Source organism: Podarcis gaigeae (genome assembly GCF_964106915.1).
Source record: "Podarcis gaigeae genome assembly, chromosome: 3".
In the NCBI taxonomy this organism is placed as follows: domain Eukaryota; kingdom Metazoa; phylum Chordata; class Lepidosauria; order Squamata; family Lacertidae; genus Podarcis; species Podarcis gaigeae.
The window spans coordinates 432,268-858,882 of NC_139680.1; the positions used below are offsets into that span (position 1 = coordinate 432,268).

Here is a 426,615-nt window from a genome sequence, read left to right on the forward strand (position 1 = left end):
ACAGATCGTGAAGCTGAGGCTCCAGTACTTTGGCCACCTCATGAGAAGAGAAGACTCCCTGGAGAAGACCCTGATGTTGGGAAAGATGGAGGGCACAAGGAGAAGGGGGCGACAGAGGACGAGATGGTCGGATAGTGTTTTCGAGGTTACCAGCATGAGTTTGACCAAACTGCGGGAGGCAGTGGAGGACAGAGGTGCCTGGCGTTCTCTGGTCCATGGGGTCACGAAGAGTCGGACACGACTAAACGACTAAACAACAACAACAACAACATAAAAAAGACAAAACCATTTAAGGCACCTGGACCAGATGGGTTTACTGGCTACTTTTATAAAACCTTTTCTGAACTTGTTGCTCCATTCTTGCTGAAATTGTTCACAGAAATCATGGCCTGATACCTGGAACTTGGAAAAACACACACATTGTAGTGCTACCAAAACCAGATAAAGACTTGGAGTCAGTTGAGTCCTATAGGTCTATCTCATTAATAAATGTTGATTTAAAATTACTTACAAGTATTATTACACACAGGTTAGCAACAATTGTACCGAATTATATACATTTGGATCAGACAGGTTTTATTAGGCAAAGGTCAATAACTACCCCAATTAGGAGGATCCTCAGTGCAATATACTGGGGATCAAACCAACTGGCACCGACAGCCATTCTTACATTGGATGCAATGGAATTTTCTTTTTGAATTTCTTTTTGAATCTTTTTGAATTTTCTTTTTGAAACCTTGCAAGGTTTTGGCATGGGATCCCCATTCATTGCACTGCTGACTACCTTATATCAGGATTGCACCACAAATATTTTGATAAATGGTATACACTTGGAGCCTATATCGATGGGCCGGGGCGTGAAGCAGAGCTGCCCATTGTCGCCCCTGCTTTTTTGCCCTGGCTCTAGCACTTAGGGGAGACCCTGAGGTGTCTGGAATACAAATTAATGGGCAGAGTCATCTGGTGAACATGTTTGCAGATGACGTAGCCTTAATGCTGTCTTGCCCTGGAACAAGTCTCCCGGAAGTAATGAAAATTCTTGGTGCTTACAGAAAGGTCTCTGGTTTTTGTGTTAACTATAGCAAATTAGACCTGCTATGCATTCATATGCCAACTTCAGCGCTCCACTGGAACAAAACTTTGTCAGAAATATTTTAAATATTTAGGAGTTATTATCCCTAGGAACCTTCTAAATTTGGAAAAGCTTAATTTTGGTCCAATGATCCGAGAGATTAGACAAAAATTGAAAACCCTGGAGCAAGGGTTCGCTGTCATGGTTGGGCCAAATCACCACTATAAAACTGATGGTGCTGCTGTGCTTATCTCTTTAGAGTCTTACCAATAGCCATAGAAGACAAAAAAATACAAAATTGGCAAAACATGCTTCTAAAATTTATACACCAGAATAACAAGCCATGGTTATAAAGCGTTATATCAACCAGCCAAAGGAGGTGGCATGGCAGTACCTAATCCCATGTGATACTATGCAGCAGGCCCATCTACATTGCATTTTTCTGGTAATAGAGACAGAACATTCCCCTTTGAAAAATGGGGAAATGTGGGCCTGTTTTGGCTTAAAGACTTTTACAAAGAAAACATCCCTTTGTCTGGATTAATACTACAGTGGTACCTCGGGTTACATACGCTTCAGGTTACAGACTCCACTAACTCAGAAATAGTGCTCCAGGTTAAGAACTTTGCTTCAGGATGAGAACAGAAATCGTGCTCTGGTGGCATGGCAGCAGCGGAGGCCCCATTAGCTAAAGTGGTGCTTCAGGTTAAGAACAGTTTCAGGTTAAGAACGGACCTCCGGAATGAATTAAATACTTAACCCGAGGTACCACTGTACAAGAAATGGTTCAAAACTTTTCCCACAATTGGATGGTAATCCATCAAGTCATCTACTTCATAAGTAACACAGAAATCCGCAAACAAGGGACAATGTCACTAACTGCATTTGAAAATATTTTATATACCGCAGACCCCAGAGGTAAAGGTCTAATTGCTTTAATCTATAAAGCGATTGTACAACCTCAAAACCCTCTATGGTTTTTGGGAATGGGAAAGAGATTTGGGAGAAGGGATTGATGATGGTTTGTGGGAGAGAATGTGGCAAAAAAACACCTTTCGAGCTATTTCTGCCCCCTAAAGCTAACCCACAGGTGGTACCTGCATCCCACATTGCTAAGCAAAATAGACAAAAATATTTCTCCGCAATGTTGGAGAAATTGTGGTAATGAAGGAACATTTATACACATGAGGTGGAAATGCCCACTGATTAAAAATTTCTGGTTAAAAATATTTCAGGAAATGGAACAAATTACATCTCAATCAATCAATTTAGATCCCAGAATAGCATTGCTTTCTATATTTGCAGATGAAGCACAAAATCTTAGAGACAAAGACTTAATTGTGCATCTTATAACTGCAGCACATCTTGCTGTTGCTAGACACTGGAGGTCATTAAACGTGAACCTATATGAAGTTTAGGTATATGAAGACGAGCAGCAAAGTCAGTCCTCAGGGAATGTGCAGGCGACCTTGGAACGGACAGCTCACGGAAGAACCCCGACCAGACCTAAGAGGAGGCGTGTAGTGGTGATAGGGGATTCCCTACTGAGGGGAACAGAAGCAGTGATCTGTGGGCCTGACAAGATGTCTCGGGAAGTGTCTGTCTCCCTGGGGCTAAAATCCAAGATGTAACTGAACAACTGCAAGGAATCATAAAACCCACTGACAAATACCCCTTCCTCTTGGTTCATGTGGGAACCAATGACACTGCAAGCAATAACCTCCAGAAGATCAAAAGAGACTACGAGGCTCTGGGCAGGAAATTGAAGCAATTAAATGCACAAATTGTCATCTCATCTGTCCTCCCAGTTGAACGACGTGGCCCAGGGAGAGAGGGAAAAATAGTGGAAATGAACAACTGGCTTCGCAAATGGTGTAAAGAGGAACGGTTTGGATTCTTAGATCACGGACTGCAGTTTCTTGAAGATGGACTTCTGGCAAGCGATGGACTGCACCTCACAACGGTTGGGAGGAATGTTTTTGCAAAAAATCACAGAAACCTCATCAGGAGGGCTTTAAACTGACTAATGTGGGGGAGGGAGACAGTGCTCCTGAAGGTAGGAGTCTATCAATTAATGAAGATGATGATCCAAATGTCATAGACCAAATGGAGCAAACAGCACGCAGACCTAGTGGTGGGAGGAAAAAATCCTTAAATAAGAGACACGGGGGAATGATTAATGGACTTCAATGTCTGTACACTAATGTGCAAAGCATGGGAAATAAACAAGATGAGCTTGAGCTCTTGGTACAGCAAACTAAATATGACATAATAGGCATCACTGAAACCTGGTGAGATAAGTCCCACGATTGGAATGTAATAATGGAGGGATACAATCTATTTCAGAGAAACAGACCAGACAAGAAAGGAGGAGGAGTGGCGTTATATGTCAGGGATGTGTATACCTGTGAAGAGATCCAAGATTTAGAACCTCAAACCCAAAGTGAGAACATTTGGGTCAAAATTAAGGGAGAGAAGAATAACAGTGACCTCATTGTGGGAGTTTACTATAGATCCCCAAGCCAAACGGAGGACATAGATGATGCCTTCCTGGAACAGATGGCCAAGCATGCAAAAGGAAGGGAGATAGTAGTAATGGGGGACTTCAATTACCCGGATATTTGTTGGATGTCAAACTCAGCCAAGAGCATAAGGTCAAACAGATTCCTCACTGGCCTTGCAGACAACTTCATTGTCCAGAAAGTGGGAGAAGCAACAAGAGGAACAGCCATTTTAGATCTGGTCCTAACCAATGTTGATGACCTGGTTAGTGGGGTAGAAGTGGAAGGATCATTAGGCGTGAGTGATCATGCTCTTCTGAAGTTTACTATACAGCGGAAAGGAGCAGCCAAGCATACTAGGACTCAATTTCTTGACTTTAAGAAAGAAGACTTCATAAAACTTAGGGAAGTGCTGGGTGAGATCCCATGGACAGTAATACTAAAAGGAAAGGGAGTTCATGATGGCTGGGAGTTTGTTAAGAGGGAGATAGTAAAAGCACAATTTCAGGCAATACCAATGAGACGGAAACATGGAAGGTGCCTAAAGAAGCCAGGGTGGCTATCTAAAGAACTTTTAACCGAGTTAAGATTAAAAAAGGATGTGTACAAAAAAATGAAAAAGGGGGGAAACCACCAAAGAGGAATTCAAACAAATAGCCAGCACGTGTAGACACAAAGTCAGAAAAGCTAAAGCACAGAATGAACTCAGGCTTGCTAGAGAGGTTAAAAGCAACAAAAAAGGCTTTATGGGTATGTTCGTAGCAAAAGGAAGAACAAAGAAACCGTGGGGTCACTCAGAGGAGAAGATGGGGAAATGCAAACAGGGGACACAGAAAGGGCTGAACTCCTCAATGCCTTCTTTGCCTCAGTCTTCTCCGATAAAGAAAACAATGCCCGACCTGAAGAATTTGGAGCAAACGATTCAGCAGAGGAAACACAGCCCAGAATAACTAAGGAGATAGTACAAGAATACTTGGCTAGTCTAGATGTATTCAAGTCTCCAGGGCCAGATGAACTGCATCCAAGAGTATTTATTAAAAGAACTGGCAGATGTGATCTCAGAACCACTGGCAGTCATCTTTGAGAATTCCTGGAGAACAGGCAAAGTCCCGGCAGACTGGAGGAGGGCAAATGTTGTCCCTATTTTCAAAAAGGGGAAAAGAGAGGACCCAAATAATTACCGCCCAGTCAGTCTGACATCAATACCAGGGAAGATTCTGGAGCAGATCATTAAGCAAACAGTCTGTGAGCACCTAGAAAGGACTGCTGTGATCACCAATAGTCAGCATGGATTTCTGAAAAATAAGTCATGTCAGACTAACCTGATCTCGTTTTTTGACAGAATTACAAGCCTGGTAGATGAAGGGAACGCAGTGGATGTAGCCTACCTTGATTTCAGCAAGGCATTTGACAAGGTGCCCCATGGTATTCTTGTAAAGAAGCTGGTAAAATGTGGTCTTGACTATGCTACCACTCAGTGGATTTGTAACTGGCTGACTGACTGAACCCAAAGGGTGCTCATCAATGGTTCCTCTTCATCCTGGAGAAGAGTGAATAGTGGGGTGCCACAGGGTTCTGTCTTGGGCCCGGTCTTATTCAACATCTTTATCAACGACTTGGATGATGGACTCAAGGGCATCCTGATCAAATTTGCAGATGACACCAAACTGGGAGGGGTGGCTAACACCCCAGAGGACAGGATCACACTTCAAAACGACCTTGACAGATTAGAGAACTGGGCCAAAACAAACAAGATGAATTTTAACAGGGAGAAATGTAAAGTATTGCACTTGGGCAAAAAAAAATGAGAGGCACAAATACAAGATGGGTGACACCTGGCTTGAGAGCAGTACATGTGAAAAGGATCTAGGAGTCTTGGTTGACCACAAACTTGACATGAGCCAACAGTGTGACGCGGCAGCTAAAAAAGCCAATGCAATTCTGGGCTGCATCAATAGGAGTATAGCAAGGGAAGAATCTTTTTGCCCCTCAAACCCAGGTCTTTGAGATGGAAAGTCTCCTGCTCTGCAGACTGAGCTGTCCCAGTGATTTTCAGCGTCTGGGCATGCGCAGAAGCAATTTCCAGAGCTGCAGACCCGCACAGATGTGATTTCTGTGGGAGTGATCTGGCCCATGGCCTTGCCAACCCCTGGGTTAGAGTTAGGATTTTGTTAGGGGTGGGGTTCCCTTCTTGCCAGGGAACTCTGGGAACATGGGGCTCAAAGGATGGCCCTGATATTAAGAGTCTTGTGCTCTGCCCAATGAGCTATATGGATTGATCTAAATAACAAACACTATTTTTTATTATTTAATAATTTACAGTGATGTAAAATAAAGGGCAATATAAATAAATAAATAAATAAATAATCCCTCAACTGCCAAAACAAATGGTCTTGTAGCACTGTAAAAACTAACAGATTTTGGGGAAACTTTTTTAAGAGGGGGCCTTGGTGAGTGCTAAGAGGGTGCCATGGAGTCCACGTGCCACCCTGGGAACCTCAGTCTGGACCCTAATGATGAAGCGAATCACCAGTCCCTACATAATGGGAACACCATATGTAACATTAACCCCACCAGAGAGGTTGGTCTTTGTTCTCGCCTGGGAGCGGAGTGATTGAGAGAGTGAGGAGGTGCAGGCGCCCAGAGTGAGGAGGTGAGAGATGCTCCCAGGTTGTTCTTGTTGCAGTTCAAAGGCCTGGGACGTGCCTCCTTTGCATCCAGCTCCCCAAGGCCACTTTGCACGAAACCCACCTCCCAAAGAAGAGAATTACAGAGTCTCATGTGCCTTCCATTTCGGGAGAAACTTCTCAAAGGAATATTTGCTCCCTTACGGGTGACCTCTCCCTTCTGTTTTAGCTGATTCTGGAAAAACAAAACACCATGGGTAAAATTTTCTGTGCTGGATTGTTGATATTCTCCTGTGTTTTGGCAGGTGAGTTCATCAGAGTGTTAAATAAATTTATCCCAGCAACACAAATGAGGGATGTGGTTATTTAGCAAATGAAGGGGAGTTTTCCTATTTGTTCCTATTTTCTATTTGTTCTTTGTACATTAAATTGTGCAAAGATGTGATTTCTCCAGGCCAATGAGACATGGCCTGGAGAAAGTGGATAGAGGAAAGTTTTTCTCTCTCTCATAACGGTAGAACTCACAGAGCTGGACGCTGGAAGATTCAGGACACATCAAAGAAAGGAAGTACTTCTTTACAAAGCGCACATTATGGAACTTCCTGCCACAAGAGGCAGTGGGGGCCACCAACTTGCAACTTCCGCTCAGGATTTTCCCCAGAGTAAGCCCCTTTTCAGCCAGCATACTCTGCACCTTCCTCAAATGCTTTGGCCTGGATGGGAGGTTTCCTGGTGTTAACGGAAAAATTTGAGGGCTCCCTTGGACAAAAACAAAGACACCAACCAGGATAACTTGGAGCAAAACATCAGCCTGTAGGTTTGGCCTTTATTGATCTGTTGCAACAGGGTGCTCCCCTCACTTGCAGGAGAGAGGAAGGACCCAGAAAAATGGTGTGCAAGACCTTATAAAGACTTTTGAAATTGCCACCCTGTAGATCAAGACCACCCCCAGAAACATACATCACAGAAAGGAGGGGTTGAGGGAGGAGTTGTGGTGGTAACCTGAGTGTCCTGTCTCCTGGCTGGTTCCCCCTTTCCCCCCATGAGTACTTTCCAGGTAACAGAGGGGAGTTTGCAGTTTCCTGCCCCCAGAGGGAAGAGCTGATTATTGTCCTTTGGGAGAGTCCATGCCGAAGTCCACCCCCATATGCAAGTTCTTTGGGATCTTGATGGTCTTCTGTCTAGGACCATTAGGGTTGGCATAGCAACTGGGCAAGGCTCCTGTGTATGTGCTGGTATGCTGAAGGGATGATGGCTGCCCTGTATCAAACCTTCCCCATTTTGTAGTCCTTCCTTCATGGAGTAAAATAAAAGTGGAACAGTGCAAATCCGATGTATGGTTGATTTTCTATGAATTTATAACAGAAGTGTAACGTATGTAGTGTGTGAGTATGAGTGTGTGTGAAGTTTGTACAAACTGAATGATTGGGGGGGGGGTTTCCTGCGACACTGGTAACCCCCTCCCTTCTGGTGATGCCAATGTTCCCCTGGCCTTGAATGCCCCCTTGACCGCTCACCGCAACCCCGTTCATCTCCACTGTCACCACAGTCCTCGGTGTGGGCAGGGGCCACGCAGCCGCTTGGCAGGCACGGCTCGCCTGGGGCGCAGCTCTGGGGACCTGGAAATGTTGGGACGATTAATGGGTTGCCTCCAAGCAATCTATCTGGTTGGCCAGGTTTTGGGGAGGCGGAAAATAAAGCTTTACTTTGGGGGCGACAGTTCCTGAACTACACATTGTCCAGTGCCACACTCATCACCGAGAAGGTCACCTGCGCTCTTGACATGCTCCAGATAAGGAGCGGCCAGGGAGGGTGAGGAGCCCAAGACCCACCTGGAAAGCACTGCGGATTATTCCGGTGTAGGCTAGAAGGGGGCGCCGGGCGCCTGAGGGTGACGCAGGGCTTCGCCACAGGGGACAATCTGGCTTCCATGGCTCAGCTCCACTGGGAAGCTCCCGTTGAGTCCTGCAGGGGAAGGGCGGAGAGGTGAGGAACCAGGGGTCATCTAGCCTGACCCTTGCAGATGGGAACCATAGATATATAAACTGAGGAGATGGGACTCTGCAAGAATTGCAGAATGACATCTAGTCTCAACCGCTCTCATTTTTATCGGTCAGCTGCCAGGAATCTCAAAGGGGGATGGGAAGCAGGGCATCAGTAAATTTCATTATGCCGGTCAGTAGTCTGGAAATCAATAAATAATAATTATATGATATCACCACGATATGTCCTACAGCTTAGAAATGTAATATGTGATATCAATATGGAATTACAACAACTGTGCCTGGTGGCATTTCCTCCACACAGGGAAAAAGGCCAAGTACATGGCTCTGCGCCTGTTGGATTTCTGACCACCAGTGCCCCAAGCTTACCTTTCTCAGCCATACTGTACCAGGTGCGGAGTTCACAGACTGTGGCCGCATCACTCATGGTCAGGGAGCGGAGTCAGGTGGCTTGGTTCGCTGCTCCGAGGTGCTCATGTACCAGCCTGATTGGGGGGCACCAGGTCAAAGAATGCTCTAACTGCTTAGCAATGCTTCTCTGCCTTTCAAATGAAGCAAGTTTACCCTGGTCAGTGCCCAGCCTCCGCCCCACCCTGGACGACATGCTGGACGGCATGCTGACGTCCTCCCAGCTGCAGGTGGTGCCTTCAAAGTCGCAGGCCAAGGCGACACTCGGCAGTGCCAGCCCATTGGTTCCCAGAGTTCAGGGCACCAAGTGCTGTTCCTCCCATGAGCTACAGTTCCCAGAGTTCCCTAGGAAGAGAAATGGGCTTGGGACGGCAAGGAGTTGTATACTGTGGAATGCAAGGACAGATTGTTTACTGTTCAGATGCTACAACCCTCAACACCCCAGAGCAAGCAATAGTTCCCAGGGTGCTTTGGGGGGACATCGTGGGAACTGTAGTTTGTTCCGTTTCCCAAAGAGACCCTCCCAGAGTTCCCTTGGGAAAGGTTGCGCAGAATATTCTCTCCCCCCATAGGAAACTACAGTTCCTATGCTTTGAGAGATGCCGTGATGGGTTAAATACTATCTGCGAGGGGAATTGAAGCACATCTCCCTGATTCCTTTGGTGACGCCAAAACTGGTGTCAATGGATCTTCTCATAGCAATCCCAGCAGTCTTTGGTGACGCCAAAACTTACCACAATGGATCCCGTCAGAGCAATGCCAGCAGGCGAAGTTGCAGGTGCCAGCACTTGGGTTCCCAGAGGTGGTCCAGCTAAGAAATGGGAGGCCCAGCTAGGAAAAAAACGGGGGAAGTGTCATTAAAAGGAGAGGAAGAGAGACAGGGAGCATGGGAGACATGAAAGGGGCATCAAGTCCAACCCACTGCAAGGAAGCTCATATGTATTTTAGGGCACTGTTTTGTGAAGTATTCTCTGCTTTCCCCCCGTGCTTTTTGAAGCTCTTTGTCTAGTGTGATCTCTAATTGCCTCTGTTAATCTAGCCAGTTCAATATACTCTAACAGTTTGTCTTGCCATTCCATTTTTGTTGGCACAGTTTCTTTTTTCCAGTTTTTAGCAATTAGGATCCTTGCCACTCCTGGACGTACTTCCGGAGGCGGCGCGAAACAGCAATGGCGGTCCTCTTCGCGCTGTGAAGAGGGGCTCCGCGAAAAAGGGTCGTCCGCTGCGGCAAAGCGGAGACCCATTAAGAAAAACCGCAGGCAGAGCGAGCCTGCGGCCGTGGGACTCGGCGGGCGCCTGGAGCCCCCCCAGAAGCGGGGAAGGAGCCTCGTAAGAGGCTCCGGAACGTGAAAGGGGGAGCGGCGCTGTGAGTTCATCGCTCTTTTCGTGGAAGCAAAGCCGCGCTGCTGCTGATGAGCGCTGACCTTTCTTCTTGAAATTATCGGAATTGGAGCAACATACCCGTGAGTAAGGGACCTAAATTTTTTAACTTAAATTGAAGAAATTCGGCTGAAAACGGGAGGCGAGTAACAGGAAGTCCGCCTCCAGACTCTGCTAATTAGATCAAAGCAAGGGCTCGGAAACGAGCTGAAGTATCTAAAAAGGGATTGTAAAAGTGGAAGAAAGGGTGCATTGATAGACTCTGTACTTTGAAGATAAAAAGGAAAGAACTGTGTGATTTATAGACTTTTATTCTTTGGAACTATCCTCCTATTTCTGGGCTAAACGGGGTTGAAAGAGATAACCCCGTCATCGGGCTGCCAGTGCATAGAAAAAGAACTGTCAAACTGCTGTCAAACTGACGACATTGTTGCAGAGATTGAAATTGTTGCATAGACTGAGATATTAACATTAAACATTGTCGCATGGACCTATATTGATACCTTGTGGCTGGATTTTAAGAGATCAGAAGTTCTGGAAACCTTCCTTTTGTGTTTGGGAATTACAAAACTCAACATGGGGAATTGAGGAACTTCAATGGCGGAAAATAGTTCCTTTCTTCTTTGAAACTTTGAAATACTCCCCCTATAGGACTGTGGAAATATAGTGGCATGGGAATTGAGCCTTATTGAAACTTTTTGTGGTTTTATTTGTTTATATTTGGGACTTGTTTTTCCCATGGGACAAAAGACCATCTGACCTTGAACAGAGGCAGGTGTGGAATGAGCGGCACAGGGAGAACAAGAGCAGCTAAAGCCAAAGATAAAGAAAAAGAGAAAAAATCTGGGCAACTTTTGCAAACAACTTTAACTCATCACCGCAGATCATCTGTCCCAACTGTGCTGACAGCACAGGAGGTGGAACTAGTGCAGCCTGCTGCAGAAGATATGGCAACTGGAGGATCTGAAACAGTTTTAAAACAAATTTTGGAACAATTGGCAGTTTTAAACCAAAAAGTGGACAATCAAACATCAAAGATTGACCAAGCTACATCCTCTATTGGCAAATTAACTGAACAGGTTTCGCAGCACATTCAGGCAATTGAGAAATTGCAAGGAGCTACGGCAGAAAACTACAAATTAGCTGTGGAAGCCAACCAAAAAGCAGAACAGGCGAATTTAAAGGTTGATGAAATTAAAGGAGAGGTAAGACCTCTGAGAAGGCAGGTAGGGGAACAACAAGCCTACCTGGCATTGGTCGAATTGAAAAGTAAAGATAGTAATCTCAGGATAAGGGCTATCCCGGAACTGGAGCAAAATAATTTGGAGGGATTTTTGACACTTTTGTTCTCCAAATTCTGGGGAATTGAGGAAGAAAAGGACTTTAAAATTGTGACAGCCTTTAGACTGGGAAAATCAGTAAAGAAAGACAAGCCCAGAGACTGTTTGGTTGCTCTGAGATCAAGAGAAGAAAGGGATAAGATATTAGGCCTACATTTTAAGAAATCTTTGGAGATAGAAGGCAAAAGGGCCGAAATTTACAGAGATATACCCAAATATCTCTTGGAACTTAGGACTACCTATATAGATCTGACCAAATTGTTGAGACACAATGGAATTCCTTATAGGTGGGAGTTTCCACAAGGACTTTCATTTACTTACAAAGGAAGGAAAATAAAGATTAAATCACCTGAAGACCAGCAGAAGTTCCTACACGACCACGAGGAGGACCTGCAAAAAGGAGCTGCAGCTTCTTGGCCTCCACCACCACCGGGACCACCTCCAAGAGTTATACCACCTGGATCAGGACCAGCATTACCTCCCCCGGGATCGGGCGGAAGCTTAGATACCCCATTGTAGAACCCGTCAATTGATTCAGGATGTCTCTGCAGCTTCTTAGTTGGAACATAAATGGCGGAAACTCCCCGGAAAAAAGAAGAAAAGTCTTTCACATCTTGAAAAAGGAACAACTGGACGTTATCTGCCTACAGGAAACACATGTGACAAGGCTCCATAGAAAAGTGTTAATTAACAAAAGACTAGGCCAAGAATTTATTTCTTCGGACAAAGTTAAGAAGAGAGGAGTGGTGATTTACGCAAAGGAGAGCCTGTCACCGAAACTTTTATTCAAAGATGAATATGGCCGAATTTTGGCGATTGAAATACAGACACAAGGAGAAAAATTTTTGATATTAGGAATATATGCTCCAAATGAGGGAAAGTCGGAATTTTTCAGGAAGCTGCATGAGACTATGCTGGATTATTTGGACTATAGTAACATCATTATACTGGGTGATATGAATGGGGTTGTGTCTGTAAATATGGATAAGTCACAAAATGCCAACATATCGAAAGACGGCAGACTACCTAAAACTTTTTTTGAAATGACAGACAATATGGACTTAGTTGACATTTGGAGGGTTAAGAACCCTCTAGGGAAAGAAGGGACTTTCTTTTCTGAAGCTCATCTGACATGGACACGAATCGACCAAATCTGGACAACTAGAGGACTGGCACCTAAGACTAGAAAAGTGGAAATCTGCCCAAAAACCTGCTCCGACCATAGTGCTTTGAAAGTGGAATTGAGACTTAATACAACCGGTTCCTTTAGATGGAAAATGAATGACACTTTATTAAGAGATCAGGAGATTGTGAAGAAGGCCCAAAAAACTTTAAAGGACTATTTTGAGATAAATTTGAATACTACCGTGGAAAAAAGAACAATCTGGGACGCAAGTAAGGCAGTCATGAGAGGGTTTCTAATACAACAAAACACGATTAAGAAAAGGCTCTGGAATGAAAAGAAGGAGAAGATATTGGAGAAAATAAGAGAAGGAGAGAAAAAATTAAGATCTAGGCCTAAGTCGAAGGATGTGTTAAGAGAAGTGAAATTTTTCCAGGCGCAATATTCAAAATTGATAAATCAAGAGGTGGAATGGAAAATTAAACAAATGAAACAAAGATCCTTCGAATCGGCGAATAAGTGTGGGAAACTGCTAGCCTGGCAGTTGAAAAAGAGACAAAAGCTTAATACGGTTACAAATCTAGAGATTGAAGGGAGAATGGTTCAGAAACCCGAGGAAATCAGAAAGTGCTTCCAGAGGTACTTCAAAGAACTTTATTCACAAGGGCCGCAAAAAGCCTCAGAGGTGGATCAATTTCTTAAAACTAATGGATTACAAAAAATACCCCTGGAAATGAGAACAAACCTGAACTGTAACATTACACAGCAAGAAATTGAAAGTGCCATTCAAAATCTTCAACTTGGCAAGTCCCCAGGCCCGGACGGCCTAACCTCCAAATACTATAAAGTTTTAAAGGACTATTTGATACAACCTTTGATGGAGGTTTGCAACCAGATAATGGAGGGAAGGAGGGCACCGGAAACGTGGAAAGAAGCTTTCATCACATTGATACCTAAATTAGAGACTGAAAAGACCCAACTTAAGAATTACCGCCCCATTTCACTCCTAAATGTGGATTATAAAATTTTTGCTGATATTTTGGCAAATAGACTTAAAAAAGTACTAAATGAAGTGATTCACAAGGACCAGGCCGGCTTTCTCCCTGGTAGGCATTTGTTTGATAACACAAGAAACATTATTGACATTTTGGAACTTTTACAAACAAATCTGAACACCAGAGCGGTTTTGATTTTTGTTGATGCAGAGAAGGCCTTTGATAATATTTCTTGGATGTTTATGAAGAAAAATTTGGAAGGGATGGGAGTGGGGCGGGGGTTCGAAAATGGTATAGAAGCAATCTATACAGAACAAAAAGCTAAATTGATAGTAAACAATGTGGTGACAGAGGAGTTTAAAATTGAAAAAGGGACACGTCAGGGGTGCCCTCTATCCCCCCTATTGTTCATCTCAGTTCTGGAGGTGTTGCTAAATATGATTAGAAAGGACCGGTTGGTTCAGGGAATCGAGGTCGGAGTGAAACAATACAAATTGAAAGCATTTGCAGATGACTTGGTATTAACACTTCAGGAACCAGTCTCCAGCACTAAAAGAGTGTTAGAATTAATTTCTGATTTTGGTCGGGTGGCGGGGTTTAAGTTAAATAAGCAAAAAACCAAGGTTTTAGCAAAAAATTTGACAGTTACAGAAACAGATGAGTTCTCCAAAGAAACGGAGCTGAATGTGGTTAAAAAAGTAAAATACCTAGGGGTGTACTTGACCTCCAAAAATTTGAATTTGTTTAAAGATAACTATGAGAAATGCTGGTCAGAAATCAAAAGAGACTTGGAAATATGGTCAAGATTGAAACTTTCCTTGTTAGGTCGAATAGCTGCTGTAAAGATGAATGTATTGCCGAAAATGTTATTTCTGTTTCAGGCCCTACAGATCGTGGACAAGGTGGAATGTTTTGGAAAGTGGCAGAAGGATATTTCTAAGTTTGTTTGGCAGGGCAAAAAGCCCCGAATAAAGTTTAAAATATTAACTGATGCGAAAGAAAGAGGGGGATTTGCCCTGCCAGACTTGAGGCTATATTATGAATCTGCAGCCTTCTGCTGGCTGAAAGATTGGATTTTATTGGAGAACACTGACGTCCTAGATCTGGAAGGGTTTGACAATGCGTTTGGGTGGCATGCATATTTGTGGTATGACAAGGTTAAAGTGCACAAATTGTTTAAAAACCATATTGTCAGAAGAGCAATTTGGAGGGTCTGGATAAAATACAAAGACTTATTGGAGAGTAAGACTCCGAGGTGGCTCTCACCGGTGGAGGCCAAGGCACGTAAGAGACTCAACATGGAGGCCCATTGGCCTAAATATTGGGAAATAATTGAAAAAATTGGAGACAATTGGAGGTTGTTAAGTTTGGAGAAATTGAAAACTAAGGTACGAGACTGGCTGCACTATGCGCAAATTCAAGAGGTATTTAAAATAGATAAAAAAGTTGGATTCCAGGTGGAAAAATCGAAACTAGAGACTGAATTGTTAGAGCCAAAAAGTAAACTACTTTCGAGAATGTATAATTTGCTGCTTAAGTGGAATACACAGGATGAGACAGTCAAATCCGCCATGATAAAATGGGCGCAGGATGTGGGGCACAACATTATGTTTGTAGACTGGGAAAGGTTATGGAACACCGGTTTGAAATTTACGGCATGTACTGCCCTGAAGGAAAATATTATGAAAATGGTATACCGGTGGTACATGACCCCAGTCAAGCTAGCTAAGATATACCATCTGTCTGACAACAAATGTTGGAAATGTGGAGAGGCGGAAGGGACATTCTTTCATCTCTGGTGGACCTGCCCGAAAGTGAAGGCCTTCTGGGAAATGATCCATAATGAACTAAAAAAGGTACTGAGATTTACCTTACCTAAGAAACCAGAGGCCTTCCTTCTGGGCATGGTGGACCAGAGAGTGCTTAAGAAGGACAGAACCTTTTTCATGTATGCTACCACAGCAGCAAGGATCCTGATTGCAAAATATTGGAAGACACAAGACTTACCCACGCTGGAGGAATGGCAATCGCAGTTGATGGACTATATGGAATTGGCTGAAATGACTGGCAGAATCCGAGACGCGGGAGAAGAAACAATTGAGGAGGACTGGGAAAAGTTTAAGGACTATTTGAAAAAACACTATAAGCTGTATGAATGTTAAAAAATGCACCTTTCAGGAAATTCTAGCTTCAGCAAATGTAAGTTAATGAAATGAAAATTAAGACACAAGAATTCAGAGGTAAAATAATGAAACAACTTTATTGTGTTTAATATAAAACATATAAGAATTGAGTTACAGTAAAATTGAAAATAGGGAACATGATAAAATGGAAGTTACAATAAGTTTTGAAATAAGTTAACAAATTGCTGATGCTTTATAAGACAGAGAACGCAGGGTTCGGAGGATGTGGGGAAGTCCTATAGATTAGATGGAAAAAGAATATGGAAATTTGTTATTTTTCTACTTTACTTTCTTATAACCACTCTTTATTCTTTTTTCTGTATTTCTGTATTTCTAAAAAGCAATAAAAAATATTTTAAAAAAAAAAGGATCCTTGCCACTCCTGTGGCATAGAGGAATATTTTCTGATCTTCTCTTGCTATACCTGTGTCCATTATCCCTAGTAGAAAAGCTTCTGTATTTTTCATAAAGTTATACTAAAACATTGCTCCAAAAACGTGCTCCAAAAAAGTTTAATGTTTAACTTTTTTGGAGCAGGAATTCAGCGGAGCCCATAAAGACCTGAGAAATATCAGTAGGACAGAAAAACTGAAAGAGGGGGTCCATGTAAAAACAGGCATAGGATATATCAAGCTCAAATTGCAGTGCAAGGAGTAATAAAGTACCGTATTTTTTGCCCTATAGGACGCAACTTTTCCCCTCCAAAAATGAAGGGGAAATGTGTGTGCGTCCTATGGGGCAAATGCAAGCTTCAGGCAGCTCTCCGCAAGCCTTGGGAGACCGGCGCGACTTCCCACCCTAGGCTTGCGGATAGCAGTCTGCATCCCGAAGCCGGGGGAGCGCTGAGCAGTGGGAGACTGGCGTGACTTCCTGCCGGGCTCCCAAGGCTTGCGGACAGCAGCCTGCAGCCCGAAACCCGGGAAGCGCAGCCTGGGGGAAAAAATAATTTCCCCCCTTTATTCCCCCCCCCCAAAAAAAACTAGGTGCGCCCTATGGGGCAAAAAATATGGTAGTTTACAGGGAAGTGAGACTACTGTGCCATCATATGACTAACTTAAATGAATGCTATTTCTGTTAATTATTTCTGAAGCACTTTCCAAAGAATCCTGTGATGGTCATCAAGTCCAGCTCGCTGCAACCCAGGAATATGCAGGTGTCACAACCTTCTGTTCAAAGGTGATTGAATTTAATTGCTAGATGTTGCACTTTTAAATGACACTTTCATTTAGGTATAGGACACTTTCATTTAGGTATAGGAACTGCAAGTATAGTAACTGCAAGTTATGCCATGAAGGACACCTTGCAATCAGTTTACTGACTGGAAGAAGAGTTTACTGACTGACTTACAGCCTCCCCAGGAGCATTTCAACAGTCAGGAGCAGGCCTGAGGCCTTCAGGGTGATTGCACATTGCTAACAACATTTATACCTCCAGCAAAAGAGGGGGGGGGGGGGGAATGAGGCTCATGAATGTAGAAAGTGCTTTTCTTTAGAGCACCTCTTAACATTGCAAAGTGCTGCAAGTTTCCAAAACTGGTCTGAAGTTGCTGTTTTGTAAATATTATTTCTGCTTTTGAAAATCCTAACAACACAAATGGCTTTTGGGGCTGGCCACTATAGCAGGGGCTGACCCCATTTATTCTTGTGGCATTCAATTCAAGGTATGTGTTTTGACTTTACTTGGCTAGTGTGGATAAATCTGGAGGAATTACCTGGTTCCAAAACCACTGATGGAAGCAATGGTTCATCTGAGCAAATTAAATTTTCAGCACATTGCTTGATTAGGCTCACAAAAGCTGTCTAAGGGTTAAATGTTACAGATAGGTAGCCGTGTTGGTCTGAAGAAGTGTGCATGCACACGAAAGCTCATACCAAGAACTAACTTAGTTGGTCTTTAAGGTGCTACTGGAAGGAATTTTTTTATTTTGTTTTGACTAAGGATTAAATGCAATAGAGATCTCAAGGCAATTACTTGGGAGTTGCTGAGAAATGGGGAAAGGAGACAGGGCCAGGGGGTGTTTCTCCCCCAAATAGAATAAATTAAAAAAACCTCTACTGTTAAGGGTTAGGGGGGACGAGACCAAGCCCCAAATGTTCTTTTTAGGCATTTTTAAAGGGCTAATTAATATTCTACAGCCTTTAAACGCTTCTGGGAGGGAAAGATTATTGGTGTTTTTAAAAACTATTTGCAGATATTTCTACCCCGTCTTTTAATCCTGTGAACCGCCAGATAAATCCACTATATTAAATAACAATAAAAGACAACACCCTGCGTCGCCGTTAATTCGATTCTGCACCCCCCCCCCAGCCCTTAAAATGAATTTTGACCAAGGGTTCCCCGACCGCGCATGAAGGCCACACATTTCCCCCTCTCAACGAAGCAGGCAAAGGGGCAAAGAGGACTCGCCCTCCGGGGCCAGCGGCTACCCGTGGACCGCGAGCTCCGGCTGGTGGCAAACACGCGGCTCCGTCTTCCTCGGAGAGGAAAGGTTAGCTAATCCGCCCAGCGATTTGCCCAGATCCGTGAGAAGTTCCGCCTATTGCCGTCGACGTCCCTCTCCCCCCATCTTTCAAAATGGAGGCGCTTCCGGCATCTATTTCCCTGACACAAAATGGCGCCGCTGGCAACAACCGCCATAAATGGAGGCTCTTCCGGATATTAATTCTCTCATCCAAAATAGCTACGGTAACATTATCCGCCGTTTTCCACTTCCGGGCAGCCATTTCCCTCTTCAAAAATGGCACCCGCAGCCTCTCCACATGCAGTCCCCCCATCCTGGCTATTCTGCTTCCGCCCTTTTTTGCCATTTTCCTTCCATTCTTCTTCCATCCTCCGTGCCTCTCCTAAAATGGCTGCAGAGGGCGCCTCCTGAACTCCGGCTGCTGACTTTTTCTCCACCTCCTCTTCTCCCTCCCTCCTTCTCCTTCACCTTTTCGGAGCAGGAATTCAGCAGTGCCCATACAAACCTGAGAAATATCAGTGGGACCGATTCCCCCCCCCCCACAAGAACAGAAAGAGGAGTCCCGTGTAAAAACAGGCACAGCATATGTCAAGCTCAAATTGTCATGCAAGAAATAATAAAGTTTCAGAGGGGCCACCTCGCCATGTGAGCTAACTTAAAAGAATGCCCCCCACCGTTTATTGTTTCTGAAGCACTTTCCAAAGAATCGTATAATATAGCCGAAAGGGACCCCAAGGGTCATCCAGTCCAACCCGCTGAAAGGCAGAAATATGCAGGGGTCCCTTACACAGAAAAACGTCACAACCTTGTGCTCAAAGGTGATTGAATTTAATTGCTTGATGTTGCACTCTTAAATGGCACTTTAAGGGATATTTAGGTATCCAGTTATGCCACGAAGGACACCTTGCAATCCCCTTTAACTGACTGGGATCAGAGGAAGTGCTGCTTGCTTCCCAGCCACTCGCTCTTAAGCACAGCTACTTACTCTAACCACTGGACAAAGCTTCCCATTAAGTCACTCTAACAATTAGGCAAAGCTTCCCAGTCCCTCGCTGTAACCACTAGGTAATGCTTCCCAGCCACACGCTCTAACCACTAGACATTGTTGCCCAGCCACTTGCTCTAAACACTGGTAAACCTCACCCTAAACCCAAACCCAACCCCAACTCTAACCCTAGCCCTAAACCGAGCCCTAACTCCTAACCCTAGACCCTGAGCCTAACCCTAACCTAACCCTAACCCGCAACCCCTACCCCTTAACCCTAGCCCTAACCGAAATCCAAACATTAAATCCTAACCCTACACCCTTATCCTAGACTCTGACCCCTAACTCTAAACTCTAAATCCTAACCCTAACCGCAAACATTAAACCCTTATACCCTAGGGGTTGGCAACGTGCGGCCCATGGGCCAGATGCGGTTTTACCGACCCACGAGCTGCCTGCAAACCAAGCCACCCGCTCGGCAAGTCCCCCGTGCACTGTGCTAAAGCAGCACACCACAGCGCAGGGACTTACCAAGTGGCACTGGAAATGGTGTCTGCGTACGCGCAGATACCAGAAATCAGGCCTGTGCATGTCCAGACACTATTTTCGGTGTTTGGGCATGCGCAGAAGCGATTTCCAGCGCTGTGGACATGCGCAGACACCATTTCCAACATAGTGCTGCACCAGTCCAGCCCACAGATGATCTCTGTGGGAGTGATCCGACCCATGGCAGGTGAAGCTTGCCAACCCCTGCCCTAACCTAACCCCAACCCTAAACCAAACCCTAACCCCAAACCCTAAATTGTAAACCCTGATCTAAACCCCTAGACCCTGACCCTAACCCTAGACCCTAACCCTAAACCAGGGGGTTAGCAAACTTTTTCAGCATTGGGCCGGTCCACTGTCCCTTAGACCTTGTGGGGGGCCAGCTATATTGTGAAGGAAAAAAATGAACGAATTCCACAACACATTCTACTCATGTAAAAACTGCTGATTCTTGGACCATCTGTGGGCCGGATTTAGAAGACAATTGGGTCAGATCTGGCCCCCAGGCCTTAGTTTGCCTACCAATGCCCGAACCCTAACCCCAACCCCAACCCTAAATCGTAAACCCTAACTCTTACTGTTTGGGATTAGAGGTGAGACTCAGAGTCTAGGGTAGGGATTTAGGATTAGGGTTTAGGATTTAGGGGCTGGGGCTAGGACGAGGGTTAAGGGGTTAGGGGTTGGGTAAGGGTTGGGGTCATTTTTAAATGGGGTCAATTTAGGGGCCCTAGCTCCTAAATCCTAACCCTAAATCCCTACCCTAGACTCTGACCCCTCACCCCAAACACCTAAGGAGACGCCTAAGGAGGATAAAAAAATGCTCCTGCGTGATTTTAATGCAAGAGTTGTGATGCATTTCGATCTGTGACCTGGGAAAATTGGGAAAGAAGGAATTGGCAACAGCAACCAATTCGGAATCTTACTTTTGACTAGATGTGCAGCGCACAACCTTATTATTACCTATAACAAGCACCCTCGGTCGAACCACTGGCACCTCTTTGACTATGTACCGGTAATTGTCTGAGCTGAAGATTGCCGTGGTGTGCTCATCTATGACGAGTGCTGACAACTGCAGGACAGATCACCGATTAATACATTTCATGATGGCTATCAAGATTATACCTCAACAAAGTCTTCAGGGAAGGAAACCAAGGTGCAAAATGAACACTCAAGCTCTTCAAGATCCTATTAAACGGGATTGCTTCCAAATGACTCTTAAGGACCATCTGCTTTTGGAATTCCTTAATAACATCGAGGAACAATGCCTGTTGGGTACCAAATCAAGGACTGGTTTCATAAGAATGACAGTGAGATTGAAAGGAAGGCCTTTCAGATCTAGCAAAAAGATAGAAACTGTGCAACTAAGGAGAGAAAAAAAAACTTCCCCTACATTGACCTGACTAAGGCCTTCGACACTGTACATCGTAATGCCTTGTAGGTTGTCCTTCTGAAAATTGGCTGCCCATATAAATTTGTGAACATCCTTTGGCTCCTCCGTGATAATATGACAGCAACAATCACAGATAACAATGGCTCTCAAAGCAAACCATTCACAGTGGCCTCAGGTGTTAACAAGGGTTGTGTTCTATTATTTTCATTGCCATGAAAATTGCCACTTCTATTATTTTCATTGCCATGAAAACTCCCCTACGGAGTAGAAATAACATATCAAAAGATGGAAAGCTCTTTGAGTAAGTTGAAAGCAAAGGGTAAGGTTACCATAACTTCCGTCATAGAGCTTTAGTATGCTGATGACAACATAGTGTGTGCATACTCAGAGGATGACCTCCAAACCATCCTCATTACCTTTGCAGAAGTTTATGAATAGCTTGGCCTATTGCTCAACATCCGCAAAACCAAAGTGCTTGCACCAAAAAGCACAAAACAACCCTTCTGCAGCACCACAAATGTTGGAAAGTGTGTATCACTTTTCCTACCTGGGCAGTTATCTTTCCACATTGATACCAAAATCCAGCATCACCTGAGCTCTGCGAGTGCAGCTTTCTCCCAACTGAAGTGCAGAGGATCGGGACATTTGCAGGGAAATCAAAATGCTTGTTTACAAAGCTATTGTATGCTTGTGAAACATGGATATGGTGTCTCCGAAAAATGTTACACATCACTTGGGAAGACAAGTGTACTGGAAGCAGTAGTGTTAAAGCAATGATTCTTCAACATCAAATTTGGTGGAATGGTCATGTTGTTCAGATGCCTCATTAGTCTTCCAAAGTAACTATTGTATTCCAAACTTAAAAATGGAAAGTGTAATGCACTTTCAACAAAAGAGGTTTAAAGGCAAATATAAAAAGATGTATTATAAACACTGACAACTGGGAAACACTGGCCTGTGAGCACTCCAATTAGAGAACAGCCTTTACCAAAGGTGTTATTGGACTCTGAAGATGCTCAAACTTAGGAAGAAAGGGAGAAACGTGCTAAGAGGAAGTCATGTTTGGCAAAACCTCACTGTGACCAACTCCCGCCCGGAAACCTATGTCCCACTGTGGACAGGACGTGTGGATCCAGAATTACCAACTCACTGTTAAGACCATTGTCAGGGGCTCAGGAGCAGAGGCACAGGAGGGGGAGGAAATGGAGAGCGAGGGGGAGGAATCCGAGGGAAGCGTAGGAGATGACAGTGGCCCGAGGGATTCCATGAGCCTCTCCAGCGAAATCGGAAGATTCACAGAAGGGGGCGCCAGTGGCCAGGGGTAGGGGGTTCCCAAGGGGAACGCCCCAGGAGCAAGGGGGCAGCAGGGACTCCCAGAGCAGTAGTTGGAAATCAGGACCAGCTTCCCCACCAGAGCAGAGTGGGGGGGAAGAGTCCCAAGTATCGGGGCCAGTGCATTCCCCACCAGGGAGAGAAGACGAGGCAGAGCTGACCACACCTCCATCGGAGAGTCGGACAACGGAGGGAAGGTCAGATCCGGCCAGTATCCCGGAAGAGGGAAGCAGTGACAGAAGCAGTGTAACGGTTAGGAGAAAGGTCACTGGGTTGGCGCAAGAGGCAAGTTCAAATGTACAGGAGCGCGGGACAGCAGAAAATGAGGATTGGGAACCGGGTCCTAAAGCCCGCCGGAGGCAGGGGGAGGAGCTAAGCGACTCAGCGTCGGAAGAGTCCAGAAAGGGCAATGCCCCAGCGGGCAGGAGGACCCAGAGGAGGAGAGAGCAGCGGAAAAGGTGGAGCAGGGCTAGGATCTTAAACTGGTGTCAGAGGGGAGGAGACTCAGACGGGACTTCGCCAATCTAGGGTTTAAGACGTAGGGCTGCACGCTGCGGCTTTAAAATGGAAACTGAACTTCAATAAAGACTTTTGTACATTACGACAGCCTAGCGTTGGTCCTCTGTGAGCTGGGACGTAGAGGCAGCTCTGACAACCATGTTCATGGAAGACAATCTTACTTGGCTATGAGTGATTGCCAAAGATGAAGCAGCAGCAGCTCATGAGGCCCTGTAACTCATTTAAAGTAGCTAAAGTAGCCTTATCTTCCTTGCATCATCTGTTGTTATCATCAGTTTCCTTTTGGGTGAAGACAGAGGCAACGCAGGTATTGAGCAGTTTCACCGTCTGTCACCCATTAGCATTTCTACATCTTCTCCATGTAGAGGACCTACTACTTGCTTGCTACTACAAGCTTGATGTAGAAATGCAGAAAGAAAATAGCCATGTTTCTAAGATTATATAATGTTATATAATGTGTTATTAATAACTGAGATGGGGACAGAGTGTTGGAGGAGGTGTAAAATTAAGGGATCCTTCCTGCAACAAATTTGCCATATTTTTAGATTCTATCTTTACAGAGATCCACAAAATTACTAGTCAATGCCTACAAAAGGCTCTGTTGAATTTGTTTCTAGATTAAAACTTGAATGTTCACTTTAAACCATTAATTGGATATTTTCTGGTAGTGGCCTGAATGCAGATTAACAGATTTTAGATGGGACTAGAAAGGGCAACTCTTATCACATGGTACCAAAAAGTGGCAGATAAGATAAAAATGTCATGGGGGCAGACAAATTCATGGTGGAATTGTATTGTTTTATTACACATATCAACAAGATGGACATCAGAGGACTTCCTACAGCATGTAAAATATTTTGACTGCTTTGATTCCTAATGGTGTGATATGTTTTCTTTTATTGTATTGGATAATCTGGGCTCAACTTTCTTTGGGTTTGTTCTGTTCTGCATCATAGTTACAGAGGGAGAGAAGAGTTACTTCTGTAAAAAGAAAAGCTATAAAAATAAATTTTAACAAACTATAAAGAATAATTTTATTCTCTACAAATCTCTACAAAGAACAGGTCCTCAAAGAATTTATTCCTTTAATAAATAACATATTTTATTGCATGTTTCTATTAACAAGAGCAGCCAAGGTCAGTAAAGATTAAATACTATTTTAGTTCCATGTATTCTCATCCCTAGCAGCATCACTGATTTACTCCTATATACAGAGTGCACATTGGAAGACAAAGCCAGGTAAGCTAAGTGTTTGTCACAATGGCAAGAAATAATTTAACATATCGATAACTAGAAACAATTACGTATCAAAAAAGAAAACACTGCTTATAACTTTTAGAAATCAAAACCAGGCAAGGTGTACAAAGTACACACTGCAAAGTTTTAGCAGACTTTTGGTTCCACATTGTAAACTAGGAACATAAATAGTTGCATAAGCTTTTTGTGAAATGTATACTATAGTATATTCAAGCTCCCTTGTTTTAGATGTTGTCTGGCTAAATTCATTATTGTGGCAATAACATTTTGGTTTCAGCAATTCAGTGTTCCTCATCAGCTTTATAATCAACCATCTTGCTCAGGCAGAAAGGTGGGGTGTTTAGATATGACTAAAAGAAATCTTTTTTGATACTTCAATCATTTTACTAGCAGAAGCATTATAATATTCCCCTTCCCATGCCCTCAGAGGAAGACTAAATGGGTGGAGATTACATTCAGATATCTCTTATTATACAATCCTCAATCCCAATGCTCAGCATGGAAGCAGTTTGCATTCCATTTAATTGAGCAATAAGACACTGGATGCTTTGTCTACCTCAGTAAACATGTAATACATTGTTTCTGATAACACAGTACAGAAAATTCTCAAGAAAAAAACTTCTTATGACTCAGACAAGAGTTGAAATCATTATAATTTTTTTAAGAGTCTCTTTAAACAAACAGAGGTTAGAAGTAACAAGAGAGTGAAAAATAACTCATAGTGCAAGCTTTTGGGGTGACATACATAAAAGAGTGGGATGCGGGTGGCACTGTGGTCTAAACCAATGAGCCTCTTGGGCCTGCTGATCGGAAGGTCGGCGGTTCAAATCCCCGCGATGGGGTGAGCTCCCATTGCTCTGTCCCAGCTTCTGCCAACCTAGCAATTCGAAAGCATGTCAAAGTGTATGTACCACTCTGGAGGGAAGGTAAACGGCGTTTCTGTGCACTGCTCTGGTTTCGCCACATGACCCGGTTTTCCACATGACCCGGAAAAACTGTCTGTGAACAAACGCTGGCTGCCTTGGCCAGTAAAACGAGATGCGCACCGCAACACCAGAGTCGTTCGTGACTGGACTTAATGGTCAGAGGTCCTTTACCTTTTTATATAAAAGAGCAGCTATGACACTGTTGGTTTTCACTACGTATACTTGTGAGAATTTCTAGAATAACTTGTTTTTGCCCTCTCCCCAAATTCTTTTAATGAAATTTTTTGTTCCTATAAGAGGTCTTTTAAAATGAAGTGTTCTGAACTTATTCAGTTGGTCCAAAAACAACAAATACACTTCCATTATTAGCATGTTGATCTGGTTTTGGTTACAAGAAATTCAACTAATATCATGATTAGCTGATAAATGAAAGCATACAAACAGAAGACCTTAAGTACTCCTGAAGTAGTTAAAAAACTAAACAGACACAATTATACAATTATGTCACAAGGTAAAGAATATCTTAGTATAGTATAGTTTAATTGTATTATGTTCCATTACATATTTTAAAACCATTATAAATATTCTGATAAGAAGCCTAAACTTTAAAGTTAGTTTTGGCTTAAATTTTTCAGTTCCTATCCTGGACTTTGCCTGCTAACTAAACAGAGGAGCCAATGGCTAAGATGCAACCAGGCGGCAGCAGGATTCTTGATATGATCATTAAGGCTGATGACAACACTCAGCTCTGAGATAAAAGATATTGCCAGCCATTATACACCAGCATTACAAATCCAGTTTCATTTTTAACTGAGGTAGTGCTGTAGAGGTTTGAAAGGGTGCCAGTAAAAAACCAGATTTTTACAGCTGTAGCAGTTGCAAACACAACCTCCTAACATGCTGAAAAACAAATACAGTCAACTGTGCTGGGGGGAAAAATGGCACTCACTCAGTCAGCCTACTGAAGACGTCCAAAGTTCTAAAGCATAGTTTATGCAAACAGTGTTGCAAACTCGGTGAATGAGATGGGATAATTCCCCTCCATGAGAACCATGGAACTGAAAAAAGCATACTGTATTAGGATTTTAAATTTTTTAAAATTTCATCAAGCAGTTTTCATGGCGGTAATACTGGTTTCTTCATTCTGAAAAGAAAGAGAAAGTAAAGGCATCACTAAACTCTAGCCAAATAAAGATGCAGGTGCAGTCAGAGCTCCTTCACTACTCAGTTACAAGTTCAGAATGACCCAGTTCTCTGAGGGCACAGACTACCAACATGTAGAAGATGTCCTTGGTGCATTACTTTTGCCTGTTACTCTCTTGGTGTGTAAAGGTAAAGGGACCCCTGACCATTAGGTCCAGTCGCAGATGACTCTGGGGTTGTGGCGCTCATCTCGCTTTACTGGCGTACAGCTTCTGGGTCATGTGGCCAGCATGCCTAAGCCGCCAAAATTCTGTACAATGTTCCTCAAGCATGAGGACCACATTGCTTCATGGGCTCATCAACTACAGCTCCTAGAACTAGGTAATTAAGTTATTAAAATCTTAATTAAGTTATTAAAATCTTAAAGCACATAAACGCATTTTTAACTTGCCAAATGTGTGGCTTTTTCCTATGCTGGAAGAAGAGGGAAGCTTTGGAACTGACAAGAGCATATTTTAAAGAGTCTATGTTTCCATGCCACTTTGGCATATTTTGTGATTTTAACTGCTGGAGTTCTCTCACCAGAGTACTTGCCACAAACTTGGATCTTGCAGCAGCATGTAATACTCTGTAATCCCACATCCTTCTGTTACAGGGGCCACTTCACCTCATTGCTTTAACCCCTTTTAAGTCACCTCATTGGTTTGACCTTTTATCAAAACTTGGCTTTTAGAGGTCAACTCTTCTTAAGTTAGACCTGCAACAAAATACTGCAGCCTAGAACAGAAGCCCTCATAGAGTCGGTTCAGTCCTCTTGGGAAAGCAGGATTTCAGGAGAAACCCCCCCCCACACACACACAAAAGGACTTTCCTACAAACATAGCAGTCTGTGAGGGATGTCTGAGAAGCTGCTTTGTAGTTCTTTCCTCCTAGGACAGCCCAGTACAGGGGAGCTATTAGGGACACTCATATTCCTATTTGGTTAGAAGTCCCCCTACTCCCAGGTCAGTGGGCACAGAAATCCTGCCTAAAGGTGTAGCAATAAAGATTGAACTGGAAGAACTCTCATTACAGATAAAAAAAACCTCTGTGAAATGAGACACCAAAGTTTGATCACGTTCAGCAGCTCTGGGCACAATGGTGTTTCAATCCATTATCCACACAAAAAAGAAAAGAAGAAAAAGAAAAAGGTTAAAGTAAGGAAGCTTACCTTTCACTGAAGAGACTTCTTTCAAATTGTGGGTCAAGAAGTCTATACTGGTGTAAGTACCATTGATACTTTCATTACAGGGGTGTCTGCCTTTGTGCTTGCCTTGGCCACCACTTGCCAAATAGTCTCCTTCCAAGACATCAACAGCAATGTGGTTGAGGCCATTCTGGAAGCCAGCTGAGGTCTCCCGGCACATGGGGCTGCTGGTCTGCTCTTCTAACAAGCCATTTTTCCTGAGGGACACATTTTCCACAGAGGCAGAATTGTGTCGCTTTGGACTGTGTGCAAAGGAAGGAGAAACAGGTGTCACTGTAGTAGTAGAGGGGAAAGTCTCTGAGCTGTGCCTCCGTCGTCCCTGAGGATCAGCACGGATTACTTTGGCTCCATGATTAGGATCAGGAGGAGGACTGGCAAAGATGAAGGCCTGCACCCCAGAAAGTGTAAGTTGCTTCAATTCAGTAACAGGGCTGCTTACATCAACATTTTCTGGCTTCTGTAAAATGGGCTGGGTTGGGGTGGCTGTTGTAAAAGTTGTCTCCATTTCAACCTTTAGGTAATGTTTCTTAGGTTGCCCAGGGCTGGGGCAGGATCCTGGGATCAACACATCTTCCAAGGATTCCGCAGCTGCTGATTGTGACCCATCAAAGTTGAGGTTCATATAGCTGGGGATGAGGGAATCATTGTGCTCATTCAACCCAGAGCCAAGTGAGGAAGCTGAGCTGCCACAGGCTAGTGAATATCCAATGTGGACATACTCTCCACAGGGACTTTGTGATTCATTTGTAGGGGGTTGCTCATTCATGTAGGGAGTAAGAGAGCTCTCAGTTTGGCTGTAGTAAATGGTTGAAGGCATCATTGTGTGGTTGCAGATAGCTAGGAAGGACTCCCCTTTGGGTGTGAGAGTTAATCTCTCTACAGGTGAGTTCATAAACACATACTGGTCACTGTTCTTTTTCTCACCCAGAGAGTTTGGCTGGCTTTGGCAGGCATGAGATAGTGGGTTATAGAAGTTGCTGGTCTGGCCCCTCAGCCCTTGGCCTGCAAAGCCATCAGGAGAGGGCACAGGTGAGGCAGATCCATAGACAGGAGGCAACAGCAAAGGGGACATGTCAATGTAGTCACCACTGGTCATTCTCCCATCAGGACTCTCCCTAGATAACTTAGTACCCAACATGTGCATGTAGTCACTGTCATCTAGGGAGTTATCACTGCTGATCTTGTGGGAGTGAGGATGCAAAATCTGCTGTGGGGCTGACACACTGGTGGGGCTCATAGACATATAACCACCAGGACCACCTTGCAATGGCAAAACAGCTGCTCCCCCAGAGCTCATGGGCATGTAGCCCTCCTCCCCACTACCACTGCGACCTAGATGTGAGCTGCTACTGCTGCTGGTGGTTCCGCCAGAGCCAATGTCCACATCACAGTAGTCCTCAGGGTAAGGAGTATAGGTTCCCCTTGAAGGGGCCCCTGCTGTTGGTAAGGTAGCCCGCATGAGTGTGTACTCATCCAGCGAGGCAGAGGAGAGAGGAGTTGGCATGGGGTGCCGATATGCTGGTGTTGTCAGGGAGTAAGTGCGCTTCCTGGGAACCTTGTCTCCTCCAGCGCTCTCCCATATGTAGGGCCAATAACAAAGGTGTCCCCGCTCCATGGCAATGTAGCCATCCAGCTGCAGGTCAGGAGGAGTCTCAGGTGTGTTGCTGTGGTTACTAGCTGTTGAAGGGTCCATGACTGGACCCAACTCCTCAAAGGCCAGGAAGCTAGCAGGATCGCTAGGGGAGCCGGAGGTGCTGCTGCTGTAAGGGTGCTGGGAGAACATGCCTGACTCCGTAGCCAGCTTTGTAACCAAGGAGGGGGAGCGCAACAAGGCCAGGGAGCGACCGGGTGGCGCAGCTGTCTGGCTCCCGAGCCTGCAGCTGGCTGCCCCAGGCATGTGCGAGCGGCCGAGCGGGGGCTCTCCCGCATCGGACCCCGAGGGGCTGCCAGCTAGTGAACCAGCTCTGCCCCCGTCACCCTCACTCGCAGTCCGGCTCCGGTTCCCACTGCTTCTGCCCGCCACCAGAGTGTCTGTACGCGACCGGCGGAGAAGCCCGGCCTGGCTGGGGGGCAGCGCCGTCAGAGAGGGCGGGTGGTGATGGCGGCGGCCGGGAACCGAAATGGGTCGACTGCACATAGCCGACAATGCTCCGCTGGCGCCGGACGATGACGAACTGGATGAAGATGACGACGACTGGCTCTTGCTGCGCGGGCGGAACTCGGCGAGCTCCCGCAGCGCCTTCATGGCCTCCAGGATGGTCTCATGGATGTTCTGTGCCACCACCGAGTCATCCGCCTGCATCCACAGCTCGCCGGGCCCAGTCGAAGCCGAGCGACCAAGCTCCATGAAGAAGAAGCTATCCGAGTGGCCGCAGCGGCGGATGTTCATGAGCTGCAGCGTCACGCAGGGCCGCTGGCAGTTGAGGCGCACCAGCCCCACCGTGCGCGCCGCTAGGCACAGCCGGTGCACGCCGGCGAGGTTGCGGCTCTGCCCGAGGCCCCGGGGCTTCAGCGTCACCTGCCACACCTCGCGGTAAGGCGAGGCCCCGGGCAGCGGCGGCGGCTCCTCGCGGGAGGCCGACGGCGGCTGGCGCCGAGGGGAGTCGTGCCCGGCGGGCTGGCTCTCGCCGAGCAGCTCCGTCAGCGCCACGTACCAGGCCTCCTGCTCCGGCTCGCTCTCGGCTGCCAGCGCGAAGTACTCGTCGCGCGTGTACAGAGCCACCAGGTGCTTGTGCTTGGCGTCGGCCCGCTTGTGGATGTTGAGGCAAGAGTCGAGCGCGATGGAGCGCTTGGGCGCCGCCGACTTGCTCCGCCACTTCTTCTCGCTCTCGTAGTACTCCAGCCGGGCGGGCTGAGGCGGCGCTCCGTCGCTGGCGGCGCGGAGCACGAAGAAGCGCCTGTGGCCGTGCTTGTGCTTGCGCAGGTAGCCGCACTTGCGCACGCCCGGCGGCGGCGGCGGCTGCTCGGGCGGCGGCGGCGGCGGCTGCTGCTGGTGGTTGTTGTTGTTGTTGTTGCCGTTGAGGCCGCCTTGCGGGCGGTCGGGAAGCTCCGCCGCGGGGGGACTCGCCATCCCCTCTCCCGCTCCGGGGCGGCGATTCCGAGCAGCGCTTGTGCGAGGCCCGCAGCTCGCGCGTCCCCCACCCCGGCGCCCCCGGCCGCTTCGGGTCTCCGCTGTGGCCCGCGCTTGCTCGCTCGCTCTGGCCAGCCGCTCAGTCCGTTCGGTGCTGCGCGCGCTCCTCGCCGGAGGACCAGAGATGCAGCAGCGGCGGCAGCAGCAGCAGCAGCAGGAGGGAACTTCTCGCGCTCCGCTCTCCTCTGCCAACAGCAAAACAACACGTGACGCGCCCGCGTTACCCAGAAGCTCACGTAGGAGAAGGGGCGTTGCGGAGAGAAGCCGCCCAGGTCCTTTCATCAGCCCGCATCCCGCGTAAAAGACAGCGCGCTCCACCAATGGATTGCAGTTTTTCTAGTTTTCTATTCAAACAAGGGGGGGGGGCAAGGAGGCAGGGCCGGATTTAGATGAAGAGAGGCCCTAGGCTACTCCACTTGTGAGGCCCCTCCCCATCCCTCACCCTCACAACTAGAAGAAAATGGAAGAGTAAGAACCTGGAACATGGGTTACAAGCTCTTTGAAGATCTTCCCTCCCTACCCAGAATACATATCCAGAACCATCATTGATATATCACTGATACATCATCATCATCATGTCACAAGGAGGGAGGGGAGTTGTGAGGTTACCCAAGTTCATCAACTTGCCCCAGTTATCAGATCAAGTTCCTACCACCTATCAGATCAAGTTCCTAACACCTAAGGGACACGGGTGGTGCTGTGGATTAAACCACAGAGCCTAGTACTTGCCGATCAGAAGGTTGGCGGTTCGAATCCCCGCGACAGGGTGAGCTCCCATTGCTTGGTCCCTGCTCCTGCCAACCCAGCAGTTCGAAAGCACGTCAAAGTGCAAGTCGATAAATAGGTACCACTCCGACGGGAAGGTAAACGGTGTTTCTGTGTGCTGCTCTGGTTCGCCAGAAGCGGCTTAGTCATACTGGCCATATGACCCAGAAGCTGTACGCCGGCTCCCTCGGCCAATAAAGCGAGATGAACGGCGCAACCCCAGAGTCAGCCACGACTGGACCTAATGGTCAAGAGCCATTTACCTTCATGCATATCTTTGCCTTCTGGCCTTCCCAAGGATGGGCTGTGGGAACACCTGCCCTCAGGAAACCCATCAACAGATGTTCATTGTTCCTCTCAAGGGAGGGGCGCTCTGTACTTGACTGTATATCCCAAGGATTATGGAGGAGGGTGGTATCCAAGTTGAACACATGACCTCTCGCTTAGAGTATTATGGAGGAAGGCAATGTCCAAGTCTGCCTTTCCTTTTGAAGCAAAATGCCATTGAAATGGGAGAATTGGTTATGGCATTGATTTTATGTAATTTCCAAAGGTTAGTAGTCCAGCACGGTCAAGTACAAGGGGGTACAATTTTGACACTTGCAACAATGCAACAAGTTTTGCCAATAGAAACCAGCTTTCTCGATTAACAGTGCAAAGGCTCGTCCCGGGGTTTTGCGGGAGGAGAGGTGTTGAGAGGTGACAAAAATGATTTCCAATAAGTGCCCCCCTTTATTTCCGTAACAAGTCCTTGAGTCTGTACTCTGTACTCAGCCCAACCCCTGCAACCCCTCATCAGGGCTGGCCTTAAGGCAATTGGAGCAGCTGGGCCAAATTGGGCCTTGCAGATGGCTCCTAAGGTGGCCCCTGCACCAGGGCAATCTAGATGAATTGTATTTATACCTCTAAAATTCCAACTTGGACCCCAGAGCTTCAAATTGGGCCCCACTGGCTAGCCCTAAGTCTCATAGTTGCTAGGCCTGAGTTGCCCTGCCCTTGCATGAAGTCTTGGGTTTGCAATTTTGGAGAGTGTTGACTTCCCGCTGGGAAGCGGGCTGTCTGGCGAGGCCCCCTAGATTTAGAGGCCCTAGGCTTCAGCCTACTTAGCCTATTCACAAATCCGGCCCAGCCAGGAGGGCAGCTACCCCGCTAAATCAAGTAAATCAATAAAAATATTTAACTAACTGAGGTTATGCCCCCCACTAATATAAAGCCTGACCCTTAACAAAAATCCTGGCTATGCCCATGTTCTGGTTAGCAATAATAATAATAATAATAATAATAATAATAATAATAATAATAATAATCTGGCTAGGTTTCCCTAGCAACTCTGGGTGGCTTACAATGCATATAAAAACACACAAATTTTTTGTGTGAAAACATTAATGAGATGAGGAAATATTTGTTTGGTAAAATATATAAAATTCATGGGTTTTTATTTTATTTTAACCTATGTGGAATTATATTCTTACAGAAATTTTGAAATTACTTTCAAAGCAGCACCCCCATCAAAGTTTGAGAGGCATTTTTCAAGCTTTGGGTGTCAGAAAAGCACTCACTGCATATGCTGTTATCAATGAGCCTTCATTTTCAGGTAATGGCCAGGCCATCAATTTATTTTTGCATGTCAGTCAAGAACAGCAGTCTATCAAAGTGTATCTGTGTTGAAGTAACTGGGATCTACTGCAGAAAAAAAAGATATTGCTGGGTATTGTCTAAAATAGCTTGATGTCCAAGGCAGGCCTAAATATGAGGAACGTGTATTAGGTGATGCTGGATGCTGGAATTGAAGGTATGTTCATCAAATTTGCAGATGACACCAAACCGGGAAGGTATCTAATGCAGAATTTGAATTCAAAATGACCTTCACAGATTGGAGAACTGGGCACAAGGTAACTAAATGAATTTCAATAGGGATAAATGTATGTTTTTGTCCTTAGGCAGGAAGAACCAGCTGCACGTGTGAAAAGTACACATGACATGAGTCAACAGTATGATGCAGCAACGAAAAAGCTAATACTATTCTAGGCTGCATCAATAGAAGTATAGTGTCCAGATCAGGGGAAGTAATAGTACCGCTCTATTCTGCTTTGGTCAGATCACACCGAGAATACTGTGTCCAGTTTTGGGCATCACAAGGATGTTGACAAGTTGGAACAAGTGCAGAGTTGGGCAACCAAGATGATCAAGGGCCTTATGAGGAACAGTTGAGGGAATGCTCCAACTACTGCACAATTGCGCTCATTTCACAAGCAAGGTGATGCTTAAATTTCTACAAGGCAGGCTTAAGCAGTATGTGGACTGAGAACTCCCAGAAGTGTAAGCTGGATTTCAAAGGGGCAGAGGAACCAGAGACCAAATTGCAAACATGATTATGGAGAAAGCTAGAGAGTTCCAGAAAAACATCTACTTCTGCTTCATTGACTACGCAAAAGCATTTGACTGTGTCAACCACAGCAAACTATAGCAAGTTGTTAAAGAAATGGGAGTGCCTTATCTGTCTCCTGAGAAATCTCTATGTGGGACAAGAAGCTACAGTTAGAATGGAACAACTGATGGGTTCAAAATTGGGAAAGGAGTACGACAAGGCTGTATATTGTCCCCGCCCCGCCCCCCCCCGCTTATTTAACTTATATGCAGAATTCATCATGCAAAAGGCTGGACTGGATGAATCCCAAGCCGGAATTAAGATTGCCAGAAGAGATTTGGAAATAAGAGTAAAAAAAAATAATCCCAGAACCTTTTCAGATCATAACTCCTTGATCACGGAACTACAAAAAGATGGTTTTACGGCCAGTAAAGCCAGATGAGCGCCACAACCCCAGTTGGTCACGATTTTGTTACAATTTTGTAATATGCAGAGAATAACATTTATAGAGAAACCAGAGATTGGAACTGAGGGAAGTCAGGGTGGGGTGGGGAGGGTGGGTTGTTTTATGGGAGGGAGGGGGAGGGGGAAATGGGGGGGGGAATTAAGGATGATATGTTTTAAAATAATATGTTTTGTATAAATTCCTAATAAAATAAAATAAAAAGATTGCCAGAAGAAATATCAACAACCTCAGATATGCAGATGACTTTCATGGCAGAAAGTGATGAGGAATTAATGAGGGTGAAAGGGGAGAGCGAAAAATATGGTCTGAAGCTCAACATAAAAAAACCTAAGATCATGGCCACTGGTCCCATCCTGGCAAATAGAAGGGGAATAAATGGAGGCAGTGAGAGATTTTACTTTCTTGGGCTCCATGATCACTGCAGATGGTGACAGCAGTCACAAAATTAATAGACACCTGCTTCTTGGGAGAAAAGCAATGAGAAACCTAGACATCATCTTAAAAAGCAGAGACATCATCTTGCCGACTATATAGTTAAAACTATGGTTTAGTGATGTATGGAAGTGAGAGCTGGACCATAAAGAAGGCTGATCACCGAAGAATTGATGCTTTGGAATTATGGTGCTGGAGGAGACTCTTGAGAGTCCCATGGACTGCAAGAAGATCAAACCTTAAGGAAATCAGCCCTGAGTGCTCACTTGGAAGGACAGATCCTGAAACTGAGGCTTCAAGACTTTGGCCACCTCATGAGACGACTCCCTGGAAAGACCCTGATGTTGGGAAAGATGGAGGGCACAAGGAGGAGGGGATGACGGAGGATAAGAGGACAGTGTTCTTGAAGCTACTAATATGAGTTTGACCAAACTGTAGGAGGCAGTGGAAGACAGGAGTGCCTGGTGTGCTCTGGTCTATGGGGTCACAAAGAGTAGGATACGACCAGTGGCGGAGCTTCATGCTACGGCACGGGGGGGGGGGGGAGAGAAGGCGGGGGCAGGGCTGGCGCATGTCCCAGAGGGGGGGAGCAGCCACGATGGCACCCCACCGGGATCGCGCTGCCAGGGGCAGTGCTCTCCCCCCGCACTCCTCTTCTGCCAGTGGACACGACTAAACAACTAAACAACAACAACAACAAGCTTGGGAGAGAAGAGGCTGAGAGGAGATATGATAGCCAACTTCAAATATCTGAAGGGCTGTCACATGGAAGAGGGAGCAAGCTTGTTTTCTCCTGTTCTGAAGTGTAGGGCTCAAACCAATGGATTTAAGTTATAAGAAATGAGATTCCAACTAAACATCAGGAAGAACCTTTGACAGTAGGAGCTGTCTGATAGTGGAATGGGCTCCCTCAGGAGGTTGCAGACTGTCCTTCCTTGGAGGTTTTTAATCAGAGGTTGGATGGCCCTCTTGTCATGGATGCTTTGCCCGGGGTTGGACTAGATGACCCTTGGGAGCTCTTCCAATTCCGCAATTTTTCAGTTCTATCATTCTGTGACTTAAAACATCCCTAAGAGAAGTGCATACAAGTGTGCTGGCAATCAGAGACACAAACACTGTCCTGTGTTCAAGGGTGCCAGCTTGAATAAAATATGGGGTGCGGAGCCAACTAGTCTCTTTTGCAACATTGGTCAGTGTATGCTAGTATTTATAAGATTGTGTACTTCATTCAATTTTAGATCTACATAGATTCTCATTTACCCATTTGTAAAAAAAACACACAGGCACCACAGGCACACACCATGCAGTTGGTTTTTTCCATTCTCTTTAGTTCAGATTGTACCTTGTGAAGTGATGGAATCAGAATTCTCTGTGCTGAATGTACACTATATGATTCTGCATTATCCCTCAAAACAATATCAACAGTGTCCCATTGGATTTGGATTTGATATCCCGCTTTATCACTACCCTAAGGCGTCTCAAAGCGGCTACAATTCTCCTTTCCCTTCCTCCCCCACAACAAACACTCTGTGAGGTGAGTGGGGCTGAGAGACTTCAGAGAAGTGTGACTGGCCCAAGGTCACCCAGCAGCTGCAGGTGGAGGAGCGGAGACGTGAACCCGGTTCCCCAGATTACGAGTCTATTGCTCTTAACCACTACACCACACTGGCTCTCTCATTCTTTTCCCAATACATCCTCAATATGAACTATATTCCCTACAAGGTTCATCATGGCAGATATACTGTGGCTGAGGTTATCTGTTTTTGACCCTCTAATCACATGAAATCACAATGAAATGGAAGGTTTTTTTAAAAAAAAATATTGCATGTTTCTGCAGAGAATTCTTCCACAGAGGTCAAGGTACCTCCAGGTTTCAACACAGAGGTTGGCTCAAGGCAAATATATATTCTGATTTTACAGTACTGTCACATCAGCACCTGAATCAGTTTTTAAATCTTTGGGCTTGTCGCCAATGTTTAATTCTAATCTCCATATTGGCTCAGTATCATCACAAACAACAAATCCCAGAAAAGGTGGATTAGAACTGTCATTTGTCACTTTTTTGTACTATCTTAGTGTTCAAGTTTTTTTTAAAACTTGTGGCATTGGACTCTTCTGGTTGGGCATCTCTCCCCACCCCTGGGCTGTGTTTTTAGTGAACTGAGAAAGAGCTGAACTTGCTTAATCCAACCTGCTTTGGAAAGTTTATTATTAAGCGCTTTTTGTAGATGGGTATTTTTTCCTGCTAGGATTCTGTGTACTGGAGACCTCCAGGTTGCTTTCTGGCAATTTCTGCTTGCTGTTCTGAGGTTTAACAAGAGAGGAACCATGGATCCCAGGACATTCCTGGATCAGAAGCTGGTGTGGCTTCTTTAAATTTGTGGTGTCCCAGTAAAAGTGGGACAGTTAAGCAGTTATGATCTTGGACTCCCCTCTTTGAGTACTTCTGACCTTGGGGGTCTCGCCCAGTAGCTCCTTAAGCATTTGAATTCAGTCTTAAGGTCCAGAGTGTGTGTCCAACTGCACTCAGCTTTCCTTTGCCTCTGTATCATGAAACCCAGGAGGATGTGATCACTTCCTCCTAAGTTTCCCAGAACTTCTACTTCATTGAATCAACAGGTAAGCAACTTTTCTTTGGTACCTGTTCTTTCCTATACCTGAAATATCTGAAATAAAAAAAGACCTGAGTTTGTATGTATTAAAACCAAGAGAGCACTGCTTTTTTAAAAACAAATAGCTTTATTACAAATTATATTTTTATGAAGTACACAGTCAAGTAAGTTTCCTATAAGGCCTTTAAAAATTATTTTGGCTTGATTATAATGATGCAATCTATTTTAGACATAAATGTCTAAAATATCAGCATATTTTATAGAAACCCAATAAATAAATACATCAGACCATTTTGCATTCCACAGGAAAACAACAAAAATGCAGTATAGAACATGAGGGCATGTTCATTTCATTGATCAGCAAGAATTATGTTTCTTCTTGCATGCAGGCTCCTTAATGCCATACACAATTCAGCCAAGAAAAAATGTTTGTATGTCAGTACCCTCTGTTATGTCTATAAGGAATATTGGTGTTCTCTTTCCCCAGAACTCTTTTTTACATTAGTATTAATTTGTACAACAACCTTAAGTATATAATAAAGAGCCTGAGAATTCAAGATAGAATGAAGTAATCCTATATATCTAATGCACAGAAATTGAAAAGGGGCATTTACACACCTGAGGCAGAGCTGTACTCTTAGCACCTTTGGTTTTTTGGGGTGGGGGAAGATTTAGAGTATCAGTGCATCACATTCATTTATAAGATAATGTTTATTCAAAAGTGACATTTGAAGTGTATCATCTTCATCTTCAGCAAGTAAAGAGCCAAGAAGTAGAGTTTAGTTAGGCAGGTTCCTGTAAGGCACTTGACAGTTTTCATGCTGGGTGACAATGAGGTACATAGGATATATGCCTAAGCTTCACACTGTTAACACAATAGCACCATATTGTGATATTAGGTACAACTGGAATCTCATGTTCTTCTCATACATACTTGGCAACGGCTAACATTTGAGTGTAGATCTCCTGCTTTTAGTGTGGAAGGAGTAGGTTTCCTGAAAATTAAAAACAAAAAAGCTAAAAGTGACCAGTGAAGAAAATTGTTTTGAAGGAATAGTGTGTCCAACTCAGCTCACATACTGAAACTGTCAGATCATAACTTTCTACAATGAACAGAAATTAATGAGCTTAACCTCTGCCTCCTTCTTAAAGCCAGTTCTTAAACTGTAGGAATTCCTACTCCTATAGGATTGATTCCCACACTATTCCTTGATACTGTCCTTGAAAGTAAATCACAATGTTGATCCCTCTGACATAGCTTCCTGTGTTCAAAGTACAATACAGTGGTACCTCGGGTTAAGTACTTAATTCATTCTGGAGGTCCGTACTTAACCTGAAACTGTTTTTAATCTGAAGCACTACTTTAGCTAATGGGGCCTCCTGCTGCTGCTGTGCCGCCGCTGCACAATTTCTGTTCTCATCCTGAAGCAAAGTTCTTAACCTGAGGTAATATTTCTGGGTTAGTGGAGTCTGTAACCTGAAGTGTATGTAACCTGAAGCGTATGTAACCCGAGGTACCACTGTATTTAAGTTACCACATGGAAGCAGAACATGAAAGAACTACAGTGGTACCTCAGGTTACAGGTGCTTCAGGTTACAGACACTTCAGATTTTCTGCTAACCCAGAAATAGTACCTCGGGTTAAGAACTTTGCTTCAGGATGAGAATAGAAATTGCATGGCAGCAGCGGGAGGCCCCCCAGCACCGGGCACATTTTTTTGAGGGGGTGTGACTATGGGCCCCCGCAATACGCTCCCTCATTAGGCATGTGAGGGAGCTGCAGAGACAGCTTCCCTGCATGACAGCTCAATGCTGCTAGCTCAGCTGGGCTGTTAGCTCCTCAACTGGGCTGCGGTGTGCAAGTGAACTCCACATGCTGCTTTGTGAGGCGAGCCACAGCGAGCTCCCTTGGCTTCCATCCTCTTTGGGGGTGTGCCCCAGGCACCTGCCCGGGCAGTGGAGCATATACTCCTCTGCTGTTATCTGAGCACACTTCTGTTCCTGACCCATAACTGGCTATAATGCACTTCTTCTCTAGGCTGAATCTGTATCAGGTCCAAAGTAATAGTTTGACCAAAATATGCATTAAAGCATGCAGACAACTTGTATCTGAACTGTGAATTGGGATCTCAATTGCAGTGGGAATCTGATTGATAGAATCTGGTCAGGTAGAAGCACAACAGAAACAAACCAAAAAAAGGGACCAAAAAGGCAAAGTAAGTTCACTCTGTCACATCTAGTCACATTAATTTGACTATTTAAAAAGCTGCTTTCAAAATGCATTTTTTTATATCCTTGGGCAGGTATTGTTAGTGCAGAAGATGTTCCCAACTTACTTGAACATTTCATTTCTCTCAATAGTGGCAAGCCAGAAGCTGTAAGCATTTGCATAATAATTGCAGGTGCCCTTGCCGTGGCATTCTATGAAGGGAGCACTGCGGAACTCTTCCAGACAGGAACCTGGAGATGCCAGAGCTTGCCCTGAGCCTTCTGCACCAGCACTGGTGTGCTGCCAAAAATACAGGTCATGCATCAGTTGATAATAATAGATTATTGTTTTTAGTTACATATAATTCAACAGTACATTTAGTATTTAATAACAATTCAGTGGGGTAAATAACTGTTATTTGTATCCTAAAGATGGGACTAGAATTTGAAAAATAGTTAGTAAAGGTAAAGGTAAAGGGACCCCTGACCATTAGGTCCAGTCACAGACAACTCTGGGGTTGCAGCGCTCATCTCGCTATATTGGCCGAGGGAGCCGGTGTACAGCTTCCAGGTCATGTGGCCAGCATGACTAAACCGCTTCTGGCAAACCAGAGCAACCACGGAAACGCCGTTTACCTTCCCGCCGGAGCGGTACCTATTTATCTACTTGCACTTTGACATACTTTCAAACTGCTAGGTTGGCAGGAGCAATGGGAGCTCACCCCGTCACAGGGATTCGAACCGCTGACCTTCTGATCAGCAAGCCCTAGGCTCAGTGGTTTAAAATGGTTTACTAATTTAGATGTTACATTTAAATTATGGACACAAGAAATGCAAAAATAGTTTGTGTATCTGATGCATCAGGTGAAGTGGACTCTAGTCTCTGAAAAATTATATTATAATAAAATTTGTTCATCTTTAAGATGCCACAAAGCTTATTGCTGACTCTGAACAATGACTTACAGTACATCCTATACCTGGGGGCTGGATGCAGCCCAATCGCCTTCTCAATCCGGCCTGTGGACGGTTAGGGAACCAGTATGTTTTTATATGAGTAGAATGTGGCCTTTTATTTAAAATGCATCTCTGGGTTATTTGTGGGGCATAGGAATTCATTCATTTATTTATTTTTTCAAAATATAGTCTGGCCCACCACATGGTTTGAGGGACGGTGGATCGGCTCACAGCTGACCCTTGTCCTATACAGATACCACAATGGTTGATGTCACAATCTTTTCTGATATGAACCTACTAGCCGAGCCCTCCATGTGCCACCTCTGAGGGACATTTTGAAAAAGCTGACAAGGGATTTATGAAACCCTTCCCCAGTGAGGCCTGCCAATGTCACCAGGTGAAAATCTCCCTCTGTTCCAAAGCATGCAATGGCATGTGATGGGCTGCTGTTGTTTTTCTTACTGATCATAAATGCTTTGATTTGTTTTTTAGTTGTTCATGCTGCCAGTTTTTATTTTGCTTATAGGGTGTGTACTTTTAGTATTCTATGGATTCATGCTGATTTCTCCTTGGTTTTATATCTTGATAAGTTGGGCCATTTTTGAGAAGGAGACTCCAAAATTTAATAAATAACAATAAAATACAATAAATTTTACCTAGAAAAAAGTACCACTATGTTCAAATTAGGCTTACCCTGTATTAAATGTGCAACCACAAAAGCACATGGTCTCATAGCCCAGGTTTTACCATCCACCCCACTGGCTATCAAATAGTCCTTCATTAAAGGTACATTTTAAGATAATTCTGTGGCTGCTTTAAGCAAACCCATCCAGCACAAGCTACTCTCCCGGAGACCACCCACCACGGAAACCAGGATCAGGATACCAATGACACTTTGACTCAAAATGTCTAATGACTCCATCCAGTGGTGAACAGCACTGAGGACAAGATCTATGGCATCCTAAGACTGAAACAATCTCCCAATACTGTTCTCTGGACACAGCTGTGCAAGCAGGAGTGGAAAAACTGTGAAAGAGTGCTCTTAATAACCCACAGAGCCAGTCCAGGAGTCATGACCAGGATATCGGGGTCAATGCTATCAAAAGTTGCTGAGAGATCCAGAACCAGAGTCCCACTCTTCCCATTCCAGTCTCAGTACAAGGGTGACCAAGGCTTACCAAGGTATAGTCCTCAAATTGTGCATGCACCCAGACTGGAATTGATCCATATCCGCTTAGTTATTTGTTCTGTCCTACATTTCATGCATTTCAAGGGCTCTATATATTTGCATTTTTTAAATATTGTCATAAAGTTAATGTGTGTGTGTGGGAGGGTGTTGTTGGATCAACTCTATTGATTTGTCTGCTGTTTGCAGGGGTAGGGGTGGTTAGGACATTGTCTTGTTGTGGCACATGTGTGATAAAGGCTACACCAGGGTGAAGGCGTCCTCCTTTGTTTGTCCCTGTGCAAGTTTGAGTTTGTTGGTTAGCTGCTTTACTCTTTGTGTTGTCACAATCAATGCAGTGGCATCCGCAACAATACAGCACTTAATGGGGATAGGCACAATTGTTGTTGCCTTCTAAGGTAAATTCTGAAACCCAGTTTAGTTTCACTACACATCTTGCCCCAGATCTTAAATTCCAAGCATTGTTGTGGCAGGGTAACCAGGCAGAAGTGTGGAGAAACTCATAAAATCAGAGTCCATTCAATTTATTCCCTAAGAAATGGCAACTAGCATGGTCACCAGGGTCACCCTGAAGAAATCTGGACAGCTAGACAAGCAAAAATAGAACTTTAAAAGGTAACTTGCTCATATGTCTTAAAAAGAATGGGTTCTTTTTAGATTGTGTGAAAATGAATTGAACATGGACTAGTAGAAATAGAATTAAATGCATTCAGGTAGAACTTGGAGCACTTACCATCACAAAGGAGTAGCCTATCCACAGTGATCTCCATCCTTCTGGACATGGTGGAATTTGAATTGTTTGACTGTGAACTGCCATCACCATTGCAGAAGCTTCACATACAGCACACCTGAGAAAAGTATAATGCAAAGTTGAAAAAATACATATAGATTGAATACCCTCCAGTCCTCCCTTTTACTGCATTATTCATCACAACAGCTCCCTGCCTGGGAGTACAAGGCTTTAACTGACGCCAGCTACAAAGGCTGAGGCAGCAGAACAAACTATTGAGTTGGTGTATTGTTTAGGGCAGGATGGTCCAGCATGTGGCCCATGGGTGATGACCCTCCCTCCTGCTAATTCCCCCTCCCCTCCAGCTCCCAAGTGCCAGTCAGATCAAAGATGGTGAAACTTCTGTTCACCAATGACTCTAGCATGGGCAAGACCTGCTTGCACTTCCGCTTCAGTGAGGATGTCTTCAACACCACCTTCATCTCCACCACTGGTGGGGCGAGGCTCAGGGTGGTGGCCTTGACCTCCTCCTGAGGGATGCTTCTTCAGGCAGATGCCTCTGATGGAGAGGCAGAGGGTGGCATTCCTCACCCCCTCTTGAGCACATCTAGCTGGGATGAGGGGGCCATGAGGGGGCAAGTCGAGTTTAAATTTCCCTATTTCTTGCCCTACTATCTTGTCCTTCGGATCAGTTTTTGGTTTTGGATTTTAAAGGGGGAGGGGTGTTGTTCATGTGACATTCTTTCTTTCCTCTGACTTCACCTCTTTCTTCTGACTTTACCTCCACCCCCATCATGTTGTGTTTGGGGAGAAATGGGCAGGGTGGAGTTACATTTGGGAGGGGCCACCAAGGCATTTACCCAGAGCAGGGGGCATGAGAGGAGGGGGTTCTGCACAAGTCTTTAGCCCATGATGTGGGTCTCTTCTCTTCCTCTCCTCTCCTGCTTTCCTTCATGGCTTTGGTGCACTCACACATCTACCCCCCACCACCACCCAATTCGTTCATTAGGCACATATGTTGCCTCCCTCAAATGTCATCTTGGTCCCTAACTGGGGTGAGGGAGGGTGGATATGCACTTACAAGCAGGACATGAAGGCAACACAGTGTTTGCTGTGAGAGAGAGAGCAAATTTCTATCCACTTTCTCTTGACAATCTTGTATTAGCTGATACACCTCTACTGTATCTTCTCTTAATTTGCCTTTTTTATAAACTAAAAAGTTTCATATATTGCAACCTTCCGTTTTCTTTCCTATTTTCCAGCTCCATTGGTGGTGGTGTATGCATTGGTGTGCATACATCTGTTTGTGTACTGAATTTGTTTAATAAATAAATGTATTAAATCTATGAACAGTGCATTTAATTATATATATTATTGTGTATATTAAATAATATTAACTATATTGCCAACACTTTATGATATGGACTCCCTGGTCCTGAATGGGGTAACTGTCCATGGAGGCGCAGGTCAATTCTGTATCCAGGGCAGCTGTCTACCAGCTCCATCTGGTACGCAGGCCCTACCTGCCTGCAGACTATCTCGCTAGAGTGCTGCATGCTCTGCGTGGGGCTCTACGTGGGGCTACCATTGAAGGTGACCCAGAAACTACAACAAATTCAGAATGCGGCAGCTAGACTGGTGACTAGGGGTGGCCGCCGAGACCACCGGTCCTGAAATACTTACATTGGCTCCCAGTACATTTCTGAGCACAATTCAAAGTGTTGAAAGCCCTTGAAAGCCCTAAACGGCCTCAGACCAGTAAACCTGAAGGAGTGTCTCCACCTCCATCGTTCAGCCTGGACACTGAGGTCCAGCTCCCAGGGCTTTCTGGCAGCTCCCTCACTGTGAGAAGTTACAGGTAACCAGGCAGAGGGCCTTCTCAATAATGGCACCCACCCTGTGGAACTCCCTCCCATCAGATGTCAAGGAAATAAACAACTATCTGACTTTTAGAAGACCTGAAGGCATCCCTGTTAAGGGAAGTTTTTAATGTTTGATGTTTTATTGTATTTTTAATATTTTGTTGAAAGCCGCTGAGAGTGGTTGGGGAAACCCAGCCAGATGGGTGGGTTATAAATAACAACAACAACAACAACAAGTCCAGACTCAGAGGCAGAAGCAGAAGCAGAGGCTGGAGAGGAAGGGGGGGCAAGAAACAGGGATGGCAGGCATGCTGCAAGGGGGTCTCCCCCTCCTGCTGTGACCAGCTCATCTCCCAGGACCAGAAGAGGTATGAAGAGGGCAGAGCAGAAACAGGAGTGTCAACGAAGTCTCAGATTGCTTGGGAAGGACTCAGGGGAAGAGGAGACTTAGGCAACTGTGGGAAGATGGGGACCTTCAGTCCTCACAACTGCCTCACGGAGGTGTCTCTTTGAATAAAGAGTTAACTTCACTGACACCATGAAGAGGTGCCTCTGATACCCGAGTTAGCCAGAAGCTCACATAGGATGGGGGAGGGGTTGCGGAGAGAAGCTGCCCGTGTCCTTTCATCCTACTGCGCTGAGCATACTGGGGAAAATATAGTGTGCTCCACCAGTGGACTGGAGGAAGAAAGTTCCCCCTCAGGGTTGCAAGGCTATGATAGGATTCCTGGCTGGCAACTCTACTCTGCTCCACCTGTCTTGCCCTGATTTTTCTATCCCTCTTTGAGCAACAATCCACCTGCCATCCACATATCCTCAGCCTGAACATCTTGATAGCGAGAGAGCTCCTTTCAACTGTTCTAGAATACATTTCTCAAATTGTGTTGCAATGTCTGGAGAAATGCAAAATCTTCATACAGGAATTTGTAAATATAAAATTTCTCAATGCTTACCGACTGATGAAAGGCCTGATGTTGTCTCCTGTAATAGGAGCCATACTCATTGGCATTGGCTCAGGGGTAGATAACCAGTAAGAATAATCATTCCTTGAGGCAAAATTGCATACACTGTTAATGTTGCAGAACAGGAAAGGCATTGTGCTGAATTTACGTAGACAGCTCCCAGCTGTGCCTAAAATAGGAAAAATAAACGACTGATTTTTCTACAAAAAATGGTTTTCTATGACACCAAAGCAATTTATACAAGGCTAGAGAACTATGGTCAGGATTCAGCTAATGAGCCCTATAAGGACTGCGCAAGGATTTCTGCATAGACATGGATCTTCCTCTCCATGTCACTCTGAAATTGCAGGGAGAACCCGCAGAACAGCACACAGGTGGAGAAGAGGGAAGGTTGGGGATTGTGGGCTAAAATGCCATTCCTAAAAACTGATGAAAAAATGCTTGGGCTTTTGAAGCATCAAACAACTGGGCACAGCTGCTCTGCTTGTGAGGTCTGGGCTTAAGGTGGCTGTTCACAGGTGGACCCTGCCTGTTCACTCCAGCAAGTGGCAAAATGCCCTTCAGAGCCACATGAAAATGTCTTCAGCTGTCCAATAGATTTACAATTATTATGAAGTTTTAATTTTGGTTAAAGAAACGAAAATAATTTTAGGTGTCGACATTTTCCAAGTTATTCTTTAAAATAATGAATTAAAATGTTACAATCTGTGAATCTACGCAGTGCAGTGGGGGATGAACAAGTACAGGAAGTACAGGAAGAATGCAGGTTCAAGTGACAGGTTAAGACTTCCCCAAACAGCCCAGGATCCCATTTATCAAGACTGGCTTTTTGAGGCAGAAAGGAGCTTAATGGCACCTTTTAGATGCTGCAGCAGTTGACAAAACTAAATTGTCCACTACAATTTTACTTGATTTAGGGAAGGCAATTGCGACAAAGGTGTCTTTCTCTAATGTAATATGCTCAATTGACTCAATCTGTTTTGTGCTCTCTTACCCAAGTCCTGACCATGGGCCCGTTCGTTTCCTTGTACATAAAGCAAAGAATACCCGTGGAACATCAATCTTGTTCCAGATGGGCATGTTGGCTCCTCTGTGCTTTGGCTGTGCCTGGTCACAAGGAAACCGTGAGCTACAGAGGGACTCCCTGGTGGACCCATCGACCCTGGCATGCCTTCAGGACCAGGTGGGCCAGGAAAGCCTCTAGGACCTGCAAGATAAAAATTGTATATCTAAGATAGTTCACTGACAGTGAATTCGTTTGCACCTCACACAGAGCCAAGCCATGGCTGAGCATGGAAACAATGGGACACATTTAAAAGTAAACATACATGGATTGGCATTGTTTGTGTTACACAGCAGTAAATCTAAACACACTTACCTGGGAATAAGTACCACTGGGACTCACTTCTGAATAATGTGCCTTTAAATAATAAATCAAGAATTGCTCTTGACTTACTGAAGCCTCTATTAAACTCCTTAGGACTTGGCACTGGACTACATACAGAACATAGCAACCCAGAAAGATGGGTGGGGTATAAATAACAAAATTATTATTAATTATTATTATTATTAGCAATGGAAGAAGATTGGACTTGCCTGGAGGACCAGCAGGACCAGTTTCTCCTTTCTGACCTGGCATTCCATCAAATCCCGGAGTGCCTGGGAGACCAGTCACACCCACAGGTCCCGTTACACCTGTTGAAATAAGGATGTGTCATTACAGTGGATTTATGGAGTCACTATCATTTGAAATTCCCAGTAGTGATGTATGGAAGTGAGAGCTGGGCCATAAAGAAGGCTGATCGCCGAAGAATTGATGCTTTGGAATTATGGTGCTGGAGGAGACTCTGGAGAGTCCCATGGACTGCAAGAAGATCAAACCTTAAGGAAATCAGCCCTGAGTGCTCACTGGAAGGACAGATCCTGAAGCTGAGGCTCCAATACTTTGGCCACCTCATGAGAAGAGAAGACTCCCTGGAAAAGACCCTGATGTTGGGAAAGATGGAGGGCACAAGGAGAAGGGGACGACAGAGGATGAGATGGTTGGACAGTGTTCTTGAAGCTACCAGCATGAGTCTGACCAAACTGCGGGAGGCAGTGGAAGACAGGAGTGCCTGGCGTGCTCTGGTCCATGGGGTCACGAAGAGTCGGACACGACTAAATGACTAAACAACAACAAATCATTTGAAATAAGATGTACAATGGGCAAATCAGTATTCTAAACACCTGGGGAGCAGCTTCCAAGGGTGTGCAGGGAATCACTACATCAGTAGTGGGATCTGGATCCAGCCAGTGGAGTGGATACTTATCTCCCCTACCCACCATGGGCCTGTTTTCACCCACATCCTATTTTCACTTCTTTATATACTTTTTGGTACTAAAAAGGTAAAGGACCCCTGGATGGTCAAAGGTGTGGGGTGCAGCACTCATCTTGCTTCGGCCAAGGGAGCCAGCGTTTGTCCACAGACAGCTTTCTGGGTTGTGGCCAGAAGGACTAAACCGCTTCAAGTGCTGTTTACCTGCCCCGATGCAGCGGTACCTATTTATCTACTTGCACTGGTGTGCTTTCGAACTGCTAGGTCCCCGTTGTGTGGATTTGAACTGCTGACATACCAATCAGCAGGTACAAGAGGCTCAGTGGTTTAGACCACAGTGCCATTCACCATTGTGGGGCTGGCTAGAGTGGGCATGTGGTGTGAGATGGAAGGAGGCAACACTGAACTGGGATGTGGGAAAAGGGAAATGGAAGCAGGGACATGGCAACTGTACAAAGACCCCTAAATGGAACCCCTTCTCCGCCCAGTAAATGCCTATTTTTCCCTGGCCCAGCCCTATTTCAGGTTGTAGAGCGTGGGATAAGAAAGCTGTAGAATCCCCACTCCCTCCAACTTTCATCTGCTGCAGCTACCAAACTTCCACCATCACTTCCTGGGGCCCCACCACTGGCAACTATTGAGCAAATGAGCTTCTCTCTCTTTCTCTCTTTTTGCAATCATCTTTACTGATTTCTTTAAAAAACAAACATTCATGAAATCACTTTGTAACTTCTTTGTAAATTTTCCTGTAACTAAACATGTGATTCTAAAACGTAAGAAAATAAAATGTGTACTTCATCTGATTCATTTGTACTCCATTTACACCCTTCTTACTTGAGTCCTTTATTTTACTTAGTTGAATGCCACTCATAACGCATCTATATATTTGGTAATCTAATTTTTCCACTGTATTTTAGTATTTTTCCTTACAGGAGTTATTCTAAACCAGTCAAAAAAAAAAATCTCTCCATACTGTTTAAATATATTCCAATCATTTTTGAATTTTTGCTTCAGGTTAAGAACTTTGCTTCAGGATAAGAACAGAAATCGGGTTCCAGTGGCACGGCAGCAGCAGGAGGCCCCATTAGCTAAAGTTCAGGTTAAGAACAGTTTCAGGTTAAGAATGGAGCTCTGGAATGAATTAAGTACTTAATCCGAGGTACCACTGTATTTCCAAATTTCTTTTTATCTCTTTCCAGATTGGTATGTAATTATCTTTGTACAAATTTATATTTTAACTGTTATCCATATGCCTAAATGCGTGATTTTCTTGGTGATCATAAGGCCTATAAACTGTTGTAATTCTCTTTTAGTTAAAAATGTTTTTAACTAACATTTTGGTTTTATCTTTATTTAATTTTAAGCCTGTGACTGACCCAAATTTGTTTCTCTTCTCTAAACTGTTGGCACACTTTCTCTTGGGTTTTCTGTTGTTATCATCATCATCATCATAGACTTTTATTGTGCTAGCCATAGGCCATGGCATCATTCAGAAAAATAACAACAAAAGCAAAAACAGCAATAACCATAAAAATAATCAGGCACCACACATACGATATAAACCATGGTCACAACTACTAAGATTATTTGTTGCATAAAATAGAATAGTTGAATTCTCTAGTAAAATATGCCAAATTAAATATCCAAATCCCCTTTGCAGATGACCGTTATTTTATCTAGTTCTTTCCTCCTGATCTTCTTAGCTGCCAACGCATAGAGTGCTACTTTATAAGTTACAAAGTCATCAGCATCGCTCAGCAGCCATTTCACCCTTTCCCCCCTATTCAAATGTGTTCCATTCGGAAACAAGGGTTTTATGAATCGGTCTCTTGGGTATATATATAAAACGGGCACTGCAATAAATAGTGGCACAGGTCCTCCACACAGGGTTGCCTACAGAGACAAAGTCTCTCTTCATAATGTACTTTGCCGTAGCGTCCATCCAACACCGCCGAGGGCATCAATTGGAATCGTAATTCTGTGAAAGCGATTCTAAGCACGGCAAGTGGGAGCTTTGACAGGTAACAGGCCTGGGTATGCTCCGTTTTAATAAGTGGGAACCATGGTGAGCTCTTGGTAGAAGCCATCATGGTTAGATCCCTTTCTGCATAGGACCTAAAGAGACAATCTCTTAAGTGCCTCTTAAGTCACCTGAAAATCTTGTAATTGATTGGGACAAGAGGCGTTGGATACCATCCTTCCAACATTGGTTCTGTTTCTGTTCTGTGTGTGACATAGAGGGGAATCTCTCCTCCAAAAGAAATTGAAGTCTTTTCACATAATTTAAGCACAGGTAATCAATTCTAGACTGTATTGTTGTCACGTCAGCTTCAATGCTGACGTGAAGAAGAGCAGCTGGAGTCCCGTTGGGGAGCAAGAGCACTTTCCTGAGGAATTTGTTCTGCCATACAAAAGAATTTCATTAATGCCCCACAAGCTTTCTGCACTTTGAGTTTCATAGCCTCGATGTGCCCCTTTCCATGATAGTGTCTCAGTGAAAAGAATTCCCAGATATCTGATATAATTCTTCCGTGTCCATGTCAGTCTACTCACTAAAATGTCTGCTAAGATTTTATAATCATTGTTAAGTAATGAGATGTGTCTGTAATTTTTAACAGCTGATGGCCCTGTTCCCTTTGGAATCAGGGTAGGCTTCCTCCCATGATTCTGGCAGCTTTCCTGTATTTAAGATGTTATTTACATCTTAAAGATGTTATCTTTAAATGGTAATGACAATAATTCTTCTACTTTTTTATAATATTTGGCTGGCAATCTTTCTGGACCTGGACCTACTTTCATCTTTTTCATTGCCTGCTGGATTTCTATCATGCTGATTGGAGCCGCTTCCTCTTTTGAAATCTTCCAGAGTTTATTTTGGTTTAAGAACTTGTCAATTTTTTCTTGATTTTCTTTGTAGAGTTCCCTGAAATATGCCAGGAAGCCGTTACTTATCTTTTTTGGTTCCTCAATTATTTCTCCATTCACAATCAATTTATTAATCATTTTTTCACATTGTTTCTTCTTTAATTGCCATGCCAGCAGCCTACCAGGGAGCAACTGAGCTTCTCTGCTGCAAATGAAATCTCAGCATCTGTCCCTAGAATAGTTCCATTCTGGTACAAGTGCAGAAAGCCATAGAAATACCCTAGAAAGTGATAAAGACTGTCCTTCCTCTGTAGAAAGTGGGGCAATAGGTTAACCAGAAATATGTATCTTATTGAAAAAGGCTTGTGCCTTTCTCCAGCCACATTGCAGCCCTCATGGAACTGGACAAAATGCATGTCTCACTGGAAGAATGCATCTGAGCCCGGGCACCATGTGTCTCACTGTTCTGGACAGCCTAAACTGATTTCCAACATGGTGGTGACAGCTTTGCTGTGATTCACCTGATTTGGCCTCGCAAACCTATGAATTCTAGAAGAACTAAAAAGCCTCTCACCTTGTTGGCCTTTTGGGCCTGGAGGACCAGGAAATCCCTTAGGGCCTACTGGGCCTACAGGGCCAGGTTCACCTGGTTCACCTTTCAAGAGCAGGAAGGGGCCTGGAGGACCTGGTGGGCCTGGAAAACCTGTCAAAGATAAAGAGTAAATAATGTCCACTCAGCAAATTACATTATGTCAATATTATATGTTGAGGGGATTACAAACAAAGGTGCTAATTGGAGAGGCCCCTTAGGATCATGTTATATATTTGAGATTCTGCTGATTTCATTTTTTTAAAAAAAAATCTGCTCCTTGACGTCAAAATAATCAAACGTGCTGAGCATACCCAGTCCTAATGAAGACACACCTTTGGAAGTTTAGCTCTATGTTGACAAAGCACTCCATTATGTCAGCTCCCAAAGTACAAGGGATATAAGCACCACTCCTGCTAATTAGCTAGCTAGGCTGCAACATGGACAGTTGGAGCAACAGCGCAACCACACCCTTTCCAGGTTACTTAAACACTCTCATCTGACACAGGTTATGCAAGCAACTAGCAATTTATCCTGTGCAGTAGCTCCAGATGCTCATGTCGTTCTTGGACATAGTGGAGGAAGGTACAAGGAAAACTCTAATGGACAATTCTCTGGGACTGCGCCTCCCTGCAACTCTTCCTCCATCTCCGAGTGCCTAGACACTCCCCCCTGCTTCATGGGTGGCACACAACCCCACAAATCACTGGCCTGGATCATTCTCATGCCCCCCACCTCTTCTGCCCACCCCTCAGACACCAGCCTGTCCTTGACATCAAACCTGAAGATAAAATGGACAAAGCTATGACATACCTTTAGCTCCAGGAAACCCTTGGTCACCTTGTTCTCCTTTGAGTCCAGGAACGCCTGAAGAACCTTTTGGACCTGGATAGAAATTAAACTTCAGTATAGGCAACTCTTCTGCTTATTTATCTACTAATTCTAAACCACACTTCCTACATACCAAATACTTGAACTATTTTATACTTTCTACTTGAGTACAATCATGGAATCATAGAACTGTAGAGTTGGAAGGGACCTCAAGGTTCATCTAGTCCAACTGCCTGCAATGCAGGAATCTCAACTACATTGCATCCATGACAGATGGCCATCCAACCTCTTCTTAGAAACTGTCAGGGAAGGAGAGTCCACCACCTTCCAAGGGAGTTAGAATGAAAATCTATTTCCTCTTTATTGTCACTCTAAATCAGAAGACCATGTAGTTACTGATGGCCATTATATTGTCCTTCATACCTTGAGGGCCTGGAATTCCAGAAGGCCCCATGTCACCTTTTGGGCCAGCAGCTCCTGGAAAGCCAGCATTGCCCTGCAGAAGAGAAAACAGCCCTCAGATATGCCTTTGGAGACAAGTGACACACAGATGTGTGGACAATTTCTAAAACTGCAAGCAGTCAACACGTATCTCCTGAAATTGAATAGACAAGTAAGTTATGCATAAAAAAGGATCTGCTACATGGCACAAGACTCCAAGTTCTGCATATGAAATAAGTGGGTAACACAATTTGCTATATGTTGTAGAACGAGGTGGGAATTGTGGGAAATAGCAGTCAAACATAACTACGTAAGCAGTTTGAGAGTGATGTGAAGCTCCTGTTCCTGTTCCTAACTCTATCCTTGTCCAGAGAGTACTCCCAAGCTATTCATGGTTAAAAATATTTGTGAACAGGAGCAAAAAACTCTACAGGAAAAGATGGATTGTGAAAAAAGCAAAGTATTTGGGAATTGAAATAACAATGAAAAATATTAACCTTTTTGACAACAAATGCAAAAAAACTGGAGAGAAATTAAAAAAGATTTTAAGATTTGGAATAGATTAAAATTGTCGTTTTGGGGAAGAATTTCAATAATCAAAATGAACGTTCTCCCCAAAATGCTCTATCTCTTCAATATGATCCCGATTATGAGTAATATGTTTTGATGAATGGAGAAAAGATCAATACAAATTGTTAATGGATAAAAGAGAAAGATTTAAAATTATATTATGAGATTTAAAATTATATTATGTATTGTTAAAAATAAATAAATAAATTGCAATGTAAAATTTATGAGTTATTACTAGAGTGGGACTTGAAAGATGAAGTAGTAAAGGAGGTAGTGGTCAAATGGGCACAGGACATCGGCCATACAATTTACCTAGAACAGTGGGAGAGGCTTTGGCAAGTAGATACCAGATTTGCCGCCTGCTATAGCATTAAAGAGAACTTTATGAAAGTGTTCTTTAGGTGGTATCTGACACCATCAAAACTTGCAAAGATTTATAAATTAAAGTCCAATCTGTATTGGAAATGTGATAAAGTCGAAGGGACAATGGTTCATGTTCAGTGGAGATGTGAAAAGATTAAGAATTTTTGGGGTATTATACATGAAGAGTTGAAAAAGATGCTCCAAATCACCATAGAAAACAAAGCAGAGGCGTATTTATTAGGTCTACTGTATTAGGGAAGGACATCCAACAGGAAATGAAAACAATTTTTCTATACGCTATGGCAGCCGCCAGAATAGTTCTTGCTAGTAAATGGAAAGGTGAGACAATACCCACAAAAGAAGATTGGATATGTAAATTAAATGGATTTATAGAACTGGCCAAGCTAAAAGCAGCCATAAGGCTCTAGACAAATAAAAAATGGCAGAATGGCAATGTTTCGAGGACTATATGGAAAAACATTGCTCTAAAAAGAATATATTGATATGCATGGATTAAGTATAAGGGAGAATAAAAACTAGAAATGGTTACAAGATGTATTATCCAAAGAATGCAATAATATTCAAATTCGAACCAAAGGAAGTCAAGTCTTGGTAGAGGAAAGTGTGTTTGTAGGGTTTATGTTTGTAGTGTAGGGTGTATATGTATTTTCTTTTGGTCGATTTTGTATCAGTATTTGTTTATTTCATTTTCATTTTCTGTATCATTTATTAATAAATAAAAAATAATTAAAAGAAGAGGTTTTTGTTGCTAGACTCTTCTCCATGAGAGAGGATGTGAAGCTGCTTCTCTTCCTGTTCCTAACTCTATCCTTGTCCAGATAGGGGCACAGCTGGGCCATGAGCTGAAGCTGATGGCAGGCACTCGGCACCACTGTGGCCACCTGCGCCTCAAGTGACAGCAGAGGATCCAGGAATACTCCCAAGCTATGTACCTGCTCCTTCAGAAGGAGTGTAACCCCCTCAAGAGCAGGTCACCTCCCAGCCTTCTGGTCCCACCAACAGTGCCTCAGTCTGATCTGGATGGAGTGAAGTTTGTTGGCTCTCATCCAGTCCATTACCGAGGCAAGATATCAGCCCAGCACTTCCACTGCTTCACCTGCAGTGGATTAACTTGGTATCAACTTTTAAATCGCTTGAGATGTCATAATACGAAAGTAAAATATTGTAGTAAGAAGTTTAACCATTCAGACAATATAGTTCTTATCTCTTTTTTACAGCAGAAGAATGCACAGAGCATTGTGCTTTCAGACAATGGAGTGCTGGCCTGGTTTTGAGTGATGGTGTTTTCTAGCTGAAGTGGGTGAAATTGTCTATATTTCCCATGTTACATTCATTTCTTTTAGGTCCTGTTTCCAATCCTCTTCCTTCCATGCAATGTTCAAATTAAGGAGAGTCAGGATGTTCACCCTGTCACTTTTAGATGTCGCCTTACGCTGTATTTTGTCCACCTCCACTATTAAAGTGAAGTATGTCTCATGTATACTTAATACTAACATCACAAATGAGATCAGTAGCAGGCTTATAGGCCTTCTGGCATCTTAATGTTTCCATGCTTGAGGTCTTGGAGAAACAATTCATATTCTACCTGCCCTTTAGCGCACAATGTGAGATTCTCTTTAACAGCAAAGTTGTTGAAAACAATAATCATGTAAAAAAAGAAGCAGCAATATCATGTCATTGGGAGGAGGGTTCTTTTGGGCAGCGGCCTAGATTCCTGTGGGCCAAGCTTATTAATTTCCACCTCTGGTGTTAACTTAGCTCACCATTTTAGAAAAACATCAATTAGTCCTTTTTGCTCCCCGCTCTCGTTCAATTAGACTGTGAACCCAAATATTATTTTGGTGTCCAGAGTTTTCCTGATACCCAAGTTTGCTAATAAAGCTCCTTGATGGTTAGTTAAATCCTTAATTCCATCTGGATTGTGAGATCAATTCGGCCCAACCATGACTGCGAACCCCTGCTCCAAGTTTTCAATTTTTGTCTAATCTCTCGGATCATTGGACCAAAATTAAGCTTTTCCAAATTTTGAAGGTTCCTGGGGATAATAACTCCTAAACATTAAAAACATTTCTGACAAAGTTTTATTCCAGTGGAGTGCTGAAGTTGTAGTTGTACTTCAGGTGGCATATGAATGCATAGCAGTTCTGATTAGCCTTAAAGGTAAAGGTAAAGGTACCCCTGCCCATATGGGCCAGCCTTGACAGACTCTAGGGTTGTGCGCTCATCTCACTCTATAGGCCGGGAGCCAGCGCTGTCCACAGACACTTCCGGGTCACGTGGCAAGCGTGACGAAGCTGCTCTGGCGAGCCAGCACCAGCGCAGCACACGGAAACGCCGTTTACCTTCCCGCTATAAAGCGGTACCTATTTATCAACTTGCACTTAGGGGTGCTTTCGAACTGCTAGGTGGGCAGGAGCTGGGACCGAAAGAGGGAGCTCACCCCGCCGCGGGGATTCGAACCGCCGACCATGCGATTTGCAAGTCCTAGGCGCTGAGGTTTTACCCACAGCGCCACCCGCATCCCCTTGATTAGCTATAGTTAACATAAAAACCAGAGACCTTTCCGTAAGCACCAAGAATTTTCATTACTGCAGGGAGATTTGTTCTAGGGTGAGACAGCATCAAGGCTACGTCATCTGCGAACATGTTCACCAGAGGACTCTGCCCATTAATTTGTATTCCAGACACCTCAGGGTCTCCCCTAAGTGCTAGAGCCAGGGCAAAAAAGCAGGGGCGACAATGGGCAGCCCTGCTTTGCACCCCGGCCCATCGATATAGGCTCTGAATGTATACCATTTATCAAAATATTTGCGGTACAATCCTGATACAAGGTAGTCAGCAGTGCAGTGAATGAGGCTCCCATGCCAAAACCGTGCAAGGTTTCAAAAAGAAAATTCCGTTCAAGACGGTCAAATGCCTTCATTGCATCCAATGTAAGGATGGCTGTTGGTGCCAGTTGGTTTGATCCCCAGTATATTGCATTGAGGATCCTCTTAATTGGGGTAGTTATTGACCTTTGCCTAATAGAATCTGTCTGATCTGAATGTACAGTGGTACCTCGGGATGTGAACGGGATCCGTTCCGGAGCCCTGTTCGCATCCTGAACAGAACATAAGACACAACTGCGCGTCTGAACGGGTAGCGCTTTGCTGCTTCCGTGCATGCGCGTGATGTTATTTTGACCGTCTGCACATGCACGAGCAGCAAAACCGGGAAGTAACGCGCTCCATTATTTCCGGGTCGCCACGGAGTGTAACCCGAAAATACTTATCCTGAAGCGTATTTATCCCGAGGTATGACTGTATATATTTATCCCGAGGTATGACTGTATATGGGACGCGGGTGGCGCTGTGGGTTAAAGCCTCAGCGCCTAGGGCTTGCCGATCGAAAGGTCGGTGGTTCCAATCCCCGCGGCGGTGTGCGCTCCCGTTGCTTGGTCCCAGCACTTGCCAACCTAGCAGTTCGAAAGCACCCCCAGGTGCAAGTAGATAAATAGGGACCGCTTACTGGCGGGAAGGTAAACGGCATTTCCGTGTGCTGCGCTGGCTCACCAGATGCAGCTTTGTCACGCTGGCCACGTGACCCGGAAGTGTCTCCGGACAGCGCTGGCCCCTGGCCTCTTAAGTGAGATGGGCGCACAACCCCAGAGTCTGTCAAGACTGGCCCGTACGGGCAGGGGTACCTTTACCTTTACCTTTATGACTGTATATAATTCGGTACAATCATCGCTAACCTGTGTTTGTAAGTAATTTTAAATCAACATTTATTAATGAGAAAGGCCTATAGGATTCGACTGACTCCAAGTCTTTATTTGGTTTTGGTAGCACTACGATGTGTGTGTTTCTCCAAGTTCCAGGTATCAAGCCATGATCCTTTATATCTGTAAATAATTTCAGCAAGAATGGGGCCACAAGTTCAGAAAAGGTTTTATAAAAATAGCCAGTACACCCGTCTGGTCCAGGTGCCTTAAATGGTTTTGTCTTTTTTATACTAGCTAATATTTCCTTCAAGTGAAAAGGGTTAATTTAAGTAAGTTGCATGCTCTTCTGTTAATTTTGGAATGTTAACTGTGGCCAAAAATTCCTGAATGGTGTTTAGTGATGGTGTTTCAGAAGTGTATAAGTTCTTATAGAATGCATGAAAGGCTTAGTTAATTTAAAGTTTATCATGTGTTATTTCACCTTTGCCTGCTTTTATTGAGTGGAATGTTCTGTTTAACTTACATTTCTTTAGTTGGTTTGCCAAGATTGTTGAGTTTTTTATTATTAAATTCATAGTACTGTAGATTTAAATATTGAAGGGATGTTATTATTTTTGGTATTTCTAACATGCCTAATTCTTTCATTTTTTGAATTAATTTGCGATACACTCTGTTACCACATGTTATTTTATGTTTTTCTTCTAATTCTTTTATTTCTTTTTCTAATTGGATATGAATATTTGATTTTCTTTTTTCTTTTTTTGATTCTACTCTTCTCACTGATTAATGTTCCTTTAATTACTGCTTTGAAGGTATCCCAAATTAAAGCTGGGTTATATAATCCTGCATCATTGATCTTAAAAAATTCTGGTATCTCTTTTTGCAACTGTTTGAGAATCAATTGATCTTGTAGTAGCCATGGGTCAAGTCTCCATAGCATGGTCAGAGACTTCTCCTGCTTTGATTTCTGAGAAGTGGATCCGATGGATCCATCCCTCTGTCAATAAATAATCAATTCTAGAGTACCGTATGTTCCGGCGTAAAAACAGCTTTTTATCCCTGGAAAATCACCCCAAAAGTCCGGGGTCATCTTATACCCCGGGTATACACATTGGGAAGGAGGAGAGGGAGCCGGTGAGCAGAGGCGCCCCTTCTGCTGTCGCTCCTCCTCCTTCCCCACAGAAGGGGATGCGGAAAGTCCTTCCAAGCGCGGTCCTCACCTGCCTGCCTGCCAAACGCCTCGCCTCGGGCTGCTGCTGCGACGGCAGAGGCAGCGGAGGGGTGCACGCTCTGCCCCTGGCGGCACTCAAACTCTATAACTCTAAAACACTAAAATTGAACAGCAAAAGTTGGGTGTTGTCTTATATGCCCAGTTGCCTAATACGCTGGAATCTACGGTAGTTTGTATGGCAATTACTACAGTGAGTATAGTCCCTTAAATTAGAGTTTGCCATTCGCTGGATATCATATAAATTGATTTTTTAAAGAATTCTATACAGAAGGGTTTTTGTTGATGGGGAACCTCTATTGACCTTTTTTTCCTGACCTGAACAATTTCTGTCAAAATATGCATTTAGGACTAAATTGAAATCTCCCCCCAGGATTGTTTGACCTTTTTAAAAAAATTCTAGTTCCGTCAATGTTTTTTCCAAAAATTCTTCCTGTTGGTTGTTTGGTGCATAAAGATTACCCATAATCAGCCATTGGTCTTGAAATGTAACATCCATCAGGATCACTAGGAGGGGTTTGTTCAGGTTTAAATTCTGATTTATCCGCAACCCATGTTATTACCCCACGAGCCTTAGATGTTTCGTGCGAGGCAAACCACTGTCCCCCAGAGGAGGGGAGGGGAGACGTACTCATTGTAGCCCCCCTCCTCCTCTGGTGAGTCTCCTGGATCAGAATCAAGTCCGGTCTCCCTTTTCCTTCCAAACCTGTCTCCTTTGTATGGGTGACCCTAGTCCATTAACATTCCATGTGATTATTTTTAAATGATCCATACTTGCTCCAGGATGATTAGTACATTATAGGAGCGCATGGAAAACATTATATCTAACAAACCCCAAACTTCACCTCCCCCCCTTCCCCTCCCACCTACAACAAGAAAACTCCGTCCTACTGTTGGAACCATTGTGGTATCCACAGAGTAGTAAATTCTACTCTTTCAGTAGTATTAACAATAGGGGATGACCAAAATCACTGCTTCCCCCCCTCCCAGGAACATTCTATGATAGTAAAGTTACAAAGCAAGTCATAAAAACCAAGACAAAATGATCTCACGCAGAGCAGAAGCCATCTTGTGGGATTCTCTGTCATGTTCTATTTTTTCCAGTTTTCTGAAACGTTGCATTAAACCATTTCCCACCAAGAATGTGTTAAAGCGGACAATCACATCTCGGGGGGGGGGGGTCCCGTTTTTAGGTTTAGCTCTCAGGGCTCTGTGTATACGTTCTATATTTTCTGCACTGATTTTGCAGTCAGGAAATAATTCTTGAATCCATGTGAGGAAGGCTGCTTTTAGATCTGAGTCTCCAAAATTTTCAGGTAGGCCCCTGGGAAAGTTTCCTTTCCCCCGATCTTGACAGTCTTCCAGTTGGATTCTAAGGTCTGTCTGCGAGCGTTTCAGAGTCCTAATAGATGTTTTATTTTTCAAGCTTAATTCCATTGATGTGTTTGCTGTAGTTTTAACATCATTCACAGTCTCAGTTAATTTAGCAATGTCTTCCCTCAGTGAGAGGAGTGCTTTTGCCCAGTCTTGGGCTAATTCCTTCCTGATTAGGGCTACTAGGCCTTGTGCATTTTCAAGGCCAGGGACGCGAGTGGCACTGTGGGTTAAACCACAGAAGGTTGGTGGTTCAAATCCCTGCAACGGGCTGAGGTCCCGTTGCTCGGTCCCTGCTCCTGCCAACCTAGCAGTTCAAAAGCACGTCAAAGTGCAAGTAGATAAATAGGTACCGCTCTGGCGGAAAGGTAAACAGCGTTTCCGTGCGCTGCTCTGGTTCGCCAGAAGCGGCTTAGTCATGCTGGCCACATAACCCAGAAGCTGTACGCCGGCTCCCTTGGCCAGTAAAGCGAGATGAGCTCTGCAACCCCAGAGTTGGCCACGACTGGACCAAATGGTCAGACGTCTCTTTACCTATTTTCAAGGCCTATCAGTTTCCCTGCTTCTGCTTTTTCATTTTTGGAAGCTTTGGCAGCCATTTTGGGGTCTGCCATTGCTTGGCCTGTGCCTGAGGGAGATTCTTTCAAAGGTAGTGAAATCCATGGATCTAGGTCCCTTTTAGCAATCCAGACTTGCTAAAGCTGTCCTAACAGGGGGGATTATTTTTAAAATGTTTACTTGTAATTGTCTCGGTTTGTGCTGGTTATTGTTCTCAGGAAGGAGCTCAGCGGCGATTCAAGGCATCATCTTGGTTGATGATGTCACCATCCCCCCCGCCATTCTTGATAAGGTCAGCATGCAGGTTGGCAATCTTTGAAGGACCATTTTGTCATTTCCTCCTTTTTCCACCTTAGCTACCATGTTTAGAGATTGATTTGGGGCCATGCCTTTTTCAAAATGCATGAGAGAGAATAAGAGAAATAGGTAAGGTCATAATCCTTGCTCCTGGTCCCAGATGTGCTAGGCAGTCTTGCTTACTGGTACTTGTAACAAATTTGAAGGTTCAATGGGGGGTGGGAAGTGCAGGAAGTTGAGCACTGGACTCAACCTGTTGCTCCAGCATGTGCCCCCTTCAGCAACTATTTAGTACAGGGGAGTACATTTTTAAAACACATATATACTGGTTTGAAAATTAATTCAGAACCAATTAATCTAGTAAATGAAATGAACAAATTAGCAAACACTATTTCATTATGTAATAACAGATAAATCCATTAATACAGTACTCCTGAAAGTGACTTACAGGGATTCCTTGCTGCCCCTGGTCACCTTTGAGTCCAGGTCTTCCTGGTGTTCCTGGCCATCCTGGGCTTCCTTTTTCTCCTTTGACTCCTTGTAATCCTGGAGCACCTGGAGAGCCTTGTGGCCCAGGAAGTCCTAAAACAGGAATGGAAAAGTTACTTATGGGCAATGTTGTTGTTAGAAGAAAACAAATGAGCCTGGCCAAATAATGGCTGACTATGCCCAAGGTAAAACCAAAGAAGTGCCCGGGAGCCATAAAACACTTCAAAATCCAAAACGAATGCGACTTTCACAATTCCATTTCAATAATCTTGTGGAACCTGGAAACAACAGCATTTGAGATGTACATCTATCTATTTAAAAAGATTCATTGATACATTTTGCTTTCCAAATAACAATAAAGAAACTATTAAGCCATTTGACATTCTGTAATTAAAATAATAGAATCAGAGAACCAGAGAATTGTAGAGTTGGACATCTAGTCTAACTGCCTGCAATGCATGAATTACAGCTAAATCATTCATGCCAAATGGCCAGCCAACCTCTGCTTAAAAACCTCCAAGGTAGGAGAGTACACCACCTTCCCAAGGGAGTCCTTTCTGAGCATCAGAAGGTTCTTCTTGATGTTTAGTCAGAATCTCCTTTCTGAAAACTTGAAGCCATTGATTCGAGTCCTACCATCCAGACCAGGAGAAAACAAGCTTGCTCCATCTTCCATGTAGCAGCCCTTCAGATATTTAAAGATGGCTATCATGCTCCCAGCCTCCTCTTTTCCAAGCTAAACAGACCCAACCCTCTCAATTGTTCCTTATAAGGCTTGGCTTCCAGACCCTTGGTGATTTTCGTTGCCCTCCTCTGCATACATTCCAGCTTGTCAACAACCTTCTTAAATTGTGATGCCCAGAACTGGACACAGGACTCCAGGTGTGGTTTCACCAAGGCAGAATAGAGTGTGACTATTACTTCCCTTGATCGGAACACTATACTTTTGTTGATACAGCCTAGAATAGCATTAGCTTTTTTGTTGCTGTACCATACTGTTGTACTTTTCACATGTACTACTAGTAAGCCAGGGATCCCCCATCTTATATTTGGGCACCTGGTTCTTCCTGCCTAAGTACAGAACCTTCCATCTGTCCCTATTGAAATTCATTTTGTTAACTTGGACCCAGTCCTCCCATTGTTAAGGTCATTCTGAATTCTGATTCTGTCTTCTGCAGCATTAGCTACTCCTCCCAGTTTGGTGTCATCTGCAAATTTGATGAGCATCCCCTCAATTCCAACGATGCATAACATCAACATTTCCATTTTGGGTATAGACCAGCATGAAATTCTTTCACTCATTTTTTTTTGTTCTTGAATAAGTACTGTTGGACGATCATTGTACATTAATTGTTCATTAAGTTTGTAAAAACACATACAGGTACAGTTGTACCTTGGAAGTTGAACAGAACGTTTGGAAGCCAAAATGTCTGGGAACTAAGCTGTTTGACGTACAAGGTTGTCTATAAATACTCTTACCTTGAAGCCCAGGTCGGCCTTGAGGTCCCCGGTCACCCTTAGGTCCCTCTCCAATTTTGCCTGGCAATCCAGGAACACCTGGTTGGCCTGAAGGACCCTGAGGGCCAGGAAATCCTGCTTCTCCCTTTGTACCAGGAATCCCTGGGCTTCCTGGGGAGCCAGGGGAGCCCACATCTCCTTTTGCACCTAAGATTTAAAATGACAATCATTTAGGAAACTCGTTATCTTAGACATATGAAGTGTGGAGACTAGTAAATGAAACTGAGTTTTGGTCAGGACCAAGAAAAAAATATGAAAGGCTTAATAGATGACACTGGTCAACAACAAATTTGTTGTCTGCGTTTTTTCAGTTGATTTAGGACGAATCTGATGTGCTGAATCCAAAAAACACATTGGTTTTGCTCAATCAGGTCAAGTTTTTGAGCTATGGTCACATGTCTTTTTTTACATTTTTGTTCACATGTACGCTTGTGTGGAGCATTTTAGAAGAAGTTGGTGGGGGTAAAATGCCATGTCGAATAATTGTTTTGATTGGAAATGATTATTTTAATGACAAGAAGTATTTAGGTCCAATAGTTCTGGGTGATTATGTCGAAAAGGGATCAGTTTGAAGTCATAAAACCTCCGTTTTTTCTTGGAAGAGAAGGACTTGGTGTACTGTGCAGATATTGCGCAGCTTCTGCTCAAGCTTGGAGTGCCACAGTATGAACCCAAAGATTGGAGACTGTTCATTGACAGCAGCAAGCGATCACTGAAATGTGTTCTGCTACACAATGGCAACCAGTTTGCCTCTATACCCCTGGCTCACTCAAGTACACTGAAGGAGAACTATGAAGCGGTGAAGTATGTGCTGGAGAAAATTGGTTAGGATCAGCATAAGTGGTTTATTTGTGTTGACCTGAAGATGGTGAACTTTTTGTTGGGACAACAGTCTGGCTTCATGAAGTACCCATGTTTTCTGTGCATGTGGGATAGTAGGGACCGTGCTCAGCATTACACAAAGAAGGACTAGCCTGTGCGGGAGGAATTGGTGCCTTGCAAAAAAAGGAACGTCATCAACGAGCCTCTGGTGGACAGAGACAGCATACTCTTCCCACCGCTGCACATCAAGCTCAGCTTAATCAAGCAGTTCACCAAGGCTTTGGACAAGGATGGTGACTGCTTCACTTACTTGTGCCAGGCTTTTCCAGGATTGACCATGGAGAAGTTGAAAGCTGGCATCTTTGACGGTCCTCAGATCCATCAGCTCATCAGAGATCCAGAGTTCGGAAAGTCAATGAACGAAGTGGAACTGGAAGCGTGGAAGGCATTTGTTCTGGCAGTGAATAATTTTCTGGGCAACAATAAGGCCAGAAACTACACAGAACTTGTCAACAACATGCTGACTGCTTTCAGAAACCTGGGCTGCAACTTGAGTGTCAAGATGCACTACCTATTTTCACATATGGACCGGTTTCCTGAGAACCTGGGTTCAATGAGTGACGAGCAAGGGGAGAGATTCCATCAGGACATGAAAGAGATGGAGACCAGGTATCAGGGTCGCTGGGACGCAGTCACAATGGCTGATTACTGTTGGACTCTGAAGAGAGACCTCCCTGCCGCTGAGCATTCCAGGAGTTCCAAGAAACGGATGTTGAAGCCCTGAAGTTTGAAAAATGGTGAAGCGACATGCAATTTACGCATACTTACCTTTATCAATGCCCACCATTCAGTTTACAGTAAACCTGACCTGATGGAGAGAAACGGATGCCATTTCCTGATTCAGCAGTGCAAAAATACCCTAAATCAGTTGTAGAAATCTAGACAACATTCAAAAAGTAAAAAATTGTTGCCCAGTGTGACATTTAACTGGAAACTTGTTTTGGGGATGGGGAAACAGTTTAACTTAGCAGGGTGTGTGTGTGTGTGTGTGTGTGTGTGCATGTAACTGTGCTCTGATAACCATGGATGCTTTCAATGCCTTAGCCATTCTGTGTTATCGCTCTACAGAGAAAGCTGCCTGTTCTGTTGTTTGTAGCTCTGGAACAGACCTCTTCAACTTTATCAAAGTTTGTATAGATGTCACCTGAGGAGTCCCTCACACCCTGTGATTCTTGGTTGAGAAGTTGTTGACTATTATTATTATTATTATTATTATTATATTATTATTATTATATCTTTTCTTGATTTACAAAAGTATGTGCAACGTCTCTCTCTCTTTTCTTCCAAATAACATTTTTTACAGATCAGTTTCATTTGTTGAGACATTAGGAAGAAGAGGGGGGAAAGAGGTGGGGGGGGAAAGGTGAGTGGGGTTGGCGTTGGGTGGCGATGTTTTTATTATACTTAATATATGTGGGGTTTTGTGTCAGCGTGCTTGTGCAGGTTCTCTGCTATTCACTTGTGTTCCTTTGGTGGTGAGAAAAGTTGGGGTTGACCTAGGGTGTGGTTGTTTGTTTGTGGTTGGCTGTGGTGATCTTTGTTTTCATGTATGAGTGGGGTGGGTGGGTGTTTTGGATCAGGTTAGCCATACTGATTTGTATGCTGTTGGTGGATTTTTGTCATTGTCTTGTTGGGATGTGTATGTGATAAAGGGGAGCAATACTGGGGTAAAGGTGTCTTTGTCCTCATGTCAGTTTCAGTTTATTGGTTAATTTTTCTAGTAAGGCTATTTCCCAGGTTGAGAAGTTTGTTGAGGAGAGGGTGAACAGAACAAGCAGAACCACTAGAGATTGTCTTACTTTTGTTTGCTATTATGACATTTGTGTTTTTATGTTGTAAACCACCCTGCTCCTGAGGGCAGGGTGCCTCCTGCCTGAGGCCCCTGCTCCTACCTCTATCTACCTGGCCCTGACAGGTTTTATAAGGACTGCTGCTTTTATATCCTTTTAAATTCTTTTTTGTGTGTTTTAACTGTTTTTAACTGGGTTGTAAGGATATGTACTTGGTGGGATGTGCTTGGGAAGGGAGGAGCATGGGGAGGCCCAATTTCAGTTTGTGAATTCTTTTTATTAATTTTTGCTTAAGTGATCAAAAAGAAAAACAATGACAGCACGAAAAAACAAAAACACGAAAAGAAAAACGGTTACAGCCATTACATCAAAATAAAATAAAACAGATTTCTAAACATAATGACTATTTCCTTTTACACTTCTTTGCTTGTTCAATTGTCTCTTTATATCTCTAGATACTTTAATCCTTCCTTTGTACACCTATTGACTTCCATCCCTACTGGTTTCAGGCTTTTTACATTAAATAATTTATTTCTCTTGCAGTTACTAATTATAATAGACTTATACATCATTTTTATGTTCTTATAGTTCTCTTCAATGTAGGTCATGAATTTTTTCCAGTCATTCGTAAACTTTGTATTTTTTTGGTTTCTAATTTTTTGTGTCATTTTTGCAAGTTGTACAAATTCAAATAACTTTGTTTGCCAATCTCTAATTTCTGGGATACTTTGGCTTTTCCAATTTTGGGCAATTAATAATCTAGCAGCAGCTGTGGCATATTGAAATAATGTTTTATCTTCTTTTTTAATTTCGTCCCCAATTATACCCAATAGGAAGGCCTCCGGCTTTTTAATAAAGGTATATTTAAATATTTTTTTTAGTTCATTATAAATGCCTTCCCAATATTTCTTCATTACTTCGCATGTCCACCACATGTGGAAAAAATTACCTTCTCTAGTTTTACATTTCCAACAAGACTTACTAGCTGTTTTGTACATCTTCCCCAGTTTTGCCGGGGTGATGTACCACTTGTACATCATCTTTTCTAAGTTTTCCCTTAGTGTTACACATGCTGTGAATTTCATTCCGTTAGTCCATAAATTCCGCCACTTATCATAGTCTATGTTATATCCCAGATCCATTGCCCATCTAGTCATAACTTCCTTTATTTCTTCGTCTTTCGTATCCCACTCCAATAATAAGTCGTACATTTTAGATAGTAACTTACAATTACCCTCAATTATTTCTGTCTGGAATTTGGATTTCTTCTCGTTCATCCCTACTTTTTTGTGATCTGTCCATATTGCGTTTATTTCGTGGAATTGTAGCCAACTTGTTAAATTACCTTTCAGCTCTTCATATGTTCTCATCTTCCATCTGTTTTCTGATCTTATTAATAAATCTTCATAGGTAAGTCTTTTTCCTTCCATATTTACTTTTTTAATCGTTGAAATGTCAACTGGCGAAAGCCACCAGGGTGTTTTTTCCTCTAGGAGCTTTTTGTTTTTCTCCCAGACTTCATAGAGAGAGCCCCTAACGATGTGACTTGTGAATCCTTTATGTGATTTTCCTTTATTTTGCCATAAATAGAAATGCCAGCTAAACCTATTGTCAAACCCCTCAAGATCCAACAAGTCGGAGTTTTCCAAATTAATCCAATCCCTAATCCAACAAAGACAGGCTGCCTCAAAATATAATTTCAAGTTGGGTACCGAAAATCCCCCCCTCTCTTTCCGATCTGTTAAAAGTTTGAACCTAATTCTTTGCCTTTTTCCTTGCCATATAAATTTTGAGATAGTTCTTTGCCATTCTGTGAAAAGTTTGGATCCTCTAATCACTGGTATGTTTTGAAAGAGATACAGCATTCTTGGAAGTAAGTTCATTTTTATTGCGGCCATCCTTCCCGTCCATGAAAGTTTCACTCTACTCCAGGTATCCAGGTCTTTCTTTATTTGTTTCCATGTCATAAGATAATTATCTTGTATCAGATTTATATTTTTATTAGTTAGCCAGATTCCTAAGTATTTTTTTTTTTTTGCCACTTTAATTCCATATTGTGATTCTAATTTTTCATTTTCCTCTTTGCCCAAATTCTTCGTCAGCATTTTAGTCTTCCCTTTATTTAATTTAAAGCCAGATACCTTGCCAAATTCTTCTAGCATCTCCAAGGCCTTACCCACACTTTCTTGTGGACTTTCCAGTGACAGCATCAGGTCGTCCGCGTACGCTTTTAGCTTATACTCTTTTGTTCCTAGTTTAATCCCTTGGATCTCTGATGTAGCTCTTATTTTATTTGTAATTGCCTCTAGCGCCATAATAAATAAGAGCGGGGATAGAGGGCATCCTTGTCTAGTTCCTTTTTCTATTTTAAATGAGTTTGTTAGGTTGTTATTTATTATTAGTTTCGCCGATTGTTTCGAATATATCGCTTTTATTCCGTTCATGAACTCGCCCTCTAGCCCCGCTTTTTCCATGCTTTTCTGTAGGAACTGCCAAGAGACATTATCAAATGCCTTTTCAGCATCAACAAAGATCAGCGCTGCGGGTATCTCACTCTTTCGTTCCAAGTACTCAATTATATTTATGGCATGCCTTACGTTATCTCTAAGTTGCCTATTTGGAAGAAATCCTACCTGATCTTTATGTATTAATTTCACTAGGCATTTCTTGAGCCTGTTTGCCAATACCTCCGCAAATATTTTATAATCATTATTTAATAATGAAATGGGTCTGTAATTCTTAAGGTTCAGTTTGTCCATATCTAGTTTGGGGATCATCGTTATATAGGCCTCTCTCCAAGACTCTGGTATTTTCCCTTCTTTTAATATCTTATTCATGATGTCACAAAGGACTGGGGTTAATTGGTTCTCTAATGCTTTATAATATTTAACTGATAATCCATCCGGTCCCGGCGCTTTCCCTGGTTTCATCTTCTTTATTGCTTCCTGAATCTCTTCTATTTTTACAGGGTTATTTAATTGAATTTTTTCTTCCTCCGTTATGGTCTTCCCGCTATAATCTTCTAGATATTTTTCTATTTGAGTTATTTCCTCATCTTCTTTTTTATACAACTTCTCATATTTCAGAAAGTTCTCCTTTATCTCTTTTGGGTCTTCAATTAGATGTTCTTCAACTTTTATCTTGTTTATTACTCTTTGCTCTTGCCTCCTTCTCAGCTGCCATGCTAGTAATTTACCCGTTTTGTTAGCTGACTCAAAATATTTTTGCTTCATTGCTTTAATTTTCCATTCTATTTCCTGGTTTGTTAACATTGAGTATTATTGGTTAATTTTTCTAGTAAGGCTATTTCCCAGGTTGAGAAGTTTGTTGAGGAGAGGGTGAACAGAACAAGCAGAACCACTAGAGATTGTCTTACTTTTGTTTGCTATTATGACATTTGTGTTTTTATGTTGTAAACCACCCTGCTCCTGAGGGCAGGGTGCCTCCTGCCTGAGGCCCCTGCTCCTGCCTCTATCTACCTGGCCCTGACAGGTTTTATAAGGACTGCTGCTTTTATATCCTTTTAAATTCTTTTTTGTGTGTTTTAACTGTTTTTAACTGGGTTGTAAGGATATGTACTTGGTGGGATGTGCTTGGGAAGGGAGGAGCATGGGGAGGCCCAATTTCAGTGGTTCTGGGTAGGGGGAGGTATGGCTTGGGAGGAGGGACAGAGAGTTAGTGACTGTGCTAGTCCCTCCTCCAACTCGGGGAATTGTGGTTGTCATATCAGCCAGCCCTCGGGTCTGTGACTGCTGCTGTTGAATGTCAGGTCAGCCCAGAATAAAATCTCCCTCATCCATAATCTGATTATGATGAGGAGGCTGATCTGGCATGTATCACTGAAACCTGGGTGGGTGAACAGGGCGGAGTGGGTCTCACCCAGCTGTGCCCAATTGGGTACTCAGTGCAGCATCAGGCCAGACTCAAGCGTTGGGGATGGGGAGTTGCTGTGGTCTATAGAGATTCTCTCTCTATCTCCAGGCTCTCTGTCCAGTGGCCGGGGGGGGGGGGTTCTAGTGTGTGTGTTCTAGGTTTGGGAAATGGGGACAGACTAGGATTCTGCTGGTTTACCGTCCACCTCGCTGCCCAGCTGTTTCCCTGCTTGAGTTGACAGAGCTAGTCTCGGAGGCGGTATTGAGGACTCCGAGACTGCTGGTTCTGGGCGACTTCAACATTCATGCCAAGGCAGCTGGCTCTGGGGTGGCTCAGGACCTCATGGCCATGATGACAACCATAGGGCTGTCCCCACATGTCACCGACCCAACACACATGGCAGGCCACACTCTGGACCTTGTTTTCTCGACTAGGCAGGAAGAGGGTGATTTGAAGGTGGGGGACATTGACATCAGTCCCTTGTCAATCACTTCCTGTTGAGATTTAGGATATCAGTACCTTTTCCCCTCCGCAGGGGCAGGGGACCTGTTAGGAAGGTCTGCCCTCGGAGGCTGATGGATCCAGTGGATTTCACAGTGGAATCCAGTGGAAGACACAATCGCCCCTGTGTGCCCCCTCTACCACTTCACAGAGCCCGATTGGCCCCCTGGTGTACTCCAGAGCTTTAGGCAAGGAAGCAAGCTGGGAGACAGTTGAATGCAGGTGGAGGAAAGATCTGAATGAATGAAACTGAACACTGGTAAGGGCTCATTATCGAGCCTACCTAGTGGCAGTGAAGTCAGTAAAGAAGGCATACTTTGCTGCCTCCATTGCATCTTCATTATGTCTTCCGGTTGTACCGGCCTTTTACAGGCTGGCCCAAAGAAGGTGATAGCTTGCTGTGATAGCTTGCTGTGTCTTGTTTGCAAAGCATTTTGAGGATAAAATCGCTTGCATTCACCAATATCTTGACTGCTGTTATAGCAGATGAATCTCATGGGGTGGCCAGAGCACAGTCTAGTCCTGTTGTGTTGGAGGAATTTCAATTGGTAAGTCTCGAGAATGTAGACAAGGTGCTTGGATCAGTCAGGGCAACCATTTGTGCCCAGACCCTCTTGCCCCTCTTGGCTGATAAAAACTAGCAGGGAGGGAACAGCTGGCTGGGTCAGGGAGGTCAATGCCTCTTTACGAGGGGATAGGTCCCTGTCTGAAGGAGGCAGTTGTAAAACTGCTTCTTAAAAATCTTCCCTGGTTTCAGAAAACATAACTACCGGCCAGTTGCTAATCTCCCTTTCCTGGGCAGGGTTCTGGAGTGAGTGGTTGTGGACCAGATCCAGGTGCTTTGGGAAGAAACTGATTTTCGGGATCCATTTCAATCGGGGTTCAGGTATGGTTTTGGCACAGAAACTGCTCACCCTGTATGACCTCTGTTGAGAGAGAGACAAGGAAACAAGTCCCTGTTAATTCTTCTCGACCTCTCAGCGGCTTTTGATACGATTGACCATGGTATCCTTCTGGAGCGACTCTCTGAACTAGGGATGGGTGGCACCACTTTGCGGTGGTTCCAGTCCTACTTGGATGGTCATTCCCAGAGGGTTGCAGCCCTGTGGAACCTTCAATGTGGGTTCCGCAGGGCTCAATCCTATCCCCCACGTGGCAAGGTAGCTCACTGGAGCAAGATGGTCTGAGCATATTACACCGATCCTGGTCCACTGGCTACCAATTAGTTTCTGAGCCCAATTCAATGTGCTGGCTTTGACCTATAAAGCCTTAAACAACTTAGGACCGCAATACCTCAAGGAACGCCTCTTTCCATATGAACTTACCTGGACCCTGAGATCATATTCTGAGGCCCTCCTTCATGTGCCTCCTTCTCAAGAAGTCCGGAGGGTGGCAAAATGAAAATGGGCCCCATCTGTGGAATGCTCTCCCCAGGGAAGTTCGCCTCGTGCTTTCATTATATTTAGGTGCCAGGCAAAAATGTGCCTTTTTAACCAGGCCTTTGGTCGATCTGTTTGAGATCCTATACCCTTTTAAAATGTGACTCTTTTCTGGTTTTTGTGTGTTATTGGGTTGTTGTTTTTATTTTGATTATATATATGTACTGTAGATTTTATGTTGATCTTTTCTGTGAACTGCCCTGAGACCTCCGGGTATAGGGCGGTATATAAATTCAATAAATAATAATACTCATAAACCACCCTGTGATCTTTGGATGAAAGGCAGTGCAATAATGATGATGATGATGATGCCGCCACTGGTTAATGACCCTTGTTTGTTTAAGGAGCTGTCTGTCAATGACAAGGCAATTCTGGAAGGAGAGAATGGTTTTGGTAATGCAGCTCAGCTTTCCTTCCTCACTTGGTTGGAGGGTGAATATGAAAGAATAATAACCAGACTCATCTTGGAGGTGGAGATGGAAAGACACAGAAGCCTGATCTTGCTTGATGTGAAGATCCAGTGCTATGGTATTGGGGAGCACTCCTCGAAATAAATCACAGCCCTCCATATATCACACAGTCCCCAGTTACAGTCACTCTAAGGAAATCAAGCCCAAGGTATGTGCTGGTACCCCTTAAATTTCTCATCAGTTGAGGATTGCAGTTTGTGTAAAAATGAACAAGGGGCGGAGTACTCAGGTGTGATTGGTGTGTTTCTTTCTTTTCTTTTCTTTTGCTTTTTTATATCCCACTTTTCCTTCAAAGAAGGTGGCGTACATGGCTCCTCCCATCCTCCATGTACTGTAGTTTAGGCTGAGAGTTGCCTAGGGTCACCCAGGGAACTTCATGGTTGAATGGAGATTTGGACCCTGGTCTCCCAGGTCCTAATCTAACACCCTATACCACAACTAACCCTATACCACAGCAACTCAACAACTACTGCTTTGGCAACATGTTCTATTTACAAAGCTGATCCTGCCAAGAGTCTCACAGAACCTATTCATGTCCCAGCTTTCCAGACAGCAATCTACCTTTTAAAATCAGTCAGTCATTATCTTCAAGTGTGTCAACGCATGCACACTCTATGAAGCTATTCCCTATCTTATGATGACACATCAGCCTAATAAATATATCATATTTTAGTTTTGCATGTAACTGGTTCTTTATTTGGCTGTATGCTTTACATGAGATGTTATTTATATTACCTCGTTCTCCCTTTGCACCTGGAAGTCCAGGAAGTCCTCTACCAGGAATACCTGTAAGATGAAGATAGTAGCACCGAGGTAAGGCAATTTAAATGTTCTCCATAAATTAAATCTCACTGTTGTATCAAAGCCCCTGATGCTGGTTCACACATTAGAAATGAACTACTATATTTTTTGCTTTATAAGACGCACCAGACCATAAGACGCACTTAGTTTTTGGAGGAGGAAAACAAGAAAAAAATATATTATGAATCCCAGAAGCCAGAACAGCAAGAGGGATTGCTGTGCAGTGATCCCTCTCATTGTTCTGGCTTCTGGGATAGCCGTGTGAAGCCTCTTCAGGGCAGGGAGAGCCTTCATCCCGCTGCCCTGAAGAGGCTGTGTGTGGCTAAGCCAGAAGCTAGAACAGCAAGAGGGAGACAAGATTTAGGAACTGCAGCCTCACATGCAAAAGCTGTTTTATGTGACTGAGAGCAAGGTATAAGGATCTATCACCCACCCACCCCAATCCTGCTGGGTTCTTAAACTGAGCAAACTGTAGTATTTAGGGTGAGAAGAAGTTGGGAATTCTATTTATCCAGCTTATATTACTGTGTCTCTGGCCCTTTCTTCACTTTTTGTAGGCCAGACGTCTTGCCTGGACACAGCATGGAGGAGAATGGGGGAGCATTACGGAACTCATATTTCTCTACCCACATCTCTGGGGACTGTCAGAGAGAGGAAGGCAAGCAACCAGGCAACCAGGGGGAGAATACAGCGAAATACTGGGATACAGGGAAATAGATCTGAGTGAAAAGTGAGGCCATAGAAGGTGTGTACTCTGCAGCTTCAGGCAGAGGTGATTTTACAGCAGCACAACCGATTCAACCACACTAGGTGCCATGCTGCAGGGGGCACCACAACAAAGCTGTAGAACAGAGTGCCAGAGGTGGTGGGGCGAGCAGTCTCTTAGTGTCACACAGGGTGCTGCTGAAATTTGAGAACCCAAAGTCTGCCACTGCTGCAGAGGAAACATCCAGAGTTGAGGGGAATGAAGATAGGAGCAAAGCTAATGGATACATTAGAGCTCCTTTCACTTGCTGGCTCAACCAAAGCAGGGGACAGACAAGAGAAAGAAAACCCCCCTTCAGTTGGGTTGGAGTTCATAAAAGGTACCAAGAAGACTTGGGGTAGTGCCAGTGGTGGAGCCTCATGCTCTGGCACCGGGGGGTGGAGAGCAGGCGGGGGTGTGGCACACTGCTTGCAGGGGTGTGGCGCTCAGCACAAGTGGGGGGCAGCCGCGATGGCACCCCACCGGGATCGCGCTGCTGGGGGCAATGCGCTCCCCCGCACTCCTCTTCCTTTGCCAGTGGGTAGTACATTAATTTAGGTGACCATTCCCAACCGCCACAAAGGAATATGTCAGCTGCCCTGGAAACTCTATTATAAGTAGAAATAATAGCATGAACAGTGAAAAAACAACCCATACTTCAACCTACCAAAGATAATCTTTCTAGATAAGGACGTGTGTATACAAGTTTCTGTGGCAGTTTTATTTAATTTCATTTTTGCAAATTTTGCCAAGGACAAAACTATTTCAATAATCATTTTGCCACATGAATCACTGCTGTGGAGTTTATCATATTCCTATATAGTCAAGCTCTAGCTGTCCATCCCTAAAAATTGAAGAGGTATTTTGTGGCCATGTACACGGGTCCCTGTGTAAAGCGTACTTTCATTTGAACAGTTAAAAATAGTTGCATTTGCTGTGTACATACTGAGCAGCATCTAGAGGAAGTTAATTGTGTTTAAATTTTCTAGATTGTCCCCAGAATCTGAACAATTCACTGGGTATCCTGCCATCCCTCAGGATACTGGCAGGGCTAAAACATCAATCTTCACTTGCTTAAAAATATATATTAAGATTTGTTTAAAGTATATGATCAGGCATCTACTGTGGTAAAAATATTACATACTAGAAGAAAAAGAAGAGAAATATCTCACCTGGGTCACCCTTTGCACCAGGTGAGCCTGGGATTCCATCGTGTCCTGGCTGGCCCCTTTCTCCAGGAGCTCCTGGGGGACCTTCAGGCCCAAGGTCACCTGCAAAAGATAAACAGACAAATTTTGAGGAACAAAATGGCGGAATCGTGGAAACAGCTGGTGCAGAATTCAATGGGCAGGCTGCTCACCTATCCTGGCCAGATTAAAAATGCTGGTTTTGACTTATGAAGGCTTAAATGGCTCAGGACTGCAACACTTCAAGGACCATCTCTCCCCATATGAACCGACCTGGGGCTTTTCTGCCATGGCTCCCCACTGGTGGGATGCTCTCCGCAGCGAAGCTTGCCTGTCATCTCCATTTCATATCTTCAGGCACCATAGAATCATAGAATCATAGAGTTGGAAGAGACCACAAGGGCCATCGAGTCCAACCCCCTGCCAAGCAGGAAACACCATCAGAGCACTCCTGACATATGGTTGTCAAGCCTCTGCTTAAAGACCTCCAAAGAAGGAGACTCCACCACACTCCTTGGCAGCAAATTCCACTGTCAAACAGCTCTTACTGTCAGGAAGTTCTTCCTAATGTTTAGGTGGAATCTTCTTTCTTGTAGTTTGGATCCATTGCTCCGTGTCTGCTTCTCTGGAGCAGCAGAAAACAACCTTTCTCCCTCCTCTATGTGACATCCTTTTATATATTTGAACATGGCTATCATATCACCCCTTAACCTCCTCTTCTCCAGGCTAAACATGCCCAGCTCCCTTAGCCGTTCCTCATAAGGCATCGTTTCCAGGCCTTTGACCATTTTGGTTGCCCTCCTCTGGACACGTTCCAGTTTGTCAGTGTCCTTCTTGAACTGTGGTGCCCAGTGGACCAAGTGGAAACATTATTTGCCCAGGGCTTTGGCTGATTAAAAAATCTACGGTCTTTTAAATGTGTCAGGGTGTCTGAGTTATTGATTTTTAAAATTATTATTATGTTATGTGTTTTTATAGTGTAAACCGCCCGGTGATCTTCAGATAAAGGATGGTGTATAAACAACAACAAGAAGAAATGGTGTCTGTTCATCAAGAAAGTGTTCTGAATCTTAAAATGTAGGTTGCCAATTTTTCTGTTGCCTAACTATTGCTATCTTGAAAAATTGAACATATTCATTTTTCAGAAAAGACAGACTATTTGTTATTACAAAAATTGTGACTTACACAATTTTCAAAAATCTCTGCACATGTACAAAGTTGGCTTTCCTGCAAAACCCTTTTTCTGGCTCACATGAGCTTATTAACGTGGCAAATCATGAATGATATTTTGATAAGAAGATTATAAAACAGGACACTGCAGTCAAAATAAATTTTCTTACTTTCAATCAATACATTTTGCTACATCTACAAATTTGATCTGCAACACTGTTGAGCTCTGAAGCTGAAGTTGAGTTCACAGATCTTACACATGTACTAACTGCAATGTAACATTTACAGTTTGTGGCACATGTCATTTTGCTGTTTTTACACTTGCACCAAGGAGTTCCACATCCCTTCTGGCATCCAGAAAGATTAATATTTTTGAAGGAGTCAGGGGTGGCATCACTTGTTAGCAGCACAGGTTGCAATTCTCTGCTTTCAAATGTCCAACGCAAGTCTTCAAGGCTTGATTTCTTGAAATGACAAGCTTCATTCCACAATGCTTTCATAATGAGTTGTTTTTGCACCATTTTGGTGCCATTCCCTGGTTAATATAATTTATTAATTTTGCAGAAACATACGTAAATATGGTCAAGCGCAAGTGGAATGTGCATGTCATGTGTTTATGTGCCTGTAACTCTCTGGCCAGCGGATGCCATGTTGCTGTCCTCTGACTCAAGAATGCTCCAGCACAAGAGCCCTAGTGGAAGCACAGTCTATCCTCTTCCCCAGTCAACAGGCAGGGGTCCTTTAAACAAGAGGCTCCTGTCACTGAAGCTAGCAACTGAGCCTGAGGATGAAAGCAGTATTTATATTATTTTATTATTCATCCAAGAAGGCTCCTAGAGTGGGTTACAACAAGACAGTCTACCTCTCATGGACCTGCAGCCCATGGGCCATACAAAGCCCTCCAATACTTTTGAAGCACCCTGTGGGGCACCCCAACATTTCTGTGGAATATCTGTGTGTGATTTTTAAAAACCCCAATTTCAAGCTGTTCCTAACCTCCCTGAGGTTTCACCTAGCACCCTCAGATTACTTTCAGGAGTTTCCTGTGCACTGAGGCTTCAAAGTGCTCTCCAAAATGTTCTGTTCACTCTGTTGATGCTTCTGGGTGCAGTTTTGGGAACTGATGGTGATGTCTTCTGAAGTTGAAGACTAATGATTACTGGTGATAGTTGCCAAAGGTACCAACCACAGTGGGAAACAGACAGAAGAACAATGGCCAAGCAATTAGCAAAAGCAGTCAGCTGGGGATTAACTAGCACTACTTTGCTGTGCTCTATTCAAATATACAGCACTTTAGAAAAGTCTCAAAATGCTGATTTCTCTTTAACTATTTACAGTGAACTTGCGACTTATGCAATTTTAGTATTACTGTATGTGGTTAATAGCCAGTTGGCTGAAATCACACAAATGAAATGCATGGAAAGTGGAGAGCTTAAAAGCTCTTTTTGTGCAGGATTTTCCTGCTGTGGAAAGAGTTTTTATGCAAGGTGCAGAGCCTGCCTACCAGCTCTGGGAAGCTCTCATGAGATCTCACTCACACATACACACCCTGGAACATAACCCCTGTATACGTTGTGAGTCTACTGTACATGAAAAGTACTGTCCTCTGCTAAAGATTGCCAATTCTCCCTTTCCACACACCTCAGCAACACAGGTTTACATCTTTTGTCTAGCAGAAAGCTCTACTGAATATAATTATTTCTGAATAGATATGATTTGAATTGCTCTTATGGACCCGTCTCTCTCTGTGTGTAGAGAGGAGTGAAAACTGCCTGTCTTACCCAGTGTGTGCATCCCCGTCCCCCCCCAGTGTGTATGTCTGCTGGCATGCAGCCCAGAGAGGTGTGGTAAATCCTCAATGTGGCCCTCAAGCAGAAAAGGGTTAACTATCCAAGTCTTGTGGAGTCTCCACCCTGAGCTCTGCATGGAGCTGCCCAGAGTGCTACTGCCTTTCCTTGCAATTATGAGAATGTGCCAGTCATCTATTGAAGCATCTGATTATCATCTTATCCACTTTTTAAGGCTCTTAGGCATTATTAAACCTGTTCCCAATATGGGCTAATATGGTCCAGAATTATGTTATATAAAGCCAGAACTGCAACACAGAAGAGTTCCATAAGCTTGGCTTGCAAAGCTTTGCTTTCTTTTGTTAGCAAAGTCACTTAAATAAGGCAGCTGAAATCCATAGAGAAAAGAAATTCTGATAACATTTTACTGAGGGAATTGAACAAAAATATTGTATAATTTTAAGAGAAAGAAACAGGAAAGCATAAAGTAGGAAAGACAGAACCTCCCTAATTTACCCCATTAGCTGGTTTATTGAAAACAGAATTCACTCTTAAATTATACACTGAATTATCTCTGTTGTTGAACGTCTAACATACTTGTCAAATTATATTTTTGCCTTCTAATTTTAAAAATCCACATGCCCTTAACATCCATTTTTTAAAAATGCTGTGTAAATCACAAAGAGTAACCATTACGTTGCTGTTTTTAGAGTGAAATAGCAATTTTGACTTCAAAAATATTATTTATTTACCTTTTTCTCCTTTTAAGCCAGGAAAACCATCTAAGCCTGGTAATCCCTTTCCACCTTTTTCACCTGGGATTCCTGGAATACCTTTATAATAAAGAAATATAAGGTTTTAGTGTTGTCAGCTGAGTACTTACTAGGCTTAGCTTTATCATAAAATACTGAAAGAAGCTTTGGATCACTTACCTGGAGAACCCTGAAGACCTGGTAGCCCTTTGGCACCTGGGGAGCCAGGGATGCCTGGAATTCCTGGAACACCTCTTTCACCTTTCTCTCCAGGCACGCCAGGAATACCTGTCTTTCCTGGGTCTCCCTGTAGGGTAGAAAAATGAACAGTAAATTTTGCAAACATTTAACAATTACAATATGCATTCTAAAATCATTATATTATTCATATCTAATGTCTGAACTCACTGTAGTTACACTAAGGTAAAAACTATGTTTTACAGCCCAACTGTAAGTACAGTTAGCATGCCAGCTGCCTCTCCACTACAAACCAACCCTGAAGAAGGACTAGGGGGGATGCTCATCAAATTTGCAGATGACACTAAACTGGGAGTTTTCAAAATGACCTTAAAAGAATGGAGAACTGGGCCAAAACTAACAAAATGTACTTCACTTGGGAAATTGGATGGGTGACACATGTGAAAAGGATTGAGGGGGTCTTAGCAGACCACAACCTTAACATGAGTAAACAATGTGATGCAGCAGCAAAAAAGCTAATGCTATTCTAGGCTGCATCAACATAAATATAGTGTCCAGATCAAGGGAAGTAGTAGTACTGCTCTGCTCTGCCTTGGTCAGACTATATTGGGTCCTGGGTCCAATTCTGGGCAACACAGTCAGAGGCGGGGGCAAGGAAGTGAACCTAAGCAGCTGGATCTTGCTCAGCCCCTGGTGGAAGCAATCTTCCCTTGCTGTTGCTTCCCTTCTTCATGTTATTGTATTGTACAATAAGTGACGATCAGAAGTAAACATTTTGAACTGTCTTCTATAGTGTTTAACAAATAGAACGTCAGGGGGACTTCCGGAGGCAGCATGGCGGCTGCAGCAGCAGAAAAGAGCTCCTGAAGCCAGCCAGAGTGAAAGGCTCTGTCTGGCCGATTCCTGGGCTCCCAGGTCTGCTGCTGCCAACACTGCCAACGGAGAGGAACAGGGGGTGCCCGGGGCGTCTTTCAAGGGAGCCAAAACACCCCCCAACGACCTTGATTGAGCCGGAAAGGCACCCGACCCCCCCCCAACAGCCGAGAGGAGCTCCAAATCCAGGAAGACAGTGGAGCTAACGCAGAGAGGGAGAAAAAGAGAAGGGGGAAGGAAGAAGGGAAAGAAAGAAAGAAAGAAAGAAAGAAAGAAAGAAAGAAAGAAAGAAAGAAAGAGAGAGGAGCCCTAGCTTTGCCGACAAGGAAGAGGGGAGGTAGGTGAACACGGGAAGGCAAAGGACGCTGCGAAAAAACACGTGGCTGAGCCGACCGGAGCCTACCCCTCCATGCAAAGCCGCATGACAAAGGAGATCACAGAAAGGAAGAAACTACCCCCTTCTTTTCTCCTTTTTTCTATAAAAAACAACAACCAACAAACAAAACCCTTTTTTAACCCCTTCCTACCCCTCTCCCCCTTTTTTAAAAAGAAATCCTTTTTTATTCCCCCCCCCATATACCTACTTTTATCATTTTTCTTTTTAAAAGAGGGGCCACTGCTGCTGCAGCCACCCTTTATTTGAATCTTTATTTTTATTTCTATCTTTTCTACACACTATTTAAAGACACACTTTTCCACACACACACACCCTCAATTTAAACCTCATTTTATTTTCACCTCAAACTCCCCTCTTAAGAATTAAAATGGCAGTACCCAGAAAACAGCCCTGAACCATCACAGGCCATTTCCTGGGACTGCCACTTCGCCCCAGACTTTCCACTCTCTTTTACCTATCCTCTTTTACCTATACTTTACTCATTTTTATTTTCTTTTTTAAATAAAAAGCTCTATCTATCTATCTAAAGACAACCCCCCTTTTTTTTACCTTTAATTCTAATTTTTATCTTTTACCTGTACATTTTTAATTACTTTTTTACAAATAAAAAATAATAACAATAATTAGGAGGAAATATTATTATCTATTTTTTATTTATTTATTTTTTTTAAAAAAAACCACACATTTTTTCCCCTCTCTCTTTTTAAAGCCCGTTCTTGTCTATTTGTTGGCTTGTTCTTGAGGGGGGAATCTTTCACCCCCAGCTACGACCACCACTCTCTTTTAAAACAAAAATTTCCTCTAGATCACTGCTATTGTTACTGATACTCTCCCCCTCAACTCCCCCCTTTTATTTTTCTCTCCCTTTTTTCTCTCCCCTCTCTCTCTTCACCCCTCCTCATTTTTTCCCCTTATCCCACCTTTCATTTTCCATCCCCAATTTTTTTTCTCTATCCCTTTTATTTTTTAAAATCAACCCCCCCCCTTTTTTTAGCCTGTCCGTCAGTTTGTTTTTGAGAGGGGAGCCCTTTCCCCCCACCCCCTCTTTTAAAATAAGACTTTCCCCCATACCATTGCAGCAGCTCACCCTCCCTCCCTCCTCCCCTCTCCCCCTCTCTTTTCTTCTCCTTCCCTCCCCCACCCTTCCCCCTCCTCCTCTCATTCTCTCTCCCTCCACCCTCTCTCTATCCCCCCCTTCCCCTAAAAGAAACACATACACACATTCATATCACCCTATCATAATTTGCCCCCTCATACTATAGCTAAAACTACTGCTGCAATCTAATACCTCTGATATTACTGTACCATCTCTCCTCTCTTTCAACTCTTTTTGTCTCTCTCTCTCTCTTCTCTCTTACTCCAATCTCCCCTCTCCCCCCCGCCTCCCCCCTTCTTCTCTCTTTCTTCTTCTTCTTCTTCCCTTTTCTCCCTCCACCCTTTACATATAGCCTATTTGTCTGTCTCTGTTTCTAAGCGCACTCCCAACCCCAATTTCCACCTTAACTGGACCCCAGTACACCTTTTGGGTATATACAACCCCCTCCTAAACACATATTCCCCCTGGCCCCACCCCTCTAATCTCTTGCATCTCTACCTGCTAACCCCCCTCCCTTTATATGAACTGTCTGTCCGTTAGTCTACCCACCTCTGCTTACCTGCCCTCCCCCCCAGCCTCGGCGGCACCGCTGAGGCAACTACAGAAAACCCAAGAGAAGTTCTTAAAACACAGGCTAGAAGTGACACAAATGACCGCCTAATCCAAACGCTCTGTAAAAGCCACCAGCCAACAAAGCCTGATCAGCTCAACAACCCAACAATACCCCGGAATCACCACTGGCACAACTCCTAACCACCACACGCCCTACCCCAAGTGGACGCCAAGCCAACCTCAAACCAAAACTATCAGGGAGACTGAGATGACACCAACCAGGGAGATGGCAAACAATGCTAAGATGGCCACTCCCCTTCAAGATGATGACCACCCAATAACGAAACGAGATCTGAGGGAAATGGAAGCAAGATTAGAAGAAACACTGAAGGCCACAATGGCTCCCATGCAGGTACTAATCAACAATCTAACCTCCAAAGTGGAAGCTCTAGAGAACAAAAACCAAATGCAAGAAAAAATAATAGAGCAATACCGGGAGGAGAACGCACGTGTGAACAAGAAACTGGACGAACTGGTAAACCAAATGGAAGCAGAACACAGAGAGATGAAAATTAAGCAAGCCGACCTTGAAGATCGCAATAGACGCTGTAACATCCGCTTCCGCAACTTTCCTGAAAAAGCAGAGGAGAAAAGCCCAACAGACCTAATTATACGCTGGCTGAAAAACACAATCCCAGGCCTGAAACTTGAGGCAGATGACTTGGAGAGGGCTCACAGAGCCCTAAAACCTATGCCAAAACTCAGCGCCCCCCCAAGAGACATCATTGTATGCTTCACGCGCTACAAAAAGAAGGAAGAGGTATGGAACAACCTCAGAAACTCAACCAACCTTCGATATGGAGAAACCCCCATTCTGGCCCTACAGGACCTATCTCAGGATACTCTAAACCGGAGGAAAAGCCTGCGCCCATGCACCCAGCGTCTCCAACAAGCAGGGATCAAATACCGATGGGGCTTCCCCTTCCGTCTCATTGTAACAACCAATACAACACAACACATGGTTACCAACATACCTGAGGCCCTGCAACTACTAAAGAACCTTGAACTCGACCTCCCACCGGAATGGCAACCGACAAACCCACCAAGTGACAGCCCCAACCACGAGGAAACAACAGCAAGCAACTGGACGACGGTACAGAGCAAAAAGAAACAACAGAAGCGGCAGAACAACGCAAACCAATACAGGCAAGCACAACGCTCAGAACCGTCCCGCCGGCCATACGACACAAGAAACCAGACCAAGATTAACCAAACCAATTCATCGCAGATGGACAACCCTACAACAACAACAACAACAACAACAACTGCAGCTGAATGAAGCAACCAGGAAAAAAAACCCACAAACCGAAGGACTGGTGATTTCCCCCCCCCTTTCCCCCTCCCCCCCCCAAACATAGATTTAGTTAACACCATCAACATCCCCCCAGCCCCGCACCCCCACAGAAACCCCCACCCCAACACCAGTCCAGACGACCTCAACCACATTCCCCATCACCCACACCTTCAACATCCTCATACTCCATACTAAGGAAAAACAACTCCAACCTTAATAACACAACCCACAATCAGGCTAAAATCTGATACCCAACCAGCAATATGGTGGCACCAGAGCGTACCAGCACCCACATCCCCACCCCAACACACCAACAATGTTGCTTATAACATTGGCAACATTGCTTACGAACCTTATACCTGACAGCGACGTTACAAAGTCACTTCACACTGTCTCGCTGATCACCCCCTATCGCAGACAACAGGGGGGATGGCCTGTCCTTGAACATGGCCTTCCACACCAGCTGAGACCTAGGACCAACCGGCTAAATGCCAGATGGCCCAAAATACCCCAAACAAACACCTATATGACTACATATAGGAAACTCCCTACAACTTACCCCCTACTCTTTAACCCAAATCTCACTCTACTCCCACTAGCCCCCCACCCACCACACCCTAGGTCAGCGCAACCCCACTGGTTCTTTAAAGAACACGAAGAGAGAGACACAAGACAACCCGAACGGGTTGGCAGGGAATCGCCCCACATAATAGATAAGCAAGATGGCTAACCTAAAAGCAATTACATTAAATGTGAGGGGGCTGGGAAACCCCATCAAAAGAAAACGCATCACCTCATACATAAACACCATGAAACCACACATCACCTTCCTACAAGAAATACACAACCCACCCAAAGGCAGCAAACTCCTGAGCGACCCCCGCTTCAGTCAACAGTGGGTCGCACAAGGCTCAGGGAAAGCTCGTGGTGTAGCCATAATACTCAGTAGAGACCTGAACTTCACTGCCACAACAGTCCTCAAGGACAAAAAAGGCAGATTCATTTTCGCTAAAGGGACACTAGATGGCAAAATCAAACTGACAATCGGCTCCATATATGCCCCAAACACGAAACAATTAGAATTCTTCCAGAAGACACTAAACAAATTCCTCTCCTTCTCTGAAGGGGAAGCAATCCTAGGAGGGGACCTCAATCTAAATATGAAAGGTTTATCCCTGAAAGATATCCACCCCACAACCCCATGGGCAACCTTCCTCCGAAGGAAACCCCCAACAACTAGGAACTCTTACAAGTTACTAAAAATGCTAAAAAACAGGGGTCTCTACGACATTTGGGGTGAGCAAAACCCGGGAGACATCAGCCATACATTCCAATCAGGACGCCATGATACAGTGTCCAGACTGGACAGCATTCTACTCACACAGGGTCTGATCCCCTCAGTGGAATCAACAAACATAGGTAACATTAAAATCACAGATCACGCCCCAGTAGAAGTCATCGTTAAAATAGGAGAAGGAACACAAACCACCCCATCATGGTCCTTCAGTCCCATCCTAACTACAAACAAACAAATTAGAGAGAGCCTCACAAAAACCCTCCAAAACTACTTCAAGGAAAACGATGTAAACAATATAACAACCCCCCTCCTATGGGACGCAATGAAAGCGGTCACCAGAGGAGCTTGCATAAAAGAGAAAACATTCCTTAAAAAACAAACCTCCTCAAAAATTAGCAAAATAGAACAAGACATCACAGCCCTCTCATCACGCTACAAACAAACAGGATCTAAAAAACTCCTCAAACTTATAGAACAAAAAAGGAGAGAACTAGACTCCCTAGAAATTAACAAAACAATGATCAACATTCTATACTCTAAACAACGTTTCTACGAATATGGAGGGAAAAACTCCAGATTACTAGCAAATAGATGTAGGAAAAAAGCACTCAAAACAAGAATACACTGCATCACCAAAAAAGACGGCAACATAACATTCTCCCCCGAAGAAATAACCTCAGAATTTGCAGAATTCTACTCCAACCTATACACCTCCCATAACCCACCAGAGAAGGAAATCAGAACATTTCTAGCAGGACTGACCATGCCTACCCTAACTGATGAGGAACAGGAATTCATGGACAGCCCTATCACCCCAGAGGAAATAGATGCGGTCCTCAAAAACCTGAAACCACACAAAGCCCCAGGCCCAGATGGCTTCACAGCAGAATTCTATAGGAAATTCAAAGAACCCTTGATGCCCTACATCAGTGTTTCCCAACCGGTGTTCCGCGGCACACTAGTGTGCCGCGAGACGTTGCCTGGTGTGCCGCGGGAAAAATTAAAAAATTCGAAAGATATCCGGAGAGGCGGCCTTCGGGCGAGTTTTAATTTTAATTTTCCTTCTCCCACTTAATGCCCCACGCTCGCCCGAGCGGCTTGCAGTCCTCGGTAACCACGGCGACCCGAGGGAGGGGAGGGAACAGGGAAGTCGAGGGCGGCGGCGAGCCGCGATGACGTCAGTGGGCCGCGCCGCCTCGCCCTGGCACGGTGTGAGAGCCCCGGCTAGTGCCGCGAGCTTCGGAATAAGTGGGATCCGCGTGCGCGAGACCGAGATCGCGGGTAAGGAGCTCAGCCCTGGGCAGGAGGAAGCGGGGCCGCGCGTGCGGGCCACATCCCCACAGAGAGCGAGCCTCCCCCGGCCCACCACTCCGGGCAGGTCCACTCGCATGAGGGGGCGGCGATGGCGACGGCCGGCAGCTTGCCTGCAATGCCATCCCTCGAGCAGGCGAGGAGCCCGGAGGCTACCAGATGCGAGTCCTCTTTCCCACCCTGCTCGGGAGTCCAGAGCACTTGGTCGCATTCAGGATCTAGAGTGGGGAAGCGGGGCTTGTGTCTGGACTGGACACATTGGGCTGCCTGTGCCGCTCGACCTGCGGGGAGAAATCAGGGTGGGAGTCACGACCGTGAGGCAGGGCTGCCAAGTGTGGCAGAAGAGGACACGGCCGTCGCACCTGTCCTTAGGTAGGAGCTTCTTCCGTGTCGACCTGCTGCCCTAAAGTCTTGGCTTTTTTCTTGGCTTTTTGGCGGTTGGCACAGAAGGAAGGCAAGGGGGAGGGGAAAAAATTGAAACTTACACTTTCATGCGTCCCTCCCGGCGTGACGCTGCGCGCTGACGTCACGGGGCTGTAATGGTGGTGTGCCTCGAGATTTTTTTCATGAAACAAGTGTGCCTTTGCCCAAAAAAGGTTGGGAAACACTGCCCTACATGACCCGCCTATTCAACGACATCATAAAAGGGGCCCCCATCCCCAAAACCTGGACCCACTCCAAAATAGTCTCCATCCCAAAACCACTAAAAGACAGCCTCAAAGTAGAATCATACCGTCCAATCTCATTAATAAACCAAGACTACAAGATATTCACATCAATCTTGGCCAACCGCCTAAAAATCTTCCTACACAAGTTAATAGCCCCAGACCAGGCTGGTTTTGTCCCTGGCCGCAATATAACAGACCCCATCAGGAAACTACTGAACCTGATCGAACACAGCAAGGCAACCAAACTCCCATTGACAATTATGTCCCTAGACATCCTCAAAGCCTTTGATTGCTTGGAGTGGAAATACATATTAGCAGTACTAACTAACATGAAATTTGGCCCCAACTTCCTACAAATCCTCAAACAAATATACTCCCAAGCCTCAGCAAAATGCAGAACTAACAATATGGATTCTAATACTATAGCTATCCAAAGAGGCACGAAACAAGGATGCCCACTGTCTCCCTTCTTATTTATCCTGGCTCTGGAACCCTTAGCAATCCGCATCCGAGCAGCCACAGACATCAAGGGAGTGGAAATAAAAGGCAGAACCTATAAATTAGGGCTCTTTGCAGATGACCTAATGGTCACAACACCAGACCCCATAAGCACAGCAACCTCCCTAATCAGAGAACTCAACACATTTGCAATGGTGTCGGGCCTACAGGTAAATTTTACAAAGTCAGAAGCAATGTGCTTCAACACCCCTCCTCACACCCAAAAAGAACTCACGAAGGTCACCAAAATAAAACTTTGCCACACCAAGTTCAGATACCTAGGGGTACAACTAACCAGAAACCTCAATAAACTGTACCTCCACAACTACAAGCCCCTGTGGCGACAAATTAACAAAGACCTAAAGAGATGGAATAACACGAATTTCACTCTCTCAGACAAAATAGCCATGATCAAAATGATCACACTCCCAAAACTAACCTACCTATTCCAAACCCTCCCAATCTGGATCCCCTCAACCCAACTTCGCAGTTGGCAGAGAAAACTACACTCTTTCATCTTCTCACATAAAAAACCAAGAATAAGCCCCAAATACCTGCACCTCCCCACCTCAGAAGGAGGATGGGGAATCCCCAACATAGAAGCATATTACAATGCCAACCAAATACGCCATATAATCCCATATATACTAGAAGATGAGACAAAACAATGGGTACACCTAGAGAGGGACACAATTGAAAACACCTGCACCACAACATACCCACTCCTCCCAAACAAACTAAAGAAAATTCCCACAACACTTAACAGGTACACACAGACCATGCTCAAAGCATGGAAAACACAAATAGGCAAACTATCCCCAACCCCATCCCCACTAATCCCCCTGGCGTACCACCCATTATTCTACCATGCAGCACAAAACCTCCAGACAAAAACCTGGCGAACCAAAGGCTTATATCGCCTAATAGACTTTTATAAAAATAACAAACCCTTGTCAACACAAGAAATACAAGACAAACTAGAAGACACCCAAATGACCTGGTTAACACAACACCAACTACATGCCTTCTTAAACAACCCAACAGTAAAATCAGCAGCAACTAGGCCCCTGACAACCTTCGAAAACCTCCTCCTAACAACAAAGGGAAATGGTAAAGGGACGGTATCCGCAATATACAAAATACTACTCCAAAATCCCGCAAATCCCCTAGACACAATCAAAAAACAATGGGAGAATGACATAGGCTATGAGATTAACCCCACTCAATGGACCAGAATGTGGTCTAAACCCCCCTTTAAATCCATATCAACAAAAAGAAAAGAACTCACACTGAAACTCACCTACAGGTGGTACCTAACACCAAGGAAACTAGCGCTAATACACCCAGGAACCTCACCAAAATGCTGGAGAGGGTGCACCTCCTCAGGCACATACCTCCACATGTGGTGGGAGTGTCCCAAAATTCAACTATTCTGGACAACAGCCATACAAGAAATATGTAAAATAACTAAGCAAGTAATAGACATCACCCCAGAATTGGCCCTACTAAACATCTTCCAAGACAACAATGCCCATTTACACCACAAAGAACTTATAACCCACCTGCTCTCAGCAACCAGAAACATCATAACCAGACACTGGAGAGACCTGTCAGGAGTAAGCATGGACCAATGGTACCAAATAGTATGGGAAACAGCCCTACTAGAAAAATTAACTAATAAACTGAAACTGACACGGGGACAAACAGAAGAAGACGCCTTCACCCCGGTATGGCTCCCCTTTATCACATACACAGCCCAACAGGACAATGACAATAATCCACCAACAGCATACAAATCAATATGGCTAACCTGATCCAAAACACCCACCCACCTCACTCACACACGAAAACAAAGATCACCACAGCCAATCACAAGCAAACAATCACACCCTAAGCCAACCCCAACCTCTCTCACCACCAAAGGAACACAAGTGAACAACACAAGCAACGCTGACACCAAACTCTACATACATTAAACATAATAGAAACACCGCCACCCGACCCCACCCCCATCCATCCTCCCTCTCCCCACCCCCCCTTTCTTTTTTCTTTCTGTTTTCTTCTCCCCCTAATGCCTCAACAAATGAAACGGATTTGTAAAAACGTTACATGGAAGAAGAAGAAGGAAAAAAAATACGAGGCACTACACTTCTGTAAAACAAGAAAATCCTTAATAAAAATATTTTTTTAAAAAAAACACAGTCAGAGGCGGAGCTAGCAGGTACCCAGAGCGATGGGGGCGGGGCTAGCATCCCAGAGGGTTGTGCCAGCGGCAGCAAGCGTCCCAAGGGGGGTGCAGCCTGCGGCGATGTCACCCCTCCTCAGGGATGACACCCGGGGCAGGCCGCACCCGCCGCACTCCCCTTTCTCCACCAGTGAACATAGTTTAAGAAGGATATTGACAAACTGGAACATGTGCAGAGGAGGACAACCAATATAATAAAAGGTCTGGAAATCACGACTTATGAGGAATGTTTCAGGGAGTTGGGTACATTTAGCCTCGAGAAGAGGAGGCTGACAAGTGGTATGATAGACATCTTCAGATATCTGAAGGACTATCACATGGAAGATAAAGCAAGCTTTTTCTTTTTTTGGTAACAGTTTATTATTACTTTTCCTCTTTTAACTGTTTAACATGGTTGCACTGAGATATATCTTTGTTTACATTAGAGCGTATGACACAAAATTACATAAAAATAAAAATAAAACAATAAACACTCAGATAAATGAAAGCTTATTTTCTGCTGCTCCAGAGAATAGGTCCTGAACGAGGGGATTAAAATTACAAGAAAAGAGATTCTGACCAAATATTAGGAAGAACTTTATGGAACTAAGCAGAACAGACTCCCTTGGAACCAATGAGGAAGGTGGTTATGTTTAGCCTGGAAAAGCGATTTCAGACATCTCAAGGGCTGACACATGGAAGGGGGAACGTGTTTTCTCCTGCTCCAGAGGGTAGGACTAGAACCAATGGATTCGAGTTACAAGAAAGGAGATTCCAACTAAATATCAGGGAGAACTTTCTGATGCAGGTACGTAGCCGTGTTGGTCTGACATAGTTTAAAAAAATAAAAAAATAAAAAATTGTCCAGTAGCACCTTAGAGACCAACTAAGTTTGTTCTGGGAATAAGCTTTTCGTATATGAAGAAATGTGCATGCACACAGCTTACGCAGAACACACTTAGTAGGTCTCTAAGTTGCTACTGGACATTTTATTATTATTATTTTATTTATTTCAACTTTCTGATGGTAAGAGCTGTTTGACAGTGGAACGGTCTCCCTTGGGAAGTTGGAGACTCTCCTTCATTGGAGGTTTCTAAACAAAGGTTGGATGGCCGTTTTTCAGGGATGCTTTAGCAGTGACTCCTTCATTGCAGTGGGTTGGACTAGATAACCCTTGGGGTCCCTTCCAACTCTACAATTCTATGAAACCATCCTCAGAAACGAGATTTATGCAGTTGAGAAATAGGGCGGATCGGGGCTGCTTAACCCCCCCCCCCCAATCGATTATCCTGAAGTTTCTCCTGAAACTTGCTTCCCAGATTCTTTTATCACTGTGGGGCTTTGAGTCCATGTTTAACCTCAAACCCTTCAAGGGAAAAAGCAGTTAGGGGTAGTTCAAGGGGAAAACATTAGGTGAGCAAAGCATCCCACCACCACCACCCATTTCTTCACTGCAAATCACTTCCCAATACAATTCTGAAGCAGAGAAGTGGACTAATATTATACATAGCTCCATTGTAATGTGCAGATGAAAAGAACTAAATTTTGCATGCTCATAAAGGCTAGTGCCTTTTAAATTTCTGGCCGCCTCAGCTCCTGGGATCCAGCACCTCCTGGCCAGACCCGGAGGCACCATTCGCCTGGGGAGCTTATAGCCAGGGCTGCAGCAACAAACAGCCACACAAACCTTTGGAAGGCAGAAAAGCAAGAGGGCATCAGAGGAGGGAGGGAAGGAAAGAGGGACAGAGTCTAGTGTTGCCTGCAGCACCCCTGACTATCATTCAAGGCACCCCAGGGTGCCATGGCACACTGGTTGAAAACCCCTGAGACCAATGCTTTTTGGGAGAAGGCAGCTTCCAATGCAAATGCCCTTCTATCCTCAACAATTGTTTTGAATACAGCCCGTACTCTTGCACATCAGTCTTATGCCTTGGAATCAGAAAGAGATGCATTGTGCACAGAAACCTTTACATTGTTTAGGATATTTAACATAGTTTATGAACAACTGTGGATGGATACCTTCTCACCAGGAGCCCCGGGGAAGCCAATTCCTGGAAGCCCAGCCTGCCCTTTTTCACCTTTCACACCTTTTGCTCCAGGTAACCCATGTTTCCCTGCCTCACCAGGAAGGCCTTGTACACCCTTTTCTCCTGATGGTCCTAAAAATAAAAGTTTGGATTATATTATATTTTTCTTTCTTAAAAGTAACATAATGTGTTAAAACTAATCTGAACATTTTGGTTACTGGGAAATGAGTGGGAAGTTAGCTGATGTATAATTCCAAATAGCCAAAGTTAATATTACCTGGGAGACCCATTTCTCCCATGGACCCCTTCTGTCCAGGAGCTCCTGGTTCACCCTGGTATCCTGGAGGGCCTTGGTCCCCTTTTGGCCCTAAAATGGAAAGGGGATATTAAAAAATATATTGAACTACATGACTCATTAAAATACAATGTAAAGGTGCCTGCTAGATTATGAAAGAGCCCAGCAATGCTATAAAAGTAGAACTGTAATTAGTAGTCACACGCAGAGGCTTCACATTAGTGATAAAAAGGAAGTCAGGGTTTCATACCTGCTTGTCCAGGTAGACCAGGCTCCCCATCCTTCCCTGGCATTCCTGGTGTGCCAGGATCCCCTGCAGTTCCCTTCTCTCCTAATGGTCCCAGTTGGCCTAGAAAGCATAAAAATGTTGCTTTGTGTCTCTTTCTACCACATCTGAAGTATGTGAGAATCACTCTGAGAATAGCATGACAAATCAGTTGATATAAATTTAGTTATTCTGCTACTGTAATAAATAAATAAATCAAGAGTTTATACAGAATATATAACTGAACTACAGCTTGACTTCATTAGGATTTAAATCTAAATTTCAGTTTTCAACACTAATTTGTTGTTGTTTAGTCATTTAGTCGTGTCCGACTCTTCGTGACCCCATGGACCAGAGCACGCCTGAGCAACAAAACATGTGAAATGGCAGCAGGGGCACAAGTATCTCTAAGTATGTCCAAGGTGCCTTTTTCTCATTTTTAATGGATTCAGGGAGTGGGAGCTTTTAGACAAGGAACACATAGAGTGGAATATCTTATATAGAGAGGATAAAAACATGAATGGCCTGACTTTTTGAAATTAAAAGCAATTACTGTATTTCATTATATTCTCCCTTGTTATATGTCTTGTTTCCCAGGATTTGCAACATAAAAGGTTTTTAATTGATTTTAACATATTATTTATTATAGTGTAACCCACCTTGAGACTGCTTTGGCAAGTAGCATTATTTTAACAAAAACACATTTTCATAAGCTGGGAGAAGTGATCAGTAAGTATGTCTTATCCATTTCTATATACATCTGAAGGGCTTTCTATTTTGCTGTGTGAGTGCATGCAGCTGCCGTCTGATTGCCTGCATTCGTTTATTCGCAACGTTAGAGGTTAGAGATCCGCAACGTTTCATATTCAAGAATGCATTATTGGCCTCAGTTGCTAATAAAGGTAAAGTAAAAGGTAATGGACCCCTGGACAGTTAAGTCTAGTCAAAGGTGACTATGGTGTTCCAGCGCTCATCTCTCTTCAGGAAGAGGGAACTGGTGTTTGTCCACAGACAGCTTTCCAGGTCATGTGGCCAGAATGACTAAACCGCTTCTGATGCAACAGGACACCGTGACGGAAATCAGAACACACGGAAACGCCGTTTACCTTCCCGCCACAGTAGTACTTATTTATCTACTTGCACTATTATGCTTTTGAACTGCTAGGTTGGCAGGAGCTGGGACAAAGCAATGGGAGCTCACCCCGTTGCAGGGATTCGAACCGCCGACCTTCTGATCGGCAAGCCCAAGAGGCTCGGTGGTTTAGACCACAGCGCCAACTGCATTCCTAGTTGCTAATATATGATGTGGAAATGAGAAGACAATTAGCAGTTTTTTAGCTCCTGTACAAAGCAAATGAAGAGACATCTACTTAACACAGAAGTGGTTCGCTGTCTAAAGAAAAATCATTTAAAGAAAAAAATAAAATGTCCTTGAAACTGTAGGGCAACAAGTGACTCTGAAACATTTTAAAAGCAGTTCTATGGATCTGGAAAGAGGTAAAATGGAAATATGATTATCTGTAACGTCACCCTCCCCAGGGATCCTGGAGGGCAGTAACGAGACTGGGATGGCTTTTCCCACCGGTCGGTCAGGCAGGGTGAGGATCCTCAGAGCAGTCTTGCCACGTGACTGGGGCGCTTGGCTCTCTCCGGCTCCCCTTCCCGGGGCGGCATTCACTCGCTGGGTGGGGAAGACAGGCGGGGCGAGAGGGAGGGAGCTGATCGCAGCCGCCCAGCGCGAAGCCGGCGAGCCCGAGCCCGAGTCCGATCCAGCGGCAGAAGCGGCGGCAAGCGGACAGGGAGGCGACTCAGTCTCCGTCCTTTTCGCGCTCGCTCGGGGCGGGTTGCGCAGAGCAAAAGGCATCTGCGCCATGCCGGGCAGCGAGAGACTCTTGATGGAATGGGGAGAAGCCGTAGGACAGGGACCAAAGCGGCAGCCGGAGGCAGGGTAAGTCCCTCCAAGAGGACGGTTCTCACCTGGCTTTTCCTGGGGTAGAGGAAGCTCCGGGGCTCTTAAAATAGATAAGGAACCCCTCAAAAGCGCAAGCAGGTGGCAAGGCAAATTAAGCAGAAAAGAAAGAGATCACCATTCTGCCGTCTTCTGCCTCCTCCACTCCTCCTGCGCCTCTCCTTCCTTCCAGCGCCTATGCCAAGTCTCCCCACCCGAGGGAGCGAAAGAAAGGCAGCAAACGTCCAAGGACTTGGGATGGGCGAGCAATAGGACTCAGGGCCAGCAAGTGGTGGGCGCCCTGGACATTTTCTCCGATTTTGAGCCCTTATCAGCCTCAGATGAAAGGAAAAAGGCAAGCTGACTGAAGAAGAGTTGAAAGTGTCACCCCTGAAGGGAAGGTATTTTCAATCAGAAGCCAGGAGAGTCCTGGAACTCCCTGAGGAACAACCCATGGAAACAGGCAACCAAAGGAGCCAAGTCTACCTTTCCAGATGGACAGCAGTGTTTGGCTACCCTGCCTTTTCCAGACTCATTCCAAGAGCTGTGGAATGCTGAATGGAAAACAGGGGGACGGCACAAACCACAGACATTTCCAAATCAGGGCTTTGCTGTTTGGCCTCAAATCTTCTCGGAGAGTCTTCTGCAAACTCCTAGTTGCTCTGGTGTGTATGGACTTTGGGAGTATGGCTGTACCCCTGCTTAGATGATAACCTGATACGAGGCCCATCAAGGGAGCAATGTGAAATGTACTCTCAAAACAACCTCTCCTGCTTCCGATCACTGGGTTGCTGTGGGATGAATGCACCAACAGAGAATTGGCCTTCAGGTCTGCTATATGCATTCCCACCATGGTCCCTGCTGCCCAAGGTCCGACTGCTGAGGGCGGAAGAAGTGGTGGTGACATCCTATTGGCCACACAGGCCTCCCCCATCTGTCCAGGGTGCTTCTCAGCCAAAGGGTTAGGGTTAAATTTATCTATCGATCTATCGATCTATCTATTGTCAAAGATAATACAGTGGTACCTCGGGATGCAAATGGGATCCGTTCTGGAGCCCCGTTTGCATCCTGAAGCGAACGCAACCTGTGCCTGTGGGTTGCGTTTCGCCGCTTCCGCACATGCACGTGACGCCATTTTGACAGCCTGCGCACGTGGCGAAACCTGGAAGTAACACGCTCCGTTACTTCTGGGTCGTGGCAGAGCGCAACACAAAAATACTTAACTTGAAGCACATTTATCCTGAGGTATGACTGTACAGGATACAGGATGCACACCAATCTAGTGTCTGGGCAGGTACAGTTCCCCACAAATAACTAGCCCCCTCTCCCAAGTCAAACTCTAGCCCCCTTCCCCCAGGGTACACTCATCAGCATACTGCCAGTCCGTGTGCCAGCATCCCTTCTGCATCTGCTTCATTAGAAGGATCTTCTTCAGGGACCATTTGTTCACTACCACCCAGAACTAGTCCATGAGGCAGCCACACTAATATAAGATGGGGGACACCTGACTTCCGGGTTCTGGTAATGAGATATGTCGGCTTCCTTTAGAAGAAATTGAACAATTTGGTAAAGTGGCAGGATTTTTATTAAATAGGAAAAAAACTAAAGTTATAGCAAAAAATATGGATCAAGCTACGGCAGAAGTAAAGCAACAACAAATAGGTATTGAAGTAGCGAAAAAAGTAAAATACTTGGGAATATGGCTAACCCCCAAAAATATTGATTTGTTCCAGAACAATTATATGGAATGGAATTAAGAAAGATTTGGAGGTGTGGGGAAGGTTGAAATTATCATTTTGGGGCAGAATTTCAACAATTAAGATGTGTGTACTCCCAAAGATGTTATTTTTATTTCAGATGATTCCGATACTTAAGGGGACAATGATCTTTAAAGAGTGGCAAAGAGTGATTTCAAGATATATCTGGCAGGGCAAAAAGCCAAGAATTCAATATAAGTTATTAACAGATGCAAAAGAAAGAGGCGGCTTTGCTCTGCCAGACTTGAAACTTTACTATGAAGCATCATGTCTCTGTTGGTTAAAAGAATGGATAAAACTAAAGAATACAAAATTATTGGATTTAGAAGGATTTGATAACAAATTTGGGTGGCACGCGTACTTATGGTTGGAGAAAAAGAAGAGTCATATAGCTTTTGAAAACCACATCTTCCGAAGATCGTTAATTGAAGTATGGGATAGATATACAAATTTATTGGAATCAGGAATTCCACACTGGTTGTCCCCACTAGAGGTTATGAGTGTTAAGAAAACTAATATGAGAGGGAACTGGATCACTTATGGAGAATTGGTGGTTAAAGAGGGAGAGAAATGGAAAATGAAGCCATATGAACAAGTAAAAGAATATGTATTTGATTGGTTGCACTACTATCAGATAAATTATATGTTTAAAAAAGAGTTGAAAGAGAAGGGTTATATAGAAAAAGACTCAAAATTTCAAACAGAAATTGTGAATAATGATTGTAAGATATTCTCTAAAATGTATAAAATGTTATTGGAATGGTATACGATGGACGAGGAAGTTAAGTCGGTAATGATTCACTGGGCCAGAGATTTTGGTTACAATATATATTTTGAAAACTGGGCTAAAGTATGGAATGATAACCTGAAGTTTACAGCATGCACCACCTTCACCTTAAAGGAAAATGTTATGAAAATGGTATTACACCTGTTAAATTAGCAAAAATGTTTAAAACTTGTAATAAGTGTTGGAAATGTAAAGAGAAAGAAGGAACATTTTTTCACATGTGGTGGGAATGCAATAAAGTAAGGGGGTTTTGGGAGATGATATATAGTGAGTTAAAGAAGATGTTGAAATATAATTTTGTAAAGAAACCAGAAGCCTTTCTTTTAGGAATGACAAGAAATTAAATAAATAGAAAGGATCATAAGCTCTTTCAGTATGCAACTACTGCAGCGAGAATATTGATGGCCCAAAAATGGAAGCAGGAAGAATTACCGACGCTTGAAGAATGGAGAATGAAGTTAACGGACTATGCAGAACTGGAGAAACTAACTGGAAAAATAAGATATCAACGAGATCACAAGTTCATTGAGGATTGGAGAAAATTTTCTGAGTATTTGAAAAGTGTATGTGATGAGCAAACAACGCTAGTGGGTTTTAAAGAAGCTTTGTGATAGAATAAGGAATATTGCAAGAATGCAAATATGTTTGTAAAGGTATCTTAAAAGGCGATATTAATTTTGGGAATGCATAGATAATAAATTCAAATACGGATGATTGTCAGAGAAGCTGAGGGAAGTCCAAAAGAGAAAAATATGTTAATTGGGTATTGTTAATTGGAGATATTTGTGTAAAACTTAATAAAAATTTATTTTTTTAAAAAAAGAGAGATGTCGGCTTCCTAAGAGATCGGACAGCCAGTCGTGCCAGTAATTCCCCTGAGGGTAAATGAGGGTAATTAACCCTGACTACCATACCCCAGAGTGGGGGGGGGGGCTGTGCCACCCGCAAACCGTCCGTTATATGCGCTCCACAACAAGATGCGGAGGCAGGGATGTTGGGTGATGCCCAAGGCACGAATTTGGCAACCCTCCAAACCCTCTCATCAGCCGGGAGTCCCTGTTTCCTAAAAATTAAAAGATTTGGCAAAAAAACAGGCATGTTCTGAATGGAAAGAGTTAAAAGAAAAATCTGCTAAACTATACAAAATTGGCAGAGCAAGATCAGATATGGTTAGAACAGCTCAGGCTGAGAAGGAAGATGGTGACGGTAAAAGCTCTGACGCAGTAAGAAAAAGGATATCATCAGAAAAAGCCTCCTTCAATGGGGGGAGATTGGAGATTTTTTTATTGGGATTTCAAAAGGGGTGTACTTTAAAGAGGATGCATTTACTTGCATGGAATATTGCATACAGTTACATACAGTTTGAGAAGAGAGTGGCGGTGAACTCTGGATGCCTGCCAGCTGTCTGAGCGCCCCGGAGAGCTGGTGTGGGTTTTTACAGGGAAACCGCAACTATCTTTGTGTGACTTACTGATTGCCAAGTACACCCCTACAGTACATTTGAAACACCAAAGATTAAAGACAGTGAGAAGTCGCTAATTAATTTAAACCCTGGATGGAAGCCCAGAGCCTATTAGAACAACAATCAGCAGAAAAAGGAGGGGTCATTTTGTGCTTCAAAATATTAAGACTGAGAGCAATGTGGAAAAAGCCCCCTGCGTGATTATAGAAATAAGGAATGGTCAAATAAAACAAGATAGTGAGTTATACCAGTGGCTGACTGATCGAGAGAGGAGATTGTCAATATCAGGATTGGAAAATTGTGAAGTAATAAAGAAGATAGCAGAAAAATAAAGGATGGGCATTTAGCTTTTGAAATCCAGTCCCATTGAAATTAATTAATTTGGATAATATAATTGGCTGTATTGTTTTTTGTTTTTGAATGTGGAAAGATCTGGTTTGATTTGTTATTAATATGTGTGGTTTTTTAAAACTGGAAAATGTATAAAAATTATTTACAAAAAAATAATAATAAGATGGGGGACACCTGGCCAACTAGTAGTACATGTGAAAAGGATCTGGGGGACACAAGCTTATCATGAGTCAACACTGTGATGCAGCAGCAAAAAAAGCTAATGCTATTTTAGGCTGCCTCAACAGAAGTTGAGTGTCCCGATCAGGGAAAGTCATTGTACCACTCTATTCTGCCTTGGTCAGACCACATCTGGAATATTGTGTCCAGTTCTGGGCACCACAATTTAAGATGGATAGAAGTGTGTGTACAAGAGGACAACTAGGATGATCAAGGATCTGGAAACCTGAAGGAGCCTGGGTATGTTTAGCCTGGAAAAGGGGAGACTGAGATGATAGCCATCTTCTAATAACTTAAGGGTTGTCACATGCAAGACGGAACAAGCTTGTTTTCTCCTGCTCCGGAGGGCAGGACTAGAACCAATGAATTCAAGGTACAAGAGAGGAGATTCTAGCTAAATATCAGAAATAACTTTCTGATGTTAAGTGCTGTTTGACAGTGGAAAAAGACTCCACTGGAGGGTGGCAGACAGTCCTTTCTCAGAAGTTTTTAAGCAGATGTTGGATGGCCCTCTGTCATGGATTGGAGATTCCTGCATTGCAGGCGGCTAGACTAGATGACCTTCAGGTCTACAATTCTATGGTTCAATGAAGTCTAGAAGAGCCTTTTTCAGGTCTGAGGAAATAAAATAATGACCACCATTGAAAACTATACCTTTTTGTGCTGGTCACCTTTCCCCACCCTGCAAGTGTCCCTTGGAATGGGACACTCTGGGAAATTTAAAACTTCAAACAGCTCAAATAACTTTCTCTGATAAACTTGAAAATATTTGGCCACTTTTAAAAAACTGATTTTTATTAAAGTTTTCACAATAAAATAAAAAATCTAGAACAAATAGAATTAAAAAGACAAGAGAGGATAGGAGAACAAGAAAATAAATAAATAAAAGGGGGGGGGGGACATAGAGATAAAACACCAAAGAGGAAAAAAACACCCTTCTGATTCTCTCTCTGATTTTTATCAGAAAAGGATGATTTAAGACATTCAGTCCATGTTAGTATGCATCTTCTTCACTTTCTGTTAGACCATATGCAAAGATAAGAAAAGGTTTTTTTGCTGACGATGCTAGCAAACCTCCTTGAGGTTCTTTGTTATTCTTTATTCTGCAGGATCTTTATTCTGGTTTTTGAGACAAGCCAAACACTGAGGAAGGGGGTTCAGTGCATCAGAATGTGTTCAAAATAGAAGAGAAGTTACATGCAAAAGGCAGATGCTATTTAATTTTACAGACCTTTGCTTCCTTTATCTCCTTTTTGGCCTTTCATGCTTTCCATGTCTACATGATCCATTTTTCCTGGCTCTCCTCGTAAACCAGCTTCACCCTTTTCACCCTTTGAGCCAGGATCACCTCTGAGCCCCACAGCTCCAGGAAAACCCCTGTCACCTGCAAAAAGCATGTGTTAGTTGAGCACAATTAAGCCATCATGAATAAGGATATTTTCCCTCCCAGAGCACAGAAAAAACATTCTCAAACCCTCCAAAGAGGCTTGTACATAGAAATGCACAATCAGATTGAAACAGGATTTACTTCCAAGATTTGCACAGTGACAGAAAAAGGCAATCAGTTCTACAAGTACTGAATTCAGGAACAGGTTGCGAAGCAAAATTTGGGAGAGCAATTATGTGGCATCAGGGAGTGGCGGAGCTTCATGCTTGGGCACCGGGGGGGAGGGGCGGAGAGCGGGGGGGGGGCCCTGGCGCGTGTCCTGGGGGCGTGGCACACCACCTGCAAGGATGCCCAGGGGTTGGGAACTTTTTCCAGCTGGCAAGCTGGATCCTGGTGTAAGGCAATTTTCCTTTGTGATTCTGCAAAGTAAGATCCAAACAGAGCTTGAGGTCAGTGCTGGTCAGCTGATAGGCCTTCAAGCTCTGCTTTGGCAGGAGTCAGGTGCACTATGAGGAACCTCATGAGGAACTCTGCAGCTCAGCCTGTTAAGTTGTGGGCGAACATATCAGACGACACAGCGATTCTTCAAACAGCTCTTCTTTATTCTGAGGCCAGAACTGAACTAAACTGAAGGGCTCAGTCAGCCTGCTTATATAGAGCTCCAGTACCTTGTTACTGTAACAACTTTCTAAAACTATCCAATCACTGAACGTTCACTTTCGATCCTTCATTTGCATACAAACTATCCAATCACTGAACGTCACTTTTGATCCTTCATTTGCATAACTATCTACAGTATCCCCCTGCTGGCCCAAGGTGAGAACTTCAGTACATAACACAGCCAATCCCAGCAAGTTTGCTGTTACAGTCTCCTTTGCCAAGGAAAAATCCAGAGCATACTTAAAAGATCCCGATTGCTTGTTGGCAGCCAAGACTCTTACCTGCCCCACACCTAACATCACAGATGACGTCAGTTGTGGAGCAGGAGGGTATTCTGTGACAAAGTGGCCTCCCTGGCCAAAGGGGCACAAGCTGGACCTAACCAGGCCTGTTGACCAGAGTTTCCTCACTCCTGAATTAAACCAAAGGCCTGACTTCACTTGGCCAGTTAAGCTACAAATTGCTCTTACCTTTTTCACCTGGAGCTCCAGAAGATCCTGAAGGACCAGGAGGACCCTGGCTTCCAGGTGTGCCCATAACTCCCATTTCTCCTTTGATTCCTAAACCCAAATTGGAACAACTGTTTACATTTCTGTGACTTTTCTAATACATTGCAATTTCACTCTAATAGTTCTGCTCAGAAGGCTTTATTGCTGAGCTCAGACCAGTTCCATGCATCTATGTGACAATCATCTTAGCTATGTGTTCTATTCCCAGTAAATATTGCATGAACTCATACACTGACATACTTTAACAAATAAAAAATAAACTAGACAAGATAAAGTACTGTACATATAGTGTCTCCACTTTCGATTCATAGTCTTTTTCACAGGTTATTAATGTCATGAACATCTTATGGCTGAGAGAAGAGGGGATATTGTTTTATCATTCTATTGCTTAGTACTAATGTGGGATTTGTGTCAGTATCACATAGGTAGGTCTAGACATACTTAAGACAATTTGGGTAATGAGTTACTTTTTCATTTATAGTTTCTTTCTCATAAGTGTGTTGGTAGTTACAAAAAGATAAATAACACACATATGTGACTTGTTAGCCACCCTTCACTGTAAGGCTTGGTTACAGCAATATACCATATTTTTTTGTTTATAAGTTTTTTTAACCAAAAAATTAGGTTTAAAATTGGGGCTTGTCTTATACACGGGTAGTGCTGTGGGGTGTTTTCTTAATTTGGAGTCCCCCAAAATAGGGGGCATCTTATACAAGGGGGCGTCTTATACATGGAAAAATACAGCAATTGTACAATTTGAAAACAAGTAAAACAGTTTGTAAAGAATTACAAAAACAAGCAAACAAAACAAAACAACCTGAAGCGAAAACAGCACAATATAAGTTAAGCATAACAGAAGAGGTGGGTCCCACAAAAACACCTTTCAGAAATGTGCATCTTAAGCATATGCCAGAAAATGCATACTGAAGATACTAGCAAGAATTCTGCAGAGAGGACTGTTTAGGGGCTGCCACAGAGAAAGCTCTCTCCCAGGCTGCCATTCTCCACCCCTCTGAAGGTGGATGAAGGTGTTTTTTTAAAAAAGAAAACATAAGCTTATTTCTGGGTTTTATTGTTTGCTGCATACCGTATTTTTCGCCCTATAAGACGCACCGGCCCATAAGACGCACTTATTATTATTTTTTGGGGGGGGGGGAATAAAGGGGGGAAAAATATTTTCCGCCCCCAGAGCCCCAAAGAGCAAAGAAGCCAAGACAGCGAGCGGGATGGATCCCGCTCGCTGTCCTGGCTTCGTTTTTAGCCTCGGGGCTGGGGGTCCGAGAGCGATGGCGAAGTTGCGTGCAGCTTCGCCATCGCTCCCGGAGCTTGCAGGGCTGGGGAAGCCCAAGCTTCCCCCGACCCCAGCCCCCAGAACGGGTCCGGGAGCGATGGCGAGGTTGTGCAACCTCGCCATCGCTCCCGGAGCTTGCTTGTGGGGCTGGGAGCTGGGGAAGCCCGAGCTTCCCCCAACCCCAGCCCCCAGAACAGGCTGTTGCCCGCAAGCCTTGCGTGCCCGGGGGGAACTCCCCCCGGGTGCGCAAGGCTTGCGAACACCTGCGCGAAGCACGGGGCGTCCTCCGGAGGGCGCCCCATGCTTCGCGCTGCAGGCTGCCGCCCGCAAGCCTTGCGAGCCTATGGGAACTCCCGCCGGGCTTGCAAGGCTTGCAGATAGCTTCCTGAAGCCTGGAAAGCGAGAGGAGTCGGTGCGCACAGACGCCTCTCGCTCTCCAGGCTTCAGCAAAAGCCTGCATTCGCCCCATAGGACGCACACACATTTCCCCTTCATTTTTGAAGGGGAAAAAGTGCGTCCTATAGGGCGAAAAATACGGTATTTATTGGGTTAAATTGTATTTTGAAGTTTTATCTTCTTTATCTAGATTAAAACCATATGCTTTTTGTTTTAAATGACTGGAGCATTGAATGGCAGGATATAAACTATTCAACCAACAGAATGAACCAATATAATTGAAAATATGATTTGTTTGAACTTTGTATAATTTTTCATTTGTATGGGATGCTGAGTGTGCTTATAGTTCCATTGGGATGTGAAGTTTTTACTGAATTTGCCACTTCTTACATGACATTCAGATTCTAGGATGCCTGCTTTAGATCAGGAATGTAGAAAGTAGCTACAAAGAATAGGCATAAATGCAAGGTTTTTCCCACTCATATTTATGAATTACATAAGCAGGGTCAGGGAAGTAGCCAGTGTAAAATGTACTACTGTGAATGTACAGTGGAGCCCCGCAAGACGAACGCCTCGCAAGACGGAAAACCCGCTAGACGAAAGGGTTTTCCGTTTTGGAGGCGCTTCGCAAAACAAATTTCTTTATGGGCTTGCTTCGCAAGACGAAAATGTCTTGTGAGTTCCTGCGGGTTTTTTCCCTCCCCCCCCCTTTTCCTAAGCCGCTAAGCCGCTTATCAGCTGATTCGCTGATAAGCCGCTTAACAGCTGATCGCTAAAAGCCGCTAAACCGCTAATAGCGCTAATCCGCTAAGCTGTCAATGGGCTTGCTTCGCAAGACGAAAAAACCGCTATACGAAGAGCCTCATGGAACGGATTAATTTCGTCTTGCGAGGCACCACTGTACATCTCTTGAAAATAGCTTAAAATTTCAAGGGCACTTCACTCTGTATCCCTTTGACAACATCCTAATTGCTCTTTGTTTTTTGTGGATTTTTTTTTGTCAGGCATGCATTTCTTTTTCAAGCATAATCAAGATACTCAATACTTTGTATCCCTTTTTATTTTTGAAATGAAAGTGCTCTAAACAAAGGAGAAAAAGTACAGAGTTCCATTTCCTTCTTTCTCATGATACTCCTTATAGAACCACATGTTTCACTCTGTAAAAGAGAGGATAATATGTAATATGTAATCCTCTGTAAAAAGAGAGGAGTAGTGTTGTTATTCCGGGAGGATTGCTCTTTCAGAGCTCTGCCATCACCGGCGATCTCCGGCATTGAACGTGTTGGTCTCGTGTGGGGCACCAAGGAGAGCTTGGCTGTCTGGCTGGTGTACCGACCACCCAGCACACCTGCAGCCACCCTGTCAGACCTGCTGGAGGTGGTGGCAGGCTGGGCCTTGGAGTTCCCAAACCTACTGGTTTTGGGAGACTTCAATGTCCATGCCGATGCCGCTCCCTCCTCACAGGCTCTGGACCTAGTGACTTCCATGGCAACACTAGGGCTCTCCCAGGTTGTTTTGGGCCCTACCCATCAAGCAGGCCACACGCTGGATCTGATCTTTGGGGCTGGCATAGATGTGATCATGCTGTGGAAGTGCCATGGTCTGATCACTACGCTCTAAAAGCCAAGATTGACTTCCCGCTCCTCCCTGGCTCGGGTGGCGAACCTATTTGGGCTCGTCCGCGAAAACTGATGGATCCTGATAGATTCCGACAAGCCTTGCGGAACCCTGCTCCTCCTGGCGACTCATTAGATGACCTTGTTGAGAACTGGAATAACCGGCTCTTGGCAGCCATTGATGAGATCGCACCTAAGCGCCCTCTGCGACCCCGTCGAAACCGGGCCCCTTGGTTTACTGAGGAGCTCCGGAAAATGAAGCGGGATCTCAGACGGCTAGAGCGAGTATGGCGACGGACTCGTGACGGAGCCTCAAGAACATCTTATAGGACGCTTATGAAAGCCTATGAGATGGCTATGAAAGCTGCTACGAAATCTTACTTTGCAGCTTCCATTGCATCCGCTAGCTCTCGCCCGGCACAACTTTTTAGAATAATTAGGTCAATAACATCCTTAGGAGGACAATCAAACTTAAGCACAAATTCGACCCACAGCTGTGAGGCATTCGCAAGTTTTTTTGCGGATAAAGTCCTATTGCTCCGCCGTGACCTCCCTGCCAATTTAGATACAGTGACTGAACTGGACGCCCCTCGAATGACTTCAGGTCCAGTGTTGGACCATTTCGATCGGATACTCCCTACTGATGTGGATAGATTCCTCCAAGTTAGTAGGCCCACCACCTGCCTCCTTGATCCGTGCCCGTCTTGGCTGATTAGGGAGTGTCCAAATGTTGCGCGGACCCCTCTGGTTGAAATTATCAATTTGTCCCTTGACACGGGGACATTCCCAGGGGAACTGAAGGAGGCAGTGGTGTGTCCACTCTTAAAAAAAACTTCATTAGATCCCTTAGACCTATCCAATTACCGCCCAGTTTCAAATCTTCCATACCTGGGTAAGGTAATTGAGAGAGCGGTTGCTGAGCAGCTTGGTAGGTTTCTGGAGGAAACATCGGCATTAGATCCATTTCAGTCCGGTTTCCGTCCTGGTTTTGGGACGGAGACGGCTCTGGTTGCCTTAACAGACGATCTCCGTAGACAACTGGATCGAGGCGGGTCAGGACTGCTGATCCTTTTAGATTTGTCAGCAGCCTTTGACATGGTCGATCATGATCTTCTGGACCACCGCCTCGCAGACGTGGGGATACAGGGCATAGCCCGTAACTGGTTGTGCTCTTTTATCTCTGGTCGGGGACAGAGGGTGGCACTAGGGAGGGAAATGTCGTCGCGCCACTCCTTGGTGTGTGGAGTGCCGCAGGGCGCAATTCTCTCCCCGATGCTTTTTAACATCTTTATGCGCCCCCTTGCCCAGATTATCCGGAGCTTTGGGCTGGGCTGTCACCAATATGCTGATGACACTCAGCTCTATCTGCTGATGGATGGCCACACCGACTCGGCCCCAAACACATTGACCAGATGCTTGGAAGCTGTGGCTGGATGGTTTCGTGGGAGCCGATTGAAACTAAATCCTTCGAAGACAGAGGTCCTATGGCTAGGTCGGGATGGCATGGGGATGAGGGACCAACTCCCTTCTCTTGCGGGGGCCCAATTAGTGCCATTGCCTTCCGTTAAGAGTTTGGGTGTAATCCTTGACGCCTCCCTTTCCATGGAGGCGCAGGTTACAGCAACAGCCAAGGCGACATTTTTCCACCTTCGCCGCATCAAGCAGTTGGTCCCTTACCTTTCCCGCCCTGACTTGGCCACAGTGATCCATGCGACGGTCATCTCCAGGCTTGACTACTGTAATTCGCTCTACGCGGGGCTGCCCTTGAAGCTGTCCCAGAAACTCCAGCGGGTACAGAATGCTGCAGCGAGGCTCCTCACGGGGTCTCTGCCATGGGAGCATATTCACCCAGTGCTTTTCAAGCTGCACTGGCTCCCGGTGGAGTACAGGGTCAGATTTAAGGTGCTGCTTTTGACCTTTAAAGCCCTTCACGGCCTAGGACCCTCGTACCTCCGGGACCGCCTCTCCTGGTATGCCCCACGGAGAGCCTCAAGGTCCATAAATAACAACACCCTAGTGGTCTCGGGCCCTAAGGAAGTTAGATTGGCTTCGACCAGAGCCAGGGCCTTTTCAACTCTGGCTCCGGCCTGGTGGAACGCTCTGCCTCATGAGACCAGGGCCCTGCAGGATCTGATTTCTTTCCGCAGGGCCTGTAAGACAGAGTTGTTCCGCCTGGCCTTTGGCTTGGAGCCAGTTTGATTCCCTCCCCCCCCTCTCTCTTTTCCCCCCTTCTTTTCCTTCTCCTCCTGCGATGAGGCTACATTTTAATATTTTAATGTTCCATTATTTTAATTGTTGTGTTTTATTTTTGTTTTTAAGTTTGTAATCATTCATCTTGTTTTTATTATTGCTTGTAAGCCGCTCTGAGCCCGGCCTTGGCTGGGGAGGGCGGGGTATAAATAAAAAATTATTATTATTATTATTATTATTATTATTATTATTATTATTATTAGATAGACAATAAATAGTCACTGGAAAGAAGGATGTGTACCTGGGGCACCAGGGCGCCCTTCTTGTCCTTGTGGGCCAGGTAGGCCTGGCAGCCCTTGTAATCCTGGCAGCCCCGGAGATCCTTGGCTACCTTTATCTCCTTTGGACCCTGGCATGTCTAGCCCAGGAACACCCGGGTAGCCTCTTTCCCCTTTGCTTCCTGGAGGTCCTGCAGTAATAAAGAGAAAATGATACAAAGTGGCTCTTGATAATAAAATGTCCAACACAAGTAAGAACAAATGACTCATGGCTCAAAAATGTGGATGGGGGAATCCTTGCATTTGGATTAATCGTTCTACCCTATTCATTTTTGTTCTCCTGCTACTATTCATGTCAGGTTACTGATGAAAGTTAAGAACCTTATAATGCAACAATTATTGCAAAAAGAAATTGTACAAACTTTCATTATTCAAGAAATAATAATGAAACAAAACTTGACTTTTCCTAAATGAAATCTTCTGTCAAATTTGAATGTATTGTTTTAGAAGAATACTAAGACTGCAACCCTGTACACAGTTTCCACTGAATTTCTTCGGTGATCATTTCTGGCCAAGTAAGATAGTTTTGCATGAACAGTGAGTCCGTAAGTGACTGTGGAGGTCAATTCTGGAGGGCTAAGGACTACTGCAATACTATAACTCCATGCATAAGACATAAGCTGCACATTGTTCAATGCGACTTACCCTCATAGGAGGAGTACATAAACATTCTAAAATCAATCATCCTGCAGTTTTATTCTGATTGCTGACAAAACTCAGAAACATAAATATACACACATTTCCTTAAAAAGAGAATTGCACAGTGCACATCCAAATGAATGTATTTTGTTTAAATGTATGTTACACTGTACATCCTACAAACATAAATGGAAAGGGAACAAATACAAAAGGAACAATTTACCTATTAGTCCCGGAGGACCAGATTGTCCTGGAACCCCAGGAGGGCCAGGAGGGCCTATTCCTGGTAAACCGGGGGAGCCCTGTAGACCTGGTATTCCAGAAGGACCAGGGTCACCTAAGTGGAAAATCAAACAGTGGTAGCAAGTTAACTTGGGTATTACTAGTTACAGGTAGGTAGCCATGTTGTTCTGCTGTAGTCGAAACAAAAAAAAAAAAAATCCTTCCAATAGCACCTTAGAGAACAACTAAGTTTGTTATTGGTATGAGCTTTCGTGTGCATGCACACTTCTTTAGATACTAATTAGTATACTACTTATTACTAATTAGAAAGATTATTTGCCTTTGACCTGCTGCTTTTCAGGAGAAGAAACGGTTAAGGAGTAAGCCCTACACAAATCTGGAGTAGAGCCCCTAAGGTGGTTGGATGGCACCTTGTACCCTCCTCCTGGCAACTTCTGCAGCCAAGCTGGTACCAAACACCTTGCTCTGCTTTCCTTTGGACCACAGCAGTGAGACCAAGATCTCCATACACTCAGGTCCTCCATATACACTGACCAGGCTTGCACCCCAGGGAGGTTACTTTCGTACTGCAAAACAATGCAGGAGCTACTGGTCTCTGCAGCCACAGTAGGTGCTTTTCCAGCAGTTTGACTTCACCCCAGAGATGCACTCCATTGTATCTTGAGATAGACGAATGTCAACAACAACTCTTTGTAGAATGAATGAGTGAATTATTTATTTCATTTATGAAATGCTTCCCATGAGGCATCCCAAGTGATTTACAATACTCCATATACCCTCAATGTCACTAACACTAAAACCTTACAAACATTTATTTGGGAGTCCCTTTTAATTTAATGGAACCTACAACTGAGTAAATCTATTGTATAGGGCCAACATGGTGCTTCCATTGTTGTATTTTGAAAATCAAATGGGAGAAAAGACTTCCCTGAAGTGAAGAAAGGAGAAATAACAAGGAAAGATTGAGAATAATGTGGGAAATAAATGAGGTATAAGGCCACCCAGGTTATGTTTGGCCATAAATAATTCACCTAATGTGAATTATTGACACAGGGGGAAAACCCTGCATCATAACAATTTAGCTAGTAATGGCAAAAAGCTTACCATGGGATCCTGGCTGGCCAGTCACACCTGGAAATCCTTTTTCTCCTGGTATGCCAGGTAAGCCTCGATCACCTTTTGATCCAGGAAGGCCATCTCGTCCTTGTGGACCAGGAAAACCTTTAGGGCCTGGGAGACCTAATCCAGGTTCACCCTTAACGTATTAGAATAATCAGACATTAATAAAATGAAAGCAAGCATCCCATCAACAAATAAGGACAACACTGCAATCCAGAGAGGATTCTTACACAATCTGTCTTTAATACCATAGACCATGGTGTCCTGGATCAAGTGGTGTGTAGGAAGGGCACTGGAGGCACAGTTCCTCCTTGCATGGTTGAGTCCAGTGAGTAGCAAGAGGAGAGTGTTCTTTGGCTCCATGGCACTTGTTCTGTGGGGTTATGCAGGGCACTATTTAGTCTCTACTGCTATTTTACAGTGGTGGATGAGAGACAACAAACTGAGTCTGAATCCTGAGAAGATGGAAGCTCTGTGGGCAGGTGATTCCTGGGTCTGGAATAGTTGGACTAGTTGCCCATTCCAGATGGGATTGCACTTCTTAAAGAAAAGGGACACAACTTGTGGGGAGGTCCATTTTGTCATTAGAGGCCCAAGTGACCTAGGACTACATTTACCAGCCCCATTTTGTATGCCACCTATAGATGAATCTGAATTGGGATAACCTAGCCGCTGCAGTCCAGGCATGGCTATCCATGACAATGGATTACTGTACTGCAATGTGCTCTATGTGGGGCTGCCCTTGGGCCTGCTCTGGAAGCTCCACCTAGTGCAGAATGCAGCTGTGAGGCTGCATGATGGGGGTAAATTCCATCAACATATTTTTGTAAACCACTTTGAGGGTTTTTTCTCTCTTTTTACAATTAAGCAGTGACCTCTGCTAAACATTTACACTGTCTGGCTATATTTTACTGAGCCAGGTCCATGTTTCTTGTGTAAAGTCCCAAATGACTTGGGTGCACGATACCTTATGGCCTGACAAGAGTTATATCTTGGCTCAATTACTGAGATAATCCAGTGGAGCACTGCTACTTGTCCCCCCTTTACAGAGGCTTGACTGCATTCAGCTAGAAGCGGAGCATCTAGTCTAGCCATTTCTATGCAGTGGAAAACTCTTCCATCAAAGATTCAGCAGGCATCCTTGTTACTGACTTTCAGATGTCTCTTTAAAACCTTTTTATGCTGACAAGCTTATACAGCTTTTTAAAACTTTCTTGTTTTGAATTACTATTTTGTATTGTTTTTATGTTGTTTTATTGTCGATTCACAACTTGCACAGGGGTCATGTTCCAGGCATAGCATGTAAAGCCAAAATTGTATATTGTCACCCCAAATGGAACACCCAACGGTTCTTACCCCACCCCAAGCAAGGGGCCACCTGACATCTCAGAAGAGTCTCCCAGAGTCAGTAAGCAAGATGGAGAGTTTAAAAGCTCTTTTGGCACCAGGAAAACCTGGTGTAAAAGCTTTTAAGCTTTCCATGTGTTTCATTTGTGCCAGCCAGTCATACGCATGTAAAGTTGAAACTGCAAATTAAATGCATGTAATTTGCATGTATATGCCTAAAGTCAACGTGCAACATACCTGTTTGTGTATGAGTGTGTGTGTGTGTGTGTGTGTGTATGTGTATGAGTGTGTGTGTGTGTGTGTGTGTATGTGTGTGTATATTCTTTATGAATTAGCAGCATACGAATATAAATCAATAAATATTATTTAGGGGATATTACAGCAACATTTAATTCAAATGCTAATATGCCAAAAAGCAAAGTACTTGGGCATTTGGATCACCCCCCAAAATATAAACCTATTCCAGGATAACTATACAAAAACTTGGTTGAACATTAAAAAAACCACACACAAAAAATCCACACCTTGAAACCTGGAGTAGGCTGAAGCTTTCATTTCTGGGGATTTCCACTATAAAGATGAATGTCCTCACCAAATTAATATTTTTATTTCAAATGATCCTAATACTGGGTGAAGCAGGCTGCCTCAAGACATGACAAAATGAGATCTCCAAGTTTTTATGGGAAGGGAGAAGACACAGAATCAAACACCTAATTTTAATTGATATAAAGGACAGAGGAGGCTTTTCCCTAACCGATCTGAAATTATACTATGAGGCAGCCTGCTTCACTTGGTTAAGGTAAAGGTAAAGGTACCCCTGCCCGTACGGGCCAGTCTTGACAGACTCTAGGGTTGTGCGCTCATCTCACTCTAGAGGCCGGGAGCCAGTGCTGTCCGCAGACACTTCCGGGTCACGTGGCCAGCGTGACAAAGCTGCTCTGGCGAACCGGCACCAGAGCAGCACACGGAAACGCCGTTTACCTTCCCGCTATAAAGCGGTACCTATTTATCTACTTGCACTTAAGGGTGCTTTCTTACTGCTAGGTGGGCAGGAGCTGGGACCAAACTACGAGAGCTCACCCCGCCGCGGGGATTCGAACCGCAGACCATGCGATCGGCAAGTCCTAGGCGCTGAGGTTTTACCCACAGCGCCACCCGCGCCACCCGCCACTTGGTTAAAGGAGTGGTGTATTTTGCAAGACCCGGACTTCCTAGACTTGGAGGATTTTGATAATCGATGGGGATTATCATAGAAATTTTACAGATCATATGATCAGGAAATTTGTTAGAACCCAAAGTCCCATGGTGGACATCTCTAACAGAAGCCTCTGCAGTGAAAAGGAGAAATCTGGTCTACATATAAAATATTCTTAAAGAAAGAAGACAACCAAATAAAACTAAAAAGCTTTGAGGAACTAAGAGAGTATATTTCCGATTGGTTACAATACCATCAAATATTTGAGAAATTTAAATCTGATAAACAAAAGGGTTTTGCAACAGAAATTTCAAGATTTGAATCTGAGCTAGTAAATTCCAAAAGCAAAGCCCTCTCTAAAATGTACAGTGGCCATGGTCAAGTGGTTGCAAGACTTCAGGTATGCAATAACTATGTCCCAACAGGAAATTTTTGGAAAAATAATTGGAAGTTCACAGCTTGTTGTACCCTAAGAGAGAACTTTTTTAAAAATGCAATATCAATGATATTTAATGCCCTGGAAACTTTCTAAGATGTATAAGAGTGTCCTAAGTGACTGCTGGAGATGTGGAGAAAAACCAGGCACTTTTTACCACATGTGGTTGCAATGCAAAGAAAATTAAGGCATTTTGGGAAGACATCCACTTAGAATTGCAAAGAATGTTAAACATCTCCTTCGATAGAAAACCAGAAGCTTATCTTCTGGGAATTACAGGTTTGGACACTCCTTTTTTTTTAAGAAAAGGATATATTTTTATATGCCATGGTTGCAGCAAGAGTTCTAATTGCTGCAAATTGGAAATCTGATAAACTTCCATCTACGCAAGAATGGATGCAAAAACTGACTGAAAATGTGGAACTAGACAGCTTATCTGAAAAAATAAAGAATAAAACAAAACAGACATTTGTATCAAAATGGGAAGTCTTTAAAATATATTTGAAAAATGTTTACAGTAGCTTGAATTCCGTTGGATTTGACTAATTTCAGTAGTAGCCTTAAGAACGATGTGAGACATAAGACAAATTAAGAATTAGTTAAAATATGATGACAGTTTGTATTGGCAGCAAGTTATGTGTAATTGAATTAAGAAGTAGATGGGAGTTCCGTCTTATAGTTAAAGGATTATTTTTCACTTTAACGTTTTGTGTTTTTTAGTTCTTTTATTATGATTTCTACTTGTTTTTCATTTGGTAACGGTGTAACTGGTGTTTTCTTTTTTGTGTATTAATAAAAAAATCAAATGCTAATGATAAATATGTCTAATAAGCTAAAAAGTAAAAACTTTATGCCATTCCCACATCACTGGTTAATCTACTGTGATGTTATAGAATAATAATGAACTTTGTAATATCACAGAACCAAGGTGCCAGCAGAAGAAAGTTCTCATACAGTTTTGTGAGGGGGATGAAGAATTGATTTGGAAGGAATAAACATTTCACATAGGATGGGAGAAGATGCATCATGTCAGAAGAAGAGGCTAATGGAGATAGCAAGAAAGGTTCAGAAATTAAACGGGAAAAATTGAGAAGAAGGTGCCCTCTTCCCTTACCACACTAGAGAAAGTTCAGAGGTGGTGGCCCAGGAGATGGCATTATTAGTGGGAGTCCCTAAGCTGTGGAACTTCCTCCCTAGAGACGTGTGTCTGGCACCTTCCTTATGTGTCTGGCACCTTCCTTGACATGTGGTGATGTCCTCTCACCTTTGGCACTATATGTGTGTGTGAACTCGCCCTGCTCTCTTGACTTAAGTTGTCATAATTGATTTTAATATAGTATTTTAAAAAATTGTTTTAACCCGCCCTTGGACCTCATGGTGAAGAGTGGATAAGAAATCAAATAAAAAAACAGCTTCCTTCCTGTCCTCTAGCTGCAAAGTCCCTGCCAAAAAAGAAAAAGGAAAAATACAATTGTGCATGAAATGGAAGAGCTCCAACTCTGCCCGAATGAGATAGAGCTGGTGTCAGATGACACCCCCACCGTCCAGAGAAACACAAAATATGCCTGAATAATCCAGGGGAGAATGTCAAGCCATGCATTAGCAATGCCTTCCTGGAGTCTCTACAGAGGATGGCCAACGTCTGAACCTCCATGACTGCTAGTACCTGCAGCTATAATTGGTAGAAGTTAGATTAAGCTCTTAATAAATACCTTTTGTCCGTGTGACCCTTGTGCACCTGGTAACCCTGGAGAACCGGGTTCTCCCTTTTCTCCAGTTACACCTGGTGGGCCTGACTGACCAGGAAAACCTACAAAATCAAAGACATGATAATACGGCTCAATACTCAATATGTTAGAAACCCAATTTTTAAAAATACAGGGAATGACTGGATTTGAAAGCAGTAATTTTAATCTGTTTTAGTATTTTAACTTGTATTTTTTAAAGTAGGGTTGTAAATATTTATTGCTTTTACTGTTTTATCTTTTGTAAACCACTTCAAGTTGTTTTTTTTATAATCAAGCAGTGTATAAATTTTATTAAATAAATAATAAAATAGAGAGGGTGCTTGGTATCTGACGGAGTACCTACTGCTTCTATATCAACATGCTCCTTTTTAAAGACAGGGACGGGGACCCTCCCCCCCCCCGCCTAGAAGAGCAATCTGCCAGGGCTGCATACTAGTGGAGGGTGCGACCAAAGCTAACCCACACTCTTTGGCTACATTCATACATCACAATAATGGACTGATGTCTTGCCTCGGTAATGGACTGGATGAGAGCCAACAAAGTGACGTTCAATCCAGATAAGACAGAGGCACTGTTGGTGGGTGCTTCCCTAGACCAGATTGCTGGAAGGTGGCCTGCTCTTGAGGGGGTTACGCTCCCTCTGAAGCTTGGAGGTCCTCCTGGATCCTTTGCTGTCGCTTGAGGCTCAGGTGGCCTTGTTGGCATGTTCGGCTGGTGGCCCAGCTGCACCCCTATCTGAACAGGGATATCCTAACTTCTGTTGTCTAGGCTTTGATAACATTTAGGCTGCATTACTGCAATGTGTTATATGTGGGGCTGCCACTAACGATAGTTCAGAAACTTCAGCTGGAGCAGAACTCGGCGGCCAGGTTGCTCACCATGGAAAGACAGTTTGACCATATTATACCAATCCTGGCCCAACTGTACTGGCTGCCAATTAGCTTCTGGGCCCAACCAAAGTGCTGGTTTTGACCTATAAAGCCTGAAATGGCTCAAATTGATCTGGACTCAGTGTTCATCATCTGAAGCCTCTTTTTGTGTGCCTCTGCCACGTGAGGGCCAGAGCGTGGCAACACAAGAACGGGCCTTTTCTGCAGTGGCTCCCCGTTTGTGGAATGCTCTTCCACAAAGGTGCCTTCCTTATATATCTTTATATAGCTTATCACCGATGTCTCTCCCACTAAAAAACATGGAAAATGGCCTTTCCTGTCAAAGGAACAACCATTGCATCACTCTCCCTCAGTAAGCCTGTTGCTTCACTGGGTGTCTGCAACAGTGGTAGACACGTTAGCTAAGATCACTGAACTGACTAGGAGAAGAAATGAGCTTTGCTGGCAAGACGGATCTCTTTCCTTCAATCCTAAGCAGAGACTGTGACCTGAGCCACTTCTTTCTCCTGTTCAACAAAGACTGTTGGCTTTCATACAAAGGGGGAAACAATCAGTGAAACGAACACTTCTGACAGGGAGACTGAGCAGCAAGCTTTGCTGCAACACAATCCTGTCAGTCCCAGCTGCAATACAGCTTAAAAAATCCTCATGCTGGCAAAAAGGGGCCAAATATAAAATGTAAATATGAAAAAGGAGAAAAAACAGGGACAAACAGTAAGAAACTTTTCTCTTTTCTTTTCAACAATGGGAAACAGGGAAGGGATCTCCACTTCTGCTCTTACATCCTCTACTTATTATTATTACACAGGACAACAGAGACAACAACTACAGGCAGAGGATTTGAAGCAAACAAAACAACCAGAATCCACTCTAAAAAGTGAAAAAGTATTAGGTTCTGCAGAGAATAGGGGACCCAACCTACAAAATCAGAGGCAGGGAAGATCTGGAGAGCAGGATGGTTCCTCCCCCTGGAAGAGGAGGCAATACAGTGGTGCCTCGCAAGACGAAATTAATTCGTTCCGCAAGTTTTTTCTTCTTGCGAGTTTTTCGTCTTGCGAAGCACGGTTTCCCATAGGAATGCATTGAAAATCAATCAATGCGTTCCTATGGAAACCACCTTCAGACCAGGTCCGGGGACAGTCTGTCCCCCGACCTCTTCTGAAGGCTGGGGGGGGGGACAAGGGCTTTTTTCCCCACCGCCAGCCTTCAGAAGGCTGTTCTGAAGGCTGGCGGTGGGAAGAAAAGCCCTTCTCCCCACCGAGCGCCCCGCAAGCTCCAGGGACAGGAGGGCTTTGCTACCGACCGCCAGCATTTTAAAAGCCCCCGGGACAGCGGAGACTTCTCTGCCGTTTCTCCGCTATCCCGACGGTTTTGAAGGCAGGCGGGGGGGGGCAAAGACTTTCACCCTCCGCCGGCCTTCAGAAGAAGTCTCCGCTGTCCCGGGGGCTTTTAAAATGCTGGGGGACGGCAGCGAAGCGTTCGCTGCCCCCGCCAGCATTTTAAGATCGCCCGGGACAGCGGAGAAGTCTCCGCTGTCCCGGGAAGGCAGGCGGGGAAGAACAATAACTTTAGCCCCCCGCCGCCCTTTAGAAGAGGTCCGGGACCTCTTCTGAAGGCCGGCGGTGGGCGAAAGTCTTTGCTCCCCCCCGCCTGCCTTCAAAAGCCGTCGGGATAGCGGAGAAACGCGCTGCACTTCTCCGCTATCCCGGGAAGGCAGGCGGGGGGGCAAAGACTTTCGCCCCCCGCCGGCCTTCAGAAGAGGTCCAGGACCTCTTCTGAAGGCTGGCGGTGGGCGAAAGTCTTTGCTCCCGACGGCCAGCATTTTAAAAGCGGTCAGGGATAGCAGGAAAGCGCAGCGCAATTCCCTGCTATCCCGGACCGCTTTTAAAATGCTGGCGGTGGGGAGCAAAGCCTTTCGGCTCCCGCCGGCCTTCCTGGACCTCTTCTGAAGGCCGGAGGGGGGGCGAAAGGCTTTGCTCCCCACCGCCAGCATTTAAAAGAGGTCCCCGGAGATTTCCCTATGGGCTTTCTTCTTGCGAAGCAAGCCCATAGGGAAATTCGTCTTGCGGAACGACTCAAAAACGGAAAACTCTTTCGTCTTGCGAGTTTTTCGTTTTGCGAGGCGTTCGTCTTGCGGGGCACCACTGTACTTTCAGGGAACCCTGCCTAAAGCCTCCAGTTGGAGGAGCCATCCACTCTTGCAAATCCACCACCTTCTGAGGGAGTCTGTTACACTGTCTGACAGCTCATACCATCAGAAAGTTCTTCCTAATGTTTAGTTGGGATCTCATTTCTTATGACTTGAATCCATTGGTTTGTGTCCTGGAGCAGGAGAAAATAAGCTTGCTCCCTCTTGCATGTGACAGTCCTACAGATGTTTGAATATGGCTTTCATATTTCCTCTCAGTCTCCTCTATTCCAGGCTAAACTCCCTCAAGCTCCTCATAAGGCTTGGTTTCCAGACTCTTGATCATCATTCATAAAAAGAGGGGGGCGGGGGAATGAGATTCATCTGGCATGACTTGTTTTTGAGAAACCCATGCTGGGTCTTTGTAATACTGTAATCACAGTATTCCTTTTTATTGATACTTTTCCTGGTATCAATAAGGTCGCCAGTCGGTAATCACTTGGGTTTTCTGTTTTCCTCTTTTTGAATATGGGGACATCATTTGCCCACCACTGATCTGCAGAGGCCTCACCTTGTTCTCCAAGAATTCTCAAAGATTATAGACAGAGGCCCTAAGATTAAATCTGCAAGTTCTTTTAGTACCTTTAGATGCAGTTCATCAGGCCACGGAGACTTGATTTCTTTTAAACTACCTAAGTGTTCCTTTACCACCTCTTTTTCGGCTACAGTTCCCTCCTCACATCATTTATTCTGTTATTTGTTCCAGAATCACAGTTTTAGTCTTATACCTTTCCCTACATAGCAGGATTTCCTAGATCTACACCACTCTCAAGAAGCAGAGGTAGAACACTTGGTGCTCTCCAGTTGTTAAACGATCAACAATGTTTTACTACAAATAACGTTTTACAGTATTTAATTTTTATTTTATTATTTATAGGCTGCCTATCAGATCACGCCTTTTCTTACAACCACAAAATAAAGCACAACATACCTGGGGGCCCTGGCGAGCCAGGAAACCCTATTCCTGGTGGACCTGTCTGGCCTTTTTCACCAGGCAGGCCAGGCCTTCCTGGGATCCCTGGATCTCCTTTGTCACCTGTGTAGTTAAAAACAAAATGACTCATGTTTAGTTCTAACAAGTGCTTTTTGGGGGAGGGGGTACGCAGGGGTACGCATACCCCTGAACATTTTGTGAATCTTTGCACTTTTGTCCATTTACTGTATTTATTTCCCCCCAATCTGAACTATAAAATTGTGATTTTCTTGAGTCAAAATGAGAGTACCCCTAAACTCAATTTCAGAAAAAAGCACTGGTTCTAACACAAACAAGAGAATTTGGGTGGAATGGGAGAGCTACAGAACAATTCTCCACATTAATATGAGATAAACTACCTTGGATACCCTGAATTCCAGGGGGGCCAGGAATACCATCTGCTCCTGGAGAACCAGGCAGAGAAATGACGCGTCCAGCTTCACCTTTGGGTCCTTGTAATGCATTAAAAAGATACATGCTTGTTAATTTGCTATGTTATCACTCAGTTGCTTTTAATAATAAGTAACATTATCTCAATAATATACTCTTCTACATTTAATGGATGAAAGAGGAAGAAGAGAAGAGTAACTCAGGTTGAAATCCTAAACATACGTACTAGGAAGTAAGCCCCACTAAATACAGCAAGACTTGTTTCTGAACAAACACGCATGGGATCCTTCCGCACCCAGCGAAAAATAACATTTTTACCATACTGGTATACTGTTACACTATTACTAGCACATAGTCATTTTGATTCTTTTTCCAAATAAGCTTTCTGGCGTTTTACATTGGTTCTTTCCCCCCAAGAGCACCAGCAACTAATGTTTTAAGTTGCTTCCCTATACAGGCATACCTTGGGTTACAAATGCTGTAGGTTGCACATTTTCGGGTCGCGGACCACGTCGAACCCGGAAGTACCAGAATGGGTTACTTGCGGGTTTCGGTGCTCGCGCATGCACAGAAGCACAAAATCACATCACGCACATGCACAGATGCGCCAAATCGCATCACACGCGTGAGCAGACGCAGCACTTCAAGCTGCGAACGCTGCGGGTTGCGAACATGCCTCCCGCACGGATCACGTTCGCAACCAGAGGTATAACTGTATAGAAAGCTGAAAATATTATCATAGCTACACATGAATAGAAGTTATGGGAAATGGACTTTTTTTACCTGTGCATTTTTGTTCTCTGAGGTGCTACCAAGGCTTTCCTTAACCTGGGGGTGGTCCCTCCCTCCGGAAGACAAGATCACTTGCTCAAATTCTTCTCCAATGGGAGAGACCACCTTGTCTGGCTTGTGCCAGCTGCTATGAAGAAATGGTTACATTCTGGGAGAAAAAATAATTTTTAAAATTTAAATTTAGGTATATACATTGCTGGGAGGGGAAGTTTTAACTGTGTGAAGAGATAAATAATAGCTCACTTCTGACCGAAACAAGGAACAGCCTTCACTGGCCAGGTCAGAACTGGCTAAAGCAGAACTGAGAGACTCTGGTCTACATGGCATACGTCAAGGGAAGTCCTCTAGGAACTAGTGAGTTGACTTGCAAATGAGAATAAAAGTGTAAAGAGCCTATTAGCTGTGCAAAGGGGTAAGAACTGGATAAATAATATAGCTACTTCTCTGAAGCAACAGTCTCAATCTGAAAGCAAGAATAACATCATTTAAAAAAGCAGAATTCAAGTAAGAGTAACCTATTTTTATTTTTTCCCAAGTCTTTTATTTTTTTGTATGAGATTTTTATTTAACTTTTTCATAATACAATAAAATAGTAACTAAAAAAGTACAAATAAGGATAAAAAAATATGGAGTCTTCTCTAAAAGTAATTCTTATCCCCACAGAAGATAGTAACTAGCTCCTCTCAGCTCTCACCTGGGCTCTTTCCTTTCTTCTCCCAGCCTCTCACCTGGGAGACCAACATTTTCCTGTCTCTCACCCAGGGTCCTCCATCAACCATCTCCCACCCCCATGAGTATACAATTTCTGGACTTTAATAAAGGGACCAGACATAGGACTCCAAAGGAAGAAGGGAAAAGATTGAAAACAAAGAAGAGAGCCAAAGAAAAAGAAAGAAAGAAAGAAAGAAAGAAAGAAAGAAAGAAAGAAAGAAAAATAAAATATAAGAGATAAAAAGACAGAAGAAAAAGAAACATTAGAGAAAGGTACAAAGAAATAATTTCCAATTTTCCATCTGCCAGGTACATGAAAAAGGATTGTTTAAAACATTCAGTCCATGCTTACATCCATCTTCTCCACTTTCTGTTAAACAATATAGTGGTGCCTCAGGTTACAGACTCTGCTAACCTGGAAGTAGTACCTCGGGTTAAGAACTTTACTTCAGGATGAGAACAGAAATTGTGCAGCAGCAGCAGGAGGCCCCATTAGCTAAAGTAGTACCTCAGGTTAAGAACAGTTTCAGGTTAAGAACGGACCTCCAGAACGAATTAAGTTCTTAACCAGAGGTACCACTGTTTTTTTTTTAAAGTCAAGGTGTCTCAGAATCATTCATTTCTATTTCCGAAGCAAAGTCCAATTGGTAAATGTCAATCACATGTTTTCTTTTAACTTTCTCTCCATTAATTCCCACCACCATTACTCCATATTGAGTAAATAAATTCTCCCATCCATGTCCATTTAAAAATCTCTCCACTGTGGTCACATATTGGGCTAATATTCCATATTTATTATTATTGTACATCCTTTAGTTCACACCCAGTTTTGTATGTTCAAATTCCATTTCTTCTTGTTTTTCCATTTCCTGTTGTATTTATGATAATATCCTGATCTCCTAGGACCTTCCATTTTCATTTTTTCCAATCTTTTTTCCATAAATTTAGTAGCAGCATTCTCTGAATTTGCTCCAAATCGTATGCAAAATAAATTCTTTCTGCTAGAACTGAAAAACTGAAGTTTTCCCAAAGCTTTTTTTTATTATTATCTCAACTCCATCAATGTAATATCCAGATAATTATCCATTTCATCATTTGTGATTTTATCTTCTCCTCCTCTAAATCCTTGTATGGAAGGCATTTCCATTTCAGCATCTGTTTTCTTCAATTAAGCTATTCCATGCCAATTTTTAAGTAGTCCAGTTGGCAGAACATGAGCCTCTTAATCTCAGGATTTTTGGTTTGAGCCCCACATTGGGCAAGATCCCTGCATTACAGGGAGTTGCATTAGATGACCCTTGTGGTTCCTTCCAGGTCTACAATTCTATGATTCTGTGATCATCCAGTCCTTCCAGCTTTTCATTGATTTGGTCTGAAGCCTCTAGGTATCCTCCATTTCCATTTCATATATCTCTGATTCATTTTCTTTCCCCCTTTCAACAACTCTTTTTTGAGAATGCAGGACCTCACTCCTCCTTGCCTGTTCATATACTGGTACCTTGTACACTGTTTTGTGCTTTCTGAAGGACTCCATAGGATGCTACCTTATACTGAGTCAGACTATTGGTCCATCTAGTTCAGGATAGTCTACACTGACTGGCAGAGGCTCCCCAGGATTTTAGGCAGGGTTTTATTCCAGCCCTCCCTGCAGATGCCAGGCATTGAAAGTAGTCATAGAAGGCTACAATTCATCACCATGGGAGTTGTCTTGTAGTGTCCCACAGGGTTCCAGGTTGTTCCACATGCTATTTAACATATATACAAAGCCACTGAAAATATTCACTAGGAGATCTGAAGTGAAGTGCCATCAATATGCAGATGACACCCAGACCCAGCTCTTAATTCTTTCTTCCACCTAAACAGGGAGAAGTGACTGAGGTGTCAGACTGGTGCTTGGAGGAGATGATGGGTTTTGTGTGTCCCAAGTTCTCATCTCTAGCGGGTGGGGAGACAGCCTCTTCAAGACAGGATGGCCCTTCCCTGGAAGAAGCAGGTCCACAGCTTGGAGGTGCTCCTGGGTACATCACCAGTGCTGGAAGTTCAGGTGATCACAGTGGATGGTTCACTATATATGGTCCTTTTTGGATAAAAATGTCTGCCCTTGAAGACAATTTGAAAACTTCAATTGGTTCAAAATCCACCAGTCAGGTTACTACCTGAGGTGCCGTTTAGATCTCACATAGTCCAAACAGCTTCACTGGTTTTCAGTTTCTTTCCACCAAACTAACAGTCTAGCTTAGTGAAAAAAACACCCTATATGAGGAACAAGCAGGGTTCAAAACTGGATATAATACCACTGACCAGCGTTTTACACTCTCCTATTATCAACAAATACACCAATCAAAACAAACATAATCGGTTCGCTGCCTTCATTGACCTATCTGCTGCTTTTGACTCAATCAACCGTAATAGACTGTGGGAGAAACTCTCAAATGCCAATATAGACTTACAACTATTATTATTAATTCATGAATTGTATTGCGGCACCAAAACACAAATCAGAGTGGGTTTAAAGGGAGGTCTGTTGGAAGCATTCAAGACATCAAAAGGCATGAAACAAGCCTGTATATTGGCTCCCACACCCTTCAACTTTTACATAAATGATATGGTGCCACACCTAGCACTGGTGAAATCCCCTGCCCCATCAATTAGCAACAGGGAAATATATTGTCTGCTGTATGTCAATGATTTGGTGCTCCTATCACTCTCCTGATTAGGTCTTAACGTTTAGCATGTATTGCAAGTGGGAAGACCTCGTCATGAATTACCCCAAGACCAAAATTATGGTCTTTGGGAAGCGTAGTCCCAGATTCAAATGGAAAATGGATCAGCAGAATCTGAAGCAAACATGCTCCTTCAGATATCTGGGAGTTCTCTTCACTGAGACGCTGTCATGGAAGGGGCATATTGAGGCTATGAAACTCAAAGAGCAGAAATCTTGTGGGGCATTAATGGTGAGTGCCAGTTACTAAAACCTGTGTTGAAATTCATTGGCAGTGAAGTGGTTTCCCAGATGCTCTATGGAATAGCGATATGGGGCATGGACCCAAAGGCTAACAAAGCCTTAGAAATAGTGCAGAACAAATTCCTCAGGAAAGTGCTCTTGCTCCCCAACGGGATCCCAGCTGCTCTTCTTCGTGCTGAAGCTGACGTGACAACAATACAGGCTAGAATTGATTGCCTGTGCCTAAATTATGTGAAAAGACTTCAATCTTTTTCGGAGAAGAGATTTCCTGCTATGTCTTACATAGAACAGGAACAGACCAAATGCTGGAAGGTTGGTATCCAACGCCTCTTGTCCCAATATCAATTACAAGATCTTCAGGTGACTATGAAGATGGATAAGAGGCACTTAAGAGATTGTCTCTTTAGGTCTGATGCAGAAAGGGATCTAACCATGATTGCTTCTACCAAGAGCTCACCATGGTTCCCACTTATCAAAACACAGCATGCCCAAGCCAGATACCTGACAAAGCTCCCACTTGCTGTACTAAGAATTGCTTTTACAGAACTACGATTCCAATTGATGCCCTCGGCAGTGTTGGATGGACGGTACAGCAAAGTACATTACAAAGAGAGACTCTGTCTGTGTGGACAACCGTGCGTGCCATTATTTTTTGCAGTGCCTGTTATACCGTATTTTTTGCTCTATAGGACACACTTTTTCCCCTCCAAAAATTAAGGGGAAATGTGTGTGCGTCCTATAGAGCGAATGCAGGCTGCGAGGCTAAGCCGAAAGCCAGAACAGGGAGACGGAGCGCTGCGTCTCGCTGTTCTAGGGGATGGCTGCCCTGCAGAGGCTAGAAAGGCTGTTCCCAAGCCAGAACAGCAAGACAGAGTGCTCCATCTTGCTCTTCTAGCTTGGGGATGGCTGCACAAAGCTATCCCTGAAGGCTTTGGAGCGTAGCAGGACCTCGCGCTGCGCTCCAAAGGCTTCAGGGATCTTTGAAGCTGGCGGTGGGGGAAAGCAGTGCTTCCCCCCACCGCCAGCTCCACAAGCTCGGGGGGCAGCGGCAAGGCTGCATGCAGCCTTTGCGCTGTTCCCCGACCTGCTCTTTGGGGCTGGTGGTAGGGGAAAGCAGTGCTTCCCCCCACCAGCCCCAAAGAGCAGGTCGAAAGGAACCTGAAGCCTTCGGAGTCCAGCGGGAATTCCTGCCGTGCTCCAGGGGCTTCGGGTTGCCTTCACTGAAGCCTGGAGAGCGAGAGGGGTCAGTGTGCACTGACCCCTCTTGCTCTCCAGGCTTCCAAGGTAGCCACCTGAAGCGTCCAGAGCGCAGTGGGAACTCCTGCTGCGCTCTGTAGGCTTTGGGTGAATGCACCTTGAACGCACCTTGTTTTAGAGGGGGATAACAAGGAAAAAAAAATTCCCCTGTTCTCCCCCTCCTATGGTCCGGTGCGTCCTATAGAGCGAAAAATACGGTATATAGACCCAAGAGACCGATTTATAAAACCCCCTGTTTACGAATGGAAAGCATTTGAATAGGGGGGAAAGGGGGAAATGGCTTCTGAGCGACACCGACAACTTTGTTACTTTATGTGCTGGCAACTAAGAAGATCAGGAAGAAGGAACTAGACAAAATAGCAGTCAACTGCAAAGGGGATTCGGATATTTAATTTGCACATCATACCTGTGAATATTCTGCTATTCTATTCTATTCTATTTAATGCAACAAATAATTTTAGTAGCTGTGACCGTGGTTTTATTGTATGTCTGTGTCCGATGATTTTTATGGTTATTGCTGTTCTTTATTTCTTGTTTTTTTCTTTTTGTTCTTCTTCTGAATGATGCCATGGCCTATGGCTAGCACAATAAAAAGTTTTGGAATTGGAGTTTCTTTCCAGGCCCAATTCAAAATGTTCATGTTGGGGTTTAAAGCCCTAAATGACTTAGGCCCCAAACACTTGGAAGACCACCCCCTTTGCTACAGCCACCCTCAAGTGGTAAGGAAAGCAGAGGAACCCTCTTCTTAGCTCTTTCACCCTCAGAAGCTTGAGGGCTGGTTGCTTAGGAGAGGGCATTCTCTGTGGCAGACTCTAAGCTGTGCAGCTGTCTCCCCACAGAGATACATCTGTCATCTTCATTATACAGCTTTCTGCCAATGCTCTTTACATCTGACACCTGAAATGTATATTTTAAGGATTCACCTTGTTTTTCTGATTGTAAGTGGCTTTAAACTGTTTTTAACATTGTGTTTTAATTGTTGCAATCTGTCCCGAGAAGCAAGGATGAGGAGTGGGTATAAAATAAATCATAGTTGTACAGGAAACTATTAGACACTCTTACTCTCAAATGTGAAAATCAAAATGTAGCACTTTTTAGATCTTAATGTAAGTCACAGAATTTGAAAAGCACTGAATCTTAGCTTTATTTCTCACTAGCTTATTCTAACATTACAATGTTGTTCTTTAGAGTCTTTTTTCAAAAACTCATGAACATCACATTGCATGAAGTTTCACACCAGTTCTGCTGCTATTTCTGTGACTGGTTTTTTAAAAAATATTTTGTGCAGTTTTAGTATTGCTGAAATTGTCATCTGGGTAAATAGTAGCTATTTGTATGACTACCATCAGTAGTGTTACCTGGAAATCCTGGTGTGCCGGGAATCCCTGAAAGACCTTTGTCCCCTTTATCACCAGGTGGCCCAGAGGGCCCGACCCCTGGGGAACCAGGAAAACCTCTCTCTCCACGGGGTCCTGGAAAACCACTTATTCCTGGGAGGCCACGTTCTCCTTTTAACCCAATTGTTCCCTGGTTTTAAGAAAACAAGAAAACAATAACCTCTTCACCTTATACATCAAAGAGTGACATTTATTTTATGATATTGCATTAGTTTAACTAAAGTAGCTGGATTAACCATTACAATAAACAAGCTCCGGCCACACTGGATTATGAATAAATGTTTTCCAATGTGCATAAATTCTGTTCCTGAAATGGGATCATTTAAAATTACTTGCTGCTCAGAATACAGTTGCCCCTCATTATAAGACAAAAGCAACTAGGCTTCCAGTAGGGATGTTGCTGAGACCCATTTTGTTGTGCTTGGAAAAGAGTGAGGTTGAAAGGGTGGGCTGGATTTAGATTGCCTTGGAAACAAGCTAAGATATCCACAGACTTTTTAGGAAGAAAGTAGCAGCTTGTTTTCGACATAATCCAAAGTGTGGGTTGGGAGCTCAGCCATCACCAGTCTACAGATGTGGGTATATTTAGAATATTTGTAGCTATTCTTCATTTAAAAGGGATCATATGTAGGATATATAGCCAACACTGTGCCCTCCAGATGTTGTTGGACTACAACATTCATCATCGCTGCCACTGTCATGCTGGCTGGGCTGATGGGAAGTTCAACCATATCTATGGAGCCCCATGTTGGCTACCCCCGATGTACAGCCACATTTACTGCTTGGATGAGGAAGAGTGGTGGAAGCTTCCCACTCAAGAGACCCCCAGAGGAGGGAACAAGTTGGGAGCTACTAGAAGCAGGAAGCTTGAGGGATCATTAAGAGGCAGAAGCAGGCAAATGGCCCAGAACAGGGCAGAATGATGAGGTTTCCAGTTTGGATGCAGGTTGCAACAGAGACAACAGAGGGGAGCCAGGTCCTGCATCTCTCCCCCAGATCCATCCTGACAGCTCCTCTGTTGACGGCTCTCCAGCCCCACTTACCCCTAGGATGTTACATATTGCCGAGCAACGAGCCAGACAGGCATAGAGGCTCCTGGAGCTCACTGTAGAGGAAGATTACAGGGAAGGAGCCCTAACTAAGAAGGCTTGAGAGCGAAGGAGGGGCTGCATGCCAGTTCAAGCAACTTCTTAATTAGGGGAATTTGCGTTTATGAGCCTCCTTGTATTTTTTCCTTTCCTTAATACAGAAACTAACTGCAAGTTAGCCTTGCATCTTCCTCTCTGACCTGCTCTTCCTGTCAGCCCTTTGACAACAGGTGTAGTGTAGTGGCATAACCAACCGGTTATGCACTTTGCCATAAAGTCACCAAACCTACATCTTTTGTGGTAGTGAGTGACAAAGGTTTGGCTGTCACAGAATGTCACAGACTGGGTGAAAGTGTGACATCAGGGCCATTGCACAACAGATAAATATAGTAATAAAATAAGAAGAATAAAGTGTCAGACCCATTCTTGAAAATATCAACATGGGGGAAAATTAAACTCAGGTTAACAGTGATGTTTAAACACAGTAAGTGCACCAAAAATGTTGAGAGCTACCTAGTCTACTTCCAAGCAGGCATTATTGCAGGTATTCAGCACTGCATGCAGAAATATTGTAATGGGATTCATCTGCAAGAGCGTTCCAGTGAATGAGAACTGTAACGAGGAGTGTTGCTATCAGATGTGTATAAGAAAGATAGGGTGAACGTGCTGACATCTTGTGACAGTAATACCCTACAGTTAATATAGTAGACAGTACAATGGGCAAACATAGACATACACCTACCGATGCTCCTTTAAGACCTGGGGCACCTGGCAGGCCATCCCGCCCTGGTCTTCCTTCTCTTCCAGGAACACCTGGAGGTCCAGGGAATCCTGGATCTCCTTTATCACCTTTTAAATCAGAGTCAAAAAAAACATCTCCAGGTTCCCCTTTTGCTCCTGGGCTTCCTGCCAGTCCAGGTACACCTGGAGGTCCCTGAAATAACATTATAGCATCATTAAATAAATAATAAAATATATTTTAATAAATCAGAAAAAACTAAACAACCTCAGGTTTTAGTGCTAGATATTCAGGTGACAAATAATGAATTGCCAAGATTGCTCATATTCAGTTTTTCTGTGTATGTTGCTATGAAATAATACAGACCTCTAAATTTCCAGAGAACCGTGAGAATCAGAACTTGCCACTCCTTATAGCCAGACAGGTCTAATGGAACCAAGAGCTTACTTTTTTATTAAAAAAAATATATTCAAAATTATAACAAGACATATTATCCAAAGACATATCACCCTTGTTCCCCCCCATTTTTCCTCCCTCCCCCATCCCACACAAAACCCACCCCCCATCCCACCCTGACTTCCCTCAGTTCCAGTCGTTGGTTTCTCTAAGAATGCTGCTTTCTGCATGTTACAAAGTTGTATAGATCCTCAAACTATTTAGCTGATTATTATCAATAAAAGGTTTGTGAATGTTTATTCAAAACTGGAACCAAGAGCTTACTGAAATGTTTGGAAAGGTTATATAGTCCTTCTGTAACTTTCAACTCAGAATACATGTGAAGGATTGCTTATTTAACAGTGAATCCACACACTCATATATAATTTGAATCTTCCTGCACACAAGAAGCTCACATACCAAAGAAAGTAAACTGAACCAAACCATGCAGCTTAAAAGACAGGGGCACTGTATCTCTCTTTTCAAAACAACACAAAACCAAACAAAAAAACAAAACAGCAAAACTGAATATGCTCTAAGCCAAGAAAGACTCTTTATATATGTGAAGGATAGGTTGATGCCCCAGACTACCTGATTGCAATGAAAGGTGCAATAGTTGTGGTGCACCAATATGGTGTTTAGCTCTGAGATGCAGTGTACTATGGTGATAGCCACCAGTGATAGCATTTGAAGAATATATATAATGTGAAGCGGAATCAATTTATGGTTGAAATGGAAGGCTCTCTATTGCTGACAGGGTGGTGTATCTCTATTGCTGACAGGGAGGACAGAAATTAATGCTGAACCAGAGATGAAAGCAGAGTTGTCCCTCTGAGGATGCACTTCAGGAAAGGGTTAGATGAGTTGACTTCCAGGAGGAAGATGGTGCACTAGACAATTTCTGTCAACAGCTCGTTGACAGAGATAATTATGTGGTGATTCTTTTCTCCTTTTAGTTTTCATTTAAATTAGTTTGTTTTTAATTGCTCTGTATCATGAAAAAGTTTCAATAATTTTTAATGGGGGGAAAAGGACTATGAGATTTTGGATAACAGCCTAGAGAAGGAGTATGCCTGCCTTCAAAGAGTGTTCAGCCTGAGGACAAGCCATTCTGGAGAAATGGAAGATGGGAGACTCCAGCTCTCCTGGGGCAGATACTGTATCCTTTGCTGTTTACCCAATGACAGTTCCATGGGGATAAGAGAATAGGAATTATATACCAAATAATAAAATACATTTCCTTTGTTCATTTGCTGAGATGATGTACCTTGAAACCAATTACTGTTATAAGGCTATTATCTTATATTATATGCTGCTGAAGAAATGGCTGTGAAATATTTGGATCATTTACTTACTGTCATTCCTGGAAGACCCTCAAATCCAGAAAGGCCCCTGTCACCTTTAGCACCCTTTGGTCCTGCAACACCTTGTAAAGAATAGGAAAAGATAAATGTAACTTATAAGTATGAGGGGTTCTGCTAAGAAATATTTTTCATGCCATTTGCTCTTCTATAATTTGATATTCTAAGAAAATTCATTTAAATATATAAAATATTTACAGAAACAATAAAAGTATACTGCTTAAAGCACTGTTTATTACAGTGGTTTTCAACCCGTGTGCTGTGGCATCCTAGGGTGCCTTGGATGATGGTCAGGGGTGCTGCGGGCAACTCTGCCCTCTGTCCCTCTTTCCTTCCTTCCTTCCTTCCCTCCCTCCTCTGATGCCCTCTTGCTTCTCTGCCTCCCAACAGCCTGCACAGCTGTTTGTTGCAACAGCCCTGGCTACAAGCTCCACAGGCAAATGGTGCCTCTGGGGCTGGTCAGGGGGTGCTTCCCAGCCCCCTGTGGGGCAGTGTGAAGAGGCACATCTCTTTGGGCTGGGGGGGCAGCTCAGAGACCAGGGGCGGCAGCTGCGGCTGCCTAGAGGACTCCCAAGGATAGGGGGGAGGAGGCTGAGGGAACACTCCACAAGGGAGGGTGTTCGAAAAAGGGTGAGAGGCTGCCAGCTCTGCAGGCAAAGGGTGGCATAACTATAATAATAATTTATTGTTTATACCCTGCGCATCTGGCTGGGTTTCCCATAACTGGGCTCCTGAGCCTCACAAGGGTACAGCAGAAAGAATGTAGTTGGTCAAGGGAGCTACGGACTCAAAAAGGTTGAAAACCTCTGGATTATTAAGATCTAATAATGTAAATTTAGGATTATTTGAGATGATTTTCAAAAACAGATTTTTATTTTAGTATTACACTTGAGCAATCCAGGATGGAGTGCATGCACAGCAGTATCTTCTATCCAGACAGAGAATACAAAAAAAGGAAATCAGTTCCTATAATGTCACCCGCATTGATGATAAGTCACTTTCAGAGAAAAGCTCACACAAGAATTTCAGAACTGCTGTAGAGAATGCTGAAACTTTACAAAACTATAAGAACAAAAATAAAAGATCACAAAATGGTGTGGATATTGTGGAGATGTGGCACTTGTGTAACATATCTTCCAAATAGCCACAACACATTAAAATGGCAACATTAAAATGGGCATGTGCAAGATGGATGGGTGAGAAGAAAATGGGAACTTCTTCCTGTAAACTCCTGCTCATAATAGAGTGAGGAGGGCATTCTCAATCCTTCAGGAAATATCTTCTCATCTGTAGAAGGAAGAGCCGGATTGTAGGAAGAGCTGAACTTTTGATGGCTCTGTTGAGGTGCTGCTTCCAGATCAGACAGGAAAGAGCAAGGATTTCCTCCAGAAACAGAGAAAGGGTGGTCTTGTGTGGCCCTATAACTATTCTCCCCACATGTGTCTGCCATCCAGAATAATGAAGCAATTTTTTCATCAGCCATTGTATTACAGTAGATATCAACATCTTTGAAGCTTGCTGCCCGCACCATTTTGTATATGAAGCAATGTGATTGATGGAATAAGAGGAAGGCAATGCAAATCCTGGAGGAATCTAGCACAAATCCTGGAGGAGTCTACCACAGTGCTTATTTTGTACTTTACCTGGTTCTCCTGGAAACCCCTGGGGGCCTGGCTCACCAGCTAGGCTGGGTGCATCACAGGTAAAACAGCCATCACCTTTTACCCCTATATTAAAAATACAGAGATATTTATCAGAGGGTTATGCTTAAGACCTTTACAAACCAAATAGTAATTCCCACAGAAAATAACCCTAATGTTCTCACTCAATAAATATGACATTTTTACATATTTTCTCAGCTTTTACTTGACTGTATCACACTGTTGAATCACGTTAAGATTGTGGATAGTAATTAAAGAATATCTCAAAGGTTACTGTGACAACAAAAGCTTCCTGGCATATATTGAATGAGTCTTATAACGTAATGGTGGAGAAAACTAGAATCAAGAAGGAGAAAAATAACATTAGAAACTGTGTAAAGAAAATCTAATTGCAAAATAGTGCAATGGGTATAGTTGGAAGGTTCTTTTTCATTTTAAACAAAATCACTTTCTATTTCTTCTTTTCTTTTCTTTCTTTTCTCTATATTTGTAATTTGCCAGATTATTTGTAATGTGTAATGTTTGTATTGTATGTATTTTATGTTATATACACAATAAAATAACAACAACAATAATACTGTGGTCCCTAAATCCTTCTGATATTTACTACTAGCAAGCAAGATGTTCCCCATCATATATTTGTGCACCTGGTTCTTCTTGCCTAAGTGCAGAACCTTACATTTGTCCCTACTGAAATTCATTTTGTTAGTTTGGGCTCAGTTTTCAAATATATTAAGGTCATTTTGAATCCCTATTTCTGTCTTCTGTGGCATGAGCCACCCCTCTCTGTTTGGTGTCATCTGCAAATTGTATGTGTATCCCCTCTATTTCTTTATCCAAGTCATTTATAAATATATTGAACAACAACGGGCCCAGGACAGAACCTTGCAGAACCCCACTTGTCGTTTTTCTTCTTTAGAATAATGAGGAACCATTAGTGAACACTCTGGGTTTGGTCAGTCAACCAGCTACAAATCCACCTAACAGTTACCTTGATCAATACACATTTCACTAATTTCTTTGCAATAATATTATGGAGGTATTTGTCAAAAGCCCTACAGAAATAAGAATATACTACATCCACAGCATTCCCCTGATCCACCAAGCTTGTAATTCCATCAGAAAAAAGGAGACAGATTCATTTGGCATGACTAGTTTTTGAGAAACCCATGCTGGGTGTTAGCAATCACAGTATCCTTTTCTAAGTGCTCACGGACTGTTTAATTATCTGTCCTAGGACCTTTCCTGGTATCGATGTCAAGCTGACTGGTCAGTAGTTACCTGGATCTTCTTTTCCCCCATTTTTGAAAATGGGTACATTTGTCTGCTTCCAGTCCACAGGACCTCACCTGTTCTCCAAGAATTCTCAAAGAGGCTCTGAGATTACACCCACAAGCTCCTTTAGTACCCTTGGGTGAAGTTCATCAGGCCCTGGAGATTTATATTCATTTAAAGTAGCCAGGTGTTTTCTTATCACCTCTGTTCCTATCTTTGGCTGCAGTTCCCACCTAGCATCCTTTATTCTGTCATCACCAGGTTGGACATTGCTTTTCTTTTTGGTGAAGACAGAAGCAATGCAGGTGTCAAGCAGTTCTGCCTTCTCTTACCCAGTAGCATTGGGGTGCAGGTGGCGCTGTGGTCTAAACCACCAAGCCTCTTGGGATTGCAGATCGTAAGGTGGGCAGTTTGAATCCGCATGACGGGGTGAGTTCCCATTGCTCTGTCCTATCTCCTGCCAACCTAGCTGTTCAAAAGCACACCAGTGCAAGTAGAGAAATAGGTAGTGCTATGGTGGGAAGGCAAACAGCAGTCCTGTGTGCTCTGCCTTCCGTCACGGTGTCCTGTTGCACCAGAAGTGGTTTAGTCATGCTGGCAACATGACTTGGAAAGCTGTCTGTGGACAAATGCCAGCTCCATCAGCCTGAAAGCGGAGATGAGTGCTGTCCCCATAGTCAATTTTGACTGGATTTAACCACCCAACGGTCCGTTACCTTAATCCATTAGCATTTCTCCATCTTCTCCAAACAAGGGACCTACTCCTACTACTTGCTTCTTCTTCTTCAAAGCCAAATAAACCTTCACTATTTTTAATCTCCCTTGCAAGCCTGAGCTTGTTCTGAGCTTTGGCCCGCCTGACCTTCTCCCTGCAACTGTTGGCTACCCATGTATATACTCTTCCTTTGTGAGTTCTCCTTTCTTCCATTTCTTATACATGCTCTTCTTAAATCTCAGCTCATCTGTAAGCTACAATGGTCTCATTAGATGCCTCCCACTTTTTTGTTGTTGGAATTGTCTCCATTTGGTCTTCAACATTTTACCTTTGAGAAACTACCATCCATCTTGGACTCCTTTTGAGTATTTCGGACCATGGAACTTCATCCAGTAGTTCCTTAAGCTTTTTAAAATTGGCCTTCTTAAAGTCCAGAGTGTATGTGTGACTACACTCAGTTTACTCTTCCCTCTGTATAATGAAACCCCAATGCACATGATCACTTCTTCCCAAGGTTCCTAATACTTCCACTTCATTGATCTGTTCCTCCCTGTTGATGAGGACCAGGTCCAAGAGGGCTGACCCTCTTGTTGCTTCTTCCACCTTTTGAGAAATGGAATTGCCATTGATGCAATGGAGGAATCTGTTGGTCCTTACATTCTTGCCGGTGTTTGAGTTCCAACAGATATTAGGGAAGTTGAAGTCTCCCATGACTACTATATCTCTTCTTTTTGAATGTTTAGTAATCTGCTATAGGAAGGCATCATCCAGGTTTTCAGTCTGGCTTGGTGGTCTATAGCAGACATCCATAGGGAGATCACTGGTTTTCCCCCTCTCCTACAATTTTTACCCCTATACTCTCCATCTGCCTTCCCTGCTCCAGGTCATGGATGGGTACACATCCCTTACATAGAAGAAGAAGAAGAAGAAGAAGAAAAAGAGTAGGAGTTTGGATTTGATATCCCACTTTATCACTACCGTAAGGAGTCTCAAAGCGGCTAACAATCCCCTTTCCCTTCCTCCCCCTAACAAACACTTTGTGAGGTGAGTGAGGCTGAGAGACTTCAGGGAAGTGTGACTAGCCCAAGGTCACCCAGCAGCTGCAGGTGGAGGAGCGGAGACGCGAACCCGGTTACCCAGATTACGAGTCTATCGCTCTTAACCACTACACCACACTGGCTATATAATGCTATATAAGATATATAATGCTACTCCACCCCACCCTGTTTGGTCTATTCCTTTTGAACAGGTTATACCCCTCAAGTTCTACATTCCAGTCATGTTGTCTATTAGGTCATATTTGCCATCCTGTATTAAGAGCTCAAGTTCTTCTTGCTTGCTTCCCATACTCTGCATTTGTGTGGAGAAAACTAAAATCACGAGTCATGCCTCTGTCTCCCTTCACAGGGAGTCAACTGTCACCACTGCACATCTCTTCCCTTTCTGGGGAACGGTACAAATTGTTCTGTACACTGTACCTTCCACGGCCACATCAGTGTGTTCTGAGGTCTGCCACTGCTGTTCTTGCTCCTCTGGCCGAGAATTGGAGAATTGGTGTCCAAGATGAGGGAATGGAATCAACTTTGTAGCTCTAGAGGCACAGCATGCCTCCTGACAGTCCTGCCTTTCTGTGTCACATTCCTCCAGGGGTTCATCTCCTGTATTGGTCAAGCTAGTTGGGGGCTGCTGAGTCACATATTCCCTGACTTCATTTGAGAACCAAGAGCCTCTGGCATTTTTAAAAATGACACTCTCCACAGAAATGCAGGGATGGAGAATCTTCACTTGTTGCTTGTTGTCTGTCACCAGCTGTTAAAGGTGCAGTGCCTTGATTCACTTTGAAGAAAGGGAAATAGTGATTCTGGCATTGGACAAGATAGGGCGACTCCTTCCTAGGAGTCGCCTGTCACTGCACACAATCAGCAGCGGCTACCTCCTCCCAGGAAAAAGAGGGGGCAAAGTGACTCCAACTCAAGATGAGAAAGGGGCAACTAGGCAGCTCAATTGCATTTTGCTAAGTTATACTTTGTTGATGTGCTGGGCAGGTTAGAGTCATTAGGCTCAGAGGCGGAGCTAGCTGCTCTGGCACCTGGAGCGGCACACATGCTGTGCACCTGAGGGCGGGGCTAGCTGCCCGCAGGGGCAGGGCGAGGGTCCCAGGGGGGTTCTACCCGGGGCATCCCGGGGGGCGGCAGTGATGTCAGCCCCCCCGAGATGACACACGGGGCGGACCACACCCACTGCACCCTGCCAGTGATTAGGCTGTCACTATACATTCCTTGGTGCCTTTGTGTATGGCAAATGTGCAGGTGTTGTTGGTGTGTAATGTCCTGCTTGAAGGATTGCTGCAGTGTTGGGAGAGACGTGCAGAATGGACTTTGTGGGATTATCTGCTGATACTGCTCTACTATGTCTTTCTTTGCTGTCCCCTGAGCTGCCTGAATGTGCCCATGCCATGCGGGTATGAGTAAGCCCCTGGAATAGCAGGTTCATGGAACTGGTTGTCTAGAACAAGCTCTACTTCTTTTACCTGGAAGGTTCTATATCTATGTACATCCAAGGTCAGTGTTGGTACCTTTTTCTCCCCTTTCTCCCAAGAAGCCATGCTGGCCACGAGGCCCAGGAGGGCCTGGATCACCAGGCTGCCCAGGTTGGCACTCCAGAATTCCATCTGCAGTTTGAATGGGGGGAAAAAACACAGAATGGTTTCTATATGGCAAATCCTATTTCTAAAAAATATATGTCAGTGACATGGGTCACTCTTACTTGAGTGAAATGGTAAATCACAGGTGCTGCTTGGACCAGTTCTCACAACTGGGGTAGCTGGAAAAAGAGCTACTATAGTTGTAGAAACTGCTGCTGGTTCTATTTGCAACCAGATCCTTCACATGGGACATTTCTCCATGAAACTAGAACATTATCATGACTAAATATGGACCTGGACTGTCTGCATGGCCTTAAGGCAACCACTGAAGTATATTCCTCTAAAACATAATATGTAGTTATAATAAAAAGTAAACTAAAATAAAACAATTATAAATAAAAGAATAAATGAATAAAAATAATATGTAAACCAGAGCTGTTGTATACACATTGGCATGCAAAAACGTGAACTGAGATGCCACAAAACCATATATATTTTATCTGCTTGCTAAATTTGCTTGGGCGGCTGAATTGGCTTGAAAATAGCCCACAGCATATTTGAGTCAAAATAATGCTAATATTCTCAATTCTAAGATTCTTTTCCAAATTCAGTTTTTTACACACTAAAAGTTCATTTACTTCCCATATTTGGCAAACAGTACACACATTTCCCCTTACAGTAGGACAATTTGTATGTGTTTGTGTGAATATGTCAATTTCTGCAAACATACAGTTCAATATTTTGTGCAGCAACAAAGGAAAAAGTTGAACTGATCGTACATTTCTGTTCTCAGGAGCGCAGGGGTGGGGGTCATATACCTCCTCTTAGGTTTCTGTCAGAATGACACTAAGGAGCCCAGCACCTGACAGCAAACCACATATAGCCCTATCAAGTGAACTTCTATATAAAAACAAAAGGGCACACATTGAAGAAAAAGAAACACTGTACTGAGACTATATTAGTAGTTGAATGCTGATAAATTCAGACACCCAAAGAGAACAAACCAGAGGCTACAGGCTCTGATTGTGAAGATCATCTGCCTCTCTTTCAAATATGGCTGGGAAAATTCTTCACCATGGAACCTCTTGAGAAAGGACATTTACAGTATGCTTCAATTATTGATTTCTCCAGTGATTGGGGTGAGAGATGTCTTTAGAAAAGCAATTCATTTGCAGGGTAGCATTATAGTCTCATCCGTGGGACACAATATTTTGGAAGACACATTGACCAAAGGCTTCACCAGAGAAGGCAAGTGTGTGGCTGTAATAATGAAGGTAAACTAAAAGGCAAGTTCTATAAATTGCAAAAGCAGCAGAACTCGAGGAATTAATTGTGATACCTGAAGGGACAACTTATTCTGCAGCTGCTTCAGGAAACTGTTTCAGCCAGCAGAACCCCTTCATAGCCTCCTAGAGGCCTATAGTTGTTGCTTTCTCTCTGCTTGCAAGGACCGGACATTGCCCCCTTCTGCTTGGAGCCTCAAGCTCTTATGTAACAGGATGCTCTGCTTCAGAAGAAGAGGCTATGCAGTAGTTAGGAGGTGAATCTGAAACCTGTATGTCAGACTAAATTCTGAAATATGTAGAGGATTAAAACTGCCTTGGGAAGCTGACCTAAGACCCTTCACCCTCAGACCGCTCTGGACCTCTTCCTTCTGAACACATCCCATCAGGATACATCCCAGAAGATCGAGAAGAGATACGACAGAGCTGAGTCAGGAATCAAATATGAAGACACTTACTTGTGAAACCACTTAACCAAGCCAAAGTCAAGGTTTTGAAACAGGAAACAGAAATTTCTTCTAGAATGAGGCACCACATCTGAAAACAAATTCATTTAACCAATTCTAAAAATACCAAAATTTTCTTTTTAACCATTATTATGACCATGGGCGTAACATTTCTTACTATCTCGATTCTTTTGCACTTTAAAAGGACTGTATACCTTGGGCTGCATTTTGACTTGCCTGTTGCAAAAGGTGGGCCTGGAAGCCCTGGTACACCGGGAAGTCCTGGAGGTCCATCTCTTCCTTTTGGCCCAGGCAATGAAGATCCAGGAGACCCCCGGTCACCCTTTTCTCCTCTCTCGCCCGGAAAACCAGGAGCCCCTATTATCCCAGGACTGGGTTGCCCTTGATTACAATAATGCAGTGAAGTAGGCATCAGTAAAACCAACAGAAAAAATATTGACTAATAAGTTGTTTAATAACAATAAAATAATGGCAACACCATAATATCAGCTGAGATACCATACTGAGATACCATACGGAATCTGATCCTAAACTACCTCATGAGTTTAAACAATAGTAAGATACCGTATTTTTCGCCCTATAGGACGCACCGGCCCATAGGACGCACCTAGATTTTTTGGGGGGGAGAATAAAGGGGGGGAAATTATTTTTCCCCCCCCAGGTGCGGGGCTGGGGTGGTGGAAGCCCGAGCTTCCCCCTCCCCCAGCCCCCAGAACGGGACCCAGAGCCATGCCGAAGCTGCGTGCAGCTTTGGCATTGCTCTGGGAGCTTGCGGGGCTGGGAGAGGGGGAAGCCCTCCGCCAGCCTCCAAACCAGGTCAGGAGACAGCGGGATGGCGCGCTGCGCCTCCCCGCTGTCCCCTGAGTTTGCGGGGCTGGCGACGGGGAGGAGCAGGCTTCTCCCCCCGCCAGCCTTCTAACCAAGTCGGGGGACAGCGGGATGGTGGCGTTCCGCCTCCCCGCTGTCCCCCGAGCTTGTGGGGCTGGCGGTGGGGCTCTCCTGAAGCCTGGAGAGCGAGAGGGGTGCACCGACCCCTCTCGCTCTCCAGGCTTCAGCGAAAGCCTGCATTCGCCCCATAAGGATGCACACACATTTCCCCTTCATTTTTGGAGGGGGAAAAGTGTGTCCTATAGGGCGAAAAATACGGTAGCTTATTTATCAGAGCTACTTGTTCAACCTAATACCTAGAAACATCCACCTGCATAGGGCCTATTGAGGGCAGTATTTTCCTAATGAGTCCCGCCAGGGCAAGGATTTCCACCTGTGTAACAGTGTTGCCCCCCCCCCAGCCCCTCTCCCTCCACAAATCTGCTCCAGAGGGTTAGGGGAACCCCTAGAACAGATTTAGGGAGCAAACAGGGAGAGGAAAGGGGGAGAACATTCCATTGCACATGCAGAAATTTCTGTACTGACAGAACAATTGCCATAGTGCTATGCTGGATTCCACTCGTGAAGTTCAAACATGCAGAGTGAGCTTGGTGAGCTGTTTATGTGCAGTACTGAAGCAATATGCCCAAGAGAAATTTTTGTAGAAATGTGTTAAACTGGGCACTGATGTTTGTCTAAAAGTTTTTTTTTTCTTGTTCCCAGCAGACCTTGGTGCAACTCATTTCATCTTAAGACTGTGACCAAATGTAGAATTAAGGCTGCAGCATCATCCAAACTCGCTTCCCCCTCTCCCCACATTGCTCTGTTTACCATCTAGCCTGATGAAGAGATCATGAGAACTTAAAAGCTTCTGTGCCATTCTGTGATATTTTGGTGGCCTTAGAAATGTATTGCCCTAATATGGATTTTGGAATTCTTTTAGTGGACCAACACTTTTATCTTTTTGTGCAAAAAGTTTTAGAATTTACGTGGAAAGGCAATACGCACCCTAAAACAAGACAACCAAATAATGAAACAGTCTTACCTGGTAGACCTGGTGCCCCTGGTAGACCTGGAAAACCTGCAAACGCAAAGGTAGTGGATTCTTAGATAGTAAAGATTTGAACTGCTTGGTATAATTCCAGGGACAGTCCTAGAATTAGAGAAGCCTCCATCGTTTCTGAATTGATCTCATAATGTCCTGGTTTTACTTTTTCCCCTCCTGCACATCTCGGAGAACAATTAAAAGTGATGCTGGGGTGTGTGGGTGTGGGTGTGGGTGTAGGTGTGTAGGTCGCTGGATCATCATCTTGTCGTGGTGAGTTGGCTTGTGAGCGAAGCTGTCGGGAATCTCATACTCCCAACAGGGTCACTCAAGGTGGTGAGGTCAAAGGGAAGGATCTAGACAAAGAATGATCCAAGAAGTCCTCAATGGCAGAAGAGGCGGATGATAACAAGCGATATGTTACAATGGCTGTGGAGGCGGATGAAGGCTGCAGCAGATAGGAATCTACCGGTTTGTCGTGACTACTTCATTCCATCGGAACAGAGCCCTACTTCGAAGACTATGCTTTGGTCAGCGTGCACTGATCTACACACATAAAACAAATCCACGCACAGGTGTTGTCAGGGAACTGCCATCGGGGGGACAGGTGGTGGAGAGGCTCCAGGAGAATAGGAGAGACTCTACAGCAGAAGAAGGAACCAGTAGGGGGAGAGCAGGAGTTCCAGCGGAAAGGGAATCGGGGGAGAGGCTCTGGGATACTTCTAGTGAGAACAGTGAGGAGGTAACAAGACCCCCTTTAGCAACCCCCACCCCTCGCCGGAAGCTGTCACGCAGAGAATCCAGGAGGCGCATGTCCGTCAAACAACTTTTATGTTGGAGTAAGTTCCATAGACGCCCACTGTCGGATTCTACCAGCGACTGACGGAGTCATGCTTTGGGGGCTCCGTTAGTGCCTAGGTTTGGGTGACCAGCCAAACCCCAGAGGGATCAAGCTTTTACGCACAAGCACTCATTATCCCATCACAGCAATCCGACAGTCTTTGAAAGCAGCTTGTGCAAGCAGAGGGCATCATGAGCGAACCAGCCGGAACCAGAGGAGCTGGAGCTGGAGCAGGTCCAAGCCTGGAAGAAAGGTACAGGGTGTTGGAGGTCCAGCTCGCGCTGCAAACGGCGAGGCTCGAGGAGAGGAGGGCTCAAGATGCGGATAAGGGAAAAACCACCCCACTTGCCAGAAAAGTGCCTGGATTGGTGCAGAAATTTGGGGGGATCCCAGGAACTATCAAGCCTTTAGGACAGAGATGCAATATGCTCTCAATCTACTGTTTGATGACTTCCCCGATGAGAACTCTAGAGTGGCGTACGTGATTGGCCATCTAGAGGGAGGGGCGAGGGACTGGATTAGGCCCCTGATGGCAGCCAATAATGAAATCTTAAAGGACACAATGAAATTTTTTCGCGCCATGGACTTGATGTTTTCCAGCGAGATTGAGCAAGGGGTGGTGCGCAGGCAGTTAATGGCGTGTAAACAGGGGAGCCGATCTGTACGTGAGTACTGGACTGAGTTCACCATGCTGATTCATAGACTGGGGTGGGACCTTGCGAGTGAACCTATTCAAATGCTGTTTGAAGAAGGGCTCTCTCCGTCAGTGAAAGATGAACTTTCCCGGGCGCCTAGGGCGGAGTCTATGGACCAGCTGACTAAATCTGCGCTGTCCATAGGAGCGCGCCAGGAAGCCAGAGCTTTGGAAAAGCGGGAAGGAAAGGGGGAACGTTGGAAGGACTTCCGCATTCCGGAGATTCCGGAGCAGCCTTTCCCACCAGCAGAGCCGATGGAACTTGGAACAGCGCGCGCGCGCGCAGTTTCAAACACCAGTGAGGGGCGGAAGAAGGAGGGAAAGAGCGCCAAGAGATGTTATCTCTGCCAACAGCCAGGTCACTTTGCCAGAGTCTGTCCGCAAAGGAAGGAATGGCAAGGAATGGTGGGAACTGTTGGGGGAAAGGAGGAAGAAGAAATCAAGGAGCAAGTAAAAGCCAACGCCTGGCTGCCAACATCAGGGCGCAGCAGCCAGGCCAGGGAGTAGTGAATGTGCCCACGCCGGAACCCCCAAGACCAGCGCTTGTGATAGAGGTGTTGCTGGAACTGGCAAACGGACACCCACTAAAGATAAAAGCGCTATTGGATTCAGGTAGTTCCTGTAATTTCATGAGTAAGGAGTTTGCAGCTGAACACCAGATACAGACTATCCCATTAAGTAAGCCTTTGCAGGTTACCACGATTGATGGGAGGGAACTGTTGGGAGGAGAAGTGAGCCAACAGACTGTACCAATGATAATGAGGGTGGCAAGACACACAGAACTGATAGCGTTTAACGTAGCCACCTTGGGAGGAGCTCCTATTATTTTGGGAATGAGCTGGCTGGCACTACACGATCCACTAGTAGGCTGGCATCAGAGAGTGGTTTCCTTTGGATCAGCACATTGCCTAGAACACTGCAAGGAGGGAGAGGCTCAGGCAGGGGCCAGGGCCACTCTAGCAGGGATGGAAGTGATGGACAAGGGGAAGGTGCCACCACAATACGCTGACTTGATTGACGTCTTTAGCGAAAAGGAAGCAGATAAACTGCCCCCGCACAGACCCTTTGACTGTCAAATTAACTTACTCCCAGGAGCACAATTGCCAGTGGGCAAGCTGTATGCAATGTCAGACAGTGAGATGCAGGAGTTAAGGGAGTTCATTGACAAGAACCTCAAGCGAGGTTTCATCAGAGAGTCACGAGCGGTGGGGGGCAGCCCAGTGTTCTTTGTGGACAAAAAACACACGGGTAAACCCAGGCTTGTGTGTGATTTCAGGGGCCTAAATGCAGTGTCAGAACCAGTGACGTTCCCTATGCCTAGAATTGATGACATTCTGACACGTGTGAGAAAAGGGAAAATTTTTACCAAGCTGGACCTTAGAGGGGCATATAACTTGATACGTGTGAGAAAGGGGGATGAGTGGAAAACCACTATGTGCACCCCTTTGGGGGCCTTTGAGTACCTCGTTATGCCCTTCGGTCTACAGGCGGGCTCGGCCTGTTTTCAATCGTTCATGAATCACGTCCTGGGGCCATTGCTCTACAAGAACTGCGTAGCGTTCTTAGATGACGTCCTGGTATACTCAGAGAATGAGGAGCAGCATGTGCGAGATGTAAGAGAAGTACTGAGCAAACTGCGAGAAAATCGGCTGTGGGTGAAACTGGAGAAGTGTCAGTTTCATACCAGGGAGGTGGAATTCCTGGGGTACCGGTTGTCTGACAAGGGATTGGCCATGGATCCCAGCAAGGTTCAAGCGGTACTGGAATGGAAAACACCAAAGACCAAGAAGGACGTGCAAAGATTCCTGGGCTTCGGAAACTTCTATAGGAAGTTCATCAAAAACTTTGCCCATTTAACAGCGCCCATCACGGATTGTCTTAGCAGCAAGAAAAAATTTGTTTGGACGGAAGAAGCGCAGCGGGCGTTCGAACACTTAAAGCAGGCGTTTGCGTCGGAAGAGCAACTTTTGCACGTAGATCTACAACAACCAATGAGGGTGGAGACTGACGCGTCAGACCGAGCGGTGGGGGCCGTGCTTCTCCAGCCGGGAAAAGATACGTCCGAATGGAGACCGTGTGCGTTCTTCTCGCGGAAGTTGAACAAATCCGAGAGGAACTACACAGTATACGACCGAGAACTGCTCGCCATTCATGAAGCATTCCGGAGATGGCGCCACTTGCTGATTGGGGCGCAGCACAAGGTTCAAGTCCGAACTGACCACAAAAATCTGGAATACTGGAGAACAGCACGAGTGCTGAACCAGAGACAAGTGAGATGGGCCCAGGAGTTCTCCAAATTCCACTTTGAGATTCGTTACGTGCCAGGCTCCGAGAACGTGAGGGCGGACGCTCTCTCCAGGAAACCTGAGTACTTAGAGGGGGAGGGAGCGCCTGAGGCAAGGCATGTAATCCCTGAAGACCGCTGGGTGTGTGGGGCGGCATTGGTGGGGCAGAGGGAACTGATAGAGGGTACTGAGAACGATGAATACGCCCAAGAGAAATTCAGAGAACTCAGGAGGACAGAGGAGAACACAGGGGGGTTTGAAGAAAAGAACGGGGCGTTGTATTACAAAGGGGCACTGTACATACCAGATGGGGAACTGAGGGGCAGAGTACTCAAGCAGTTGCATGACAGCCCCACAGCGGGGCATTTTGGACAGCACAAAACCATGTGGTTGGTTACCAGAGAGTTTTGGTGGCCCAAGGTGAGGGAGGACGTACGGGAATATGTCAGGGGTTGCGACAGGTGCCAGCGAGCGAAAGGGGAGAGGGTGGCGCCAGCAGGGCTATTACAACCCTTACCCACACCAGAAAGGCCATGGGAGGCAGTATCCATAGATTTTATGACGGACCTGCCAAAATCCAAGGGCAAAACAGCTGTCATGGTGGTGGTAGATCTATTAACTAAGATGTGTCATTTTATAGCCTGTTCCCATGCGGTCACCGCGGAGGAAACCGCCAAGTTATTTGTAGAGCATATTTTCAGGTTGCATGGCGCCCCCTTGAGGGTGGTCCGCGACAGAGGGAAACAGTTTACTTCCAGGTTCTGGAGGAAACTTATGAGCTTACTGCACGTGGAACTCAATTTCTCAACTGCCCGGCACCCAGAAACAAATGGGCAAGCGGAAAGGGCAAACGGGATTTTACAACAATACCTGAGGTGTTATGTAAAAGACAGAGAAAATGATTGCGTAGATAAGTTACCTCTGGCAGAATTTGCCTACAACAACGCGGAGAACGTGTCCACAGGGATGAGTCCTTTTCTGGCAAATTATGGGTGTCATCCCCGGGCATTTCCAGGAAAAGGAGGGGAGAGGTGGAGCGTGCCAGCGGCGGAACACTTTTTTGAAGAGATGGAAGCGATCCACCGTCAGCTTCAACTTAACTTAGAGAAAGCCAAGGAAGAATATAAGAAACAAGCAGACAGAAATAGGAGGGAAGGTGAAACTATAAGGGTGGGAAACCGGGTGTGGCTATCCACCCAAGGACTACCGTTCAAGGGAGGGAGTAAGAAATTGAGACCCAAAAGATTGGGACCCTTTGAGGTCATACAGCAGGTCAACCCAGTAACATTCAAACTCAGACTGCCCAGTCACATGAAATTGCACCCAGTATTTCACAGGTCATTACTGTCGCCGTACCGAGAGGGACGTGAGTGGGGGGAGCGTGAGAGAGAGGTCACCCAAACGCCCGTGATAGAAGAGAGAGAACGCGACATGAACGTGGCAGGAATCATTGATTCCAGGTGGAAGGGGAATCAGGTGGAATATCTGGTAGGATGGGAGGGGGAAGTTGAGTCGGAAAACACTTGGGTACCAGCAGAGTTAGTCAAGGACGAGGTTTTAATAGAAACATTTCATCAGCGTTTCCCAAAAAAACCGCAACCCGTGGCACGATTTAGAAGGGAACACTTTGGGACCACCGATGAGGAAGGGGAGTTTGAAGGGTTCCCAGAGTCAGGGGTGGGTGAGGAAGCCGACTCCGACGAAGAAGAGGAAGACGAGGAGAGAGACGGTACGCCGTGGTTAGAAGTGTTTGAATCCTCGGACGACGAGGAGAGTTCCTTCCGGGGCTTTCCGCCCTCACCACCAGTGGGAGAGGAGGCGGGGGGGTGAAGGGGGCCCTGGGGGGGAGGTGGATGTCAGGGAACTGCCATCGGGGGGACAGGTGGTGGAGAGGCTCCAGGAGAATAGGAGAGACTCTACAGCAGAAGAAGGAACCAGTAGGGGGAGAGCAGGAGTTCCAGCGGAAAGGGAATCGGGGGAGAGGCTCTGGGATACTTCTAGTGAGAACAGTGAGGAGGTAACAAGACCCCCTTTAGCAACCCCCACCCCTCGCCGGAAGCTGTCACGCAGAGAGTCCAGGAGGCGCATGTCCGTCAAACAACTTTTATGTTGGAGTAAGTTCCGTAGACGCCCACTGTCGGATTCTACCAGCGACTGACGGAGTCATGCTTTGGGGGCTCCGTTAGTGCCTAGGTTTGGGTGACCAGCCAAACCCCAGAGGGATCAAGCTTTTACGCACAAGCAGCTCATTATCCCATCACAGGTGTCTTCCAAAAACCCAGTCCAAACCCCAAAAGTCCTATGGCGATTGGCAAATGGTAATTGGGGCAGGATCGTGAAATCTGGAAGCCCCTAGTCATGAACTGGCACATGGGCGGTGGATACAGATTCAGTTGTTCTGACTCTAGGAAAGAGGCAGTTGAGCAGCTCAGCAGCTGTATCCATGACTGAGCAGCCCTTTTTAGGATCCACTCTGCTCACCCCGAAAAGGGGAAGGGGCTAGAAAAGTTGCCCTATACATAGTCTGCCTTCCTTTTTCCCTGGCTGGATTATCGTGCCCAGTGGGGTCACCACTTAGCGGTCATAAAAGACAATTGAACTTTGATAGATGGAATATACGGACTTTGTCAGATAACACAGACAGCGTACGCAGAACTGCCATCATTGCAAGAGAGCTGTGACGTTTTAACATCGATATTGCAGCACTTCAAGAGACTCGAAGAGCAGGCAAGGGACAACTGAAGGAAGAAAAAGGAGGCTACACTTTCTTCTGGAAAGGTCTATCTGAACAAGAACATCAAATACATGGGGTAGGCTTCGCTATCAAAAACGATCTTGTGAAGCTCCTGTCAGAAGTCCCTATTGGCATTAATGAGCGACTCTCAACCCTTCAAATAAAGCTCACCAAAAACCAGCAGGCTACTATTATAAGCGCTTATGCACCAACACTGGATGCCGATGAAGACATTAAAGAAAAATTTTACTCTCAGCTGGATACCATCCTATCAGAGACGCCTAAGGAAGATAAAATTATCCTCCTGGGTGATATGTGCAGCGCACAACCAACACACTCTTTCGACAGAAAAATAAATTTAAAACTTCATGGCGGCATCCTCAGTAAAACCACTGGCACTTCTTAGACTATGTTATTGTCTGTGCTAAAGATCGCCATGATGTGCTCCTTACCAGAACTATGACAAGCGCTGATGATGGCTGGACAGATCACTGACTAATATGCTCCACGATGGCTATCAAGATTATACCTCAACGCAGGCTTCAAGGAAGGAAGCCAAGGCGCAAAATGAACACTCAAGCCCTTCAAGATCCCATTAAGCGGGATTGCTTCCAAACGACTCTTAAGGACCATCTGCTTTCAGAATTCCCTGATAACACCGAGAAACACTGGACCAAGCGAAAAACATTCATTATTGCAGCCTGTGAACAAACTATTGGACACCAAACCAAGAAACACCAGGACTGGTTTGATGAGAATTACAGTGAGACTGAATGCATGATTGACAAGAAAAGGAAGGCCTTTCAGATCTGGCAAACAGATAGAAACTGTGCCACTAAGAAAAAAAACCTATGCCAACACTAAGGCTGAGGTTCAAAGAAGAACCAGAGAACTAAAAAACACCTGGTGGATAAAAAAAGCTCAAGAGATCCAGCACTTAGCTGACACTCATGATGCGTTTCTTTAAAACGTTTCATGATGAGTTTCTTTAAAGCCACAAAGACCATCTATGGACCAATAAATCATGGCATATGCCCCCTACGCTCAGCAGACGGCATCACATTTCTAAAAGATAAAGAAGCTATTACATTGCGCTGGATAGAACATTACCAACATTTCCTTAACCGCAACTCCCCCGTAGCTGCTGAGTTCCTCTCACAAATTCTGCAAAAACACGTTAGAGATGAGCTTGCAGTATCTACAAATGTACAGCTATTAACCAAATGAAAAACAGCTATTAACCAAATGAAAAACAACAAAGCCAGTGGGATACGTGCCAAAATCTTCAAAGTGGGTGGAACTGAACTTACACAACAACTTCACAAGCTCATCGAAAAAATCTGGGAAAGAGAAGAGATCCCAGCAGACTTTAGGAATAGTGAAATTATCAATCTCTTTAAAAAAAGGTGACAGAACTGATTGTGGAAACTATTGAGGCATCTCTCTATTAGCTGCGGCTGGCAAAATTCTTGCAAGGATCTTAGCAAACTGTCTCTTAACAATATCCGAGGTGACCCTTCCTGAATCCCAAAATAGTTTCCGGCCTTCTAGGGGGACAGTGGACATGATTTTCACCGCTCGACAACTTCAAGAAAAATGCAGAGAGAAAAACCAACCCCTTTATATGGCGTTTATTGACCTGACTAAGGCTTTTGACACTGTAAATCGTAATGCCCTGTGGACTGTCCTTCTGAGAATTGGCTGTCCAGATAAATTTGTAAACATCATTTGGCTCCTCCATGATAATATGACAGCAACAATTGCAGATAACAATGGCTCTCAAAGTGAACCATTCACAGTGGGATCAGGTGTTAAACAGGGTTGTGCTTCCCCAACTCTATTCATTATTTTCATTGCCATGATCCTACACTTTGTCGAAGGGAAACTCTCTACCGGAGTAAAAATCATATATCGAACAGATGGAAGCTCTTTAATCTGAGCAGGCTAAAAGCAAAAAGTAAGGTTTCCGTAACTTCCGCCATAGAGGTTCAGTATGCTGATGACAACGTAGTGTGCACACACTCAGAGGATGACCTCCAAACCATCCTAAATATCTTCATAGAAGCTTACGAAAAGCTTGGCCTGTCACTCAACTTCCAAAAAATCAACGTGCTGCACCAACAAGTACAAAATAACCCATCTGCAGCACCACAAATCCAACTCAATGGTGTAACGTTGGAAAATGTTGATCACTTCTCCTACCTAGGCAGTTATCTTTCCACAAGGGCCAACATTGATGCTGAAATCCAGCATCACCTGAGCTATTGCGAGTGCGGCTTTCTCCTGATTGAAGTGCAGACTGTTTGAGAACTGGGACATTCGCAGGGAAACCAAAATGCTTGTTTACAAAGCTATTGTACTACCAACCTTACTATATGCTTGTGAAACATGGACCACTTATCAACGCCATCTCCAACTCCTTGAAAGATTCCATCAACGGTGTCTCCAAAAATTTTTACACATCACTTGGGAAGACATGCAAGCTAATATCAGTGTACTGGAAGAAGCAAAGATCACCAGTGTTGAAGCAATGATTCTTTAACATCAACTTCGTTGGACTGATCATGTTGTGCGGATGCCTGATAGTCTTCCAAAGCAACTCTCTATTCCGAACTTAAAAATGAAAAGCGTAATGCTGGTGGTCGACAAAAGAGGTTTAAAGACTGTCTCAAGGCAAATCTTAAAAAAAATGTAGTATAAACACTGACAACTGGGAAACACTGGCCTGCGAGTGCTCCAGTTGGAGAACAGCCTTTACCAAAGGTGTCATGGGCTTTGAAGACACTCAAACACAAGGGAGAAATGTGCTAGGAGGAAGGCACGCTTGGTAAATCAACACCAGGATCAATTCCTGCCCAGAAACGTATGTCCCCACTGTGGAAGGACGTGTAGTTCCAGAACTGGTTCCAGAACTTACGGACTCATTGTTAAAACCATGTTTATGGAAGACAATCTTACTCGGCTACAAGTGATCACCAAAGAAAGAAGAAAGGTGCAAAAACAGAGTCCTGTTTATCCTGAAAATGAAATACCTGAACCAAATGAAGGAAATGGTGAAGCTGGCATACAAAGCCCTTCCTATAATTTTGAAGGAAAATGCCGCTAATCCACTTTAAATTATTTACTTGCAATACTTCCACAACCAGCCGTTTTTTAGGAAATTCATAGACTGTTTATTCCTTTATTGGAAATGGAGCCTTACACTGTCTACTCAGAAGTCCCACTGTATTCAATGGAGCTTATTCCCAGGTAACTGGGTAAAGACTGCACAACCTTCAATAATAATTGAATCCTGGGAAGTAGGTGAGATGGAGAGGTTGCAACTGGCTGAAGGTGACAGATGTGTATGTGTACATGACATTTATGTGTGCAGTGAGATCAAATGCAGAGGAAATGCATTTTCATCTGAGAAATGTTGGAGGGTATGTATAGGTCTAATTATCACTCCATATCATGGCAAACATATAAATCATGAAAAAGCTCAACATGAACTGGGCATGATATCAGATGTGGATCTAATCATGTACAGTTTTACATAAAATGAATTGGGGGCAATTAAGATACCCAATAGTAGACCTGTTGAAATCAATGGACTTCTCCTGAGTGGGACTAATGGCTGGATATTGCCTTATATCATTACTTAATTATAATGTATAGCAGGCACTTTATCTAATTATGCACTTCATTTTCCTGATCTGTAGATAGATAGATAGATGAATGATAGATAGATGATAGATGATAGATAGATAGAGATAGATAGATATAGATAGATAGATAGATAGATGATAGATAGATAGATAGATAGATAGATAGATAGATAGATAGATATGATAGATAGATAAACTTTATTTATCTATATAAATATATAAAACAAGCAATATATATAATTAAAAAGACAACTATGGGTAAAAAGGACAAATGGTCAAGATTATCGTTCAGATAGTGGCCTCATTGCACCTTTGATAAACCTAGCAACCTTTGCTGTTGTCTGATCCTTTTGATCTGATAACAGAAAGAACAATGTGGCTGCAGATGGGCGGCCTGGGATGGTAAGCAGGAGTGGCGTGATGATCTCATTCCTCAGATCTTTATAAAGGGGACAGGACAGGAGAACATGAGCCACTGTTTCCAGATTGCCATCTCCACAGAGGCAGAGTCGTTTCTCAGTTGGAATATTTTGGTATCTGTCCTCAAGTACGGCAGAGGGCATCACATCCAATCTGGCCAGTGTGAAGGCATATCTGTATTTTGGGATAATTAATTTATACAAATATGGTGCCAGGGAATCAAACTGAGAGGGGGGGGGCAAAAGGCATACCAAGGACAGAGTTTCTTTATAATGGCCAGATTGTTCTGTTGCTCTAAGTCCTTCAGACGCTGTTCAATTAGCCTTTTTGCTTTAATAAAACCTATCATGAGAAGCTGATGTGGGTGGAGTCCGCAGGAGAGGAATTTTTGGTGCACAATTTTGGACCACACTTTTATGGGGGTCTTGTGTCACTAAGGGCAGTAGACCCGGAGGATTTAGATTTAAACGGAGCCAATAATTAAGAGTTCTTTCCCAGGACCAAGCTTCTACAGAGGGAAGACTTGCCTCTAGTTGTAATGCTGCATTTGGGACACAAGGTGGTACAGAAAAAATCTGCCTTAAAAATTTGGATTGGACAGTTTCAATAATACTACAATGATTACCTGTCCAAATTTGGGCCCTGTAAAGTATCTGCGCCAAAGATTTGGCTTGAAAAACTTCTAGGGATGCTGGGATGTATTTGCTGCCCTTCGTATGGCAAAGGCATCTTAGCACTTTGGGCTGCTTTTTCTTTAACAGATTTTTGGTGTACTGTACATCCCATGACCCCGATGACTGGAAGACTATGCCCAGGTATTTAAAGGCTTTAACCTGCTCAATAGGGTGATTGTCCATGCTTCAGCTATGTAATCTATGTTTCCTTGAGAAAACCATGACTTTGGTTTTATGATAGTTTACCACGAGCTGTTCTCTCCTGCAGTATGCTGAGAATTCTCCTCTCAACCTTTTATGGCCTATTTCTGTTCGGGATAGGAGGACTGCACCATCAGCATATAAGAGCACTGAGATTGGTTTTGTGGCCAATTTAGGAGCATGGAACTCCGGAGATGTTAAGCTTTTAACCATGTCATTGATATATAGGTTAAATAATGCTGGGGCTAAAATGCAGCCTTGCTTAACCCCCTTAGTGGCTGGTACAGGGCCTATGAGTTGGCCATTTGTGGAGGATCTTACGTACGACACAATATCTTTATATAGGCCATTAATAAAAAATAATAATCTTTTATCTATACTGGATGTATTCAATTTGGCCCAGAGTCTTACTCGTGAAATTGAATCAAAGGCAGTCTTCAAATCAATGAAGGCTGCATATAAGACCCCACGGGTTTTTCTTGGCGCATTTGTCAATAAGATGTGCTAAGACAAAACAGTGATCTATGGTAGATCTGTCTTGCCTAAATCCAGCTTGCTCCTCCGCCAAGATAGCCTCAGTGTCCATCCAACTGGTTAATTTGATATAGAGGTGTTTTGCATATAATTTGCTTGGTATAGGTCTATAACTCGCCGGGTCCGATGTGGGGCCCTTTTTATAAATTGGGATGATTATCGCCTTGGCCCACCCTTCGGGAAATAGGCCTGTTGAATAAAAGTGGGAGAATATTGTCGCCAGCAGGGTGGCCCACCACCCAGTGTTGGTCTTCAGAAGTTCTGCAGGAATATAATCTATGCCAGGGGCCTTGTTGTTCTTTAGCTGTGCAATCAAATTTTCTACCTCCTCTGTGGTTACAAGTGACCAGTGAGGTGAAACCTCTGGTTGAACGCTTGGCTTGTTAAGCTGAGCTTCCTTATCATAAAACAATGATTGAAAGTATCGGATCCACTCTCGGGGTTCAACGGTACAAATGAGTCCGTTACACTCCTGGTCCAGTAGGCCAGATATGGTATGCCAAAAGCAAGTTGGGTCTTTCTCATGTGAAGCCTTGACCAGGCTTTGCCATGCGATTCACTCGGCTTTTTGTTTTTTCTTCTTTAAGAGTTGTTTGTAGTTCCGTCTTATGGAGATATATGTGGTAAATAAAGGGGGTGCCACAGTATTCCTATATTTGCGATAAATTGTTCTCAAATGCTTCCTTGTTTGTCTGCACTCTGCGTCAAACCAGCTTGCTAGATCCCTCGCCCTCTTTGTGGCTGTATTCTGTATCGCAGATGATAATTGTGTTTTCAGCTTTTCTATAAGTATCTTAAAAAGCTCTAGCACCACAGCCGTGGAGTTAGTTGAAACAATAGCAGAATGTACCGTATTTTTCGCTCTATAACACGCACCTGACCATAACACGCACATTGTTTTTAGAGGAGGAAAACAAGGGGGGGGGGGAATTCTGAATGAAACAGTGGATGTATCATTTTGGTGCTTCATGCTGTGGCCACAGACATGTGATCTGATGGTGAATTTGGGATGACCCAATGCAAAAATCCTGAGAATTCCTGTGGATTCACGCTTTGTAACCATGTTTTTGCACCACTGCAGCCCCAAGCAACAGTGGGTGCGTGATTTTTGGGGGGCAGGCTGTAGCCATGGACATGCTATGTGATCTGATGGTGAATTTGGGGTGACCCAATGCAGAGATCCTGAGGATCCATGTGGATCCATGCTTTGTAACCACGTTTTTGCACCATTGCAGCCCCAAGCAACAGTGGGTGCGTGATTTGGGGGGGGGGGAAGGCTGTAGCCATGGACATGCTATGTGATCTGATAGTGAATTTGGGGTGACCCAATGCAGAGATCCTGAGAATCCCTGTGGATTCATGCTTTGTAACCACGTTTTTGCACCATTGCAGCCCCAAGCAACAGTGGGTGCGTGATTTTTGGGGGGCAGGCTATAGCCATGGACATGCTATGTGATCTGATGGTGAATTTGGGGTGACCCAATGCAAAGATCCTGAGGATCCATGTGGATCCATGCTTTGTGACCATGTTTTTGCACCATTGCAGCCCCAAGCAACAGTGGGTGCATGATTTGGGGGGGGGGGGCAGGCTGTAGCCATGGTCATGCTATGTGATCTGATGGTGAATTTGGGGTGACCCAATGCAGAGATCCTGAGGATGCATGTGGATCCATGCTTTGTAACTGCATTTTAAGTGGGGAGGGAAGGAAAAACACAGAAGGGACAAGGAGCATAAGAATGCAGGAGAGAGATTTAACGGGAGGGAGGAAAGAAAGGCAAAAGTCCCCCCACCCCACCCAAGCCAGCCCTCTCTCTCTCTCTCCCTCTCTCCCACCTGCATGTTTTCTGGCTGCCTGCGAGGAGCAGGGAGAGGAATTAGAAGGAAGGACGCTCTGCTTTCCCCTCTGCTTGCCTGGAGGGGAGGGGATTTGCCTGCTCTTTGTTCCGTTTGAGCAAACACAGCAACGAAACACAAGCGGGTGGGCAGTAAGACCCTGAGGCAGAATGCTGGAAAGCAGCAACTTCCTCTTTTCAGGTTTCCCTTCTCCGACACGCGATTTGATTTTTGACTGATTTTTGTTGCTGCGCTTGCCCTAGTCGGCTCCAGGGACCACATATTCGCTCACTAACACGCACAGACATTTCCCCTTCCCTTTTAGGAGAAAAAATCTGCGTGTTATAGAGAGAAAAATACGGTATATTCTTTAGCTCCACTGATTGAAGGAGGAGGATTAAGTCTATTGAATGAATGCACTGAATTTAGAGAAAGAAAGAATCAGCTACAATCTCAGCAGGAAGTCAATTAAATCATTTTTTAAACTAAATTGAATTAATTTCTTGACCAAGTTAATATAAATGAAATAATTAACAATTAGCAATATTTACCTTTTTGACCTGGTTCACCTTTTTGTCCAGGAATTCCTGGAGGACCTGAGTCGCCTTTCTCACCTATTACTTCTTGATCTCCAATCCCTATAACCTGAATAACAGGGGAAATAGTATGATGTAGATTAATAATAAAAAAACCAAATGCTTTCAGCCTTATAACAGATAAGAACTATTGGGTTCAATCCTGTACACAAGTGGCTTGCTAAAATCTTCTACTCTGACTTCTACTCTGTGCATAATCAGCAAGTTTAGGCTTGCAAGGGTTTGTTTTTAGCACAATCTCAAACCCCTTCGGTTCTATAAAAGGTAAAGGTAAAGGTACCCCTGCCCGTACGGGCCAGTCTTGACAGACTTTGGGGTTGTGCGCCCATCTCACTTAAGAGGCCAGGGGCCAGCGCTGTCCGGAGACACTTCTGGGTCACGTGGCCAGCGTGACAAAGCTGCATCTGGCGAGCCAGAGCCGCACACGGAAACGCCGTTTACCTTCCCGCTGGTAAGCGGTCCCTATTTATCTACTTGCACCCGGAGGTGCTTTCGAACTGCTAGGTTGGCAGGCGCTGGGACCGAGCAGCGGGAGCGCACCCCGCCGCAGGGATTCGAACCGCCGACCTTTCAATCGGCAAGTCCTAGGCGCTGAGGCTTTAACCCACAGCGCCACCTGCGTCCCTTCGGTTCTATACATTTATCTAATTAAAGCGGCTAAAAATAGTCCTTGTAAGAGTGAGAGGGGATGAGGGGGTTTGGCTCCAAGGTAAGCTGTGGTGCCACATACTACAGAGACCTCACCACCCAGGTGCTTTAAGTAAAGCAACTTTCCTTTAAGTAAAGACTGGAGAACTGGGTGCAAGCTAACAAAATGAATTTCAATAGGGACAAATCTAAGGTCCTGCACTTTGGCAGGAAGAACAAGATGAACAAATACAGGATGGGGGACACCTGGCTTACTAACAGTACTGGTGAAAGGGATCTAGAGATCTTGGTGGACTGCAAGCTTAGCATGACTCAACAGTGAGATGCAGCAGCAAAAAAGCTAATGCTATTCTAGGCTGCATCAACAGATGTATAGTGCCCAAATCAAGAGAAGTCATAGTCCCATTCTATTCTGCCTTAGTCAGACCACACTTGGAATATTGTGTGCAATCTTGGGCACCACAATTTAAGATGGATGTTGACAAGATGGAAAGTGTACAGAGGAGGGCAACCAAGATGATCAAGGGTCTGGAAACCAAGCCTGGAAAACAGGAGACTGAGAGGAGATATGATAGCCATCTTCAAATATCTGAAGGGCTTGTCACATGGAGGAGGGAACATGCTTGCTTTTTTCCAGCTATGGAGGGTAGGACTCATAGAATCATAGAATCATAGAATCATAGAGTTGGAAGAGACCACAAGGGCCATCGAGTCCAACCCCCTGCCAAGCAGGAAACACCATCAGAGCACTCCTGACATATGGTTGTCAAGCCTCTGCTTAAAGACCTCCAAAGAAGGAGACTCCACCACACTCCTTGGCAGCAAATTCCATTGTCGAACAGCTCTTACTGTCAGGAAGTTCTTCCTAATGTTTAGGTGGAATCTTTTTTCTTGTAGTTTGGAACCATTGCTCCGTGTCCGCTTCTCTGGAGCAGCAGAAAACAACCTTTCTCCCTCCTCTATGTGACATCCTTTTATATATTTGAACATGGCTATCATATCTTTTTTTTTTATAATATTTTTTATTAATTTTAAGAAATACAGAAAAAAGAATAAAGGATAGTTATAAGAAAATAGATTAGAAGAATAACAAATTTCCATGTTCTTTTTCCATCAAATCTAAAGGACTTCCCCACATCCTCCAAACCCTGCGTTCTCTGTCATATAAAACATCAGCAATTTGTTAACTTATTTCAAAACTTAATGTATCTTCCATTTTATCATGTTCCCTGATTTCAATTTTACTGTAACCCAATTCTTGTATGCTTTGTATTAAACACAATAAAGTTATTTCATTATTTTACCTCTAAATTCTTGTGTCTTAGTTTTCATTTCATTAACTTATATTTGCTGAAGCTAGAATTTCCTAAAAGGTGCATTTTTTTTTAACATTCATACAGCTTATAGTGTTTTTTCAAATAGTCCTTAAACTTTTTCCAGTCCTCCTCAATTGTTTCTTCTCCCAAGTCTCGGATTCTGCCAGTCATTTCAGCCAATTCCATATAGTCCATCAACTGTGATTGCCATTCCTCCAGCGTGGGTAAATCTTGTGTCTTCCAATATTTTGCAATCAGGATCCTTGCTGCTGTGGTAGCGTACATGAAAAAGGTTCTGTCCTTCTTAAGCACTCTCTGGTCCACCATGCCCAGAAGGAAGGCCTCTGGTTTCTTGGGTAAGGTAAATCTCAGTACCTTTTTTAGTTCATTATGGATCATTTCCCAGAAGGCCTTCACTTTCGGACAGGTCCACCAGAGATGAAAGAATGTCCCTTCCGCCTCTCTACATTTCCAACATTTATTGTCAGACAGATGGTATATCTTAGCTAGTTTGACTGGGGTCATGTACCACCGGTATACCATTTTCATAATATTTTCCTTCAAGGCAGTGCATGCCGTAAATTTCAAACCGGTGTTCCATAACCTTTCCCAGTCTACAAACATAATGTTGTGCCCCACATCCTGCGCCCATTTTATCATGGCGGATTTGACTGTCTCGTCCTGTGTGTTCCACTTAAGCAGCAAGTTATACATTCTCGAAAGTAGTTTATTTTTTGGCTCTAACAATTCAGTCTCTAGTTTCGATTTTTCCACCTGGAATCCAACCTTTTTATCTACTTTAAAGACCTCCTGAATTTGCGCATAATGCAGCCAATCTCGCACCTTAGTTTTCAATTTTTCCAAGCTCAGCAACCTCCAATTGTCTCCAATTTTTTCAATTATTTCCCAGTATTTAGGCCAATGGGCCTCCATGTTAAGTCTCTTACGTGCCTTGGCCTCCACCGGTGAGAGCCACCTCGGAGTCTTACTCTCCAATAAGTCTTTATATTTTGTCCAGACCATCAAAATTGCTCTTCTGACAATATGATTTTTAAACAATTTGTGCACTTTAACCTTGTCATACCACAAATATGCATGCCACCCAAACGCATTGTCAAACCCTTCCAGATATAGGACGTCAGTGTTCTCCAGTAAGATCCAATCTTTCAACCAGCAGAAGGCTGCAGACTCATAATATAACCTCAAGTCTGGCAGGGCAAATCCCCCTCTTTCTTTCGCATCAGTTAATATTTTAAACTTTATTCGGGGCTTTTTGCCCTGCCAAACAAACTTAGAAATATCCTTCTGCCACTTTCCAAAACATTCCACCTTGTCCACGATCTGTAGGGCCTGAAACAAAAATAACATTTTCGGCAATACATTCATCTTTACAGCAGCTATTCGGCCTAACAAGGAAAGTTTCAATCTTGACCATGTTTCCAAATCTCTTTTGATTTCCGACCAACATTTCTCATAGTTATCTTTAAACAAATTCAAATTTTTGGAGGTCAGATACACCCCTAGCTATTTTACTTTTTTAACCACATTCAACTCCGTTTCTTTAGAGAACTCATCTGTTTCTGTAACTGTCAAATTTTTTGCTAAAACCTTGGTTTTTTGCTTATTTAACTTAAACCCCGCCACCCGACCAAAGTCAGAAATTAATTCTAACACTCTTTTAGTACTGGAGACTGGTTCCTGTAATGTTAATACCAAGTCGTCTGCAAATGCTTTCAATTTATATTGTTTCACTCCGACCTCGATTCCTTGAACCAACCGGTCCTTTCTAATCATGTTTAGCAACACCTCCAGAACTGAGATGAACAATAGGGGGGATAGGGGGCACCCCTGACGTGTCCCTTTTTCAATTTTAAACTCCTCTGTCACCACATTGTTTACTATCAATTTAGCTTTTTGTTCTGTATAGATTGCTTCTATACCATTTTCAAACCCCCGCCCCACTCCCATCCCTTCCAAATTTTTCTTCATGAACATCCAAGAAATATTATCAAAGGCCTTCTCTGCATCAATAAAAATTAAGGCCGCTCTAGTGTTAAGATTTGTTTGTAGAAGTTCCAAAATGTCAATAATGTTTCTTGTGTTGTCAAACAAATGCATACCAGGGAGAAAGCCAGCCTGGTCCTTATGGATCACTTCATTTAATACTTTTTAAAATCTACTTGCCAGAATATCTGCAAAAAGTTTGTAATCCACGTTTAGGAGTGAGATGGGGCGGTAATTCTTAAGTTGAGTCTTTTCAGTTTCTAGTTTAGGTATCAATGTGATGAAAGCTTCTTTCCACGTTTCCGGTGCCTTCCTTCCCTCCATAATCTGGTTGCAAACCTCCATCAAGGGTTGTGTCAAATAATCCTTTAAAACTTTATAATATTTGGAGGTTAGACCATCAGGGCCTGGAGACTTGCCCAATTGAAGATTCTGAATGGCACTTTCAATTTCTTGCTGTGTGATGTTACAATTCAGGTTTGTTCTCATTTCCAGGGGTATTTTTTGTAGTCCATTAGTTTTAAGAAATTGATCCACCTCGGAAGCTTTTTGCGGCCCTTGTGAGTAGAGTTCTTTGAAATATCTCTGGAAACACTTTCTAATTTCCTCGGGTTTCTGAACCATTCTCCCTTCAATCTCTAGATTTGTAACTGTGTTAAGCTTTTGTCTCTTTTTCAACTGCCAGGCTAGCAGTTTCCCACACTTATTCGCTGATTCAAAGGATCTTTGTTTCATTTGTTTAATTTTCCATTCCACCTCTTGATTTATCAATTTTGAATATTGCGCCTGGAAAAATTTCACTTCTCTTAACACATCCTTCGACTTAGGCCTAGATCTTAATTTTTTCTCTCCTTCTATTATTTTCTCCAATATCTTCTCCTTCTTTTCATTCCAGAGCCTTTTCTTAATCGTGTTTTGTTGTATTAGAAACCCTCTCATAACTGCCTTGCTTGCGTCCCAGATTATTCTTTTTTCCACGGTGGTATTCAAATTTATCTCAAAATAGTCCTTTAAAGTTTTTTGGGCCTTCTTCACAATCTCCTGATCTCTTAATAAAGTGTCATTCATTTTCCATCTAAAGGATCCGGTTGTATTTAGTCTCAGTTCCACTTTCAAAGCATTATGGTCGGAGCAGGTTTTTGGGCAGATTTCCACTTTTCTAGTCTTAGGTGCCAGTCTTCTAGTTGTCCATATTTGGTCGATTCGTGTCCATGTCAGATGAGCTTCAGAAAAGAAAGTCCCTTCTTTCCCTAAAGGGTTCTTAACCCTCCATATGTCGATTAAGTCCATATTGTCAGTCATTTCAAAAAAGGTTTTAGGTAGTCTGCCATCTTTCGATATGTTGGCACTTTGTGACTTATCCATGTTTACAGACACAACCCCATTCATATCACCCAACATAATGATGTTATTATAGTCCAAGTAATCCAGCATAGTCTCATGCAGCTTCCTGAAAAATTCCGATTTTCCCTCATTTGGAGCATATATTCCTAATATCAAAAATTTTTCTCCTTGTGTCTGTATTTCAATCGCCAAAATTCGGCCATGGTCATCTTTAAATAAGAATTTCGGTGACAGGCTCTCCTTTGCATATATCACCACTCCTCTTTTCTTAACTTTGTCCGAAGAAATAAATTCTTGGCCTAGTCTTTTATTAATTAGCACTTTTCTGTGGAGCCTTGTCACATGTGTTTCTTGTAGGCAAATAACGTCCAATTGTTCCTTTTTCAAAATGTGAAAAACTTTCCTTCTTTTTTCCGGGGAATTTCCGCCATTTATGTTCCAACTAAGAAGCTGCAGAGACATCCTGAATCAATTGACGGGTTCTACAATGGGGTGTCTAAGCTTCCCTCCGATCCCGGAGGACGTAGTGCTGGTCCAGATCCAGGTGGTATAACTCTTGAAGGTGGTCCCGGTGGTGGTGGAGGCCAAGAAGCTGCAGCTCCTTTTTGCAGGTCCTCCTCGTGGTCGTGTAGGAACTTCTGCTGGTCTTCAGGTGATTTAATTTTTATTTTCCTTCCTTTATAAGTAAATGAAAGTCCTTGTGGAAACTCCCACCTATAAGGAATTCCGTTGTGTCTCAACAATTTAGTCAGGTCTATATAGGTAGTCCTAAGTTCCAAGAGATATTTGGGTATATCTCTGTAAATTTCGGCCCTTTTGCCTTCTATCTCCAAAGATTTCTTGAAATGTAGGCCTAATATCTTATCCCTCTCTTCTCTTGATCTCAGAATAACTAAGCAGTCTCTGGACTTGTCTTTCTTTACAAATTTTCCCAGTCTAAAGGCTGTCACAATTTTAAAGTCCTTTTCTTCCTCAATTCCCCAGAATTTGGAGAACAAAAGTGTCAGAAATCCCTCTAAATTGTCTTTCTCCAGTTCCGGGATAGCCCTTATCCTGAGATTGTTTTCTTTACTTTTCAGTTCAACCAATGACAGGTAGGCTTGTTGTTCCCCTACCTGTCTTTTCAGAGGCCTTACTTCCCCTTTAACTTCATCAACCTTTATATTCGCCTGTTCTGCTTTTTGGTTGGCTTCCACAGCTAATTTGTAGTTTTCTGCCGTAGCTCCTTGCAGTTTCTCAATTGCCTGGGTGTGCTGCGAAACCTGTTCAGTTAATTTGCCAATAGAGGATGTAGCTTGGTCAATTTTTGATGTTTGATTGTCCACTTTTTGATTTAAAACTGCCAGTTGTTCCAAAATTTGTTTCAAAACTGTTTCAGATCCTCCAGTTGCCATATCTTCTGCAGCCGGCTGTACAAATTCCACCTCCTGTGCTGTCAGCACAGTTGGGACGGATGATCTGCGGTGATGAGTTAAAGTTGTTTGCATGAGTTGCCCAGATTTTTTCTCTTTTTCTTTATCTTTGGCTTTAGCTGCTCTTGTTCTCCCTGAGCCGCTCATTCCACACCTGCCTCTGTTCAAGGTCAAATGATCTTTTGTCCCATGGGAAAGACAAGTCCAAAGTATAAACAAATTAAACCACAAAGAATTTCAATAAAGTTCAATTCCCAGACCACTATACTTCCACAGTCCTGTAGGGGGAGTATTTCAAAGTTTCAAAGAAGAAAGGAACTATTTTCCGCCATTGAAGTTCCTATATTCCCCATGTTAAATTTTTGTAGTTCCCAAACACAAAAGGAAGGTTTCCAAAGCTTCCAGTCTCTTAGAATCCAGCCACAAGGTGTCAAGAGAGGTCCCAGCAACAATGTTAAACGTTAATGTCTCAGTCTATGCAACAGTTTAAATCTCTGCAACAATGTCGTCAATTTGACAGCAGTTTGACAGTTCTCTTCTATACACTGGCAGCCCGATGACGGGGTTATCCCTTTCAACTCCGTTTAACTCAAAGATAGGGGGACAGTTCCAGAAAGCAAAAGTCCATAAGTTTCACAATTCTTTCCCTTTTATCTTCGAAATGCAAAGTCTATCAATGCACTCTTTCTTCCAGTTTTACAATCCCTTTTAAACACTTCAGCTCGCTTCAGAGCCCTTGCTTTGATCTAATAGCAGAGTCGGGAGGCGGACTTCCTGTTACTCGCCTCCCGTTTTCAGCCGAATTTCTTCAATTTAGATTAAGAATTTAGACCCCTTACTCATGGGTATGTTGCTCCAATTCCGATTTTTTCAAGAAGAAAGGTCAGCGCTCAGCAGCAGCAGCAGCGCGGCTTTGCTTCCACGAAAAGAGCGATGAACTCACAGCGCCGCTCCCCCTTTCACGTTCCGGAGCCTCTTACGAGGCTCCTTCTCCGCTTCTGGGGGGGCTCAAGGCGCCCGCCGAGTCCCACGGCCGCAGGCTCGCTCTGCCTGCGGTTTTTCTTGATGGGTCTCCGCTTTGCCGCAGCGGACGACCCTTTTTCGCGGAGCCCCTCTTCACAGCGCGAAGAGGACCGCCATTGCTGTTTCGCGCCGCCTCCGGAAGTCCTGAACATGGCTATCATATCACCCCTTAACCTCCTCTTCTCCAGGCTAAACATGCCCAGCTCCCTTAGCCGTTCTTCATAAGGCATCGTTTCCAGGCCTTTGACCATTTTGGTTGCCCTCCTCTGGACACGTTCCAGTTTGTCAGTGTCCTTCTTGAACTGTGGTGCCCAGAATCAATGGCTTCAAGTTGCAAGAAAGGAGATTCTGACTAAACATTTGGAAAAACTTTCTGACAGTAAGAGCTGTTCAGCAGTGGAAGAGACTCCCACGAGAGGGGGTGGACTCTCTTTCCCTGGAGATTTTTAAGCAGAAGCTGGATGGCCATCTCTCATGGATGCTTTAATTGAGATTCCTGCATTACAGGGGGTTGGACTGGGTGACCTTTGAGATCCCTTCCAACTCTAAGATTCTGTAATTCTATGAATTAACCCAAACACAGATATGTGAGGAAGGCCAGAGGGATGAGGCCTGACAAAAAGGATATAAAAGAACATATAATGAATTTATTTTATCTATTTTATTAATGGCTCTGCCACCTTTCAAGAAGAATATTCTTTCCAAGGTGATTTACATAAAAGAAAAACATATCAATAAAAAACTCACGTTATACAGGCTCACAGAACTGCTAAACCTCGCCAATGGTCTTTGAGGTTTTTCAAAGTCTCCCCAAAAGTACCAGTAAGATTAACTCTATAAACTTATCACATTATACCAACTAACGATCCAACAACAGAGCACAGTTGCCAAGACTAGGCCACAGAATCAGATTCTGTAATGTAGAGTGGGATAATATTTAACACTTGGAATTGGGAAGTACCTTTGCCATGGAATTGGGAAGTACCTTTGTCCACCTGAGCCATGAACTTACAAGGCAAGCCACTATTATTTCATTACTGGCATCCACATCTGAAAAATGTGAACTAGTCTCATTTAACTTCCCTTTGTGGATCTAAAGTGGTGCCCTCCAGGCCAGTTTGCCCATTTACCAGTTGCAATCTTTTGTCCACTAGTTATAGTCAGGTCACATTTGAAGGAAAGGAATGTGTGATACAAATGCAAGAGTATGTGGTGTTGGAAGAACTCATGATTTTTTAGTTACAGATAGGTATCCGTGTTGGTCTGCCATAGTCAAAACAAAAAAAATTCCTTCCAGTAGCACCTTAAAGACCAACTAAGTCAGTTCTTGGTATGAGCTTTCGTGTGCATGCACACTTCTTCAGATACACTGAAACAGAAGTTTCCAGACCCTTCTATATAGTGAGAAGGTGGGGAGGGGTATTACTCAGAAGGGTGGTGGGAATGGGTGATTGGCAGATAGCTCTGATGAGCCTGTTGACGACTTAAGAGTTCTGCACTTAGCCAAGAAGAAACACATGCACAAATATAGGATGGTGGACAACTAGCAGTTCAAGTGAAAAGGATCTAGAGGTCTTAGTGAACAAGCAGCTGAACTTGAGTCAACAGTGTGGTGCAGTAGCAAAAAAAGACTAATGCTATTGTAGGTTGCATCAACAGAAGTCTAGTGTCCAGATCAAGGGAAGCAATAGTACCAATCCATTCTGCCTTGGTCAGACCACACCTGAAATACAGTGTCCAATTCTGGGCTCCAAAATGTAAGAAGGATGTTGACAAGCTGGAAGGTGTGCAGAGGAGGGCAACCAAGATGATCAAGGTTCTGGAAACCAAGCCTTATGAGGAATGGTTGAAGGAGTTGTGTATGTTTAGCCTGGAGTAGAGGAGACTGAGACAAGATAGGATAGGCATCTTCAAGTATCACAAGGGCTGTCCCATGAAAGATGTAGCAAGCTTGTTTTCTCCTGTTCTGTAGGGTAGGACTCGAACCAATGGCTTCAAGTTACAAGAAAGGAGATTCCAACTAAATGTCAGGGAAAACTTTCTGATGGTAAGAGCTGTTTGACAGTAGAACAGTTTCTCTCTGGAATTTGTGCACCTTGGAGGTTTTTAAGCAGAGGTTGGATGGCCATCAGTCATGGATGCTTTAGTTTAGATTCCTGCATTGCAGGGGGTTGGACTAGATGACCCTTTGGTCCCTTCCAACTCTACAATTCTGTGATTCTATGATTCTTCTTAAGTGGATGCACCGTACTACTGGAAAGTAAGAAAAACTGTCTCTGTGCAATTCAAACACAAATTTGTTACATATAAGGAAATATCAAATTTTGATCACATGAAAAAAGAAAGCATCACAGATGAATCAATATTTTTGCATAGTCCCTTTCTAAGCATTAAATTAAGAAACCATGGGAAAAGCTACAACCTAGTGATGGATCACACTACCTTCATATGCATGACACCCCAGCTTCAATCCCTTGGTGTCTCCAGTTGGAATGATCAGAGCAGCTGTTGGAAATGATATTTGCCAGCTGCTGCAAGTCAGAGTAGACAGCTCTGGGCTACATGGACAAATAGTCTGACCTAGCCTATGACAGTTTCCATTTATTATAGTTAAAAGAGATATTCATTTAAGCACATAGTTTAATACTTACTATTCCTGGAGGTCCTGAAGGACCTGCTGCACCCTTATCTCCCTGAAAAAAATAAAAAAGTTAAATTCTAAAGCTGACTAAAGGAAACATTATTATTAATTGCAATATTGAGAATGAATGCTAAAGTACATGCCAGTACATTTTCAAATGGATCTACTTACTTTAGGACCACTTATTCCGGGCAGTCCTGGAAATCCCGGGGGGCCAGTTTCTCCCTACACGTATAATAATAATAATAATAATAATAATGATGATGATGATGATGATAATAATAGTTTTCATTAACTGTGGTATTTGTAAATCAAGACAAGCTCCTTAAGATTATTTTAACCTCAATCCATTAACTGTCATCCATCCTCCAACCACCTCCAGACACTCACACAGGACATTCACCACCTCCACTGGTGCTGATTTAAACAAGAGGTAGAGCTGGGTACCATCTGCATACTGGTGAACACCCAGCCCAAACCCCTGATGATCTCTGCCAGCAGCTTCATATAGATGTTGAAAAGCATGGGAGAGAGGACAGAGCCCTGAGGTACCCCACAAGTGAGAGCCCCCAACATCACTTTCTGGACATGGCCCAGGAGGAAGGAGTGGAACTGGTGCATAACAAGTGTCCCCAGTTCCCAACCCTCATAGATGGTTCAAAAGGATTCCATGGTCAATGGTATGAAAAACTGCTGAGAGATCCAGCAGAACCAGGAAACAGCTTTCAACTTTGTTCCTAGTCCACTGGAGACCACTGACCAGCAGGACCAGGGCAGTTTCAGTCCCGAATGGAAGAGATCAAAATGGTTCGCATCCTCCAGATATGCCTGAAGTTGTTCAGTGACCACCCGCTCAGTCACCTTGTCCAGGAATGGAAGATTTGAGACTGGGCAATAATTGGCCATAGTGGCTTGGTCCAAGTAAGTTTTTTTAAAAAAAGTAGTTTAATAACCACTTCTTTAAGGGGTTCCAGGAAGACTTCCTCATAGAGGGAAGCATTTGCTATCCCATGGAGCCCATTGCCCATCCCTGCCTTGCTCACTTTTATGAGCCAGGATGGTCAAGTATCAAGGAGACACGTGGTCAGTTTCAGTCATCCAAGCAGCCTGTAGACATCCTCAGAAATAACAGGCTGAAACTGATACAGCTTGACCAGAGAGAGCACCAGTACTCTCCCGATCCAGCACTGCTATCATGGTAGAGTCTGCTTCCTTCTGAATTTGAACAATTATATCTGCAAAAAAACTTTGCAAAATCATTACAGCAGATATTAGAGTCTTTAGCAGACTCCAAGCCACCTGAAGGAGTCTCCTGGAAATGTTTTCTGCAAAGCCACTTCTGGTCTGCCCAGGAGGTGGGGTTGCGGGCTTCACGCCCACCCCCACGTGAGGGGGGGGATTTCAGCCCCCAAGAGAACAGGGGAATCCTGGCCGGATCTGCCCTATTTAGGGCCGGCTCAGAGGGGGCTTGCCCTCTTTCGCAGGCTAGCCCTCACGTTTGTTTCCCGCATATCAGCTGTTCCTGCTTGTAGGAGATCTTATCTGCCCCGCCTGGAGCCTTCCTGCCTTGCTTCTTTGTTGCCTTTGTTCTTGAGCTGCAGGGCACCTCGTGGAATATGCTGTAGCTTCACAGAAAAAGCTCTCTTTCTTACAGGGAATTTCCAGCATTCGCTGCTGGTGTTGCTTGATTTCTAAACTGCTTGATTTTTCAGGAGTTGTTATCTCTAGTTTTGTGGGGCTTTTCTCCTTCTGGGGGTTTCCCTTTGCGCTCCATTCCAGCTGCTGCAGTTTAACACCGGAGCTATAAGTGAGCTAAAATCACTGTGTGTTTGTGTGTTTTGTGTGCTTTCCTTCCAGCATCTCTTTCACGTCTACAGTTTTACAGGGAGCTCTGTGTGTTTCCGTGCAAGTTCCCTTCCCCCAGGAGCTTGCTGTGCCTGCTGCTGCATGCCCCCTTCAGAGGAATTTATTCAGCTTTGTGGAGCTTTTTCTGGTGATCCGTTGCCTGCCCTCGACTGCTGACTGCCTGTTCTGCAAGGAGCTCAAGGAAGAACGTTTGGCTCCTCTTTGTATTTCCATGGAGGACACTGCGCACCCATCCAATCAGGTTTTGCTGTTGGGGCTTCAGGTTTTAGCTAAGGGTTTGTGCAGGGGAGCGCGGTGCAATTAGGCTGAACGGCAGCTGCGGGAGGAGAGCGGGCTGCGTTTTGTGCCGGTTGTGTTTCATTTTTACGGCCAGGGTGAGGGGCAGAATTTCTTGTTAAATAATCATTTCAGCAGCATTCTTGAGGGGGTGAGTTCTACAGGCTGTTTTAATTTCGCGCGGAAGTTTAGACTTGGAAAGCGTCGGAAGCAGCTGCGCCGTTGCTGGGCAACCAGCGCGCCCCGGCCGCCATTTCATCCGCCCACATGGCCTTCTGGGCGGCCGCCATTTTACTATAGGCATTCCACCTGGGAAGTTATTTTACAAACCCTCCCTTTTAAGTCTAACCGGCAAGAAAACCAGGGGAATAATTAACGTTCATAAGGGGTATGTGGGGAATGCCTGCAGGTTTTGCTCTTGAGGCTGCGGATTTTTTTCAGTGTTAAAGGGCTAGCGTTGTTTCCGCATGTTCATTGTCGCTAGGCAACGGGAATGCATTATGGCCGCCATTTTGATTGCCCACGTGGCCTTGCGGCGGCAGCCATTTTAGGAGAGGCAAAACCACGTGGGAGCTATCTCCTTTTCGAGTGCCCCTCACTTTCTCGTTGGTTTTAAATTCAAAAGCAATATAAACAATACAAACAAAGGAAATAAACATAAGCAATATAAACAAAGGATGAAAGCGCAATTATTAAAAGAGTCTAGCTTAAATAAGAGCGCGCAAGGGGCTGCAGGGAGCCCCTCCTCTTGGTGCATAAGCTTGTATAGAGCTGGCTACAGCGTCTCTGGCTAGGCTGATCTTAGAATTAATATCCTCTAATTTACTGCTTTGTTTATACTTACACTCTTAAGAATTTCATTCTGGGAATTTACGAAACGCATTTAAATTAAATTGAAGCATTAGTGCACAGTATATTGGAATTCAAATTATTTCATTCAGCTGGCGGTGCTCTGTGGAGCTGTGTCATTTACTCTCTGTCTAGGCATTAAGTTTTATAATTTGGTATAGTCAACTCATAGTTATAAGGAAAAAGAGATCCGGGTTTTATATCATTTGATTTATTGAAGGGCTTCTTCGCCTGCAATCTCTTGCGAGCTTTGCATACAGGTTTATAGGGAATCTAAAGTAAATAGCTCATGCCTCTTCTACGTTCATCTCTTTCTGGTATTTCATCTGTTAGTTTACAAGTATATATTTAATCTGGCAATTTAATTCATTTGGTTGATTTTGATAATAGTGCTTAAGGGCATAAGTCAATTTATCATTTTTCACTACTGTATTGCTGGGTTACAATTTATAATTCTACCTCTAGCTTGCTGTATAGCTGCTTACATTATCAAAGGTTCTCTTCTGTTTATTATAGACTCAGTATTCCTCTAAATACATTGCTTCGAGGTGTGGGCTGGTATTTTGGATTGCTATCCAGTGCAGATAATTCTGAGCTACGGTGATATTGTTTGCAGCTAAATACAATTTGTTGGAGATTAGTTAGGCATCTTTGAGTCCTTTAAACGTACCAGTGCAGACAATACTGAACTACCGTGATATTGCTCGCAGCTCACGCATATAATCCAAGCTAGTTGGCGTGGATTTTACTGAACCAGGCTAATTAAGGGTATCAAACTATGTCTGCTCAAGAGAACCAGCAAAATGCAGCTATATCTGGGTGGCACAAGGGAACCAGGAGGGGTCCCAGGCTTTGTAATGCCTGCGGAATCTGGGGGTGGCATAAGGGAACCAAGAGGGGCCTCAGGCCTTCGTAGCGCCTAGTAACCCACAGACTTTGGCACAGTTCCCCCCCCCCAATGCTTTTTAGACATTTTATAGGCAATATAGGATTGCAGACCAGGTGGCAGCGGCACCTCTTGCGCTCACCCCAGAATGCATCCCGGATACGCCATCTAATGTTGTGGACCGCCCCGGCACCTCCGCGGCAGTGCTGAGAGCAGCCAATGATTCAACAGTGGGTCCTGTGTCCAAGATGGGTCAGGGTAGCCTCCTGTGCCCTGCGACCCACAGGCCTAATCAGTGTTTCCTCTGCTTTTGAAACCTTTTACCAGCAATTCAGGCCCATGGTCACTGCGGCCTCTTCCGAAATAGTGAAGAGCTCCCTTGCACCTTGGCCTCCTTATTTAGGGTTCCACATTCGGGTAGCAATCCATTTATGCATCCTCACACATAATTACAGTCTACGTGTCCCTAGGTTTCCAATAACAGATCCTCCGGAGGTAGGGCTCATGCTTACAATTATAACCTTTCTGCCTCTCAGTATACCCCAGACTTTCCCAGTATTCTACAGGATTCACAACCTCAGCCTTTGCCATAGACGGGGGCTCTGAAACATCATCCGATGATGAGATGCAGGGGCAACAGGGAGTGTCAGCGGCTGCAGAACAGCACCAGTCTCCAATGATGGGCAAGGGAGAAAGAAGTCTAAGTAAGAAGAAGCATTCGGCCAAGAAGAGCAAAAGAAGTAAGCTTTCTGATACCAAGGACGATTCAGAAAAGCTTCCTGCTGCGTTCTGAGCGACCAGAATTACTGGATGGAGCATATGGGTCCCTATGTGGAAAAAGGAAAGTTGGAAAATTTGAAGGTAACCGAGTCCCTCACCATGAGGTTTGCTGGGAGTACAACACGGGTGTGTGCCAGGGGCCAAATTGTAAGTATGCGCATGAATGTGAGAAGTGCCTAGGTAACCACCCAGCGTCTTCATGTTTTAAAGGTAAACAGCCCTTTCCGGGCAGCAGGGGACATTTCAACCAGGGGTCTTGAAAAGCTCACAGACACGCCAAAAAGAACAGCTCTCACCTCTTAGAACCCTTCTCGATAAATACCCTAAAATAGAGGCAGCAAAGTACCCTGGGAAAGAGTTTCTCTTATGGCTTCAAGATCCTTGTTTCATTACCCCCTAACTCAGGGAACCCCCCCCCCAAAACCAGTTTGGGAAATGCCAGCTATTGCAAAAAAGAAATTAAAAGAAAATTCTGGCCGGGAGGGTGGCCGGTCCCTTCAGGGAGCCACCTATAGCGGGTTTACTCATTTCACCTTTAGGCATTGTCCCCCCATAGACTCCAGGAGAGTATCCTATGATCCACAACCTACCCTACCCTAGAGATGGCTCAGTCAATGATGCAATACCACAGAAGCCTTGTTCTGTGAAATATGCCTCCTTTGATCAGGCTATAAAGTGTATGCGCAGGTTCAGCAGGGGCGCGCTCTTGGCAAAGTGCGACATTGAGTTGACTTTCCGTCTCCTGCCAATTCACCCTGAGAAATTTCTATGGCAAGGTTTTTAGATTTGAGGGGGCTTATTCCATAGACAAATCTATGCCGATAGGGTGCTCAGTAGCTTGTGCACTTTGAGTCATTTAGTGCAATTCTGGACTGGGCTCTTCGCTTTAGAACTGGTTCTGAAGGGGTGACCCATTACCTCGATAACTCTTCTCCCCCATCATTAGTAATAGCCCTGATTGCGCCTCTACTTTAGAGGCTTTCACCTGAGGAGCTTGGGGTACCTTTGGTGGCGGACAAAACAGAGAGTCCAGTTTTGACCATAACCTATTTTGGGTATTGAATTGGACACAATTGCACAGACATCCCACCTACCAAGGGAGAGACTAGCAGCACTTAAAAATTAATCCTGCAACTTCTTCCCCTCAAGAAGGTCACCCTTGGCCAGCGTAAAGTCACACTTCGGTCACCTCAACGTTGCATGCTGGGTAGTGTCCCCTGGCCGCCCCTTTTGCGGGTGATTGGCTAAGCTGTCAGCGGGACTGCGCGCTCCGCAACACTGAGTGCGCCTCTCTAGAGTGGTCAAGTCGGACCTGATGGTTAGTGCATGGAAAAGTACAATGGCATTTGCGGGCTGCAGAGGTCAGGAATCACCAGGTATGCTTCTGGACCGACAATCAAACGGTTGGCAGTGTCCTGTCTAAACAATTTTCGCACTCTCCTAGAGTGGCAAATCTGTCCCAGACCTTTGTCCTTTTGTGCTTAGAATTAAACATCTATTTCTCTACCAAGTTTACCCTGGGGTTATCAAGGGCATCACGGATGCACAGGCGCAGCAAATTGCCACATCCATTCCGGGAGCACCTTTGGAGCCTGGGGAACGTGATGTCCTGAAGGGAGTATTAGCTTCAGGAGCCACGCCCATGCTTAGATCTTACAAAAAGGCTTGGGTGGACTTTATGGAGTTTCAAGACAAATTTATATAATAATAATAATAATAATAATAATAATAATAATAATAGTAAACAACAACAACAACAAAACAACAACAACAACAAACAAAACCCTAGGCTTTACACACCTCAAGGCAAATTAAAAAATCCTAGGCTTGACACACCTCCTACCAAGGCTGAAGCTCTACAATACTTGGTACATTGGAGGGTGTTGGGTCGTGCAGCAAAGACTCTTAAACATCCAGTAGGAGGCAATCTCCTTTTTCTGTAAGGTTGTTTAATCCAGAGACCCTGGTGTGGCCTTCTTAGTGTGAAGGGCACTGTAGGGCTGGCGCAGGCTGCACTAAAAGTGATGGTAGAAGGCCCTTAACTTATGACATTCTATGCCAATTCTTAAATAAATAAATAAATAAATAAATAAAAGTATAATAATAATAATAATAATAATAATAATAATAATAATAATAAACCATAAAATAAAATTAAAATAAAAAATCCAGAAGTATCTATTGGTCCGAGGACAAGGCCCAGTTATTTACAGCTGCATACTCCATTGCCTTTGGCGCTATGCGAAGTGGTTTGTAAGGGCCAACCAGATTCCGCTGCCCGAGGTATTTTGAGAGACCTGACCTTGTTCAGATCCAATTTAGTCCTGCATGTCCAATGTTCCAAAACCGATCAGCAGTAAAGGACACTAAACAATTCATGTACATGAGACCAACCATCTCAGGTCCATTCCTCAAACATTGGGATGGCTCCGGCCTTGCACGGCTTCAGTCCATGCACGTTATACGAGGGGCGATCAGTCCATGCACGTTATGCGAGGGGCAATTGCTGCCTGCGGTTTACCCTCAGCTGAATTCGCGGTTAACTCCTTTAGGATTGGGGCCGCCACCACAGCAGTGCTTTTGGGACTCTCATCTGAAAGGATGAAGGACTTGGGGGCAGTGGAAGTCTGATGCATTAAGGGAAGTCTGATGCATATAAAGGATATATTCGTAAGACCTTGTGATTGTTCACAGTATACCTGACCTGGCTTAGTTACCTTCTTTTGCTTTCAGGTGACGTTGTGATGCATATTTGGAGTATAGGCCCTGCACAGTCCACTGGGATAGAAACCATGCCGTTAACCATGCCGTTAACGGGGACCTAGGGTGCAGGAGCTATGAGGGCGCACATCTGGATAATCGGGCACAGCATAGTGCATTGAGCCAGGGTCCGCGCCATCAATTCCAGTCTCGGGCCGCACCTTAGCTACATCAATATATCTTGGATCTCACGAAGGGGAATGCGCTGGGCCAAAATGTTGCCCGCTATTAGGGCCAGAGCGGCAGCGGAGGGCCCCCCAGATGCTTTAGTTATCCAATTAGGCGAAGAGAGTTAGCTTTTAGAAAGGCAGTCGACTTGATGTGGCATATCTCTAGTGACTTTGAGGAACTTAAGGCCTCTTACCCAAACGTCACTACTATTTTATTTGGGCCTCGTGGATGGAGAGGCGGGTTTGGTGAGATTGCAGGTGCCCGATAGCCATAAATAGGGCGGTGGTGCGTAGAGTGGCAGCCCTGGGGGAGAGTGTCATTGACCACCCGGGCATATATGTCAACGGTGAGGCCCTCTACCGGTTTGATGGCGTGCATCTTTCGGATGCGGGAAATGATATTTGGCTGATGGCGTGCATCTCTCGGATGCTGGAAATGATATTTGGCTGATGGATATGGCAAAGGGGATAAGGGATTGGTTTCAGGCATGAGAGTATTGGCGGCGAGCGATTGCTCGTGTGGCAGTAGGCATTGGTAAGAAGGGGTTAAGAGGATGTGTGGGGAGGGGAGGAACGCCATCACCTCCCCTCAGTGAGCGAAGGGTGGTCCATTAAAGGCGTGGCCCTGTCCGAAGCCTATGGAGGTGTGGGCCAAAGGCACGCCCCAGAGCGGTGACCCGGGGGAGCTCCTAGTCGACGTGCCTTGGCAGGAGACTCCCCCGATAAAGTGTTAACCCTTCCCCGTGTCAGCCCCCGCGAGAACAGGGGAACCCCGGCCGGATCTGCCCTATTTAGGGCCGGCTCAGAGGGGGCTCGCCCTCTTTCGCCGACTAGCCCTCACGTTTTCCCACCCTCCCTCCCTTTAGGTATGCTTTAGGTAGGTCTTTGACTTTGTTATGGACTTCGGTCTGTCGCCGCAAGGGGCATGGTAGGAATTTTTCCCAATTGGCAATTTGTAGCCTTTTGGTTTTTCACCTACCTCGTAGCAACTCGTCACAACTTTTCTGCATTGGCGGTAGGCATTGGTAAGAAGGGGTTAAGAGGATGTGGGGGGGGAGGAACGCCATCACCTCCCCCCAGTGAGCGAAGGGTGGTCTGTTAAAGGACTCCGGGGGGCGTGGCCCTGTCCGAAGCCTATGGAGGTGTGGGCCAAAGGCACGCCCCAGAGCGGTGACCCGGGGGAGCTCCTAGTCGACGTGCCTTGGCAGGAGACTCCCCTGATAAAGTGTTAACCCTTCCCCGTGTCTCCAGCAAATGGGCTGGAGCCGGATAGTCAATAGGACCAATGCCTAAGCCAATGCCTCTCATTCCTGAATTCAATAAAGTTGTGGCCTAATTCGCCCAATTAACCTTAATTATGGTGTCTTGTGTCTTTATTTATCCTGGTGGGGGGCGGGAACTTGCCACGCAAATGCAGTAAAGGGGCAACAAAGGTCCTCTTTGCTGTCACCATTGCTACTTGGTAGGCTTGATGTTGAGCTCTCCTCCGTGTTTGGTCCATGGCCTTTTAAACTGTATGGTGCAGGGTTCTTGTTTTTGTTTGTTGTTATGATATGTATTTTTGTGTTTTTATATTGTAAACTATGCAGTGTTCATCTGATGAAGGGTTGTATAGAATTGTAATAATTAAATTCCAGAGATAAAAGCTTTTAGAAGTATGTAAAAGCAATATTGAAGAAAATTGAAAATACATACAGTTCTTCCCTTCTCTCCATTTTCTCCATCCTTTCCAGGTCTTCCCTGAAATGTAAATAGTTTCATATAAATCCCTACAACTATTTTTTTTAATGCTGAAACTGCAGAGTAAATGGCATGTTTCCTTCCCTAGCTTGTCTTAGAAAGCATTTACTGTAGTTTTTCCAAGCTTTCTCAGAGTCTCATAAGAAAAACCTGGAGAAAATTAATGCTTGGGGAATCATTCCTCACCACTGTCACTAGGGTTGCTTCCAGCTATCTTCCATGCAGCCATGCAAGTCTCAAGTATTACCCACTCCTTCCCATCCCACCCACAATCCTCCAATCCTATCCCTTTACTTTTCACCATGTTGCTGGCTGAAGCTGCTGCCTTGGCCATGGTGGCAAGTGGGAGGGAGGAAAGGAGGAAAGGAGGAAGAAAAGTGCCTCCTCCTGTTGGAGATATAGAACAGTGAAATCCCAAAAAAAGCTTAAAATGTAGAGCTGTATGTAACCACAGTGGCAAGGAATCTCTCTGCATGGAAGCAGAAGGATGTGAGAACACCCTCAAGGGAAGAATGGTTGATGAAAACCTTGGAATACACAGAACTGATAAGAGATACAAATCTAGAATCATTTAAGGAGGACTGGAAACCCTTTACTGGTCCATTTAAAAAGTTATTTTCCATATGTGAAGTCCATAGCAGGGTTTGAAGATTAAGGGGGGAAATAGCAGAACATATTAAGAAACCTGTTAAAGAAGATGAAACTGGATAGGGTGGAATTATAAAATGCAATTGTCTGTATTCTTGATTATAAACATTGATGGTGGGTGAGTGGGAAGTCATTGGTATTGTAGAATTGGATAGAACTGTTGAGTGACAAAATGTAACTTTTAAGCTCAAAATAAAATAACCTATTAGTTCAAAATCTTCTAGTAAAATTCACATTTTTAAAAAATTAAGAAAGTTCTGTCATCTTTACTTGATTGATTCATATGTCAAAATTAATCAAATTCTTCCTGCATTGAAATCATTCCTCCCTTAAAAAAGACAACATACTATTTCAATCAGAAACAAAGCCGACCCACAAAATTCCCTGTAGTACAAATCTTGCTTTCAGATTTACATCTTGTTGAGATTACTAATATGTTTAACAGAAATCACTAAATGGCTGGAGAAGCAAAAGCAAATTGATTAATAAATACTAAGCATACATACCCGTGGACCAGGTTTTCCAGGTTCACCTTTCTGCCCTTTCTCACTTAATCCTGGTGATCCCTTAAAAAAAAAAAAAATGCCATTAGTGTATGTTATTGAAGTCTACAGTGGTACCACAAGTTACAAATGTAGGGCCACTGGGCATTGCCAATGTCAATGTGTGTCCATGGTTCCATTTCTTGTGTGTCCTCTTAACCCTTTCTTTTGCTCATTGGCATAGATTTTCTTCACCAGTTCAGTCTCCAATCCTTGTTCTGAGGAGGGCTTCTGTAGGCATTCTGCCAAGGGGGCTATGTGAGTGCTGTGTTGGACGCCCTCTCCTTCCTTCCTTTTGCATGCTGTATTCAAAAAACTGTGGTTGTGAGAGGTGGAAAGAGACTCAAAGTCCTGCATGTAGGGATGTCGGGGGACTCTCAGGAGTGGGGCTGCTCCTGCTTGTGCTATAGGAGGTCATTAACTGGGGGCGCTGGGCAAGCTGGGTTGAAGGGTGGAGGGCTGAGCTTGTTACCATGAGTTCATTGGCTCCCTCCATGATTTGGGGGGGTCATGTAGGCATCATTGTCAGAACAACCCCTGACTGCTGGGAATTTCTGAGCATGTCTGGCTGCTGTTTATGCAGCATTTTGGAATTTTTGAGTGTTGTGGTCTCTCCCCCCCTCCTGGGGTGAGCATGTATAGGACACAGCAGCTGAGGATTGCTATAGCATTGCTCAGTAAGTCAGTAAAATGAATTCAGGACCCCCAAAATACAGATCAGTTTTAAACTTACTGGAGAGCCGGGGTCACCCTTTTCACCAGGAGCACCCTAATGGAATGACAAAACAAAGTAGATTAATATAATGAGGCATCAGCTAAACCCTCCTATTTAAAACACAGTAATTTTTCAAGACTCTCCAAACCTTGAAAATGTTAGGGTTACTGTCTTGCGTAATGTTTTGTTTTTGAAAAGTTTCAGATTCTCTGATATAATCTGCTTATAAGAAACTGCTGAAAAGAAAACAGGTTTACAGGTTGATTGTGATCAGAGAACCTTCAGTCCCCTTGAATCAGAAGTGAGGAACCTTATGGGCTCTGTGAGCCAGATCTTTATTGGGCCAAATTTGACAGGTGGGTGGGACATACTACCTGTCAATCACCTGGTGCCACCATGAAGTCAGGTGACTGAGTGCTTTGATGCCCCAAAGTTGAGACTTCAGAGCACCACACAGAGCTTGCAAAAAAGCTTGCAAAAAGCTATCAGCTGACAGGTAGTGGATCATAGAATCATAGAATCATAGAGTTGGAAGAGACCACAAGGGCCATCGAGTCCAACCCCCTGCCAAGCAGGAAACACCATCAGAGCACTCCTGACATATGGTTGTCAAGCCTCTGCTTAAAGACCTCCAAAGAAGGAGACTCCACCACACTCCTTGGCAGCAAATTCCACTGTCGAACAGCTCTTACTGTCAGGAAGTTCTTCCTAATGTTTAGGTGGAATCTTCTTTCTTGTAGTTTGGATCCATTGCTCCGTGTCTGCTTCTCTGGAGCAGCAGAAAACAACCTTTCTCCCTCCTCTATGTGACATCCTTTTATATATTTGAACATGGCTATCATATCACCCCTTAACCTCCTCTTCTCCAGGCTAAACATGCCCAGCTCCCTTAGCCACTAGCCACTGAAGCCTGCTTTCCCTAGTCAATGCCCAATTAGGAATGCAGTTTAAGGCTCCCATTGTGCACTTGCAGCCACATCTCTACCATACCAATTTGGCCCATGTGCTGGAGGTTTCCAATTCCTGCCTTAAAACAGTGCCCTGAATCTGCTGAAATGCAGAAATGCCCATCCAATGGCAGACCTATGTCCTGATTCATGGGGGTGCACACTGCTCCAGAGAGGTGATGGTCCAAACAAGAGGGAGATGAGGCACCTCAGGGTTCCAGGCAGACAAAGGCTAACAAAGCCCGGATCAGCACCTTGGAGAGTGACCTAGGTTTGGTTCTGCATCTAGGCAGTTAAAAGGGCAAGGCCCTTCCTCTGCAGTTTGTTGGCTTCTTCTAGGCCAGGAGTCAGCAACCTTTTTCAGCAGGGGCCGGTCCACTGTCCCTCAGACCTTGTGGTGGGCCGGACTTTTTTTTTGGGGGGGGGTAAATGAACAAATTCCTATGCCCCACAAATAACTCAGAGATGCATTTTAAATAAAAGGACACATTGTACTCATGTAAAAACATGCTGATTCCCGGACCATCTGCGGGCCATATTTAGAAGACGATTGGGCCGGATCCAGCCCCAGGCCTTAATTTGCCTATCCATGTTCTAGGCTGTAGGCTTCTGAGCTTTAGGGCTCTCCTGCTCCCCAGAGGGGTCTATCAAAGTCCGGCAGCAGAGGTGTCTCCTCAGGCTTCCGACAGACACAGGCTTAGATCTCTCTTCCAAAAGGCAGCTGCCACTCTGCCTCCAAAGATTCGTGGTTTGTGACCCCATCAAGTTGAAGAGGTGAGAAAACCCTCCCTATGGATTATACTATTATGTGTATGTTTCGGTGGCATATGGACAGGGCTAAGGGGGATCTCCCACTGGAATAAATTTGGTTGGTCTATGGAGCTTCTAACCTACATCTCATTGAACTATTTTCATGCTGTCACATCTAATTTGGTCTTTTGTGCACTCACAGAGGGCATGGCAAATGAGTGGTGGGAGTGGGTCAAAGAATGAACAAATATTCCAGAGATGATAATTTACTTACCAAAAAAAAAAAAAAAAAAAAAGGAAAAGGAGAAAATTGATGGACTTCTGACTGTCGATTTATACTTCTCTTCCCTCAGTAATCCCTATCACAACTGATAGCTTTTGGAAATTAATTATTGTATTTGACTTTCCTTTTAATCAGAGTAGACCCACTGAAATAAACTGACCTGTAAGTCATGGCCATTAAATTCAGCATGTCTACTCTGAGTAAAAGTTTGTGAATGCAGCCCAATGCCACTGATATCAGAAGAACAAAATGCACACACTCACAGTCTCTCCACGTATTACTACAGTTCCTTTCTCTTGCTGTTGAGGAGCAGTTCCCTGGGGACCTGGAGGGCCCATGGCACCCCGTTCACCCTAGAGTTGCATGCAAGAAGGATTAAAATAAAATTAGCTACAAGAGGAATACTTAGAAAACAATTTTCCAAGTATTAAGACTTTGATTCTCTTCAAAAAAATTGTTTTGTTTTAAAGTTCATCAAACAAATTTGAAGGTACTAAAAATTTAAAGGTAAAATTCAGTTTATTCAATCCTATCATTTCAGGAGATAATGCAACATAACTGATCCCAATGAAATTTGTTCTTAGTGATAACGAGTCCTTCAAAAATGAGAGATAAATAGCATCGGTTCTTAGAAAGAAAAACCTATTATTTTTCCTTGCCTTTGTATAGAAGCCTACCAGTTCCCCTGAAAAAGCACACTAAATAAAAGAAACTCCATTTAATACTGGCTTGTGATTCCCCCTCCCCCAAGTTAAAAAAAAAAGGATTGACACTTTTACATTCTCAAAATAAAAATCTGGACAAACCATAGATTCCAACAATATCTGTTCAGCACAGTTCTGGTAATGCAAAATCCCCAAATCTAGGGATCAATTTTCAGGGAAGCATTTCTTAAATATTCCTACTAGTCAACGAGATAATATTGGGAGGGGAGGGGGTTTCTGAGGGGAGGTTGAAAACAAGTAAATGTATGTCTTAGAGTGATTCCAAGCATTTGAAACCACACACTGTTCATCTGGAAGAGGAGGCCAAGCACAAAGAGATCAGTTTGTGCTACATGGCTGCTTGGTTGAGTCTGATGCTCCTATCAAGGTGATGCACACAGATGTGATGCTGTGAAAAACAACAAAATATAAACTCATTGTATTTTATCTACCTGCTTACCAGCAGCGGCCAGGTGAACAGGGGTTGGGGGGTTGTCACTGCAGCTTACCCAAACAGCACATGAGGGTTGTGTGGAGCCACTCCTGGAGCCAACCTAGTGCTCACACCTGCAACTCCACCCCACTGGTTATTACTGCAGGTTACCTTTTTAAAAGAATTTCTCCAAGTATTTCTAAGTATTTCCAAAATATAATGACATACAATTATCCACAATTCTATTCACCAGGTCTCCATGGGCAAGTGCCCTGGCTTTCTTGGGAGGACTCCCAGTAGCCTCTGAAAGATGCTTTTGGCATTGTAGTTTGGAGAAGTCCTCCCCCAGTGCTGTGATCCAGTGCTGCCACTGGGTGCAGCCATTTATGGGCTTTGGCACAGCGGTGGAGTGAGCAACAACATGAGAATGGGTCTTTTCTGCAGTGGCTCCCTGTATGCAGAATGCTTTCCCCAAGAAGGCTAAAGATATGTAACAAAGGTGCCAGGAAAAAACTGCAAGAGGGAGTATTTTTTTTAATTGTTATTATTTTTGTCTTTTTATATTGTAAACCACCCTGTTTGGACTTGTAGTTTTTGATATCTTCTTGGTGGTCAGTAGGATTGCATACCATTCTGAGTAGCACATTTCCTCTTGCTCAGTGACCAGGACCTTCACTTTCCCCTTGGACTTGATAATAACATCTTTCAAAACCTCCTATTGCCCACAAAGACCATTGTGGAAAATGCTGTGTCCGCCTCCCAGGGTTTCAGCCAGTGTTCTGCAGGCGACAATGCCCATTACCATTAATAATGCCACAAACTGGGAGGCATCCAATGTGGCATCTGCCATGACAGCCGCTGCCCTAGAAATCTTAAGGAGGCTCTTGCATATGTACTTGAGATGCTATTTGTGAGGCAGTATCAATTCAGGTGTAGTAAAGAATAAGGCTGTGCAGGATGTGTGGATGAAGTGGGGTGTGGACAGCCTGTCTCTCATCTGAACTCAGCCCTGCTATCTGCCCCAAGAGCAGATTGGGAGATAGAGGGGTCTCTCAAATAGCAGTCTGTGTGTCAGGCATTGATGGGGCCCTGCGCTTAACAGCTCTCCTAGGAGCTAAGAGATGTATGTGTGAAAAATTGCAATCTTTTCCCTTGAGCATAGTCAGAGGAAAGGAAGAGAGGGGGAGAATTTTGAAGAATTTTAAGATTTTATATACAAGCAATCCTTGTTTTGCATGGGGGTTCCATTCTGGACCCCCACACACATCAGTGAGGCATGTGTAAAATTGCTTTGCTCCCTTTCATGACTTCTTTATGAGGTTTGGGGGACCGTTTCCGGGTTGGTCACCGTGTGTGTGTGTGCATGCACGATTGTGCGTCATTTGGTGCACCTAAATTGGTCTTTGCCTGTAGTAAGAGGAGTGGAGGAAAGCATTTTCAAAAGGGTGGGAGAAAGCTGCTGATTCAGAAAAAGGAAGGCTAGGACACAGTGGAAGGGAGAGTATTCAGGAGTAGATGAAGGTAGAATTAAGCAAGAAGATTAGAATAACAAGTCTGAAGATGAAACGTATACAGGAGGCCACAAGCAACATGACTGGTTTGTCAGAAGGCAGGAACAAACTGGTTTGGGAGCCCAGCCTACTCTTGAAGCAGAGTGGGGAGCCCAGCCTTACCCTGCCTCATCCACTAGGTGGAGCCACAGCCTAATCCAATGACCAACACAGGCAATGGGAAATCACTGAGCTTACCCCATAAATACAGCTTTGTGTGTGTGCTTTTTTCTCTAAAAAAATGTTTAGCAGTACTCTCATTTCCCTACTCATATTGAAATACTGCCCTTCAATGAGGCCAAACTTAGATTCACAAAATGTTTAGGGGTATGTGTACCCGAGGTCCCCCAGAAAAAAAGCACTGTGCACGAATGCACACCCACTTTAAAAGATGCTTTTATTCAAGTGGGCATCCTAACATACTGTAGCAAAGGATTATAGAGGTACATAGAATATTTGCTTATGACTTTCAAAAGAACAAACTTACCTTATCACCCTTTGGTCCTTGGAAGCTTAAACCCATATGACCCTGAGGACACAAGGAAGAGGCATTTTATAACAAAATAAGTTAATCAAAGCTACTATATAAAAGTGCTCCCTCACATACATGTAAACACACTAGAATGCAGTGCAGGAGATGGGATTTGAATCAAAGACCTCAGATGGCAACAGAGTCTACAACCTGCCAAGGGAGATCGTTCCACTGTCAAACAGCTCTTACTGTCAAAAGGTTTTTCCTGATGCTTAGTCAGAATCTCCTTTCTTCTAACTTGAAGCCATTGGTTCAAGTCCTATGCTCCTTATTAAAGGGACCCCTGACCGTTACGTCCAGTCGTGGACGACTCTGGGGTTGCGGTGCTCATCTCGCTTTACTGGCCGAGGGAGCCGGCGTATAGCTTCTGGGTCATGTGGCCAGCATGACTAAGCCACTTCTGGCGAATCAGAGCAGTGCTCAGAAATGCCATTTACCTTCCCGCCGGAGCGGTACCTATTTATCTACTTGCATTTCATGTTTTCGAACTGCTAAGTTGGCAGGAGGGGACCGAACAATGGGCGCTCACCCCATCGCGGGGATTCAAACTGCCGACCTTCTGATCAGCAAGCCCATGGCTCAGTGATTTAACCCACAGCACCACCCGCGTCCCTACCCTCCTTTGTAAGTAAGCTAATTTGCCACTTTACATAACAAATTCACTTTTGGTTTACATCTGTGTCTGTGTAGAGCTTTTCCAGGTCTCATTGTCAAAATATACCTAGAACTGAGTGTCAGATTGCATGTGAGAATTGCAGGCTTGCATGCAAACTGCACACTTCGCAACAATGCATATTACTATGACACAGTGTTATTGTGCTAACTACAGTCACCATGGCAACCGTACACCAGCAGTTGATCTACAAGATACCACAAAAAACAGCCATTATTACTAAGCTTTCGATTTTATTATTATTTATTAGATTTCTTAGCCATTCTTCAACTCAAGGGCAGGTTACAGCAAGGTATAATTGGAATGTTAAAATGAGTTAACACAATTTTTACAATTAAAAAATAGAGTGAGTCCTAAAAATATATAGCTATATTTAAGGCCATGGGTAAGAGGTGCATCTTCAACATATTATGAACACTATACAACACATTAAGAAGTTATTCCCATATTATTTGTAAAGTGATTATTTCTAGAAGTGAATAACATGGAAATGACCACTGAACTTGCACTATTTTCCACTACAGTTCTGGCTCTTACATCCTGCGAAAGCTCAAATATAATGCAGAAATGAACAGTTAGGAGAAAGTCATGAAAACAGAATAAATTCTCATGTGATTGCAGCTGTTGTCTCTGCAGCCGTACATAATTAGACTGGACTTGTAAGCCCTGCCTCCAGAGAGGAGCTGGCTGATATTTACAAACCCTTTGCCTTATTTTGCAGACTTTGGCCCCTGTAAGACAAGGGGAGAGCAGTAGATGCCTCCTCTGAATCAGAGAAGGGTGATATGGCTGTGTCATCCAGCCAGGAAGGTCGTGAAGAAGGTCATAGAAGTTATTCCCTTAAGTACAGCGATGAAGCAGCCTCCTCCTCTGAGCTCTTTGGTGCACAGGGAACAGTCACCAGCCATACATCATGACAATACATGGTATGTGCATTTTTACAATCAGCAAATTTGCTTTTGAAATTTCCCTCTCATAAACCTTTAAAATGCCAAGAGTACTTAGTTGTTATATTTTTGATTCTCAAGATCTGACTGCATTCCTACACAGTACTCAAGCAGAAACTTGAAGAAACTTTTAGACACATGTCTGCCTTTGAAAACAAAGGCAAACTTCAGTTGTTCAAGTAATGCTATTTTAGAAACTCAAGGAAATGAGAAACTCAATGATTTGTTACTCCCACCCTCTGGACATATAGATCAGCATACAAACGCACACACACTTACTGAAGGAAATCAACTCCCCCAAAGCACCATTGACTGTGAATGGTCTTACCTTCTCACCTGGGGGGCCTGGTGGCCCTGGAGAACCCTGAAAAAGATTGTTTTATTAATACTGATTTGCTTGTTTCAGCCTTGTCAATTCTTTAACAAGGATAATTTTATAAATGGAATCTTTATTTAAATACTGTTTCTATCAGTGAATTAAGTCATTGAATTGTTTTATCTTGAAAACAGCTTTCAAGGAGCAGAAGTGACTAAGTCAATTCTGTACTAGAAACACATTGCTTAGATTAATCCTTAAGTCAAAGCCCACAGAAGAACCGGCCCTCTCTAAGTAGAGGATAAATTTACACCCTACTTCCTGTTCCCAGTGGCTTTTGGCTGAACCATCAAACTCAGGAGGTGGCTCACCATGTCTATAACAGTAGTTTTTATATTTATGGTACCCACAGGTTGCTTCAAAAAAATCACAAAGTGAGTGTAGAACTAGCTCTTGAACAAAGGAGAAAAGAGCAGCTCTATACTGTATGTAGTCAGGCCAAATTGAAAGGCATCCTGTCTTACATCCTTCTGATTGCCACTCATTCTAATTATTGATTTAGGTAAAGTAGAACCCTTTGGGTGAAGTTGTGGTGTATCAGCCAGAAGTGCTATCACTGGCATGTTCAATGCACTGCACTACAAATATCTGCCTCAGTTCAGGCATTCAATACGCATGCCTAACACATGGAGGCAGGGGAGAGGGGGGCTCTGCCCCTGTCTCCATACATTCTGTGCAAGATGCAAAAGGGCACTGGTCCCTCTCCATGTGTTCAGGATATGCATATACTGCACACCTGAATAGTCTATAGAAATATGTATGGATAAGTAAGTTAAACCTAGGTTTCTTTGAAGTTAAACAACTTAGTCTTAACTTGTCCCAGTGATTTCAATGGAACTTAAATTCAACTATCTCAGGCTGCAACCAACCCCCAGACTCTTGAAGTACACAAAGTTTTCCCTGTGAGGAAAACTTCTTGAAAAACACAGTAAATAAAAATATTTTATTCAGGGTGGATAGAGTTAATATTTAAAGTTGTAATCTTGCCTGTCAATTATTTTTTCACTAGTATTATGCTACCTGTGTGCAAGGTGCTTTGCAATACACAATCATCTGATGGCCACTCACTGCAGGGCTGATGTTTGAGGTCCCTTGGACTCCACCCTTGATTCTTGCCACCCTTGATCCTTGTGGGGAATTCCCCATGGCCTGGGGATCTAGGGATGGATTCCCACCCAAATGCCCATTAAAATGGCCCAGTCGGTGCCCTTATCACCAGAGCAACAATCCATAAAAGGGCCATTCGTGCGGTGGAACTTTGCAGCACAGTAGGCCCCAGAAGCAAAAACCCTCCTGCCCCTCCTTCTCCTTAGGATGCTTTTAACTCAGCTTAATCCTTATCACATTGCTAATATTATTTTCCTTTTCAGATCCAGCATTAACGTTGCTTTTCTTCCTGTTAAATGTTTGGAAAAAGTCAGAAGTCCAAGGCAGTATAAGTTCCTCAACTACGTTTACTTAACGTTGTCAGTGACAACAGCTCACTTGTAGGAGAAAAAAAACCAAACTCATAGGGCTACACAATAATAAAAGCCCCAGCATGAACTGACCATTGACAGTTGAAAGTGCATGCGCTTACTTGCCATTAGAACGTTCATCTACCAACGCTTATACGATTGGTTAGAACGTGCCTTGTAACATAAAATGTGTTAAAACCAATACATAACACTTCCCTAGGTCATTTCCCAGCTTAACAATTTGTTTTCTCCTACTTCCTGACTTTGCTAGGTGTTATGTACTGAAGTTCTCTCCCTGGGCCAGCAGGGGGATACTGTAGATAGTTTTCACTCAGGTCCACATATGCAAATAAGGGATCGAAAGTAACGTTCAGTGACTGGATATTTACAGGAAATGGTTACTGTTGCGTTCTAGTGGAGCTCTATATAATCAGGCTGGCTGAACCCTTCAGTTCAGTTCAGTTCTGGCCTGTGAATAAACAAGAGCTGTTTGAAGATCCGCTGTGTCGTCTGATATGTTCACCCGCAACTTAACACTATGGTTGCTAATGGTTGCTTGCAGATGTAGATGATTTGTGGACAAATTGGCCAGTCTGGAGCTTTTGCCTCCCCCATAGCAAAACATCACAACTTTGTGGGGTAAGGCATTAGTTGGAATCCTAGTCTTTGAGTGTCGGGTGAAGTGATGCATCAACCAGTATGGAATCAGCAGTATTTCCAGGATGCCCCTATCCAGAAGCTAACATGGGGCAGATGGGTCATAGGGCTTCCAGTGGCAGCCTTAGGACAGCCACCTCAGTTGATTGACATCTTGGGGAGGCCATAATTCTTGGCATGACCCTGAAGTGGTTGCAGCCTTCCGCTGGGAGGCTGGAATGGATATACATCCAATGCGAGGTGAGCCAAAGTTCCACCTACACCTATAATCAATAAATTTGTGGCCATTTTAATTCCAGATTGTTGTCTACCTATGTTTGTGCCTCAGGTTTGTGTCTACCTATGTTTGTTTGTCACTTCACCTCAGAATTAGAGCGGGGTGAGGTTCTGCGACTGGGACCGCAATGAGGTAAAGCAGGGATGGAATCCACCTTGTGCTGAAGGCTAATCTAAGAAGAGAGCTCAGATCCGAGGCAAGAAAAGATATTACCGTATTTTTCGCTCTATAAGATGCACCAGACCACAAGACGCACCTAGTTTTTGGAGGAGGAAAACAACAACAAAAAATATTCTGAATCTCAGAAGCCAGAACAGCAAGAGGGATCGCTGTGCAGTGAAAGCAGCAATCCCTCTTGCTGTTCTGGCTTCTGTGATAGCCGCACAGCCTGCATTCGCTCCATAAGATGCCCACACATTTCCCCTTACTTTTCAGGAGGGAAAAAGTGAGTCTTATAGAACAAAAAATACGGTAATTAAGCCTCTCTGGGAGTTGAATAGAATAAAATTAACTGAATGAAATAAATTGGCTATTTACAAAGTCACATGCCACCTTTCTCCCTGATGAAAAGGGGAATGATTCTATCTGGGAATGAACAACCATGGTTCTGAAATACGTTAAAAGGACAGGAACACTCAGCAGAATTCCTAAATTTGTATAATCTTTTATCCCCCTCCCTCTATTTTGGGTGTAAGAAAGGAAGGAGAAGCCTGGCTGTGGAAGTAGACATCTGCCTTTAGTATGTCAGATCTCATTCCAAATTTGCATTCAGTTAAGTAGCTCTTTCAGATATATTGTGTTAGCAATTCTAATACAGTGGTACCTCGGGTTACATACGCTTCAGGTTACAGACTCCGCTAACCCAGAAATAGTGCTTCAGGTTAAGAACTTTGCTTCAGGATGAGAACAGAAATCCTGCTGTGGCAGTGAGGTGGCAGCGGAAGACCCCATTAGCTAAAGTGGTGCTTCAGGTTAATAACAGTTTCAGGTTAAGTACGGACCTTGGGAACGAATTAAGGACTTAACCTGAGGTACCACTGTACCATCATTATACTTTTCACCTACCCCCAAAAAAACAATCCTACATGGCCAAGATATTTAAATTCCTTCTAGAGGTTATCCATTCCAAAAAAAAGCATGCTGATTGCTTTCTTTTGCACATGTTTCATTATTAATTGATCTTTCCTAAACATTAATGTGCAAAACTAGGTGCAGGGAATTCCACAGGATCTTCTAATCCTTTAAGCTTTCTTCCAGATTCTCACATCACATGTCTAACTGCAGGATGTACAAAAATATTTTTTTAATTATTATTATACCCCACATTTCTTCCCTTACGGGGTTCAAGGTGACATGCACAGACACCTATGGTGGTCTCCCACTCAAGCACAGACCTTATCCTGACTAATTTTTAATTGGTGTTCTTATTGAAAATTTATTTTTTTTATTTTGCAGAGCAGTAAGTAAACATGTGTTTTTCACTTCTGCAATATCTTTCTTGAGCTAACCAACTTTTAGTTCTAACCCTCTAGCCATGTTGTCTCCTTTCTCTTCCTTTCTCCTACTTTTGCATATCTGTTATACATGTTATATATTATGTTTGAGTTATAAACAGCAGTACATGGAATCATAGAGTTGGAACGTATCCCAAGGGTAATCTAGTCCAGCCCCTCCAAATGCAGGAATCTCAACTCAGGAATCTATAGAAGATGGCTTTAAAATTTCCAAGGATAGAGAGTGCGCCACTTCTCGAGGAACTACAGTGGTGCCTCGCAAGACGAAAAGAATCCGTTCCGCGATTCTCTTCGTCTAGCGGTTTCTTCGTCTTGCGAAGCAAGCCCATTGACAGCTAAGCGGATTAGCGCTACAGCGGTCTAGCGGCTTCTAGCGATCAGCTGTTAAGCAGCTTATCAGCGGATCAGCTGTTAAGCGGCTTAGAGGCTTAGGAAAAGGGGGGGAGCGGAAAAAACCCGCGGGGACTCGCAAGCTTTTTTCGTCTTGCGAAGCAACCCCATAGGGAAATTCGTTTTGCAAAGCGCCTCCAAAACGGAAAACCCTTTCGTCTAGCGGGTTTTCCGTCTTGCGAGGCGTTCGTTTTGCGGGGCACCACTGTATCAGAAGTAAAGAATGAAGGCAGTGGCCTTATGTTTGCCCAAAACATCTACAAATAAAGAACTATAAGCTGACACTTACAGGTTTTCCAGAAGGTCCAGGTGGTCCAACAGGGCCCGCAATACCTGGTGAACCAGGTGTTCCCTGTATATGACAAAAACCATTAAACACAGTATCTTTCCCATTTATCTGTCATTCTGTTGTCTTGTAAAGGTAAAGGGTAAAAGGACGCCTGACCATTAGGTCCAGTCGTGGCCGACTCTGGGGTTGCGGTGCTCATCTCGCTTTATTGGCCGAGGGAGCCAGCGTACAGCTTCGGGTCATGTGGCCAGCATGACTAAGCTGCTTTTAGCGAACCAGAGCAGCGCACGGAAACACCGTTTACCTTCCCGCCGGAGCGGTAACTATTTATCTACTTGCACTTTGACGTGCTTTCAAACTGCTAGGTTGGCAGGAGCTGGAACTGAGCAATGGGAGCTCACCCCGTCGCAGGGATTGAAACCGCCTTCTGATCGGCAAGTCCTAGGCACTGTGGTTTAACCCACAGCGCCACCTGCATCCCTTCTGTTGTCTTGTACCCTAGTACGATTCAGGGCAAACGACAGAGGTAACAACTTTATTTGCATTGAAAAGCAGCTGAGGTGATTTGGAGTGTGGCTATGGTTCTCAAGGAGGGTTTATTTATCCTTTCCTCCAGCATTGTTTCCCTGGCTTAACACCCCACCCCCACCCCCAATTATGGGGACAGGAGGTGGGAAGAAGTCTATATTGTAGCTACATTTTCCAGTTTGCAGCTGGCAGAAGCATCAGGGATAATTTCCATCAGGGAAGCAGTTGGCAGAAGACTGCCACTACCAGAACTATGGCATGAATCTAAGTTTATTGGGTCGTATCCAACTAAGTTATTTATACTTGGAGCAAACACATTGAAATCAATGGACTCAAATCAGTCAGAACTAGCTTTAGCCCTGTCAGGTTATTTCAGGGGAGCAGCAAGGGCAAAAGGGTTGTAAAACCAAGGAACAGCTTTCTTATAAAAGAACAGTCTAGAACCTCAGCATGACTTAGTTGGACACAATGCCACCTGTAGCTGAAGCAACGGTATAAGTTAATTCTATATCACAAGTCCATTGATTTCAATAGGTCAACTCTGAATCTTGATTTCAATGAGCCAACCCATTTATTACATTTCTGCTCCTTCCTTCCTTCGGAGCTTACGAAACATAAGCAAAATCTACAAATGAAAACACTGTGTAAAATAATACCAGAATAATAATTAAAACACAGAATTCTCAGTGCTGCAAACAATAAATTACAGGCATCCACCCCTCACCATGGCTGTTTTAAGGACAAAAACAATGTCATGAGGTGTGTGGTCAGATCACCCATGTCATGTTTTAAGACACTGAATCTAGGACAGAACTGCACATCGGAGATAGGAACAGACTTTGATGTCAATGGCTCACAGATATTTCATGGATCAATATAAATTTCTTATGAATACATAAGAAAATGAGAAAGGGGCCCTGCCCTACACAGCTTGGATCCAGGCAACTAACCGACTGCCTACTCCAACATAAGTCTGTCGCCTCAGGAGGTTTTCTATCAGGCTGCCCTGCCATCTGAGGTGAGAAATGGGGAGGAGAAGGACCTTCTAAGTTGTGGCATCCAGTGCTTTTTTTCTGGGGGGATGCTGCAGAAGAAGAAGAAGAAGAAGAAGAAGAAGAAGAAGAAGAGGAGTTTGGATTTGATATCCCGCCTTTCACTCCCTTTATGAAGTCTCAAAGCGGCTAACATTCTCCTTTCCCTTCCTCCCCCACAACAAACACTCTGTGAGGTGAGCTGAGAGACTTCAAAGAAGTGACTAGCCCAAGGTCACCCAGCAGCTGCATGTGGAGGAGCGGAGATGCGAACCCGGTTCCCCAGATTACGAGACTACCGCTCTTAACCACTACACCACACTGGCTCCAGTACGCAGTACGCACATCCCTAAACATTTTGTGGATCTATGTTTGGCCTCATTGAGGGCCAGTATTTCAATACGAGTAGGAAAATGAGAGTACCCCTAACCATTTTTTTTTTAAAGAAAAAAGCATTGGTGGGATCCCACATGTTCTCTCGTTAGGGAGGCTCATCTGGCACACATAGAGTGACTCAGGTCCAGCCCAAGTCATTTTGGTACCTGAGGCAGACCCCCAAATGGCACCTCTCGCCCTACCAGTGAATGGGGGTGGGGAGGCAAGATCTACATTAGGAACAAGGGGGGAAGAAATATAGACATTGGGTGGGATCTACTGCCCCAGGGGACCCTGCCGCCTGAAGCAGCTGACTCACTTTACCTCATGGGTTGACTGGCTCTGCCGGTTAATATACACCTGCTCTGCCTTGGAATATGGGTCCCTAGTTCTAAGTAAGTGGAAGCTGCACCCTTCTCTTTCTCCCCAAACACCCATTGCAAAACACAATAAGCACGAGAAAGGCTCCCTCACTTCAGTACGTTTCCCTCCTTTGGACATCTGCAGATGAGCACAGCATCTGGGTGCTTTGCAACAAAATACCTTTTCCTGCGGGGTGGGGGGAAAGATGCAGAATAGAGGAGAAGGGAGAACAGCACAGACCCTGCAAATATTCTAAAGGAGAAACTAGGACAGCCTCAAGGAAGCAATGACGAGCCATCACCTCCTGCAGAGGGAAGCAGCCCTCCTACCTCCCACAGTGCAAATATTCTAAAGGAGAAACTAGGACAGCCTCAAGGAAGCAATGACGAGCCATCACCTCCTGCAGAGGGAAGCAGCCCTCCTACCTCCCACAGTGCTAACTGTCCCAAGACACAACTTCCCTTCCCCTGGGACCCAGGCAAAGACCAACACAGAAACTCCCACAAAATTGCCCCTCTTCCTGCCTGGGAAGAAGGGGTGAGTGAAGACTGACACCAGGAACAAAGCGTGAACAAAGACCTGCATCAGAATCTGCTGTCTGGTGGATGCTGAGTCTGCCTCCTGGATGGGCCAACCCTGCCACGGCCCACAAGGGATTCCATGTGGCTTTTTACACAGAGTGCACACATATGCACTGAAACTGCTTCTCCAAACTTCTGCAATATAGGCTTCCCTTTTAACCCTCCCTCCACCTCAGCCATCAAAATGAAGGTAAATTTTATTGGGTTTATAATGAGCCTTACCGGTAATCCAGGGTGACCAGGAAAGCCTTTTTCACCTTTTAGTACACCGTCAGGTATCAGTCCAATAACTTCTCCTGGGTCTCCCTACATGACATGAATTAGAAAAAGAGATTCTATAGCTCTGCATGGATACTGTAAGTGCTGGTCACCTCCTTTACTTGCTAGTAAATAAATGACAGGTCATGTCTCTTCAATTTTGTATCAAATAATACAGGACTGTACAGTTGACTCACACCTTGTGTGCTTGGCAGCCCATCAACTGACATAACACAACTTGAATGCATGCAAGGTGAGGAGCTTACATGCTCTAGCTGTCTGCCTTGCTTACTGGGCTCTGGGAAGGGCCATCCAAGATCTCACATGATGTCGTTAAAACTGGGAATATCTTTCTCTCTCCATGACTCACAAAAAGGACTATATGGGAATCTAAAGCATACAGTCATTTTAACTCATTATTTGTACTTGTATAAAAATGTTATATCACCACTATCTATTTAATTCCTTTCAAAAAAGAATGTGATCTATGCCTCATAACTATGTTTGTTTTTTAAAAAATTGGTAGGTCTAAACATTTACTTAACTTTGGATAACTGCCCGTGTACTGCTGAAATTCTCTGAATTCTAAACTGGCCAGCTATGTGGAGAAGGAGGAGGTTCCCCAATTGCTACAGACACTGCAAAATGTTTTAAATGCTTTGGGGGTATGTGGGGTGTTAGGGGAGGGGTAATACCTCTGGTGGAGTAGACACCATGTTCCTTCTGGTGTACCTTGTCCACCTTTGGTTCCCATTCTGCACTCAGCTCTCACCTGTGGCTCCTAGAAGCTGACAGTATGAGACAGCAGCCACACCCCAGAAACGGCTTTGATTGGCCAGCTAAACCAGGTAAGGGTAGTTGATGGGTCTCAAACCCTTAGTGAATTAGGGACTTCCCCTGCATGCAAATACAGGCTCCAGTGGATTGAGAAGGAGAGACCAATAGTGGGTCCAATGGTCAAAAATGTGGTTTCTGCATGTGCTGTAGAGGGAAGTGAGGGGCAGATGGGGCTCATCCACCTGGGAAGGGAGCCCATCTAGGAGAAGACAGACTCTGGCCCTAAACCTCTGCTGCCTTGCGGGATATCTTTGGATTAGTAAACCCTACACAAATCTGGAATGGAGTCCCTAAGGCAGTTGGATGGTGCCATGGGCTTAGCCAGGATTTTGGGGAGGGGGGGAGAACAAACGTGATTGGTCAGTTAAGTATTTCTATTGGTTTACTTGTTCTAGGGGGGCAGCTGCCCTCCCTGCCCTCCCTTGGCTATGCCCGCGGATGGCACCTTGTATGCCTCCTTCTGACAACCAAGCTGGTGCCAAATGTATTGCTCTGGTTTCTGTTGGATTACCTCAGTGAGGCCAAGGAGGGGTTCTTGTTGTCTGGGCAGCCCAGGACCTCCAGACACCCTGTCCAGGCTTCTTCCCCAGGGAGGTCACTTTGGGGCTACTAATACAGTGGTACCTCGGGTTATATACGCTTCAGGTTACATATGGTTCAGGTTACAGACTCCGCTAACCACTGGTACCACTGGTACCTTGGGTTAAGTACTTAATTCGTTCCGGAGGTCTGTACTTAACCTGAAACTGTTCTTAATCTGAAGCACCACTTTAGCTAATGGGGCCTCCTGCTGCCCCCGCACCGCCGGAGCACGATTTCTGTTCTCATCCTGAAGCAAAGTTTCTGTTCTCATCCTGAAGCAAAGTCTCATCCTGAAGCACTATTTCTGGGTTAGCGGAGTCTGTAACCTGAAGCGTATGTAACCTGAAGCATATGTAACCCGAGGTACCACTATACAGCAGTTTGACTTCACCCCCATAGGCGCACTCCATTGTCTCTTGAGACAGACAGATGCCAACATCACATGCTTTACTTCAGAAAACTTGTGTGTGTCTTGCATAGCTGTCAATGTTTACCGGTTTTTAAGGGAAATTCCCTTATCCTGAATAGGATTCCGCGCAAAAAAGGGAAAAGTTGACAGCCATGGTGTCTTGGATCTTACTTATACAACTTCATGATTATGCTCATAAAGCTCTCTGCTTAATTCCTCCTTCAGAGCCATGGAGCACTTTATGCAGCTGTTCATGTCCATGTACCCATCATATTGTCATAGATATGTTGTTGGACTCGTTTCCATCTGCCCCAGACTGTGTTGCTAATGGACATGGCTGATGGGAGCTTAAGCCTAGAGGGCACCACGTTGGCTATCCTGGACAGACACTGAGGTTTCACTGGTGTGAGACATCAGAATGAAAGAGGGACACGTATCTCTAAACAAAGAGATCCCTTTAAACTTTTAGACTTGCTTCAGAGAAGCAAACACTTGTATACTCAGGCTGCTGCATGCAGTGGCTCTCAGCTTCTTTTTTAAAAAGTGCAAAGTCACCACCATGACTAATTCTTCTTTATTGAGTGGAGTGATCCACAATATATAACAATTGTCTTTGTGGTCATTAGCTATCTCCTAAATTAGAATTACTCATTTTACTGTCACAGTACAGCTTTATTAGGAACAACTAAGTTGACACAATCTATTTATCAAGTGTTTGAATTCTCTAAAACTCGTCTTCAGGCTGGGCATTAAGCAAATCCAAGGTGCAGCAGCCAAAGAGAGGAGAGAAAGTCTGTTGCAAGAAGCAGGGGGTGTTATGAAGTCTTCATTATATTAAACTGTGACAAGTGCAAAACAAAATTTCAGTTGCACCAAGGGCTACTGGGATAAAGAAGTCAGAAAAAACATAATCTATTGCATTAGAAAGTCCAGATTGTGAATATTTTTCCAAATGGGTTGATCTGCTGCTTTTTTCATGCTTCTTTGGGCCAAAACACACATTGCAATATTCACATTTGTCTTTAAAAATAAAACAAAATGGGCTATTTTATTTTGAATGAAAACTAGGCTAGGCCCCAACCTAAAACATGCTTCCAATCTGAACTGAAACCCCACACCAGTTTCCTGCCTATCACTAATATTCTTTTTGTATTGTTTTGCACACAAATCAGCTCCCCGCTTGCTGTAGACCTCCAAAGGTGCTGTTTGCAGTAAATAGCAGCAAAATAAAAGTTATAGCTTAAGCAGATGACCTGACTGCTGCAGCTTCTGGCTGTTTCTAATGCTGAGCACAGCTACTTTCACCTGCTGGATTTTTTCTGTACTGAAGTTATTTGCATATTTTGTTATTGTAAACAAAACAAATAATGTTTTTAATTGTCAGATATACCTTTATTCCTGGAGGTCCTGGAGGCCCCTAGAAAAGAAATATTATATTTTCTGAGAAATTAAGAAATCAAGAAGACATTTTAAGCATTATTTTTAATGTGTATATTTGAAATCAGATTAAAAGACTGAATTCTCAAGCTATACATTTTCTTACCTGTTTTTTCTTTTATAATGCTTACCCTTGTGCTTTTTGTTTTATTTATTTATTTTTTAAATGCTTACTAGATTTCCGGGTAATCCAGGTAAACCTTGGGGACCAAGAGGACCTCTTTCACCCTAATGGGACAGAGAAAGTGACACCACTTCTTATCTGAATAAAACCTGTTTGAACAATATTTCAAGAAAATGTTTGTTTCAGCTGTTTCACCTTTGTTCCATTGCATCCTGGGATACCAGAAGGCCCTGGGGGGCCGTCTCCTCCAGGGATGCCCTGAGATTAGGAAAGAGGAGAGGGAAGATACACAAAAACTGCTAGATTAATTTTTGGTGTACATCACTGCTGAAATATTGATAGTTGCAAATTAAGTATCATACATACAGGAAGGCCAGGATTTCCTGGGTAGCCAGCTGGACCTGGTGCACCCTGGAATTAATAAAATTATAATAAAGGTAATTAATCACTTTATGAAAATGTACTCTGTATAGACTTGGGGCTATGTCAGGTGAATAGTTATAACAAAAAGAAAATTCAGTAGACATTTCTCTTAAAGATGCATGGGAGATGCCTCAGTTCTCAAAAATATGTCAAATTGATTAACTGGTTAGAACATAAAGAAGAAGAAAAATATTTTGAGTAGCTGGGTTATGGATAGGCACAGATTGTCACAGCACAACTGTTCTTCATGGGAGTATCACCAATATTACTCACATGTGGGCTTTGTTAGGATACAAAATGCTGTGATATATGTAAATGACAGATAAGAGGCTGGCTGGATCCTAAGTTTCTATGAACGGAATTCTGCTCACAGGATATTCTTATTTGTGGAAGTGGGGAGGGGTTGGCTTTCATTGATCCTCCTTTCTACTGCAGCCTTAAAATCTGTTCTAGGGGATTGGAGATGCCTCTAGAAAAGTGCAGAAGTTTGTGGCAGCAGGGAATCAACAAAAAAAATCACCATCCATTGGTAGGAGCCTCAGTGGATCAATTTCTTCACTGAATGAAAGTAGCCCTTTTGCTTGTGGAAGAACAATTTGGAAATGGGACTGGAATATATGGAACTCAGTGTGAATATACAATGAGTAAGTAACTATGAATTGCTGTTTTAATATTTTCTTTTTTATCTTATTTTTTCTTGCTGTATTTTTCTGATTTTCTTTTTTTGTAATGGTGAAACTCTGAATAAATATTATTTTTTAAAAAAGATAAACAATAGGAGAACCTCTTTTAGACTTTTTGTGTGGAAGGGAAAATGAATGAACTTCAGGTGTCTGGATTTGAAAACTAGGAAAATATCACCTAGCAGGAGGAACAGCTAGATATCATCCTGGAGTGAATAATTTGGAAAAATGTAAATGTGGGTGGCTGTTTCACTGTCATTCTCAGATCAAAGCCTCATTGACGGCTCTGAGTAGACTAGGCAGCATGAAAATAGACTGGTCAAATTTTAGACTTGAGTCACTTGAGGCAAGATCTGCCCTTTTCTATACTCAGAAGTGTCATGTACATGCTGAAAATAAAATGTTTAATACTGACAAACCACTACAGTGCATGCTCAGGTTGCAAACATGATCCGTGCGAGAAGCACGTTCGCAATCCACAGCGCCGCATCTGTGCACGTGCGGGTCGCAATTCGGCACTTCTGTGCATGCGTCGAGACCCGGAAGTAACCCGTTTTGGTACTTCCAGGTTTGGTGTGGTGCGCAACCCGAAATTGTGCAACCCGAAGCATCTGTAACCTGAGATATGACGGTATTTAAACAGGTCAAAACAATTTCAAGCATACTCACTCTTGTTCCTTTTGTTCCTGGTAATCCCGGTTCTCCAATATCACCCTATTTTAAAAGATGGGGAAAGAAGGTGTTTTTCACTTCAGCATAGTCTGAAGAAAAACTATTCAGGTTAATTATTTAGCTACAAAATGAATCTTACCTTCATTCCTGGGGGGCCGGGGGGACCTTCAGGTCCTTGTATTCCAGGAAATCCAACCAAACCTTGTAAACCTTGCAAACCTCTTTCACCCTGCGAAAAGCAATAATATAGCCTATTTAGCAAAATGAAACCTAAAAAAAATATTGGCAGGAGTTGGCGTTTTCCTCTTATTCATTTATTTGCATTCATATCCCACCTTTTCTCCAAAGTGGTGTACATGGTTCTGCCCCTCTTCATTTAATCTCCACAACAACCCTGTGAGGTAGGTTAGGCTGACAAGCAGTGACTGGCCCAAGGTTACCCAGGGAGCTTCATGGCTGAGTGGGGATTTGAATGCTAGTCTCCTAGGTCCAAGTCCAACACTCTACCACTCTACCTCCCTGGCTATTATGCAAATAGTAGATGGGAAGCAGTTTCCATTGAGAGGAAGAAAGGGTTAACATTCTGAGGATTAAAGTCCTAGCCACCCAGTGGCTATGTGCATATGTAAAAAGTTTTATGCTGCTGAAAATTATACTATTATCACTGCATCCCATACACTTGGGATCTCTCCATGCAGCTGGAAATGGATTCCTAAAACAGAAAGTTGTTTGATTTGATGATGCTGCATTACTGACACACAAACCACTATTAGAACTGAGCCCTTGGGTGGGTGCGGGGAGATAATGTCTTTAATATCAGATGTGCAAAGTAATCATTGCAGAGAATTAACTGAATATGAAACAGTGGCTAGCAACTTAGAACCAATTATATTTTCTAAAAACTACAGGGAATTGGATCCCGGGATCTTTCTTCTCTTCCACAAACAGAGGGGGCAGGGAGACAAGCTCCACTTTCCCTTTACAACTCAGCACCACATCCAAAGATGGCCCTGTGGGTCCATTCCAACTCTTACAATTCTATGATTCTTTCCCACACTGTTGTTGTTGTTGTTGTTGTTGTCCCCTCAATCCTTCAAAGCAGATTGTTCAGATGTGCAGGGTTCTGTAAGGGGAATGCAGAAATTGCCTCCCTCCACTTCCAGAATGGAAGCATCTACTTACGGATGGTCCATGACATGTCTGCATTAAATATTGGTTTTTAACTGCATTTTTATTTTTTTAAAATTTCATATTGTATTTTACAGTATTGACAACTCCCAATTTAGGTGAAGCCAAACAATGTGCAATTGCACACAGTGCTGAACTCAGAAGTAGCCCCAAAATGTCACATAAAAGCAGAATGGGGCAGAATGGGCTTACATGTGCTCCATCAATGTATATGGGGGTTCAGAATGGAATCTCCATGCAAAATGAAGATTGCCTGTATTAAAATTTGAATATTATGGAATACAGATTGTAGTACAATAAAAGAAATAAAATAAGCAATAAAACTACAATTTTAAAAACTTCCAGCTTCAAACATAGTGTACTGCAATTGATGCAACAGTGTGGGAAACAAGCAAGACAAATTGAAGCTCTTAATACAGGATGGGAAATATGACCTAGTAGGCATTAATGAAACCTGGTGGCATGAGACTCATGATGGGGTGTAGAAACTCTTTAAAAGGACAAGACCCAAGGTGGGGGGGGGGGCGGGGCGGGCGGATAGCATTATATGTAAAGGATGTGCATACTTGTGAAGACATCCATGACCTGGAGCATGGAAGGCAGATTGAGAATGTATGAGTAAATATTGCAGGAGAGGGAAACAACAGTGGCCTTACTGTGGGTGTCTGCTCCAAGCCAGACTGAGGAGTTAGATGGAAGCTTTCCTACAGCATATTACTAAACATTCAAAAATGGAAATGGGAGACTTCAACTTCCCCTATATCTGTTGGAACTCAAACTCTGCCAAGAATGTAAGGTCCAACAAATTCCTCCATTGCCTCGCTGACAATTTCCCACAAGGTGGAAGAAGCAACAAGGGGATCATCTACTTTGGACCTGGTCCTTGCCCTTAACAAGAAAAAAAAATTAAGTACTCTGGGTACTTACTTTTTGCCCTTTTACTCCACTACAGTCACATTTTCCACAGCCAGAACAAGCCTGTGGGTTAAAAAGAGAAAAATAATTAATTCTAGAATTCAAAATAAGCTGCAACATATGGTAAAGAGCTGTCTAGAGGAAATAATTACATGTAATAAGAATAAAATTGGTAACCCAAAGTATGAAACATGAAGTAGTTTACTCCATTAGAAATATCTGTAGAACTATGGAACTGGTATTAGGACACGGTTTGCCAACGCAATGCCTGAGGGCATCAGTGCAGAGCTGTCTTTCCCATAGGGCTTAGTGGTGCATTGCGCCAGGGCGCCGGCCTCTCAGGGGCGCCCCAGCAAGTGGGGAGCTGTGCAGCTTTGCCAGTGGCCTCCCCTTTCCCTTAACGCCCGCCAGCTGCGCCTCGCCAACCATAAGGCTGGCAGGTGTGCAGCTTCCCTCTCAAGCCTCTGTGGGGATCGCTCCCCCCCCCCCCCCGAGGCGGCTTGAGAGGGAAGCTGCGCTCTCCTCCCGAGGAGGCTTAGGAGGGGCACAATTTCACTCCCAAGCCTCTGCAGGGATCGCTCTCCCGCAGTGGCATGGGGAAGAGTTGAGCCCCCCCCCCCATGGCTGGCAGTGTGCAGCTACGGCCACCCCAACACTATCCGTGGTAATTTGGGGGCGCTGGGTGGATATTTACACCCCAGTGCAGCATCTGCTAAAGATGTCCCTGCATCAGTGTGCCCATCAGTGCCTCCAAAGATGCTTACAAAAGGTCATAGCGAATATCCCCTCAAAAACCGTAAGGCAGGGAGGTCTAACTTACCAAGTGGGTCACAAAAGTACCAAGTGGGTCACAAAAGTACCAACCTTGTTGGAGCAAGGCCAACATTTCCACATGCTCCAGCCCTCATGCTGCCTTCCCAAAGCTTAAGGTGCCAGGCTAGGGGAAGAAGGTGTGAGGCTCCGGCTGGGTCCTAGAGTCTCCCACCTTCTTCCCAAACCTGGTAAAGGGCTAACTAGAATTTGGAAGGAGACTGGAGGACTTGAGGACTCATTAGAGAACTTACAGCTCCTTCACATAGGTCAGCGCCTCCTGACCCACCTCTGGGAGGGCAATGCAAGGGCTGTGGATGGGGGGCTCTAATGTTGCAGAGGGCTGCAAAAAGGCATCGAGGGCCACATGTGGCCCTCGGGATGTGTGCTGGACCACCCTGACATAAGGTATAAAGCATTTTTTCATGCTCAACGATTTAGTTCTTGGGTGTTCTACCTCAGCAATTGTGTTATATGTTTACGTCTTCCACTGCAGTTCCCTACATCAGCAAAGAAAGGTCAAGCAAACAGAGAATGTATCATCAGAATCAATCTGTAGCTACTGATAATGGTGAGGAGGTATCTCATAATGAAGGAAATTGCTGTCACCCCTTTGACAAGCTCAGCCAACCCTCTGGCAGAACAGTGGATCTTTCAGTTGCTATTTTATAGGCCCAAACACAATATGTCCAAGATCTCTGAACAGATTCCTCAATATATTTTTTTAAAAAACTTTAAAGCTCTTGGAGGAGAAGGTACACCCAAAACAAATTGCTTTTAGGCAGCATTACTGGGGAAGGTAATCCTTATATGCAATTCTCTGACAGAAGTTTTCCTTCCCCAAAGGAAACTGGGAAGCTGCTGTTGTTGCTTTTAAGAGAGGGTTACTCATATCCCACCCAAAGGATGAGTACCTCCAATAGGGCTACAGGTTTTAATATTTTCTTAAGTAAATAAATCATGCAATTTCTTCACAGATCTCCCATGCCAAATCTGTTTTGAATCTTAACTTATAATGAAAAGCCAGAAATTGAGATGCCAGAAAATACACCAGCCAAGCTGCTCCTTGCTGCTCCTGTGGGGGGCAGAAGCTTTGTTTCATATGTCTGCACACTTGGATTTTTATTTTTACCATGCAATAGGTGTTACAGGATTTTGGGATTCCTACCCATCACCATGCAGACAAGCCAAACAGCCCGTGGTGGAATCCAAACCTCATTATCTCCAAATAACAAATATCAGGCTCAGGGCACAACATGGGATTTTTCCTTTCTGTGGTGCACTCAGAGACATTGTCTTCCCCAAAAAGATGCTTTACATATTTTGGTAAGTTTATCCTAATGCCTTTGAAAATTTGAATGAAAATAACTCTGCATATGCTTGGAGCAGGGATAGCCAGCCTGGTGCCCTTTTTATCTTTTGGACTTCAACCCCCATCGTCTGTTGCTACTGGATTGAGGCTGGTGGGAGTTGCAGTCTCCAAATTCTGGAGTCTACTCCTGACTTAGAGACACTTGAGGTGGCATCCGAAAGTAAAAGGGGCTTCACCAGCAGCCCCAATCCACTTTGCAAACCTCTGATGGTCTTGGTGGCTGAATTAGTTGTTAACCTGGGGAATTCAAGAAAAACTAATGTCTGTCCTTTTTCATCACTCCGTGGGCCAATTGACACCTGCCAGTTGCACACACTAGCATTTCTACAGTAGAAGTGCATGCAATGCTGTGTAGACTAAAACAGAGGAGGAGAGCACATGGCCTTCCTGTAGTTTGGATATACCATTCACATAATCTCTGAACACAGGCCATAATGGCTGGGACTGATAGGAGCTGGAGTCCACAGCTTCCCCATTCCTGGACGATACCTTATGATGAAGGCACACATGCTTATTTCAGAGCACATGTTGTATACTCATTTGGGAATCGTGTATTGGTGGTCAGGATCAGAACAAGCATCCTGTACCTCTCTGGAGTTCTTTGAGGTAGGCTGTCAATTTGTATCATGTTTTTCACATTCCACTCCCTCGCTTTAAATTCTGAGTTTTCAATTTTTCTTATAAATAAATAGGTGGCAAAGACCCAAGCCTTGCAGAGAACCATCAATGGCTCATTTGAGAGGGACAATTGCCCTTCCCCAATTATGCTGGACAGTAGAACATAGCATCCTGTTTAACACATCTGCCCAAAAACATACTATTTGGGTAGAACAGCAGATTAACACAAGATAAGGGACACCCAGACAGAGGCAGAGCAAAGTGGGGGTGGTCCGCCCCGGGTGTCATCCCTGAGGGAGTGACATTGCTGCAGGCGACCCCCCCCCCCCAGGATGCTCCCCACCGTAGTGCCGCTGCCACTAGTTCCGCCTCTGCCTGCCCCTATGAGCCGTTTGCCCCACCCCTGGGAGCACTGCCCAAGGTGCACGAGAGGCTGCTTCTGCCACTGCATCCAGAGCATTCTAGTGAGAAAGCTTTGGAAGGTACACTTGTGTGGTAGACAAGTGGATGGCATTCATAATGATGGTGCCCAGAGAAGTAGCCATGTTAGTAATTTGCAGAAAAAGCAAGAGCCTTGAGTCACCTTAAACACCAACAAGTTTAGCATGGCATATCTTTTTCTGGACAGATCTTTAGGGTTCTTTCTGTCTGCATAACATTGTCATTTGACTATGTTTATTTATTTACATGGATGCAAAATCTGCATTGCCTGTTGATTTTATAAGGACTGTGAAACAAAAAAATTATACAGGCATTTTAATTTCAAATGATATTTATAAAAAGTTATAAGTTCAGAATATTCTGCCGAACCCGGAAACACTCGCCAGAAGGGTCAACTGACTCATAAAGCACAGACATTCAAGGCTAATTGTATTGCAATAAATCTTCAACCTAATTACGATTTGCGTGCTGTGTTATCAAGACGGCAGCCTGGGCTCCTGACAGCCTGACTGTGACCAACTCCCGCCAGGAAACCCATGTCCCCACTGTGGAGGGATGTGTGGATCCAAAATTGGCCTCCAGTCACTTACAGACTCAATGTTAAGACTATGTTCATGGAAGACAATCTGACTCGGCTACAAGTGATTGCCAAAGAAGAAAAATGATAGTATTTTTATTTCCTTATTTTAAATTATAGTCTTGGTTTTTTTCTAAGCACTTTGAATGGGTAAAAGAATATTCATCGGGTTCCATAACTCTCTGGGGATACTGCCAACTGTCTTTGATCCTCTCCCTGCCTTCACCCCAGTAGCAAGGGTCTCCTTAGTTTGTTAGATGATGAGACACAGATATATGACAGATGATATGCTGATAAATTCACTGGCCATGCCATCAGTGTCAAAATCACCACAGCGGACTGATGCCTCTACCACAACCATGATTTCAGCATGCCAGTTCTGCTACAAATGGGCAGTCTTCCATGAGTACAAGCGCTTTCACTCAGGGCCACTTTATGCTGGCATGGCAAAAAGCATTTTTCTTTTGATTATGTGCTTTGTTATGGTTGCCATTTGTTCCTTCTTTGTCTTTTGCATTTGTCCCTTACTCATCACCTCATTCCTATCAGGTTCAACAGCTGGAGAAATGAACTGGCATCCTGGGCACTTACAGGCCACACAAAGAAAGCCATTAGAAATCAAATTCATGGTGAAGTAGAATAGACTTGCAAAACCATATCCTGTTTAAAATTCCTGCTACTTCAGTGTCCTGTAACATTGCAGAGCAGCTGGCTAACCAATGTCCTTGGATGGAAACTAAAGAAAGCTTAGCTATCAACACTGCTGGGCCTTAATCGTCCCGCTTTCCTTCCTGGAAACCCTCATCTGTGCTTGCATATATGTCAATCTAATGCTATGTTCTCAGGGAAATGACTTCCTCCCTGCAATGAAGGAAACAGACTTACTGGTCTGCTGTAACTAGGACTGAGCTAAATGAGAGGTTGCTTGCTAAAAATGGTCTCCCCTGCTTTCTGTGATTTTTTCCAGAATGAGTATGCTATGAATAGAGGCAGGGAGAACCGATGACAGGCAAGGGGCTGTCTCCCTCCCTTTTGGGTAGCCTGTATAGGAGGGATGGGGAACCTGGGTAGGACCGGAGCTGGTGGTTGATAAGGCCACCTCACAGTAGCTCACATGCCACATACAGAGTCCAGTCTATACTGGACTCACATTATTATACAGAACCCTCATTATGAACATTCAGGAGAAACTTAAAAACATTCCTGTTCACTCAGACATTTGATGGCTAAAATTATTAATTATGAAAGTGGAATGTGACTGTTTCCTAATGTTTTTACTGTTTTTTAAATATTTTAAATGGTTTAGATGTCTACTTTTGGGGGAGGAAATGTACTGTTTTGTGGGTTTATTTGGGGGGAAAGGTAGGATGGCATTTTAACAAAATTGCTAAAAACAGTATCAGACATGATCCATATATCTGAGAAGCCACAGGAACAGGATATTAGAATTAAAAACCCCATGAAAGATAGTTATTGCAGTCTTTTTTAAAAAAATCACCCTTCCCCAGCTCTTCTGGGAAACGATTGCAGTTTTGGAGAAACCATACCAAAAGCCATGATCCAAACTACCGTTCTTTGAATGCTATCTAATCTTTGGTCAAATTAAAGCCATCTATGATTTTAAAACAGCTAAACAATGTCTGGGTGCAGAACTATAGCAGCCTGAAGTAGTAATAGGAAACTGAATGTTGTTGCTAGTAGTTGCCTGATGCTTAAGGGAAACAAAATTTTGTCAATATTCCCTTCCCTGCTTCACTGTCAACTAGACAGGATACTGGCAAAAACTGAACTTTTCCTCTTAAAGGAAAAACACTTAATTTCCCCCCCCCCCCCATGTTTCCAGCTGGGTGTTGTTAAATAAAAACATGTTTTATAATTCTCTGGGAAAATTTCACAATATATTACATAAACATGACATATTAATATAATTGTTTTTACTTTTAAAAGATCATTTATTTTTTGGCGGGATAATCAACTGCCCAGTGATATTCAGATGAAGAGTAATATATAAATTTTATAATTAATAATAACAATAATAATCAGGAAATGACCTCTCTTAAAATTGCCACGGGAGCAGAAGAGAGCATTGTCCATGGGCATCAATGGAGCTTTTGCAGGCCCTTCACTGTCAATGCCATTTTATAGATAAGATAACTTACTTATAAGGTAAGTATCTCTCAGCCTTAGTTTCTGACCTGGTTCTTATGTCACTTTAAATCACAGTTTTAAGTTCAAAAAAGCTACTTTAAAGATGAACACAGAGCACACAGATGCATGCAGCTAATGCCTGTGCTGCTGCCATGCTCCTGGGAGTTAAGCGATCATTGCACATCCCATTATGTCTGAACCCAGGATCATGATTTGTTTCTCCAACCATAGCAGTAAGCCAAGGGCAAACCTTGCTTACAGCTTGTGGTTTGTTTGAACAGAAACAACCGACAAGCTGGTTCAGACATAACCCTGAGCCAAACACAGCTTAGCTATCAGCGTCACCTAGATTTTAGCCCTGCACACACAGAAATTAATTGAGTTTATATATACCGTCCTATACTCAGAGGTCTTAAGGTGGTTCACAGAAAAGATCACAACATATATAATCAGAATAAAAACAACAACCCAAATAACACCCCCTCCAGAAAAGAGCCACATTTTAAAAGGGCATAGGCTCTCAAACATATCAACCAACGGCCTGGTTAAAAAGGAATGTTTTTGCTTGGCACCTAAAGGTGTACAGTGGTACCTCTGGTACTTAATTCGTTCTGGAGGTCTGTTCTTAACCTGAAACAGTTCTTCAGCTGAGGTACCACTTTAGCTAATGGGGCCTCCCACTGCCACCGCAATTTCTGTTCTCATCCTGAAGCAAAGTTCTTAACCTGAGGTACTATTTCTGGGTTAGCGGAGTCTGTAACCTGAAGTGTCTGTAACCTGAAGTGTATGTAACCCAATGTACCACTGTATAATGAAGGCACCAGGTAAACTTCCCTGGGGAGAGCATTCCACAGATGGGGAGCCACTGCAGAAAAGGCCCGTTCTTGTGTTGCATACGAAAGAGGGTCTCAGAAGATGATCTCAGGGTAGGTTCACATGGAAAGAGGCAGTCCTTGAGGTATTGCGATCCTGAGCCATTTAAGGCTTTATAGGTCCAAACCAGCACTTTGAATTGGGCCTGGAAACTAATCAATAGCCAGTGCAGTCGGACCAGGATCAGTGTAATATGCTCACCCTGGCCACTGAATCACAGTTAAGTTTAACTATAGTTTGAACTGATATGAAAATGAGACCATAAAATGGCCACTCAGCGACTCCACAGCTGAGTGAGAATCCAGTCTGGTCATGTTAGATTTATTACACACCACACCCCAAATTTGTTGTTGTATTGGATGTGAAAAAGGATCCTGGCTTTCTCAATTTAGACTTGCAATTGTAAAGCAAAAGGTTTGCTTTTTTTTTTTTTTTGAGGATTTGTCTGTAAGAACCAGGGGCGCCGACTTATAAAAAATATTGGGGGGGCGGGGGCCCATACCGACTTATAAAAAGTACTGGGGGGGCCCAAGACCTCCAAACAGCTGCTGCTGGGGGAACGAAAGGGGCGAGCCCCGGGCTGCCCCGACCTTAAGTGAACCTGTGAGGGCCCGCCCTTTGCGGCAGCCGATTGGCTGCCGCCGTGGGCGGTGAATATTAATGAGCTAGGGGGAATCCCCGCTTCTCGCGGGGCTGGCTAACGCCAGCCCGCCAGCCCCGCGAGATTGTTGATGGGTCGAGAGCCCGCAACCCCACGCCCTCTCTAGATAGGGAGTGGCTTTGTTTTAACTCATTACTGAATGTATTTTAAAAGGTAACTATCGTCAAACAAGGAAAATAAAAAATACCAACATAATTTTGTGATTTTACAAAGCATAATATAACTAATAATTTTCTTAAATTATTGGGGGGGCAGAGCCCCCCCAAACGAATTTTTGAGGGGGCTCGGGCCCCCTCAGGCCCCATGGAGTCGGCGTCTATGGTAAGAACCCTCCTGGACTAGGACTGTCTTTGGAACTTTGACACCACTACTTTTGTGGAGTTCTGGCCACCCTGAAACTGACAGAAGACAGGATGCCAGTTTACACAGATTGTTCCCATCCATGGGTTATTTGGCTTCTTATTTAAGCTTCCAACTTGTTTTCAAGCATCTCAATGTTAAGTATTAAAAGAATCTGCTTCCTGATTGCGTCACTGCACATATTCCCAAGGGTTCCATTCAAACTTACAGAGCTACATAGATGTACTGAAATTTGGTTTGAGACCTCTTTCTGATTCCTGTATCCATTATAATTTTCATCATATAGCTGGCATTTAATATTTATCACAAAAAATTTAATTTTAAAGACATGTTTTAGAAATAAAATTAAGTAACTTGTCCATGTTAGGAAGCACACTGGGAATACATCTGGTGCATTAGCAAATGTGCCAAATGTAGCATTTCATAACAATATGTTCTGAGTGAACAATTTGAAAGTGAATTTACAGATGTGTTGGCTTCAGAAAATAATCATATGATACAGTATTATGTGGTGTTTATTAGAATATTGTTTTTGACTATCATGTTAAGAAGTTTGTCCTTTCCACGTTAGTATTTTTTATTCTGGGGAGGATGCTCCTTTAACTTGAAAAAACTCCCCTTTATCTTGAAATCAAAATTATTTTTTAATAAATATACATATGTAAATAAACCTTTTCATTTAACTTATTAAATAATCACATGCATTTTTTGGCTCCATTCTTAAGGCTAGAGGTTGTTGAAGCTTCTCCTAGCACACTGCAGGGGAAATGGGGTATGATCCTCCATCTGATCAAAAGAAAGCCTGAATTTCTCCTTGAAGAAACAAGATTCACGCCTTGGGTCCACTCCTGAATTATTATTACGCTTTGTTATTCTCAAAGGCAGAAGGAGCTCGTGAATTTGGTATGACTCTCTGATCAAGATCTTGCCATCATTATCCATGGTTTGGATTATTTTGTTGAATTTCAACTGGGTTTGCCCTTAAACGGAATTTGGAAGCTTCAGTTGGTGCAAAATATAAGGATGAACAAAGAGCACATATCACATTGACTTTTGCTTATATGCACTGACTGTCAATTAAACATGCTGGTCATCTTGTTTAGAACCTGGGCCCTGTGTGCTTCAGGGAACACCCTTCTAACAAACATTTTCCTATTCTCTGACTTCAGCAGCATAGGTTCATGTACACCTGTTCACAAGAGTTAACTATATAGGGACACAGAACAGGACCCTCATCTTTGTGGCACTCTCACTATGAAACACATGTTCAGGGAGATCAGCTAGGTACCCTTATTATATTGTTTCTGCTGACATGTAAACACTCTCCTGCTCAGGAAAGCCTTTCCTGGCAGTTGATGGTGGTTTGTTTTCAGCTATTGTTTCAGATTTTAGCTTTAAAACTTCTTTTACTATTTCCACAAAGTTTATAATGAATTTTATTGCTCTGAATTTTAATTTCTTGACTAAAACAGAACGCACCAAAGGCATACATTTTGTTATACATTTTCTAAAACAAGTGACCTAGAGTATCACAGATATTTGTATCTCTGCACAGAGAACCCCCAGGATCATTCAGACATAAGGAGCATTTGGAAGGTATACCTGCAATCATATGCACCCTTGTTCTTCTATATCCCAAATAATCCCACCTTGCCTTACGCACTTTAATCTTTGCATTTACTCGGTTACATATATGGGTGACATTTCCATTACAGCCTTCTTTGCTTTTGCTCAAAGTGAAAAATATTAAGTTCTAATAAAAAAGTGAAAAAACACACCAGCAGAGCATTCAGTGTTTCTTGAATACTGAGGCACCACTGCTGCACACAAAACTTAATTCTGGTATTTCGGTCTTCAAGGGAGATAGCACATTGCACAAACAGATATTGAAACTCAGCATGTAGAAATGTGCCCTTGGCATATGTACTAAGGTTCATTCCAGTCTCTCAATGTCAGCAGAGTTACCACAAACTTTACCAGATTACCAAATTGTTAACGACCAGAGACAAATTAATTTAATATTGGCTAAAACACCAACACTTTAAAGATAACCAAAATAGAACACGCAAGCTTGTGTTAGTATTATGCATGAGGGGCATAAGACCTTAAGACCTTGACTGAATGTCTTAAATAATCCCTTTTCTTTCTTTCTTTCTTTCTTTCTTTCTTTCTTTCTTTCTTTCTTTCTTTCTACTTTCTTTTTTTCCTATCACTTTTCTTCCTTCTTTTTCTTTGGAGTCCTATATCTGGCACCTTTATTAAGGTCTAGAGATTGTATACATGGGGGTGGGAGATGGTTGATGGGGGACCCTGGGTGAGAGACAGGACAATGTTGGTCTCCCAGGTGAGAGCTGGGGGGAGCTACTATCTTCTTTGGGTGGGTAAGGGCTAAGAATTACTTTTAAGTGAGGACTCTGTATTCTACTTTATTTGCTGTTATTTATTGTTTCTAGAGTTAATAAATAATTTCCCAAGAATTGCAAAATATATTTGGGACACAACTCACTTACACGAACTTACAACTCGTGTAAGTTCAAGCCACTGACATTCTTTGCAAATTTCTATCCCTCTTGTTTCTCTCATATTACATCTGTGAGAGCACAGAAAGAAGTTTCCTTTTTGTGAAACCATGAGTAGTTTATAGATGCCTTGGTCCTTGCCAAATACGTTTGGCTAAAATGCAAGTACTTGCACAGCTGTATGGAATTCTCTCAAGTGGAATTGTTCTGGGATTCACAATGTATCCATTCCTTTGTTGTTGTTGTTTTGGAGATCCCCTCCCCTCTTTTCAGTCCTGAACCCAGGCTCCTTAATCAATGTGTTTCCTGCAAAACCTCTTCAACTGAATCACTGGAAACAACTTAGAAACACTGCTAATTTAAAGCATGTATGTTGTGCTCTTGACCTTCTTCCCATTATATCAACTCCAGAGGTTTTCTCTAAAAGCTCCTGTACAATAACCAGCAATTATTTCCTTCCTAAACAACTGCCTACCCACACTCACCACATCCTTGCCTCTGTATTGATCTTCCAATATATTTTCATGCCTCCTAGCTTCTCAGATCACCTATCTTGTCATTCCAAGAGGGGGAAATGCACTAAAGTTAGGTTATTGCTGGTCCACTGATGAGGTGGGTGAAGCACTTGCCTCAGGCGGCAGAGGCGCAAGAGATGATGCCTCCCCATGGCTTTCGCTGCAGCTTCTTGCTAGTGAGAGGGGGGTGTTCCAGGGTACAGTGTTGCCTCTGGGGCAAAGAAAAAAAGTGGCAAGGAGTTGGGTGAGATGGGGGACATTCCAGCAGCAGCAGCAGCAGCAGCAGCCAGAGGTAGGGAGCAGTACATTCCCATTTCACCTCAGATGGTAAAATAGGACAGGCCACCCTGCTGCCTCTGTTACTTCCATGAAGGACAGACAACACTGGTGCAACATACAACTCATTGGCATCAGATGCCAATTGTCCCCTAACACAATCTTCTGTGGTATCTTCTTTCACTGTGCTGAACAATGGAGAATTTTCTTCCAAAGCAAATGCCAGAGGAAGAATTTTCTCCAGAATCACAGCAGTGGAGGAAAGGATTACATTGCCCCTCCACACTTGCAGTAATCCTAGTAACAAATCAGTTTCCTCAGCTAATGCTGAGAAATCTACAGTTAATATCATGTCTGATTTGACCCTAACTTGTGTAGGATATATTTTACATGCAGAGAAGTTATTTATCTTCTATCCTTTTTACACACAGTTAGGCTTTGTACTGAATTGAAACAAGGAAGTATTTCCATTAACCCAGAAGCCTATGTGGCACTGCTGCAGAGAGAGAGCAACAGTTGATTTCATGTAAAGGTCAAAAGTGAAATGCCTCTTTCAGATTCCAAGCAACCTTAAAATAAAACACATTTCTATACTAGAAATTATCTAGAATGCAATACAATGTTATCCTTATTCTTTTGAAATGTTAAAACAATCACTCTCTTATGCTAAAAATATGTTCCAAAATTGAAACAGAAATGGCAATAAAAGGGCTATTGTTTCTAGTCAATGTATTTTATCAAGAAACTCTATGAAATTAAAACAACCTCTTGATTATGCTATACCAAGTGGAGCAACATAAAAGCATAGAACTGGCAACACTATTCGGTATCTTTGCTTAAAGAATGGCATCCTGCACTGAGACATTTATAGTTATAAATGTCAAGAAACATGCTCTCTTAGATGTGAGAGGAACTCCTATAGCCCAAATTACAGTATTCCAAGGACCATGAAATTATCTGTCATCCAGAAAAACCTTTTGCTAATACAGGACAGGAGAACCAATAAGAAGTCAAAGGAATGTTGAAAAACAAGTTTGACAAAGAGTTTGTTCCTTGCCATTTTCAATATAAATCTTATGAAGAGTAATCAGAATTTCTGTGCAGTACAGCCCACTACTGCCACTCAAACTCATACTGAGTAAAATGGTAGCCCAATTGCAAAATTATTAATTATTATTATTATTATTTAGTAGCAGCAGCAGCAGCAGTTGTTTCTAAAGCACTACAAATCTATTACTGTCCAGGGTATAATATAATACATGGAGAGCCAGTGGGGGAGGCTGTCAATTTATAAAGAACCCTGACCTTGCTTCTAACATCACAGTGAAAACCTGCCAAAAAGGGATCTATAGAAATAACAGGAGTCCTTCATTTACCACTTGTTAGCTGGGGGGTGGAGTGGTGCAGGGACTGGCAGTTGAGCAATCTGCCAATTGTTTCTCCAAGATGCGGATTATAATAGCAGCACTTATCTGATCTCCAAGGCTGTATTCTATGCATTTTGCCTCTGAAGTTTGCATTGCAGTGCTCTTTGCTGCAGACATGCTCCAGACAAAATTTTGAGTTGTATCTTCATAAATCAAAGGCTCTCAAACGTTCTGTCACCAAAGTCTACTTGATTAACTGAATGTCTACAATTTACCACAAGTCTTGTGTGAGGAAAAACTTAAGTGATTTAGAGTCTTAGGTAGGAGTTGATCAAGCAATAAAAGTTTTAGTTACAAAAAGAAGTAGTTTGTGAAACAAAGTTGGGTCGTGAGATGTGTTCTTTCAGGTAGAAGTCAACATCACTTAAACTAAATATAAGGATATTGCAGGCTTAAACACACAGTTTTTCTTAAACTTTGGATGCTAAAAATCAGTTGTTACACTTCAGGTAGATGTTCAAGGTTCTTGAATAGGTGGTAAAATGCTTAACTCAGTTTCTGCTACTTCCCTCTCGTTTCTTTACTTAGCTGTTATAGGTATTACAGTTAAATACTTTTGACACAGCTGCTGCCGCTGCTTCTTTGGCAATCTTGTCTTCCATGAACACGGGCTTAACAGTGAGTCCGTAAGTGACTGTGGAGGCCAATTCTGGATCCACACGTCCTTCCACAGTGGGGACATTGGTTTCCGGACGGGAGTTGGTCACGGTGAGGATTTGCCAAGCGTGCCTTCCTCTTAGCACGTTGCTCCCTTGCATCCTGAGTTCGAGTGTCTTCAAAGTCTATGACACCTTTGGTCAAGGCTGTTCTCCAACTGGAGTGCTCACTGGCCAGTGTTTGCCAATTGAATACCCTGGTTCATAAGTGAGGGGCGCTTTCCCTCAGTTCCCCTCTCTTAGCCGTCCCACTACTGAGGTATTTTCAAATAGTGCAACAGACCCAGGGGGTCCCCTCCCCCTTGTTACTGGCTTAGGGGTCTTCTTTGCCAAGAAGAGAGCAATGCTCCCTGCGCTCCTTCCGGGGCTAGAAAGGGCTTTGTTTAGCCTCCCGTTTGCTAGTAAATCGGAAGTAGTGTGTCCCAAAACGAGGCATCTCTGACAAGTGGGTCATCAAGATGAAAAGTCTGGAAAGCTCTGGCCTAGAAGATCTCTCCCCTCCCGCCTGGAAGGAGACCCCGCTTTCGTCTGTCTTCTCCCTCTCCTGGCTCAGACTCAGCCTTCCAGTTAGCTCCTGTCAGAAGACTTTCCCCAGACCCTCCACCCGCTCTTCCTAGCCAAACTGCGAGGCTCCTTCCTCTGGCTAGAGAGAGTCTCCTCCGAGCGGATGTGCCGCTCAGTCAAATCCTCTCCTCATCCCTTTCTCCCATCCCAACCAGGCCCTGTCCAACTTCTCCCTCAGAAACAGCGCCTGTTCTTTTCCCTCCGAAAGTGCTGCTCCGCCCCTCCCCTCTGGCGGCCAATCCAAGAAAGGCTCTTGTCCTCTGCTGGAATTTTGAGGCGCTTTATCACCAGACTCTGCTCTGGCACTGCTGTCCCTCACAACCCCTTCTTTTTTACTCCCCATTTACTTTATCATTAAAATTACCAGCATTAACAACATTTTTTTCTCATTACCTTCAGCACCCTCTCTGGCCCTTCTCTTTATTAGAGGGAGTTCCCAGTGCTAGCACTGGTCCAACTAAAAAGCTGTGGCATGGCCAAGGGGCAGGGCAACTAGAAGTCCAGCTGAAACAGACCTGTGGGTCACTGATTTCAGTGTATCTACTCACACTAAATAAATAAATAAATAAATAAATAAATAAATAAAATCCCTCATTTGCTGCACCCTGCCTTCCCTCTTTTTTATCAGTCATAACACAATAATCTTTAATTCTTTCTGTTGCTCAGAATTCAAAACCTGCTCAAAGATTCTTCATGTTGTAGTATTTCTTCAAATAATCTGAAAAGGCTTCCATTCTTCAAAATACCCAAATCACCATTATATTATTTTATTTTAGCTGTTAGCTTTGCTGAATCAACATAGTCGATTACTTTGCTTATCTAGTCTTTCCTTTTCTGAGCATAAAGGATCCTATCTGTTGTACATAAATAATCTGACCATCTTTTTTGGAATTTCTATTCCTACAATCCCCAGCAAAAAAGCTTGCATTTGTGTGTGCGTGTACTCACTTTAAACAACTTTTTTATCTCATCATATATCTTTTCCCAAAATACCCTAGGTTTTTTTTTTACAAGTCCACCACATATGGAAAAAGAACCATCTGTTCTATTAGGAACCTTCTTATACATTTTAGATAATTTATCAAGTGTTAAATACCATCTATACAGCACAAAAGGTGTCTTTATGTCATAGAATCATAGAGTTGGAAGAGACCACAAGGGCCATCGAGTCCAACCCCCTGCCAAGCAGGAAACACCATCAGAGCACTCCTGACATATGGTTGTCAAGCCTCTGCTTAAAGACCACTGATAAACAATAACATTATCTTCTTGGAGGTGTAGGAAGATGGTAGAAAATGAGGAAATGAGAAGGTAAAGTGCCCCCTTTTTCATATCTCACCTTTATCTTCCTCAATATGTTTTATATTCTGGACAAAATTATATGTAAGGGACTTCCATTTCCCCGAAATATATTTTATTTCATTATTTGCTTGCTTCTTTATATGCTACATTTCTTCTGAGAGGTTTAGAGCACCATACATTAAACTTTCTGCTTTATCCCAACAATTCTAATCGCTTTGAGGTTTTTTCCTACCATCAAGAGGTATATACATTTTATGAAATAAATCTCTGGGAGATTTGCCCAAAGTCATGCTATGAGTTTCATTAAGGCTGGAGTATAATGCCAGCCCTCCCCAATCTAGCACCCTTCAAATGTTGCTGGACTCTCAACTCCTATCACCCACAAACAGGATGGCAAATGCTCATGGATGATGGGATCTGTAGTCCCAAAATTTGGAGGTCACTAGTATGTACACACATACTAGTAGTAAGCACTGGGACTTATTTCTGAAAGGGGATGTGTTGTAAGGCTGTATCATACAACTATTTAATATTTAAATGCAGTCTATATATTTATCACACTTTTTAAATAGTTATATAAATAAATAAACTGCTACAGTACTCCCCATTTCCAAACCGGAATAACAACATAATTAGACCTAGGGGTATGACAGTTAAAATACATACAAAAACAACAACCAACTCTTTAAGGGGATGGGAAAGAATCTGTGGGAAATAAAGGAAACTCTGTATCAAGTTACCATACTAGTCTCACACAACTAGGCACTTCAATCACTGTGCCATACTTCATCTGTAATATTTAGACCAGGGTCAAGGCATTCCCCAGCTTCCGGGAAGGTTTTATTATCCCATAGCTTTAAGTAGTTGTGATTCTACAGCTGCATATTTGCTTGATTTTCTGGATAAATCTCATGAGATAGCAGCACATGGAATTTTATATTAGAGATGCCTAATTTACTAAAATAGTACATCCTGTAGCCCAATGCAGTTTGCACACACAGAAAGCAGGCAGGAAACTTCTGGGATGTTGACTCAGATCTATTTTATGTAGAGTTCATTTGTAGAAGAAGAGTTTGGATTTGATATCCCGCCTTTCACTCCCTTTAAGGAGTCTCAAAGCGGCTAACATTCTCCTTTCCCTTCCTCCCCCACAACAAACACTCTGTGAGGTGAGTGGGGCTGAGAGACTTCAAAGAAGTGTGACTGGCCCAAGGTCACCCAGCAGCTGCATGTGGAGGAGCGGAGACGCGAACCCGGTTCCCCAGATTACGAGACTACCGCTCTTAATAATAATAATAATAATAATAATTTTTTTATTTATACCCCGCCCTCCCCAGCCAAGGCCGGGCTCAGAGCGGCTTACAAGCAATAATAAAAACAAGATGAATGATTACAACTTAAAAACAAAAATAAAATACAACATTAAAATAATGGAACATTAAAATATTAAAATGTAGCCTCATCGCAGGAGGAGAAGGAAAAGAAAGGAAAAAAAAAAGAGAGAAGGAGGGAATCAAATTGGCTCCAAGCCAAAGGCCAGGCGGAACAACTCTGTCTTACAGGCCCTGCGGAAAGAAATCAGATCCTGCAGGGCCCTGGTCTCATGAGGCAGAGCGTTCCACCAGGCCGGAGCCAGAGTTGAAAAGGCCCTGGCTCTGGTTGAGGCCAATCTAACTTCCTTAGGGCCTGGGACCTCTAGGGTGTTGCTATTTATGGACCTATGGGGCAGACCGGGAGAGGCGGTCTCGTAGGCACGAGGGTCCTAGGCCGTGAAGGGCTTTAAAGGTCAAAAGCAGCACCTTAAATCTGACCCTGTACTCCACCGGGAGCCAGTGCAGTTTGAAAAGCACTGGGATTGAAATGCTCCCATGGCAGAGACCCCGTGAGGAGCCTCGCTGCAGCATTCTGTACCCGCTGGAGTTTCTGGGACAGCTTCAAGGGCAGCCCTGCATAGAGCGAATTACAGTAGTCAAGCCTGGAGATGACTGTCGCATGGATCACTGTTAACCACTACACCACATGCTTAGATGGAGTGCATTCCTTTGTTGCATACCTAAAAATAAGGGTCAAGAAGTTGCCATAAGCAGCAAATACAATAGAGGAATATTAACAGCTAGCTAAATACCCATCAGGTTGTGGGATGTATATGGGGAAATGGTAAAGAGATAGAAGAGTCTTTGCATAATAAACAGTTAGCTTTGTGTCTACTTGCAAAAAGCTCTTTGTGCTTCCAGAAAATATCTGTGCTGCTTGTTGCTCATCTGTGTATGAAGACAATAATTCTTGACCTTTGTTTTCAGGTTTGTTAAACATGGGATTTTTTAGGTACAACTTGGACTAAACGACTAAACAAAAACAACAGGAAATCCACAATTATGGTTTCCTGCCATTTTCTGTAAACAGCCTAAAGATAGCATTCCTTTTGGTGCAACTTTGGTGCAACCAATGGTGTCCTGGGCCAGAGGGAGAAATGAGTGGAACAACAAATGTAAATGTTACCTTTGTACAGTAGACTACTTTCCACAAACCCTTCTGTTCTCCACTAAGACAAGAAGAGTTCAAGGACACATCCTAGTCTGGCAAAAATACTTAGGGAACAAAGCAGAACTAGTATAGGATGTGCCTGGGGAGGGTTCTGAGGAAGAGGCCCAAAGAGGTTCCCCACTCTTGCTTTAATTCAAAGTCAGTTCTTAAAGCTAAAAAAAGGGATACAAGCAATATTACCATGTTTAGTGTTATGTACTGAAGTTCTCACCCTGGGCCAGCAGGGAGATACTGTAGATAGTTATGCAAATGAAGGATCGAAAAGTGACGTTCAGTGATTGGATAGTTTGTATGCAAATGAAGGATCGAAAAGTGACGTTCAGTGATTGGATAGTTTTAGAAAATGGCAACAGTTATATTGTTCTGGAGCTCTATATAAGCAGGCTGACTGAGCCCCTCAGCTTAGTTCTGTTCTGACATCTGAATAAAGAAGAGCTGTTTGAAGAATCGCTGTGTCGTCTGCTATGTTCGCCCACAACTTAACATTTAGATTTTCCCCCTTCTTCCCATAAGGTTTCAAGGGTATTTTTTGCTTGCATCAAAAAATTAGATTCCTGCATTGCAGGGGATTGGACTAGATGACCCTTGGGTCTCTTCCAACTCTATGATTCTCTGATCAGGAGTCTATTGGCCATCTATCGTAATAACACAAAAACATTCAGATCCTGACCCATGCTTAGATACATAAATCCTCCATCCCCCTACTTTGCAGTAACACATTGCTTTCCACCGGGGCTTTTTTTTTTAGCCAGAACTCACCTGAACTGAGTTCCAGGACCTCTCAGGCGGGTGCCATTGCCATCATAAGAGAACAAGGTGTTCATGGTGAGTTCCAGCACCTCTTTTTCTAGAAAAATAGCACTGCTTCCCACAATAAAAGTAAATAACACTTGGCTTGTAAATCAATACCAAAACACGCAATATTAGAAGCCACAGCGGCAGCGGCGGTGGGGGGGGGGGTAAATTGACCACAGATAGAGCAACCCAAGTTTGAAGACTTTCAGACTCTTCAGTTAACCCTGTTGAAATGTATGGCAGCTGTTCTGGTGCTATTCCATTTATTTATTTAAGTGTGCTTTATGGAAATGAATGCACTGCTGGATTGTGCCCATAAATTCAGAGAATCTCACTTTTAGAAAAACAACAAGAAAAAGGCAGATGAGGTAACAAGCATTTCCTTTGGTAGGGTTTTGGTCGTGGCATCCTATCAAAAAGCAGGAGAGATTAGTTTATTTTAAAGTTCTCTGAGTTTAGTCCTTATAAGAATCAGGCATTCTCAAAGTATGAAAATGTCAATCTTCTTATTAGGATATAGAGTTCTTATGAATTATTCCATTTACCGGGCTGAAGTAACAAGCCACAGCAAGCAGAGAGAGTCAAGGAAAAAGAGGGCTGTTCCCCTTCCTCTGGTAGTGGCAGGAAGCAGGAAGGAGAAGGAGAAGACTTCCCTCCCCCCTTCCTGCCAGTCACAGTTTGCCACTGCCATCAGCCTTAGCCCAGTAAGTGAGACGGGAGGGAAGGAGGGTTGGGAGAGTTCATCTCTCATTTGGAATGAATTGAATAAGAATTGAGGCCGGGGAAGGGGGATAGTGGTCCAATCTTATCTGAAACAAGAATCCTTAGTTCTCACACAAAGCGTTCTCTCTCATATACACATCATGGGCGTAGCCAAAGGGGAGCGGGGGAAGGGCAGCTGCCCCCAAGATCAAATAAATCCATAAAAATACTTAACTGAGCTTCTCCCCCCACTAACATAAATCCTGGTTACGCCCATGATACACATTTTTGAAAATATTTCCCCCTTATTTTGCAAATGGTGAGCAGACTTTATTTCCAGCCTTGGTTAAAAATTAGGCAAGCCAGACAGTTACTCTGGGGGGGTCTATGGATTACCATTAGGGTTGCCATATTTCAAAAACTAAGGCCACTAGGACACCCCAAAAGTTGTTGAGCTTTTTTAAAAAAAGACCCCGATATTGTTGCGCCAAAAGAATGCAGTTTTTCGATTGACTTGCCTAAGAGCTAAAACAAAGTGCCACCTTTCGGAAATTCTCCCCAGATGTCAATTCCACCTTTGAAATCCCAGTAATGTTCATTCAGTCTTCTCTGCTCTAACTGATCTGCTCCTCAACTACTGTCCCATATAGCTGGCCTCAGCAAAGATTTTTATCTCAAACTTAAGAAGAAGCACAGAGATGGTGAACCTATTTTAAAAGGTGGTTTATGAATAATGTAATTTATGTGAAGACAATGGAACACTTAGTTAAAGGTCTTGACTTTGGTGGGTACTTTTCTATCTGCTAGAAAACATCTTACACAATAAATTGAGGTTTTGGAGGTAAAAGAATGCAAAAGAGACAAAAGAAAGAAAAGGGTTAGTGTGCAGGGGGAAAGCAATAACAAACATATATGGGCCAATTACTCCTTCACACAGATAGTCACATTTTGAACTGAGATAACTCACAATTAACAAGCACATTTATTGCCAGATTAGTTTTGCTACATTGTTAAAATTTCAAAACTACTGTGAGATCATTTATTTATGTCTCTTCGGGCATCTCTTCCCTTAGGCAGGAAACGGAAACGTAAGTCAGGATGGAGGTCTGGTCCAGTATGCCATACCTATGATCCACCCATTCCTGTGGCCTGCTTTCAGTCTGGGTGGGAACTGTCTGCAGGAAACATTCCAAGAACAGAGAGTTGCCCAAACAGGCCTATAGACACTGCCTCAGTTTGCTAGGACAGTATTCAGAGGACATTGATGAATCCCCTTGAAGTGATACAGATCTGTACAATTAAAATCCCAAAGGAGGTTTTAAGTGACTCAGAGTCTTAAGTACCTTGGAGATGCATTCCAGGAAGCAGTTTGAATTGGGGTGAAAAGAGCAGTGGCTTAGTCCAGAGAAAGGAAACTGTACAGCAGAGGCCTAAAGACATAAAATAACAAACTCTGGAGAAGGGAAAAGATACTTAAACAACACATGCCTAGGACCCCCCTGCCAACTATTGTAGAAACTTGCTATTCAAAAACATACATGGAATGGAAGACCAGACAGCTGCTCCACACATATAGAGGAACTGGGTTGAAGCCTGTACTCTGGAAACTCTTCTACTCTGAAATGGTTTAGGGGTGAACTAGGTTTCAGATGAAGCACAAGTCATAAGGCTTACCAGGCATATTAAAAGTAAGGCTCAGCAAGGCACACACGCCAAATCAGCACGAATGCTGTGCTGCCGATCCTTGACTAAAATAACCAACCAAATCCCATTTCACCTGGGTGAGAAGAGTGATTCCAGTGTGGCGTGAGTGGGAGGGGAACTGAATTGGGAATTGGAATTGGAAGCTAGACCCAGGATTTAGGAAAAAATAGTATGATGAGCTAAAGGGACGCGGGTGGCGCTGTGGATTAAACCACAGAGCCTAGGACTTGCTGATCACTTGCGGTTCAAATCCCTGCAACGAGGTAAGCTCCCGTTGCTCAGTCCCTGCTCCTGCCAACCTAGCAGTTCAAAAGCATGTCAAAGTGCAAGTAGATACAGTGGTACCTCGCAAGACGAATGCCTCGCAAGACGAAAAACGCGCTGTGTTCCTATATTTTCCTGTGTGTCTAAATATCACACAGTTAATTTATCATAGTTCTTTGGGAGCACTACCCAATTTTAAGCATCAGAGTCTGTTTGACTTGAAACCTACTCCAGTTGATTTAAATTGCCTACATTCACCACCCCTTTTGAAATCCTAATTGTATTTTTACAATATAGTATCATATATTGATACAGTTATTTTGCAGTGTATGGGATCTCAGGGGAGGGGATGACACGTCATACTTCTTCTGGGGTAGTTTGTCGACCTTTGGTCCCCACCTTGCACTCAGTTCTCACCTGCTGTCCTGGACTAGCTGGATGAAAAAGATAAGTGGTGATAGGGGATTCTCTACTGAAAAGTGGTGATAGGGGATTCTCTACTGAAAAGAAAATGGTGATAGGGGATTCTCTACTGAGGGGAACAGAAGCAGTGATCTGTGGGCCTGACAAGATGTCTCGGGAAGTGTGCTGTCTCCCTGGGGCTAAGATCCAAGATGTAACTGAACGACTACAAGGAATCATAAAACCCACTGACAAATACCCCTTCCTCTTAGTTCATGTGGGAATCAATGACACTGCAAGCAATAGCCTCCAGAAGATCAAAAGAGACTACGAGGCTCTGGGCAGGAAATTGAAGCAATTAAATGCACAAATTGTCATCTCATCTGTCCTCCCAGTTGAACGACGTGGCCCAGGGAGAGAGAGAAAAATAGTGGAAGTGAACAGCTGGCTTCGCAAATGGTGTAAACAGGAACGGTTTGGATTCTTAGATCACGGACTGCAGTTTCTTGAAGATGGACTTCTGGCAAGCGATGGGCTGCACCTCACAACGGTTGGGAGGAATGTTTTTGCCAAAAATCTCAGAAACCTCATCAGGAGGGCTTTAAACTGACTAATGTGGGGGAGGGAGACAGTGCTCCTGAAGGTAGGAGTCTATCAATTGATGAAGATGATCATCCAAATGTCATAGACCAAATGGAGCAAACAGCACGCAGACCTAGTGGTGGGAGGAAAAAATCCTTAAATAAGAGACACGGGGGAATGATTAATGGACTTCAATGTCTGTACACTAATGCGCAAAGCATGGGTAATAAACAAGATGAGCTTGAGCTCTTGGTACAGCAAACTAAATATGACATAATAGGTATCACTGAAACCTGGTGGGATAAGTCCCACGACTGGAATGTAATAATGGAGGGATACAATCTATTTCAGAGAAACAGACCAGACAAGAAAGGAGGAGGAGTGGCGTTATATGTCAGGGATGCGTATACCTGTGAAGAGATCCAAGAGTTAGAACCTCAAAGCCAAAGTGAGAGCATTTGGGTCAAAATTAAGGGAGAGATGAATAACAGGGACCTCATTGTGGGAGTTTACTATAGATCCCCAAGCCAAACGGAGGACATAGATGATGCCTTCCTGGAACAGATGGCCAAGCATGCAAAAGGAAGGGAGATAGTAGTAATGGGGGACTTCAATTACCCGGATATTTGCTGGATGTCAAACTCAGCCAAGAGCATAAGGTCAAAAAGATTCCTCACTGGACTTGCAGACAACTTCGTTGTCCAGAAAGTGGGAGAAGCAACAAGAGGAACAGCCATTTTAGATCTGGTCCTAACCAATGTTGATGACCTGGTTAGTGGGGTAGAAGTGGAAGGATCATTAGGCGCGAGTGATCATGCTCTTCTGAAGTTTACTATACAGCGGAAAGGAGCAGCCAAGCATACTAGGACTCCATTTCTTGACTTTAAGAAAGCCGACTTCATAAAACTTAGGGAAGTGCTGGGTGAGATCCCATGGACAGTAATACTAAAAGGAAAGGGAGTTCATGATGGCTGGGAGTTTGTTAAGAGGGAGATAGTAAAAGCACAACTTCAGGCAATACCAATGAGACGGAAACATGGAAGGTGCCTAAAGAAGCCAGGGTGGCTATCTAAAGAACTTTTAACTGAGTTAAGATTAAAAAAGGATGTGTACAAAAAATGGAAAAGGGGGGAAACCACCAAAGAGGAATTCAAACAAATAGCCAGCACGTGTAGACACAAAGTCAGAAAAGCTAAAGCACAGAATGAACTCAGGCTTGCTAGAGAGGTTAAAAGCAACAAAAAAGGCTTTTATGGGTATGTTCGTAGCAAAAGGAAGAACAAAGAAACAGTGGGGTCACTCAGAGGAGAAGATGGTGAAATGCAAACAGGGGACACAGAAAGGGCTGAACTCCTCAATGCCTTCTTTGCCTCAGTCTTCTCCGATAAAGAAAACAATGCCCGACCTGAAGAATTTGGAGCAAATGATTCAGCAAAGGAAACACAGCCCGGAATAACTAAGGAGATAGTACAAGAATACTTGGCTAGTTTAGATGTATTCAAGTCTCCAGGGCCAGATGAACTGCATCCAAGAGTATTAAAAGAACTGGCAGATGTGATCTCAGAACCACTGGCAGTCATCTTTGAGAATTCCTGGAGAACAGGCGAAGTCCGGGCATACTGGAGGAGGGCAAATGTTGTCCCTATTTTCAAAAAAGGGAAAAGAGAGGACCCAAATAATTACCGCCCAGTCAGTCTGACATCAATAAGAGGGAAGATTCTGGAGCAGATCATTAAGCAAACAGTCTGTGAGCACCTAGAAAGGAATGCTGTGATCACCAATAGTCAGCATGGATTTCTGAAAAATAAGTCATGTCAGACTAACCTGAGCTCGTTTTTTGACAGAATTACAAGCATGGTAGATGAAGGGAACGCAGTGGATGTAGCCTACCTTGATTTCAGCAAGGCATTTGACAAGGTGCCCCATGATATTCTTGTAAAGAAGCTGGTAAAATGCGGTCTTGACTATGCTACCACTCAGTGGATTTGTAACTGGCTGACTGACCGAACCCAAAGGGTCTCATCAATGGTTCCTCTTCATCCTGGAGAAGAGTGACTAGTGGGGTGCCACAGGGTTCTGTCTTGGGCCCGGTCTTATTCAACATCTTTATGAACGACTTGGATGATGGACTCAAGGGCATCCTGATCAAATTTGCAGATGACACCAAACTGGGAGGGGTGGCCAACACCCCAGAGGACAGGATCACACTTCAAAACGACCTTGACAGATTAGAGAACTGGGCCAAAACAAACAAGATGAATTTTAACAGGGAGAAATGTAAAGTATTGCACTTGGGCAAAAAAAATGAGAGGCACAAATACAAGATGGGTGACACCTGGCTTGAGAGCAGTACATGTGAAAAGGATCTAGGAGTCTTGGTTGACCACAAACTTGACATGAGCCAACAGTGTGACGCGGCAGCTAAAAAAGCCAATGCAATTCTGGGCTGCATCAATAGGAGTATTGCATCTAGATCAAGGGAAGTAATAGTGCCACTGTATTCTGCTCTGGTCAGACCTCACCTGGAGTACTGTGTCCAGTTCTGGGCACCACAGTTCAAGAAGGACACTGACAAACTGGAACGTGTCCAGAGGAGGGCAACCAAAATGGTCAAAGGCCTGGAAACGATGCCTTATGAAGAACGGCTAAGGGAGCTGGGCATGTTTAGCCTGGAGAAGAGGAGGTTAAGGGGTGATATGATAGCCATGTTCAAATATATAAAAGGATGTCACATAGAGGAGGGAGAAAGGTTGTTTTCTGCTGCTCCAGAGAAGCGGACACGGAGCAATGGTTCCAAACTACAAGAAAGAAGATTCCACCTAAACATTAGGAAGAACTTCCTGACAGTAAGAGCTGTTCGACAGTGGAATTTGCTGCCAAGGTGTGTGGTGGAGTCTCCTTCTTTGGAGGTCTTTAAGCAGAGGCTTGACAACCATATGTCAGGAGTGCTCTGATGGTGTTTCCTGCTTGGCAGGGGGTTGGACTCGATGGCCCTTGTGGTCTCTTCCAACTCTATGATTCTATGATTCTATGAATGGTGGGAGGCACCCAAGGGAACCCCCAGAGGAGGCAGGCTCAGAGCTAGGGGCTTGGTGGTGGGACACTGAGGAGCAGTCAAAGGGAGAAGACAGGGAAGAGGTATCAGATGCTGAAGGGGCAACAGGATTTAGTGAGCAGGAAGAACCTGTGATAGGGAGAAGTTCAGACTCCCCCTCCTGCTGTGTCCAGCTTCCCTCCCCTCTCCCCACCTGTTATCCCAGTACACGCAGAGAAATGAAGAGGGCGGAATACAGATTAGTTGTGTACAGACACAGTTTGAGACTGCTTGGGAAACATCCTGGAGAGGGGGAGCTTTAACGAGGGGAGGAAGGTGGGGACCTTCAGTCCCGGCAACTTCTCCATAGGGGAAAGACCTGCTGGAAGGGGTTGCTGAGGCCACATGGCCAAGCTGTATTTTTGTTTCCCTGAACAGAGTTAATTTCACTGGCACAGGTGAATTGCTGCCATTATTGCTGACCTGCACTTGACTCCTATCCCGACACCTCCAGCTCCTAGAAGCTGTTAGCCTATGACAGCGGCCACACCCCAGAAAACAGCTTGGGCTGGTTGGCTAAACCAGGTAAGGATAGCCAATGGGTCCCAAACCCTCAGTGAGTTAGGAACTTCCCTGGCATGCGAAGACAGGCTTAGGTGGATTGAGTGGACAAGACCAATAGTGGGTTAAACCGTCAAGCAATAGAATGCTTTGTTCAATTTCAGACAGAAAAAGTGGAGGGACAATTGGTGCCATGTAGCCAATCCCAACACTCTTTTTCAATTGGTGTTGATTATATGCGATTTCACATAAGTGTGCTGTGCCATGGAACATAATCCCTCTACAAAACAGTTGCTGCTTGTAATGCAAAGCACAGGCTCTAACTAATGAAGTTTGAGGTTATATGTAATAATGAATACTTAGCAGAGGTGGGTGAGAACTAGAGGAAATGCTCACATAGCAAGTTCAGGTGGATGTACAGTAGCTTGAACCATTGAAAAGACTCCTTGCATACTGCAGTTTATTGTTCTGTGGGCTGGAAACCAGGAAAGCAATTTTCCTCAGAAGTTTGGCCTTTCTAATTCATAAGCCTACATTACTGAGCATGATAATATATTTAAAGCATTAAGGATCTGCTGTATTTCTACTACTATTTTACATTTTTCAGTAATCCTTGGTAATCCCAGAGAGACACAGACACTTTTTGTTCATATTTATACATCACCTTTCAGGTGTTTGGTTTTTTTTTAACTATACAAGGGTAGCTTACATAATTATGATAAAACACATTTAGAATAAATGCTTGTTAAACACAGCAAGCAACAGCAGTGACAAAATCCAGCAGAAGCAATAAAACAATGGCAGCTGCACATCACATTTCGATGCCTGAGGCAAAACATCAAAGGTGCTGCCCGGCTGCTGCTACCACCTCCTTTACCTGGGTTGTGTGGCAGTGCCTGCAAAGCAGCACTGACAGCAGTAGGTTCCAGTGAGATCTTGCGGCGCTCACGTGAGATCTCATGTGGTTTCCCCACCAGCAGGGGTGCTTGGGGTTCTGCCACCAAAGGTGGCTGCCTCAGCCTGCCTGATGTGCACATCTGCCTTACAGCCTCAGCAAAATGTTGACAAATTAAAAAATCTGCTTGTGCCAGAAGGACATCAAATTCTGCACTAGGCACACCCTCCCCACGAGGGGACTACACCTCAAGGTACCACCGCCAAGAAAGCCCTTTGCCTTGTCACCACCCACCTAATTTCAGTGGCTAGGGGACTTCAGAGAGGAAGGCCTTGTATGCCAAACATTAAGTTCAGGAAGCCTCGTGCTGCCCCTGGATCTTACCTGATGAGATCCCTTGCCAGGTTGCAGCCTAGGTGGGTCAAAACAGCAGCACTACTACCTTAAAAGCGTATGAAAAGGTTTGAGAAAGAGTCCCCCAATTCATGTGTGGGTTCAAGGTGGCTGAAGATTGCTGCTGTAATAGGAGGCATCAATGTCTGAGATGGTTTAAAAGTGAAGCACTTTGACTTGTGCCCGAAAGCAGAACAGAAGCTGAAGTACTTGTTTAAGTGGGGAGTTATGTCCTCAGTGGCCAGCTCCAGTAGGAGCCAGCTGTTGTATTTTACAGCAACTTAAATTTCAAAAACAGCCCCAGCCATACACTACTCTGGCTTTCCTGTCAAGGATGGGTGCTACAGAAGCCTCTTAGGCCTCAAATGACAGAGCTCAATGAGGGTCTCCAAATCCAAGACTTGGGGGAAAGGCCACCCCCAAAGCAGTTTGCCTGCCACTTTCTTAGTCCGAAAACCCACCAACAGAGCCTCCAAGTCTGGTTCTTGTCTCCAGGGCCATCTTTAGCCGCCGGGGTGCAAAGATCTGCTCAGCGCCCCGAAATTTAGTTTAGCGAAGCTTCAGTCGTGTCAAAGGTGCCGCTGACCCCGCTGCCGCATAGCAGCTCAATACAATACGTAACATGATATTTCGATGTAAGAGTTAATTTCGCGTGCAGGCGCCGTTGAGAATGGCAAGCGCCGTTTTGAGTCTGACAAGCGCTGCCGTTGTGAATGATAAGCTTTCGCATCTTTGGTAAATGAGCACACAAAGTCGAAAGTCCTTGAGTGAAAGAGTAGGTATACATTTCAGTCATACCTAGGTATATATATGTACTTTGTTTTTCTAGCTTGATCAAAATTATTTATTATTTCATAACAGGTAGATAGTTAAGAGCTTAGGTGGCTTCAGCGGCGGGTGCCTGGCGCCCCCCAGAATTCAGTGCCTGGGTGCCCTGCACCCCTTGCACCCCTGGGTAAAGACGGCCCTGCTTGTCTCCAATCCATTACTGATCCAGACGTCTCCAAAACTGGAGCTGACAGTGAAGTGACTTCAAAGTTGTTCCACCAGTGCCCCTCGCAGAGGGTCTTTGTGCCACAGGCGCACACAACTGCGTCTGGACCACTCGTGGTGGCAATGGGGAAAATGCAGCCAAGTGGGATTCTACAGGGAACCAGATTCACACAAGTAGGACCGATCACTTGGAAACATGCCGAGAACACGGACCACCTCAGCAACCCCGGAAAGCTTTTCCTTATCCTATCCACATCCACATATCGCAAAAGTCTAGCTAGAGAGAAAAGGCACGAAATCGAGACGCTCAGCAGGCGGGTCTCCCGGCGGCGCGCAAAGGCGCCCAGGGCCGGCCAGCCGCGCCGCCCGAGACCGTCCCGGGTCAGCCGCCGCCTCGAAGGGGCGAGAGGGCTCCCCGGGCGGAGCGCCTGCTCCGGAGCGAGCGCGGCGGGGTCGCACACAACCTACTACTCACCGCCGCCGCCGCTTCGGCCGCCCAGCGCCGCTCGAGGAGGAGCATCGGCAGCAGCAGCAGCGCAGCCAGCAGGAGCGCGAGCGGCGGATCCCGCGCGGGGCGGCCCATCCTCGTCCTCCTCTCGCTGCCGAGCCGGACGCTCGCACGTGCGCCGCGGCCCCGATCCTGCGTCCGCCTCCGGCGCCTGCCGAGGAGGAAAGGCGAGCTCGCCGCCCGGCGCCGCTTGTGCGCTGCCCAGGCCCCGCCCCGCCGCCCCGCCCCGGGGGCTGCGGGGGGGGGGGGAGGCGCCAGCCGCTGGCCGAGGGCCGCTCCCGCCGCACTCCGGACCGCGGCCGGCCGAGAGGCGCGCAGCTCCGGGCGCGCGAGGAGAAGCGAGGGCAGGTGAGTCCCTGCCCCGAGCGGCGCCAAGCGCGGAGCTCCCTCTCGTGCAGAAGCCGCTGCCGCCCGGGAGGGCTCGGGGGAGCGGGGAGGGAGCGGGGGTCTCTCCCGGCCGGCCCTGCCCCGCGCGGCGGCCCGTTGCCCTTCTCACGCGCGTGTCTCTCCTCAGTCTGCCTCGCAGGGCGCCTTCCCGTGCGCGGATCCAGGGACGAGGATGAGGCGCCCCCCGCCGCTGCGCGTCGCCCGCCCCACTGGCCGGTAAGTGGCGCCTTCCCCGGGGAGACGGGCCGCTTTTCAGGCTCCCGGCAGCGCTGTAACGATGGCAATTTTGTCTTTTTGTGCAGGATTTCACAAATCACCCTCTTTCTGGGATTGGTGCTGCTGCTTAGTGGTAAGGTGCAAGCTGTAAGTAAAACTTATTGGAAGTGCGTTTCATTTCTATCCCCGCGAGTAACTTCTTTAGAATTAAGCTATTGCCAAAACACTGTCATTGCCCTAGTTTTTGAGGAAAGTGTTTAATTTGTTTTATAAACGGGAATGTTCAGTATGCTTTCTGCTATAGAAGAGTTTTGGATATATTTTTATTTATTTCTGTTCAAAAATGCATGCCTACATCATTTTATTTGTATGCCTCCTTTCCATTGTTAAAACCATGCTCAAAACCCTATTTTTAGGCTTGTACACATGATGTGACTTAAGGAAACAAAAAAGTGACTTGTGTGATTTGCTTCCTAAATGTATTTAAGATGGTTGGGTTAGCATCTTTTCGCTATGTGTGCATATTTGTGCTCTGCATTTAGAGTTTATGCAGAGATTTCTAGGCATACCTGTAGTTATAAAAGTTAATTAAGAGATCTTTCCATTGGCTAAACACACTCATCAGTGGAGGTGCCATTCACACTTGAGCTTAGCCCAAAGCCCTTTCTCTTTACACCTGGAGTTTCAATCACACCCCTTGGACTTTGGATCAATTCACATGATTGTTTAGTGGAAGGTGCAAAGGGGACTAGCTGTGGAGCTGTATTTGTCATTGGGAACCCTGATACCAGAGAGTTCCCAATTACATGGCAGAATTGATGCCCATACATCCTTACCTGTCTTCTGCTGAACACGTGGCAGAGGGGGTATGCACAACCCTGCTCCCCGTTTCTGAGTTGCATGCATGGGGTTTCCTAGGATTAAAGCCCCATTCTAGATAAGAAGTAACTGGGGGCGAGGGCAAGACATGAAGATGACCATCTAGGGCTTCTGTCCCTTAAAATTCGGGTGGTGAAGCTTTTCTCAGCATTGCAGCTGTGTGTTTATTTGGTTACCAGTATCATCCTAAGGGCTTTTTTTCAGCTGAAACTCACCAGAACTCACTTCCAGCACCTCTCAGGTGAGTTCCGGCATCTCTCAGGTGGGCACCATTGCCAGTCTAAGAGAAAGAGTTAATGGTGAGTTCTGGCACCTCTTTTTCTAGAAAAATAGCGCTGATCATACTAGTATTTGTATCAGCTTGATTCCTGTTTGAACCTGGTGTTTCTTACTGGCATTAAAAGTGATGTTTCTCTTTGTTTCCCTTCCCATTTAGCACTGAAAGTTTGGCTAAACTAAATATTTTGAGCTGCTCTTGTACAAATATATGTTTATAAATGAACTCTTTCTGAATTCTTCATAGTGCTATCTATTTACTTACCATGACTCTTTTTTTATTTTGTTCACTGCTCCTGCCCCATGAAATGGGCACACAGCATGGAGCCAATATAGGCATGCTGCTAAAGGAGCCCACATGCTGCTTCAGTACATGGGGCTGTGTACTGCTGCCCAAAGACAGGGCCAGCCCAAGATATTTGGGCACAAATTGGGCCATGCCCTACCAGGGAGGAAGGGGTGAGTGGAGATCTCCATCAGGAAGTAAGGGGGGGGGGGAATAAAGACCTATACTGGGAACAAGGGGGTGAGTGGAGATCTACATTAGGAACAAGATTTACCCAAAGGTTGAAGTGGGAATCTAAGGCTGTTCGCGGGGGGCGGGGGCGGGGAAGGAAGGGGCCCACTCTGAATCAGCTTGGGGCAGAGTCTAGGAAACTTCAGAAGGCAGCCCCCACCATTTCCTCCCTGGGGGTGGGGGGGAGACCAGCGGTGCCTCCTATTTGCCAAGAGGCTGCTGTAGAGGTGGCATGGCGGGGACTGCCAAGGTGATGGCAAATCTGGCCTCCAAGGACTGTGTAGATCTCCTGTCCCTGTGGATCCTGCCGCCAGAGGCAGCTGCCTCACCTTGCCTCATGTCTGCTCGTGTCACTGGATGAAATGAAGTGGAGCCCTGTATGCCAAGAGGGGCAGAGCGGGATTCCAATGCAGGAAAGCATACAAAAGTGGTTTTTCGTCCTGCAAGGAATACTTGAGTAGTAAGCTGGTAGCCTGTGAACTTCTTGCTACCTCAGTGCCTTCTAACTTATGGCAAATTCTTTTTGTTTGTTTGTTTATTCAAGAAAAATAAAATACAAAATCCATATACATGAAAATAAAAAACAACAATTTACACCCGTGTGGCTTCCCTCCACCACACCACAACTCAACATCTTTTATGTTATAAATACTTTAACATTGTGTCTTGTAATAATCAATATATATCCATCATTAATTTTACCTTCGTTTGAAACATCTTTATATACTTATTCTATGCATATCAATATGTTATTCTTAGAACAGTGTTTTTTCATATAGTCCTCAAAACATTGTCATTCCTTCCTTAAATTCTGGTTGGACTGATTTCTTATAGCTGCCATTAATTTAACCATTCTTATGAATTCAAATACTTTACTTATCCAATCTTCCTTAGTGGGAATAATGTCTCCTTTCCAGTTTCTAGCAAGTGGCTGTGGAGTATAAAAATAGCCTTTTCTTATCCTGTGGGATGTCATTTCCTATAATGCCCAATAGAAACGCCTCAGATTTCTTTTCTATAGAGGTTTTGAACATCTTTTTAAATTCATCATGAATACACCCCCAGAAACCTTTAACTTTCTCACAGCCCCACCATACATGAAACATTGCCCCCTCTGCTTTATTACATTTCCAACATAGATTGGATCTTAGTTTATAAATCTTGGCTAGTTTGGAGGGTGTCATATTACCACCTATATAACATTTCATCAAATTTTCCTTGATGGTGTAACAGGCGGTAAATCTGATGTCTGACCTCCACTGTCTTTCCCACTGTTCCATCTATATTGTGTAGCCGATGTCCTGGGCCCATTTTACCATAACATCTTGTACTTGCTCATCTTTCAGGTTCCATTCCACAGTTAGCTCCTCACTTTCCAGTCTTGTAACCTTTGGTTCCTCAGTTCAGTATTCTTCATGTTTCATGCCTCTTAGCTATTGGAAGTTCAACAAATTTAATTTTGGACAGAATTATAAGGAGCAACATAGCATCCCACAAATTGTTTCTATGGTGGTGGTGTGTGGCAGGCTTTGGACTGGTTGTATTTCATATGGCTACATTGCTGTGCCCTGGCTTAAGTGGCCACAAACTCACCCCCTTATAGAGGAAGTAGCATGGTGGTAACTAGTCGTAAGGACTTAAAAGTCTGCATCTCCCTGAACAAAGGCACAAAAAAGAAATAAGGGAAATCCATTCACATGTGTATTGAGTTAATGAACATCTTCCTGAGTGCGGCTTACTCTGAGCTATAAAATAAGAAGTGGGTAGATTGGAATGTGTAACTCCCCTTCAGAATTGGGACGCTGGGGGTTTCAGAGCATGGGAAACCTGCAGCTCTTCCTTGGGCCATCAGCCAAGACTGTCTGCTGGATACAGCCCAAACATTTTCCTAGAACTATGTTTAGAAATCTTAACAGACTTGTGTGTTTTAAAAGTAAAGTAGCAAAATAACTTCCTCCACAGAACCAAACACTTGGGAATGAAATAGGTTCTGCTGCTCCAAAATGTTCTCCTTTATATTCAAGCATAATTGCAGGTCCAGTCAGTAATCTCTGTGGAAGTATGTCTTCATATAGTCATAGAAATGTAGGGTTGGAAGAGACCCTAAGGGTGATTTAGTCCAACCCCCTGCAATGCAGGAGTCTCAGCTAAAACATCAATGGCAGATTGTCATCCAATCTTCTTCAAAACCTGCAAGGAACGAGAGGCCACCACCTTCTCAAGGGAGTCCATTCCACTGTCAAACAGCACTTGCTGTCAGAAATTTCCTCCTGATGTTTAGTCAGAATCTCCTTTCTTATAAATTGATTCCATTGGTTCAGGTTCTACCTTCCAGAGCAGGAGAAAACAACATTGCTCCATCTTCCATGTGACAGCCCTTCAGATATTTGAAGATGGCTATCATATCTCCTCAGTCTCCCCTTCTCCAGGCTACATATACCCAACTTCCTCAACTGTTCCTCTTAAGGCTAAGTTACCAGACCCATGAATTATTTTGGTTGCCCTCTGCACACTTTCCAGCTTGACAATATCCTTCTTAAATTGTGGTGCCCAGAATTGGACACAGTATTCCAGGTGTGGTCTGACCAAGGTAGAATACAGTGGTATTATGAGTTCTCTTTATCTGGACACTTATTCTTCTTCTTTGGCGATCACTCATAGCTGGGTAAGATTGTCTTCCATAAACACGGTTTTAACAATGAGTCCGTAAGTTACTGTGGAGGCCAATTCTGAATCCACACATCCTTCCACAGTGGGGACATTGGTTTCCGGGTGGGAATTGGTCACAGTGAGAATTTGCCAAGCGTGCCTTCCTCTTAGCACGTTTCTCCCTTTTGTCCTGAGTTTGAGTGTCTTCAAAGCCCATGACGCCTTTGGTAAAGGCTGTTCTCCAATTGGAGTTCTCACAGGCCAGTATTTCCCAATTATTGGTGTTTAAACTACATTTTTAAAATATTTGCCTTGAGAAAGTCTTTAAACCTCTTTTGTTGACCACCAGCATTACACTTTCCACTTTTAAGTTCGGAATAGAGTAGTTGCTTTAGAAGACGATAATCAGGCATCCACACAACATGACCACTCCAATGAAGTTGATGTTGAAGCATCATCGATTCCACACGGGTGATCTTTGCTTCTTCTTCTTTTTTAATAATATTTTATTAGGTTTTATGAATAAACATAAAAAACGAAAAAACACATACACAAAAATATAAAATTACGAAATACAAAAAAGAGTTTCAGACATTTAACTTATAAAGAAGAAAAAAAGACAAAAAAGCAAAAAACAAAAATTCCTCTTTTTAAATTCTCATCTTTGATTCACTTATTTTCCTGACTTCCTCACATCTCCCTTTTTTATATCCCTTTTGAAAATTGATTCAGCAAATTCATATCCAATTAACTTATCTATTATCAATCCAATCTTATTTTTAACCTTGTTCCTATAACCCCTTCAATTCATTTCAGTGTCATCAACATTCAAAAATTTTACAATGTTTCTGTAAATAGATTTTAAATTTCCTCCAATCTTCTTCCACCAACTCTTCTCCCTGGTCTCGGATTCTGCCAGTCATTTCCGCCATTTCCATATAGTCCATTACTTGCATCTGCCATTCTTCCAGAGTGGGTAGGTCTTGTGTCTTCCACTGCTTTGTGATGAGTATTCTTGCTGCTGCTGTAGCATACATAAAGAAAGTTCTATCCTTCTTTGACACCAATTGGCCGACTATGCCCAGGAGAAAGGCCTCTGGTTTCTTAGGGAAAGTGTACTTAAGTACCTTCTTCAGTTCATTATAGATCATCTCCCAGAAAGCCTTAATCCTTGGGCACGTCCACCAAAGGTGAAAGAATGTACCTTCAATTTCTTTACATTTCCAGCATTTATTATCGGGCAAATGATAAATTTTTGCAAGCTTGACTGGGGTCATGTACATCATTTTCATAATATTCTCTCTTAGGGCATTGCATGCCGTAAATTTAATCCCGGTGGTCCACAACTTCTCCCAGTCAGCAAACATGATATTATAACCTATATCTTGTGCCCATTTTATCATTGCCGATTTTACTGTTTCTTCCTCAGTGTTCCATTTCAGCAGCAAATTATACATTCTTGATAGAATCTTAGCATTGGGTTCTAGCAATTCTGTTTCTAACTTTGATCTTTCCACCTGGAAACCCACTTTTTATCCTGGTTAAAAACCTCTCTTATTTGAAAATAGTGTAACCAGTCTTGCACCTTCTCTTTAAGCTTCTCATAACTCTGCAATTTCAAATTGTCACCTTCCTGTTCTAAAATTTCCCAGTATTTTGGCCACTTGGCCTCCATATTAAGTTTTTTCAAAGCTTTCGCTTCCATAGGTGAAAGCCACCTTGGGGTTTTACTCTCCAAAAAGTCTTTGTATCTAATCCAGACATTAAACAATGCTTTCCTGACAATATGGTTTTTAAATGCCTTATGCGCTTTTACCTTGCCATACCACAATTATGCATGCCACCGAAATCCATTATCATACCCCTCAAGATCTAAAACATCTGTGTTTTCAAGAAGTAGCCATTCCTTCAGCCAGCAAAAAGCTGCTGATTCATAATAGAGTTTCAAGTCTGGCAGGGCAACCCCCCCCCTAACTTTGGCATCTGTAAGTATCTTATATTTTATTCTGGGCTTTTTGCCCTGCCAGACAAATCTAGATATATCTCTCTGCCACTTCTTAAAGCAATCCATCTTGTCAATAATTTGCAATGATTGAAATAAAAATAACATTCTCGGCAATACATGCATCTTGATAACAGCAATACGACCCAGCAAGGAAAGCTTCAAATTTGACCAAATTTCTAGATCTTTTTTGACTTCTGACCAACATTTCTCATAATTGTCTTTAAATAGGTTCACATTCTTAGCGGTCATATTCACCCCCAGGTATTTTACCTTTTTTACCAATGTTAAATCTGTCTCCTTCTGAAACCTCTCCCTCTCTATTGGTGTCAAATTCTTATCCAAAACCTTAGTTTTTAACTTATTCAGCTTAAAACCTGCTACTTGACCAAATTTCTGGATTACTTCTAAGGCCCTCTTGGTGCTAGTTTCTGGCTCTTGCAATGTCAATACTAGGTCATCTGCAAAGGCCTTAAGTTTATATTGTTTAACTCCGACCTGAATACCCTGAATCAACTGGTCCCTTCTAATCATATTCAGCAAAACCTCCAGAACCGAAATAAAGAGCAATGGGGAAATTGGGCAGCCTTGTCGTGTCCCTTTCTCTATTTTAAATTCCTCTGTCACAACATTGTTAACTATCAGTTTGGCCTTTTGTTCAGAATAAATTGCACCTATACCATTTTCAAAGTTTTGTCCGACCCCCATCCCCTGAAGATTCTTCTTCATAAAGCTCCAGGAAATATTGTCAAAGGATTTCTCCGCATCTACAAATATCAACACTGCTTTAGTGTTGATATTCACCTGCAGTTTTTCTAGGATATTAATTATGTTCCTCATATTGTCAGATAAATGTCTGCCAGGGAGGAAGCCTGCCTGATCTTTATGTATAACCTCTGCCAATACTCTTTTCAGTCTTTTAGCCAAGATGTCAGCAAAAAATTTATAATCCACATTAAGCAAGGATATGGGGCGTTAGTTCTTGAGTTGTGTCTTTTCAGACTCAGTTTTTGGTATAAGTGTGATATGGGCTTCTTTCCACGACTCAGGCGCTTTTTTTCCCTCCATAATATCATTGCACACCTCTTTTAATGGTTGAATTAGGTAGTCTTTCAAAGTTCTATAGTATTTAGAGGTCAATCCATCAGGCCCTGGAGATTTGCCTAATTGCATGTTCTGAATCGCACCTTCCACCTCTTGTTCAGTTATTTTATGATTCAATAGCACTTTGTTTTCTTGAGAGATTTTTTGTAATCCATTAACTTTCAAAAATTGGTCAATTTTTGTCTCAATCTGTGGCCCTTGTGTATAAAGTTGTTTAAAGTATCTCTGGAAGCAACTTCTCTTTTTTTTTGTGCATAATTTTTATTGGTTTACAAAATCAAAATACAAACAAACATAACAATTCTCTACATATTCTATAAGAAGATGACTTCCTTCAGTCTTACCACGAATCGTCCATACTACTAATAAACATTATTTCTGCGTTTCTTTGTTTGTAATGCCATAAGTCATTTCCATTTGTACATTTCCTTTTGGACATTACCCTTTACCTCTTACAGAGCATCTTTGAAACCCACCAGAGTTATCTGATCATCAATTAGATTTTCCAGATATTTTGTGAAACTTTCCCAGTCTTTGACAAACCTCTGATCCTTTATGTATCTGATTTTTCCTGTCAACCTGTCCATCTCCGCATATTCTAATAATTTCGATCTCCAATCCTCCAATGACGATATACCCTCTAATTTCCAATTTTTGGCTATTAAGACCCTTGCTGCTGTTGTTGCATATTGGAATAGCTTATGATCTTTCTTCTTGATCTCCCTTCCCACCAGACCCAGCAGGAACGCCTCCGGTCTTTTAACAAAGGTATATTTTAACATTTTCTTCATTTCATTATATATACTCTCCCAAAACCCTTTAACCTTTTGGCATTCCCACCACATATGGTAGAAAGTTCCCTCCTTTTCCCTGCACTTCCAACATTTATTGCTAGATCCGTACATTCTTGCTAGTTTTGCAGGGGTCAGATACCAGCGATAGAACATTTTCATTAGATTCTCTTTTAATAACACACAGGCCGTGAATTTAAGGTGTTGGTTCCAGAGTTTTTCCCACTCTTCGAAATAGATATTGCGACCCAGATCTCTAGCCCAATGTATCATTACTGCCTTAACTTCCTCGTCAACTAGGTTCCAATCCAATAATTGTTTATACATTTTGGACAGAGTTTTTGTATTATTTTCCAAAATCTCAGTTTGAAATCTAGAACTCTTGTCAGCATAACCTTTATCTTTAACATCTTTCCTAAACATTCCGTTTATCTGATGGTAATGCAGCCAGTCATACACTTGGGACTTAACCTGGTCGTACGGCCTCGTTTTCCACTTTCCTTCCTCCTTCATTAATAGTTGTTCGTAAGTTACCCATTTGGCTCTCCTATCGCTCTTTTTAACCGCCATAGCTTCTAGTGGTGACAGCCATTGTGGCGTTTTAGGTTCCAAAACATCTCTGTACCTTTCCCACACTTCCATTAGAGGGCCCCTGAAGATGTGATTTCCAAATTCTTTGTGCACTTTCTTCCTCTCATGCCACAAGTATGCGTGCCACCCGAATCGATTATCGTGGCCTTCTAAGTCTAGCACTTCCGCCTCTTCTAGTTTTATCCATGTTTTGACCCAGCACAGGCATGATGCCTCAAAATATAATTTCAAGTCTGGCAGGGCGAAGCCTCCTCTTTCTTTAATATCCGTTAATAGTTTAAATTTTATTCTCGGCTTCCTTCCCTGCCAGATAAATTTGGAAATCTCCCTGTGCCAGGTTTTGAATATTTTTGTGCCTTTGATCACCGGGATGTTTTGAAAATAAAATAGTATTCTTGGAAGTACCGACATTTTAATTGTGGCTATTCTACCCCAGAATGACAGTTTAAGTCTGCCCCACGTTTCTATATCTTTTTTGACTCTTTTCCACGTTGTTTCATAGTTGTTTTTAAATAAATCTATGTTCTTAGACGTTACCCATATGCCCAGATATTTCACTTTTTTGGTTACTTCTATTTCTGTTTCTCTTTGTAGTTCCTCGATTTTATCTGCCGACATATTTTTAGTTATTATTTTTGTTTTCCTTTTATTTAATTTAAAGCCCGTTACTTCCCCATATTGATCAAGTTCTGCCAATACCTCTTTTATTGAGTCGAGTGGATCTTCCATTGTTACAACCAGGTCGTCTGCGAAAGCCTTAGTCTTATATTCGTGTTGACCGACCCTGATTCCTTTGATTTCTTTATTATCTCTAATGGAATTAAGTAGAACCTCTAGTATCATTATAAATAATAATGGGGACAGCGGGCATCCTTGTTCCTTTGGTTACTATTATTTCGGTCGACTCCACATTATTTATTATTAATCTTGCTCTTTGTTCGGTATAAATTGCTTTTATCCCATTGTAAAATTCAGTACCTACTTCCATATATTCCAATTGTTTCAGCAGGAATTCCCAGTTTACATTGTCGAACGCTTTTTCAGCGTCCACAAATAACAATAAACCTTCTTTGTCGCATCTTTCTGTTAAGTATTCTATAATATTGATAACATTCCTTATGTTATCTTTCATTTGCCTTCTTGGCAGAAAGCCGGCTTGGTCTTTATGAATACTTTCTACCAATACAGTTTTTAGTCTCCTTGCCAGGACTCCTGTAAAAATCTTATAATCTATGTTTAACAGGGAGATCGGTCTATAATTTTTAATTTGTTCTAGGTCTGAATCTTGTTTGGGGATTAGTGTAATCAATGCCTCCTTCCACGTCTCTGGTATTTCTCTTTCCTTAAGAATGTTGTTCATCACTTCTTGTAGTGGATTCACCAATACCGATTCCAACTCTTTATAGTATCTACTGGTTAACCCATCTGGGCCTGGGGCTTTCCCATTTTTTAGGTCTGTTATTATTGCTTTAATTTCTTCTGTCTCGATTGGGGCGTTTAACTCTTCTTTTGCAGCTGTAGTAATTTTGTTAATATTTTTGGATTTTAGATATCTCTCTATTTTTCTCGTCATATTTTTTCCTGTATTTTTAAAGAGTCCTCCATAGAAGTCCGTAAAGGCTCTCCTTATTTCTTTTGGCTTGTTTATCTCTACTCCTTCCACCACTATCTTATTTATTATACTCTGTTCTTTCCTTTTTTTCAATTGCCACGCTAAAAGCTTCCCTGGTTTGTTGGCATATTCAAAATTCTTCTGTCTCAATCTTTTAACCTTCCATTCTATCTCTCTATTTATCAGCATTGCGTATTGGGCTTGTAGTACCTTGATATTTTCTTTTATTTTCTTATTTTTTGGGTTTTGACTTAATTTCTGTTCATTCTCCATTATTTGTTGTGCGATTTCTTTTTTTCCTTTTTCCCTCTTTTTATTTTTAATTACGCTCTGTTGGATAAAGAAACCCCGCATCACCGCCTTGCCTGCATCCCAGACCACCCTTGGCTTTGTACCTTTGCCTAAGTTGTCCTCAAAATATTCTTTTAGTCTATTTTGGGCCTTTTCTACTATCTCTTGGTCATCCAACAGATAGTCCTTTAACTTCCATCTATTTAATCTGCTTTCTTGCCCTTTCAATTCCATTTTTACTGGGTTGTGGTCTGAGATTGTTCTGGCCTGGATCTCTACCTTTTTCGATCTTAAAACTAATTCTTTCGAAATCCAAATCTGATCCAGTCTTGATAGTGACTCGTTGGGTTCTGAATGGAAGGTGTATTGTTTTTCCAGGGGGTATTTATATCTCCAAATATCCACTAAGTTGCAGTTTTGGACCAGGGAAAAGAAAGTTCTGGGTAACTTCCCTTCTTTACCTTTGGTATTCCTTTGTCTGTCTGACTCTAACGACACCACACCGTTCATGTCTCCCAACAATATAATTTTCTGGTCTGCGTAGTCAGATAACTTTTCTTCAAGTCTCCCGTAAAACTCTGATTTATTGTCATTGGGGGCATATATTCCCACTATTATTATCTTTTCTCCCTGCCAGTTAATTTGGACTGCTGATATCCTTCCTTCTTCGTCTTTGAATAATTGTTTCACTTCAATTTGTTTATTAATGTAAATAACTACCCCCCTCTTTTTACTCTGATCTGAGGATATAAATTCATTTCCTAATCTATGATTGATCAAAATTCTTTTGTGCTTCCTCGCTATATGCGTCTCTTGGAGACAAATAACATCTAGGCCTTCCTTCTTCAGAATATACTCAATTTTATTCCTCTTTCCCTTATCGTTCATCCCATTAACATTCCAACTGTAAACCTTTAACACCATTTTGATTTAATTGAGAGAGAGGAAGAGGAGTGGCTGTTGTTTCTTTTTTAGATTTCTTCTTCCGTCACTCCCTCCTCTCCCTCCTCCCCTCCCGAATTCCTCCCTCCTCCCTCCAGGTCCCCCCCGGTTCCCCCCTCCCCTCCCCCACCCCCTCTCCTTTGCGGTTTCAGTTCTTTATATTTCCTCAAAAACTTGTCTGTTTCTTCTGGATTTGACAATTTTTGTCTCTTGCTTCTATATGTAAAGGAGATGCCTTCGGGAAACTCCCACTTAAACTCAATGTTATTCCTTTTGAGTATCTGTACCAATTCTCTATAGGTATCCCTACGTTTTAGGAGCCTAACTGGGATGTCTTTAAAAATCACAATGGTATTCCCTTCAATGTTTAACCTTTTCTCTCTGTTTTTTTGGAGAACCCTATTTCTTATTTCTCTATCCTTAAACACAACTAGGCAGTCTCCTACGATTCTTTTATTCTTTGGTGTCTTAGTTTTTAGTCTGAAAGCCGATTGCACTGCCTTTTCAACCTCTTCTGTTGGTGCTTCCAGCCAGGGAGCTAATTCTATTATTAGTTTCTCTTTTATATTTTCTCCCGGGGCTTCGGGTATCCCTCTCATCCTAAGATTAGACTCCCTCTGTCTTAGTTCATTCATGGCAATCCAGTCTTTCATATCCTCTTGGCTTTTGTTCAAATCCAGAATCTCAGCTCTGATCTTTTCCTCCTCGCGTCTTACATCTCTCACTTCTGCTTTTGTCTTTTTCAAACCTTCCTCCACTGTCTGTGTCCTCCTGAATACCTCTTTCAGTTGACTCTTCAATTCACTAACTGTTTCGTCTAGCTTCTTATCTACTTCCCCTATTCTGTGTTCCACTTGCTCTAGTTTACGCTCTACATTTGTCTCACTCTGTTTTATCTCCGCAAACATTCTCAAAATCTCTGCTCTGAAATCCCCCTCTTGCTTTGATCCTTTCCTTTCCACTGGTGTTCCTCCTTCAGGTCTTTTCCCAGTGTTTGACATTCTTAATGCTAGAGGAGATCTGATACTTAATACTTAGTACAGCAGATAATATGATTACAACACTTTTAAACTGAGATTAGTTTGCCCTGATTAGTTCTACCCCACAGTTTTTTATCCGTCCTTAAATTATTCACGTAAAACCACTTATTCTTTTTCACTGTGTTACACCCTTAGGGATATTCAGATAAACCCACGGGTTTGAGGTTCATATATCTGAAAGTTCATACGTCGGCAGTGGAGATGTACCTTAGATATACCTTAGATTAGCACTGAAAAATTAAAGAGTTATTGAGTATTGTTTGGGTAGGGGGATCAAAAGTTTCCCCGTCAAGAATCCACACCCCCTCTACCTGTGAGAGACCAAGGGTAAGGAAGGGGAGAAAAGGGGAGAAAAAAAGGAGAGAGAAGAGGAGAGAGGGAAGAAGAGGGGGGGAAGGGAGGAGAAGGAGAAATCAGGGGGTAAAGGTGTTGGATTAAGAATGGGGGAGAGAGAAGAAGAGAGGGCTAAATCAAATTGTAAAGTTCTACATGTAATAGTCACTCCGTCCACTAGATGGCGCTCTCTGTCGTTGTATAGCTTAGTTCTGAGGGGGAAGCTCACTGCGTAGAGAGTCTTACAGCACAAACCCCAAACACCCAAAGGATTCGACAACACAAAATAGCGGTGGAGTATCTGAGTAGCGCTGGCTGTCGCTGTTTAGTTCAAGGAAACAAACTCTTTGCACGTGCAAGCCAAGGGTCCAGCTGCGTAAATGGAGGCTGTATCCCAATCCTTAAGCAATCCGCTGAGATCAAGGAGAGTGCTGATAAGCCCAATCTAGCGCTGGGATATCGACAGGTAAACAGTAGCACAGTCACCAAGTTTCCAATCAAATTCGCCTGAGCTGCTGGAGAGGTAAATTTTTATTATTCTTTTTGTTCTTTGTTGTTCTTTTTAAACTGATCGCTAGCCCCTTCTGTTTCCGTTAATGGCGTCTCTCCTCTTCCGCTTTCCGCTGGGCATAGCGCTAAAAAATTGGTGTTTCCCAGCGCTCCTTTTAAGTTGTTTAGACTGTTCAATTTCAGTAACTTCTTCTTCTGTTCCCTGTTTAGACACCTCTTTTTCAGAGGGGGTCCGATATTTAGTGTAAAAGTCTTTTTAGGGAAACAAAATAGTCTCTAGTGGTGGTTCGATATGTTTACCCTTGCTCTGCTGTTTCTCTGCGTGTTTATCAATTCCTGATAAGGGCTGAACCCCTGTGACTTCGCTTTTTACCCGTGACGCTTTAATTCCACAATTGTTAAACCTTTAAGCTTAGTTCTTTCTCCGGGTTTCTTGTGTTTGGAAACGGGGCGCTAATCCCCGGCGAGGGCTGGGCTGTCCTTTGTTGGAGGGGGGGGAGGAAATGGCTGCCTCGGACCTGCTGCCTAGCGCCGCTGTTCTCTTCACCTTTTACAAGGCTACCTGACAGCGGAGCAAGCCGCGTCTGGTCTCCGCTGGCTCCCTGTATCTCCGGACACCCTCCGGACGTGTATCTGGGGTGCTCTCGCCCTTCGGCACCCCCTTTTCCCCCTCCTTACCGGACTGGGTTCGCGCTCACAGCCGAAACCCTTCCACACCGGAAACGCGCACCGCCGGAAGTGTCAAGCAACTTCTAATCTCCTGTGGGTTCTGTATGTTCTTTCCTTCCACCTCAAGATTTGTGACCGTATTTAACTTTTGTCTCTTCTTCAACTGCCACGCTAGCAGCTTCCCGCATTTGTTAACTGATTCAAAAGTCTTTTGTCTCATCTGTTTGATTTTCCATTCAATGTCTTGATTAATCATTTTCATATATTGTACTTGGTGTAATTTAATTTCTCTCAGAATCTCTTGTGATTTTGGTTTAGCTCTAAGTCTCTTCTCTCCTTCTCTTATCTTCTCCAAAATCCTTTCTTTTTTCTCCTCTTGAGTTCTCCTTTTTATTGCGTTCTGTTGTATCAGAAACCCTCTCATTACAGCTTTACTTGCGTCCCAGATTACTCTTTTTTCGACCGATGTCTTCAAATTTATCTCAAAATAGTCCTTTATAGTTTTTTGGGCCTTTTTGGTAATTTCTGTATCTCTAAACAGGGTGTCATTCATCCTCCATCTGAAGGAACCAGTCGGTGTTAATTTCATTTCCATTTTCACAGGGTTATGGTCAGAGCAGATTTTTGGGCAGATTTCCACTTTTTGGATCTTGGGAACCATTCCTCTGGTTATCCAGATTTAGTCAATTCTTGTCCAGGTCTTTTGGGCTTCAGAAAAGAAAGTCCCCTCTCTACCTAGGGGGTTCTTAGTTCTCCAAGAGTCAATCAAGTCCATATTGTCTGTCATTTCAAAAAAGGTTTTCGGTAGTCTTCCATCTTTTGTCACCACCTGTCTTTCTGACTTATTCATATTTGTCGATACCACCCCATTCATATCTCCAAGCATGATGATGTTGTAGTCCATGAAGTCCAACAATGTCTCGTGCAGTTTCTTAAAGAATTCTGATTTCCCCTCATTTGGTGCATAAACCCCTACTATCAAGAGTCTCTCTCCTTGAAATTGTATCTCTATTGCCACAAATCTTCCTTGGTCATCTTTAAAAATAAATTTTGGTGATAAACTTTCTTTTGCATAAATCACATCTCCTCTTTTTTTAACTTTATCTGATGAGATAAATTCTTGGCCTAATCTTTTATTAATTAATACCTTCCTGTGTATTCTGGTCACATGAGTTTCTTGCAGACAAATCAAGTCCAATTTTTCCTTTTTTAATAGATGAAAGATTCTTTTCCTTTTGTCAGGGGAGTTCAAACCACAAATGTTCCAACTTAGTACCAGCAGAGACATTGTGGAGGTTATTCTATTTTCCCTCCAACAGCTCCCAACAATTGTTCTTGGTCTGTGGGTGGTATCATTTTCTCTGATTTATCCAGTCCCAATGGTGTCTTCCCTAAGTCCAAAGCTCCTGGTCTTGGTATCTTCGGTTCTCTTTCCTCTGCCTCTTTTTGTAGGTTTTCTTCTTGGTCTTTCAAAAATCTCACTTTATCTTCCTCTGATCTTATCTTCACCTTTTTCCCTTTATAGGTAAAAGACAGGCCTTGTGGAAACTCCCACCTAAAAATGATGCTGTTTCTTCTTAACAGATACACTAGGTCTCCGTATTTTGCTCTGAGATCTAAAAGATGTTTTGGGATATCTTTAAAAAATTCAATCCTTGCGTCTTCTATCTCCAATGATTTCTGATAGTGAAGGCCCAATATTTTGTCTCTCTCTTCTTTAGATCTGAGTGTGATCAGGCAGTCTCTTGCCCTATTTTTTCTTTCCCCTCTGCCACCTTTACCCAGTCTGAAGGCAGTCACTATCTTAAAATCTTTGTCCTGTTCAAGCCCCCAGAAATCTTCAAATTCCTGTGTCAAAAATTCACTTAAATTATCTTGTTCCTGTTCTGGTACCGACCTGATCCTTAAATTAGTCTGTTTATGTCTCAATTCAATCAAAGACAATTGCGCCTTATGGTCCTCAAGATCTTTATTAATTGGCTGTATCCTTTCTTCTATCGCCTGCACCTTCTCTTTTGCCTCCTCAGCAATTTTTCTTGTCAATTTAGATTCCTGCAGCAAATGGTCAATGGCCTGTGTGTTGGAGCTAATAGTTGTAGTGTTTACATCAATTTTAGCTGACAGTTTTTCCAAAGATCCAAATATTTTGTCTAGTGATGCATTTAGTGTCTCTTCAGAGCCCCCACCTTTTGCTCCAGGCTTCCAAATTCTTCCTTTTCTAAAACAGGTGGGGCTACTACTGATTGTCTTCGTTGCTGCAGCCTGGTTTTTATCTTTGAGGATTTTTCCTGGGATTTTTCCTGTGGTTGAAGTTGATCCATTACTTAATCTTTGAAACTCAAGGTCGCTCTCACAGTTCAGATTCTTTAGTGGTGGGAAAATTTCCTAGCCAGCTGTAATGGAAAGTCGCCAGTTGTATCACAAACCTCCTCTAGGGGAGCTCCTTGGCAACAATGTTCTTTTCAAGATAACCTATTTCTATAGGCAATGGTACCTTCAGTCAAAAGCAACAGTTACCAAGAAAGTCCTTCAGTAATATCAGTTCAGTTGCAGAGTGATCTCATGTAGTAACAATGTCTTTTCCTGCTGTCTCTGGCAGTCCAATATCAGGGATTAAGTGGTGGTCTTTATTTCCCCTCACCCTTTCTCCTTCAATCCAAACTTTCTTCTCCTCCCCCCCACTCTTAGAGGGGGTACTTATTCTGGACATCAAAATTTAACTCCTTTTAACTTAACTTTCCAAGTTCTCAGCTTCAAAAATCTTTGCTTCAGTCCTATCTACAAAACCGGAAGACGGACTTCCTTTTTGCGCCTTCTCGCTTCAGTGCCAAATTCAAGTTCTTTGTGCCGATCAAAGCAAACAAATCCTTTGATCTTCCCCTTTTAAAAGATCTTACTCACGGGTTGTAGTTTTAGAGCCGAATTTTCAAAGGAAAAAGGTCAGCGCTCTCCGGCATCAGCTGTGCAGCTTCGCTCCGCAGAAGTAGCGATTAACTCTCAGCACTGCGCAGCACACCCCCGTCTCGCTCCGGAGCTTTTTGGCAAGCCCCTTTACCGAGCGGGGGGGCAAAGGTGCCCGCCGAGTCCCACGGTCGCAGGCTTTGCTCGCCTGCGGTTTTTGGAAGGGTCTCCGCTTCGCGGCAGCAGATAGACCCGATTTCCGCGGAGCTTCCCCTTCTGTATCAGAAGAAGACCACCATTGCCGTTGGTGCCGCCTCCGGAAGTCCGATCTTTGCTTCTTCCAGTACACTGGCATTAGTTCGCCTGTCTTCCCAAGTGATGTATAAAAATTTTCAGAGACACCGTTGATGTAATCTTTTGAGGAGTTGGAGATGGCGTTTATAAGTGGTCCATGTTTCACAAGCATACAGTAAGGTTGGTAGTAAGCAAGTATTTTGGTTTTCCTGTGAATGTTCTGGTCCTCAAACACTCTGCCCTTCAGTTGGGAAAAAGTCGCACTTGCAGAGCTCAGGCGATGCTGGATTTCGGCATCAATATCAGCCCTTGTGGAAAGGTAACTTCCTAGGTAGGAGAAGTAATTGACACTTTCCAACGTTACACCATTGAGTTGGATTTGTGGCACTGCAGGGGGGTTGTTTGGTGCTTGTTGCTGCAGCACTTTGGTTTTTTGGATGTTGAACGATAGGCCAAGCTTTTTTAAGCTTCTGTGAAAATATTTAGGCTGGTTTGGAGGACACCCTCTGAGTGTGCACACACTATGTTGTCATCAGCATACTGAAGTTCTATGATGGAAGTTACAGTAACCTTACTCTTTGCTTTCAGCCTACTCATTTTAAAGAGCTTTCCATCTGTTCAATTTATGATTTCTACTCCAGTGGGGAGTTTCCCTTCAACAAAGTTTAGGATCATGGCAATGAAAATAATAAACAGAGTTGGGGCAATAACACAACCCTGTTTAACACCTGATCCCACTGTGAATGGTTCACTTCGAGAGCCCTTGTTATCTGTGATTATTGATGTCATATTAAGTGAGTACTCTCATTAATACATTGTCAACATTAGAGAATCTTTTCTGGTCATTTGCCAGAGATTTTATTTGCCATAATGTTTACATCTTTAAATCTTAGGCTACTTAGTAATATTATTTAGAAATTTAATTGCATGCTTTCCAAATCTGTTCAACCTCTTTAAAGACCCTACAATCACTTCCTGCAGTCAGGTGCTGTGAGAGCTGGTAGCACAGACCATGGTTGTAACTTCTTCCTTCTCTCCAGTCTTCCCCACAAGGCAATCTGTTAGCATTGTGCATGCACTCTTGGGCTTTCCCAAATACTCTATCTCCTAATTCTCTGTGAAAGATAAAACAATAAGTTGTGATGTGAAAAGTATGTGTTGTGTAGAGTATTAGGGGAAGGGGAACATGGAAGGACTGCAGTGAGTCAGCTCTTTCTGCTTCTTTTGTGTGAGTTTTCTTTGAAGTACCAGTTGAGTCAAACATTGCATTACAAGATGCTGCTGCTTGTGCTTCAGAGTCTAAAGCAAGAAGATGATGTCAAATGATAGTGGCTTCACTAGATGCTGTTTATAAGTGGTCCATTTTTCACAAGCATACAGTAAGGTTGGTAGTACAATAGCTTTGTAAACAAGCATTTTGGTTTGATCTGGATGCTATACTTCTGTTGATGTAGTCTAGAATAGCATTAGCTTTTCTCTTCTTTTTTTGCTGCTGCTGCATCACCCTGTTGACTCAAGTTAAACTTGTCCAACACGACCACTAGATCCTTTCCACATGTACTACTGGCAAGCCAGGTGCCCCCCATCTTATATTGGTGTCACTGGTTCTTCTTGCCTCAGTGTAGAAGCTTACATTTGCCCCTATTGAATTTCATTGTTAGAAGAAGGTACGGTAATAGCTTTCCTGGGCTCCCTTCTTCCCTACCTCAATCTGGGATCATATAGGATGGAAGGCTCCATCTGCCTTAGATACCCTACTTCCCTGGAACTTAATGCTTGTTTTTGTATGATCGCCCCACAACTGTGCACCGCCCATGTGTGCCCTATACAGTATGATATTCTGTCCTCTAGCATCATGCCACACAAGGCCTACTTACATGCTCCTCCTCTGGCTCCACACTTCCTTCCCAGTCTGTTCTGCTTCCCTGCCACACATACATCTCCCCCAAAACATCGTAGCTTCATCACTCTTTTCAGATCATCTCTTTCTCCTTCCACCCTACCCCATTGTTGATGCTACTTCTGCCAAAAAAAACCTGCTTGGTGTTTTGTTAACAAAGTTAGACACCATAGGGAAAGCTGGCAGTAGGTTCCGTTCCTGGTATTTCCTGCAAAGAAGGGACCTACGACCTGGTACAGCCTGACATTCCACTCATTCCACAAGTGTGTGAGTGGAGTAGGGAGATATGTTAACAGTGGGGTCAGACCTTCAAGAGATATATGCTGACATTTCTAAGCAAAGCTCAAATGTTTGCAGGTGCAGTAATTATTCACTGCATCAGTAATGAGCAACATCATTGTCTTCCCATTTTTGCAATATGCATAGCTGTCAACTTACAGATTTGAAAATAAGGGACCAGCAACCTTGAAAATAAGGGACCAGCAGCCAAAATAAGGGATTTTAGTCAATCAGCTGAAATACAAAGTTAAAAGGGACCAGATAATTTTGGAGAGAAGTGCTGGTCTTTAGCCCTTCGTTTCCACAGGTTGCTGCTCAAGATACCAGCCGATGAAACACTGCAATTAAATAACTACAAGCAGCAACCACTTTTCGCGCAAAACGAAGTCCAAGCTACGAAGATCTTGCTGCAGTTCTGTATCTTTTCTCTCGTGCTCCATCTGCAGCTCTCAATTCCATCAGGTGGGGCGGGAGGAAGGGGGGAGAATAGCGCCCGAAGTAAACCCGCAGATCAGACCACTACAAATCTATGGGAGAAGCGCTTGCGGTCCTTCCCTTGTAGCCCTTGGAACACCTGCCTCCGCCTCCGCCTTCTTCTCTTCCTCCTCTCTCTGAACTGCTTTCTCAGTGGTTGCCCTCACTCTCCTCTCAAGGCTGCTCAGCAATTCATAGGCCATGCCAGGCTGCCCATCTCATCCGGGTCCTCCTGGCCTAGCAGGAGCTGGAGCGGCGGCGACAGGCAGAGGGGAGGCCCCAGGCAGAGATGCTAAGTTCGGCGGCCATGAGGAGGATGGCGGCGGAAGGGCCCGAGGCTCCCACCAGTCCCGGTGGGGAGGGGATCCCAGGGGCTGAGGCTGGTGAGAGGAGGCCAGAGGGGGGCGGGCCGGACAGCCAAGCAACACAGTTGGAGCCTCCCTCCTCCCTGGCCGGCTGGCAGGAAGGGAGAGGAGCTGCTTCCTTTGAAACCCGGGAAATTTAAGGGACATCCATCAATAAGGGACAGCAGCGGGACATGGCGCTGGGATAAGGGACTGTCCCTCCAAATAAGGGACGCTTGACAGCTATGGCAATGTGTAACTTACATTGTAGAATATAAACCTCAGGTCTCAAGTACAAAAGGAGTAGAATCAAATTTTTAAATAAATTTTAGTTCAGCCGTTTTATTCTGGAGTTGCCCTTTGAAGTTTTTTGACCAAATATCTTATCTGGATATGGAAATCCCAGCCTCCAAAATTGGATGTATTCATTCAATAACACAAGAAGGAGGCAGAGCACAGCCATTATGGCTAGGAACCAGCAATAACTTTCTTCATGAATTTGTCTCATCTTGGTGGCCATCACTGCCTCCTGTGGAAGCAGGTTCCATAGTTTAACTCTTTGCTGGATGAAGAATGACTTTTTATCTATTCTGAATCTTCCAGAATTCAGCTTCATGGACATTCATGGGTTCTAGTGCTGTGAGAAAGGGAGAAAAACTTTCTCCATGCCATGCATAATCTTATAAACTATCCTGTTATTTCTCTGCTCTTAGAATGCATTACAGTAATCCAATCTTGAAGTCAGCAACCCCATCAAGAGCAAATGATTGGGCAATTTCCTGGACATGGGAACCATTCCCTCCCAGCACCCATGTCTTTCTGGAATGTACAGTTAGCTTACTTTCCATCATTCATTCCATGCTGCATCCAGGCATCAGTCCTGGGCCCACACGGCACCTCTTGATTAAGACGCTCTGGAGAAAGAGAGTGTCCTCAGCATCCTGATGGCACCTTGCCTCGAATCTCCTAATAATCACTCCAACGTCATATAGAATACAGAATTAAGTAGAAATGGGAATAAAATGATGCTCTTTGACACCACATAGCATAACTGTCAGGAGGCCAAAAATCACACTGTCATTACTACCTTCTAGCAGTGTTAGAAACTCATATACAAAAGCTATTCATCAAATGGCTTCTTAAACCTAGGCTATGGGCACAACTACAAAATGTCTAGTTGCTTTGGGAGGGGCAGTTTATAAAGCAAAAAATGAATTGTGTATATTGTCAACATTATTATATTTAATCATTCATTCGCACATTTTACTAACCCCAAAACACATGAACTAATACACAATTCATACCAGTGGCACATTTTAAATATCACATTTTTAATAGCAATTGTGAATTGAACACTACTGACATAAGTGTGTGTGTTTGTGTATATTCTTAACCCAATATGTTATGTTGCAGCTTCAATGAGTACTACAGTTACAGTTAAATATGTCTATTATATCAAAATTATTGGAAGAACTGCCTGTATGGCTGAGTCTTGAAATCCTGCCACATTTACCATGGCAAACTACCTTTGTAAATGTGAATGCATTCTGCAGACCTTCCTTTTAATATCCGGAATTTGAGAATAACTTGAGACATCAAAAGTTTAATGTAATCACTACCCTTCCTCTCTCCCTTGATGGCTGCCACGTCCACTCAAGAGTGTTTTCTTGGGTAAATACAGCTGATGGTGCTCCAGTATTAGGGATTCATCACAATAAAACAACAAGGAGTGTCAGACTTAAACTACTGCAGTTTTGTTACTGTGGCAGGCTACAGCCACCTTCATGAGGTGCATACAGTGGTCTGACAAAAAGGGGGCTTAAACATGTTAAATCTTTAAAATGCCACAATAGCAGCCTCTGTGTGTATACTGAAGTAATGCAGGAATATCACTTTGGGGTCTTCCCACACCATGCTAGAAAACACCTCAGCCAGGGAGGCTGTGGAACAGCAGGGGGGTGGATACTCCACAGCAGCTCCAATCCGTCTGTCTGCTCCCAAAGCAGATGCAAACCTCCTAATTTGATCTTCAACTCAAGACCTTTTCTGGTAAAGGAGTGTCAGGGAACTGCCATCGGAGGGACAGGTGGTGGACAGGCTCCAGGAGAATAGGAGAGAATCTGCAGCAGAGGAAGGAACCAGCAGGGGGAGTGCAGGAGTCACAGCGGAGGGGAGGCTCTGGGATACTTCTAGTGAGAATAGCGAAGAGGTAACAAAACCCCCATTAGGAACTCCCACCCTTCGCCGGAAACTGTCACGCAGAGAGTCACGAAGGCGCATGTCCGTCAAACAGCTTTTATGTTGGCGTAAATTCCGTAGACGCCCACTGTCAGATTCTACCAGCGACTGACGGAGTCATGCTTTGGGGGCTCCGTTAGTGCCTCGGTTTGGATGACCAGCCAAACCCCAGAGGGATCAAGCTTTTACGCACAAGCAGCTCACTATCCCATCATAGCAATCTGACAGTCTTTGAAAGCAGCTTGTGCAAGCAGAGGGCATCATGAGCGAACCAGCCGGAACCGGAGGAGCTGGAGCAGGTCCAAGCCTCGAAGAAAGGTACAGGGCGTTGGAGGTCCAGCTGGCGCTGCAAACGGCGAGGCTCGAGGAGAGGAGGGCTCAAGATGCGGATAAAGGGAAAACCACCCCACTTGCCAGACGGGTGCCTGGATTGGTGCAGAAATTTGGGGGGGATCCCAGGAACTATCAAGCCTTTAGGACAGAGATGCAATATGCTCTCAATCTACTGTTTGATGACTTCCCCGATGAGAACTCTAGAGTGGCGTACGTGATTGGCCATCTAGAGGGAGGGGCGAAGGACTGGGTTCGGCCCCTGATGGCAGCCAATAATGAAATCTTAAAGGACACTATGAAGTTTTTTCGCGCCATGGACTTGATGTTTTCCAGCGAGATCGAGCAGGGGGTGGTGCGCAGACAGTTAATGGCGTGTAAACAGGGGAGCCGATCTGTACGTGAGTACTGGACTGAGTTCACCATGCTGATTCATAGACTAGGGTGGGACCTTGCTAGTGAACCTATTCAAATGCTGTTTGAAGAAGGTCTCTCTCCGGCAGTGAAAGATGAACTTTCCCGGGCGCCTAGGGCGGAGTCTATGGATCAGCTGACTAAATCAGCGCTGTCCATAGGAGCACGCCAGGAGGCTAGAGCTATGGAAAAGCGGGAAGGAAAGGGGGAACGTTGGAAGGACTTCCGCATTCCAGAGATTCCGGAGCAGCCTTGCCCGCCAGCAGAGCCGATGGAACTTGGAACAGCGCGCGCGCGCGCAGTTTCAAACACCAGTGAAGGGCGGAAGAAGGAGGGAAAGAGCGGCAAGAGATGCTATCTCTGCCAACAGCCAGGTCACTTTGCCAGAGTCTGTCCGCAAAGGAAGGAATGGCAAGGGATGGCGGGAACTGTTGGGGGGAAGGAGGAAGAAGAAATCACGGAGCAAGTAAAAGCCAACGCCTGGTTGCCAACATCAGGGCACAGCAGCCAGGCCAGGGAGTAGTGAATGTGCCCATGCCGGAACCTCCAAGACCAGCGCTTGTGATAGAGGTGTTGCTGGAACTGGCAAACGGACACCCACTGAAGATAAAAGCGCTATTGGATTCAGGTAGCTCATGTAATTTCATGAGTAAGGAGTTTGCAGCTGAACACCAGATACAGACTATCCCATTGAGTAAGCCTTTGCAGGTTACCACGATTGATGGGAGGGAGCTGTTGGGAGGAGAAGTGAACCAACAAACTGTACCAATGATAATGAGGGTGGCAAGACACACAGAACTGATAGCGTTTAACGTAGCCACCTTGGGAGGAGCTCCTATTATCTTGGGAATGAGCTGGCTGGCACTACACGATCCGCTAGTAGGCTGGCATCAGAGAGTGGTTTCCTTTGGATCAGCACATTGCCTAGAACACTGCAAGGAGGGAGAGGCTCAGGCAGGGGCCAGGGCCACTCTAGCAGGGATGGAAGTGATAGACAAGGGGAGGGTGCCACCACAATACGCTGACTTGATTGACGTATTCAGCGAAAAAGAAGCAGATAAACTGCCCCCGCACAGACCCTTTGACTGTCAAATTAACTTACTCCCAGGAGCACAATTGCCAGTGGGCAAGCTGTATGCAATGTCAGACAGTGAGATGCAGGAGTTAAGGGAGTTCATTGACAAGAACCTCAAGCGAGGTTTCATCAGAGAGTCACGAGCGGTGGGGGGCAGCCCAGTGTTCTTTGTGGACAAAAAAAACACGGGCAGGCCCAGGCTTGTATGTGATTTCAGGGCCCTAAATGCAGTGTCAGAACCAGTGACTTTCCCTATGCCTAGAATTGATGACATTCTAACACGGGTGAGAAAAGGGAAAATTTTTACCAAGCTGGACCTTAGGGGGGCATATAACTTGATACGTGTGAGAAAGGGGGATGAGTGGAAGACCACTATGTTCACCCCCTTGGGGGCTTTTGAGTACCGGGTTATGCCTTTCGGATTACAAGCGGGCTCCGCCTGCTTTCAATCATTCATGAATCACGTCCTGGGGCCACTGCTCTACAAGAACTGCGTAGCGTTCTTAGATGACGTCCTGGTGTACTCAGAGAATGAGGAGCAGCATGTGCGAGATGTAAGAGAGGTACTGAGCAAGCTGCGAGAAAACCGGCTGTGGGTGAAACTGGAGAAGTGTCAGTTTCATACCAGGGAGGTGGAATTCCTGGGGTACCGGTTGTCTGACAAGGGATTGGCCATGGATCCCAGCAAGGTTCAAGCGGTACTGGAATGGAAAACACCAAAGACCAAGAAGGACGTGCAAAGGTTCCTGGGCTTCGGAAACTTCTATAGGAAGTTCATCAAAAACTTTGCCCATTTAACAGCGCCCATCACGGATTGTCTTAGTAGCAAAAAGAAATTTGTTTGGACGGAAGAAGCGCAGCGGGCGTTCGAACGTTTAAAGCAGGCGTTTGCGTCGGAAGAGCAACTTTTGCACGTGGATCTACAACAACCAATGAGAGTAGAGACTGACGCGTCAGACCGAGCGGTGGGGGCCGTTCTTCTCCAGCCGGGAAAAGATACGTCTGAATGGAGACCGTGTGCATTCTTCTCGCGGAAGTTGAACAAATCCGAGAGGAACTACACAGTATACGACTGAGAACTGCTCGCCATTCATGAAGCATTCCGGAAATGGCGGCACTTGCTGATTGGGGCGCAGCACAAGGTTCAAGTCCGAACTGACCACAAAAATCTGGAATACTGGAGAACAGCCCGAGTGCTGAACCAGAGACAAGTGCGATGGGCCCAGGAGTTCTCCAAATTCCACTTTGAGATTCGTTACGTGCCCGGCTCCGAGAACGTGAGGGCGGACGCTCTTTCCAGGAAACCTGAGTACTTAGAGGGGGAGGGAGCGCCTGAGGCAAGGCAGACCGCTGGGTGTGTGGGGCGGCATTGGTGGGGCAGAGGGAACTGATAGAGGGTACTGAGAACGATGAATACGCCCAAGAGAAACTCAGAGAGCTCAGGAGGACAGAGGAGAACACAGGGGGGTTTGAAGAAAAGAACGGGGCATTGTATTACAAAGGGGCACTGTACATACCCGATGGGGAACTGAGGGGCAGAGTACTCAAGCAGTTGCATGACAGCCCCACAGCAGGACATTTTGGACAGCACAAAACCATGTGGTTGGTTACCAGGGAGTTTTGGTGGCCCAAGGTGAGGGAGGACGTACGGGAATATGTCAGGGGTTGCGACAGGTGCCAGCGAGCGAAAGGAGAGAGGGTGGCGCCAGCGGGGCTATTACAACCCTTACCCACGCCAGAAAGGCCATGGGAGGCAGTATCCATAGATTTTATGACGGACCTGCCAAAATCCAAAGGCAAAACAGCTGTCATGGTGGTGGTAGATCTATTAACCAAGATGTGTCATTTTATAGCTTGTTCACATGCGGTCACAGCGGAGGAAACCGCCAAGTTGTTTGTAGAACATATTTTTAGGTTGCATGGCGCCCCCTTGAGGGTTTTGAGCGACAGAGGGAAACAATTTACTTCCAGGTTCTGGAGGAAACTTATGAGCTTACTGCACGTAGAACTCAATTTCTCAACTGCCCGGCACCCAGAAACAAATGGGCAAGCGGAAAGGGCAAACGGGATTTTACAACAATACCTGAGGTGTTATGTAAAAGACAGAGAAAATGATTGGGTGGATAAGTTACCTCTAGCAGAATTTGCCTACAACAACGCAGAGAACGTGTCCACAGGGATGAGTCCCTTTCTGGCAAATTATGGGTGTCACCCCCGGGCATTCCCAGGAGAGGGAGGGGAGAGGTGGAGCGTGCCGGCGGGGGAATATTTTTTTGAAGAGATGGAAGCGATCCACCGTCAGCTTCAACTTAACTTAGAGAAAGCCAAGGAAGAATATAAGAAGCAAGCAGACAGAAATAGGAGGGAAGGTGAAACTATAAGGGTGGGAGACCGGGTGTGGTTATCCACCCAAGGACTACCGTTCAAGGGCGGGAGTAAGAAATTGAGACCCAAAAGATTGGGACCCTTTGAGGTCATACAGCAGGTCAACCCAGTAGCATTCAAACTCAGGCTGCCCAGTCACATGAAATTACACCCAGTATTTCACAGGTCATTACTGTCGCCGTACCGAGAGGGACGTGAGTGGGGGGAGCGTGAGAGAGAGGCCACCCAAACGCCCGTGATAGAAGAGAGAGAGCGCGACATGAACGTGGCAGGAATCATTGATTCCAGGTGGAAGGGGAATCAGGTGGAATATCTGGTAGAATGGGAGGGGGAAGTAGAGTCGGAAAACACTTGGGTACCAGCAGAGGTAGTCAATGACGAGGTCTTAATAGAAACATTTCATCAGCGTTTCCCAAGAAAACCGCAACCCGTAGCACGATTTAGAAGGGAACACTTTGGGACCACCGATGAGGAAGGAGAGTTTGAAGGGTTCCCAGAGTCAGGGGTGGGTGAGGAAGCCGACTCCGACGAAGAAGAGGAAGACGGGGGGAGAGACGGTACGCCGTGGCTAGAAGTGTTTGAATCCTCGGATGACGAGGAGAGTTCCTTCAGGGGCTTTCCGCCCTCACCGCCAGTGGGAGAGGAGGCGGGAGGGGGTGAAGGGGGCCCTGGGGGGGAGGTGGATGTCAGGGAACTGCCATCGGAGGGACAGGTGGTGGACAGGCTCCAGGAGAATAGGAGAGAATCTGCAGCAGAGGAAGGAACCAGCAGGGGGAGTGCAGGAGTCACAGCGGAGGGGAGGCTCTGGGATACTTCTAGTGAGAATAGCGAAGAGGTAACAAAACCCCCATTAGGAACTCCCACCCTTCGCCGGAAACTGTCACGCAGAGAGTCACGAAGGCGCATGTCCGTCAAACAGCTTTTATGTTGGCGTAAATTCCGTAGACGCCCACTGTCAGATTCTACCAGCGACTGACGGAGTCATGCTTTGGGGGCTCCGTTAGTGCCTCGGTTTGGATGACCAGCCAAACCCCAGAGGGATCAAGCTTTTACGCACAAGCAGCTCACTATCCCATCATAAGGAGTTGCTTCTTCTATGGGCATTGGTGATTCCCAACTTTCAGTCTGATTTAGTGCTGTATGGAGTATGTGAACTCGTGTGTTAGGTCAGGCTCACCCACATGAGCCTCTGGCATTAAGTCTTCTTCTTTGGCAATCACTCATTTGTCTTCCATAAACACGGTTTTAACAATGAGTCCGTAAGTGACTCTGGAGGCTAATTCTGGATCCACACGTCCTTCCATAGTGGGTTTCTGGGCGGGAGTTGATCCCGGTGTGGATTTGCCAAGCGTGCCTTCCTCCTAGCACATTTCTCCCTTGCCCATGACACCTTTGGTAAAGGCTTTTTCTCCAACTGGAGTGCTCGCAGGCCAGTGTTTCCTGGGAAAGATAACTGCCTAGGTAGAAGATGTGATCGACATTTTCCAACGTTACACCATTGAGTTGGATTTGTGGCGCTGCAGAGGGGTTATTTTGTACTTGTTGGTGCAGCACTTTGGTTTTTTTGGCATTAAGTAGCAGCTGGCCACAGACCAGAGGTCTCAGCAGATAAGCCACCAGAAACATCTGAACATCAGCAATGCTACATTCAAAATACTCAGTAAACATCTCACAATATTCCTCTGAGGGTTCCTTTACACTTGGAGCCAACTAGCTTGGGGTAGACCCTAAGCTATTTAGAACAGTTGTGTTGTGTTGTTTTGTAAGGACACGGTGGCAGTGTGAAAATATTTTGTTTTTCTTCTGGTTTCACCATAGCCATAGAGTTTTCCCCACTTGCATTCTAGCAGTCTCCCAATGTGCTTCATAGCTCACAGCAAACATTCTTCTGTGTGCAATATATTTTTCCATCCCATGCGGTTCCTGGGGGACCGTGTCACAGGCGCTTTCCCCTTCTGCCCTAGATGCCACCAACCCTCTCTGGTTAACCACAGAAGTATAGATGTCATACAATAGTTTTAAAGTGATGCATTTGAGAAGACTATGCCACTTGTTCGAGTGAAGTAGTTCTGTCTTTACCCATTTTTCATTGCTTATTTACGGTTCTGCCAGATTATGTATTCTGTAGTTCAAATATGCTCATCTCATCGACCTCATTAAAAAGGTAAAGGGACCCCTGACCATTAGGTTCAGTGGTGGCCGACTCTGAGGTTGCGGCGCTCATCTCGCTTTATTGGCCGAGGGAGCCGGCGTACAGCTTCCAGTCATGTGGCCAGCATGACTAAGCCTCTTCTGGTGAACCAGAGCAGTGCACGGAAACGCCGTTTACCTTCCCACCTGGAGTGGTACCTATTTATCTACTTGCACTTTGACGTGCTTTCAAACTGCTAGGTTGGCAGGAGCAATGGGAGCTCACCCCGTCACAGGGATTCGAACCGCTGACCTTCTGATCGGCAAGTCCTAGACTCTGTGGTTTAACCCACAGCGCCACCCGCGTCGACCTCATTAGGTAGGCCATTATGTATTGTCTGATTCCCATCTCTAAGGTGATACATGCAGGCATGATGGATTTTCCCCAAACTGTTAGTACCTGCATTTACACACTTTTGTTGTAGATTTATCATATGGACTCAGCCAAGTTGAGATATATATATCTTTCAAGTTGCCTAGAAACTCATTTCATGAAGTTGAGCTGAGAGAGTGACTGGCCCTGTAAACCTTGTGGTTGATGACAGGTTTGTTCCTCAGTCTAAATGTAACATTTCAGAAGTTCTGCCATTCTTGATCTCACAAGTTCTAGGTTATTCCTGTTTCAGGTTAACCTGAACTGTATATTTTTAGTAGTTCTTGTCCTGAGAGACAGTGGAGTGTGCCTCCAGGGGTGAAGTCAAACTGCTGCATTTGCAACCTTGAAGTGACCTTCCCGGGGTACAAGCCTGGCTAGTGTGTATGGAAGTTCTGGGCTGCCTAGATGACAAGACCTCCTCTCAGCCTTGCTGATGGGGTCTAAAGGAAAACAGAGCAATATGAGTTGCCGGAAGAAGGTGGCAAGGCATCCAACCGCCTTAGGGACTCCATTCTGGATTTGTGTAGGGTTTACTACTCCTTAGCCTTTTCTTCTCCCAAAGACCGGGGGGGGGGGTTAGTGTCAGAGTTTTCTTTCTCCTAAATGGGCTACCTTCCCAGGTTAAGGAGCCCCATCTGTCCCTCACTGCCCTCTCTACAGCATGTGCGGAAACTGCTTTCTTGACTGTTAGACCCACTATTGGTCTTGTCTGCTAAATCTGATGGAGACTGTCTTCACATGCAGTGGAAGTCCCTCACTGTTTTAAACAGTATTTTTAATTTACTGATTGCCTTCTATACAGTCATCTTCAGGTGGTGTACAGTAAAAACACAAAAAGTTAAAACACAAAAAGCAGATACATTTAAAAGGAAAAGAAGATTATTATATTAAAAATATAAAGTCATGAAGTTATACCAGATGAAGCATTGCACTTTACACACTTCAGATTTTAGGTGTTTGTTTCTATACAGCTTTTATTTGCTTAATATACTTAAAAGGGACAAGAAATAACTATTGTGGGAACCATTATTAAGATTCTCTTAACATCTGTGTGTTTTGGAATTTCAGCCTGATGGGAGCCAAACCCAGATACTAAATCCACCATCACCTTGTATGGCCTAATGGACCAGATGGAAGAAAGAGGTTTTCACTATGTGCTCTTTCTTTCATCCTGGGTTTCTTATACTATGACCACTTGTACATTAAATTAATGTGTGCCGTACAGCAACATATACAGTGGTACCTCTGGTTGGGAACGGGATCCATTCCGGAGGCCCGTTCGCAACCTGGAAAGAATGCAACCCACGTCTGCACATGCGCGGGTCGCGATTCACTACTTCTGCGCATGTGCGTGACATCATTTTCCGTGTCTACGCATGCGCGAGCGGCAAAACCCAGACGTAACCCTTTCCAGCACTTCTGGGTCGCTGCAGGACACAACCTGAAAACGCACAACCTGAAGCAAACGTAACATGAGGTATGACTGCATTGTAGACTTTCCCCTTTATAATGTCTGCGAATTACGTATGTCTATAGAATGTGCCTATATCTAGTCTATGTATGTATATTCAGTGGTGATTAATGAAAGCTCCCGATGAAAACATCTGAATTAAAGAAACATAGAATTGTAGAGTTGGAAGGGACCCCAAGGGTCATCTATTCCAACCCTCTCCAATGCAGGAATCTCAACTAAAACATCCATGGCGGATGACCTTCTGCTTAAAAAAAACCTTCTGCTTTAAAACTTCCAATGATGGCAAACCCACCACCTGTGGAGGGAGTCTGTTTCACTATCTAACAGTTCTTACTGTCAGAAAGTTATTCCTGCTGTTTGGTCAGAAATTCCGTCTTTTGGTTCGAGTCCTACCCTCCAGAGCAACAGAAAACAAGCTTGTTGCATCCTCCATGTGACAGCCCTTTAGATACTTGCAGATTGCTGTGATCTCTCCTCTCAGTAAGGCAATGGAGGAATTTGTTGGATCTTACGTTCTTGACCGAGTTTCAGTCTCAACAGATACAGTATTGGGGTAGTTGAAGTCTCCCGTGACCTTTTTGAATATTTGGTAAGCTTCTCTAGAAAGGTATCATCCAGGACTTCAATTTGGCTTGGAATCATTGTGCTAGTTTTTTTAAAACATATTTAGTCATTTTGGGGATCTGTAGCTTGAAAAGCAGGCTCTATATTATTCCCTCGAAGAAGAGGGAACAACAATCTTTAACATCAATATTCAGCAATATCTCTTAAGATTTGCAATACGTAAATATGCCCTCAGTCTCTTGCGCTTGGAGTACCTTTTATGTTCTATGTATATGTTAACTTTTCAAGTCTGTTTCCAGATTTCCTTTTTATTTTGCCCTGAAAATACTTTACATTTGTATTTTTACTTCTTTTTTATAATAATTTTTATTAAGTTTTCCCTTAAACAATCCAATCATATCACATTAATTATTCCAAATTATACCAATACAAATAATAAAATCCAAATATTTTGCCAAATTATATATATATATATATTTAAAGATTTTTATTAAAATTTCAACAGATTTATAGTAACAAACAAAACAAGATAACACAACAACAAACAATAAACGATAAAAGAAAACACACCAACCAAACAAAAATATAAAAGTTCAACTCTTAATTTCATATAGCTTACTTTCCTGACTTCCTCACATCTCCCTTATCTGTATTCAAATTTCCAATTTAATTTCAGCAAATTCTTCCTTTATTTTGACTAATTTTAATATTTCTTAATTTCTTTTAAATTAACCATTCCGACTGCTGTCCACTTGTCTTCTAATCCCCCATCATTTGATTAATTTAACTATGTTTCTTTACTTGTTACTCATAAGCCATCTTTGCACATTCCTTTCAGTTTTGTCACTAATGCCACATTGTCTCACTATCCTGCATCACTTTAACATTCAAATAATTTACAATGTTTTTGCAGATAATCTTTAAATTTCTTCCATTCTTCTTCTGTTTGTTCTTCTCCCATGTCTCGGATTCTGCCAGCCATTTCTGCCAATTCCATGTAGTCTATCAGTTGCGTCTGCCATTCTGAGTCTTTTCAGAGCCTTAGCTTCCATAGGTGACAACCACCTTGGGGTCTTGTTTTCTAATAAGTCTTTATATCTTGTCCAGACATTAAAAACTGCTTTCCCGGCAATATGGTTCTTAAATGCTTTATGAGCTCTAACCTTGTCATACCACAAATATGCATGCCACCCAAACGCATTGTTGAACCCTTCCAAATCCAGAATGTCAGTGTTTTCCAGAAGTAGCCAGTCCTTTATCCAGCAGAAAGCTGCTGATTCATAATATAGCTTCATGTCTGGCAGGGCAAACCCCCCTCTTTCTTTAGCATCAGTCAATATTTTAAATTTTATTCTGGGCTTTTTGCCCTGCCAGACAAATTTAGAAATATCTCTCTGCCACCTCTTCAAACAGTCCATTCTGTCCACAATCTGCAAGGTCTGAAACAAAAACAACATTTTTGGCAATACATTCATCTTTATAGCAGCAATTCGGCCCAACAAGGAGAGCTTCAAATTTGACCATATTTCTAGATCTTTTTTTACCTCTGCCCAACATTTTTCATAATTGTCTTTAAATAAGTTCAAGTTTTTGGCTGTCATATTTATCCCTAGGTATTTCACTTTCTTCACCACATTTAAATCTGTCTCTTTCTGAAGCTTTTCTATTTCCATTAAAGTCATATTTTTCTCCAATACTTTGGTTTTTTGATTGTTTAATTTAAATCCTGCCACCTGACCAAACTCCTGAATCAGTTCTAAAACTCTTTTCGTACTAGATTCTGGCTCCTGCAACGTCAAAACCAGGTCATCTGCAAAAGCTTTAAGTTTATATTGTTTGGCTCCGACCTGAACCCCTTTAACCAACTGGTCCCTCCTAATCACATTCAAGAGCACCTCCAGGACCAAAATAAATAGCAATGGAGAGATAGGGTACCCCTGTCGTGTTCCTTTTTCAATTTTAATCTCTTCTGACACCACATTATTAACTATCAATTTTGCTTTTTGTTCCGAATAGATTGCTTCTATACTATTTTCAAACCCTCGTCCCACACCCATTCCATTAAGGTTTTTTTTCATAAAACTCCAAGAAATGTTGTCAAAGGCCTCCGCATCAATAAAGATTAACACTGCTTTTGTATTTGTATTCGTCTGCAATAACTCCAGTATATCGATAATGTTCCTTGTGTTATCAGACAAATGTCTACCTGGGAGAAAGCCAGCCTGATCTTTGTGTATTACTTCATTTAACACTCTTTTCAGTCTGTTTGCTAAAATATCTGCAAAAATTTTGTAATCCACATTTAACAGGGATATGGGACGGTAGTTTTTAAGTTGTCTTTTCAGCTTCGGATTTTGGTATAAGCGTGATGAAAGCTTCTTTCCACGACTCCGGTGCCTTCTTCCCCTCCATAATCTCGTTGCACACCTCCTTTAGTGGTTGAATTAAATAGTCTTTCAATGTCTTATAGTACTTGGAGGTTAACCCGTCCGGCCCTGGAGATTTGCCCAGTTGCATGTTCTGGATGGCACCTTCAATCTCCTGTTCCGTTATCTCATAGTTCAGTATTGTCTTATTTTCTTGAGATAGTTCTTGTAATCCATTAGTTCTTAAAAATTGGTCTATGTCAGTCTCTTTCTGCGGCCCCTGTGTATAAAGTTGTTTGAAGTATCTCTGGAAGCACTTTCTGATCTCCACAGGATTCTGTATGTTTCTCCCTTCTATCTCAAGATTGGTTACCGTATTCAGCTTCTGTCTTTTTTTCAACTGCCATGCCAGCAGTTTTCCACATTTATTTGTCGATTCAAAAGTTTTTTGCCTCATTTGCTTAATTTTCCATTCAACTTCTTTGTTTACTAATTTCATATATTGTACTTGATATAATTTAATTTCTCTCAAGATCTCCTGTGACTTTGGTTTCGATCTTAACTTTTTCTCACCTTCTTTTATTTTTCCCAAGATTTTGTATTTTTTCTCGTTTTGAGCTCTACTCTTTATTGCATTCTGCTGTATCAGAAATCCCCTCATAACTGCTTTGCTTGCATCCCAGATTATTCTTTTTTCCACTGTAGTTTTCAGATTCACTTCAAAATAGTCCTTCAAATTTTTGGGGGCCTTCTTAACAATCTCTTGGTCTCTTAATAAGGTGTCATTCATCCTCCATCTGAAGGAGCCAGTTGTAGTTAGTCTCATTTCCATCTTTTCTGCATTATGGTCAGGGGTTCAGAAGGAGAGACACAGGAGGGGGAGCAAATGGAGAGTGAGGAGGAGGAGTACGAGGGGGGCGCAGGCAGTGACAGTGGCCAGAGTTATTCCACAAGCCTATCTAGCGAATCGGAGGACTCACAGAAGGGAGCGCCGGTGGCCAGAGCGAAGGGGGGTCCAGGGGGGAAGCCCCAGGAGGAAGGGGCCAGCGGGGAGTCCCTGAGCAGCAGCTGGAGAGCAGGACCAGCGTCTCCACCAGAGCGCAGTGGGGAGGGGGAGTCCCAGGAGTCGGGACCAGTGTCCTCACCACCAGAGGGAGGAGAGGAGTCAGGTTTGGCAACACCCACATCAGGAAGCGGGGAAACGGTCAGAAGGAAAGTCACCGGCTGGGCGCGCGCGCCAAGTTCAAATGTACAGGAGCGCGGCACAGTGGGGAGCCCGGGAAGGGAGCCAGGTCCTAAAGCCCGCCGGAGGGAGGGGCAAGACTCAGGAGGTTCAGCGTCAGAGGAGTCCAGGAAGGAGGGAACCCTAGAGGGCAGAAGGACCCAGCGCAGGAAAGAGCAGCGCAAGAGGTGGAGCCGGGCTAGAATCTTAAACTGGTGTGGGTGGAGCAGTGAGTCAGAGGGGACTTAGCCGGTCTAGCGTCGAGACGTGGGTCTGCGCGCCCAGAGCTTGGAAATGGAAACTAAACTTTAATAAAGACTTTTGTATATAACATCCACTGGGCGTTGGTCCTCTGTGAGCTGGGACCTAGCGGCAGTCCTGACAGTAAGTCCCCTCTCACCATTTTCCACCAATTTTAAAACCTCGTGGAGTGTGGGAAAGCAGCGAGGGGTGAAGATTGGTGCTTCGCGAGCTCACGAAAACCAGGGAAATGACTACCGAAGAGAAGATAGCGAGTCTGCAAAACGCAGTGACACAGCTGAACGCAGAAATTTTGGCGTCCAGAAAGAAGGAACAGGAAGCAGCTGCTGCCTGCCAGGATCTGCGAACCAGGTTAGAAGTGCTAACTACACAGAGGCTACCGGCCACCAGACCAGAAGGGATTGGGCTGGGGAACAGAGGAGGGAGCCTTGTGTCTCACTTCAATGGGGACCTGCAGGAGTATCCTAACTTCAGAGCAGATGTACTATATGCACTGCAGCTGCTTGACAAGGAGTTTAAAAATGAGGAAGAAAGAGTGGGATTTATTGTTTCGCATTTACGGGGAGAGGCGAAAACGTGGCTGCGCAATCTCTGGAGAGATAAGGATCCAGCCCTCCAAGATGCGGGTGCCTTCCTTAAAGTGATGGATGCGTGTTTTTTGTCTGAGATTGATGTGGATATCGCTAGGAAACAGATTCACGGACTAAGACAAGGTAGAGCCACTGTAAGGCAATATCATTCACGTTTTTTCGCATTGGTGAACGCATTGGGGTGGGAGAGAGAATCGCCTGCCGTCAGAGATCTGTTCTGGGAGGGGCTGAACGGAGCTGTGAAAGACGAAATTGCAAGGGGGGAGAGACCCCAAACCACCAAGGATATTGTGGAGAGGGCACTCACCATTGGGGTTAGGCTGGAAGGACGCTCTTGGGACAAAGAGGAAGTGCATTGGGGCCGCACGCCAACGAAAGCACCACCCCCCTTTCCCAAGGAAGCGGCGCGCGCTCGATCCATGCCTCCGCTGGGAGGAGGAGAGGAGCCGATGGAGATAGGTGGTGCTAAGGCTCAGTCCACAGCCGGAGCCCTAACGCCGGGAGCAGTCAAAATGAAGCCTCCTAGAGGGACCAGGAAGTGCTACATCTGCGACAGTGCTCAGCACATGGCGAAAGAGTGTCCCCAGCGGTTTCACAAGCACACTGCAGCCGCAGCGACAGTAACAGAAGCAGTTCAGCAGAGTGAATCACAGCAGGAAAACTCCACTGTCTGGCTGGAAATGGGGTCACTGGGGGCCAGCCAGACAAGTCAGTGAAGCAATCCCCAGTAATGTTACAGCCCACAGACCCCCTCCCACCCAAACCAGTAGTGCAGCTCACCGCATCCCTTCAACTTCCCAATGGGCTCATTGTGGAAATCCCCATTACGATTGACTCTGGGAGCAATGCAGATTTTATAGGCATGGACTTCATCCAGCAACATGGCATAGCCCTTCTGCCAGCGACAGTACCTCTGAACGTCGTCACGGTGGACGGCAGGGAGCTACTGGGAGGGCAAGTGCTGCAGCAGACGCCGCCAATGGTGATGCGCATTGGTAATCACCGCGAAGTCATCAGCTTCAACGTCACCCGCCTGTCAGACACGCCCATTGTGTTGGGCATGAGTTGGCTGGATAGGCACAGCCTGGCATTAGCTTGGTACCAGCGGCAACTGACCTTCGGCTCCTCCTACTGCGCAGAACACTGCATCCTGGCTGACTTGGACGATGAGGGGCACGAGGATGGACCACAGCTGAACTTGGGCATGTTGCAAGCGGTACCTAACAAGTACAAAGAGTTTTTGGAGGTCTTCTGCGAGAAAGAAGCGGACAAGCTGCCTTCCCACAGACCCTACGACTGCAAGATTGATCTCCTGCCGGGGGCGACGCTCCCGACGGGGAAGCTGTATTCCATGTCTGAGGATGAATTGCAGGAGCTCAGGGAGTTCATAGATCACAACTTGAAGCGGGGATTCATCCGAGAGTCCAAGGCGGTGGGGGGCAGCCCTGTATTCTTTGTAAAGAAGCGGGACACGCCCCAAAAGAGGCTTGTAGTTGATTACCGCGTCTTAAATGCGAAAACCAAGCCCTCAGCCTTCCCCATGCCCAAGATCGATGACCTGCTGGCGACGGTGCGGAAGGGGCGCATCTTTACCAAGTTGGATCTACGCGGAGCGTACAATCTCATACGAGTGAGGGAGGGTGACGAGTGGAAGACGGCCATGTTTACGCCGCTGGGCACCTATGAATATAGAGTTATGCCTTTTGGATTACAAAATGGCTCCCACTGTTTTCAAGCATTCATGCATCATGTCTTGGCGGGTCTTCTCTACAAGAAGTGAGTCTGCTTCCTGGACGACATCCTCATCTTCTCGGAGTCGCCGGAGGCTCACGAGAGAGATGTCAGGGAAGTACTGCAGCGGCTGCGGGAGCACCGGCTTTACGCCAAGCTGGAGAAGTGCCAGTTCGACAAGACGGAGGTGGACTTCCTGGGCTACAAACTGTCCGACAAGGGACTCGCCATGGACAGTACCAAGGTACGGGCAGTGCTGGACTGGAAGAGCCCACGCAATCGAAAGGAGGTCCAGAGGTTTGTCGGCTTTGCCAACTTTTATCGCAAGTTCATCAAAGGTTTCGCCATGCAGACAGCGGCCATCACTGACACCCTCAGTTCCAAAAAGAAGAAGTTCATCTGGATGGAGCAGGCAGAGCAGTCCTTTCGGAAGCTCAAGCACCTCTTCGCGTCCGAGGAACACCTACTACACGTGAACCCCAGCAGGCCCATGAGAGTGGAGACGGACGCGTCAGACAGGGCCGTGGGGGCCGTCCTGTTGCAGCAAGACCACCAGGGGGACTGGAGGCCGTGCGCTTTCTACTCCAGGAAACTCAGCAGGTCGGAGCAGAACTACACCATCTGGGACAGGGAGTTACTGGCCATACATGCAGCCTTCAAGGCGTGGCGGCATTTCCTCGTCGGGGCCAAACACATGGTGCAGGTCCGCACGGACCATAAGAACTTGGAGTACTGGCGCACGCCGAGGTTCCTGAACCAGAGACACATCCGCTGGGCGGAGTTCTTTGCAGATTTCGACTTCAGAATAGAATACATCCCTGGAAACAACAACATCATGGCGGACGCGCTGTCCAGGAAACCGCAGTATCTCGAAGAAGAGGCTCCGGCGCCGGCCAAGCATATTTTCGCACCAAAGGCGTGGGCATGCGCGTCAGCCACGGTGGACCTGGACGCGGTGCGTCGCGCGCTGCAGACGGACTCCTTCGCGCGAGCCAAGATGGAGGAGGTGCGTAGTGGCACGGCGAGGGACGACGACTTCCAAATACGCGACGGCCTGCTCATCCGCAAAGGAGCCCTCTACGTGCCGGGAGACAACCTCCGCGCGAGGGTCCTGCAACAGCTGCACGACGTGCCCAGCGCGGGACATGTCAGGGGTTCAGAAGGAGAGACACAGGAGGGGGAGCAAATGGAGAGTGAGGAGGAGGAGTACGAGGGGGGCGCAGGCAGTGACAGTGGCCAGAGTTATTCCACAAGCCTATCTAGCGAATCGGAGGACTCACAGAAGGGAGCGCCGGTGGCCAGAGCGAAGGGGGGTCCAGGGGGGAAGCCCCAGGAGGAAGGGGCCAGCGGGGAGTCCCTGAGCAGCAGCTGGAGATCAGGACCAGCGTCTCCACCAGAGCGCAGTGGGGAGGGGGAGTCCCAGGAGTCGGGACCAGTGTCCTCACCACCAGAGGGAGGAGAGGAGTCAGGTTTGGCAACACCCACATCAGGAAGCGGGGAAATGGTCAGAAGGAAAGTCACCGGCTGGGCGCGCGCGCCAAGTTCAAATGTACAGGAGCGCGGCACAGCGGGGAGCCCGGGAAGGGAGCCAGGTCCTAAAGCCCGCCAGAGGGAGGGGCAAGACTCAGGAGGTTCAGCGTCAGAGGAGTCCAGGAAGGAGGGAACCCCAGAGGGCAGAAGGACCCAGCGCAGGAAAGAGCAGCGCAAGAGGTGGAGCCGGGCTAGAATCTTAAACTGGTGTGGGTGGAGCAGTGAGTCAGAGGGGACTTAGCCGGTCTAGCGTCGAGACGTGGGTCTGCGCGCCCAGAGCTTGGAAATGGAAACTAAACTTTAATAAAGACTTTTGTATATAACATCCACTGGGCGTTGGTCCTCTGTGAGCTGGGACCTAGCGGCAGTCCTGACAGGTCGGAGCAGGTTTTTGGGCAGATTTCCACTTTTCTAGTCTTCGGTGCCAGTCCTCTAGTTATCCATATTTGGTCAATTCTTGTCCATGTCATTTTAGCTTCAGAAAAGAAAGTCCCTTCTCTTCCTAGGGGTTTTTTTGTTCTCCAGATGTCCATCAAGTCCATATTGTCACTTAGTTCAAAAAAGGTCTTTGGCAGTCTGCCCTCTTTTGTTATATTTTGGCTTTGCGCTTTATCCATGTTCGTAGATACCACCCCATTCATGTCTCCCATCATAATGATGCTATTGTAGTCAATGTGCTCCAGCATTGTCTCATGCAACTTCTTATAAAATTCCGACTTCCCCTCATTTGGTGCATAAATTCCCAAAATCAAAAAATTTTCTCCTTGTACTTGAATTTCAATTGCCACTGTCCTTCCATGTTCATCTTTAAAAATAAATTTTGGTGACAGGCTTTCTCTTGCGTAGATGACAACTCCTCTCTTCTTCACTCTGTCAGATGAAATAAATTCTTGACCCAGTCTCTTATTAATTAAAACTTTCCTGTGAAGCCTAGTCACGTGAGTTTCCTGTAGCCAAATTATAAATTATGTTGGGCGTTCCCATGCTTCGAGTTCAGTAGGGTCTGATCATCTCATATTTGTGCTGCTTTTAATGTTCACCAGTCCCATCTTCCAATCTTCTTGATGTTATCCTTTTTCTTCTTAATAGCCTCTGAGTTGTTTCCACAGGCGAGTTAAAATAAACAATATTATACGTCTGTGTGAACGTTATAAGGCTCCCCCCCTTTTTTAGAACTGGTAAGTCTTTTGTTTGCAGTAAATCTTAACACGCTGATCCAAAAGTCTTCCTCGAGTGGCAGACACCATTTTTTACCAGCTCCGATGAAATAGAATCTAGGCGTTTGCTCATTAATTTTCCCAGACAAGTTGCACCATAAATTAGCCTTTCCAGAGGAGATGTGCCTGGAATCTTAGAGTCCAAACATGATAACAGAGTAAAGGCTTGCCTCCCCCTATGGCTATTAATCTCGCAACATAGTCTGTCTCATAATGGCGGATCTCGGTTGAAAACTGCATCACAGAGAGCCTTTTATTTTCTTCCCAGATATTCCAACAAACAAAGGCTTTACTTGTTATTTTCATTTCCACACAGCTTATTTTCCAATCTCACTTGCTCTAGGTCATTTTGACGGTTCTTCTGGGGGGGGGGTTGTTAGGTAATATCGTAATAAGAAAAGAGAAAGTTTCCCCACCCCCTTTCCATTCCGTTTCAACATACCAGCATAGATGTTATTCTTTGATGTTATCTCCAATCCACTCCATCACTCTTAACTTCTCAGTGGCAGATTTAATTAGCAGCTGAAAAAAACCCTTTCTTCGCTTGAAGCATGTGCGATTATTCTTATTTCCAATTTTTTATTTTAAGAAACGCAACTTGGGTCGCACTTGGAGACAGCGTCCAGGAGATCCGAACTCGCTCGAGGGTTTTCCATCCAGTGCCCTCACCCCCTCCTTCTTTCGAACTCGGGGGTGATTTATGGGCAACCGCGGACGAGGCTGCATCTCCCCTTACACCGGGGAGAAAAATGGGAGGCTGAATTACTCCCATATCAGCCCCTTAATTACCTCGAGTGAGTTGGAGAGATGGTATTGTCGGCCATCTTCCAAGGCGCCCCTAGCGGAGCCCTTTTGTATTTTTACTTCTGTTTTCTTTTGCAGCATCTCATATCCATCTTTGGATATAGACCACTTCCAAGTTATCTCCATCATTCTTTCTTGTTTCCTCTTTGCAACTACATACACCCTACTGTTAGCTTTAGATAGCCCACCCATCACATAGGTGGCTGCCCCTTTGTCTTTAGAATCATAGGATTGTTGGGTTAGAAGGGACCATAATGGTCATCTAATCCAACCCCCTGCAATGCTGAAATCTTTTACCCAACATGTGGCTCAAACCCACGACTGTGATTAAGAGTCTCATGCTCTATCAACTGAGCTATCCCAGCAATAGAAATTTAAGGTTTCCATATTAACAATGTTTTTGTCCATCAGCCTAAATTGCCCTTTGCAACATGTCCTGCAGATGTCCATTTCCACAGCATCCATAATTTTTTTAAATCTTTGTTGTATCCAATTACTAGTTTTTCTAACATTCTGTGTTATGGTGCATGCTGTGTTGTTCTTAAGCTGCTCATGTTGCTCCGTCTCATGGTCCACTTCTCTGCTCCACAACACATCACAGTTAATATGAACATATTCAATGTCAGTTTTCAAATCTAAGTAAATAATTTTATCTTGCATTATGAACTGTTTTCCAAAGGCTACCCATGATTGTTTGGGTCTCCTCTTTATTCCAAAATTTCCTATGGTTTTTCGTTAGGATAGCTGAAAGTAGCATATCCCAACATTCCTGATTATATCTTATCCGGCTGATCTGAATAGTTTCCTTGAGTTGTCATAATCTGGAGAAGTAAATATCAGGCAATCGAGAGCTGCCTCTCTGAACTCTCCTGACCTCGGTTTTTATTGTTATGGTTTCTTTGTCAGTCCAGTCGCCAATCCCCCTCTTCTTAGGTGGCTTATGCGAGTGTGAATGGGACAGTTCAGTTATTAAAATGTCAATAAATTCCTCAAACCGGGGAAAGTTTGCCTTTCTCTACCGAGAACAAATGGGTCACACGATCAGAATTCACCAAACTTTGGAAAATGATAAGAGTATGTTCATTAACTCGTATCCTTGTGTGCTGGGATCTCGGTTCCTGGTGCGATGGATTAATTGACTGTTCTGTCTTTCTCGATGGGAAGACAAGTTTTCAATGTAGGGGGAGATGATCACTAAACATAGGATCACCTATGAAGAATTTGACCACGTAGGGCATCATTTTAGTGGGTATCAAAATATAGTCCACCACACTATTTCCCTGCGGGGAGATATAGGTAAAATTCCCAGAGCCTTCCCAGTCAGTTAGTCCATTGAGCCATGTCAGGGGCCTGGTGGTAGTCAACTTAGTGAGTCGCAGACCTGCCAGATTAATTAGTGGATCCCGGGATCTGCGTTCCCAAAAACAGAAGTCTGGGAGAGCAGAGGTGTCCAAGATCTCCCATGCTTTTATATACACTTCCCATCCTTGACCTAAGCAGGCATTAAAGTCTCCAGTCAAAATAACATGTAGGTCAGGGCAGATGAAGTCCAGATTGTCAAGAACGTGTGCAATAAAATCCCATTGTGAGTTCTTGGCTGTGACAGTGAGAGTGGGAGGGATATACACATTGATCAATAAAATTTCCTGGCTCCCCAGCTCTATCTTTGTTACTAGTAGTTTACAACTAACATTTGTCGACAGAATATGTTCACTTTTTATGTGGGGAGCCACCAGGGTTGACAAACACTGTTCGGTTTTCTCTCCCCAGTATATCTTTTCGTCGTAAATAGATGTATTCAACTTGATTTTTTTCTTTGCATTCTATTTGTACATCATTCTCTTCTTTAAACCTTACTTTTGCCTTGCCTAGATTCATCTTCAGCCCTGTCCTTTTTGTTTCTTCATTTAGTTCTTCCAGTGTTTCTTGCAGTTCTTGTTGACTTTGGGCTATTATGACTAAATCATCTGCATATTGTAGATGATTTAGTAATCTTCCATTGAGATTGATTTCTCTTTTTCTGACAATTCCAGGCTCTCTAATCCATCTTTCAAGTCAAAACAAAAAAAAATTTCTTCCAGTAGCACCTTAAAGACCAACTAAGTTAGTTCTTGGTATGAGCTTTCGTGTGCATGCACACTTCTTCAGATACACACGAAAGCTCATACCAAGAACTAATTTAGTTGGTCTTTAAGGTGCTACTGGAAGAAATTTTTTTTTGTTTTGACTATGGCAGACCAACACGGCTACCTGTCTGTAACCATCTTTCAAGGGGAGTGTAAGCAGCTTAGGTGATAAGTTCTGTATAGTAAAAAACTTAATTTTTAAAAAAGTGGATCAGTTTGGTCATCAAAGCAATTTCCCACAGCTTCTGTAACCACCCTTTTAATGTAGGGGTGTTTTCCTCTTTTGAGAATTCCATTTTAAAAAGAGGTAGGAACAAATCAGTGCAATATGTGAGTCTGGAAGTATGTAGTGTAAATGGGGAATACTTGATCTTGTACCTAAGCCACAGAGTGGGATGTGAGGTATCAATGAGAGATGGAGAAAATGTTCAAGAGATCCAAGTATTGGATTGTTTTTGCCACTTGTCTTATTAGAAATTGGTCTTTTCATTTCTTCCTTCCTTATCGTTTGTTGTTGCACCTTGGAGCGACTCATCTACTTGCTAATGTTGCTGTCTTTCCAGCACCAGCCAAAAGTTTTAACTGCAGAGGCATTTGAGCAGCATCTTGTATAGATGGTTTTAATTGTATTATTCAGCTGATTTTTATTGGTTTTGCTCCTTCTCTAAGCTTTTATTATTTTGTTATTCTATCTTACTGAATTTTACTTTTAATTGTTTGCTGCCTTCGGATCTTATGCTGAAGGGTAGCTAATAAAACTGCTAAATAAATACATACATTAAAATCATTAATAATTATTCACTATCTCATTGCATTGAATTCATACCTCTCATTTGTAATCAACAGCCTTAGTTTTGCTTGAGTGGACCTTGGACTCTGTGAGTTCAGATCACAACCCTGTTTCAGATCCTATGCACTAGGTTTTATTGGGAAAGAGGGTCCATTGCTCTCCCAGTAGTCTTCATTCACAGTCTGCATATTACTTTCTGCAGCTATCATCAGTGCTGGTGATGCTGCCATACTTCAGAGAAGTCTTCCACAATCTACAGAATTTTTGTAGCTATGTTTATTCATTATTAAAACATTTTTAACCTATCTTTTCATCCAAGCAGGACCGTCAAAGTGGCTAACAATCAATCGGTTATGAAATACTGTTAGTTACAGATAAAACACTAATTAGCACAATTTAGCAGCTGCAAAACCAAGCAAGACCATATTATAATAATAGTAATAGCGACGGCAATAGTAACAACAACAACAACAACAACAACAATTTATTATTTATACCTCGCCCATCTGGCTGGGTTTCTCCATGCACTCTGGGTGGCTCCCAACAGAATATTAATAATGATAATAGAAAAGTGATAAAACATCAAACATTAAAAACTTCCATAGATAGGGCTGCCTTCAGATGTCTTCTAAAAGTCAGATAGTTGTTTATTTTCTTGACATCTGATGGGAGGGTGTTCCACAGGGCGGGCGCCACTATTGAGGAGGCTCTCTACCTTGTTCCCTGTAACTTCGTTTCTTGCAGGGAGGGAACCAGTAGAAGACCCTCGGTGCTGGACCTCAGTGTCTGGGATGAACGATGGGGGTGGAGATGCTCCTTCAGGTATACTGGGCTGTTTAGGGCTCAGCACCAACACTTTGAATTGTGCTCGGAAATGTACTGGGAGCCAATGTACCACAGCATCACAGTGTGGTACGCTGGTTTGACATCAACTGATAGGAAGCGCCAGCAGAGGGTGGTGAATATAGCACAAGATATTATGGGCTGTCCCGTGAATCCGCTGGGTGAAATAGCGGAAGAACGTTGCCTCAGGAGAGTGTGGAAAATTCTCAGGGATGATTCACACCCTGGCCAGCACTTTCTTGATCTCCTGCCCTCGGGCAGAAGATACAGAAACATGGTTAGTAGCACCAACAGGGTAAAGAACAGCTTCTATCCGTGGGCTGTTAGGCTGCTGAATTAAAAGATAACAACAGGGCAATTGACTTTTGGGTTTGGTGTGCGTCGGTAAACGAGGGGAATTAAGACTAAGAGAGCTGAGGGGGGGGGTGCTTGTGTAATCTCACTGTATTGTACAAGTGAAAATAAAGTATTTCAATTTCAATGTGGGTCTTTCAGTAACAGTGTTACATGGTCTTGGTGGCCACTGCCAGTCACCAGTCTAGTTTCCGCATTCTGGATTATTTGCATTTTCCAGGTCACCTTCAAAAGTAGCCCCATGTAGAGCAGCACATTGCAGTAATCCAAGTGGGAGATAACTACAGCATGCACCACTCTGGTGAGACAGTCTGCGGGCAGGGAGGTTCTCAGCCTGCGTACCAGATAGAGCTGGTAGACAGCTGACCTGGACACAGAATTAACCTGTGACTCCGTGGACAGCTGTGAGTCCAAAATGATTCCCAGGCTGCGCACCTGGTCCTTCAGGGGCATAGTTACCCCATTCAGGACCAGTGAGTCCTCCACACTAGCCCGCCCCCTGTCCCCCAAAAGCAGTACTGTCTTGTCAGGATTCAACCTCAATCCATTAGCCACCATCCATCCTCCAACTGCCTCCAGACACTCACACAGGACCTTCACCACCTTCACTGGTTCCGATTTAAAAGAGAGATAGAGCTGGGTATCATCCGCATACTGATGAACACCCAGCCCAAACCCCCTGTTGATCTCTCCCAGCGGCTGCATGTAGATGTTGAAAAGCATGGGGGAGAGGACAGAACCCTGAGGCACCCCACAAGTGAGAGCCCAGGGGTCTGAACACTCATCCCCCACCACCACTTTCTGGACACGGCCCAGGAAGAAGGAGCGGAACCACTGTATAACAGTGCTCCCAGCTCCCAGCCCCTCTAGATGGTCCAGAAGGATGTTATGGTCGATGGTATCAAATGCCGCTGAGAGATACAGCAGAACTAGGAAACAGCTTTGTCCCTAGCCTGCCGGAGATCATCAACCAGCACGACCAAGGCAGTTTCAGTCCCATGGTGAGGCCTGAATCCTGATTGGAAGGGATCCAAATGGTCCGCATCCTCCAGGCGTGCTTGGAGTTGTTCGGCAACCACCCGCTCAATCACCTTGCCCAAGAATGGTAAATTTGAGACTGGGCAATAGTTGGCCAAATTGGCTGGGTCTAAAGATGTTTTTTTAAGAAGCGGTTTAATGACCGCCTCTTTCAGTGGGTCTGGGAAGGCTCCCTCACAGAGAGAAGCATTCACCACCCCGCAGAGCCCATCGCCCAGCCCTTCCCGGCTCGCTTTTATAAGCCAGGATGGGCAAGGATCAAGGAGACAGGTGGTCAGTTTCACTTGTCCAAGCAGCCTGTCCACATCCTCAGAGGTAACAGATTGAAATTGAACCTATGTAACTTGACTAGACAGGACTCTAGGACTCTCCCACCCCGGCCCTTCTCCCACTTTGGAGTCTTTGTTGTTTAGCCGTTTAGTCGTGTCCGACTCTTCGTGACCCCCTGGACCAGAGCACGCCAGGCACTCCTGTCTTCCACTGCCTCCCGCAGTTTGGTCAAACTCATGCTGGTAGCTTCGAGAACACTTTCCAACCATCTCATCCTCTGTCGTCCCCTTCTTCTTGTGCCCTCCATCTTTCCCAACATCAGGGTCTTTTCCAGGGAGTCTTCTCTTCTCATGAGGTGGCCAAAGTATTGGAGCCTCAGCTTCACGATCTGTCCTTCCAGGGCTGATTTCCTTAAGAATGGATAGGTTTGATCTTCTTGTAGTCCATGGGACTCTCAAGAGTCTCCTCCAGCACCAGAATTCAAAAGCATCAATTCTTCAGCGATCAGCCTTCTTTATGGTCCAGCTCTCACTTCCATACATCATACATCACTACTGGGAAACCTTGGAGTCTACCTCTTTACAAATCTGAGTGACTTTATCTGCAAAAAAAACTTTGCAAAATCATTGCAGGAGATCTTGCGGGCCTTACCAAGCCCTGATGGTGAAGATAATTCCATTAGATTGCAAACCACCTGCTGCTGTTTTCTGCAGAAGTGAAAGGGGCGGTGAAGAAAGTCCTCTTCGCCGTCGCTATTGCCACTTGGTAGGCTCGATGTTCAGCTCTAACCAGTGTCCTGTCTGATTCAGAATGAGTTTTCCCGCCACCAGTGCTCTAGCCATCTCAGCAGTTATTTCATCGCCCTCAGCTCTGGGGGAAACCATAGGGCTGTCTGGGCTCCATGCAATCAGAGAGGATGCTTTGGAGCTAGACAGTTGATAGCCCTAGTAAGGCCACTAGGGAATCAGCTGAAAGGCCATCAACATGGGAAACCATTTGGATCCATTAAGTGGGGGGGGGCATTCAAATTGGTCCTACCTCTCCGCAGAGGGGAAGGCTCGCGGAGAAGTGATCCGGCCATGGATCACTTGTTTTGCTTTTACTTACTGTCAGTTCACACACATCCATAGAGGTAAACACCAGGTCTAAGGCATGCCTGTGACTATGAGTTAGGCCAAACGTATTCAGGGACAGCCCCATGGAGGGTATGCTTTCCACGAAGTACCGAGCTACCCCTTGTAAGGTTGTGTTGGCATGGATGTTAAAGTCCCCTAGGACAACCAAACTAGGTGTTTCTAGCAAAACATCCTCCACGACCTGAAGCAGCTCAGGCAGGGAATCCTTGGTGCAGCGGGGAGGTCAGTACACCAAAAGGAATCCTGTACTGCCCCTATTGCCCAGCTTTCAGAACATGCCGTCAGAAAACTGGGTCTTCCCAACAGGATGCCTGGTGCAAGCTAATGACTGCAACCCCCCCCCCCCCCCATATGACCTGGGTTGCTGTGCGTAAGAGAAACCTGGTGGACCAGCAGCGGCAAGAACAGGCCCATCTGCTTCATCTAACCAAGTCTCTGTTACACATGCCAGGTCAAGTCCTCCATCCACAATCAAGTCATGGATGACAGCCGTCATGTGAGTCATTGACCTGGCATTGCACAACAGCTCCTTAAGGGCGTGTGGGTCTCCCTTGTTGACTCCAGTATCCTTCAAGTCAGGATCAGACCTGGAGTCAGGGATAGTCTTCAAACAACAACTAAACCTGCCTCATTGGTAATGACATGGTCTGGTCTTAGCGTAGCTCCTTCTCCTACCTGTGATCACTGAGATCGGGTATCCCAGAGAATCCCACTCCCCACCCCGTGGAACTTGATGCAGCCATTCTGTTGGCTGGGGCCCACTCCCAGGCAGTCCTGACCTTTCCCCCTTCAGAACAGAACACAAACCATACATCAAACTAATAAAACAGTAGAAACAACCCCCCAATAATAATAATAATTTGCAATCATACTAAAATTAAACCAATCCCCAGCCCCAACCAAACGTCCGTCCCACCCCAAAAATAAACAAACAAAAATTCAAAATACTACAGATTAAAAACAATTTAGAAGACCTAGAAACATTTAAATAATTACTTAATAACATTAACACAGAGGGGCTGGCCCTTGCCCTTGCCTCACCCCCAAAGGGCCACCCCAAGGGACGACCCCCTTTGGTGTCTCCTCGCTGGGAGCAGCCCCGCCCCCTTAGGCAGGCAGGCTTTATAATGCTGCTCCAGCAGCTGGGCCACACCTTCTGGGTTCCCCTTTTGCCTGCCTGCCCAGGGACCTGCGCAAATAAGATGTACAGAAGAAGAAACACAAATAATTTTAGGCAAAGCTACTAATTTTAAGGTGGTGTTCAAAACTGTATGTCAAACTTACATAGAAGACAAGAGGTCAAAACTAGTTTTAAAAATTCATCAAGAAATTATCATCATACATTGGTCAACCACCAGAAGTTGTTTTTTTCTATTGTGCATTTTATTGGGAACATCAAAATGCTAATACACAAAAGAGCTATAAAAAGAGCTGAGGACCTAGTGTCACAGCACAGTTATTTGTTTTCCCTAACAGAACTCAGTCATCCGTTTGACTGACCCTGGCAAGAAACAGCTGGGAAACAGATTCTTTTGGAGAATTCCATGTCTTTCACACAGCAAGAAGTTTAAAAATGTTCTGTTCATGTTATGTTATGTTCCATCTTCAATGACCTAGAGATGAGCAGTGGGTGCTTTCATATAAATATAGGAAATCCTTGCTTTAATATGTGAAAACATGAAATGATTAATGCTAAATTAATTTAGTTTTAGTTTAGTTAATGCTAAATTAAAGCTTATTCAAGATAAATGATTCTAATTCTTCATTTATACAGTATTCTGTCTTTTGCCTGAAATGGGAGTCAAGGTGGCCGACAGATAAAACAAGCAGCTAAAAACATGGGGGGAAAGTTATTAAACAGTGATATAATTAAAACTATCTATGTAAATGAGCTATTAAAATAGGTTATGCTTTGCAAATAGATTCTTCAGTGTTGCACCCATAATATTTTGCAAGTTTAAGATTTATTTATTTCTTAACATTTATTTACCATTTGATTGTTTTTAAAACCAACCAACCAACCTCAAATACAACTAAGTTAGTCCTATAGCCATTAGGCTGATTAAATTCTTGCTATCCATTTGAAAAATTAAAAACAGAAAAATTCCCCAAAAAGAACAAAATTGCTGACAGAGAAATGCCAAAAATAAAATGAAAAACTGCCAAAAAGCTTTTCGAAAAGAACAAAAATGAAACTTTGCCTTGCCACTTGAGGAATGAGGTTATTACCCCTCTACTACTGTCCATACCAGGTCACCCAACCATTGCTATTGTGTCTTTTCTTTTAGCAGATCACAATGATCTGCTAAAACTGCAAGGTCTGTTATAAGATCTATTATAAACCTCCAAACTGCATTTTGTATAGTTAAGTTTTTACCTCTTCAGTACATTTTATTTTCTTGCCTAGGAAGCTTCTCCCTGATTTTGGAGGGGGCTGGAGGATTCTATCTTTTGCACTTTGAAACTCAAGCCTCAAAAGCTGAAAAACTCCGTAAAACATTTATCACTGGAATCACCACAAAACCTTCCACTTTCTATGATTTAATTCCCTCTGGGCTCATAACCTTATGTGAGGAATTAAGTATATGAATCCCTGTGGGTATAGGACGGTATATAAATTAAATTAATTAATAATAGCAGCAGCAGCAACAACAACCACAACAACAGTGTTCAAAACTCCCATTGTTCTGGGCACATTTTGCAACAGTGCAAGCAGTTTCTGAGTTGTGCGCCCAGTACTGCACCTAAGATTTCAGATTAAAATTGCAACTCTCTCTTTTAAAAAAAATAATTAAATTAATTTTCCATTAAGAACATCCAATTAATAACAAATCAGATCAAATCATAATCCAATTCAAGAAAAAAGAAAAAAAACAAATTACAATCCAAATTATTAATTATTAAATTTCAAACAGACTTCCCATATTCTGGATCTCTTAAGAATCATCTCACATAGTTATATTTCGGCCTTCTTGTGATTCTCATAACTTCCACATTCCGATCTTAAACTCTCAAAGTCTCCAGTCCCTGGCTAATCAATTCTCAGTCATGTTGAACAGTCATGTATCCTTTAATCTGGCAAGCACAGCTTAGTTTGTGTATGTGTGTATTTCCCTTGCCTGTTGCCAGCGCAGCATTTCGTGGCTTACTGTTATCTTGCTGTTGTCCAAGTCTACCGTTCGAAGTTCTATGATGCAGTAAATTCCTGAGTTGTCAGGTTATTATGCATACTGTTTGCAAATATATGTAGCAATTGAAATGGAATATATTCCACAGATGTAAATCATTTGGTGATTGATCACACTCTTCCTCTGGGCCCTAGAGGGGAGCTGCTAGACACTCATTTCACCTTCTCTCCACTGGCGGAGGAATGGGTGTGCGGACGCAGCAGGCCGCCCACGGCACCACTATTCTGGCAGGGCGCCATCGCAGCAGACCCCCCCCCCCGGAATGCAGGAAGCAGGGAGAGCAGTCTCTCTCTAAGCAGCCAGGATGATGTATAAAAGAAATACCGCCGTCCCCGCCCCCATTCATATGCTCCCCTCTCACGCGCTCGTCTGCTGTGGGGTCCCGGGGAGGGGGGTGTATGAATGGGGTGGTAGCAACGGCAGTATTTCTTTTCGCCATCATCCTGGCCGGTTAGAGAGAGACTGCTCTCCCTGCCTCCTGCTCCTTCCCCTTTCGGATGAGAAACAGAGAGAGAAAGGCACAGGCTCAATGTGCTGGCCATCATTTCCCTTTTCCCCTACAACATGCGCTTAAAAACAACAGCCGCCAAACCTAGAAGCACTTTGCACAAGGCGTTCTGCTGGGGTCTCCTGGTTTGTTTCATTAAAAAAACAAAGCGCTCACTTTAAGAAACTGAGTATCCATCCATCCGTAGTCCTGGATAATCCTTGGGATGGGAAGGTATTTCTTGCCATTGAGAATTGCCGCCAGCCACCACTGCCTTCTCTATCTGCTCCTCAAGGTGACAACCGCCCAGCACCGTATTTTTCGCTCTATAGGACGCACCGGACCATAGGAGGGAGAGAACAGGGGGGGGGGAATTCTCCCCCTCTCTGCTCAGCGCCCCTTCAGAGAAGTAGCAGGAGAAAAGGAGCCCCTTCCATTTCTCCTCCCGCTTGCCTGAAGGGGCGCTGCGCAGAGAGGGAAAACTGTGCAGCACCTCTCCAGCGAAGTGAAGCCTGGAGAGCAAGAGGGATCGGTGTGCACTGACCCCTCTCGCTCTTCAGGCAGCTATCCGCAAGCCTTCGGAGTGCAGCGGGGACTCCTGCTGCGCTCCGAAGGCTTGCGGATAGCTGCCTGAAGCCCCCAGAGTGCAGCGGGAGTTCGCACCACTATAAGAGAACAAGGGAGTTTCATGGTGAGTTCCGGCACCTCTTTTTCTAGAAAAATAGCACTGGTTTTAGCAAACAAAATGGAGTCCTAAATTGAGTCCTAAATGGATAGAGATCGGAAATTCCCTTTCATGTACAGCAACTTAAAACACAGCTTGAAACACAGCAGGGGGGGAATGACAGCTACTTTCTGAGTCACTAATGTGTACATGCCCTAAGTCTAAAAGCATATCTACATAATTATAATAATATAAATAATCCAAAATAAGATCATGTGGCTGTTTAAAAATAATTACTTTCTTGATATTCTAAATTTCAGTGAGAAATGCTCACATTTTTTGGTAATATTTGCACCATGTTTACAAACAAGCAACAGTATTTTTGGTGCACTACAATGTAGGTCTTCAAATATTTCTGTTTGTTCCCAGAACAGACATTTCCTGAATCTGTTAAGCACTTCGGCTTGGAACGTAATGAGAGAGGATGTGAACCGACAAGATGATATTGTTTGAGTCTGCTAAAGGAAGTTGACTATTTGGATGTTTATAATCTCAGTATGTTAGCTTGTACTTTGATAAGAACGTTTTTTTGCAAAGTAAACCGCAAGACCCACTGCAGTTCTGAGACAATGTTTATGCAGCTTTTGAAGTAAAGTACTGCAGAAAATTTCTGCATCATCCAAAAACAGTATCTGAGCCGTACAGTATGATGCATGTATGTACATATGTGTACATAATAAGAGCAAATGAATTGTAAATTATATGTGAAAACTGAAAACTCCATAGAATAGCCAAATTGTGCAGGTGGGTGAACTACAATAGTCAGATGCAAAGTAGTTTATAAATAGACCTGTCTCAAAGCACCATGTAGGGAAGAGTGTCCAGACTTCCTAGTTTCCTGTTGTGTGAAGCTAATGATGTAATTCGTCTTAGGACCTTTCTGAGTTAAGCAGATGGGACAATCATAGATATGTAAGCAAAGAGCAGTTAAATATAGACATGGTATATATTGTATATATTGTATTATTGATACTGGCCCATGTTTGGTTTTGACAAAAATAGATTGAAAAAAACCTTAAAATCTTTGCAACTGGCTTTAAGAGAATTGCCTGTAGTTTGCTGAGAACACTAGTATACTAGGTAAGAAATAATACATTGGAGCAACAGGTTTATGTGAACCTGGAAGAGGAAGGATGTATTGTCCTTTGCTTTGCAATGCATAGTTTCAAAGTTTGCATTCCAACAAAAATCTTTTGATGAATAAGATGAGCTCCCATTTTTCACTAAGAAAAGCATTCAGGCGTCACTTGCAGTTTCACATTCTTTGAGTTGTTTGTACATAAATGGTAAGCTCTGCAGAAATATTGTTCTGTTTAATCTTGCTCTTTTTTCCAAGCACACATGTAGCTCATACCAGTGTATCTAGCAGGGATACAGTGTACATAACTTTACTGCTTGTAAGGCTGATTAAATTTTCAGTGATGTCTTTTCTTTTAGAATATTTAACCACTTCTCATTCAGCAACAGAGGCTGCTGCAGCTTCCAATTGTCTTCTCTCTTTTTTGTTGGCAAACACACACACACACACACACACACACACACACACTTTAAAACATTTTTGTTTCAATGTCATTTTTAATTTACTATGCATCCAAGTAGTAAATGGTATTCAATTTGATTGGTTAATGAGTCCCCAATCATTAATAATCACTTAAAATGTTCTTCTAGGGAAGTCCCACTCTATTCTGCCTTGGTCAGGCCACACCTGGAATGCTAGTTCTGGGCACCACAATTTAAGACAAACTGGAAGGTGTGCAGAGGAGGGTGACCAGATGATCAAGGTTCTGGAAACCAAGCCTTATGAGGAATGGTTGAAGGAGCTGGGTATGTGTAGCCTGGAAAAGAGGAGCATGAGAGGAGATGATATGGTCATCTTCAGATTTCTAAAGAGTTGTCACCTGGAGGTTGGAGCAAGCTTGTTTCCTTCTGCTTTAGCGGGTAGAACTTGAACCAATGACTTCCAGTTACTAGAAAGGTGATTCCAATTAAACATCAGGAAGAACTTTCTGGCGGTAAGAGTTGTTTGGCAGTGGAACAGACTCCCTTGGGGAATGGTGGACTTTTCTTCCTTGGAGGTTTTTAGCAGGGGTTGGATGGCTATCTGTCATGGAGGCTTTAGCTGAGATTCCTACGTTGCAGACGGTTGGACTGGATGACCCTCGCAGTCCCATCCAACTCTACGATTCTATGATTCCCTTTACTAGTTGTTTTTCTTGCTGTTGCTGTGCTATTTAACTGTCATTTGAATGTTTGTTTTATTTTTCAGGGAGGGAAGTCTTATACAGGACCTTGTGCAGGAAGAGACTGCAGTTGGGGTTGTGAATGTTTCCCAGAAAAAGGAGCTCGTGTGAGTACGACTTTTTCTAATCACATAAGAATTCTCACCATTTTATCCTAGGGATCAAACAATTGCCCCTAGATTTAGGACTTAAGATATAAACAACAAAACAATACAAAAATAATAACAAAACATTTCAACAATGCAATACTAGCAATACCCAATATGTCCTTCCATGAACAGAAGGAGCCTCCTGTGAACAGAAGGGGTAATCTGTTAGTGGAATGGGCTTGTTCCAAGTGGTCGCTTCCATGAACTGAAATGGAATAACCTGCTGCCACCTACACTGCTCTAAAGGGTTCCCAAACCCTAGCAAATTTTCAGTGGCTGCGGACGCAGCAGAGATCCAAGAGCATCCAGCTTTGTGAGCAGAATTCCACTCGTGAAATTCTAGATTCAACTATTGCCTATAATCGCATTTGACATTTCAGATTTAAGCCAGAAAGAAAGGTATCATATGACATGTTCCTGTAGACTACAGCATTTGGAGGCAAGTTGTTTGGTACATGCTTAGCTCAAATTCTAAATCATGCCTCACGTCACCTCCTCATGGTGGCACTGTTTTATAACTGCATTAAAAAGCCTGCTCCTCAGTATCTTTACATCAAAGTAAATCTTAAAGTAAATCCTTATTAAATGTGATTTGGGCACTACTGTTTGAGAGCTCCTGCATTTATTCATCTGTTGTTATTGAAATGTACAGCCATGTGATATTGGAAAACTGTCAAAATGAATTACACAGTGAACATGTACACAACAATTTGAATATTCTCCAGTTTCATTGTTTTAATTAGATTTGAAATGAACAAATTAGAATTTTAATTAGAATTATATCATTTTTGAAGCAATAGCACTTTATAACTGAAGAATATTGAATTTTAATATTGGGAAATGGACTTAATACCCTAGCTTCTCAAGCAGTGAACAAAAATTATTTGATTTGATATGCAAGCATACTTCCAAGCCATCTAATTTGTCCAGAATGTTGTAATTATTTTCTTTAAATGTAAAATCTTTACTAGCAGCACTTCCTGAATAATAGGTTGCATTTATCAGCATCTTATAACAGTGCACTTGACAGCTGTGTAGCCACTTTCATCGTAAGTTCATTTGGAATCTTCAGAGGTGACCAAAATTAATGGAAATGTTTTTGTCTTACTATGGAGTATAAGAAAATAAGGCCTAATTAAATTAAATTTTCCGTTTGTAGTTATTCATGTGAGTCATAGGTCCAGCAGTGCTTGAGTTTAATGGGTCATTCTTCTGGTAATAATGTCTAAAAATGGTTCTGGGTGCAGCTGTAGAGTTTTAATGTTCAATAGTGCTGACTTTCTTTTTGAATTATTGACTGCCTATAATAGTGGATGGTTAGAGATGGTATGGGAAATTACATTGTGGGACTTCTGACTTACTGTATTTTCCTGTGTATAACACGCCCCCATGTATAAGATGCCCTCTATTTTGGGGGACTCAAAATTAAGAAAATGGGGGGAGATGGCCCAGAGTTTTTTGATGGCTTTTGACCTGATTTCATTATGATGCAAATTATTCTCATACATGTATTAAAGAATAGTAATATATACATGTATTAAAGAATAGTAATATATTTTTTCCACATATTTTCCAGTTAAGTTAGGCTGCTTACTGTGCTAGATTATTGTATCTCTGTCCATCAAAATATATTCTTTCTGGGCTATAGAAACACTACTCACTCTATTCTACTTCAAAATAGTGATTTTTTGTTAGTCCCACCACATCCAGATGACCATCCATATTTTAGTACTATGGTACTTAGTATCTAATGTCTTCTGCATGTTCCTTCTAGAGAGCTTCTATGTGGGTTGAAGATTTGAGCCGAGTGGGAAGGCAGGACCTAAGCCCCTAGACAGAGAGGTTGGCATTGAGGTACCCGCCAAATCTCTAGTATGGTTTGAGAAGTTTCTGCATAGGGAGAGAACTCATAATTGTGTCTGCACAAATGTTTATGCAAAGATTTACAGTTAGAGTAAGCAACTGATTGTTCTTTATAAGTTCCAATCATATCTTATCCTCTTTTTGACAGTGACAACCCCACTGTCCATTTCTTCTCAAGGATGCCTTTGTATTACTGATATTTTGACATCTTTTGAAATCTGCTTCTCTGCATGTTGGAAATCATATCAACATTTCTGGTTGGAAAACACCCCAGTTAATGAAAATATTAAAAATTACCAATTCGTATTTAGACACCAAGAAACTAAAACTGTTATCACAAACAAGTAAGCTGGAAGCACTGGCAATGTTAGTATTTCTTGAATGTTTTGGTTAATGTTGCAGATTTGATTGAAAACTGAAAATAATCTTTGCCAAGCTCAAAATATGTACAGATAGTTCCGTATTGTTACACATTGCAGTATGTGTGTACTAGGTGGGACTCATTTGGATGGTCCGCCCCACCACTTAATGGATCCAAATGGTTTCCAGAGAGTGGTAGGGGATGCTTTATCCCATGTTGATGGCCTTTCAGCTGATTCCCTGATGACCTGCTGGAATGTGGAGTTAACCAGGACTATCGACTGTCTGGCTCCAAAACGCCCTCTCTGATTGCATGGAGCCCGGACAGGCCCGTGGTTTTCCACGGATCTGAGGGCACTGAAACAATCACTGAGATGGCTAGAGCGCCAGTGGCAGGTAACCCATTCTGAAGCTGACCGGACATGGGTTAGAGCTCAATGTCGAGCCTACCAAGTGGCGGTAGCGACAGCAAAGAAGACTTTCTTCACCGCCTCTATTGCATCTGCAGAAAACAGCAGGAGCCTTTTTCAGGTGGTTCACAATTTAGCAGAACCACCTGCTACATCGGGGCCCAGTACAGGCCACATGATCTCCTGCAATGATTTTGCAAAGTTTTTTGCAGATAAAGTCTTATTCAACATCTTTATCAACGACTTGGATGATGGACTCAAGGGCATCCTGATCAAATTTGCAGATGACACCAAACTGGGAGGGGTGGCTAACACCCCAGAGGACAGGATCACACTTCAAAACGACCTTGACAGATTAGAGAACTGGGCCAAAACAGACAAGATGAATTTTAACAGGGAGAAATGTAAAGTATTGCACTTGGGCAAAAAAAATGAGAGGCACAAATACAAGATGGGTGACACCTGGCTTGAGAGCAGTACATGTGAAAAGGATCTAGGAGTCTTGGTTGACCACAAACTTGACATGAGCCAACAGTGTGACGCGGCAGCTAAAAAAGCCACTGCAATTCTGGGCTGCATCAATAGGAGTATAGCATCTAGATCAAGGGAAGTAATAGTGCCACTGTATTCTGCTCTGGTCAGACCTCACCTGGAGTACTGTGTCCAGTTCTGGGCACCACAGTTCAAGAAGGACAGTGACAAACTGGAACGTGTCCAGAGGAGGGCAACCAAAATGGTCAAAGGCCTGGAAACGATGTCTTATGAGGAACGGCTAAGGGAGCTGGGCATGTTTAGCCTGGAGAAGAGGAGGTTAAGGGGTGATATGATAGCCATGTTCAAATATATAAAAGGATGTCACATAGAGGAGGGAGAAAGGTTGTTTTCTGCTGCTCCAGAGAAGCGGACACGGAGCAATGGATCCAAACTACAAGAAAGAAGATTCCACCTAAACATTAGGAAGAACTTCCTGACAGTAAGAGCTGTTCGACAGTGGAATTTGCTGCCAAGGAGTGTGGTGGAGTCTCCTTCTTTGGAGGTCTTTAAGCAGAGGCTTGACAACCATATGTCAGGAGTGCTCTGATGGTGTTTCCTGCTTGGCAGGGGGTTGGACTCGATGGCCCTTGTGGTCTCTTCCAACTCTATGATTCTATGATTCTATGAAAGTCGCTCAGATTCAGGAAGAGGTAGACTCCACCGTGAGAGCAGGGCGGGGCGGAAGAGTGCTAGAGTCCTGTCTAGTCAAGTTGCGTGGGATCAATTCCAATCTGTTACCTCCAAGGATGTGGAGGTAAATAATAATTAATTAATTAATTAATAATTAAATAATTATTTATTAATAATAATAATAATAATAATAATAATAATAATAATAATAATGTAGCCCAGAGAAATTCTTGAAAATTAGATATTTTACTTCCTTTGAATAAAGCAAACTTTCTTTTTGCTTCCTTGAGAACTAAATGAGGACACAATTCACTTAAACCTATGCACTTCTGAGCACCATTGATTGCGGTGGGAGAGGAGAACATGTGTAACTTTCTCCTGTTGCGATCAGTGGGATTTAAAAATCCCACTTCAGACTTGTCTGAAGTAGGCTCCTTTTTCACAACAGCAGAATACTGTGGCTGCACAAAGTATGTAGGAAGACATCACATAACGTACAGAAGGGGAACCTTTTGAGCTAAGAGTTTGGATTTGATACCCCGCTTTATCACTACCCTAAGGAGTCTCCAAGCGGCTCACTACCTCCTTTCCCTTCCTCCCCCACAACAAACACTCTGTGAGGTGAGTGGGGCTGAGAGACTTCAGGGAAGTGTGACTAGCCCAAGGTCACCCAGCAGCTGCATGTGGAGGAGCGGGGAAGCGAACCCGGTTCCCCAGATTACGAGTCCACTGCTCTTAACCACCACACCACGCTGGCTAAGGGAAACAGAACACCCTTTCCTTTATTATTACTATTATTTATTAAATTTGTATACTTCTCTGTACCCAGAGGTCTCATAACATAGCATTCCATTACATAACATAACATTCAGCATATTACATACTATCAGTTTGAAACATTGGCACAGTTGCAGACTGTTTATACTGTTTACCTTCTCCAACAACTGCAGGGAATGTTTTTTTCATAGAATATAATGTTAGGTATATTTTGAGTCCTACTTGGCTGATTCAAGTTGTCCTCTGTGCTAGACAAATGGCAGCAACCTGCCTGTCCACCCCCCAAGGCAAGCGTGGCAAAACCATTTTGGCCAGTTGTGGATGACAGAATAAAGTGAATTACTTTCCCTACAAAAAGCACTGGAACTATTTATCTGCAATTTTGCAGACTTCATCCAGTCCATAGAGGCTTCAGTGCCTCTACATCTTCCAGCCCTCTCCTTATCCAGCTGCAACACCACAACCCTGCAGTGTTCTCAATGGCTCTTACTCTCAGGTAGTTGCTGCCACCACCACTTAACTCGTTGCCTGGATGGGAGGGGACCTGGGATGAAAGCAGGCATTTTTTGAAAGCCAGTGCACCCATCACTCCTCAGTGCAACCTGCACACAAGTTGTTGGGGAAAATAGGACCAGCTTTTAGCTGCCTTGTCTTAGGCTAATATCCAAGCTACTTCCTTGTTTCCCTGGCAGAACCCCCTAAACTTCTTAAACTCCAGGAACACTTGAGACCAAGACACCCTGTGTTTCCCAAGCAGTTCCCTTGCAAGTTAGTCAGAGTTTAAAGGCGGCCAAAACTCCCCAAGTCTCTCCCAGATCTCAGAAGAACGTATTGGACTCGCACAACTCTGAGCCTAAACTTTCAGTAGCATGAACTCCAGTCGTCTAGGCACGGGGGCTGGGGCTTCTAGAACCCTGAGGTTGGTAACCACACACACTTCAGTGGTCAAATTAGGAAACTTCATTAAAAATAAAAGCTAGGGGAAAGCAGGCAGGAGGTCAAAACAGGCAACACAATAAACCAGAGCCCTGTGGTTCTAAAACTGCACTAATGCTAGCCTATTCACTATAATAGAGCTGTTTGGCTTACAAGCCAGCAGCGAAGATGGCCAGCTTCATAGAAAGTCTGATCTGGATCCCTGATGGTGGGAAGGAACAACACTGCCAGGGCAGCTCAGCTTTTTAAAGTCTCTTTCCTCTCTCTGGGAGGGGTGACCCCTTGCTCTTTCTGACAAACAAAATGCAGAGCCCGATGCTCACATCAGTCATGTCTCCCAGGGGCTTCTAAGGCACCAATTTTTACTTTTGAAGGAGATACACATGACAGACTGACTGAGAGAAGTGGTGGGGGCAGATCAGGATTTTTATTCACACTCACAAAGCAAGATAGCACTTTGAAAAGGAATTGCCAATATTCTGCTGGTTATCAGGTAACAACAGCAGCAACAGCAACAACAATTTATTATTTATACCCCGCCCTTCTGCCTGGGTTTCAAAGCTCTGTCTCGCAGAGCACTTTGCCAAGTACGTACTATGGAAGACCCTTGTGGGCAAAAAAGGTCATGTGACATTGTGACATTAGATGACTGACAAGTGGGCAGCTCCACCCACCTGTCAAACCTGGCCCACAAGGGTTGGGGAGGGTTAACAATCTAGCCTACTGGCCAGACCCCATTCCTCACCCTAACTTTGAAACAAACTCTGAAAACCCTAGCCCCACACTGCTTTTGCAGGCCATGCTGGGCTGACACACGCACACGGCATCTCCCACGTGGAGGTGCCTGGGAGAGTCGCAGCTCCAGCAGCACAACCCACCCTCTAGCTTTCCTGCCCCAGGCACCCCAGTGGCTTGCTACACTGCTGAGAGAAGCAGAGCTATTTGCATGCTGAAGAAAATGGTCTTTCTGTAAGGATATTCACCCGATATATCAACCGGTTCTGCATGTAGCAAATCCTATAAAATCTAGAGTAGGGGTAGCCAGTGTGGCCTTCCAGCTCCCATCATCACTGACCTGCATTGACCTGTAGGTGTCACTTTAGTTGACTTGATCATGCCCTTGATAATCCTACCAGGTGTTTGCAAAAAAGGCAAAAAAAAAAAAAAGCAGTGGTACTTCAGACCGTCTGGCATCTGCTACAGAAGATAGGTAGGCAGTAGTGTGAATTCCTTGATAATAATAATAATAATAATAATAATAATAATAATAATAATTTATTATTTATACCCCGCCCATCTGGCTGGGTTTCCCCAGCCACTCTGGGCGGCTTCCATAAAAACCAAAAATACAGTAAAATCACACGTTAAAAACTTCCCTGAACAGGGCTGCCTTAAGATGACTTCTGAATGTCAGGTAGTTGTTTATTGCTTTGACATCTGCTGGAAGGGCGTTCCACAGGGTGGGCGCCACTACCGAGAAGGCCCTCTGCCTGGTTCCCTGTAGCTTTGCTTCTCGCAATGAGGGAACTCCCAGAAGGCCCTTGGCGCTGGACCTCAGCGTCCGGGCAGAATGATGGGGGTGGAGACGCTCCTTCAGGTATACTGGACCGAGGTATACTGGAAAGAGATCTGTTTGCTTGGCTCCATGGTGTCAAAAGACATTGATTATATTTATTTAAAATATTAACACATCATACTTTTCATGAATAGATTACTTTAAAGTCTAATGTTTGCTATATTGGATTATATATTAATGCTGTACTGTTTTTAACATTTGATTGGGGGCTGCCCAGAGTGGCTGGGGAGACTCAGCCAGATGGGTGGGGTATAAATAATAAATTAATAAAAAAATTAATAATTTGTTTTATATGAATACTCCTTACCTGGAAGTATTGAAACCAGGGGTGGTGCCCATCCTCTTGCCTTTTGAACTCATTCCAAGTTAGCATTTTTCATCTCTTTTAAGTATATATTCTCTCTTTTACTAATTAGCAACCTCTGGTGGTAGATTCCCCCTAAAAAACCTTAGGCCAGAACTAGCAAAAGGGACAAATGTAAAGGTCTACACCTAAGGCAGGAAGAACGAGATGCGCAAATATAGTATGGAGGACACCACCCTTGGCAGCAGTGCATGTGATAAGGTTGTAGACTTTAACCTTAACAAGAGTCAACTGTGTAATCCAGCTCAAAGAAAGTCACAGTCCCACTCTATTCTGCCTTGGTCCAGTTCTGGGTACCACAATTTAAGAAGGATGTTGACACGCTGGAAGATTTGCAGAGGAGGGTGACCAAAATGATCAAGGGTCTGGAAACCAAGCCTTATGAGGAACAGTTGAGGGAGCTGGGTATGTTTAGCCTGGAAAAGAGCAGGCTGAGAGGAGATATGAGAGCCATCTTCAAATATCTGAAGGGCTGTCACATGGAAGATGGAGCAAGCTTGTTTTCTCCTGTTCTGGAGGGTAGGGCCCAAAACAATGGCTTCAAGTTTCAAGAAAGGAGATTCTGCCTAAATGTCAGGAAGAACTTTCTGACAGTAAGAGCTGTTTGACAGCAGAACGGTTTCCTTTCGGAGGTAGTGGATTTGCCTTCATTGGAAGTTGGTATACAGAGGTTGGACGGCCATCTGTCATGGATGTTTTAGTTGAGATTCCAAAGATACTAACCCTCCACTAACACCCCCATCCTCATCACTGAAACCAGTAATGAAGCAAAATTGTGCAAAACAAGTAGTAGATGTTAATTAAGACATAGATCAGTGACAGAAAAGGGTGACAGTTTTCTAGCATTACAATGAGAACAACAATAATGAAAAGAAAAGAGTGATATTTGTTATGCTTAAAATAATTATAATGCCTCCATTCTGAGATGCCAGGGCCAGCTGGTGATGCAAGATTGAAGATCACTGGTAATGACAGTTGTAAAAATATGAATTGAGACTTATCAGAATCAGGGTGCCAACCTGCAGAGTTGATCACATAACACGGTGTAGGCACACCATTTGAATAGCAATGCCCATTAACTGGCAGGGGTGGGGGTGGGGGACAGCCATCTCAAATATTCTATAGGAATTTGCTCCTATGATCAGAATACAGATAGTCATTAAGGCTGCATAGACAATAGCTCAGATAACCCAAAGATAACATAAGGGTGGATGATCGGCGTTGTGAAAATGAGCAGAATCATTGGGTAAAATGATACATTAAAAAAATGATAGAGCAATTAGATTGTTCTCTGAGCTAACAGAATGGGAGGGTAAACCAGACTGAAATGGATCAAAAGATGATTTAAGTCCTGTTTTTTCAGGCAGGGAGATGTACAAGTGGACAGTTTGTTCATTTTTGTCTCCCCTGCTCTGTTTCTCCTGCAAGAGAGACACAATGCAGACAACGTTGTGATAAGCAGGGATGAGACAGTCTCCATTCATGGAGTTACGTGTCACAGTACTTTCTTCAGTAAAGTACTTTATTCAGTAGTTTATTAGGGTTATGCTATTTTTAGAAATATTAGGGTTATGCTATTTTTAGAAATATAGAGGCACACAATTGGTCCACGTAGTTCAAAATGGACGACACTAACTGACAGCAGCTCCCCAGGGTCTTATAAAAGCAAATTCCCAGCCCCAATTTTGAACGCAAATACAAGAGAGAGGCTGAAGGCCACCCACCTCCCTTTCTTATTTGCTTTGCTGGTCCATGCTGCTTTGCCACCCCCCCACCCCCCCGAGTATGCAGCTGAAGCCTAACTGCCCTCTGCCTGGGTGATGTTTGAGCACTTGACTTGGGGCCAAGTCCAGCAGTAGCCCAGAATCAGCTTCTGGTTAGCCCTCCACTCATTGGGCAAGGTGTGCACGGGGTGTGTTTATGTTGTTGCAGGGAGAGGTTCTTTAGCATCCACCTACAAGTGTTGGACATAGTATTTGCAGAAAATAATTTCTAAAATATAATCTGATCTCAGATTAACCCACCACAGTAAATACCCATTCTGGTTTCTAGGAAGAAATGAAGAGCAGTGGAAAGTTAGGGCAAATGAGGTGTTTAGAACTATGAAGATTCAAGGACTACAAAATGAGATGGAAGCTGAAAAAAATTATAAGCAGTAATTCATTAGGACCCCACAGATTCCTCTCACCTGGTATCCAAACAACTCATGCATCAATCACAGCTCTGAAAACACTGAGAGACAGGAGTAGTGAAGCTAGCTCACCATCTCACATCGATGACTTTGAATTTGCCTACACATTTTGCATTGTATCTTTCCTTCTAAGATATATATCAGCTCAGAGTCCAGACCCACTTCTGACTTGCAAACCCAGCACATTGGTCGCCTCTCTACTTGTTATTAGCAGCGTTGCACGGCCATCCAAGATGGCATAAGAATCCTTCCTTGCCACTAGGGGGCAGCCAAGCTGTGACCTGGTGTGACCCTGATCGGGTGGGAGGGATATGTAATGGCTTCATGAGGCTGAGACACGTATGATGACATCTTCCAGAGATTATACTACCAAATCTCACGAATCTCAGCAAATCCATCTTGCCAGATGTTCCTATCCATTGCACAATTTCTTCACCCTCAGTCCATCTCGGCTGCAATGCCCTGTAAGTTCCCCCAAGCGCACACCCCAACCGTGGGAAGGGGGGAATAGATCCTCCCTCCTCCAGCAGGCCTTGTCACAGTTTAGGGACCAGGGGTGGCAAGTTGTTGATTAAAAAGATAACTTGAGTAGAAAAACAGCTCAAATAAGACATTTTTCAGCAGGAAAATTGCCATGGTGGGAAGGGTTAAGCAGCTCCCACACACACTGTTCCCAGTTGTACCTTTCTGCAGCTGCTTGCTGTTAAGAAGAAAATAAATATGGAAAACATCAGGAAACTTGCACATATCTGCCATGTAACATCCAGTTTGGCTCTAACGAAAATGGTATTACTAAGAAAGCATGAATTTATTCAGATGGTAGTGGTGCAAGAGCTGCAAGAGATGTATTCATTTTCAGAAGCAAAGTAATTCCCTGATATTGGGGGAATGCCAGAAGCTGACTTTTTCACATTTATCAGCCAGTATGGATGTGAAGTGTCAGACTACATAAACTATTCTAAGCAGAAATTATGGAAACAATCCATTTACAGGACGAAAAGGCACATGATATAATACTAGCATGGTGGTTAAATGTTTAATATTCCCCCCACCCTCATTTATTTTTGCACAGAGAGGGTCAAACAAAAGTAAGCAAACTTTGAGAGACTACAAATATTTGTGACGAGGAGGGAAAGCAACAACCAAGAGCCTTTTCACAGAGGGAAAGACAAAATTTTAAGTAACCTTAGGAGAGTTAATCAAAATAATTCAATACATGCTAATGACTTAAATTGTTGACATTGCTGAAGCAGAACATAATTTACAAATTAGGAAGCTAAAGTAAAGCAGGAAATTCCAGAGAAAGAATTTCACATTTGCTAGTAAACAGAGAACAAACTGAAGTCCTAATGGAAATAAATGGTCATTTGATTATCTAGCTGGCTTAAATACTGCTTTCATTGTCCGAGAAAACGAAAGGGCAGACTGTTGAATCAATAGCTACCTAACATTACTAAGGGCCGCCCTGACACATGTACTGCAATGAAATGAAATGAAAATGTTATGCACAAATTAATTAAATAACCGTATTAACAAAACTATTAAATGTTAACACAATTAGTTACAAGTTACAATTTCACCCGAAAGGGTTCCCAACGAACCATCCTTTTGGGGAACAGACAGGGCAAAGCAGAATATCTAAGTGCACATGAGCACAGTGTGACCTTTTGTCCTCGACAGCTTCACCCCTGTTCTTTTAATTATTCCAGTGACCTGAAATGCTTTATACTGTGATGCCAATAAAGGTATTTGATTTGATTAGATTAGTTATAAGTTAAATATAATTGAATGTGTGTGACATGCACAAATGATCACACTAAAACCCAAAGCAAAGTTGAAACTACTTCATGAAATTGCCCTATGTCTGCAAAAGGCAGAGCTGCTGGAAACGTTAAAGTTAACATTTAAGGACTCCTGAAAGACAGGCATATGTCACAAGAATCCTATGCAGGCCTGTTTAGAAACAAGCCTCACTGGGTGCAATTGGACACACGGCAGCCCCCTCTTCCTGTAAATGGGAGTTCTGTTGTGAAAGAGCCACCATGGTTTTCTCTTCCGTCTCTCCCTCCCCTCCCCACCCCCAGCAATAGGGGAGTATAGAGTGGCTTGCTTACAGATCCCTGAAAGTCCCATATTCTGCTGTGGCAACCATCTATGCAACCTGGTATGTGCTGCACTATCGAGGGCTCCTTCATTTGTGCCCCCATGTAAGATGGCCTTTCCCTACTCAGAAGAGCCTTCAGTGGTTGATGCAGCTCCTGGGAACGGCTGCTCTCAGTTGACCATGGAGGGAGGGAGGAGCCCCATGAGATGACCTTTCTCCAGAGCTGATTGGGTGGTCCTGTGGCAGCTATCTTTATAAAGGAATCTTACTCATCCACCCAATATGTTGTTACTATATTGCACTGGATAGCTCAGTTGGTTAGAACATGGTCTGATAATGCCAAGGTTGCAGGTTCAGCCCCCATATAGGACAGCTGCATATTCCTGCATTGCTGGGGTTGGACTAGATTATCCTCAGGGTCCCTTCCAACTTTACAATTCTATAATTTTATATATTAATTCAAGTTAGTTGCATAATACTCCTACTTGTAATCTCAATTTTATAATAATATTTTAAATTGTATTATTAGCCATTTATTTAATCAGGGTTTTAGTAAGAACAGAATGTTACAGATTTTCATACCACTGCCATGTAAGCTACATTTGTGGTTCCAAAGATGCTAAACAAGTTTTATAAATGGTGTTGTTTGTGGATGTACTCTGCAGATTTAAAAACACATTAATGAGATTTACAGAAGAATTCTTGCCTAAGTTACTTTGACCTTATCCTGCTCTGTAGACTTTTTTCTTGCTGCAATTTGGACCAATTCTTTTGGGATCAAGCCATCAAATCTCTCAAGCTCTTTGACTTCATTTTAACTATGAATGGCACATTCTATGAACACTTACAACAGGATTCTATACAGTGTGGATGTGGGATAAGCATGTGAAATAGAGGGGATATATTGAAATGCTATTCCCTGTCGGTCCAGTCATACATTCTCCATTCCATTTCCCATGCTATTCCTTAGCTGGTTTATCATAAGAGATTTTCTAGCTATGATAAATTAAATCCCACTTTAGAATAGGAATGGGCTTTCTACAGGGTGCAGGGAGGCTGGATACCCAGTTCCACAGCTGTAGACATAAATGTAAAATCTGTTTCCATTTTGACTATGTCCCTGAACAACTGACATAACTGCTGCGTGGAATTATTTGAGAGTCGTAATTTGACACCAAGGACTAAATCTCAATTGAGCAATAAAAGTTCAGTGAAAACTAATTCCACCTTCTTGGGACATGTCGAACCGGAGGGGATGAGAATTTGCCCCACATGCATACACTCTGGCAGAACTTAAGGAAAACAAGGGAAGATGTCTGCTTTGGCCGCAGCAACACACGCCTTTGTTGCATCCCCCTTGGGCTACTGCCTTGCACCCTGTATGGGGCTGCCTCAGAAAAGGGCTCTGCGACTTTGTGGGGCTACCAGAACTGCAGCCAGGCTGGAGAGCAGGCTGGCCAGAGACAGCAGGCAACTGGTGGCTGTCTGCTTCCTGGCACAATGCAAAGTGTGGCTTATCACCTATAAAGCCCAATGTGCCATCGGAAATACCATATTCCTTCATAAGAACTTACCCGGGCTCTGATCGCTTCTAGGCAAGCCCTTCTCTTAGTCCTGCCATCCTCACAGGCATGCTGGAGGGGGGGGGAGGGGGAGAGGGCCTTCTCAGTGGTAGCTGCAACTTTGGAACTCCCTGCCTAGGGAAGCCAGACTGGCTCCCTCCTTGCTGTCCTTCTGCCAGCAGGTGAAGATCTTCTTGTTCCAGCAGGCTTTGGGGAACTGACCGCTTTTGGTGACTGCTGGTGGTGTGCTGTTTTTGTTGTGCTTGCTAGTTTTAAATAGATCATAGGCATATATATGTGTATGGTTTCAATTTTATTAATGTTTCATTGTTTTTTAAAGATTCTCTCTCCCCCCCCCCCCAATATTTTTAACTATTCTTATTTTATCTGTAAGCTGTCTTGAGTCCCTTTCAGGGAAAAAGGAAGAATCGAAATATTTATTTATTTATTATCCTCTAACAAATGGCATTCTGATATTCCCATAGGCTGAGGTCACATTGAGGAGATTATTGTGCCATTTTTCTCATGGTGGCAGGTTCTTATTTGTCAGCCTGATAATTATCTGCAAGGTGGAACAAGGCAGGGTAGAAGACGCTCTTTGTAATTAAACATATACATTCCAGACTGCCATAGAAAAATCCTTATTTTAATTGCATAGAGAAACAGAAAAGTCAAATCTTGTGGTTTCAAAGAAATAGCTAGTAATAGATTTCTTTCAAATCAAAGTAAAGAACAAATGGGTTCACATTAATAAAATAATTTCACATAAAATAAATAGTGGATCTAGAAGGTAGATGAAAAGGTATTCAGTATAAATAAGCACTGTGTTTTAGGAGGATGGATACAATAGTAAAAAGAAAGGATCATAAAAACAGCTCACTTGGGAGCGAGGGATGAGGGAGCTTGGGAAAGGCTGATGGAACTGCTATTCTTAGGTGCAACCACAGTTAACTTAACATCTGAATGTTGCAGAAGTATGGGGGTTGTTGTTGTTTAGTCGTTTAGTCGTTTAGTTGTGTCCGCCTCTTTGTGACCCCCTGGACCAGAGCACGCCAGGCACTTCTGTCTTCCACTGTCTCCTGCAGTTTGGTCAAACTCATGCTGGTAGCTTCGAGAACACTATCCAACCATCTCGTCCTCTGTCGTCCCCTTCTCCTTGTGCCCTCCATCTTACCCAACATCAAGGTCTTTTCCAGGGAGTCTTCTCTTTTCATGAGGTGGCCAAAGTATATGCCTGTTGTCTTTGTCCAGGAGTTTTCTTGGCAGGGATACCGAAGTGGCTTGCCGGTTCCTCCTCCAGGTGGATCATGTTTGGTCAAAACTCTCCACTATGACCTCTTGGCATAGTTCATAGCTTCTCTGAGTTATTCAAGCCCCTTCGCCAGGGCAAGGCAGTGATCCATGAAGGGGAGTATGGGGGACCAAGAGATAAAAACAGTTCTTGCTCTCTACTTATTTCCCCTTCACTTGCTCCTCTGTCTCAAGCATTTGAACCATGTTCTCCCACATCTGAAAATTCAGCACCGTATTTTTTGAATTTGTTTAGGTAAGTACGGGTGTACTGTTCTTTCAAAGACTTCTGTAAAAAATAAAATAAATAAATCTTATATGTTTATTAGGCAACTACAGAGTTTACAGCATTTCATTTCTTAATTTTGGGCCTACTGGTGTGACTATAGATACAGCCCTCAGAAGGCAAATATTTCTTGAATAAGCAATGCCTGCCATGAAAGTGGAATTCCTTCTCATTGGGGGAGAGGAATGCCTACTTGCATCGCTTACGGGGGCTGATTTTGTCCTTACCATCCATGGTCATAGCATTGCTCCAAGTTCTGCTGCCAAGAGCACGTCATATTCCTGTAAACATTTGAAGAGAGCTCAAATCTCTTTAGAGAAGCTCCCCTGCTGACTGTGTTTTGCTCTGTCAGGAGATGTTTTATAGCTCCAGATTCATAAATGTGTTAGAGGACACCATGATTGTTTTTTGCAGAGCAGATTTCTAACACCTTCCCCAATTGCTCATACATCATAACTGAGAATAGTAGCTCTTTCTCACTTTTTTGCTGAAGGCTGGAAACGTAATACGTTGTTATTAACTTATGTGTTAATCACACCCCAGTCCTGCCTCATCCATTCACCATCAGCGCAATGTTTTTTCTTTCCATGGTTATCAAAGCCCATTCTCTCAGAGACCATAAAGAGGAACCTGCATAGCAGGTGAAGGAGGGGCACAGAGGCACGGGAGAAGCGGGGTGGAAATGCCGAGCAGTCAGGGGAAAACCCAGTCTGTGCTGTTTAGCCACAGTTTTTATCAAGACTGACACTTGCAATGGGGCTGGTGACTTGAGGACATGTTTGGGACTTTTTTGGGTGGGGCAGACTCCACTAAATTTTGCAAATGCCTCCCCTTTTGTGATTTTGGGGAGCCTGTAAAGAGCTCTTAGGAGGGGGTGAAAGCAATAGCCATACACTCAGTAAGCTCAAGTGCTTCAGCTACAATAGCAGCCACTTTCCCATGCTCCTCCTCAACATGTAGGACAATCACAGACTTCCGGAGGCGGCGCGAAACAGCAATGGCGGTCCTCTTCGCGCTGTGAAGAGGGGCTCCGCGAAAAAGGGTCGTCCGCTGCGGCAAAGCGGAGACCCTTCAAGAAAAACCGCAGGCAGAGCGAGCCTGCGGCCGTGGGACTCGGCGGGCACCTGGAGCCCCCCCAGAAGCGGAGAAGGAGCCTCGTAAGAGGCTCCGGAACGTGAAAGGGGGAGCGGCGCTGTGAGTTCATCGCTCTTTTCGTGGAAGCAAAGCCGCGCTGCTGCTGCTGATGAGCGCTGACCTTTCTTCTTGAAAATATCGGAATTGGAGCAACATACCCGTGAGTAAGGGGCTTAAATTTTTAATTTAAATTGAAGAAATTCGGCTGAAAACGGGAGGCGAGTAACAGGAAGTCCGCCTCCCGACTCTGCTAATTAGATCAAAGCAAGGGCTCGGAAACGAGCTGAAGTATTTAAAAGGGACTGTAAAAGTGGAAGAAAGAGTGCATTGATAGACTCTGCATTTTGAAGATAAAAGGGAAAGAACTGTGAGATTTATGGACTTTTATTCTTTGGAACTGCCCTCCTATCTTTGAGCTAAACGGGGTCGAAAGGGATAACCCCGTCATCGGGCTGCCAGTGTATAGAAAAAGAACTGTCAAACTGCTGTCAAATTGACGACATTGCAGAAATTGAAATTGTTGCATAGACTGAGACATTAATATTTAACATTGTTGCTTGGACATATTTTGATACCTTGTGGCTGGATTTTAAGAGATCGGAAGCTTTGGAAACCTTCCTTTTGTGTTTGGGAACTACAAAATTTAACATGGGGAATAGAGGAACTTCAATGGCGGAAAATAGTTCCTTTCTTCTTTGAAACTTTGAAATACTCCCCCTATAGGACTGTGGAAGTATAGTGGCCTGGGAATTGAGCTTTATTGAAACTTTTTGTGGTTTAATTTGTTTATACTTGGGACTTGTCTTTCCCATGGGACAAAAGATCATCTGACCTTGAACAGAGGCAGGTGTGGAATGAGCGGCACAGGGAGAACAAGAGCAGCTAAAGCCAAAGATAAAGAAAAAGAGAAAAAATCTGGGCAACCCTTGCAAACAACTTTAACTCATCACCGCAGATCATCCGTCCCAACTGTGCTGACAGCACAGGAGGTGGAACTTGTACAGCCTGCTGCAGAAGATATGGCAACTGGAGGATCTGAAACAGTTTTGAAACAAATTTTGGAACAATTGGCAGTCTTAAATCAAAAAGTGGATAATCAGACATCAAAAATTGATCAAGCTACATCCTCTATTGGCAAATTAACTGAACAGGTTTCGCAGCACACTCAGGCAATTGAGAAATTGCAAGGAGCTACGGCAGAAAACTACAAATTAGCTGTGGAAGCCAATCAAAAAGCAGAACAGGCGAATTTAAAGGTTGATGAAATTAAAGGAGAAGTAAGACCTCTGAAAAGACAGGTAGGGGAACAACAAGCCTACCTGTCATTGGTTGAACTGAAAAGTAAAGAAAGCAATCTCAGGATAAGGGCTATCCCGGAACTGGAGCAAAATAATTTAGAGGGATTTTTGACACTTTTGTTCTCCAAATTCTGGGGAATTGAGGAAGAAAAGGACTTTAAAATTGTGACAGCCTTTAGACTGGGAAAATCAGTAAAGAAAGACAAGTCCAGAGACTGCTTAGTTGCTCTGAGATCAAGAGAAGAAAGGGATAAGATATTAGGCCTACATTTCAAGAAATCTTTGGAGATAGAAGGGAAAAGGGCCGAAATTTACAGAGATATACCCAAATATCTCTTGGAACTTAGGACTACCTATATAGACCTGACTAAATTGCTGAGACATAACGGAATTCCTTATAGGTGGGAGTTTCCACAAGGACTTTCATTTACTTACAAAGGAAGGAAAATAAAAATTAAATCACCTGAAGACCAGCAGAAGTTCCTACACGACCACGAGGAGGACCTGCAAAAAGGAGCTGCAGCTTCTTGGCCTCCACCACCACCGGGACCACCTCCAAGAGTTATACCACCTGGATCAGGACCAGCACTTCCTCCTCCGGGATCGGAGGGAAGCTTAGATACCCCATTGTAGAACCCGTCAATTGATTCAGGATGTCTCTGCAGCTTCTTAGTTGGAACATAAATGGCGGAAATTCCCCGGAAAAAAGAAGAAAAGTTTTTCACATTTTGAAAAAGGAACAATTGGACGTTATCTGCCTACAAGAAACACATGTGACAAGGCTCCATAGAAAAGTGTTAATCAATAAAAGACTAGGCCAAGAATTTATTTCTTCGGACAAAGTTAAGAAGAGAGGAGTGGTGATATACGCAAAGGAGAGCCTGTCACCGAAATTCTTATTTAAAGATGAACATGGCCGAATTTTGGCGATTGAAATACAGACACAAGGAGAAAAATTTTTGATATTAGGAATATATGCTCCAAATGAGGGAAAGTCAGAATTTTTCAGGAAGCTGCATGAGACTATGCTGGATTACTTGGACTATAGTAACATCATTATGCTGGGTGATATGAATGGGGTTGTGTCTGTAAATATGGATAAGTCACAAAGTGTCAACATATCGAAAGATGGCAGACTACCTAAAACTTTCTTTGAAATGACAGACAATATGGACTTAGTTGACATTTGGAGGGTTAAGAACCCTCTGGGGAAAGAAGGGACTTTCTTTTCTGAAGCTCATCTGACATGGACACGAATCGACCAAATATGGACAACTAGAGGACTGGCACCTAAGACTAGAAAAGTGGAAATCTGCCCAAAAACCTGCTCCGACCATAATGCTTTGAAAGTGGAATTGAGACTTAATACAACCGGCTCCTATAGATGGAAAATGAATGACACTTTATTAAGAGATCAGGAGATTGTGAAGAAGGCCCAAAAAACTTTAAAGGACTATTTTGAGATAAATTTGAATACCACCGTGGAAAAAAGAACAATCTGGGACGCAAGTAAGGCAGTTATGAGAGGGTTTCTAATACAACAAAACACGATTAAGAAAAGGCTCTGGAATGAAAAGAAGGAGAAGATATTAGAGAAAATAAGAGAAGGAGAGAAAAAATTAAGATCTAGGCCTAAGTCGAAGGATGTGCTAAGAGAAGTGAAATTTTTCCAGGCGCAATATTCAAAATTGATAAATCAGGAGGTGGAATGGAAAATTAAACAAATGAAACAAAGATCCTTCGAATCGGCGAATAAGTGTGGGAAACTGCTAGCCTGGCAGTTGAAAAAGAGACAAAAGCTTAATACAGTTACAAATCTAGAGATTGAAGGGAGAATGGTTCAGAAACCCGAGGAAATTAGAAAGTGCTTCCAGAGGTACTTCAAAGAACTCTATTCACAAGGGCCGCAAAAAGCTTCCGAGGTGGATCAATTTCTTAAAACTAATGGATTACAAAAAATACCCCTGGAAATGAGAACAAACCTGAACTGTAACATTACACAGCAAGAAATTGAAAGTGCCATTCAAAATCTTCAACTTGGCAAGTCCCCAGGCCCTGACGGCCTAACCTCCAAATATTATAAAGTTTTAAAGGACTATTTGATACAACCTTTGATGGAGGTTTGCAACCAGATAATGGAGGGAAGGAAGGCACCGGAAACGTGGAAAGAAGCTTTCATCACATTGATACCTAAATTAGAAACTGAAAAGACTCAACTTAAGAATTACCGCCCCATTTCACTCCTAAATGTGGATTATAAAATTTTTGCAGATATTTTGGCAAGTAGACTTAAAAAAGTACTAAATGAAGTGATTCATAAGGACCAGGCTGGCTTTCTCCCTGGTAGGCATTTGTTTGATAACACAAGAAACATTATTGACATTTTGGAACTTCTACAAACAAATCTTAACACCAGAGCGGTTTTAATTTTTATTGATGCAGAGAAGGCCTTTGATAATATTTCTTGGATGTTTATGAAGAAAAAATTGGAAGGGATGGGAGTGGGGCGGGGGTTCGAAAATGGTATAGAAGCAATCTACACAGAACAAAAAGCTAAATTGATAGTAAACAATGTGGTGACAGAGGAGTTTAAAATCGAAAAAGGGACACGTCAGGGGTGCCCTCTATCCCCCCTATTGTTCATCTCAGTTCTGGAGGTGTTGCTAAACATGATTAGAAAGGACCGGTTGGTTCAGGGAATTGAGGTCGGAGTGAAACAATATAAATTGAAAGCATTTGCAGATGATTTGGTATTAACACTTCAGGAACCAGTCTCCAGTACTAAAAGAGTGCTAGAATTAATTTCTGATTTTGGTCGGGTGGCGGGGTTTAAGTTAAATAAGCAAAAAACCAAGGTTTTAGCAAAAAATTTGACGGTTACAGAAACAGATGAGTTCTCTAAAGAAACGGAGTTGAATGTGGTTAAAAAAGTAAAATACCTAGGGGTGTACCTGACCTCCAAAAATTTGAATTTGTTTAAAGATAACTATGAGAAATGTTGGTCAGAAATCAAAAGAGATTTGGAAACATGGTCAAGATTGAAACTTTCCTTGTTAGGCCGAATAGCTGCTGTAAAGATGAATGTATTGCCGAAAATGTTATTTTTGTTTCAGGCCCTACAGATCGTGGACAAGGTGGAATGTTTTGGAAAGTGGCAGAAGGATATTTCTAAGTTTGTTTGGCAGGGCAAAAAGCCCCGAATAAAGTTTAAAATATTAACTGATGCGAAAGAAAGAGGGGGATTTGCCCTGCCAGACTTGAGGTTATATTATGAATCTGCAGCCTTCTGCTGGTTGAAAGATTGGATTTTATTGGAGAACACTGACGTCCTAGATCTGGAAGGGTTTGACAATGCGTTTGGGTGGCATGCATATTTGTGGTATGACAAGGTTAAAGTGCACAAATTGTTTAAAAACCATATTGTCAGAAGAGCAATTTGGAGGGTCTGGATAAAATATAAAGACTTATTGGAGAGTAAGACTCCGAGGTGGCTCTCACCGGTGGAGGCTAAGGCACGTAAGAGACTTAACATGGAGGCCCATTGGCCTAAATATTGGGAAATAATTGAAAAAATTGGAGACAATTGGAGGTTGCTAAGCTTGGAGAAATTGAAAATTAAGGTACGAGACTGGCTGCACTATGCGCAAATTCAAGAGGTATTTAAAATAGATAAAAAGGTTGGATTCCAGGTGGAAAAATCGAAACTAGAGACTGAATTGTTAGAGCCAAAAAGTAAACTACTTTCGAGAATGTATAACTTGCTGCTTAAGTGGAATACACAGGACGAGACAGTCAAATCCGCTATGATAAAATGGGCTCAGGATGTGGGGCATAACATTATGTTTGTAGACTGGGAAAGGTTATGGAACACCGGTTTGAAATTTACGGCATGCACTGCCTTGAAGGAAAATATTATGAAAATGGTATACCGGTGGTACATGACCCCAGTCAAGCTAGCTAAGATATATCATCTGTCTGACAACAAATGTTGGAAATGTGGAGAGGCGGAAGGGACATTCTTTCATCTCTGGTGGACCTGCCCGAAAGTGAAGGCCTTCTGGGAAATGATCCATAATGAACTAAAAAAGGTACTGAGATTTACCTTACCTAAGAAACCAGAGGCCTTCCTTCTGGGCATGGTGGACCAGAGAGTGCTTAAGAAGGACAGAACCTTTTTCATGTATGCTACCACAGCAGCAAGGATCCTGATCGCAAAATATTGGAAGACACAAGATTTACCCACGCTGGAGGAATGGCAATCGCAGTTGATGGACTATATGGAATTGGCTGAAATGACTGGCAGAATCCGAGACGTGGGAGAAGAAACAATTGTGGAGGACTGGGGAAAGTTTAAGGACTATTTGAAAAAACACTATAAGCTGTATGAATGTTAAAAAATGCACCTTTCAGGAAACTCTAGCTTCAGCAAATGTAAGTTAATGAAATGAAAATTAAGACACAAGAATTTAGAGGTAAAATAATGAAACAACTTTATTGTGTTTAATACAAAGCATATAAGAATTGGGTTACAGTAAAATTGAAATTAGGGAACATGATAAAATGGAAGATACAATAAGTTTTGAAATAAGTTAACAAATTGCTGATGCTTTATAAGACAGGGAACGTAGGGTTTGGAGGATGTGGGGAAGTCCTTTAGATTGGATGGAAAAAGAATATGGAAATGTGTTATTTTTCTATTCTATTTTCTTATAACTATTCTTTATTCTTTTTTCTGTATTTCTCAAAAGCAATAAAAATATTTAAAAAAAAAAACATGTAGGACAATCACAGCTCCACTGCACCCTCCTGGCCACCCAGAGTGAAGGCAAGGTGGTACAGGAAAGGTTGGCCATGTTCATCTTTGGTGACACTGCCCAAATTCCAGAAGTAAATGGCTATTTAGTATGGTGATGCCACAATATTCACCCTGTGTTCACTGATTGGCTGTTGTGAGGAGGAAGTGGCTGTAGTGAATAATATACATTATTGCTGAAGTGCTTAGAAGTGCAAAAAAGGTGAATTTGAGTGTCTTAATAGATAATATTTTCCACCCAAAGATCAGAATATTTAGTGCAGCCCTAATGAAGTGATATGGGAATTGCTTGCAATTGGAATATACAATGACTTGATTGGCAGGACTTTAGGTAGCAGAAAGAGAATAACTTTGTGAGATAGTTTTTATTGAGAGGTGATATAAAAATCTAATAACTAGTCAGCTGAGCAAGCAGCCTGATGAGAGCAAGTACAGCCAAGAGCTGACTTCTACTGGGACTTCAGCGTCTTGGTGCAAGGAGTGAAACATTTGGCTAGGGATTACTAGTTTTTTATACAGATAGGTAGCCGTGTTGGTCTGCCATAGTCAAAACAAAAAAAATTCCTTCCAGTAGCACCTTAAAGACCAACTAAGTCAGTTCTTGGTATGAGCTTTCGTGTGCATGCACACTTCTTCAGATACACTGAAACAGAAGTTTCCAGACCCTTCTATATAGTGAGAAGGTGGGGAGGGGTATTACTCAGAAGGGTGGTGGGAATGGGTGATTGGCAGATAGCTGTGATGAGCCTCTTGACGACTCTTTTTTATGTTCATGAAAAGCAGGGGTAAAGGTAGATGGTAGAAAAAGTGAGTCATAACAACATTACTGAGAGCCTAACGTACTGGGACAGTAGCAACATTCCTGTAGTTGAGCCACAACATTTCTTCTGGTTCCATGTGTTGCCTATGAAGGAGTCGTTGGATCCACCTGTTCAAAATATGCTTATGATGCATTGTTCCGAAAACAAAACATCATTACGTTAGTTGTGCCTGTTTGAGAGCTCTGGAAATGTAGGCAATCCAGTGCATGTTAGCAGGAAAGAAAGCTGACAGCATTATTTTGTCACAGCTGTTATTTGTAAGTAACTGAACAGGAGGCAGAATGGAGCATGACTGAAAATAATCTGGACAATTATATTCAATGGTTGTGAATGAATAGCCTGTTTGTGTGAAAACGGGAGGAGGAGTATGTTGGAATGGGGTAGGAGAGTTTATACAATTGGCTCTGTATTTCATGTCCCATAATTTAAATATGGATATTATGTCTCATCTGTTGTGAAGATATTTGGTGTACTTTCTTGAGAAATGTTTAGATTCTACTGATTCCATGTACAATATGGAATCAATTGTGCTATATATTTATACAGATTCTAAATGCTAGTGATTTCTAAAGCAGACGTTACTTGATCTCCTAAAATGCTTTATACACTAATCTTAAACAAATTATGTAAAAGCCATCTCTGCTGAAACCAACAGCACAGTCCTTACCACACCTACTCAGAATAAAGTCCTACTGAATTCAGTGGAGCTTACTCTCAAGTAGGTTGAGTTATGATTGCAGCCTAAAGTATTTTCACAAAGTGCATTTACGATTATAGTTTGTCTCCCATCAGCATCCCAGACACAATGTTTGGTTAATGCTTTGGAACTTTGATCAAAAATGGGTTATTTTTAAAATTCACATTTTATTCAGCAAGACATTGTTTGCCATGGCCTCTTTTTAGCGTGACTTTTACAAGTATAATAATTGTTGCTGATGAAAGTGTTACTGAAAGGCATTCAAGGAAGAAAATAATAAAATGGATCATGTATAATGAAAATCGTTATTACAAGTTATATGCAACTGGCTAAATTTCTGGCTTATCTATGAAAGCATCCTTATGAAAGAAAGTTGCAACACAGGAAGTGAAATAGACATGCGTTCTGATATTTCTATTTTTTCAGTAACCCTTTGTCTTTCTTCACATGAAGTCTTCTGCATCTACCCGAACACTGGGTCAAGCAAGGCCAAGCCCCACCGGCCTTGCTTAGGACACTCCTCCTCATCCCGAGTGCAGCTGGTTTCATTTTGGGATTCAAGATTTCAGATGCTTGCATCATCCCAGTCTCTCTTTGTTCATTCAAGATACAGAAAGACTGGCCTCTGGGGTGCCAGGTGCTGCCTCTCGCTCTGCTGACTTTGACCGCTTCCAGCTGCAGAATGGTGGGGAGTCTGCTCTGAGCTTGCATGTAGGCAATATCATCCCCTGAAGTTCTGTATGCACTGCCAGTTAGTTATGGGGAAGGAAATAGACTGAGGTCCAGCGCCGAGGGCCTTCTGGCGGTTCCCTCACTACGAGAAGTGAGGTTACAGGGAACCAGGCAGAGGGCCTTCTCGGTAGTGGCACCCTCCCCATGGAACGATCTCCCAGCAGATGCCAATCAAATAAGCAACTATCTGACTTTTAGAAGACATCTGAAGACAGCCCTGTTTAGGGAACTTTTTGATGCTTAATGCTGTACTTTGTTTTTAATATTTTATTGGGAGCCTCCCAGAGTGGCTGGGAAAACCCAGCCAGAAGCGTGGGGTATAAATAATAAAATTATTATTATTATTATTATTATTATTATTATTAGTCTAGTAAACAGATTCCTGGTAAACACTTCCAATTGAACTTTTTTTAAAAAAGCATTTGATGTTTTTATTTATATAAACACACAAACACAGTTTACACCGTACATACTGCACACTACAGCCCAATGTTCACTAAAGTACTAACACACTTTCAAATTAAAGTTATGTTTTTATAATATTCTATAATTCATATTATATTGCAAATTATTTAATTGTGTATGAGGTAAATAATCAAATGCCACTTCATTACCTTTTCTGCCCACTTTTCCTTCTGCTTCTAGTTCCCAAAGACAACTTTCATTTGTACTAGCCTCTGGCTTGCTCTGCGGTCTGGTTTCTTTATTTATATAGACCCCTTACTATAAAAATTACCGTATTTTTTGCTCTATAGGACGCACTTTTCCTCCTCCAAAAATGAAGGGGAAATGTATGTGTATCCTCCGCTCTTCCGGCAATGCTCTCCTGCCTTGCCTCCTTCATCATTGCCGCCACTGCTCTCCAGGTCCCTTCTCCTGTGCAACTCTTGCATGGAGCAAACATCCACATTGAAACGGTGCGGCAACCCTGAGTGCCTGCTACCTCTCCTCTTACAGAGGAGGCTCCATTGGAGCCAAGACCCAGGTGGAGAGTCTCTGCCAAGCAGCTGAGGACTCTGTAAGAGGAGAGGTAGCAGGCACTCAGGGTTGCCACACCGTTTCAATGTGGATGTTTGCTCCATGCAAGAGTTGCACAGGAGAAGGGACCTGGAGAGCAGTGGCGGCAATGATGAAGGAGGCAAGGCAGGAGAGCATTGCCGGAAGAGCGGAGGATACACATACATTTCCCCTTCATTTTTGGAGGGGGAAAAGTGCGTCCTATAGAGCAAAAAATACGGTAATTTTTATAGTAAGGGGTAAGCCTGGCTCTTAATTGGCTTCAGGTTGTAATTCATGCACTCAATCTTTGGACAGGCTGCCCCTGTTGTTCTGCCCTCCAAATACTCCTCCTGGACCTTGGAAACAGTGTGGGCAGGAGAGTTATGTTCCTCCAGGGTCCTAGCGCCCTCCTTTCTGGGTGGAGGGCTGTATGATCTCTCCTTCGCTGTGCTCCTGGTATTCCATGCCCTCATCCACCAGTTCCTCTGACACCTCTCTGTGTTCCACGGGGGTGCTAAGGTCTTCTGGCCTGCTGCCCTCCTAGGGGTCACCCTTGTCCTGCCAGTCCCTCTATGCTGTCAGGTGGCTTCTCAGGAGTGAGGAGTTGGCGAGAATTGCCTCCCACTGACAACCTCCACAACTAGCAGAACGGTGCTGGGTACAACTCTGGACCTCTCCATGGCACTGGGCTATAAAGAGGACTGTGAGGTTTGGACAAGGTGAGGGATTATTTTAATCCCTAATTATCCAGGCATATTAAAATTTGATTCTGCACTACTTGAGCTCGTTTATATTCTACATTTCAAAAAGGCATTTTTAATCCTTCAGAATTTGCAGTTTTTTTGTTCCTTTTTCATGTTGTGGTATCTGTTTTGAAAGAAACAGATTTGTTTCTTTATTCATTTCCCCTCATACAACCTCTTTTTCTTTCCCATAAAATACACTACATAAAACATATGCCTTCAGATAGGCATTTTTTATTTTTCTTGTCACATCTTCCTTAATACTGTTTTTGCCATGTTTGATACAAATAAAGACAACAATGTTTTAGATGATAACTTCTAGCCTACATTAGCTGCATTCTCACTAAAAAGCATCAGCAAAGCATTTTCTTGAGTAAAAGAAATATCTTATGGGTGATGTGCACCTAAAACTTGCTCAAGCACCAAGAGGGATAGCTAGAGTATGTTTGGCGAAACCTGCCTCCAATAGGCTCCTTTGGGAGGAAGGGTGGGGTATATAACAGCAGCAGCAGCAGCAACAACATTTTTACCAGGCTCACCCAGCTACTCTGGGCGGCTTACAGCACATATAAAAAATTGTAAAACATCAGACATTAAAAAATTCCTGATACAGGAAAAATAATTTTTTAAAAATTAATGATGACTCCCTGTTTCTTGGAGGGACGAGACACATTTCATTTGATTTTGAGAGGGGAAGATTTTGATGCTGTTTCTTTAGCATTTCCTTCAACAATTTGATAGTGACACAACTGCCTTTGTATAATGCTCCATTAAAATTCTTCCTGACTTGAGTAATCCTCATGGGACTATGAGAATCCTGAAAGTTTGGAATTAGTTTCATGTTTACAATTCATCTGATCTGACCATGGGTAGAAACCAAATTGAGAATTATCCAGAAATTCAGAAGGAAAGAAATGCAGCCATCTGGTTTTCTAATCACCCCCCCCCACCCCCGGGATTTGTGCAAGTACATGTTGCTAAACAGTTTTAACAATAGGCAGTGGGAAAAACTACTCTCCACTTACTCATAAATGGAAGATTTTGCCTTTTTATAAACACTATTATGTTTACAGCACAAGTTAAATTGTTCTCATTTTCTTCTCTTGTTCAGCTGAACAATAATGACGTACATAGTTTTATATTTTTATGTAACAATATTATAATACATGAACATGTTTAAACACTGAATGGCAGAGGTTTTCAACCTTTTTGAGTCCATGGCTCCCTTGACCAACTACATTCTTTCTGCCCGTGACACCCCTGACCATCATTCGAGGCACCCCAGGGTGCCGTGGCATACTGGTTGAAAACCACTGCTGTATGGCCATCTTGGTTTCCAGTTGCTCTGCCAACCTCAGGTGATTCTCAAGGCACTGATATGGCCTGTCCCAGCCTGTTGGCTTCCTCCTCAGGCTTGTCAGCAGGAAACTCCTTGAGCTCCTCTAACCCATTGTCCTGACCCAGCCAGCCCCTCCAAGATGTCTCCTGGGGACTCAGGACACTAAATAGGATTTGAAAGTCAAGCCTAGTCTCAGCAATATAAGAGCTGTTTATTCTGTTGCTGAGCTGTTACTAAACAAAGCTGTCTTGTTATTTAAATCCTTAGGTCTTGGACAATCTCTTTGGTCTTGGGCAATTACTTTTCTGACTGTAGCCGTATTTGGACATTCATCCTCCTTGCATGTCAACAGGTCTGCAGAGGAGAGCAGGATGCCTTTCTAAGCCCTGCCTGATCTGGCACATCACTTTGACCATGCTAACAGCCCTCTGTGAGTGTGCGATCAAAGATCTGAAGATGGGAGCCTCAGTGAATCTCCCTGCATGATTTGGAATCCTGGCTGGTTCTACACTGCATGGAGAGCCTGCACAAGAGGTTTTCCATGCCTGGCCTTCATCCTCCCTACATGAATGGAGGCCTGGCAGAATGTGATGGTGGGAGTAGGATCAGCAAGCAGAGCCCCAAACTCCCTCCATGGAATTCTAATTGCATGAAAGGAGAATATAAATGGGTCTTATTTGCAGCTCTCTCTCTCTCTCTCTCTCTCTCTCTCTCTCTCTCTCTCTCTCATCTCAACATGCTTGCTGGGGAAAATAATCTCCTGACAGACAGTTAACTCTGCCACCTTTGAGAATGTGGCATAACTGAGTCTTCGCTATTACGTAGACATGTTCAACATGAATAGGTCATATAGCACCAGTTCTGCCTGAATGCTTCCAAGCCCAATTCAAAGGGTTGCTTTGGCCTGTGAAGCTTTCTATGGCTCAGGACCGCAATATCTTCTGGAGCGCCTCTCCTGATATGCACCCACGCAGACCCTGAGATCTTATTCTGAGGTCTTTCTCCAGGTTCCTCCTGTGTGGGAGGCTAACAGAGTGGTGACACTGGAGTGGGACTTTTATGTTGTGACTCCCTGTCAGTGGAATGCTCTCCCTTCATTTATATTTTTTCAGTGCCCAGTAAATTTTGATAGATAATGTTTTGTTAATAGTGTCTTGCCCGAGCTTCCTGTGGCTGTTATGGGTTTTTTTCTAATTCACCTGTCTGGGATGGGAGCCAGTTTTGCATTGTCTCCAGTCCTTCCTGGAGGGGCACGTTCAGAAGGAGGTACTGGGGGTGACACTTGTTCACCTTATGGCCAATGGCATGTGGGGCCTCTCAGGCTTGTTCTCCATGCTATTTTATACATAAAACCAGTGGCGAAGCGTGGGGGGTGCAGGGGGGGCTGGCCGCACCGGGTGCAACATCTGGGGGTTAGGGTTAGGGGGCGCAAATCCACGGGTTAGGGGGTGCAAATCCACAGGTTAGGGGGTGCAAATTACTTGCCTTGCCCCAGGTGCTGACAACCCACGCTACGCCACTGCATAAAACCACTGTGAAATGTCATCTGGAGTTTTAGGGTACAAAGCCATTAGTAGGCAGGTGACATCACAATCAAAGGAGCTGTCTCTGTTTCAGATCAGTACTGATCTCAGTAATGGATGAGCACAAACAAGTGGAAGCTTCAATACAGAGGTACTCCTGCTCAGTTGGAAGGTAGATCAGGGAATAGGGATTTGGCCTGTGTTGGACGGGGTTATACTACTCATCCAGTTCAGTTTAGACGAACTCCCGGATTCTGCCCTGAAGCTGGATGCAGTGGCCAGGAGTGCTTTTGTACAATTGCATCTTGTGCACCAACTGTGCCCATTTCTTAAGATGTCAGATAGTAAGGCATGCCTTAGTTACATCCCAGGTAGACTACTGTGATGTGTTCTCTGTAGGGCTGCCTTGGAAAACATTTGGAAGTTTCAGCTATTCCTGAATGCTGTGGCCAGACTCTCGACTGGGGCCGGTTACAGGGGACATGTTACTCCCTGTAAAAACAACTTCACTGTCTGCTGGTCCATTTCCAAGCACAATTCAGTCTTCTCATTATGACCTAAAAAGCCCTAAATGGCTTGGGTCTGAGTTATCTGAAATATTGTATTTCCTTACATGAAACTGCCTGACTTCTAAGTTCCTCAGGTGATCACATCACATTGGTCGCATCAACTTCAGAAGTACGTTGGGTGGTGACACAAAAGAGAGCCTTTTCTGTTGTTGCTCCTAGATTGCGGAATTCCTTCCCAAGAGAAATAAGATTGGCTGCTTAAATAGTGTCTGTTAAATTCTTGAAGATTGTTCCCAGCATGTACTATTTAAACAGAAGTAATGAAATTATTCCTTATAGAAACTGCACAGTTCATGTCTGAGATTCTTGTCTAAGATTACAAGTTTGACCACAAGCATAGTTTGGAAATTTCAGTGATCAGTAGCTTTGAAGGAAAATTATGTTCTCATAATGTTTTTAAACAACAACCAAAAGGAACAGATGTTGTTACTGGTGTCTTTAACGCCTCCTGAAAGAAAACATCTGTGTTAAACTTCCTGAACATTCTCGGTCTTGAGAACAACTCCCACACAGCCTGAAAAGGAAGCCATGAGCTGGCCATGCAGTTTTCGCTCTTTCCTACGGAGTGTTTTAATGCAGGATACTGGTGCCAGATGCTGTCTTTTCTTTAAGAGCTTAATGAACCAAGCAGCATTTATGTATTTGAAAATTTATAACCCACTTTTCTTTATGAACTAGATTAAAAGCCACTCCCCAGAAAAAGGTCACTGAAAGCATTTGAACTCGGATATCAAGCGCTGATTTTTTAAAAGTGGCAAGTGGTGTGCCTTAGCGCTCTGTCTGGGGCCTCTTATTGTGACCCCTTAGCAGAGCCAGATTAACTGTCCAGAAAGGGTTGCTAATGGGGTGTCAGCAGAAGTGGGCCCAAGGGACTGTGTGCCACAAAGTCTACTTGGGCCTTCATTTTAAACGCTAGATAAATTAGCACCTCCAGGCTCCAAATCCTGTAGCTCTATGCTGGGCTGAAGAACCAGCTGTAGCTCCCTCTTCTCATGACTGAGTTTCACCTCCATGGGCCTCATCCACTCCATTACCAGGCCCAGGCAGAGCAGAGTTAGCAGCCTGTTCTCTGCCATTGCCGCAGAGGCCGTGTGTGCTCAGTGGTTGTCTTTCAACTTGCCCTGTATCTCTTTTGACCAATAACATTTCCCTTTCACCTGTTTTGGGTTGACGAAGCCTAAGGTAACAGCTAGGTCCTCTTGCTCCCTCGTCACATCTCTGAAACCACCCATTTGTTACCCTTTCAGGGAAGCTTTTAATGTTTAACTGACTATTGTATTTTAATATTCTGTTGGAAGCTGCCCAGAGTGGCTGGGGAAACCCAGCCAGATGGGCAGGGTATAAATAATTTTATTATTTTTATTATTATTATTTGGTTCCTGTAGAATAGTTTGGTAATTAGGCAAGTTACTCAATAAATTTAGGTGAGAATATTGGGAAAATATGCATGAGTGATAGTTGTAAATCCTATCTAGACAAGTGGCTTGACTAAATTTTTGTAAACTGAAGGAGATGCACACACATGCTTCCTCTTGCCAGGTATGAAAGAGAACCCCATCTGTTCACAGAGGTCCAGCTGCCATAGATGACAATGGGGAGGCCCAGGTGCCTGCTGGATTCAGGATTGGGGCCAGTGATTCTAATATACACAAGAATAATCCTAAACCAAGATTTTTAAGAGTAATGCTGTATTTTATAAACAAATAGTATATGTTATATTTTTCATTATTCTACTATTGTGATCTTTTGAAACTATTTTATGTGACTTGTGATGTGAAAATTAAGATAAAAAATACTTAGAATATTCAAATTGGTGACATTATATGGTGACATGATTATTTTCCAAAAGATGAAATAGTCTGGGGAAGCATCTGATAAATTAATTTGAATCATGAGAAAGGAGAGGCCTCTTCAGTTGTTTGGATGACTGTCTAATTTACTGCTCACAAACAAGAACATGACTTTTGGGAACTCAGTAGAGAGAATTCCTTAGCAGGCACTTTTATGAGGATTTAATGTTAATTTTGACCTTATTTGCAATTTTAAAAATCATTCTAAGGGCTGAATCACCTCCCTGGAATTAGTTTAATTTCCTGGGAGTAAATGTCATATGTCTGGATGACTCAGTTTAAATGAACAGTAAATTACATGACCATTAGACTAAACATGGTGAGATTTTCTTCTTTAGCATTTTAGAAAAATAAATTTGAATTTGCCTTTATTTTTCATGTACAGTGGTACCTCTACTTACGAACTTAATTCGTTCTGGAGGTCCGTTCTTAACCTGAAACTGTTCTTAGCTAGAGAACAGAACATTATTTTGCTAATGGGGCCTCTTGCTGCTGCTGCGCTGCTGGCACACGATTTCCGTTCTCATCCTGGGGCAAAGTTCTCAACTCAAGGTAATTCTTACAGGTTAGCGGAGTTTGTAACCTGAAGCATTTGTAACCTGAGGTGTTTATAACTCAAAGTATAAGCTTTAATTTCTGGCAGCGAATGAATGCAGCAGTGTCTAAAGGTCCAACGTATTAATTAGAGCAGCAAAAGAGACAAATTATGGACTCCTTTCCACGTATCACCATGCTTAGTATCAAACTGTTTCTTGATCATCCCTAGACCCTCATTATGCAAGGGGGGGGGGGTATGCTGTCACTCTACCTTATGCTCTTACGCTCATCCAGCCCAGAAGGGAAGGGAAACCCAAACTACCCAAACGCAGCAAATCAGTAGGAAAAGTGGCAGGCATGCCCACCACACCCCTAGAAACTCCACTAGTGCACCCCCAACATGGCAAAACCCCAAATGCACAGAGACGGAGGGAGCCAGCCACTCAGGAGGCAGCACCGCAGAAAGAGACAGCCAGGCCAGGGACCTCTAGGGGATCCTTGGCCTTGTCTGCTGAAGCACAAAACACACCCCTAAGAGTGTGGAGCAACTCCCCTTGCATTTGGGACCTTTAAGTTTAGAGAAAAGACAAGTAAGAGGCAACATGGTAGAAGTTTATAAAACTGTGTGTGGCATGAAGAAAGTGGACAGAGAAAAGTTTTTCTTCCTCTCTCATAACACTAGAACTTGTGGGTGTCCAATGAAAGTGAATGTTGAAAGATTCAGGACAGATAACACAGTGCAGAGTTAAACTACGGAACTCTCCCCCACAAGAGGCAGCGATGGCCACCAGCTTGGATGGCTTTAAAAGAGAATCAAGCGGATTCATGGAGGACAAGAGGGTGACCAACTGCTATTGGCCACAGGGGAGGCAGCCATGCTTCTGAATACCAGTGGCTGGAAACTGCAGAAGGGGAGAGTTGCTCTTGTTTGTGGCTTTCCCTTTGGGGCAATTGGTTGGCTACTGTGAGGACAGGAGGCTGGACCAGATGGCCCCCTGGGCAGATCCAGCAGTCCTTCCAATGTTCCTAAGAAAAGCTAGCAAGGGACTCACCATGTCCATGAATAGCTGCAACAGTTGCTTTGGCACCCATGTTATTGCAACATACTCCTAGGAGCCCTGGGTCAAATCTCTCCTTCGGGGCACATTTTGCTCCCCCACATCTGTGGAGTAGTTTGGGCTTCTGACACTGTTTAATAAATACCTGAGATGGCGGTAGATTAACAGTAACTCTTCTCTTGTCTAAATACAACTTCCCAACACCACCTCATCAGACTTATTAATGCACGCTTTCCTTTGTGCTTCAGTCCTTCTGTTCTGGTCTCATTTTTCATGCTAGACCACATGAGGCATTGCCCATGTAAGGCGCTGTCTGTTTATTCAGGATCATATTTCATTACACAAGACATTGCTTTCCTTCCTGTAATATATGGCAACAAGAGGCAGGCTGTTGGTAACCATTTTAGGGACAAATCCTCTTGCCTAAGAGTCACGACTAAACTAATGCCTCCTTCCAAGCCTGACCTACATGCCTACTAAACAGTCTTGCACTTCAAACTGTAATGAACGTAGTGGAAGTATTCCTTAAAAGTGCATTTGTGGTTCTAGTTTTCTGGTGTTACTATTGATGTGGTTGATGAGTGCCATCTACAGGTCTATTTTAAAGATAAAACTTTCAAAATGTAAAGGATCTATTTTACTTTTGTATTTTGTATTTTTATGTTGTGACGCACCCTGTGATCTTCTGATGAAGGGTGGTATACAACTTTAATAATAATAATAATTTATCTATTTTGTCATCTGCAATAAATGGCCTTAGCCCTATACACCTGAAGGAGTATCTCCACCCGCCTCATCCCGCCTGGACACTGAGCTGCAGCTCCAAGGGCCTTCTGGCGCTTCCCTCCTTGCAAGAAGTGAGGTTGCAGGGAACCAGGCAAAGGGCCTTCTCGGTAGTGGCGCCTACCCTGTGGAATGCCCTCCCACCAGATGTCAATGACATGAGTAATTATATAACATTTAGGAAACATCTGAAGCTTTTTAAGGTTTAATGTCCTACTATGTTTTTATATATGCTGGAACTGCCTAGAGTGGCTGGGGAAACCCAATCAGATGGGCAGGATACAGACATACAGAAGAATGCAGGGCAAAGTGGCACATCTGTGCACGTGTGTGGAGCTGTTTGCACTTCTGCACACGCGCAAAGTGGCAAACCTAGACGTAACCTGTTCTGGGTTTGCCGTGGACATTCACCGGAACGGACGCTAGACAAGGCAGACATTCACGGAGGTATTACTGTATATATATAAAATTATATATTTAAAAACCATTCCCCAGTTAAGTGGGCTTCACAATTCTATACATGTTGCAACCTTATACAGTTACCTGGGAATAAGCGCTATTGAATACAGTAAGACTTATTTCTAAGTAAACCCGTATGGTAATGACGCACTGGTGTGTACTGTTGAAATGCAATAGCAAAAGAGACTTCTCTGATGCTTGGTCAACAAGCAGAAATACTTCCCTAGAATAAAGTGTGAAAACTAGGGCTTCCTTGCATTTGGTACTCATTTGCACTGCAAAATATTTGGGTGGATGTTACTGTTCAGAGGAATTAGACTTCTGTAAAAATTGCTAGCTTCTTTATTAAGAGAAGCACAGGTTTCTTCATTACTGCAGAGATCAAGTGTTGCATGCATTACCGTAGTTTCTAAAGAATTGTGTTTGTTGTGATTTTCAGGGCCAACCAGGACTTCTTGGGCAGCAGGGATTCCCAGGACCACCTGGAGTGGGAGGTATCCCAGGACTTCCAGGGCACAAAGGATATAAAGGCGAAAGAGGCCAGCCAGGAATAACTGGACCAAAGGGAGAAGCGGTAATGATATAATTTCCATTAGGCTAACAACTGTAAAGAAAGACTGGGCTTTTTAATCACGTTTCCTTTTTCTTCTTAGGGACAAAGAGGGGTCACTGGTTTTTCTGGTGCAGATGGCATTCCTGTAAGTAGACACTCATTTAATCTACTGAAATAAGAGGGTCTTTCTGTAAATAGTTCAGACTGCTTTCAAATAATCTTTCCATTATGAAAGATCTGCTGCCTATTGAGTTCAGTAACATGTAAAAATAGGCCCACTTTTCTCTAAAACAACCAGGTGGTTGCCAAACATAAATTAAAAACACATCAAAAATACAGACAAAATAAAATGAAGGTTCTTCAAACAGCTCTTGTTTATTCACAGGCCAGAACAGAACTGAACTGAAGGGTTCAGCCAGCCTGCTTATATAGAGCTGTTATAAAACTTATATGTATATAAAAGTTATATATATATATAAAAGGAGTATATGTTAGAAAAGTTCAGCAGTCCCACGAATGCCTGCAACTCCGTCTTGTTCTTTGGGATGGGGGCCTGCTGGATAGCACAGATCTTGGATGTTGTCGGGTGAAGGCCGGAGGCGTCGATAAGATAGCCCAGGAACTCCACCTGTGGAACGGCGATCTGGCACTTCTCCTTCTTTACCTTGAGCCCGGCCTCCTGGAACCTGGTCAGCACGGCGCCGAGGCACTCGAACAGCTGCTGGTGTGAGTCTGTGGACACCAAGACATCGTCAAAATACGGTACCATGCCCGGAAGCCCTTGCAGGAGACGTTCCATAAGGCTTTGGAAGATGTGAGGAGCCACACTCACCCCAAACTGCAAATGGCGGCAACAGAATGCCCCTTGGTGGGTGACGATCGCCTGGGCTTCAGCAGTGGCATCGTCAACGGGCAGTTGTTGATAGACTTGGGCAAGGTCCAGCTTTGCGAAGACCTTACCCTCAACCAGGGAATGCAACAGGTGTTGGACAACAGGAACTGGGTAAGGGTGCTGCTGAAGTGCCTTGTTGATTGTGCACTTGTAATCGGCGCAGATTCTCATCGACCCGTCCGGCTTGACAGGCGTGACGATGGGGGTTTCCCACTTGGCGTGGTCAACCGGCTCCAAAACTCCTTGGGCGATCAGCTTGTCCAGTTGCTCGTCCACCTTAGCCTTGAGAGGAAAAGGAACCCGGCGTGGCTTTAGCTTGATGGGGGCAACTTGTGGATCAAGGCTAAAGGAGATGGGCGTACCTGTATATTGACCCAAAGTGCCGTCAAAAACCTCGGCAAAGTCTTTGATCAGACCCTCAGTCTCTGCATTTGAGATGCAGTTGATGCTGGTGACTTTCAGGCCAAGGGAATCAAACCAGTCTAGCCCTAGGAGGCTTGGCCGCTGACCTTCGATCACCACCAGTCGGAGCAGGCCCGAAAAATCCTTGAAGGCGATCCGGAACCGGCCAATGCCTACCACGGGAATGTCATTACCCTGGTAGTCTCTCAGGTGTATGCAGTGAGAGTCGAGTTGCCTTTTGGACACTCTGTTTACGAGTCTTTTGATGGTGCTCCAAGACACGATGGATAGGGCAAACGCGGTGTCGATCTCCATGTCACACGGAGCTCCTTCAAAGAGCACAGTGACGTTCACCTTGTGTCGCGTAGGCGAGTTGGTTTGGCCAATCGTGGTTCCCGATGGGCAGTGGCAGTTGGTGAGAGCAAAACAGCTTTCCTTGTCGAACTGGAGTGAAGACTTGGACTTGCGACACGGTGAAGGGGGGGTGTTGTACGGAGCCGATCGGCAGACCTTAGTGATGTGGCCCCTTCTGGAACATTTCCGACAGATGGCATCTCTGAATCGACACTTGGCTCGGGAATGGTTGCCTCCACAGCTGGCACATTCCGATTGGCCCTTGGACTTCTGTTGGAACTTCCCACACTCCTGCTTCGTCTGGTGCATGTCATCATCTTCACTGGAGGATGCCTCATCACTGCTGGCCACTTCATGATGCACCGGAACTGGCTTCCTAGCAAGACGTGGGCTGTTGCCCTTGCAGATCTCCTGGGCAGAGAGTGCAGCAGCTTCCGAGGCCGCGGCCTCCTCAATGGCCTTCTGCAGCGTGAGGTCTGGCTTGGCAAGGAGACGTCGTTGCAGACGGATGTCCCATACCCCACAGGCGATTTGATCCATCAGGGCATCGTCTCGGAACTCGCAGTGCATTGCAGCCTGTCGGAGGGTGGCGGTGTAGTGGTTAATTGACTCTCCCTCTGCCTGGTTCCGGTGGTAGAACACATGACGGGCAGCAATCTTGGAATGCTTTGGCGCGTAGTGGTTGTGGAGCTTCTCTGGAATCGTGTCCCATGGCGCTGCCTGGACTGCTTGAGGCACAACCAATGCTCGGGCCGTCTCAAACACCTTGGGCCCACAGAGGCTGAGGAATAGGCCCCGCTTACGCTCCTTTGACACTTCTGTCAGCTCGTTGGCTTGGAGGTAGCAGTCAAACTGAGCAAGGTCGGAGTCCCATGATTCAGAGGCTGGGGAAAACAGCAATAGAGGCACGAGTGAAGCCATGGTTCCGATGCCGACGTAGAGGGCAATGGATGGAACGCAGTGCTCTAGCCAGAGCGGTCAGCTCTGAATTGGTTCTGTTCAGTGATTTCGCTCGGTGTTTCAGCTCAGTGATTCAGCTCCATCCTCGTCATCAGTGTAAAGTTGTGGGTGAACATATCAGATGGCACAGCGGTTCTTCAAACAGCTCTTGTTTATTCACAGACCACAACAAAACTGAACTGAAGGGTTCAGCCAGCCTGCTTATATAGAGCTCCACTACAACGCAACTGTAACCACTTTCTGTAACTATCCAATCACTGAACGTCACTTTCAATCCCTTATTTGCATATGTGGACCTGACTGAAAACTATCTACAGTATCCCCCTTCTGGCCCAGGGTGAGAACTTCAGTACATAACAGAAATAGAATAGTAAACGTTTAAACAGATAGTAATATAAAACTAAATATTAATTTAAAACAGTAGATTCTGTTGTAAAAGCTGACTGGATTTTTTTTTAAAGTTCCATGGATCTCCACCAGTTGCACAGTCCACCCCCTGTCTCTCCTGCCTACCTGCCTAATTTCACAGAGAGAAGGTATACAAGCCATTCTACGAAATAAAAATCAATCTTTTGTGCTACAGATAGTGAATGTTTTGGAGGATATTTAAAGTGCAAATAACCTTGGGCAAATGACGGAGCCTTTTGAATCTACCTTTCACCAAATTCTGAACATGAGAAATTATTGAGGAGGCATTATTGTCAAAGTAAAACTTGGTTTTGAACTTTCTAATTAACAATGTATTGTATAAAATAATAAACAAAGAAGTTTTACTCCTATGCTCTTTTCCAGAACTACCCAGGTATGTATCCCAGAACTGGCTTCCTCCATACTGATTTCCCCTGATTTTAGAGATTCTTGACACAAAATCTCTCAAGCCGAATTTTAAATATGGATCCAGACAGTCAAAAAGAACTTACCCATGCTATGTACCACACACCAAGCAGGTAGTTTAAACCGAATTTAAATGCACTGTACACCACTGTGCCTGTCCAAGTTGGCACTCCAGGTTTGGGGCCTACTCACACTGGATGCCTAGAGAAGGCGACTTGGCTCAAAGCAGAGCCTGGATTCATGCAGTTCTTCTTGTGCACTTGGTGTCACATTTGACTTTTGCCTCAGTAAGCTTCCTTTTTTAAATAGAAGAGAGGGAACTGATGATAGATTGGCATCTCTTCTTTTCACTTTTGTTTCTCCACTCTTCCCAGCCCACTGATTGTCCATGTGTCCACTTCCTTTTCCCACTGATGGCTTTTCAAGTTTTCTGGGGTATCTGGTTTAAACTACATAGATATTTTAAAGAATTTCCCCCCACTCAGTTTTCTCATGGAGTAATTGCTTAGGGTAATGGTGAGAACATTTAAGAGCTGTATGAAGACTAGGAAGTTGAAACTAAAAACAGATGGTTGGATAAACATTCTTGTGTTTGTTCTGTCTCTGCAGGGTCATCCGGGTCAAGCAGGATCAAGGGGCAAACCAGGCCATGATGGCTGTAATGGGACCAAGGGGGACGCTGGTCAGCAGGGAGGCCAGGGACCTGGAGGCTTGCCCGGATTCTTTGTAAGTTGCTAACACTGAATGAATAAATGGAATGTAACTACATCTTAGTTAATGCAACCTTTGCAAATGTTTTGTAAACCACAGCAAAATGTACGCTGCTCCTTATCACCAGTGTCAGGAGAAGAGTAGTAGATTTTCCCTCACGGGAGGAAGCCTGGTGGAGTGATTATGCGAATTTGTCTTGTTAGCATTATGTCTGCAAAAACTATAATTCCTCCATAGCTCTGCTTTGTGATAAATCCCAAGATCCCTAGCATTCATCTTGTACAGCGATAATTCCTAGGCTAACATGGAGCTCCCTCATATTGTGTAGTCACAAATCATGGACCACCAAAACCATGCATTCACTTTGCCATGGGAGGCAGCGTGAGGGAGCCTCACCCCCTCTAGGTCCCACCTCGTCTCCAAGCTACACTCCTTCTCCACACCTTGCTTGAGTGCCATGTGGGGCACACCCCCCCACAGGGGGCAATTTGATTTTATGGGGGGCAATTTGGAAGCTTGTTTAGACCAAGTTAATGGCCTTTTAGGCTTCCTACATGTGAATAGGGGTTCACTTTTTGAATAATAAGAATTATATGTCACGGGGGGGGGGGGGCACGAGGATTTTAGAGATGCTTAGGTGGGGCATGGCCAAAAAAAGGTTGGGAACCACTGCTTTAGTGGTTTTGCCTGACTGGAATGTGCCCTTGCATGTGATGGTGCCTGTTCCTTGCTTGGATGGAGACGTGTGAAAAAGAAACACCTGAGTTTGGGTGGCTACTGTGCAAAGGTAACAGTCCCATCCATTATGTGTGGTGTGGAGAAAGTGGGTGGAGACACTTTTTCTGTCTCTTTTAAACAGCTGTTTCTAACTTTTTAACTGATAATTTCGTAATTCCATTCTTTTTTGTAAACTGCTTTGAGGGGTTTTTTGTTTTGCTTACAATCAAATGGAGTTTGTGTGTATCATTTTTTGGTGGGGGGACCTCTCACATAATACTGGAACCTAGGACCATTGGAAAATTCAGAACAGAAAAAAAGAGATTAAACTATGGAGGTTGCTGCCACAGGATATAGTATTGGCCACCAAGCTGACTTAAAAAGGGATCGGACAAGTTCATGTAGACTAAGGCTATTAATTCCTACTAGCCATGTTGGTTATGATTACTGCTGGAGGCAGTGTGCCTCAGAATACCAGTTCACGTGTGAAGTTCTTCATGTACATTGTTGTTTCAGACCTGGTGTGCTAGGAGAATTAATTACTATCTTCCATTGTTCAGTTCTTTACTGTGTTTATCTGGATGGTACAAGGTCACATTCCATTCCTTCCGCTGTTCACCAACTAGCAAATGGGCTGCAGCCATAAATGACTCACAGAGTACATGTCCAGTCTCTGCCATTAAAATTCCACTCTGGAGTTCTTCCTTGGCACACAGTTAAATACAAGATCTTTTATCAAACTCGGCCTCTTGCCAGATCTGTTCAGCAGCTGTTCATTCTTCTTGCTCTGCATTGCTCCCTCACATTCCTGGCCCAATCCAAAGATAATTTTAAATAGAGTCCATTCAACCTTGGTCGAGGGCGGAGGGCATAATAAAACCTTGTTAAATTCCTTGTTGAGCATAAATCAAAAGTTTCCCTCCTCTTTTCCATGGTAGCAGGCAGAATAACATAGCCGTGGCTACACACGTCTCTTTCATTTTACGGGGAGGACAAGAAAAAGACCACCTTGTCCTCCCCTTTCCTTTCTTGGCTGTTGTGAGGATTTTCAAACTTTAGAAAAAACATTCAATACCTTCAAAGAGCCAGGCCCAGTCCTTTTGGCAGCTAATTGATTTCAGCCCATTATCATATGTCAACCTAGGAGCACCTCTTGATTAAACGCTAGTATACCAGATTAAGGATGAACCAACCCAAATCATGCCAGAGACAAAAGCTCGTCCACATCAGGGACACACTCCCAGGTCACACTCCCTTTCAAGTTGGCAGACATGGGCTTGAGCAGCACAGCGGGCTGCAGTGAGCTCCCCAGACCACACTGGGGAACATGGTCAGGATTTTCGCCTCATAAATCCTGGCTTTCCCCTGCCTGAACCTCACCTGCAGCGGGGAGTGAACACCTTTGACTTGTGATGAAGCAGGAAATTGAACAAAGGTGCCTTCTTGATCTCAATTGGCAGGGAGTTCCATATTGCAGGTGCTGCCACACTAAACGATCAAGTTCTTACAAATGCGGAACGGGTATTATGTGGCATGTGTAGTAGTCCCAATATGGGCCACAAATCCTATAGTTTGCAACTTACCTTCATTTAAATTTACAACACTACCTTCTGTTGGCTTGAGGTAGGGTTTAGGAAGGCTTTTACTCCATACCCATGTTGGAAAGCACATTTTTTCAATGGATTCCTAGATCGGAAGAGGAATGGTAGTGCTTACATATGGATACACATAGATTTACTGAAACAACTCCATAAAACCCTTATGCTGTTACTGATCATGGGCAGAGAGCTAAATACTTGTTTTCAACCACTGTAGGGAATCCAAGGACCCAAAGGTCAGAAGGGAGAGCCCTTTGTTTTTACTCCGGAATTAGCCGTGCAGTTCAGGGTAAGTTTGCGCTGCTGTTAAGAACTTAAAAAGATGTTGTGCAAAGTTAGCATGTTTTCTGGTACTGTGGTTTTTTGGTTACCATGTTTTACTCTACCTCCTTTCAAATGTTTTGAGAGTCTCAGCTCTTCCTGAATATGTGAGAAGTTTGAAACCTTCCAGTTATGTTCTGAAGCCAAATTTTCAGGAGGAAGGCTTTTTTATCATGTTCCCAAATGTAGACTGTCAACTGAAAATCTTGCATCTCATTTTTCAGTGTATATATGTAGAAATAGATTCTATCCAATGCAAGTAAAATATCATCCTATGCAAGTTCTGTAACAGTTATCATAGCATTACAAATCTTTATGGTCAAGAAAAGTCCTTTTCCATGGGCTGTTCCCCATGCTCTTTCAAGTGAATATATTGAAACAAATCATATACTGTATAGACATAGGTATTATGTTTTATAGGAAATAAGTATTATTTGCATATTAGTTGTTAAATGTTTTGTTTCTGTTACAAATATGAATTGAAGACATTGCCATACTGACAAAATTTACTTTTCTAATTACTTTTATCTTTTGCATTTTGCAAATAATCACAAAGTTCTGTAAATAATGTATATGTACCTTTTTATTTCAATGTAGTAGAAATTGCTGTTTATGTTAGACTTGCATTTACTATCTAAGATTTCTTTCTCTAGGGAGACACGGGTGACCCAGGTTTGAGGGGCTTCCCGGTAAGTACTAAGGTGATAAATAACAATTTTTTAAGAGTGACTTTATGATAAACTATTAAGGAACAGTTTGATTTTAAAAACAAGCAATTATCTTCCTGTCTAGGGACCTCAGGGTGCTCCTGGTGCAGTGGGTATATTTGGTCCAGTTGGAAACACAGGTCTACCTGTAAGTATAATGAAATGCATAAATTATAATTCATCAGCTGCCCTGGGGAATGGTTACATGAATGCAGATAGCAGCGTGGTATCCTGATGACTGCACATGGGCAAATCTCAGAACTCCTCAAGTTAGAATTAATGCTTTTTATTAAAACATGAAAGGACACTGGAGTGCTGAAACAGTTATTAAAATATTTAGATTCTAGGTACATTTTAAAAGCTGTATGTGAAATACCTATATTTACATGAAGTGAGCACTCCAAAGGGACCCTTTACTGTCTAACTTCTGTTTTCAGGGACCTCCAGGGCCACCAGGATCTCCAGGACTTCAGGTAAGTCTTTTTCTGATGATTGGGACCATCTTGGGTCCACAGAACATGATCCACAGGTCTGTTGCAAATGCAAATTTGCTATAGAAGTTCCTTTGGTCAGTTGAGGAATTTAAGCCATAAAGATAAAGTGGAATACCACAATTCTGGGTGGCAGAATGGGTTACTTTCTTTGACCTAGGCTGCTTCTTTGGAGATAAGTTTAAATGCAATTCAGAGAACAGTGAAGCAATAAGGGCTTCCTTCAACTGCTCAATCAATGAGGCTGGAAAGTTTTGAGAAATGGGAGGTGGAGCATCTGCAGTGGCTGGAGAGGGGTCATGATGCTCTTGTCTCTGATCCTCAGAAAAACCTAAACATTCTGGCTCAGAATCAGATAAAGCATCAATCTGCGCCTCACCCGCAGGCAAAAACCTCACACCAAACTACACACTCTGTTTGCCACTCTGTGAACCGGATGTGGGGGGAAATAGAAGCCACACACACACTCCTTGTCACAGCTGCAACCAGGAGGATGAGGACGAGGGGCGGGCCCTCTGTCGCCGCCAAAACAAACCAGGAGACAGGCAGGCAGGACTCAGTATCAAAAGCCAATAGAAGCAGGCAGGCAGGGACATAAGAGGAACGCTCACTCCATTGTTAGTGTAAAAACAGTGAACCAGGAGGAGGTAAAATTAGGGCAGGAGAATGCAAATGCCACACCAGCAGCCACACAAGTAGCACACAACCACACACACACCGAAGCGGAATAAATAATTCTGGAAAAAATATCAATATAAGTAAACAACTAAGGAATAAAAGAAGGGTGGCAAATAAGCAGAACAACCAAACATAAAGAGCAACGGAAAGCCCCCCCCCTTTTTTGGTGGAAAACACAATGCATGGGCAAAGAACTGTACAGTAAAACTAAAACAATAATATGGAAAATCTAAAGGGAAAAGGGGGAGTTCAGAAACTAGTAACAACTTAGCTGAGTCAGGAGAGCCGGGAGGAATGTATTGTCTGCGCCTAGACGGGAGGAAAAACTGAGGGAGTCCAGCCTACTTCTCATAAGTCTTTGCCCTTGTCTAGTGTGAACATAGTGAACACCCATTCCATTGGATACGACTCCCCATGAACTAAAATAATAATAAAGTTATTCATTGTAGGATGTGCATGACTTGAATAGAAAAGGTTTCTAGTCTAACTAGGCTAGAGAAGGACAAGGCAGTCCTGCTTGTTCCTTTTCTCTCTCTGAAGATGGATTTCCGGGGAGGAATCATAGCTCCATCAAGGCTCCATTGATTGAGATAATTAGGTGGTGATTAACAGTAGCTACTGCTGGCCACGACGCGGAAAAACTGTCTGCGGACAAATGTCGGCTCCCTCGGCCAATGAAGCGAGATGAGCGCCGCAACCCCAGAGTCATTCGCGACTTAACTGTCAGGGGTCCATTACCTTTAACAATAGCTACTGCCTATCATGGGACACGGGTGGCACTGTGGGTTAAACCACAGAGACTAGGGCTTGCCGATCAGAAGGTCAGCGGTTCAAATCCCCACGACGGGGTGAGCTCCCATTGCTCAGTCCCTGCTCCTGCCAACCTAACAGTTCAAAAGCACGTCAAAGTGCAAGTAGATAAATAGGTACCGCTCCGGTGGGAAGGTAAACGGCGTTTCCGTGCGCTGCTCTGGTTCACCAGAAGCGGCTTAATCATGCTGGCCACATGACCCGAAAGCTGTCGGCCAATAAAGCAAGATGAGCGCCACAACCCCAGAGTCGGCCACGACTGGACCTAATAGGGGTTCCTTTACCTTTACTGCCTATCATATTATCTCTGAGGGACAAAGATAAAATGAATTAACTTCCAATGCTCTGGAAGGGCTTCTTTCCCTGTGTGGGACTGCAAGATTTTCAAGGAACCTCAACAGGTGAGTGACCAGGGAGCAGAAGAACCACAATATTGTCCAAACACAACTTAATAGCCCTTGGGGTCAGTCCTTAGGGCAAAGATCAGCTCAACCTGCCTCTCTACAATGATATCTGAAACTCGTATAAACTACTACTGATACTATCTGATCCAACGGCTGGCTTAAGAGGAGACACCACCAAGGGGCTTAAATTAAAGCAAAACAAAAGACGTGTTTGAAATACGTGTACTGAAGAAAGTTTGTAAATAGTTAAGAGATTCTCCAACTCTTAGAAATTTTCATCTTGATTCATTCTGCTCTTAATCCTCTGCTTCACTGATGAATGTGCTCCTTGTAATGTGAAACTACATGGCTGCTCACTGGGAAAGTGAAATGTTTGGAATTTAACTTCCTGATAAGCAAAGACTGTGTGAATTTCAGAGTAGGCACTCAGTATGGTGAAAATACTGAAAAACACCTTCTGATTGTTAGTGTCATACAGCAATTACTGAATGAGCAATAGAAGAACTAAGAGTGGAGATGCATAAAATGAGAAATAGAAATTGATTGGACAAAGCTGAGACTGGAGAAGATAAGTAGCCTTTGGGAAAGAATACTGATGGATGTTTGCCAGAGCATAGGGGATAAAATCAAACCCTGAGGAACCGCACATTGAAGGTTCCACAGGGCTGAAGAACACTCCCCAAGCTTAACCCTCTGGAAATGTCCAACCAAGTAGGACCGGAAACACTGCAAAGTGGTGCCACCCACCCCAACTCGGACAGCCACTCCAGAAGGAGGATACCATGGTCAATAGTATTGAAAGCCGCTGAGAGGTCAAGGAGAAGTAACAGGCATACGTTTCCCTTGTTTCTCTCCCCACATAAGTCATCACACAAAGCAACTGAAGCAATTTCTGTTCCAAAACTTAGAAAATCAGTTCCAACAGTAATGTTGTTGCATAGAAATAATTATTTGCCCCGATGACTGAGGTTTTGGGTAGCCAGGCATCTGGTACGCAGGCTGAGACCCTCCCTTACCACAGCCTCCCCAGAATGGTGCATGCTGTAGTTATCTCCCGCTTGGACAACTGCAATGTGCTCTACGTGGGGCTACCTTTGAAGGTGATCCGGAAACTACAACTAATCCAGAATGTGGCAGCTAGACTGGTGAGTGGGTGAGGTCCTGTAAGACCTACATTGGCTCCCAGTAAGTTTCTGAGCACAATTTAAAGTGTTGGTGCTGACCTTTAACACCCTAAATGGCCTTGGCCCAGTATATCTGAAGGAGCGTCTCCACCCCCATTGTTTTGCCTGGACACTGAGGTCCAGCTATGAGGGTTTTCTGGTCTTCTCACTGAGAGAAGCGAAGCTACTGGGAACCAGGCAGAGGGCGCCCTCCCTGTGGAACACTCTCCCATCAGATGTCAAAGACATAAACAACTATCTGACGTTTAGAAGACATCTGAAGGCAACCCTGTTTAGGAAGGTTTTTTATGACTGATGTTTTAATGTATTTTTAATCTTTGTTGGAAGCTGCCCAGAGTTGCTGAGGAAACCCAGCCAGATGGGTGGGGTATAAATAATAAATTATTATCATTACTATTATTATTAAGCATGTATTGACTATTCTACTTCTTAATCAGAATAGATTTAAGAGATACTATAGAAAATGCCAGTCACAACTGAGAGTTTTTAGCCTAAATGTCATAGAATTATTTTAATTGTTGGTAAAACAGTTAAACAGAGAGAAAAACGATTTCCAGATCACCATTTGGGCAAGTACTTCATATGCCAGAAAAACACCCGTTTAATAATCATTACTTGTCATTTCAGGGCAACAGAGGCCTTGGCTTTTATGGAGAAAAGGGTGACAAGGTAAATGGAATATTCTAATTAGTTTGCATTTCTATCAGAATATGAAGAATACAGTTTTGAGTGATAATTCTTTGACTTGTGCCAGAAGCACAGCTGTTAGCAGTTAGAGAATTTGTGGTGCTTGCCCAGTGGCCTCTGAAAAAACATACAGGAAGCATGAAATTGATGGCCCTTGCCTGTTTGTCTTCAGTAGCTGGTTATCATGTATGTATATATGATGTTTCTGAACATGGAATTTCTATTTAGCTTCAAAAGATGTATTCTATAATAATTTGTCTAGTCTTTCTTTAAAACCATCCAAGTGACTGCCCATCATGATATTTTGCAGTAGGGAATTCTACCAATTGGTGTAAAATTTTAAAGAGAAGACTTTCTCTCATTATTCCTGAATATACTCAGTTGGTTAGAGCATGGTGCTGAAATCGCCAAGGTTGCCAGTTCAGTCCACTTAGGGATAGCTTGCAGGGGGTTGGATGAGATCTTCAGGGTCCCTTCCAATTCTATGATTCTGTGATTTTATCTGCTGCCTTGTGGGATATCTTCAGGAAAAGAAAAGGCTAAGGAGTAAACACTACACAGATCCGGAACGGGGTCCCTAAGATGATTGGATGGCACCTTGTACACCTCTTTCCAACACCTCTTGCAGACAATCTGGTGCCAAACGCCTTGCTCTGCTTTCCTGTGGACCCCATCTGGGAGGCTGAGAAGGGGGTCTTGTCATCTGGGCAGCCCAGAACCTCCAGACACACCACTCAGGCTTGTGCCCCGGGGATGTCACTTCAGTGCTGCTAACATAGCAAAAAGAATATGGGAGGCAGCAGTTAGAATTATTGGTCTCTGCAGCCCTAGCAGGCATCCTGAATCTCCATTGGTTTGACTTCACCCCCGGAGGTGCACTCCATTACGGCCAGCAACAAGAACTGTCATTCAAACTAACAGGATGAGCATGTAAGAACAAGCTAGGAGATGATGCCTTCCTGGAACAGATGGCCAAGCATGCAAAAGGAAGGGAGATAGTAGTAATGGGGGACTTCAATTACCCGGATATTTGTTGGATGTCAAACTCAGCCAAGAGCATAAGGTCAAAGAGATTCCTCACTGGCCTTGCAGACAACTTCATTGTCCAGAAAGTGGGAGAAGCAACAAGAGGAACAGCCATTTTAGATCTGGTCCTAACCAATGTTGATGACCTGGTTAGTGGGGTAGAAGTGGAAGGATCATTAGGCGCGAGTGATCATGCTCTTCTGAAGTTTACTATACAGCGGAAAGGAGCAGCCAAGCATACTGGGACTCCATTTCTTGACTTTAAGAAAGCCGACTTCATAAAACTTAGGGAAGTGCTGGGTGAGATCCCATGGACAGTAATACTAAAAGGAAAGGGAGTTCAAGATGGCTGGGAGTTTGTTAAGAGGGAGGTAGTAAAAGCACAACTTCAGGCAATACCAATGAGACAGAAACATGGAAGGTGCCTAAAGAAGCCAGGGTGGCTATCTAAAGAACTTTTAACTGAGTTAAGATTAAAAAAGGATGTGTACAAAAAATGGAAAAGGGGGAAACCACCAAAGAGGAATTCAAACAAATAGCCAGCACGTGTAGACACAAAGTCAGAAAAGCTAAAGCACAGAATGAACTCAGGCTTGCTAGAGAGGTTAAAAGCAACAAAAAAGGCTTTTATGGGTATGTTCGTAGCAAAAGGAAGAACAAAGAAACAGTGGGGTCACTCAGAGGAGAAGATGGTGAAATGCAAACAGGGGACACAGAAAGGGCTGGACTCCTCAATGCCTTCTTTGCCTCAGTCTTCTCCGATAAAGAAAACAATGCCCGACCTGAAGAATTTGGAGCAAATGATTCAGCAGAGGAAACACAGCCCAGACTAACTAAGGAGATAGTACAAGAATACTTAGCTAGTCTAGATGTATTCAAGTCTCCAGGGCCAGATGAACTGCATCCAAGAGTATTAAAAGAACTGGCAGATGTGATCTCAGAACCACTTGCAGTCATCTTTGAGAATTCCTGGAGAACAGGCGAAGTCCCGGCAGACTGGAGGAGGGCAAATGTTGTCCCTATTTTCAAAAAGGGGAAAAGAGAGGACCCAAATAATTACCGCCCAGTCGGTCTGACATCAATACCAGGGAAGATTCTGGAGCAGATCATTTAGCAAACAGTCTGTGAGCACCTAGAAAGGAATGCTGTGATCACCAATAGTCACCATGGATTTCTGAAAAATAAGTCATGTCAGACTAACCTGAGCTCGTTTTTTGACAGAATTACAAGCCTGGTAGATGAAGTGAACGCAGTGGATGTAGCCTACCTTGATTTCAGCAAGGCATTTGACAAGGTGCCCCATGATATTCTTGTAAAGAAGCTGGTAAAATGCGGTCTTGACTATGCTACTACTCAGTGGATTTGTAACTGGCTGACTGACCGAACCCAAAGGGTGCTCATCAATGGTTCCTCTTCATCCTGGAGAAGAGTGACTAGTGGGGTGCCACAGGGTTCTGTCTTGGGCCCGGTCTTATTCAACATCTTTATCAACGACTTGGATGATGGACTCAAGGGCATCCTGATCAAATTTGCAGATGACACCAAACTGGGAGGGGTGGCTAACACCCCAGAGGACAGGATCACACTTCAAAACGACCTTGACAGATTAGAGAACTGGGCCAAAACAAACAAGATGAATTTTAACAGGGAGTAATGTAAAGTATTGCACTTGGGCAAAATAAAAATAAAAATGAGAGGCACAAATACAAGATGGGTGACACCTGGCTTGAGAGCAGTACATGTGAAAAGGATCTAGGAGTCTTGGTTGACCACAAACTTGATATGAGCCAACAGTGTGACGCAGCAGCTAAAAAAGCCACTGCAATTCTGGGCTGCATCAATAGGAGTATAGCATCTAGATCAAGGGAAGTAATAGTGCCACTGTATTCTGCTCTGGTCAGACCTCACCTGGAGTACTGTGTCCAGTTCTGGGCACCACAGTTCAAGAAGGACACTGACAAACTGGAACGTGTCCAGAGGAGGGCAACCAAAATGGTCAAAGGCCTGGAAACGATGTCTTATGAGGAACGGCTAAGGGAGCTGGGCATGTTTAGCCTGGAGAAGAGGAGGTTAAGGGGTGATATGATAGCCGTGTTCAAATATATAAAAGGATGTCACATAGAGGAGGGAGAGAGGTTGTTTTCTGCTGCTCCAGAGAAGCGGACACGGAGCAATGGATCCAAACTACAAGAAAGAAGATTCCACCTAAACATTAGGAAGAACTTCCTGACAGTAAGAGCTGTTTGACAGTGGAATTTGCTGCCAAGGAGTGTGGTGGAGTCTCCTTCTTTGGAGGTCTTTAAGCAGAGGCTTGACAACCATATGTCAGGAGTGCTCTGATGGTGTTTCCTGCTTGGCAGGGGGTTGGACTCGATGGCCCTTGTGGTCTCTTCCAACTCTATGATTCTATGATTTTAGTACTGTGAGACATGGAGAACAATCTCTGTCCACACCATGCATAATTCTATAATTATTCATGATGTCCTCATAGTCATGTTTTCTAAAATCATTTAACTTGCTCATAGGGAAGAGATTCAGGCGCTTTTGGATTCTGAACTGCAGTCACCCACAGTCTGCAAGGGCAATGGTCAGGGGTGATAGGAGTTGTAGCATAAACAAACAAATATAGAAACAGCATGTAATATATTAAGCTAAATTTATCTACACCATCAACCAAAATATCAATCTACAATAAAGAACATTGGAGAACCTAAAATAATAGGGCAGTGCATATATATAAAATACAATATCAAAAGGAGAAATATGTTAGACCTCAAAGGATCTTCTTTAGTAGGAAATTGTATGATGATTTAAAAGCGAAGCCACACCGAAAGTGAAACCCCAGGAAACAAGCAAACAAAAGTAACATTTATAGTACTTGAAGAGTTATAACGCAATTCAAGTTTTGTCACATGGAATCCTTCCTGAGATGAGGAGGCCAAAATTCATTTGTTGTCCTTAGCACTTTGGTATATTTATAGCAGCAGATCCTCCAGCTTTTCAAATTTGAAATCAGTATAACATATGACTGTTCTCTTTATGGTGTTCATTCATAAACTATGTTATTTTTACTGTTGTTAGCCACTCTGAGCCCGGCTTCGGCTGGGGAGGGCCGGATATTATTATTATTATTATTATTATTATTATTATTATTATTATTCTGGTGTAGTTCAAAAAATGTACTACCACTTTTAAACCTTTATTTTACTTATTGTTGACTATATTATTGTGGCTTTCCTGCAGGGTGATATTGGGCCCCCTGGTCTACCTGGGCGTCCATCAACAGGAGAGTTTGTCACTTCAACAGATGTAATTTCAAGTGAATATAAGGTAATAAGAAATCTTACAGAAAATTACTTCCAGTTATTCATTTCATAGAGTACAGAAACTAGCAAAGCATGTTTCCTGAGTGCTCTTATTCATCAAAATAGCAGGTGAATATTATCCTGTGGCCATATCTCATATGCTGTAAATGAAATAAAAGAATAATCTGGCTAGATTTCCTTCCAAAACATATTTTTAAATGAAACCCTAATCTTAAGAATTTAATATCTTTGTATTTTCTATTGTGATTAAATAATCACAGAATCATCCCAGAAATATTCTGTATCTTGTACAGCCAAGATCTCTCCAATGTTGGTACAAGGTTTTACTCCAGAAATTTTGCTAGTTAAAATACATGTCAAGAAATGACTGACCAAAGATCTGTGTTCTGACCGTATAGTGCTTTAAACAAAAAACAAAGAAACAACCCTGCAACCAGACTGAATCGTGGACTCCCCCTTTTCTTGCTTTAGCTGTGTGGGTGCTTTGTCCTTTAACTATGCATAGGGTCTTTTTCCATGGTTCTCAGCAACAAAGTTTCTTCTTACATGTCCTAAGTCAGGGATGGGCAAAATATAGGAGACTGAGTGCCCAAACTGCAACCCAAAACCCACTTATTTATCAATTGCCAACGCGGCAGTTTAACCTGTATATCTCATTTTTTTCTGTATGTTTCAGGTTTCTTCTTTATGACTGCTGTTTATTTTATGAATAATCCTTCATAAAAGTTATTGCATTGCGTTCTTCATTAAATTATCTTTCCGTTGATATATAATTTTATGGTACAACTTAGTGCTTTTTTTCTAAAAAGAATGTTTAGGGGTACTCTCATTTTGACTCAAGAAAATCACCACCGGGGGGAAATACAGCTCAAATCAGGGGAAATAAATAGAGTGAATTTCTTCTTCCTTTAAATTCACAAAATGTTTAGGGGTATGCATTCCTCTGCATCCCTACAGAAAAAAGCACTGGTATTACTCCAAATCAAAATGGTGTTATGAGCCATCAAACATTTTTTCGAAGAGTCAAAACAAAAAATTTTTTTCTTCCAGTAGCACCTTAAAGACCAACTAAGTTAGTTCTTGGTATGAGTTTTCGTGTGCATGCACACTTCTTCAGATACACAGAGGTTCTAAGAGGTTTTCCAAGAGGTTCCACAATTTTGGCCACTAGTGTACACTGGAAGACTGCACTAAGAGCCACCCTCTCCCAATTTTTAATATGAGATAATAATGATTGTCTGCGTGTGCACATACAAATAAATAAATATAAATAAATAAATAAATCCAACCGGATGGGCAGCGCATAAATATATTATTATTATTATTATTATATTTTGCTATTTCTTCGGCTGCCGTTTGATCACAGCCTCCACGGAATGAATTTCTCTGTTGGCTTCTGCGGGAAAGCCCAGTGAACATGTAAACTCAGCAGCCCCTTCTTAGGTTGCCATCTTTATACGCTTACTGAACTTAAGGAGGCTTTTCCCGAGTAGGAAAAACAGACTAGTGGGAGGCCCTGGCGCATTAAAAGTCAATGCCTGCTCAGCCCCTTGATGCTCTCCAGGCCCTGGTGCTGCAGGCTTTGGACAGCGCACACGAGCCCTCCTCTCCCCCCCCCCTCGCACGGAAGCTACGGCCCTGCTGGGACAACAGTGCGCGTGCCCACAGAGAGGGCTCTGAGTGCCCCCTCTGGCACACATGCCATAGGTTCGCCACCACTGGATTAGGATCTGACAGTACATCTCCAAGCAATTCGAAGTAGACAATAAAGGTTTTTTATCAGTCAACAACACAATGATTTTCCACCTCCCCATGTTATACTGCGGAAATGAAAAAAAGCTGGCTGGGGTGTGAGGTGATAACAAGGGATGGATTTCTTTTCTGGAAGGACTGCAAGTAACATTCAGTTCTTAAACTCAGCAAATTAGTGGACTCAGAATTCCTGGCTCTGATTCCTGGTAGATCTCAGGGTTCTGGTAAAAAACAAAGCAGATTCCACATGTCTGCTCTAAATCTGCATGACATGCAGCCAGAGAGAGAGTTTTGTGCCTTCGCATCTGAGTGATGAATTTTGACCAGGATTTACATGCAGTTGTGGGTGTGTTTGGGTACAGAATTCATTTGAGTCCTATGCTCCTTTGTTGCACCGTGGGTGGAGTAGGAAGAGACAGAGGCAATGTTTTGCTTTCCATTAGGTTCAGCAAGATTCATTTATTTTATAATACCTTCTCTCCTCATGTAATGTAATGCCAGTGTTTGGCTCTGCATGCAAGGATTCAAACTGGGTACAGTCTGTTCCTAGTACTGATCCATTTTGGCTCCTCTGCTGGTGGCATTGCATACTGACATTATACCAGCACTGGGAACACACTGTCAGTGTATCAAAGATGCACTGTCACAGGTTACTTGCATCCAAATATTCTATCCAGTGTAAATTTAGCCTAGGACAGAACTCTAAATTTGATTTTTGAATAATACAAATGTCTTGCTCAAGCATTAACTGTTCTTTTTTATATATTGTTAGGGTGAGAAAGGAATAAAAGGAATTAGGGGAGAAGCTGGAATTCCGGTAAGTACACAGAAAGAAATGCAGCACAATTATACTCCTGTGTTCAATATAATCAGTAGTATGTCAATGGGAAAGAGCCAAGGCACCATACGCCCTACTTTGATTCATCCATTTTGTTTCTCCCTTTTGAAATGGATTGGTTATGATCACCAGGTTGTACACTGTTTTCATTTTGGGAGAAGACAGGAACAAAGTCGGTGTCAAGCAGTTCTGGCCTCTCTCTGCCACCCAGTAGCATTTCTCCATCTTCTCCACACAGATGAACTATTACTTCTTTGTTCTTCCTCCCGCTTTGAATATATCCGAATAAACCTTTAGAAATTATTTTTAACCTCTCTTGCAAGCCTGAGCTCCTTCTGAGCTTTGGCCTACCTGCCTGCCTTCTCCCTGCAATCACATTTCTTAAAGTCAGAGTGCATGTCCGACTACACTCAGCTTTCCCTTTCCTTTGTATAATGTATCCCAATAGGAGGTGGCCCCCTCATCCTCTCAGGTAAACTCAGGCACACTGTCACATGCACACAGCCCCCCTCATCTCCTGATTTATGCAGATCAGTTGATCTGGGACAGAGCCAGTCCACCCATAAGGAAAGGTGAGGCTGCTGGATCCACAGGGGCATCACCCGCTGCAGCCGCCACAGTAGTAGCAATGACTGTGGTGCAATCCTTGGAGGCTGGCTCTGCCACTGCCTCAGTGTGTCCCCCCCCCCCCGTGCCACCTCTACAGTAGCCTCATGGCGAATAGGAGGGGCTGCCCTCTGGGGTCTCCTGTGGTCTGCATACATCCAGTGTGATTAAGAGGGGGCCTCGTCTCCCCCCCAAAACAATCACCTTTGATTCCCACTTCAGCTGTCGAATAAGGTTGATTTTATTCCCCTCTTGTTTCTGATGTAGATCTTTATTGCCCACTTGTTCCTGATGTGGATCTTAACTCACCCCTTTTTTGCTGGTGGGGGTGGCAGCACCATTTTGTGGTTTCCCTCAAGTGCCAAAGCATCTTGGGCCAGCTCTAAGTTTTATCAAAGGATTTATGTGATTAGGAGAGGGCAGATGGCACCCAGATTAGCAAAGTGGGCTCTGTGCATTCCACCACTGCGGTTACTGAAATGATGTTGGTTTTAACCTTTTGCTGACACCTCCAAAATCAGTGGGGTCTTTGTGGGACATAAAAAGTTCAGGCGGGAATGGATGAGGCCTCCACCTGATCCACCTTTCTCTTACAATGAAATTGTCAACCTGTTGCAGTCCAGTATTGCCTTCATTGTTCTCCCATGCATGTTCAGACCTGAGTTGCAGCCATTTTTATAATAAAATGCAATTACAGCACCAGGCGAAACATGACTGAGACTTCCTATCTCTATGCAAAGTTCTTCCTGCTTGGCTCAGTTGTAATATAAGCAGGACTGGAGAAAACTGCTTTAAAGCAGCAGCAGACAGCAAAGCTCCCTGGGGAGGCTTCCCTCTCACACTCTTTTTTGTTGTAAAAGGGAGGCCTGTGCTTTAAATGTGAACAGGACAAACATACGCTTTAGAGAGTATGTTTGGCCCATACTTGTTCATGGAAATGCTCTCTGCTATTGTCAAGATCCTCTCCATGCAATTTGATTGTTGGCATTCATCTGTCTTGAGAGACAATGGAGTATGACTTTTGGGGTGAAGTCAAACCACTGCATTCGTAGTACAAGCCTGGCCTGTATGTCTGGAGGTCCTGGGCGGCCCAGACAACAGGTCCCATCTCTCAGCCTCACCAATGGGGTCCAAAGGAAAGCAGAGCTATATGTTTGGCTGCAGGAGTTGCCAGAAGGAGCAATGCGTACAATTTTATTATCGTGCTAAATCTAATTGTGATGTTAAATCAGAGCAAATAGTTCTTTCTTTCTTTGTTAGGGTCATCATGCACTTTCAGCAGAAAAGGGAGAGGAAGGAATAACAGGCTTTACAGGACAAAGAGTAAGTATCTGGTCAAAATAAGGAGCAAATTGTTTGCCATTCTCAATATGATATTTTCCCTGTCATTCTACCAGACCATCAGAGACTGTCACAATTAAATGTTACATTTTGGGTGGTGTGGATTTAGAAAATGCATCCGGTCAAATTTTATTTTGGGTGATACTGTTGGTTCTGGGTTTTTACCATCTTTGGCATCAGAAACGAATTCCCCCCATGCTGGGATAGCATGAGACCCTTAGTCTAAGGCTTGCGAGTTCAAATAATGGGGTAGAAATTAATTATTGTTGTTGTTGTTGTTGTTGTTGTTGTTAAAGCCCCCCGTTAGTACCCTGGATTGCAGAGGGTTGGACTAGATGGCTCTTGTGGTTCTTTCTAACTCTACAAGGTGGCTTCCTCACTATTGACTTTCAGGGGAAATAGAAAAAACATTCCTGTTCACCAGGGCATTTGATGACTGGTAATTACACAACAAATGTGAAATTAGTAACTATGAGGACATGTATTTGTTTGTATATGTTTTTTAGTTCTAACTTATTTTTAAATGGTTTTATATGGTTTTGTTTTAGATTGTTTTGCTTTAACATTTTGATAGTTACTACCCTGGGGATGCGGGTGGTGCTGTGGGTTAAGCCACAGAGCCTAGGACTTGCCAATCAGAAGGTCGGTGGTTCGAATCCCCGCGACGGGGTGAGCTCCCGTTGCCCGGTCTCAGCTCCTGCCAACCTAGCAGTTCGAAAGCACCTCAAAGTGCAAGTAGATAAATAGGTACCGCTCCGGTGGGAAGGTAAACAACATTTCTGTGTGCTGCTCTGGTTCGCCAGAAGCGGCTTAGTCATGCTGGCCACATGACCCGGAAGCTGTACGCCGGCTCCCTCAGCCAATAAAGCAAGATGAGCGCTGCAACCCCAGAGTCGGTCACGACTGGACCTAATGGTCAGGGGTCCCTTTACCTTTACTACCCTGGGCTCTTGTGGGAGGAAGGACAAGGAAACAAACAAACAAACAAACAAACAAACAAACAAACAAACAAACAAATAACCAACTATGATTTCATAGGGTTTGCCAGGAATCAACGGTCTCACTGGAACAGAAGGGGATGTGGTAAGTTTGTAGCCCAGAAATCAGATTGTGGCTTGGATCTTGAAATAAGGAACTATCTGGAGGGGAAATTCCAATTCCGTCTCCTTCCCCTCTCCACTTGTGCCCTCCCAAGGTGAGGGGAAGTGGACTTAGCTAAGCCTGGCAGGACAGCTTACTGTATGGTATTAACCTCTTCATGCATTCATTAGACTTTTGCATGTTGGTTATATGAGGCTGTGTGGTTATCCCACACAGATTGGATGAAAAGAGTTCAAGCGCCCTGTGGAGCTGCTCCTTTAGCAGAGCCAACAAAATGGTCTTAGTTTCCACCTCTTCCTCTGCTGCAGTGCATACTTGTGCAATATCCAGAAAGTTTATCTTAAAAAGGTGACAGCGGCAACTAACAAATGGGGGAGGAGAGAGAGAGAGTTTAGAGAGTGAATTTAGGTGAGAGGGGAAGCATGAAAGATTTTCTATGGAGTTTTGATAAAATCATGAAAGTACTTTCAATTGTTTTGAACTGTATTTCAGGGTTTCCCAGGACCTGATGGCTTCCCTGGCATACCTGGTCAAAAAGGAACTAAGGTAGCTTGTTATTCTAATATGTTGCTTGCACAATATTAATTCCAGGGATAGAGCAAGTTGTATAGAAGGGCTCTTTTCAAATTCTGTGCTTCATTGGTCAATAATCCCAAGTGTTGTGGCCTGGTGAAGGTGAGAAACACCTTGTAGGGGATCACCTGTGCACTCCTTCATTCCTTCACTATACTCCGGACCCCATAGGAAAGCACAAGAGAGCCTGGCCAGTCATGGGACCCAGGCAAGAGGTACAACAACTGCATAGCACCCAAGCGCAGATGGAAGAGTGGGGCTTGGGTAAGCCAGACAATCCCAGTATGGCAAATAAAACCAAACCTGGACATTCCAGGCAGGAAGGAAGATGCAGCCCACATGTCTACTGCAATAGAGGGGGTTGGCCTGAGTGTCCATGAAAGGAGAGACCTGCCAAGAACAAGCTGGAGGGATGTCAGTGGGTTGGTTCATACAGTCAATGTTAGCTGTATTTAATAAGTGATAGTTAAAGCTCAGGCATCTGGCCGACAATCACTTAAACAGAATTGTTAAAAGCACCAGTGAGAGCTGCTGAGCCTGGAATGTAGCTGAATGTTTTGCCGCTCTTCTCTCTGTAGCTTCTGGGTATTGACAGCTGCTTAAGGAGAAGGTCCAGGGTCACACATAATCCAGTGGTAAATGTCCAAACCAACTGCAAACATTAACTTGAAAGCAACTCTTAACCATAGTTAATAAAGCATAGTTAAGATGCTGGGCTAGGTTCACAAATAACGCTAAATCATGGTTTAATAAACAGTGGTTGAAAAAAGCATGGTTTAAGTTTTATATATGAACTATGCCTGTGAGAGATCCATGAACTGCCCTGTGTGCTGTGGAAGATACGTTTGTACCCTGGTGCCGACTGCTTTCCTTACCAGCCGAGTCCATCCCAGGGTGGAGCAAGTGGAACTTTTTATGTTACATTACTCTTTATTTATTTTGCCCCCCAAAAGCCTCTAAGTAAACCACAAATTCAAATACGAACAATACAAATGAGAAAACTTCAAGATAAGAATATCTTAACATTTCAAAAAATGTTTGGGGTTGTGGGGTCAGGCAGAGGCCTTCCTTGATGGTTCCAGCCCAGTCTCTCCCCTGTCGCAGACCTCACCCTCCTGCCTCCTGCCCTTGCCATTCTTCTTCCACTCTACCAGCAATGTGAAAACACCTGCTGTGTCTGAGCTCCAAATTCAGACTCCATTTTATGTTAGACTTAAGTATGTCTTTTTAACTGAATTACCATTTTAAGCCTGCCTGAAAAAAGCTGCTGTATTTGTTACTCTTCAACAAGTATTCCGAGTGAGTAAATGTTATTTTTACCTTTTACAAGAATAAAAAGAAAAGAAAAAAGAAATACAGCATCCATCTTTAATGAAGATAAGAGGTTTCAATGTGTTGCTCACTCCAGAGGAGATGACACTCCTAAAATATATTCATTTTAGCAATAATTTACTTTGGTACAGACATTCTAACTCACATGGATCATGTGCAGAAAGATGACAAAGAGAAATTACAGAAATTTGTGGGAAATGAGAGGCAATCTTAGACATATTCCTGTGACATGAGGGAGGATGTTTGTATTTATTTTATTTGTTCAGAATAAGGAAAGTATTTTACATGCAACCACAAATAAAACCAGTGAACTGAATTTGCATTTACACAGGGAGAGCCAGGAGACAAAGGTGCTCAAGGACCACCAGCTTATGCACCATATCCCAAACTAATAAAAGGTATTGCTTTTCAATCCTTCTTCCGATTTTTAAAAAAAATGAGGTGATAGTAGTCGTATCTTGATAAAAATTCCACAGGTGCCAGCACAAAATGGTTGTAATTGGTGTGAAAAAAAGAGGTCTGGCACTCCATGCCATTGAGTACAGTCACAAAACTCCTTCTTTTAGTGCAGCTGAATATGTTTGATGCAGCCTACTATTTTCATGCAGTAAAGTGGGGTGGGAGTTGTGACATGGCTGACTCCTCTTGGGGCAACTAACCTTCCTCAATGTCCACTGCTTGGGAGGCATGTGCATTGCTTTGGTTTAAGAAGGCAACATCCATATTAGGGTATATTGTGTGGCAGTATGAAGTACTTGCCAGGGTTATTAGTGCAGTGGCCAGAATAAACTTTCCTGGCTCTTACATATGCAAGGATGGCATACTAAGCCAAACCATGACGAAAAGTAACTGAACGGTCCAAATCCAGAAAATGGAGCTTATTGCGGGTGAGTTTAATAACTCAATGTGGGCACAGAGCTGTGTACCCATATCCTCCCCACTTGTCACAGTCCATGCCACAATGGGGAAACCAGCATTTCCAAGGTGTGGAGAGGACTCAGTGACATTAGATTTGGGGGACTGGCAGGAGATGGAGAAAGCGGGTTACAGTATGGGCTACAGAAACTTAATGAATTCCTCTTCATGGACCTTGATCCAGCTGGGTTATGGTTGTGAGGGTGTTGTGCTCTGAGAATGTGTAGTATGCAAGCAAAAATGGGTAGTGGCTAAATGCCCATTTGGGAGACATGATAAATCTCTATATCTGTGTCCTTAAGCCTGAAATCCAATCTGTACTTTGGGGATATTTTCAGGTGCAAGAGGTGACTGGGGACTCCCTGGTGCTCCTGGGCCCGAGGGTGACCGGGGCGAGCAAGGCAGTCCTGGAAGTGCTGGTCCACAAGGATCATCAGATGGTAATTTACAGCCACTTTCCTACTCCAGTATTGACTTGGGAATAGTAAATTCACTTTTTTCACAGTCACATTTACATTATTTTTATTTCATTCTCATTCTCATATTTGTTGCTCTTATCTGAATCGCAGCAAACAATTATGCAGCTTGAATCATCTACAGCAGACATGTCCAACGCATTGATTGTGCAATGGATTTTTGTTGATCGTGACCAAGGCCTCAGCACGCCTCCGCCCACCGCCCTCTCTCATGGTCGCCAGGTGCCCTCAGCACATGCTTAGCCACAACTGGAGCAACTCCGCATGGGCAGTCGAGGCTACATATAGTCAGGCTGCTGCAGCAAGTGCTCAGGCTGGCGCTGGCCATCTCAAGGATCCAGCTGCAGGCTTTCCCCAACGGCCAGTCAGGTGACTGGCCCTCAAAGGCGAGAGGTGCCTGCCTCTGCCCCCTACAAGCTGCAGCCCTGGGGCGGGGAGGCAAAGATGAGGCGCACAGGCTCTGCACAGGCTGCAGCGCTGCAGAGGCACCCAGTCAGCCCCTGCAAGCCAAGCCCCAGGGCAGGGAGGTGCGTGGACTCCACCTGGCCTGCAGTGCTGCAGAGTGAACCACGCGAAGGGCAGCGTTTGAGAGAGACAATTACATCCCTAATCCCCCTCCCCCCACCTGCTGGTTCCCATGAAAAGAAAATGCCCTCTCCTTCCTAGTTGTGTGTGGATGTGGAACTTTCCTCACCTTTCCAGCTCCAGCCTAGCTGTGTTTACTCGAAAGTAATCTGCTGCCCCCCCCAGCTCTTCGTTTGGTAAAGGAGGAATTGGACATTTCGGAGCGTGTTGGCTTCCCATGTGCGCCAAGGGCCCTGGGAGGGGGCTGGTGTGGGAGTAATCATTTGTTATTTTTTTCACCATCATCATAATTTATTATTTATACCCTGCCCATCTGGCTGGGTTTCCCCAGCCAAATATAATATATTTAAATTGAAGAATGACAATGGGAGAGTGTGGTAAATCACTGCCAGTTTTTTGTATTGGATAGATCGCAGCCTAATGGAAGCTGTACATGCCTGACTTCATAACAGCTCGGGCAGAGATTAACTTAGAAAAATAATGAAAAACACTTTTGCATTCTGTTTTTGTAGGAATTAACCTCACTGTACCCATTAGGAATGGATCTGGACTTTTGGTTCTTTACAGAACTATGATTCTACCATTATTCACAATCTATACTTTCTTTTTTTAAAAAAGAGGCGCTTACTGTTAGTTAATAGACAATGCTTCAGCTGAATTATAGCTGGGACCAATGGACATTATGTTATCTCTGAAGTGCTAAGTGCTAATCTTTGTAAAAGATTGTGTAGCAGTTGCATGGTAAAGAAATATAACCCAGAGGCATTGGAGAGAGCTGTGGACTGACTTTGGGGTTACTGAGTTGTTGTTTGCAGTTTGGCTTTGGTCAAGTCATTTCGCTTCTCTATTTCCTTTGTGAGTAAATGAAAACCCTAGTTTACCTATTCCATTATTATTACTATTCTGATCAAAGATTTAGTGTCTGGGTGTTGACAGGTATTTGAAGTACATACTTGTGCATATCCCTGCAGCCTTGACATATGATATCATTTTTTTTATCTAGAGCATTCTTAAAATAATGCATACCTACCTGCTTTTCTCATTTCAGATAACTCTGTGGGAAGAGGTTTGCCTGGAGAAATGGGCCCCAAAGGCCTGACTGGCGATCCAGGTTTCGCAGCTGTTTATCCAGGTCCTCCAGGATTAGATGGCAATCCTGGATTACAAGGATCACCAGGTGTCCCTGGCCCTCCAGGAAGTCCAGGTAGGAACCCAGAACTTTTAAAAGTAATTAACATTAAAAAGTTACATGATAGTGCTGACAATAATATTCTGGGAAATTTCCTATTTAAGCATTTTTTGAAAGACCAGTGAGAATTTTAAATTTTCCACTTGGTAATGAATCCTAAAGCAGAGGAGTTTGGATTTGGATTTGATACCCCGCTTTATCACTACCCGAAGGAGTCTCAAAGCAGCTAACAATCTCCTTTCCCCTCCTCCCTCACAACAAACACTCTGTGAGGTGAGTGGGGCTGAGAGACTTCGGAGAAGTGTGACTAGCCCAAGGTCACCCAGCAGCTGCATGCGGAGGAGCGGAGACGCGAACCCGGTTCACCAGATTACGAGTGCACCGCTCTTAACCACTACACCACACTGTCTCTCAGAGGCTTTTCTGTTTTGTACTGGTTGCATGGACTGTTGCATGTCAAAGCCCCAAGCCACCCCATGAGAATAAAGACATACGGACACAGAATTTTAGGTTAATGTTAATGGGCAAAATTTAGGCCACAACTTTATTGGTTACAGAATGTGAGTGGCATTGGCATCAACTGACTATACAGTGGTGCCTCGCAAGACGAAATTAATTCGTTCCGCAAGTCTTTTCATCTTGCGAGTTTTTCGTCTTGCGAAGCACGGTTTCCCATAGGAATGCACTGAAAATCAATCAATGCGTTCCTATGGAAACCGCCTTCAGACCAGGTCCGGGGACAGTCTGTCCCACGGCCTCTTCTGAAGGCCGGCGGGGGGCGAAAGTCTTTGCTTCCCCCCCCCCCCGCCTGCCTTCCCAGGACTTAAAATGCTGGCGGGCGGCAGCGAAGCGTTCGCTGCCGCCCGCCAGCATTTTAAAAACCCCGGGACAGCGGAGGACTTCTCCGCTGTCCGGGGCGATCTTAAAATGCTGGCGGGCGGCAGCGCTGCCGCCCACCAGCATTTTAAAATCGCCCCGGGACAGCGGAGGAATTCTCCGCTGTCCCGGGGCGATTTAAAAGCCCCCGGGAAGGCAGGCAGGGGGGACAAAGACTTTTGCTGCGCACCTTCCCCTCTGTTCCCGGACCTGTCCTGAAGGCTTGCGGTGGGAGGAGGGCTTTCCTCCCCACCGCCAACATTCAGAATGCTGTTCTGAATGTTGGCGGTGGGGAGGAAAAACCCTCCTCCCACCGCAAGCCCCGGGAACAGAGGAGAAGCCCTTCGCGCCTTGTCCTCTGTTCCCGGACCTCCCACCGCAAGCCTTAGGACAGGTCCGGGAACAGAGGAGAAGGCGCGCTGCGCTTCCCCGCTGTCCCCGGAGATTTCCCTATGAGCTTTCGTCTTGCGAAGCAAGCCCATAGGGAAATTTGTCTTGCGAAGCCGCTAAAAATCGGAAAACCCTTTCGTCTTGCGGGTTTTTCGTTTAGCGAGGCATTCGTCTTGCGGGGCACCACTGTATCTGACTCCTTCCCTCCTTGCAGGGAGTCTGGTAAGGGTAAGCCACCAGTAGGGGGAGCCCTGCCGATGTGGATCGACTCAAGCATCCCCTGGGTTCCCGCTGGAGTTGTGGCATGGCCCTAGCCCCTCCCCGGGCTTTGGACGAGATCCACACCCCAGGATTCCTTTAACGGAATACCCTTGAGCACGGGAGGGGCGGGTGATGGTCGCACCTCCCCTCCCACACACATTGCTATTCCAATGCCTGAACGCCACACAAACCCAAAGCTCGGCGCCAATACCCTCACACCTGCAACCAACCTTTTATGCCTTTGATAATATTGGCCAACTAAACATTTTCGCCGTCAGAAAGATGAACGCCAACTGCACGGTAAAGGGCAGTTTAAAGGGCAATCAATTCCTGGGTGGCAAATCACCTCAGGCAGGCAGGCAGGCAGGCTCAGGACAGACTGGGCAGCGGTCCTGGATGTCCCTCTCTCACTCCTCCACACATGCCCTCCCTCTTAAAGTGGGATGCTCCCCACTCGATGTCACTTATGCATGCGGGGACAATATTCCCCCCTCCCATAATTTTTCTTGAGATTTAAAATTGAGATCGAATAAACAAAAATGGATATTCCAGACATATTGAACTCCACAGTGCCTTTAAATGAAGGCCATTTCAGATAGATGCTGGTGATGCAATGCTGATAATGCTTCTTTGAGGCGATATATAAATTAATAAATAATAATGATGATGATATGGGAGTGTTTTGTGTGCTTTTCTTTCTGTGGATGCCCACATACTTCTAAATTATATTCATATGATTTGGAGACTTAACAAATGGACAAAAGTGGATTCTTCCTCAAAGCCCTGTGTTTGCAAAGAGACTTTGAGACTGGGAGAGTAAATACTCACCATCTACTACTCAGTGGTCTGGTGATCTCACCGACCTTTCTACATATTATAATAGTCAATCTAGTTTGGATATCTATTATATGGACTGCTTATATTGACCCGTACTGCATATTTAATTCAGGACTAATTGATTATGTTTATTGTTAAAATGACCTAATGATGTTGCTTTATTTTCCTTCTTGTTACATTTGCAAAATCTAATAAATAAATGATCCCATTCTACAGATACTTCTGTTGCAGTGAAGGGTCTTCCAGGGTTTCCTGGTCCTCCAGGAAACCAAGGTTACCCAGGACCACGAGGGCAAAAGGGGTTGAAAGGTAAGGCAGACGTGGACTGGTGCTTTCATGTGTTGTCTGCTATGGATTGTCGTGAAAGGGAGAGGCTTAATTTGCACAATATCCTGAGACCAGACAACTTTTCTCCTTGATTAGGAGTCTTGTACTATCCCTGTCTCAGCCTTCCTCATTTAAAACCTTTCTTTAAAAAACCCTTCTTCCCTAAACATCAGCTATGCTGGTCCACAGAGCTGGACTGCCCTTCTGACTCTTGCGCAGAAGCCGAAGGGACATGTCTAAGGTGGGGAGTCGCCTGAATCAGCTTTGCTGCTCCATTGAGCCACGTCCTCTTCCCAGCATGTCAGCGGAGCTTGTCAAGGAAGCCGCTCAAGCCAGAGGTACAGTGTAGCTTGCACAGCTGACGTGTGAGAAAGCGGTGGCTTCAGCGCTACATCACACATCAACTGCTAAGCAGGGAGGTCTTCTGCTCACGAGGAGACCCTCCACAGAGCTTGAAGAGGATTTCCTCTTTGGGCTCTTGGAAGGGTCTCCTCACAGACCAGGAATCTCCAGGGTGCTCCCCATTTCCAGGATCTACTTCCAGGTTCCAGCACCGACTGTCGTCTGTTTTTCAGATGTGAGAAATACTGTGAGTGAGGCCGTTGGATTTACTATTTAGGGGCTTTGATTATTTATAGTCAGATTCGGTTAACAAACCCTGCCCAGTGGGGTTTTTCCCCACTCTTCTTGGGGGTTGGGGGTCAACAGAACTCCCAGAACAGCACATAAGGGGAGGAGAGGGCAGGTTGTTCCATCAGGCCAGCAGAAATGCTTGCACTGATGAGTACTCACAAACCTCTGTTTGTGACTAATGACTGTATTTATGCCAATTGTTTATGCCGCTTGTAATTTGCCATGTGACCTTATTGGGGGAGGTATAAATTTTAACAATAAGTAAAGGGTAATGCTGAAATAATTCATATTTCAGGACCCAGAAACCCCTGAAATCTCAATCCCATCTCAAGATTCCCTTATTTTCAGGAGACAAACTTTTTTGCAGCCTGAATAGTATTTACCTGTGTGGGACAAAGATTTGAACCAATTCAATAGTAGTATTAGTAGTAAAAGAAGAAGAGGAGAGCTGTTTCTTCACTTCTTGTCATCTCCCCAAAATAGTTCCCCCCCCCAACATACAAATAGAGATCTATTCAACTTGCCATGGGATTCCAGATACAAGTTTTCAAAGTTAACATGTTCTGAATCTGGTCAGAACCCTAAATGTGCAAATAGCAGGTCAAAGTTGTTATCCTTATGCACCCATAAATTGAATTGGATAATTCTGAATAAACATTAAAGGTTTTGCTATAAAAGTCCTGTGAATGGGGTTGTTATTGTGAATTTGCCTTACAGTCTTGACAAAGATGTGTGAATAGCCTAGGATTTGTTTCAATAGGTACCAATTGTTAGAAGATGCTTTTTGATACAGGACAACTCTGCTATGTTCTGATTATCAGTTGTTATATTTTAAAGACAGTCAGGAGAGCTAGACTTCTTCAAGAAGGGAGACTAGTGTTGTAGGATTAGGAGTTTGGACAGGAGGAAGTTAATGGAGCCAGAAAGACAGTTATAATTCCCTTAATAGTTGGTGGCAACCTTACCAGGAACATATTTTATTAGGGGAACTATGGGTAAAATGGCCCAAGAAGGCTGAAAAAAGGAAAAGAGAAATATTTCCTATTCCACCACCACCCCACTAGTCAAAGGAAGGGGTAAGCTACTTGTGAATGAAAAACAATAGAGGCCTGAGAGGGAGACAAAGAGAGCTGAGCTGAATTTTTAGACTCTGCAATCTAACAGCATTCAAGGATGTGGGGCATTTCTCTTGAGAGCTGATTTGATTCAAAGTATTGAATCCCCTTGCTCAGTCCCTGCTCCTGCCAACCTAGCAGTTTGAAAGGATGTCAAAGTGCAAGTACAGTGGTGCCTCGCAAGACGAAATTAATTCATTCCGCAAGTCTTTTCGTCTTGCGAGTTTTTCGTCTTGCGAAGCACAGTTTCCCATAGGAATGCACTGAAAATCAATCAATGCATTCCTATGGAAACCGCCTTCAGACCAGGTCCGGGGACAGTCTGTCCCCCGACCTCTTCTGAAGGCCGGGGGGGGCGAAAGTCTTTGCTTCCCCCCCCCCGCCTGCCTTCCCAGGACAGCGGAGGACTTCTCCGCTGTCCCGGGCGATCTTAAAATGCTGGCGGGCGGCAGCGCAGCCACCTGCCAGCATTTTAAAATCGCCCCGGGACAGCGGAGGAATTCTCCGCTGTCCCGGAGCGATTTAAAAGCCCCCGGGAAGGCAGGCAGGGGGGACAAAGACTTTTGCCCCCCGCCAGCCTTCAGAAGAGGTCCTGGACCTCTTCTGAAGGCCGGGGGGGGCAAAGGTCTTTGCTCCCCCCCCCTCCGCCTGCCTTCAAAAGCCGTCCGGGACAGCGGAGCAAGCCCATAGGGAAATTCGTTTTGCGAAGCGCCTCCAAAACGGAAAACCCTTTCGTCTAGCGGGTTTTTCGTCTTGCGAGGCGTTCATCTTGCGGGGCACCACTGTAGATAAATAGGTACTGCTCTGGCGGGAAGGTAAACAGTGTTTCTGTGCATTGCTCTGGTTCTCCAGAAGCAGCTTAGTCATGCTGTCCACATGACCCGGAAGCTGTACGCCGGCTCCCTTGGCCAATAAAGCGAGATGAGCGCCCAGAGTCATCCACGACTGGACCTAGTGGTCAGGGGTCCCTTTACTTTTACCTATTTAGTTATACATTCGCAAATAAGCTTAAGCTAGAGGCCCAGAGGGTGGCAACGGACCTTTTCTGCAGTTGCTCCCTACTTGTGGAATACTCTCCCCGGCCATCAGGCAAAAACTTTTCTCTCCAACCAGGCCTTTGACTGATGACATCCAATGCCTTTTTAAATGTGTTGTGGGAGTGAGGATTATTGGTTTGTTGTTGTTCTTATTTATCAACAACAACCATAATTGAAGAAAACAAACTCGTATATCATTTTGTAATAAGCTTCCAGTGATCTGTTACCAAATGAAGGCAAAACCACTCCTGGGTAATCACTGCAGTGCTTGGAGAAGTGGTTTGCATGTATCAAGGTGGATGCACTGTAAATTCTGCCTCTTTTACAGGGAAACATTATCTTAGAGATTTTTTGTAATTTACAGGAACAAGAGTTTCAGGCCTGGTCGTTGTCCTCTTCAGATCACCACACAAACACTTCCTGTTTTTTATAACTTTTTATTGCGTATTAACAAAACAGTCTTATAAACGGTTCTTAAATATCATTCCTCAGAGTCACTTCTTTCAGATCCCTTCTGAGCCCTGCTTCTCCGTGACCAGCCACCCTCAAAATGGCGAGGGCGCCCTTCCCTTCGCTTTCCCGCCCTTTTTCCTACCCTCCTGGCTAGAGCTGGCCTGTATCTCCCCTCCTGAACCCTGGCCTTTCCTGGGAACAGCCGGTCCCTCCCTCTTGTTTCTCTTGCTCCCTTCTATTAGATTCACTGCTCTCCTTCCCCCCCTTGGGGAATGCTTTCTCCCTCTGAGAAACTGGAAACTTCTAACTCTTCCCTGACAAAGAGTGACTTCTTTTTTCATTGTTTTTATTGAATGTTAATATAAGCAAACAAGTTACAGAAAAAAGAAATGAAATGCTTTTGCTTTTAATTATAAGTTGTCACCATTGTCAATAAAGAAGTATAGGATGCAGCAATGTGATTTATTGAGGCAATGATAAAACATAAGGAAGTGTAGACTAATTTATACCAAAGTCCCCATGGTAGAAATTACCACATTTTTTTCAAAAAAGAAGGTAAAAATTAACCTTAAATTATAGTAAATCCAGACACTGACGAAGCCCTCTGCTCCCTGAGGACCAAAGGGCAAAGAAGCCGAGCTTGAGCACTTTAACCCCTGCTGCTCACTCTTAGCTTCTACAATATGCTTTCAAGAGGGCAATTCTTAGGTCTCCTTCTCTGAATATTGTTTTGCAGGAGAGCCAGGAGATTGTAAATGTGTTGAAAGTACCGAACGAAAAAGAGGCCCTGCTGGGCAACCTGGTCCACCAGGATTTCCAGGTCCAATGGGGCCGGTGGGGAGAAAAGGAGACCCTGGTGATCAAGGCCCACATGGAGTGCCTGGCTTTCCTGGCTCAAAAGTATGGCATTTATGTTGTAACACCTTTTTTCCATATCATTAAGTATGTTTCCTATGCAATTTATTTAAACAAATGTAGATTTATTTTGATTAGGTATATATGCCACCGTACCACAAAAAAAATCTCAATTTCACTTATTTAGGAAGGGTCCAAGCATCATTTTGGGAGCATAACACAAACTTGTCACGTGGGTCCACTTGCACACACATATCATGATCCCATTTGTACAATATTAATGAGTCCTGATAGGAATGACAGAATGACAGAGTTGGGAGGAGCCTCAAAGGTCATCTAGTCCAAGCTCCTGCTGTGCATGACTAAAGCATCTGTGACAGGTGGCCATCCAGCCTCTGCTTAACAGCCTCCAAGGAAGGAGAGTACACCACATTCCAAAGTAGTTGGTTCCACTGTCAAACGGTCCTTACCATCAGAAAGTTATTTCTGATGTTTAGTCAGAAACACTCCTTTCTTGAAATTTGCATTAGTTCTTAATTATTTTGTTTTAATCTCTTTTAATTACTGAGGATACTTTTGGTGTGTGTGTTTGTTTGTGTGTGATAATTCTTTTTTCAGTGCTCAGGCCAGTTTTCGGAATATTGTTTGCTTTTTTATGGACAGAGGTGTGGGTATTCTATGTTTTTACACACACTCGCCCTAAACCTAGGCCAAGCTAACCATTGCTTTCTAAACTTATTTGTAGCCTTGTGAAAAATTTTTTTCCATACTCTGCCTAATTCCCCTCACCTTTTAAGCATAAATATGATCATACTATAAACCAACTTTATGTGACATAGTCTGCCTGCAACAGAGCAATTACTTCTCTCACAAACATACAGACACAGGAAATTGATGTTGCCTCTTCATCCTTTCACTCTGAAACCTATTTTCTCTGCATCTTCTCAAGAGGGTTATTCCTTTTTCTTGCAAGAGGAAATGGGTTTACCCTTACACTTTTGTATGTTACTAATATGACTAACTTAATTCTCATAATCTTGACTATTAGGGATTGCCTGGTGTACCTGGGCCACCTGGACAACAAGGTCCAAAAGGAGATTCGCGATATGTTACCACAAGAGGTATGGCCATAGCTCTGCATTTCAATTTATTTTTATTTCTGCAAACGTACCACATTTAGCAGCAGTATATGTACTATACGAGTTGTGTTTCACTTAGGTGCTAAAGGAGACCAAGGAATTCCAGGAATTCCTGGATATAAAGGAGAAGATGGTTTGCCAGGAAGAGACGGCACAGATGGTTTACCAGGACTACCTGGGCTTCCGGTAAGTAACCACTTCACCTTCTTCTTATCAATGTGACAAAGAAGAGAATTCTTTGAATTCAGGGATGGGGAGTCCATAGCCTTGCAGCTGTTTGTTGGTCTCACACTCCTCATTCATCATCGCTAACCATTGCAAATGTCCTTTCTGTGGTGACTCTGGAATGCCCTCCCCAAAGAGACATGCCTGGTGCTGGCATTACAATATTTTTGGCACCATGCTCTTTGCCCAGGCATTTTAGGTTGTATTTTGAAATTTTTCCCTATTCTACTCCTTCGTTTTACGGGTTTGTTTTAGCTTACCTCTTACCTTGCTGTATATTGTTATATTTATTTGTTTAATTTTTAAGAAATATTTTAAATAAAGGATACACAACATCTGACGACCCACTGTTTCCTCTATATTAATAGGTCACATTGAAGGCCATTTGTTATTCAGCCATGGTCAAAATAGATCTATGTAGTGCTGGTGTAACACGGTGGTTTCTCTCATATCCTTGGCATAGCAGTAGGTACTTCCTATACTAAACATTAATGTGCTTCAGACTCAGTATGTTGTTCATGAGAGCATAAATTGAGTCCTGTGCACAAATAGTCTGTAAGAGCTCAATTGTTCGGTGTTGTGGCAGCGACACCTTGGGACTTCCTGCCTGTTGATATTAGGCAGGCACCTTCACTGCATTTTTTTAGACAGGCCTACCCAGGTGTTTGGAAAGTTTAATGAGCTTTACTTTTAGTCTATTCTACTGCAGTTTTAAATTTCTGTATGTTTTAAATTATAGTTGTCATTATTTAAGGGATTGTTTTATTGCTTTATCTTTTTTGAGGTTTTTTCTTCAATCAAGCAGTGTAAAATTTATGAAATAAACAAAGCATATCCTGTTTCCAACAGGAGGCCAATTGTACATGACTATCTTAACCAATAACCTACTCATAACACTGTCTTATATTCGGTGTTGTTTTTGAGACTCAAATATAATGTTAGCCATCATGACCTCTATTGGCACAGAATTCCACAACTTTGCTTGTAAGGCCTAACTAACCTTGTAGATTCAGGTAAGTAGCCGTGTTGGTCTGACACAGTCAAAATAAATAAATAAATAAATAGTCCAGTAGCACCTTAGAGATCAACTAAGTTTGTTCTGGGGATAAGCTTTCATGTGCATGCACACTTCTTCAGATATTCTTCAATTTTTTTATTTAACCTTGTGGAGCCTTTGAGAGTGTCAGCAGATATATTGATAGAGGTATTCTAGTAAACATTGTGTACTTGGACTTTCAAAAAACTTTAGATAAAGTGCCTCACTAAAGACTCCTGAGTAAACTTAGAAGCCATGGGATAGCCAGTAAATGTAAACTGCTTCACAAGATTTTCAGAGGTTCCCTGTAACCCAACTGCCCCTCTGCTTCCCTACCCTGGTCCGATGGCAGTGCCCTGACAAGATCATTGCTCCTTAACTTGTTTCTAAATGATCTGGAGTTAGGCATGAGCAGTAAGATGGCCAGGTTTGCTGGTGGCACCAAATTATTCAGTGTGATTAAAAAAAGAGAATTGTGTGGCGCGCCAAAAGAATGTCTCCAGATGGGATAAGTGGGCATTAAAATGGCAAGTGCTATTTAGCAGAAGCAACAGTAAAATGAGGCCCAAAAATAATTTCACATTTATGAGTCCTAAACTGATGGTAATTGACCCGGAACAAGACTTTGGGGTTCTACTGGATAGCTCAGTAAAAATGTCAGCCTTGTGTGCAGCAGCTGCAAAAAAGTTGGATTCCATTTTAGAGATCATTAGGAAAGGGATTGAAAATAAAACTGCCAATATTATAATGCTGCTACACAAATCTTGGAATACTGTGTACACTTCTGATTGCTGCATCTGAAAAAAGATATAGTAGGGATGGAAAGTAGATGTTCAGAAAAGGGCATCAAAATAATCAAGGGGCTTGAGCTACTCCCCTATGAGGAAAGGTGGCATGTGGAGCTTTTTAATTTAGGAAAAAAGCACACAAAGAAGGAAATGATAGAGGTGTGTACAATTATGTAAGATGTGGGGGGAAAAGGATATAGTTTTTCTCCATCTATTAGTGGCTGCTAGTCATGATAGCTGTGTAGCAGCTCTGGAAGTGGGAGGTCTCTAAACACCAATTGCTGGGGAGCCCAACTGGAGAGAGTGCTCCTGCCCTCACACCCTGCATGTGGGTTTGAGAACATGGTGCTGAACTAGATGGCACTGGGGTCTGACTCAGCAGGGCCCTTCGGGGCTTTAAACTCTGTGGGGCAAAAATATGTTCAATGACAAGTTTTGTGTTTCAAAGCCACCTCTTGTTAATTTCCTCATGCATAATGCCAAATAATGAATTAACATTCTCACCGTGATTTAGTTTTCATATGCTTTATATGCTTTGTTCTGAGTTAAGGAGAAATACACCCACAGCCAGCATGTCATCAGGCCGTCAACCAGGACTGTAAATATGAGGAGTGGAGGGGTGTTGTGTGTCAAGTACCTGGCCGATTAGAATTAGGCTCAGGGTTGTGTCATGGAATTCTACTCAATATTGTTCCAGAGCAGAACTCCAATGTATAGTTAGCAGAGTGAAAACATAAACATGTTTCAGGATTCCCCAAAAATAGACCAGAGAAAATTATATTTCATCGAACAGAGCTTTACTGCTACTGAAGGCAAATGAGCATAATCATCACAAATCCAATTCATTCAGGATTGGCACTGTCCATAAGAAATCCAGTTGCTTCAGACTTCACTTAAACTTGCAATAACTTACCGTATTTTTCGCTCTATAACACGCACCTGACCATAACACGCACATCGTTTTTAGAGGAGGAAAACAAGGGAAAAAACATTCTGAATGAAACAGTGGATGTATCATTTTTGTGCTTCATGCTGTGGCCACAGACATGTGATCTGATGGTGAATTTGGGCTGACCCAATGCAAAAATCCTGAGAATCCCTGTGCATCCATGGTTTGTAACCACGTTTTTGCACCATTGCAGCCCCAGGCAACAGTGGGTGCGTGATTTTGGGGGGGCAGGCTGTAGCCATGGACATGCTATGTGCTCTGATGGTGAATTTGGGCTGACCCAATGCAAAGACCCTGAGGATCCATGTGGATCCATGCTTTTTAACCACATTTTTGCACCATTGCAGCCCCAGGCAACAGTGGGTGCGTGATTTTGGGGGGGCAGGCTGTAGCCATGGACATGCTATGTGATCTGATGGTGAATTTGGGGTGACCCAATGCCAAAATCCTGAGAATTCCTGTGGATCCATGCTTTTTAACCACATTTTTGCACCATTGCAGCCCCAGGCAACAGTGGGTGCGTGATTTTTTTGGTGCAGGCTGTAGCCATGGACATGCTATGTGATCTGATGGTGAATTTGGGGTGACCCAATGCAAGGATCCTGAGAATCCCTGTGGATCCATGCTTTTTAACCACATTTTTGCACCATTGCAGCCCCAGGCAACAGTGGGTGCGTGATTTTTTTGGTGCAGGCTGTAGTCATGGACATGCTATGTGATCTGATGGTGAATTTGGGGTGACCCAATGCAAAGATCCTGAGGATCCATGCTTTGTAACCACATTTTAAGTGGGGAGCGAAGGAAAAACAAAGAAGGGGCATTAGAGGGGTGTGCAGAGAAGCAGCTGGCTAAGAATGCAGGAGAGGGATTTAACGGGAGGGAGGAAAGAAAGGCAAAAGTTTCCCCCCACCCAAGCCAGCCATCTCTCTCTCTCTCTCTCCCTCCCTCCCTCCCTCCCTCCCCCCTCTCTCTCTCCCTTCCCCCCTCTCTCTCCCTCTCCCGCAGCAGCACCGGAGCTTGCCTGGAGGGGAGGGGCTTTCCCTGCTCTTTGTTCCGTTTCAGCAAACACAGCAACGAAACAGAGGGGGGTGGGCAGTAAGACCCTGAGGCAGAATGCAGGAAAGCAGCTGCTTCCTCTTTTCAGGTTTCGCTTCTCCGTGCAGCGTGCAGCGCCGCGATTTGATTTTTGCATGATTTTTCGGCTCCAGGGACCACACATTCACTCTATAACACGCACAGACATTTCCCCTTCCTTTTTAGAAGAAAAAATCTGCGTGTTATAGAAGGAAAAATACGGTATGTCTAAATCTTAACACTAAGCATCCTATGTACAGAACACCAGAAGGAAAAGAGATAGAAAGAGAAACCAAAACCCAGGCCTTACTTACTGGCCTTACTTTTATAGTCAGCATGACCTTGAAGAAGAGATAACAGAACCAGTTTAGGCCTGCTGTACTCAACTTCTCTGAAGGAATAACCCAAACATCATGAACTTTCTGCTTGTTTCTGTCACACAGAGAAGCTTCCAGAACCCTCTTAAATTAATTAGAATAGGAAAGATCTCTACAAATCAGATCAATACTTTCTGTATGAAGAAATACAAACTGACAGGTTGGGCAACCTGTAACACTCTTGATGGTGTCAGACTAATAATATAATAATAATAATAATAATAATAATAATAATAATAATAATAATAATAATAATAATTTTTTCTACCCCACCCATCTGGCTGGGTTTTCCCCAGCCACTCTGGGTGGCTTCCAACAGATGGTTAAAAATACATTAAAACATCAGCCATTAAAAACTTCTCTAAACAGGACTGGCTTCAGATGTCTTCTATTTTTCCCCCTTTTTATTGATTTTCCACATTTATAACAAATATAACATATAAAAAACACACATTACAGTACTAAAAACAAAAAAAACTAAACAAAAATGTAGACACATAAAACCTAATTTATCCTTCATTGTTAACTGACGTCTTCAAATCCCTCCTAACTGAAATTCATTGTGTCACCTTGTAACAGCTGTCCAAAATCATCTTTCTAATTAACTCCTTCAATTTACTGTCTTCATCACTTTAGATGTCTTCTAAATGTCATATAGTTGTTTATTTTTTTGACATTCGATGGGAGGGCATTCCACAAGGCAGGCACCACTACCGAGAAGGCCTGGTTCCCTGTAATTTCGCTTCTCGCAGTGAGGGAACCACCAGAAGCCCTCGGCGCTGGACCTCAGACTACAATTCCCATCATCTCCAGCCAATAACTTTCTAGGAGGATACCTTGACCAAAGCCGCCAGCATGATAAGCATGAGAAATCTTTATTTGGAAGATCAGGTAGCATAATCTAAAAACATAAGCTCATGCTTACGGCTCTCTTGTTGCTGGTTGTTACAGTGATTACTGGGTCGAAGAAAGCCAAAATATCCTCTGGTTCAGAATTCTTGTTTAATGCTAGTGAGGCTGCTGAGCAAGTGAAAAATGAAAAAGGTAAAGGTAAAGGTACCCCTGCCCATACGGGCCAGTCTTGACAGACTCTGGGGTTGTGCGCCCATCTCACTTAAGAGGCCAGGGGCCAGCGCTGTCCGGAGACACTTCCGGGTCACGTGGCCAGCGTGACATCGCTGCTCTGGCGAGCCAGAGCCGCACACGGAAACGCCGTTTACCTTCCCGCTGGCAAGCGGTCCCTATTTATCTACTTGCACCCGGAGGTGCTTTCAAACTGCTAGGTTGGCAGGCGCTGGGAGCGAGCAGCGGGAGCGCACCCTGCCGCAGGGATTCGAACCGAAAATGAAATTTCAGTGCTAAAATAGATTAATACGTTGTAAGCAGGCTGAGGTATGTTTCCTTCCCTTGCAGGGTGATGGTGTACGAGGTGAATCAGGGGATCCTGGTGAACCTGGTCCGTTAGGCCCAAAGGGTTTTCCCGGAGAAGAAGGCTTGCCAGGTGTTGGCTTGCCAGGTCCAAAGGGATATCCTGGCCCTCTGGGTGACCCTGGGGTTCCTGGGAGTCCTGGTTTCCAAGGTTCCCCAGGACCTCCAGGCGCTCCTGCTGAAATAGGTATGTATGGGGATTCTTGAGGTGGGGATTCTTGAGGTGGGCAGCCTCACCTGCCCTTGCCTCATTGCCATAGGAGTACATCACTGAAAACCTTTTAGACTTGGTCTGCTACACAAATTCCTTACTGCCTTCTGGGAACATTGGTTGAGTTGTGTCTTCAAAATCTACATAGCTTGTAGATTTCTTAGACACCACTTTCTTTCATGTGTTTTGCAACAATTTACTTTTTAATAACGCCCTTCATAAATCAGGTAAAAATTGTGAGGGCCTATGGAGAAGTGCTCTTCAGGCACTTAGGGTTTGTGCTTCCTGTCACTGTTCCCATAAAACATCTCCTCAGGCTGCCACGTGACACATCCACACTGAGGGTTGCATGCTCTGTTGGTGACTTGTGGAAGAAGTCACTTGGTACTTCAGCCAGTGTGATATATCCACAGTGTATATGGAACCCCAGCAGAGGCCTTAGAGATTTCCTGCTCCCAGCAGAACAGCTTCTTCCAGAATCCTCAGTTAAGGGGGAAACTCCTCTGCCACACAGTTCAAAGTAGCAAAGTATTCACTGTCTCCAGACACAAGACAAAGCGAAACACTGCTATCTACCATATACTATTCTCCTGGTGTTTGAAATAAAGATGCGTATGCACAGAGAGGTCCTCTAACACTATCACCATGTTGGCTAACACTGCTGCATAAAACCCACAGCCTCTTCCCTGACTTTCACAGATTCAGAGTCAGACCCTGACATCAAACAGAACAGGACATAGGCAAGACGTAATGAAAGCAATGCCCTAGAGACTGTTATACCTACACATAGGCATATTTCCTGAACCAATGGGAGGGTGAATGACTCAACCTCACTGATATTGCTGCAGTGACCCAGTGCACCTGGCACCCTGATCTCAGAACATCCAGATATCTCTCATATTCACCCAAGTGTCAGGCCCTGGCTGGACGCTGAGGAGTGGGCACCACAAGATGTCTCACTCTGTAGACTTAGAAGGCCAATTCATGACTCTTTATTTTATTTTCCAACAAAGCTGTATACTGTTTTCTCCGCTGCTGCATGTATTTCCAGCAAATTCAAAAATCAAAGGCAGTTGCTGGCATGCCATGGAACAGTTATGGCAGGTGGGCTAGAACTGCAGGTGGATAATGTTGTCCTTGTATTTTATTCTGTGAACTGCCCTGAGATCTTTTGATGAAGGGAGGTCTATAAATTTAATAAATAAAATATAATTAAATAAATACATTTATTTTTATTTTTAATTATTAAAGGTATACTACCCATCTTCTGAAGGTATACTACCCATCTTCTGAAGGTCTCAGCGTGGTTCACAAAATAAACAAGTTTAAACAAGTTTATTTCAAAAGATCACTGCAGATACAGTTGGTGGGTTGAACATTGCTGTTTCTGGTGATAATTTAAGAAATCCAAATTTCTTTTGTTCTAATTTTTTATATTTCAGATTGTGGACAGACAGTCAAAGTCTTTTTCAGAGGTAACAGAACTGAGCCAATTCAGTCAGGTAAAATATGATAATTTAAAAATGTAAATTTGTATGCAAAATTTGTGATTCTGAATGTTAACAAGAATTGTATTTTGAAGAACTTAATGCAAACTGAAGAGGGTTTTAATTTGACACTACACTCCAAATTTTTTTTAACAAAATGTATTACAATGCAACTGTTGAAAACTCCAGTGAGTAGCATTATACAACTTCATTCATCTTACTATTTTGCATCCAGTCAAATCAAGCTTTTAGTAGGCAGTCCAGTCCATTGCCACGTCCTCTCTGTCTCCTTCACATGTTACCTGATATGCCAGATTCCTTGACCACCAACACCATCTGTCCTCCTTCCTTCCAGAGGACACTAGATAGTTTTTGCCCTTAGTTTTGGACGGTATTGCTGCTGAGTAAAAGGTTGCACAAACACAGGGTGAAACTAGGCTTAATTCACCTGAGTCAAAGACCCAGTTTTGTGCTTACCGCTTCCTGTCTCTGACCACCCCCTGCCCCACCCCCCTGCTTATGGACACTGGAACCCTGATCATGTTGCTAGGCAGGATGCAAAACCCTAGTGAACCCTGACTGACAGTGGCCTAAAGGAGCTCTTCTGCAGTGCAATTCCACTCTTTCACTCTTCCTGACCACCTGAAAGCTAAACACAGAGCATGGCTCACAGGAAAGCTGCTGTGCATTCAGTCATTTCCAACAATTGGTTTTGCTGTCCCTGAGCCCACAAAGGAAGGAATTCCTAAATGATGACTCGGACACAAAGACCCAAAAGCTTTTATGAAAACCCAATCATAGGCCACAGTTGCTTGGGATGCTAAAAGCAGACTTCAAGCCTGGCAGACTTGGCTTTCTACTAGAAGCTTGAGGCCTACTAATGACCAGGGGCAAAAGAAAGGCGGTTCAGTAGAGGAGAAGGCAGCAAAATCATTAGAATTTAGGAACAATCATAGAATCATAATCATAGAGTTGGAAGAGACCACAAGGGCCATCGAGTCCAACCCCCTGCCAAGCAGGAAACACCATCAGAGCACTCCTGACATATGGTTGTCAAGCCTCTGCTTAAAGACCTCCAAAGAAGGAGACTCCACCACACTCCTTGGCAGCAAATTCTAGGGCACCTCTGAGCTCAACTTCAGCTCAGGAACATATTTTCGCTGTCAGAACAGAGCTCACAAACTTTTCTCTCACACAAAAACCACTCTTGGTGTTTCTCCTGAGCTTTCCTCAACTCAGCAGTCTGATTTTTAGAAGAAAAGCCCTCACTTTTGGGGCAGGGGTTGCTATTGTTAATACTACTACTACTACTACTGCTACTACTAATAATAATAACAACCTATTGCCTGTCACCCAGATGCCTACTACTAGATCCCAATATACCTTCTGTCTACCCTTGGTTTGAAGGATCATGGCCTTGGGGGATTCACTTAAGTAGCCACATCCAATCTGAATAAACAGTCATCACTGAAGGCCATATTTCATCTTAGGTTTAATTATGGGGGGAGATTTTTCTGGTCCAGAAGCCACACTGCTATTGCTAAATTGGTAGCTATACTATTACATTCTCAAAAGGACTGTATGCTTCTTTCTTTCTTTTTTTCTTTCTTTATTTACTTCTTTCCTTTGTGACAAAATGTTTACAGGCACATACACACACTGAGAAGTGGATGGTAGAGGCTTTTATGTTTGTTTGTTTGTTTGTTTGTTTGTTTGTTTGTTTATTAAAATATTTCAATAAATATTAAATCAGACAATGAACAGGTGAAGGTGCTGAAGGTGACAGAGGGTGAGTGAAAAAACCAAGCCTCAGGTGGAGAGATGACTCCAAGGTGGGGCTTACCTGGGCCCCTGCTATCAGCACTTCCTGCTGATTTATAGTGCTGTGGTCTAAACCACTGAGCCTAGGGCTTGCTGATCAGAAGGTTGGTGGTTCAAATCACTGTGACAAGGTGAGCTCCCATTGTTTGGTCCCAGCTCCTGCCAACCTAGCAGTTCGAAAGCACGTTAAAGTGTAAGTAGATAAATAGGTACCACTCCGGTGGGAAGGTAAACGGCGTTTCCGTGCACTGCTCTGGTTTCGCCAGAAGCGGCTTAGTCACACATGACCCGGAAAAACTGTCTGCGGACAAACGTCGGCTCCCTCGGCCAGTAAAGCTAGATGAGCGCCGCAACCCCAGAGTTGTTCGTGACTGGACTTAACTGTCATGGGTCCTTTACCTTTTTTTTTTTTTTTTTTTTGCCCCCAATACACACGTTTTTGTATGCATTTTTGTGTTGGAAAACTGCATCATGAATTTCAAAAAATAGCTGCCTTTTGGTTCATGTGGGTGAATCTGGTAGATTTGCATTAAGATGGGAACAAAATTTCTCCTCCATCCTTAGGCCCCTGGCCTACAATTCTTTTGCCACAATACATTTGTTAAGTCTTTGAAGAGCCACTTTGTTGTTTTTATCTGTATTGTTTACCTACAGGAACTAGCTGTATTCAAGTGCCAAAAGGAACTCCAGGAACTCCAGGGATTCCAGGACCAAGAGGTAAATGCCATAACAATAACAATAACAATACAGTAAGTTACAATGCACAACACGTAATCAAATCATTCAACTATAATTATGATTCCAAAAGGAAATAAATGGAAACTATTTATAAAAATAATTATTAGATCTTATTTGCCCATATCTATAGTTGACAATGTTATTTATATCTGTGCTATTTCACATTTCTTGGAGAGTTTGCAGACAGAGCAACTTCCAGGAATGTGGAAATATAATTTTTGCTTGAGTCAAAAGATTAGGTGTAGCTTGCAGATCAGTCTGCAAATGCAACTTTGAAAGTAATGTAAAAGTACAACAGCATATCAAATTCAATCTTCCTACTTGCTATCAAAACGTTTATCTGAATCATCTGCAACTAATAAGATTTGTTTGTTTGCTTGCTTGTTTATTTAACAATCCTACAATTGTTACCCAAATACTTACGACCTGCCTTCCATGCTGCAAGTCATGGATCTCCTCACATGCCCTTTATGAATAATACTGCTTTACATGTAATCCTAAGAGGAATGCAAAAGGCTAAATATTCCAATCCAAAATGTCAACATTTCAGAGGATTCCCCCCCCCCCTTGCAAGTATTTGTTTTTACTTTGGTAAAATGTCTGTCCAAAGGCAACAGCCTCAGTTCCTTATCTCGGTCATGGAGGATGCTGTCTTCACTAGGTATGAACTGGAAAGCCACCTTCCCCTTCGCTTCCAGGGCACCACAGGCAGCTCAAGGAACCTGGCTAGTTTGGCCTGATAATGGTTGGCTTGTGGTGATGTAGAGGCAGGCTTTCTCACTGGTGGCAGCAGCGCTGTGGGTTGTCCTCCCTGCTGAAATAGGAGTGGGGGCTGTCAGTATTGGATTTCTTCTAGCTCCTGAAGATGCATTTCCCTGAGCTGAAGGTCTGGTTTTATTGTTTTAACTGTTCTTTCAACTTTCCTGTAGACAGCTTCTGCAACAAAATCGCTATTACAATTCCCCAGCATTTAAATTATGTGAAAAATAATTTTTAAGTGTGTCCAAAGGCTGGGTATTCCTATTACCCATATTTTGCAAATTGTAACACTACAGCCCTCCTTCAGTTGCACTTAATATATACCCGTACATTAGAAATAGCATGCAGCAAATCTACATTACATAGAAATAAGATATTCCACCACTAGGAATGGTTCTCTCATAATCTGGAAATGCCCTAAAAGATATAACTTACCTAAGGCTAGCTATAAATTTATTACCAATATTTCTATTATTATTTTGTATTTTCCCCTTTAACATGTACATATTTTTATTTATTGCATTTCATTAGCATAATATCTTCAATAATGTAGGTGCGAAAGGTACAAGAGGGATTGCAGGCGAACTCGGTCTGCATGGATCCAAAGGGCTGAAAGGCTCTCTGGGAGATCAAGGTCGTGAGGGCTTAGCAGGCCCACCAGGTATGGTTAAAATCCAAAACACACTTGTACTGTAGACATCTGAAGTGTTCAATTTATGTATCCATGTTTATATATCGCATTCGTAATTTGCTTCTCCAATAAAAATCAAGTTGGTCATGCACACAAATGGAATTGCAAAATATACAGTATAGAACAATGTAATTGCTTGTACAACTGAGGATGATTTTAGATGTAATGTCAACATGTGAAAATATTGCATGGCTCTGAGGCCAAGACCCTGGCAAAAAGCAGTCCCTGTTCACACAAGGATTCTCCACAAAGATGACAATTGGGGCTGTCAACCAAACAAATGCTTTAACCATTTCTAGGTTTTTCATTTGTAAATTAGTACCTCATTAAACAAGTACTAACTGAGCTGTGCCTCTCAAATGTGTTTGTATCTCCACCAATCAATTAATGACATGAATAATGACATGGAGTTTCTGATATTGCAAAAGGCATCATGCAGCTTATCCCACAAAGATGTCTCATTCATCCTCTCTATCTATCTATCTTTCTTTCCTTCCTTTTTGAAGGAAAACCTTGAATAAGTACTGCCCACAGTCTGGAGATGTTGGAGCACATATGTACTCACATGGGTCACTTGAGGGACAAATCAAAACAGAAAGAACAAAGTCCACTGCTGCTAAATACCTTAGTAACACTATTCTGCCCAAGGACCATTTGTGGATTATCTTCTAAATTACATTATTATTGTAGTTTTAAGACAACAGGGTGTGAATGCTTTTAATCAGCACTTGTTCAGCTTTCCATTGAAGTCAGTGGGACATAAAGGTGCTTATTTGGCTAAGGAGGGATTTGCATCATCCTGGTTATATTGTTTTCCATTAATCAACTTTAACAAGTTTATTCTGGCAAATAAATTACTTTTCTTAGAATCATCATTTGTTTCTATTTAGGATTTCCTGGGCCCAGAGGAAACAGAGGTGCACCAGGATTGCCTGGGGAGCAGGGCTTTCCTGGGAGTCCAGGATTGCCAGGTTGGCCAGGCCCTCCAGGAGCGAAAGGAGTTGCAGGTGACAGACTTGGAGCACCCACAGGCCCCCAAGGGGATGCTGGGCCGCCGGGAATCCCAGGACTGAAAGGCCCTCCAGGAGATCATGGCTTGCCAGGACTGAGAGGTAATGCTCTTGTTTTCGCCAGTGGAGAATTTTAAAGAAGAGAGACTCAGGAAATTTGGTGACAGCAGTTGTGGTGATGCAGAGTTCTGCAATGAGTTCTGCATGCGGCAAAGGTTCTGTAGCCTAGTTTCAAACAGCCCTCTGCACCCTGGCATGTTGCTTTGAAAACTGCAGGGAATTTCAAAATCAGTTTGTGATTTTGCACAGAGAGCTGCAGCTGGAGAAATAGTGAAACCAGCATGTTTGCTCCCAAGCAACATATACTTACCGTAAGTAGGTTCTCTGCATTGCAGCCAGCAGCAGTCCTGCAGTTTTGCTGAAAATGAGCATCCTGGTCCATTGCCTTCATCAGTATTCCCAGATTTTTCACCTAAGATGTTGCACGTAATACCAGTAGAGGAAATGAACATTACTGATTGTTAAGAAAGCAGAACTCACTAAGTCCCATTCTGTATAGACTGCAAACCAGAAAGCTGCTTTTCCTTATGAGCATGTAGGACCTATTCAGAAGGCAGCTTTTCATATTCATAGGCTTCAGAATAAATTATTATTATAATTATTTTCTGGACTGTGAGTTGGAGCTAAGCTAAATTTGTTGACAAGGTAGTCATGACCTTGAAATCTCACTGATTTAAATGGGGACTGAGTTTAATTAATTAAATCCTGATCCAACTCTGTATCTATATGCACTCGATATCCAACGCATAACAATTAATGACACTTGTTATTATTTTTAGGAAGTGATGGCATTCCAGGTCAGCCTGGAGCTAAAGGGCATCCTGGGTCTCCTGGCCCTGCTGGCTTGACTGGTTTGCCAGGACCACAAGGACCATTTGGATTCCCCGGACTGCCAGGCCAGCAAGGGATCACGGGCAGAGCTGGCTCACCAGGGTTTGTAGGTGAGGATCGTCCCGCGTGCTTCCCAAATGTGATTTTCCTTGTACTTTGCCTGGGCATCTTTAGCACTTTCCTGGGGAAAGGTGATCTCAAACTACTGGTGTGGGACCTTTGGGGGTGCAATGTCATTCCATTAAACTTTCATAGGAGCTTATTATTTCAAGCATTCACATGGAGTAGCTTTTCCCTGTTAATACTGCCAACATGGTACAATCATAGTCCTTTTAAGATTTAAGCCATGGAAGATTGGCTGTTGACTTTAGTGTGCGGTGCACACTTTTAACATCTGCATTATACCAGCTTCTTACATGATTCAAATGTTATGCCACCAATGCAGAGATCCTTGCAAAATGTTGTTTCTTGTCAGTTGTCCATCTAGCTAGATGGGATGTTTGTATGCTGTCTACACTGTAATTCAGCCCAGTCTGAACCATGTGGTAGACTGCACATGAGCATTATTACTGAGGATGCCATATTTATTGGATTGGTGGTTTACAAACTTTAGGCTTACTAATGAGTTGCCACCAATTAAATTACACACACACACACACACACACACACACACATTATACACACATACATACACACATATATATGTGTGTATTTATAAGAACTGCAGATCTTAAGGGACATTCACTTCAGTGTGTGAAAAAAATAAGGTGCCTCTTCTAAGCCAGTGGCTGCTGTAACGCATGACTGCATTGTCTTAGAAACAAAAGTAGTATCCTTGCATGCATGTGTGTGTGTGTGTGTGTGTGTTTCCGATATACAGATAGTTCTTTGCTACAGTATATTGCCAAACAGTAATTTTCACCCATACACAAAATAAACTGTACAGCATATACAGTCGTACCTTGGAAGTCGAACAGAATCTGTTCTGGAAGTCTGTTCAACTTCTGAAACGTTTGACTTCCAAAGCACAGCTTCTGATTGACCACAGACAACAAACCACAGGTGTATAAAAGCTTAGAAAAGCATACTTAGGTCTAACATAATTTATTCTGCATCTGAGTCTGTCTTACATAAGTAATACATAGATGACAGGACTATGTCATTTTTTCACCATCAACTGGAAAGAAAAGGCAGTAAATTTCCCTAGTTCACAAATTTGCTCTTTAAAATTTAACCATATTTGAAGTTTTTGAGGTCTAAAATAGCACTTGGGAAACTTTATATCAAGAGCAGCATTCACTTAATAGTAACTTTTTAGGACTGCACACCAGTGGTGGGAGGGGCCAAAGTAGGCAACAGGCAGGACCAAAGGTATCAGGAGCCACACATTCTCTTCCCCCGTTTCCCATTTCGCTTTCTTCCTTGACTGCCATGTTGTCCAGAGAGAAATAGGCTTTGCCTCTGAACCACTCAGGACATAGTGAGTGGAGGACTCACAGCTGTTCAAGGTGGGATGAGGGCAAGGGGGGGGCATGTCTAGAATTTGGAAAATATTCCATCAATAATTTACTGGTTTTGTTCTTTATTTGATGTGTTTTCATATCAATACAAGCTGCACAATGACTGCTTTCCAGTGGCTGCATTATATCCATTATATTCTTCTGTTTCTTTTCAATATATATTTATAGGCTCACCGGGTGCCAGAGGAGATGCAGGAGACCCAGGGAAACCTGGTCCTGTAGGAATGAAAGGTCTGGCAGGTGACAGAGGTGAACCTGGTTTCATTGGAACTAAAGGCAAGGCTGGTGAGCCTGGTCTCCCTGGGGTGGATGGAATGCACGGTCTTCCAGGCGTGAAAGGTACAACAAAACTATTCTGAGCCCAAAATTACATGAGCAGTTGCTCCAAGAGTAATACATAATACATCTTGTGCAAAGTGTTAATAGATGCAATAGACCATGAAAGTGGGGAAACCACCAGTACCTCTTTTTTGAGATTAATTGGGTGCAGGCTCTTTACTCAAAAAGCTCCCGGGGACTTTTCCAGCTGCAGTACAACATTAAGTGCTGCTTTTGATGTTTAAAGCCTTGAATTGTTTGGGACCAGTTACCTGAAGTTATGCTTGGTCTCTCTTTAAAAAAAAAATATATTTTTATTGAGTTTTACATAACAAATTTAAATTCAAACAAAACATCCACATCATCATTTAGGATTCCCTGAATTCTTCGACTCCCCTCCCCTCTTCCATGGTTACCATTATCAATCTTTTTTCCAACTGCTTGCCTTATTTTCTCTATTTTTTAAAGAAAAATAATCCATAGTTTTTCGTACATTACAAGTATTACTCAAATCCTGCCAGAGTTTTTAGTAGTTTACAGTGTTCTCTTAAATACATTATAATTTTTTCCCATTCCTTCTTAAATTTCTTCTCTTCCTGGTTTCTGATTTCCCCAGTCAATTTCACAATTTCCGCATAGTCCATCATCTTCATCAGCCATTCGTCTCTGGTCAGAACTTTGTCTTCTTTCCATCTCCGGGCCAGTAGTATCTGTGCGGCCGTCATTGCGTACATTTCTGCTCCTTCGGAATCTCTGTACCTAAAATACTTAGCAAAAAGGCCTCTCTCTTTTTCACAAACGTTATTTTAAAGAAGCCATAGCCCCGTGCAGCCTCTCCTTGCGGAGGGGTTGCGCGCAGCTATGGAAGAAGGCAAGGCAGCAAGCGGGATTTTTGCCATTGTTTGAAGTGTCTCTCTCAGCATGCCCTGGGTATTGTTTGAAATAAGAATAACATTCTTGGCAATACATTCATTTTCATCACTGAAATTCTTCCCCAAAGCAATAAATTCATCCTTCCCCAGACATCCATATTTTTCTTCATCTCTTTCCACATTGTTACATAGTTTTCCTTAAAAATATTTATATTCTTAGCTGTTAGCCATACCCCCAGATACTTCACCTTTTTTCAATTAACTAGTGTTGCTAGTTGTAGCTCATTTTTATTTTTTCACTAATACTTTCATATTTTTATGCATTCATATTTTTCACTAATACTTTCATTTTATTTTTATTTAGCTTGAATCCTGTTACCTGTCTGAACTCAGATAATTTGTCTAATATCTTTGGTATGCTCGCCAACAGGTCTTCTACTGTTGTTACAAGGTCGTCTGCAAATGCTCTCTACACTTTGCACCCAACTGTTATACCTTTTATTTCTTCATCAGATCTTATGTTCCTCACCAGGGTCTCTAATACTAAAATAAACAATAACGGTGATAGGGGCAACCCTGTCTTGTCCCTTTTGTAATTTTACACTTTTCTGATATTACATTATTCACTGTCAGCATTGCCTGCTGATCTGTTTAAATTGCACCAATTCCTCTTAGAAATGATTCTCCAAAATTCATCATCTCCATAGATTTTTTTCATAAAGATCCAAGAGACGTTATCAAAGGCCTTCTCTGCATCCACAAACATCAGAGCTGCTTGTTTTTCATTCCTGACTTCCAGATATTCTATTATGTCAATTATATTCCTTATATTATCCTTTATCTGTTCAGCCAGGAAGAAAGCCAGCTTGATCCTGATGAATTAACTCTTTTAACATCAGTTTTGAACGGTTCACCATAATATTGGCGAATAATTTATAATCGTTGAGCAGAGAAATCGGCCTATAGTATTTACTGAGAGCAGGTCCATGTCTTGTTTCAGAAGTAATGTTATATATGCCTCTTTCCATAAATCTGGATTTTTCCGTGTTCAACATTTATTCATTACATGCTTCAGCGACTGTATCAGAAAGTCTTGTAGTTTTTTTTGTAATATTTAGCTGATAAATATGACCGTGGTGATTTACCTAATTTTGAATGATTAATTCCTTGTTGCACCTCCTGTATCGTTATTGGTGCATTCAAATAATTAATTTTCTCCTTCAGGATTTTGGGTAAATTACTCTACTTTAAGTATTCTTCAATTGTATCTTTGTTTATTTTACTGGCTCAATATAGCTTTGTGTAATATTTTACAAATTGTCTTCTGATATCCTTCAGGTTATCTATTATTTTAGCTTCTACTTTCAATTTGTTTATTACATTTTTTAAAATTGCCAAGCAAGTAGTTTTCCTGGTTTATTTGCAAATTCAGTTTTTTCTGCCTTAGCATTTTAATCTTCCATTCAATTTCTTGGTTCACTAACATTGAGAATTATGCCTGTAACATTTTTATATTTTGTTTTATTGAATCTTTTGCAGATTTTTTAATAAGTTCTTTTTCATTTCTAATCAGTTCTTCCAAAATTTCTTTATTTTTACCTTCTCTAACCTTTTTTTGATATGCACTCTGTTGAATACAAAAATCCTCTCATCACTGCTTTGCTTGTATCCCAGACCATATTAAGTTCTGTCCCTTGATTAAAATTTAATTCAAAATTATATTTCAAGATTTTTTTCTGCTTTTTGCAAAGTTAGTTGGTTATCTAAAAGTCCTTAATTTAAACTTGACCTAAATGTGGAGTTTTCATTTCAATTCTAGTAACACTGGATTGTGATCTGAAAGTGTCCTTGGTTGTATTTCTATTCTTTTTGTTCTCAGTGTTAGTTCATTTGATGTCCATATCTAGTCCATTCTTCCTGCAGATTAATTTGGTTCAGAAAAATGGGTATATTGTCTTTCAAATGGGTGTCTAAATCGCCAAATGTCAATTTTACGTTCTCTACCATATTAAAGAAAGTGACAGGTAGTCTGCCTTCTTTTGAATCCATTTTTCTAATTGTCCTGTCAATTTCTAAGGAGACTACCCCATTTAAATCACCCATTAATATTATCTTTTGATCCATAAGCTCATACAACTTTTCTTTCAGTTCTTAAAAAAATTCCATTTTTTTAATAATTTGGCGAATAGATCCCAATTATCACAATTTCTTTTCCTTGTAAGGTTATTTCTATTGCTGTCATTCTTCCATAATCATCTTTAAATAACTGTTTCGGGATGTATTTTTTAGCATAAATTACCACCCCTCTTTTTTTTTTGTCTAATGTCATAAAGTCCATCCCCAATCATTTATTTATCAAGACTCTTCTGTGTATTCTTGCTACATGTGTTTCTTGCAAGCATATTATGTCCAAAATCTCTTTTTGTAATACATGGTCTGTTTTACTCCCTTTCAATTTATTGTTTAGTCCGCTAACATTCCAAGTTAAAAATTTCAAATTCTTTTTTCTCTTTTATTTATATATTTTATAAATAAAAAGGTCTAATTAAGTGTGCTGTTGTTTATCATCTTCTTTTTCTGCCGGATCTGTTTCCCCTTCTGCACCTACTGCTTCAGGCTTTTTTCCTCCAAGTTGTTTTTTATATTTTTTCCAAAACTTCTCCATATCTTGTACACTTTTGCATTTTTGCTTTTTCCCTTTATATGTAAATGAGACACCCTCAGGGAACTCCCATCTATATGTAATCTTATTATTTTTCAATGCTTCAGTCAAAAATTTATAATTATTCCATTTTTGAAAGCAATCTCATCAGGATTTCTTATGATCAATTGTAAGCCTTTTTTTTTGGTAGTTCACCTACCATTCATGAATTAAAAATCACCAGGCAGGGTTTTCCAAATCTGATGTTTTAGTTGTAAATTCTTTAATCTGTACTGTTAAACCCTCCAAAGTTTTGGTGTTCTCTCCTGTTTTCCCAGTCATTTTCTCCAATTTATCTGTATTCTCTCTTAAGTCTTTTTTCAGATTCCTTAATGTATCTGCTTTATCTACCTTAGTGTCATCTGGGAGGCATCTCCCGAACATGTGTCGGGGAGTCCCTTTTATTGAATATTACAGCATTGCCACATATGTGCTTGTTGCTGATTGGTTAACACAAATGCATTACAAGGATTGCATATAAGACATTAATCATCAAGGGATAAAAGGAACACAGAATTAGACAGGCATAAAGGCCTCCTATCATGATTGATATAACTTCCCCTTCCATATACTCAGGTTTGTGCGATAGCGCGTCTGCACGAACGTTTTGATGCCCAGGTATGTACTCAATCCTAAAATTAAACCCAGCAAAAAACTCCACCCACCTAATTTGCCTTTGGTTTAGCTGTCTAGCAGTTCTCCAATACTCTAAATTCTTATGATCTGTTTGTACCACCACCTGATGTGACGCCCCTTCCAAAAAATGTCTCCACACTTTAAAGGCAGCATGCACAGCTAAAAGTTCCTTATCAAATATGGTGTAGTTTTGTTCAGATTGATTTAATTTTCTAGAGTAGAATGCACAGGGTCTCCAGTCCCCTTCCTTGTCCTGTTGCAGCAGAATGGCCCCAATAGCCCTATCAGAGGCGTCCGTTTCTACCTTTATACGTTTACTTGGATCTAGGTGCATAAGATATTTTTCTGAAGCAAACATCACATTTAATTTATCAAAGGCCTTCTGTGCTTCCTCAGACCATCTGAATGGCCCCTTGCCTCTTAGACAATCAGTCAGTAGCGTTGTGATTTTGGAGTAATTACTTATGAATTTATGATAGAAATTAAAGGTAAAGGTAAAGGTACCCCTGCCTGTACGGGCCAGTCTTGCCAGACTCTGGGGTTGTGCGCCCATCTCACTTAAGAGGCCAGGGGCCAGCGCTGTCCGGAGACACTTCCAGGTCACGTGGCCAGCGTGACAAAGCTGCATCTGGCGAGCCAGAGCCGCACACGGAAACGCCGTTTACCTTCCCGCTGGTAAGCGGTCCCTATTTATCTACTTGCACCCGGAGGTGCTTTCGAACTGCTAGGTTGGCAGGCGCTGGGACCGAGCAGCGGGAGCGCACCCCGCCGCAGGGATTCGAACCGCCGACCTTTCGATCGGCAAGTCCTAGGCGCTGAGGCTTTAACCCACAGCGCCACCTGCGTCCCCCTACGATAGAAATTAGCAAATCCTAAAAACCTCTGTAGATCTTTCTTAGTTTTAGGTGCCTCCCATTCCACCACTGCCTGAACTTTACTGGGGTCCATGTGCACCCCTTCGTGGGAAATGCAATATCCCAGGAACTCCACCTTTTGTGTGTGGAACTTACACTTTTCTAACTTCACATATAACCTGTTGGTCCTCAATCTCTCTAACACCTGCGTGACATGTTTTACATGTTCCTCCATACTTTCACTATATATTAAGAGGTCATCTAAATAAGAGACACAGAACTGATCCAGTATACCTGCTAAGACGTGATTGATGAAGGTTTGAAATACCCCTGAGCCATTTTGCAAGCCAAAAGGCATTACCAAGAATTCAAATGCACCATACTTAGTACAAAAACTGGTTTTCCACTCATCCCCTTCTCTGACCCTTATCAGATTATATGCTCCTCGTAGATCAAGCTTGGTGAAGACTTTGGCTGCAGATTCTACTTCCGACATGGCATATATCTTGCTTGGTGGCAACTGTGCCCCAGGGACTAGATCTATCTTGCAATCATAGGGCCTATGTGGTGGAAGTTTATCCGCTTCTTTTTCACTAAAAACATCCCAATAAGCAATATATTGCGATGGAATCTCACTTTCATTCCCCATCAACTTCCCTGCTACCTCTGTTCCCATTACTTCCACCGAGATTTTTCCCTTTTGCCCCAAACAATGTGTCATACAATATATTGAACCAAAAACCAAAGACCTTTGATGCCAGGCAATCACCGGAGTATGACGATTGAGCCAACTCATGCCCAGCACCATCGGGTGCCCAGCTAGTTTGGTCACATGAAATGCCCTGGTCTCTGAGTGATTACCCATATCCATTCTCATTGGTGGAGTCTCGTAAGTCACTTCTCCTGTAAGTAGCGGTCTGCTGTCGATTGTTTTCACTCGCAGTGGGAAGTTCAAAGGTAACAAAGTGATTTTGTGTTCCTGTACCACCTTCTGATCTATGAAATCTGCTGACGCTCCTGAGTCTAACAGCGCCTCTACCTGGACCCTGTGTCCATTGGGTAGTTGTAGTTGCACCTTCACCGTTAGTCCTGGAATAGGTGGTTCCGCGTGAGAGCCTTCTATTGCTTCTCCACCCGGCTGCAAGCTCCCATTTCCAGCCGGGGACATTCGTTTCCCTGATGCAGTTCCTTCGGGCAATTGTCTTCTCCCATGTCTGCTCCAGATAGAGACTCCCATCCTTTACGATTGCGACATTGTCGTGCCAGATGCCCTGGTTTTCCACAGACAAAGCAACGCCTCGTGTCTCTTCCTCTCCCTGCATTTCCTCTTACCATGGAAGAGGTAGTAACTGGGAGGGGTCTGGCTGCTCCTAATTCCATGGGCTCTGGCCGCTCTTGTCCTGGCACGTTGCCCGCTCTGCTCTCTGTACTTTCGATAATATTGTTTTCCCGCCACCGTGGTCTCCATTGTTCCTTCTTTTCACTAGCCCTCCGTTCCACGCGTAGGCTCAATTGCAGGCACGTTCGGACCAGAGAGTCCAAGGAACTAGGTTCTGGCATTTGGGCCAATTGGTCTAAAATCTCATTATTCAGTCCTTCCCTAAAAAGGGCTGCAACTGTTGGGGAATTCAGATCCCATTTTAATTTCTGCACCAGCAAACTAAAGTTGGACCAATAAACTCCCACAGTGTCTTTTCCTTGTCTCATTCTCAGCAGCTGCCTAGCTGTGGTTATTTCATGCACAGGGTCTAAGAAAATTGCGTCTAGATACTGCAGAAAAATTTGTAGATTTCCTAGGGCGGCATCCCTCCGAGATATTAGGGGTATAACACAGTCCTTAGCCCTCCCTTCCCTGAAATTAATCACATAAGCAACCTTCTCTTGCTCAGATTGAAATTCTTCATCCTTTATCTCAATTATGAAAGAAATTTCTGTCTTGAAAGCCATGTATTCCGAGCTTTCCCCCTTGAAGCTACGTGGACGTATAGTAAATGTTTTACTCACTCTATCTCCCCACGTCGCTTGCAGCATGGTTCTATGTTCTCCCAATGCTGCTGATAGTACGTCGACTTGACTTTTTAACTGTAAGTTCTGTTGCCATAAGTCCTGTAATGTTAGCTGGAGCGCTGGGGTTTCTCCTTGCCCAACTGGCGCCTCAGCTCCCTCCATTTTGGCTTCTCCTTCTTACTTATAGTGAAGAGGCGCAGAGCAGAAGGTGTTCTGTCAGGCCTGGTCGTTGTCCTCTTCAGATCACCACACAAACGCTTCTTGTTCTTTTATAAAACGTTTTATTGCGTATTAACAAAACAATCTTATAAACGGTTCTTAAATATCATTCCTCAGAGTCACTTCTTTCAGCTACCTTCTGAGCTCTGCTTCTCCGTGACCAGCCACCCTCAAAATGGCGAAGGCGCCCTTCCCTTCGCTTTCCCGCCCTTTTTCCTACCCTCCTGGCTAGAGCTGGCCTGTATCTCCCCTCCTGAACCCTGGCCTTTCCTGGGAACAGCCGGTCCCTCCCTCTTGTTCCTCCTGTTCTCTTCTATTAGATTCACTGCTCTCCTTCCCCCCCTTGGGGAATGCTTTCTCCCTCTGAGAAACTGGAAACTTCTAACTCTTCCCTGACAGCCGCCAACTACCTTGGTTTACAAACTTAATCCGTTCTGGAAGTCCATTCTTAAACCGAGGCGCGCTTTCCCTAATGAGGCCTCCCACCGCTGGTGCCCTTCCACCATTTGGATTCCATTCTTAGACCGAGGTAAAGTTCATAAACTGGGACACTACTTCCGGTTTTGTGGAGTTCGTAAACCGAATCGTTATTAAACAGAGGTGTTCTTAAACCGAGGTACCACTGTATTTCTCCCAAATAAAAATAAAATAAAGAAATCTCTTGTTTTAATTGCTTTTTCCACCAGAAAGACAAGTTCTAGGAACGAAAGTAACCATATATGTCCCCCCTTCCTATTGGAATTGGGGGGTTTTCAAAATCCAATTCACTGCTTATAGAGTTTGCCTGGTTTTTTTTAGCAGGAAAGTGTTTCCAAATATTTAAAGATTAATCTTTTCTCATGCTTTTAAACTGTCCCCGAGCAGAGTAGAGCAAGCCATGACCAGGGTGGACCTCCTTTCTTTCACCCAGTTACTATGCCAAATCATCCTAGTTATCTTATTCAATCAATTTTAAAGTTCTCTTGCTTTGCATTAATTGAAAAAGTTACCACATCAAAGGCTGGAGGCTTCTCGTCAAGAGTTTGCTGTAGATAGTCATGCTTTCAGCTCGATCCCACCCCTCCACTGTTTCTTTTGGAGCTTCAGGAAGGACAGGAGAGCTCATAATTTTGCGCTGCCAATACAAGCACCCAAAATTCCCCTTTAGAATTTCCTTCATATGTGGTGGTCTTGTACTAAGGTCAAAGCCTTCTGGGATATAATATACAATGAATTAAAGAAGGTTTTTAAATATAATTTCAACAAAAAACCAGAGGCATTTTTGTTAGGTTTAATTGGAGAGGAAATAAAAAAGATGTATGCCACAACGGCTGCAAGGATACTTCTGGCCCAGAAATGGAAGCAGCAGGAACTTCCTATGCTGGAAGAATGGCAGACAAAGATGGTGGATACGTAGAGTTGGCAAAGCTGTTGGGGAAGATCCGGAATCGGCACGACGAACTGTTTAAAAAGGACTGGATAAATATATATATATTTTTTTTTAAAAAAAAGGACTGGAGCAAATTTATATTTTACATGAAAGAAAATTGTAAACATTTGAAAACGTTTGTAGGTTTGAGTTGAAATGTTTTGTAATGTAAAAATAAGCTATTTTACATATAATGAGGTGAAATGTTAAAAGAAGGTAGAAGGTAAAAAGTGGTTATAGAAATGCTAAGAATTTATTAAAAGATGTTTGGAAGTCAGAAAGAGGGAAGGAAGGAAGTTGATGCTCTGAGCAATGCCTAAGGTTATAGACTTATATAATAAAATGTGACTAAATATGGAAAACTCAATAAAAATTATCATTAAAAAAAACAAAATTCCCCTTTGGGCTTCTTCTGGGGGTGCACAGCGCCCTTGTGCTTCCCCCTATATCTCTCGATGATCAAGCCTCTCTCTGGAGATCAAGGCTCGTGCTCCATTACCGTTAGTGGCAACCTGGAAGTTATGCTTGATCTCATTCCTCCCTCCCACTTCCCTGACCCTTAAGCTCTTCTTCAGAGGCCCTTCTTCAGATGTGATGCCATGGGTAGCTGTTAGCATTGACACATTCCCAATCACACATGACATGCTAACATGCATGTAATCATATGCTCTCTATAAAAATGTGTTTCCTAAAATATTGGACCTAAAGTCCAATAGTGCACTACAGAGATGTTTGCCTTTCACACAAATAGCAGGGAGAGATAGCAGGGGCTTCCGTTTCTGGTAGCGGACATGGAAAGTTGCTCCCCAGGATTCTTGTGCTCCCAGTCCCAGTCAAGGCCATTGGGGGGGGGACCTGGGGGCTCTGAGCCGCTTCCCTGGCTGTTGCACTGGACACCCTGGCTCCCCTCCAGTTGCGACAATTTTGGCGGCGGTTCTGGTGGCTCAGGGACCAGCCAGGCAGCATAATTGGTGCTGGCTGGTCTCAAGAGCTCCATGTTACCATAAAAGACAATTTTTGTAAAGTCGCAAATATAAGCCGCACTTTAACTTTTCATGATTGGAATTTGAGGGGGAAATGTGAGGTTTATTTTCGGGCCAATATGGTACTTCTGTCTGTGCCATTCCCAGAAGGAATGCCTCTGGTTTTGGGGGGAAAGGTTTTAAACATTTTTTCCCCATCTTGTTATATATCTTTTCCCAATACTCTTTTGCATGTCCACCACATATGGAAGAATGTTCCTTCTCCTTCATTACTTCAGATTCTGATTTGTACATCTTAGCTAATCTGCTCGGGGTTAAATACCATCCGTAAACCATTTTCAAATAGTTCTCTTTCAAGACACCTTTTAATGCCTGCTTTGGTCTTTGATGGAGTTGGAAGACTTCACCAATAAAAGAGGGGCAGGATACTGGGTTATATCGTGACTCCATTACTGAGAAAGCCTTGGTCAACAACGAGTGTTTGCTGTGGGTCTCCTTTGATTTTGAGCAATAGGGCTAAAGTGAAAAGACACCCCACTGTCAGGAGCTCGTCCTACACTCGAGTAGGACCCTGGCAGAGACACATGCCCGACTGGCATGTTCTCTTTCGCCTGGTCTTTAGTTTGGTAGCTTCAAAAGCTTTCTTCTGCCCAAACATCACAGCAACCGATGCCAACAGACATCAGCACACTTAGGGATCCACGAGTCTTCGCAGCTTGCATAATAGACCTGAGCAACTCAGCATTTTGGCTAATCTACTTTATTTACATAGAAACACATGGAGCACTGCAACATGGCTCCCTCTCTCTAGCATCAGGCAACAAAGAGAAAGAACAAAGGACAATAGTCCCACTTCACGGAACGCAGTAACACAAACATCCTGTCTCTGTCACTTCCCACTTTGTGGAGTCAAAACATATACTGTCATGTGATAGACAACAATCCCATGACTACAATCATGGAGCAGGAATTCTAACACCTACTTGACTCAATTTCGATTTGATGTACAACTTTAGGTGCCAGGAGAGAACATTCCTCTTCCATCCCTTTGGATGATAAAGATCCAATACACTTTAAAATGTGTTGTAGGAGGGGGCATTATTTGTTTGGTTTTGCTCTTACTTTATCTTTATCATATATTGATTATGCATTAATCTTACATAATATGATTTAATCATGATTAATATATGTTTTTTATATTGTATTTTTATGTCGTGAACTGCCCCGAGATGTACAGATGAAGGGCAGTATCCAGATAGAATGCATGCATGCATGCATGCATGCATAAATAAATAAATTGTATTGATACTGGTTTGGTTCTTCTTTTGCTTAGGTTTTAATGACCATAATATAAAAATTGGGAATCCCTTATACTGAGTCAGGCCATTGGTATCTGACTCAGTGTACAGTCTCCCGCTATATTATCTGTCCTGACTGGCAGTGGCTGCCCTGCGTTTTCTGGCAGGAGTCCTTCCTGTAACACATGGGGCCCTCAGGATGCAGGGCAGGTGCCTTAACTTATTGCTTACTTTTGCATTTGTATTTTAAAATAAAAAAGTTTACATTTAGAACCCTAGAACAAAGTAGGAAAAAGAAATTAATCCCCATTTCTGTGAACATGAATAGTTCTCTTTTATGTTTTCCACCAACAGGTGCTAAAGGTTCCTCTGGAATTGGAGGTTTCAAAGGTGCGATAGGCGTCAGAGGGTGGCCAGGGCAGAACGGAATCAAAGGAGAGCCTGGCTTCACTGGCTTGCCAGGGATTCGAGGTTTACCTGGTGACTCGGGATTGAAAGGTATTGTCCTTCACATTGTGAAGTATTGCTTGTCTCTCAGTGTGCGCGAGATGTGTTCATACACAACTGTAAAGCAGTTTGAAAAAAATAGGTTGTGAAATATAATTGTCCTCTTTATAAAAAAAAATCTCTTGGTAGCTTTAATCTTACAGCTTACTGTGTTTTCAGTCTATTGCTGGCTTTTGTTGGTAAGTAAAGCTTGGTGTTCATCAAGCAGGGAAGGTTTATTACTGCCTTAGTTTCCAGAGGGACTTGCTTTCACCTTCATTAGTCAGCAGAAAGACCCCTGGCTGCTCTCTCATAACAAAATCTCAGGACTATGATTAGAAAGGGAGTAGCTGCTGGGCTGCACTCCTCATTGCTACATTCTCATATACTTTTTTGAGAACATTTATTTAAATCATTTATTTAGTTTTTTAAAAATAAAAAAAATTCACCCCCCTGCAAGGAGTTCAAGGCAGTGGTCTTCTGCTCACTGTATTTTAATGTATGCTTTTTTTGTTACTGTATTTTATTCTGTATATTCTGTTGTAAGACACCCTTAGTACATTGGTAGGAAGATGTAAATAATGAAGTATTAGTATTATTTCCTGCTCAAATTTTATCCACACAACAACTCTGTGAGGTTAGGCTTTCAGGTAAGGCTGAAAGAGACCAAGATTCCCCAGAGAGTTTCATGGTTGAGTAGGAATTTGAACCGAGGTCTCCTTGAATCCAGTACAACCATCTCGCCACTATAGCACATTAGAAGGGCTGATCACAATCACTTCATAAAAGAAGGATACACTTAAGGAGACAAAGCATTCTTACCTTTCCGATCCTCTTAAATGTGTTGCCTTTAAATTGTAAGGATGGATCGATGCTGTAAACCAGGCATGTCCAAAGCCTGTTTGGGGGGCTTAATTCAGCCCCTGTGATGGGATGATGAGCTGCTTGTGCGTAAAAGCTTAGTCCCTCAGAGTTTGCTCAGTTTAGCAAAGCTCTGTCTTTAGCGGAGCCCTTAAGCATGGCTCCGTCAATCGCTGGCAGTATCCGACAGTGGGCGTTTACGGAATTTACTCCAGCATAAAAGCTCCTTGACGGAAACGCGTCGTCTGGATTCACGGTGCGACAGTTTCCGGCGAGGAGTGGGTGTACCTATGGGAGGTCCTGAGACTTCTCCGCTGTTATTGCTAGAAGACTCCCTGAGCTTTTCCTTCGCCTCCCTCTCTCTCTGATCTCCCATTCTCCCCCTGCTGGTGCCTTCCTCCGCTGCTGAGTCTCTCCTGACTTCTGAGAGCCCCTCCACCTCCTGTCTTTCCGATGGCAGTTCCCTGACAGCCCCCTGTGGCATTTTATTCATTGGGGTCAAATCCCAAAAATACATATATATATATAAATCAACAACTTTGGTCGGCCCTCACGCATGTTCACTTCATCAAATCTGGCCCTCTTTGAAAAAAGTTTGGCCACCCCTGCAAACAGTTTTCTATATTGACATGGCAGTCTGGATGAATAATGTATTCTTAATAGGTGACCGTGGTGACCGTGGCCCACCAGGATCACCCCCTAAAATCATGCCAAGTATGATGCTTGATGTGAAAGGCGAAAAGGGAAATGAAGGAGAAAGTGGTGCCCAAGGGAGCTTTGGTTTCAAAGGTAAGGAGCAATGCCATATTCAGAAAAGAAGTATAATATATTACAAACTGATGTTACAGCATTTGAACATTTGTCACATGAAGCAAATGAGAATTTAATCTTTATTTACAAACATTTCATTCTGTATTACATAATGCACACATTCTAAAGCACTTATTCAGATTATAAATAATAGGAAATGACCACAAAATGATATAGAAATATATATACCCCTAACAGTGCAATTTTTAAAGGTAAAGGTAAAGGGACGACTCTGGGGTTGCGGTGCTCATCTCGCTTTATTGGCCGAGGGAGCCGGCGTACAGCTTCTGGGTCATGTGGCCAGCGTGACTAAGCCGCTTCTGGCGAACCAGAGCAGCGTACAGAAATGCCGTTTACCTTCCCGCTGGAGCGGTACCTATTTATCTACTTGCACTTTGTGCTTCCAAACTGCTAGGTTGGCAGGAGCAGGGACCAAGCAATGGGAGCTCACCCCATCACGGGGATTCGAACCGCCGACCTTCTGATCGGCAAGACCTAGGCTCTGTGGTTTAATCACAGCACCACCCGCATCCCAGTGCAATTTTTAGTGATAGTTAATTAGCAGAATGCAGCTGAGGGCTTCATTCCCCATAATGAATACTTTAGGCAGCTGAAACCAACATTTGCTTTACTGAAGTTCAGCTACTTGCCCGGTTCAGTCTAACTTAACATTTTGAACTGTGTTTCCTACAGGTACAAAAGGAGCACTAGGCTACCCTGGGCAGACAGGAAGGCCAGGTTCACCTGGCTTTCCAGGTTATGAAAAAGGTCAGAAAGGTGACTATGGAATTAAAGGAATAAAAGGCATATCAGGATATATAGGTGTCTCAGGAGGTCGCGGTATTTCTGGTTTCCCTGGAGCAACGGGAAGGAGGGTGAGCAGATTTTGTTGTTTGACTCAAACTACCAAGTTTTGTTATCTCTGGTATGTTTCCTTTAGTAGTTTGAAAAGCAAAATGCCAGAACCGCAAAAAACAAATTCTGTAAATTCACCAAAAGCAGACTAGATTATGCAGTGCATGTGAATAATGTATTTGATTCCTTTATTTTGGGTGGAATGGGGGCTCCAGCCTGCAGGCCTAATTGAGTCTAGCAAGAGCCCTAACTAGGTCCATGAGGACATTTTCCAAAAGCCATGCTCACCTGCCTGACACTTGACATATATGACATCAGGTGTGGGGCAAGTAAAGACACTAAGCAGGATTCAGGTAATGAGTCCTGTCAGCAGGCATCCTGCTTGAGGAGCTCTTTTTGCGCAGTGAGGTTTCCCTCCTCTCTTCCCCCTTGTGTACCCATGAAATTGGCTCAGAATGGGGTCAAGAGAACTCAGGGGCATAAGAGTAGAGATAGTTCCATCTGGCAAACCACCAGGCTTTCCTTGACAAAATAATTGCCTTGGCATGAAATTAAATTCTTTCCATGGTTCCCTGCTGAAAGGAGGGTTTGCAGATACTGCCAATCAGCACCCCCTGTGCTTTGATTTCAGACTGCCCTGGCAAAGGAAAGCATATCACCCAGTGTCATTGTGGTGTCATGATTGACAGGTGGGCAACCCCACACCCAGTCAAAATGGTCCACTGGAGTTGGGTGAGGTTAGTATCCAGCCCACCAAGTAGATATAGTCCCCCACCCCTGAGTTATTTTTTAGTTTAAATAAAGTTGGTTTCGGGTGCACACTGTGTTCAACAAGAGTACAGTTTCAAGATTTATGACAGAAAAACAAATTTGGATAGTTGAGGAGGAAGTCCAGAGAGAACGAAAACGTTGGTTACTATTTATTATGCTTGAAAGCTTGATGTTCTTTTTAACTATGTGACAGGGGGAAAAGGGAATTCCAGGGATTGATGGTATTTTTGGCGAAAGTGGCCAGCCTGGGGAAATTGGTGAGTCCATTTATATTCTGTACATCTAAGCTATGTGTATGTAAAACACACACAGAGACACACACAAAGAGACAGACAGACAGACAGACAGACAGACAGACAGACAGACAGACAGACAGATTTCTGTATAAAATGAAAGGCTCCTGCTCGTGACCCAGTCTAGTACAAGGAAATATTTCTCTCATTCTTGAGAGTTACTGATCTTGACTTCTCATATCTTTTCATTCTTTAGATGAAGTCAAAATGGAAGTATATATTGTAGAGAAAAATAATACAGGCAACCACCCTCCCCCCCCCCATTTAAGTGGGGGTAATGTTCTGAGGCACCGTGCACATCAGTGAAATTGCGTACGGTATATTTGAAACCCCATTGAAAAGGCCTGCAAACACCCTGTTCCGACCCTTTTCTGATGTTTTTGTGACTTTTTGGGTCACTTCTGGGTTCAGCGTGATGGGTGGGTGGGTGATTGTGCAGTCGTGCACATATTGAAAGCACGTAAATGGAGAGTTGCATTATAGAGTTTAGAATTTTCACATTAAAAGATGTTCAACAGATGATCTTGGTGTATATAAATCTATGTGAGTGTGTATTATCTCAATTTTTTGCCTCTTACAGGTGATTGGGGAGATACTATAAACTTGCCAGGAAGAGCAGGTTCAAAAGGAGATGCTGGCATAACTGGAGCCAAAGGTATTTTGCATGTGTGTATACACATGCATTCATTCATAATGCAAAATAGTTTGTGGCAAACAGCGCCTGTTACCGGCTTTGACTGTTGTGAGAACTTCATCATGTCTTGGACAAGGATTGCTTCGTCACTGAGACTCATGCACTGGTAATATCATGTAACACGTTCTGTGAGAGATCTGGGGTGTGGTTGGTCCAGAGGAATGCAGCTGGTACAAAATACCTTGGCCCAGGTGGTGGCTAAGATGTGCTCCTTCCCAGCCACATATCACACCATTGAGCTACTTTTATGGTCTTGTTGCTTACCTACAAAGCTCTAAACAACTATGGACCAGGTTATATGAAAGACCATCAAGCTCAAGAAAAGGAACCCAGTTAGTCTTCTCTTCTCACAGCCTGATGATTATCAACTTGTAGTAAGACAAAGGTTGGCTTTTACACTGGTAGTGCTGGTGCTGTGGGGTGCATGCCCTACTGAAATACAAAATACTGATGTTAATGGCCTAAATCTACCCAGTGACTTTAGGTCTCACTCTTGGTTGATGCTTTGAACCTCTGAAATAGCAAAATAGTGACATACATACAGGGGTGGACTCTGCTAATATGGCACCCTTATTTTTCCACAATAATTCCTTTTGGTACAGTTGCTTTTTTATGGATCCTCTCAGTAGGTAAATAGAGGTTTTATTCTACTTATTATCATTATTTTATGCCTCCTTGGCTCAGCACATGGGCGGTGGGGGGCTAACCGCTGATATCTGCCCGAAATCCAGTGCTAATAACATATAAACACAGCATTACGGTAAAGTTTAAGCATAAAAAATGTAAAAAAATTATATCTGAAGACTTGTATTTAAGTATTTAGTTTTTTTTGTTGTATATGGTGCAAGGAGGTGGCAAACTATTTTGGAATTTATTTCCTAGTTTTCAGAGCTTTTGAAAGTACAAGAACAACATGATCTGGGATATCTTTAAAAAACTCAAGATATTGGCTACAGTATATTGATAAATATCCATTGGTAAAAACATTCCTATTGACTGGGGAAAATATAAATATAAAATATAAAACAGGTTCCAACATGGCAACAATTTCACCAAGATAACAACATTAACGGGAAACTTGTAAAGAAGGGAAAATTAACTACCACAGTGTGTCTTATTAAAAAATAATTCAATACAAGATATTGGTTTTAGGGAATGGATAAAAAATCTGTGCAGAGTGTTAGTTAATGGTAAATTATTGACCTTTTCTGCTTCACTATTTTCCAATTAAACTTTTTAGCACAGTTGATAGGGCAGTTAGGAGGGAACAGAAATATAACAGCATTTGAATTGTTTCTGATAAATTCAAAAATCATCTAATTCCAAAATTGTTTTAAAAAGATAAAAGGATAAATTTAAAAATCTGTTTTAAAAGGATATGGTTTAGCGATACAGGCAAATAAGGGGGAGAGGAACAATAAATATTTCTCTTTGTTTTTTGCAGGGGTAGAAGGAGCCAAAGGAGGAAAAGGTGATGCTGGTGTTCCAGGTTTTCCTGGCATTCAGGGCATGAGGGGCTCCCCAGGCTCCCCTGGATTGCAAGGGCAAAGAGGTGGGATTTCCTGTTTTGTATATAATGTGCTTATATAAAACACTTTTTAAACAAATACATTAAAAATGAATAACAAAGTGTTGATTAAAAATACAGCAAAGTAAAAGCAATACTGGATACTGAATGCTTTTTCATTATATACTTTAATACAGATGCTGATACTTGATGCATATTCTTAAGTTTAAACTAGTCCATTGAAACAAAGTCAATTTGGCTATGAGGGCATTTTTTAACCCCTGTTCTGCTTTCACCAGTGCTTTTTTTTTTTCTAAAAAAATGTTTAGGAGTTGTCAGAACCCCTGACAGGAGGAGTACTCTCCTTTTCCTACTCATATTGAAATACTGCCTCTCAATGAGGCCAAACTCATGTGACCCAATGAGTCACAGAATATTTAGGGGTATGCGTACCCCTGCGTTCCCCCAGAACAAAAAGCACTGGCTTTCACTATAAGCAGAGCAATCCTAACTCGGACCTTGTGATGACTGGAGCAATCAAGCCATTGCTGCAGCCACAGGCCTTCAGCTCCTGCTAGTCAGGGCGGAAGATAATGGGTTGTGGGGTTTTACTGTACCAGCTCTAAACAGGGGCAGCAGAGGGGCCCATATTGGAAACCTTTTCAGAAAATGGACCAACTTTGGATCCAGTGGCTCCACTACCAGACCCCAAACAGCTGGCTGGATGCCTCGGAACTAGGGAACCCCCAGGTTCTGAAAACACAATTCTATAGAACGTTTGTACAATTCCAACATATGTGGTAGAAATCTCCCTTACCTATGGTTACTGCTTTCTTTTTCTTTTCTTTTTTCCTTATAAATTTTTATTGGTTTTCCATTAATTATACATATATACAGTCTAGATTACATAAGTTGCATATAACATAGCTGTTACAAGAATCATATATATAATACACAGTTATTTTGGGCTCCGCCGAGCCTCGGACTTCCCTTCACTTCGTTGGTAAGTATCAGAAAATTTCTAAAGTTACGTGTTTTATCTCCTTTACATATTTGCCAAACACTGTTAGAGTTGTTCTAACCCTGCCAAAGACATCAAAGTTCTATACTTATCTCTTATATACGTCATATATTTGTTCCAATTTTCATGAAACTTCTGGTCATCCTGGTCTCTTAGTCTCCCTGTTATTCTAGCTAGTTCAGCATAATTTATCATCTTGGTCTGCCAGTCATTTATAGTAGGTATTAATTCCCTTTTCCAACTTTGGGCTAACATAGTTCTAGCGGCCGTTGTGGCATATAGAAACAGATTTTTATCCTCTTTTTTGATTTCCTTGCCAACTATTCCTAGCAGGAAAGCTTCAGGCTTTTTGGGAAAAGTATACTTAATTTTTTTTTTAAGTTCGTTGTAAATCAGTTCCCAAAAGCCTTTTACTTTACTGCATGTCCACCACATATGATAGAACTCACCATCCCCCTCTCCACATTTCCAGCATTTCTTAATCTTCAGTTTATAAATCTTAGCCAATTTCACTGGTGTGAGATACCACCTATAAATCATCTTCCAGAAGTTCTCCCTTAGTGCCGTACACGCCGTGAATTTCATATTTACATTCCACAGTTCTTGCCACTTTACAAAGTCAATGTTGTAACCAATATCTATGGCCCATTTTATCATGGCCTCTTCACCTCTTCGTCTTTTGTATACCAATCCAGTAAGAGGTCATACATCCTAGATAATATTTTGTTTTTACCTTCTATGACTTCCACATTAAATTTAGATTTTTTATCTTCAAATCCCAGTTTCTTTTTAACATCTTTTAACAGATAATTCACTTGATGGTATTGCAGCCACCCCGTGAGTACATTCTTTACCTCCTCATAGGGCTTGAGTTTTATGCCCTGATCAGTTTTATTGATAAGTTCTTCATAGGTAGCTTTTTCCCCCTCCATGTTAGTTTTTTTGACAGTTAAGACATCTATTGGTGAGATCCACCATGGGGTTTTCTTTTCCAGCAGGTTCTTATTTCTTTCCCATACTTGAAATAATGGTCCTCTAATTATATGATTTAGGAAGCCTCTATGAACTTTCACCTTTTCGTACCACAGGTACGAGTGCCACCCGTACCTGTTATCGAAGCCCTCTAAATCCAGGATATCAGTATTCTCTAGCTTTATCCAATCTTTCACCCACGTTAAACAAGCCGCTTCGTAATATAAACTCAAATCTGGTAAAGAAAAACCCCCTCTTTCTTTTTTATCTACCAGTATTTTCATTTTTATTCGTGATCTTTTTCCCTGCCAAATAAATCTCGCTAAGATCCTTTGCCAATCTTTACACTGTTTTAGTCCTTTCATTACTGGTATAGTTTGAAACAAAAATAACATTCTGGGCAGGACATTCATTTTAATAACCGAAATCCTCCCTAAGAAGGAAAGTTTCAATCTCTCCCAGATTTCTTTCTTGATACCCTTCCAAGTAGCCTCGTAATTATCTTTGTATAAATTTTTATTTTTTGCTGTGATCCACACTCCTAGATATTTTACCTTCTTAGCAACCATAATTCCCGTCCTTTGTTCTAACTCTACTATATCTTCCTTGGTTATATTTTTTATCATTTTAGTCTTATTCCTATTGTGCTTGAAACCTGCCACTTTTCTAAATTCTTCTAGTTTCTGTAGGGCTTATTGTAAACTGTTCTTAGGATCTTCCAATGTTAGTATCAGGTCATCTGCAAATGCTTTTATTTTGAATTCCTTACTTCCTACCTTAATTCCTTTAACCTCCGGTGTTTCCCTTAACCTTTTATTAAACACTTCCAACACTGTTATAAATAACAAAGGAGATAAGGGACAGCCTTGCCTAGTCCTTTTGGCAATATCAAAGGCCTCCGATATATTATTGTTTATTATAAGTTTGGCTTTTTGCTCTTGATAAATAGCCTCAAAACCTTTTCTAAATCCTTCACCAATTCCCATCGTTTTTAAATTTTCCTTCATGAAGCGCCAGGAGACGTTGTCAAATGCCTTCTTGGCATCAATGAAGATCAACGCCGCCTGCTTGTCTATTCTACTATCCAGATATTCAATAATGTCTATCACATTTCTTACATTGTCTTTTAATTGTCTCCCCGGGAGGAAACCCGTTTGGTCTTTATGGATTCTTTTATTTAAGACTTTTTTTAACCTTTCCGCCAATACGCCTGCGAATAGCTTATAGTCGTTATTTAATAATGAGATAGGTCTATAGTTTTTTACCTCTAAGCCATCTGTATCTTTTTTAGGGATTAAGGTAATATACGCTTCTTTCCAGGTGTTTGGAATTCTCCCTTCTTTTAGTACATTATTCATGACTTCGCATAGCACTGGGGAAAGTTGATCACTTAATGTTTTATAATATTTAGCCGAGATACCATCTGGTCCCGGCACTTTACCTGTTTTCATTTTTTTTATTGCTTTCCTAATTTCTTCCTCTGTAATTGTCTGGTTTAGATATTCTCTTTCTTCAGTCATGATCTGTTGCAATTGGCATTTTTTAAAGTAATCTTCTATCTCATTATCTATCTCTTTTTCTCTTTTGTATAGTTCCTTATAGTATTTCTGAAATATCTTCTTTATCTCTTTTGGGTCCTCCACTATCCTTTCTCCATCCCTTATCTTACATATCGTGTTTTGTTTTTTCCTCTCTCTTAGTTGCCCTAAGTTTCCCTATCTTATCTACTGCTTCCTTTTTCATAGACTTCGTATAATTTCCAATCAGCTGTTTGCCATTTAAAAAAAAAAAGTTCTGTATGAGCTAAGGCAACCCAGAATAAAGAGCATTCATTAAAAGGAAAAAGATGTTTGTACCAATATCTTTACCACTTGCAGGTTTTAATTACTCAAGGGATCTCATTCCAGCAGGAGGGAAATGACAACTACCAGTATATTTATTTGTGGTGATATTTTCTACATAGACTTCCAAGATGTTTCAGCTTTCTAATACACAGTATATTGCTGGAGATACAAACAATATCTTACACATTATAGACATATTTGGTGGGACTGCAATGTAAGAAAGCAATATTGGATTAATGTAATATTATATAAGAAATTGCAGGATTTAAATTAACCATAGGGAGATTTGACTGATGAAGTGTCCTCTTTATGACATCTTAAAATGATCTGTATAAGATTTTTAGTCATATACAGACCAAATCAGATTTTTTCACATCAGATCATTAGGAGTTTTAGAATGCAGTGGTGTCTCAGGTTAAGAACTTAATTCGTTCTGGAGGACCGGTCTTAACCTGGAACTGTTCTTAACCTGAGGTACCACTTTAGCTAATGGGGCCTCCTGCTGCCGCAGCACGATTTCTGTTCTCATCCTGAAGCAAAGATTTTAACCTGAGGTACTATTTCTGGGTTAGCGATGTCTGTAACCTGAAACGTCTGTAACCAGAGGTACCACTGTAGTTCACTCTTGTAAGAAATCCAGTATCACTTTCACCACCATTAGAATTATATTGTAACAATTCAAGGGTTGCTTAGTGATAGCTCTCTACTTGTTCTACAGGATTCCCAGGGCAGGTTGGCGAACAAGGTTTATCTGGAGATCCAGGATTTCCTGGGTCATCAGGTGAAAAAGGAAGTTCTGGGTGGATTGGGCTTCCAGGGAGTAAAGGTAAATTATATTCATCCTAGTTGTCAGTAATACATCATTGTATATTTTGGACTTAAGGAGAAGTTATGCACTCTTGTCTTGCCTATTTCCAGTAAATGCAAGTAATACTTTCTTTGATGTTCTAATACACAAATTTTAGATTAGAGCTAATCTACACATTATGAAAAAGACACATTTCTGTCTCTTTAAATGACTTTCTGACAGCAGCCTTGAAGGGAGGAAAGGAGCATCAGAACCATGCTTGCCCTCCATCCCCACACTGTTAATTGTCCTGCAAACAGACAAATCTTGGCACAAGTATGTAGAAGCAACTTGGCAAACTGTCAGGGATCGATTCCACCAAACTACTGAGCCAGTAATAGAACAAGACAAGATAGAGGCAAGCATTTTATAACCCAGGTTTTACAACCAAAAACCAAACAGAGAATGGCTGAAATTCCTATTCCTTCACACCATGCATAATTTTTATACACCTCTGGCATGTCTGCACCCCATTATTCACCTTCCCTTCCAATCCTATGTTGTAACTTTGCCTCATAAGAGTAGTTGGTTCAGCCTCTTGATTTGTTCCAGCTTCTCAGTAATAGCTTGCAGCTGTGTCACTTGTCTGTAACTGTCTTTCTTGTCTAGTTACCTCATCCAAGCTCAATGAGAATATTTTCTTGTAAATCAAAAGGCTTTTTCTATCATCTGAGTAGCTGTGTCACAATTGTTAGAGTGAACCAGCTAGGTGTTTGAAAGACTATCCATGTTAATATATGGAGACTAAAACACCCACTAGAGAAACAATTTAGTTTCTTCTCTGACCCAAATCAAAGCACAGGACAGACAGATTATATTTGGATTTCCAGAGATTTGTCATTAAGAGCAATAAAATCAGAAATTCTTCCGAGAACTCTCTCAGATCATAATGTGATAACAATGGAGTTGAAAGGAAAGGAAGAGACCTCATTCAGATGGAGACTGAACGATGGACTGTTGGACAATAAAGTAATATTGGGGAATGTGCAAAAGACATTAACAGACTATTTTGAATTAAATCTAAATAAAGGAGTGGACCTGAATGTAGTATGGCATGCATCGAAAGCTGTAATAAGAGGCTTTTTAATACAGCAGAACTCAATCCAAAGAAGATTAAGAGAGAGAGAAAAGGAAGAGATATTAAAACAGATAATACACAATGAAAAGAAATTGGCTTCCATTCGATAAAGCTACTCTCAGTAAGTCTAAGCAGACTGGAGCTATGAGCAGCAATTGAGTTTCGGCTATCCAAAAAGAAAGAAAAACACTAAAAAGAATTAAAATAATGGCAGGAAAAATGCCAAAATAAGAGATTGTTCTCAAAAATCTCCAACAGAAAAAACACACACCCTTTTTCTGCCTAGCTACTTTGGAATGCGATGGAAAGAGGAGGGGGGATAATATTCCCTGAATTTAGAAGAACAAAAGATGAAAAGCTTTGCACAGGAAGCCTTGTGAAAACTGGTGTGGGGGGTCTGCTATTAAAAATCAGGCTTTAAAAATTCATTTAAAAATCTGAAATTACATCCCTGGAACATCAACAAATTATATTCCTCCCTGGGCCCATAACCCTTGTTGGATTTTTTAGCAATTGGTTAATAAAAGAATTCCCTAAGATGCCTGCATCCAGGTTTGAGGCAAGTACTCTTTGGTGAGAGAGCCCCAGCAGTGATTCAAAATCACAAAACATGCAGCAAAGTAAAGTGTGGAAATACAGGCTATTAGACCTTTAAAATATCCTGTTTTATGTCATTTCCAAAGCTCTCCACTTCCTTTAGCATAGAAAGAGACCACACATTTGGTAAGTTAAAAATGGTTTACTTACAAACACATCATAGATCAGATTCATTGCCTTTTCCATACAGCAGTAAGAGTTCCTAAATTATTTGTATAGAAGCACAAAGGTGGGTTTCTTAAGCCATACCTTATAAGCTTGGAGCATTTAGCTTAGACATCCTTACTGGAAGCTGCACCTGGTGGGAAGAAGCGAGAATGAAAAGTTTGGTAACTCTTCCTTCCAAGGCGAGGGAGTGCAACCTAGATAAGCCTGGCAGGATATCTAACTCTATGGCCATAAACCCTTCATAAGTTAAGTATCTTGGTTATATAAGGCTGTACAGTTAACAATATATTTTCATCTTTTTGAAATATTTGTTATAATCTTATTGCTAAAATGTTGCTGCTGTATAAAATCAATTTAAATGTTTTCTCAGAGTCAGTGAATGAGACAATCAGACTATAAACTTGTAAAGACTTGCTTTAGCCTCCAGGATGGTTTTGTTTTGACCAGTCAGAAATTTGTTTTTAAAAAGCAACAGCCAAACTGTCATTCATGAGCTATAACACACTCAAGTTTTAAATTTGAGGCAAAACATTTCATATGGAGCAGAAATACTTCAATTGCTGCATCCTAGTGAGCACCATTGTTTAAAGTAATTGCAGCAAGTTTTTCTGATACAGTAATCAGTGCAAAGCAAATGGCTCACATGAAGATGTTTCATTTAAAAAAACTACAGTGTCTCCAGAGAAATCTGTAACATTTGGTAAATCAGATCGAAGAATAACACATAATGGGTGGCTTTTTGGCAGGTGCTGCTGGCGCCAGAGGAATCACTGGATTACATGGTTTGCCAAGTACCAAGGGCTTTCCAGGATCACCAGGTATGTTCACACTATGTTGATGGTTAATGAGGTTGGCTATCTTACATTGTAAGTTCATTAGGGAATCTGTCTAAACATTTCAGCTTTCTGCACAGGATGCATAGGATAGTTTAAAATGAACATTGCTGAGATGCCCATTTCCAGGTCGGGAAAAGTGATACTAATTTATCTAAGTTTTTGCACAACAGGTCCAGATGGATATGGCCCACCAGGTTTCCCAGGTATTTGGGGTGACAAAGGTACCGTGGGAGAGCCAAGCCCAATTGAAGGCAGCAGAGGAGCTCCTGGTCCGAAAGGAGAAAGAGGAGATCTAGGTCAGTCTGTTGTTCAATGGTTTTGGTGAACTCCTGAATTTTAAATATCTTTATAATATGAATTTATACTTATCAAAGAAAATATTGTTAACAAGATTGGTAAGATTCGTAATCCTACATCATTTGCTACCATTATATTATTTGGCATCCCACAAAGTTACATGCAGGTTCCGCTTTCTGAACATAAGGCATTCCCAGGAAATTGTTAGGCAAGCGTTCACATAGCAAGCTGATGATTTCCATTATTTCCTATGGGAACACTTCTAATCTGTGATTTGTCTGATGTCTCTCTTTTGCTGCATTGTTTCTGCCCACACAGCTGCTGCCGACCAGCAAAATACCAATGAGTAAGGGAGCAGGCAAACTCTGTCTATTCAAATATCTGAATCAGGCATTTGTGTAGCGATGCTTCTTTGTGTTTGGATATCTCTTAGTGTTTTAGATAAAGAGTGTTCTGATAGCAACACCTGCATGTATAGTAATCTCATGTGGAAGAAACAATATGCTTTGGTGAAACTTAATTTCTCCCCCACCCCCTTTTTTATTAAATACTTTATTTATACTTATGCATCATACAAATAAACAATAAATAAAATGAACATATAATACCAAACCAGAAAAAATACAAAGCAAAAAAGACACACAATCATGATAACAAAAACTGCAGACAAGAATATAGGTGAAACTTACGATAATTTCTTGTGATGGGAAGCAACCATAATGACAGTATTGTTAAAAACAAACAACATATTCTCACAATTTTTGAAAATATTTAACAAAGGGTGCGCTTCAGCTTTCCTGTGCATCAATCTCCAGGAGTAACTATTTGATTTCTGACTGGCAGGACAGAGAGGCTCACCCGGGAGCCCTGGACCTGAGGGAAGACCAGGCCTTCCTGGAGTTTCAAACATATCTGGAGCACCTGGTGATGTGGGATCACCAGGTTTGGATGGTGTGCCAGGTAAACACAATCCCACTACTTTCAGTTGATACAGAGATCTTTTAGATTTATCTTGATATTTTGATACTACTGCCTTAGTTTTGCCACCGAGTGTTCCCTTGGCAAAAATGAATCTTTTTCTTTTTGTCTTTTAGCATTGTTGTGGCTTCAACATTAGGTCTCTACTAAGCACTATGCTTTTCCTGTGGTGGAGGGCACCCACTGTTGGCTAAAGCAGGGTTTGTTTAGGAGTTTGCTACCTTTAGACAGTTTGGACTTGCTGATCGGAAGGTCAGCAGTTCGAATCTGTGGAACGAAGTGAATTCCTGTTGCTCTGTCCCAGCTCCTGCCAACCTAGCAGTTCAAAAGCCCACCAATGCAAGTAGATAAATAGGTACTGCTGCGGTGGGAAGGTAAACGACGTTTCCGTGTGCTCTGGCTTCCATTTATGGTGCTCCATTGTGCCAGAAGTGGTTTAGTCATGCTGGCCACATGTCCCAGAAAGTAATCTGTTGATAAATGCCAGCTCCCTCGGCCTGAAGTGAGATGATTGCCACACCCTATAGTCACCTTTGACTGGACTTAACCATCCAGGGATCCTTTACCTTTATATTTTACCTTAAGCGGTTTGTGTATCTCTTGTGGGGTTTCATATGAGGTAATGTGTTTTCTTTTGACAGGGCTCCCTAGCCCCCTCACATTTAATGCTACTGCTTCTAAGCTAACTATTCCTGCTTTTCTGGTTTGTAAGGTGTTTCCTTGCCATCGCACCTGGGCCGCTCTGTGTCTCTTGCCTTAGTGTTCATTGGGTCTAGTGGGTTGCACTAACAGAGTATGGTGGGGAGGGGAGAGAGAGAGATCAGAGTTAGAAATGGAGGTGGAAGATAGATTACAGAGAGTAGCATATATCTGGTTATATAGCTACTTGTTGGGAGTAACGGGGACCATGTGGCTTCTAACTGGTTGGTCCTGGGTCTCCACGGATGGACTGGGTGCTTATGCATACAGTTGTGTTCCTCACTATAATGGAAGACTGTTCTGTCAGCAGGATGCAAATTTATGATGCCCTTTCCCTTCTCCATTGCCCCCCCCCCCACTGTTCCAGAGGGCACATCAATCATGGGTCGAACAATCCATCATTCCCTGCAGGAAGGCTTTTCCTTATGTAGCATTTGCTTGAACAGCGCAGACTAGGGTTGGGGATGTTCTTCCCCACAGAGGAGTCTCTGAAGGGAACAAAGAGGGACTCATTTTTTTCTTTATTTGAGATGTATGAGCTATGTATATTCAAAGATGTATTGATACATCCAATACATGGTTGTTTGGGTTTGGATAAATTGATATTAAGACAACAGTTTGAAACCAATGAAAGGCTTAGTCTTAGGAACAAGCTTTGGTTCAGGGCACAAGTCTTGTCCTGATGAAAAAATCATTTTTTGCTATTCTTCTATTTCTTATACCCCACCCATCTGACTGGGCTGCCCCAGCCACTCTGAGCAAAGTAGCAGCTGATAAAAGCAGAAGCTTCAGAGACACTGTCTTCAGAAGGCACTATCAGAAGGAATACAGGGAATAACCAGATACACAGATGTAGACTCATAGAATTGTAGCATTGGAAGCTACCCCAAGGAAAAGCTTTTTGTCTGGAAAAGTGATGTAAATTGCTCTCCAACCATCAGAAATGCCATTTCACAGCTTGCCCATCTTTTCCTCTTACTTATTGACATGGATGCTGCAGGTAGGCTGTACCTTCAATTTAATTCAGCTCTACATTAACTTGCTACAATCAGGAGAAGACAGGCCCCCAAAGATGTTGCCTATGTGGTCTTTCAGTCCCAAGTTTTAATCTTTGTGTATATATTGTAGGCTACCCAGGACCACCAGGACCACCAGGAATAGCTGCTCCACCTGGAAGCAAAGGAGAAGTGGGGCAGATCGGCATAATTGGAGAAGATGGTTCAAAAGGACTTAGAGGAGACCATGGCGCAGATGGGAGACCTGGAATTCCAGGGTTCCCTGGGGCAAAAGGTATGATGGAAAAACCTAGTATAAAGAGCAGCTACCAAAACAGATTAAGCAGGCATGCAGTAACACCATACCATTGTTTTGCCTTGAAGGATATAAAGGGGAACAAGGAGTCATGGGTTTTGTTGGCATATTGGGAACGCCTGGTGACTTTGGCCCCACTGGACCCAAAGGAGACCGAGGATTTCCTGGTGAGTAACTATTTCTACTATGCCAGTTCATGCTATTGCATTTTGTAGACCAAAACACACCGCAAACCACTGGGCTTTCAGAGGGGCTTTCACCCCACCCCACATTTCTCCTCCAAATCTCAGCAGAAATTTGAAGGTGAAACATGAGAGGGACATTTGAAAGCCTTGAGCCAGATGCACCCTTTCCACAATCAGCTGATCAGCGGGTGGGAGTGCACCTTCAAAGGCTTCTTCTTCCAGCCTCCTCAGGTTTATTTTTTATATAGCTATTTGCGTGACGAGTCCCCCCCCCTCCCGTGGAAATAAAGACACATGACACAATTATTAAGGTTAATGGGCTAAATAAGGCAACAACTTTGTTGGTTACAGGTGATGAACGGTATTGGCTTAGGCATTTGTCCTAACCGACTATATCTGGCTTCAGCCCGTCTGCTTGAAGTCCGGGAAGGGTTACCACCAGTAAGGGGAGTCCTGCTGATGCACATCAACTAGGAACTCCCCCGGGGTCACCGCTCGGGGGTGTGCCTTAGGGCCTCACCTCCCTAGGCTTCAGACAGGGCCACGCCCCCCGGAATCCTTTATCGGACTACCCTTCAATATGTGGGGCAGGTGATGGCGCTTCCTCCCCTCTTCCATCTACATAACAATACCAATGCCTAACTGCCAATACCAAGAAAGTTGTGACCATTTGCTACGACGTAGGTGAAAAACCAAGTGGCCGGTGCCAATTTGCCAAGTGGAAAAAAATCCTACCAGGCCCCTCAACGGTGACCAACCACGGTCCATAGCAAGGTCAAGGAATGAAACCTTAAGGGGCGGGAGGGTGGGAAACAGGAGCAACTGGAGGCTGCAAAATCAAGGTACAAGCAACTTACAGCATTCGAAACCAACATTATAAATACAAAGTAATAAAAACAAACAAGTTAGAAACAATAATAAAAATACATCAAAACACATTTGGAACCAGAAATTAAAACAGCTTGGCCTGACAGCAACAAAGTAATCAGCATTGTTTGAAGAAGAAATGCCTTTCCATCCAGCTGATGGAAGACAGGCTGGAGCACTGAAGGTGCACCTTGCTGCTTCAGAGGAACAAGTGGGAGCTTTCAGTTGCACCCTTTCTGTCCCCCACCTGATGCCCCACTATGATCTCAGCTAAGGGGCAGGTGGGTAGGGCTTCCTGAAAACTGTTTCAGGCCTGGAGGGTCATGTTAGATCTGCTGGAGGTCTATGAAGAGTGAGTGAGGGAAAAGGGAAAGGAGGTTTTGAGGCGAGACAGCCAAGGCAGAAGACCAGAGTACAGCAAGTGGTGGGGGGAGAGATCAGGTCTTCCCAAGAAAGGGAGACATGGTCAAGCTTGGAAGGAAAGAATGAGGGAGGGAGGGAGCGAGCGAGCGAGGATAAAGACTGGCTAAATCCCCAGATGACAGGCTGGAATGACAGAGTTAGGGACAAAAAAGAAGGGACAAATGAAGCAGCAGCTGTCAAGGTGTTAGGAGTGTCAGGATGATGCAGAAGGAGATAAGTGGGCTGCCCTGTGAAGCTAAGGAAGAGTAGGAGAAGGGCTTCCCTCGGAAGAGCTGAGACAGAGGGGGAGAAAAAGGATTGCCAGTAGATGGACTTGCCAGAGAGGAGCAGGGAGTCACTCTCTGCCCTTATTTCTGTGAGGCTCAGGTGTGATGTAGTGCAACAGCAAGTGATGGTGAAGAAAAGAAAGAGAAGAGGGGAGGAAGGTTTCTGTCTAGGGGATTGAGGTCTTTGGGGGATTTGAAAGATCCCTGGTTGCTAAGGCGAGAGGCAACTGTTTGAATGCCTGACATCAAGGGAGGGTGATGGTTGTTAATGATAAAAATGAAAAGAAGGGGTACAGGAAGCTAGGGATTGAGTTAGGAGATGGTAGGCTCACCAAAGAGGTTCCACATAGTCTACCAATGTCACCTTGTTCTGCTCTTCCCACCAGAGATTCACATTGGCACGAAGGAGCCACAGGGCCAGAGGAATCAGGCTCCCCATTGGCAGGAGGCAACAGAGGGTTTGGACACAGCATAATGACAGTGCTCTCCTGGGAGGAGAGATCCCACTGCTCTGCCACTGTGTGCTTCTCCTCTGGGCCAGTTTTTAACATAGATCAGAATCTATGTCAGGCTTCCTCAAACTCGGCCCTCCAGATGTTTTTGGCCTACAACTCCCTTGATCCCTAGCTAGCAGGACCAGTGGTCAGGGATGATGGGAACTGTAGTCTCAAAACATCTGGAGGGCCAAGTTTGAGGAAATCTGACATAGATTCTGGTTTAAAGGCCTCCTACTTACTCTGCTGAACTCCATGTCCAAGTCTGCCGTGACACCACCACTGCTTCTAACCAGTGTTGGAAACTGAGATATGAAAGCTAGGAGCTAAATGGCACTTTAAACCTAAGGTATGGGCACAACTACAGAATGTCTAGGCACACTTTTTATAACAAGAATACAAAGCTGAAAATGAATGAACTGCAGTTAAAGTATTATTTCATTTTTCACATGGTCTAGTCCTTCCCCTGCCCACCCCCCTAATATTCTTCAGAGGGTCTCTCTCTCTTCTCCAATCTTCAGAGAGTAGCTGGAAGTGAGGAGGCAGAAAAAGGTCCTCCTTTCCTTCCACTCTGCAGTTTTAATCTGAAATCTTAGGCACAGTACTGCGCCCAGAGCTCAGAAACGGCCCACGCTGAAGAAATTCCCTGTCGCAAAATGCGCCTTGAACAATGGGGGTTTCAAACACTGCTTTCGAACATGAGCAATGAGCTCCTGGGTCAACTAATGAGAAAAAGCGCCCAAGGCAAGAGGAATATTCTGTCTGTTACTTTATTGTGCATTTTTAACTTTCAGGATTTCAGGGACCTCCAGGTTCCCCTGGACTGCCTCCTGTCCTTCCTAAACTGGCTTCAGAACAAGGGAGCCCAGGTGCTCCTGGAAACAGAGGGCTTCCTGGCACGTTGGGTGAGATGGGTCCTCAAGGCCCACCAGGATCTCCAGGTAGGAACATGGATATGCAAAATGGCCTTAGTGAGTTAAGGCTGTTTTTCATGGCCCAATCCTGTTTTGCATATAACATTTTCTCCCAATAAATTGGAATTTTAATGAAGAAGGCTCATGCAGTAATTATCCAAATCAGGGCAGGGGCTCACAGAAATTTAGTTGGTGACTTTGGAGAACCTAACTGAAAACACCCCATGAATGTACAACTCTGTACCAATACTTTTCATATTTCTGCCACTTTGGAGTCATTCCAGAAGTACCTCTCTGAGGGGGGACGGACCATTATGTGATAACTGGCCGCTCATGACTCAAGCTTAGTGTTGATTTGCTGGCATGCCAAGCATCGGAAATGATGCCCAGTACTTTCTGACCTGACCTGCTGAGCTTTAGACAAATAAAACACATCCAATCTTTTCTTCTTTCTCCAGATCCCATTCTGGTACAGCTGTATCGCCTATCCCTGTCCCTGATAAGACTGAAATCTGTAGGCAATTCCACCCTCATTCCAAACATGTATGCCATAATTGCAGTCAGAGGTATTTGCCATAGGTGCATTGCTCTTGTTGATGGCCAAGAGGCCTGAATAGGATGGTTTCCTCTTCCTTCAAATAATATGTGCCTACTCCATCCTTATTCAACCATTTCTGCATGCAAGTCACTTTGCTCCTGACTTCTTCATAAAAACATGACTATCTGGGCTTCATATCTGCACATCTAGTATTCAGAGAGCTTGAATGGACTCTGTTCCTCATGAAAATCTTACAACATGGTATGGATTATGATTCTTTTTAAATTTACTTTCAAGGTTCTAGAGGCCCCATGGGTAAACAAGGACTGCAAGGAAGAGGGGGAATACCTGCAGCTCCAGGCTTCAGAGGTGATCAAGGGAGAACAGGACTGCAGGGCCCAGGGGGCTTTGAAGGTAAATACTGGTCCTGGGTCTCACCCCCCCCCCTTTCGCTCATTTGAAAATAAATTTACATCAACTAATTATATGAGTTTTTAGCACAATTTTATGCATGTTTAAAGGTAAAGGTAAAGGTACCCCTGCCCGTACGGGCCAGTCTTGACAGACTCTGGGGTTGTGCGCCCATCTCACTTAAGAGGCCAGGGGCCAGCGCTGTCCGGAGACACTTCCGGGTCACGTGGCCAGCGTGACAAAGCTGCATCTGGCGAGCCAGAGCCGCATACGCAAACGCCGTTTACCTTCCCGCTGGCAAGCGGTCCCTATTTATCTACTTGCACCCGGAGGTGCTTTCGAACTGCTAGGTTGGCAGGCGCTGGGACCGAGCAGCGGGAGCGCACCCCGCCGCAGGGATTCGAACCGCCGACCTTTCGATCGGCAGGTCCTAGGCGCTGAGGCTTTAACCCACAGCGCCACCTGCGTCCCTTATGCATGTTTACTCAGACGTTATTCCTAGGTAAGTGGCACTGGATCGCAGCCTTGATTGTTAACCAAATCTGCAAAAAAAAAAAAAATTGCATATGAGGGGGAAACAGTCATTCTAAAAATAAAAAGTTTACTTTGTTAGTAGTTGTGCAGCAGGGCATCATTTTGGATGAGGCGTTCCACCTTCTCTCCTAAACAAAAGGGGCCCCATTTTCAGTTTATAGCTTTAGAAGTACCTGGATTTAAGAATAAACCCCAAACAAATGCATTTCAGTTTATCCTACACTGCCTGGCTCACAGTTCCCATTCCTAACCATGGGGGCACCCCGTACCTCCCCGAAAAGGAAACACAAAGTGGTGAACCCCTTTGTTGTCAGCTTCATTTAGGGACAACTCCAGCATGGAAGACCACAATGCATGCAGTGAAGATCTTGTGCTTTGCAATAGAATTGGATAGGGTAACAGGGCAGAATGAAATCAAAATGTAATTTGTTGACATGGAGCTGTGGGAGATATAGCCCACCCCCCGCCAAAACTGCCACACTTCAGTTCAAAGTTGTGGCAAGAGAGTAAGAGTCATTCTGTTAATGTTCCCCACTTAAACTCCCGGCATATGGAAAACTTGCAAGATGATAAGAGCTACTGACATCAGAATATTCAGCCACACAGCACCCAGCCCTACAGGCCAAAAGGGTAGAAGAGGACTACATGATGTCAGGTGACACTAAGGAGGGTTTATATGCACATAAAGCAAACACTTTTATCATCGGATGTCAGAGCTGCTGTAAAAATGGCTTCAGCTTAGTAGCTGTGAATACCTAACCTCTTCTCCTGGATTATTCAGCACTGAGCAGATGGAGGTTCCTATGGAATTCTTTCCATAAGCAGTGAAACCTTTAAGTCAGTTTACTTCCTGCAACATTTAAGTTCCCTTTTCCTCTCCACAGGTGCAGCTGGTGACCCAGGTACTCCTGGGCTGCCAGGTATGCCCGGCCGCAGCATCAATATGGGATATCTTTTGGTGAAGCACAGCCAGGCGGATCAAGAGCCCATGTGTCCAGTGGGCATGAGCAAACTCTGGAGTGGATACAGCTTGCTCTACTTTGAAGGACAAGATAAGGCACACAATCAGGATCTAGGTATGCATTTATGAGCTGAGCATTCTTCACATGGTTTTGTAAAAACAAAAACAAACTGCATTTTAAACCTAACCAATAATTTTCAGGCAACTGATAGAAATTACATATGTGGATGAAGAAAAGCTATTTTGAGATGTTAGGTACAAGCATAAATTTATCATACATAATACAGAGAGAGGAGAAAACCACAGATCTATCAGAGAGACTTGGCTTTTCTGTCCTATTCAGTTTAATAATTCGAGAAAGCAACATTCTTAGCACAAAGCCCAGTAGCATGTGTAAGTGCTTTCAACATGCCAGTAGTTTCAATCCCTTCTTAAATGCAAGTGGTATTATACTGTTTATACTGGTATAATGCTTCATTCTGATTTTCAGTATGTTTTTATGACTTGTCCACACAATTTTTCTTGGACTAAAATAAAAATTCTTTCTTCTTAAAACAGCGGCAGGTGTAATGGTTCAAGAAAGATGGGAGAAAAGAGAAAGGGCAACTATGTGGAATTCTTTTTTAGTCTGTGGTTTGCTGTTAGCTCTTCAACAGTCTTATCCCCAAAGAGGATCATCACCCTGTTTTCAAATAGTTAATTCCCTCCCCCCTTGGGGGTTTTGCACCAAGAGAAATGCAGTCAAGAGGGAGCGTCATCATTAGCATTCCAGCAAAGCACACTCAACTGCTAATACATCAGGATGGCACAATTGCATGGATGTGTCATTACAGCACTGGCAGAAGTTGCTAACAGAAAGCCATTGCACCATTCAGAAGAGTGCAGAAATGAGGGGCAAATGGAAATAGCTTGTCTGCATTTGTTGCTATTCTCATCCGCAGGTGCCATCTAATGGAGTGCAAATACGGATGTGCAACAGTTAGGCTGCAGAAACACTATGCATTCAAAGCACACCCTCTCCTTCAGGAATCCTGGGCATTGTAGTTCACAATGCAACAAATCCCAGCACCTTTAACAAACTACAGTTCCTAGGATTATTTGGGAGGGGTGCTTTGAATGTGCCTAATGGAATTGCACCAACACCTGGCATAGCAGAAATGATCTTACCAGAATCACTCATAACACTCTTACTTCTTTAGAATCCAGAGACCAGAAAAGTATCATTAAAATCATGTGGCCAAGAACTTTGAAGTCTTTAGATATGGACTCAGAATAAAGTATCTGGAATTAGAGCACCAGAAACCAGTAGAATCCATTAGATCATAGTGATTTCAGAAGTGGTGAATTGAAAAATGTACTCTTTGAAACTGGGGTTTTGCTAAGCAATTAAAGTATTATGAAGGGCCTCCCCCAGCCTCTTAAGGTTTCTGTTGGCCTCTGTTCTAGTTGTAATGAACCTACCTGAGAGTTAAACTTTCAGAACAAATTACAGAGAGACACTAATGAAGGTTTTGGCTCTTCTGGAGAGAATCCAAGAGGTCCTGCAACTAATTAGAAACAAGTATTTTCTTGTTAGTATCTGCTCCAGAGCACGGAACATTTCAGAGCTAGTTATCTGACCAAACTCTAATTTATTACTTATTACTTACTATATTTATATGCCACCCTTCATCAGAAGATCTCAGAGCAGTTCACAAGATAAAAATGCAAGATAAAAGCACGAAAAATAGTTAAAACTCTAACCAGGGTCCTTAAAAAATGCCTTTATTGAGCCGCATTTCCAGCTGATGCCCACTGCAGTCTTGGTGACCACTATAACAAGATCCCACAGACAGACTTTGTATTTGTGGTCAACCTCAGGTGGAAGGCATCACTCGTTATCTGTTAGTCTGCCCCTTACACAGAGACCCAAAAGATCACTTCCTGAAATCTTTGTTCACATAAGCAAGCAGGTACACCCTGGCAGAAGTGGTTCAGTTTCTTTTGAGAGACAGTAATAGCTTTGTAACACAGAGAGTGGCCCTTGTTTGTACTGGCAGGGGGAGGGAATCAGGAAAAAGGAGCTAGATAAAATTGCTCTGTTGTTTTAGTGATTTTGAGGTTTAATTTTAAATCAAGCTAGATTTAAGCTTGTTGGTGTCTCTGGTATCTTCTCTCTTACATCATGGATGTTGGCTTATATTATGGATGGATGTTCAGGATTATTTTATTAATACTATTATATGGGCTGTTGGGGGAGGTGTAGTACCTCTGCTGGGGACACATCATGCTCCTTCTGGGTTAGTTTGCCTACCTTTCATCCCCACCCTGCACTCAGCTCTCACCTGTGGCTCCTAGAAGCTGTCAGCATGGGACAGTGGCCACAATGCCAGGAAGATGCCTTTGCCTGGTCAGCTAAACCAGGTGAGGGGAGCTGATGCGTCTCAAACTCTCAGTGAGTTAGGGACTTCCCCTGCATTCAAAGACAGGCTCTGGTGGATTGAGCAGACAAGACCAATAGTTGGTCCAATAGTCAAGAAAGCAGTTTCTGCACATGCTGTAGAGGAAAGTGAGGGGCAGGTGGGGCTTGTCAGTCTGGGAAGGGAGCCCATCTAGAAGGACTACTCCGATACTAACCCTCTGCTGCCTTGTGGAATATCTTCGGGAGAAGAAAAGGCTAAAGAATAAACCCTGCAAAAATCCAGAGTGGAGTCCCTAAGGCCATTGGATGGTGCCTTGTATGCCTCCTTCTGGCAACTCCTTTAGCCAACCAAACATACTGCTCTGCTTTCCTTTGGACCCCATCAGTGAGGCCAAGGAGGGGTCTTGTCATCTGGGCAGCCCAGGACCTCTCCACACCCACTGCCCAAGCTTGTTCCCAAGGGAGGTCCCTTTGCTGCTGCCAATGCAGTGGTTTGACTTTACTCCCAGAGGTGCACTCCATTTTCTCTTGAGAGAGACAGATGCCAAAAGCTTTTGCTACAAGTTTGTCATTGCCTTTGGCTAGAACCATAAATGTATTATCTAAAACCAGAACTAATGAAGGTTTGTGTTTTACTTTTTCAGGTCTAGCTGGTTCATGTTTGACTCGATTCAGCACTATGCCTTTTCTTTACTGCAATCCTGGGGACGTCTGCTATTATGCAAGTCGCAATGATAAGTCTTATTGGCTCTCAACAACAGCCCCTCTTCCAATGATGCCTGTGCAAGAAGAAGAAATCCGGCCTTATATCAGCCGTTGCTCCGTCTGTGAAGCGCCGGCTGTTGCCATAGCCATTCACAGCCAAGATGTCACTATTCCACACTGTCCTGAAGGATGGCGCAGCTTGTGGATCGGCTATTCCTTCCTCATGGTATTTGCTTCTTTTCTTGATTGTGAAACAAAGATTTTAAAATATACCTCTGTATCTTGCCTTCATGCATGCCTTCCCTTCCCACTTGACAGCCAACTAACCTGTGCAGTAAGTGCACTTTGGAAGTTGGCACAGCAAGAAGCAGCTCTTCCAAGCAGGAACGAGAAGGGGCAGAAACATTCAGTGTTTGAGTGGAAGAAAGAGATTCTCATTCAGCCAGATGGGCAGGGTAGAAATAATAATAATAATAATAATAATAATAATAATAATAATAATAATACCAATAGCAATGTTAAAACCAAACTGGAAACCAAAAGTTGCTGAAGTGACCCCTGAGGCATCTAAAGATAACAATTTGATTGCCCAAGTTCTCTGCTATGGTGATTAAAAATATTACTATAATTGAGAGTGCCTTTTGTGGAGTACATGGTAGAAAAGGGTTCGTACTGAGCTGCTTTTCATGGCGTGGATCACAACCCACATATACAGGAATGTGACAAATGAATCATTTGTCAAAGTACTATAACTTACCTAAAATGCTAAGTATAGCTTGCGTCCAAGAAGATATCACGTTTAAATCATGTACATATATTCCAAGGGCTACAGTGAACTTCAGCTATAGAGTTATGATTTATCTTAGCATTTCCCAGATTTTGCTGATGCAAATATGGTGAAATCTGAACATCTCAATTTCTCCCTCAGTAACTTTTATGTGCATCTAAAATATAGGAGTTCTCCAGCCCCCTTTGATTCTTATTTTACTTGTTTAATTATTTTTATAACTCACCTCTTATGAAAGTCAGTTCAGGAAGATATGTAAATATATAATAGCAGAAAGTAAACCATATAAAAATCAGAACAGCAGGATAAATCTGAATAAATTCCAATAAATACCAGAGAATAAAAACAGGAGCAGTACAATTCAATACCTTCACATGCCCAGAATTCTGCTATTGATGTATCCAAACACAGCTGGCTAGGGAGCAAAAACATCTGCAACTACATGCAAAGTTAAGGGGGCATTTACCGCTCCTGCCCCCCCCCTTCAAATGGGGCGCAACCAGAGATGACCCATTTTTGGCACTGTGAGAAATCAAGGAGAGGTTCCCACATTCTGCAGGCAGAATCCAGGTGAACAGCAAAGCCACTTTTGTTCTATTAGCAGGAAGTTGGGTGCCAAGAAGGAGTTCCAAGCAGTGGAGGTTCCTTTGAAGATCTTCTTAGTTCCTCACAATTTATTTTTATTTATTTTTATTTTAGACAATTCTAGGAGTATATTTTTCCACCAGGCAGCAGAGAATTGAACTTTCAGCCCCCTTTGTCCCCAGTAGAAAAAAGTGCCATCTTCAGTAAATGGAAAACACAGGAAAGGCATGCCTGGCTTCTTCTAGCACTGGACCAGCAGCCTTTTCACCCATCCCTGGATTCTGGCATCAGATCTCAAGAACCTGCAGAAGGGCCTCACCAGATCTTCTGTATTTGTGTGGGATACTCTGAAAGCCCTCTTTGGCTTGAGATCACAGTTAACACTGTTAACATCATTTCCTTGAATTGCACTCAGAAATGCACAGGAAGACAGGGAAACTGCTTGAAGGGGGGCAACGGCGGACTAGTGTTCCCCATGAGCTATGCCAGTCACCAGGTGACGTGATACGTTTTAAACGCATTTTCATAGCAAGAGGAAGGGCCAGATCTTACAGCTTTCTCACACTGATTCTCACAACGGTGAAGTATATTGGTATATTGGTTGCTGACTCATTCTTAATAATTCTGTATATTAAGGGAAATTTATCTCAATACTTTATGAAGAAAGGTCTTGCAACTACATCTCTTCCAGTTCCCACAGAGTAGTCTCAAGCAGATTTTTCAAGAAGCACTGGGAGGAATTTCCCTTGGTAAAGTGTATCTGCAAATGTGTTCAGATACAATTTGCTTGTGCAGATGTGTCGTCGCCGCCCCCCCCCCTTTGTTGGTGGCCTTTATCGTTGTTTTATTCATTCAGTTGCAAGAGAGAGGATTGGACCCTGACCAGATGGGCTACCTACTGAGAGAATCTCTTAATTTTTTTCTGGATTGGGTTTCATTTTATCAGCTTTTATCTAGTCCATTATTGATTCTAGATTCAGCACTTCTACAATTTTACCTGACTCCAATTAAGAGGGTGGTGTCACCCCCCCTAAATATCTGTTCTCACTCTGCAGTTTCATATAGACGTTAGAAGCGTAGGAGACAAAAAAAGAGTCCTGTAGAACCAGTCACTCAAGTCAATGATGGTGCTAGTACAGATTACAGTGGTACCTCTGGTTAAGTACTTAATTCATTCCGGAGGTCCGTTCTTAACCTGAAACTCTGCTTAACCTGAAGCACCACTTTAGCTAATGGGGCCTCCCGCTGCCACCATGCTGCTGAAGCACGATTTCTGTTCTTATCCTGAAGCAAAGTTCTTAACCCGAGGTACTATTGCTGGGTAAGTGGAGTCTGTAACCTGAAGTGTATGTAACCCGAGGTACCACTGTATATACTTCTCTTAGCTTGTATTTGAGCCTCCTACCTGGTCTCTCCTAGCACACTGCAGCTGGTGCCGAAGGTGGTGGACAGTCACTCGTGTCTCCAGGTAGCTGTTTGGAAGACTTCCGAGCAACACCATTCATCGAATGCAACGGTGCTCAGGGAACCTGCCACTACTTTGCAAACAAATACAGTTTCTGGCTTACCACCATTGACAATCAATTTCAACACTCCCCTTCAGCAGATACACTCAAGGCTGGACTCATCCGAACACACATCAGCCGATGCCAAGTGTGTATGAAAAATTTGTAAAAAAAAAAAAAAAGTAAGTCATCTTGCAATGGCAAGGAACAAATCTTGTTGGTGCTTCTTTAACTTTGTTACCTCAAAAATTGAAATATCAGTTGATCACCATTTATCTGAAAGAACAAACCACTGCAATGGTTTACAACCAAGTTAGTTCTGGTTTCATTCCCATAATTTTCTAAGTAGTTTTTATTGTTGCAAAAAGGTTCTTTTCAAAGTTAAAAAAACTGGCAGGATATAATTTCCTAACACATTTGCTGCCCACTAGGTCTGATTTTGGATGTGGGTGGTGCTGCAGTCTAAACCACAGAGCCTAGGACTTGCCGATCAGAATGTCGGCAGTTCGAATCTTCGTTATGGGGTGAGCTGCCGTTGCTCGGTCTCTGCTCCTGCCAACCTAGCAGTTTGAAAACATGTCAAAGTTCAAGTAGATAAGTAGGTACCACTCTGGCGGGAAGGTAAACGGCGTTTCCGTGCACTGCTCTGGTTTCGGTGTTCCGTTGAACCAGAAGTAGCTTAGTCATGCTGGCCACATGACCCTGAAAAACTGTCTGTAGACAAAAGCCGGCTCCCTTGGCCTGTAAAGCCAGATGAGCGCCGCAACCCCAGAGTCGTTCGTGACTGCACTTAACGGTCAGGGGTCCCTTTACCTTTACCTAGGTCTGATTTACAGCACTAAATGGGTATTTATGCATTTTTACTGTATACTTAACCACTGAAAACAGCTCATAGTCATTGAATAGTAACCATGCATTAAGATGGATGTGCAAACGTACATGGAAATCGGCTCAAAGAGCTGAAGTTTAAGTACCATTTTGGAACATAAAAACGATGAAAATAGAAGTTGCGCTCTGCCTCTGTAAGACTTTCATCTGTAAGACTTTGGCTTCAATTCAGCCAGAAGTTAGGCATGTTTCAGAGCCACCAACATCAATAGAACTTTAAACCTGCACCTACTTGTTGTATTTATGTTGCAACTTCATTTCAGGGCCAAATTTTTCCACCTAAATGCTTTTATTAAACAATATATTGCTTCATATGCATAATTGTCTCTATAGCTTACAGAACCTGCATAAGTGTTGCTTTTGACAGGTAACACACCAACCTTTTTGACATCTTGGACCAAATGTGGGATTGTAGCCTGCCCTGAGCTCCTTTGGGAAGAATAACATATAAATTAAATAATTTAATTAAATAAAATATATGTTGTGCTCACTGAGCCCCAAAACGCAACCAACAGGTGCACTGCACCAAGTGCAGACTTTAGTTGTCTCTCAGTATTGCTGCAGGAAGTTAGATACCAGCAAGGCTTTCTTCAGCCATGCTACCGGACACATAAGAAAATGTTCCCTTTATCGCTGCTGCTCCCAGGTGACCATAAGGCTTAAGAAGGTGCCTTTGAGCTCCTTCCCTGGAGTCGATCAGGCTTCAATTCAAAACAACACGCTCTCTCCCATTGTACCCAAGAGGGACTTCTGAATACTCATGCTTAAGTTTCTGCTGCCAGTCTTTTCCTCCACTGCTCCCAGGTGCAAGCAGATGGAAGGAGGAAGCAAATTGTGCAAATGGCACAATTTTCTCCACCCAAGGAGAGTTAGGGCCTCTACAGAGATCCTGTTTTTTACACATTCATAACTGAGGCAGTTGTACACCATTCTGCTTTCAGTACTCTCCTGCTTTCAGTGCCTACAGACAGGGTGGACACATTGCTTCATTCTCAACAGGTGCATGTCCCACAGCTTTCTTCAGAAATCCTGTAGCTTTCCTTATTACATAGGTTTGGGTGTCTTAGACAGCAAGACTAAGAAAGCAGACTGATGCATAAGCAGTTCAGTACTAATTCACTAATAATATTGCATCAATATGTTGCAGAACACATATGCAAAAAACATTCATCTGGAGAAAGCTTAGAACGCACCACTTTCCACATGACTGTGTGATTCTAACAATGCAGTTCTGGTTCTGGGCAATTATTTGGCAAGACCTACAGGACAAATAGTGATCAATGAGTTTTGATTTTGTATAATGAATAAAAGATTGTATTTTAACATTGTATTTATTGTGTTTGGACTTATTGTAGTGTTTAAGCCATAAATAATCTCATATGATGAAACAAACACACTAGGCTTGGGTTTAGTGAAAGGAAAGCATTTCAGCATGAAAGCCTAGCACTTCCAAACCCACCAAGCCATAGGGGTTTTACTACTGTTTTCACAATCTAGCCAATGAGCACATTTAGCTTGTGTGTGTAAATATTGTTGTACACCATGCCAAACTCCAAGTGGTGCAAGATTCCAGGGGTTCCAGGCACTTACTCCAGGTTTGATTTCCTTCGAATGAGGGATGTTGGAGACTGGTGTCTTTATGATATATATGATTCAAGTGGGTAGCTGTGTTGGTCTGACGCAGTCAGGAGAAAAAAAATGTCCAGTAGCACCTTAGAGACCAACTAAGTTTGTTCTGGGTATAAGCCTTTGTGTGCATGCACACTTAGTTGGTCTCTAAGGTGCTACTGGACAAATTTTTTTTATGATACATGGTTTATCTACACATATATTCAACCTGAGCTTAAGCTGGAGGGGCTCACAGCCTTACCACTCCAAAATATCTTGTTTCTCTCATAGTCGCAGCCATGGCTCTCTCTCTCCAGCCTCTGCCTGCTTCTAGCTCTCAGTTCTCTCATACACTAGCTTTTAGCTTTCTCACTACCAGCCAGGGGAGAGAATGGAGGCCAATTTGCCCTCAGGCACGTAGCAACTTCTTGTTATATTAACAATGGTACTTAGGGCTGGTTCACACTGCATGCTGAACCAAACCTTGGTTTAGCAAGGCAGTGTGAAGGTGACGCTTGCAGCCACTTTGCTCCTTCAAGGCTCCTACTTCAGCGCTCCCTTCTCTCACTGACCGTGAGTTGCAGCCAAGAGCAAGGTTTTGTGACTTTGCCGGCGGAGGGTTATGTCCTCTTGCTCCACCTGGTGGACAAAGGCAGAAGTAGACTTTACAGGAAATACCGTATTTTTCCCTCTATAACACGCAGATTTTTTCTCCTAAAAAGGAAGGGGAAATGTCTGTGCGTGTTATAGAGCGAATGTGTGGTCCCTGGAGCCGAAAAATCAGGCAAAAATCAAATCGCGGCACTTCACGGAAAAGGGAAAACTGAAAAGAGGAAGCGGCTGCTTTCCTGCATTCTGCCTCAGGGTCTTACTGCCCACCCTCCTCTGTTTCGTTGCTGTGTTTGCTGAAACGGAACAAAGAGCAGGGAAAGCCCCTCTCCTCCAGGCAAGCTCCGGTGCTGCTGGGGGAGAGGGAGAGAGAGGGGGGAAGGGAGAGAGAGAGGGGGGAAGGGAGAGAGGGGGGGGAGGGAGAGAGAGGGGGGGGAAGGGAGAGAGAGGGGGGAGGGGAGGGAGAGAGAGGGGGGAGGGAGGGAGGGAGGGAGAGAGAGAGAGAGAGAGAGAGCGCGAGCGAGCGAGCTTGGGTGGGGGAAAACTTTTGCCTTTCTTTCCTCCAACCCGTTAAATCCCTCTCCTGCATTCTTAGCCAGCTGCTTCTCTGCACACCCCTCTAATGTCCCTTCTTTGTTTTTCCTTCGCTCCCCACTTAAAATGTGGTTACAAAGCATAGATCCACATGGATCCTCAGGATCTTTGCATTGGGTCACCCCAAATTCACCATCAGATCACATAGCATGTCCATGGCTACAGCCTGCCCCCCCAAAATCACGCACCCACTGTTGCCTGGGGCTGCAATGGTGCAAAAATGTGGTTAAAAAGCATGGATCCACATGGATCCTCAGGATCTTTGCATTGGGTCACCCCAAATTCACCATCACATCACATAGCATGTCCATGGCTACAGCCTGCACCAAAAAAAATCACGCACCCACTGTTGCCTGGGGCTGCAATGGTGCAAAAATGTGGTTACAAAGCATGGATCCACAGGGATCCTCAGGATCTTTGCATTGGGTCACCCCAAATTCACCATCAGATCACATAGCATGTCCATGGCTACAGCCTGCACCAAAAAAACACGCACCCACTGTTGCCTGGGGCTGCAATGGTGCAAAAATGTGGTTACAAAGCATGGATCCACAGGGATCCTCAGGATCTTTGCATTGGGTCACCCCAAATTCACCATCAGATCACATAGCATGTCCATGGCTACAGCCTGCACAAAAAAAATCACGCACCCACTGTTGCCTGGGGCTGCAATGGTGCAAAAACGTGGTTACAAAGCATGGATCCACAGGAATTCTCAGGATTTTGGCATTGGGTCACCCCAAATTCACCATCAGATCACATGTCTGTGGCCACAGCATGAAGCCCAAAAATGATACATCCACTGTTTCATTCAGAATGTTTTTTCCCTTGTTTTCCTCCTCTAAAAACGATGTGCGTGTTATGGTCAGGTGTGTGTTATAGAGCGAAAAATACGGTAGGCTGGCTCCCTTTCAGTCTCTGTTTTACTTCTGCCTCAAACAAACGTAGGTAGGTAGTAGGATCAATGTCCATTCCATGGTGCCAATCCAAGACGATACCATGGTCAGTATCAAAAGCTGCAGGTGCTCCTAGCTAGTCTTGCTTGAATTCACATAGTGTTTTATATAGAAAACCACAGCATATCTGAGCAGTTCCATCGGAATGCCATCCCCAGTAACTCTAAAAAATACAAAACTTGTCTTATATAAACAAACTTGGGGGGTTCTTAGGTTTGAAATGTGACACATGGCGATAAAGGTTTTGTTAACCTTCCAGACTAAGATTACAGCTAGCTTTCTAAATTCTCATCGCTCTTGTACATTATGCTGACAGAAGTGTGGGGGACTTTTCCCTTCCAATTGTGGCTCTATCCTTACAGCTATGAGAATGAAGTGTGTGGGGTTAACCAGTTTGAATCAGGACAGCTACATATCCAAAGCACCCAACTCTACAATTTATGGTTCTAAGAAACTTTTTTTTCTGTTCCTGCACTCTATATATGCACATCAGTCTTTTCTAGTTAGTACTTGTTTAGCACATGTACTAACTTGTTTCTAGTTAGTACAATTTAGCAATTTTTGTATGCAAAAATATTGGCACTACTAAAATGGACAGGACAGATGAATGTGAAAAACAGTAGACAGATGAATATAACATATTTAATGTGGATAAATCACACTCAGCTGAATATAGAAGTTTTAAATAATTGCTTTAAAGTCAAATTTTATGCCACTGTTTCAAACCTTCCCCAATTAAGTGTTTGCCTCTGTTAATCCATTCTATTAATCAAGTTCAGTTTCATAGATCTATTATGCCAAAAAAGTAGTTGATCTGTTTCACCTTTATATTTTTTATATATCCTTCATTTGTTGTTTATTTGCAACAGCTGGATTGTATGTTTTTAGTTGTCTTGATATTATTTAAATCTACAGTTTGCAGTGACCCTTCAGTTTTCTGCTGCAAAATTACTGGTACTACCATCTCAAATACAGTTTCAAATACGTGGTCCACTTTATACCCTGTTTTTGCACTAGTTTCAAAACACATTTTTTCTGCTGCTGGAGCATTCTTCTCATCCAACATTTTGTATTTTAGGATCTTCTTATAAAGTGCTATGGCATCACTCATATGGACTTGTTTTTTCAACTTGGTAGAAATGAGACTGTTGATGGGCTGCTCGGGGGGCTGACGTTCACCTTCTGTTTCTGGCAAAAAGGCAAAAGCATCTGTGAGATCCACTTTGTTCCCAACAATAGCAAAGATGCAGTCTGCACTGGCAGTGTCTGTCAAGGCCAGGAACCGATCCTCAAGTTCCAAGATGCTCTGCAAGTTGGTTACATCGTAAGTGAGGATAACAGCTGCTGCTCCTCTGCAGTACATAGATCCAAGTCCATGAAATTGTTCTCGACCTAGAAGACAGAAAATAACATGGATGTATGAAGCACAACTTCATTCAGTCTATATTCAATTGTATAACAAACAAGCAAACAGATTCTCCAGCAGCATCACAGAAGTATGTGGTATGAGATACAGGTCTGCCTTGGCCACCCTCTCTCTCCTAATGAGTCTTCCCCAATTCTTCTTGCTCTGCTGCTCAGTCACAGAGTTTCTGGGCTTCTTGTCCCCTTTAAGCTCCTTCTTTCCAGTTAGGGAACAATATCTCTCTCACTTGCTCAGCAGAGGACCTTGGATGATTTTAAACTGAGTTGAACTTGCCACCCCAACATGACATCCATATCCTCTCCAGAGCTTTGGCATAAATAGACAGAAGACAGAAATGGAAGGTGTTATCTGACAATACTGAGCAGTCTCTTAGCTCACTATGCCATGATGACCCCCCTCCAAAACATATTTGGGCCTTCAGCAGCCTTTCACTCCTGAACAATGTCAGAGCTGCCCCAAGGTCCCAGCTCACAGAGGACCAACGCCAGGTCGTCGTTATATACAAAAGTCTTTATTGAAGTTCAGTTTCCATTTCAAAGCCGTAGCGCGCAGCTCTACGTCTTAAACCCTAGACCACCAAAGTTCCGTCTGAATCTCCTCCCCCCTGACACCAGTTTAAGATTCTAGCCCTGCTCCACCTCTTCCTCTGCTCTCTCCTCCTCTGGGTCCTTCTGCCCGCTGAGGCATTCCCCTTTCTGGACTCTTCTGACGCTAAGTCGCCTGACTCCTCCCCCTGCCTCCGGCGGGCTTTAGGACCTGGTTCCCAATCCTCGTTCTCTGCTGTCCCGCCTGCCTGTACATTTGAACTTGGCTCTCGCGCCAACCCAGTGACCTTCCTCCTGACCGTTACACTGCTTCTATCACTGCTTCCCTCTTCCGGGATGCTGGCTGGACCTGACCTCCCCTCCGTTGCCTGACTCTCCGATGGAGGCGTGGTCAGCTCTGCCTCGTCTTCTCTCCCTGGTGGGGAATGCACTGGCCCCGATACCTGGGACTCTTCCCCCCCACTATGCTCTGGTGGGGAAGCTGGTCCTGATCTCCAACTGCTGCTCTGGGAGTCCCCGCTGGCCCCCGCTTCTGGAGTGTTCCCCTTGGGACCCCCCTTGCCCTGGCCACCGGCGCCCCCTTCTGTGAATCTTCCGATTCGCTGGAGAGGCTCATGGAATCTCTTGGGCCACTGTCATCTTCTCCTACGCTGCCCTCAGATTCTTCCCCTTCACTCTCCATTTCCTCCCTTCCCTGTGCTTCTGCTCCTGAGCCCCTGACAAACAAGATATTGTTACTTGCCACCCCAATCCACACAGAAGGGTGAGATTCCAGGGGTTCCAGGTACTTTTGGAAATGAGGTACAGTGGAGACTGGTGTCTTTATGATCTATGGTCTATTTACACAGATATGCCACCTGAGTCAAGGGACACAGGTGGCACTGTGGGTTAAACCACAGAGCCTAGGGCTTGCTGATTGCAAGGTCGGCGGTTTGAATCCCTGGGACGGGATGAACTCCCATTGTTCGGTCCCTGCTCCTGCCAACCTAGCAGTTCAAATGCACGTCAAAGTGCAAGTAGATAAATAGGTACCACTCTGGTGGGAAGGTAAACGGCGATTCCGTGTGCTGCTCTGGTTCGCCAGAAGCGGCTTAGACATGCTGGCAACATGACCCAGAAGCTGTATGCCGGCTCCCTTGGCCAATAAAGTGAGATGAGCACTGCAACCCCAGAGTCGGCCATGACTGGACCTAATGGTCAGGGGTCCCTTTACCTTTACCTTACCACCTGAGTCTACAATGGAGGGGCTCCCAGCATTCATCCCCCAGGAGGTTCTGCCTTCTCCCATAGCTCTAGCACCTTTGAACTTTAAGCAGACCTCAAACATGGCTCTCAAACTTAGCTCCTGGCTCTCTCCAGTTTGCTGCTTCCTATCTCCGTTGCATAACACCTACCTGAACTCTAACCTAAAACACTGGCATTGTCTTTTAAATTAACTCTGCGTTGAAGGAAGGATCCCTTGATCTTTTGTATTAATGCAGGACTATGCTATCCTCTCAAAAGAAAACGAGCTTGACTTACCGGTAATTAACTTCTAGCACTATTAACAATTCCCTTGGTTTAAAGAGGTGTCTGACATACAGCTTAATAATGAATTAGATTCTGATATGTGGAAGTCCCACAGACAGTTTTAACTCAATTTTAATTCAATTTTAATTCAATTCTAAGACTAGCTTGATCTGGATTTTAGAGTATCTTGCACTTACAAACTCATAACAAACTCCTGTGCTAGGAGAGAGCAGGTTTGCTACCAGATTTTAATCTGGTAGCAATCTTGTTCTCCAGAAGATTGTCCCACAACCTTTGGAACTATTCCTGCCATTCACTACTTAGACAGGAGCACCTTGCAGGAATTTCTCTAATTCAGAGGGGCTCCCTCCTTCACTCCCCTGTAGGAGTGGGTAAAACATGTCCCCGACTGTGTGTCAAACCCTGGCAGGCTGCAATGGGGGTCTCAAACTCCACCCACCACTTTCTCCATGCCAAGGACTGCTAGATGCTGCTGCTCATCAGAATTTTCCCACAACTGAAAGGATCTTTGGAAAATATTTCACTGCCAAAGCTCAGCCCTAAACTGTTTATATAAAAGCTTCTCCACAGCATGATAATTTTATACATTTTATTCACTTCCTGCCCCTCAAAAAAGACCCCTCCACTATTGCAACATTTCTTCATAGGAGAATTTCACTAGTCCCTTAATAATTTTGCCTGCCCAAAAACACTTAAACTGATCAATATAAGATACTAAAATAAAGGTGTTGACAATTCATAATTCAATGGACCACAAAATCATTTCATGGAATGTTAACGGCTTAAACAATACGACTAAAAGAAAAAAGGTGGAACAGTTATGTAAGGATTTCAGGGGGTTACTCAAGAGCAATCAGGCAAATGCCTCCCTGGTCGGCTGTAAAGCCTCGTTATTGGTGCCAAAAAACCTTCACCATGCAGAGCGCCACTGTTCCGTGGCTCGCTCATTCACTGGCAGAATCTGTGAGTGGGCGGTCCTTAAACCTTCCCCAGCAGAGTAGTTTCTTGACACCCAATCTGCGCCTCCCCTCTCGGCGCAGAAGCCTACTGCACAGGGAGGGCGTGGGCAATGAAGGACCTCTCTCCTCCCCGCTTTGCTCAGGCAAGGTGTCCTGGCACCGCCTTGCCTCCTCCGAGCCCTGAAGCTCCTCTCCACTGGAGGCGTGGTTACTCTCCACCGCTGAGGAGGTGCTGCTTCCCACGATCTTTGGGGGCTCTCTGTAATCCACCCGGCTTTTCCCCTCTCGCCCCTGAGCCGATGGTAGTTCCCTGACAAGTTACTTTAAAAAAACAGATGGGATATAATTTGTTTACAGGAAACACGTTACAAGAAAACATAGGTGTTAGTTAATTTTAAAAAAATGGGGGATGAGTTTATTTCCTTGGATGTGGTAAAAAAAGAACTAAATTCAGAGCAGGTTTTCAGAGAAGAAGAAGGGAGGATGATGGCGATAAAATTCACAAACCAAAGAAAAAATAATTATAGTGGGAATATACGCACCAAATGATAAAAAAGTGGAATTTTATAAGAAGTTGGAAGATGAATTATTGGAATTTAGTGATCAAAAGATTATATTAATGGGAGACCTTTATGGAGTTACTTCATTGGAGATGGATAGGACAACATGAGAGACAGGTTGCCAATAAATTTCCTGCAGCTAGTAGAAAACCTAGACTTACAAGACATTTGGAGGGCTAAACATCGAAATGAAAATTCACATACCATTCAAAGCAAAAAAAATCAGTGGGAAGAATAGATGCTATATGGGTATCAAAAGAAATATTATTAAAATATAAAAAGGCTGAAATTTATTCAAAGACAATATCTGATCATAATCCAATTCCTTTAGAAATGAATGAAGGAATACAGTAAGAAGATTGAGAATTAATGAATTCATTCTTAATGATGAAAAATTATTAGAAAAAGCAAAAGGAATTTTAAGAGAATATTTTGAATTTAATTTGAATAAGGGAACAGATATCAACACCATCTGCTATTCATAACGGTACTGATTCTGGCAATAGCGGTAAGAAAAGATCAAGATATAAAGGGCATAACTTTGGGAAAGAATTCCTATAAGATAAAAGCTTTTGTGGGTGATCTGATCCTAACTACGGAAAACCCGGAAGAAAGCGTCCCTAAGATAATAGATAAAATCATGAAATTTGGAAAAGTAGCAGGATGCAGGCTGAATAGGAAAAAGACTAATACGTTAGCATAAAATATGTCCGCTCAAGAAAAAGAAAAACTACAGGAAATATCAGGATTGACTATAGTGAATAAAACTAAATATTTGGGAATCTGGTTGATGAATAGAAACAGTAATTTATTCAAAGATAATTATACAAAACTCTGGAAAGAGATCAAAAGGGATTTAGAAATCTGGAATAGGTTAAGATTATCATTATCCAGCAGAATTTCAGTGGTTAAGATGAATGTGATGCCTAAGTTTATTTTTCTGTACCAAATGATACCAACTATTGGAGGGGTGGGATGTTTTAAAGTATGGCAAAAAGACCTTTCAAGATTCATTTGGCAAAGTAAACCACCAAGAGTTAAACACAAATTATTCATAGATAATAAAAATAGAGGGGGACTGGCACTCTCTGATTTAAAATTATATTATGATGCGGTTTGCCTAAATTGGCTAAAGTAATGGATGATTTTACAAAATGGAGATTTATTAGATCTTGAAGGCTTTGACAACTGTTTCGGATGGCATGCTTATTTGGGTTACGAAAAGGTTAAGGTCCACAGGGGCTTTCTTAATCATATTGTAAGAAAGTCGTATAGAGTTTGGGAGAAGCATAAAGATCTAATAGAGCTGAAAACACCCTAATAGATCTCGCCTGTAGAAGCACTAACAGCCAAAAAAAAATATGGAAGTGAATTGGGTTAAATATAAAGCACTTTTAGAAGAAAGGGATAATAAATTTAAATTAAAAGAATATGAGGAGATAAAACATCATTTAACGGGATGGATCTAGTGCCATCAGGTCAACGAATTGTTCAAAGCCAACAAGAAAAAAGGGTTTGCCAATGAGATTTCATTATTAGATAAAACATTATTACAAAGTAAAACAAAACTAATTTCTAAAATATATCAAATTTTATTGGAATGGGAGGTCAAGGAGGAACAGATAAAAGATGTAATGATCAAATAGGCCATAGATTTAGGAACATCCATACTGCTATCACCATTGGAAAAAATGTGGAATGAAATTCGGAAATTCTCAGCTTGTGAATCTATAAAATTAAAGCTTTCCGATGAAGAATTTTTTTTTTTAAAAAAAGCAAAATTTCAACAAGAAAACAAAAGCTTTCTTGCTGGGAATTTTAGACACAGACTTAATTTTTTTAAAACAATTATGCCACAGCAGCAGCAATATCTCTAATTACCAAATATTGGAAAAAGGAGGAAACCCCAACAAAAAAAGATTGGCAAGATTTTCCCCCCGATTATATAGAAATGGCCAGAACAGCAGAGGCAATTAGGGGTAAATCAAAACAAAAATTTCAAAAGGACTGGGATAAATACAGAGATTATCTTAAAAAGCAGTGCCCCCAAATTAACACTTGGTCTTGTTTTGATTAATTTCTGCAAAAAACAAATGACAATGTAAAAATTGATATTTGAATGAAAGAGATAAGGGGAGAATTGGAACTATTAAAAAAAGGAAACAGTTTATAAAAGGATGTAAATGAAACCGCTTTGAGGAGGAATGGAACGCAACCAGAAGAAAAGATGAAATGAAATATGGTATAATTATATATATATTTTCTAATTTATAATGCATCTTAGTACTGTATAATATATTTATCTTTTATTCTTTTTAGTTATTCATATTTGTGTCTAATTTTTATTTTTTCTTCTTTTTCTTTTTGTATATTCATTTATAATTTTCATTTTCATCTGGGGTGTGGGTGTTTGTGTAGTAAAATTGAAATAAAGATGAGGTTTTTTAAAATAATAATTCTTTTCTGAGGTGCAAGCATTCATAAATGATGATATGATCATTTTAAATTGTTCAACCATCAACTGTTGAACAATACCAACAGCCACTAGGAAATCCAAAGGTACCTTTGCCATGCTGGATGCATTTGATGTTTGGGATATTATTAACACAGCCTACCTTAATATTTCCACCTTAACATCACAGCCACAGCATGACTTATCTCATAGAAAATTCTTTACCACAGCTGAAAATGGCCACTTTCTTTTACGTTTTTAATTCTTTAGCAGCAAGAAACAGAAATATTTTTAAAAGATTTTTCACACAAGGGTTCCACCACTTGTCCATTTAATCTTTATTGTCAACCATAAAGCAGGCTTTTTGCTCTGCCTTAGGCACAGCTTGCAGTGCTTCGTTCACTACAGAACATTCAGTCCTCAACTTACTTTCTGCAGTAAAAAACAAAATAAACAAAATTCTCCTCTGAAACTTAGTCACTATTACAACCGCTAAGTCTCCATGGGGCAGCCAGGCTGGGATGTTTTTTGCATTGTAAAACAGAATATCCAACGATGAATCATGGGTACACCCCATGTTCACTTGCACTCAAAAACAGAAGGTAAGCAAATAGATTTGTTTGTTTGTTGTTGTTGTTGTTGTTATTTAGTTTGCACAACAGTGCTAATAAAGCATTTCACCTATACACCTTGCTAACTTTGCTAACAGAGTTAAAAGAAAAAGACAGCCAAAACACCAAACCAAATGACCTGGGCAGTAGTTACTGCGCATTGTTAGAAACTCAGATATATAAACTGGGTGCCACATGGCACCTTAAACCTACAGGGCAGTGGCAACAGTGGAGAGTCTAGTCACAATTGTAACCAAATCCACCTCCATAAATAAACAGCCTCACTGATTTTTAAAGGATAGAATTCAGCATCACACGAACATCATTTTGACTTGCCAGATGGAACAATCCCCTCTTCTTCTGCCACGCCTGGGGTGGGCACTCCCAATTCCACCCCAAAGCCAATTTCAGAGGACTTGCGGAGGAGGGGGAGAAAGCCCCACTGCAGAAGCAGAAGTCTTTTATTTCATTTATTACATTTATATACTACCTTTATCTTCCAAGGGGCTCGGGGGGGGGGTGTGTGCACACAAGCAACAGTGTTTGCACATCTTGCAAGGAGGAAGAGGAAGAAGGTGAGAGGCTCCAGTGTTCACCTAATTTCCACATACTCTGGCCCACTTTTGGTGTGTTGAAGCATTCCGTATCCACTCTAAATGATCTTGATCCCCTAACACACACACACACACACACACACACACACACACACACACTATATATATATATAAATAATATATCCTTAAAACTGCCATTTAAGAATGGGACACCTGACAGTAAAACTCAATTATCTTAACTGGGTGTGAAAGGAAAAGTGCTACAGAAATAACAAACAGAATAAATACACCTCTAAGTTACTAGTTTGATGGCAAAGGAGACCCCCGACCCTGTGAGCTACTTTTCTTTCTTGCACAGCAATTTGAACTTTATGCCTATCTTATGCATGTTTTTACACATCACTAAAGAGCGAGTTCAAGTTAAATCCTCACATTCTTAAGATCACAAGTGATGGATCCTGCATTTCCATAAGACTAACTACAAAAGATCTTCTATATAAGTTCACTGTGACTATGGTGATGCACATGAAGCATGTCGTTTCAGTTCAAAGTGAGAAGTAAACACTGTTCAGTTTGAAATGTATTTGAAATGTATGTGGCTTAAGGGTGCGATTAATAATAATAATAATAATAATAATAATAATAATTTATTATTTATTTATGCCCCACCCATTTGGCTGGGTTTCCCCGGCCACTCTGGGCGGCTTCCAATCAAATATTAAAAGCACAGTACAGCATTAAACCCCCTTCATGGATCACTGCCTTGCTGTGGCGAAGGGGCTTGAATAACTCGGAGAAGCTATGAGCTATGCCGTGCAGGGCCACCCAAGATGGACAGGTCATAGTGGAGAGGTTTGACCAAACGTGATCCACCAGGAGCAGGAACCGGCAAGCCACTCCAGTATCCCTGCCAAGAAAACTCCATGGACAAAGACAACAGGCATATAAAACAGGGCCGCTCTGAGGAGGGCGGGGTATAAATAAAAAATTATTACTATTATTATTATTATTATTATTATAAAAGCTATGATGCTGGAAGATGAGCCCCTCAGGTTGGAAGGCGTCCAACATGCTACTGAGGAAGAGCGGAGGACAAGTACAAGTAGATTCAGAGCTGATGAAGCGGCTGGGCCAAAGTCGAAAGGACGCTCAGTTGCGGATATGCCTGGAAGCGAAAGGAAAGTCCAATGCTGTAAAGAAAAATATTGCATAGGAACCTGGAATGTAAGAACCATGAACCTTGTTAAGTTGGATGTGGTCAAAAATGAGATGGCAAGAATAAATATTGACATCCTGGGCATCAGTGAACTAAAATGGAAGGGAATGGGGGAATTCAGTTCGGATGACCATCATATCTACTACTGTGGGCAAGAATCCCGTAAAAAAAACGGAGTGGCCCTCATAGTCAACAAAAGAGTGGCGAAAGCTGTACTGGGATTCAATCTGAAAAATGATAGAATGATCTTGATATGAATCCATGGCAGACCTTTTAACATCACAGTAATCCACGTTTATGCACCAACCACTGGTGCTGAAGAAACTGAAATTGACCAATTCTATGAAGACTTACAACACCTTATAGAAATGACACCAAAGAAGAAGGATGTTCTTCTCATTATAGGGGATTGGAATGGTAAAGTAGGGAGTCAAGAGATAAAAGGAACAACTGGCAAGTTTGGCCTTGGAGTTCAAAACGAAGCAGGGCAAAGGCTAATAGAGTTCTGCCAAGAGAACAAGCTGGTCATCACAAACACTCTTTTCCAACAACACAAGAGACGACTCTACAATGAATATCACCAGATGGGCAGCATCAAAATCAAATTGATTATATTCTCTGCAGCCAAAGATGGAAAAGCTCTATACAGTCAGCAAAAACAAGACCTGGAGCTGACTGTGGCTCGGATCATCAGCTTCTTATAGCAAAATTCAAGCTTAAACTGAAGAAAGTAGGAAAAACCACTGGGCCAGTAAGATACCATCTAAATCAAATCCCTTATGAATACACAATGGAAGTGAGGAACAGGTTTAAGGATTTAGATTTGGTGGACAGAGTGCCTGAAGAACTATGGATGGAGGCTCATAACATTATACAGGAGGCAGCAACGAAAACCATCCCAATGAAAAGCAAATGCAAGAAAGCAAAGTGGCTGTCCAACGAGGCCTTACAAATAGCGGAGGAGAGAAGGCAAGCAAAATGCGAGGGAGATAGTGAAAGATACAGGAAATTGAATGCAGATTTCCAAAAAATAGCAAGGAGAGACAAGAAGGCCTTAAACGAGTAATGCAAAGAAATAGAGGAAAACAACAGAATGGGAAGAATCAGAGATCTGTTCAAGAAAATTGGAGATATGAAAGGGACATTTCGTACAAAGATTACCATAATAAAGGACAAAAGTGGAAAGGACCTAACAGAAGCAGAAGACATCAAGAAGAGGTGGCAAGAATACACAGAGGAATTATACCAGAAAGATATGGATGTCTCGTACACCCCAGTTAGTGTGGTTGCTGACCTTGAGCCAGACATCCTGGAGAGTGAAGTCAAATGGGCCTTAGAAAGCACTGCAAATAACAAGGCCAGTGGAAGTGATGGTATTCCAGCTGAACTACCGTATTTTTCGCACCATAGGACGCACTTTTCCCCCTCCAAAAATGAAGGGGAAATGTGTGTGCGTCCTATGGTGCGAATGCAGGCTTTCGCTGAAGCCTGGAGAGTGAGAGGGGTCGGTGCGCACCGACCCCTCACGCTCTCCAGGCTTCGCACACCTCTCCGCAAGCAGCGGGAGCCCAGCGCTGGGCTCCCGCTGCTTGCGGAGAGTTGCCAGCATGCCGAAGCCTGCGCGCGCTGAGCTCAGCGTGCCCAGGCTTCGCGGACCTCTCCGCAAGCAGCGGGAGCGCTCCCGCTGCTTGCGGAGAGTTGCCAGCATGCCGAAGCCTGCGCGTGCTGAGCTCAGCGCGCCCAGGCTTCGCGGACCTCTCCGCAAGCAGCGGGAGTGCTCCTACGGCTTGCAGAGAGCTGCCTGTTTGGGGGCTGGGGTCGGGGGAAGCTCGAGCTTCCCCCGTCCCAGCCCCGCGCCTGGGGGGAAAATAATTTTTTCCCCTTTATTTCCCCCCAAAAAAACTGGGTGCGCCCTATGCTCTGGTGCGCCCTATGGTGCGAAAAATACGGTACTTAAAATTTAAAAAGATGATGCTGTTAAGGTGCTACACTCAATATGCCAGCAAGTTTGGAAAATGCAGCAATGGCCAGAGGATTGGAGAAGATCAGTCTACATCCCAATCCCAAAGAAGGGCAGTGCCAAAGAATGCTCCAACTACCGCACAATTGCACTCATTTCACACGCTAGCAAGGTTATGCTTAAAATTCTACAAGGTAGGCTCAAGCAGTATGTGGACCGAGAACTCCCAGAAGTGCAAGCTGGATTTAGAAGAGGCAGAGGAACCAGAGACCAAATTGCAAACATGTGCTGGATTATGGAGAAAGCTAGAGAGTTCCAGAAAGACATCTACTTCTGCTTCATTGACTATGCAAAAGCCTTTGACTGTGTCAACCACAGCAAACTATGGCAAGTTCTTAAAGAAATGGGAGTGCCTGATCACCTAATCTGTCTCCTGAGAAATCTCTATGTGGGACAAAAAGCTACAGTTAGAACTGGATATGGAACAACTGATTGGTTCAAAATTGGGAAAGGAGTACGGCAAGGCTGTATATTGTCTCCCTGCTTATTTAACTTATATGCAGAATTCATCATGCGAAAGGCTGGGCTGGATGAATCCCAAACCGGAATTAAGATTGCCGGAAGAAATATCAACAACCTCAGATATGCAGATGACACAACCTTGATGGCAGAAAGTGAGGAGGAATTAAAGAACCTTTTAATGAGGGTGAAAGAGGAGAGAGCAAAATATGGTCTGAAGCTCAACATCAAAAAAACAAAGATCATGGCCACTGGTCCAATCACCTCCTGGCAAATAGAAGGGGAAGAAATGGAGGCAGTGAGAGATTTTACTCCATGATCACTGCAGATGGTGACAGCAGTCACGAAATTAAAAGACGCCTGCTCCCTGGGAGAAAGGTGATGGCAAACCTAGACAGCATCTTAAAAAGCAGAGACATCACCTTGCCAACAAAGGTCCGTATAGTTAAAGCCATGGTTTTCCCAGTAGTGATGTATGGAAGTGAGAGCTGGACCATAAAGAAGGCTGATCGCCGAAGAATGGATGCTTTTGAATTATGGTGCTGGAGGAGACTCTTGAGAGTCCCCTGGACTGCAAGAAGATCAAACGCATCCATTCTTAAGGAAATTAGCCCTGAGTGCTCACTGGAAGGACAGATCGTGAAGCTGAGGCTCCAATACTTTGGCTACCTCATGAGAAGAGAAGACTCCCTGGAAAAGACCCTGATGTTGGGAAAGATGGAGGGCACAAGGAGAAGGGGACGACAGAGGACAGTGTTCTCGAAGCTACAAACATGAGCCTGACCAAACTGCGGGAGACAGTGGAAGACAGAAGTGCCTGGCGTGCTCTGGTCCATGGGGTCACGAAGAGTCGGACACGACCAAACGACTAAACAACAACAACAGCATTAAACATTAAAAACTTCCCCTAAACAGATGTCTTCAGGTGTCTTTTAAAAGTAAGATAGTTGCTTATTGCCTTGAAATCTGCTGGGAGGGCGTTCCACAGGGTGGGCACCACCACTGACAAGCCCTCTGCCTTGTTCCCTGTAAGCTCACTTCTCACAGGTTGCCAGAATGCCCTCAGAGCTGGACCTCAGTGTCCGGGCTGAATTATGAGGGTGGAGATTATCCTTCAGGTATACAGGCCGTTTAGGGTTTAAAGCAAAAAAATTCCTTCCAGTAGCACCTTAAAGACCAACTAAGTCAGTTCTTGGTATGAGCTTTCGTGTGCATGCACACTTCTTCAGATACACTGAAACAGAAGTTTCCTTCCCAACTTCTCACTATATAGAAGGGTCTGGAAACTTCTGTTTCAGAATTTTTTTGTTTTGACTATGGCAGACCAACACGGCTACCTATCTGTAACTAGGGTTTAAAGGTCAGCACCAACACTGAACTGTGCTTGGAAATCTACTGGGAGCCAATGCAGATCTTTCAGGACTGGTGTTATGTGGTCTCAGCGGCTGTCACCAGTCTAGCTGCTGCATTCTGGATTAATTGCAGTTTCCGAGTCACCTTCAAAGGTAGCCCCACGTAGAGCGCAATGCAGTAGTCCAAGCAGCATACACCACTCCGCTGAGACAGTCTGTGGGAAGGGAGGGTCTCATCCTGCATACCAGATGGAGCTGGTAGACAGCTGCCCTGGAAACGGAATTAAGCTGCGCCTCCATGGACAGCTGTGAGTCCAAAATGACTCCCAGGCTGCGCAGCTGGTCCTTCAGGGGCACAGTTGCCCCATTCAGAACCAGGGAATCCCCCAAACCTGCCCGCCCCCTATCCCCCCAAAACAGTACTTCTGTCTTGTCAGGATTCAAGCTCAATCTGTTAGCCGCCATCCATCCTCCAACTGCCTCCAGGCACTCACACAGAACCTTCACCGCCTTCACTGGTTCCTCCAGACACCCTGTCCAGGCTTCTTCCCCAGGGAGGTCTCTTTGGGGCTGCTAATACAGTGGTACCTCTGGATGCGAATGGGATCTGTTCCGGAGCCCCATTCGCATCCTAAAGTGAACACAACCCACGTCAGCACATTGCGATTTGCCCCTTCCGCGCATGTGCATGACATCATTTTGAGCATCTGCGCATGTGCGAGTGGCGAAACCCGGAAGTAACAGGTTCCGTTACTTCCGGGTCGCCGCGGAGTGTAACCTGAAAACGCTCAACCCGAAGCTACTTCAACCCAAGGCGCCCTCCATTGTCTCACCAGACAGATGGCAACAACATGTCACACTGGAGATAAGGCCAGAGGTGTATTGCCTAAGACAATTTGTGCATCCGCAGAGGAAACATATATCCAAATATATGCCTAATGCTGCTATTAAGTAAAAAAAAGTATGCAGGCTGCAATGAAAACAACACATTGTTATGAGTTTTGGAGGCGGAGGAAGTAGGCTGAATCCACACTATGCCCAAGCTGGCATTGGCAAGGACCTGGGCCTCTTGTGTCTCTCCGTCTACATTCCTCCCTCTTCTGCCCCCGTGCAGCTTTGCGATCCCCACGGAAGCTTCTGTCAGAGCGGACTCTGCTCCGCAAATGCTCCTGCCCTTCTAAGCGCCACAGGCGGAGAGCCTCGTGCCCCCGACGGACTGGAACAAGAGGCCGCGAGGTCGGCGGCGTCCGCCTTTCAGACGTGACGAGACTCTTGCCGCCTTCGCTGCCCGGGAGGCCGGGGCGGGAAGAGGCCGGCTCGGCCTTGGCCGCTCCGCGGGGCCACGCCGGGCGCCGTCGAAGCGCTTCTTCCCCGACTCCGGCGCTCGGCGGCCGCGACCCCTCTTCGGGCAAGGGCGCTCCCGGCCCGGGCGTCGCGTCCCGCTGCCGCCGCTCACCTGCCGTGTCCCAGACGGAGATGCTGTGCGGCCCCCACTGGCGGAGGCAGAAGGCGCCGCCGACGGTGCTGGCGGTGTCGCGGAAGCGGCGCTCGGTGTAGCGTTGCAGCAGCGACGTCTTGCCCACGTTCACGTCGCCCAGGAGCACCACCTTCCCGTCGGGCTTCATGCTCGCTCCGCGCCCGGAGCCGCCCAGGGAAACTTCGCCCGGGCGGCGCGGAAGAGGAAGGGCGGCGCCGGGCCGGGACCTGGGCTGGGCGGCGCGCGCCCTGCTCTGGGCCGGACGCGGCTTCAGGCTCTGCTCCGGCGGCGGAGTCGGGGGTTCAGGCGGCGCCGCGCTCGCTCAGGCGGGAGCCCCGACGGGAAGCCGGCCGGCCGGCCGGAGGGGAAGAGCTCCGTCCCTCTCGGCGCGGAAGGGAGGCGCTCGGGGCTCCCAGCTCGGAAGGCCCGGCTGCTGGGCGAGGGATCCGCAGGGAAATCTCCCAGGCTGCGGCCAAGGAAACAGTCCGAGGAATAAGCCTGGTCTTGTTTGGACGCTGCGCGTCTGGCTGGGCGCCTTCCCTGGAGTCGAGGAGAGACCCCGGGACCCCCACAGGCCAGGCGCAAAAGGGGGTGGGCAAAGACCCTGGCCCTAGGCGAGTTTCTGCAGACACCCACTCGCTCCCCAGACAAAAGAGAGGCGGCCTCAGAGTCCCCAGGACACAGTCCAGCCGGGCCAAAACACTGGGGAGGGAAGGAGGCACCTAGGAAAAGGGAGCCGTCTAAGGGCCAGAGAAACCCAAAGAGCTGCATTCAGTCTGGGCCTGAATAGCATTTAATAAACCAGAAAAAAGAAAATGGGGAAAGAGAGACAAAGCAGTAGAAAGCACTTCCATTTCTCCACCCGCTTATTATGGATATTCTGATTATTCAAAGTATTCCAAACATTCACTCTAAAATAATGTCCAGCTGCAATGCCCAATTCAATCTGCTAAACGTTGTTTTCTCAATTTTCAATCCCAGTGCTTCAAGTTCATTCGTTTTCCTTTCCACACAAAAAGTCCAAAAATGGTTCTTCAGTGGTTATTGTCACGATATCCAGAATAGTCTTCCTCCACAACTTAATTTATACAGATTATAATTAACATATAACAGTTTCACAATTTAAGAACAATATGAAACAACCCCTAACCCCCAAATAAAACAACACCCACCATGCATTTAAAATATCCAAGTTAAAGCCCCATCCCCAGTAAAACAATCATTTTATCACAAGGGGGCTGCCCCACACCCGTGTCTTCCCAGAAGTGCTGCCCCCAAAGGGATACCCCCTTTTGGTGGTGGCCCCTCCATGGGCTTTATAGAGCTGTTCTCAAAGCAGGCTTTAACACATGTGGATTACAAAGGATTTAGTCACAGGGTCTACCTCATCTCTCACAGGAGATTAGCCTAGTTTAGTTAGCTTTTGACATTCCAAGTCTTAATTAAATTCTAGTACCTCCTGGACCAGGAATTTAGGGGAATCTGGCACCCACAAACTCCTAACACTATACTTGCATGGGCAGGTCAATTTTAAAGGCTGAAAACTAAACCTACAAAAATCCCCCCCAAAGTAAGACCAGGTTAGAAGGATCTCCTTGCTGCTGCCATTTGTCACCTCCCAATAAAATGGGAGAAGCAATGTGCTGATGCTTCTTCACAACAACTACTTCTGAATTTCTGCTACTTCTGCTTTGTGAGACTTTCTCAGGGCCAACTAAGAAACACCCTGTGCAGATGAGAGGCTTCTCTTCGTTTCACACCCACCCACCCTTAGTATAGGAAAAGTTGTTATATGACTCCTTTTCCTACAGGCTTTTCCTACAGTTCCCTTTCTTCCAAAAAGCCCCCTTCCTGCCCCATTTCCCCCTGCCAGTGGGGAGGCTGCTGGAGTGGTGCCATTTCAATGGGAAACTTGGCCTGTGAGAGGCAGAACGGGAAGGTGGTCTCCTGCTGCTTTACCCTTCCGCTGAAGCCTTGCTTCCTGGGGCAATGAGATCTCGTGAGGGGCCTGCAAGATCTCTCCAGAGGCCACAGCCCCTTCTCACGTCTCTTATTTATACCCCACCCATCTGACTTGGTTGCCCCAGCCACTCTGGGCAGCTTCCAACGTATATAAAAAACATAAAGCATTAAAAAAACTTCTATACAGGGCTGCCTTCTGGTGTCTTCTAAAGGTTGCCTAGTTGACTCTGTAGTCTCATAGCCATGACCTCCAACATTTCTCCGATAAAAATAGGGATGCCACAACGAAAAGCCGGACATTCTGGGATCAATTCAGAAACTGGGACCATTCCTGGGAAAGAGGGGCCCTTGAAGGGCCTGCACTTCTCTGGTGGCTGCCTCCGTCTCCCTCGTGGGCTGGCTGCCCTGGCTTAGGAGAGAGGCCTGTGTAAAAAACAAAAATCTGCCCTTATTCCCTGATGGGGAACACAAGAGCACTTATAGAGTGCTTTGTAGGTTCTCCATCGGTCGGAGAAAATAACAAGAGACCAACCAGAGAATATTGAGAAGCAAAGCAGCTAGTAAACCTGATCTTTATTGAACTATGTTCAACAGGGTGCCCCCTTCACATGCAGGAGGACCCACAACCCAGGTGTGCCAGCCCTTATATAGACATTTTAAATGCCCGCCCAGGGGTCCAAGACCACCCCCAGAAACATCATACATACATCACAGAAGGGGTGTAGCCCAAGACCATCCCCTAGACACATCATACCTACATGACAGAAGGGGCGGTCTGCAACAGAAATCTGAGTGCGTTGTTTATCTCCTGTTGTTGTTTACCTCCTGTCTGGCAGGTTACCTGTTCATGCTTACTTGACTGGATACCCTGGGGCGCCTAGCCAGTCTTTTGTAGTGACAAATAGTTCCTGAGCCAGGTCATACACAGATATACCCTTAAGACAGGTTTTGTGAATGAAAAGACAATGGGGAGGTTTTTCCATTTTCCTTTGACCTTGCAGAGAAAACATTTGGTCAGTTTGGGAGCCAAAATGGTTCCAGGGCTGCCCTCCTGTGCTGCCTCAGACATGTGGCCCATACATTTATGTATGTGTTTGCCTGGCACATCCATGAACATTATATATATTTATATA

The 426,615-nt window shown here is 43.7% G+C and overlaps 5 protein-coding genes and 3 long non-coding RNA genes across 35 annotated transcripts; 2 read left to right on the forward strand and 6 right to left on the reverse strand.

Annotated features, from left to right (window-relative positions):
- Positions 1 to 5,854: 5,854 nt before the first annotated feature.
- Positions 5,855 to 18,116, reverse strand: LOC310840658 (uncharacterized protein). 27 transcript variants are annotated; one of them, XR_014561954.1, is made up of 5 exons: positions 17,567 to 18,115; positions 17,344 to 17,431; positions 9,346 to 9,422; positions 8,033 to 8,165; positions 5,855 to 6,435 (listed from the first exon to the last, which is right to left on the reverse strand). XR_014561954.1 is itself a non-coding variant. In XM_083730932.1 (4 exons), exons 1-4 carry the CDS (start codon positions 17,377 to 17,379, stop codon positions 6,401 to 6,403), a joined length of 270 nt encoding a protein of 89 aa, XP_083587058.1. In that variant the 5' UTR covers positions 17,380 to 17,448; the 3' UTR covers positions 5,855 to 6,400. The 27 variants fall into 27 exon arrangements, 6 of the variants coding, with proteins under 6 accessions (XP_083587058.1, XP_083587061.1, XP_083587056.1 ...); XR_014561955.1 differs by lacking the exons at positions 5,855 to 6,435; positions 17,567 to 18,115 and adding exons at positions 6,994 to 7,548; positions 7,718 to 7,819 and having other exon boundaries at positions 9,346 to 9,442; positions 17,344 to 17,448; XR_014561956.1 differs by lacking the exon at positions 5,855 to 6,435 and adding an exon at positions 8,573 to 8,956 and having other exon boundaries at positions 7,555 to 8,165; positions 9,346 to 9,442.
- A 5,825-nt stretch (positions 18,117 to 23,941) lies between these two features.
- On the reverse strand, positions 23,942 to 30,892 carry IRS2 (insulin receptor substrate 2). The gene is made up of 2 exons (XM_083730061.1): positions 27,402 to 30,892; positions 23,942 to 26,192 (listed from the first exon to the last, which is right to left on the reverse strand). The coding sequence occupies exons 1-2, from the start codon at positions 30,847 to 30,849 to the stop codon at positions 26,188 to 26,190; spliced, it is 3,453 nt and encodes a 1,150-aa protein (XP_083586187.1). The 5' UTR covers positions 30,850 to 30,892; the 3' UTR covers positions 23,942 to 26,187.
- A 6,425-nt stretch (positions 30,893 to 37,317) lies between these two features.
- On the reverse strand, positions 37,318 to 224,373 carry COL4A1 (collagen type IV alpha 1 chain). 2 transcript variants are annotated; one of them, XM_083729818.1, is made up of 52 exons: positions 224,236 to 224,373; positions 195,782 to 195,832; positions 193,806 to 193,895; positions 193,664 to 193,708; positions 192,255 to 192,299; positions 192,084 to 192,146; positions 191,939 to 191,992; positions 191,718 to 191,744; positions 188,464 to 188,547; positions 185,364 to 185,426; positions 180,732 to 180,767; positions 178,739 to 178,780; positions 175,828 to 175,917; positions 173,603 to 173,638; positions 172,834 to 172,893; positions 171,635 to 171,679; positions 162,524 to 162,577; positions 162,363 to 162,404; positions 151,920 to 152,013; positions 137,505 to 137,540; positions 135,809 to 135,973; positions 133,774 to 133,869; positions 129,191 to 129,274; positions 127,542 to 127,612; positions 125,755 to 125,946; positions 123,886 to 124,054; positions 116,772 to 116,864; positions 116,371 to 116,475; positions 112,326 to 112,423; positions 107,621 to 107,771; positions 106,497 to 106,610; positions 105,598 to 105,765; positions 99,765 to 99,854; positions 98,479 to 98,631; positions 90,709 to 90,807; positions 90,441 to 90,530; positions 90,156 to 90,295; positions 77,849 to 77,975; positions 77,669 to 77,749; positions 73,945 to 74,043; positions 71,962 to 72,012; positions 62,233 to 62,418; positions 60,713 to 60,846; positions 52,136 to 52,208; positions 51,695 to 51,766; positions 50,867 to 50,995; positions 46,709 to 46,807; positions 46,107 to 46,319; positions 45,104 to 45,281; positions 42,292 to 42,406; positions 39,547 to 39,719; positions 37,318 to 38,205 (listed from the first exon to the last, which is right to left on the reverse strand). In XM_083729818.1, exons 1-52 carry the CDS (start codon positions 224,338 to 224,340, stop codon positions 38,124 to 38,126), a joined length of 5,052 nt encoding a protein of 1,683 aa, XP_083585944.1. In that variant the 5' UTR covers positions 224,341 to 224,373; the 3' UTR covers positions 37,318 to 38,123. The 2 variants fall into 2 exon arrangements, with proteins under 2 accessions (XP_083585944.1, XP_083585943.1); XM_083729817.1 differs by having other exon boundaries at positions 224,233 to 224,372.
- LOC310840743 lies at positions 71,958 to 89,010 on the forward strand. Its single transcript, XR_014562079.1, has 5 exons — positions 71,958 to 72,039; positions 72,585 to 72,772; positions 74,938 to 75,036; positions 78,112 to 78,510; positions 88,121 to 89,010. It is a non-coding gene; the product is annotated as an uncharacterized lncRNA (long non-coding RNA).
- Positions 89,138 to 90,149, reverse strand: LOC310840825. The gene is made up of 2 exons (XR_014562178.1): positions 89,947 to 90,149; positions 89,138 to 89,906 (listed from the first exon to the last, which is right to left on the reverse strand). It is a non-coding gene; the product is annotated as an uncharacterized lncRNA (long non-coding RNA).
- Positions 163,997 to 167,276, reverse strand: LOC310840849. The gene is made up of 2 exons (XR_014562205.1): positions 167,129 to 167,276; positions 163,997 to 164,412 (listed from the first exon to the last, which is right to left on the reverse strand). It is a non-coding gene; the product is annotated as an uncharacterized lncRNA (long non-coding RNA).
- Positions 224,374 to 224,508: 135 nt separating the features above from the next.
- Positions 224,509 to 405,922, forward strand: COL4A2 (collagen type IV alpha 2 chain). Its single transcript, XM_083729819.1, has 48 exons — positions 224,509 to 224,613; positions 224,780 to 224,868; positions 224,955 to 225,015; positions 279,256 to 279,336; positions 314,056 to 314,190; positions 314,270 to 314,314; positions 318,221 to 318,337; positions 320,855 to 320,926; positions 321,612 to 321,647; positions 321,751 to 321,813; positions 322,103 to 322,138; positions 325,860 to 325,901; positions 330,189 to 330,275; positions 332,796 to 332,840; positions 334,728 to 334,790; positions 335,847 to 335,891; positions 336,402 to 336,455; positions 338,146 to 338,212; positions 339,068 to 339,169; positions 340,839 to 340,994; positions 343,560 to 343,652; positions 347,645 to 347,808; positions 348,812 to 348,884; positions 348,982 to 349,088; positions 354,765 to 354,966; positions 356,433 to 356,492; positions 358,953 to 359,015; positions 360,349 to 360,456; positions 361,377 to 361,598; positions 362,336 to 362,497; positions 364,076 to 364,246; positions 375,558 to 375,701; positions 377,214 to 377,339; positions 378,054 to 378,235; positions 379,180 to 379,243; positions 379,860 to 379,934; positions 381,418 to 381,525; positions 386,036 to 386,143; positions 388,754 to 388,825; positions 389,014 to 389,139; positions 389,984 to 390,100; positions 391,946 to 392,107; positions 392,197 to 392,295; positions 395,158 to 395,304; positions 396,113 to 396,229; positions 397,645 to 397,836; positions 400,767 to 401,053; positions 403,619 to 405,922. Exons 2-48 carry the CDS (start codon positions 224,825 to 224,827, stop codon positions 403,871 to 403,873), a joined length of 5,157 nt encoding a protein of 1,718 aa, XP_083585945.1. The 5' UTR covers positions 224,509 to 224,613; positions 224,780 to 224,824; the 3' UTR covers positions 403,874 to 405,922.
- A 3,065-nt stretch (positions 405,923 to 408,987) lies between these two features.
- On the reverse strand, positions 408,988 to 424,076 carry RAB20 (RAB20, member RAS oncogene family). The gene is made up of 2 exons (XM_083730848.1): positions 423,500 to 424,076; positions 408,988 to 409,751 (listed from the first exon to the last, which is right to left on the reverse strand). The coding sequence occupies exons 1-2, from the start codon at positions 423,666 to 423,668 to the stop codon at positions 409,216 to 409,218; spliced, it is 705 nt and encodes a 234-aa protein (XP_083586974.1). The 5' UTR covers positions 423,669 to 424,076; the 3' UTR covers positions 408,988 to 409,215.
- Between the last annotated feature and the right edge of the window lie 2,539 nt (positions 424,077 to 426,615).

Bases quoted from the DNA above. Each gene is read 5' to 3' on its own strand.
- LOC310840658 (XM_083730930.1), bottom strand. From the start codon at position 17,379: ATGAACCATTGCTTCCATCAGTGGTTTTGGAACCAG. The intron at 7,820-9,345 runs GTAAGTTTTGGC...CAACATTTCCAG, and splicing joins CTCTGACGGGATCCATTGTG to GTCCCCAGAGCTGCGCCCCA. The intron at 7,494-7,717 runs GTGAGCGGTCAA...TACTCCATGAAG, and splicing joins TGGAGATGAACGGGGTTGCG to GAAGGACTACAAAATGGGGA.
- IRS2 (XM_083730061.1), bottom strand. From the start codon at position 30,849: ATGAAAGGACCTGGGCGGCTTCTCTCCGCAACGCCCCTTCTCCTACGT.
- COL4A1 (XM_083729817.1), bottom strand. From the start codon at position 224,340: ATGGGCCGCCCCGCGCGGGATCCGCCGCTCGCGCTCCTGCTGGCTGCG. The intron at 98,632-99,764 runs GTAAGAGCAATT...TGCTTTTTGCAG, and splicing joins TGGAGCTCCAGGTGAAAAAG to GTGACAGGGGTTTTCCTGGA. The intron at 51,767-52,135 runs GTATGAAGGACA...ATTTCTATCCAG, and splicing joins TGGAATTCCAGGCCCTCAAG to GTCCAAAAGGTTCTTCAGGC.
- COL4A2 (XM_083729819.1), top strand. From the start codon at position 224,825: ATGAGGCGCCCCCCGCCGCTGCGCGTCGCCCGCCCCACTGGCCG. The intron at 330,276-332,795 runs GTAATAAGAAAT...ATATATTGTTAG, and splicing joins TAATTTCAAGTGAATATAAG to GGTGAGAAAGGAATAAAAGG. The intron at 336,456-338,145 runs GTAGCTTGTTAT...GCATTTACACAG, and splicing joins CTGGTCAAAAAGGAACTAAG to GGAGAGCCAGGAGACAAAGG.
- RAB20 (XM_083730848.1), bottom strand. From the start codon at position 423,668: ATGAAGCCCGACGGGAAGGTGGTGCTCCTGGGCGACGTGAACGTGGGC. The intron at 409,752-423,499 runs GTGAGCGGCGGC...TCTGTCTTCTAG, and splicing joins CTCCGTCTGGGACACGGCAG to GTCGAGAACAATTTCATGGA.